General features: G+C 37.7%; 1 protein-coding gene, 1 non-coding gene and 1 pseudogene across 4 annotated transcripts; all 3 read left to right on the top strand.

Moving 5' to 3' along the window:
* The first annotated feature begins 58,716 nt into the window (after positions 1-58,716).
* Positions 58,717-59,257, top strand: LOC114113628 (dihydrofolate reductase-like; annotated as a pseudogene).
* A 32,099-nt stretch (positions 59,258-91,356) lies between these two features.
* On the top strand, positions 91,357-510,535 carry PDZRN4 (PDZ domain containing ring finger 4). Of its 3 annotated transcripts, none has more exons than XM_042246871.2 (10): positions 91,357-91,938; positions 95,361-95,447; positions 97,306-97,413; positions 432,847-433,103; positions 436,361-436,463; positions 487,726-487,824; positions 490,278-490,340; positions 497,909-498,010; positions 502,193-502,309; positions 506,183-510,535. In XM_042246871.2, exons 3-10 carry the CDS (start codon positions 97,327-97,329, stop codon positions 507,707-507,709), a joined length of 2,355 nt encoding a protein of 784 aa, XP_042102805.1. In that variant the 5' UTR covers positions 91,357-91,938; positions 95,361-95,447; positions 97,306-97,326; the 3' UTR covers positions 507,710-510,535. The 3 variants fall into 3 exon arrangements, with proteins under 3 accessions (XP_042102805.1, XP_012029879.4, XP_042102806.1); XM_012174489.4 differs by lacking the exon at positions 91,357-91,938 and adding an exon at positions 92,134-92,884; XM_042246872.2 differs by lacking the exons at positions 91,357-91,938; positions 95,361-95,447; positions 97,306-97,413 and adding an exon at positions 350,971-351,300.
* On the top strand, positions 106,189-106,261 carry TRNAC-ACA (transfer RNA cysteine (anticodon ACA)). Its single transcript has one exon. It is a non-coding gene; the product is annotated as a tRNA-Cys (tRNA).
* Positions 510,536-576,716: the final 66,181 nt, after the last annotated feature.

Raw genomic sequence — 576,716 nt, 5'->3', positions numbered from 1 at the left:
TTTGCCATTAGAGTGGTATTATCTGAGTATCTAAAGGTTGCTGATGTTTCTCCTAGCAATCTTGATTCCAGCTTGTGTTTGGTTCAGCCACACATTTCACATGATGTACTCTGCATGTAAGTTGAATAAGCAGGGTGACAATATTCAGCCCTTTCTCAATTTTGAACCAGTCCTAACTAATTGCATCTTATCCAATAACTTTTTGCATATTACTTTGCTTGCTTGCAAAGTAATATATCCTGATTTTTTATATTGTAGAATTTACACTTGCTTTGTCATGTAGCAAAATAGTCTTCATAATTATTTTAACAATTACATACTGTTCCATTGAATAGATGTATCATAATTTTCTCATGCACTTTTCATTTTAATTTTAACTTGTTTCTTATTTTTGACAATAGGTAACAAGGAATGCACATCATTTTTAATTAATTATTTCTTTAAATGGCTTCCATGAATCCTCTTTTATTATCATAATATATTATAGTTGATTTATATCAGCCAAATAAACTAAAGCATGGTTTTGCCAAAGCATGTATGAAAGTATTAATTTTGCTGCATGTTTTTATCACTTATCACTAAATTTAAAAAACTTTTTCTCATTTGAAAGGTTGTGTGTTTTATTATTTATTTTATTATTTTATTTATATATTGAAGAATATCTTTGAAAACTAGCAAAATTGAAAATTGTTCATATATTAGTTGTATTGGCTATGAAAATTTGATATCTATGCAACCAGTAACCCAACCCATCAACTTAGTGGGTACAGAGAGGAAGTAGATATTGGAGGTTGGAAATCTGGTAACTCTTGTTATGAAATGGTGAAGCATTTGTTTGAAATGTCACCTACAGTACTTTGGAAGGCAGATCAAGTGCCAACCAGGAGTGTAGCCTTACATAAATAATTAGTGAAAAAGAAGAATGTAACTGTGTACTGGCAGCTTATTGTCACTTTCAGTAAATAAATTTATCAAAAAATTTCTGCAATGAATTCACATTAGAGTGAACTATTTGGCAAGCAGAGACAAATGACAATGAAGCTTTGTTAAGAAAGATACTGCCTCTAGCCTGCAGTCAAAATTGACTAAGAATCCAAGAATTTGAAATCTTGGTGTGTGAACCTACTACAGTAGACCCATAGCCTTGGATAGGTGGCACATAAATGAGAGGATAGCTGCAGAGCTTCTCTCCAGAGAGCAGTGAGTCTGTGCCCCACTTTGGCTACCCAGTCTGAGAGTCTTACACTAAGAAGATGAGCCACCAGAGCATTCAGCTTTGAAGGTCAGTGAGGCTTAATCTCCGGAGAAGGCAATGGCACCCCACTCCAGCATTCTTGTTTGGAAAATCCCATGGATGGAGGAGCCTGGTGGGCTGCAGTCCAATGGGATCGTGAAGTCGGACACGACTGAGCAACTTCACTTTCACTTTTCACTCTCATGCATTGGAGAAGGAAATGGCAACCCACTCCGGTGTTCTTGCCTGGAGAATCCCAGGGAGAGAAGAGCCTGGTAGGCTGACATCTCTGGGGTCGCACAGAGTCGGACACGACTGAAGCGACTTAGCAGCAGCAGCAGCAGAGGCTTAATTTCAGAAGATCCAGAGGGTTGTGGGAAAGGACACCTTCTTAACGGACACACACAAAATTTTAGATGCTCCAGGACCAAGAGCAGAAGCAGTAATTTGAAAGGGGATTCAGACCCACACCTTGATCTCAGAGAATCTCCCAGAAGAGCAGAAGAGAGCTGAATGTATGGGGACAACTACACAGGCAGCAGCCATTTGGGGGAGCTTTTTCTACCACCTGGACAATGGTACTGGAAAATGTCAGTTTGGAATCCTTCCTCTCATTTATTAACACTAATTGGGTCCCCTCCCATCCACCAGCCTTTAGCATAAGTAGTGGAACACTTTACGTCAAGCTAGCCACGAGGGAAAACAGTCCCACCCACCAAAAGCCAGGCTGAATAAAGACCTCCTGACCTCAGAGTGGCGAAGAATTGATGCTTTTGAACTGTGGTGTTGGAGAAGACTCTTGAGAGTCCCTTGGACTGCAAGGAGATCCAACCAGTCCATTCTGAAGGAGATCAACCTGGGATTTCTTTGGAAGGAATGATGCTAAAGCTGAAGCTCCAGTGCTTTGGACAACTCATGCAAAGAGTTGACTCATTGGAAAAGACTCTGATGCTGGGAGGGATTGGGGGCAGGAGGAGAAGGGGATGACAGAGGATGAGATGGCTGGATGGCATCACGGACTCGATGGACGTGAGTCTGAGTGAACTCCGGGAGATGGAGATGGACAGGGAGGCCTGGCTTGCTGCGATTCATGGGGTCGCAAAGAGTCGGACACGACTGAGAGACTGAACTGAACTGAACTGAACTGACCTCATAGCTACCCAGGACATGGCTCTGTCTACCAGAGGAATCAGGTCCACACACCAGTGTATGAACACTAGCCCTGCGATTCACAGGACATTGCTGTGAGAGACCCCAGCTCATAGCTCTATCCACCAATTGACCGCCACCAAGTCACAGGACCTGCTGGGCTGAGAGCACCAACCAGCAGGCTTGGAATCTGCAACAGCCATGTCAGGAATTGACCCTCTGATCAGTAGACTGACAATAGATCTGAGAACTCTGGCACTACAACCACCCACTCCAGAACACTTCTTTGACCATAATTGAGCCAGCACTAGCCCAGGGACTACTCAAGCACCCAGGATTCCTCACCCAGGTGCCTTGTCACCTGGCCCCAACAACTGATAGCCAGCAGCCTCTGCACAGCAAGGCAAGCAGTGGAAAACAACAAGACCAGTAACCAGCTGCATTTACCATACAGCCTACAGTAGTCAGTCTGCCACAATAGAGGGACACACAGTCCACATAAGGGGCACCCCTAGAGCATGTAGCTCAGGTGACCAGAGGGGAGTGCACTGCTGGGACTCATAGGATATCTCCTACAGAAGGCTACTTCTTCAGAATTGGGAAGCACAACCCACTTAGCAGATAACATCACAAGAAAAACAGCAAGGATTGATGTTGAAGCTGAAACTCCAATACTTTGGCCAGCTGATGGCAAAGAGCTGACTCATTTGAAAAGACCCTGATGCTGGGAAAGATTGAGGGCAGGAGGAGAAAGGGATAACAGAGGATGAGATGGTTGGATGGCATTATTGACTCAATGGACATGAGTTTGGGTAGACTCCGGGAGTTGGTGATGGACAGGGAGGCCTGGTGTGCTGCAGTTCATAGGGTCACAAAGAGTCAGATATGACTGAGAGACTGAACTGAACTGAGGCAAAATGAGGTAATAAAGAATTACCAATTCATCTTTCAAGTGAAGGATAAAGCCCCAGAAGAACTAAGTGAAGTGGAGACAGGCAATCTACCTGGAAAAAAAAAAAAAAAAAAAAGATTTAAAGATGATCCAAGCACTCAGAGAAGAATGAATGAACACAGGGAGAATCTTAAGAAAGAATTAGAAGAAGCCAACAGAGCTGGAAAAAATAATACTTGAAATAAAAAATACAATAGAAGGAATCAACAGTAGATGAGAAAATACAAAAGAACTAAAGAGTGGGTTGTGTGCCCAGTCACTTATTGTGTCCAGCTCTTTGCAGCCTTGTGGACTGTAACCCACCAGGATCCTCTGTCCATGGGATTTTACAGGCAAGAATACTGGAGTGGGCTGCCATTTCCTACTCCAGGGCATCTTCCCGACTCAGAAATCGAACCTACATCTCTTGCATCTCCTGCATTGGCAAGTAGATTCTTTACCACTAGCTCCACCTGGCAAACCTAAGCTGGAAAGTAAAGTAATGGAAATTAGTGAAGCCGAACAGAAAATAAACAAATAGATAAATAAATGAGGACAGTTTAAGAGACTTCTGTGATAACATCATGCACAGTAACACCTGCATTATAGGGACCCAGAGGACAAAAAAAAAAAAAAAAGGAAAATTATAGAAAACATATTTGAAGATAAAACAGCTGAAAACTTTCTTGGAAAAGATATCTAGATCCAGGGAGCTCAGAGAGTGCAAAACTGGATAGATTCAAAGGGAACCAATCCAAGACACATTGTAATTTGAACGGCAAAAATTAAAGATGAGAGACTATTAAAAGCAGCAACAAAAAAAAAAAAAAAAAGAAAAGCAATAAGCTACATATCAGGAAACTCACATAAGGCTACCAGTTGATTTTTAGCAAAAACTACAGGCAAGAGGGAGTTATATAATATATTTAAAGTGATTATAGGGAAAAACTTACAACCAAGAATATTCCATCCAGTGTTGGGTTAGTTGCTTAGTCATGTCTAACTCTGACTACACTGACTGTAGTCCACCAGGCTCTTCTGTCCATGGAATTTTCCAGGCAAGAATACAATAGTGGATGGCCATTCCATTCTCCAGTGGATCTTCCTGACCCAGGAATCGAACCCAGGTCTCCTGCATTTCAGGAAGATTCTTTACCATTTCCCAGAAAGGCCTTTATTTTAATTTGATGGGAAGAACTACAACTCTACAGACAAAAGCTAAACAGAAGCTAAAAGAGGTCAGTTCCACCAAACTAACTTTACTAGAAATGTTAAAGGGACTTCTCTATATAAAAAAATAAAGCAGCAACTAAAAACTTAAAAATTACAAAAGGAAAAGGCTCACTGATAAAGATAAGCACATAGTAATAGCGATAAATTAACCATCTACAAAACTAGTAAGGAAGGTTAAAAGGTAAAGTAGTAAAATCATTTATTTCCACAATAAGTAGCTAATGGATGCGCAAAACAAAAAGATATAAAATATGATGTCAAAAACAGTAGTCATGGTGAGGGGAGTGAAAATGCAAGTTTGTTAAAGTTTTCTTGAAATTAAGAGATCACCAAATGAAATAATTACATATGTATGATTATACATGCATACACACACACACACACACACACACACACAGAGGAAGAAAGGGAGAAAGATAGAGGAAGTGAGAGAGACTGCTGTGTATAAACCTCATGAAAACCACAATTACGTATCCTATAATAGATACACACACACAAATTCAACCATATCATTAAATGCAGTCAGCAAGTAATAACAGAAGGGAACAAAGAAGAAACAAAAAACAATGAAAGCATCTCTAAAACAATTTTTTAAATTGCAATAAACACATGCCCATCAATAATAACTTTAAATGTAAATGGACTAAATGCTCCAGTGAAAAAACATAAGAGTGGCTTAATGGCTACAAAAATGAGATTCATAAAGACACTACCTACAAGAGATTCACTTTAGGTGTAAAAACACACATAAATGAAAGTGAGAAAATAGAAAAAGATATTCCATGTAAATGGAAAATCAAAGAAAGCTGGGAGAGCAATACTTCCTTCAGAAAAAAAAAAAACTTTAAAACAAAAATTCTAATAGACAAAAACATTATTAATCATAAAGAATAAATTCATGAGAAAGATATAACAATTGTAAATATATATACACCCAATACCAGAGACTCTAAATATATAAAGCAAATAGTAGCAGTAATAATGAAAGAAATTGATTGTAACACAATAGAACTAGGAGAGTTTTTAAGCTCCACTTATATCAATGGACAGATTATTTAAAAAGAAAACTCTGAACAAGAATGAAACATTAGACCAAATGGATATATGTGCCTGTGTGTGTGTGGTCTAATGTATCATCCATACATTATACATATATAATGACATATTATATACATATATATGACATATATCTATAAATATGTCATTACATCCAAATGCAGCAGAATGCACATTCTTTTCAAGACAACCCCAAAACAATTTTTTAAATGGCAATAAATACAGGCCTATCAATAACTATTTTAAATGTAAACGGACATTCTCCAGGATGGATCATACTTTAGGCCACAGTGTAAGTCTCAATAAATTTAAGAAAACTGAAATATCTGGCATCTTTTCGGCCATAATGCTATAAGACAATGAATTAATTCCAAGGGAAATACTACAAAAACCACAAACACATGGAGGTTTAAAAATATTTACTAAACAATCAATGAAGAAATCAAATGAGATATTTTAAAAAAATACCTGGAGACAACTGAAAATGAAAATACAATGACCCCAATTCTGTGGAATGCAGCAAAAGTAGCTTTAAGAGAGAAGTCTAGAGCCCACTTTGGGAAGCAAGAAAAATCTCAAGTAAACAACCCATCCTTATAGCTAAAGGAACTGGAAAAAGGAAAAAGGAGCAAATTTAGTAGAGAGAAATTATAAAGATTAGAGAAAGAATACATGAAATGTGATTAGAAAACAATAGAAGAAATCAATTAAACTAAGAGCTGGTCCTTTGAAAAAAGCAAACAAAATTGGTAAACCATTGGCCAAGCTTATCAAGAAAAAAAGAGACAGAGCTCAAATCAATAAAATCAGAAATGGAAAAGGAGAAGTTATAAGTAATACCACAGAAATGCAAAGAATCACAGGAGTTTACTACAAAAAAATTATACCCCAGCACAATGGACAATCCTAGAATTGTCAAACCTCCAAAGACTGAACCAGGAAGAAACAGAAAACATGAACAAAGTAAAAGCAATGATATTGAATCATTAATTAAAAATTTAAAAATCACCCAATGAAAGGGCAGGACAAGTGAATTCTATCACAAATTTAGAGAAGAGTTACCACCTACCCATCCTGAACTGTTACAAAACACTAGAGGAAAAAATGTTTTTAGCTCACTGTATAAGCCACTATCATCCTGATACTAAAACTAGAGAAAGATAGCAGAAATAAATTTATAGGTCAATATCTCTGATGAATATATATGCAAAAATCCTCAACAAATTCAATCATACATTAAAAACATCATACACCATTATCAAGTGGGATTTACTCTAGGGATATAAGAATAGTTCAACTTCTGTAAATCAATGTGATACACCACATTAACAAATTGAAGAATAAAATCATATGATCAACTGCATAGGTGCAAAAAAAGCTTCTGACAAAATTCAACATGCTTTTTAAGAAAAACACCTCCCAGAAATTGGGTATTGAGGGAATATACCTCAACATTATAAAGGACATATATGAGAAGCCACAGCTAAAATCATATCGAGCAATGAATGGTGAAAGCTTTTCCTCTTAGGTGAGGAACAAGAAAAGGATGTCCACACTTGCAAATTTTATTCAACATTGTATAGCAGGTCCTAGCCACAGAAATCAGACAAGAAAAGGAAATAATAAGAATCCAAATTGGAAAGGGAGAAATAAAACTGTCACTGTTTCAAATGATATGAAGATACATAGAAAATCCTAAAGACACAACACACACACACACAAGCTACTATAGATCATCAATGAATTTGGTAAAGTTGCAGGATACAAAATTAAGACAGAGGACGATGTTGCATTTCCATACACTAACAATGAACTATCAAAAAGAGAAGTTAAGAAAATGATCGTATTTATCATCACATCAAAAAGAATAAAATTATTTTCCTTTGCTAAGCTGTATCTGATTCTTTGTGACTCCATGGATTACAGAACACCGGGTTTCTCTGTCCTCCATTATTTCCCAGAGTTTGCTCACATTCATGTCCACTGAGTCACTGATGCTATCTAATCATTTTATCCTCTGCCACCCTCTTCTCTTTTTGCCTTCAATCTTTCTCAGCCTTTGGATCAGGTGGCCCAAGTTTTGGAGCTTCATCTGCAGCATCATTCCGTCCAATGAATATTCAGGGTTGATTTCCTTTAGGATAGACTGGTTTGATATCCTTGTTGTCCAAGTAATTCTCAATAGTCTTCTCCTGCACCACAAAAGCATCAGTTCTTCTGCACTCAGCCTTCTTCATGGCCCAGCTCTCACATCTGTACATGACAACTAGAGAAACCACAGCTTTGACTATAAGGACATTTGTTGGCAAATGATATTTCTGCTTTTCAATATGCTGCCTAGGTTTGTTATAGCTTTCCTTCCAAGGAGAAAACATCTTTTAATTTTGTGGCTGCAGTCACTGTCTGCAGTGATTTTGGAGCCAAGAAAATTAAATCTGTCACTGCTTACACTCCTTTCTCCTTCTATTTGCCAGGCGTAAACCCACCTAAGGAGGCAAAAGACCTATACTCCAAAAGTATGAGATACTGATCAAAGAAAGAAAACATAAATAGATGAAAATATATACAATGTTTCATGGATTAGAAGAACTAATATTGTTATAAAGGACCATATCCTCAAATCAATCTAAAGTTTCACTATAAACACCTATCAAAATAACAATAGCATTTTTCATATAACTAGAACAAATAATTATAAGACTTGTATCAGTTCAGTTCTGTTCAGTCTCTCAGTCATGTCTGTTTGCGACCCCATGAATCACAGCACGTCAGGCCTCCCTGTCCATCACCAACTTTCAGAGTTCACTGAAACTCATGTCCATTGAGTCAGCGATGCCATCCAGCCATCTCATCCTCTGTCGTTCCCTTCTCCAGACTTGTATATAAACACAAAAGATCCCAAATAGTCAAAGCAATCTTGAAAAAGAACAGCACCAGACATATACACTCCCTGATTTCAGACTATTCTACAAAGCTATAGTCATCAAAACAGTTTGGTACTTGCACAAAAAAAGACACATAGATCGCTGGAAAAATAGAGAGCCCAGAAATAAACTCATGCATTTACAGTCAGCCTATTATGAAGGAGGGAGAACATATGTAATACAGAAAAAAGTCTCTTCTATACATCCTGCTGGAAAAAAATTAGACAGTTACTTGTAAAAGAAGGAAGCTAGAACCTTCTCTAACACCATATGCAAAAATAAATGCAGAATAAATTAAAGACCTAAATGTAAGACCAGAATCATAAAGCTCCTACAAGTAAACATAGGCAGAACACTCTTTGACATAAATAGTAGTAGTGTGTCTTTGGATCTGTGTTCTAATGCAAGGAAAACAAAAGCAAAGATTTTAACATGGAAACTCATAAAACTTAAATGCTTTTGCAGAGCAAAGTAAACTACTGACAAACCAAAAGGACAACTTATGGAATGGTAGAAAATATTTGTAATTAACATGACCTATTAGGGGTTAAGGAAAAGGAGTATGTCAGGCTGTATATTGTCACCCTGCTTATTTAACTTATATGCAAAGTACATCACGAGAAACACAGGGCTGGAGAAAACACAAGCTGGAATCAAGATTGCCAGGAGAAATATCAATAACCTCAGATATGCAGATGACACCACCCTATGGCAGAAAGAGAAGAATAACTAAAAAGCCTCTTGATGAAAGTGAAAGAGGAGAGTGAAAAAGTTTGCTTAAACCTCAAAATTCAGAAAACTAAGATCATGGCATCTGCTCCCATCACTTCATGGGAAATAGCTGGGGAAACAGTGGAAACAGTGTCAGACTTTATTTTGGGGGGCTCCAGAATCACTGCAGATGGTGACTGCAGCCATGAAATTCAAAGACGCTTACTCCTTGGAAGGAAAGTTGTGACCAACCTAGATAGCATATTCAAAAGCAGAGACATTACTTTGCCAACAAAGGTCTGTCTAGTCAAGATTATGGTTTTTCCAGTGGTCATGTATGGATGTGAGAGTTGGACTATGAAGAAAGCTGAGCACCAAAGAATTGATGCTTTTGAACTGCGGTGCTGGAGAAGGCTGTTGAGAGTCCCTTGGACTGCAAGGAGATCCAACCAGTTATTCTAAAGGAGATAAGTCCTGGGTGTTCATTGGAAGGACTGATGCTAAAGCTGAAACTCCAATACTTTGGCCACTTCATGCCAAAAGTTGACTCATTGGAAAAGACTCCGATGCTGGGAGGGATTGGGGGCAGGAGGAGAAGGGGCCGACAGAGAATGAGCTGGCTGGATGGCATCATTGACTCGATGGACATGAGTTTGAGTGAACTCCAGGAGTTGGTGATGGACAGGGAGGCATGGCATGCTGCGATTCATTGGGTTGCAACAAGTCGGACACGACTGAGCGAATGAAGTGAATTGAACTGAACTGATCCAAAATATATAAACAGCTCATACAGTTGAATATCCAGAAGAAAAAATTTTAAATAGACATAAATTCCGTATAGACATTTTCCCAAAGAAGACATACAGATGGCCAACAGGCACTTTCAATGCTCAATACCACTAATTATTAGACAAATGGAAATCAAACAGAATAAGGAATTACCTACACCTGTTGGAATGGTTATCATCAAAAAAGTCTACAGATAACCAAATATTGATGAGGGTGTGGAGAAAAGGGAGACCTTGTACACTGTTAATTGGAATGTAAATTAGCGCAGCCACTATAGAAACAACAGTATGGAGTTTCCTCAGTATCAGTTTCTATCCTATTTCAGACTGTTAGCACAGTGTACCATAGACTGAGTGGCTTATAAACAGAAACATTTTGTTCTCCCAGTTCTGGACGATGGAAGTCTAAAGTCAGGTTACTCACATGGTCAGTTTCTGGTGAGTCTCCTCTTTAGAGTTGCAGCCTGCCAGTTTATTTTATCATTACATGGCAAGAGCAGAGAGAGGAAACAAGGTTTCACATGACTCTAACAAAGATACTCATTTCATTCATGAGGGCGCCACCCTCATGACTTCATCTAATCCTAATCACTTCCCCCAAACCTCACCTTCTAATACCTCCACATTGAGGCATAGAATTTCAACATACAACTTTGGGAGAGACACAAATATTTAATCCATTGCACTCTTACATGGAATTGTTTATAATAAATTATGAATTCTTTTGAATAACAATACATTACTTGCCCTCCCTCCCTAATTACTTTGAACCATTGCACCAAGCACAAGACACTTTATTTCCCAATGTTTGTCTCTTTATTGAAAGCCCATTTATTTTTAAAAATAGTTCACTACGACCACCAATCTTTTTTATCCCTTTCCCCTGGTTAAACTTTTACTAATCACTTCATGGGAAATAGACGGGAAACAGTGGAAACAGTGTCAGACTTTATTTTTTTGGGCTCCAAAATCACTGCAGATGGTGACTGCAGCCATGAAATTAAAAGACACTTACTCCTTGGAAGAAAAGTTATGATCAACCTAGATAGCATATTCAAAAGCAGGGACATTACTTTGCCGACTAAGGTCCGTCTAGTCAAGGCTATGGTTTTTCCTGTGGTCATGTATGGATGTGAGAGTTGGACTGTGAAGAAGGCTGAGTGCCGAAGAATTGATGCTTTTGAACTGTGGTGTTGGAGAAGACTCTTGAGAGTCGCTTGGACTGCAAGGAGATCCAACCAGTTCATTCTGAAGGAGATCAACCCTGGGATTTCTTTGGAGGGAATGATGCTGAAGCTGAAACTCCAGTACTTTGGCCACCTCATGTGAAGAGTTGACTCATTGGAAAAGACTCTGATGCTGGGAGGGATTGAGGGCAGAAGGAGAAAGGGACAACCGAGGATGAGATGGCTGGATGGCATCACGGACTCGATGGACATGAGTCTGAGTGAACTCTGGGAGATGGTGATGGACAGGGAGGCCTGGCATGCTGCGATTCATGGGGTCGCAAAGAGTCGGACACAACTGAGCAACTGAACTGAACTGAACTGAATCTTGGCATTCATAGTTGTACCTCTCATAGTACCATAAATAAAGAAATTAAATTTATAAGATGTATTGGATACAAATCACCAAAATATGTATCTTCTTCTAATGATTCATAATAGTAGAGGGAACACCTTCATCTAAACGGGACTATTTCATTATAGTTCTCCTATTAAGTTAGGACTGAATACATGTTTTTATTTAGGTAATTTATATCTAACCACAATAAGAATAAGAGTAATAAGGGGAAAATCTCTCTCTCTCTCCTCTCTTTGCTAGACAATCATTCAATTTTTCTTATTTTTGCTATGCTTTTGTTATACCAAGTACTTCCATGACAGCTTGTGTGAAACTCAGAAAGACTGTTTTCTTCAGGGTATCCCCACAGCAGGCAGGGAATATTCTTGTATGAATAGCACAGCATAAAGTCTCAGAATTACAAATTTTATCTCAATTCAGGTGTAGATTCATTCCCTGTCATCCAATGACATTACTCTTTTTACAGACCAGTGAGCCAAATGTAAGCTAATTCACAAAGTGGCAGGCTGAAGAGCATGTGGAATGCTGAACAAAAAATAAACAAAAATGTAGATGAAACTGGGCACTCTGCCTAGAAAACAGAATCTGTGTGCAAACAACAGTATTCAATGCCAAATTTTAGAACCTTTGTGAGGCCATTCAGTTATGTTCTCTCCAAGCGTAGCACCAAAGTGGAAATAGGTGACTTTTCCATCAATGCACAGTGGGGAGGGGTAAGGTGTAAAGATCATATCTGCTCTAGGAAAGGCTGAACAAAAGGATAAAAATTCAACTAATCCATCCCTAATTTGACAGGTTGACATGTCACATAGAGATAGCTACCATCAACCACAGAAAGTCCTAGGACTCTCTTCATAGTTGAGCTCCATGTCTCAAAATTTATTTTGACTCATCAAAGACTACATTTTTCACAATATTATTAGAGAACTCAAAGGCTAAAATTAGTATCAAGTGGCTTGCACCTTATCTCAGGTTATGTGATTGGACAAATCTCTTTCTTCCAGTCCCATGTTTAAAACAAAGTAAACCGTTTCCCAAAGTCATAACTACAAAATACTCTGTAAATATCAGGTGCTATTATTGTTATAGACAGCAAGGAATAGGAAGAGCATTCCAGAGAAAACAGTACTCAATCAGTTTGCAGATCCTAAACGTGGATGTAGGAAGTAGCCACAGCTGGGAAACAAGTAGTATACCTCTCTGGTTGGCCTAATAAACTCCAAAAAATATTTTTGAAGCTTTCCACTAGTTTGAAACTATTAGTTCAGAATAACTATCCCTTCCTTTAATTTTGATAGCTTTTCCCCTTATTTCTTAACAGTCAATTAATTCCTTTCTATAATTATTATCCAGAAATTAGAAAAAAAAAAAAGCAACCTTCTACCTGATTTGAGATTCTATGATCTCATTTCTCTCCATTTCAATCCATGTTAACAGTCCTCACTTATAGTTTTCATGTACTGAAATATCTGCTGAAGGTTCAACCGAAAAATCACTCTAAAAAGCTTAATATTTTAGTTATATTTATTACCCGATTTCAAAGTCCTGTATTACCTACTCCTATTCAAACAGTCTAATATCATTTTCTATCCAGGTCTGAGTCAGAGCCATTCCTTCCATTTCTGGAGGGTTTCTCAATCAGATCCACCTTTCCTCTGAGGCAGGATCTGAAATAAGTTCCCTCTGAGGGTGAAAATATGATTTAAATATATCAGTGGTCCATACCATTCTAAAGTCAGAAATGTAGCTTTCTGAGATGGAAACTTTCTGTTTCAGTGTAAACTGTGTGGTCTGCATTATTCATGTTTAGCATTTAAATTTTACAAGGAATGAGAAAAAGTCATGCTACACCTAGAAAGGGTGTAAACATTGAATGCTACACACATGGAAAGGTCTGTGTCTTGATAATATTTTTAATCAAAGTTGTTTCCACAGTTACAGTATTATTAACCAGATCATGCACGGTGTGATAAGCCACAGTAATTTTCTATTGTTACTTGGTTACTAAAATATGAAATTCAACTTAAATGATTGTTTAACAATTATATTGAATATATGTTTCAAAATAAGGCAGCAAAATCATCTATGCTTTTTTGGTATTAATGAGGAGGACATTTTGTTTTTAAGTTTCATGTACTTTAGTTTTTTGGAGATAGATATGGCTAGATCTAATCTCAGAAAAATTATCCTTTCTAAACAGCTTGATTTGAGGGACTATGTTTATTGTTAGGATTTTATTTTGCTATTAGTCTAAGTAAAATAATACTGTGCTTCAAAAAAAAATCTATTCTCTGAATATGCAGAGTACATAGTATTTATTACCTCTTTCAAAAACCGATTTAGGTCTGGTTTTTATGGAGAAATTCAGGGAGAAGATGAAGAATAGAGGCTTCAACCTCTGAAAGGAGTGTCACACTCTTCCTTCTGACAGTTTCTAGTTTTACAACTCTAATTTGATCTATTTTAAAGAACTCCAATACTTTGGCCACCTGATGTGAAGAGCTGATTCATTGGAAAAGACCCTGATGCTGGGAAAGATTGAGGGCAGAGGAGAAGGGAACCACAGAGGATGAGATGGCTGGATGGCATCATCAACTCAATGGACATGGGCTTGGGTGGACTCAGGACTTGGCGATGGACAGGGAGGCCTGACGTGCTGCTATTCGTGGGGTTGCAGAGTCGGACACGACTGAGCAACTGAACTGAACTGAAAGAACTGTGGCCTAAAGTCAGACTTTAAAAAATTTATTATGTAACTAAATATTGCATGCCTTATGCCTTTAAGTTTGGACAATTCCTTCCTCAGGTAAAATAATATGAGTCTCAGTTTGGAGGAGTGCAACAGCTTGAGCAAGAGCACAGGATATGCAGTGGTTTGCAAAAGTGAAGGGACAAGTGTCTGGTGAAGGAAAGGACAAGACAGAGAGCTGAGGGAAGAGGGGCTGGGAGGGCAAGTTCTTCCTGCAACTCTGCCTCCCCTCCCTTACAGGAGCTCCCCTGGGGAAGCCAGAAGTTTCATCAAGTCCTGAAATAAACCCAACAGTGAGCTGTGCCCTGGGCTTAAGTTAGAGTTTCCTTGCTTTTTTCCTCCTACAAAGAACCTTGGTTTCATTAGAGAAATGAAAACATTTATATCAAGCGACTTCCAATATTCAAACTTCCTCACAATTTATCTATTGACTATATATTTACAGATTAAATATGATGAGTGTGAATATCAGTAAGTGGTTGAAATGATGGCAGCAGTGTGATGCAAGGTAACACTAACTTCATCTGCCCCACCTGTCCATGCCAAGAACACCAAAGTAATCACCATTTAACAATCCCTGCACCTGGATTCTGTATTAAACTTCAGGTGGATTTTTACATAAATATAACATTAATTTAATGCCAAAACCATGAAATGAAGTCACCTTAAATGCACCAGTGTACTATGTCAAGTTAGATGCTTTGATATAATACCTACAGTTATACATTATAAAAAGAATTTTAAAGCTATTGTATTTCCATGTTTATTCTCCAGTCAGTCTTATAAAATTTTAGTGTTCACAGAATTTTCCCAAAGGAAACTTCAGATTCTAGGCATGACATTATGATAGTCATGGCACTATTAAAAAATAATGATAGTTGTATTTGTGATTTATGGATTCAGGTGAGTCATATATAGAGTCATATGTATATGATATTAATTGAGCTGGATGAAATCCAGAAACAAATACTCATCTTCCCATTTCTACACAAAAGATTTGAATTCTCATCTGCCAGAAACATTATTTATTAGCACAATATATGCTTCATGTTCTGAAATGCTCACAAGTCTGCCAGCACATTCTGCTTAAACCCTCTGAATGTCCCTATCTACTTTTCCTCTTCTACCCTATTTCTCTTTCTCTCTCTCTCTCCCCTACACACACACGTGCATACACACATCGCAGCTTATACTTCTCATGTCAGTTTGTAATGTGTTTACTTTGGTACATTTGAACTCTCAAGGGAACTGGGGGACTGTTCATATTTGGGCTTCCCTTGTGGCTCAGATGGTAAAAAATCCACCTGCAATGCAGGAGACCCATTGTCACCTTTTACTATTTTGTTAAAAAAAAAAGTTTGAATCACCAAGCTTCCTATCAAGACTTTATCTCTTCATAAAGCTCAATTTCCCCTTAACTCTAAGGGGAGATGAAAGAAATTTTTGGCCTGTGATGAAACAGGCATTATCGTAGGTACCTGCTGTATGTATCTCCTGTAATCCTCATACCTGCTCTGAAAGATTCACTTATTTTATTTCCATTTATGTTCAAACATCACTCTGTCAGGAAGACCTTTAGAGAAAGTCTTTATTTTCATAAATGTATCTAAATAGAAATTCCTACCATCATCTCAATTGCTTTTACCTGTTACTTTTCTTTTTAGGTATTTATCTTCACCTGATAAGATTGTATAGATTTTGCTTGCTCATTATTTTCCCCTTACTATATCAAAACTATCATGAGAGTGACCATTTTTCTTGCTTTCATTCAGAGCTGTATCTTCATTACAGCCAACACATAATACATGCAAACAAATGTATGTAAAATGAATGATTAAAAAAGTGATTGACCTAATGTAATGAACAAAGTTGAGTTAAGTTCAGTCGCTCAGTCATGTCTGACTTTTTGTGACCCCATGGACAGCAGCATGCCAGGACTCCCTGTCCATCACCAACTACTGGAGTTTACTTAAATTGAGTCGGTGATGCTATCCAACCATTTCATCCACTGTCATCCCCTTCTGCTCCCGCCTTCATATTTCCCAGCGTCAGCATCTTTTCAAACAATTCAGTTCTTCTCATCAGGTAGCCAAAGTATTGGAGTTTCAGTTTCAGCATTAGTCAACCCAATGAATATTCAGGACTGATTTCCTTTAGGATGGACTGGTTAGATCTCCTTGCAGTCCAGGGGATATTCAAGAGTCTCCTCCAACAACACAGTTCAAAAGCATCAATTCCTCTGTGGTCAGCTTTCTTTATAAGAACACTCACATCCATACATGCCGCTGCCGTTAAGTCACTTCAGTCGCGTCCGACTCTGTGCGACCACATAGACAGCCCACCAGGCTCCCCCATCCCTGGGATTCTCCAGGCAAGAACACTGGAGTGGGTTGCTATTTCCTTCTCCAATGCATGAAAGTGAGGAGTGAAAGTGAAGTTGCTCAGTCGTATCCGACTCTTAGCAACCCCATGGACTGCAGCCTACCAGGCTCCTCCATCCATAGGATTTTCCAGGCAACAGTACTGGAGTGGGGTGCCATTGCCTTCTCCAACATCCATATATAACTACTGGAAAACCTATAACTTTGACTAAATGGACCTTTGTTGGCAAAATAATGTCTCTGCATTTTAATATGCTGTCTAGGTTGGTCATAACTTTTCTTCTTAACATAATTTCTTAACAGATGTGTCTGTTAATTTCAAGGCTGCCGTCACTATCTGCAGTGATTCTGTAGCCCCAAAAAGTAGTGTGTCACTGTTTCCATCGTTTCCCCATCTATTTCCTATGAAGTGATGGGACCAGATGCCATGATCTTAGTTTTCTGAATGTTGAGTTTTAAGCCACCTTCTTCACTCTCCTCTTTCACTTTCATCAAGAGGCTCTTTGGTTCTTCTTTGCTTTCTGCCTTAAGGGTGGTGTCCTCTGCATATCTGAGGTTATTGATATTTCTCCTGGCAATCTTGATTCCAGCTTGTGCTTCATCCAGTCCAGTATTTCTCATTATGTACTCTGCATATAAGTTAAATAAGCACGGTGACAATGTAGAGCCTTGATGTACTCCTTTCCCGATTTGGAACCAGTCTGTTGTTCCATGTCCAGTTCAAACTGTTGCTTCTTGACCTCAGGAAGCAGGTGAGTTCATCTGGTATTTCCATCTCTTGAAAAATTTTCCACAGTTTATTGTGATCCACACAGTCAAAGACTTTGCCATAGTCAATAAAACAGAAGTAGATGTTTTTCTGGAACTCTCTTGCTTTATCGCTGATCTGACGGATGTTGGCAATTTGATCTCTGGTTCCACTGCCTTTTCTAAATCCAGCTTGAATATCTGGAATTTCACGAATCACATACTCTTGAGGCCTGGCTTGGAAAATTCTGAGCATTACTTTGCTAGTGTGTGAGATGAGTGCAATTGTGCAGTAATTTGAGCATTCTTTGGTATTGCCTTTCTTTGGCACTGGAATGAAAACTGACCTTTTCCAGTCCTGTGGCCACTGCTGAGTTTTCTAAATTTGCTGACATGTTGAGTGCAGCATTTTACAGCATCATCTTTTAGGATTTGACGTAGCTCAACTGGAATTCCATCACCTCCATTAGCTTTGTTCATAGTGATGCTTCCTAAGGCCTACTGACTTTGCATTCCAGGATGTTTGGCTCTAGGTGAGTGACCACACCATCAAGAGTATTTGGGTCATGAAGATCTTTTTTGTTTAGTTGTTCTGTGTATTATTGTCACCTCTTCTTAATATTTCCTACTTCTGTTATGTCCATAACATTTCTGTCCTTTTTGAGTCCATCTTTACATAAAATGTTCCCTTGGTATCCCTAACTTTCTTGAAGAGATCTCCAGTCGTTCCCATTCTACTGCTTTCCTCTTATTTCTTTGCAATGAACACTGAGGAAGGCTTTCTTATCTCTCCTTGCTATTCTTTGGAACTCTGCATTCAAGTGGGTATATCCTTCCTTTTCTCCTTTGCCTTTTGCTTCTTTTCTTTTCACAGCTATTTGTAAGGCCTCCTCAGACAACCTTTTTGCCTTTTTGCATTTCTTTTCCTTGGGGATGGTGTTGATCCCTGCCTCCTGTATAATGTCATAAACCTCCATCAGTAGTTCTTCAGGCACTCTATCAGACCTAATCTCTGAATCTATTTCTCACTTCTACTGTATAATAGTAAGGGATTTGACTTATGTTACACCTGAATGGTCTAGTGGTTTTCCCTATTTTCTTCAATTTAAGTGTGAATTTGGCAATAAGGAGTTCATGATCTGAGCCACAGTCAGCTCCCAGTCTTGTTTTTGCTGACTGTGTAGAACTTCTCCATCTTTGACTGCAAAGAATATAATCAATCTGATTTCAGTATTGACCATCTGGTGATATCCATGTGTAGAGTCTTCTCTTGTGTTGTTGGAAGAGGGTGATTCTATGACCAGTGTATTCTCTTGGCAAAATTCTGTTAGCTTTTGCTCTGCTTTATTCTTTACTCCAAAGCTAAATCTTCCTGTTACTCCAGTTGTTTCTTGACTTCCTACTTTTGCATTCCAGTCCCCTATAATGAAAAGGACATCTTTTTTGGGTGTTAGTTTTAGAAGGTCTTGTAGATCTTCATGGAACCATTCAACGTCATCTTCTTCAGCATTACAGGTCAAGGTATAAACTTGGATTACTGTGATATTGAATGGTTTGCCTTGGAAATGAACAGAGGTCATTCTGTCATTTTTGAGATTGCATCCAAGTACTGCATTTCAGACTCTTATTGGCTACTCCATTTCTTCTATGGGATTCTTGCCCACAGTAGTAGATAAATGGTCATCTGAGTTAAATTCACCCATTCCACTCCATTTTAGTTCACTGATTCCTAAAATGTCAATATTCACTCTTGCCATCTCCTGTTTGACCACTTCCAATTTGCCTTAATTCATGGGCCTAACATTCCAGATCCCCATGCAATATTGTTCTTCACAGCATCAGACTTTACTTCCATCATCAGTCATATCCACACCTGGGTGTTGTTTTTGCTTTGGCTCTGTCTCTTCATTGTTTTTGGAATTATTTCTTCGCTGATCTCCAGTAGCATAATGGGCACCAACTGACCTGGGGAGTTTATCTTTCAGTGTCCTATCTTTTTTGCCTTTTCATACTGTTCATGGGGTCCTCAAGGCAAGAATACTAAAGTGCTTTGCCATTCCCTTCTCCAGTAGACCTCATTTTGTCAGAACTCTCCACCATGACCTGTCTGTCTTGGGTGGCACTCCATGGTATGGCTCATAGTTTCATTGAGTTAGACAATGCTGTGGTCCATGTGATCAGATTGATTGATTAGTTTTCTGTGATTGTGGTTTTCAGTCTGTCTGCCCTCTGATGGAGAAGGATAAGAAGCTTATGGAAACTTTCTGATGGGAGAGACTGATTGAGAGAGAAACTGGGTCTTGTTCTGATGGCCCAGACCATGCTCATTAAATCTTTAACCCAAGTTTTTCTTGATAGGCGGGGCTGTCTTCCCTCCCTGTTATTTGACCTGAGGCCAAACTATGGTGGAGATAATGAAGATAATAGTGACCTCCTTCAATAGGTTCCATGCAGTCACTGCTACACTCAGTGCCCCCAACTCTGCATCAGGCCACTGCCAACCCATGCCTCCATGGGATACTCTTGGACCCTCACGAGCAAGTCTGGCTCAGTCTCTTATGGGGTCACTACTCATCTCTCCTGGGTCCTGGTGCACACAAGGTTTTGTTTATGCCTTCCATGAGACGTTTCCCAAGTCCGGTGTAAGTTCTGGTGGCTCTTTGGTGGGGTTAATGGCGACCTCCTCTAAGACGGCTTATGCCACACCCAGGTCTACTGCACCCAGAGCCACTGCCCCTGCAGCTGTCCACTGCTGATCTGTATCTCCTCAGGAGACACTCAAATGCAGTTCTGTCTCAGTCTCTGTGGAGTTTCTGGGTCCTGGTGTGCACAAGGTATGTTTGAGCCCTCTGAGTATCTGTGGCAGGTATGGAGTTTCATTGTAAACACAATTTCTCCCCTCCTACCATCTTGCTAGGGCTTCTCCTTTGCCCTTGGAGGTGGGGTATCTCCTCAGTGTCGCCCTGGCACCACGCAGCCGCTGCTCCAGTGCTTACCATCTTGCTGGGGCTTCTCTGCCTTTGGACACAGGGTACATCCTCACAGTAATTGCAGTGCCACGTGACCGTACTCCAGCAAGAGCAAAGGCTGTAGTCTTAACATCTGGGTTCAGCTCCCCATAGAGTCAATGCAGGTTAGCTGTTAAATTATGTAGCCTTGGAGTCAGTCCACTTGGGTTGGAAGCCCAGCTTTACCATTCACTTTACCATTCGTTTGCTATGTGACCTTGGATGAGGTTCCTCACTGCACTGGCTTCAAGGTTCTTCATCTGAAAGATGGTGTTCATAATAGCAACCACTTCATAGGGTTATGTAAGAAATGTATGAATGAACATAGTGTAACTAGGACAGTATCTGGTGTTCCATGTTAAAAGTTATCATTGACTTCAGTTCACAGATCAAGAAACAGAGACTCAGAGAAGTGATACTACATATAGCTGGGAAAACAGTTCAAGCAGAACTGTTGTATGTTGTAATAAAGTGTTCTCTGTTTAAGGAAATAATCATGGAAAAAGATAATAGGGTGAGAAAAATGACTCTATGAATGAATGTATGAGGAGTATATGAGGAATAATAACTCATAGCCTCATTTTTCTCTAAAATCTTTGAATATTAAATTATCTACCTACAGAGATAGCTTTGAATTGCTTATTTAAAAATCCTTCAAAAGAATGCCCAGTGTACATGGCAGCACTGTTTTCAATAGCCAAGACATGGAAGCAACCTAAATGTCTACTGACAAAGGAATAGATAAAGAAGAAGAAGAATATATATGAATATTCAGTTCAGTTCAGTTCAGTCGCTCAGTCATGTCTGACTCTTATTACCTGGCCATTAAAAAGAATGAAATTATGCCATTTATAGCCGCACAGATGGACCTAGAGAGTGTCATGCTGAGTGAAGTAAGCCAGACAGAGAAGGAGCAATATGTACAGCATCCCATATATGGGGAATCTAAAAAGAAATGATACAAATTAATGTAATTACAGAACAGAAAGAGACTCGCAGACTTAGGAAATGAACTTATGGTTGCCAAGGGGAAGGGATAGTAAGGGACTTTGGGAAAGTCATATACACACTGCTGTATTTAAAATGAATGACCAATAAGAATCTACTGTACAGCACATGGAACTCTGCTCAATGTTACATCCAGCCTGGATGGGAGGGGTTTCAGGGGAGAACTGATACATGTATATGTATGGCTGGGTCCTTTCACTGTTCACCCGAAACTACCACAACATTTTTAATGGGCTATAGCCCAATATAAAATAAAAAGTTTAAAGTTTTGGGGAAAAAAATTCTTCACCAAGAAATGTTATTCTGTAAGCACCACAAATATAGATTCTTTTAAGAGTGAATAATGTTGCTTGATTGCTAATTTTAGCAGTTTTGTTTTATTTGTTTCCTATGATGAAGGATTTTGGGGCTTTGCAGATTTTTAAAAACATATGTGATAACATCTTTTATCCTATCATAAATCATTTCTCCAATACTCTCTAGTAGTTTTTTATATACTTCTTTTCTCTTTTGTTTAGAGAATCCTTTCTTCATAAAGCAATTTACCTAGAATTTGATATAAAAAATGGAGTCACTCAGATTGAAGTAAGATTAGACAGTTCAGAGTCTAGATCATTCAGTCCCTCCTCTAGCTCCTATAGGAGTGCCTGAAAATACAGAGAAGACTCCAGGGTAAGATTTTCATTTCAAAAGAAATATTGTAAAGCAGAACATATTTCCCAGATCCCCCTTTGACTTTGAAAAACTAATCTAAACCTTACAATACCCAACTGACCTTCAGGACAGTGAGCCTTCAGCCAGGCTGGTTCATCCAGACCCCACACTGAGTCCTAAATGTCAGTCACCTCAGATCAGAGACTGTCTCCTTGCTTGGAAAATTATTACATATGAGAGTATAGTTGGGGACCCTTTCCCCGACAGGGAAGACATGAAAATTTCTTAGATGTTCCTTATAATAATGACTAAATATCCATTATTCTCAGTTGTAATAGGATGAGAATTTATTTAAAAGAGGTCAAGAGACTGATCTTTTTTTTTTTTTTGTACACTGTAGTCTGAAATTTATCTCAGCTACAAATAATTTAGAAGTATTTCTTCAATTTTAGAGATGGGATATTAACTTGATGTGTTTGCCTAATAATACTTTCAAGTAGAACAGAGTCATCAAAGACTGATATTGAGTAAATTGTGATGGGATTGGTTGGCTCTGACTGCACATAATAAATATATAAGTGAATATTTTAAATTGCATAGAGTGAATATACTGAATAGTATATTCAGTTTCCAACCTGACATTTGGTTTATAGTATTAATTTTTTAACAAATAGTCTTTAAGAGTAAAATACTAAAAATTGTTTAAAAAACTATTACACCATTACAATCATATGATAAATTATTACAAAGTGCATTAAAGTTTTGCTGTATTGACAAAACTGAGATTTCAACAATGCAGAAGATACTGTTCACCACTGATAGCAACAATTTTAATTTTATGAAACAAAATGAGAAAAGACAAACACAATAGAATGTCTGCATATCCTTTCAGAGGTGTGTAATTTTCTTCATAAGCATATTTCACATTCTAATAAAAGGCACATTCCCTTACTCAACCGACACATAACAGCTTCATAACTGCTTTTGTTAATGAGGGGGTAGAGGATGATTAATAATAGGGAGAATTTCATTGAATAAATATTTTATATACTTTGTATTAAAAAGAATTAAACTAGCGGTAATCACTAGTTTTGTGGGAATCTGCAACTACAAAGCTCATTAGGTGACCAATAGCTCATATGCAATCTCATAAAGATCACCATTTGATGGGGTTAGAGCTGATTAATAGCTCTTAAAAAAAAAAAAAAAACAAACCTTCATTTACAGCTTGGCTTCACCTCAGACCCTTTTGCTGCCACCTCATCCATCATAAAGCCTGAGTTGTCTCCTGTGATAGTAAGTCTCCAAAGGGTTGTAATATGGCACACCAATTGGAATTTCCTTCTCTAGGTTTGTGAGGAATGTCTTTGGTCCATCCCTTTTGTTTAGAGGTGCTATATACCAGCTGAATCCTATTAGCTATCCTCTCAATAAAATGTTATTATATTAAAACGGCACATACCATGTTGGATGCTTAATACATGAGGCAGTGTGCTAGACATCTTAAGATCCCTAACTTATCCTTATTATACAGATGGTGCAACTGAGAAAGATAAGGTCATGTTTCCATAGTTAATATTAGTTAGTCAGTGTCAAAAATGGGATTCCAGTCTAGATATGATGTTTACAACTTAGCAACATGTTGCTTTTATATATTCAGCCTGTGTAATTGTGTTAGCTCATTCATCCGCTGGTTTAACAACATTTATTACATGCTGACAGAAAGGTGCTAGAGCATAAAATGCATAGAATAGTGTGCTTGGCCTCTTGGGTTTCTCCACATGTTGAGAAGCAAAGAAATTTCTAAATAATAATATAAATAAATATTAAATGATCAGGGAGGAAAACACAATTCAATAATTGTGGAAGCCAAGGATAAAGTTCTCAAGTGAGGATGATATAGGAATTGATTCTTGAAAGATGAATAGTATTTGGATCTAAAAATGCATGTTGACTTTGAAGAAGAATGTCAAGACTGAATTGCAAAAATGGCAAACTTGAGAGAAGACAAGGTCATATCTTGTTTAGCATTCCAATAAAAGTAAAGATTATTCTAGATGTAGATATAGGGTAAATATGAGAGTATTTTAAGCATCTCTAAGATTTATGGGTAAGCTATTTAAGGATTCTTATCTTAGCACTCAGCACTAAAAGGTCCTAGCCTTTTAGTGGGTGCTCAGTAAATGTTTTCTTGTCCATTTAATGGGTTATAAAACAGAAAATTAAATTAAAAAATAATTTAAGTAAAAGAAAGGCAAAAACAGCTGGCCTCAGTTGAGAAGAGCTTGAGCACAAATGCATCAATTATTGAAAACTTGGAGGAACAGTAAAAATTTGAATATGAAAATGTGAAAAAGCACTGTGGAGAGAGTAAGTAATCTCACATAAAAGTATATATGGATGCAAAATATACAAGAAGATGTTAACACCTGCCTTACAGTAAGGGTTCAATATGAAACAGCTTAAAAAAAAAAGTAAATGAGGGAGCAGAAGATGGTGAAAGAGTGAGATGCGGAGATTGCCAACCTCTCCAAAAATACATCAAAAACTCATCAAGATATGGAACAAAAACAAAGCAACCTCTAGGTGACAGCAGACGAGCCCAGTCCTCCAGAGTGACAGACTAAGCTCCCTGAAATGAGGTAGGAGAGGGGACTGAGACTTAAAAAGGGAAAAGAAGAGAAATCCTGGGTGGGAGCTTGTGCCACAGAGGGAGGAAGTCTTGAAACAGGAAGAGTTCCCATGCACTGGGAAGCTCCCTCAAAGGCACACCTAAAGGGAAGCTGTGGAGTCTCAGAAAACCTGGCAAAGCAGGGACTTAGAGGGCCGAAAACAGAGAAAGCTGCACTTCTCAGCACATAAACAGCTCATGGGCTGTGGCCCTGCCTGGACAACAGGCTTGGCAAACGGAGAGAAGCCCATAGAAACCCCACAGAGGGCAGGCCCAGGGTGCTGAGAGTGGAGAGGCGTACAAACCTCTACAGTGCACACAACCCTTGTGGCAGAGAAGGTAGGCCCAGGGAGCCAAAAGAAGGACACACAAGCCCTGTGACATAGAGGGTGGGCTGGTGAGCCGAAACAAGTGCATACAAACTCCTCAATGCAGAGGGCGGGCCCCATGAGCCAAGACAAGTGCACACAAGCCCTGTGACACAGAGGGTGGGCCTGGAGAGTGAAGACAAGTGCACATGAGCCGCGCAACACAGAGGGTGAGCTCAGGGGGCTGAGGGAAGCCCACACAAGACTCTGGCAATGCAGAGGGCATGGTCAGGGAGCTGCAAAAAGATCCATACAAGCCCCTAACTAGCAAGGTTAGGCCAGCAGTGCAGGACAGGACCTGGGAACAGAAGCTCTGGCAATAATTCCAGGGACAAGAAGGGGGCTGGCAGCAGAGAAGACATGCTGAGAGGGACACTTTGAAGCAGCTGCAGAAATAGATGTGTCTAACACTGTCAAAGCCAGAAGGACTGCCCAAAGACATACTGAACCCATAGACACCCCAAAACCTACCACTGGACACTGAATTGCCCTTCAGAGAGACGAGATCCAACTCCATCGACCAGAACACAGGTACTATCTCCCCCAACCAGGAAAACATCACAGAACACTAACCCAACCCCATCCACTGGGGCAGACTCCACAAGCAAAAAGAACCATGATCTTGAGAAACTTTTTTTCTTATAAATCAAACTGTTTGTTCCCCCTACATATTTTTACCTTCACATTAGACTTTTGCAGTGCTGTGGAGTTTTCTTCTTTGTTTAAAAAAAAAATTCATTTTAAGATTTTTTAAAATTTCTTTTTCATCCAATTTTCATGATTTTTCTGATTTCGTTTTTGATACATTCAGCTGCTTTTCTTATAGTTCTTTATCAGCTATAGCTATTCCTAAATACATATAAGTCTTTTTCACATATATCTATTTATCTTTGTTTTTCTATTTTTTCTTTTCTCTCTTTTTCAAATACTGTTTTCCACCCCTTCCATTTTTCTTTTCCCTCCCTTCTCCTCTTTTTTTTTCCTTCTCCTTTTCCCTTTCAGTCTGTCTTTTTTCACTAAGTAGGTTAAATTGTTGAACTCTTTTTGCTATATTCCTCAGTTGCCACTCTGCTCACGCTCAGTTTTCCAGATTGATCATTAGCTAGCTCTGCTTTTATTTGGTCAATATCACTTTTGGTTTCTTTTGTTCACCAAGTCAACCTCCTGTACTCTTTTCTTTAGAATACTTTGGTTATAACCGTGTGTGTGGAAGTGTCTATATAAGTCCCATTGTTTCTGTAATTATGTGTTTGATCTCTTCCCAATAGGACACAGGCATAAGTCACCCCTAAAAAGAAGTCAACACAAACCACTCAAATAATCTTTTCCTCCAAGGGTAAAAACGAAAAGGAAGAAGGAATAAAACCCTAAAGCCTGGGGAAAGGAGACCTCAAGTGGAAAAGTTAGGGGGAAAAAAACAGAAATATAGCACAAATTAAAGAACAAGGTAGAAACTCACAACCAAATAAATGAAGAGGAAGTGTGATCTACCTGAAAGAGAATTCAGAATAATGATAGTAAAGATCCTCTGAAGACTTGAAAATACAGTGGAGAAAGTGAAAGAAACATTTAGCACAGTTAATAAAATCACCACGGACATAGAAGAAATAAAGAAAAGCAAACAGAGATGAAAAACACAATTACTGAATTTAAAAATACTCTAGAAGGAACCAATAGCAGAATAACTGAGACAGAGGAATGGATAAGTGAGCTGGAAGACAGAATGGTGGAAATAACTGCTGAAGAGCAGAATAAAGGGAAAGAAATGGAAAGAATTTGAGGATAGCCTCAGAGAATTTTGGGTCAATATTAAACACACCAACATTCAAATTATAGGGGTCTCAGAGGAGGAGGGGAAAAAAAGAAAGGCACTGAGAAAATTTTTTTAAGAAATTATAGTTTAAAACTTTCCCAACATGGGAAAGGAAATAGTCAATCAAGTCCTGGAAGCAGAGTCCCTTACAGGATAAATCCAAGGAGAAACACATAGAGACACATATTAATCAAGCTAACAGAGATTAAACACAAAGATTACTAAAAGCAGCAAGGAAAAAGCAACAAGTAACATATAAAGGAAAATCCATATTATTAACAGTGGATCTTTTAGCAGAAACTCTGCAGGTCAGAAGGTAGCAGGATATATTTAAAGTACTAAAAGGAAAAAATCTACAAGCAAGATTACTATACCCAGCAAAGAGCTCATTCAAAATTGATGGAGAAATCAAAAGCTTTACAGACAAGCAAAAGTTAAGAGAATTTAGCACCACCAAACCAGCCTTAAAACAATAGTAAAGGGATTTACATAGCCAGTAAGTACAAGAGAAAGGAGAGATCTACAAAAGAAAACCCAAAACAATCACAAAAATCCCAATAGAACCATGTATATCAATAAGTACCTTAAATGTAAACAGATTAAATGCACCAACCAAAAGATACAGACTGACTGAACAGATACAAAAACAAGACCCATATGTATGCCTACAAGAAACCCACTTCAACCTAGAGACACATGCAGACTGAAGGTGAAAAAAAGGAAAAAGATATTCCTTGCAAATGGAAACGAAAAGAAAGCCAGAGTGGCACTATATTTCAGAAAAAAAAATTTTAATAAGAAAATATTATAAAAGCCAAAGAGAGACACTACATAGTGATCAAGGGATCAATCCAAGAGGAAAACATAAAAATTGTAAGTATCTATGTACCCAATATAGGAGCACCACAATACACAAAGCAAACACTAACAGGAATTAGAGGGAAAATCATCAATAACACAATAATAGTAGGGGAGGTTAACATCCCACTTACAGCTATGGACAAATCATCAATACAGAGAATCAATAAGGAAATGCAAATCTTATATGAAACATTAGATTTTATGGACCTAATTTATATCCTCAGGACTTTCCATCCAAATACAGAAGAATACACTTTCTTTTCAAGTGCACATGGAACATTCTCCAGGATAGACCACGTCTTGGGCCACAAATCAAGCCTCAGTAAATTTAAGAAAATCGAAATCATATCAAGTATCTTCTCTGACCATAATGCTGTGAGACTAGATATCAACTACGGGGTTGGGGGAACCAAAAAAAAAACACAAACTCATGGAGATTAAACAATACATTACTAAATGATGTAGCAGTTACTGAAGAAATAAGGAAAATCAAAAGATTCCTAGAAACAAATGACAATGAAAACATGACGACCCCAAATCGATGGGATTCAGCAAAAGCAATTCTAAGAGGTAAGTTTATAGCAGTACAATCTACCTCTAGAAACAAGAAAAACATCAAATAGACAACCTAACCTGACATTTAAAGCAGCTGGAAAAAGAACAACAACAACAAAAAAAAACAACCCCAAAGTCACCAGAAGGAAAGAAATCATAAAGATAAGAGCAAAAATAAGTGAAAAAGAAATGAAGGGAATCATAGCAAAGAGTAATAAAACTTTGAGAAGATGAAATTGATAAACCATTAGCCACATTCATTAAGAAAAATCAAAATAACAAAAATTAGAAATGAAAACCAAGAGGTTACAACAGACAACTCAGAAATACAAAGTATCATACAAGAATATTATGAGCAACTATATGCTAATTAAAATGATCAGCCTAGAGCAAATGGACAGATTCTTAGTTCAACCTCCCAAGACTGAACCAGGAAGAAATAGAAATTATGAATAAGCCAATTACAACACTATACTCGAAACTGTGATCAAAAATCTCCCAAAAAACAAAAGTCCAAGGCCATATGGCTTCACAGAGGAATTTTATCGAACATTTAGAGAAGAACTAATGGCTATTTTTCTGAAACTCTTCCAAAAACTGCAGAGGAAGGGACACTTCCAAATTCATTCTGTGAGGCCACAATCACCTTGATACCAAAGCCAGGCAAAGACAACACATACAAAAAATAAAATTATAGACTAGTATCACTGATGAACATAGATGCAAAAATCCTCAACAAAATTCTAGCAAACAGAATTCAACAACACATTAAAAAGCTCATACACCATGATCAAGTTGGGTTTATTCCAGGGATGCAAGGATTCTTCAAATATACGTAAATCAATCGTGATACACCATATTAACAAATTAAAGATAAAAAGCATGTGATCATCTTAATAGATGCAGAAAAAGCCTTTGACAAAGTTCAGCACCAATTTATGAAAAGTGCTTCACAAAATAGGCATAGAAGGTACCTACCTCAACATAGAAAAAGCCCTAAATGATAAACCCACTGCAAATATTATTCTCAATGATGAAAAACTAAAAGCATTCCCTTGAAGATCAGGAATAAGACAAGGGTGTCTATTCTCACCACTATTATTCAGCATAGTTTTGAAAGTCCTAGCTGTGGCAATTAGAGAAGAAAAAGAAATAAAAGACTCCAGATCAGAAAAGAAGTAAATTCTCACTGTTCACAGATGACATGATACTCTACATAGAAAACCCACAAGAAACCATCAGAAATTTACTAGAGCTAATCAGTGAATTCAGCAAAGTCACAGGATACAAGATCAATATACAGAAATCACTTGCATTTCTATATACTAACAATGAAAAATCAGAAAGAGAAATTAAGGAAACAATCTCATTTACCATCTCAACAAAAATAAAATATCTAGGAATAAACCTAGCAAAGGAGACAAATGACCTATATATGGAAAATTATAAGACACTGATGAAAGAAATCAAAGATGATATAAACAGATGGAGAGATATTCCATGTTCCTGGGTAGGTAGAATCAATATTGTAAAAATGACTATACTACCAAATGCAATCTAAAGATTCAGTGCAATCCCTATTAATTTACCAATGGCATTTTTCACACAACTAGAACAAAAACCTTCACAATCCATATGGAAACACAAAAGACCCAGATTAGCCAAAACAGTCTTGAGAAAGAAGAATGGAGCTGGAGGAATCAACCTTCCTGACTTCACACTATACTACAAAGCTACAGTCATCAAGACAGTATGGTACTGGCACAAAACCAGAAATATAAACCAATGGAACAAGATAGAGTACCCAGAGATAAACCCATGCACTTTGGGGTACCTTATTTTTGACAGAGGAGGCATGAATATACACTGGGGCAAAGATAACCTCTTTAATAAGTGGTACTTTGGAAATTGGACAGTTATGTGCAAAAGAACGAAATTAGAACACTTCCTAACACCATACACAAAGATAAACTCAAAATGGGTTAAAGACCCAAAAGTAAGACCAGAAATTATAAAATCTTAGAGGAAAGCATAGGCAGAACACTCAATGACATAAACCAAAGCAAGACCTTCTATGACCCATCTCCTAGAATAATGGAAATAAAAACACAAATAAACAAATGCAACCTAATTAAACTTAAAGGCTTTTGCACAGCAAAGAAAGCTACAAACAAGGTGAAAAGACAACCCTTAGAATGGGAGAAAATAGTAGTAAATGAAACAACCAACAAATAATTAATTTCCAAAATATAAGAACAGCTCATACAACTCAATATCAGAAAAACAAACAGCCCAATCAATCAAAAAGTGGTAAAAAAAAGACCTAAAAAACATTTCTCCAAAGAAGACATACAGATGGCTAATAAACACATGAAAAGATGCTTAACATCACTCATTATTAGAGAAATGAAAATCAAAACCACAACGAAGTATCATCTCATGCCAATCAGAATGGCTGCCATCAAAAGTGTCTGCAAACAGTAAATGCCAGAGAGGGTATGAATAAAAGGGAACCCTCCTACATTGCTGGGGAATGTAAATTGATACCCACTGTGGAAGATGGTATGGAGTTTCCTTAAAAATCTAAGAATGAAACCACCATATGACCCAGCAATCCCACTAGTAGGCATATACCCTGAGGAAACCAAAATTGAAAAATACACATGTACCACAATGTTCATTGCAGCACTATTTACAATAGCTAGAACATGGAAGCAACCTAGATGTCCATTGGTAGATGAATGGATAAAGAAGCTGTGGTACATATATATGATGGAACACTACTCAGCCATAGAAAGGAATGAATTTGAGTCAGTTTTAATGAGGTGGACAAAACTAGAGCCTATTATACAGAATGAACTAAGTCAGAAAGAGAAATAAAAATATCATATGCTGATGCATATACATGGAATCTAGAAAGACGGTACTCATGAATTTATTTTCAGGGCAACAATACAAAAACAGACATAGAAAACAGACCTATGGACATGGTCAGAGAGGAAGAGGGAAAGGGTCAGATGTATGGAGAGAGTAACATGGAAACTTATAATACCATATGTAAAAGAGATTGCCAATAGGAATTTGCTGTATGACTCAGGGAACTCAAACAGGGGCTCTGTGATAATCTAGAAGGTTGGAATGGGGAAGGAGATGGGAGAGAGATTAAGGAGGGAAGGGGTATGGGTGCACTTATGGCTGGTTCATGAACTTCCAGGTGGTCAAGCTGGTTTTAGAAAAGGCAGAGGAAAAAAAGAAAAGAAAGAAAAGGCAGAGAAACCAGAGATCAAATTGCCAACATCCACTGAATCATTAAAAAAGCAAGAGAGTTCCAGAAAAACATCTATTTCTGATTTATTGACAACGCCAAAGCCTTTGACTGTGTGAATCACAATAAACTGTGGAAAATTCTGAAAGAGATGGGAATACCAGACCACCTGACCTGCCTCTTGAGAAACCTATATGCAGGTCAGGAAGCAACAGTTAGAACTGGACATGGAACAACAGACTGGTTCCAAATAGGAAAGGAGTACATCAAGGCTGTATATTGTCACCCTGCTTATTTAACGTCTGTGCAGAGTACATCATGAGAAATGCTGGGCTGGAAGAAGCACAAGCTGGAAACAAGATTGCCGGGAGAAATATCAATCACCTCAGATATGCAGATGACACCACCCTTATGGCAGAAAGTGAAGAGGAACTAAAAGCCTCTTGATGAAAGTGAAAATGGTGAGTGAAAAAGTTGGCTTATAGCTTAACATTCAGAAAACTAAGATCATGGCATCTGTTCCCATCACTTCATGGGAAATAGATGGGGAAACAGTGGAAACAGTGTCAGACTTTATTTTTCTGGGCTCCAAAATCACTGCAGATGGTAATTGCAGCCATGAAATTAAAAGATGCTTACTCCTTGGAATGAAAGTTATGACGAACCTAGATCAGTTCAGTTCAGTTCAGTCTCTCAGTCGTATCCAACTCTTTGCAACCCCATGAATTGCAGCACGTCAGGCCTCCCTGTCCATCACCAACTCCTGGAGTTCACTCAGATTCATGTCCATTGAGTCAGTGATGCCATCCAGCCATCTCATCCTCTGTCATCCCCTTCTCCTCCTGCCCCCAATCCCTCCCAGCATCAGAGTCTTTTCCAATGAGTCAACTCTTCTCATGAGGTGGCCAAAGTACTGGAGTTTCAGCTTTAGCATCATTCCTTCCAAAGAAATCCCAGGGCTGATCTCCTTCAGAATGGACTGGTTGGATCTCCTTGCAGTCCAAGGGACTCTCGAGAGTCTTCTCCACACCGCAGTTCAAAAGCATCAATTCTTCGGTGCTCAGCCTACTTCACAGTCCAACTCTCCCATCCATACATGACTACTGGAAAAACCATAGCCTTGACTAGACGGACCTTAGTTGGCAAAGTAATGGCATATTGAAAAGCAGAGACAGACACGACTGAGTGACTTCACTCATAAGTTTCAAAGGCAGTCCAGATATTGGACCAACTAACACAAACAAGACCCAGTGAAAATATTAGATCTCAGTCATCAAGGTCCAACAAGGCTGTAGAGATATAGTTGGAGAAGGAGCAGTTGTGTCAAACAGAGGCATGCCAGACAGGTGACACAACAGGAATGAAGACATAAGCCGTAAAGAAACTTCGCTTGGGTCACAAAGACATTTGAAGTATGTCTACCCTATGTATAAGGAATCCTTTATTAACAACTCTCTCCACTGACACTTCTCATCCATAGTAGTTGGTCCTCCAGCAGCTATATTTATACTCCATGTCTATAATTATGCACTCCTGATTATAACTCATTAGACCAGAGTGCTGCCAGATCCAAGCTGAATACATAAGTATCCCTTCCACTAGAATTTAGAATTTGACTTAGAGAGAGAGCTAGAAAGAGATATTTTGTTATTAAATCTATACTTTATGAGTTTCTCTACTAGATCTGCTATGTGGAGAAGACAGACAAAGAAAAACATGAAACCATGAAGAGAACGTGGGCCAGTCTGGAAACAGAGAAAGCCCTAATTCGTTTATTCATACAACAAAATGTATTACAGAATTATGATATGGAAGTATTGTGAAATTCAGAGAGCAAGAGGGTAAAGAATAAAATGGAGGCCCTGCTTTCATGAAACCAACGCCTAATGCAAAAATAATCAACAAACAAGAAGACATCAGACAGTGATTAAGGCTTCAGTGCAGTAAATCAAGGGAATGTGGAAAAAAAAATGTGTTGGGGATTAATTTGGATTAGGGGTTCAGAGGAGAAGTCTATAAGGAAGTTTCATCTAAGCTAAGATTTAGTGACAAGAAAAACTCATGAAACTGTGGGGAGGAACTTCTGAAGCTGAGAATACAGGAGGGAGTAAATTTAGCACATAAAGGCACAGAAAGAAGGTCAGAGTGATTGGAGCTTAAAGACTGAAGTCAGGAAGATTAAGAGTGAGACAGAGAAGAAACAGGGACCAGATGAGTTAGGATCTTTGTGCCAGGTTAAGGATTTGGAATTCTATTTTAAATTCAATCATAAACCATTAAAGCATAGTAAGTAGGCCAATAATATGCTGACTTAAGTTCTAAAAAATATTGCTTTAACTTGCAAAGTGGATTCTAGTAAGGAAAGAGGGAAGCAAGGAAATCAGGTCACAGATAACCTAAAATAGCTCAAGTTAAAGAAAATGAAAACTCTTCTCACCAGGCTAATACTAATGTAGATGTAAGAAAAAAGGGATAGGAAAATAAAAAAAAAAAAAAAAGCCTGCTAATAGATTAGAGATAAAAGATGAAGAAAAAAGATAAAGTAAGAATGATTCCGTGGCTTTTGGATTAAATATTCAAGTAATTGAAGATGCAATTTTTCTGAAATACATATGACAGTGAAAAAAACATATCTGGAGATTAGTGGGGTGAATTAAGAGTTCTGTTTTGACTACTCCAAATTTGAGATGCCTATGAGACATCGTCACATCCATACATGACTACTGGAAAATCATAGCCTTGACTAGATGGACCTTAGTCGGCAAAGTAATGTCTCTGCTTTTGAATATGCTATCTAGGCTGCTCAGAAAATGGTTAGGTCCACTGAGGCTCCTGCATGGGCTAGGTTGCCTGCTAGAGGGGGGTATACGGTTCAACCTGTTCCTGCTCCCATAACTTTTCTTCCAAGGAGTAAGCGTCTTTTAATTTCATGACTGCAGTCACCATCTGCAGTGATTTAGGAGCCCAAAAAAATAAAGTCTGACACTGTTTCTACTGTTTCTCCATCTATTTCCCATGAAGTGATGGGACTGGATGCCATGATCTTCGTTTTCTGAATGTTGAGCTTTAAGCCAACTTTTTCACTCTCCTCTTTCACTTTCATCAGGAGGCTCTTTAGTTCCTCTTCACTTTCGGCCATAAGGGTGGTGTCATCTGCATATCTGAGGTGATTGATATTTCTCCCGGCAATCTTGATTCCAGTTTGTGCTTCTTCCAGTCCAGCGTTTCTCATGATGGACTCTGCATGTAAGTTAAATAAGCAGGGTGACAATATACAGCCTTGACGTACTCCTTTTCCTATTTGGAACCAGTCTGTTGTTCCATGTCCAGTTCTAACTGTTGCTTCCTGACCTGCATACAGGTTTCTCAAGAGGCAGGTCAGGTGGTCTGGTATTCACATCTCTTTCAGAATTTTCCACAGTTTATTGTGATCCACACAGTCAAAGGCTTTGGCGTTGTCAATAAATCAGAAATAGATGTTTTTCTGGAACTCTCTTGCTTTTCCACGATCCAGCGGATGTTGGCGATTTGATCTCTGGTTCCTCTGCCTTTTCTAAAACCAGCTTGAACATCTGGAAGTTCATGGTTCACGTATTGCTGAAGCCTGGTTTGGAGAATTTTGAGCATTACTTTACTAGTGCGTAAGATGAGGGCAATTGTGCAGTAGTTTGTAGTTTGAGCATTCTTTGGCATTGCCTTTCTTTGGGATTGGATTGAAAACTGACCTATTCCAGTCCTGTGGCCACTGCTGAGTTTTCCAAATTTGCTGGCATATTGAGTGCAGCACTTTGACAGCATCATCTTTCAGGATCTGAGCGCTGAAGAATTGATGCTTTTGAACTGTGGTGTTGGAGAAGACTCTTGAGAGTCCCTTGGACTGCAAGGAGATCCAAACAGTCCATTCTGAAGGAGATCAGCCCTGGGATTTCTTTGGAAGGAATGATGCTAAAGCTGAAACTCCAGTACTTTGGTCACCTCATAAGAAGAGTTGACTCATTGGAAAAGACTTTGATGCTGGGAGGGATTGGCGGCAGGAGATGAAGGGGACGACAGAGAATGAGATGGCTGGATGGCATCGCTGACTCAATGGATGTGAATCTGAGTGAACTCCGGGAGCTGGTGATGGATAGGGAGGCCTGGCATGCTGCGATTCATGGGGTTGCAAAGAGTCGGACATGACTGAGCAACTGAACTGAACTGAACTGATGAAACATCCAGGTGGATAGGTCAAATAAACAATTAGAAAACTGAGTCTGATCATATATATAGTATTTAAAGTCCTGAGCTGGAAGATATCACCTAAAACAAACAAAAAAAAGTATATATAGAAGCAAAAGCCCAGCCAGTTATACATTAAGACAAGGAGAAAAGTCTTCAAAGAAAACTGAGAAAGGTTACCAGTTTTCTAGAATGAAAACACTAGAGTGTGATATTTCAGAAGCCAAGAGAAGAAAGGGTTTCAACAAGGAGGGAGTATTTCTCTATGTTGAATAGTCAGGAAAGTTGAGTAAGATGTGAAGTTGTGTAAGATGAGAACATGCATGAAACTAAGTTTTGAAATGTTGAAGACTAATTTATTAACAGTATCAGTGTCAGGACAGTGAAGAAGACAGAGGCCCTACAGGAGCAAGTTGAGGAAAGAATAGGAAATGATTTACTGGAGGAATTGAATTGACACAACTGTTTCAAAATTCTTTTGTTAAGGAGACCAGAAATAGGTAGGAAGAACTTAAGGAGTAAATTCCCACAATATGACTGTATTGATGAGAATGAACCCATTGAACAGTAAAGACAGTGAAACAGATGATGCATAAGGGAGGGGAAATAGTTGCAGGAGTGAGGATCTTAAGACCTTGGTAGGGGATGAGAAAGGGAGTGAGTGAAGAGACTTTTGTTGAGTAGAGGTACCTCAACAATTGTGGTGGGGAAATAAGCACAGGATGCTGCTATCAGTGCTAGGAAAATGATGAAAATGATAGATTTGGGGCTATGAAGGTGTAGGTGTTCCTGCCTTATCCTGTTTTCTTTTTGAGGGCATTAGCTAAGAGTAAGAAAGAAGGTGGAGTGTTGGAGCTTGAGCAAAAGAAGATGGTGTGAAATAATCATTTTAGAGAAAAGGGGAACAAACATCCCAGGACAGAATGTAGGATTCCTGATCAAAGTTGAGTCCTCCCTTGAGATCTGTGGTCATGAATATAAGGTGAGGTCAGTTGTGTTTTTTCCAGTAACATTTATTTGTTCAAGTATTCACAGAGGAATAGCTGGAATTTACCAGATGTGGAGCTTTACCACACATGAATTGAATGTAGGAGAGAGATGCATGATAGTCATTTGTTTTTTCAATTAATTAATTTTCATTATTGGCCATGAAATCTAAGCTGTGTAACCATAGCAATGAGAATTAGAGGGATATGGTTGACATAAGAAAAAGAAGTAAAGAATTAAAAATCTCAAGAAGGACAAAGAGTCACTGGAGTAGGAGAACTAGAATAAGTAAAATGGGTAGGAGTCTAGGGATTGAAATAGAAATTCTGGCAGAGTTTGAGCTTTTGAAAGTTATAAATGTCAAGTTAAAACTGTAGGTTTTGATAAATGAGATAAAGTTAAAGAAAAAATAACTAATGCAAGTGAGGCCAAACAATTAAGCAGCCAAGGGATTAGACAGATTATCTAAGTAAATACTGAATCAGCAAGAACCATCCCGAGTAAATGTGATGAAGAAGAAAGGGAGCAAAGACTCCAGTCAACCTGAATGAAAGGGGAGTGGCTGGAGATTGGCTGGTGATATTCGGAGGAGGGTGCAGTTGATAAAGTTTGTTGGCATAAACTTCAAAGAATCTGTGCATTTGAAAGAGAAGGATGGAGGCAACTTGGAAGCAGCGTGGAGGAGGCAAATAAGATGCACACTTTCCTCCTCTCTGAGCCCTCAGGTAAGTGGAGGGAAAACACAAGCAAATAAACTCTCCACTCTTGAGTTCTGCCTGGAGTGCAGCATCAGTAAAAACTGGCCAGTTTCATTTAAGACAAAGAAAGAGAAACAATGTTCAGAAAAGAAGTTACTGAAAAAAGAGGGGTTGGCTACTAATCAACCACACATTCCAAAGGGTACAAAGGAAGGGCATTGGAGGGTGGAGACTGGTGACAGACTGGGTCACATTAGCTTGTAATACACAAAGGTAGAGTATTTAATTAAAGACCCAGCCCACACACAGACATGCACTTATGTAACTAAAAGCAGTTTCACAAAACAACAGTTTCCTATTTAATATGTGTGATGTGCTCTGATCAGTGGCAATCATTTGTAAACAAAGATAATGTCATTTTGGATCCACTAACTAATATTCACAAGTGGCTGATCGTTTATAGAAACCCAGGGCTGGAAAACATTGCACTCGGTTCTGCTTTTCCTTCAGGTTCTCTGAGAGGTTTCCCTGTGGTTTACTAAAGTGGCTCAATTATTCATCTTATTTCCTTGTTTATTTGCTTTGTGATGTTTCCAGTTTCCCTGTTTATCTTTCTAATTATTATTGTTCACAGTCTCTAAAAAGTGAACTCTGTGGAGCAGCGGCCTGTCTGTCTGGTCTGTCTTTTCACCACCAGCACAGCACCTAGGTAACACACTCTTCATGCTGTTGTTCAGTCACTCAGTGGTATCCGACTCTGCAACCCCATGGACTGCAGCATGCCAGCCTTCCCTATCCTTCACCAACTCCTGGAGCATGCTCAAACCCATGTTCATTGAGTTGGTAATGCCATCCAACTATCTCATTCTCTATTGTCCCCTACTCCTTCTGCCTTCAGTCTTTCCCAGCATCAGGGTCTTCTCCAATGAGTCAGCTCTTTGCATTAGGTGGCCAAAGTATTGGAATTTCAGCTTCAGTATCAGTCCTTCCAGTGAATATTCAGGACTGATTTCCTTTAGGATTGGCTGGCTTGATCTCCTTACAGTCAAAGGGACTCTCAAGAGTCTTCTCCAGCATCACAGTTTAAAGGCATCAATTCTTTAGTGCTCAGCTTTTTGTATTGTCTAGCTCTCATGTCCATACGTGACTACTGGGAAAACAATAGCTTTGACAATACAGGCCTTTGTAGGCAAAGTGATGGCTCTGCTTTTCAATACACTGCTGGTTTGTCATTCCTTTTCTTCTAAGGAGCAAGTATCTTTTAATTTCACGGCTGCAGTCACCATCTGCAGTGATTTTGGAGCCCAAGAAAATAGTCTGTCACTGTTTCCATTGTTTCCCCATTATTTGCCATGGAGTAATGGGACAGGATGTCATGATCTTCATTTTTTGAACATTGAGTTTTAAGCCAGCTGTTTCACTCTCCTCTTTCACCTTCATCAAAAGGCTCTTTAATTCCTCTTCACTTTCTGCCATAATGGTGGTGTCATCTGCATATCTGAGGTTATTGGTATTTCTCCCCGCAAACTTGATTACAGCTTGTGTTTCATCTAGTCTGGCATTTCACATGATGTACTCTGCATATAAATTAAATAAGCAGGGTGACAATATACAGTCTTGTTGTAGTCTTTTCCCAATTTGGAACCAGTCCATAGTTCCATGCCCATTTCTAACTGTTGCTTTTTGACCCACATGTGGGTTTCTCAGTAGGCAGGTTAGGTGGTTTGGTATTCCCATCTCTTTAAGAATTTTCCACAGTTTGTTGTGATCCACACACTCAAAAGCTTTGGAATAGTCAATAAAGCAGATGTTTTTCTGGCTTCTCTAGCTTTTTCTATGATCCAACAGATGTTCACAATTTGATCTCTGTTTCCTCTGCCTTTTCTAAATCCAGTTTGTACATCTGGAAGTTCTTGGTTCAAATACTGTTGAAGCCTAACTTGAAGAATTTTGAGCATTACCTTGCTAGTATGTGAAATGAGTGCCATTGTGCCATATTTTGAACATACTTTGGCATTGCTTTCTTTGGGATTGGAATGAAAACTGACTTTTTTCAGTCCTATGACCACTGCTGAGTTTTCCAAATTCACTGGCATTGACTGCGGCACTTTCACAGCATCATCTATTAGGATTTGAAATAGCTCAGCTGGAATTCCATCATCTCCACTAGTTTGTCTGTAGTGATGCTTCCTAAGGCCCACTTGAATTTGCACTCCTTGATGTCTGACTCTAGGTGAGTGATCACACCATCGTGGTTATCTGGGTATTAAGATCTTCTTTGTGTATTTCTTCTGTGTATTCTTGCTACCTCTTCTTAATATTTTCTGCTTGTTAGGTCCATACTGGTTCTGTCCTTTATTGTGCCATCTTTGCATAAAATGTTTCCTTGGTATCTCTAATTTTCTTAAAGAGATCTCTAGTCTTTCCCATCCTATTGTTTTCCTCTTTTTTTTTTTTTTTGCATTGTTCACTTAGAAAGGCTTTCTTGTCTCTCTCTCCTTGTTATTCTCTGGAACTCTGCATTCAGATGGATATATCTTTCTTTTTCTCTTGCCTTTTGCTTCTCTTCTTTTCTCAGCGATTTGTAAGGCCTCCTCAGACAACCATTTTGACTTTTTACATTTCTTTTTCTTTGACATGGTTTTAATCATCACCTCCTGCACAATGTTATGGACTTCCATTCGTAGTTTTACAGGCACTCTGTCAGATCAAATCCACTGAATATTTGTCAGTTCCACTCTATAATCATAAGGGATCTGATTTAGGTCGTACCTGAATGGTTTAGTGATTTTCCCTACTTTCTTCAATTTAAGTCTGAATTTTGCCATAAGGAGTTCATGACTGGAGCCACAGTCAGGTCCTGATCTTGTTTTTGCTGACTGTATAGAGCTTATCCATCTTTGGCTAAGAAGAATATAACCAATCTGATTTCAGTATTAACCATCTGGTGATGTCCATGTGTATAGTTGTCTCATGTGTTGTTGGAAGACAGTGTTTGCTATGACCAGCACATTCTCTTGGCAGAGCTCTGTTAACCTTTGCCCTGCTTCATCTTGTACTTCAAGGCCAAACATACTCTACATATATATTGAATGGATCAATTCTCAAAAATACTAATTTTATATGTTCTGGCCTAGAAAATACCTAAGTTGTCCCTAGCTTAAATTCTAGACCTTTACTATGTTCACTAAAAAAATATCCTCTAGAGAAGTATAAACAGTTTTCCTTGACAACCTTTTGTTTAGGCTATATATGAAAAAAAAAAGAAAAGAAAAAAACTCTACTATGTATTGACAATGTGTCCTTTCATAGTTGCTTTTTTCCCCCCCTTTCCACTGTATTTTGTGACCATCTATAGACTGCATGCCCTCTGGCTTCCAGCTAGATCTGACCTGTAAAGGTCCCAATAAGAGACCCAAAAGTAGGGGAGTAGGAAGGTAGGTGTTTATTCACCAGGCTCTCTGACTCTCCCATTGTGGACTCAGATCATACATGTTCTTTCTTGGGAAGCTTCCTCAGGCTTCTGCCACTGCTCCTTCTTTTGCTTGTTGAGGCCCAGAAGTGATACCTGCCCTCTCCCCAGCCTCAGCCACAAAAACTTGTTTCATTCTCTTAACTCTGCCCAAGCCTTTCTAAATGTTATCTTCCTTAAACTCTCTCCCGTCATCTCATTTGAGTGCACGGTTTGTCTCCTGCCTGGATCCTGATTGAAACAGAAATATATTTCATTTAAAATATGAACCATTCTAGGTGCCTCTGAGTTGTAAAGTCATGCCAAAGGCATTTCTGAACAAGTCTATAGATGTGTAAGAAGATACACTCTGCACACCCCATCTCTAAACTCAAAGAATTAAGAGGGTGTTTTGTAGCTACAGGCAATTATTCTATTATTACCATAGCAGTGTCATTCCTTAAATCAAAAAACCATTTACCAGCCATCTACTATGCACCAGTCTATTGACACAAAGTCAAATGGGTCACAGTGCCTGTTTAAGGAACTTAAAACGTTCTTATGGAAACACTAACTTGTGCCTGGAATTCAAAGCAAAATGAGGGTTGAGAGCAAGCTTTAAGAACAATATTATGAGATATAGAAATATTCAATGTGAAAACTCAGGAAGGAGCAACTAAATATATCAATATTGAAACATCTCAATTTGATAATTAGATATTTAGTGTTTTTACATATAAGAAGCAAAAATGCTAGGTCTTTTTGAAGCACAAAATTAGATGTTGTTTAATACAGAATTTTTAAAAATCAGGAAGAATGTATGTATAGGTATATTTCTTTCTTTGAGGAACTAAAGAATAAAACAGATATAAAGAGAAATGAGTTAGCTAATTTGAGACTAATTTTTTTGGATTAGTAAGGGACTATCTTCTGGGTAACATTCAAAATAGGAAGCATTTGTGCTTTTAAGATCTGTTACACAGAGATTTTTATTAGGGTCCCTTGAATTTATTTTGTGGTATACACATCATTTACGCCTGAACCACTTATAGCTGTAATAAACATTTTCATTCTACCTCAAAGGAATACTAGCATGACTCATGAATTGGGTTTTCAGATAAAAAGATATTAGTGGAAATTTCCAAAGTAAACCTTATATTCTGGCCTTAGCAGCTAGCTTACTTTTCATCATGAGTAAGGAAGTAGATTTATAGTTTAGTGTTCTCTAAAATATGCTAAATGTTTTCTCCATATTTCTTTTCTGTAAAGTGAGGAGAAGCCAAGATTGATTCTTTGATACTTGTCCATAAGTGGTTAAATTTACATAAATTAATTGGCAAAATCAAAAAGATACTCATGAAAATTAGGTAATATTCAGTATAAGAAAAACAGAAACCTCCTTTAAAACTCACGTTCAGATGACAGTGATGTTTGATTTATTAAATTTCTGATGAAGCTTCACAAAACCTTTTCTTTTCCTTTCTTTGCTGGAAGTTAGAAAAACCTATCATTTAAAGTAAAATAAGGAGCTTGAAGTTGATTATATCTCTGTGTGGCTAGTATGCTTGGTATAAGATGTGGGTAAAATTGTTTGCCTGTAAAGGTATGCTTCTCATAGCAAAATTCAGACTTAAACTAAAGAAAACTGGCAAAAACAATAGGCCAGACAGGTATGACTTAAATCAAATCTTGTAACAACTTGCAATAGAGATAATTAATAGATTCAAGGAACTAGATCTACCTAACAGTGTGCCTGAAGAACTATGGATAGAGGTCCATAATATAGTACAGGAGGCGGTGAACAAAACTATCCCAAAGAAAAAGAAAAGCAAGAAGGGAAAATGGTGAGCTGAGGTGGCTTTACAAATAGCAGAAGAATGAGCAGAAGCAAAAAGCAAGGGGGAGAGGGAAAGGTACATCCAATTAAATGCAGAGTTCCAAAAAATAGCTAGAAGAGACAAGAAGATCTTCAATGAACAATGCTTAATGATAGAAGAAAACAATAAAAGGGAGAAAGACTAGAAATCTCTTCAGGATAACTGGAAGCATCAAGGGAGCACTTTGCCCAAAGATGGGCACAATAAAGGGTAAAAATGGTAGAGACCTAATAGGTGCTGAAGAGATCAAGAAGGGATGGAAAGAATACATGGAAGATCTGTACAAAAAATATCTTATTGAACCGGATTACTATGATGGTGTGGTTAATCATCCAGAGCCAGACATTCTGGAGTGTGAAGGCAAGTGATCCTTAAGAAGCGCTGATGTTAATACAGCTAATGGATACAGTGAAATTCCAGTAGAACTATTCAAATCCCTAAAGGATGGTGCCCTTAAGGTTTTACATTCTTTATGTCAGTAAATTTGGAAGACCCAGAAGTGGTCACAGGACTGGAAAAGGTCAATCCTCATCCCAATTCCCAAGAAGGCTAGTACCAAAGAATGTGCTAAAAACTTCGAAGAATTGCACTCTTCTCTCATGCTAGTAAGTCATGCTTAAAATCTTGCATGGTAGGCTTCAGCATTATGAGAACCAAGAACTTCCAGATGTCCAAGCTGGGTTTAGAAAAGAAAGAGGAACTAGAGATCAAATTGCCAGCATTGGCTGGATTATAAAGAAGGCAAGAAAATTTCAGAAAAGCATCTATCTCTGTTACACCGACTATGCTAAACCCTTTGACTGTGTGGATCATAACAAACTGTGGAAAGCTCTTAGAGAGATGGGAATACAAGACCATCTTCCTGTCTCCTGAGAAACCCATATGCAGGTCAAGAAGCAAAGCTAGAACTCTGTTTGGAACAACTGATTGGTTCAGGATTGAGAAAGGAGTACGGACAGGGCTGTCGGCTGTCATCCTGTCTGTTTAACTTGTACGCTGAGCACATCATGAGAAATGCTGGGCTGGATGAGTTAAAACCTGGAATCAAGATAGGTGGGAGAAACATCAACAACCTCAGATATGTGGATGATACCACTTTAATGGCAGAAAGTGAAGAGGAACTAAAGAGCCTCTTGATGAGGGTGAAGGAGGAGGGTGAAGACGGAGGGTGAAGGAGGAGAATAGCTGGCTTAAGACCAAATGTATGAAAAAAAAAAAAAAAAAAAAAACTAAGATCATGGCATCTAGCCTCATTACCGCATGGCAAATAGCAAGGGAAAAGGTGGAAGTAGTGATAGATTTCCTCTTCTTGGGCTCCAAAATCACTGTGGGCAGTGATTGCAACCATGAAATCAGAAGACAGTAACTTCTTGGAAGGAAAGCAATGGCAAATCTATGCAGTGCGTTGAAAAGCAGAGACATTACTCAGCCGACAAAGGTCCATATAGTCAAGGCTATGGTCCTCCCAGTGGTTACGTAGGATTGTGAGAACTGGACCATAAAGAAGCTGCTGCTGCTGCTAAGTCACTTCAGTCACATCCAACTCTATGTGACCCCATAGACAGCAGGCCATCAGTCTCCCCTGTCCCTGGGATTCTCAAGGCAAGAACACTGGAGTGGGTTGCCATTTCCTTCTCCAATGCATGAAAGTGAAAAGCAAAAGTGAAGTCACTCAGTCGTGTCCGACTCTTAACGACCCCACGGACTGCAGCCTACCAGGCTCCTCTGTCCATGGGATTTACCAGGCAAGAGTACTGGAGTGGGTTTTCATTGCCTTCTCTGGGACCATAAAGAAGGTAGAATGCCAAAGAATGCCTTTGAACTGTGGTGCTAGAGAAGACTCCTGGAAGTCCCTTGGACAGCAAGGAGCTCAAACCAGTCAATTTTAAGGGAGATAAACCCTGAATATTCACTGGAAGGATCGATGCTGAAGCTGAAGCATCTGATGCAGACAACTCATTGGAAAAGTCTCTGATGCCAGGAAAGATTGAGGGCAGAAGGAGAAGAAGGCATCAGAGAATGAGATGCCTGAACAGCATCACTGATGCAAAGAACAGGAACTTGGGCAAACTGGAGATGATGAGGGACAGGGAGGCCTGGTGTGCTTCAGTCCACAGGATTGCAAAGAATCGGACATGACTGGGTGACTAAACAGCAGCAACAACAAAGGTATGCTGAAGTCCTAACACAAGCTACCTGTGAATGTGACCTTATTTGTCTACATGGGGCCTTTGCAGCTATAGTCAAGTTAAGATGAGGTCATCCTGAATCAGTTTAAGTTCTAAGTCCAATGACTAGTTCCTTTATATGAAAACATAAGTTTGGGCACAGGCACATACAATACATTTCTATCATCTTAAGCCACCCAGTCTGTGGTACTTGTTTATGGCTGCCTTAGGAACTAACACCAACATTTTCAGAGATGACCAGATCTTTCTCATTAATAGCTAAAGCCAAATACACACTATTAAAACAAGAAAGCAAAATGTAAATAATTATGAGAAAACCACAAACAAAACATGAAACCTAAGTAGCTACACTAAAGGCTTCTGGAAGTTCCAAGGTAAAACATTTATTTCACATTCAGCAGTGATTTAAGTCTGGCTCTAGAATGATAAGAAACACACAACTCCTCTTAAAATTTTATTACTTCGAAAGATATTAAAAAGAAAAGAATTATGTATAGTCCCTATTATTTATCAGATCCAGTAAAAGACATTCTTTTTCTAGTATAAAAACTAATCATTACAGTGACTCTGAGTGAATGATAGCATCTTTCTTTTCTAAATAAGGAAATCATAAAGAATTTGCCTGAGTTATAGTAATGACAATGCCCAAGGTAAAAGTATTTCCCGCTATCCTGAGTGCTGCTGTTCCTAATCCAGAATGTTCAAGTGTTTTGTGCAATGAATAGAATGTATGTGCATTTACTTATATCTATTGATATATATTTCTCTTCTCCAGATATGTATTAAAGGTATACACACACACACACACACACACACACACACACACACACACACACACACATCCTTGAAGTGAACATATCATCAGATACGACATTAAGAAGTAGCTAGTATACTGACATCTTATATTTCTGATATGTGAGATATACGGAACTAATTAAAATTTCCCTGATGTTTGCCAAACTTGAAAAAAGGCATTGATATGAAACTACAGAATGTATACGTCAATTTAAAACAAATAAGCACAATGTGAAAGTGGTGAGTTCAGTTTTATTTGGGGCAAATGAGAACTGTAGCCCCTGAAACAGTCTCTCAAAATGCTGCTCTGAGAGCTGCTCTGAAGAGGTGGAGGCGGAAGTCAGTATAGGTGTGATATTAGTGAAGAGGGACACGTGCAATCAAGAACAGATTTTGGCAGAAGGTTGCTGCTAGTCACAAGGAGCATATTCTCTGTTAATGATTTTAGTGCTTTTTAGATATGAGGAGAAATAAGAAATTGAGTTCATTAAGTTTCACAAAAATATCTATCTGAAAGCCTGTCTTGCCAGTTTTTCCAGGAACACAGACCCTCATTCCTGATCTCCCTGAACTCCTATCAGGGTGCATTGAAGGTTAGCAACTACTATGGCTATTGACCTAATCCCTGCAAAGGCAGATGGCAAGTGACAAATTTTAGCTGGCATGTAGAAAATGCTTTGGGCTTGAAAAATTCACAAATATTGTATGATATACCACAACTACTCTGCCCAAACCAGCACCTTTTCTATTGTTTCTATTCTTTATATCCCTATTGCCCATAATTTCTGCCTTATATATTATTTTGTTATAGCACAATTCTTTTTAGCAGCATTATAATTGCAAATCTGTGATAAATGAACAATATAAAAAGATGGAAACAAACTGGTATTAATAGTGTAGTAATCCCTATTGTGCTATATTTGCATCAGAAAATGCAAAATACACATTTTATAAAGGACAAATTTTATGTTCTATTTTTATTTTCACTGCCTTGTATAATATTGTAAGATTATTGTATGTCTTAATTTGCATTATAATTTTTACTACTTAAAAGTATAAATATGGCAACTTTGCAAAGTTTATTAATTTTTAATTTTTCCTTTTATAAAAAATTATCTAATAATGGGACAACCATTGCCAATCATATATGAAATATGAATTTTACCCCTTATGATTATTTAATAAACATTCTATATTTGCCTAATAAAAGACATGTGATACTGTACTATACATAATTTCATTTTAATGCTGTTTCATATCAGCATTTTCAAGTTTTGCTTCCATTTTTAATATTGGCAAAAGTTACCACATTGACTAAACCCTGTTGCATATGGGACAGGGTTTTGCCTTATTTTGCCTTCTATCTCTCCCCACTCTTGTTCTCACTTTCTCTGTCAATGACAAATTCACACATTTTTTAACATGGCAATAAAATATAACTTTTATGTAGAAAAAAAAAGTGAGTTGTCTATGATCACACACTAGTAAGCTATGGGGCTAGAGTTTGAACCTACATCTAAGGTCAGATTTAAGTTTTGTAGGGCCTAAAGCTTATACAATATGTTGGGGTAGCTGTTATTTAAGCAAAAGAAAACAGTATTTATGAATACAAAATGCCTATCTGGGGCAAGCGAGCAGCCTTGGAGCTTAAACTCATTTTGTCAGCTCTTGTCTGGGTATCTCTGACTTTCAGCATTTTCTTCCAGGTAATCAGACACATAATACAAATTAGTTAAAGGCAAAATTTAAATACAATTAATTACTTTTTTAGGTCACTAAAAATTCAACCATCTAGAGTTAGCCATTGTTAATTACAAATATTTACTTTTCTGCAGAGATCTTTCCATACATATGCGTTTATGTTTGCTTTTTTTTTTTCTGAGTTAATGTGCTATGTTGTTGCTGTGTAGTCACTAAGTTGTGTCGGGCTCTTTTGCAACCCCATGGACTGTAGCCAGTCAGGCTCTTCTGTCCATGGATTTCCCAGGCAAGAATACTGGAGTGTGTAGCCATTTCCTTCTCCAAGGGATCTTCCTGATCCAGAGATCAAACCCGTGTCTCCTGCATTAGCAAGAGGACTCTACCACTGAGCCACCTGGAAAGCCCTATGACTTATTATGGCAGATCAAAAATATTTGAAAAAAAATTTCAGAAATGTCAAAAAAAAATACTTGAATTTGCAGCATCAAGCAACTATTTACAAAGTATTTACATCACATTTACAACAATTTACATAATATTTGCATTGTATCAGTCATTATAAATGATCTAGAGATAATTTAGGACTTCCCTGGTGGCTCAGATGGTAAAGCTTCTGTCTACAATGTGGGAGACCAGGGTCCAGTCCCTGGTTTGGGAAGATCCCCTGGAGAAGGAAATGGCAATCCACTCCAGTACTATCGCCTGGAAAATCCCATGGACAGAGGAGCCTGGTAGGCTACAGTCCATGGGGTCGCAAAGAGTCAGACCCGACTGAGCGACTTCACTTTCACTTTCGGAGATAATTTGAAGTATAGGAGAGGATATATTAATATTGTATGCAAATACTATTCCATTTTATATAAAGAACTTGAGCATCTGTGGATTTTGGTATGAAAAAGAGGTTCTGGAACCAATTCACAGCGATAGCAAGGGGAGGGAGACTGCATTTCTTCCGAAGTTCCAAACACGCTTCTATCCTCTAGACCTGCAACACAGCTGCTTCCCTGAGATCTCCCAGAACTCCTCTCATGGGCTGATTTCGTTTTCTTTATTTCATTATCTAGCTTCAGTTCTCTCATGTCTGCTCTCTTAGTTTCAGCAGGGTTTTTGCTTGTTTGCACATCTCCCCTTTCTCCCTTAAAGTTCCTTTTTTTAGGTATCATGCTCTCTTTTCAGGTTTACAGTGCTGTCTTATTTTTCTGAGGGTGTGATATATATATATATAGTGGTTTCTTTTACTGCCTGCATTGTTTCTGTTTCCTTTAATATTTCACTTTCTCTAATATTCTCAGAAAGCTTGCTTTGCATTTCACGTGAAAATCTCTCCCCAAAAGTGTGGAAATTATTGTCTCGCCATTAAAATATTTAAGTGTAGGGCACTAAAAAGGTAATTGAAAATTCTGTGTGCATGGAGGTAAAGCTTATCAGCTGAGGGGTTCCTCAGAGAGCGATTGAGTATTTCAGTGTTGGGAAAATGTACGGATAAGCAGGGGCAGTAATGTGTATGCCTGTCTACACTCTTCTTGAAGCCTCACCATTATTTATTGAGTTTTACACAATTTTCCTATTTTAGCACAAGACTTGGGCTCCACAATTAAGTACTGCAAGTGAATTTCACATGTTCCCTGAGATATTGATTTCCTAAGCCTTTTAAATAGCCATTTGGAGTGTGGGTGGGGCCATGTTAAGGCAATCATATTTCCTATTAGAGTCAACAACCTTGATTTACAATCATTGCCCCAATATAATTAAATAGCACCCCCTTCTACTAAATATCTCCTGGTTTGGATGATAAATTACTATTTGGTGTTTTCCCAACACTTTCCATTTTTAATCAGGCATTTCATGAAGTCATTATAGTTAAAAAACCTGATTCAAAATAGTAATTTAGAGTAACAACTTCATTCTTATTAAAATTAAGATTTTTCTATGAAATATTTATATAAGTTTACTGTTTTCCCTAACTGTTTATTTTTTTTATAATACAAGTAAACATTCTTGAATGTTTCACCAGACTCATGTAGATATTTGACAACCACCATAAGGGCCATATGCATTGTTATATTTGTGCATTCTCTAGACTCCTTTATACTTGATGAGGGTCTGGACTTCCAGTGACTGGTGGAAGTTAAGCTTGTTAGCTTCTTCCACTAATAAGGCAGTGGCAGCTACCATCCAGAGGGAGCCAGGTAAACCTCAGGTCACAGAAACTAGTTGTTTGGAAAAAGAGTCTTTACCATGGGGAAATTCCCCTAGCTTCTGTATAAGGATTCCCAGAGCTGCTCCCTGCTTTTCAGTCATATACAAGATGAATGGCTTTTTCAAGCTGGGGAGACCCAGAGCAGGGGCTCTGGTGAGGGTTTGCTTGATACCTTTGAAAGCTTTTTCTGTTCTCCATTCCAAAATAATGATATCTGGGCCTTTAGTGGCTTTATATAGAAGTTTAGTTATTAGCCCAAATGCTGGAGTCCAAATTCTAGAAAATCCTGCCATGCCCCAAATGATACAGAGATGTTTGTTTTTGGAGTACTTAGAACTAATACAGTTCATTTTCTATATGGAGATAACTGTCTACTTTCAGGGTATATTATATATCCCAGATCATTAACTTGTTGCTTTGTGATTTGGGCATTTGAGATTTGTGTGTTTTTCTGAAAGACTCTGTAACCCTGGGCCCCAAAGAAATTAAGGACTGCAATGGTATTTTGAATGAGACCTGCATGGAGGAGTTACATATAAATATATCATCTACATACTGTACAATTGCCTCTTCTTTTAGATTTATTTCCCTCCGTTCTTTTCCTAGGGCCTGGATAAACAAGCATGAAATGTGAAAGTGAAAATGTTAGTTATTCAGTCATGTCCAACCCCTTGGACTATAGCCCACCAAACTCCTCTGTCCATGGAATTCTACAGGCAAGAATACTGGAGTGGGTTGCCATTTCCTTCTCTGGAGGATCTTCCCAACCTAAGGATTGAACCTAGGGCTCCCACATTGCTAGCCAATTCTTTACCATCTGGGCTACCAGGGAAGCCCAAATAACTTTACTCACTAGGCTCCTCTGTCCATGGAATTTTTCAGACAAGAATACTGGGAGTTGGTAGTCACTCCCTTCTCCAGGGGATCTTCCCAACCCAGGGATTGAACCCAGGTCTTCTGCATTGCAGGGAGATTCTTTACTGTCTGAGCCACCAATGAAGCCCAAGGTGCTTCCCAGCTGGCATTAGTGGTAAAGAATCCACCTGCCAGTTCAGAAAATATAATGAGACATGGGTTTGATCCCTGGATTGGGAAAATCCTCTGGAGGAGAGTGTGGCAACCCACTCCAGTATTCTTACCTGGTGAATCTCATGGGCAGAGGACCCTGGTGGGTTACAGTCCATAGGGTCGCAAACAGTCGGACACAACTGAAGCAGAAGAAACAAGTATGAGCTGTCCCTAAGGCAATACTGTCCAAACATGTTGCTGCATTTGGCCTTAGTTGGGGTTAATTCACTTGAAGGCAAACAGATATTGCAATGAGGAATGAACTGGGATACAAAAAGAGGCATCCTTGAGATGGAGTATAGTAAACCATTCATTGTCCTCAGGGATTTGGGCTAATATATAAGGACTGGCCACAAGGGGATATATAGAGACCATTACATCAGTTATTACTCTAAGGTCAAATACGATCCTATTTCCCCATTTGGCTTAATGACAGGCAAACTAGGGATATTGCACAGAAACTGGCAGAGTACCAAGAGGCCATGTTCTAAGAATTTACCTATGAGAGATTGTTTTCAGCTTTATGGGATATTGTCTCTTGTTAGGACAGATGGCTTCTGGCTCAATGCTAATTCTTACCATTCTGGCTTTAAGGCCCCTCCTGGGATTTCTTTATCACATATTGAAGGGTTCACTGCTTGTAGAATATGGCTGGGTATAGGACCTTGCTCTGATGGCTAGTCTGTCTTGGTCAGAGTCAAGATAAAGAGTTGTTTGGGGCCTCCTAAGAAATTAAAAGATGCTTAGTCCTTGGAAGGAAAGTTATGACCAATCTAGATAGGGCTTATTAAAAAGCAGAGACATTACTTTGCCAACAAAGGTCCATCTAGTCAAGGCTATGGTTTTTCCAGTGGTTATGTATGGATGTGAGAGTTGGACTGTGAAGAAAGCTGAGTGCTGAAGAATTGATGATTTTGAACTGTGGTGTTGGAAAAGACTCTTGAGAGTCCCTTGGACTGCAAGGAGATCCACCTAGTCCATCCTAAAGGAGATCAGTCCTGAATATTCATTGGAAGGACTGATGCTGAAGCTGAAACTCCAATAATTTGGCCACCTGATGAGAAGAGTTGACCCACTGGAAAAGACTTTGATGCTGGAAGGGATTGGGGGCAGGAGGAGAAGGGGACAACAGAGGATGAGATAGCTGGATGGCATCACTGACTCGATGGACACAAGTTTGGGTAAACTCCGGGAGTTGGTGATGGACAGGGAAGCCTGGCATGCTGCGATTCATGGGTTCACAAAGAGTCAGACATGATTGAGTGACTGAACTGAACTGAACTGAACCATAGTATGGAGCCAAGGGAGCCCAGAAGGTCTCTTTCTGGAAGAGAGGAAGTACAGTCACGCACAACTATTAATAAAAAGGCAGGTGAAATCAACCAGTGTTCAAACCAGCAAGTGAGAGGCCCAGTGTAGTAACGGGTGTGAGGCTTTTCATTGGCACCAGTCACAGTACAATTTTTGGAGGAAAGCTTGAGAAATCAAGACAGAGTAAGTGGCTCCATATCAATTAAAAATCAATCTTGTACCTACCATGTCAAGGACTATGTATGACTCCTGGGTGAAGATACACATCTCACTGGGGGAGCCACCAGAATTCCCTGGCAGTCTCAGTCATCCAGCATGGCCATCTCAGGAGCAGGAACCCCTCTTCCTCTTTGGGACCAAGAGCAGTCTGTCTTCCAATGATACATTTGTTTGCAGGCAGGGATGGTCCAGGGGTGCTCTTACTGGCATTCTTGGGCCCAGTGGCCAGTTGATTTGCATTTGAAGCATTCACCCTTGTTGGTCTTACGTATAGAGGGATAGTTGAACTTCCTGGGCCCTCTTGGTTGTCCTGAAGTCATAAGGCATGGCTGACAGCAACAGCTATCAGTTTTGCATGAGCCCTGGCCTGCTTTTCTATATTGGATTCTCTCTTCCTCCTTATCTTGATCTCAATTACTAAATATCCCAAATGTCACCTCTATGAGTTGGGGCAAGGCGATTTATGGCTTTAATTGTAACTTTTGGAGTTTCCACCTAATATCAGGATCATAGTGGCTGATAAAATTGTCCTAGCAGGGATTGATCTTCCCGAGTGAATGGATCAATGTTAGTATATTTTCTAAAAGCTTCCACAACCTGCCTATTAAAGAAGGTTGGATTTTCTTTTTCTTCTTGAGTCACTCATTTAACCCTTTCATAATTAACCGGCTTTTTATATACTTTCTCAGTGCTTCTAATGCATGGTGTATCAAAATCATTATAAGAAATCATACAGCTTATTTTGCATTCCAAACATATTCTTTTTGAATGATTCTAGGAAGGTTACTTCAAATCTCTAAACCTCAGTCTCCTCATCTGTAATTATTAGTTCTCACTCTTTAAGAATGTAATGACGATTAAACAGCACAATGTATATAATATGCTTAGCTCAGTGCTTAATAGCATAATAGGTACTTGATAAGTTCCAGCATGCTAGTGGCTTTGTGTTGCTTCATACTATATCTTTCACCAGACTAGTTGCTATTTGACTTATGTTCTTTGGGACATGTTATACTGTTTAACTTAGAAAAATGTCAGACAGGCTAATGTAGTTGACAATTTAGAACAAACAGCTAATTTTATGATTAAGAATATATAGAATTATTGTTTAGTTAAGTAAAACACTGCTTTCTTTCTATCTGTAAACTTTACTCCAAAGAGAGAAAATGTAGAAAGATAAAAGAATATATCTTTCTACTTTTTCTCTCTTTGGAGTAAGCCAGAAAGAAAAACACCAATACAGTATACTAACACATATATATGGAATTTAGAAAGATGGTAATGATGACCCTGTATGCGAGACAACAAAAGAGACACAGATGTGTAAAGCGGACTTTTGGACTCAGAGGGAGAGGGAGAGAGTGGGATGATTTGGGAGAATGGCATTGAAACATGTATACTATCATGTAAGAAACGAATCGCCAGTCTATGTTTGATGCAGGATACAGGATGCTTGGGGCTGGTGCAAGGGATGATCAAGAGAGATGATATGGGGTGGGAGGTGGGAGGGGGGTTGATGTTTGGGAACTCATGTACACCCGTGGTGGATTCATGTCAATGTATGGCAAAACCAATACAGTATTGTAAAGTAAAACAAAGTAAAAATTAAAATTTTTTTTAAAAAAGAAAAATTAAAAAAAAAGAATATATGAAAGAAAACATGACCAAAAACTTTGACAGCAACTGTGAGAGTATACCATATAATCAGTCGTTCTCAAATTTTAGTCACATTTGTTCAACTTAAATACAATATACTAGTTTTTAAAAGCAATTTATTTTCCTGCATCCAACTCCAATAAGTTATGATTTGGTGGTCCTGCGGGAGAACCCAGGAACACTTATAGTTAATAAGCACACTATATGTGCAGCAGGTGGCTAGTGGACTACATTTTGAGACACACTAATCTTGCTAGGGCAAGACATTAAAATTCAGTAAAAAATACTCTACTGGCCTTCTATTACATGGTGATGTAATGCACATGCTCTTAGTTGCAGGTGAGACAACACAGCCATGTAATGCAAACACTGAAAGATAGCAATATGTGAAACAAGCACAAGTGCTAAATCACTTCAGTCATGTCCAGCACTTTGCGACCCTATGGACTGTACCCTGCCAGGCTCCTCCGACCATGGGATTCTCCAGGCAAGAATACTGGAGTGGGTTGCAATACCAAGCACATAGCAGTCCCAAATAAATTCAACACAGTTGTATACTAACAACTCTCAGAAATAAAATCACAACTTTGCAAAACCATTTTGGAAACTTGCACTCAATAAAAATAAACAAGTAGAATGGCAAATACGTTCAACTTTCAGTTTGCTCCATTAACTTATCTGAAAACATAAATCAGTTAGCCCTCACAACTCTAAGAAAGAGGTACTTTTAATAGTCTAAAGATGAGAAAACTAAGGCACAAAAAGTTATGCAATTAATTTAGCTTGAGGACTCACAACTTACTAAAGTGGCAAATGCAGGCACTCTGTTTCCAGAAACATGCTCACGATGATGTTATAACTAGCTTCCTGGAAGGAAGAAGATAGACTGACTCCAATTCTAATATTTATCCTTGGCCATTACATAGGTTTATGTATTTTACAGACATTAAGGTTTAGTATTCCTTTAAATATCTTATATTTTTTTCTGTTTCTTCTCTAACTTTTCAGGTGTGTATATTTGAGTTAGTGATGAACACCAAGAACAAACTGAACAGAGACTAGCAAGGAGGAATGATAGTTTGCTGCCTGTATAGATTTCAGAGCAAGACAAACCTATGATATCCTAAGTTCTTTTTGACAATAACGAACTGTTCTATTCTCACAAAGCGGATTAGTCTTCCATTATACTACTTAATGGTATGGAAGAACGGCATTAGAATCTGCATTGTTATCCTATGTAATGCTGAAGGGACAGTTTACTGTGTTCACATTTAGCACTCTACTTTTTCATAAGAGAAACAAAATTGTATTTTTGAAGGTATTTTTCTCTATTGTTGTTCAGTATCTCACTCATGTCTGACTCTTTACAACCTCACGGACTGTAGCATGCCAGGCTTCCCTGCCCTTCACCATCTCCAGGAGTTTGCTCAAACTCATGTCCATTGAGTCAGTGATGTCATCCAATCATCTCATTCTCTGCTGCCCACTTCTCCTCCTTCCCTCAGTCTTTCCCAGCATCGGGGTCTTTTCCAATGAGTCAGCTCTTCACATCAGGTTGCCAAAGTATTGGCACTTCAGCTTCAGCATTAGTCCTTCCAGTGAATATTCAGGGTTGATTTCCTTTAGGATTGACTGGCTTGATTTCCTTGTTGTCCAAGGGACTCTAAGAGTTTTTTCTCTATTATGATATACCAAAATGGTCACCAAAGCAAAGATATCTGTAATGGTCATCTTTGTTGTTGAAAGAATATGATTGCTATCTGAATGCTTCCAGAATGTTCTAAATAATATGCAAACTGTCTTTTCATATTTCAGTCATTCTGGTCTTTGTTTCCTTTTGTGAAATAACACCAATGACTTACTGTTTCCTGGTCCAATATTATTTCCTATCTTGCTCAAGATACCTTGATATTGTTAACTACTTACTACTCTTGGCACCTAAGATGAATAATTTTCCTGTATCTTTCAAAATCTATCATTGTATTTTACACTTGACTCTGCCTTCGGCTATTTATTTCTACTTCTGAGTCCTATTGTTCAAGTTTGCTTTGACAATTTCATAATTATCAATTAGATTAGTTGCCATGTAAGTTAATGGCCACAAAGTGTGTGACTTCCTAAATAATTTTTCACTGCATTAAAGTTTTGTGTCTTAAACCATTGGTAGGATACATAACTGCCTTTTTATGTGTTTCATTAACTAAATTTTTATATGCTCATTTAGGAACTCAGCTTGTAGGGACAAAATGGACCCCTGAAATGCCTTCCATTTCCACATCTTCTTGAAATTTACCATCCATGCAATGCTATTTTCTGATAATTCCAGTTCGCATAGTTCTGCTTATCCTTAAACATCCTATAGAACTCCATTTTCAGCCACTGAGCTTTTGCTTTGTGTTTTAAATCTGTTCATTCTCTTTACTCAGTCATACTGTAAATTCATGGGGAATAGAGATTTTATATCCTCTACCATTATATCTCCTAGAGTGTCCTTTTTGGGCACTGGGTAGGTACTCATTAAATACTCATTGAAAGTTTTTTAATCATATTGTTGAGTTTCTTCCCCATACTTTGGATTGAGCTCAAACATCACTTAATACATAGCCTTTCTTAGTAAAAAAGAAAACAAGAAAAAAATTACAAACTAAGACTTTTTATCTGGTTACTGGCCTTTAATTATACTAACTGCAACTTTTAAGTTGCATTGCTGATCCAAAGAAAACACTGACTGTTGGTAATTTTCTGACCTGTGATTGATGAAATGTTATTGAGTAACATTAGTCATATTCTTTGTCAGAATATAACTTTGTATTTGGCAGCTATACCATCAATTAGCATTACTGCTGATAACCTCTATTTATATACCAAGTAATTTGTTTTTCCATATGAGCTGAAAGAAGGGGAGAAGGAAATGATAGTTGCTCATTGCCACAGTCATCTGCAGTAAGAAAAATAAAGAAATATTTTTTAAACTTTTGTTAAAATCTATGTTGTTAAGTACATGTACCCATTCATGCATGGTCATCTTAGGATGATTTCTGTCTACCATTAAGTATCAGTTTATTCTTATTGCCCATTTTTAATCTAGGTCTTTGATACTTCATTTCTTACCTAGATTTTTGGATGAGTCAAATAATCCAAGTCTCCATACCAAGGTTCCAAGAGCATTCACAATGCCAAACCAAAGAGTTGCTAACTTAGCTTATTTTTCCCCTTTTCTGAAATGCATTCTAATTAAGCAAATTCATATCTCAAAGCTTTTAAAAACACTTCTTAAAAAGGAGTTAAGCATTTATCTAATGTCTACTACGTCCCAAGCAATGTGGTGGGCATTCCGCATAAGTTTATAAATGAGAAAATAATAAGCTCTAAATAACTTGGACCAAAATAAAGCAAGCATAGTTCTTTAGATACCAATCTCTTTAGAGACTAAAGTATTGGAGCTTCAGCTTCAGTATCAGTCCTTCCAATGAATATTCAGGGCTGATTTCTTTAAGACTGACTGGTTTGATCTTTCAGTCTAAGGGACTCACAAGAGTCTTTTCTAACACCACAATTCAAAATCATCAATTCTTTAGCTCTAAGCTTTCTTTATGGTCCAACTCTCACATCCATACATGACTACTAGAAAAACCATAGTTATGACTATATGGACGTTTGTCGACAAAGTAATGTCTCTACTTTTTAATATGCTATCTAGGTTTGTCATAGATTTTCTTCCAAGGAGCAAGCGTCTTTTAATTTCATGGCTGCAGCCACCATCTGTAGTGATTTTGGAGCCTTTTTTTCCTTTGAGACTTTTTAAGTTATCTCAATAATGACAGTGGAGAAGGCAATGGCACCCCACTCCAGTACTCTTGCCTGGAAAAACCCATGGACGGAGGAGCCTGGTAGGCAGCAGTCCATGGGGTCACTAAGAGTCCGACACGACTGAGCGGCTTCACTTTCACTTTTCACTTTCATGCATTGGAGAAGGAAATAGCAACCCACTCCAGTGTTCTTGCCTGGAGAATCCCAGGGACGGTGGAGGCTGGTGGGCTGCCGTCTATGCGGTCGCACAGAGTCGGACACAACTGAAGCAACTTAGCAGCAGCAGCAGCAGCAGCAATATTGACAGAGATAACCATAGAAGTCTCAATGGGAATAATTAATTTTTAGTACTTTAAGTACTTTATAGTTAACATGCAACCAGTAAGAAGAATCATCTAGTTTGAAATTAGACTATTAAATCATCTGTATTAGTAGCATGAATTTTGTTCACCTTTTCCCCTAAAAAAAAGAATGTTACAGGTTTTTTCCATTAATTCAACCTCTTTTTTCATATTCACCCAGACTATCATTTGCTGTAGGCAAATATAAATACAATACAGATTTCAAAAAAAAAAAGGAAAAATAATTCATTCTAAGCTTCAAATACACACACACACATTTATATGTAGGCAGGAAGATAAAGAACATTTTTGATGGAAATTTGAGCAACACTTTTTGTAAGTAGCAAACACCAATGATTTTTATCTAAGGATTCATTAGTTTTAAAATTTCAAACTAAGTGGAAAGAAAATAATGATTAATGACTTAAAGTCAGATTTAGAAAATCTAACATTTTAACTGATTTAATGCTTTCTACATACAAGTTAACATATTCTAAAGATAAAGATGTTTCGTCTGCTAAACTGCATCATCACTCTGTTCCAAAGCTTGGGGCATCAGCAAGAATGGGGACCTGCCTTAGCTCTTGCTCAGGTATGAATTCAAGCATTCCTCGTCAGTAGAAGACAAACAGAATTTGGTGATTATGGGTAGGAAGAGGTGGTTCAACACTCCAGAAAAGAATCAATCTTTAAAAGATAGATTTAATATAATTCTCAATAGAGAACTCAAGGAACCTCCCCAGGGAGCTCATTTTCTTGCCAAAAGTCTGGATGATGCTTTAGAAATTATCGTGCAACCAGCATTAACAAATAAACTAGATATGGTTTGAATAGCAGGAAGCAGTTCTATTAAGGAAGACTTGAACAAGCCAGGCCATCTTAGATTATTTGTGGCAATAATTATGCAAGAATTTGAAAGTGATGCATTTTTTCTAGAAAATGATTTGGAAAATTATAAACTTCTCCCAGAATATACAGGTATTCCTTCTATCCAGGAGGAGAAAGTCATTAAGTACAAATTTGAAGTAAAAGAAAAAAGCAATTAAAGTGAAAGTGTATTCTTATCTATTTTGATCTATCTTCCCTCTGTCAAAACAAAAATTATGCATTTTTTGTTGTAAAGACTTTTGCTGACTTTAAAACAATTATTTCTAAACAATGTATTCTTATTCACCATTAATCTTTTTTTATTGATGTTTATTGGAGTCTACTTGCTTCATAATGTGTTAGTTTCTGCTGCACAGCAAAGTGAATCGGCTATGCATATACACGTATCCCCTCTTGTTTGAATTTCCTTCCCATTTAGGTCACCACAGAGCACTGAGTAGAGTTCTCTGTGCTATACAGTAGGTTCTCATGAGTTATCTATTTTTTTAGTACTATATTTCTCATTGTGAGCTTCCTTAGTGACAGCAGTAAAGGGTCTGTCTGCAATGCAGGAGATGTGGGTTCAATTTCTGGGTCAGGAAGAGTCGCTAGAGAAGCAGATGCCAGCCCACTGCAGTATTCTTGCCTGAGAAATACCATGGACAAAGGAGCCTGGTGGGCTACAGTCCATGGATTTGCAAAGAAGTCAGACCAAACTTAGTGACTAAAAACAAACAACAACATACAAGTTAACACATGTTAAAGATAAATCTAGGCATTATTTCCACGAGCCTTCACTCTTACATCAAGGCTGTATATTGTCACCTTGCTTTTTAAACTTACATGCAGAGTGTACATGTGCGTGCTAAGTCACTTCAGCTGTGTCCGACTCTCTGAGACCCTATGGACTGTAGCCCGTCAGGCTCCTTCTGTCATGGGATTCTCGAGGCAAGAATACTGGAGTGGGTTGCTGTGCCCTCCTCCAGGGGACCTTCCCAACTGAATAATCAAACCTGCATCTCTTACATCTCCTGCATTGGTGGGAGGGTTCTTTACCATTAGCACCATTAACTTTTTATTAATTTATTTGAAATAAGTCCAAATTGTTCTTCTGGAGTATAATGAGGTTAACTATTTCAATGAAAATTAGCAAGATCCTTATTAAAAAAATTACCTGAGGACTTCCTAGGTGGAACAGCAACTAGAAGTCCACCTACCAATGTAGGTGACATGAGCTCAATCTTTGGCCCAGGAAGCTTCCACATTCCGTGGAACAACTAAACCTGTGTTCCACAGCTACTGAGCCCGCATTCTAGACCCTGAGCTGCAACTACTGAACCCTTTTGCCACAACTACTGAAGCCTACATGCCTAGAGTCTGTGCTCCATAATAAAATAAGCCACCATAATAAAATAAGCCGCCATAATGAGAATCCTGTGTGCTAAAAAAATAGTGGCCCCTGCTTGCTGCAACTAGAGAAAGCCTCAGTGAAGACAAAAAATAGATAAATAAATAGAATGAAAGTTTTAAAAACATAACTTGAGATATTGAATTTTACTACTTTACCCCAAATATTTATCTACAAATTATTTTCTGTTTCAGCTATTGTGCATCTCCTGAAAAATTATTCAGTTTTAACATAAAAATTAAATGAGCTACACATGTAAATAATGTTAGAAAATGACTTTATTAAAATATTTTACCAAGTTCCTTGTCATGATTGATACTTTACAAATTTAAAATTAAAATTTGAAATCATTTCTATTTAGCTTTCCTTCAAAAATATATTTTAAGCTATTTAGTAAAAAAAAAAAAAAAACAAAACCAAAAATAAACCTTCTTACAGGGCTAGCCTTCTCATTGTATAATTTCTTCAGTTAGACCCAAATACATTATCCTCTGTGATTTTCTTCATTCTACTTCTTACATCTGATAGACATTTAAAATTCTATTTTCTGCTGTATCATGAATTCTGGGTTGATTTTTTCATTTGTTTAAGAAACACTATTGCTTCCTTCTTTAAAACATTTTTACATCTTTTTTAATATACACTATTAACTTTTTTAAGCTGTGCAACTGACAGAAATAAGACAAGCAGTAGTTTGGAAAGCACCAATGGATTATATAGGAATTTGAAAATGAAAATAATCTTCTGTTAAGGATAATGAGGTATATGGCAGTATTTATGTTGTTATATGATGCTGTAGAGAATTTTTTATAAAGGAAGGGCCTGTCAGTTCAGTTCAGTCGCTCAGTCGTATCCAACTCTTTGCGACCCCATGAACTGCAGCATGCCAGTCCTCCCTGTCCATCACCAACTTCCCAAGTCCACCCAAACCCATGTCCATTGAGTCAGTGATACCATCCAACCATCTCATCCTCTATCGTCCCATTCTTCTCCTGCCTTGAATCTTTCCCAGCATCAGGGTCTTTTCAAATGAGTCAGCTCTTTGCATTAGGTGGCCAAAATATTGGAGTTTCAGATTCAACATCAGTCCTTCCAATGAGCACCCAGGACTGATCTCCTTCAGGATGGACTGGTTGGTTCTCCTTGCAGTCCAGGGGACTCTCAAGAATCTTCTCTAACACCATAGTTTAAAAGCATCAATTCTTCAGCACTCAGCTGTATTTATAGTCCAGCTCTCACATCTATACATGACCACTGGAAAAACCATAGCTTTGACTAGATGGACCTTTGTTGGCAAAGTAATATCTCTGCTTTTGAATATGCTATCTAGGTTGGTCATAACTTTCCTTCCAAGGAGTAAGCATCTTTTAATTTCATGGCTGCAATCACCATCTGCAGTGATCTTGGAGCCCAAAAAAATAAAGTCAGCCACTGTTTCCCCATCTATTTGCCATGAGTGATGGGACCTAATGCCGTGATCTTAGTTTTCTGAATGTTGAGCTATAAGCCAACTTTTTCACTCTCCTCTTTCACTTTCATCAAGAGGCTTTTTAGTTCCTCTTCACTTTCTGCCATAAGGGTGGTGTCATCTGCATATCTGAGGTTATTGATATTTGTCCCAGGAATCTTGATTCCAGCTTGTGCTTCTTCCAGCCCAGTGTTTCGCATGATGTACTCTGCATAGAAGTTAAATAAGCAGGGTGACAATCTATAGCCTTGACATATTCCTTTTCCTATTTGGAACCAGTCTGTTGGTCCATGTCTAGTTCTAACTGTTGCTTCCTGACCTGCATATAGGTTTCTCAAGAGGCAGGTCAGGTGGTCTGGTATTCCCATCTCTTTCAGCATTTTCCACAGTTTATTGTGATCCACAGTCAAAGGCTTTGACATAGTCAATAAAACAGAAATAGAAGTTTTTTTGGAACTCTCTTGCTTTTTCCATGATCCAGTGGATGCTGGCAGTTTGTTCTCTGGTTCCTCTGCCTTTTCTAAAACCAGCTTGAACATCTGGAAGTTCATGGTTCAAGTATTGCTGAAGCCTTGCTTGGAGAATTTTGAGCATTACTTTACTAGTGTGTGAGATGAGTGCAATTGTGTGGTAGTTTGAGCATTCTTTGGCATTGCCTTTCTTTGGAATTGGAACTGGAAAACTGACCTTTCCAGTCCTGTGGCCACTGCTGAGTTTTCCAAATTTGCTGGCATATTGAGTGCAGCACTTTCACAGCATCATTAAGTGCTCTGGCTCTGCCATCAGCCATCTGAATCTCTGAGCCATTCTCTTAGTCAGGCAACCCCCAATGTTTGAAACTACCACTATTCTTTCCCAAGATATTTGTTTCTCCATTCTCCAAAAGCACCATTGCAAACACACTTTTTCCTCAAACTAGTATATCCCTGCCTTCTTCTTTTACTCATTTGATGTCATTATTGAATATTTCACTCAGAAAGCATATGAAATCAAATAGGAGCTTCTTTATTGTTTCATTTTCAACTTTATATGTTTTATACCCACATCCCTTACTTCTATCCAAGCATTGCACTTTTGTGCTCTTAATCGTCTCATTTGTCTTCCTAAATCCTTTGCTCTTGTTTTAGTTCTCTATTGATATATATAAATAACTACAAAACTTAGCAGCTTAAAGTACGTACATTTATTATCTCACAGTTTCTGTGTATCAGATATCTGCATGTTACAAATGGGTTCTCCAGAGTCTTTCAAAATGTTGTCATTAAGGTGACAGCTAAGGTTGGGGTCTCATCTAAAAACTTAACTAGGGAAGAATGTGTGTTTTGAGGTTACTTTTTTAGCTGTTGCCAGAATTTGGTTTCTCTAATGCTATTAGACTATAAGACTCAGTTCTATTCTGGCCATTGGACAGAATCCATCCTCAGATCCTTGCCATATGGGTCTCTCATACGGCAACTTGCTTTACAGAGCCAGAGAGAGATAATCTGCTAGTGAAATAGAAGTCACAGTGTTATGTATCCTAATCATGTAGGTGGCAACTCAGCACCTTTGCCACATTTCATTGTTTAGACTCAGTTTGTTAGTCCAGTCAACATTCAAGAGAAGGGAACGAATATTCCTTCAATGCATTCTTCCTTCTACATCATCACATACTCTAATGGATCACAATAATGGAACCTACAAACTTGCTTTAGTTTAGGTAATTTTGAAGCAATGCCTATGAATCCATGTACCTTATTACTTTGGAATTTTATATTTAGCTCTTTTTACATCTTATTTAAGAAATTTAGCCTATCCCATTAGAATGAGATGTTGTTCTATGTTTTTTTCCAAAATCTTTGTTTTTTTAATCTCTTATATGTAGAATATTTAACTTTCTTAAAACATTGTATATGGTATGAGCTAGGAATCATGATGTTTTCCCATAATGTTACTGAAATGATCCGGAGTGAGCCAATAAAATGGTCACCATGCTATTGTAGTGTAATCATTGTCACAAATCGTGTGACCACATAGTCTAGGTTGATTTGATTAGATTCTTTTTTCTGTGCAGTCTAAATAAAATTGTGGCCAAAAGTTAGTTATGAAGGGGATTTTTATATCTTCAAAGAAGGTTATATTTTCCCACAGCAGAGGATATGCAATGCATTAAGACTCACTAATGATCACAGACGTACGCCTTCACATATACACACAGGTATCCAGACAGCTTCATTCTCTCAACCACAAATTGACATTTACTAATTCATCAAAAAATAATGTTCTATTGTTGCTTCTTTGTTTAGCATGTCTTCAACATAATGAAATTAAGCGTTTGTTAATTTCCTATTTATTTTTCTTTCTTATGAACTTGCTTTGTTTATTTTTATATTAAGATTTCAATATTTTTCATAGAGGTACAGCCTACATGTTTATTACTCATTCAGGTTTTATTTCATTGTTAATACTCAGAAGTTTTAAATGTAATGTATTCAAATCTACTTTTCCTTCCTTGATTTCTAGAAATTTTAATATTTAATTATGAATACACATGGAACTTATCTGGGCAAATGGAAATTGGTCAAAATTGCAGTGGATTTTATTCTGTAGGTTATTTTCCTAAGGTTACTACCTGAATAATCGACTTTTCTGATTTCTGTGCTGGATATTAACAGTAGATATTTTAAGAATCCTTGAGTCAGGGTTAACTCTTATAGTGTTTGTGTGGAAGTCAATTCTCTACCTTGCCAATCCTCTCCCTTCACTCTCCCCCAAAACCCTCCAGCATCTGCCCTTTTCAGCTTTACTTAATGCTTTATATATGCCTTTAATTTAGCCATACTACCCATAGTAGAAAAATTAGCTAAGAGAAATAGAATTTATATAATCTTTGTGTACCATTACAAGTATTGCAGGCATGAGCATACTCTACCCTTTTATTTAGGAGCTCTCTCTGGCTATGAAAACTAAGACTGATGAAAATTAAGACTGATAAATACTATAGGAACTATTCTCTTATAGCCAACGTTCAGCAGAATTAGTAGAGAACAAAGCCAGGTAGAGAGATAATTTGCTTTTTTCAGTTTTCATTGAAGTACGGATTAAATCAATCAATTTAATTTTTAAATGTCTGCAGTCTTTGTATGAGCCTACTATAAGTAGGCATAATGCATGCAGTTATCTTCAGGAAATATGCTTTGGTGATATGTAAATCAAATTTGAACCATTATGTAAAGATTAAAAATGATGTTAAATTGATGTGCATGAATTTAGGCCTGCCTGAGTTTCTCTTTTCTTCCATCTCCTCCCTCTTTCCCTTTATTTCTTCTCTCTCACTCTCTGCTTTTCTATTTTTCTTTACTTTTTCTCTTTTGTTTTTATTGGGCCTCAGAAAGAGAATGGAGTTAGTTATAATCCTTAGTTCATGCTAAATTGTTATCATTAATTTGCACAATTCACTTTCTTCCTTCCCTTTTCTTTTACTCTTTGCACTTATTCCCACTTGCCACTACAAATTTCTTCCTTCCATATTCACCTACTCTAATGCACTTATTATCTGTCCTTGAATGTATCCTTGAAAATGTGCATTGTTTTGTAAATGCATGTGTTTCTAATTTACTAAAATAGTATTCTGCTACAGATGTGCTTATTTCAGTCACAATATTGTGGCTTTGGGTTTAGCTGTGTGCTCTTCGTCTATGTAGATCATCAATATTGACCACAGCACTTAGCCCACAGGTTATGTCTACTGTATGTCTACCTTGGTTTCCTAAAATTCCCTCATCCCCAGAAAAAACTAACATAAACCTCCAGGATCAACCTGTAGAAGAGGCTCCAAGGAGAGAATTGCTGAGTCAGGGGTACACATTCTTGACATCACTAAGTGCTGACAGATTGTTATCCAGATTTGTTGGCTTGTATTTCTTAAATATTTTGTCTAGATTTATACTAAGTTGAAACCTGGTTTTGTGCCAACCTCAAATTTTATAACCGTGTGAAAAGTCAAAAAGACATCTAATGCTTATGGTAATTTTATATGTAACTCTTATTTAGATTATTTAACTGAAAAACAGAACTTTTGTGAAATGGTACATGAAGCATATTTTTACCTATGTTTACTAAGGTAGGTCTGATTTTATTTAAAAACCTTTAGAAAAATATATATATTATATTATTTAAAATAGAATATATTGTGCAATATGATTTTACAGAATAACCAAATGTTTTATGGTCATCATGAACAGTTTACATGTACAAATGCCCTAATATGAGTTAGGTTTGTACAGAGAAAATAACAGGAACTGCCATTTATTAAATACTTCTATGTATTAGAGAAATAAGAACTATTGTATTATTCATCACACAATGACTATGTGCATGCATGCTTAATTGCTTAGTTGTGTCTGACTCTTTGCGACTCTACGGAGTGTAGCCCGCTAGGCTTCTCTGTTCATAGGCTTCTCCAGGGAAAAATACTGGAGTATGTAGCCATTCCCTTCTCTAGGGGATCTTCTTGACCCAGGGATCAAATCCAGGTCTCCTTCATTGCAGTCAGGTTCTTTACCATCTGAGCCACCAGGGAAGCCCCAATAATTGTGTAGTAGTCATTATATTGCTCATTTTACAGGTAAACAAATCAATATAGAGAAAAGTCTTTGTCCACAAGATTGCATATCTGATACATAGAGGAGCTAGGATTCAATTCAAGAATTACATTAACTACAAGGTCTGAGTCTTCACCATTGATTCCAAAAAATGAAGCTGTAGTGGGTAGCATAAAGACAGTTTGGTTTAGTGGCTATCAGCAGAATCTCTGAAGTTAGAGGTCTAAGTATGAATCCCAGTTTTGCTACTTATGAACTCTGAAACTTTGAGCCTATCACTCAGATTCTCTATGCCTCAGTTTCCTTATCTTTCAAGTAAGGATAATAAAAATAATAATACCTACCTCCTGGAGTTGTTTTGACTTGTGAATAACTAAAATACATTTAAAGCTTAGGACAGTTTCTGGAACATAGTAAGCAGTCAATTACTATCTACTCTTTTTCCAAGAGCTTCCCTTGTAGCTCAGTTGGTAAAGAGTCTGCCTGCACTGACTCGATGGATATGAGTCTGAGTGAACTCCGGGAGTTGGTGATGGACAGGGAGGCCTGGCGTGCTGTGATTCATGGGGTCTCAGAGAGTCGGACACGACTGAGAAACTGAACTGAACTGAATATAATTTTACTTGGAAAATTTGAATATATGAAAAATATTATTGGAAATAGAAAATGGATTACACAGAGTGCTTTGTGAAGAAAAGAGAAGCAAGTAAGATTTTTTTTTTAATTTAAAAAAGGGATTCAAATCAAGCAGGAGAAAAGAGACAATGTGGAGTTCACTTCCCATCAATGAACACATCAGACTACATCCACAGGTGGAACAATCCTTACTGAAAACTACCTTGAAACTGGCAGAAGGACTCCTGTACTACCAAGACTGTAAGAAAGATACACAAATAATCATGTAAGAAGGGAAGAAAAGTGATCATTTACCCATATCCCTGGGAAAAGACTCAGAGGAAAAAGGAGCTTACACAGGCAGATACCCAGAGTAAGCTCCTTGAGCCACAGATTGGGTGCCTAGCCCTGGGGTGCTATGCAGGGAAGACAAGCTATCTTGGCTGCTGGAGGACTGCTGAGACTGACAGAAAGGCCGTGGACTCTAAAAGACGCACACATGCATGTGTCCTGGCTAGTTGTCCCTAAGGCAGGGAGGAGAGAGGTCTGCTCTGCAGCTGCTGGGTCTCCCACCACCACTCACTCCAGCCTGAACCCTGCTTACTCCATATGACAATGTGGCACTAGGTCTAGGGTGGCCATGGACAGGGAGGAGACTTCATCATGGAACACAGAGGCAATATATAGAGAGAATACAGAAGCAAAAATCCTCAACACAATATTAGCAAGACAAATACAACAATATATAAAAAGGATCATACATTATGATCAAGTTGGATTTATTCCAGTTTAACAAGGATGTGATCCATTATATTATCAAAATTAAGGACATAAACTCATACAATCATCCCAATAGACACACAAAAGCATTTGACAAAATTCAACACACATTCATGATAAAAATTCTAATCAAAGTGGGTATAGAGGGAGTATATCTCAACATAACAAAGACAATTTATGACAAACCCATAACTAACATCACACTCAATGATGAAAAGCTAAAAGCCCTTCATCTAAATTGAGAAATAGGACAAGGATGCTCACTCTTGCCACTCTTATTTAGCAAAGTGTTAAGCGTCTTAACCACAGCACTCAAATAAGAAAAAGAAAAATAATCCAAGTTGGAAAAGAAAAGGGAAAGCTGTCACTATATGCAGATGACACACTTTATATAGAAAACCCTAAAGTTTCCATTCCAAAACTGCTAGAACTAATGAGTGAATTCAGACAAGTTGTAGGATACAAGTTTAATATATAGAAATCTGTTGCTTTTCTATACACTAACTAACAGAAAGTAAAAAGAATCCTACTTAAGTAACATCAAAAAGAATAAAATAAACTATCAAGCAATAAACATATTCAAGGAGAAGAAACAACTATGAAAACTAGAAAACACTGATGAAAGAAACTGAACATAAAACAAAGAAATGAGAAGATAGCCTATTGGATTGAAAGCACTGATATTTTTTAAATGACCATACTACTCAAAATAATAAATATAATACAATCCCTATGAAAGGCTTATGATATATTTTTTTACACAACTAGAGCAAATAATCCTAGAATTCATACAGAGCCATGAGAAACTCTGAACTGCCAAAGCAATCTTGAGGGAAGAAAAGAAGAAAGCAGAAGTTATCATCTGCCTAGACTTTAGAATATACTGAAAACTACAGTAGTCAAAACAGCATGGTACTGGCACAAAACCAGACTATATCATAGTCTGGATCTATATAACAGAATAGAAAGCCCGTAAATAAACTGACACAACTATGATTAATTAAACTGAAACAAAGGAGCCAAGAATATATACTGGAGAAAAGACAGTGGTGAAAAATTAATGAATAACAAGTGATGCTGGGCAAAACAATGAGATTAGAACATTTTTTCACACCATACACAATAAATTCAAAATGGCTTAAAGACCTAAGACTAGAAACCTTAAAATTCCTGAAAAAGAACACAGGTAGAACACTCTTTGATGTAAATTGTATCAATAATTTTTATCTACCTTCTAAGGCAAAAGATATAGAAGCAAAAAAAATCAACAAATAGGACCTAACTAAACTTAAAATCTTTTGCACAAGAAAAGAAAAGATCAACAATATGTGAAGACCTATGGATTGGGAGCAAATATTTAAAAATGATATGACTGACAAAAGGTTAATATCCAAAATATAAAAACAGCTGACATAACTCAGTATCCAAAAAAGAATACAATAAAAGATGGGCAGAAGACCTCGATAAACATATTTCCAAAGAAGGAAAATGGAAAACTGAAGGATAACAAGAACTGAAAGAGTGATACTGATGAAAGAAAGCGAAGAAGACATAAACATTTGGAAAGATATACCATGCTCATGGATTGGAAGAATTAATATTGTCAAACTAAACAGTATGGTACTGGCACAAAAGTGGAAATATAGATCAATGGATCAGAAAAGAAAACCCAGAAATAAGCCCATGCACCTATGGTCAATTAAGGTTTGATAAAGGAAGCAAGACCACAATGTTGGAAAGACAGTCTCTTCAACAAATAGTGCTGTTGAAAACTGGACAGCCACATGTAAAAAATGGAAACTAGATCATTCTTTCACTCCAAACACAAGAAAAAGCTCAAAATGGTTTAAAGACCTAAATGTGATACTGGACACTATAAAATTCCTAGAGGAAAGCATAGGCAGAACACTTTCTGGAATAAATCATATCAATGTCTTTTTTGATCCATCTCTCAGAATAACAAAAATAAAAACAAACAAATGGGATCTACTTAAACCAAAAGCTTTTACACCATAAAGAAAACAATAAATAAAATGGAAAAATAACCCCCAGATTGAGATAAAATATTTGTAAGAGATGTGACCTATAGGAATTAGTCTCCAAAACTTATAACCACCTTATGACACTTAACAGCATCAAAAATAAAAATAAAAATCCCACTCAAAGAACGGGCAGAAGACCTGAACATTTCTCCAAAGAGAACAGATGACCAATAGGCACATGAAATAATGTTTAACATTGGAAGTTATTAGAGAAATGCAAATCAAAACTACAATGAGATATCACCTCACACCAATCAGACTGGCTATCATTAAAAAACATCCCCAAACAACAAATGTTGGAGAGGGTGTACAGAGAGGGGATCCCTCCCATAGTATTTATGGGAATATAAATTGATACTGCCACTATGGAAAACAGTATGCTGCTGCTGCTGCTGCTGCTGCTGCTGTTGCTAAGTTGCTTCAGTCGTGTCCGACTCTGTGCAACCCCATAGACAGCAGCCCACCAGGCTCCCCCGTCCCTGGGATTCTCCAGGCAAGAACACTGGAGTGGGTTGCCATTTCCTTCTCCAATGCATGAAAATGAAAAGTGAAAGTGAAGTCGCTCAGTCGTGTCCGACTCTTAGCGACCCCATGAACTACAGCTTACCAGGCTCTTCCACCTATGGGATTTTCCAGGCAAGAGTACTGGAGTGGGGTGCCGTTGCCTTCTCTGGGAGAACAGTATGGAGGTTCCTTAAAAAAACTAAAAATAGAACTAGCATATGATCCTGCAATCCTACTCCTGGACGTATATCCAGAGAAAAACATGATCTGAAAGGATACATGCACTCCAGTGCAGCACTGTTTACAGTAGTTAAGACATGGAAGCAACCTAAATGTACTCTGACAGAGGAATGGATAAAGAGTATGTGGCACATATATACAATGGAATTTTACCCAGCCATTAAGAAGAATGAAATATTGCCATTTGCAGCAACATGGATGAAGCTAGAGAGCATCATAATGAGTGAAGTAAGACAGAGAGGGAGAAATATCATATGACATCCCTTACATGTGGAATCTAAAAAGAAATGGTATAAATGAACTTGTAAAACAGAAAGAGACTCACAGACTTGGAAAATGAACTTACGGGTGCTAGGGGAGGGAATAGTTACGGGTTTGGGAGGATTATGTACACACTGCTATGTTCAAAGTGGATAACCCACAAGGACCTATTGTATAGCATAAAAGGAAAACAAGCTAGTGGTTACAAGTGGAGAGACGGAATTGTAGAGGGGCATGTTAGGGTTATGGGATTAAGAGATACAAGGTGCTATGTATAAAATAGATAACCAACATGGATATGTTGTAAAGTAGAGGGAATTGTAGCAATTATCTTGTCAAAACTTTTAATGGAGTATAATTTATAAAATTATTGCATCACTATGCTATACACAGAAACTAATATACTATATTACAACAAATGTATTTCAATTTAAAGAAATAAATGAATAAATAAATACATAAATACATAAATTTAAAAAAAGAAACTGAGTCTGAAAGAGTTGGGTAAATACAGTTAATCCAAAAGGCTTGTAACTTATATGGTGACTACAGATCTGACGGGAGTCAGCAGCATGGTGGTAAGGCAAGCAAGAAGCACATGAATAGAATTACTTAACCTCTCTATTACAAGCAAAAATTTGGTATGCAGTTTTAGGACGACTCTGCAAAGTTGGGTAAATACAGTTAATCCAAAAGGCTTGTAACTTATATGGTGACTACAGATCTGACGGGAGTCAGCAGCATGGTGGTAAGGCAAGCAAGAAGCACATGAATAGAATTACTTAACCTCTCTATTACAAGCAAAAATTTGGTATGCAGTTTTAGGACGACTCTGCAAAGATATACTGTATTTAAAACTTTAACTATCAACCAAAATTTCACAAAATTTAAGCTATCATATTTATTTAACTTTAAACATTTACTGAAAACTTTTTGATACAATGTTGCTTTAAAATGATTTTTCATAAAAAGTACAGTTTTAGCACAGCATAAATCATATAAAGGTAAATATCACAAAATTGGATTTGCAACATAAATGAAAGGTTATTGTAGAGGTTTCATCAATCTCTTTGGAAGGACATGGTTTCCCTAACTCATATAAAAAACTGCATTGAATGACACACTCCTCTCTCTAGTTACATAACAAGGTGGACTTATCAGTTCAGTGAATGTGATGAGAACATACATAACAAAGACTATAATTTCTTTCCTTATCAAAAAAATATAGTGACAATTAGTGGTCTATATTTTAAGACTCTTACAAAATAGAAGATGCTCTTCTTTCCCTAACTTTCAAAGACAGATAATCATCAACAGAATTTAACAATGTCATATAGACTGATAAAAATAGTCTTAATATATAAAGAACTCATATCAAATATTATGATAGAGAAATGTGAAGAGCAACTTTCATGAAGAAATAACTATAGTAAGACAGCAAAAGCAAGAAGAAACTACAGTCCTGCAGCCTTCAGAATGAAAACCACAATCACAGAAAGTAAACAAAATGAAAATGCAGAGAATCATGTACCAGATGAAGGAACAAGATAAAACTCCAGAAAAACGACTAAATAAATGGAGATAGGCAACTTTCCAGAAAAAAAGACTTCAGAGTAATGATAGTGAAGTTGATCTAGCATCTCAGAAAAAGAGTGAAGATGCAAGAAATGTTTAACAAAGACCTAGAAGAACTAACGAACAAACAGAGATAAACAATACAAAAGCTGAAATGAAAAATACACTAGAAAAAATCAACAGCAGACTAACTGAGGCAGAAGAATGGATAAGTGACCTGGAAGACAAATGGTGGAAATCACTGTTGTAGGACAGAATGTAGAGAAAAGAATGAAAAGAAATGAAGACAGGCTAGAGACCTGTCAGCCAACATTAAATGCACCAACATTCACATTATATGGGTCCCAAAAGAAGAGTGAAAGGATCTTAGAAAATAAAGAGATAATAGCTGAAATCTTTCTTTTCACATAAGGGAAACAGGTACCCCAGTCCACAAAGCACAGAGAATCCCAGGCAGGATGAACCCACGGAGGAAAACACCAAGACACATGCAATGAATGCAATAAGACTGGCAAAAAAAAAAAAAAGAAAGAAAGAAAAGACAAAAATAAAATATTAAAAGCAAAAGGGAAATTTTGCTTATAAGGTTTCTTATAAGGTTTTCAAGGGAATTCTTATAAGATTGTCAACTGATTTCTCAACAGAAAACCAGAAAGCAGTGGTATGATATATTTAAAGTGATGAAAGCTAAGGAACTACAACCAAGAATACTCTACCCACTGAGGCTCTCATTTAGATTTGATCAAGAAGTCAAAAGCTTTACAGACAAGCAAATTTAAAAGAATTTAGCACCACCAAACAAACTTCACAACAGATACTGAAGGGACTTCTCTAGACAGGAAACACAAGAGAAGGAAAAAACCCGTAAAAACAAATGAAAACAATTCAGGGGATGGTAGGGAGATTTAAGAGGGCGGGGACATATATACACCAATGGTTAATTCATGCTGATATATTACAGAAATCAAAATAATATTGCAAATCAATCATCAATCACTTAAAATTAAGTAAATATTAAAAAAACAACTATTAGAGACTTAAAAAGAAAAATGATAATAGGAACATACACATTGATAATTACCTTAAATGTAAATGGATTAAATACACCAGAGACATAGACTGGCTATAAAACAAGACCCGTATAAATGCTGTCTACCAGAGATCTACCTCATATCTAGGAAAACATACAAACTTAAAGTAAGGGGATGAGAGAAGCTATTCTTTATAAATAGAAATCGAAAGAAAGCTGGAGAAGCAACACACATATCAAACAAAAGAGAATTTAAAACAAAGAGACAAAGAAAGACACTATGTAATGATCAAGGGATCAATCCAAGGAGATATAATGATTGTAAATATATATGCACCCAACATAGGGACGCCTCAATATGTAAGGCAAATGTTAACAACTATAAAAGGAGAAATCAGCAGTAACACAGTAATAGTGGGAAACTTCAACATCCACTTTCGTCAATGGATAAATCATTCAGAGAGAAAATTAATAAGGAGAAACATGCCTTAGATGACACATTACACAAAATGGACTTAATTGATATTTATAGAGCATTCCATCCAAAAGCAGTAGAATACACATGGAACATTTTCCAGGATTGACCATATGCTGGGCCCCAGGTGAGCCTTGGTAAATTTAAGAAAGTTGAAATCATATCAAGCATATTTTCTGATTATAGCACTACAATATTAGAAATCAACTACATGCTATAATAAACTCAAAGATGGCTAGACAATAAGTTACTAAGCAACCAACGGATCACTGGAAAAATCAAAGGAAATAAAAAAAATACCTAGAGAAATGAAAATGAAAGCACAATGGTCCAAAACCTGTGATTCAGCAAAAGCACTTTTAAGAGGGAAGTTTATAACAATACAAATTTACCTCAAGAAACAATAAAATTCTCAAAGAAACAACTTAATCTCACACCTAAAATAACTAGAGAAAGAAGAACAAACAAAAGCTACAATTAGTAGATGGAAAGATATCATAAAGATCAGAGCAGAAAAAACCGAAATAGAGGCAAATAAAATAACAGCAATGATCAGTTAAACTAAAATCTGGTTCATTGAAAAGATAAACAAAATTAATAGGACTTTAGTCAAACTCATCCAGATTAAAAAAAAAAAAAAAAGCAGGGGGAGCGGGGAGAGGACTCAAGTCAATAAAATTAGAAATGAAAAAAGAGAAGTTAAAACTGACATCACAGAAATACAAAGGATCATAAGAGACTACTATATGCAACTGCATGCTAATAACATAAAACACCTGGAAAACATGGACAAATTCTTTAGAAAGTACAGCCATCAAAGACTGAACCAAGAGGAAGTAGAAATTATGAACAGATTAATCACAAGCACTGAAATCAAAATTGTGATAAAAAATCTTTCAACAAACAAAAGCCCAGGATTAGATGGCTTCACAAATTATGTCAAATTATATCAAACTTTTAGAGAATAGCTAATATCTATCCTTCTCAAACTCGTCCAAAAAACTGTAGGGGGAGTAGCACTTCTGAACTCATTTGATGAGGCTACAATCACCTTAATACCAAAAGCAGACAAAGATATCTCACACACACACACACACACACACACACACACACACACACACACACACACACAATTACAGGTCAATACCACCGATGAACATAGATGCAAAAATCTTCAAAATATACTAGCAATCCAAATCAAGCAATACATTAAAAGGATCATAGACCATGACCAAGTGGAATTCATTCAAGGGATGTAAGGAGTTCTCAATGTCCACAGATCAATCTCTGTGGTATACCACATAAAGAAACTGAAGAATAAAAATCATATGACCATTCCAATAAACACAGTAAAAGATTTTGACAAAATTCAATACCAATTTATGACGAAAAAATCTCCCGAAAGTGCACATAGAGGGAACATAACTCAACATATTCCAAGTCCATACATGACAAACCTATAGGTAACATCATACTGAATGATGAAAAGCTGAAAACATTTCATCTAAATCAGGAACAAAACAAGGATGTCAACTTTTGCCACTTTTATTCAATGTAGTTATGCAAGTCCTAGCTACAGCAATCAGAGAAGAAAGGGAAATAAAGTGAATCCAAACTGGGGGAAAAAGAAAGAAGTAAAACTGTCATTGTTTGCAGAGAACATGATGTTATACACAGAAGATCCTAAAGACGCTACCAGAAAACCGTCAGGGCTCATCAATGAATCTGCTAAAGTTGCTGGCTACAAAATTAATGCACAGAAATCTGTTGCATTTCTATTAAAAATGAACATTGAACGTTCCTTTAAAAAAGCTAAAAATACATGCGTTCCCAAACATGAACCAAGCATGTAAAAATTAAAGATTTTAAAATTTAAAAAATAAAAAACTAAAAAAAAATAATAATAAAAAAATAAAGTATTTTAAAAAAAAAAGCTAAAAATAGAGCTACCAAGTTATCCTGGAATCCCACCCCTGGCCATACATCTGGAGAAAAACATGATCTGAAAGGATACATGCATTTCAGTGTTCATTGCAGGACTGTTCACGATAGCCAAGACAGGGATGCAATCTAAGTGACCATCGACAGAGGAATGGATAAAGAAAATTTTGTGCATATATACAATGGAATGTTGCTGCAAAGTTGCTTCAGTCATGTCCGACTCTGTGCGACCCCGTAGACGGCAGCCCACCAGGCTCCCCTGTCCCTGGGATTCTCCAGGTAAGAACACTGGATTGGGTTGCCATTTCCTTCTCCAAAGCATGAAAGGGAAAAGGGAAAGTGACACGATTCTTAGCGACCCCATGGACTGCAGCCTACTAGACTCCTCCGTCCATGGTATTTTCCAGGCAATGGAATGTTACCCAGCCATTAAAAGAGTGAAATCACTCCATTTGCAGCAAGATGAGTGGACCTAGAGAATGTCATACTGAGTGAGGAGAAATACCGTATGACATCTCTTATATGCAGAATCTAAAAGGAAATGATACAAATAAACTCATTCAAAACAGAAATAGACCTAGAGAACAAATTTATGGTTGCCAGCGACTTGACTTTCACTTTTCACTTTCATGCATTGGAGAAGGAAACGGCAACCCACTCCAGTGTTCTTGCCTGGAGAATCCCAGGGATGGGGGAGCTTGGTGGGCTGCGGTCTATGGGATCACACAGAGTCGGATGCAACTGAAGCGACTTAGGTGTAGCAGCAGCAGCAGAGCAGAAAAATCAGGGGAAGGCATAGTTAGGAAGTTTGGGATCAACATGTACACATGACTATTTTTAAATTGGATAACCAACAAGGTCCTACTGTATAACACAGGGAACTCTGCTAATGTCATTGCTACGTCAGCCTGGACAGGAGGGAAGTTTGAGGGAGAATGGATACATCTATATATATATGGCTGAGTTCCTTTGCTGTCCACCTGAAATTATCACAACATTGCCAATTGACTGTATTCCAATATAAAATAAAACATTAAGAAAAAAATAAATAACTATGGTTGATACACTTTAAAAATATTCAATTCCACAGGTTAAAAAAAAGTAGTGCAAATTAAAATGATATGAGGAGATATTTTTTGGAGGGAGAGAATTCTCAGAACTCAGTGTTGTAAGACTTTATACACTGCTCATTACATGGAATTTGATGAAATATTTCTAGAGGGCAAAATGAGGGTATATGTACTTATATAATACCAAATAATTTTTAAGGTTGCTAGTTTCATTTGTTAACTCACTTTATCTTACAACAACCAAATGAGGTAGGTGTAATTATTATTCTCATTTTGCAGATTACAAAAAACTAAGACAAGAAAAGGTTAAGTAAATTGGTCAAGACTACACAGTCAGTTAACGACAATGCTGAAATTTTCTTTACATTATTAAAGAATGAAAGTGAAAGTGTAAAAGTTGCTCAGTGTGTCCAGCTCTTTGTGAAAACATGGACTATATAGTCTGTGGAATTTTCCAGTCCAGAACACTGTAGCAGGTAGCCTTTCCTTTCTCCAGGGGATCTTCCCAACCCAGGGATCAAACCCAGTTCTCCCACATTGCAGATGGATTCTTTACCAGCTGAGCCACAAGGGAAGCCCAAGAATACTGGATTGGGTAGCCTATCCCTTCTCCAGGGGATCTTCCCAACCCAGAATAGAACCGGGTCTCCTGCATTGCAGGCAGATTCTTTACCAACTAAGCTATCAGGGAAGCCCAGAAAGTGAAAGTGAAAGTTGCTCAGTCCTGTCCTATTCTTTGTGACCCCATGGACTATACAGTCCATGGAATTCTCCAGGCCAGAATACTGGAGTGGGTAGCCTTTCTCTTCTCCAGGGGATTTTCCCAGCAAGGGATAGAACCCAGGTCTCCTGTGATGCAGGCGGATTCTTTACCAACTGAGCTATGAGTCAGTCAGTCAGTTCAGTGGCTCAATCATGTCCGACTCTTTGTGACCCCATGAATGACAGCATACCAGGCCTCCCTGTCCATCACCAACTCCCAGAGTTCACTCAGACTCACGTCCATCGAGTCAGTGATGCCATCCAGCCATCTCATCCTCTGTCATCCCCTTCTCCTCCTGCCCCCAATCCCTCCCAGCATCAGAGTCTTTTCCAATGAGTCAAGTCTTCGCATGATGTAGCCAAAGTATTGGAGTCTCAGCTTCAGCATCAGTCTTTCCAATGAACACTCAGGACCAATCTCTTTTAGGTGGACTGGTTGGATCTCCTTGCAGTCCAAGGGACTCTCAAGAGTCTTCTCCAACACCACAGTTCAAAACCATCAATTCTTCAGCGCTCAGCCTTCTTTACAGTCCAACTCTCACATCCATACATGACTACTGGAAAAACCATAGCCTTCACTAGATGACCTTTGTTGGCAAAGTATTGTCTCTGCTTTATAATATGCTTGTCTAGGTTTGTCATAACTTTCCTTCCGAGGAGTAAGCATCTTTTATTTTCATGGCTGCAGTCACCATCTGCAGTGATTTTGGAGCCCTCCAAAATAAAGTCTGACACTCTTTCCACTGTTTTCCCATCTATTTGCCATTTAGTGATGGCACCGGATGCTATGATCTTAGTTTTCTGAATGTTGAGCTTTAAACCAACTTTTTCACTCTCTTCTTTCACTTTCATCAAGAGGCTCTTTAGTTCTTCTTCACTTTCTGCCATAAGGGTGGTGTCATCTGCATATCTGAGGTTATTGATATTTCTCTCGGCAATCTTGATTTTCTATACATACATATCTATTATAAGGTTGAATTTATAAGTTAGGCACAGTAAGAGATTACCAACAATAACTTAAAATAGGACAACTATGGCAATATATTACAATAATTAAATAAATAATAAAATAAAAAATAAATAAAATAAATAAACTAAAATGAAAGTTATGTGAATGTTGTCTCTCAAAATATCTTGCACTCATCTTTCTTTTTGTGATGATGTGATAAAATTACATGACTACATGATGTGATGCAGTGAGGTGAATGGCATAGTAGGAACTGTGACAGCAGTAGGCTGATTATTGACCTTCTGATGGTACCTCAGATGGAGGATGATCTGTTTCCAGTAATTTTAAATTATCAAGCCATGATCATGTTGATGGTTGTGGATCCTGGGTAGGATTGAGTATAATGGCACTACTCAGAATGTTGGGCAATTTATAATCTATGAATTACTGTTTATTTCTGGAATTTTCCATTGAATATTTTCAAAATGAAGTTGACTATGGAAACTGAAACCATACAAACCAAAATCTCAGATAAAGGGGAGCAATTGTAACTGAGGGTAAAAATAATTAGTGACATCTAACATTTCCTTAGTGCTGTCTTCAAACTATGCTTAATGATATTAGTTTTAAGCCCTAGCTCCTGTATCATTACAACAAGTGTGTGTACATGCTCAGTCACCTCCAATTATTGCTGATCCCATGGACTGCTGCCTGCCAGGTTTCCTATATTATAACAAGTGGTAAAAACCAAAGATTTAATTCAACAAAATAATTTGCTGGCATTCTCTAAGCAACAAGTTTAAATAATTGAACTTAGCATATCTCAAAAGCTTATGACTTTGTGGAGAAACAATTAGAAGATACTAAGTTACAAAAAATTTTCAATGAAAAACTAAACAGAAAATAACAGTTCAATCAATATATATAGTGACTGATTAATTACGCCAGGGTTTAAAGAACTGAGACAATTGGATTATTATATAGAAAACTCCCAGGTATTGGAGACCAGTTATATGGGGCAAAGTGATTTAAAATATAACCACATTAGTATTGATGTTGTCTTTCAGTTGCTCAGTCGTGTCCGACTATTTGTGACTCCATGGACTGCAGCATGCCAGGCTTCCCTCTCCTTCATCATCTCACGGAGCTTGCTCAAACTCATCTTCATTGAATTGGTGATGTAATCCAACCATCTCATCTTTTTTCATCCCCTTCTCCTCTTCAGTTCACTTCAGTTCAGTCACTTGGCTGTGTCCAACTCTTTGCAACCCCGTCAACCTCAGCATACCAGGCCTCCCTGTCCATCACCAACTGTCAGAGTTCACCCAAACCCATGTCCACTGAGTTGGTGATGCCATCCAACCATCTCATCCTCTGCCATCCCCTTTTCCTCCTGCCTTCAATCTTTCCCAACATCAGGGTCTTTTCAAATGAGTCAGCTCTTCACATCAGGTGGCCAAAATATTAAGATTCACCATCAGTCCTTCCAATGAATATTCAGGATTGATCTCCTTTACACTTGACTGGCTTGATCACCTTGCAGTCTAAGGTACTCTCAAGAGTCTTCTCCAAGATCACAGTTCAAAAGCAACAATCCTTTGGCGTTCAGCCTCCTGTATAGTTCAAATCTTACACCCATACAGGACTACTAGTAAAAACATAGCTTTGACTATACAGGGGCTTCCCTCCTAGCTCAGTTGGTATAGAATCTGTCTGCAATGCAGGAGACCCTGGTTTGATTCCTGGGTCGGGAATCTTGGGCTTCCCTCTTGACTCAGCTGGTAAAGAATCCACCTTCTATGTGGGAGACCTGGGTTTGATCCCTGGGTTGGAAAGATCCCTTGGAGAAGGGAAAGGCTACCCACTCCAGTATTTTGGCCTGGAGAAATCCATGGACCATGGGGTTGCAAAGAGTCAGACATGACTGAGTGACTTTCACTTTCACTTTGACTATATAGACTTTTGTTGGAAAGTAATGTCTCTGCTTTTTAATATGCAGTCTAGGTTGGTCATAGCTTTTTTTCCAAAGAGCAGGCATTTTGTAATTTCATGGCTGCAGTCACCATCTGTGGTGGTTTTGGGGCCTAAGAGAATAAAGTCTGTCACTGTTTCCATTGTTTCCCCTTCTATTTGCCATGAAGTGATGGGACTGGATGTACTGATCCTCACTTTTTGAATGCTGAGTTTTAAACTAGCTTTTTAATTCTCCTCATTCACTTTGATCAAGAGGCTCTTTAGTTCCTCTTTGCTTTCTGCCATAAGGGTTATGTCATCTGCATATCTGAGGTTATTGACATTTCTCCTGGAAATCTTGTTTCCAGCTTGTGCCTCATCCAGCCCAGCATTTCACATGATGTATTCTGCATAAAAGTTAAATAAGCAGGGTGACAATATACAGCCTTGACATACTCCTTTCCCAAATTGGAACCAGTCTGTAGTTTCATGTCCTTTTCTAACTGTTGCTTCTTGACCTGCATACAGGTTTCTCAGGAGGCAGGTAAGATGATCTGGTATTCCCATCTCTTTAAGAATTTTCTACAGATTGTTGTGATCTACACATAGGCTTTAGGATAGTCAATGAAGCAGAAGTAGATGGTTTTCTGGAATTCTCTTGATTTTTCTATGATCCAGTGGATGTTGGTAATTTGCTCTCTGGTTCCTCTGTCTTTTCTAAATCCAGCTTGTATATCTGGCAGTTCTCAGTTCATGTACTATTAAAGTCTAGCTTGAAGAATTTTGAGCATTACATTGCTAGCTTGTGAAATGAGTACAATTGTGTGATAGTTTGAACATACTTTGGCATTGCCTTTCTTTGGGATTGGAATGAAAACTGACCTTTTCCAGTCCTGTAGCCACTGCTGAGTTTTCCAAATTTTCTGACATACTGAGTGCAGCACTTTAACAGAATCATCTTTTAGGATTTGAAATAGCTCAACTGGAATGCCATCACCTCCACTAACTTGGTTCATAGTGATGCTTCCTAAGGCCCATTGACTTTAAACTCCAGGATGCTTGGCTCTAGGTGAGTGACCAGACAATGGTGGTTGCCTGAGTCAGTGAGATCTTTCTGTAGAGTTCTTCTGTGTATTCTTGCCACCTCTTCTTAATATCATCAGCTCCTGTTAGGTTAATACTGTTTCTGTCCTTTATTGTGCCCATCTTGGCATGAAATGTTCCCTTAGTATCTCTAAGTTTCTTGAAGAGATCTCTAGTCTTTCCCATTCTGTTACTTTCCTCTATTTCTTTGAATTGTTCTTTAGGAAGTCTTTCTTATCTCTCCTTGCTGTTCTTTGGAATTCTGCATTCAGATAAGTTTATCTTTCCCTTTCTCCTTTGCCCTTGAGACAATTTTAGATCAGTTATATGGGACAAACTGATCTAAAATATAACCACGTTAGCATTATATTCTCATTCATTAATTACTCCAAGACGTCTAATAAGTATGAACGTAGATGTTCTCTCCTTAAAGGACAGGAAAAAGTTGTAACCTTTGAACAGTGGTATTCAAATATATATATTCATCACTTCAATTTGCAATGAGATTTGATACGCACATTTTATTTTAAAATAACTCAGCAGTCAAGGTGTGAAAAAAAATGTTGTTACAGTGTAATGTTTAAGAGTAAACGTTCTTTAATGAGGCAGATTTTGGTTTAATCCCTGTTCTGCCACTTTTTTTGTAAACTTGGGTAAATTGTAGGAGTAATAATAGTATCTACCCAAAATGGTCATTGAGAGAATTGATTGAGAGTGTGCATGTAAAGATTGCCTTCACATAGTAGAGTTATTACATATTAGCTCTTATAGTTGTTTTTAATATCTTCCCTCTTTATCAGCAACTATGATCCACAGAGATACAGCACAGAAAATCAAGGTAAATCAAATAAAGGATTTAATATATTTTCCTATACAAACCATCTCTCACTTAAGGTAACATTCAGTTCAGTTCAGTCTCTCAGTCATGTCTGACTCTTTGTGACCCCATGCACTGCAGCATGTCAGCCCTCCCTGTCCTTGAGCAAACTCCCGGAGCTTGCTCTAACTCATATTCATCCAGTCGGTGATGCCATCCAACCATATCATCCTCTGTCACCCCTTCTCCTCCTGCCTTCAATCATTCCCAACATCAGTGTCTTTTCAAATAAGTCAGTTCTTGGCAGCAGGTGGCCAAAATATCGGCGCTTCAACATCAGTATCAGTCCTTCCAAAGAATATTCAGGATGGATTTCCTTTAGGATGGACTGATTTGATCTCCTTGCTGTCCAAGGGACTGTCAAGAGTATTCTCCACCACCACAGTTCAAAAGCATCAATTCTTTGGCACTCAGCTTTCTTTATGGTTCAACTGTCACATCCATACATGACTACTAGAAAAACCATAGTTTTGACTAGACGTACCTTTGCGGGCAAAGAAATGTCTCTGCTTTTTAATATGCTGTCTAGATCCCTCATAGCTTTTCTTTTCAAGGAGCAAATGTCTCTAATTTCACAGCTGACAAAACATGGTCCAGTGGAGAAAGGAATGGCAAACCACTTCAGTATTCTTGCCTTGAGAACCCTATGAACATTATAAAAAGGTAACATTACTATCTTATTTAAGAGCAATCTCTCACAACTGACCTCTCTTAAACAGGGTGCAGGAGGGCCTAGAGGAGCCATCCCACTTTGAAGGTCAGGAAGGGCAGCAGTGAGGAGATACCCCTCATCCAAAGTAAGGAGCAGTGGCTGCACTTTGCTGGAGCAGCCGTGAAGAGATACCCCACACCCAAGGTAAGAGAAACCCAAGTAAGATGATAGGTGTTGCAAGAGGGCATCAGAGGGCAGACACACTGAAACCATACTCACAGAAAACTAGTCAATCTAATCACACTAGGACCATAGCCTTGTCTAACTTAATGAAATTAAGCCATGCCCTCAGGGCAACCCAGATGGGCGGGTCATAGTGGAGAGGTCTGACAGAATGTGGTCCACTGGAGAAGGGAATGGCAAACCACTTCAGTATTCTTGTGGTGAGAACCCCATGAACAGTATGAAAAGGCAAAATGATAGGATACTGAAAGAGGAACTCCCCAGGTCAGTAGGTGCCCAATATGCTACTGGAGATCAGTGGAGAAATAACTCCAGAAAGAATGAAGGGATGGAGCCAAAGCAAAAACAATACCCAGTTGTGGATGTGACTGGTGATAGAAGCAAGGTCCAATGTTGTAAAGAGCAATATTGCATAGGAACCTGGAATGTCAGGTCCATGAATCAAGGCAAATTGGAAGTGGTCAAACAAGAGATGGCAAGAGTGAACGTCAGCATTCTAGGAATCAGCGAACTAAAATGGACTGGAATGGGTGAATTTAACTCAGATGATCATTATATCTACTACTGTGGGTAGGAATCACTCAGAAGAAATGGAGTACCCATCATGGTCAACAAAAGAGTCCGAAATGCAGTACTTGGATGCAATCTCAAAAACAACAGAATGATCTCTGTTCATCTCCAAGGTAAACCATTCAATATCACAGTAATCCAAGTCTATGCCCAACCAGTAATGCTGAAGAAGCTGAAGTTGAACGGTTCTATGAAGAGCTACAAGATCTTTTAGAACTAACACCTAAAAAAGACGTCCTTTTCATTATAGGGGACTGGAATGCAGAAGTAGGAAAAACACCTGGAGTAACAGGCAAATTTGGCTTTGGAATGTGGGATGAAGCAGGGCAAAGACTAATAGAGTTTTGCCAAGAAAATGCACTGGTCATAGCAAACACCCTCTTCCAACAACACAAGAGAAGACTCTATACATGGACATCACCAGATGGTCACACTGAAATCAGATTGATTATATTCTTTGCAGCCAAAGATGGAGAAGCTCTATACAGTCAACAAAAACAAGACCAGGCGCTGACTGTGGCTCAGATCATGAACTCCTTATTACCAAATTCAGACTCAACTTGAAGAAAGTAGGGAAAACCACTAGATCATTCAGGTATGACCTAAATCAAATCCCTTATGATTATACAGTGGAAATGAGAAATAGATTTAAGGGCCTAGATCTGATAGATAGAGTGCCTGATGTACTATGGAATAAGGTTCGTGACACATTGTACAGGGGACAGGGATCAAGACCATCCCCATGGGAAAGAAATGCAAAAAAACAAAATGGCTGTCTGGGGAGGCCTTACACATAGCTGTGAAAAGAAGAGAAGTGAAAAGCAAAGGAGAAAAAGGAAAGATATAAGCATCTGAATGCAGAGTTCCAAAGAATAGCAAGGAGAGATAAGAAACCCTTCTTCAGCGATCAATGCAAAGAAATAGAGGAAAAGAACAGAATGGGAAAGACTAGAGATCTCTTCAAGAAAATTAGAGATACGAAGGGAACATTTCATGCAAAGATGGGCTTAATAAAGGACAGAAATGGTATGGACCTAACAGAAGCAGGAAATATTAAGAAGAGGTGGCAAGAATACACAGAAGAACTGTACAAAAAAGATCTTCATGACTCAGATAATCATGATGGTGTGATCACTCATCTAGAGCCCGACATCCTGGAATGTGAAGTCAAGTGGGCCTTAGAAAGCATCACCACGAACAAAGCTAGTGGAGGTGATGGCATTCCAGGTGAGCTATTTCAAATCCTGAAAGATGATTCTGTCAAAGTGCTACACTCAATATGCCAGCAAATTTGGAAATCTCAGCAGTGGCCACAGGAATGGAAAAGGTCAGTGTTCATTCCAATTCCAAAGAAAGGCAATGCCAAAGAATGCTCAAACTACCGCACAATTGCACTCATCTCACATGCTAGTAAAGTAATGCTCAAAATTCTCCAAGCGAGGCTCAGCAATATGTGAACTGTGAACTTCCTGATGTTCAAACTGGTTTTAGAAAAGGCAGAGGAGCCAGAGATCAAATTGCCAACATCTGCTGGATCATGGAAAAAGCAAGAGAGTTCCAGAAAAACATCTATTTCTGCTTTATTGACTATGCCAAAGCCACTGACTGTGTGGATCACAATAAACTATGGAAAATTCTGAGAGAGATGGGAATACAGACCACCTGACCTGCCTCTTGAGAAACCTATATGCAGGTCAGGAAGCAACAGTTAGAACTGGACATGGAACAACAGACTGGTTCCAAATAGGAAAAGGAGTACGTCAAGGCTGTATATTGTCACCCTGCTTATTTAACTTATATGCAGAGTACATCATAAGAAATGCTAGACTGGAAGAAACACTATATGGAATCAAGATTGCCGGGAGAAATATCAATAACCTCAGATATGCAGATGGCACCACCCTTATGGCAGAAAGTGAAGAGGAACTAAAAGCCTCTTCATGAAAGTGAAGAGGAGAGTGAAAAAGTTGGCTTAAAGCTCAACATTCAGAAAACGAAGATCATGGCATCTGGTCCCTTCACTTCATGGGAAATAGATGGGAAACAGTGGAAACAGTGTCAGACTTTATTTTTGGGGGCTCCAAAATCACTGCAGATGGTGACTGCAGCCATGAAATTAAAAGATGCTTACTCCTTGGAAGAAAAGTTACGACCAACCTAGACAGCATTTCAAAAGCAGAGACATTACTTTGCCAACTAAGGTCTGTCTAGTCAAGGCTATGGTTTTTCCAGTAGTCATATATGGATGTGAGAGTTGAACTGTGAAGAAGGCTGAGCACCGAAGAGTTGATGCTTTTGAACTGTGGTGTTGGAGAAGACTCTTGAGAGTCCCTTGGACTGCAAGGAGATCCAACCAATCCATTCTGAAGGAGATCAGTCCTGGGATTTCTTTGGAAGGAATGATGCTAAAGCTGAAACTCCAGTACTTTGGCCACCTCATGCGAGGAGTTGACTCATTGGAAAAGACTATGATGCTGGGATGGATTGAGGGCAGGAGAAGGGGACGACAGAGGATGAGATGGCTGGATGGCATCACTGACTTGATGGACTTGAATCTGAGTGAACTCTGGGAGTTGGTGATGGACAGGGAGGCCTGGCGTGCTGCAATTCATGGGTCGCAAAGAGTTGGACACCTCTGAGCGACTGAACTAAACTCTACTGAATGTTACTTTAAGTAATGTCTCAGTGACTTTAGAGAGTCAGACTATAAGGGAATTGAAAGTTGCCAAAATTTTTAATTGATTCATTTCAGTTGCAGAGTCAGTGTCTGATTCTCTGTGACCTCCATGGACTGCAGCATGCCAGGCTTCCCTGTCCATCACCAAATCCAGGAGTTTTTTTCAAACTCATGTCCATTGAGTTGGTAATGTTGTCCAACCTTCTCATTCTCTGTCATCCCCTTCTCCTGCCTTCATTCATTCCCAGCATCAGGGTCTTTTCAAATGAGTCAGTCCTTCACATCAAGTGGCCAAAGTAGTGGAGTTTCAGCCTCAGCATAAGTCCTTCCAATGAATATTCAGGACTGATTTCCTTTAGGATGGACTGGTTGGATCTCCTTGCATTTTAAGGGACTCTAAAGAGTCTTCCAACACCACAGTTCAAACGCATCAATTCTTTGGTGCTCAGCCTTCTTTACAATCCAGCTCTTACATCCATACATGACTACTGGAAAAACCAAAGCTTTGACCAGATGGACCTTCGTTGGCAAAGTAATGTCTATGCTGTTTAATATGCTGTGTAAATTGATTGGTTTTCTTCAAATTCTCCATTTCACTTTGTCTGACAAGTTATTCTCACAGAGACTGCCCAATTACCATGAATCTTTTACTGTATTTGGAATGCATAATAGCTTTGTTCATATCACTTTATGCCTCTTAAAAATGGCATTCTGTACTGTCATGATGTTGCTTCTACCTCTTTATTTTGCCAAAGGTAGCCCAAAAGCAAGATAATAGCATATAACTCCTAAAGACAGGGATTGTAAAGACTTATACAGCTCTCCGTTCTCTGAGTGTAACCAATTCTTTATTTACCAATGAGTAAAATATATCATACAGTGTCTCTCATCTGGCATAGTATGTAACCCACATATCTTCTAAAAATACCTACTGCTGCTACTGCTGCTAAGTCGCTTCAGTCATGTCCGACTCTGTGTGACCCCATAGGTGGCAGCCCACCAGGCTCCCCTCTCCCTGGGATTCTCCAGGCAAGAACACTTGAGTGGGTTACCATTTCCTTCTCCACTAAAAATACCTGCCTTGTTTTAAATGGACTTTCAAAAATTCAACTTTAAAGCATCTCTCGCTTTATCAAGTTTGGAATTTTTAACTAGTCTCAAGTTGACAGTCTTGCTGTTCCTCGCTTTGCACACTGTTTGCTGAACCCAGGGTAGGCAAGACAGGAGAGGGGAAGCTGGAAGAAAACTCGAGGGGTCATAGGAACTGCAGACATGTTTATTCTCTTATGGCAGGTGCGCCGGCCATAGCAGCAGACACTCTGTATTCTCTCCTTTTGTGGTTGACCCAGAGGACACAGCAAAAATGTAGCCACAAGGGCTTTTTCAGGTGGAACTTATATATGCTTATAGAACAAAAGTGGCCCGTGGCCAAGCAGGTACATTGAGATGTGCGTGTGCAGTGCTATAAGCGATCACAGCTGTTACATAGCCATGCATTTAGGAAACATGGGGAAAGAATGAAAGCCTGACCTCTGCCATCTTGGCTAATTGTCTCTTTCCCTACATTGACCTTTATATTATCTTATGCTTTATGAACATATTTATTTATGCTACTAGATACAATCCTGATCCTAGATTATACTGCAAAACTATCAAGAACAAAAATGAATTTTAGTTTCGTTAATACTGATAAATATAGAGCAGCTGGGTATTTTTGTCTTATCTATCAGAATAATATTATATAGTTTTATTTTGTTGTTCAGTCACTAAGTCATGTCTGACTCTTATGCCCCATGGACTATATATAGTCCACTAGGCTCCTCTATCCACAAATTTGGGAAAATGTATTTGATTATAGACCATGAAATTAATTAATGATAAATGACTAGAGAGACAGAGAAAAGAAAATATAAATGATGGGATTTCCAGTTATTATAATAGAAGATGTAAAAAATTACTCATGTTAAAAGTATAAATTATGCTATAGAAACATATGAAATAAATGACATTTAATTTTTGAAAAAATTTTTTCAGGTTTCCTGATTTCACGATTCTTAATCAAATTCATGAGACACCATGACAAAAATCACAAATGAGTTGGTGTAAGGTATTATCTTCGCATGGAGTGGAAAATATCTCTTCCTTATTTTTCACCTTTCCATTCATCATTTGTGATTCTTGGAATATAGTATTTCAGTATTAGGTCTTTTAACATTTGACTTAACAATAAGTAACTCTCCGATTCCCTATTCATCCCTGAAAGTAAGGATGACTCAGAACTGGGTTGGAACCCTGCCTCTTTTCATTCAAAACATCTATGGGCATGCTTTATTTTTCATTACTGGTCTAGAAATTGACCCAAAGACTACAGCGAGTTAATGTTTTCAATCTGCTTTCAGGAATATGATTCCTGACAGTGAATTGAAGGAAAAACTATTTCTTAAGCTGAAAATACCCAACCAAATATCAACTATTTAAAGATATTTTGAATCAAGCCAGAGCCCTTGGCTTAGTGACAAACTAGGTCTATGTATTGTCTCCCCTCATCTCTCAGTTGGCCATTCATATTCTCAAGTTCAGTCTGAAAGAAAGCTTAAGAGGAAAAAGACAGGCATGGTATCCAACAGGATACCTAGACAAGAAGGAAGACAATGGCTCATCTTCTAGTTCTTCCTACAATATTGCTATTCAGCCTGCAAACTTCACTAACCAGACACTCAAAAGAAAATTATGATAGTGAAAGCATAAGGATATGTACAAACTAACGATGCAAGCACTAATTTGTCTCATTTGCCAAAAGACATTTAAATATTACTGGATCAGTTTTGCTGAAATATTGTGCATACTCTATTTTAAACTTATTCCAAATGCTTCCTTTGCTTACCGCAGCTAATTACCTTAATCTAAACTGAACTCAACTCAGCTTCATGTTTCTAGCTTGCCCAAGCTTTTCCTAGATATTGCTATTTTTCTTATATGTGAAATAGTTTTTTGCAGTCTGTGAAGTGAAATCAGACTATTTGGCTCAACTGATGTCACACCTTTACTATGTTGCAACATTTTCAGATGGGAAGAATCCATGGGGTTCATGTTAAGTGTGTCCATTACTTTAGCGTTTAACTTGTACTGTTTTTCTCCCGGCACTTAACTGTTTTGGAAACACTCAAGCTTGCATGTTCTCAAAATTAAAAGATTTTCCCAAGTTCACTTTTGGCCTACTTTGTTACTTGGCTTCACTTTACATGTTCTCAGTTTTGAACTTGTTATTCTCTGTGGACACGGTCTTTGACATCCATTTTCCCTTTAGCAATCAAAACATTATATAACCTGGAAAAACTCATACCATAACCTGTTCACGTTTCTAACTTTTGTTGTAAGAATTGCATGGATGGACCAAGTGCATTATGTAACCATTGTTTTAATTCTTTCTTTTCAAGTAACTGCAAGTCTCATTTTCTAGTATATTTCTAGAATATTTTTAGATTCCATCTGTTCACATTCACTTTTTTAAAAAGTTCCTATTGCCATTGTTTCTATTGTAAAACAATAATTGCCAAGCCCTATCTATAAAGTCACAGCTTTAAGTCACAGCTTTTTCAATAGCTTAAAAAGATGGAATAGATGCCTCTTGCTCAGAATTATTTGAATACATTTTATAACATTCTGCTTTTCCCGATTCACCCAGTTCCCAAGAATATGTTCATGCTGTTAAATGATTTATTTGTTCAGTGAATTTATTGTTTATTTACTTGGCCAACAGGGAGAGGAATGTAGAGCACTATGCCAAATGTCACTTTATCATATACTGTATGATATACTGTATAGCCTATACTGTTACTGTACATATGCAATGATCTTGTTTTGAAACAAGTTTAAAAACATATCAGATATTTGGCAACCCACCCCAGGATCCTCACTTGCTACTGAACTACTCTAATGAAGTCTCCTCTTTCAAAAGGCTCAGAAAATTCTTATTAGCCTCTACAATTAGCCTTTGCTAACTCTTTAGCTGGTGTCAAGGATTTAAAGGACAAAGTCTGGAGCCTCTTTCATGTGTTTCAACTGATACATTTTGACACTATATCAAGGACATAATTTTCTGGGAACAGTGAGGAGTCAATCAGGGACTACTTTAGGAAGTTCATCCTAAGTTATGCGGAAGTAACTTCAAGAAAAATGGCAGGAAGTGGTGTTATCCTGGAGATAGGATTGCTTTACATTCCTAAGGTTCAGAAGATGGTGAAGGAAACCGGGGTGGGAAGGCTGAAGGGTCCCCTTACTCCATGTGTCCTGTAAGGCCTGCTTGCTACACACTTTGACGAGTCAAACTGGAGGAAGGGGGCAGTTTGGATCTAAACTGTATTTTCAAGGTAAGTAGGGGGAATTGGTCATAAATTTTTATTTCTGTTATTTCACTGCTTTCTTTCATAATCCTTTCCTTTAATTCTCCTTTTCAGGTGCCCAAATGATCTCATTCCCGTCCCTAGTGGTAAAATGTTTGTGGAAGTAGAAGACAAGACGGATGGTGTGGAGTTTGAACTTGGAGTCAGACTGCCTGGTAATAGAATCGTAGAGTCCTCCTGCTGCAGAGGATCTTGAATGGCGATTCAAGCTCTCGCTAAGCGGGGGATGTCCCAAGGTGAGCACCTGGCCTTTTCCTGACCTTTGTTGTCAGCCAACATCCCGCCTCTCTTACACTCACCTGATTTCTGGATCGTGATTTAAGAAGCCTGGCTCTGTAGATACTTCAGAGTAGATACTTCGGCCGCAGTCACGTAGCGGATAATTTTGTTGTGGATTTGAAAGAACAGAAGCTCATCGACCTCAAACACATTTATTGAAGAACGACTGAATGCCTGGCGATGAAGACAGTGGAAAATCCGACAACGATCCTGCTCTTCCAGAGAGACCTTCCATTCTGGTGGGGTTGACTTCTTTCTCAACGCCTGCACTGTGCTGTGCCAGCTCTATTCAAGGACTGCTTGAAGTTCACTATTCGGACAAAGGGGTCCACAGCTTTCCAGGGGATCGCTGTAATCCGACCTCAGCTCTCTGACAAAATTTGAAATAATAAAAACTGCAGAGCAGCGGACAGCGAAGGAGTACGTAGATTGGCGGAGGGGGGAGAGGGAAGAGGAGAAGGAGCTGGGGGAACTGGGGAGAGGGGGAATCCCCTGGAGGTGGCGTCTATTCGTGTCAATACGGCAGAATCAGGGGACCTAGTCGGAGCCAGAAAACTTCCAGCCAAACAAACTCAGATCACTCCCTTCACCCCTTCCTCTCCCCTCCGACGAACCATCTCAGCTAAGAGCACTGTCCCTGTGGTAGCTCGGGGGAGACAGGGGGTTCGGAGTAGGTGGACCCCGCATTCGTGCCCCCTTCTCCCCCATCCCCACCATGGGCTTTGCCCTGGAGCGCTTCGCCGAATCGGTGGACCCAGATTTCCAGTGCAGATTGTGCGGCCAGGTGCTGGAGGAGCCCCTGTGCACGCCGTGCGGGCATGTCTTCTGCGCCCGCTGTCTGCTGCCCTGGGCGGCGCGGCGGCGCCGGTGCCCGCTGCAGTGCGGGCCCCTGGCGCCGGGCGAGCTGTACCGGGTGCTGCCTCTGCGCAGCCTCGTCCAGAAGCTGCGCATCCAGTGCGACTACCGCCCCCGCGGCTGCGGCCGCTCGGTGCAGTTGAGCGAGCTGGCGGCGCACGTCGAACGCTGCGATTTCGGCCCTGCCCGCCGCCGCCACCCGGGCAGCGTTTCCCGGCCGAACGGCCTGGGCAGTGGGGACCGGTCACTGCGCGGGGGCTGCAGCTCAGCGCCCGGCATCCGCCGCGGCGGGGGCGGGGGCGCATGCGGGGGGTCGCCGGGCGTCCGCGGCGGGAGCTGGAGGGGACCCAGGCCTCGGGTCTGGAGGCGGCGCGAGAAGGCGCTGCTAGCGCAGCTCTGGGAGCTGCAGGGCGAGGTGCGGCTCACCGCCCGCAGGTACCAGGAGAAGTTGACCCAGTACATGGCTCACGTCCGCAACTTCGTCAGGGACCTGGGTGGCGGCCACGACGCGGTAAGCGCTGAGGGATGGGGCACCGGGGAATGATCCATCGGGGTGGAAAGGGGAACGGTGCTTTCTGGCACTCAAGATTCTTCTGCAAGGTGGCATCCTTCCTCCCGCAGGAGGAAGCATCCACCGCTCTGTTCATCCACTACTCCTACCTGTCTTGTGTTTTAGTATTGCAGTCAGCGAGGATTCTCCCCTTTCCCTTATAATGGGATTGGAAGAAGTAAACAGCTTCAATTGCAACTTTTCGGTGGAGAAGGAGGAATTAATCAAACTCATTTTCCCACCAGACCCTTGCTCCACGTCTTTCACTCTCCTGCCCTAGCCTCTCCGCCTTTTTTTTTTTTTTTTTTTTCACCTTTGGCCTTTGCCTGAAGCCAGTTTGAGGAGGAAAGCTAGGAAACAAGGACGTCTCTGACTCTGCCTCCCCTCTGCCGCTGGCGAGCATCCCAGGGCGTGTCAGTCAGTCTCACACCTTCAGGTCTGAAAGATTTAGTTTCTACCAAACCGCCGGTATCAGCCACCTTCTACTCAGCGCAGGGACTCTGAGGGGTGCGGGAAACCAGAATCACTTGGAGTTAAGAAATGAAAAGATGACATTTCTTAGACCTACCAGGTTATTTTCATCACTCCCTAATAGTTCTTAAGTGCTTCCGAATTTCATTATTAGTGGAATGTTGCGAGTGTGAGTGTGAGACTTGGGGAACCAAGTCAGGAGCTCACATCCATCTGCGCTCAGACTAGCCCGATGAGCTCCTGGGCTGTTTCATTTCTTTGTCGAGGCTTCTGGCCTTGAAATGTGTTCCTGGACTGCCCACTTTCCGACCGAATAAACAAGCCTCCCTGAAGCGGCGGGTGAGACGAGGCCTGTTTATAAAGCTGTTCCTTCTCTTCTGAAGGACTTCTGCACAGTGTTTGACATTGTTGGTCGCTGCCATGGTGAGCAGAGATTTAGCAGAACTTACACTCCGTTCAAGGAGCTGTTTTCATTCCCCAGCTTCCTGGGGAGGAGCAACCCAGGAGGGTGCCCATCTGGGACTGCTTTGCACTGCCTCCAGCTCAAGCACCAAGTTTAGAAGCTTCTGTCCTTGAACCTAAAAAAGGATAATTGAAGGATGAGGAGCTGAGTTGTATCTAGTCTGATCAACAGAAGTACACCGTTATTAAAAGATTGGATTCTATTACATTTCTTTCTCTATTGTATCTGTATCTAGTTAAATTTATAAGACCACAGAGAAGCACAGAATTATGGTCTGTAATACTGGTTAAGGGTGCAAGGTTTTGGGGAAGCAATGGTTGGTGGAAAGGAGCAAGGCTAGATTATATGACAGAGAAGTCCATGCAACAAGTCAGGCTGTGGTTCTGAGAAGTGAGGAAGAACTGAGCGAGATCTATATCTACTTACCAAACTAAGGGAGATCTACAGACTACTTACCAAAAGGCTCCTCTGTGCTGCTCAGAAATGTTTTGCCTCTGCCAGTAGGGGCTGCTGTGCACACTGCCTGGGAAAAGCTCCTGAGAAAAAGTGGTGATGATGGTAGTAGTGGTGACGATGTTTATGGAAATTCATCATTCCAGAGTAACTACCAAACATATAATTTTCCTGGATAGTTAATAATATCCGTAACCATGAGTAAAACTCATAGGCTTGTACTGTTTCATCTTATGTTTAAATTGGTCTTTATTAATGAGCAGATATTGTAGATAGAATTCCTATTTGTATAACCAATTATTTGGCCATCAGGAAAGCAATGCATACTACTTTAGTTAACACAAATCCTCTCTCTCTTTTTAAAATTCTGCCAAACCAAATAAAATACCATTTAAAATTAGGATTACTGTAACTTACAAGACCCTGTATTTCAATAGCAATCTGAATATTACTGTTGAAAGAAATTTATAAATAATATATTATTATATATATAAATTTATAAATATCCTTTACATCCCTCAAGACTTTCCAAAGTGAAATTTTTATACAAAATAATTCTTAGATTATTTAACAATTTACTAAACTCATCTATAATGGAGAGGAAAAACACAGATAGCTGTATAGTTGAATCAGAAATCTATTTTAAATTACAGTGGACTCAGAATTAGATGCTATATTAGGATAAAAGCTGCATGTGTAAAAATACACAGCCATTTAGCCATTTTTGGAAATAGTTATTTTTCTTACATCCATGGTTTTTCCTTCAAATGCATACTTTCATTTAAATTTAGGAAGAAATTAATCTCAAGAATTTAGCCATCCTTATCTTTAAAACTTTAAGGTTTTCTCTTTTCCAAATTTAATTTTTTTACTTTAAAAAAATTTTGATTCATGTTGATGTACGGCAAAACCAAAACAATATTGTAATTAGCCTCCAATTAAAATAAATAAATTTATATTAAAAAAACAAAAAATAAACATAATATTGTAGCATTTGCTTTTTTCTTTTATATTTTTAACTAGTTAGTTATTTTATCCCTTTTCTTCTAGGAAGGAGAACATAAGCCACTCACTATTGTATTGGAAAGAGAAAATGACACTTTGGGATTCAATATTATAGGAGGTCGACCAAATCAGGTAACTGATCTTGTTAATGAATAACTCGTTTCTTGTTTATAAAATAATAGAAGACTTAGCTTTAATTTGTGGATTTGGAGTAAAAAAAAAAATGGTGATTTAATCTTTAAAATAGTGCTTGTCATCAAGTATCAGATTTCTTAACTGTAAATATTCCAGAACATGGTGAGAGTTTTTTGAGAAAAATAAGACAAAACAACAGTTAACTTTGCTACTTAAAAAAAAAAGAGTACATTTCACATTTTATCTACATTGTATAGACCTGTTGGCAACTTTCTTAAATAAATCTATTTCACAAAAATGTATATGCAATTTCTGCTTGATAATCTTTGGTGTATTACTTGTTTGTAACTCTTATTTATAATGTCAAATTGATCAATTTTCAGATGCTAACACAGACCAGTAAGTTTATATCTTTTTTTTATAATATATCTTGAATGAATAAAGAGATAAAATGAATTGAAATAAGAGATAGTTGTTTTCACAATTTCATAGAAAATATCATGCTTAGAAAAGATAGTTTATTTGACATGTTTTTGACTCCCCAAATCAATTCCTTTATTTAATTGAATGAATAATTTTTTCTACACTGATGCCAATCGTTTTCAAAATTCATGAGTTTATAAACTCATAATAAATACTGTAGCTGCAAAGTTCTTTCTTATCCTTCAAATACTGTATCAGCTTAATTTTCATCCTCACTAGGAGAGGTGATAAAATTTTTAAAAAATTGTATTCTTTCAATTTCCCAAATTAGCTGTCATGAAAGTTTTGCACCCTACATTGCAGATGCTGTCTATGGGAACTGAAGGTTGTTGGCCATATGCTGTGTTCAGGCCAGGGTGGCAATGATATGTATCCTCCTTTTATTTAGTATTTTGAAAACCTAGCAACTAATGACTGCTATGTTTCTGTTTGTAGAACCGTTCCCTTTTATTATGAAAAGGTAGAAGTCTTTTTAGCATATCATTTTGTTTTCTTTTCCCCTAAGTAATATTTTTATAAATGCTAGTTAAGTGTTTGACATTTAGATGAAACTGGACATTTTCAAGAGCCTCTTAAAATTCATGTTAAAGAAAGCTAATAAATGAGAAATAATCTTATTTAACCTGCCATAAAGTGAGATGACATTTAAAATCATATAATTTATTATTATAGGATGTTGGGCATTTTCCCTAAATGAGTTTTGCAATGTAATTGGTGTTCTGTGACTTACTAAAATGCTCTCTATGTATGATACTGACTATGTGTTTGAGAGTTAACTAATAATCAGACTCATTGTACATGGAACTCATTCCAGGAAGCCACTGAAATTTGGAGTTGATCTTTTAGAGTTTTATGCTTGAGTAAATGGTTTCCCCCTGTGAATGTATACAGTCAGAGCTATATTTCCAAATGTGTCCCATTGTGAGGGTATATTTTTAGAACTATGACCACCTCTCAAACCAATTACATAGTGAGGCTAGATATGCTTTTCATTTCCTTCAACTTAGAGTCCTTTTAATTGCTACACCTCTTTAGAAGTGAGATGTTTTATAAATGATACTTAGAAGCCTACTGTTATCACCTTATACATGGCTTTCCTCATAGGAAAATAGGAGGTACATAGATATATACACAAAAACAGTAGGTAAATGGATAATATTGTCAAAGATGGAGCATTCCTTCACTAAAGCTGCCATCTAGATTAATGGCTAGTTGGTGTTAAGTAAGTTATAGTTCAATGCCAGATCTTCAGTTTAGAAAGAGAGTTGCATGTTTAGGGAGGTTTGACAATGTTGCATTTACTAAATTGTTTTTTAATCTAACAACATTCTGTTCACATCTTTCTTACGGCTAACGGTTTTATTTTTAATAGAATAATCAGGAAGAAACACCAATGGAAGGAATTTATGTTTCAAAAATTTTGAAAAATGGACCTGCTGATAGAGCAGATGGCCTGGAAATTCATGACAAAATCATTGAGGTAAGACAATAATAAAATACAAATAGGATTTGTGAAAGAATATTTGGACATTTTAAATTTCCAAACTTACTACTTTTCCTAGGTGTAGTACTTATTAAAGTGTATATCTCCCAATAGTATTTAAGTGACCTATTTTAATTATTAGATATTGGACTAGAAGAATGTGTCACCCAAAATTTCTAAATGTGTTGATGAATGTCTCCATTTGAAAAAATTGCCCATCTCCATGAATTTTAAAGATGAATGTGTGATTATCAAAGGATTCGCTTTTTATGGTATCTCACAAAGGATGATAAATCTCTGCTGAAGAACATTTTTGATGAGTAAATATTACTATCTTTAAACTTGTAATTGGTAAGTTATGTGTAGAGTTTGGAATTATTTATACAATACCTTTTTAACATTTGTTAGTTTAATATGGTTATCTTGTTCATGTTTTACATGAAAAAAAAGAAGCAGCTTTTTTTTCTTATTGCAAAAACTTGTTGTAAACTATTTTTTCTTCTGTATGTTATGTCTGTATTACTTGTATTTAGGGTGGATGAAGTAAACACTTAGAAGTTAGTGAAATTTGAGTTGTGATTATGGAATTTGGCGTCACTGCCATTTACTGACTCAGTGCTTTTGAAATGTTCATTGGTTGCTAAGTTGCTTCAGTCATGTCCCACTCTTTGTGACCCCTTGGACTACAGCCCGCCAGGCTCCTCTGTCCAAGGGATTCTCCAGGCAAAGATACTGGAATGGGTTGCCATCTCCTGTTGGATAGTATTATTTGGCTTAACTGAAAATTAGGTTACTTTTATCAATGGAATTATTTCCAATATATTGGTAAAGGCATAAATGGAAATTTGGAACATTTATTTAACTCCACTGTGCTTTTGGAAAAACTCTGTTTTCTAAATTATGTAATCGCTATCTTTCTGCGTGTCTGTATAAACTATCTGGATGGAGACTATTTTTTTATTAAACTTTGAATAATGCTTTATATTTTCATTCATTTGTGCATTAAAAAGTTGAACTTCAAATAATTTGACCAAGAATGAAAGTAAAGAGTAGAGAAGAGTCTATAGTTTATGGTTGACTTATGCCATTTAGAAATTAGCTGATTAGGGATTTTGGAGAAGAGAGAAGAGTTGTCTTTGGCTAAAAAATTATGGTTTTTATCTAAAGAGGTCTCTTGTATCAAGATTTTCTTTTTGTAGCCAAGAAAGTATAGTGCTGCTTTCACTGATGTTATCCAGTTTGTCTTGACAATTTGCCTGGTGGAAACATTTACATGCTACACTATATAAAGCTAGAATTTGTCTGTTTCTACTCATGCTTGTGCTGTATGATATAAAGGAAAGATAACAAACAAAAAATTGTTCTTATTATTTTCTGCATTATCTCTAAGCATTTAGTTTTTCCAGTTAATGAAAAACAAATGCCTACATGTGCTACTATTAGAAGTGCTGATGGAACTGGATATGTATATATTCCATTAGCACACATATTCACATGTACTCATAACAGAAACACATACCCGGGATTTGAAAATGATTTATTCTAACTAGGCAACAATGTAATGTATGCTTTGTTGATGTTGTATGGAAAAGGAGGAAGAAGAATTTGTCTTTTATATTGTAATATGGCAAATTTGTTAAAAATGTCTTGGTTTTGTTAATGTAAAGATGTATATTTATAAAAACTATGGTTGATTAATCAGTGCATCTCTATTTCTAATATTGTTACTAATATATTTCAAAATAACCTTACTTAAATAATACAAGATAAAAAGCAAAAAGATCAATCATGGGGTTGATTGATCAATTATATTGAAAATCAATTGATCTAAATTATAATTTATAACCAGCTGCAGTATTATTATTATTTCACCTTGATGTGCATGTATTAGCTGCTAATGACAAGAGCTTTTTTTTAAAAAATTTTTTTATTTTTTAAATTTTAAAATCTTTAATTCTTACATGTGTTCCCAAACATGACCCCCCCTCCCACCCCCCTCCCCACAACATCTCTCTGGTCATCCCCATGCACCAGCCCCAAGCATGCTGCACCCTACGTCAGACATGGACTGGCGATTCAATTCTTACATGACAAGAGCTTGAAATTTACCTCAGTTCAGTTCAGTTGCTCAGTTGTGTGTGACTCTTTGCTACCCCACGGAATTCATGCCAGGCCTCCCTGTCCATCACCAACTCCCAGAGCTTACTCAAACTCGTGTCCATTGAGTCAGTGATGCCATCCAACCATCTCATCCTCTGTTGTTCTCTACTCCCTCCTTCAATCTTTCCCATTATTAGGGTCTTTTCCAGTGAGTTAGTTCTTCGCATCAGGTGGCACACTTCTATGCAGGCAATACCAATACCTCATTATCATCATGTTAGGATGCCTGAGGGTATGTGAGAGGGAGTTGAGAGTCAAAGTTCACTGCTGCGGTCAGCAGCTACTCTTCTACTGTTATTTCTGTGATGCTGGTGGTGGGTTGCTGCTACTGCTGCTAAGTCACTTCAGTCATGTCCGACTCTGTGCGACCCTATAGATGGCAGCCCACTAGGCTCCCCCGCCCCTGGGATTCTTCAGGCAAGAACACTGGAGTGCGTTGCCATTTCCTTCTCCAATGCATGAAAGTGAAAAGTGAAAGTGAAGTCACTCAGTCGTGTCTGACTCGTAGGGACCCCATGGACTGCAGCCCACCAAGCTCCTCCGTCCATGGGATTTTCCAGGCAAGAGTACTGGAGTGGGGTGCCATTGTTACACAACTATAACCCCCAGATGAGAAAGTGACTAGAGGGGGGGATAGTCATTCATGGCTCTTCACATTTTGTTCTCCCCTACCCATTCCCCTGACTCCCAGCAATACTTTGAGATTGTGACAGGAAAGTCCACCCTTCTTTCAGCTTCTGGAGACTAGGGTGCAGGGGTCAAGTGCTGTGAAGTTTTTGAGGACAATTGGGCACAGAAAGGAGATTTTCCTTTAGTGTATATATTAAAATATCTTCTATTGAGTTTGAAATCCATTGTGAAATGCAGCACACAAGACTTCTGTATTTACTTTAGAAAGAATTCCAACATGGAATCATATCAGTATAGCACTTTGTAGAAAGTGCTCTGTTTAGTACTAGCAGAAAGAACTTTACAAATGCAATGACTCTACAAGAACTTATTATCTCTTCCAGACTGCCAACTATACTTTGTTTTAGTTCTTCAGTGTTAGATATTCTGCTTTCTCTGTTACTACTTTCTCTTCCACTAAACTGAAAATCTTTGACGGTTATCATGTTTATTTGCCCAAGGCTCTGCATAATTTGGTGTGGCTATTGATGCAGGAAATTTAAATGCAGATTAGAGCTAAATGTTCAGGAATGCTTTTGAATCAGATCTTCAGCGAGGTACCCCATATGTGCCTGATGGCATAGTGTAACTTATTGCGTCATTAAGCAGCCATGCTAATTTGTGTATGCATAAGAAGTATTTACAGGTTCTGTAGGTCACTTATATAACTGATGGGAAATTAGAATTTTTGACAAATTGCTATTTAATTCAAACATGTTACAAAATTCATCAATAAAATATTATCATCCTCCCATGTTCTTAGAGTGTATTTTAATATTGACTGATTTTCTGAAAGAATTAGGAGAGAAATAAAGCAATCTTGTTAAATGCAAGTAAGGAAGTACATCGTAATGAGTTTTGAAATCATGATTCCATATGTAATACATGATTATCATTATATAATTGTATATTTTAATATATCTTAAAAAGTACTGTGGTGCAGTGGGAGCATGAATTCTGAAATCAGGGAGATCTAGCTGGAATTCCTGTCCTGCCTTTAAAATGTATGACCTTAAATAGGCTTCTCTGGTGGTTCAGATGATAAAGAATCTGCCTGCAATGCAGGAGACCCTAGTTTGATCCCTGGTCAGGAAGATGCCCTGGAGAAGGGAATGGCAATCCACTCCAGTATGCTTGCCTGGAAAATTCCATCGACAGAGGAACCTGGCAGGCTACACTCCATGGGACTGCAAAGAGTCAGACATGACTGAAAGACTAACACTTTCAGTTTCACTTGAAAAAGCCAGCTGTGCCTCAGTTTCTATGCCACTCATACTTATTGTGTGCATGAAGTGCCAAGCACAGGGCAGGTTCCTGGAACCTGCTGTTGTGAGCCTGATGTATCTCATTCAGCTTATGCAAGTAGTTTGTTCTTCAAAGCAGAGAGATAGTATAGGGAGGGGAAGGGCAGTTGTATTTTTCTGTGTTGGAGAATTCAGTCACTCCAGTGTTCAGTGATTCCCATTTCCATAGGCACCACAGTTTGAATGAGTAAATGTAGGAGGTTTTAAGTTGTGCATTTCACATACTCGTATAGACATCAGATGCAAAAAGGGCTGTGGGAGAAAATTGTAGACTTATGATTTAATTCAGTCATTTAACAAGTATCTTATTAACTGCCTATATGTGTTAAATGGCATGGTTGTATTATGGAAATAAAGAGAAATAAGGCTCATTCTCTGCTCTCAAGCAGCTCCTTATATAGAAGGCCTGTTTTCTGTCTATATAAGGCAAGGCAGGCCTTTATGTGAAGCTGCTCTTTCAATTGTTATGACGGCAAATGGACATTATCATCTTGTCTTAGTGGAATGACACTATGGATTAATTTTAGTTTTCCTGTTATCCTAGAAGTACTTCAGTTCATTTTGAGACATCATGATATGGGATTAGTAAAAGAGTGGAATCTGTGGATGTAACATAGCATTTTGGTTTAAGGAAGAAATGTGGGCCTTGAACTTGGATCTCAGCCTTGGAATTGAGCTGGTTTATCTTACAAAGATTTCTCAATTTTTTCTTATTCCCATTTTTGTCCCCATAGCTATGAGGGTAACAACAGCTAGTTCCTCAAATTTTCTATCCAGTTTATCATAGTATTTTGCTAATCCCCTGAGTTTCTATTACTAATAAATTCAGTTCTGTTTAAAATATTTTAAATGTTTTATTTTAGCTTACAAAAGAAAAGCTAGAAAGGTCTTTAAAACCTTGAGCTTTAGTGAGTTAAGCACCGATTTATGTTTTAATTTTATAAGATATGAACTTTGATTTTTGAGTACTAAGCTTCTGAGAAAGTAAACAGGGCCACCATACATGACTGTGCAGTTAGCACACCACATAACTGCATGTGGTGTCCCTGTCAGAAAGTCTTAACTGTGACTCCCATTCCTCCTTTAGTTCCCAGCTACAAAGTCTCAACAGAGCACCTATATAATTTACTTTTATTTAGATGATTTTTATTAGGTATAATTGACATGCAATATTATACTAGTTTCAGGTATACAACACAATGATTTGCTATTTTGAATATATTGTAAAAACAATCACCATCGTCAAGTCTAGCTGAAATCATCACCATGGACATTTATAGGATTTTCTCCCGTGATGAGAACTTATAGGATCTACTCTCTTAGAAGCTTTCAAATATGCAAGATAGCATTTGTTAACTATACTTGCTGTTCTGTTCATTACATTCCCATCATGTATTTATTTTATATCTGGAAGTTTTTACCTTTATATTCCCTTTGCCTGTTTCCTCTATCCCTAACTCCCCAGCTCTGAGAACCATTGAACAATCTGTTGTTTGTATCTATGAGATTTTTTTTTTAATTCTACATATAAGTTTGATCCCATTGTATCTCTCTCTCTCTCTAATTTATTTCACTCAGCTGATATATATTGATATATATATGTACATATATATGTGTGTATATGTATGCATGCGTGTGTATATATACATATATGTATTTATATCTCACAGTTTCTTTATCCATTTATGCATCCGTGGATATTTAGGTTCTTTACATATCTTCGTCTTTCTAAATAATGGTACAATGAACATGGGGGATCATGCATCTTTTTGAAACAGTGTTTTTATTTTCTTTGGAAAAATACCCAGAAGTAGAATTTTTGGATCATATGGTAGTTCTATTTTTAATTTTTTGAGGAAACCTCATACTGTTTCTCATAGTGTTTTTCACCATCTACATTCCCACCAATAGTATGCAGGGGTTTACTTTCCTCTACATTTTGGCTAGCATTTGTCATCTCATATCTTTTTGATAATATCTCTTCTAACAGATGTTAGGTGATATTTCATTGTGATTTTGCATTTCCCTGTTGATTAGTGATGCTGAGCCTTTTTTCATGTTCTTTTTAGCTATCTGCAAATGTGTTTACTTCTTCTATCCATATTTTAATCAGATTATTTGTTTTTAAGATGAGTTGTATGTATTGTGTATATGTTTTGGATACTAACTTCTTATCAAATATATGATTTGCAAATATTTTCTCCCATTCAGTAAGCTCCCTTTTCACTTTTTTCTTCTCTGCTGTGCATAAGGTCTTTAGTTTGATATGTTCTCACTTGTTTCTTTTTCTTTTGTTGTTGTTGTCAAATCCAAAAAATATTATTGCCAAGTCCAGTATTGAGAACCATGGTGCCTGTGTTGTCTTGGAGTTGTATGCTTTAAGTTTTGCATTCAAGTCTTTAATTCATTTTAAGTGAATTTTTGTTTAGAGTATAACATAGTGATCTAGTCTCTTTCTTTTGCATGTAACTGTCCAATTTTCCCAGCACGATTTACTGAAGCGAAAGTGTTAGGTGTTCAGTTGTGTCTGACTTTTGCAGTCCCGTGGATGGTAGCCCACCAGTCTCCTCTGTCCATGGAATTCCCCAGGCAAGAATACAGGAGTTGGTATCCATCCCTTTCTCCAGGTGATCTTCCTGACCCAGGGATCAAACCCAGGTATCCTGCACTGCAAGCAGACTCTTCACCATCTGAGCCACTAGGAAGCCCGTTTATTGGAGAGACTGTCCTATTGTCATTGTGTAGTCTTGCCTCCTTTGTTGTACGTAATTGTATGCCTGAATTTATTTCTAGGCTCTCTGCTCTATTAATCAATGTGTTTTTTATATCAATACCATAATGTTTTGATTCTTATAGCTTTGTAATATAGTTTGTAATCAAGGAGTGTGATGTCTTCAGCTTTCTTCATTATTCTTAAGCTTACTTTAGGGTCTTTTGTGGTTCTAGACAAATTTTAGGATTTTTGTCTATTTCTCTGAAAAATGCCAGATTTTCATAAGGATTGCGTTGAATCTGTAGATTATTTTGGGTAGTATGGACATTTTAAAAATAGCAATTCTCTCAATCAGTAAGCACAGACTATCTTTCCATTTATTTGTGTTCTTCATTTTCTTTCACCAATGTCTTATAGTTTTCAGTGCACAGGTCTTCCACTTGTTCTGTTAAACTTATTTCTAGGTATTTTATTATTTTTGATATAATTGTAAGTGTGATTATTTTCTTCATTTATTTTTCAGGTAGTTCATTAATACTCTATTGAAACGGAACTGATTTCTCTGTATTGATTTTGTATCCTGCAACTTTACTGAATTTATTTATTAGTTCTAACCATTTTTGGTGGTGTCTTTAGAAAATTTGTACAAATGACTGTCTGTATCTACCAGTTCTATATCTGCACATTCAATCAACTGTGAATTTTTAAAAAAGCCTGAAAGTGGCAAAACTTAAATTTGCCATGAACTTACAAATATTTATATAGCATTTACATTGTATTTATAATTATTTACATAGCATTTACATTGTATTAGGTATTGTAAGTAATCTAGAGATGATTTAAATTATATGAGAGAACATGCATACTTTACATGCTGATACTATGCCATTTTATATATGATACTTGAGCATTCACAGATATTGGTGTTAGAGAAGGTTGGTTCCTGGAACCAGTGCCATGTGGATACCAAAAGATGATTGTATAAAATTATGTCATCTGAATATAGTGAAAGTTTTACTATTTCTCTTTCTAACTTTCAAGCTTTTTATTTTATTTTCCCATCTGATTGCTAAGTCTTCCAATATTATTAATATGTTGTATAAAAGTGGTGAGAGTGGTCATCCTTGTCTTGTTCCTGATCTTATAAAGAACAACTTTAATCGTTTTAAAAATTGAGTGTGCCATTAGCTGTGGAATTTTCATATATGGCATTTATTATGTTGAGGTATTCCCTTTGTATCTAGTTGGTTGAGAGCTTTTATCATAAGTGGATGTTACATTTTGTCAAATGATTTTTCTTCATTTACTGAGCTGATATGATTTTTATCCTTCATTTTGTTAAAGTGGTTTATCACATTGATTGATTTGTGAATATTGAACCATACTTTTATGTTTGGAATTAAGTTCCACTTGTTTATGGTATGTGATCCTTTTGATGTATTGCTGAATTCAGTTTGTGAATATTTTGTTGATTTTAGATCTGTGTTCATCAGGGATATTAGCCTGTGATTTTCCTTTCTTGTGGTGTCTTTGTCTGGTTTTAGTAACAGGGTAACACTGTCATCCTGAAATGTGGTTGGAAGTGTTCCCTCTACTTCTGTTTTTTTGGAAGAGTTTGACAGAAAGATTGGTATCAGTTTTCCTTTGAATTATCATTAGAATTCACTGAGAAGGAACCTAATCCTGGGGTTTGGTTGTTGGGAGGTTTTTGATTACTGATACTGGTAATCACTCTGTTGAGATGTTCCATTTCTTTGTGATTCAGTCTTGGATGATTTTATTTCTAGGGATTTATCAATGACTTAAGTTATCCAATTTGTCAGTATATACTTGTTGATAGTAGGTCTATTATAATCCTTTGTTTTTCTGTGGTTTCAGTTATAATGTTACTTCTTTCATTTCTGATTTTATTTGAGTCTTGTCAGTTCCCTGGTGGCTCAGATGGTAAAAGCGTCTGCCTACAATGCAGGAGACCCGGGTTCGATCCCTGGGTCGGGAAGATCCCCTGGAGAAGGAAATGGCAACCCTCTCCAGTACCCTTGCCTGGAAAATCCCATGGACAGAGGAGCCTGGTGGGCTGCAGTCCATGGGGTCACAAAGAGTCAGACACGACTGAGTGACTTCACTTTTCTTTCACTTTCTATCAGTTTTAGCTTTTTAAGAACCATTTCTTTATTTCATTGATATTTTATATTGTCTTTTTGCTTTCTATTTTATTTAAATCTGCTATGATTTTTGTTATTTCTTTCCTTCTGCTGAATTTTGTTCTTTTTCTAGTTTCTTGAGTTTTAAAGTTATGCTGTTTATTTGGGATATTTATTGTTCCTTGAGGTGGGCATTTATTGCTATGAACTTCATTTTTAAAGCTGCTTTTTGCTCCATGCCATAAATTTTGATGTGTTGTGTTTCCATTTTCATTTGTTTCAAGATATTTCTCTAAATTTCCCTTTTGATTTCTTTGTTGATCATTGGTTGTTCAGTAGCGTGTTGTATAATCTCCATATATTTGTGAAATTCTAGCTTATTCATATAATTCTTTTTACTTTTGTACTGTTTTGGTCAGAAAAGATCCTTGATATGATTTAAGTCTTCTCGAACTAGTTAAGATTTGTTGAATAACAATTAACTATACATATATATATATATATGTATATATATATATATATACACACACACACATAGAGAGAGAGAGAGAGTGAGAGAGAGAGAGAGAGAGAGAGAGAGATTCATTTTCATATTCTTTTCCATTATGGTTTATCACAGGGTGAGTCTTTTATTCTTATAACCACTCTATGTCTTTGATTGGAGAATCTAGTTTCTTTACATTTAAAGTAGTTATTAATAGTTGTATACTTATTTCCAATTTGTTAACTGTTTTCTGGCTGTCTTATAGCTTCTCTATTCCAGTTTTCTTTTCTTGCTTTCTTCCTTTGTGGTTTGATGACTTTCCTTAGTGATATACTAGATTTCTTTCTGATTATCTTTTGTGAATTTACAATAGCTTTTTGCTTTGTAATTACCATAAAGCTCACATATAACAATTTATAACAGTTTAAGTTGATAAAAACTTATGTTTTAGAATGCATCCTAAAATTCTAAATTTTTATACTCCCCACTCATGTTATATGTTTATGATGTCACATCATACATCTTTTTATCTGGTGAATTCCTTACCTAATTATCATAGATAATTATAGTGAGTTTCTGTACTTTGTATTTTAATCTTCATACTAACTTTATAAGTGATTAATTCACATAAAATGTATTTATGTTTCCCAGTGAGGTTTATATTTTCATATTTTTCTTTGTTACTAATTAACATCATTTTTTTTCAGTTTATGGAGGTCACTTTAACATTTTCTGTATCACTGTTTTTATGTTGATGAACTCATTTTTCTTTTGCTTGTCTGTAAAACTATTTATTTCTCCTTTAATTTTCAATGATAACTTTGTTGGGCTGAGTATTTTTGGTTGGAAGGTTTTTTTTTTTTTTTTTTCTTTCAGTACTTTTAATATATCATGTGACTGCCTTCTGGCCTGCAAAGTTTCTACAGAAAAAATCTGCTGATAATCTTGTGTATAACAAGTTGTCCTTCTCTTGCTACTTTTATGATTCTCTGGTTGTCTTTAACTTTTAGCATTTTTATTTACAATGTTGCTTAGTATAGGTCTGTTGGACTTCATCTTATTTGGTGGTGTTTGTGCTTCCTGATGGCAACCCACTCCAGTGTTCTTGCCTGGAGAATCCCAGGGACGGGGGAGCCTGGTGGGCTGCCATCTCTGGGGTCGCAGAGAGTCGGACACGACTGAAGCGACTTAGCAGCAGCAGCAGCAGTGCTTCCTGAATCTGGAAGGCTACTTCTTCCCCGGTGTAGGGAAGTTTTCAGCCATGATTTCATTCAGTAAATGTTCTACTCCATTCTCTCTCTTTTTTCTTCTGGGACTCTTGTAATGCAAATGTCATTTCACTTGCTGTTGTTTAACAGGTCCCTTATACTATCTTTACTGTTTTCATTACTTTTTGTTCCTCTGTGTGAACTTCTTTGTGTTGTCTCTGAGTTCATTGACATTTTTTTTTCTTCTGCTTTATCTAGTCTGCTGTTGAAACATTCCTAGTATACTTTTCAGTTCACTTATGGTATTCTTCAGTTCTTTTTCATTTTTCTTGTATTTCCTGTATTTTATCTGTGAGATTTTCATGGCATTCATTCATTCTTCTCTTGAGTTTTATAATGATCATTATTTTGAACTATTTATTGAGTAAATTACATATATCTGTTTCATTAAGGTTTTTTTTTTTTCTTTTTGAGGTTTTACCTTGTTCTTTCATTTGAGACATATTTCTGTCTTTCTTCATTTTTCTTGATTCTCTGTGTCAGTATCTGTGCATTAGATGAAACTGTTACCTTTCCCATTTTTTGAAGTGTTAGTCTTAGGTAGGTAAACCTTAGTGTTCAATCTTGCCTTAGCTGTTGATTCTTTCCTAAACCTTTGTGATTGTCCAAGCATCCTATTTTATTTAATAGCTCCCAGTGTTGAGGGTATGCCAACACCACTTATTGTCCCAAAGGGTAGGATCTCTGTCATCCCCTAGATTCAGGCTGATTGGAAGCCAGAACCCCAGGCAGCAGCATCCAGAGACTGCAAATATACACAGCCCTGTTGAACCACAAGTGTAAGCCTTGTTAGTCACCAGATCCAGGTAATATATAGGTGTCCTTTGGTAGTAGCTGCAAAAATCAAGACATCATGCTAGGATGTAAGCCCCTTTCTGAAAGATTCCAATGAACTAGAATGAGACAGAAGGAGAGGACAAAGATTACATCCATGGTGTCAGTTCCCTGAGAGCAGCTCTGTAGGCCGATTGACATGTGCCAGACCAGAAAGCCTGCCCCACGAGCCTCAGCTCCTCTCCACATAACCAGGCCTCTGTCTCAGAAAGACTGGATGTTTTTCAGTCTGCTATCTATGCAGTGCTGTGCGAATGGTAATCTGTCAAGAACTCCCTCTCCAATTGTTATAGTCCCATGAGACTGAGGAACACAGGCCTCCCCCTACTCCCTGGTCTTTACAGCCATACATTCAAGGGGTGTTCTCTGGGTCACAGCCATACAAACTGAGTTAGCAGTTATAAAAACTGGGGCACCAAAGATGTGTAGAAGCTTTCCTTAAGGAGTTACTGGCACACTGATGTGTTGTACAAGGGGAGGGCCAAGATGGTACTCTCTGAAAAAAAAAAAGGCTCTGGCTGTCTGCAGTATAAACATGGGCCCCACTAGAAAGGAAAAGGAAGAAAGATGGCACCTGCTGGCTTTAGTGAGGCAGATGGAAAATGTGAAGATGGAGAGTATACCAGCAGGTCCCTGATAATCAGACCAATATTTTAAAATTAGCAAATGATTGTCTTTTATGTAAAGTTTGGACAACTTTTGGCACAGCAAAGGAAACTATAAACAAATGAAAACAGAACCCTCTTACATCTTTGCTGGGAATGTAAACTGGTGTAGCTACTATAGAAAACAGTATGGAGGTTCCTTAAAAAACTAAAAACATAACTACCATATGACCCTGCTATCCTACTCCAGGCCTTATATGCAAAAGAGATGAGAGCTCTAATTCCAAAAGATGCATACATCTCAGTATTCTTGCAGCACTCTTTACAGTAATCAAGACATGGAAGCAACTTAAATGTCCATAAGCAGATGAATGAATAAAGATAATATGGTTTATGTATACATATATGGTATGTGTATGTGTGTGTGTGTGGGGGTGTGTGTGTGTGTGTATACATATAAAATGGAATATTATTCAGTCATAAAAAAAGAATGAAATGATGCAATTTGCAGCAACATTAATGGACCTAGAGGTTATCATACAAACTGAAGGTCAGGCAAAGAAAGACAAATATTCTATGCTACCACTCATGACATCCTATGATATCCAGTTATATGTAGAATCTTAAAAAATGATATAAATGAGCTTATTTTAAAATCAGAAATATGCTTAAAGTCATTGAAAACAAACTTATAGTTACCAAAATGTAAAGAGGGGTGGGATAAACTGGGAATTTGGGATTTACAGATGCACACTACAGTATCTAAGATCGATAAACAACAAAAACCTACTGTGTAGCACTGGGAACAATACTCAATATCTTATAATAGTCTATAATGAAAAAGAATCTAAAAAAGTATATGTGTATATATATATAATGCATATACATATTACATGTATTATATATATATATATATATATATATATATGTAACTGAATCACTTTGCTGTATGCCTGAAACATTGTAGATCAGCTGTACTGCAGTTAAATATTTTTTAAAAAAGAAGGGTAAAAAAGTCCAGGCATCTTTAAAGGGCTGCTTCTATACTGCATCCTGGGGCAGGTGAGTCTGCAGATGAGCATATTAAGTGCCTTTTCTGTTTGCCTCGGTTCTGCAGTTCTCATGGTTGTAAGTTTTATTGGTCTTCAAAGCCAGATGTTGGGGGGTTCATCTTTCAGGTGCTGGTCTTAATAGTTGGTGTGCCTGATGTGAGGCTCAGCAATGGCCACAGGACTGGAAAAGGTCAGTTTTCATTTCAGTCCCAAAGAAAGGCAATGCCAAAGAATGCTCAAACTACTGCATAATTGCACTCATCTCACACGCTAGTAAAGTAATGCTCAAAATTCTCCAAGCCAGGCTTCAACAATACGTGAACTGTGAACCTCCAGATGTTCAAGCTTGTTTTAGAAAAGGCAGAGGAACCAGAGATCAAATTGCCAACATCTGCTGGATCATCAAAAAAGCAAGAGAGTTCCAGAAAAACATCTACTTCTGCTTTATTGACTATGCCAAAGCTTTTAACTGTGTAGATCACAACAAACTGTGGAAAATTCTGAAAGAGATGGGAATATCAGACCACCTGACCTGCCTCTTGAGAAATCTGTATACAGGTCAGAAAGCAACAGTTAGAACTGGACATGGAACAACAGACTGGTTCCAAATAGGAAAAGGAGTATGTCAAGGCTATATATTGTCATCCTGCTTATTTAACTTATATGCAGAGTACCTCATTAGAAACGCTGGGCTGGAAGAAGCACAAGCTGGACTCAAGATTGCTGGGAGAAATATCAATAACCTCATATATGCAGATAACACCGCCCTTCTGGCAGAAAGTGAAGAGGAACTAAAAAGCCTCTTGATGACAGTGCGAGAGGAGAGTGAAAAAGTTGGCTTAAAGCTCAACATTCAGAAAATTAAGATCATGGCATCTGGCCCCATCACTTCATGGCTAGTAAATGGGCAAACAGTAGAAACAGTGGCAGACTTTATTTTTTTGGGGCTCCAAAATCACTGCAGATGGTGATTGTAACCATGAGATTAAAAGACGCTTGCTCCTTGGAAGGAAAGTTATGACCAACCTATACAGCATATTAAAAAGTAGAGACATTGCTTTGCCAACAAAAGTCCATCTAGTCAAGGCTATGGTTTTTCCAGTGGTCATGTATGGATGTGAGAGTTGGACTATGAAGAAGGCTGAGTGCTGAGAACTGATGCTTTTGAAGTGTGGTTTTGGAGAAGACTCTTGCGAGTTCCTTGGACTGTGAGGAGATCCAACCAGTCCATTCTAAAGGAAATCAGTCCTGAATATTCACTGAAAGGACTGATGCTGAAGCTGAAACTCCAATTCTTTGGCCACTTGATGCGAAGAACTGACTCATTTGAAAAGACCCTGATGCTGGGAAAGAGTGAAGGTGGGAGGAGAAGGGGACGACAGAGAATGAGATGGTTGAATGGCATCACCAACTCAACGAACATGAGTTTGAGTAAACTCTGGGAGTTAGTGATGGACATGAGGCCTGGTGTGCTGCAATCCATGGGGTTGCAAAGAGTCGGATACAACTGAGCCACTGAACCGAACTGAACCGATGTGAGGCAGGAAATCTTCACTCATCAGGGAGAAGGTCTAGGTTTTTAGTTCATACCTGATTTGGGGGATGCTGTTTATGGCTGTGTTGTTTCTCAGCCTCTTCTACCTGTTTCAGTGTGGTTTCCCTCTTGTTATCTTGATTTAAGGTGGCCACTTTAGGTTTTTGTTCAGAGGAAATTGTTCCATAATCATCTACAGATTCTGTGGGAAGATCTGAGTTCAGGATCTTTTTTCGCTGATGTCCTGAACCAGGGACCCCCTATAACATCATTGGGACTTATGTTAAATTGAGATCCAGAAATGATTTTCAGTAAAATTTTGAAATATGCCATATATTACTGTCTTTTGCCCTCTTTTACTCCATCAATAATCCTAGCAATCTGCTATCTTCTTTATCATGTTCTTATTTCTTTGCAGCATCCGTCTTTAGGGAAAAATATTGTTAAATTCACGTACACTAATAGATATTTGAATGATAAAAGTTTGCCCTACTCAGGATATCTGAACTTAACCCAGAGGTAATGTCTTCATGATTCTTAAGTATTTTTATCATTTTCACCAAACTGGCACAGTAGCTTCTTGCATAAACATTGCCTTCACCCAATCTTTACCACTTGTAACTCAACTTGTGTTCTACTGGCAGGGTTATTACTCTTTTCTCCTTTGCTTAAGGTCCTTCATTACCGTTCTATTGTCAACAGGATAAAATCCCAATTTATTAGTGAAGCAAAAACATACCTTCAAAACCTTTGCTTTTTTTTTTTTTTTTTTTCAGTTTTCACTTTTAGACCCTCTACTTCAATCACATTAAACTTCTCCCCTTTCTTATCTTCAGGCCTCTCTGCATTGACTCCTTCTTTCCCTTTTACCTGGTATTCTGACATTTCCCCCCACTCCACATCCCCTTTTTCACCAGGAAGTCTCTGACTATCCTCAAAAGTCCTCCACTCCCTGAAAGCAAAAATGAAAATGAAGTTGCTCAGTCATGTCTGACTCTTTGCAACCACTTGGACTATAGCCTACCAGGCGCCACCATCCATGGAATTCTCCAGGCAAGAGTATTGGAGTGGGTTGCTATTTCCTTCTCCAGGGGATCTTCCCGGCCCAGGGATCAAACCTGGGTCTCCCGCATTGCAGGCAGACGCTTTATCCTCTGAGCCATCAGGGAAGCCCTTCACAATTCACCAAGGGGAATTATTTTCTTCTCTCTGTTGCTGGTAGACTATTATACCTCTCACTTCCATAGCACTTTTTATGTTTTCCTGTTTATTATTTGTTGTTCTCCACCAACAAAGGTATGGTTTGATTTCATAGTTTCAAATTTTATTGAACTTTCTAGTTCTAGGACACCTTCTGCTCTCAGCATTGTGTCTGGCAAACCAAAAGCTCTCTGTTATTTCTCTCTGAATGATGGAATAAATAAATGGATAGACATCAAGGTCAAAATTTTAGGCATCTGGACTAGATCCAGGAATTTTTCAGGTGCCAAGCAGCCAGCCCCCTGTTACATCCTATTCCTTCACTTTACATCTTTATCACAAGGTCAGTCAAAAGTTGAAAGACTCACTGTTTAAATTTTTAAATCCCTAAGATCTACTGTAAATGGATTAAAGCAATTGTATTTCTCAAGACTGTTTCATCTAGCCTGTAAATAAGAAAGAATTCAAGTCTGCAACATAGTGTTTCAAATTCTGTTTATGTAAATGCTTGCTTTGGACCTGCAGACATGTATGTTTGCCTTCAGATTTTTTGTCGTTAAACTCGAAGAACACTGGCAAAGATTACTGAATTCACGTGCTTGTCTGCAGAGTAGATTTGCAGAAAATAGCACTGACTGAACATGGAATCAACAAAACCATGATTAACCACAGAGGAACTGAAAAGATGAAAGATGTTTTCAATTTTTCCAAACCTTGTAAATGGTTAGGTGAAAAGACAGACTTAGTAGCTTCCTAGAGCACTGGGGAGTGGCTGGGGAAACTCTTTGAAGTTCAGATTAGAGCTGCTTGGAATAATTAACAGTAGTCCCAGCTGTGAGCTGTTCTGAGAAGCTTAAGGAACAACTCACTCAGCTTGTCACTTGGAACTTTATAAACCAAGTTCAAGAAAGTTGTTCTTCTGTGTAGTACGTGCTGTTGTACTCCTAGTAGATTCCGATGCTTTTCCAGAACTTTGTATGTATTTCTCCTTTCCTTTCTAAAAGGAATACTGATGTTATTCTCACTGCCTTGCGAAAGCATCACAAAAGAGAAAGGGCAGCTGGCAGGTGTCCAGTGGATTTGTTCTTCTTAACCTATGAATTGTTGTGGCCACATCACAGTCCAATGTCTGTATGAAAGTTACTTTAATTGACTTCCCTCCTCTTTGTTAAGCAGTTGTGTTCTTAAAAAGTTTATCACTCCTTTAATAATCAACATCTCACAGGTGATTCATTATCATTTTCATATAAAAAGTGTCCAGAAGAATAGATATTATTCATTATTTTTAAAATATTTTAAACAATTCTATGTTGCTTTAAAGGTGTAGGAATAAATCTCCAACTCATAAGAGTAAAAGAGCAATTGACTGTGCTGCTCACTTTATAGGGAAATTATTATATTTCATAATACAGATCAGGATAAAATTTAGCACTGTATAGTTGAAAAATATGTATAATTTTAAATTAAATTTTAAAATAATTTTATGTAAATTATGGATTTGATATATTTACATAATCTGTCATAATGAAGTAGAAGAAAATAAATTTTCTTTATGAAATCATATTTAGAAATCATTAGTTAGCAAAAATGTCTTAGTTATATAAAAGGTAATCTACTCTACCCAGTTTTCTACTGTTTTTATGAGTTTCATTATTTCTTTTAAATATTCCACATATAAGTGATATCATATAGTGTTGTGTGGCATAATGCCCTCAAAGTTTATCCATGTTGTCACAAACAGTATGGTTTTCTTTCTTTCTTGTGGCTGAATAATTTTCCTTTATATGTGTGTGTGTGCATGTGTGTGTATGCTCTTTATCCAATCATCTGTTGATAGATACTTAGACTGTTTCCATATCTTGGCTATTGTGAGTATGCTAAAGTGAATATGTGGGTACAGCTATCTCTTCACTATCTTATTTTCACTTTTTAGAAATATACCCAGAAGTGAGATTACTGCATCATATGGTAGTTCTATTTTTATTTCTTTAGAAAAATCTATATTGTTTTCCATAGTAGCTATGCCAATTTAATTCATACAGAGGTTCCCTTCTTTCCACATCCTTACCAACATCTCTTATCTTTATGGTGATAGTCATTCTAACATGTATGAAGTGATATATTATTTTGGACTTGATTTGCATTTCCCTGATGGTTAGTATTTGAGCATTTTTTCATGTATCTGTTGACCATTTGGATGTTTTCTTTGTAAAAATGTCTATTCAGTTCCTCTGACCATTTCTTTAATTAAATGGTGTAGTGTTGTATAAGTTCTTCATATTTTGGGGATATTGACTTTTTTTAAAATATATATGCAATTGTAAACAGTTTTTCTGTTCTGTAGGTGCCCTTTTCATTTTGTTGATAGTCAGAAGCTTCTCAGTTTTGTGTAGTCCCACATGTCTATTTTTGCTTTTCTTGTCTTTGCTTTTTGTGTCAAACTAAAAAAGCATGATTCTTAATACTGATGTCAAGGAGAATACTTCCCCTCAGTTTTACTTTTTTAGGAGTTTTGTGATTTCAGGGCTAATGTTCAAGTCTAATCCATTTTGAGCTGATTTTTCTGATGGTGCATGATAGGAGTTCAGCTTCATTATTTTGTTTGCAGCTATTTGTTTTCTCAACACATACTGAAGAAACCGTCCTTTCCCCATTTTATATTCTTTCCTCTTTTGTCATAAATTATTCCTAATGTGGCTTTATTTCTGGACTGTCTATTCTGTTTCATTGATCTTTGTGCCTGGTTTTATGTTAATAGCATGCTGTTTTGATTACTATAGCTTTGTAATACAGTTTGTAACCAAAAAGTGTGATGTTGGCTAGTGTTGTTCTTCTTGTTCAATATTGCTTTGCTATTCAAAGGTCTTTTATGATTCTGTACAAATTTTAGGATTGATTTTTCTATTTCTGTGAAAAATGCCTTTGGAATTTTGATAGGATGGAATTGCATTAAATCTACAGATAATTTTGGATAGTATGGACATTTTAACAATAGGAATTTTTCCAAGCCATAAGCATAAAATATCTTTCCATTTATTGTGTATTCTTTAGTTTCTTTCATCAATGTTTTTATAATTCTTTTTTATATCTGTTCAATTAACTTTATTCCTAAGTATTTTATTCTTTTTATTGAAATTGATAGTGTAATTGATTTCTTAATTTCTCTGATAGTTCCTCATTTATAGAATTGCAGCTGAATTTTGTATATTGATTTTAGATGTGAAAGTAATAGGGGGAGGTTGGTAAAAGTATACAAACATACATTTCTAAGATAAATGAGGTCTAAGGATCTCTAGAACATGAGTACAGTTGAAACTGCTCTACTAAATAATAGAAATTTGCTAAGAGAATATAACTTAAGCATTACTAATAAATGAATAAAGTGATGGATGTGTCAGTTAACTAGATGGTGAGAATCACTTTATAATATATATGTATATCAAATCATTACAGTGTACACTTTAACTATTTTACAATTTTATTTTTCAATTTTATTTCAATGAATTTGATTAAAAGATAATCACTTTTCACAGTAAAATTTACTACACCCGATTTACTAAATAATTAAACACACTTGAATTTGAATAGGCTCTTGTTGCTAGAAGTTCAGTTCAGTTCAGTCACTCAGTGTGTTCGACTCTTTGTGACCCCATGAACCGCAGCAATCCCAGGGAGAGGGGATCCAGGTGGGCTGCCGTCTATGGGGACACACAGAGTCAGACACGACTGAAACAACTTAGCAGCAGCAGCAGCAGCAGAACCGCAGCACGCCAGGCCTCCCTGTCCATCACCAACTCCTGGAGTCCACCCAAACCCATGTCCATGGAGTCAGTGATGCCATCCAACCATCTCATCCTCTGTCGTCCCCTTCTCCTCCTGCCCTCAATCTTTCCCAGCATCAGGGTCTTTTCAAATGAGTCAGCTCTTCACATTAGGTGGCCAAAGTATTGGAGTTTCAGCTTCAACATCAGTCCTTGCAATGAACACCCAGGACTGATCTCCTTTAGGATGGACTGGTTGGATCTCCTTACAGTCCAAGGGACACTCAAGAGTCTTCTCCAGCACCACAGTTCAAAAGCAATCAATTCTTCGGTGCTCAGCTTTCTTCACAGTCCAACTCTCACATCCATATATGACCACTGGAAAATCCATAGCCTTGACTAGATGGACCTTTGTTGGCAAAGTGATGTCTCTGCTTTTCAATATGCTATCTAGGTTGGTCATAACTTTCCTTCCAAGGAGTAAGCATATTTTAATTTCATCGCTGCAATCACCATCTGCAGTGATTTTGGAGCCCAGAAAAATAAAGTCAGCCACTGTTTCCCCATCTATTTGCCATGAAGTGGTGGGACTGGATGCCATGATCTTCATTTTCTGAATGTTGAGCTTTAAGCCAACTTTTTCACTCTCCTCTTTCACTTTCATTAAGAGGCCTTTTAGTTCTTCACTTTCTGCCATAAGGGTGATGTCATCTGCATATCCATGGATGGAGGAGCCTGGTGGGCTGCAGTCCATGGGGTCCTGAAGAGTCGGGCAGGACTGAGTGACTTCACTTTCACTTTTCACTTTCATGCATTGGAGAAAGAAATGGTAACCCACTCCAGCATTCTTGCTTGGAGAATCCCAGGAACGGCGGAGCCTGGGGGGCTGCCGTCTATGGGGTTACACAGAGTAGGACACGACTAAAGCGACTTAGCAGCAGCAGCAGTAGCATCTGCATATCTGAGGTTATTAATATTTCTCCTGGCAATCTTGATTCCAGCTTGTGCTTCCTCCAGCCAAGTGTTTTTCATGATGTATTCTGCATATAAGTTAAATAAGCAGGTGACTATATATAGCCTTGATGTACTCCTTTTCCTATTTGGAACCAGTCTGTTGTTCCATGTCCAGTTATAACTGTTGCTTCCTGACCTGCATACAAGTTTCTAAATTACCTTAAATACCTTAAGGTCGTCTCTGGTGGCTCAGTGATAAAGAATCTGCCTTCCAGTGAAGAAGATGCAGGTTCAATCCCTGGGTTAGGAAGATCCCCTAGAGAAGAAAATGGCAATCCACTCCATTATTCTTCCTTGGGAAATCTTATAAACAGAGGAGCCTGGTGGGCTACAGTCCACGGGGTCACAAAAGAGTTGGGCATGACTTAGCAACTATACAACAACTATAACAACAACTACCTTATATCAACACATGAAGATGGTGTATATTAAAAAACAAAAGCAAAAGAACAGATGATGATGAATGACTGGCACAGAGGGACTTCCATAATGCCTCCCTGGTATTATGGTGGCCAAAAGTTTTAAGAATGAAATGGTATTTTAAAAGAAAGATAAGAGATTAAGATGGAAGAGAGGATGGAGCAGGGGCTTTCCATATTTAGGAAGAATGCTGTGAACAAATGACAAGGCAGTATTGACTATATTGTTGCTTGACAACAATTTTGGCTGATTAACATGATGAAAAATAATAGGCAATACATACAGATTTCTGTATGTCAAATATTCTTTACAGTTGTGTAGGAGGTATTAACATTTCATCCCCATGAAGACTCTATGATGTTGGTATAATAGATACTAGTAGTATCCCCTTTTTGCAGACAAGAAAACTGAAGCACAGAAAGATCAAGTAATTTGCCATTATGACAGAGTAGGGGTTCTTGGGTCTGTGCCCTTAGCCATAATTAGAGACTGCTCTTATTAAGAGTTGTATAGATGAGTCAAGTTAGATAATGTATGGGAAGTTATTTGAATTCAGATTTTGATGAAGTTGATGGAAAGCATTGTATGTTTAGCTTAAAACTTAGATTTTATAGTGTAAGCAATGAGGAGTCAGTAATCATTTTTTAAGCAGGAGGATAACACGGGTAATGTAATGATTAAAAGATTAGTCAAAAATTGGTTTCACCAGGATGTGTAAATAGATTGAAAGTTAAGGTACTTAATCAGAAAGATTACAAAAAAGATCTAGAAATCTTTCTGATTAATTTTTCAGTCTGTTTACACATCTGTCCATATAGTCAAAGATATGGTTTTCTAATAGTCATACGGATATGATAGTTGGACCATAAAGAAGGCTGATGGCCCAAGAATTGATGCTTTGAATTGTAGTGCTGAAGAAGACTGTTGAGAGTCCCTTGGACAGCAAGGAGATCAAAACAGTCAGTCCTAAAGGAAATCAACACTGAATATTAATTGTAAAAACACGCTGAAGCTGAAGCTCGGATAGTTGGGGGACCACCTGATGTGAAGAGTTGAATCACTGGAAAAGATCCTGATACTGGGAAAGACTGACGGCAAGAGGAGAAGAGGGCAACAGAGGATGACATGATTGGATGGCAACACTGACTCAATGGACTCGAGTTGAAGCAAACTCCAAGAGACAGTGAAGGACAGGAAAACCTGGTGTGCTGCAGTTCAGGGGGTGCAAGAGATTTGGACATAACTTGGCGACTGAACAACAGCAAATCAGACTAGTGGGTAAGTACCTCAGATGCCCATATGTGAGGAATGAGGCCTATGGCAAATACAGTAGAAAATTGCCAGAAGGTAATGAAAACCTTGTTACTTCATTCACCATACTTAGTGTTCTCCCTTGTCTTCACTATCCTACAACATGTTCAACGCCATCTTTAATCAAGAATGGTACGTGGTGCTTATTTTTAAGTAAATTTGCTACAGAAGAGTCATAAATGATAAGCATCTGGTACAATAAGCGGTCAGAAAGTGAAGCCAATCGTGCAGCCAGCTTCCCAGTCAAGACAAATCATTCCAAGCACTGCAAGAATCTGCTGTATTTCTCTGTTCCACCATTGTGGTTGTTCCATCGCTAAGTGGTGTCTGATTCTTTGGGACCCCCTGGATTGCAGCATGCTGGGCTTCCCTGTCCTCCACTATCTCCTGGAGCCTGCTCAAATCCATGTCCATTGAGGTAGTGATACTATCTATTCATCTCATCTTCTGCTGCCCTCTTCTTTTGCTTTCAATCTTTCCCAGCATCAGGGTTCCGCCACTGCCGTCCTCCAAGTTTGCCTATTTTTGAACTGTGCTTAAATAGAATCGCTTGATAGGTATTCTTTATGACTTTTTTATTTAACATTGTGTTGGTGAAATTCACTGGTATTATTTCGTCTAACTGTCATTTGTTCACTCTCATTGCTGTTTAGCATTTCAGTATACCACAATTTAGTTATCAGATGTATCATTAGTGGAATTACTAATTCTGGGTTATTATAATAACTTACTCTGAATATTCTTTTGTGCGTCTTTTGGTGACTATATACCTATATTTCTGGCACACACACCTGCAAATGTGGTTTGTATAGATGAGTCAAAGTAGATAATGTATGAGAATTCATTCGACATACAAATAAATGTGTCATTTGTATGCCACAGAATCAGAGAATGGACACACACACACACCAGGAGTATATTTGTATTTCACAGACTCAGAAAATATATGCATAGTTACTACTGCTGAATATATTTGTTAAAATGATTGTAGCAATTTATATTCTTATTAGCAGGGTCAGAGCCAATTACTTCACATTCTTGTTAGGACTTAATATTATGTGTTTTTTAAATTTAATCCATCTAGTGAACTGGTATATACACAGCCCCTTGATGTCTTAAGGGGCTTCCCTGGTAGCTCAGATGGTAAATTGTCTGCCTGCAATGCGGGAGACCTGGTTTCAATCCCTGGTTCAGGAAGATCCCCTGGAGAAGGAAATGGCAACCCACTCCAGTACTCTTGCCTGGAAAATTTCATGGATGGAGGAGCCTCGTAGGCTACAGTTCATGGGATCACAAAGAGTTGGACATGACTGAGCAACTTCACTGGTTGATGTCTTGAAGGTTTGGGGCCATTTCAGTATCCCTTTTGGTGAAGCACCTGTTCATATTATGGTGAACTCAGAAATCCTACCTTTTCCTGCACCTTCAACACCTCACACACTGCCTGGCATGCAGTGGGCACTCAGTTGTTTAATGAATAAATTAATACATACAAGATTATAAGGATAAAGCCAATCTAGCGTTGCTGTCAAATTCCTATGCTTAACATATGTGAAGTGTCCAGTAAAAGTGTACTAAGTGGATGAAAAAAGCTTTCCTGTTTTTTTTTTTTTAACTTATCTATCATGAAGCAATTATAATCTTCCTATTTTACCCAGTTTTCTCTAGAGGAAGAAGTAATATTGTATTTCTTTTGACGTTATCTCATTTGATCATCCTGGCATGTTCAGTTTTTAATGTTACTCTTTTTGTAGAACCAATTTACATTCTTTATTACAGTGTCACAAATATTAATATGATCCCTAAATAAATACTTTTGGCCTAGATACACTGTGTTATAAAACCTTTCACCTTGCTGAATGTGTGGGTGTTATTTTTTCAGAGGCCTAATTCTTTCCGAGAGATAAGAATGATCAAAGAAAAGAGTCTTTGTTTTTCTGCTTACCCAAGCTTTGACCTAGATGAGATTTCAGTTTGTAATCCAGAACTTTGCAAAGCATATCTCCCCCTAGAGCGGTTTCCTTTCTTATTTGGGGTGGGGGTGTCCAAATTAGAACTGTGGGACTGTCAGAGCCTACTGACTCAGAATTAAGTCACTGAAACATACTATGTTAGCTCTAAGATAAGAGGTTCCCAGGCATACATATGGTAATATAGAATCTTAAAGCTGAAAGAAATGATTAGTTGAGGATTATTATGTTAAGTGAACAATTGAAAAATAATTTTTATTTAGAAATTAAAAATGCTGAATACTCTAGCAATATTTTACATATCTAAACATTTTATAAGGTAGAAACAAGAGCTATCAAATAAATTATTTGACTATAATTCATACATATATTTCCAATACTATAATTTATACATGTATTTCTGACAATTTATACATATAGTTCCAATATATGCATATAATTTATGCATGTATTTGACTACAGTTTATACATATATTTCCAATATTTCTCTCATGAGAGAAAACTCAAAAATATATATCACCACATAATATAAATTTTGTAACAGATGGCTCTTTATACCCATCATAGTAATTAGGACAATGATGATTATAAAGGTTAATAATAGCCCTAACATTAAAAGAGTCCTTATTGTATGCTAAATGCTATGCTAGGAGTTATATGTAATAAATAAATATATTGGCACAATTAAAGAATGCCAGTGAATAACAACAATTTAAACTTTATGAGGTTAAGTTTTATCATAATCAACTTTATTATGTTCAAGGAAAAAATATGAATTGGTTTATTTGAAGGACTATTAACCATAAACTAACATGTATTGGAGACCTGGGGAATTGATAGTTCTGATAATCCTTTAAAGCAGGAAACAAAGTTTATGTTAATGATGGTATTAACCAAGTATGCTGCTTAACAAAAAATCTGGGAAATACAATTATCATTATGTTTTTTCTTTGCAGTATATAAAGTGGATAATAATTTTTGTTATTAAAAGATCACAAAACACTTAGTGGAGCAGGTTATAGACAAGTTTCATCCTTAGCTCGGAATTTCCTGTCTTTTGTTTGTTTTAAACTTTGCATGCATTGAATTGATGTGCAAAATTTCCTCTCTTCCCAAGATCCAACTGTTAAATTCCAAATTTGTAATGTACTAGAGGCGTCTTACCTGCTAAAATAGAGGTCTTTAATTATAAGCTTTACAATAAAGACTTGACTATGTGGCTCAAGAGAAATCCCAGGAATATCTTGAAGAGAGATTCCTGCTTTGAAAATGTGATTCCCAAATTTTATTACTTCTGCTTTCCTACCAAATGATTTTTTTTAACTGAAGAAATATGTGGTCCAATCTCTATGCCATTACTCATTCCAAGAGATTTTCACTGAAAATGTCAAAAATATTCGTTTTGTGTATTTTTAGGGATTGTCTTTTATCTTTGTCATTGTCGCTTATTTGACCAGTAAGGGATGAAATTTGACCTTTTAGAGGGACCATAGCCTAAGGTGTTTGTTGTTCATCTTCTACCATATTTGGATTAATTCTTGACATGGAGGTGGCTTTGTAATATAAAAAAAACTAAGAAGAATGTATGATTTTTGTTTTTTAATAAAAGTTTGAGCCTTGGATCTGTTGGAAACATGCTCTGTAGTTCTTTTCCCTCCTGCTTATCGTTATTCTCTGGAAAAGAGGCCACGTTAAGAAAAGGAAGTGGAAATTGTTCATTTTTCCCAAATATTTTTTCTTATTCTTTATGTTTGTTATGTTGTTACAAAAACAAAGATTTTATAGAAGGTTTTCATGTCCAGATTTTATGGATGATTTCGTGAAGATAATTAATCCTTCACTTTCATTTTTCACGCTCTAAATGTTTAAAAGTGTGCAGGTTAAATTGTAGGAGGTTGAGAAGGTGCCTAAACCCTGTGAATTTCCCTAAGTTTACTAGTGCCTGCCTGCACCTGTGTGTGTGTGTGTGCACGCATGCACACGCGCATGTGTTTCCTCTCTCTTTGCCATGTCTGAAAGTAATGTGTCAGCACTTTGATTCATTATAAAAATAATTTTTTATCTTTATTTTGGAAAGAGCTCCAGGGATACAAATGAGTGTCTAAGTTAATGAACTGTAAGAAAAAAAGTGGTTTGTTTTGAGTGGAAATGAGTTTTAAAAATCAGCAATTACTTTGTTAGGGTTCTAAAAGGTCATTTGGATACAGATAAAATGCATCTTAAAATTGGATATCACTTTATCAGCAAGTTAGTAGTATGTTTTCTATTGAAAGTGTTCAGAAGCAATGTAAATATTGTCTCACATTAGTATTGGTACTGTTTTGGAGGGCAACTATTAAAAAAAACTTAAAATCTTGCAACATTCTTAAAAATGCACTAGAAGCATCATACTTTTCTGTATTTGTTGCTCATTTCCAGCGATTGGTGGCTGTATTTAAAATATCATTATGAAATATATGTAAGAAATATTTTATTTGTATGCAGTTGTTGAAAAATGAAACTATAGTATTAAAAAAATGCCATTTAGAATTACTTTTTCTTTTGAAGGAGTATTCTTGGGAATTCTGAAAGCCAAGTAGAAATGTGAATTTACACAGTGCTCAAAATACAAGGCTTGTTATGTTTTTTTGTGTAGTTCCTGGTATTGATTGGTACAGTGGATTTTGCTTAAGGTTTAAAGTCCTGTACTACCTAAATCATTTTAAGATTTCGAATCCTTTTTCCAGAAGAAACTAAAGTCCAAAAATTAGTTAACTCATTTTCATTCTGAAACCCTGAAATCTATTTCTGCTATTTATAGTTCTTTTCTATAAAAAACTTCTATTCAAGTATAAGCTCTAACACATTATAAGTTTTACACATAACATGTTTATACAAAGTCAAGTAGTACAAATAATTCATAATTTAAAAAATAAAAACTAACATTTTATTCCCTTAGCAAATACATACAACGTTATTGCCAATAGTCCCTCTGCCCTTGGTTTTTCACACAAAGGTACTTTACAAATAGTCACATTATTGAAAGAAGTGAGAGTAGTTATTTGGCCCTGAGAGGAAATAAACCACAGAGTGTGGAAGCTTCCTGGATTGCAGATTGGGGTTTACTGTTATTTAAACTATTCAGCGGGAAGATCCCCTGGAGAAAGGCATGGCAACCCACTTCAGTGTGTTCTTTCCTGGAGAATCCCATGGACAGAAGAGCCTGGCAGGCTACTCATCTATAAGGTCACAAAGAGTTGGGCATAACTGAAGCATCTTAGCATGCAGCACAAACTATTCAGGAGCCAGCCCAGTTCTGAGATTGTTCTTAGAAGTTAACTTTAGATTTTATTGCTTTCATTCATTTTAAGAGAAAAGCTTTTGTAGAATATAAGAGAAGGTTATTATGTCTTTTGTATTTGTCTATTATTTTTCTTTCTTTCTATCTATATTATTTATAGAAATCCTGGGTAGATCTGTTCTCTCTAGTCATTTCTGTGTTGTTGAAGAATCTTTTCTCTGGTGTGGTTATGTAATAATACCATTAACATGAGAAATGCTAATCACTTGAACAGAGAGATATAATCTTTTCAAAAAACTATTATTCTGAAACTGCAACCCTAACAAAATCAAAAGGAATACACAAAGAAAGCCGCCTATAGATTCTTCCCACTGATTTGATAATTGGATGGTTTAGGCCGTTGGCATAGGAGCCTGGATATGGGAAAATGCAATGGAATTTGAGGAGCTTCCTGAAGATCAATGTAGGCAGAGTAAAATTCTCTTATTTCAGCCAAAATCAAAATGAAAATATAGTTTTAGGAAGTAGTTTTTAAGTTAGTTTATTTATTTTAATTGGAGGATAGTTACTTTACAATATTTTGGCCATATGTAAAATCGATAGCCAGTGCCAGTTGGGATATATGTTGGATATATGAACCCAAAGCTGGTGCTCTGTGACAGCCTGGAGGGATGGGGTGAGGAGGGAGGTGGAAGGAAGGTTCAGGGGGGTGAACTGTAGTTTTGAATGAGACCAGAAACCCACAAAAAAGACATTAATTACTTTTCTGTTAGGGTCTCTCTTTTTATTAATCCTTTAAAAAAAATTTTGTATGTAAACTCTTAAAATCAGTATATACACCTTAAGTCTAAAGAAAGCATCAGTTGCTATTTTTCTATTTTCTTGTATACTGCTGTACCCCAGAATAGAATAAAATTTAATAGGCAGTCTGTCAGTCAGCCTAATTGTGAGGGAAGTTCCATCTGATATTAATTGGATTTTGCCTTAAACCAGTATATATTTCAAAATCTCTGTGGCATATAACTGGATTACATAGTTATAATAAGAACATGAACTCCTATACAGATATTTAGCATATGTGTTGCTCAGATCAAAATATTGCTGTCGAGTAGATTTATTATGATGCCAGTGTAATGGTATTTTTCTACCACCTGTTTTTAGCATTTTGCTTGTTTTCTTTCTTGTTGTTTTTGTTTTGCTGAACTAGTAGTTCTTACAAGAAGGTTTTTGTTTCAGTTCAGTTGCTCAATTGTGTCCGACTCTTTGCGACCGCATGGACTGCAGCACGCCAGGCTTCCCTGTCCATCACCAACTCCCAGAGCTTGCTCAAACTCATGTCCATCAAGTCGGTGATGCCATCCAACCATCTCATCTTCTGTTGTCTATTTGGTGGATTTTTCCTACTATTCATATTTATTTTATGTCATTCTGAGTACCTATGCCCTCTAAATATGGAAAGATTGACATCCCTACAATATTTTTGGTGTCTTTATATAAAAAATAGCTGTCTCAAATAAAAACCAATGCTTTCTTTGACAGTATTTATTATATAATTTTCTTTTGAAAAATATTCGTATTCTCATTCATTCAATAAATATTTACTTAGCTTCTCCTATAAGCCAGCTCCTATGCTGAGTACAAGTTATACTGCACCTAAGGAACTGTAATTATGGCAAAATGATAGAGACAGAATTAAGAGTAGATTACAAATGGTAGCAATATATGAAAGAAAAGTTCAAGATATTGTCTGAGGAGATAGTGAAGGTGAGGTGAAGGTGGTTTTTATTTGAAGTATTGATAGCTTATGGTGAACCGGGTCAGATTTGTGACCTGTGAAGAAGATTTTGCTTTAGGACCAGGGATGAGGCTTGATCACTCAAGAGCTTTTGTGTAGCAGAGTTTTATTATAGTAAGAAAAGGGAAAGAGAAAGTGTCTGACATAGACATCAGAAGGGGGACTGAGAGTGCCCCCCTCGCTAGTCTAAGCAAGAGAGTTATATACTTTTTTTAATAGGTTATTACAATAAATCAAAAGAATGTCTCAAGGTTGTAAAGATCTTACTAGACCCACTCCCACAGTTTACATTTTAAAATAACGAGATTAGAACTTAACAGTAGAAAGATTTTACCAGACCCACTGCCATAATATACATTCTAAAATATCAGGATTAGTCAGAAGGTTTTCAGGAAGGAGAAACTGTCCCCAAGCAGGATACATTGTAGTTATATAATCCTTCAGTTCAGTTCAGTCACTCTGTTGTGTCCGACCCTTTGCGACCCCATGAATCGCAGCATGCCAGGCCACCCTGTCCATCACCAACTCCCGGAGTTCACTCAAACTCATATCCATTGAGTCAGTGATGCCATCCAGCCATCTCATCCTCTGTCGTCCCCTTCTCTTCCTGCCCCCAATCCCTCCCAACATCAGGGTCTTTTCCAATGAGTCAACTCTTCACATGAAGTGGCCAAAGTATTGGAATTTCAGCTTTAGCATCATTCCTTCCAAAGAAATCCCAGGGCTGATCTCCTTCAGAATGGACTGGTTGGATCTCCTTGCAGTCCAAGGGACTCTCAAGCATCTTCTCCAACACCACAGTTCAAAAACACCAATTCTTCGGCGCTCAGCTTTCTTCACAGTCCAACTCTCACATCCATATATGACTACTGGAAAAACCATAGCCTTGACTAGACGGACCTTTGTTGGCAAGGTAATATCTCTGCTTTTCAATATGCTCTCTAGGTTGGTCATAACTTTCCTTCCAAGGAGTAAGCGTCTTTTAATTTCATGGCTGCAATCACCATCTGCAGTGGTTTAGGAGCCCCCCCCAAATATATATATAATAATATATAAGCTGATGTATATAAGCTAAATATAATATATTTATATTATATAAATATAATATAAATATAATATTATAATATAAATATAATATATTAAACATAATAAATCCTTAAAATAATATATAAGGATTATATATAATCCTTAGTACAGAGTTCAATCTGAGTTGTTTGTTGTGTAATCATCAGTTTCCAACTTAAAGAAATAAACCTCTTATATGACTAAGACTAAGAAATGTAAAGGAAAAAAAAAAGGCATTTGTCCTTTCCGCCTCCTTGAGAATTCCAGACCCCTATCTCCTCTTTGCCGAGAAGGCAATGGGACCCCACTCCAGTACTCTTGCCTGGAAAATCCCATGGACGGAGGAGCCTGGTAGGCTGCAGTCCATGGCGTCGCAAAGAGCTGGACACAACTGAGTGACTTCACTTTCACTTTTCACTTTCATGCATTGGAGAAGGAAATGGCAACCCACTCCAGTGTTCTTGCCTGGAGAATCCCAGGGACGGGGGAGCCTAGTGGGCTGCCGTCTCTGGGGTCACACAGAGTCGGGCATGACTGAAGCGACTTAGCAGCAGCAGCAGCATCTCCTCTTTGAGAGCCCCAGACTCCTCTCTCCTCCTCGGGGACCCCAGACTTCTTATCAACCGGCCTAGGAATTGATTCTCTCAGTGTCAAGGAAATCTTCTTTGAGGAGTGGTGTTTATAACTTGAAACATGAATAAGTGTTAAGCAAAGATTTGGAGACAGAGCTTTTTAAACAGACAGATAGGCATGCACAAAAGTTGTGAGATGGGAAAAAACTCAGTGTACTATAGTAATTGAAAAAAAGCTTGGGAGAATAATGGCTCTTAATGAGGGTTGGAGCATTCTGAGGGGGCTACTTCATGTAGCCTCTCACATGCAGAGTGAGCATACATCTAGGCTACCCTGGAGAACCCTTTTGATCTGGGCAAAGGATTAATGATGCCCCTACTATCCAAAGTGCCCAAATTTAATACTAAATTATATGGTCACCCTCTTTATAAATGTTTCCTTTAATCCTAAGAAAAATAAGAATCCATTAAGTAAGTAGTAAAGTGAAAAGACAAATTAGCATTTTAAAAATTACTCTGGCTGCAAAGTTGTAGGTTTTGTTGTTCAGTTGCTAAGTTGTGTCTGACTCTTTGTGACCCCATGGATTGCAGCACACCAGGTTTCCCTGTCCTTCACTAACTCCTGGAGTTTGCTCAAACTCATGTCCATTGAGTCGATGATGCCATTCAATCATCTCATCCTCTATCATCCCCTTCTCCTCCTGCCCTCAGTCTTTCCCAGCATCAGGGTCTTTTCTAATGAGTCAGCTCTTTGCATCAGGTAGCCAAAGTATTGGAGCTTCAGCTTCAGCATCAGTCCTTCCAATGAATATTCAGGGTTGATTTCTTTTAGAATTGACTTGTTTGATCTTCTTGCAGTCCAAGGTAGTCTCAGAAGTCTTCTCCAGCAATGCAATATGTCTACAGAAAATGAAATTTAACCATCATTCTTCTTTGCTTGTGGAAATACACAAGTGCATGCATGCTAGTGATTTTTTAGGGAGAAAGTTGACTCAGAATCTTGGTGGTAGGGGGCAGATTTTTATTTTTATTTCAGGAGCAAGGTATTTTTAATGTTGAAACTAAAGCAGAATTAGAAACTTGTGGTGAAAATATAGACTAATTATTAGAATTGTTGTCAATTACTCTTATTAATCAGGTTAATCAATTAAAACAAATTCAGTTATTATAAATAAAAATTTCATCTCTCTTACTAATCAGTTAAGATTCATTTCCATGAGCCAGATTAATTCGGTACAACTAATTATTAAGCATCTCATATATGCAATGTTTTGTTCTGTGCACTGTTGGAGAAATAATGAGAAATTAAAAAGCAGTTCTTGATATTGTTGTAGAGATTGTCTGAAGGAGGAATAAGAAGAAATACAAACAACTGTGATGAAAGTTACTATACAACAAGTAACAAGATAGAAAGTGCTGAGGATGGCAGTTTTTACAGGAAAAAAAGTAAAAGATGGAGTTTAAAGGACTCATAATGATTCCATATGAGCATTAAAAAGATGAGGTTTCCAAAGCTTGTGTCAGTGTTTGACTTGAATAGAAGATAGAGATAATTTCTGAAGTGTATTTTAGCTTCTAATTTTTGTGATTTGAAACCAGGAAAATCTTTGAGTATATATTCCTTTTTTTTTTTTTTTAATACTTTTTGCTAGATCTCAAACTTCCATAATCAGAAAATTAAATTTATGTTGTACCTTGCATTGGATTTTTAAATAGTAGGTACTTATTGTAGGCCTGCTGATCTTATCTGCTCATTAATAATTCATCTCAGAGCACAGAACCAGATATTTATCATTCCTTTTTTTCTTTAGGAAATATGGAATCAAGCATGAAATATGAAAAAAAAATCACTGAGTCAACATGGAAGTTTAAATTAATGTCCTTTTATTATTCTTAAAAAGGATCACCACCCTCAATAATATTCATGGTAAATGCCTTGCATGGAGGAGCCTCATTCATATGGAAATCCATCTTTATCTCATAAGGAAATCAACTGCTCAACATCCTCTCCTTCTCCAAATAAACAGGCTAATTTCAGTTTCTTCCCTTCACCGCAAACATTCCCTGCATGTTCTTTATCATTTACCTGGGCAAAATCTGTAGCTTTGAAGCTCATTTAAGTAGCAGATGAGGCAGAGCTGTGCCTTGGTTTTCAGTTTAAGCTCAAGTGGCTCACAAAGTTCAGGTCAGTGACCCAATTCAGAGCAATTCAACTAATCACCTTTTAAAAATAATTGTATTTATTTATGTATTTTATCTTTCGCTGTGCAGGGTCTTTGCTGCCGCATGGGCTTTCCATTAGGGTGGCTTCTTCTGTTGCCGAGCAAGGGCTCTAGGACATGAGGGCTTCAGAAGATGCAGCACGTGGGCTCAGCAGTTGCGGTTCCCAGGCACAGGCTCAATAATTTTGACGCATGGGCTTAGTTGCTCTGTGGCATGTGGGATCTTCTCAGACCAAGGATCAAACGTGTGTCCACCACACGGGCAGGCAGTTATTTATTTATTTATTTATTTTTTTTACCCTGAGCCATCAGGGAAGCCCTCAACTAATCATAATTTGTCTTTATTTCAAGTTTATGCAGAGACCAACAAACTGCTCTGGCTGGGCTGACGTCCTCGTGCCTTGAAGGGCCCTGCACTGTTTCAGTGCTCTGCTGACACCATCTGGAGATTCCTAACACTTTTGAGCTGGGAACCCTGTATTGTCAGATTGTTCTGGGCTCCCCTTACTGTGGTGGCAGTTTCAAAACTGAATGAAAGTACCAAAGTACTATCAGTTTTTAGCACGAAGAGGAAAATAACAGATATTTGGAGACCCATTCAGTTGACATGCCAAATTTTCCCTGGCACATTCCAATTAAGAGAAAATATTTGTATGTGCAATAGTCAAAGAAGATACAGGCAGATCTGATCAGTTCAACAAGTACTTCTGATAGCCTGAAGGAAAATGATTCTCTGTGTAAAACTGAAAGACCATTTTCCCAGCCCTATACCAGGTCCCTTCTTCTTTTGTTGTTTTATCTGTTTGCTTCTTTTTAAAAAATATTTATTCTTTTAGTTGGAGGATAATTGCTTTACAATGTTGTGTTGGTTTCAAACAGGATCCCGTCATCATTATATATATATATATATATATATATGTATACATATATATACATGTATATGTATCTATATATATATCCTTTTCCTCTTGAGCCTCACTCCCCATTCCCATCCCTCCTTTCTAAATTCTTCCTTCTGTCTCCTTCCCTCATTGTGTCCACAAGTTCATTCTCTATATCTGTGTCTCCATTCCTTCCCTGCAAATAAGTTCATTAGTATTATTTTTCTAGATTCCATATATATGCATTAATATATAGTTGTTTTTCTCTTTCTGACTCACTTCGCTCTGTATAACAGGCTCTAGGTGTATCCATCTCATTACAACTGACTCAAATTCATTTCTTTCTATTGCTGAGCAATATTCCATTATATATATATATATATACACATACATACATACATACATATATATATATATATATATATATATATATATACCACATCTTCTTTGTGTATTCTTTGGTGCTGGACATTTAGATTGCTTTCATGTCCTGGCAATTGTATATAGTGCTGCAATGAATATAGGAACACGTGTGCCTTTTTGAATTGTGATTACCTGCAGATATATGTTCAGTAGTGGGACTGCTTCTCTTTAACGATCCACACATTGGGTATTCACTGGTAGTTCAGCTGGTAAAGATTCCTCGTGCAATGCAGGAGGCCCTGGTTTGATTTCTGGGTCGGGACGATCTGCTGGAAAAGGGAAAGGCTACCCCCTCTGGAGAACTGCAACAAGTTGGACATGACTGAGTGACTTGCACTTTCACTTTCAAGGGTCCACACAAACCACAGCCATCCTAGGCATTCTTAACATGGGCTGCCAAGAAGATAATGCCTGTTTTCAGTTTCCAGAGTTCATTTCTGTGCCCACAAGATCCTTCTAAATCCCATCAACTTCCTTGAAGAAAGGATGATGGAGGCCACCTCGTTATTCCTACAGCTTCCCACAATGCACTGCCTTTCCAGCCCAGATGGAAAAGGACTTGAGCAAGTCAGCTCTCAAAGGGCTGACACTCTGTGAGAAATAATTTATTCCCCACCCTGAAAGTTTTGATAGAGGCAAGCTTAAAGGCAATTACCTTATCTTCCCAGAATTTAGTTTGCTTCTCTAGCATAAGGAACCTATTGAAAGGGTTAAGTCAGTTTTAGAAGAATAATCATTCTTTTGTCTGAATTGTAGGAATGATTAAAGCAAAAGCGCAATTTCCTTTTGTGTTATATGAATCTGTACTGTTTTGCTCTCTCACTATTTTATTTCCTTTCCCCTTCAGTTGGTAGCTTTCTATTTCATCAGAGGAGGGTAGAATAAAGTAGATGGGACACAGAACAGCGATACATTCTAAGAGAATTAAAACATGTCAAAGGCAGAAGAATGGATCATAGCAGACCTGATCACTGATTTTTAAACTGGTAAAGGCTGTTGTTGTTGTCCAGTCACTCAGTCGTTTCTGACTCTTTGTGACCCCATGGACTACAGCACGTCTGGCCTCCCTGTCCATCACCAACTCTCAGAGCCTGCTCAGACTCATGTCCATTGAGTTGGTGATGCCATCCAACCATCTCATCCTCTGTCTTCCCCTTTTCCTCCTGCCTTCAATCTTTCCCAGAATCAGGGTATATTTTAATGAGTCAACTCTTCACATCAGGTGGCTAAAGTATTTGAGCTTCAGCTTCAGCTGAAGTGAATATTCAGGACTAATTTCCCTTAGGATTGACTGGTTTGATCTCTTTGCAGTACAAGGGTCTCTCAAAGGTCTTCTCCCACACCACAATTCAAAAGCATCAATTCTTGGGTGCTCAGCCTTCTTTATGGTCCAACTCTCATATCCATACATGACTTCTGGAAAAACCAGAGCTTTGACTAGATGGACTTTTGGTGGCAAAATAATGTCTCTGCCTTTTAATACGCTATCTCGGTTTGTCATAGCTTTTCTTCCAAGGAGCAAGTGTCTTTTAATTTCATGGCTGCAGTCACCATTTGCAGTGATTTTGGAGCCCAAGAAAATAAATTTTGTCATTGTTTCTATTGTTTCACCCTCTAGTTGCCGTGAAGCGATGGGACCAGATGCCATGATCTTTGTTTGTTGAATGTTGAGTTTTAAGCCAGCTTTTTCACTTTCCTCTTTCACTTTCATCAAGAGGCTCGTTAGTTCCTCTTAGCTTTCTCCCATAAGGGTGTTGTCATCTGCATATCTGAGGTTATTGATATTTCTTCCTGTAGTCTTGATTCCAGCTTATGCATATCCAGCCCCACATTTTGCTTGATGTACTCCGTGTATAAGTTATCTCTCAGTCATGTCTGACTCTTTGGGACTTCATGGACTAGAGTCCACCAGGCTTCTCTGTCCATGGAATTCTCCAGGCAAAAATACTGGAGTGGGCAGCCATTCCCTTCTCCAGGCAATCTTCCCGACCCAGTGGCTGAACCCAGGCCTCCCATGTTGCAGGCAGATTCTTTACCACCTGAGCCACCAGGGAAGCCCATAATGTTAAGTGTAGAAGAGTTCAATCCACAGCATAAATCTGCTGTCATCACAGGTGTGACACTCACTTCCGATGTTCGTCTTGCATCAGGCACATGTATTTCAACATATTTTTAAAGGGCAAGATAACTGCTTACAATATAAAAATCTGATGGTTAGTGTGGAAGAACTGACACACCCTCTATATGGAGAGTTGTGCTCTCCCACTAATAAGGAGTCAAAGTGAGAAGTCATTCCTCCTCAGGGACTCCCTCACTCTCAGATAAGTTGGTTGTATCTGCCAAAGCAAAATAATACAAAATAAATTTATTTTTATCATTAACTACAGCTCATTTCCAGCAAATAGGCATCACTTATGAAGGTTGAAATATGCTCAAATATCTTCCATCCACTACTCCTTACACAGTTTAATTTCCACTCCTTTATGGCAAATTCAAACATCTGACTAAAGGTGAATAAATCTTAAATTAACTGTAGAAATATTTCTTAAACCTTAAGCAGATATCTAGGAATAATAATACTATTCTGATGGGTGAAAATAAATGCTGCTTCATTCAGTGTACATCACAGAGGCTTCTTTGTGTACAGAGATACAGCCCATGTCTTTCAAGAGTCAAGGTCATCAGAGAATTATAGCACTGGGTCCTCAGTGCTGTGATAGGAGCTGAGAGAGGGTGAAAGTATGCTCTAGTTCTAATGGAGAGGATGGAAAGAAGCTGAGCAAAAACTGAAGAATGTTCCTGGAGAATGTATGCATTTTGATCATTGACTGGGGTTCCCTGGTGGCTCAGAGGGTAAAGCATCTGCTTCCAATGCAGGAGACCCAGGTTCGATCTCTGGGTTGGGAAGATCCCCTGGAGAAGGAAATGGCAACCCATTCCAGTTCTCTTGCCTGGAAAATCCTATGGACAGAGAGCCCGGGTGGGCTACAGTCCATGGGGTCGCAAAGAGTCAGACATGACTGAGTGATGTCACTTAAATTAGAGTAGGGGTTGGGCTTTCCTGGTGGCTCAGCTGGTACAGAATCCTCCTGCAATGTAGGAGACCTGGGTTTGATCCCTGGGTTGAGAAGATCCCCTGGAGAAGGGAAAAGCTACCCACTCCAGTATTCTGGCCTGGAGAATATCATATACTATATAGTCCATGGGGTCGCAAAGAGTCGGACACGACTGGGCAACTTTCACTTTTCACTTAGGGAGTGGCAAGGAGGAGAAAGCTGGGTAGTCTCAAACCTCACATTTACTCCAAATAGTATCTTTTGTATAGATATTTTATTTTTAAAGTAGAGATCAAGGACAAGAAGTAATCTAGTGGGATGCACTAGAAGTTGACATGTGGTACTCTTAACAATGGGAGTATAACTTCTTTCCTAATCAGTTGTAACCTTGCCTATGTCCTTGGTATTCTGAATTTTAAATGGTGCTTAACAGAAGCTGGTTTATGTATTAGATGAGATGTGAAACCTGCTAACTGAACTTGTCTTGAGGAGAGACAAGTTTACTGCTAGATTATACAGTAATTCTTCAGCAATTTACTAGTCTGGAGGTGACCTTCACATGATATTTAGAAATAGCTGTAAGCATATGTTATTTTTATTAGAAAATGGATTTTTAAAAATCTTTTAATGACTATTTTAAAGCTATCTAATAACTTCCAAAATTTTCAAGCCAAGTCAATTCAATCATGTCCAACTCTTTGTGATGCTATGGACTGTAGTCCACCAGGCTCTTCTGTCCATGTGGATTCTCCAGGCAAGAATACTGGAGTGGGTTGCCAGGCCCTTCTCCAGGGGATCTTCCTCATCCAGGATCCAACCCAAGACTCCTATATCTCCTGCATTGGCAGGCAGTTTCTTTACCACTAATGCCACCTGGAAAGCCCTTTTAGGCACTGTTCAGTTCACTTCAGTTCAGTCGCTCAGTCGTGTCTGACTCTTTGAGACCCCATAAATCGCAGCACGCCAGACCTGCCTGTCCATCACCAACTCCCGGAGTTCACTCAGACTCACGTCCAGTCAGTGATGCCATCCAGCCATCTCATCCTCTGTCGTCCCCTTCTCCTCCTGCCCCCAATCCCTCCCAGCATTAAAGCCTTTTCCAATGAGTCAACTCTTTGCATGAGGTGGCCAAAGTACTGGAGTTTCAGCTTTAGCATCATTCCTTCCAAAGAAATCCCAGGACTGATCTCCTTCAGAATGGACTGGTTGGATCTCCTTGCAGTCCAAGGGAATCCCAAGAATCTTCTCCAACACCACAGTTCAAAAGCATCAATTCTTCGGTGCTCAGCCTTCTTTACAGTCCAACTCTCACATCCATACATGACCACAAGAAAAACCATAGCCTTGACTAAACGGACCTTAGTCGGCAAAGTAATGTCTCTGCTTTTGAATATGCTATCTAGGTTGGTCATAACTTTTCTTTCAAGGAGTAAGCATCTTTTAATTTCATGGCTGCAATCACCATCTGCAGTGATTTTGGAGCCCCCCAAAATAAATTCTGACACTGTTTCCCCATCTATTTCCCATGAAGTGATGGGACCAGATACCATGATCTTCGTTTTCTGAATGTTGAGCTTAAGGTCAACTTTTTCACTCTCCACTTTTACTTTCATCAAGAGGCTTTTTAGCTCCTCTTCACTTTCTGGCATAAGGGTGGTGTCATCTGCATATCTGAGGTGACTGATATTTCTCCTGGCAGTCTTGATTCCAGCTTGTGTTTCTTCCAGCCCAGCGTTTCTCATGGTGTACTCTGCATATAAGTTAAATAAGCAGGGTGACAATATACAGCCTTGACGTACTCCTTTCCCTATTTGGAAACAGTCTGTTGTTCCATGTCCAGTTCTAACTGCTGCTTCCTGACCTGAATACAGATTTCTCAAGAGGCAGGTCAGGTGGTCTGATATTCCCATCTCTTTCAGAATGTTCCACAGTTTATTGTGATCCACACAGTCAAAGGCTTTGGCATAGTCAATAAAGCAGAAATAGATGTTTTTCTGGAACTTTCTTGCTTTTTCCATGATCCAGCGGATGTTGGCAATTTGATCTCTGGTTCCTCTGCCTTTTCTAAAAGCAACTTGAACATCAGGAAGTTCATGGTTCACGTATTGCTGAAGCCTGGCTTGGAGAATTTTGAGCATTACTTTACTAGCATGTGAGATGAGTGCAATTGTGCGGTAGTTTGAGCATTCTTTGGCATTGCCTTTCGTTGGAACTGGAATGAAAACTGACCTTTTCCAGTCCTGTGGCCACTGCTGAGTTTTCCAAATGTGCTGGCATATTGAGTGCAGCACTTTCACAGCATCATCTTTCATGATTTGAAATAGCTCAACTGGAATGCCATCACCTCCACTAGCTTTGTTCGTAGTGATGCTTTCTAAGGCCCACTTGACTTCACATTCCAGGATGTCTGGCTCTAGATGAGTGATCACACCATCATGATATCTGGGTCATGAAGATCTTTTTTGTACAGTTCTTCTGTGTATTCTTGCCACCTCTTCTTAATATTTCCTGCTTCTGTTAGGTCCATACCATTTCTGTCTTTATCAAGCCCATCTTTGCATGAACTGTTCCCTTCGTATCTCTAATTTTCTTGAAGAGATCTCTAGTCTTTCCCATTCTGTTCTTTTCCTCTATTTCTTTGCATTGATCGCTGAGGAAGGGTTTCTTATCTCTCCTTGCTATTCTTTGGAACTCTGCATTCAGATGCTTATATCTTTCCTTTTCTCCTTTGCTTTTCACCTTCTTTTCACAGTTATGTGTAAGGCCTCCCCAGACAGCCATTTTGCTTTTTTGCATTTCTTTTCCATGGGGATGGCCTTGATCCCTGTCTCCTATACAATGTCATGAACCTCATTCCATAGTTTATCAGGCACTCTATCTATCAGATCTAGGCCATTAAGTCTATTTCTCACTTCCACTGTATAATCATAAGGGATTTGATTTAAGTCTTACCTGAATGATCTAGCGGTTTTCCTACTTTCTTCAAGTTGAGTCTGAATTTGGCAATAAGGAGTTCATGATCTGAGCCACAGTCAGCTCCTGGTCCTGTTTTTGTTGACTATATAGAGCTTCTCCATCTTTGGCTGCAAAGAATGTAATCAGTCTGATTTCGGTGTTGACCATCTGGTGATGTCCATGTGTAGAGTCTTTGCTTGTGTTGTTGGAAGAGGGTGTTTGCCATGACCAGTGCATTTTCTTGGCAAAACTCTACTAGTCTTTGCCCTGCTTCATTCCACATTCCAAGGCCAAATCTGCCTGTTACTCCAGGTGTTTGTTGACTTCCTGCTTTTGCATTCCAGTCCCCTATAATGAAAAGGACATCTTTTTTGGGTGTTAGTTCTAGAAGGTCTTGTAGGTCTTCATAGAACCGTTCAACTTCAGCTTCTTCAACGTTACTAGTTGGGGCATAGACTTGGATTACTGTTATATTGAATGGTTTGCCTTGGAGACGAACAGAGATCATTCTGTCGTTTTTGAGATCGTATCCAAGTACTGCATTTCGGACTCTTCTGTTGACCATGATGGCTACTCCATTTCTTCTGAGGGATTCCTGCCTGCAGTAGTAGATAGAATGGTCATCTGAGTTAAATTCACCCATTCCAGTCCATTTTAGTTCACTGATTCCTAGAATGTTGACGTTCATTCTTGCCATCTTTTGTAGTCAGCTGCTAATATGACTTACAGCATTGATTGGGGAAATTTTAGAAGCTCTTCTGTGTCAATTTGACCTTGAGACCTGTCTGGCTACCCTCAGAGGGAGATAAACCAGGGTGGTTGCTTCCCAGAAAGACTACAAATGCAAACTGAGATCCTTCAGGACAGGAGTTGTTAGGAAGGGTCTGCTGAGTGGAATGAGGAATGACAAAGGAGAGGTTTGAATCCAAGCTCCAGGAATGCACGGGACTTTTATATATTTTTCCTAGGTGAAATCTGTGTTAGTTTGCCAGTGCTGCTATAACAGTCCACCACAGACTGGGTGTTTATAGCAGATATTAATTTTATCACAATTCTAGAGACCAAAAGTCCAAAATCAAGGTATTGACAACATTCTTGCTTTCTGAAAGTCTCTTCTTAGCTTGTAAGTGGCCACCATCTTTCTGTGTCTTCCTGTGGTTTTCTATGTGTATCTTTGTGTCCAGGCTTATTCTTAGGACACCAGTCATACTGAACAAAGGCCCAACTAATGACCTTCTTTAACCTCTGTTATCTCTTTAAAGAGGTTATCCCCAAATACATTGACATTCTGAGGTTCAAGGCTTCACCATATGAATCAGAGGAAGAAGCAGTTCAACCTGTGATGGAATCCTCAGTGCTTAGAACATGTATCTGGCATATAGTTGCACTCAGCAAACTTTGTTTTGAATAGATGTTTGAAGGAATAAATAAATAAAGAGAAGCTGATGTCAGAAGCTGACTTGGATCATGTGTACTAGACTATGGCAAGGAAATACATAACATGATGGTCATCAGTTTTGTAGTCTCCAAAGGTATGGAATGTAGTCTCCAAAAGAATGAAGTGAGGAGGAGGTAATGGAATACACCAGGCAGTTCAGAAAAGAGTAGGGCTTCCCCGATGGTTCAGTGGTAAAGAATCCACTTGTAATGCAGGAGACTTGCAGGGAAATGGGTTCACTCCCTGGTTTGGGAAGATCCCCTAGAAGAGGAAATGGCAACCCACTCCAGTATTCTTGCCTGGGAAATCCCACAGACACAGGGGCCTGGTGGGCTGCAGTCCATGGGGTCACAAAGAGCTGGACACAACTGAATGGCTAAACACCAACAACAAAAACAAGAAGGTCAGTCCATATGGTGAGTCTTGAGTCCGGTTACGTTTGAGTATTTTGAGCCACTATAATCATGATTTGGAAGGAAAGCAAAATCTATAGAGAAAAGCATCTTTTTATCCAGAGGGCCCTTCTTCCTTTATACTCTCCTGAAACCTAATTATGGCTGCGGCATTGTCGTGCATTTCCACATTGTTTTCATTGTAGGCACACTTGATGCCTACATTTCACTACTTCCCTGGCATATAGGGGGAGCTATGTAACTGAGTTCTAGCCAAAGGAATGCCAATGGGAGTATTACTACTTATAGCCCTGGCCATAAAACATCCATGCAATGCTTGCTTTGTTCTTTCACTCTCTCCCTGTCTCCTCCCCACCCCGCCCACTAACCCCTATCTGTCCTCACATGTGTTTAATTCAAACAGACAGGATAAAGATAGATAGCATATATCTCTGCCTCTCTAGAGGTTCATCCTCTAGTTATAGAATATAATACATTTGTGGTGCTCCATTTACTTTTCAAATATGATTTTTTGTTTTTTTTTGGTATTCCATATAGCAAATTGTAAGTCAGAGTATGCTTTTGTCATTAAAGCAAATGTCAAAAATAAAATAATATTGATGCTGATAGCTATTGAGCAACTAGGTATAAAGGTAGTCAGGACAATGAATCAAAGTAAGGATCATATCTATATTCATTTACTGCAACAGTGCAAGCAAGAGGTGAAAAGAGCTACCCACCTCCACAGTCACGTTTGTCCCATGGAATGCCCCTGGGCAAGTGTCAGTGGTAGATAAACTATTTCCCTTTTGAGGGGCCCAGATAAGACTCCTACCTCTTTCAGGACCTATGGGTCCCCAGGGCAGTTGAGAGGGTGAAGGGCTAAGAGGGAAAGGTAACTGAGTCAAGGTGGAGGAGAGTGCCTCAGGCAAGGCACTTCAATAAGGAGGCTTCTGAGGAGGTGCCTGGACTGCAGACTTTTATGGCAGCCTGGGAGGTGGTAGGAGAGAGACTTAACTCCTTCCCTGTAACTGCTGCCAGCAAACTACTAAATCTGTTGTGGTGAGGACAGTCTGCCCTCATGAGGCCTGCCAGGCAAAGCTTTGAGGTCATCTGCTCAACGGTTGGCCCTGCAGGATCACATGTAGCGAGGGTTTTGGATAAGAGCTGAGGTCCTTGGGTGTGCCAAACATTGAGGCATTCGGTTCCCGTGAAAGCACATGAGTTTGGGCTATTATTTACCTCTTACTGCTGAGTAAATTGATGTTCTGATGATTAAGTTACTTGCCCAGTGTTGTGCCTTTGAATCTGTCAGCTAAAGTATGCCAGGTTATACTCCATCTATTGACATATTCATAACAATATGCTTTGTTACCATCTTCAAAGCTTATTGTGTGAAATATGAATGCCAATATTAATGAGTCAGTTATTTTCTGAGGTGTGGTCTTGAGTGGAACTCTTCCTAAGTAGCAACAGAATAAAATTATAAGCTCAGATGCTTTTAATAAAGATGTGATCAAGTGATAGTGCTTTTATTGGGATTAAAAAGCAAAAGAGAAAGTCAAGAGAATTTCTATTCCATGAAATATAGAATTGTAGATATTTTATGGAGATCATTCCACATTTACTGGTGAAGAGAATTTGTTTCTTAGAGCAATATATCTAATAGTAAAGATGAGACAAGATGTCAAAATTCCTGACTTAGTTCAATTCACATTAACAATTTAAGTCCCCTGTCTGTTCTTTCTGGATCAGCATGGATGGTTACATGTTGTGAGATGTCAAGAGATAGCTGAGCATGGAGTGGGGCACCTAGAAACTTAACCCTTTACCTCTGAGTCAGGAGTCAGCACAAACCCTTATCTTTCTTGTTATGGATTTTACTGGGTCTGTTGTCTCAGCTTGTTCTGTGTTAGGTATAACAGCTATTAAGATATTCTAGGATTTGGCTTCTCATCTTTATTTGCGCCATGCCCTCCTCACTTCTGGGCTATAGCAGAGCCAGGCACCAGTGAGGCAGGTGCTCCTTGTCAGCAGCACACACATGCATCCACTCGGCTTCTTTTCCCTCTGCTTTCTCCTCTCCAGACATTTCTGCTGGTCCTCAGTTTACCTGGTCTGGATCTCTTTCTCTTAGGACCTGGTTAAATGGTGACTTCAAATGCTGAGCTGATCTTTTGACATTATGGTTTTTAACAGGATAACCTTGAAATTTTCTGGAAAAAATCCTATGTGTTGTATGTTGTTACATGCGTTCTGAAATGAAGACCTTTCTGTGGTCCACCCTCTCACCAACCTTAAGGCATTGCTCACATAGTATGTTCTTGGGAAGCACATGTCTAACTACCACTTTAATTGTAGCGTCTCTCTACCCTAGGCCCTCCCTGTCCCACTTACTGTTTCCCCTCAGAGTACTAGTACATTCTAATGGACTGTATGGTCTACTTAGCTGTTTATCTTGTGTCCATTCTCTCTGGATCAAAAGTTCCTTGAAAGCAAGTGTTTTTTTCTTTTTCTTTTTTTTTTTTTTTTGTCTTTTTTCTTTTTGGCCACTGCTAAATTCCTTGAAAGCATGTTTTCCTTTTTTTTTTTTTTTTTTTCCACTGCTAATAACTTCAGAGCCTAGACCAGAGACTATTACTTAGTAACTGTTCAATAAAATTTATTGAAGTAACAATATAATTATGAGGGTATGTAGCTTTCATTAGCTTCCAAAAAGGGCTTTAAAATTAAAGGTAAGGAAACCTTGATTTTAAATGTCATCTCATAAAGTAAAGTATGTGCACGCATGCCAAGTCATGTCTGACTCTGTGTGACCCTATGGACTGTAGCCCGCCAGGCTCCTCTCTGTCCCTGGGATTCTCCAGGCAAGAATACTGGAGTGGGTTGCCATACCCTCTTCCAGGGATCTTCCTGACACAGGGATCGAACCTACATCTCTTATGCCTCCAGCATTGGCAGGCATGTTCTTTACCACTAGCACCACCTGGAAAGCCCAAAGTAAAGCATGCTGCTGATGCTGCTAAGTCGCTTCAGTCATGTCTGACTGTTTGTGACCCCATAGATGGCAGCCCCTCAGGCTCCCCTGTAGAACTTCCTAATTTTAAACATTGTTTCAGTGGATAGAACAGTGCAGGTCCTAAAACTTTTGTTCATGGTTTAAATACTGGCCGTGAGATTCCAGCTTGCACCCTATAGCTTTAGGTATTACTCTTGTCAGGCATATTGGTATTTTGATAATATTGGGGTTAGAAAAAATTTTAAGTTCCAAAGTAAATATCAAAGCATGAGTGGCTGACAACCATAATATGTGCTATGACTAAAGAGGAAAGACTTTTGCCCACCCCACCCATCCTCTGAGCCCTCTCTCCCTGGTGAAATCATCTTCTACCTTTCAATCACACCATTTACCCTCTAGAGGCCTGTTCATGGCGTTCTTTCTCATTCTTCTTGTGTCAGTCAAACCAGCTTTCTCTTGACTGTTTTGTATTTGCTGTTCTATATACAAGTAGCTTGCCTGTTTGTATCACACAGGTATAAAATATCTCGAATTGCCTCTTAACTTTTCTGTATCCAGATTTGTAGATTCGAAACCTGTAGACAGTCTACATGTTTAGAGTAGTAGCTGTTGTTATAGTAATGTCAGATTACTTTTCATAGATGGTTAATAAAATAAGCAAAATGGTAGATTTAAAAGATATTTGTGAGAAATTTAGAGTATGAGAACTTTGTGCTGTCAAGTGGTGGTGGAAGTAATTTTGATTTAGTAAGAGGTTTGTTCTCTCCATCTTACATCAGAGCACTAGGATCCCTAGGGATTTTGAATAAGCCCATTGCTTCTCTGTGTTTTGTCAGGGCCAATATGGAATTATCAAGCTACAAACTGATATATTAAAGTCATCAAGATGAACGTATGAGATTTATGCTGTGTGGTGTTTAATGAACTATAACTTACTTTTCTTCAATACAATATATGATAATGAAAAACAAAGAGATAAAAGGGAAAAGCAAAAATCATGTCTTAAATAAGAAATAACTTGCAATTATTTCTTAAGCAAATACATTATATCTTAAGCAAATAAAAATCTATACAACACATACATATACGTATACAACATATGTATATGTACATCATATATTCATCACAAGGTGATCTGTGTATTATCATACACTAAAAATACAGTAGCTTTCAGAGAAGGTGTTCACTTGTACTATTTAGATGACTGATATTGACACTATCCATGATATTAATAAAAGCATAGGAAGAATGACAGGCGTCTAGATTGAACTACCATAGAGCCAGAAAGACGGAACTCTGCATCTATTTATTACCAATAATTATGAACAACACTCTTTACCATCTGCCAGAGCCCAGTGAAGATGCTTTCTAGAATTTCTCCGATCAGATGAACAGTGGCAGCCATTCATCAGTACCTCACCATTTATGTCATCATAATTGTCTTAAAGCACAGAAGGGAAATTCTTAAGGGTTATTATAGGCTGAAGGTTAATTTTAATTAAGTACTGGGGCATAAGTCAGACTTACTGACTACAAAATAATTTTTGTACTACTCTGAGAATTTGTGAGTATTTAAGAAAGTTCACAACAGCGTGAGTACTATATGAATAGTCTGTTTAACTTGGATATAATAGGTCAAAAAAAAAAAAAAGAAAGAAAGAAAAAGAAAAACCTGACCTAGGCTTGGATTTTGTAAAGGCTTTTAACAGGGAAAAAAGGAATTGTGCAGTGAGTTAGAGTGTTAATTGAGGGGAGAAAAAAAAACCCAGGAGAATTTTATCATCATCCTGAAATAAAAGGCTACCTTTGTTCAGGCTCTGTCATACTCAAGGGACTGTAACCCTCTGACTTTTATAAATCAGACAACTGTAATGTTGTTGACAAGTATAAGCCTGAATTTTCTTAGAGGGAAAACAAAGTTCAGGCCGAACTTCCTATGAGTATGTCAACAAACGATGTTTCTCAATGCTTCATTGAACTAGTTCTATAAAAGTCAATATATAAAATGAGATGAGGTGATTTTCTTAATATCTGTGCTTTTGTATGTAGAACAAATGAAATATTCCCATGGAGATAATTTCATAGCATTTAAAAATTAAACAGAAAGGTTATGCTGGACTATCAGTCTGGATGGGATTTAACACTCTGATTCTCAGTATGGCATTCTTCTTCTTTTCAATAATAGACTTTACTACCTTGAATTGGAAATAAGCCCTTTCCCTCAATCAACTTCTGTGCCATGCTGGGCTTTATCATTTTCCCTACATTATCTTCTAAAGCTTACCCAGATAAACAAAGAGAGATAATGTACATTATTGGTCTAAACTTGAAGATTATCACCTTGGGGCGGGCACTGAGAAGTTTGTTCAATGAAAGGTTGAAGACTTCACTATTATAGATCAAACAAAGAGTATCAGCCAGGATTCTTCAAGTGTTTCCTAATCAAAAATGTCAGCAGCTTCAAGATCAGTAATTCCCAGTGCTTTGTTTCTATTTTATGTGCTTTCTTGTTTCAGAGCAGATCTTCTTTTCCAATAAGTGTGAGGCATCTGTTAAGATATTACATTGTGTTTATATTGCTGGAACTAGGCTGCACTCTTTCAGACTGTGACCTTTTCCTTGTCTTATATCCTATCTGCTATATCAGGGCATAGGAATAGATGCAGTGCCTGGATCTATTTTCATCCAGCTTCACATTTTTTTTTGAAAGATTCCCGTGACCACTAGCACCATTGTATGGGAATTTTCATTTGTGACCGTTCTTGTGCTGGGCTTCGGAAGCCTTGGGAACTCTCAGATTTGAGGCTTGAAAGATTTCCCATTTTATTCACTGCCTTTCTTTTCCTCAGTGTCCTAGGTGAGGTCAGTGACACTGTTTACATTTGTCACTAGGAAGATAATCCTTTTTTTTTTTTTTTTTTTAAATTCTAGACTGGATGCTCAGGCATAACCCAGCTTTACACTTTGAGAAGTATAGACAAAGTTGGTACACTTAGTGATTTTTCCTATTTGCATAAGTAGTTCTTGGCCATAACAGTTTGTGACATGATTTCCATTTCTATGTCAGGGGTCTTCTATAACTGAACTACAATTACTTTTCAAAACCATCTGTGTTTTGTGGAGCCTAGACACTCCAAACCTGATAATATTTTGAACAGGGTGAACATTGCAGCTGGTGATATTGAAACCTCAGCCTGTGTGCACTGGTGATGAATTGTATCCCGAAGACAGAGTTTTGGGTGAAGCAGAAAACAATAGCTTAATTTTTTGACAGGCAAATGAGGACACAGCAAGCTCCTGCCTTCCAAAACTGTGTCCCAATCAGGGAGGATTTGATGAAGAGTTTTACACCAAGAGTTCAAAGATAGGGTTGCTGATAACATTAGGGCCTGCACTCCTCTAATCTGGTCTAAGGTAATCTGGAGAAGCTGTTCTGGTTCCTGGCCTCAGATAGTTTCTTGCCTGCTCCTGCCTGGGCCTCAGATAGTTTCTTGCCTGCTCCTGCCTGGATTAAGAATTGTTCAAATGTGCCCTTTGGAACTCAAGAAAGAGCATGGAGGTTGGATTCTGTTCCCTGCAAACAAGAAAACAGGGGGCAAAAAGGCTTCTTTGACTAGGAGCCCCACAGGGTCCTGCTCATTTTCACTGGGGAGAGTATTGTAGTTTAAAGTGAGAACATCTTTGCTTTTATTTGATCCAGGAAAAGTGCAGATGCCCTTTCAGTACTGGCTGAGGCCTGGTGTAACCCAGGTACAAATACAGAGCTTCACGGGTTTCTCTGGTGGCTCAGATGATAAAGAATCTGCCTGCAGTGCAGGAAACCTGGTTTTGATCCCTGGGTCAGGAAGATCCCCTGGAGAAGGGAATGGCTACCCACTGCAGTATTCTTGCCTGGAGAATTCGACGCACAGAGGAGCCTGGTGGGCTATATAGTCCGTAGCGTCAAAAAGAGTGTGATATGACTGAGTGACTAACACTTTCATTTTCGTGCCATGTTGTATTAAACATATATATGTATGATTTTATCAACTGTATTTTTTTACACCTGCCTTTCTTCTCACACCCTCTTCTCGTCACTGGATTGTGTCCAGGCAATAGAGCTATGATGAATACTGCTAAGCCTGAATAAAACATAATTAGGAAGATGCATCTCCTAAAATAGAAAATCAAGATCATTCAGTGTATTCCAAAGGAATTATTTGTGTTCTCTGGGTTACCACTTCCCTGGATTACTTTTATTTCTGCTTCCCTCCTTTGCCATATAGTCAAAAAATTGACCATATCATTACTAATAAGTTATAAATGCAGGCTGTTATGAATAAGGATGGCATATTGTAATAATATGGTGGAAGAAATAATATTCTATTCTGCCATCCCAGGAAATGGTAGAGTACAAATAAAGTATGTTTCATTTGTATCAGAGGACATGAAAACCTTTTATCTTATTCAGTTATTTGTAATTTAAACAGCCTTTTCATTATTTTAGACATTTTCAGAAAAGTAGATTATCTTTCAATTCTAACTCTCCTACCTGGTTTTATTCATAACACTCTCATACTGTTATATAGTTCTTTTATTAATAATGGTAAGCCTTTTATTAATATTTTTACACACAGCTAATCTTTTTTTGCTCAGGCAACAGGAAAATCTGTGTTTCAGCTGCATTAAAAGATAATAGTATACTCTGTTTTGTCTTTGAATTGTCTAATTCTTCTAGGGTAAGATAAAAGTAATTTCTGACACCTCCCCTATGGTTTAATGGAGTGCATAGGTGAGAGAGAATGTGTGTGTGTGTGTTTTCAAAAAGAAATATTGAAGAGAATAGAATGGAAATTGGTTCATCAGCTCATGTTGCTTCCATTAGCTAAACATTCATCTTAAATGAAAACCACTGACTAGAGCTGAGCAGATACGGATAGTTAGAAACTGATTCTGATGTGATAAGCCCTTGAACAACCAGACTGCTCTAGTATCGTTAATGAGATTTATAAATTAGTAAACTGCTTTTTTCAAAGTTTTTATTAAGAAAAATACATATGAATGTTGAAATTGCCTTTGTATCAACACCTTTAAAAATTTGTTTCTTGGCGTGTGCATTGCCATATTTCCAAATGACACTTTTGTTGCAGAAAGGATTCTTCTTGCTCTGTTCTGACCTAAATATAATAGCAAAATAAATAAATAAAAGGCAAGAGAGTTAACTTGCTTTCTGTTTAATTTTACTCCCCTGATGTCAGAGTTATGGTGGCATTCAAATAGGTTTCCCTGGAGATGTAATTATTCCAGAGTGATGGTTTTTCCTGATCATGGACTGAAAGATATGGCATCTTTTCTTAGACTGTATAAAAATTCACTTAGTCATTTTTGCTGTTTAAAGCTTTATTATTTTTTTTAGTCAATAATATGTGATGGAGAAGCCTGAAGCTATGATTCTATCGACTCTTTTACCTAACTTTGCTGCATGACAATGAAGAGGCCACTTTTAGAAAAGCACAGAAGTGTGTTATGCAGTGCCTTCTGTAGCAGCAAACCCACTTAGATTACAAATCTGTTCGAGAACTGCATTTTAAGAAGCATGTGTTCCAATTTAAACTCCTAGATTTTGATAAAGTGCTATCTTTACAATTGCTGAATCTCTACTTTCATAATAAAGCAGGTATGAATTGATGCCATGTAGCCTCCCCACCTCCTCTGCATGGGGGTGAGAAAGAGGGGTGGAGTGCATAGTTACAATATGCATTATGATACACTATGACCTGAACATTCAATGTGAAAAAGACCCCTATACTGTTTTCCCATATACCATGTTTAGATATGTAAGGAGCTGTTCAGTAACTGTGTTATCAAGGACTAGACTTTAGTAACACCTTACTAGCAATTTTGTAAGCAATTTACTTAGCTTCTAAATAAAGATACTCTTGTATTTAAGTGTTTGGCTCATGAAGCGATGCATAGCTAAGACATTTACTTCAAGATCTAGCAGACAACCCCTCTTTGACTGAACCCCATGATAGAGCAATGGTGGTCCTATGAAAAATATCCACTTTAGTGAATTTGTTTTTCTTTTATTAGTAGAATCCTCAAGAAACAAAATATGGAATACTATAAGAGAGCATTTTAGGCAATATATCCTCTTAAAGTTCTAGAATTCTAGAGTTACCTGTAGTTTCATAATATAATTAAATAAATATTTTAAAATATTTTAAACAATGTTATTATTTTAATATATGAATGAAATGAAATGTGAATGAGCATGAGTAAATATTTTAAAGAAATTATATGAATGGGTAATATAATATGAATTATGTTACATATATATTAATACAATTTTGTCATTTAGGGGGAACCAATAGTATCATGGTCTTTTTCAAAATTATTTTGGCAGAGATTTTTCTATCTTCAAATGATATAGAGAGTAACTTCTTTAAATTCATGCAGTTTGGATTCTCAGGTAAATTATAAATATGAATAGCCAGGAATTAAAGAGAAATTCAAAATCTTTGGTCAGAAAATGATCTTAAAAAATTTAAATATACTTTTCATAGCTTCAAAGCAGAGAATCCCAGGTCCTTGCCATTGGATATGGGTGAATATCATTCATGAGGTAGGACTTTCATAGTCACAATGTGAAAGAACTCTTGCAGAAAATGTAAAGTTTCCATTTTATCCAATAAATTTAAGCATCTTACAACAAAGGAAGTTCATGAGTGGTGGTGTCTGGACTGCTGGGATGAGAGAGCTGTAGTCATATATAAGTGCATAGGAAGCCTCTGAGGTTCCTCTATACGTGTACCTGTGTCTTAGATAAGATGGAATAATCACACCTCAAAAGCTCTAAGGAACAGTATTTTCTTTTCTGGATTCCTCATTAGTTGTTATATAAATGTGTCCTTTAAAAGTTGTGTGGATCAGATTTGTGTTTTCTAGCTTATTTAATCTCCTGAAATTGGAGATTGCTATTTAACCCTATGACAGATGGAGACAGCCTGTCTCAGCCTTCAAAGATGAAATGTGAATGAGCACAAGTGAGTAAATATGAGACTGATTGAAGTGGACTGACTGAAGGACCAAGGAAGGATGCATTCCTGGCACTCCTCAGACTCCAGCTTTGAAGCCAATCGCCAGTCTGTGCAAATGACCCCACGAACCTACAACGGAAGGGGTTAGAAGGTTACTTAAACACACAGTCCTTTATAAGTCTATTAGAAACGCCTCTAGGGCTTAGTATCTCTAAATATGTCTAGTCTGTCTTATCAATTATAAAGTAAGAATTAAAGAATACTGATTTTATGAGGATCTGTACAATTTTACATTATTCGGATAAAAACTTTTAGTGTAGTACAATCAAATGTTAAGTAACTATTTGACTTGACAACCATGGGAGTATTGCAGACCCTACCACTTTCTCACCTGAGGTATCAATATGCCATTTTCTTCCTTTTGCAACAATATTTGCCTCCTAGGGAAACAAGAAAACAGCCAAATAATGAAACAAACCTGCAAACAGTATGATTCAAAGTCCAGTTTATAAATTGTTGCTTTTCATAAATATGTGTTAAAACAATGAATAAGAGAAACAGTTGTGTTAACCAGGACCACAAATTTAAAATGCTAGAAGGACCAAGAAGATTCTACATGGGGAGAAAGTTGATTTGCATACACTGTGTGTGTAAATAGTGAAGACTATAACAAATTGGACTTGTATATTACTTTATAAGTATGTGGGCCCAGGAATCTTAGATTTTCTGTTTTTTATCTAAATTTGTATGCAAAAGATATTAATTGTTAAATGTAGGTTCAGAATTTTTTTAAAAACCCTCTACTGAACAAACCACACACACACAGACACACACATATTTTCAAGAGGCATTTGCCTCTGAGGCCACCAGCTTGCAAGTTCTGATCAAATATATAAGTTCATGCACAGATATAAAGCTCTGTGGGTAACAGGCATGTGAGAGATACATGTTTAACTGAGTGGAACATAATCTGGCAGAGTTACAGACTTTGATTTTCAAATGTATAACACTCATTTTTTTATTATTAAATTTTCAGAAGTCAAATTAAAGCTATATTAGACATACTCAGCTATGTAAACTAGAACTTAGCTATTTCAGAAAGCAATATTAATTCTAGAGAAAATAAGCGCTAAATTAATCTGAAATATTTTTCACAATCCAGTTAAGCCTCACTTATTGAGTATCCAGTTTAAAAGGAATTGAAGGGGTGATTGAAATGGAGTTCCTAACCAAAGTAGTTGTTAATCCAGTGGATGAGAAAGACTAGCTTTAATAAAACACAGATAAAAGCAAATGTACAGATGTCACGAGAGAGAGAAGAAATGATCTCCTTTGTGCCTTCATAGTACAAAGGAAGGAAAGATCAATTCTTTGCAGAGATCAAAGATCAAGGAAACATCCTGAAGGAAGTGGCATTTCAGGTGTGTCTGAGAGTATGAATCATTGCAAGTTTTCAGATTCTTGTGCTGAGCAATAGTAAACGGTCTGTCCTGACTGGGGCATAGAGGAATCAGAGAGGGGGTGAGTGGGAGACTAGCAACCGGACTGCAGAGGGCACGTTTGGGGATTTTATTGTGCAGAAAGAAGAGATCTGAGGACTTTTAATAGGTGTAGTCTCTTTGTTAGAAGTTAGTGTTGGTACATTGTAAAACATGGATTAGAGATGAAAAAAAAAAAAGAGACTGACAACAGAAAGATTAATTAGGTAGCTATTTGAATAGTGTAGACAGCAAGCAGTGAGAGCTTGAGCTGTGCAGAGACAGTGCGACCTGTGAGACCATGGATGTGGGTGTCAAACTGAATGACAGTCCAGGGAACTGTTTCTCTTTCTTGACAACACTGTCAGTGAAACAATTTGACCTAGATATTAGTTTTTCTTTTTTTTTTCACTTTGTCTGCTCAGCATTCTTTCTGAATTTCATTCTAATCAATTGAATAAGGGGAAAACGGTAAGACAATGAGTATTTGGATTTTCCTACATAGTCAAAAACAAGTTCTATTTCAATGTCTGGGCATATATTCTTTTATAAATGAAACCTATTGAGAAGCATGGGCAAAAAGATAGGAAATATTTTGTTCTACTTTTATTATAGGCTGTAAAGTTGGATAACTGGTAATATTTCAAACATACACACAGATAAAGGTTAAAACTGATGATAACATAGATTATAAAAACAAAGAAAAGGATTAGAATTTTAAGACTTAACTTCAATTACTGGCAAAATGAAACATGAAAATGAAAACACTGTAAGGCGATATCATTTTCTAATCACCATACCTTCTTAGTGATGGTGTCCCTTTGTACATACTTCTTAGGAAAAATAGAAATCAAGACCTTTCACGTGAATGGAGTATACAATCCAGAGACAGTTGATAAAATGAAAATATTATTTATAATACTTTAAAAAGACATCTAGTCCCTGTTTTTCCCTTATGAAATGGAAGTATAAAACATCTGGTAAAATTAAGATCACTAAAGATAGTCTAGACATATTCAGAGAGAATACTTTTATGGAGCATGCTGTAATTTGGCCATGTTAATTGCTATAGGTGTTCAAATAAATGTCTGAACTAAAATGTTTCATAGTTTAATTACTATTATCAGCATGTGCTGCTTTGTTATGTGTGATAAAATACTTTAATTTAATGCAGCAGAGCACAAAACTATCCCCTGTTGTTTCCCAATTTTGAAATAGCATAATGGCACAGGGAAATTAGTTAATTTCCTTATCTACTGTACACCAAACTCATACACCAAAAATTAACTGAGCTTCTTTTGGATGAAAGGTGTCATGTCACATGCTATTGGGGTTGCAAAGGTGACAAAAGAAGTATAGAATAAACAATTTTCAAGAATTTAAGAGGTTTTTTTTTTTTTGAAGCTTTAGAAAGTCAGGCTCTTATAGCTTTATAATTTCGGCTGATTCATGGGGCAGCAAGAGTAATAAAGAGGTGAGATGAGTAAAAATGAAAAATTACATAACTTATGAATTTGAAGAATATAAGGACATTTTTAAAAGGACAAATCCTAAGAACAAACAGTAGTCATAAAGCTTATTATTGTGCTTATAACTGAGCTTATTATTGAGATTATAATTGTCTAGAGAAAAAGACATCCAATAGTATTTTACTCAGTGTCCATTCTGGGGCTAATTTTGCCCTTTTAGAAAATTCTAATGTGTATAAAAGGAAACGGCACACATTGCCCCCTTGCACACTAAGCAGGTGGCAGTTCCTCTTCCTGACAGTGTGGCTAGTTGTACTTCATATTCTGCCCTTGCTCACTGGTTTAAAAATTTGTAAGTATTGTGATGATAATTGAATTCAAATTAATTGTAAGCCTCTGATCAGTTCCTTGCAGATAGTTGCCAGAACATTTTTGTGGGTGATCACTCCTAAATACTTGTTTCTTGTTACCCCATCAGCAACATAATCCAGATAGGAGTCCCACATGTGCATCTAAGGACCGTGCGAGGCCCTGTTTCAGAAGTGAAAGGATAGTATAACTGCAGTTTGTCAGCACCATCCTAAAAAGTGAAAAGCTAAAGTCTGAATGTTAGAGGTGATTTAACTGGAAATAGCTGAAGAGCCAACTAATTCACATGTTGACTGTAGCTGCTGTAGGATGCCAAGAAGCTGTAGTCATAGTGAAGACAGTAATAGCATCAACACTGGCCACAGAGTCAACTAATTGTTTGCTCGCCTACCAATTCTTTATAGATTATACAGTCTTAGAATGAGGGGAATTCAGTGTCTATGCCTCCTCTCCCTCCCCAGTTCTTTGACCTCTCTCCTTTATATTATGCAGGTAGATGATATCCAAATAGAGATCTGGAACTCTCACATATTCTGCTTGATTGTTATGCCCGGCTTCTAATCACCACACTTCTGAAACCAAATTTGGTTTTTTTTCCTCGTATCAACCAGCTACCCTACTCTCTGGACACCAAGTGAGTGTCCTACATTTGAAATTGGTCCTGACACCAACTTCCTGGAGTTAGTGCAGGCCTTCACAGGTAGAAACTCAGTTCCTCAAAATTGCTTCCACTTCAAATGCCAATCACAAGTCCAGGTCACTGTTACTTCTGACTGATCAATTATAAACTCTTGGGAGATTCCCAAGACTGAATCCCCTCCTCGGGTTCAGTAAGTTGCTAGATGGCTCATAGAATGAGCCATGGATTCAGGAAGGTGCTTTATTTACTATTATTCATTTATTACAGAAAATACAACTCAGAAATAGCCAAATGGAAGAGATGCACTTGTCAAGGTCAAGTACTGGGGGCAGAAGCAGAGCTTTCCATGCCTTCCCTGGAAGTGCCACTTTTTCCACACTTCAAATATGTTCACCAACCTGGAAGCTCCTCAACTCCATCCCTTAAGGTTGTTTAATGGAGGTTTCACTTTGTAGGCAAGATTGACTAAATCATTGGTTATTAATTTCATCTCTTTCTTTGTTCCCTTCCCCAGAGATCCTGGGGGTTGCACTGAAAGTTCCAAATCTCTATTAGACTGTTTATTTCTTTGGTGACCAACTCCCATCCTGAAGCTATTTAGCAGCCAAACAGAAGTCATCTAATTAGCATGAACTCACATGGGTGAAAGGGGTTGGTTATGAGCAACAAAACAAAGCTTCTATCACCCGTATCACTCGGAACATTCCAGAAGTTTTATAAACTCTGTACCAGGAAACAGGACAAAGTCCAAATACATATTTATTATTAGGCCAGTTGATTTTGTTGTGCATCTATATTTTGGATTTATTTGAAGAAGTTAATCAACTAAAACATATTAAAATTAAACTGTCTTAAAAATCAATGTTTAGTGGAAAGAGCATGGACTTTTGTTAGCAGATTGACTTGAATTCACCCTTTGATTCTACCACATGCTATCGCGGTAGATACAGGTAAGTTACTTATCTTCTCCGAGTCTCAGTTTCCTCAGCTATAAAGTGGGGGAAATAATTACATTGCAATGTTTTTGTGAGGATGATGTGATTTAATAATAAGGCACTTAGTTCAGGACATCTACTAGGAGTCCCAAAAAATTTTTCTACTCTTAAAAACCACTGGTGAGATGACCTTGTTTTTTTCAAATCATATGAAATAAATATTTACCAGCATTCACTAACTTTTAACCATGGATTTATATCTTACTCAGATTTTACAATTAATATTTTCCATTTTAAACATTTATATGGATATTACTCTAGATATTTTCTTTAGTTGAATCAGTGCAGTTTTGGGTAAAACAAGGAAAAATATAGATCTTAAAATGGTTTAAATTTATGGTCACATCTCCTGAATCATGACAAAATAATGACAAAGAAATTAGTTGAAAAATGGAAAATATCTTTCAACCAAGTTATGTTACAGAATGTGAGATAATTAAAAATAGTTTTACTTATTTCACACTTAAAGCTGAATAGATTTATTGAAGTCACTTTATATTTACAATCTTGATCAAGTAAAAATTGGGGGGGGGTGATTTTTCTTTCTAAGTGTTACAGATTTAGTGCTTTTTAAATTTCTGTATTAGATAGCATTGCTTCATATTTGATTAAAAAGATAATAGAATATAAATGGAATATGTTTTACTTTAATATTTTAGATTATAATATAGGATTTCACATGTAGAGAATATATCCTTATAACTAACAAAAATGAAAGTAACTAATGTTCCCATTTTTGTAACCTTAGCTAAAATATGGAGAAAGCAATGGCAACCCACTCCAGTACTCTTGCCTGGAAAATCCCATGGACTGAGGAGCCTGGTTGGCTGCAGTCCATGGGGTTGCTAACAGTTCGGCACTACTGAGCAACTTCACTTTCACTTTTCACTTTCATGCATTGAAGAAGGAAATGGCAACCCACTCCAGTATTCTTGCCTGGCGAATCCCAGGGATGGGGGAGCCTAGTGGGCTGCCGTCTATGGGGTTGCACAGAGTCAGACACGACTGAAGTGACTTAGCAGCAGCAGCAGCAGCAGCTAAAATATATCTACCAAATCTTTCCCCATTCCACTCTCATATTCTCAGTCTATAATTTCACTCATTAATCTGACCAGAAGAGACCTTTTTAGTTTTTAACCTTTTTAATTTCCTGTCTAGTCTTAGATGGTCTCAGCCAGACCTAAGGCTGAAGGAGACTTAATGGCTACTAACATTTTATATCCAATTTTAACTTCTAACCTGGACTGCATCTACATTCCCAGAGTTTCTAATTGGACAGTTAATAGGCATCAATTTTTTAATATCTCAAAGCAAACGTCTGATTTCCAACTCTTGATCCCCAGGCCAGCTCTGTAAATAGCAATTTTTTTCTTCTAGTTGCTGAGATCAAGCCTCTGGATCAAACATTCTTATATCTTTTACAAGTACCTTACTTAAAATTCTGTCTCACCATCTACACTAAGCTACTGTATCTCTCTCCGGGAGTAGAGCAACAGTCTTCTAACTGGTCTTTCTCCTTCCTTACCTGTCCCAGTAGACTGTGCTCTCCATGCCACAGCCAGAATGGTCCTCCTAATGTCAGAGGACCGTGACACTCCTCTGCTTGGTGTTCTTCAATGATTCCCATCCCAGTGTAGTTCAGAGTTCTTTCCATTGCCTCTCTAGTCACATCTCCTATCCCTCTCCCCTTGGTTTTCTATGCCTTTAGCAAACCAACACTTTTCTCATTCCTTCAAAGGTCAAGTCAACTGCCATCTCAGACCTTTGCTGGTTCCTCCCCTGGAGAGCTTTTCCCCCAGGTGTGCCTTTGACCTGACCCACACCTCATATTGGTCTCTAATCAAATGTCTCATTATCAGAGGGGTTTTCCTGGGTCATCCCCTTATCCCAAAGCAACATCCTTATTTCCATCTTGGGCACTCTCCCACCTTGTGGCAGTGTGTTATTTTATATCATAGCATCTTCACCACCTTAGCTATTATATATTTATGTTTAGTATGTCTCCTCAGGTTAGAGGAGAAAACTTCTTAGCACAGGAACTTGCTTGTTTTGTTTACTTCTCCCAGGACCAAAGCAGTGTTAGGTGCACCTAACACTGTGTTAAGCACCTCCTATTAGGTGCTTAATAAAAATTTGTTGAATGAATGAATGAACAAATATTATTTTGTCAGCAAACACATATTGACTTTATTCCTGGCACTATTCTAATTGTTTAGTGTTCAAACTGGACTAAAGTGTGGGCTCTACCATCAAGAGGAAGAGAGACATGCAAAAAAGTACTTAGAGTATGATGTGATAACTGCTGTCGTAGAGCCTGATGAGTTTTGTGCACACCGAAATATTTGTGGATGACATGGTAGAATATTTAAGATTAGCTTCAAAATGGCATGTAGGGGAGGGTTTGTTTATATATGGAGCAATGTGTTCATAATTGTTAAAGGTGGGTAATAGATCCATGTGGATTCATTACATTATTCTCTTTACTTAGAAAATGCATTTTCAATTAAAATAATAGTACTTTTAATCCTATGGTAATATGGTGGGTGAAATAATAACTTTTCCTCTGGGAACAGGGAGTCTTTAAAGGGAAAATGGTATTTCCTCTGACCTCTAAAGGAGATGAGGCAAGAAGAACTCATGAAAGTGGTAAGCAGATAGTTGGAAGGGCCATGCATCCCTTTGCCAACATCTGCTCTGCAAAAGTAAAGAATACAAGGGCTTGATATTTTTAGGGGTGGCTCAAATCAAGAAAGGTGGATGATAAAAAGAGTCTGGCGGAAGATAGCCAAGGACCTGTTTGCAATATGAAAGGTTATGGAATATCCTGTAAGGAGTCAAAAGCCAGCTGAGATTATAAGAATTCAAAATTTAGGGAGGTAACTCTAATAGCATGCACATTGAGCTGCTATTGGCAGTCAGGAGACATTTCACTAGCTGTGAAGGAAGTTCTCTGGCTAAGAGAATGTCTTTGACAGTTTGTTTTGAGTGTTCTTTGCCTGTCTCATTGCAATAGCTCTGTCCATAGAGGAATTTTAAAAACATAGCAGCTGTTTTGTCACACTGTACATATCAGAGTTTTAAAAGAATTTTACTATTGATAGTATATGTCAAAATCCACTCTAGTTTGAAAAGCTTTGATGACATCATAGCTAAGTTTTTGCAAAGAGATCATGTTGTGGGTGTAGATATGTTTGGCTATCGTTCTAAGTCTGATCCTCTTGAGCTGCAGTCCCCAGTCTTTTTGGCACCAGGGACTACTTTTGTGGAAGACAGTTTTTCCACAGACCAGAGGTGTAGGGGATGCTTTAGAATGATTCAAGTGCATTACATTTATTGTGTATTTTTCTATTATTATTACATTGTGATTTTATAATGAAATAACTATATAACTCATCATAATGCAGAATCAAATATTAGATATTAGATCCTCATAAAGAATGTGTAATCTAAATTCTTCACGTGCACAGTTCACAGTAGGATTCTCACTCCTCTGAGAATCTAATGCCACTGAGTATCTAACAGGAGGCAGAACTCAGGTGGCAATGTGAGTGATGGGGAGTGGCTGTAACTACTAATGAAACTTTGTTCACTGGCCCACCACTCACCTCCTGCTGTGAGATTCAGCAGATCCATGGCCCAGGGGTTGAGGACCCCTGCTCTTGAGGCCATTCTTTGTATTCTGTATGTCACTGGCTTGTTTCATTTTGAAAGGAAGTTTTCATCCTAAATGTTTGGGGCATATTGTCTTGCTACATTCTATGATTTCATGACCATATCTAAGCTTTTTGGTTCACTTGTATATGGTCGGCTGATGGGGTAGATCTGGTGGCAAGATGCAGACGTTAGAATCGTAGCTAATTTCACTATGCTGGTTGTTTCTCTTCTTATTTTCATTATCTTCTAAATCTTTTCATTCAGTGAGGATTGTAAAGCAGCAAGTTTGACTTTGACCCTGTTGTTCTCTTGGCATAATAGTTTCAATTACACCATTGAATGTGAAATAGAGTGAAGATAATAACCTCTAAATTGCTTAAGAAACTAAAGCATCTGTGTGTAGGGAGATGCTACCCAAAGTCCACTTTTACTCTGCAACATAAGTAGATAATTTTGCATGGAGTCTTCAGATAAGATATTTTGCCTCATTTTGTTTTCATTCCTTCTGGAATGAATATGTCCTTCATCCACTTCTTCCTAGATTTAAAAAATTTTAACAAATGTTTTGAAAGCTAATACATCCAATGTTCTGTGCAAAGTACTATGAGAACTGTGATGCTGGTGAAATCCTAAACTCAAAGAATTTAAATTTAGTAAAAGGATTAACATAAACCCAAATAATTATCACCTGAGGTAGAATATGATAAGTAACAATGTTTTAGGTGTTCAGAGGAATGGTGTATACCGTCTGATTGAGAACTTTAGAAAGATGTTAATCTTATTACCTACTATCTTTTCTACTTTTGCTTTGTGGATTTGCAGAATCAACATTCTGTGAGGACTCACTAGATATTCAGATTCTCGGGTCCCAACCAGACTCACTGAATTAATCACATTCTTCAGAAATGCAGCCTTGCAATCTCTATTTTAATAAGCTGATTTTCACATACACTAAGACATGCCCCTAACATGGCAGTTACTTAATGTAAGTAGATGAATTGTTAAATGGGGGTGGGGGGCAGATGGGATTTCATTTAAGTACTTTGAGTAATAAGCAAATGTCCCTCCTGTGCAGCAGAATTCACAAAGCACTGCCTTTTGCCTTATTATGGCCTTGGGCTTGGCTCTGTTAATGACTAGCTTGCACAGTGTGATAAATCTCTAACATACTTATTGTTATATATTTCTTGACATTATAAGCTTGCATAGATGATAGAAAGTAAACTAATGTAACAGATTGTTTTAAAAAATGTCCACTCATCTTCTGTCCTTTTAAAAAATGTATCTTTTTCAAAAAATAATTTTAAAGATTTTTTAAAAAGGAAACAAAATACCCTTTGTGCTCAGCATAGCCAATTTAAAATACTAGTATTGGAAATTATTTTTAAAAGACCTAGACTCAAACTAAGATTTTATGAAAGATTCAGGTTTATATTAGGATGATTAGTGCATTTGTACACTCATTGGGCATTTCAGCTACAGAAAGCTCTGGCATTGGGCCATGTGCTGGGAGAGTTATAGATGTGAAATTTACTGGACTGTTGTTTTGGGCAGTCAGGGAGAAACAGGAAATGAACTGCATGCAGCAGGTTGCAATGAATTGAAATGCAGGTTTACTTTACCAACGCAGAATGATATTTAAAGTGATGTTGAACCAGAGGGTTAGCAGCTGTATTGGGTTTTTGTTTGTTTGCTTTGCTTCAGCTGATAATAGTTTGTGAAAATTATGGATATACTTCCGAAGGCATTTTGATGAGTCAGATGAGACCAAACCCCAAGTGCTAAATAAAATATATAAACGTAAATCATGCATTGTCAAGGCTTTTTATAAGGGAATCGGAAACGTTTTGGCTTAGATTTCGTTATCATAGACATACGTTTTATGAATTGCACATGATATGCTGAAAATAGAGCTTTAGTGCAAATGACAGGAAAAGTGACATTTTCATTGCTTGAAAAGAAAAATTTTACTTAACATTCAATGGCTAAATTCTGTAAGTTAGTAGATAAGAGAGTAATCTCCATGATTTTATCCTCCTGCTCAGGAAATCTGCTGTGAAATTGTAGGTTAGAGTAATTAATCATTATGTTAGACTGTCGAAAAAAGAGTTCAGGTCATTTATGTTAATAACTGCAATATGTCACTTTTGATGTTTACTATGAGTCCTACCATATTTCGTATATAACACTTAACCAAAAATGCAAACATCTGGAAAGCAGTTTGTCTGAATTCTCCAAAGTGATTAAAAAAAAATATATATATATATAAAACACACACATATATGCCTTTGGAACATACCTTAGTGTAAATAATGGTAATATAAAATATCATTTTAAAAATAAACTGAAACACAGATAATTTACTTGACATAAAGTAATTTTCCCTAGAGCAGTTTAAATAATAATGTCAGTAACTTCAACATAGATTACATAGCAATATTCATTTGGTAATAACCAGAGAGCATTTGTATACCAGGGTTATGATATGAACCATGTATGCATTGCACTCTGGCAGAGAAGTGAGCATTTCCAGTTCCCCAGTATTTATTTTAAATTGCTTTGAAGTAAAAGCTTCTTGGTTATTATCCAGCAAAAAGATTATGTAATCCATTTTATACATGCATACATGCACAGAAACACACAGAATCAATTCCAAAACAGGATAATTATTTTGTAAGATTATATGCCTGAATATGCAAATAGATGTGAGAAGAGGGACTATAAAATGTGTTACACCACAAAAAGTACAGCTCCACTCTCAATGTGGCGGGTACTAGGCATGTTTCACAAGGAAGTAGTTTGTTACCAATTAGGAAACATTTATGTGTTAAGGGTGACTTTTCAAGATTGTATATAATTATGTAAAAATAAGTTGTTTGGGGGAAAATAAATTTGTACATACACCCACTGAATGCCCCTGGCAAGATACTCCTATGAAAACTGTGGCCTGGCTTTAGTACTGAGTTGTGGGGATTTGAGTTAAAAGGGAAATGAATGAGTAATTTGAGGCTGGAGAGAAGTCAGTAACAGTGGGACAGGAACATAGATACGACGCTTTGAAAATATGATTCCCTTGCTAATCCAGGTTCCTTCCAGCCTTAATCATTCACAGCAATCACAGCAATCACAGCAATGGACTCACCACTGTCCTAGAGTGCTTTGCAGATAGGCTGCCTGAAATAGTATTCAGCCTTCCTTTGCTTTTAAGACTTCTTACGTTTTAATATCTCCTATGACTTATTCTGCAAAAAGCTAATACTGACACAAGATAGTAGGGAGGTAAGAAGGAAGCAGAGGTTACCCATAGGTAGGTACACTACTTGGATTTGAAAGCTGAAGCCTTTTCTTTATTTATAAGACAGGCATATATATGTGTGTTTAAATTTTCCCATTAGGTTTTGTGGCAATTCAGCCAAATTTCCCCACAGTTTACCCCAGAAATCATAGTTGTGAGACACATATCTCAATTAAGGACAATTTTACTTGGATTAATTCCTCATTGAATTATTCTAGATGTAATAGATAACAGTGGAGAAAATAGGTAGCATGATGTACATAATTTACTTATTTGCTTTCGACACAGTTATTGTGATTTTTATAGAACTATTACAAAATAGCCTTCTCGCCATTCAAGACCCACACGGCATTTTTTTCTGCAACTAGCTTGTACTTCTCATTCATTCCAAGTTCCAGCAAAGGTGAACAACTGGTTTTCAGTGAAATAGTTCAGTTGGATGGAAAGACAGTTGTTATCAGTTCTAAAGCCTTGGCCATTTGTTCACTTATGAAAAACTTTTTCAGAAAAGCGAGGATCTGTTTGAAATTCTGTGCTTAGAATATACTAAGAAATTTCGTGATTATTCCACCATCAATCTTCTTTAAAAAAATAAAAATTAAAAAATTGTTTTCTTTTTATATAAGTGCTCTAAAATGAATCTCTCAGGACCCCACCACCCTCCTTACCTGAGCTATTTGAAAGGGTCTTGTGTGGTCAGATTATAATACAGATCAGCAAACCCTTATACGAAACTGTAAATTTAGTATTTTATATATATACATATATATAAAATTATAAATATTTACATGTAAGATAAGCATTGCAGTACAACCATTTTGGAAACGTTTGGCAATGTCTCATAATATTATGCATACTTTACTGTATGACTAATAATTTCACGCTTAGGTACTTACTAGGAAAAAAAGAAAAAACACACAAAAAAAGAGCATTTTTCATAATAGCAAAGACCTTGAAGTACTTCAAATGTTCACCAGCATGTAAATGGATAAACACATTTTGGTATGTTCAAACAATGAAATGTTACTCAACAATAAAAAAGAATGAACCAGAGACAAAGACAACTCATAAACACTAACCCTAGTGAAAGAAGACAGACAGGGAAGTGTTGTCACATGAAACACTAAAATAAGCAAAACAAATCTGTAACAGAGAGCAGATCAGTGATTGCCTGGAGCTGGGAAACAGGTAGGAAGGATTTATTACAAAGGAACATGCAGAAGCTCTTTGGGGCACTGGGACTATTTCAGATCTTGATTCTGGAATTAGTTATGGGGTGTGTGCATTTGACAGGCTCATCAAGCTATACACTTAAAATGGGTGTATTTATTGTATGTAAGCTTTATCTAAAAGTTGATTTTGAAAGAAAAAAATGTAACATTGGCATAGAATGTGTAAGAACAAATGAATATGTGGTAGAAGTAATTTTGTAACATAAAGTGGTAGGAAATAACATCCCTAAAAGGGCGAGAACTTGCAATTGTTTTGAATTAGACTAGAATTGGGATAAAAAAATAAAATTGAACACTGAATGTAGAAATCAGCATTTTCTTTTATACTGCCAGGGAGATCAGAAGCAGGAAATGTTTATTATTTAGCACAGTGCAGACATTATACTAAGCACTTTGTAAGCCTAACATCATTTAATCTTCTCCAACCCCTGCCCCCACCATGAGGTAGGTTGTAATAAACAAATTTTAGGCAGACTAAGAAAATGCTCATTATCACATGGTTGATGAGTGGGATGGCAAATTCAATAAGACTGACTCAAAGCTATACATACTTAACAGTCATACACAACTAAAACTTTCTGGATCATAGTTCCTTACATCATTATGTAAATACTTGTATATTAATCAATCTGATTTTGGTGATGTCCATGTGTAGAGTCTTCTCTTGTGTTGTTGGAAAAGGGTGTTCGCTATGACCAGTGCATTTTCTTGGCAAAACTCTATTAGTCTTTGCCCTGCTTCATTCCGTATTCCAAGGCCAAATTTCCCTGTTACTCCAGGTGTTTCTTGACTTCCTACTTTTACATTCCAGTCCCCTATAATGAAAAGGACATCTTTTTTGGGTGTTAGTTCTAAAAGGTCTTGTAGGTCTTCATAGAACCATTCAACTTCAGCTTCTTCAGCATTACTGGTTGGGGCATAGACTTGGATTACTGTGATATTGAATGGCTTGCCTTGGAAACAAACAGAGATCATTCTGTTGTTTTTGAGATTGCATCCAAGTACTGCATTTCGGACTCTTTTTTGACCATGATGGGTACTACATTTCTTCTAAGGGATTCCTGCCCGCAGTAGTAGATATGATGGTCATCTGAGTTAAATTCACCCATTACAGTCCATTTTAGTTCTCTGATTCCTAGAATGCTGACGTTCACTCTTGCTATCTCTTGTTTGACCACTTCCAAATTGCCTTGATTCATGGACCTGACATTGCAGGTTCTTATGCAATATTGCTGTTTACAACATCGGATCTTGCTTCTATCACCAGTCACATCCACAGCTGGGTATTGTTTTTGCTCTGGCTCCATCCCTTCATTCTTTCTGGAGTTATTTCTCCACTGATCTCCAGTAGCATATTGGGCACCTACTGACCTGGGGAGTCCCTCTTTCAGTATCCTATCATTTTGCCTTTTCATGCTGTCCATGGGGTTCTCAAGGCAAGAGTACTGAAGTGGTTTGCCATTCCCTGCTCCAGTGCACCACATTCTGTCAGACCTCTCCACCATGACCTGCCCGTCTTGGGTGGCTCCACGGGCATGGCTTAGACAAGGCTGAGGTCCTAGTGTGATTAGATTGACTAGTTTTCTGTGATTGTGGTTTCAGTGTGTCTGCCTTCTGATGCCCTCTTTCAACACCTGCCGTCTTACTTGGGCTTCTCTTACCTTGGACGTGGGGTATCTCTTCACGGCAGCTCCAGCAAAGCGCAGCTGCTGCTCCTTACCTTGGCCTAGGGGTTTCTCCTCACTGCCGCCCCTCCTGACCTTAAACATGGAATAACTCCTCTAGGCCCTCCTGCGCCCTCACAGCCACCGCTTCTTGGATGTGGGATAGCTCCTCCAGGCTGCCGCCCCTGGCCTCGGCCGGGATTAGCTCCTCCCGGCCGCCACCCCCAAATTAAAAGACGCTTAATCCTCGGAAGAAAACTTATGACCAACCTAGATAGCATATTGAAAAGCAGAGACATTGCTTTGCCAACAAATGTCCGTGTAGTCAAGGCTATGGTTTTCCAGTGGTCATGTATGGATGTGAGAGGTGGACTGTGAAGAAAGCTGAGGGCCGAAGAATTGATGCTTTTGAACTGTGGTGTCGGAGAAGACTCTTGAGAGTGCCTTGGACTACAAGGAGATCCAACCAGTCCATTCTGAAGGAGGTTAGTCCTAGGATTTCTTTGGAAGGAATGATTCTAAAGCTGAAACTCCAGTACTTTGGCCACCTAATGTGAAGAGTTGAGTCATTGGAAAAGACTCTGATGCTGGGAGGGATTGGGGGCAGGAGGAGAAGGGGACGACAGAGGATGAGATGGCTGGATGGCATCACTGACTCGATGGACGTGAGTCTGAGTGAACTCCAGGAGTTGGTGATGAACAGGGAGGCCTGGCATGCCGTGATTCATGGGGTCGCAAAGAGTCGGACACAACTGAGCAACTGAACTGAACTGAACTGAACTGTATTTTAATTGTTCAAATAAGCATCTTGTAAACAAAGAGTAAACGTAAAACATTGTACTCATTTATTCAGTAAATATTTGACTATCTACTATGTGCCTTGAATTGTGCTGTGTACTAGGAACATGACAGATCCCCTGTCCTTGTGAGTTTAAAGATAAGGATAGCAAACAAAAAAGGTAAAATACTCTTTAAAGAAGGAGTAAGTGCTGTAAGACCACATTTTACAGGCAACTACCCCCTTGAAGTCATGATGTCTGAGCTGATGGATGAATGAGAGCTTTTTCTCTGGGTGTAGGAAGGGGAAAGGGTAGTAATTGCCCCAGAAGAGATTAATCTCCTTTTCATCTAGAGGAGAGAAAAGTTCAGTAAGACAGGTTTAGTGGACCAGAGTGTCAAGTGCAAAGTGAGGAAATGATGAGGGAAAGGGTGGAAGTGATCAACATGGGCCAAACATTTCATTTCCTCAATTTGTGATCCAAATCAGAATGCCTGAGAAGGAAAAGGGCACTATTGAAAAGTATGCCAAGACAATAGAACTAAACTGGGGCTATCCACGGCCAGAGGGATATTCCACATGCTTTGAAAGGAAGCTTGAAGTTTTTAAGGGTGGTAGGCACAACTGGAGGGCTTTAAGCAGAGAAGTAAATGATTAGGTTAAATTCTGCCTTGTCTCACGTGTGTTGTGATGCTTTGGGGAGGGGGTTGAAGTGCATTTTGACTTCCTGAAGTATATGTATGATGCCTCTTATTTTATGTTTTGAATTGTAGTTGATATACAATGTTGTGCTCATTTCAGGTGTACAGCTAACAGATTCATATATATATATATATATATATATATTCTTTTTCAGATTCTTTTTCCATATAGTTTATTACAAATTATTGGGTAGAGTTCCCTGTGCTATACAGTATGATGCCTTTTAAATCTTCGCATTCTCAAAGGAAATTATAGTTACTCAAGGACAGTTTAAGGAAAAAGAAAATTGAACCAAAAAATATATTAATAGCCAAAAGTGTAAAGATAATTTAAAAATAAAATTATGTACTATTTTCTTTTCCTAGTCATGCAAAAGTGATTTTAAGTGAACAGTCTAAATGAAAAGGTGTGAAAGTAAAAATGCAGCAATTTTTCCAAATGATATCTTAAAATGGACAAAAAGTTTTTTTTGAATGTTTCTAAGGCTCTGCTCTCCCAAAGTCAAATTTTGATGATGTTGTATAGAATAAAGTATTTAAGATTGCTATTTGATTTTTAAAAATTATAAAAGATGTAGTAAAAAAGAATACTTTAATGCCATTTCTACTCTGAGACTGTCTTCACTTATTTGACCATTCCACGCATAGGTGTACTGTGCCTAAAATGTGTTAGAAGAGCCTGTAAAAGCAGGTTGATCCCCCTATGGACAAATGTACACATAGAATCCTTTCCTACATTCCTGAAATCAGACAAATAACAGCTGAATCTCAGAGGGCTTTATTGGTTATGTTCAGTAGTTGTCTTTTTTTCCCTAAAAGCAAAGAGTAGTCATTGAGGGGTTAAGGAGCATATTTCGATCAAGAGGTCCCCAGTTCATATCTGGGAAACCCCTGGTGTCCTCACTTTTGCGGCTTCCCTGGCAGCTCAGCTGCTAAAGAATCCGCCTGTAACCTGGAAGACCAGTGTTCAATCCCTGGGTTGCGAAGATCCCCTGCAGAAGGGCATGGCAACCCACTCCAGTATTCTATCCTGGAGAATTCCATGGACTGTATAGTCCATGGGGTCACAAAGAGTCGGACACGACTGAGCAACTTTGACTCACTTTGATCTAAAAGCAGTTTGGAGAAAAGGTTGGTTTTGTTAGGAGAGGAAGTAGACCATTCAAGAGACATCAGCCAAGTGAGAAATCTGATAGCCTAGGCTGAGTTGATAGTGGTGGAGAAAAGTGAATAAATTCAAGACATTTGGTTGGGGGCGGGGGGTAAAAACAATTAAATATAGTGATAGAATATGAGAGGGAAGGGAGGAATTAGAGATGACTTTACTTTTATTTGAATGGATGAATGGTTGTGCCATTACCTGAAATAGGCAAATTAGAGATTTGGCAGAAAATTTCAGAAGATTGTTCTGTGTCATCAGAAGGCTTTGAGATACACAAGAATATAGTCAAGTAGACAGTTGATATGCAAATCTGGAGACAGTTAGGTCTAGCAACATAAATGTGTAAGTCAGCTGCATAGAGGAGGTAGCTGAAGTTTTGAGTATGAGTGACCTCAGAGAATAGATCTGAATTCTCTGGAATAGACATTAGAAGAAAAAGAGAATGAATACTCAATGACCAGATGAATAAGAAGGAACCTTTGGAGACAAAGAGAAAAATGGACAAGAGAAAGAAGTAGAACTGAGAAGTGTAGTAATATGTAATTTAAAAAGTGATTTGACAAAAGATGGAGTTTTCAATTATATTTCATTTATTTCATACTGATTTTACTGTTGCTCCAATTGGAGACTGGTCTCAATTTTGATTCTTTCGCCCCTTTCATCTATTTACTCATTTTATTTGTCTTCCTGAGAGTGGAACCCAGGTAGTAGAAAAATTATAAATAGCTTAGAAACTGCCTAGGTTTATAAATTTAATACTAACATTGGAGGCTAACATTTATTCAGCACTTTCTCCTGTGCCCATGCCAAGTGTTTTAGATGCATTTTGTTATTTCATCCTTTCAACAAAGTATGGGATCAGTTCAGTTCAGTTCAGTCGCTCAGTCGTGTCCAACTCTTTGCGACCCCATGAACTGCAGCACACCAGGCCTCCCTGTCCATCATCAACTTCTAGAGTACACCCAAACCCATGTCCATTGAGTCAGTGATGCCATCCAGCCATCTCATCCTCTGTTGTCCCCTTTTCCTCCTGCCCCCAATCCTTCCCAGCATCAGAGTCTTTTCCAATGAGTCAACTCTTCACATGAGGTGGCCAAAGTATTGGAGTTTCAGCTTCAGCATCAGTCTTTCCAATGAACACCCAGAACTGATCTCCTTTAGAATGGACTGGTTGGATCTCCTTGCAGTCCAAGGGACTCTCAAGAATCTTCTCCAACACCACAGTTCAAAAGCATCAATTCTCCAGTGCTCAGCTTTCTTTATAGTTCACCTCTCACATCCGTACATGGCCACTGGAAAACCCATAGCCTTGACTAGACGGACCTTTGTTGGCAAAGTAATGTCTCTGCTTTTCAATATGCTATCTAGGTTGGTCATAGATTTTCTTCCAAGGATTAAGCGTCTTTTAATTTCATGGCTGCAGTCACCATCTGCAGTGATTTTGGAGCCCCCAAAAATAAAGTCTGACACTGTTTCCACTGTTTCCCCACCTATTTGCCGTGAAGTGATGGGACCAGATGCAATGATCTTAGTTTTCTGAATGTTGAGCTTTAAGCCAACTTTTTCACTCTCCTCTTTCACTTTCATCAAAAGACTCTAGTTCTTCTTCACTTTCTTCCATAAGATTGGTGTCATCTGCATATCTGAAGTTATTGATATTTCTCCCGGCAGTCTTAATTCCAGCTTGTGCTTTCTCCAGCCCAGCGTTTCTCATGATGTACTCCGCATATAAGTTAAATAAGCAGGGTCACAATATACAGCCTTGACGTACTCGTTTTCCTATTTGGAACCAGTCTGTTGTTCCATGTCCAGTTCTCACTGTTGCTTCCTGACCTGCATACAGATTGCTCAGGAGGCAGGTCAGGTGTTCTGGTATTCCTATCTCTTTAAGAATTTTCCACAGTTTATTGTGATCCACACAGTCAAAAGCTTTGGCATAGTAAATAAAACAGAAATAGATGTTTTTCTGAAACTCTTGCTTTTTCGATGATCCAGTGGATGTTGGCAATTTGATCTCTGGCTCCTCTGCTTTTTCTAGAACCAGCTTGAACATCTGGAATTTCACGGTTCACATATTGCTGAAGCCTGGCTTGGAGAATTTTAAGCCTTACTTTACAAGCATGTGAGACGAGTGCAACTGTGCAATAATTTGAACATTCTTTGATATTGCCTTTCTTTGGGATTGGAATGAAAATTGGCCTTTTCCAGTCCTGTGGCCACTGCTGAGTTTTCTAAATTTGCTGGCATATTGAGTGCACCACTTTCACAGCAAAGTATGGGATAGATAGTATCATTATCCTTTTCATAAACAAATAGAGTAAAAGAGAATTTGACACTGAAAAACCATTAGTTGTGTTGAATAAATTCAGACTGAATGTTGAGTCCACTCTTGATAGTAGAATTAAAACAGTAAGTTAAACCTGGGCTAGATTCCTACTTTGGTGCTCAGATGATCTTTTCTTATAGACTGTAATCACATATGTGGACAAAGACTTCAAGGCACAATAGAGACAATTCTAAAATATTTATACTAAGAATTTAAGATAAAAATAAACATGAGAAAATGAATATATTCACCAGGCTAATTATACTAGTAATATTATTATTTTAATATTAATAATTATAATATTAACATAATTATAATATTAAATTATAATACTTTGCAAGTTAATTTGGTCTAGTGGGATACTTTTTTGAGCTAATCAGCATAATCTTCACTCTCCTTTTTGATATCTTTATCAATAGGTATTTCACTTACTAGGATTATAAATTCTATTTACTTTGCAAGTTGATCTACAGAAATCAAAGTGTCAGTTATGTCTGTCTTTTCATCTGCACTTCTGATAAATTTCAGAAAAGACTGACCTTGAAGGAACAGCTTAGAGTCACCTTAGGTCATTTTCTACCCTGTGTCAGAATACTGCTAGTAAACTGATTTATTTAGAATATCTGATAATTATCTTGGACATTATTTTCATATTTGATTAGTGAAAACCATTCATTTTTCTATCAAAAATAGGGAAAACAAATTTTCACTTTGAAAGTGAGGTTTTTCAGACAGCTTTTTTTGGCTTGATAACACTTTTAGAAAAATTTACCTGTCGTGTTTTGTTTTAAGTTGCATATTGGAGGTGTGTATTCCACACAACCTATTTTCTAGAAGGAATCTGGTATAATTCCCAACATGACAACAGAGATGGGGAAGTGTATGTATCTATTATGGTATAATTTATATGAAAAAAATTAGTTTTGATTCCCTTTAAACAAAGGCAATAAGTGTCATATTCTGGGTAGTCTCTGATTGAACAGCTAGTGCTGTTGAGTGGAATTGCCATAGTTTAAGTTTGAATGAGGTAAAACCCAAACCTTAAGGAAATACAGAATTCAAGTTATGACTTCAGTTGTGTACAAGTTCATGTGAGTTTATGTGTTTCCATTTTTGTATAGTAGCCATATGTAGCCATTGTTAGCTCATTCAATGACTGGTAATAAGCACATTCCTTGATACTAAAAATTACTATCTACTATGAACTGTGGTGTTGGAGAAGACTCCTGAGAGTCCCTTGGACTGTAAGGAGATCCAACCAGTCCATTCTGAAGGAGATCAGCCCTGGAATTTCTTTGGAAGGAATGATACTAATGCTGAAACTCCAGTACTTTGGTCACCTCATGCGAAGATTTGACTCATTGGAAAAGACTCTGATGCTGGGAGGGATTAGGGGCAGGAGGAGAAGGGGCTAACAGAGGATGAGATGGCTGGATGGTATCACTAACTCAATGGACGTGAATCTGAGTGAACTCTGGGAGTTGGTGATGGACAGGGAGGCCTGGCGTGCTGTGATTCATGGGGTCGCAAAGAGTCAGACACGACTGAGCGATTGAACTGAACTGAACTGAACTGAATGTTGTCGATGAATAGGAAGGAATAGTTAAGTATATTAATTCTATTAAAAATTTACTGAAGGTCTGTTATATCACCATGAGACTAGGCAAGGTGATTCCATTATATATATATTAAAGTAAGCATGAAGAATCTTACTGGATTTTGTGAACAATTGAATTCATAATTTGGATCTTCTATAGTCTGCATTTCCTTTCTTTCACTCACAGAAAAGCATTAATATTTCTTATACTTTTCTACTTGAAATACCTGTAAGGACAGAAAATAATGAGCCTCTAACCCCAAGGTTCTGCCAATTTACTATTAAGTAAATTGACCCTGCAGTCAAGATAATTTTAAAATCTTGTATTTTTTTTAAAAAGAAACTCAAACCCCATGGTATATCTCCTTTTTAATTACAAAAGCAGTATGTCTTTATTGAATAAAACTGATGACCCAGAAAGATGCATTGTGTTTATTTTGCTGATTCATGAATTCCATGGCATATCCTAGTTTGAAAAAATAATTCTACTGTAGACTCATTAGAGTTGTACCTAATATCTAGGGGTTCTGGAATTCCCCAGAATTCGTCACACTAATTTATGTATATTTTTATCACTAACTTTTGAAAAAAATGTATTTGATACGCTTGTGAAGAATGTAAACTGCAGTACTTAGCAAGAAATAGTTACAGTTTTCTTTAGAAACACCCAAGGGCAATGGACAAATCCCATTCCACATGGATTGTTTGTTGGAAATCTAATGACGTGATAAATTAATTACTCTACATCAACAGTCATAGACTTGACTAATCAAGATTTAGGAATTAAAGGAATCAGATCCAATTCTTCTACAAAAGCAGTCAGAGTAGTTGTATTTTCTTTCTTATTGTTTTGAAATCTCAGTTTGGGGAAACTCGAACATTTATAGTGAAGTGTAATGTGAGAAAGATACACATACTTGCATTAGCAGATTCAAGGCAGAGAGTATGGAGAATGGGGAGGGCAGTATTATGTTGGTGAGAAAGGGTGATAGGCCACGGTGATAAGAAGGGACTGACTTCATTGATGAAGATAGACTTAATGGCTCCTCATTGAAATCTGGGTAATTATCCTGCGATTACAATTTCTTTTCCCATCTTCATCCTCCCATTGCCCCATCCCATGATTCCATCTGCACTCCTTCAGTCCTCCTAGATGTTTGGTCTGAGTCCCTAAGTACCCTCTCCAGCATTAGGATTTCTGTGACTTCCTGTTTCCCATTGGCACTGGTGATACAGTACTGTAAGATGTAACAACGTATTCCAGCTCTGCTGCTTAAGGATCATAGCCACACTCTGTCCTATGCAGAGCCTTGAAATAAGCAGTCACCTGTGTGTACACAAAGCCATTTGAGGTCTTTGTCTGATGTCTTTGTATACATTTGGTTCTGTTTAAGGAGATTCTATTGAGTGTCTTTATGAAATGCAGTGTCCATGGGCTGGATATACAAAATGAGTAAGACAAGGCCTGTGATCTGTAGGAATTTTTAAGTTAATGAGACAGATGAACAAAAACAAACAAAATGAACCCAATTTCAATATACTGTAACATCCATAATTCTTATGATAATATTTATGTAACAACATGATCATGGTCTTAGAAGTGCTGGCTAGTATTCACAGAAAAAGAGAGTAGATTGGTAGAAGTGCTGAAGAGTAATCTGAAGTTACAAAATCCCAGCCATATGATGAATAAGTTCTGACGATCTAATGCACAATATGGTGACTGTGATTAGCAACATGATATTATATACTTGAAAAGTGTTAATAGAGTAGATCGTAAATGCTATCATCACACATATGAAAATGGTACTCATGTGAAAGGATGGAAGTGTTAATTAACTTAATTGTGTTAATCATTTTGCAGTATATACATGTATCAAATAATCACATTGTATACCTTAAAGTTTTATGTTAATGTCAATAATATCTAAATTAAACTAGAAATCAAAAAAGAATTGTTAGCTAGAACATACTGGAGCTACACCTTTCCTTTGAGATGGTTTTTGAAGACTGTCAGATCCTGAAAAAATGAAACTGCTGTTGATTTAATAACTAGCATTGAGAAAAACCATAGAAATTATCACTGGCATAAGAAACACAGGGGAAACTTGTTCAAAGACCGAATGCTATTTTTTTAGATATTCTAAGATGAAGTAAAACAAGGAAACGGTAAGAGGGCTAAGAAGAGCAGGAATAGCAGAGATTAATTTTCATGCTAGCTTCAATAGATTGCCAGGAGATATATTAATAACCTCAGATACACAGAGGACACTACTCTTATGGCAGAAAACGAAGAGGAACTAAAGAACCTCTTGATGAAAGCGAAAGAGGAGAGTGAAAAGTTGGCTTAAAGCTCAACATTCAGAAAACTAAGATCATGGCATCTGGTTCCATCACTTCATGGCAAATAGATGGGGAAACAATGGAAACAGTGACAGACTTTATTTTCTTGGGCTCCAAAACCACTGCAGATGATGACTGCAGTCATAAAATTAAAAGATGCTTGCTCCTTGGAAGAAAATCTATGACCAACCTAGATAGCATATTAAAAAGTAGAGACATTACTTTGCCAGCAAAGGTCTGTTTAGTCAAAGCTAGGGTTTTTCCAGTGGTCATGTATGGATGTGAGAGTTGGACTATAAAGAAAGCTGAGCACCAAAGAATTGATGCTTTTGAACTGTGGTGTTGGAGGAAACTCTTGAGAGTCCTTGGACTGCAAGGAGATCAAACCAGTCAATCGTAAAGGAAATCAGTCCTGAATGTTCATTGGATGGACTGATGCTGAAGCTGAAACTCCAATACTTTGGCTTCCTGATGTGAAGAACTGACTCACTGGAAAAGACCCTGATACTAGGAAAGATTGAAAGCAGGAGGAGAAGGGCATGACAGAGGATGAGATGGTTGGATGGCATCACCAACTGGATGGCCATTAGCTTGAGCAAGCTCTGGGAGTAGGTGATGGACAGGAAGCTTGGTGTGCTGCAGTCCTTGGGGTCACAAAGAGTCGGACATGACTGAGGGACTGGACTGAACTGAACTGAACTGAACTGAGCTCCAATACATAGGTAGCAAGTGCTCAGAGCCTTGCATAGACCCTCAGGCTTCCTCCAGACCCTGTAAAAGGAATGCTCCCAATTTTTGAAAGATGCCTTGAAGTTGAAACTTGGGTGGAATGACACTCATGCTATGGATGTATAATCCCTGATTTAGAGTAAAATTACACTCCTTGGGGGCTTCCCTTGTGGCTCAGATGGTAAAGAATCCACCTATAATACTGGAGACCTGGGTTCAGTCCCTGGGTCAGGCAGATCTCCTGGAGTAGAAAATGGCAAACCACTCCACTATTTTCACCTGGAAAATTTTACCGACAGAGGAGCCTGGCAGGCTACAGTCCTAGGGGTCAGAGTCAGACACAACTGAGCAACTGAGCGTGCACGCATGGCTCTCCTTAGACATAGCATTCCCAGCATGTGTTAGATTATCTTAGTAATTAAACCACATTTTAGATTGATTCTAGGTTAAACTGGCAGAAGTAAATGTAGATCACTAAAGTAAGGTAAGGTAACATGCCTGGGGTTTTAGAATTAAAGATTAATGAGTCAGTTGAGTTGCTTCCATTAGCCTAATTTTTGAGGCAGGATTAAGAAAGTCCACAGACACATACTAAAAGACTCATTAAAATGTATATTTAAACAGGAAGAAAATTAAGCTCAGATATAAGGAGTAGCCATATGAAAAATATGATGAATAATCATAAATAGAATTAGCTGTTGATTTGTAAGCCAATTAGAGAGTGAAACAATTATAAAGGCAAGATTCTAATCAATAGTAACAAGAGGGAGATTGTTCAAATACTGGGTAAAGGAAATAAAATTCTTTGTCTTTTGAAGAGAAAAAAAGCTCTATATGTACACATACATACCTATACACTTACACTTAGCAATTTGTATGTTATCAATGATAGACCACAGGGGACTATGGTTATTGTGAAACTGGATAAATAAAATCATGGAAAGGGCTAATTTATTCACTTTAATTTTCCTCAGAATTATTACTGATCTCCATAAGCGACTCCCCAAAACAAAAAGGAATATATATATGTGTGTGTGCTTGCACATATCCGTAATATCCATAAGACATGTAATATTCAGTCAACTTAATGTACTAATACAATCATCTTTATTGAGTTGTATCTTACATTCACTGTTAAATAGTGAAAATAGAGTCCATCAACTAGGTTAAAGCAAAACTGATGGAGAAGAATTAGCAATCATACTAATTTTTGTGCCTATATTAAATTGTAAAACTATTAGCTGAATATGCAATAAAATATTTGCCATATGTAATCTCATATCTTAAAATACATGAAGGAGACTCTTCCATTCCCCTAGTACTAGTTGAATTGATTCATAAACATGCTTTTACATGTGCAGTCAAAGGCTTCTGATAGCAAGTCAAGCATAGCCCAAGAAGCTTACTGCCTCTATAAAACCCACACCTTTGGCGTAGCATCCCAATCCTTTGAATTCTCAGAACTATTTAAAAATACAGAACTATAGATGTACATACTTGCAAATATCCCAATTTAGAAGAAGGGATATATAATTATTCAAGCTGTGGGTACAATGAATACATTAAATTTTATATGATACAAAATAATTAAATGATTTTATTGGCCACACTAATCATAATCCGTAATCTCAAAGATCAAGTGATTATGACCTTACAAAGTAAACCTCAAACTGAGCATGTATAATTAACTAGGTAACTATATTAATTGGTTTTAAACCATCATGAATTAACACCAACAGCGATTGAAGCAACCTTCTATTGGTTATAGCTCTTGGAAATTTGCTTATCACCAATAAAATATATTCTTTGTGCCATTTCTTTTTAAGTACATAGTGGTTTGTAGTGTTTTAAAAAACCCATTAGAGGGCGATATAACATTACTCTGAAGCTGAGAAATGTACTAATGAAATGGCAAAATTACCTTGCCTCTCACATGACAGTTTTGAAAATGGGTTTCTTAGTAACAAAATAAATTACTTGGTTTTAGTCTTCCTTTATTAATATTTTACCTATCTGAAACACAAAGCCTCAGCTGACTTTAAGCTTTTTCTAAAATTAAAGTTTAAAGTGATATTATTCTAAATTTGTATTTCTGTGTGTGCTTTGTGTTTGACATAAATAGCACAGTAAATATCCTCAAGTTCTATTTTAAAAGATTTTTCCTATAATATAATGTAAAGTGTTTCTTAAAATTGAATAAAAATCTTTCAATTTTAAAACAGGGATAAAAAAATAAAATAAAACAGGGATACACACACACACACATACACTCACACATATACACATTCATATATATGTGAATAATGAAATAATTATGGGCTTTTTAAGATTGATTGTTTATATTAAAGAACATATTTTACATATATGGTTTATAAATAAAATTTAAACTTCTGCTGAGTCATGAACTCAAGTTGTATTTCTAAGTTTGAAAATGAAATCTTAACTAATGTAGCCAAATAGTCTATATAATTTTTTTAACATAATTTTAGCATAATTTTGTGTTACTTAATTGAAACATCATTAAGAATGAGTGTGTCATGAATCTGGTTTCACGTTAAACAGCTGTCCTGTGTAACAACAGAGCACAGCAGGCAGCAGGGACCTATCTCAAATCCTGTCTTCAATCCTATTGATTTGTGTTGCACTGAAAATAAAAAAAGGAACATTTGAAGAAAACACTAGGATTAATTAAAGAACTGTATTAGAACTTATATTTTCTTCTGAGGCTGTAATGAATCAGTTCTGGATTCTTCTCAGCATAGGAGTAGCTGATGACTGGGCCAATGGTGAGCATTTGAGTGATACAGACAGCTTTTCGTATAAAGACTGGTGACTGTCTGAACTTGATGAAGGGGGATGGTAATTAAGTAATCAGTTAGACTGTTTTGGGGACTTAAGATAGACCAGTGCCCCTCAAACTTTTAGCCGTATCCATGTACCTCTCGTACTGTTTACTTCATTGAACCACTTTTTAAACTTAAATAATGTATTATAAAGGTTACCATTAGCATAAATTGAAAACCAAAATGATATGATATAAATAATAGAGAATATGATAATTCCTTTTTTCCCTTTTTGCTGATAATAAATGCAACTGAAAATCCCATTTCACATGGGCACCTAGGTTGCAATTTACATTTTTAATTGCAGATTACAGGTCCTGAGAGCAGTGGGAAGTAGTGTGAAGCAAGAAGCTAGAACTCAGGCTACTATCTGACCTAGATGAGATGCCCATCTCAGGAACAGATATTTTGACATTTCAAAATGACAAATTGCACAGCTTCTGTTTCACTCTACCCAATGCCAGTACTCATTCTGTGCCCCAAGTGGAGAAGTCCCTGAATGGGAAAGGGACTTTGTTCTCTGCATGGTCTAGGGCCCAGGAAACCATACACACCTGCATGCCTCCATCACTTCGCTGGGTGAACCCACAGCAATCAGGCTACTAACCTGAGATCCAAGGAGAAGAAAGTTCTCTCCAGCCTTCTTAGCAATCTTAGGAAAAGGACAAATATTCAGCACTGTCCCATTTAAGATTATTTTATTGGCATACACGTTTATATTTGGAAGCTATGGGTCAGAGAAGAATCTAGCAAAGACCAATACTGGTGAGAATAGAATTGTAGGGAGTGGGTGGTCCCTGTGACATTTCAGTTTTGTAGATTACCTTAGATGGTCAGGTCTTTTCACCAGTACTTCCTGGGTAAATATCCAGAAATGTGCTTATTTATTTGCTGGAAAAGAAAAGCTCCTTAATCAAAAATAGTGAAAATAGTTTGGAGGACTATATTCAAATCTTATATCATTAATAAATGGTGTTCTATTTTAATAATAATGTATGTTACTAGTTTAAGAATAGATTTTAATAGAATGCCCTACAGCTAAGTATTCTTTCCAATACAGTCACAAAATTTTTATTGTCAGAATTGTTAGTCTGTCCATCCATACATTTAGGTACCCAGCCTGACATCTCCATGAATTAAAGCATCGTTTGCTCAAAGAATTCTTCAGCTCAGCTGCCAGAGAAGCTGTTAATAAAAAATAATTTGGTGCTGGTCTATGAACTCTCTGAGACAAAGCTATCCAGCCTTTGGTTGTCATCTTATGTAGATAATGTAAAAACTGCTTTTGATTTTCAGCATACGCTGCTGTTGCTGCTAAGTTGCTTCAGTCGTGTCCGACTCTGTGCAACCCCATAGACGGCAGCCCACCAGGCTCTGCCATCCATGGGATTTTCCAGGCAAGAATATTGGAGTGGGTTACCATCACCTCCTCTGTTTCAGCATATAATGAAGCAGAGATATAGCTGTAGTGGGATTTGCGTAGAAATGACAAGTACTTGGCACACACAGTTTATTCGCCCCTTCCTGTGCCAATAGCAGATATTGCTAATTGATCATTCCTACCAAAACTGATATGAATCCATCTTTAGACGGCTATTACCATCCAACTGAAAAGTGAAAGTGTTACTCGCTCAGTCATGTCCGAATCTTTGTGACCCCATGGAATGTAGCCTGCCAGGCTCCTCTGTCCCTGGGATTCTCAAGGCAATTGAAACAGACACGTTTCAGGGTAATTTGAAACCTTCATACCGTTTCTTGTAATTGGAGGAAGAAAAAGAAGAAAGACAAAATAAGAATATGGAATAGAAGAAAGAGAAAAGGGAACCAGGGTTTCCCAGGGAATTACAAATTAAGAACATCCTTTTTATGTGCTGCTGATAGAAACTGGAGTTGAGGCAAAGGGAAGGAAAAGAGATGGATAAGAAAGTTATTCTGTTCATCCCTCTCACCATAGAAAAAGAATCCTCTACAAAGTAGCCAGTTTTCATGGTAACTTGGGGGAAGCTGGGGATGTCTACTCTCCGCTATCTGACTTTGTTAAGTTAAATTTAACATATGTTTGCTAAGTGACATTATATATACTATGCATATGTTCCGACTATGCTACATTTGTTCTGTGGTAGATATGAAAAAAAAAAAAAAGAATAGCTACAGTTATGTGCAAGACACCATGTCAGGTATTAACATATTTTATTTAAAACCCCAAACACCTTTGAGCCAAAGTAGTATTATATTGACTTTAAAGATGAGGAGACTTTGGGGGAGTTAAGCCAATTTCTAAAAGTCAAAACAGTGGCCAAGTAAGGCCAGGCCTTGCTTAAAAATTCGTAGTATTTTCACATTCATGGCCAATAAGATAGTTGCACTGTTCTTACATATCTCTGGATTCACTAAAATAGCAAAAGAAGCAAAAGAGCATCGTTTTGCCTCCTTCATCATTTCCTTGGCCAAACTGTTCAGATTCTAAAGGATGAAAATAAAAGAAAAAAAAATCAGTTACCAGTGGTTGATTTCCTATTCTCTTCTGATTACTTGTCACCTTTAATTATTTCTAGATTTGGATAACTTTAACTTTTTCCCCTGAAAAATAGCTATTAAACTTTATTGTAAATGTAGACTTATTAATTTAAAGATAGCATATACGTCAATAAATCACACACTGTGACTTCCAGTTAAACACATCATTCTTTATCAAGATAAAGAATTTTGGAATCAAAAATCACTGTTTAAGAAAGTTCATGTTTTAATGAAACTATCATTTGTTTGAAGAGATTGGGTTATTTTTTAAAATCCAAGTTAAATTGGAGGAATGCACATAAGAGGAACATGATAAATAATCATTGAGGATGAAAATGTGGGGAACTGCATGATTGAAACTGAAGCATTCCGCTTCAAACTCTGCCTTATAGACTATCAATTGGATAATACAGTTCAGTACAGAAACCCTCTGTCATTAATTTTTCACTTTAAGTGGATTTCTGCTTCATCTAACTGCTAGCCCTGAGCTTAGAGAGGGCAAGCAAGAATATTTGGGTTTAGCCTAGAGTGACATAAAAAGAAATGGAATAAACTCTTCTCCAGATTTCTGTGTAGCAGGTGGCCTACAACATATGGAGATGGGGTTATAATGGTTCCAAAGTGAAGAACAGTATTGCTGGTGTCCACGAAAATGGAGAGCTACTATAAAAATGATTGACACATTCTATAAAGTAGACTTTCACTGTCAATCATCTAAATATGATTCATTAATCATGCTATAAGCATTTGACAGCTGACTGACAGTAACAAATTCTCCCCAGAGAAAGCTATATAGAAACTTAAGAGCAGCTTATTAATGTTGATACTATTTAAGCCGGATGTTATGCATCATACAAGAAGCAGATAGCTTCTTGCAGCCCAACATAATTGATTCCAGCAGAACTTTTATTACCAGAGTGTGCATTACATGGTGTCTGATGCATTCCCAATTACAGAGCTGATTGGTTTCATGAAAATCTTTTTCACAAGAGAAGAAAAAAATGAGGGAGAAAATATCTCTGATCCAAATTAAACAAATTTATTCAAAATAGACTTTTTCTAAAATGCATTTTTCAATATATTTCATTAGTTTGGGAGCCTTAGTATTAACAAAACAAGCAGCATGTCAGGCTGGTGTCTGTCCCTCCATGTTGCATCACAGTGTGCCAGAATTCAGGGCTTCATATGCTGTATGTTGAAATTTTTTTAGAATCTAATGGCTGTTTGCCTCAGACAGTTGTTAACTGATGATTGCAAAGAAAGATGCAAGGTCAAACTTTAAAGGAGGCACAAGATAGAAAGACTAAGGGTGTAGTATTAAAGACTTGCTATGCATAGACCCAGGGGTTGTCCTTGGAGAAAACATCAGTTAACGCTAGGTTTTGAACCATGATAAGCATGCTGACCATGATAACCACAATAAGCTCCTTATCGCCAAATTCAGACTTAAAGAAAGTAGGGAAAACCACTGGACGATTCAGGTATGACCTAAATCAAATTCCTTATGATTGTACAGTGGACGTGACAAATAAATTCAAGGGATTAGGTCTGATAGAGTTCTGGAAGAACTATGGATGGAGGTTCATGACATTGGACAGGAGGCAGTGATCAAGACCATCTCCAAGAAAAAGAAATGCAAAAAGGCAAAATGGTTTTCTGAGGAGGCCTTACAAATAGCTGAGAAAAGAAGAGAATTGAAAGGCAAAGGAGAAAAGGAAAGATATACCCATTTGAATGCAGAGTTCCAGAGAACAGCACAAAAAGATAAGAAAGGCTTCCTAAGTGGTCAGTGCAAAGAGATAAAGGGAAACAATAGAATGGGTAAGACTAGAGAACTCTTCAAGAACATACTTGAACTTTGATACTAAGGGAAATTTGCCTGCAAAGATGGCCTCCATGAAGGACAGAAATGATATGGACCTAACAGAAGCAGAAAATATTAAGAAGAGGTGGCAAGAATACACAGAAGAACTATACAAAAAAGATCTTTACAACCCGATAATCACCATGATGTGATCACTCACCTAGAGCCCGGCATCCTGGAATGTGAAGTCAAGTGGACCTTAGAAAGCATCACTCTTAACAAAGCTAGTGGAGGTGATGGAATTCCATTTGAGCTATTTCAAATCCTAAAAGGTGATGCTGTGAAAGTGCTGCACTCAATATGCCAGCAAATTTGGAAAACTCAGCAGTGGCCACAGAACTGGAAAAAGATCAGTTTTCATTCCAATCCCTAAGAAAGGCAATGCCAAAGAATGCTCAAACTACCGCACAATTGCACTCATCTCATATGCTAGCAAAGTAATGCTCAAAATTCTCCAAGCCAGGTTTCCTCAGTACGTGAACCATGAACTTCCAGATGTTCAAGCTGCATTTAGAAAAGACAGAGGAACCAGAGATCAAATTGCCAATATCCATTGGATTATTGAAAAAACAAGAGTTCCAGAAAAACATCTACTTCTGCATTATTGACTATGCCAGAGCCTTTGACTGTGTGGATCACAACAAAATGTGGAAAATTCTTAAAAGAGATTTGAATACCAGACCACTGACCTGCTTCCTGAGAAATCTGTATGCAGGTCAAGAAGCAACAGTTAGGACTGCACATGAAACAGCAGACTGGTTCCAAATCGGGAAAGGAGTACATCAAGGCTGTATATTGTCACCCTGCTTAGTTATTTGCTCTTGAGTGACTATATTTAGAGATTTTCCTTTTAAAATGACATAAATCCACTCCCCCATTCCCAATCAAAGAAAGACAGGATACCTTAAATATCTTCAAGTTTTGTTTTTTCATGAATAGTTGATTCTCATTATACTCAGCTACTTTCCCTTGGGTACAAAAAATATGTGTCAAGTTCTATTTTTGTGGCCTTATTAAATCACAGCTGTAAGCATCCATGACATTGATTAAAAGATATCTTTCGCATCAATATTTTTTATGTCAGTCTTCTTTGTGTTTTGCATAAAGCTTTCTCTTCTTCCCAGACTCAGATTTTTCTGCCTATTCTGTTTTAAATATTTTGCTTCTGACAATTAAAATGCTTGCCTCTTGGTCTTAACTTCCTTTCCCTTATTCCCATCAAGCATCTGTTTTTCCACATTCTTGTATAGTTTAGCTCAGAGTGCCAATCAGTGATGACTGATCACATTTTCAGACAACAGCCTGGACCCTGGTTCTGCACTCCACATGCATTTGCCATTTTGATTAATGAACATAAATCAGGGGTGACAATTCACATTTGCAAGTGGATGGAGAGAATTATTAGAAATACAGCATGTTAGTTAGGCCAAAGCTTCCCTTCATTCTATTACAAATGCATTGAAAACAAATACATGCCCCTCATAGAACCTTGTGGTTATCATTAGGGAATATCTGAAATATGTTAATAAAACACATTGCCTAGTCTGTTTTCATTGCTTAGATCTCATAAAAGATCTTTATATTTCAATATGGCATAAGCACCAAATGATCTTTAAAATTTTCCATATCTGCATAAGTCTCTGTTACGTAGAAAGTCTCCAAAAAGCAATGTTTTTCTCTACCACTTAATGAGCCCATAATTTTGTGGTATGAAAGACAGTAGTAGGAAGACATTCAAACTTGCTGTCTTAATTCGTATAAACAATAAAAATTAGGAACTTTAAATATCCATTCAATTAATTACTTTCTTCTTTTTATTTCTCTATCAATATTAACTTTTGAAACACAAAATTTGTAATAAACAATCCTGTTTAAAGCCAAAGTGCTGATGATATATGAACAGACCTAAAATTACCTGGTGAAGGTACTTTGTTTTCTTTGACTGTTAAAATTTCTGATCTGATTGCAACTTGCTGATCTGACTCTTCACATAAGATATTATAAGTAGCAAACTGTAATTCACAGACCATATGTATTGATTCTAATAGTGACCTGAATGACATATTAATTCTAAAGCATCATAACTATAATTGCCCATCATTGTATTAAATAAGTATTAAATTTTTACAACTACTTAACACTGTTTTAAAGGGCCATGGATCTAATTGCCTCAGCAAATGGATGCCTATACCTGCAATTATTCCCATCTCCTAAAAAGGTGAAAGTGCTACTATGTTCAGTAAAGTGTAACCCACTCTTCTGGTTAACTGGTTGTGCTTTTAAAGCACATGTACCAGTTTGAATTTTTACAAATTCCATCATCATGGAAGTTTTTTAAGTATTTGCTGTTTTAGAATTAAGTCTCCATCATTTATCATAACATTTTTACTTAGGAAATACTTTATTTTCATTCTCCTTTTGTGGCAGTCAAATTGTCCCTTGACAGCCTCTGGAGTAGACATGGGAAGAATTGGTTAAATTGTTATACATGTGAGGAAACAGCAGACTAGGTGCTGTTGAGTGTTAATCTCAATTTCTAAAAGTTACATTAAAGTCCTGCACGTAGGAGGAAATTTACTTCTGCAGCCAGTGAAAACCATAGTCTTGAGAGTTTCTGAAAGCCTTGCTTTCTTGGGCTTCCCTGATAGCTCAGTTGGTATACAATCCACCTGCAATGCAGGAGACCCCAGTTTGATTCCTGGGTCAAGAAGATCCCCTGGAGAAGAGACAGGCTATCCTCTCCAGTATTCTTGGGCTTCCCATATGGCTCAGCTGGTAAAGAATCTGCCTGCAATGTGGTAGACCTGGGTTCAATTCCTAGGTTGGGAAGATCCCCTGGAGGAGGGAAGGACTACCTACCCACTCCAGTATTCTGGCTTGGAGAATTCTATGGACTGTATAATCCATAGGTAGCAAAGAGTCAGACACGACTGAGCAACTTTCACTTGGCGTCTTGCTTAAACTTATCTGGCTTAGTAGTAAGTGGTCTTTTCATGTTAAATTTATATAATAATTGGCATGAAAAATTAAAGTGCTGAGTATCCTTTGGGTTAATTTTATTCATGCAGAAATATATATTTTATGAGGCAATGTGTTAGGTGCTGCAGATAAAAGTATCAAAGAGACTCAGTTTCTGGTTTCATAGTATCTTAATCTAGAAGGGGAAATATTCACATAGGAAAATGAGTTGCAGTCCAGTTTGATAAATATGGTAATGGAAGTATTCTTAAGACAGAGTGCTACCAGGAGGAACAATGATCACACAGCACAGGGAGCTGAGCTCAGCTCTGCGATGACCAAGAGGAGTGGGCTTGGGGGGGTGGTGGGGAATGGGAGGGAGGCTCAAGATGGAGGGGATATATGTATACTTACAGCTGATTCACCGTTGTTGTAAAGCAGAAACTAACACAACATTATAAAGCGATTATCCTCCAACTAAAAATAAGACACTATAACTAAACCCTGAAAATACAACTCCCCTGACATATCAAGAAGGAAAGCATATTATGAGAAGAAGAAATAGGGAATTCAAACAGAGAGGAATGAAATATGTGGCCTGATAGAAAACAGAAAGTAGCCTTGACTACAGATTAACTATGGGGTGCAAGGCAGAGATGGAGGAAATGATAAGGGATGATGTTAAGTCGGTAGCTTCAGAGTTTAGAAATTATCCTAAAAATGATACAGAAACAAATATATGAGGTATTTCACTTGAGAAAAAGTATACTGAACCAGAAGTAGTCATTTTAGGAGTTTTTGGAAGATCTTGAATAAAGAATGAATATAAATGTAAATAAAGATTGAATATTAAAAATTAATTATATTTTAATTCATAAAATATTTTGTCAGTTCTGCCAACAGAAACTCTGGTTGATTTTAAGACATGTATAATTGTAGTAAAAGCCACCAAATGCATGTAATTTATCATTGAATTTACCTTCACTGCATCAGATGCCAAAGAACAAGTTCAGCAGTTTTTCCTAATGTCATTCCATTATCATTTATCATTTTTTTAATGCATCTAGATCTAAAGTATAAGTCCATGAAGGCAAGCTTTGTCAGCAGCCATATAAATACAGTTCACTTTGATTTTCCCCTCCTGTGTCATAAAAGGGGTCTTGCCTTTTTCTACGTGAGAATGGCATTTAAGTTCAAATAACCTTTTAAGTGAGTACACTATTTTTTTTTCTTATGTTGAACTGGGATAACTACATCACCAATATGTGGTAGAATAAATTGCAATCACATGTCAATAGGTCATCCTAATGAGTAAGGGTAAAGCTGGTGTTTTCCTTTAGAAAAAAATGGTTTTTCACAGAATTATAGTATATTTTATTAATATTAATAATAACTGTTCTGTGTATTATGTAGTTAAAATTAGTGACTTGAAACTTTCTTAATGTCAAATATTATTTAAAATAATCACTCCATTAAACACTAAATTGTCATGGCATCAAGGTACAATTTGAATTAAAATATATAAATTTGATATCTGTAAATGGACAGCCTTTTAAGTGTTGAGCTTGTATCTGTGTTTGTGAATATTTTCTAGTTGAAAGTAGAAAGAAAGATTGCTCTCAATTAATCAAAGTTCTGAGTTAGAGAATTCTTTGGAAGCAACTATAGTTGACCTTTGAACAATTTGAGAGTTAGAGATGCTGACCGTCCACATAGTCAAAAATGTATAATGTACAGTCAGCCTTCTGCATCTGCGTTTCCTCTGGATCTGAGGTTTCCCATCCATGGATTCATCTAACCATGGATCATGCATTACTGTAATATTAACCATTACAAAAATTTCTCATGAAAGTGTCACTGCATAGTTCAAGCCTGTGATGTGTGAAGGTCAACTGTACGGTACCTCAGTCTTTCAGGGACACAAAGACTCTTTTTTAAACCACCACCTGAAGTCTATGTGACATTCATATCATCTCTGCCTGTTGATTCATCCAAGCACCTGAGTCAGTGGTGGACTGCAGACCTCTCCAGGCAGTCGGCTGCTTCTTCAGATGACTCCATATAGAAAATTCTTCCTTTTATGCTTCCCAAACTGTCTCCCTGCAACCACAATTCCTGGCCTGAGTTCTGTCCTCTGGGGGCATACAGCCCTATATATATTTGAAAACTACTAAAAATGAATTCCTTTCTCTTTTTATTAAATCACTAGATTGATTGGTCACCAGGAAAATATGATAGACAAAATACTCTAAAGTCAGCCAAATATTTGCAAAATCTCTTACTGAGTTATTATAGGCAGAAAAATATTTAGTGACATATAGTTAATTAGATTTGTAACTAGAGGCTACTGAATGGGTTGGTATCAGTCTGAAGAGCTGAATATCTAAAGAGCTTGGATGCTGTATGAATCTGTGGTTTAGACTCAACATTTGAATCCATGACTAAGCTTGAAGGGCTTGATTGACATAGGATCATATAGATTTTTGAGGCAACTCTGAGAGGGAGAGTGATGTGCTCACTGACAGTTATCCCTGAGAACTGTGTGTCTCATCTCTTCATTTTATTGAAGACACTGATAAAAAAAAAAAAGTCCACCTTTCCCATAGGATCTGTCTGATTACCGTACACAAATTAGCATTCTCCCCCTAAGTCTCCACTTCCTTTATTTTCTTCATTGTACTTATTACCACTTGCTATATTGTATATTTATCAGTTTATTTGGAATTCTTCCACTGGGATGTAAGTTCTAACATTTTTTCGTTTTCATTACCAGAAATCCAAGCATTCAGTTCTTTTCTGTTAAATGGTCAAGTCATTGGCATGAGCTGTGTAGTAGAGTGAACAATAAGCCTAAAAAAGGAATACTCACGGGGTGACACAGAAGGGGGACAGGAAGCAGATTCCCTCTAGTTCACATTCTCATCCATTGCATGCTAGGGACTATGCTAAGCTTTCTCCTACTCACGGGGTGACACAGAAGGGAGGCAGGAAGCAGATTCCCTCTGGTTCACATTCTCACCCAGTGCGTGCTAGGGACTATGCTAGACTTTCTCCTCTGAATTCTATAAAGGTGTATTGTAGACCTTAAAAAAAACAAAACAAAACAAACCAGAACCTGAGAACCTGAGATACAGTAAGTGAAGGAGAGAGGATTCAGACTCAGGCCCAGTTGATCACAAATGTAAGAGACCTTTTAAATGTCTGACTAAAATGATCACAGTGTAAAGTGGGTTTTATTGAACAAAAAATGAAGTGCAATTGACCCTCGGGAAATCATTTAGAGAAAAGGTAAGGCTTGATATAAAGAATAAAAGTGATTCTGAGGGGTGTGAGAGTAGGGAACATGGAGAATACTGCGGGTTTAAGAGTTGGATAAAGATTAGGTTACAGATAGGGGAAGTTCTAGATTTAAATATCTCTATGTTGGTAAATCTAATTGACTAGCAGTGATTTCATGGTTAGTAAGAGGGTGAATGGTGTGATAGGCCTAAAATATTCCCAGTGGGGATGATTCTTCATCTCAAAGTGGTGAAATTGGTTCTTGGACGGAAAAAAAAACAAAAAACAAAAAACAAAAAACATAAAAAAGAGCATGTTACAGTGTGAAAAGAGAGTCAACACAGTAAAGTAAACAGGGAGAGAAAGAGCCCTAGTGCAAGAGAGAACCTGGGTGTGGGTGGGTCTTTCTACTGTATTTACAACTTTTCTCTAAGCCTATTTGGAAATGAAATCTAATTTTTTTAAAAAAAGCATTCATTTCTAGCAATGAATAGAGCATTTTCTTTTAACATGGAGTTTTTAAAACTCCAATTCATAAGTCCAACTGAACAATGAAAAATCATATGATGAGAATGCACAGGAATTTTAAACATTCCACATGTAAGCCAGCAGATGGCAGAGTACCCAAGCGTCTGAACTTGGACCTCAACCTTCCCATCAAATGAGGCCTGCGCTTGTTTTCATACAGTTTTTGTTGATTTGTAATGTCAGAATATAAAACCTTCTCGCCTCAAAATACAGGGCTGTTGCTGAAGTGGGTGTGAGTGGAGGCTGATGTGTTAGCTCGGAGGACTGTGGAGGTGAATTATCCGCTGAAGTAGAGGCAGCTTGGGTGCTGAACACTGTGGACTCAGGTGCTTATTCACAGTAGGAGTGTGATGTCCACAAACAGATGGCGAGCCTTCTCGTCCCAGTCTCTTTTTCACCTTATGCTCACTGTGGTGATTTCTCACCTGGTCCAGGTGGGTTTGTAATCAAGTCAGTAGACTAGAAGAACTGGCCTAATCACTGATCTCCAGCTGTGCAACACTAATCTAGAGGTGCTGCTGGAAGGAAAGTGCAAACTCCACCTGAAATAAGGTTGGGGAATGGCTCTGGTTGTAACAACCAGGGATGCTCTGTAGCGAAAGCAACTGTTTGTTGTAAGAAATCAATTTCTCTTTGATAGATTGCTGCTGCTAAGTGGCTTCAGTCGTGTCCGACTCTGTGCGACCCCATAGATGGCAGCCCACCAGGCTCCCCCGTCCCTGGGATTCTCTAGGCAAGAACACTGGAGTGGGTTGCTATTTCCTTCTCCAATGCATGAAAGTGAAAAGTGAAAGTGAAGATGCTCAGTCACGTCCAACTTAGCGACCCCGTGGACTACAGCCTACCAGGCTCCTCCGTCCATGGGATTTTCCAGGCAAGAGTACTGGAGTGGGGTGCCATTGCCTTCTCCGATAGATTAGTGACCATGAATAGGATTCACACACAGAGGTTCCACATAGATAAAGATGAATTTTTCTAATGTCTAAGAGAAAAGAAGATAATTTATGTGAGCAAGTGAAAGGTAATGTAGAATAAAAGGGATATTAGTTAGACATTTTAGTCCTCAGCAAAGAATTTAAGGCTAATGGCCTCCATCTGATCTGAAAGCCAATTATGCTAATGGCTCTCTTAGAAGTAAAAGCTGTGGTCATAAGTCAGCAAGACCTTTGAAACTCAGTATGTTTGCATGGACACTTGGGTGATTCTTTTCCTCCCTTCCTCTAGCTGTACTCAGTGTTAAAATCATTTTTACCCTTTGATGTATGTGTGACCTGTAGTGGTAATAGGACTGAATGGAGTGGAGGCTTTAATAAGGCCATCAATGGATATATCTTCCAAACTGAGTTTTATGGGATATTCAAAAGCCATGGAAGAAAAAATAGACACAAGATGCAGTGAAAAGTTATCGTCTTTCTATCCATATGATGTTTATCACCAAATGCAAGGAGGCTTTAATTTCTTTTGTGCAGAAGGTTAATCGCTGAGATGAGTTAACATACAGGCATTAGTTAATCTTAGCAGTCTGTTAAATGAACAGGTTTATTGACTTTACAAAAGGTTACTTTGTGTAACGATTACATTGAAAGAGCAGAACTCAATAGAGTGCAATAGAAAGCAGTATATTTCCTCTGCTGTCCCTAAAACTGCTAGATGGGCCAGTTATTTCCTGGAAATGTCAAAGCAGTCCCACAGCTTCAGCATTTCTAATTACAAGAACGGTCTTTTAATATTCAGAACTCTCTACCTCACTCAAAGTTAAACCTTCTCCAGTGTTATTCCCTTTAAGACTCCTTTCACTCAGCTAGAAGTAAGGGAGTGAATGTGGGAGGCACTGCAGTGCCAAAATTCTCTCTAGACCATCCCATTTCTAGGCTCTTCGAATATCTAAATATCTTCCGCTTGAGTTTGTTGTTGCAAATCATTTTTTGCAAGTCCTGCCTGGTAATCTGGCATTCACTCAGGTTATGGGGATATAGTTTCTTATCTCAGCTGTTGGGCCTTCAGTCAAAACTGGAGCGAAAACAGGTCCCATTTAAATATCCTGTCCTATGAGTAACTTTGGAGGATTTCCAGGATGTGAAAAATATGGCAGCACAATGTGAAAATAGCATGATGCACTTGGATTTTTGTTCACTGAATTTTAAAGGGGAGAAATCAGAGTCTCCTGCAGGGTTCAGGTACACAGTGGTTTTCAAGTGTTTGGGTTGATAAACTTTAAGAACCACTTTTCCTGTCAAACTTTAAGCAAATCAAACATTCTTGACATGTCATTTTGTTTACAAAATTAGAATGTTGAACTGAAGGGAATTTAAGGTTTCCTTTAGCTCAGAATTATTTAAGAATGACAAGTCAAACAATAAAAAAGAAATAAAACTGTCAAAATTATAATTGTATAGTCAGTTTTGATTTTATTCATACAAAGTAGGTAGTTTATTAATGGAGAAGGGAATGGCAATCCACCCCAGTATTCTTGTCTGGAGAATTCCATGGACAGAGAGGCCTGGCAGGCTACAGTTCATGGGATCACAAAGAGATGGACACAACTGAGTGGCTAACATACACACAGGTAGTTATTGAACCTAAAAAGCTAAAACCTTGGTACAATTTATGAGCCTAAATGCAAAGCAGCCAGTCTTCATTGTGTAACAAATGATGGCTGTGGTGGTTAAAGATAAGGGCTAATTCCCAGTAATAGGTAGGAGCAACTATTATTGAATTAATTAGTTTCTATTTCAGTTACTCTAGAGAAAGCTGGTAATTTTTTTTTTTTCTTAAGTCTATATCCTCAAGTGAGAATATAACTGAACCTGGGTCCAGTTGGCGTGCAAGGTGAATTTTTAAAACTGAAAATGTAGAAATCAAACATATTGCCATGATATGTGAACACTAATGCTTTTGATGAAAGAAAAAGATTTGTTGAAACAAAAAAAACAAAGTTGAAGATAATCTAAGTGTTGAGGAGAGGCTATAAAGAGTTTTAATGATTAATGAAAGAGTACCACATACAGAGATTTTTTTTTAATGTGAAGACTTCCTTCCTCTATCTCCATGCAGGGCTAGCATCCTATCTAGCAGAAAACAGCAATATGAAATCTGACTTAGGTTCTAAGATAGATACTAAACAAGGTTGCTGATGGTCTAGTTCTCCTTAACAGGTAATGTTTTGTTTGATGGGAGCTCAGTGCAAAGTTTAGCAGCCATGGGAAAACTGCCTTGCCCCACTCCAACCCTCTTAGAGACTCTATTTCTTCCAAAACTTTCCCAGCTTATCTCTGACCTGTCTGATGATAAAGTGAGCACACATTCCAAGGTCTGTAAGGTAGTTAACTACCGTGGCTGTTGTACAATCCCATTTCATTAAATGAAGGGAGGCTCTGTTTAAATAAGTTTCTGGTGCTGTCTGTTTCTGGAGGCACGAATGATGCACATGTGTCCATGAGTAAATCTCTGGGTGTCCACTAGAAGTCTTTGATGTGTTGCTCTTGTTTGCAAAAGATCTACAGGGCAGTGGGGAAGCTTGTGAGCACACAAATTTCACTGTACCAGTTTAGGATTTTAGGGTAAAAAAATCTGATGACGGATAATGAGATACCTCATATACAGAAAACAATAAAGATTTACTTTTTGAAATATGTGGCATGTTGTTCTATATAAATCATTTAGTGTTTTATACCTGCTCTTTGTGGTCTTTATGTTATCTAGGTTTGGAAATGTTGTCACTTGTTTTCACTTTTTCAATCAGTTAATGTTCCTTGTGTGAACGCTAAGTCACTTCAGTCCTATCCTGCTCTTTGTACCCTAAGGACTGTAGTCCTCCAGGCCCTTCTGTCCACGGGGATTCTCCAGGTGAGAATACTGGAGTGGGTTGCCATGCCTTCCTTCAGGGGATCTTCCTGATCCAAGGATCGAACCTGTGTCTCCTGTGGCTCCTGCATTGGCAGGCAGATTCTTTACCAGTGAGCCACCAGGGGATGTTTCTTACTCAGACATAAAAACATATCTAAGGTAAACTTAGGGCTTCCCAGGTGGCATTACTGGTAAAGAACCAGCCTGCCAATGCATGAGACATAAGAGATAGAGATTTGATCCCCAGGTTGAGAACATCCCCTGGAGAAGGGCATGGCAACTCATCGCAGTATTCTTGCTTAGAGAAACCCATGTGGAGCCTGGCAGGCTACAGTCCATAGGGTCACAAAGAGGAGGACATGACTGAAGCAACTTAGCACAGCAAAGTAGCTTTTATAGCTTCATTCTAGTTAGCCTCTGTAGAAGATCCAAGGAAAAAACATGTTTTGATGTTGTGATATACAGAAATAGATAATTGCATTCAAATATTTAAATAACTTAATACCATAATATATAAAATAGTGTTTTAGACTCAAGTAAGTCCACATGGAATAACAGAAAGACTAAATTAGAAAGAGACAAACCTGGGTTGTAGTCTTAGCTCCTCTAAAGGCATCACCCAGAGAAGCTGATGTGACATGATTTCAGATTTCTTATTTGTAAAGTGAACTAGTTAAACTGATTAACTGAAAGATTGTTTTTAGCTCAAAACTCTGTCAATTGAATACTTGATGTCTAAAAGTAATATCCTCATTAAAAGCATCAATCACCTTCAAATTGGCTTTTATTCATTACATTTAAGCTATTTCTTCATATATAGAGTGAAAAAGGAAATTTCTAAGTTTATTTGCAAAGATCCAAATACCATTTAGCTAAGAAGTCTAACCAATGTGAAGGAAAAAAAAACAAAAACACCTTGAAAACTGCTAAAGAAGTCTGAGTTACTGGAAAAGTCTTCAGTCTTTTTAAAAAATCTCCCCAGAATGTGTTTAAGAATTAGGCGCTTCACCATCTGAAGCAAGGAAAGAGAGAGAAGGAAACCAAGTAAAATAATAGCATACTCTGATAGGAACTCATCTTCATAAAGTACACTTTCTGGTTTTTTTTTGTTTTGTTTAGGACCTGAATTTCCTATAGAAGCCTTACTGCTTAACATAGAAGAACACTTCCCCTACGACCCTGGTGAATCTGGGTAGAAAATTACAAATACTTCTCAGGGCTTTTGCCAAAGTCTCTCCCTTATGTAGCTCTGACATTTCTGCAAATCCTCTCTAAATATTGTGAGAGAAAGAAGTGGCTTTTTATTTGGAATGCATGTTGCGACTTCAGATTATTGGTGAAGCCCCTTTGTTTGGGCTTTATTGAAGCATGTCAACAGCTGTCAGTAATAATGCCCACTCTGCCTGCCGCAACATAATGTATTGATATGTATACAACAATATGTTATAAATTGAAATAAAATATGCATTTTTTATAATTTATCAGCATTACGATGGCACAAAAAAAGCAGTCCTATGAATAATACAGAGCCCTTCAGCGGGCATTATGTACTGTAGGTAATAAACGCAGCCACTCCCCTTACTGCCAGGAGAGTTGTAAAGCACAATGCATTAGTTCAGCCCTGTGATAATAAATCATCTTAGTATGTCAGGAGGCTCTGGCTAACTTTTACTCCTGAGGTCTGAAAGAATAGTGTGCCATACGGCTCTGGATGGTTTCTGAAATGTTTAGACTGGCTCTGACTCTCCTGGGTAATGTTTGAGTGAGTGATATGGCTAGATAACAAGTGGCAGTATTTCTCACGTATCAATATCGTGATGCCTCCGGTTGTTTTATTGCCTACAGTGGCTGATTTTGTCCTAATTGGAACTGGAATTCTTCTTTGTGTCTCCATTTACAATATGGCACAGTGTTTTTTTTTTTTTTTTTAAGTTGTTCTGTTATACAGTGGAACCACTCTAAAGTGGGACCACCCAGACTCTCAGTTGTTTTTGTATGGATGAGAAATTAGTAAGTCCTTACTGTCCTTATTTATCCTCTTAAAAAAATAGGCACCCATATAGGAACTGTTTCTCTTGGAGCAACAATGGTCATCAATTTATGATTACTTCATGTCATTTAAGAGATGACAAACTCAGTTGGTGGTCAAATTTCAATTGATAGTATATGATTTCTGGAATCATGTTTATTCAAATGTTGTTAGAATACCCAAGCCTTCTTTATGTAATAATTTCTTCTAGAATAACAACAGAGGTGATGGTTATCATACATGTACAAATGATCCCATTTAAAATTATTCTTTTGGTTGAGTATACATTCTTTTAAAAACATGTTACAATTTTATTATACAGTAGTCAAGATCTTAAAAAATTCATAAGAAACACTAGATGGAAATTAACAGCTATTCTGAAGGAGCTGAGACATATATTTCATTTTGCATTACTTTCTTATGTTACTACTGAGTAAATTAATTCTGAAAAGAATTTTAGCTCTTTTTGATGTGTAAGATTGCTTACCAAGCCTCTGCTTTCTTGATGTAAGCATCCATACAGTAAGTTCATGCTGATCTCTGTACAATTCAGGAAACAGTGATTTGATGCATCTGCACAATATCATTTACTACAGTGTGATAGCATGGTTTATAACTTAACTTCATTTGAACATTCAAACTAATTAGAGTCATAAAACTGTAATAATGGTGTATTTTACTTCACTGCCATATTAGCCAATGTGGAAGGAGCTTGTTTTTCATATAAAAGATCATGAACTAGTCCAAAATAATATTTGGATTGAAACAGGTGAGAAATCCCAGTTCAGGCCCACTGCTCCTTCATGTCCTGAAATAAAAATGCAGGAGCTGTTAGCAGCAGTACACCAGCTGAGCTGCAGAGAGATGGCCAATTTCTAAGGAAACCAATGTTAGGGTCTTTTGAAAGACATCAACTTGACTTCATTTGGAAACAAATATGTAACTGGTGCAGCTCACAGGGCATGGCATGGTTCTCTCCTGTTTGAAATGGCTTTCGTGGTCTCTGTTCTGCACCAGCAGGTCCTCAAAGCTGGCTCTCACAGAAGAGATTGCTGCAGTCCAATACAAGGATTAGGAAGGTCCAGAAAATGATAGTGACAGCAATTCTGAAGACAGATGACTTCTGTCACCAGATTGAGGATATAGTAAAGGAAATAACTGTGTAAAGTGTGTTCCCATCAACTTACCTCTTCCCTTTGCTTTGTGAGTGTACCCTAGAGAGGAAAGTGGAGTTCTGGCTGCATAATTACAGCGGGATTTCCAGGGACTGTTATGAAATAGTTGAAAATTTTGACACCAAATAGGGCCTGGTGTCAAATATTTAGTTTAAGAATGCCTATTTATTTGTGAAAAGCCAGTGTAGTGTGGAGGAAATGCTCATGAGGGGCCTTTCCTTTGGGTTCATGTAGCCAGAGATTTATTTGATGTTTGAGATCCATTGTGCTTTGGAATAGAATCCTCTTAGCATACCTACCATGAGCTCAGATAAAAGATAATTTAAGTGCTGTGGCTGGCTAACATGCATTATTGCTTCTGTTTATGGGAGACATTTTTTTATTAAAAAAAATTCAAAGAAAAATATCAAATATGCTTTAGTAGGAATATTTATACATCATAAATGGAGGCTTCTCTTAAAAGGTTTTTACTTAAAAACATCTTTTTTTTTCTTTTTTGGAAAATAGAAATTCTGAAGCTGCTTACTCTGTGTCATGACACTTTAAAATAAAGGTAAATATGTCACTGATTTATCACATTTTCTGTGAAATTCCTTTTTGCCATTTTATTTAGGAAATGTAATAGAAATAGAAAATCCTTCCACATACATATGAAATTAATCACCTTTAGGGAGGAAGGCATATGCATTCATACACACATCTTCTAGAACACAAACACACATTCTGACATACATAAAAGCACTTTAACTGGGAGATGGGAAGACTTGAAAAATACAAATTCTAATATTGATATCATTTAATTAACCTTCATAAAATGGTAACTACTAAGTAGTGCAAGACTAAATCTTTGAGGAATAGTTTCATATGTTTTCCCTAATCCTGGAAAAATAGACATTCAAAATCTTTCAAATAAATCATTATCTTTTATTCCTCACAGTCTTATCAGAAATTCATTATGCTCCCTAGCTATGCAAGGATACCTCCTCTTATACTTTCATATTTTTTACCTTCATTTAAAAAAATTACATAATTTTCTAATCCTAAATGATTCAATTCACTTTTAAAGTTTTTTGAATTCTATATTTACCTCTCTATAAATTGGACAAAGCATAAACACAAATTTAAATGAGAGAATAAAACCTTTTTTAATAAATGAGATATATTTTGTTTTTTTCAAAAGTTGCCTGTTTGAAAAAATGCTAAGTTAACTCTAGGTAATGTAAATTCTAAGATAGAATTTACAGAATATTTGCAAGATACACAAATATTTTTCTCTATTGGATTATACATTTTTTGTACAGATATATTTAAAGATAATAAAAGTTACATGTTACTTGGTTACTGGGAATATTGTGGACATTAAAAGTATTGATTGATTTTTTAAGATATTGGGGATCAACAACACTATAGCTTGTTATAATTTAAAAAATGCTTCTAAAGCATAAGGTTTAAATGGAAGAGACTAAGAAAGTCATGGCTTTGCCTCATTTGTTTGCCTAGGTGAGAAACTTTGTGATCATAGCAACATTTCTTATACTGTTGAACCCCTACTGTTCTCATTTAGTAGCTGTACAAACCCATTTATGTTGCTTGTGTGTGTGTGTGTGTGTTTGTTGCTCAGTTGTGTCTGACTCCTTGTGACCCCATGGACTTCAGCCCACAAGGTTCCTCTGTCTGTGGAATTCTCCAGTCAAAAATACTGGAATGGGTAGCCATTCCCTTCTCCAGGGAATCTTCCTGACCCAGAGATTGAACCTGGGTCTCCTGCACTGCAGGCAGATTCTTGACCATCACAGCCACCAGGATTATGTTGCTTAGACTCTCTAAATTTCAATTTTATCATCTGTAATTTGGGAATAATAATTCTCAGAATTTTTATAAGATTTAAAATGTTCAATAACTGTTATTTCCTTTATATATTGTATAATTCAAAGCATAACTCATCCTGATTCTGCCAAAGCCAAAAGTTAGCCTTGAAACACAAGAGGTGCTCAGTACATGTGGTCATGCAGTGTTTATAGTTCTTCAGTAGGACCAGATCTGTAGGAGCTTGGTTTGTATGAACAGTGGTTGTGAATGGGATAAAGAGATAGATGACTTTGTGTACATCAGGAGGATGATATGTTGCAGGGTCGACAAATACAATGATTATTCTTTCCCCATCAAGAACGGCCCCCACCCTTGCCCATTACCTCCAACCTGGTACATTAAATGCAGGGTTAGAGGAAAAATTGGATCAGGTATAATGGTTCTTAGACAAAAGTGAGATATCATCCATAATTGTGACCATGAAGCTATGAATTGCAGTGAACAACAGAACAGAGAAAATTGAGCAGAAAAACAGATTTAGGGAACCAACTAAAGAAAGTTGTCAATCCTTACTACAAGGATCAAACATTCTTAGCAAAGGGGCAACAAAAACTGTTCCAGACCTCCCTGGGAACATGTATGCAAAGAGCTAGTTCTGTGTTGCTGGACATCATGTGTGTGCAGGAAGTGAGGATAGCAAGTGCACAAGGGTCAGAAAGGGACTTCCCATGTGGTGCAGTGGTAAAGAATCCTCCTGCCAATGTAGGAGACACAAGAAAAGTGGGCTCAATCCCTGGGTCTGAAAGATCCCATGGAGTAGGAAACGGCAACCCATTCCAATATTCTTGCCTGGAAAATCCCATGGACAGAGGAGCCTGGCAGACTACAGTCCATGGGTCGCAAAGAGCTGGACATGATTGACTGACCAAACACGTACTAGCATGCAAGGGTCAGAAAAGAAGCAATAAGTAGCCTAGTAAGAGGTGTTCATTTGCACCATTTCATTGTATTTCTGAGGCCAGATGAGGGATTTTTTTTTTTCTGATTCAGTTCTTACATTTCAGGGTCACAAAGAGTCGGACAGGACTGAGCGACTTCACTTACTTACTTGGTGGAATTAGAGCCAGAAATCCCCAAATCGTCCAGAAATTCACTTTTTAAGTATACATGTTGGCACCTTGGCCATCAATGGAAGCATGAGACTCCTTTTCTGTTCTTAATATGACTTTCTGGGTGTGGAAGCATGCTGCCTCTTTGTTGCCTTTATTTCTTAAGGAATTTGAAGAAGAATGTGGCACATTAAGTGTGACTTTAATTAGGTTCAGCAATCTTGGAAAAAATGTCCCAGAGAGTTGTGGTTTGACAGGATCAACTATGGGTGGGAGTAAGCACCCTCTAAATCTCTGTGAATGCTTATGCCTTGCTCATAAAAAGTCCCGTGTGAATGTTCGCCGTCAGGCAGCTCTCCTTGGTGGCTCTTTACTAAGATACAGCTCAGAATTGTGGGGTCCTTGCATCTTGTGTCTCCACTGCCATCTTGGAGTCCCTTCCTTCCAGCTACTCCATCTGGGTGGGTGGTGAGTGGGAGGTGAGAGAGACAGTGGAAAATAGAGGTTCACTTTGGCCATTTTGTGGCCAGGCCCCCCAAAACTTTATGACTTCCATCCACATTCAATCCCAGAAGTCTGTGATGAGGTCCCATCAGGATGTAAAGTGTCCTGGGAAAGGTTGTCTTCCTAGGCCTGTCAAGGAAAAGCAGCTGGCTCAGAGCACACGCAGTGTTATTTCTCCCATGGTGTCCGCTCACGTGACCCATCTGTTGTTCTCCCCTCCCCCATCACCTGCCACGTCTCCTCTGCTGTCTGTGCTGCTCTGTGGCAGTTGAAAGCCATCACCAGTGATGCCTATGGGAGCCAGGAGCTGATCCCCACTCTCTCTACTACTATTCAGAATAAGTGTCATGGCAAGACGCCAGCATTTGGGGGAAATTCTTTAGAATTTTAAACTGTTCCCCTTCTGTTTTGAAAAAGTAAACTCACTATTAATGCATATCCCTAGTATGTTGTATTCCAAGTAGTGGAAGAAATAATTCATCCTGGCAAAAGGAAATCACCCTGGAAATTACCAGAGGATGTGACATGGATTATTTAGTGTAATGGCTGAAGGTGTTTTCAGTAAAATGCAGTGTATGCTGTGTTCCCTGATCCCATTTGTCCTCTTAAAATTAATTTCTGTAGTGTTTCACAGTTACCTGTTTAATTATTCATTCCGGATGTCATGAAGAATGATACAGTACTGCAAAATAAAGCCAATAAAACAAGTTTCTAATGCTAAATATTGAAGCTGGAAAATATGACCATTACAAATAAGCAAGGATCTGTCTTCTCTTTTCATAAGTATTCTACAAAGACATGCCATGCAGTAAACAATAGTGTTGCTTGGATTAATTTGAAGACATTTGCATAAATATGCTTAGAGTTTTATAGTTTTTTTCCCCCACAACAGTTTGTATCACAAGGATATGTGTTTCTAGGCCAAAATATTCACCTTACTCTTTCGTACCTTTGAAACTTCTACTTCTTTTTGCAGTATAGAGCTATGGAAATAGGTGTGAGCTTTAGGATTCAAACAGATCTCAGCATGGATCCTGGATTTATTACACTTGATGTGTAGGTAACTTGCCATGTCTCAGGCTATTTGCAACGTATACTTTGCAAAGTGGTAGTGAGTAAAACCTGAATTTAATATACTGACTTGCCTTTTACTTAAATAAAGGATTAATTTCCACTAATAATTTTATATTAATTACAAATAACATAATTGATTTCAAAGGAGAATATAAATAAGAACCATAAGAGAATTGTTATGACACTATCTTCAGTCTTGTTTCCTTATTAATTAATTTGAATATTTAAGCTTTAAAATTATTTAAAACATTTGATCTCAAATAGGGTGACCTTGAAACTAAATTTTTTATTAAAATAGAGATGATCAAAACTTGATTAACTTAAATATTTCCTTGTTTCCTATATTACAATATGAGCCCAGTGTGGTTAGCAGAACACAGAATATCCCTCTTCTAGGGGGAGGAGGGAATCCTTCCTTCCCCCTCATTCTGAAGCCAACCCCAGTGGAAAACTGCCCCTATAACTTGTGCCCTTAGCCATGTTCATGTGATACACAAACACAGACATTTATTGGAAGTAAAACAATATAAAAGTGTTGATTAAATTGTCAAGTTAAAAAGGAAGATGGACTATTTAAGTGTAGTCAAACTTCAAGAGACCCAGGAATCAGAATGAGGAGGAAATTCCAAGTAGTTTCTAAGCAGCCTGGAAAATCCAGTGCAATAGATTCACTGCCACAATGAGATGGTGATGTCTTTACAGTCTCCTAAAATGGAGGAAATGGCAATCCACTCCAGTGTTCTTGCCAGGAAAACCCCACGGACAGGAGCCTGGCAGGCTACAGTAGTCCAGGGGGTCGAAAAGAGTCAGACACACCTGAGTGACTAAGCACATTAACAGAGTAGATTTGTTACTATTTTTCACTATTCATTTCAAACCATATTCCTAGTTTACCCTATAGAGCAGAGAAGCCCAGTATGTATTGTCTAGTTCAAATATATATTTTAAATTTTAATGATTATTTTTATCTATAAAAATAATGTAGAAATTATTTTTAATTTAATTTTTAATTTAATAATGTAGAAATTAGAATTCCCAGTAATTTCACCCCAGAGAAAAGTATTGTTAACACATGTGAGTATTCAAATATAATTTTAACCATTGAATTTCAAGATTGTTTCCAGTGGCCAGTTGGAGCTTAAAGATTCTTTTTGTATATTCGCAGACTTTTACTATTTGTGTATTACACATTCTTGCTTTTCTAGCTAAGAATGTACTATTCTCGTTAAGTAATCCTGAGTTAATGTATCTGAAATTTTAACAGCGTCATAGCTGCATTGCCAGTTCATGTTTCAATTTGGTGTTTGCACGAACTTCATACCTAGTAATGCTATGGTATATATTTTAAACTCAATATTATCTGTTTCTTATGAACTTTTTAAAATGATAATATGCTTTTTGTAGTAGACTATTTTTTACAAATTACCGAATAAGAATTGGTTAAGAAATAGTACCTAATGGAGCTGGAAGATAAAGTGGAATGAGGTTAAAAGGTGTTAAAATGAATCAAATCAGTGAAATAGACTAATATAACATCTTCCAGAAAGGAACATAAATGTAACAGATTAACACTTTAATTTCTATCATTTTTCAATTAAAAAGACAATATTTGGGGGAAAATGTTTCTTTTTCTTCCATAGGACGATCTACATCTCTTTGTCCTTTGAGTCTGCTGTGTGATCATGCATCACCCACCCTATAGTCTTGTTTCCTTATTCTTACTGTTTTGTAACACCTTTTTTTTTTTTTTCTGACAGTAACCAAGTAACATTTTCTTAGGGGCTAGTGCCAGGTGCTCCATTCATTCTTTAGTAAGAGGAATAAGCAGTGGCCATGGGTTTTTGGAGGAGTTCTTTATTTTATATACCAGTCTGGGGCAAATGACCATTAAAAATAGATAAGCCATCTTCTCTAGTTGTTTAAACCTCTAAATATAATTAATCGGAAACTTTCTCTGAAATTTTCTTTTAGCTGGGTTAACAATGGAAAGTTTAAATGAGAGAAATTGAAATTTTCTGCAATGAAAAAGTCTTGACCTGTACACTCATTTCTCAAGGCTTTGCTTGGGAGCCAATATTTTCCTCCTCTTTTGTAATCTATTAAACTATCAAGATTTTTTGAAAATCAAAATATTCCTATTTGACATATATTTAACGTATGAAGTTATTTTAATTATTGGTTCTGACTTCAGATTCAAACTGAATTTCCCAGAATTCATTTACATATTTATAATCCTCATATTTCTGAGGTTTAGATAATATAATCTCTGTTAATTGTGTATTATGGAGAAGGAAATGGCAACCCACTCCAGTATCCTTGCCTGGAGAATCCCATGGACAGAGGAGCCTGGTGGGCTTCAGTCTATAGGGTCGCAAAGAGTCAGACACGACTGAGCGACTTCACTCACTCACTCACTCACTCAATGGTGTATTATGCTTTTTTATTCAGTGGCAGATTTGTTATACCCTTTTACATGTTGGTTCTTTTTGTTCGTTTAATTTGGCTGTGCAGGCCCTAGTTGCGGCATGTGCGACTTTAGTTGTGGCATACAGGATCTAGTTCTTTGACCAGGGATTGAACCTGAGCGCCCTGCATTGATGGAGAAGGCAATGGCACCCCACTCCAGTGCTCTTGCCTGGAAAATCCCATGGACGGAGGAGCCTGGTAGGCTGCAGTCCATGGGGTTGCGAAGAGTCGGCTTCACTTTCACTTTTCACTTTCATGCATTGGAGAAGGAAATGGCAACCCACTCCAGTGTTCTTGCCTGGAAAATCCCAGGGATGGGGGAGCCTAGTGGGCTGCCATCTATGGGATCGCACAGGGTCGGACACGACTGAAGCGACAGCAGCATCAGCAGCAGCCCTGCAGTGGGAACACAGCATCTGCTAATGCCAAAGTGTAATTCATTTATGTCTCCAACACATAACCACTGGACTTAACCACCAAGGAAGTCCTTGTTGGTTCTTAAAGAGTAAAAAACCTTGGGAGCATATTTTCAGGTAATAAAATTAGTTTAATCTTATAGGAAACAATTATAAATAAATCTTACTGTGCTTTTACATTTTCAAGTTGAATTTGTTTTCATAGCATATTTTACTGCATGTTTGTGTTTTATGATAACAGCAAATTCAGCCACTAAAACCCATTTAAGGATTTTATATATTAAGATCTTGTACAACTTATGTCTTTCATTTTTATGAAGCAAGAATAATATTTGATAGAAAATACTATTTTATGGTGCTTTCTTAAACAAAAGTATCTTTCAAAAATGGTATGCATTACCATACCTGGTAAAAATGGGCTTGATGCATATATTTTCGCTGTTTTATCTATTTTAAACTCTGAGTAACCTCTGCCAGTATTATTCCAAGATAAAGCATATATTATCTATTAATTTATGTTTATCTGTATCATATTTTATCTATTATATATTATCATATCATTTTTATTTATACATTACCAATAAATATATTCAAGAAAGAAAAGTACTATATAACAATACCAATGCCACATTGCTTTTGCATAGTTCTTCTAACTGTTTTAATATATATCTTTCATTGTTTTAAAATCTTTCAAAATCGGTTCAGTTCAGTTCAGTCGCTCAGTCATGTCTGACTCTTTAAGAGCTTTCAAAATAAATAGGTTTATAATCATGTATATAGTTTTAAGAAACTGTGATACTATAACAAGAAATGATATGCCTGAAAACTGAGTACTAGAATTAACAGTTTTCCTGAATCACAGTTCAATAATATTTCAAGTACAGATGGTCAATAGTAAGGATTAAAATAACTTTAACAATTCTATCTGAAGATATATATGCATGTGATATATGTATGTGAAATGGTTTAATAAACTTCCTGGCATACCCAGAAATGCCCCTAATTAAAATCAAACATACACTAGAAATATTTCTTAATATGTAGGTTTTATTTTTTCCCTTGTGATCATTATCTCTTCTTTGAAAAATGGCCTCTAATAAAGATATTCATTTGGCCCCAGGATATGTGTACACTAAGGAAATAAAAACCTCAAGAGTTCTCCCTTCCCTATTAAACCTGTAAGATATTTGTCAGCTATCCCTAGGGCCTTTTACATACTGGTCAGCTGTACAGAGATCATTATAAAAACTTCATGTCGTTTTGCAATATAACTTTGTGGTCTTTTAGAGCTGTTATATCTTCTAAGACTTCCTTGTGCTTTATTGAAAGCTTCAGGGAAAATAAATACATCTTGATAGACCCAGAACTTGAAATGACAGTGGACTCAAGAGATCAAGGTTATCAAAACACGAGTTCTGTGTTATGGCTTGTGTTTATCTGCAGGAAAGCTGTCAAGGTGAAAGGGGTTGTTGTTTTTTTTTGAAGTATTGAATTATCTGGAGGAGAAATTTCTTATCAGTATAGATGATTTTTGTTGCCAATTGACCCTATTTTTTATATAATCTCTGTCCTTTGACAGTTATTAGCTTATAGATGGTTGCTGCAGAATAGCTCCCAAACTTGTTCACCCAGGAAGTTATTGAGGATGCTAGGCTATGTGTTTGCTTTCAAAGGCAGGGAGGGGTAGGGGAGAGGTTGAAATGATGAGAAAGGAAACATAGACATTTTACCCATCAGAATAAACTGCCTTGCCTTCTAGATACCCACACTCAGAATTTCTAGTTTTTTGTACTTAATATACTTAGCTATTCTCAAATCTTCAATATTTGAGGAGTTCCCTTTGTTCTGTGCAACAGAGGAATCGCTTTATTAGTGCCATGAATAGGATTGTTGTTTCTATTTAGATATGATAAAAGAAAAATCTGACTATATTTGAACTTTATATCTAGGATCTTTATATTATTTTTACACAAAAGTGAAACCAAGTTATTGGGGTCTCTCCCTTCCTTACATAATTCAGAAGTTTTAAATATCTCATTTAATCCAAGGGCTTATTGCAGTCATTCATACTACATATCATAGCCTAGATAAAGTATAATGTTAAATATAATATTATAGCTGTGCTATCAGTGATAGTTACCAAAATTCTTTTTTTTTTTCATTGTAGCATAGCAAGAGAAAACAAGGTTAGACAGTGCTTAGCCTAAATAAGATATTAGGAGTCCTAACACCAAAATGTGGATGAAAATAGCCCAGGATTTGTGTTGCAGTCTGAGATATTAGATTTGAAATCAAGCCTTGATAATTAGTAACCACGTGCTCTTGAGCATGTTATTTAACTAATCGTACTTAAATCTCACATGGCTCATTTCTAAATGTTGCCTACCACTAAGTTTCAAGTTTGTTGTCATCATTATTTTTAAAAAATGTATTTAAAATGCATAGCACAAGACAGAACATACTAAGTAACAGAATATCTGCTAGATGATTTTTGATCTTTTTTTCATTTTTTCTCATTTCATTTTAAAATTTACAGAATGTTTCACATAATGTATGTGTGTTGATATGTATATATATTCTTGTATATGAATATATGTATATGCATATACAGGTGTACATTTGTTTATACATGTGTATGGATGTTTTTTGTATATATATATGATATATGTTAATATATATTGTTCAGGACGTTTGGACTAATCTCAAGAATGATATTTCTTTCAAGCTTTTTGTTTAATCTTAAAATCCATAGAAATTATGCACTCCCTACTTTATTATATATTGTAATATTAAAATGTTATCTTTCACAGTCATCACATTTTAAAGTAATATTGTCCCCAAAAGATACTCCTCAGTGATTTCATGGTTTCTTGTGCCTTTTGTTCACCAGTGTATATCCAGGAGAAAGGATAGACACTCCAGTTTTTAAAAAACAACATTAGGTGAAGTTTTGAGGATGATTTGTGTAAAGAGCATTTTAAAAAATGTAAGGGTTAAAGATGTAAGGATGCTGTTGAGAGCCACTTGATTCTTATACGTCTCTTTTGGACACTTAATTATCCTATAAGTGGTGAGTTTTCATAGGATCATATTTACATTCCCCAAAGAAAGTTAAATCTTCTTCAGTCCTGCTAACTTTTACACAGGGATTTTTGAAAAAATGTTTCTTTACAAAGTTAAAAGTTTTTCATGCATTCAGTGAGGTATCATAGCCTTACCGAGATAGTTTCTGTCTATAATTTTATGAACTATGAGGTTATCAATTGTTCATTTTCCCTCCTACTCTTATCCATACTGGATGATATCAGGTGCAGCTGATCCAAATGAACCTTCATGTGTAAACTAAATGTTTAGATATATTATAAATGTTCCTGCTCAAGAAGATGCCGTTTTATGAGGCTCAGTAGAATTATGTGGATCAATATATTATGTATATAATTTTGTTTGTCAAAAATTTAAGAGCTTCAAGTATTTAGTCCATGACACTAACCTTAGTACTGACAATCAATGAGCCATAACACACATTGTTTAAGGAATTATCCACTGGGAAGCACGTGAACTCATGGCAGGATAAAGGTAGTCTTTAGGGAGACCTCCACAGCAGTTACAATTATTGTTCCAAGTCTTCTATTTTCATAATGTTGTCAGCATTGGTTGGTAAATCAGTAAAACCACCAATAAGACCATGCCTTTGGCAAAATATGATGTAGCATAATTACAAAGGAGATTTTTAGAGAAAACTGCCCAGCGTCCTCTGTGCTGAGTGCCTAAGGGGTTTTTCTGCTGGCCTGCAATTTGATCACAGTCATGCGTGCTTCTCATGCCTCCAGGCTTCCTGGAAGTTCTCTTTATCCATGAACCATATTCCAAAATTTTTACATCTCTACATAAGACAAAGGCTGCATACATCTTAGTATAAAAATGCTGCTTATCAATAAAAATAGTAAAGAACTCACCTGTTTCCTCTGGAAATTTCCTATTCAATTAAGTTTCAACAAGAATTTGATCTAACTAATCACTCAATATATTTTTTTATTTGAATGTTAGAGGAACCATGTCTAATTTCTCATCATCCTGCTTACTTGAAAATAATGCTGATATTGAGCATTTGATTCATGTGATTTGAGCATTTGATGTAAAATATTTTTGCAGAATTATGACTCATCTAGAATACCACACATCCACTAAAAGGCAGATTTCATTAGAGAATATGCTTTTGCTTTTCCACCTCCGCCCTTAGTGAGCTCAGAGTTCTAGATAAGCTCGCTGGCAGGTTCTTTTTATTACTCTATGTGGCAATGACAGGACAACACGCATGTAAGCTCCTCGATTCACATTCTCTCATCAGCTTTTAGAATTCATGTAGGACTCATTTTGGTACCTACTATGGATAAGACATAAACTCTGTGTTCAGACTTCTTTCACTCTAGTTAAGGAACACAGGCATAAAGACATTATGAGAGTGAAGGTATATACATTAAAGCAGTTTTCCCTTAAAAAATCAGGACATACTTCACAAACAATAAAATGAAAAAGTCTGTTTTGAGAACTTGCTTAGTAGAGAAGAAAAATAAGGAATTTTGATGCCATAGTTCTGAAGCATGAAAGAATATTCTATTTACATATTTTGGGTTTACAAATATTTTATATGCTTTAATCTTTCGCCAGCCTTGTATGACAGTACTCCATCAAGAGAAGTTAAATGACTTACACAGTCACTCAAATAAAAAAGCATCAGAACTAGAGCGGGAATTTTAATTTATTTCTTCATCTACTTAAAAATATTTACTGAATACTAACAAAAATAAGAATAAATATTAAGTAAGTGCTTACTTCAAAGCACTGTTCCTCCATCTACCTTAGGATACTTTTTAAAAAGATTTTTAAATCTAATTGCCCTCTATCTAAGAAATGTTAATACCTTGGATATACTGTATGTCTGTTTTGTATTGGAGCTCTTTAGAAGGCCACAAAGCACTGTAATAGCTAAAAACTTTTTCACCTTCCTTCCCATTTTGACCCCTTGAAGATGTTATCTCCCCTGTTGAAAATGCATGTTTTAGAGACATTTTTCTAGATGTTAAAGAATAAAAATAAGTAGAATATGGCCCTCTGAGTCATTTCAATACTAATGGATGAGAAGTACAAGAAAAAACAAATAATTCCCACAGAGAATAGTGAGTTCCATAATAGAAAAATGTACAAACTACATTAAAAGCACAAAAGAGACTGTAACTTTGGCTGGAAGTAGTTAGAAGAGACTTCAAAAACTCCATGGTCGTGGCGTATAGTGGGATAATGTGACCATCAGATGGAAAAAGGAGAAGGACATCACAGACAGACAAGAACCACAGAGGCAAAAGAGGTGAGACAACATGGCCAGATTTGGGGTCTGCAAAAAACTTACAGGAGAGGGCTGGAGAAGTACTAGATTATGTCATAAACTGGGAGCCTAAACGTTATTGTGGAAGTAGTGAAAGGGCGGCATGATCGGTTTTGTCTCAGAAGGATTTCCTGGGGGTTTCACTTCTGGTTCACAGGAACTGAGGAAAGCCAACAGGTGCCTGACACACAATGTGTTATTGTGAATTATGTTTTAATGGAAACAGATAAGAGGCTGTAATTGCATGATGAGATGCTTACCTGAGGCAGGAACCTGGGCCAGGGGAGGATTCTTTTTAAAAATAACTTCTCCCATTGCACCATAGCAGCTTCACACAGTCAAGGAACTCATCTCATTGTTTTTCTTATTGCATTTCTTCCACAACAGCCTCTCTATGGTATCTTACAAATTCCCTTTTTGTTACATATTAAAACAGCTTTTGTCAATATGTAACCATAATAGTTTACTTGTATTGACAGGTTATGATATGTCAAACACTGGGATCATTGTTTTAGAGACATAATTTCATTTAATGCATACAGCATTTCTGTAAGGTTATCACTGTTATTATACCCACTCCATATATGGAAAACCAAAATGAAAACAAAGCAAACCAACAGACAAAAAAAAAAACAAAACAATGTAAGACTATGGCAGCTTAAGTAAATTTCTCAGGTACCTGAAGTGGTTAAATTTGAGATCATGACTCCAGAACCCTGGCTATTAAACATCTGCTATTCTGCTTTTCATATTATTACTTTTTGACAACACTCTTGTCTTAATCAATTTGAGTTTCAGTAACAAAATATCGCAGACTTGGTGGCTTAGAAGCAATGTAAATGTATTTCTCACATCTCTGGATACTTAAACATCAAAATCAAGGCTCCAGAAAATGTGGTGTCTAATGAGAGTTCACTTCAGTGTAACGTCACCTGGCAGAAGGGCCTCAGAGCTCTCTCTGAGGCCTCTTTTATCATGACACTAATCCCATTCATGAGAGCTCTGTCCACATGACGTAATCACCCCAAACGGCCCAGTCCACCTCCTAATACTATCACTTGGGGGCCAGAATTTCAACATATGAATTTTTGAGGGAATATAAATATTCAAACAATAGCAATTCTCATGCCTTTTTTTTTAAAAAAAAGAATTTTCTACCTAAATATTGCTAAAATGTCTAGATTATTTTAATTACTTGGGTCATTAATTCAGTTTGCTTTTCATTAAGCTATAATTAAAGGGTATTCTTGGCCCATGTGTAATGTATGTGTTTTCAAGAATTGGAGAGACAAGGCATTAATATTTGTCGTCTTGACTACAATGTATGAGCTCCTATGCTGACCCGTTATCATGTCCTCTCATTTCAGTCCCACCTCGACCTGTGATGTAGCATTAGAATCCTCAAGTATCAGATGAGGAACCTTGAAATTTGGAGACTTACTAGTCTCACTTCTTATATACTGCAGTGTTTGTATGTGCAAAATAAAAACACACATGTAAACTTTAGTACTCACAGTCCAAAAATGTTGAGTCATTTGGAAATTACAGTTCATAGTATCAGAAGCAGGAAACCTCAGAAAGTAAGTGTTGTTTTGTCATTTAGTTGCTTCAGTTGTGTCCAACTTGTTTGCGACCTCAAGGACTGTAGCCCTCCAGGCTCCTCTGTCCATAGGATTTCCCAAGCAAGAATACTGGAGTGAGTTGCCATTTCTTTCTCCGGGGCATCCTCCTGAACCAGGGCTCAAAGCCACATCTCCTGCATTGGCAGGTGAATTCTTTACCACTGAGTCACCAGGGAAGCCCCCAGGAAGTAATATCAAAGATCAAATTATAAGGCAGCCTTAAATTCCACACTAAGAACTAAGAGTGAATCCCATATCATTAACTTGATTGTCCTAAATAAATGGGAGAAAGCAGAAATTTAGACACTTTGAAATAGCAAATAATCCAAGCACTTATTCATGTGATTTTAAAAGCTTTTAGGTAGGTGTTTGTGTTCTGTAAAGAGTATAAGCTTATATCAAAATATTTAAGTGACAGATGTTCCAGATAATTTTCAAAGAAAGTTTATATCATGAAATTAATTACATATTATATTTTTATATTTCATATAATATTTAAAATAGAGAACATCACTCATTATTTTCTTTGTAAAGATGTTGTTATACAGAATATGACTTGTCACACCCATGAGTACATTTATAATAAAATATTTCAAGGTATTTTATCTTGAGCTTTTAGTTAGGGAAAATATCTTATATTCTTATTTAAAGTGACACATAAAAATAAATTCCAGAAAGGTTAAAAACCTAAATTAAATTTAAAAATCTCATTAAAACAATGCTATGAAAGTACTAAAAGAGAATATAGAACATCATGGTTTATAGTATTTGAATAGGAATCTTTAAGCACCATAAAAATCCAATTAAACACTTGAAAATGAAAAATAACTATAAGCACAATTAAAGTTAAAAATATGACTGAATGAAAGTATTTGTATCATGAATAACAGATAAAGCCAATGTCCTTAATATGCAAAGAGCTGATACAAATAAATAAAGTTAAAACAATCTTATAGAAAGTTGAGCTAAGGCTGAGATCTGGTAACAATGCATACTGGTAAACATGCTTTAAAAACTGTCTCGTGCTAATGATCAAGTGACTAAATTTTCAGTTATCAAAGTGATAAAAGTGAAAAGGAATGACAATATCATACACCATTAAAAATAGAAAGAAAAAGTAAGACCACCCTATTCCCAGTCAGACTAAGAGGAACTTTCCTGCATGTGTGTTTGAAGTGTTATTAAAATCTGAGTAACATAAATGTCTTCCTGTAGATTGAAAATAATAGAGTGATGGGATTTACATGTTAACTGTATATCTAGAAGTTTTTAAAGTTCATGTCATGCTCTTAACTTCATCTTCCTTTTCCTTACCCCATGCCTTACTGTATTAAAGAGCTCTATTCAGTGGCTCTTAACACTTCCAGACTTGCAGAGGATTTAGTCTGGATCATAGTTACATTTGCAACCACCATCTTCAGGACCTAAGTACATTACAACTGCACTGATGGGTCCATTATCACAGCTTGACCATGCCAGGCTTTATATGGTTGCTAAGTAGTCAGTGTCAATTGTTGCTCTTGAGGATGAAGGATAAAATATTTCTTAAGATAAAAGGAAAGTGTTATGAAAAAGCAAATGCTACCTTTTCCCCCATAATATCCTATTTCTAAAACACTACCACGTTTTAATGTTTTATTTATTAGGTAAATTCTTAAAAAGATCTTGTCGCTTTCTTTAGTAACTTTACCTAGGAAACCATTTACATTTATGGCAGGTGGTTCTATACAAACATAAAAGGTTTTTGTTTTTTTAATGTTCATAAAGTTTATATAGGATTAAGGGGAAATATACAGATCTAATGTTGAATGAATCTCATGAGCATATGAATGTTCTATTACCAATTTTCTCTGATCTTAAATGTAAATGAAGCCTCCTGCTAATAATACATTTATTTCAGCACACATAACAACTATAAAAAAATTCTCTTCATACATCTACAAAAATTCTTAGTGCACTGAATCATCAAAAATAGATGAAAGCATCGAGCAGTTTGAATATTCTTGTCAATAAATTGGGATGTTGCATGACTTTGCTCCAAAACTAACTATAGATTAACACATGTATATGGAATTCATAAAGATGGTGCCAATGATCTTACATGCAGGGCAGCAAAGAAGACACAGACATGAAGACACAGACATAAAAACAGACTTTAGGACTCAGTGGGACAAGGCAAGGGTGGGATAATTTGAGATGGGCATTGAAACATACACATTACCATATGTAAAATAGATGACTAGTGAGAGTTCAATGCTTGAAGCAGGGCACGCAAAGTTGGTGCTCTGGGACAACCTAGAGGGGTAGGGTGGGGAGGGAGGTGGGAGGGGAGTTCAGGCTGAGAGGGAACACAGGCATACCTATGGCCTATTCATGTTGATGTACGGCAAAAACTGTCACAATATTGTAAATAAAAACTAAAAACAAATGAATTAAAATTTAAAAATTGATGTGTAATACCCCATCATTATATAGTTTAAATTGGTTTCAGTAAATCTTTAAAAATAACATCAGCTGACAAATACACATACTGAGTCTGATGTACTCTGTTATAGTCAAGGAGAGATTTTTTAAAAAGGTAGGATCGACCCTTGTTTTGTGGGAAAATCTTACTCTTGCCCATGAAAGGTAATTAGCAACACACAAGATATTATAGTTGTTCGAAATGGGTGGCAGGGCAGTGTTGTATGCTAATATTTTCAGGACATCTGTTTCAGAACAGTAAGAAAACCTGTTTGGCTTCAGTTAAGTTGAGATAGACTTGAATATCAGTAATTTTAAAGGTTCACAAGGTCTCATCTTTGGTTCAGAACTGCTTCTCTGAAACATGTTGAGACTGAAATATTAGGTATCACTGTGAAGGAATTAGAATGAGACATTAAGCCTTTAGTACTTCAGGGACTTGACTTACCTATATAATATCTAGTCTTATAGAGTACAAGATGACCTTAAAAATATCAAAATTCAGTGATTCTCTAGAAGGTTGTACAACCAATATTCAGATTTAGGAATATGGATGAGCCACTCCCTGATTTGTTTTATTGTGTGGGATATTGATGTCCTACGGAAAGAGAAATAAATCTGTATCAGTTATACCAGTCTTCTCATTAACAAGGCCTCAAAAAGTATAGAGTGAATTTTAAAAGAAAATATATTAGAAAATAATTGTGTTCATTACAAAGGAATACTTAGCTTTATAAACATATTTCAGTTTCTTTTAAAAACTATATATAAGAATATTTGGTTTGAAAAATGGCAATATTTATGAATGTGTTTAAAGAAGACATTCACTACCCCTGCTTCAGCAATGTTGTTGTTCAGTAGCTCAGTCGTGTCTGACTCTTTGCGACCCGGTGGACTACAGCATGCCAGGCTTCCCTGTCCTTCACTGTCTCCCAGAGTTTGCTCAGACTCATGTCCATTGAGTTGGTGATGGCATCCAACCATCTCATCCTCTGATGCCCCCTTGTCCTCATGCCTTCAATCTTTCCCAGCATCAGGGTCTTTTCCAATGAGCTGGCTCTTTGCATCAGGTGGCAAAATATTGGAGCTTCAGCTTCATTTTTTCCAATGTATATTCAGGGTTGATTTCCTTTAGGATTGACTGGTTTGATCTCCTTGCTGTCTGAGGGACTCTCAGAAGTCTTCTGCAGCACCACAGTTCCAAAGCATCAATTCTTCAGTGCTCAGCCTTTTTTATGTTCCAGCTCTACACATCCATACATGACTACTGGAAAAACCATAGCTTCGGCTATACAGACCTTTGGTGGCAAAGTGATGCCTCTGCTTTTTTAATACACTGTCTAGATCAGCATAGAACTTTTTGTTATAGCCCTCAGCCACACTTAAGTTGATCCTGGTGCTAATATCAGCTTTCCCTTTATCAGCATTAGGATTCTTTTTCTACAGTGTCCAAATACTAACAACTTGCATAGCATTTACTTTAAATACATTTTTGCAGTGTATTCAATTTTTTAAAAATGTCTTAATAAATATGATCCTTCATTTGTTGTTTTTAACTTTTTCTGAGTATTTTCATATCTATGGGCAGCACAATGAGAGTGATGAGGAAAGAACAGATTTAAGAAAGGTTTGGGAGTTAGTACTGAATATGAGTTGGGGGATACAATGTAACAGTTGGTATCCTAAATTAACAGGATGATTTTATATTTCTGATTAGGAAGTGAGTGCCACTTCTATTCCTTCTATGCAAATGTTTTATGGAAATATATATGCACATTTTACATTTATCTGTAGCAAAAAAGGACTTCCAAAGTCGTTCCACTAAATTTAGCAAAGTTAGGGCTTTTTTTTTTTTTTTTTTCCTCCCCAACAGTTCCAGGTCTTTTTTTTTGATATAAATTTATTTTAATTGGAGGTTAATTACTTTACAATATTGTATTGGTTTTGCCATATATCAACATTAATCTGCCACAGGTATACACATGTTCCCCATCCTGAACCCCCTTCCCTCCTCCCTCCCCGTACTATCCCTAAGGGTCGCCTCAGTGCACTAGCCCCAAGAATCCAGTATCATGCATAGAACCTGGCCTGGCAATTCATTTCATATATGATATTATACATGTTTCAATGCCTTTTCCCCAAATAATCCCACCCTCACCCTCTCCCACTGAGTCCGAAAGACTGTTCTATACATCTATGTCTCTCTTGCTGTCTCACATACAGGGTTATCATTACCATCTTTCTAAATTCCATATATATGCTTTAGTATACTGTATTGGTATTTTTCTTTCTGGCTTATTTCACTCTGTATAATAGGCTCCAGTTTCATCCACCTCATAAGAACTGATTCAAATGTATTCTTTTTAATGGCTGACTAATACTCCATTGTGTATATGTACCACAGACCCAGGTTTTGTAACATCTTTGTTTACCTACCTATAAATACTTTGCCCTCTGTGCATACTCTACCCCTGAGGCTAGGCATGTGGCTACTTTTCTTCTTCTTCTCTGTTCTGTCCCTGATCAATTTAATTCACTCCTTTAGCCCCTAGAGACAAGTGACTGCAGTGTCCGTTACTGCCAAATCACACTGCTTTCTTTCATATTAGACCCAGATACTCGCACTGCCCACCAGACATCTCCCAACTGGATGCCCCATAGGCAAAACAACAAAAAGGATCTTCATGACCCAGATAATCATGATGGTGTAATCACTCATCTAGAGCCAGACATCCTGGAATGTGAAGTCAAGTGGACCTTAGAAAGTATCACTATGAACAAAGCTAGTGGAGGTGATGGAATTCCAGTAGAGCTATTTCAAATCCTGAAAGATGATGCTGTGAGAGTGTTGCCCTCAATATGCCAGCAAATTTGGAAAACTCAGCAGTGGCCACAGGACTGGAAAAGGTGAGTTTTCATTCCAATCCCAAAGAAAGGCAAGCCAAAGAATGCTCAAACTACCACACAATTGCACTCATCTCACATGCTAGTAAAGTAATGCTCAAAACTCTCCAAGCCAGGCTTCAGCAATACATGAACCATGAACTTCCTGATATTCAAGCTGGTTTTAGAAAAGGCAGAGGAACCAGAGATCAAACTGCCAACATCTGCTGGATCATGGAAAAGCAAGAGAGTTCCAGAAAAACATTTATTTCTGCTTTATTGACTATGCCAAAGCCTTTGACTGTGAGGATAACAATAAACTGTGGAAAATTCTTCAAGAGATGGGAATACAGACCACCTGACCTGCCTCTTGAGAAACCTATATGCAGGTCAGGAAGCAACAGTTAGAAATGGACATGGAACAACAGACTGGTTCTAAATAGGAAAAGGAGTACATCAAGGCTGTATATTGTCACCCTGCTTATTTAACTTATATGCAGAGTACATCATGAGAAACACTGGGCTGGAAGAAACACAAGCTGGAATCAAGATTGCTGGGAGAAATATCAATCACCTCAGATATGCAGATGACACCACCCTTACGGCAGAAAGTGAAGAGGAACTACAAAGCCTCTTGATGAAAGTAAAAGAGGAGAGTGAAAAAGTTGGCCTAAAGCTCAACATTCAGAAAACAAAGATCATGGCATCCAGTCCCATCACTCCATGGGAAATAGATGGGAAACAGTAGAAACAGTGTCAGACTTTATTTTTTTGGGCTCCAAAATCACTGCAGATGATGATTGCAGCCATGAAATTAAAAGACGCTTCCTCCTTGGAAGAGAAGTTGTGACCAACCTAGATAGCGTATTCAAAAGCAGAGACATTACTTTGCCGACTAAGGTCCATCTAGTCAAGGCTATGGTTTTTCCTGTGGTCATGTATGGATGTGAGAGTTGGACTGTGAAGAAGGCTGAACGCCGAAGAATTGATGCTTTTGAACTGTAGTGTTGGAGAAGACACTTGAGAGTCCCTTGGACTGCAAGGAGATCCAACCAGTCCATTCTGAAGGAGATTAGCCCTGGGATTTCTTTGGAAGGAATGATGCTAAAGCTGAAACTCCAGTACTTTGGCCACCTCATAAGAAGAGTTGACTCATTGGAAAAGACTCTGATGCTGGGAGGGATTGGGGGCAGGAGGAGAAGGGGACGACCAAGGATGAGATGGCTGGATGGCATCACTGACTCGATGGATGTGAGTCTGAGTGAACTCCGGGAGTTGGTGATGGACAGGGAGGCCTGGCGTGCTGCAATTCATGGGGTCCCAAAGAGTCGGACATGACTGAGCGACTGAACTGAACTGAACTGAAAAATGAAAATTACTGCTTTGTTTCCAGACATTTCCTTCCTCTTGTGTTATCCATCTAGGTAGACCAGACCACCACTTACACTCACTTCCAAATCAGGAATATAAAAATCAGCCTGCTAATTAAGGATACCAATCGTTAAATGCCTATTGTATCCCCCAACTCATATTCAATACTAACTCCCAAACTTTTCTTAAATCTGTTCTTTGCTTGTTGCTCCCACTGTGCTGCTACCTTAGTTCTCCCCATGAGAAGCGTTTGCCTATTACAAAGGATTCAAAATTCTCTATCCCAGGTCCCATTTTCTACTCCTCTATTGCCAGAATGGTCATAATTAAATGCAACTATGCTTTTGTGATTTCCTTGCTTAAATCAAAGAGTCCTGCTGCCTTATATAACGTTCAATCCCATGAATTGGCCTTGCTCATAGACTGCTTACCTCCAGCAGAGTCTCAGCATTGGCTGAGACCAAGACCTGAATGGGATCTTAATTCTGCCTCTACCTTTGCTGATTATGTTCCCTGTGCTGGGAAGGCCCTTTCTCTTTCACTGTCCTGATTTATCCTTGCTTATTAGAAAAAGTGTCCTCTGAGACAGCTCATTACTTCTTGTCCCAGAAATTGCCATCTATTTTCCATAATTTGAAGGCCTTAAAATTAGGAAAATGACAATACAAATTACAATGTAGCATAAGTACTACAATTTAAGGCTGTGGAATATGTGGTGGTGACATAGACAAGGAGGTGGTAATTTCTTGAGCAGGGAGGGTCTTTCACCAAAGAAGTGACATCGTAACTGAATGTTGAATGAGAATATTCCCAGTAGGAAGAAAAAGGAGGACATTCCATGCATGAGCAAAGATTTGGACATCAGAAAGAATGTGAAACATTTGGGGAAGACTGGAAAGTTTGTGTGGCGGAAAAGGTGTGCCTTATAGAGGTTTTGTTTGTGGGTTAGTCTCTGCTGTCTCGTTTCAGTTCCTTTCTTTTGAGTAAGATTTTTTTTAATGTTTCCCCTATTCAGATTCTCCAATATTGAGACACCCAGACTCTCTACTCTCTTTGTTTCATGTCTTTAAGTTTCATATGGTCCTTGCTGAGCCTAAGTCTTCTAAAAAGAAATAAAGTGCTTCTTGGGAAATTTTAGAGCTTAAATAACCATGAAAAACAATTGAAAACTAAGTCATTAGAATGGTAGCTCATGCAGACAGAGATCACAAGGGAGAAATGATAATTCTCAGTGATCTTTTTTGCTTGGTACCCAGTGGTGCACACCAAGCCAAAGCTGTGTTCCTGAGTGTTCGGGAGAATTCTTCCGCACGCAATTCTTCACTCCTTTCTGAACACCACTCTGTTATATTATCCATATTTTCAGTCTGAAAGCATATGAAGCCAAACCCACAGGAAACAAGAGAGCATATATTTCATTGTGAACTGACATTTTATGAACTCTCTGTGTCCTTGTTCTTATGCATGCCTACTTCATAACAATGAAAACCTCTTCCACCGGCCAGTATATAAAACTCAGTTTAGTTTATTCTTTTTACTATCACGATCATGACAGTGAAAAGGCAAATAACATTTGATTTTTTTCCCCACTCTTATTTATTACATTTGATCCACACCACTGGCATTTGACCTTTGAATTAAATGAAAATGTATATGAAAGGTGTGAGAGCAAGTGAATATTTGTTTGAAGTGAAATATAAACAATGAAATAAATATGGACATAAAGATTTTAATATTACTATGTATTAATATTATCCTTTGACTTTTAATCTTGGTTGATAAAGAGCTCTAATTTATCTGCTTTTCTTTATTTAATACATTATAAATGAAATATTCATGTGAATAATTTTGTAATACTGGGAAAAATAAGGATATCTAATGATATGATTTATAAGAGTAGTATGCAAAAGGTGTAATACAGCAATGATCTGTAACCATATAAAGCCCTATTTGAATAGGTTGCCTTTATTCTAAGTTATTGTACTCATTTATATTATAGTACAGGTTGTTTTTCTTTTGTTGTTGTTCTTGCTTTTTGGATTGGAAAGGTAGAAAAGTCCCGGTCAGAACTTAAATTTGCAAGCCAACATAAATCAAAGCTCCATTCTCCAGGCTGAAGGCTCCTGCCCCTGCCTTCACTCCCAGTGACCCTGTGAATGTAATCTTTTCAGAGTGAACCTTGAATCTGGTCTAGACAGCATGTGACTTATGAAGGGAGGTAGGGTGAGGGGTCCAGGGAGAGGCAGACCCTTTATAAATGAGTTTCAAAATAATGTATTTTCTTTCTTGGAACCCTAAATTGATAAACTGCAACCCACTTTCTTTTTCCTAGTAAACTGTTTAATGCTTTCTTTTCCTTCCACTATGCATGCCCACTGTTTGTAATCCATATTACATTGTTTCTGCTTCTCATTCATTGACCTCCTCTTTTAGAGGATAAGTTAGTGTAAGGAAGTACTCTTGGCTAAGACTGAAGTGTGTAATGAAAGTGAGATAAGGTAGTAACGACTCAGAAAATTTGCCTTTTCCTTCTTAATAGTTTGAATGGTGCTTTCATTGTATACTCAGTAGCTATCATAGGAAATAATCTAGGAAATATTTCTAATGAGAGTTCTGAGGTCATTCTAATTACTGGAGGAACAGGGGAAGAAAAAGATACACTGTAATTCAGGACAGTGAATCTTCTACAAGGATAGACTTCACCTAAAAAAATACTTATTTTAACTTAGAAAAGTAATGCAAATGTCAATTTCAAAAGTATTCCAACTACACACCTCAGTGAAAGTGGTTGATTAAGAGCACTTATATTTGCACGGTTCATAGGATATCTAATACTCTATCTTAATTTTTTAGTATTCTTAAACAATTGAATCCAGTTGGCTCCTATAAAAGAGATTGAGATCTTATTCTACATGGCACTTAGGAATCTAGATTTGGTAGTGTTATTTTAAATTCTGATACTTTAACCATTCACTGAGGTCCATTCATTGTCTAACCTTTGCCAGAAACATGGAGTTCTGTCTCACCAACCCTCTTCAGGGTCTCTATTAACTGATGCTCTGCTATTCCAGCATATAAGGGCTGAGGCTGAAGCAATCACCATGTTATTACAGTGAGAAAAATTGTATCCTTCAGCATCCAATATCATTTGGCCATTGTGTTTGTTTGTTTAGGGGCTTAAAGGTGGAGTGAAGTGCTTCCTTTGAGAAGTGAAAGCAAAGCAAATCAGAACAAAAAGTTGGCCAATAATCTGTCTGTCTCATGTTTTCTGTGTGACACTTTTGGACAGCTCTGCACAGCACCTGGGCTAGTGCATCTCCACTGTTTTCCAAGCCTACACACTAAGAGAATCAAACACATGAACAGGAACAGTGAGTGCCTCCCTATCAGAGAGATTTTCCACCATTTTTCCCGTTTCAACCACTGGCTTATCTGAATCTAGGGAAGGTTTATAGCAAACAGTGTAAAACTTTCATGCAGGTTTATGGGTTTAATATACACCACAGGTAACTGATTTTCTCCTTGGAGGCAGATACAGCCCCTTACCCTTCTCTTTTTTCTCTGTCCCTTAAAGCAATAAGTAGTTTATTTGTTAGTATATTTTCCATTTTATATTTATTAAAGATTTAACAAATATTTACTGAATATCAAATTAAAAAGCATCCAAACAGTTGATATAGCTGCAAGAAAACCATTGTTTAGATGGCTTACTATTGTCTAGGTTTGGGTAATGGAAGCAGTTTTTAAAGGACAATCAAAATAAATTGGGACTTACTGTATTTTCCTTCATTGTTTTTCTTATAGACATGTTTATATAATTACCCATATACTTCTGTTTACTACCTTTTCACTATGACTACTCAATCAAAAATAATTTCCATATTATAGTGAAAGTACTAGATTAAAAAGTTGAACCTGCATTTAATAACTGTTTCTATGATTAGGAAAAATGCAAGTTTATTGTGGAAAATGGGAAAATAAAAATTGCCCATTATTCCAGTACTCAAAGAGAAATAAAAATGAGCATTTTGATGTTCTCATTGAACTGCTCTCTAGGCCAGGTCCCATGGTGGGTTAGCGTGGGGAGATGTAGGGATTCACTGCCCGTGTAATGCTGTGATGACTCTCAGGCTGTCCTTCAGTATCCCCACCAGTGAAAAGCATTCATATCAAACCTTACTTTTTGGAGTGAATATAGTTTTATTTTATTTATTTATTTTTATTGAGTTATAGCTGACTTACAATGCTATTAGTTTTATGAGTACAGCATAATTTGTTTTCTATGTCTCTGGGTCTGTTTCTGCTTGCATCTTTAAAAAGCCACAAAGCTTTATTTTCTAAAATATGTATAATGGAAGCAACAGATGTGTTGGTTATGCTTTCTCAAGCTATGCAGACCCAGATTCTAATTATGTCTCCGCTTACCTCTCCTCCCACTTCCATTTGAGAATTACAAGTCTAAACAGAAAAAAAAATTATAAAGCAAAAAATCCCTCCCAGAAAACAGGAAAACCTCTGATTGGGAACTCTCTTATTGTTCCGACTCCGTTACTTACAACTTTGTTATGCTGTGTTATGCTGGGTAGCTTATTACCTCCTTGAAATTTATGTCAGAGACATTAGCAGTTTTTACTTAATAATTTGTAAAGTGGCTTGTGAAGATTAAAATGGAAAAGGCACATAAAGTTCCTCTCAGTGCTACTTGGAAAATACTAAGTAACTTTTGATTCCAGGACCTGATTTGGGCCCTCTCATCTATTTTGTGTAATTAATAGCTCAGAACAACTATGACCTGGAACAAGTGAATTTTTAAAAAATGTTTACTGGAGTATAGTTGATTTACAATGTTGTGTTTCAGATGTAAAATGAAGTGAGTTACATTTATTTATATATATATCCATTCTTTTTCATATTCATTTCCCATATAGGTTATTACCGAATACTGAATAGAGTCTCTTGTGCTATATAGTAGGTCCTTGTTACTTAACCTAGTTTATATACATGCTGAATTGCTTCAGTTGTGTCCAACTCTCACCAACTCTATGGACTGTAGACTTCCAGGTCCTCTGTTCCGGGGATTCTCCAGGCAAGAATACTGCAACCTACTGCAATGGGTTGCCATTTCCTCCTCCAGGGACTGAACCCACGTCTCTTATTTCTCCTGCGTTGGCAGGCGAGCTCTGTACCACTAGTGCCACCTGTAGTGTGTATATGTTAATCCTAAACTCCTAATTCATCCTTTTCCTTCACATTTCCCCTTTGGTAACAGTAAAGTTGATTTGTGATCTGTAAGTCTGTTTCTGTTTTATAAAAAAGTTCATTTGTATCATTTTTATTAGATTCCACATAAAAGTGATATCATATAATATTTGTCGTTCTGACTTACTTCACTGAGTAGGATAGTCTCCAGGTCCGTCCATGTTGTTACAAATGGAATTATTTCATTATTTTTTATGGCTGAGTAATATTTCATTGTATATATATATATATGTATATCTATATACCATGTATTCTTTATTCATCTGTTGATGGACATTTAGGTTGCTTCCATGTTTGGCTATGGTAAAAAGTGCTGCAGAGAACACCAGGGTGCATTTATCTTTTTGAATTATAGTTTTCTCTGGATATATGCCCAGGAGTGGGATTGCTGGAGCATATAATATTCTATATTTGTTTTTTTAAGGAAATTCCTCTCCATTTCCATAGTGGCTGCAACAATTTACAGTCCTGTTGCTTGCAGATTTTTTCATGATGGCTGTTCTGATATGTGTGAGGGAATACCTCATTGAAGTATTGATTTTCATTTCTCCAGTAATTAGTAATGTTAAACAAATGGGACCTAATTAAAGGTTTTTCACAGCAAAGGAAACTACAAAGAAAATGAAAAGGCAACCCACAGAATGGGAGAAAACATTTGCAAACAAAGGGGCCCACAGGAGATTAATCTCCAAAATATACAAAAAGCTTATGCAGCTCAGTATCAAAAAAAAAAAAACAAAAACACAAACATTCCAATCAAAAAAATGGGCAGAATATCTAAACAGACATTTCTCCAAAGAAGACAGACAGATGGCCCAAAAGCATTTGAAGCATAGGAATTTTTACATGTAAATTGAATGCTTTAGATTGCACCTTTCTATGGGGGCAAGTGAGATCACAGTCATATTAATGCTTAAATTAGGATATTCCTTCCAGCAAACCCCATTTGCAAAGCATCTCAACCTCCCTTCAAAATCTTCCTAGTTTTTCTGAGTCTGGAAGGTTATTCATGTTCATCAAAGCCATCTTTGATGCTTTCCATGGAAATCTATTTCCCCTGCAAGCCGAAAGAGGTTCGTAACATTGTACTTCCTGGTGGCTCAGAGGTTAAAGTGTCTTCCTGGAATGCAGGAGACCCAGGTTCGATCCCTGGGTTGGGAAGATCCCCTTGAGAGGGAAATGGAAACCCACTCCAGTACTCTTGCCTGGAAAATCCCATGGACGGAGGAGCATGGTAGGCTACAGTTCATGGGGTCGCAAAGAGTCGGACATGACTGACCGACTTCACTTTCACTTTCAACATTGTAAAAGAGGCAGTGACCAAAATCATACCCAAGAAAAGAAGTGCAGCAAGGCAAAATGGCTGCTTGAGGAAGCTTATGAATAACTGAGAAAAGAAGAGAAGCAAAAGGCAAAGGAGAAAAGGAAAGATATACCCATCTGAATGCAGAGTTCCAAACAACAGCAAGGAAAGATAAGCCTTAAGTGAACAATGCAAAGAAATAGAGGAAAACAATAGAATGGGAAAGACTAGAGATCTCATCAAGAAGATTAGAGATACCAAGAGATGTTTCATGCAAAGATGGACGCAATAAAGGACAAAAATGGTATGGATCTAAGAGAAGCAGAAGGTATTAAGAAGAGATGGGTAAGAATAAATAAAAGAACTGTACAAAAATGACCCAGATAACCAAGATAGTGTGGCCACTCACCTAGAGGCAGACATCCTGGAGTGCAAAGTCAAATGGGCCTTAAGAAGCATTGCTAAGAGCAAAGCTAGTGGAAATGATGGAATTCCATCTGAGCTATTTCAAATCCTAAAAGATGATGCTGTTAAACAGTTGAATTTGATATGCCAGCAAATTTGGAAAACTCAACAGTGGCCACAGGACTGGAAAAGGTCAATTTTCTAATCCCAAAGAAGGGCAATGCCAAAGAATGTTCAAACTAGTGCACAGTTGCCCTCATTTCACATGCTAGCAAGATAATGCTCAAAATCCTTCAAGCAAGGCTTTAACAGTATGTGGACAGATAATTTCCAGATGTTCAGGCTTCGTTTTGAAAAGGCAGAGGAATAAGAGATCAAATTGCCAACAACAGTTGGTTTATAGAAAAAGCAAGAGAATTCCAAAAAATCATCTACTTCTGCTTCATTGACTATGCTAACGCCTTTGACTGTGTAGATCACAACAAACTGTGGAAAAATCTTAAAGGGATGGAATATCAGACCACCTTACCTGCCTCCTGAGAAATCTGTCTGCAGGTGAAGAAGCAACAGTTAGAACCAGGCCTGAAACAAAGACCGGTTCCAAATTGGGAAAGGAGTACATCAAGGGTGTATGTTATCACCCTGCTTATGTAACTTATATTCAGAGTACATATGCAAAATGCTGGGCTGGATGAATTCCAAGCTGAAATCAAGGCTGCTAGGAGAAGTGTCAATAACCTCAGATATGCAGATGATACCACTATAATGGCATAAAGTGAAGAGGAAGTAAAAAGCCTCTTGATGAAGGTGAAGTTCAGTTCAGTTCAGTTGCTCAGTCATGTCTGACTCTTTGAGACCCCATGAATTACAGCACGCCAGGCCTCCCTGTCTATCACCAACTCACAGAGTTCACTCAAACTCATGTCCATCGAGTTGGTGATGCCATCCAGCCATCTCATCCTCTGTTGTCCCCTTCTCCTCCTGCCCCTAATCTCTCCCAGCATCAGAGTCTTTTCCAATGAGTCAACTCTTCACATGAGGTGGCCAGAGTATTGGAGTTTCTGCTTTAGCATCATTCCTTCCAAAGAAATCCCAGGGCTGATCTCCTTCAGAATTGACTGGTTGGATCTCCTTGCAGTCCAAGGGACTCTCAAGAGTCTTCTCCAATACCACAATTCAAAAGCATTAATTCTTCGGCCCTCAGCTTTCTTCACAGCCCAACTCTCACATTCATACATGACCACAGGAATAACCATAGCCTTGACTACACGGACATTTGTTGGCAAAGTAATGTCTCTGCTTTTCAATATGCTATCTAGGTTGGTCAAAACTTTCCTTCCAAGGATTAAGCATCTTAATTTCATGGCTGCAATCATCATCTGCAGTGATTTTGGAGCCCCCCAAAATAAAGTCTGACACTGTTTCTACTGCTTCCCCATCTATTTCCCATGAAGTGATGGGAACAAAGGCCATGATCTTCATTTTCTGAATGCTGAGCTTTAAGCCAACTTTTTCACTCTCCTCTTCCACTTTCATCAAGAGGCTTTTTAGTTCCTCTTCACTTTCTGCCATAAGGGCGGTGTCATCTGCATATCTGAAGTTACTGATATTTCTCCTGGCAATCTTGATTCTAGCTTGTGTTTCTCCCAGCCCAGCGTTTCTCATGATGTACTCTGCATAGAAGTTAAATAAGCAGAGTGACAATATACAGCCTTGATGTACTCCTTCTCCTACTTGGAACCAGTCTGTTGTTCCATGTCCAGTTCTAACTATTGCTTCCTGACCTGCATATAGGTTTCTCAAGAGGCAGGTCAGGTGGTCTGGTATTCCCATCTCTTGAAGAATGTTCCACAGTTTATTGTGATCCACACAGTCAAAGGCTTTGGCATAGTCAATAAAGCAGAAATAGATGTTTTTCTGGAACTCTCTTGCTTTTTCCATGATCCAGTGGATGTTGGCAACTTGATCACTGGTTCCTCTGCCTTTTCTAAAACCAACTTGAACATCTGGAAGTTCATGGTTCACGTATTGCTGAAGCCTGGCTTGGAGAATTTTGAGCATTACTTTACTAGTGTATGAGATGAGTGCAATTTTGCAGCGGTTTGAGTATTCTTTGGCATTGCCTTTCTTTGGGATTGGAATGAAAACTCACCTTTTCCAGTCCTGTGGCCACCGCTGAGTTTTCCAAATTTGCTGGCATATTGAGGGCAGCACTTTCACAGCATCATCTTTCAGGATTTGAAATAGCTCACCTGGAATGCCATCACCTCCACTAGCTTTGTTTGTAGTGATGCTTTCTAAGGCCCACTTGACTTTACATTCCAGGATGTCTGGCTCTAGGTGAGTGATCACACCATTGTGATTATCTGGGTCATGAAGATCTTTTTTGTACAGTTCTTCTGTATATTCTTGCCACCTCTTCTTAATATCTTCTGCTTCTGTTAGGTCCATACCATTTCTGTCCTTTATCAAGCCCATCTTTGCATGAAATGTTCCCTTGGTATGTCTAAATTTCTTGAAGAGATCTCTAGTCTTTCCCATTCTGTTGTTTTTCTCTATTTCTTTGCATTGATCACTGAAAAAGGCTTTCTTATCTCTTTTGCTATTCTTTGGAACTCTGATTCAGATACTTATATCCTTCCTTTTCTCCTTTGCTTTTCACTTCTCTTCTTGTCACAGCTATTTGCAAGGCCTCCTCAGACAGCCATTTTGCTTTTTGCATTTGTTTTCCATGGGGATGGTCTTGATCCCTGTCTCCTGTACAACGTCACAAACCTCCATCCATAGTTCATCAGGCACTCTGTCTATCAGATCTAGTCCCATAAATCTATTTATCACTTCCACTGTATAATCATAAGGGATTTGATTTAGGTCTTACCTGAATGTTCTAGTGGTTTCCCCTACTTTCTTCAATTTCAGTCTGAATTTGGCAATAAGGAGTTCATGATCTGAGGCACATCAGCTCCTGGTCTTATTTTTGCTGACTGTATAGAGCTTCTCCATCTTTGGCTGCAAAGAATATAATCAGTTTGATTTCAGTGTTGACCATCTGGTGATGTCCATGTGTAGAATCTTCTCTTGTGTTTTTGGAAGAGTGTTTGCTATGACCAGTACGTTCTCTTGGCAAAACTCTATTAGCCTTTGCCATGTTTCATTCTGGATGAAGGTAAAAGAAGAGAGCAAAAAAGCTGGCTTGAAACTCAACATTCAAAATATGAAGATCATGGCCTCCGGTCCCATTACTTCACAGCAAATAAATGGGGAGACAATGGAAACAGTAACCAACTTTACTTTGGGCTCCAAAATCACTGTGTATGGTAACTGCAGCCTTGAAGTTAAGATGCTTGCTCCTTGAAGAAAAGCTATGATAAACCTAGAGAGCATATTAAAAAGGAGAGACATCATTTTGCCAACAAAAGTCCATAGTCAAAATTATGGTTTTTCCAGTAGTCATGTGCAGATGTGAGAGTTGGACCATAAAGAAGGCTGAGTGAATTGATACTTTTGAACTGTGGCGCTGGAGAAGACTCTTGGGAACCCCTTGGACAGCAAGGACAGGAAGATCAAACCAGTCAATCCTAAAGGAAATCAATCCTGAATATTCATTGCAACAACTGATGCTGAAGCTGAAGCTCCAACACTTTGGCCACCTGGTGCAAAGAGCCAACTCATAGGAGAAGACCTTGATGCTGGGAAGGATTGAGGACAGGAGGAGAAGGGGGCGACAGAGGATGAGATGGTTGGATGCCATCAATTGGCTCATTGGACACAAGTTTGAGCAAATTCAGGAAGATAGTGAAGGACAGGCAAGCCTATTGTGCTGCAGTCCATTTGAGTGCAAAGAGTTGGACATGAGTCAGTTGAGCAACTGAAAAACAATAGCAACTGGGGACTATAATAATGAATACCCAGTATGCCAGCTGGGTCAGTTTGCAGAGAGGAGAGAGAGGCCTCATGGTCTGCTGTCACTGTGATGAGCTAGGTTGCCAGGGCTTGGGTTCCCAGTGCTTGTAGCCACAACCTCATATGAACACAGTCCCTCCCTCTTCACAACCACTGCTCCAGAGCCACTCAAAACCAGCCCCTGCCCCTCATCAATGCCAACGTCTGCTATCTTTCATCAATGTTTGTCACAAATCTCTTTACTCCTTCTTCCACCCTAAGACAAAAGCTCAGAAGCCTGTGTTCAGAGCCTCCCATGAATAACCAGCCCATTGATTAAACACTCAGCTAGATTCTAAATTCCCATTTTGTTTTCCTCTCAGATAAGACTTGTTGGGTTTGTTCAGAGAAAGAAATGGAGGCTGAAAATAGTTACTAAATATGCCTACTGGTTAAAACAAATTCATCTCTTTTGCAAGCCCATGATTCATTTGCAGGAGTCTCCCCCCTGCTTTTCAATCTGATGGTTACCCTACCTTTTTCTGCAAAAAGAGTCACTCCATCGTTGATGCTTATCTCAGATGGGCCCTTCCTGTTCTTCCAATTGGCAGCTGTGTAGCATGGCTCTGGACTGTGCTTCTGCACATCCTTAGGCATTTGTTCTGCCTGCTGGGCTTGCAGCTACCCTGCTCTTGCCTATTATACAGCTGCCACCCGGGTGCCTGTCATTCCACATCTTCAGCACATCCCACCTGGGGCCTGAGACAGGGAGCATCATTTCAGAACCAGCGCCTTGGCCATGGTCCAGGGGCTCACTAGTGGCCTTGCCACTGACACTTCCTGTGGCTCACAGGGGATTCTGAGGAGGCTGCTCGATGCCCAGTCCTGTGTTGTATGTTGCCAGTTTCCTTAGATGTGTCAGTGGAGCAAAATCAGATACAGCATTGACACTACCTTGTCATTTCATGACCCATAATGTGTGCTGACTAAATAGAGCCCATTTTTTCATTACATCTATCAATAAATATTCAGATTTCTTGCTGCTGAAAGCTAGTTATGACCATCAGCTTTCTATGAGAAATATTCAGGAAAAAGCTTTTTAATCTAGGATGTTGTGGAAATGGAGAGTATCTCTTAGGCAAGAAAATGTCATCGACGCTGCCCTTGAGGTGTCTCCTTATCACTCCTTGCTTTTTCTGTGGGGACCGGTAAATGCTTTACCCTCTCAGAAGGGAGCAGTGTTTATTCTCAGTTGACTCTAGGCTATCCTGCAGTCAGAGGCAGACAGATGTCGACAGAGATGGTTGATTTAGTATAGCTTTGAAAGACTGAATGTGTGAAAATTTTGTTAAGTTGGAAGTGACGACACAAGGGAGAAATCTCATCTCTCCACTTGAATGACAATCTGTGAATTAAAATTCATAAGCGTATATGCTAAAGTTCATTAGAATAAATAATCCTATAACTATAGAAGTATCAAGAAGATATACCAAAAAATTAACAATGATTATTGCTAGGTGATATAACCATATGTAATTTTTAATTTTCTTTTTATTGCTTGCATTTTCTAACATTTCCACAATACATATACACATATGTATCATTTCTATAATATATATAATTTTTATAATAAAAATGATGATATAGTAAAACTTTTATGTTTAAAAATCATACCCCTAAAATATTTAAATATAAAAACGTTTCTTCACTTTTCAACATTTCTGTGATTTTTCTCACATACTAAAAAATCTAATATAAATAAAACAAACAAAAAACTCTCACATGCATCTTTTAAAAATAAAATGTATTTTGTTTATGTGACAAATGCTGTGCTCTGCAGATAAGCAGCAAATTGCCCTCCAATGTTTGAGTTACCCATCTGCTGTGTTGCTAAAGTGGTACGGTCATCAGACTGCCATGTGCCTGGACCATATCACCTCAGCACAGAAGTGCCTTCACTGAAGGGTGATTTAGTGGTGTATTTGCTGCTTGTAACCTTAGAATTATTTCAACGTTATCTCCAGGTCTGGGTTTAATGTGCGTGCTCAGTTGCTCAGTCATGTCTGACTCTGCAACTCTATGGACTGTAGCCCGCCAGGCTCCTCTGCCCATGGAATTTTCCAGGCAAGAATAATAGAGTGGGTTGCCATTTCCTTCTCCAGGGAATCTTCTGACTCATGGATTGAACTCACCTCTCTTGTGCCTCCTGCATTGGCAGGTGGATTCCTTACCGCTTGGTCACCTCATACTCTAATTTAAAATATTGCCCAGACTTACCATTATTTACACACATCTAATTAATAGGCATCTAGAAAAGCGTATGATAAAAGAACAATAAAACAGAATAAAGTTTAAAAGTAATGAAGCTATTGAAATTAAATGATACTAAGGTAAATAGACGATCCCCTGGAGAAGGGAATGGCAACCCACTCCGGTATTCTTGCCTGGGAAATCCCATGGATTGAGAAATCTGGCAGACTGTGGTCCATGGCATTGCAAAGAGCTGGAAATGACTTAAAGACTAAACAGCAACAACAAGAGAATAATTTCTAGCTGCCATGGAAACTGGTGGGGTGTGCTGGCCATCTCATCTCTTTCAAATTTGCAGAGTTTTTATTTCTTCCAATCCTCTTAAAATTCTTATCAGCCCTGGTTAAATCTGGATCCCTATTCTAGACTTGCACCTGGAACTAGGAGGTCATATATCTCTGAGGGGGGCTTAGAATTAACCCACTCCAGTACTCTTGCCTGGAAAATCCCATGGAAGGAGGAGCCTGGTAGGCTGCAGTCCATGGGGTCGCTAGGAGTCAGACACGACTGAGCGACTTCACTTTCACTTTTCACTTTCATGCATTGGAGAAGGAAATGGCAACCCACTCCAGTGTTCTTGCCTGGAGAATCCCAGGGATGGGGGAGCCTGGTGGGCTGCCATCTGTGGGGTCGCACAGAGTCAGACACTACTGAAGCGACTTAGCAGCAGCAGTAGCAGCAATATGCCCTCAGTATTGTATTTTAAATAAATAATAGACTGCCTTAGATTTTCTTAGAAGGTAAATATATAAGAAGACTGATCACATATATAAATGTTACATAGTAACCTTTAATTTCTATGAACAGACATAGTCTCATTACCAAGAACACTTTAAAATTATTATAATGTTCTAATTTGAATAACTGTATTGGAATGACTGGTTGGAAAGCTTACAGTTTTATCTTCATGCAGGTGGATATAGTTATAAATGAATAGAACTGCCTCTTCATCCTGCCTGCAAGATAATCCAAATTTATGTATTTAAAACAGGCTCTTTATTACATGCCTCATCCACCAATGCTGCCTTTTACTAAAAATTTTGTAACTAAACTTTGGGGATTGCCTATTGGGCAATTTAAAATTCGTACTAAAAATGTACTCCAAATGTATAGCTGATGCTCATTTGCTAAAAATAAATGCATTTGTGAAATGTGTTAAATTCATTTTGGAAATGTTAACTCTGTTACAGTTAGAGACATTCTTATTTAAAAGAATCTGGAATCTGATCTTTTTTTGTAAATCATGAAAAAATATTGTTTTTTAAATGGGAACTGTATTTGAAAATAGTTATCTACTTCATTGCTAGTATAATGAAAAACATGGCAGAGGACAAACAAGGACAATGCAGTAAAAAAAAAAAAATGTGTTTCTCCATTCTGTTAAGTAGTGATGAAGATGGCTAGATTAGTAGTTACATTACTTTGTTTAGGACTTTCTGGATCTTATCAAAATATTGCATTTAAGTACAGCAGGATAAAGCACTCTCCTTTACCCTTAAGGTTTGCATCTTAGTTGCAATTTCAAATTGACAGGAGTCAGGTGATGCTGAAACAATCTTCTATGAATAGAGTATGCCTTAAAAAGGAAACATCTAAATAAAATAATTCTTTATTACTATTGGAATGAAAAATCAAAGTCAACTTAAAAAATACAAATATTTTAACTTTCTTAGTATTTTGTGAAAATGTCGATCCTTTTCTTGAAATTTATATAAGACTTGTAGTTGAGATTAATAGTCATCTAAGAAAGCATATGATGAAAGAGCAATAGAACAGAATAAAGTCTAAAAGTAATGAAGCTATTGAAATTGAATGCTACCAGGGTAAATAGAAGATGAAAAAGTAATATCTTTTGCCAGATGAAGAGATGGGTCTTCTTATTGTATTGTTCAGGCAAACAAAAGCAAGAAATAATCATAACCAAGGTTATGATAAACCAAGAATAAGATAAATTTTCATACAAATTGAAATGATAATATACTTTAAATCAGTCATAAAATTACTTGCTATCGAAAAATGTCACTAATTCAACAAATACTATAGTTTAAATATTTAAATTTCACTTTTCTGATAAGGAATTATAAAATGCCTCAGCATTATCTGCAAGTTTTTATAGTGACATACTTTTTCTATTTTATTAATAAATCTAGATATAAAATTTTTCATAGAGGTATGATATATATTAATTTTCTAAAATTTTAGTCACTCAGTCATGCCAGACTCTGCAAGCCATGGACTGCAGCCCACCAGACTTAGGTGTCTATGGGATTTTCCAGGCAAGGATACTGGAGTGGTTTGCCATTTCCTTCTCGAGGGGATCTTCCCAATCCAGGGGTTGAACCCTGGTCTCCTGCACTGCAGGCAGATTATTTACCAGCTGAGCTACAAGGGAAATGAAGGTTAACTTGAATTATTTTGTTGTAGTATATTATTAACCTCAAACAGAAAGCATGTTATTAACACGCTATCCAAAAATTTAGCTGTATGACTGTTTATAAACAAAACAGATTAGGTTAATTTCTTTTGAATTCTAAGTATTTAGCTATTTTAGATATCCATATCCTTACAATTACACTTCCATGAATTATTTATTTAAAGATGACACTTTCACTAATATATGAAAAAAGATTTTTCATTACAGGTATTTATAAAACTCTGTCATAATATACTATAACCTAGAAAGATCATTTAAATAAAATTTGTCTCTAAATAAAAATGATCTAATTTTTTCTTCTTTTATTCTTCTGCATGGGATTTTGCAAGTATCAGCAAATTCTTATATATTTTCTTAATCATTTTATTTATATCTCACTTTATACATATGTTTTATAGAAAAAGTATGCAAATTTATATGTAAAACAATTTTTTAAAACAATTAGGCCATATTTGGAATTCAGGAAAGAGGTTACTGTTTACTCTATAGTTGTTCAACTTGCTAGGCTACTGAAATAGTCTTGCTTTTTGTAAATCATGAAAAAATAGAAATGTTATAAATTATATGAAGAATACATTTTAATTGAGGATTAATGTATCCATCAGGTATATTGTTTGTCTTATGATTTCAGAATGGTATTATTATATTTCTGTTGTAGACACAGATTACTATAATCCAGCCACCAATTTACATAGATGCATCCATTAAGAATAACTGGTTTATAGGAACTTTATGGTAAATATTCCTATAAATCAAAACACATAGTTACCTTATAGATCTGCAACTTCTATAGTAGAGTAGTCACTAGCTATGCACTGTTACTTGACTAATCTTTAAACATTTATTTATTTCTGATTTGAGGATAATCGTTGATTTCTCCCCTAAAACAATGAGAATTGGTTATAAGTATATATACATATGTTCCCTCCTTCCCACCTCACACTCCATCCCACCCCTCTCGGTTGTCACAGCACCAATTTGAGCTCCATGTGTTATAGCAATTTCCCATTAGCTATCTATTTTACATATGATAATGTATATATTTCAATGCCATTCTCTCAATTCATCCCATCCTCTCTTGCCTCCACTCTGTTCATAAATCTTTAATTTATGTCTGAGTCTCTATTCTTGCCCTGCAAATAGGTTCATCAGTACCATTTTTCTAGATTCCATATGTATGTGTTAATACATGATATTTGTTTTTCTCTTTCTGCCTTTCTTTACTCTGTATAAGAGACTTTAGGTTTATTGACCTCACTAGAATTGACTCAAATTCATTCATTTTATGGCTGAGCAATATTCCAGTTGTGGTATCTATGTGCCACAACTTCTTTATCCATTCATCTGTTGATGGATATCTAGGTTGCTTCTATGTCCTGGCTATTGTAAATATTGCTGCAATGAATACTGGGGTACATGCGTCTTTTCCAGCTATGATTTTCTTGGGGCATATGCCCAATAGTGGGATTTATGTGTCACATGGTAGTTTTATCCCTAGTTTTTAAAGAAATCTCCATACTGGTCTCCATAGTGGCTATATCAATTTACATTCCCACCAACAGTGCAAAGGGGTTAATTTTCTCCACATCCTCTCCAGCATTTGTTTGTAGAACTTTTGATGATGGCCATTCTGACTGGTGGAAGGTGATTCCTCATTGTAGCTTTGCATTTTGCTAATAATAAGTGATATTGAGAATTTTTTCATGTGCTTATTAGCCATTTGTATGTGTTCTTTGCAGAAATGTCTGTTTGACCTTCTGCCCATTTTTTGATAGAGTTGTTTGTTTTTCTGATATTGAGCTACATGAGCTGCTTATATATTTTGGAGATTAATCCTTTATCAGTTTTTCATTTACTATTATTTTCTCTCATTTTGAGGATTGCCTTTTCACCTTGTTTATGGCTTCCTTTGCTGTGCAAAATGTTTAAAGTTTTATTAGGTCCAATTTGCTTACTTTTGTTTTTATTTCTTTTACTCTAGGACATAAGGTCATAGAGGATCTTGCTGTGATTTATGTCAAAGAGTGTACCACCTATGTTTTGCTCAAAGAATTTTATATTTTCTGGTCTTACATTTAGGCCTTTTGTCCATTTTGGATTTACTTTTGTGTATGGTGTTAGAAAGTGTTCTGACTTCATTTTTTTTACATGTAGCTGTCCAATTTTCCCAGCACCACTTATTGAAGGGACTGTATTTTCTCCTTTGTATATTTTTGTCTCTCTTGTCAAAGATAAGGTGCCCATCTGCGCATGGGTTTATCTCTGGACTTTCTATTTGGTTTATATTTCTGTTTATGTACCAGTACCATACTGTCTTGATGACTGTAGCTTTGTAGTATAGTCTGAAGTCAGGATAGTTGATTCTTACAACTCCATTATTCTTTCTCAAGGTTATTTTGGCTATTTAGGGTCTTTTATGTTTCCATATGAATATGAAAATTTTTGTTTTAGTTCTGTGAAAAATGCCATTGGTAATTAGACTGGGATTACATTGAATCTGTAGATTTTTTTGGGTAGTATAGTCATTTTCACAATACAGATTCTTCTGATCCAAGAACATGGTATATCTCTCCATTGGTTTATGTCATCTTTTATTTCTTTTATCCATGTCTTATAGTGTTCTGATTATAGCTCTTTTGTCTCCTTAAGTAGGTTTGTTCATTGGTATTTTATTCTTTTCATTTCAGTGGTGAATGGGATTGATTCTCTAATTTCTCTGATTTTTTTTATTGCTACTGTGTAGGAATGCATGGGGTTTCTGTGTATTGATTTTAGATCCTGCAACTTTAGTAGATTTACTAATTAGCTCTAGTAATTTTCGGATCGTATCTTAGGGTTTTCTATGTGTAGTTTCATGACATCTGCTTTTCCAGTCTGGATTCCTTTTATTTCTTTTTCTTCTCTGATTGCTATGGCTAGGACTTCCAACACTGTGTTGAATAATAATTGCAAGAGTGCACACACTTGTTTTGTTCCTGGTCTGAGAAGAAATGCTTTCAGGTTTTCACCATTGAGAATAATGCTTGCTGTGATTTATCATGTACAGCCTTTATTGTGTTGAGATAGATTCCTTCTATGCCAATTTTCTGGAGAGTTTTTATCATAAATGAGTGCTGCTGCTGCTGCTAAGTCACTTCAGTCATGTCCGACTCTGTGTGACCCCACAGACGGCAGCTCACCAGGCTCCCTCGTCCCCGGGATTCTCCAGGCAAAACATTGGAGTGGGTTGTCATTTCCTTCTCCAATGCATGAAAGTGGAAAGTGAAAGTGAAGTTGCTCAGTTGTGTCTGACTCTCAGTGACCCCATCGACTGCAGCCCACCAGGCTCCCCCATCCATGGGATTTTCTAGGCCAGAGTACTGGAGTGGGTTGCCATTGCCTTCTCCAAATGGGTGCTGAATTGTATCAAATGCTATTTCTGCATCTGTGGAGGTTATCATATGATTTTTATCCTTTAATTTGTTAATATGGTTTATCACATTGATTGATTTGCATATATTGAAGAATCTTTGCTGTGCTGTGCAGTACTTAGTCGCTCAGTCATATCCAACTCTTTGTGACCACATGAACTGTAGCCCACCAGGCTCCTCTGTCCATAGGGATTCCCAGGCAAGAATACCAGAGTGAGATGCCATGCCCTCCTCCAGGGGATATTCCCAACCCAGGGATCAAACCCTTTGTCTCCCATATTGCAGGCAGATTCATTGAGCCACCAGGGAAGTCCAAGATTACTGGAATGAGTAGCCTATCCCTTCTCCAGGGGATCTTCCTGTTCCAGGAATCAAACCAGGGTCTCTGGCACTGCAGGTGGATTCTTTACCAGCTGAGCTACCACGGAAGCCCAAAGAATCCTTCCATCTCTTGGATAAGCCTGGCTTGGTCAGGGGTTATGATCCTTTTAATGTATTGTTGGATTCTGTTTGCTAGAATTTTGTTTAGGATTTTTGGATCTATGTTCATCAGTGATAGTGCCTTTAATTTTCTTTTTTTGTTAATAATTTGAAGAATATTTGTTTTTTAAAAAAGCAACAAAATAGGCCCTAAAAATAGTCATCATGCAACATTCTGAAACATCTTAGAGCTCCTTGTGTGCATGCTCAGTCACTTCAGTCGTGTGCAACTCTGGGACCCTATAGACTGTACCTTGCCAGGTTCCTCTGTCCATGGGATTCTTCAGGCAAGAATGCTGGTGTGGGTTGCCTTCTCCTAATTTTCTTGTGTGTGTGTGTGCGTGTGTAATGTCTTTGTCTGGTTTTGGTTATGAAGATGATGGTGACCTTGTAAAATGAGTTGGGAAGTGTTCCTTCTTCTGCAATTTTTGGAAGAGTTTGAGAGGAATAGGCATTAGCTATTCTCTGAACATAGAATAGATAGAATTTTCCTGTGAAGCCATCTGGCCCTGGGCTTTTGTATTTGGGGAGATTTTTATTACAGTTCCAATTTCAGTGCTTACGATTGGCTAGTTCACACCTTCCATTTCTTCCTGGCTCAGACTTGAAAGGTTAAAGTTTTCTAAGAATCTGTCCATTTCTTCCAGGTTTTCCATTTTATTGGCATATAGTGTTAATCGCTCAGTCATGCCCGTCTCTTTGCAACCCCATGGACTGCAGTCCACCAGGCTCCTCTATCCATGAGATTTTCCAGGCAAGGATACTGGAGTGGGTTGCCATTCCTTCTCTAGGGGATCTTCCCAACCCAGGGATCAAACCCGGGTCTCCTGCACTGCAGGCAGATTCTTTACTGACTGAGCTACCAGGGAAGCACATAGGTGTCCATATATTGTCACCCTGCTTGTTTAACTTATATGCAGAGTACATCATGAAAAATGCTGGGCTGGAAGAATCATAAGCTGGAATCAAGATTGCCGGGAGAAATATCAGTAACCTCAGATATGCAGATGACACCACCCTTACGGCAGAAAGTGAAGAGGAACTAAAAAGCCTCTTGATGAAAGTGAAAGAGGAGAGTGAAAAAGTTGGCTTCAAGCTCAACATTCAGAAAATGAAGATCATGGCATCTGGTCCCATCACTTCATGGGAAATAGCTGGGGAAACAGTGGAAACAGTGTCAAACTTTATTTTGGGGGGCTCCAAAATCACTGCAGATGGTGATTGCAGCCATGAAATTAAAAGAATCTTACTCCTTGGAAGAAAAGTTATGACCAACCTAGACAGCATATTGAAAAGCAGAGACATTACTTTGCCAACAAAGGTCCGTGTAGTCAAGGCTATGGTTTTTCCAGTGGTCATGTATGGATGTGAGAGTTGGACTGTGAAGAAAGCTGAGCACCGAAGAATGGATGCTTTTGACTGTGGTGTTGGAGAAGACTCTTGAGAGTCCCTTGGACTGCAAGAAGATCTAACCAGTCCATTCTAAAGGAGATCGGTCCTGGGTGTTCTTTGGAAGGAATGATACTAAAGCTGAAACTCCAGTACTTTGGCCACCTCATGTGAAGAGTTGACTCATTGGAAAAGACTGTGATGCTGGGAGGGATTGGGGACAGGAGAAGAGGACGACAGAGGATGAGATGGCTGGATGGCATCACCAACTCAATGGACATGAGTTTGAGTGAACTCTGGAAGTTGGTGATGGACAGGGAGGCCTGGCGTGCTGCAGTTCTTGGGGTCGCAGAGTCAGACACGACTGAGTGACTGAACTGAACTGAATATTCCCTTATGATCCTTCATATTTCTGCATTGTCTGTTGTAACCTCTCCTTTTTCATTTCTAATTTTGTTTATTTAAGACATCTCCCTTTTTTTCTATATGAGCCTGGCTGATTGTTTGTCAACTCAGAGAACTAGCTGTTAGTTTTACTGATCTTTGCCAAATGACCACTTTACTTCTTTTTCATTTGTTTCTGCTCTGATCTTTACGATTTCTTTCCTTCTGCTAACTTTGGGGTTTTTTAGTTCCTTTTTGCACTTGATTTAGGTATAAGGTTAGATGTATTTTGTTGTTGTTGTTGTTTCTTGAGGTAGGATTGTATGGCTATAAACTTCCCTCTTAGAACTGCTTTTGCTGAATTCCATAGGTTTTGAATCATTGTATTTCATTGTCATTGGTTTTTAGGTATTTTTTGTTTTTTGATTTCCCACTTTATTTCTTCAGTAACCTGTTTGTTATTTAGAAATATTGTTTAATCCCCATGTGTTTGTGTTTTAGCAGATATTTTTTTTTTCTGTAATAGATACCTATTCTCATATAGTTGTTGTCAGAAAAGATGCTGGATATGATTTCAATTCTCTTAACTTTTCCAAGTCTTGATTTGTGACCGAGCATTTGATCTGTCCTGGATAATGTTCCATATGCACTTGAGAAGAAAGTGTATTGTTCTGCATTTGGATGGAATGACCTGAAGATATCAATTAGATTCACTTATTATAATGTATCTTTTAAGGCTTGTGTCCTTATTAATTTCCTGTTTTGATGATCTGGTCATTGGTTTACGTGGAATATTATCATGTTACTGTCAATTTCTCCTTTTATGTCTGTTAATGTTTGCCTTATGTTTTGAGGTGCTCCTGTGTTGGGTGCATGAATATTTACAATTGTTATGTTTTCTTCTTGGATTGAAACTTTGATTATTGTATAGTGTCCTTCCTGATCTCTTATAATGTTCTTTATTTTAAGATCTGTTTTGTCTGATATAAGAATTGCTGCCCCTGCTTTATTTTGATTTCTGTAGGCATGTAGTATCTTTTTCCATCCTCTCACTCGCAGCCTGTGTGTGTCTCTATGTCTGATCTGGATCTTTTGTAAACAGCATATATGCAAGTCTTGTTTTGGTATCCATTCAACCTGTTTGTGTCTTTTGGTTGAAATATTTAATCCAATTAGATTTAAAGTAATTACTGATATATTTGCTCCCATTGATATTTTCTTAATTGTTGTTGTAGGTATTTTCCTTCTTTTGTGTTTCCTGCCTATAAAAGCCCCATTAGGATTTGTTGTAAAGCTGGTTTGGTGATGCTAAATTCTCTTAACTTTCAACTATAAATCTTTTGATTTCCCCATCAGTTTTGAATGAGACCCTTTCTGGGTAGACTAACCTTGGCTGTAGATTTTTCCTTTCATTACTTTAAATATATCCTGTCATTCCCTCTGGCCTGCAGAGTTTCTGTTGAAAAATAAGCTGTTAACCATATGAGGTTTCCTTTGAATGTTACCTGCTGCTTTTAGTATTTTTTCTTTGTGTTTGATTTTTGTTAGTTTGATTAATATGTGTCTTAGCGTGTTTCTCCTTGGATTAACCCTATATGGGCCTCTCTGTGCTTCTGGGACTTGATTGACCATTTTCTTTCCCAATTTAGGGAAGTTTTTGACCATAATGTCCTCAAAGATTTTCTCAGATCGTTTTTTTCTCTTCTTCTTCTGGGATACCTGGAATTCAAATCCTGGTGCATTTAATGTTGTCCCAGAAATCTCTGAAGCTATCCTCAATTCTTTCCATTCTTCTGTCTTTATTCTGCTCTTCCACAGTTATTCCCACCATTCTATCACCCAGCGCTCTTACCCATTCTGCTTCAGTTATTCTGCTACTGATTCCTTCTAGAGTATTTTTAATTTCAGTAATTGTGTAGCTCATTTGTTTGCTTATTCTTTTTTTCTTGTGAGTCCGTGTTAAAATGTATTGAATGTTTCTTGCATTTTCTCCATTCTGTTTTCAAGATTTTGGATCATCTTTACTACATTATTATAGTTCTTTTACAAGCAGTTTGCCTATTTTGTCTTTGTTTATTTGGTCTTGTGAGTTTTCAACTTGTTCCTCCATTTGCACCATATTTCTCTGTCTTTTCATTTTACCTATCTTACTGTGTTTGAGGTCTCCTTTCCCCAGGTTATAGGGTCATGTTTTCTTTTGGTTTTGGTCTTTGCTGTCAGTGGATGAGGTTGGTTCAGTGGTTTTTGTAGGCTTCATATTGAGAGGGCCTTGTGCCTGCATACTGGTGGGAGGAGGTGGGTTTTTTTTTTCCTCCCTCTGATGGGCAGGACTGTGTGAGGTGATGTTTTCAGGGTGTCTGAGGGAAGCCCATCTGCTGATGATTTGGTTTGTGTTCTTAGCTTGCTTGTTGTTTGGGTGAGGTGTCCCGTGTTGTATGCTGTCAGAAGTTGGATGGTGCCAGGTCTTAGATACGAGTGGAGGCCTTCATGGGAGTTCTCACTAATTAATACCCCCTGGGCTCAATAGTTCTCTGGAAGTCTAGTGTCCTGGACTCAGTACTCCCACCCCAGAGACTCAGGCCCAATATCTCATTGGGGAATCAAGATACCACAAGCCATTTGTTATGAAAATAAAGGGCATTTAAATGAACATACAAAAAAAAAACAAACAAAAAACTAGAAAAACACATGAACCCCAGACAAATGATAAATGCAAAATCAGACAAGCAGAAATAAAACAGAGGAACATACACAGACACGCACACACAAACAAAACAAAAACCAAAACAATCCTAAGAAAACAAGGTACAAGGGAGTGACCCTGCAAGTAAAGGAAACCAAAAATAATATCAACCAATTAAAAAAAAATCACCAAAAGAGACAACAAGACTGAAGCAGAGAGCCAACTGAGGAATAAAGCAAAGAAAACAAAAGAAATTAAGAAAAATTGTGAAAAACTGAAAGGGAAAAATAGGAAAGCAAAGTTAAATCAGTTCAGTTCAGTTCACTTCAGTCACTCAGTTGTGTCCAACTCTTTGCGACCCCATGAATCGCAGCACGCCAGGCCTCCCTGTCCATCACCAATTCCCGATGTTCACTCAAACTCACATCCATCGAGTTGGTGATGCCATCCAGCCATCTCAACTTCTGTCGTCCCCTTTTCCTCCTGCCCCAAATCCCTCCCAGCATCACAGTCTTTTCCAATGAGTCAACTCTTCGTATGAAGTGGCCAAAGTACTGGAGTTTCAGCTTCAACATCAGTCCTTCCAATGAACACCCAGGACTGATCTCCTTTAGGATGGACTGGTTGGATCTCCTTGCAGTCCAGGGTACTCACAAGAGTCTTCTCCAACATCACAGTTCAAAAGCATCAATTATTTGGTGCTCAGCTTTCTTCACAGTCCAACTCTCACATCCATACATGACCACAGGAAAAACCATAGCCTTGACTAGAAGGACTTTTGTTGGCAAAGTAATGTCTTTGCTTTTTAAAATGCTGTCTAGGTTGGTCATATCTTTTCTTCCAAGGAGTAAGCGTCTTTTAATTTCACAGCTGCAATCACCATCTGCAGTGATTATGGAGCCCCAACAAATAAAGTCAACCACTGTTTCCACTGTTTCCCCATCTATTTCCCATGAAGTGATGGGACTAGATGCCACAATCTTAGTTTTCTGAATGTTGAGCTTGAAGTCAACTTTTTCACTCTCCTCTTTCACTTTCATCAAGAGGCTTTTTAGTTCCTCTTCACTTTCTGCCATAAGGGTGGTGTCATCTGCATATCTGAGGTTATTGATATTTCTCCTGGCAATCTTGATTCCAGTTTGTGCTTCTTCCAGCCCAGCGTTTCTCAAGTTGTACTGTGCATAGAAGTTAAATAAGCAAAGTGACAATATACAGCCTTGACGTACTCCTTTTCCTATTTGGAACCAGTCTGTTGTTCCATGTCCAGTTCTAACTGTTGCTTCTTGACCTGCATATAGGTTTCTCAAGAGGCGGGTCAGGTGGTCTGGTAATCCTATCTCTCAGAATTTTCCACGGTTTATTGTGGTCCACACAGTCAAAGGCTTTGGCATAGTCAATAAAGCAGAAATAGATGTTTTTCTGGAACTCTCTTGCTTTTTCCATGATCCAGTGGATGTTAGCAATTTGATCTCTGGTTCTTCTGCCTTTTCTAAAACCAGATTCATAACCTACCTCCACCTTACTAGGAGCCCCTCTAATACTGGGAGGTAGGGTGGTCTCTGGACTTGCTGAAGGGACCTGCTCAGACTCTAATCTGGTCCTACTCCTGTGTGTTCTTGCCTCCATGTCTGCAGTTGCCAGAGCTAGGATTGTGTGTGTGTGTGTGTGTGTGTGTGTGTGTGTTGGCAGGGGGGCTCTCATTGTCCTTTTATATATCCCATAGACACAGAGTCCACCTGGTGGATCATGTGGATTTAATATGTAGTTTGCACAGATAGTGGAAAGTTTTTTGATACTCTTCCTCAGCCCTTCCACCCATGGAGCTCAATTGTAGCTCTATCCCCACCTCTGCTATGGGTCATCCTCGGAGTTTTCTCCTGAGGCTTCCCTGGAGGACCTGTGTCTGTCCCAGTGAGGACTGAGTATGGAGATGGCAGAGCTTCTTGGATTGCAGAGACTCTCATGGCGCCAAGTGCACAGGGAAGCCGGTGGCCACAGACACAGGAGATTTGGAACTATTAGAATCTTTTTCTAGGCTCTGGCAGCTGGCATTCAAAGGATCTCCCTTCCTGATCTTTCTCTATTGCTCAGTACATCAGGCACTCAAAGGGCCACCCTCTCTGAGGTCTTCATTAGTCAGCTGCTGGCCTCAGCATACAGGAGAGAGGCTTCAGTGATGACTCCACCCCCTGCCCATGACTTAGCATTAGCACACTGCCTCCATGCTTCCTGGCTTTCCTCTAAAGGCATTCCCCACTGTGATCGCCTCCCTCCCGTCCCATGGGCCATCTCCTCACAGTCAATAGCAGTCTTTGCCCTGGGATTGTTCTCCAATCCCTATGCTCCAACTCCTAGCTGCCGCACATTCTTATGGACTTGTGTTCCTGTCCAGGGTACAAAGGGCTGTGGCACAGATTGTCTGTGTGGTTTTCACTCCATTTAGACTGTCACTGATCAGCTGCTTCACTCTTCAACAGCCTCAAATTCTTTCCCCTGTCCTAATTTATTGCCCTGATGTGGGGATTCACCCCTGCTCTAGCTTCCCCAGCCCCCAGGTTGCAGGTCTGGTCCCACTAAATTTCCTCCTCTTTCTCCTTTCCTTCCTTTTTCCTATTGAGTTTTGCATGGATCTATACGTTCCTTTCCAGTGGTCAGGAACTCCTGCCAGCTGTCAGCAGGTGCTCTGCAAGGTCTTCTGCATCTGAAGATGCATCCTGTGGAGAGACATCTACTCCATGTCCACCGACTTCTCCACCATCTTGTCTCTCCCCTCTGTTTGACTAATTAAATTAGTACATGTCTGAATAGAGATTTACTGGATTTCACAAACTTATTAATTTTTATACTGATTACATGCTGATATGACAATATTTTGAGTAAATAAAATATATTGTTGGACTTCCCTGATAGCTCAGTTGGTAAAGAATCTGCCTGCAATGCAGGAGACCCTGATTTGATTCCTGGTTTGGGAAGATTCACTGGAAAAGAGATAGGCTACCAACTCCAGTGTTCTTGGGTTTCCTTTGTGGCTCAACTGATAAAGAATCCGCCTGCAATGTGAGAGACCTGGGTTCGATCCCTGGGTTGGGAAGATCTCCTGGAGAAGGGAAAGGTTACCCACTCCGGGGTTCTGGCCTAGAAAATTCTTAGAATCACAAAGAGTCAGACACGAGTCTTTTGAGTTAAATAAAATATATTGTTAGAATTGTTGGTGTTAAATCTAGCAATATATTTTATTTAGTGTGAAAACTAGAAAATTTAACATTTCAAGTTTTATAATGTAGTTCTCATGTATGTTCATAGAATTTCTATTGTACTAGACTGTTCAGGATACTCTTCTCCAGTGCCCCTATTTATAATTTAATACAGTAGAGCAAATATCTCTCTTTAAGGTGAGGATCAACTGTGGGGATATTTGAATGTATTTTGTTAATATCTGTAAAATAATATTTCAAGTATTATAGCATGATTATTACTTTTATTTTCTACTATATGGTAGTATTAAAATAAATATTTCAGTGAAAAATTAATATTTAATCTTAAAAATAAAGAAATACACCATATCATCATATGATGATTCAGTGGCATTTAATCCTTATTTTCATAAATTAGAAAACCTTATGTTTGAAATGAAAATTTTTATGAAGTACCAATGTGTTTAGCATGGCACAACTTGGAAATTTTTCTGAAAAGGAACCAAAATAAGTTGGTATGCATCAATGGTTATGATATATGTATTATTTTCTGTAATGGAAACACTATGAACAGTATAATAATAGATTTTAAAAGCATATACGAATAAAGTCTCTGAGGAAATGAGATGGGAAGAGGAGATCAAGACTTAGTAAATCATCTCAACAAACTCATATCAATAGGGAGAAGGTTGACTACTGTGCTGAGCCAGGGAGTATGGAGGTCCCTTAATAGAGAAATTACCTAAGGTTAGCTGATGAGCAATGCTCAAGACCGTGAAGTTAGAGTTTCTGCCAAAGATCATTTGCTTGAGAGTCTAATGACTGATCTGTCTCAGTTAATGTTGTTTTTGGAGTTTAGGTATTGTGAATATAAAATGTCTAGGTGATCAAAAAAATACATTTTAGCAAATGTTATCATTCCTAATGTGGGGCATATAGTATGACAAAAAAATAAGCAGTTTCAAAGTGTGTGTTAGAGAAGTTGAATATAATAATTATGTTATCAGAAAAATTGAAAAAGCTTCCTAAGATGATTCTGTTGAGGGTATTTTTGACATTCTGGTTTCATGGATAAATGTTCTACTGTTGTGATTTTCAAAGTTTTTAGACCATAACTAACAGTAATACATTTACCTCATAATATATACACAGCTTACCTGACCATATTTTGCTGTTATTATAGCTGATGGACTTTTATGTTTTCTATCTAGTCTATTCAATTTAATTTTCTGGTTATGATCCACTAAATTGACCTCACAACCACCGCTTCCCATTTAAAATGATCCACAAGTTGAAAAATATATATATTGTTCAATGCAGATATTAGGCAACTGGAGAAATAAGGTCAAACTGCAAGACCGAGCCGCAAAGGATTAAAAAGCAAGTAGGTTCAGGATTAGCAGACCCGATCCTCAGCAAGGCAAGGGCATCAGAAGGTTCTGATCACCTGTGATTAGAGTCAAGTGTAATTCTGATGCAATTATCTTTTACCCAGTATATTTTCCTTCATGAAACCGAAACAGCCCTAACCAGATGAACCAGACAAGGCAATACACCTCCCTGCCTAGAGCTGAAACGAGAATGCAAAGAATTCCTCACAAAAGCAGACTGTAATTGAAATTTTAAAAGAAATAATAAATTGTGAATTGCTAAAATGAATTGCACTATTTTGATATACAATTTAGGATATTCAGGCCCTCATAAAATACATGGACAAATAATTTTAATGTTTTAATTAAATTCTAAGTGTGTAAATGAAAACAAACAAGACTGATGTGTTATTTGGTCCTGAGTGCCTGAATTGATCATTTATTTTCCCATCTTTTCAATCAGTTTCTCTCCAAAGGAATATGGTTGCTTATAATTTCTATTTCTCTTGAAGATGCAATCCCACTTTATTTTTATATTTCCTGCTTTTGTTCTATTAAAGAGATAACATTTTCCTTTCCAATTTCAGTACATATTCTACTTTGCTAAATCAGGGTGGTAGGTGTAGTATTGCTCTTGCATTGTTCAGACCATTTTTAAATTTCTCTCTGTTCCTAGACCCCTGCTTTCCTCCAGCTGATATTGACTGGCAGGAAGCTTGCACACATCACTCTGCAGCTTGTTTCTTAAGGGACTTTTCTTTTGCAGTTAATCCATGGTGTAAAGTCCAGGCTCCTCTCTGCACTTTTGATGCTCTTTGCTAAATCTTCTACCTCTGTGCCTAAGACACCCAAACTGTAGCACATCTTTTGAAATGTAAAGGGCAACCCTTATCACTGTAGACTGTGTTCCTTGAATTCCACTGCTTTAATTTTGGGAAAGTGGTTGTAGCTGTGAGCATCAATCAAACTGAGAGGTCTGTACAATTTGAATAAAACTTCCGTGCAGCTTGAGAAAGGTAAACACTGAAAAGCCTGTAAGTTCTCAGCCCATCTGTGAACCAGTGGATAAGGCCAGGGTTTCAAGATTGAAATGACCACTATCTTTTAGCTGTCTGTGGGTACAAAGCTCAAAATCTTTTCAAAACTACTACCTCTCAAAAGTATCATTATTGAAAATGAAAATCACATGGTATATAATTGGGATTATAAAATAATGTTAAACTGCTCTCTCTATATACATGCTATGGTTATTTAGTCGCTCAGTCCTATCTGACTCTTTTGCAACCCCATGGACTGTATATAACCCTCAAGGCTTCTTTGTCCATGGGATTTCCCAAGCAAGAAAACAGAATTGGGTTGCCATTTCCTTCTCTAGGGGATCTTCCCAACCCAGGGATCAAACCTGCATCTCTTGCACTGCAGGTGGATTCTTTACCATTGAGTCACCTGGGAAGCCTTCATATTCATATGTATGAATATAATACATAAAAATACATGCATATGTATGATGCATATGTATATTTCTGCTACCTTTCATATCCTTCTTCATACAAAGTTATGCATTCAGGTGTATTTCTTTAAGATTACTGAAATAAAATGCATTTTTTTCTGTCTATACTGAGGCATGGCTGATATTTAAAAAACTATACTATATGAGGCAAATATGGAAAAATCTAATAAATATCATTATAAATCCAAAATGAATTTAATCGGGCTCAGAGACAGGAAGAAGGTTTATCCAACTGTATTAACTGTGCATTTAAAATGAACAATAGGAAGTAAATCTAAAAGCAAAATCTAATTTCCAATTATAAATATGCTTGTTTTTAACCTTTTATCAGAGCCACTAGTATTGTACAAAATATAGAGTAAGATTGCTTTATGTTACTTGACATTTGATGGTTGTATACTAGCTGAAATGTGTTCAGAAAGATATTACTTGATATAGACACACAAACATGATTTTAAAATAGAGAACTAAGGTTTGGGGAGTTTGTTATACATAGCTCAAGTTTGTTTTAAAAGGTTAGGGGGTTCATGTTTGGGAATGCATGTAAGAATTAAAGATTTTAAAATTAAAAAAAAAATAATAAAAGATTTATGATTTTAAACAAAATTCTGCTTATATCTGTCTGGATCTCCTCTGAAAACTTATGTCCAAGATGTTTATAAGAGCCCACCAGCATAAAGAACAGGGCTTCTTTTACTGATGGACTTACTATTTCCTTATAGCTATCTTCCCTCCAGGGAAGGGTAAAATATGCCTGGCACTGAAAGCAAATCTTGAATTTTATGAGACCCGGGAAGATAGGAGACCATCATGGGGAGCATTTAGGTGGAGCCAAGTGAATTTTCTTTCGGCACTGGAAGTGAGGCTTTTATTCTTTATTTAGCCAGAAGGTAAAGAGTATTATCAACAGTACTCCAGGGAGCAACATTCATGGAAAGCTCATTGATGGTTGTAGCTCCAGCAAATTTGGACACAGTAAGCAGAATGGAACCATCGTGATGAACTTGAGATGACTGTTGTCCTCTTAGGTATTGAACTTGCTCCTCACCTCCATTTCACCTTTGAAGTTCTTCATCTCAAGTAAATATATGGAACTACTGCACATTCTTGATAGCACCCTCTGCTACTTATTTGGTAGTATAGGTTTATGTTCATTCATTTTGAAGGCATCAGAGAAGGGAGCCTCCCTTGAAGCAATCTTAGTTACCTATGTTTTGCCTATTCATTCCAAAGCACATGGAATTATATTTAAGAGAGGCCTGTGTCTTCAGTGTACTCTTACTTGGCTAAAGCCAATGTTAATACCTATACATTCTGTGCTAGTACTTCATGTGTGCTAATACACTAACATGTTTTTTCCACTTTATGTTGTTAAAAAGGAAAGTTCATCAGAGTATATATTGGTCAGAGAATGTGTTGACAAATCCCATGGTAGCTAGTGGAATTAATTCAGCCATCTTAGCCACTTTCAATCAATCCCCTAATCATGTTTTGAAAAGTCAGTTCAGCACACTGTTCATGACAATAAATGTATCTGTTGTCATTTTTGGTGTGAGTGTGTAGTAATGTTAGTGTGCTTTTTTCCCTTCAATATCATCTTGGAATAATGTTAAAATAATGACTACTAAGAACATGCAAATTGAGATTCTTAATTGCTGATTAAATTTCTTTTCTAGTTTCTTTAAGGAAATGTTGCTTCATCTGGTGTTCCTTATACAAATTCAACTCCATTAAACTTATGAGAAAATATAAAATAAAATCATCATGCAAAGAAAATATTTTAGTAGATTAAACTGTCACTTAAGTCAAATACCATTTTTACTCTAATTGTTCAGACCTGACTTCTAAAGATACTGCCCTATAATCTTTTATACCCAATCTTTACCTGGAGGCCAGAATTTTGATTAATCTTAGAATATAGCACACAGAGACATAAGGTGCTTTTTCAGGTTTCCTTAGGAGATAAGATAGACCATTTAAATATACTTTGTTGTGTGATTTTCAGTAAAAATGAATAATTTAGGTTCATTATGTGTTGTTTAAAAAACTGCTTTTCTTTCATGCTTCTAAGTTAGCATAGTGAATATTGTCAGTATGAAAAAGTAAAAATTATCTGGTAAAATCCGAACAAGTTGAACCATTGATCACCTAATGTTGCAGAACTCAAGAGTTATTATTGATGTAACTTTTTTATTATAAGGAAAAAGGATTATCTTGACATTTCAAGTGTTCCCAAGGTACCATTCTCAGTGCTGTCTTTTCAAATCTGGAGCCATACAGACATGGGTGTGACACAAGCCTTTGGTAATCAGTTTCATTTCTCTGTACCTCAGTACTCTCATCTGTAAATTAAGATATTAAAATTGGCTTAAATCATCGTTTGTCGTTCGGTCACCAAGTCATGTCTGACTCTTTGTGACCCCATGAACTGCAGCATGCCAAGCTTCCCTGTCCTTCACTATCTCCCTGACTTTGCTCAAACTCATATCCATTGAGTCAGTGATGCCATCCAACTCTCTCATCCTCTGTGTTCCCCTTCCCCTCAATCTTTCCCAGCATCAGGGTCTTTTCCAGTGTATTGGTTCTTCCCATCAGGTGGCCAAATCTATTGGAGCTTTAGCTTTTCAGCATCAGTCCTTCCAATGAATAGTCAGGGTTGATATCCTTTAGGGATGACTGGTTTGATCACCTTGCCACCCGAGGGACTCATGAGTCTTCTCCAGCACCACAGTTCGAAAGCATCAATTCTTTTGCACTCAGCCTTCTTTCTGGTCCAGCTCTCACACCCATACATGACTACTGGAAAAACCATAACTTTGACTATATGGACCTTTCTCAGTAGATGTCTTTGCTTTTTAATGCTCTGTCTAGGATTGTCATAGCTTTTCTTCCAAGGAGCAAACGTCTTTTAATTTCATGGCTGCAGTGATTTTGGAGTGCAAAAAAAAATAAACTCTGTCACTGCTTCCATTTTTCCCCATCTATTTGCCATGAAGGGACCAGGTTCCATGATCTTAGTTTTTTGAATACTGGGTTTTAAGTCAGCTTTTTTACTCCCTTTTTGTACCTTCCTGGTAGCTTAGCTGTTAAAGAATCTACCTGCAATGCAAGATATCCTGGTTCAATCCCTGGTTTGGGAAGATCCCCTGGAGAAGGGATAGGCTACCCACTGCAGTATTCTTAGGTTTCCCTGGTAGCTTAGATGGTAAAGAATCCTCCTGCAATGGAGGAGACCTGTGTTGGGTCTCTGGGTTGGGAAGATCCCCTGGAGAAGCGAATGGCTACCCACTCTAGTATTCTGCCTATCTGAGGTTGTTGATATTTCTGCAAGAAATCTTGATTCCAGCTGTGATTTATCCAGCTCAGCATTTTGCATGATGTATTCTGCATTTAAGTTAAATAAGCAGGGTGACAATATATATACAGCCCTGGCATACTCCTTTCCCAATTTTGAACCAATCTGTTCTTCCATGTTAAGTCATGTAAGATTGCAAGTGCATACATCATATATGGTAAAAATAATAACAGCAGCCAATTTCATCTGGTTTGCCGTAATTGTACCTATTTTATAAAGTTGATGAGAGAATTAAAATCTCTTACATGTAAGCTTTTAGTACAGTGTTAAATACATTGGAGTAAACTTCCATTTGTTTTAGTTCCTATTCTTATTATTGGAAAAAGAAAAATCAAAGACTATTTGGTCCATCTGGGAGTGGAAAAAAAAATACATTCAAAGCAATACTGTCCAGCAGCCCAAAGCCCAGCTTTCCATATTACTCTGAGGAACTGCTCTGGAGAAGCATGGTTTTCAGCACAGTCAGAACAAAGAACATTACACAAGTCAGAGACACAGTTCTTCAAGGTTTGGGAAAAAAAAAATACCAGCACATACATAGTGAATCATTATGGCTGTGGAACCGGGAAGAAAATCTTACTGAAGGAGAACCAGCATTGCATCCCGAGAAGGGAGCATTTAATCTTAATTGTTAACATGGACCTTCTTTACTTCTGCTCAGTGTGCCCGTTTCTTTAATAATTAAAACAAATGTACAATGTAGGTTTGATAGGCCCTAAAGACTCTTCTAGTTAGCATCAAATTCAAGTTAACTTATGTATCCCTTTACCTCAGTATGTGAAAATTTATTTTATCAGTGAATTTGCAGATCAGGAACTTGGTTGTGGTAATTTTTTTTTCCTCAATAAAATAAGAGCTGTGAATCAGAGTGGAGTTGGAAAGGAGAGAGGATAATATACAAAATTGTCATCTCAGATATTGGAAAGTGAACTTAATTGATAAAAATGGAAGACCTGTTGAATGGTATTGAGTCTATTTGAGATGTGAGGCAATGAAGTTAAAGTAAACAGTAGTCCTGGTTGTATAATTTTCTCCAGCTACATTCACTGACTCCATAGGAAGGAATGTTAAGAAAGCAGAACCAATATAATATTGTAAAGTAATTAGCCTCCAATTAAAATAAATAAATTTAAATTTAAAAAAAAGAAAGCAAATGGTTGTGAGCTTCTGGAATTTGAGTTTTGAAAGGAAAGTACAATCAAGGAGACAAACCATGTAGATGAAGGTATAATTATAATAATTAGCCAGCTGTAAGTTGGAGAATGAAACTGGGGGGAAGGTGAGAGAAGATGAAATTTTGGGTCTAGTACCCTGGGGACCATAATGTTGTAAAAAGGGTACTATTTGAATAGGGAAGATAGAAGGATAGGAAACTTTGACTCCAGGGTGGAATGTTTGCATTTCAGATTTGGAGACAGCGCAGATTCTGTTGATGAAATCTCGCGTATGATCCAAAGGAAATATACTGAGGTAGTGTGAAAGGCAGAATCATCTGAGATAAGGAGGCCAAGGACTTGAGGGTCTATTAAGCTGGATAGATAAGTCTGATCGCTGGTCACATTATCAAGACTAGGTGAAGTCTGTATGACAAGGAAGACAGGGCCCACAGCTAATTTCAAGGGAAATGACCAAGAAATGAGTAGCAAGCCTCCAAAGAGGTGGTGAGGGAACAGGCAGATAAAGAAATGGTCTGGAAGCGGGAATTAGCAAACTGACTGAGAGTTTGAACAATTAAACATTCCACAACCGAGTCTGAAGTGAAATTTCCCTCTCTCTATTCCACTGGGCTTTCAAGTTTCTGACAAGCACCCTATTGCATAACTTTATGTCTAACCTTCTAGTGATAGTGTTTTTGTTATTGTTTTCATTTATGCACACCTCTTGGGCAAAGGCCATCCTTTTCTCTGGAAGACTCTGGTAAACCTTTGCCTCTTAATTAGCATTTGAATCTCTGGGAGGCTATAACACAGCCTTTGCTAGCATCTCACCAAATTTAGCCCATCAGAATAGAATCTTTCACAGGCCCACTTGCTGCTGCCTTCTCATTATTCTCAGATCTTTTCCACGTTTTTGTTTGGGTTGGTTTTGTTTGCTCTTGAATACTGAGAGTCTGTCTTTGGCAGCACACAAAATGTAATGAAGCTTTGGAAGTATTCAGTGAAGAGTGGAGAAAGAAAGGAAGAAAGAAAGAAGTCAAATTGATGAGTGTTGTTCTAAATGCAGATGGCATTGACTAGTTTGCTGAGATCCTTCTCTGAAATAAGCTCAGCACCATCACCTTCTTATCTTGGAATCAGTCTTCCTGCCAGAAGTGATGGCTGGGACAATGCAGATGGCTCTCAAATAGGAGCTTCTCTCAGAACCCAGTCCTTATCACGGCTTTGACTGGCAAAGGCTGTCATTCACGCTGTCACTCACAGTGGGCCCACAATGGATCATGTCTGCCTTGCACATCATAGATAACTAGACTAACAGGAGCTGGATTTAATTCCTTGCTTAAAAAAGAGGCAAAAAGATAAATCATTGATTATAGAATATCTGATTTTCCTTTAATTTACTTGTCACTGAAACTATAACCTTGTGTTCCAGATCAGTTAAATTTGTTAGCATCCCTAATAGAAACCACCATTTTAATAAGATTTTTCTCATATTTAAAGGTCCGTGTCTGTGACTCTTTTAACCCTGTGTCAGTGTAACAGTCTTTCCTTGGAAAATCAACACCGTGATTTTGATGTGCTTTGGGATTCTTATCCTAACATTTTAAGAGGACCTTGATGAAGCATTCTTGAAAAAAAAATTGGATAGGTAAAAATGAAAATATGAAGGTATTTTGTGCAAAAATCTACTGTTTATTCAATGGTGACAGCAGAGGATTCATTTACACATCTAAAGCAACTTTGTATCTTGACAAAGAAGGTGTTCAAAACAGAACCATCATAATAATTACTATGCCTATTCACTACCATTTTATGTTATTATATGTCACAAATGTTGTTCTCATATTAAAATAATCTGTTAAAAGGAGCAGTAACTCTTAGCTAGATTAATTATTGAGTTTTCAAAATGCTAATTAATGATATCTGACCTGATTTGTTTTGCTATTGAAAGAAAGTATTGAGGATTTTAAGATATGCAAACATTCTGTAGTACACAGTAAAACATATTTATAATGTTTGCCCAGAATATTATTTTTTTCACTAGATTACTATAGTGAGAATGAAAAGACTAATATTACTTGGATCTTTCTTTGCTCAGTGGTAGGAAAACAGCTACCATGTTCAGGAAAATACATAATAATGCGTCCAAGATGTAGACATATGAATTTTACTGGAGCAGGACACTATGAACATGACTCTCGATATTCTAACCAACCTAATGTGGTAGCTTTTCCTGGGTATCTAATTTCTGCTCCTATTAATGTAGTTTTATGCTTATGTTCATTTATCCAGATAATTTTAACTAAAAAAACTAGTGCATGGTTTATTAAAATATGAATTGGAGTAAGCTTTCTCTTCAGAAATAGCATGCTGATCTACACAAAACCAGTTTTAGGATAAGGCATACAAAAAGTATTCTTTTAGAAAAAAGGCTAGTTCTTTCAAAGGTTTAACTATGTGTATCCAAATTAAGGAGATATTTCTTCTCAGTTAACAGTTCTCATTGAGAAATATTTATTGTCTGTCTATGAAAAACAAAATCTATTGCTCATATTATTCAACTAGTATGGCCAGTAATATGTCTGATTCTATATATTATGCTCTAGAATAATATATATGTCAACTAAAGGCTGGTTCATCTTGGCATATAAGATACAGAGAGAAGGAAGAAAGTTGAAAAATAGAAGCTTTGAGAAAGAATAATACTCTTATATGTGTGTCAGCACTTGTTAAAAAAAAAACACGATATTATTCTGCCTGAAGCCCAATGGTGCTTTTATCCTTCTCTTGTAGTGACCATTATAGCTTACTGGCCAGCTCAGCGGTTGGTTATCCATGAGTCAAATACCACACCACTCCACGACTGGTCCAATCAGTGGCCAACTCCACATGAAGACCAGCCTGGGATGACTTCCCAAGAAATAGGGCTGTGTACAGGGAAGTGACAGCCGAAAGAAGAAACTGAACTCAATTGTCATGTGACTGATATGTCTGAACATTGCCTCTCTTACAAATTCTGGAAGAATTTGTAAATTTGTACTCACTTCTGTACTGGAGAAATGCAGTTACTACTCTGCTTCTCTATTCCCTGCCAAGTCTTTTCAGTTTCTTAATCAGTACCCCAAGTAGAGGCAGTCCAAGTCAGAGCTGTGTCCCTTAAAGAAGAAGGACAATGTGACTAACAATGAGTGGGTGACTGGACTACTTGATGCTGAGAAATATGGGGTCTCCATCTTGGGCCTGTCTTAGTTCTCTACAGTAATTTGTGAATTTAGGGATGACATGTATGACAGTCAGAATACCAAGGGTGGGCAGGCTAGAGGAACTATGGAGCTTTGCCCCTGGATTTAGATTTGATAATTTAGATGGGTTCTTCAGAGGAAGCTCAGAGGATTTCCATAGTCTATCTGGTTTATCATACAATAATTTTCATATCACTTCAGTTTTTACACTTTCTGCTCTTTGTGTGAGTCATTTCTTTACATGAAAACTTATCAGATGACCTTGATCCCAGGATTCAGCTTCCTTTGTCACCTGCCAGGATGAAAATGAAGTCCTTCCTTGGAATCCAATAGAATTAAATCATCTTTGGCCCTATCCTCTCCTGGAATAGACAAAATCAGGACTATAACGGATGCTGGGTTACCGACATAGATGACTTAGTTGAGGCTTCAGGATCCATTCTCTTTCTAATGAATTTGATTTCTTACTAACATGACCTAGATGAAGTGTTTTCTATAAACTTGTTCTCTTAGAGAATATAGCAGTATCTAGATATGTGGCTACAGCATGTAATTTTGTTATTTATCCAGGACTGATAGCTATTTATTCTGATCATTTGTTTTCACATTCCTCTCCAATATTAAAATATAACCTAGCAGTACAGTAAATTAGATCACTCATTTATTCATCTAGTGTTCATTAGTGCCAACTATTCAAATTCTTATAAATCTCAAAATCATGAGGTCTGCAAGCAATGTATGTAGGTTAGCATTATGAACTTACTTATTTTAACAGAATGAAAATGTTAGTAAAACTCTCATAGCCTAATTTTCCATTTTGAATATTACTCAAAGGATTATTTATAAAGCATATGCAGTAAAAATGCCATAGGCACAATAGATCAGTCTTTTTTTTTTTTTTTACTTTGGGTTTTAATTATGTAACTTATACAGGCATGGGCTTCCCAGGTGGCACAGTGGTAAGAATCTACCTGCCAGTGCAGGAGACTCAGGGGATGCAGGTTTGATCCCTGGATTGGGATGATGCCATGGAGAAGGAAATTGCAACCCACTCCAGTATTCTTGCCTGGGAAATCTCATGGACAGAAAAGAGCCTGATGGGCTACAGTCCATGGAGTTGCAAAGAGTGGACGTTACTGAAGCAGTTTAGCACACACACATGCAGGCATAGACTTGCATTAGGAAAAGGAGGGAATTATCCATATCCTGGTTCTACAGCCACATTGGACCAATTCTACTACACGAGATGCATAGCATACTTATTGGCAGTAGAAATGTATCACTCTCTTTATCACTATACCTACTTGGTTGCAGAACGCTAGCAGGTACTGTGTTAATTATCAGTCATTTCATAACAAACTTAAAATAACAAAGACTTATTGATCTCACACAGTTCCTTAGGATCAAGAGTTTGAGAGCAGTTTAGGTGGGTAATTCTGATTCAGTGTCTCTCATGAGGTTGCAGTCGTGATGTAGGCCAAGGCTGTAGTCATCTGAAGGGTTGACTAGGTCTAGAGAATCTGCTTTCTACCTCGCTCCTGTGGCTCTTGCCAGTAGGCTTCAGTACCTTCCTGGCTGTTGGTCAGAGGCCTCAGTTCCTTTCCACAAGGTCCTTTCCTCTAGGACTGCTCATCACATGGAAACTGGCTTCTTCGAGAGTAAATGATCCAAGAGACAGAGAGAGAGTAGACAAACAAGAGCTATGGTATATTCATAAACTCATCTCAGAAATCATATATTATCACTTCTGCCATATTCTGTGGTTAACACAGACAACCCTGTACAGTATAGGAGGAGATTACATGGGACTCACATACCTGGCAACAGGGATCATTGGGGGCCATATTGCTTGTTGTTGTTCAATCACTCAGTCATGTCCAACTCTTTGCAGGCATACTAGAGGCTGGGTTAAAAACTTCTGATCCAATTCCCAGCTGCTTTCTGGAGAAGTCTGACCAAATTAGGTCTCTATATAAAGAGATTGTCAAAAGGAGATAAAGAGGTACAGAGTTTGGAAAAGCATGTTAATATTATAGTATAATTTTATATTTTTCAATAAGAAAACACAGTTTTTAATATGAGCTGTGTGTGTGCTCAGTTGCTTCAATCATGTCTGACATTTGTGACCCTATGGACTGTAGTCCACCAGGGTTCTCTGTCCATGGGATTCTCCAGGCAAGACTACTGGAGTGAATTGCCATGCCCTCCTCGAGGGAATCATCCTGACCCAGGGACTGAACATGAGTCTCCTGCATTGCAGGAGATTCTTTACCGCAAAGCCACCAGAGAAGCCCAGTATGGGCTGGTTGTTGGTGTTCAGTCACTAAGTCGTGTCTGACTCTTTGCAACCCCGTGGACTACAGTATGCCAGGCTTCGTTGTCTTTCACTATCTCCCGGAGTTTGCTTAAATTCATGTCCATTGAGTCAGTGATATCATCCAACTATCTCATCCTTTGTGACTCCTTTTCCTTCTGCCCTTAGTCTTTCCCAGCATCTGGGCCTTTTCCAATGAGTCAGCCCTTTGCATCAGATGATCAAAATATTAGAGCTTTAGTTTCAGCATCAGTCCTTCCAATGAATATTCAGGATTGATTTCCTTTAAGATTGACTGGTTTGATCTCCTTGCAACCCAAGGAACTCTCAAGCATTTTCTCCAGCACCACAGTATGGGCTACAGAAAATTAAATTTAGCCATTATCCTTCTTTGCTTATGGAAATGCACCAGTACCTGCATGCTAGTGATTTTTTATGGAAAAAGTTGACTCAGAAACTTGGTTTGGGGGGGCAGGGATTTTATTTATATTTCAAATAGCAAGGGATTTTAATGTTGAAACTAAAACAAAATTAGAAACTTGTGGTGAAAATATAGACCGATTATTAGAATTGCTATCATTCTTATTAATCAAGTTAATCATTAATCTCATAGTTCTATGATTAACAAAGATTTGATCAGGTTTAAGAAAAAAGTTAATTAAAATATTAGTATCAAGTTACATGAAGAAATCAAGGATTTCTGATAGCCTTACAGTATATAGATCTAAAAATAAATTTTAAAATGTTATTATTGTAAAATTTAATTATTTCTATCCTAAAATACACAAATATAAGATAGTGTATGTCTACTCCTTATTAACAGAAGCATTTTATATGTGATTTCTTCATGCTAAAGCAGCTTCCGTGAGTTGGAATCTATCCCAGAAATCAAGCAAGCTGATTATATCATTCTGTTATAGTAGAACAGCAGGAAGAGTTCAATGAGGCTTTTTATCTTAAATTATATTTTCAACTTGACCTCATTAATTTTTTTCCTTCTGCTTGTCATTGTTAGGCTTACTATTTTTCATATTTCCTCTCGGCCCCTTTTAACATTGTCCTTTAGAAATCCCTTTCATGGAGAATTCATTATTTCTCTAGTGACAACATATTGAGTGCCCTAATGCTCTGATTTCACTATGCCTCATGACCTACATTTAGAAAAATTCAGGTAGGTTTTCTAGGTGCTGATTATTTCTTAGAAAAATCATTAAATGTCAGAAGCTATTTTTCTGTTTGCGAGTGCTCAGTTGTGTCCAATTCTTTGCTACCCCATGGTTGTAGCCCTCCAGGCTCCTCTGTCCATGGAATTCTCCAGGCAAGAATACTGGAATGGGTTGCCATTTCCTCCTCCAGGGCATCTTCCCGACCCAAAGATTGAAAGTACATCTCATGCATCTCCTGCATTGGCAGGCGAATTCTTTACCACCGAGCTACTTGAGAAGCTATTTTTCATTTTATTCATGTATTTTCAAATTTATCTGTAAAATGTCCTTAGGAGAGAAGTTGCTGTAGTCTAACAAGTAAAGAGTCTACATTTTTCCTTAGATTTTGTTTTTTAGAGTGGAAAAATACATAAGAGATGGGGGACGTTTTTCCTCCAACATATGACCTAAATTTCTGTTCCAATAATGCTGATCTGTTTTCTATGAATTTTTGTAGTAATTAACCTATTTTTCAACAGTTGTGTACGTAATGTAGGTATAAATATATATTTTAAATATTTCATGTAGATATCAATATGGGTATAATTTTGATTTAAAAATAAATTTAATCTGTAATAAAGTACAATTTTTCAAAGCATCCTTATAAAGGGGTGGGAGGGGGAGGAGGAACTTGACTAAAATGCAACCAGATGAACCAATGTTAATAGACACAATGACTGAAGAGACTAAAGCAACTCATAATGAATTAAAAAGAAAAGGGCCATTAAACTGGAGAGTCCCAACAACCAAGTGGAGACATTTCAGGCTCTTCAGGCATCACTGCTGGAATAAATACTTTATCACACTAAGCTTTTATGAAAGGCTGTTACATTTTTACCAACTTTAATCTGTTTCATTTTTGTATTTAAAGCATGGGAGTTGCATTAAAATAAAAATTCCATTTGGGTTATTATCTCCCCAGCTGTCTGTACAGAACACAGGGCTGGCCAGAGAATATTCTCATTATGTGTGTCAAGCAGTTATCCAGTGATTGATGCTTCATTAATGCATGACACAGACGTGGTCCTTTTGTTACTGAATATTGGACAAATTAGTTCTTACAAATTCACTACCCACCCTCCCTCTCCTAGTCGGTGTGTCTTCCTTCTCTCTCTCTGTCCCCTACACATCCCTGTGCCTTTCTGCCGGGCATCTGACTTGGCTACCAGGGAGAGTTAATATTGCTAATAACTCTCAGTGGATGGGAACTGAGGCAGTAGGAGGCAGAGTTTGACTAAGGAAGAGGAAGAAAACAGTTGTTGGTCCTTCTAGTCACACAATATACAACGAGGTTCTAGTCATTTTCCAAGATACCTCAGTGCATTCATGACAAATGAATTTTTTGCTAACATAGTCCCAAATTAGTTTTCCCTTCCCAACTTTTTTTGAGGAGCCATTTATCTTCCCAGTTGCTTTAAACTGACTTTTGTCATGGTAGGGAAAGATGAGTCATAAAAAGAATTTTCGACAGTTTCTTTAGCCATGAAACAGTCTGGAAATGAGTATACTTTTCTTCCTTTTGCTCAAAGTGTTTGTATTAGAATTTTTCCTAGAATTGTTTTAAAAAGCGGCCCAGATACTAAAACTGAAAAAGAGATCTCTGGGTATGATCCATAGTTTTAAATTGGATTATATGTCGTATATATGAATTTTGTTGTGAAAAGGTTTGCCAATGATACCAAAGGTTTAGAGTTCTTAAAATATATCATTATATGTGTATTACTAGAAAAAAATATTCTGTGCTAAAAATTACTATTTCTACATTAAATCTTGAATATGGAAAATTTCCAATTGTACAGATTAAGAAACAAGCAGAGAAAGTTAGCTTAGCCAGTGTTACCTAGTTATAGCAGATCCTGACCCTGTCTCCTGAAAAAGTGGTCTAAAGACTATATGTCATTTATGAATGAAAATGAATTAAAATTTATTTATTTTCAGTTCTACAGTTTAGCTATGTCTGAGGATTTGTTTATACAATTTCTTAGCAGTCTAAATTTTAGTTTCTAATTCAGTAAATACTGATATGTAAATATTCTTATATTAGTTTGGTAAACATTGGTATAGTCTACTGGGCTTCCCTAGTAGCTCAGACAGTGAAGTATCCACCTGCAATGCAGGAGAACTGGGTTCGATCTCTGAGTTGGGAAGATCCCCTGGAGAAGGAGATGGCAACTCACTCCAGTATTCTGGCCTGGAGAATCCCATGGACAGAGGAACCTGGTGGGCTACAGTCCATGGGCTCACAAATTGTCAGACACGACTGAGCGACATATAGTCACACAGACATAGTCACTAACCGAAAGCTTGATGGCTCCTGCCTGAATAATTTTTAAGTATACAATTCAGTGTTTTTTGGTATATGTAAAGGATTGCACACAGTGTATGCAAACTAGCTATAGAACATTTTTGTTTTCCTAAAAGAAACCCCGCACTGTTAGCAGTCACTCCCACTTCCCTCCAATATCCTTCTACCAACGTACTTTCTGTCTCTATAGATTTTCCTATTCTGTACATCTCATGCCAGTGGAATCACAAAACTCACACAGTATATGGTTGTTTGTGTGTGGTTTTCTTTACTTAGCCTACTTCTTAAGATTCATCTATTTTCTTACACATATTAGTACTTTATTTTTTTAATTTCCAAATGGTATTCCATTGTATGACTATAGCGCATGTTGTTTATCTGCTTATCAGTTGATGAACATATGGGTTGCTCCTACTTTTTGACTATGATGAATTATGCTACAGTGAATATTTGTGCACAAGGTTTTATATGGACATTTGATTTCATTTTTCTTTGGTATTTACCTAGCAGTGGAATTTTGGATCATGTGGTAACTCTATATTTAACCTTTTGAGCAACTGCTAACTTGTTTTCCATAGCAGCTGTACCATTTTACATTCATACCAACAATGTATGAGGACCTCAATTTCCCTGCGTCCTGCCAATACTTGTTTCTGTGTGTCTTTGTGCTTATTGCCTTCCTTGTGAGTATGAAGTGGTGTCTCGTAGTTTTGATCTGTGTTTACCTACTGACCAATGATGTTGAGCAATTTTATGTGTCTATTTGCCATTTGTATATTTTCTTTGGAGAAAGTATATTCATTTCTAAGAAACTATTACATAACTCAAGGTCACAAAGATATATTCCAGTTTTCTTCTAAGTAGTTTTAGCTCTTAAATATATTGCTAAATTTTATCTGAAACATTCTATAAAAGACACTTTGTGGTCAAGATAAAGTTTTGGCAGATTTTTCCTGATTTAATAAAGGTCAGGAACATCACTGTTTAGTCTCACTGGTTTGGGATTTCCAGAGTGGATGGTATTGACACCTTGACTGTTCTGTGCCATAGATCAGTAGTTCTAAAAGTGTTGGCCGAGAGTTGAGGATCCCTGAGTGCCTTACAGGTGGCCTGCAGGATCAGGGCATTTCACTAATAATATTCAGACATGATTTACCTTTTTAATTGTACTGACATTGTGCTGATGATGCAGAAGCAATGGTAGATGAAACCACTGTGAGATAAGACAGATCAAGGAAGTGGCACCAAACTGTGCTGATAGTCAATAGCCATTGTGTCTCTACTGCCACAGCCTTGCAGTGAAAGCTAAAACTAAGTATGTAAATAAATGAAACGCCAGTTTCACTTAAGAACATCCTTTGTGAAGTAGTAAAATTATTAATTTTATTAGATCTTGACCTCTAATTGCATGTCTTTTTAGCAGTCTATGGGATGAGATGGAAAATCCACAGAAAGCACTCTGCTTGCATATTAGGTCGTCAGGAGTGCGCCAAGGCTTACTGATATAATTACTGTTAGTTCCTAATGGTCTGGACAACTGAAGCAATTCAGCAAACCTGCAATTGCTGGGACATTGGTGCTTAGACAAGATAGCACAGAGTAACAATTGTCATAACTTATTTTGATTGGAAGGCTAGGCAAATAAGAAGTCCTTAAAGTGCTCAAAATAAATTAAAGATACTCTCAAGGGTTCAAAATAACCTTAGTATTTATATAAACTTATAAATTTGATCAATTTAATTAGAATAAATGCTACACAATGATAAAATAATAGGATTCTGGAGCAAATATAAATACATTTTAGTTTAATTTGGGCATAAGTACCTGATTTCTTACTCAATAAGTATCCCCTGGCATGCTGTGATTCAGGGGGTCGCAAAGAGTCGGGCACGACTGAGCAATTGAACTGAACTAAGAAGATTATCTGAATCTAAAACAGTGTTCTACAAAGCATGTAAGAAATAGCAATAACTTTTTAAAATGTAGTGTTAACAGCTTAGAACTTTGTATACATTTTTGGAATGTATTTCCCCAGTCACGTTAAATATGTTATTATTATATATGCTTTACAAATGAGGGAGCAGAAGAAATGAAGCCAGACCTAACCTGGATCTGAATTTGTCCTTATTGTTTGGGTAGAAACAGTGGTACCACCTTCATCCCTTCCTCTGTGACATACCTGTCAGCGTCCGTGCATCACAACCATGATTTGGGGACCGTCAAAGCTTCATTCTGATTCTGGACAGGATTCAGTATTTGACAAAAGTCCATTCTAAAGGAGGTGAAATAGGTGCATTTCTTCTGCAGTTTTGAATCTTAGACAAGATTCTGGTTGTCAGAAGGACATTAAGTTTTTAACCAAAAATTAGTTGATTATATGACATGAGCTCTAGAGAGAAATCCAGGCTAAATATAGAGATTTGAGCCATTACGCTATACACGATAGTCACTCTAAGACATGGCATTGTATCAGAAATTCCAGAGAATGGTTGTGATCAATTTCATATTAACAAAACAAAACAGATAAGGAGTGCTTGCTCTATGTTAGGCAGCAGTAAGCCTTGTAGGTAAACTAGCTTCTCCTATAAAGAAGCTGGAAATGAGTGCAGAATTTAGACATATAAATAGATGGAAAAGTAAGAGGGGACTAAGGTGAAAGGCAATAACTTTGGAAACATCAATATTTGTATTTCATTGTTCCAGCTTTATTGAGATCTAGTTGGCAAAGAACATTGTGAAAGTTTAAGGTGTACAGTGTGTTCATTTGTTTATAATATTTAACAGTTTCTGAGGAGCTCATGAACAGGGTGGAGAACATCCTTTCTTAGAGGTGGATTTAAGTAGAGGAAGTCTCTTAAAAAAGTGTTGTTTTTTTTTTTTAAAAAAAATAGAGTTGAATAAAGAGACCTGGGAAACAGTATGAAGCTGAGGAGGAGACTTGTTTCAAGACAGTGGTGATGGCCATTGTGTCTGATTATGCCTAAAGGTCACATTATGGGAAATTCTGAAAAAAGTGGACTAAGGTGTGCAAAAGAAAAATACATGGGCAAGTGAGTGTTAGATTAAATGGAGTAGTGTTACTAACTTCCATAGGTTTGCGGGTACAAAGACAATGAGCATGGGCTCCACTTCAAAGAAGCATGGCTATTAAAAGAACAAGAATAAGGGGGAGCAAAATTCTGTGAAAGGATGGTGTCAAGAAAGTGCATTTGTTGATTTAGACGAGACATGTCAGAAGCTAATAGTAAGAGCTAGTGGCAGAGGGGTGATTTATCTGAATGACTGGCAATTCCTATTCTATTCAGGATAAGAGACCTTGAATTCTTATTATTTATCATGGCATTTCTGCCCTGGATAAACTTATTGTTCTCAACTCTTTCCCATTATGTCTTATGGAATTTTTGTTAAGTGGTACAGAGTTAATTATATAAGAATGAAAAATTCTAGCAGCTTATTATGATAATGCCTCAATTAACACAAAATCAGTTAACTTATTAACCCAATTTTTTCTACATTTTCCCTCTTATAGAATGAGGAAGTATGTGGAGGTGGGTGATTAAAAATTTAAAAACCCGCTTCAGGGGCAGATAGACAAACAGTAGGCATTTATTATGTGCTCCTCGCCCCAAAATATGATGATTTGTGCCAGAGTTGCTTCAAACATTCAATCTTGTCATCATGAATGTTGAAGTCTGCGGATATAAAACTACACACGTGAACAGATGGGAACAGTGTGAAAATGTGAATGATAAACACCAAAATGAATGATATAGCTTAAACAGAGCAGGAATTTAGAAGACCGCTAACAATGAGCGGAGTGTTCTGATAACTCCTGGGACAAGATGGAATTCAAGTAAATCCTTATATTGGGAAGATGTCAAGATAGAAAGAAAAGCATTTCAGCTGGAAGTAGTATTTATTCATGAATTCAGTTCAGTTCAGTGGTTCAGTCATGTCCGACTCTTTGCGACCCCATGAATCACAGCACACCAGGCCTCCTTGTCCATCACCAACTCCCGGTGTTCACTCAAACTCACGTCCATCGAGTCGGTGATGCCATCCAGCCATCTCATCCTCTACTGTCCCCTTCTCCTCCTGCCCCCAACCCCTCCCAGCATCAGAGTCTTTTCCAATGAGTCAACTCTTCGCATCAGGTGGCCAAACTATTGGAGTTTCAGCTTTAGCATCATTCCTTCCAAAGAACACCCAGGACTTATCTACTTTAGAATGGACTGGTTGGATCTCCTTGCAGTCGAAGGGACTCTCAAGAGTCTTCTCCAACACCACAGTTTCAAAAGCACCCATTCTTTGGTGCTCAGCTTTCTTCACAGTCCAACTCTCACATCCATACATGACCACTGGAAAAACCATAGCCTTGACTAGACGGACCTTTGTTGGCAAAGTGATGGCTCTGCTTTTCAATATGCTATCTAGGTTGGTCATAACTTTCCTTCCAAGGAGTAAGTGTCTTTTAATTTCATGGCTGCAGTCACCATCTGCAGTGATTTTGGAGCCCCCCAAAATAAATTTTGACACTGTTTCCACTGTTTCCCCATCTATTTGCCATGAAGTGATAGGACCAGATGCCATGATCTTTGTTTTCTAAATGTTGAGCTTTAAGTCAACTTTTTCACTCTCCTCTTTCACTTTCATCAAGAGGCTTTTGAGTTCCTCTTCACTTTCTGCCATAAGGGTGGTGTCATCTGCATATCTGAGGTGATTGCTATTTCTCCCGGCAATCTTGATTCCAGCTTGTGCTTCTTCCAGCCCAGCATTTCTCATGATGTACTCTGCATATAAGTTAAATAAGCAGGGTGACAATATACAGACTTGATGTACTCCTTTTCCTATTTGGAACCAGTCTGTTGTTCCATGTCCAGTTCTAACTGTTCCTTCCTGACCTGCATATAGGAACTACTATTTTTGGTGTTATACTAGATGTCTTAATATGAAGAATCATAACTAATTCAATGATTTATGAAAGTGAGGAGAAATAGGAATGAATTTAACATAGGTTAGTGAATGGATGGTTTGGTTAGGACATTAGATACCAAAAGAAAAACTCCCTTGTTCTGTCTTAGCACCTGTTTGGTTCAGGAGCTAAGTCATGTCCGACTCTTTGTGACCCCATGGACAGCAGCACACCAGGTTCCCTGTCCATTACCATTCCCGGAGCTTACACAAACTCACATCCATCAAGTTGGTGATGCCATCCAGCCATCTCATCCTCTGTTGTCCCCTTCTACTCTTGCCTTCAATCTTTCCTAGCATCAGGAGCTGTTCAAATGAGTCAGTTCTTTGCAGCAGGTGGCCAAAGTAATGGAGTTTCAGCTTCAGCATCAGTCCTTCCAATGAATATTCAGGACTGATTTCCATTAAGATGGACTGGTTGGATCTCCTTGCAGTCCAAGGGACTCTCAAAAGTCTTCTCCGACACCACAGTTCAAAAGCATCAATTTTTTGACACTCAGCTTTCCTTATAGTCCAACTCTCACATCCATACATGACTACTGGAAAACCATAACTTTGAGTAGATAGACTTTTTGTGCAGAACAATGTCTCTGCTTTTAATATGCTGTCTAAGTTGATCATAGCTTTTCTTCCAAGGAGCAAGCATCTTTTAATTTCATGGCTGCAATCACCATCTGCAGTGATTTTTGACCCCTCCCCACCACACACACACACACAAAAAGTCTTTCACTGTTTCCATTATTTCCCCATCATTTGCCATGAAGTGATGGGGCAGGATGCCATGATGTTGAGTTTTAAGCCAACTTTTTCACTCTCCTCTTTCACTTTCATCAAGAGACTGTTCCGTTCTTCACTTTCTACCACAAGGGTGGTGTCATATGCATATCTCTGACTATTGATATTTCACCCAGCAATCTTGATTCCAGCTTGCACTTCATCCATCCTGGAGTTTCTCATGATGTACTCTACATATAAGTTAAATAAGCAGAGTGACAATATACAGCCTTGACGTACTCCTTTCCTGATTTGGAACCAGTCTGTTGTTCCATGTCCAGTTCTAACTGTTATTTCTTGACCTGCATACAGATATCTCAGGAGGCAGGTGGGTGGTCTGTTATTTCCATTTCTTTAAGAATTTTCCATACTGTGTTGTGATCCTCACGGTCAAAGACTTTGGCTTAGTCAGTAAAGCAGAAATCTATGTTTTTCTGGAATTCTCATGCTTTTTTGATGATCCAATAGATATTGGCAATTTGATCACTGATTCCTGTGCCTTTTCTAAATCCAGCTTGAACATCTGGAAGTTCATGGTTTATGTGCTGAGGAAACCTGGCTTGGAGAATTTTGAGCATTATTTTGCTAGTGTGTGAGATGAGTGCAATTGTGCAGTAGTTTGAACATTCTTTGGCATTGCCTTTCTTTGAGATTGAAATGAAAACTGACCTTTTCCAGCCCTGTGGCCACTGCTGAATTTTCCAAATTTGCTGGCATATTGAGTGCAGCACTTTCACAGCATCATCTTTTAGGATTTGAAATAACTCAACTGGAATTCCATCACCTCCACTATCTTTGTTTGTAAGTGATGCTTCCTAAGGCCCACTTTACCGCATTCCAGTATGTCTGGCTCTAGGTGAGTAATCACACCATCATGGTTATCTGGGTCAAGATGATTTTTTTTTTTTTGGTATGGATCTTCTTTGTATTCTTTCCACCTCTTCTTAATATCTTCTGCTTCTGTTACGTCCATACCATTTCTGTTATCAATTGTGCCCATCTTTGCATGCAATGTTCCCTTGGTATCTTTAATTTTCTTGAAGAGATCTCTAGTCTTTCCCATTCTATTGTTTTCCTTTATTTTTTTGTACTGATCACTGAAGAAGGCTTTCTTATCTCTCCTTGCTATTCTTTGGAACTTTGCATTCAGATGGGTATATCTTTCCTTTTTTCCTTTGCCTTTAGCTTCTCTTCTTTTTTCAGCTATTTGTAAGGCCTCCTCAGACATTTTTGCATTTCTTTTTCTTGGGGATAGTATTGATCACTGCCTCCTGTCCAATATCATGAATTTCTGTCCATAGTTCTTTAGGCACTCTGTGTGTCGGATTTAATACCTTGAATCTATTTGTCACTTCCAGTTTATAATCATAAGGGATTTGATTTAGGTCATACCTGAATGGTCTAGTGTTTTTCCCTACTTTCTTTAGTTTCAGTCTGAATTTGGCAATAAGGAGTTCATGATCTGAGACACAGTCAGCTCCTGTCTTGCTTTTGCTCACTGTATAGAGCTTCTTAATATTTGGATGCAAATAATATAATCAGTCTGATTTTGGTATTGACCATGTGGTGATGTCTATGTGTAGAGTCTTCTCTTATGTTGTTGGATGAGGATGTTTGCTATGACCAGTGTGTTCTCTTGGTGAATCTCTGTTAGCCTTTGACCTGCTTCATTTTGTATTCCTAGGTCAAATTCACCTGTTACTCCAGGTATCTTTTGACTTCCTACTCTTGCATTCCAGTCCCCTATAATGAAAAGGATATCTTTTTGGGGTGTTAGTTCTAGAAGGTCTTGTAGGTCTTCATAGAAGTGTTCAACTCCAGCTTATTCAGCATTACTGTTCGGGGCATAGACTTGGATTACTGTGATATTGAGTGGTTTGCCTTGGAAATGAATAGAGATCGTTCTGTTGTTTTTGAGATTTCATCCAAGTACTGCATTATAGACTTTTGTTTACTATGAGGGCTACTCCATTTCTTCTAAGGGATTTTGGCCAACAGTAGTAGATATAATGGTCATCTTTGTTAAATCCATCTATTCCAGTCCATTTTAGTTCACTAATTCCTAAAATGTTGATGTTTACTCTTGCCACCTATTGTTTGACTACTTGAAGAAGTCTACAAAAAAGATCTTCACAACCAAGGTAATCATGATGGTGTGATCTCTCACCTAGAGCCAAACATCCTGGAATGTGCAGTTAAATGGGCTTTAGAAAGCATCACTATGAACAAAACTAGTGGAGGTGATGTAGCTCCAGCTGAGCTATTTCAAATCCTGAAAGATGATGCTGTGAAAGTGCTGCACTCAATATGCCAGCAAATTTGGAAAACTCAGCAGTGGCCACAGGACTGGAAAAGGTCAGTTTTCATTCCAATCCCAAAGAAAGGCAATGCCAAAGAATGCTCAAAACTACTGCACAATTGCACTCATCTCACACGCTAGTAAAGTAATGTTCAAAATTCTCCAAGCCAGGCTTCAGCAGTACCCGATCTGTGAATTTCCAGATGTTCAAGCTGGTTTTAGAAAAGGCAGAGGAACCAGATATCAAATTGCCAACATCCGCTGGATCATCAAAAAAGCAAGAGAGTTCCAGAAAAACATCTATTTCTGCTTTATTGACTATGCCAAAGCCTTTGACTGTGTGGATCACAATAAACTATGGAAAATTCTGAAAGAGATATGAATGACAGGCCACCTGACCTGCTTCTTGAGAAACCTATATGCAGGTCAGGAAGCAACAGTTAGAAATGGAACAACAGACTGGTTCCAAATAGGAAAAGGAGTACATCAAGTCTGTATATTGTCACCCTGCTTATTTAACTTACATGCAGAGTACATCATGAGAAATGCTGGGCTGGAAGAAACACAAGCTGGAATCAAGATTGCTGGGAGAAATATCAATCACCTCAGATATGCAGATGACACCACCCTTATGGCAGAAAGTGAAGAGGAATTAAAAAGCCTCTTGATGAAAGTGAAAGAGGAGAGTGAAAAAGTTGGCTTAAAGCTCAACATTCAGAAAATGAAGATCATGGCATTTGTTCCCATCAGTTCATGGGAAATAGATGGGGAAACAGTGGTTGACTTTATTTTGGGGGGCTCCAAAATCACTGCAGATGGTGACTGCAGCCATGAAATTAAAAGACACTTACTCCTTGGAAGGAAAGTTATGACCAACCTAGATAGCATATTGAAAAGCAGAGCCATCACTTTGCCAACAAAGGTCCGTCTAGTCAAGGCTATGGTTCTTCCAGTGGTCATGTATGGATGTGAGAGTTGGACTGTGAAAAAAGCTAAGCGCCAAAAAACTGATGCTTTTGAACTGTGGTGTTGGAGAAGACTCTTGAGAGTCCCTTGGACTGCAGGAGATCCAACCACTCCATTCTAAAGGAGATCAGCCCTGGGTGTTCTTTGGAAGGAATGATGCTAAAGCTGAAACTCCAATACTCTGGCCACCTCATGCGAAGAGTTGACTCACTGGAAAAGACCCTGATGCTGGGAGGGGTTGGGGGCAGGAGGAGAAGGGGACGACAGAGGATGAGATGGCTGGATGGCATCACCGACTCGATGGACGTGAGTTTGAGTGAACTCTGGAGTTGGTGATGGACAGGGAGGCCTGGCATGCTAAGATAATTGGGGTCGCAAAGAGTCGGACATGACTGAGCGTGCGATTTAACTTTTATTTATTTTTAAGGAAGCTAACTTACTTCTTACTCTATAACTTGGAAAGTCTCACTACTTGCTCCTCACCCTTATACCAAAAGATAGTGCAAGATATAGGTTTCATCAGCCAGAAGGCTTGTTTGGAATGTGGAATCAGAAATAAGGTGCCTTCCATGATGAGGTATCCATTCTGGAACTGGAACTAGCTATATCCATTTGCTGTGGCATGAATGGCAGTGTACCCAGTGTTGACCATCAGCTGTGTTGGTGACAAGAGTGGCAAGCTATGACACAGTGGTGAATCAGTGTCCTCACCAAAATAGTTTGGTGGCACAATTTTGAGCTGGTTTGCACTGTCTGGCCTCTCTTCTTTATTTCCACTTTTTGAGCCAGGTTCTTATGCTTGTTCAACTATATGTGAGTAACCCAATGATTCTTCTAACAAATGCCTTTTCTGCTTTAACTAGTTAGTTTTGTGATGCCTAAAATTATTACAAGTGGAAGAGTTTAGGGTAAAATTATGAGAGCTTTTAATGTCAGCCTAACAAATTTAAGCATTATAGGAAATTACCAGTGTTAAATGGTTTTGAGCAGTAGGATGGCATTACCTACTAAGTGATGCTTTATGAAGATTAATGTCAGTGTTATGTAGGTTGAGTAATTTGAGATAGAGACACTATAGCTGGAAATGTAATATAGGAGATGTGGATCATATTAGCAAGGGATCTAGTTTTCAGGGGAAGAAGTTAAATAGGTTGAATTTGAGTAATTTGACCAGTGAATGTATAATCACATAATAATATTATGGGATTCATCATAGATCAGAAAAGTGAGTCCAAACTTTAATAATAATAATGTGTGTTGGTGTTCTAAGCAAAGTGATTATTGCTCTGATAAAGAATTATAGAGCATTGGGCCTCTGTATATAAACTACATAAACTACTCTGACAGGCCTGAGAGCTAACACATGGATCACACACAGGGGCAGTGGTTCATTCTGACAGTGGTTCTCTCTTTTCAGTTTTGCCTCACTTGCAATATGTATTTGAATTGGGGCAGGAGACATGTGCCCATCAAGAAAGATCCAAAAATGATTAAATAAGCCTCTTCTCCTGCAGTCCCCTCCTCCACTACAAATGCATTTACCTAGGAGTCTTCTTTTGAAGAAAGTAAAAAAAAAAAAAAAAAAGAACAGAAACAAATACTGGCTACCCTTATGTTATGGGCTGATAGAAAATGAATTCATAAAAATAGAACAAGAAGAATCATCCAAGAAGCATCAGGATTGCCAGAACTCTTGGCAGCTAAATTTTACCTCCCTATTTTAACATCTAGAAACCTGCTCAGAAAGTGAGGCAGGATTTTATAAAAAGTATAAAATATCAGGCTTAAAGTGATTCCTTTATTTTGCACCTAAAATCCCGGAGATAGTAGAGGCAGAGGAGCCTGGCGTGCTGTAGTCAATGGGGTCCACAGAGTTGGACACGACTTAGTGACTGAACAACAAAGCAACAAAAAATCCTCACACTGCTTAATAGAACTTTAACTCCTTTCAGTTAGGATATTCAAGGATGATATTGCACATAAAGGACACTCTTCCATAGCACTCTGGTTAAACAAAAAATTTCAAAAACAGCTTTCTGGATCTTCCAGAATAAAGGGCAAGTGATAGCATTAAAAGGCTTCAAGTTGTATTCCCCTATTTATTACTGTAATGCAGTGAATTGAAAACTAGATGAATTCCATGTCGTTGATGGAAAACAGAGTTGTGGGGCAAAGCACCATAGCATTTAGTCAAGAGTCTTGTTTTGCCACCAGTTGTTTGCTTTGAAGATTTTCTTGCCTTTTCTCCACCTCGGTGTTCTTCTCTCATAAGGGACAAGATCACTGAGGGCCTTTGTGGAAAAGATTGAGAAATTGAAGGAAAAGGAAATTGGCTATGAGAGGGAATGAACAGATGATGCTGCAGGATGAAATTGCAGCCTTCAGAGCAGAAGTTGAGAACAGTTGCTACTTTGTTTAAAGGTCATTGCTCACATTTCAGTAGGAATGGGTGGTGATGTCACATTTTGAACCTGTTGTCTTTGTCTAGGGTGGGCCCTACCCTTTTCTACCAGTTATCTGTTTACCTTTTAACATAATTAGGCAGACCAGATTGGTATTTAGTCTTGTTCTGACAACAGCAAATTAGGCTTAACTCTTTAATTACAATGAGAAGGAAATCACCTTTCTGATATCCTTCAATTAGCTCAAGCAGCTGTTAAGTTATAATTAAAATTTCACATGGATCATTTGAGTTCTTGGAATGTTTCCATTTAATAACAAAACATTTGCATATATGCATTCAGTTTTCAACAACCTTTTCAAATCTGTCAATGGTAAACCAAGAACACTGATACAGTGTTAAACAAAATCTTTGTCATCTTGTAAGCAGACAGCTGGGTCCTACAAAATGAAAAATGGAAATAGAAGAAGATGATCAAAAAATATTAGTTCCTCCAAGTTTTCTGGAGCTTGTTCCTGGAATTAAATTTTTGTTTAATTTATAGTTCTCCAAGAGGGGAGAAAAACACTAACCAGGAGTGAGTGGTTATTTGGTGTTTAACAAATGGGTGCCTGCATTATACGCATCCCATTATTCAGTGCAACAGTCATCCACCATGTCTTTACAACTGGATTCTTGTCTCCATGGACTTTAAAAATATAAATGTGGGGGGGGAAATTACATGTAAAAACTCAAATATTTCTTTTCTTTTATTTCTATTTTATCCTGAGAATTGAGTTCACTAAAATAATTACCCTCTTTGAGTTGCTCTGGCCGATATCTCTGATATGGCTATGGATTTAAGTATTAATATGTATATAAAAACAAGGTGAAAGAATAAACATGTCAAACATGCTTAGAATTTATATTTTGTATTTTGAAACACTAAATGTTGATTAAATTAAACAGAATCCAACGGAAGCATCACATGAATATTTTTAAAATTACGTGTAAAAACTTGAGTATGGAAACGGAATGGCAGAAAACTGATTACAAGAGGACATAAATCTTTTCTCTGTTTCTTAAGATATAATTTGTATTTTCTATTCTTTAACGTTAGTGCGAAGAATTGATTTTCTAAACATCTGTTGGCTAATAACAGTGTTGGGTGGTTAAGCTTTTAGAATCTATATCCAAGTCCCAAAAACTATTTTTAACAAGCCAGGATTCTATTCATGCTTACTCATTGATAGTCTGTATCGAAAAGTCGAATTCTATATTGGCTGAGAACCTAATGATGTCTTCCCAAACCTCAATCTGTAATGTATACTATTGAATTTAAGCCACCAAGATAATTGTGTCCCTGGGAATTAAAGAATGCATGTAAAGAAAGAAAGGAGATGAAAGAGCAATGTCTACTATCACAATTGTACCAATGTGCACACTTTGGGGGCTGCCAGCTGTTTTCTGCACATTTTCCATCTGCCTTTACTAATTTTATTATGACCTTTTAGAACTGACTTCATCTGGTAGAGAGTTGGCTCTGACACATTCATTTAGTCAGTTTTATCTTTGAACAACTAAAGAGAAGAATGAGTAGCAAGTAGGAGTCTATGCAGGAAAATGTTCCAAACTAATATCCCATTATTCTTCTGTTAGGAAATAATGTTGTTGAGTGATTTTAAGATTCAGCTCAAATACTTACAATTACTAACTGGCAAATCCACAGGTTACCTTAGGGAATTGGTGTTAGAGATAAACTCTCAAGCAGTTCAGGATTCTTTGGAAAATGTTTGTTTAAAGAGTTTATGTTTTATGCAGATGAAAATCAGAATTCTAGAAGGTAATCCCCTTTATTCTGACTTCAAATCTAGAAAGATTCACATTAACTTTTTTTTTATTGCCTTTTCCCTCATACACACACACACACACACACACACACACACACACACTCAACACCTTATTAATAACAAGGTATTTAGAACTCTTACTGTGTGCTCTGGTTCACTTACTGTGAACAAACCATTTTATTTATCCCAACAGCCCAACAAGCTAGCTTGTATTATTGTACATATCATCCATAAGAGAAAACTGAACCCATAAAAGGTTGAATCTATGAGTTTAAATCTGCATGAGTCTTAAATCTAAAGCCCATTCTTGGTTCTCTTTCCAAGATGGAGTTATATTCATTAATCATTAATTTGGCTAGTTAGCTCTACTTGATCTCTGACTTTTATGGAATCTAGGAATACAAAGGTGAGTGAAATAGACAAGAATCTCAAGGTCTGAAAGTATGTGAAATGTGTTCTCCTTAAACTGATCATACTGCCAATGAGCAATTTCTGCACATTCATAGGCTTTAGTCCTCAGCACATGGTATTTAGTGATGCTGCAGAGGCCTCCAACAATGCTGGGAATCTTCTGAATTCTGTAAGGCAGTATCTAGAATCCAGTCAGGTGGCTGTGTTAGCCTTAGCTGATTGTTTAGGTGTTAGAGAAGGCTCAAGAGTCCCTTGGGCTGCAAGGAGATCCAGCCAATCCATCCTAAAGGAAATCAGTCCTGGGTGTTCATTGGAAGGACTGATGTTGGAGCTGAAACTCCAATATTTTGGCCACCTGATGCGAAGAGCTGACTCATTTGAAAAGACCCAGATGTTGGGAAAGAGTGAAGGCAGGAGAAGGGGACGACAGAGAATGAGATGGTTAGATGGCATCACTGACTCAATGGACATGAGTTTGGGTAAACTCTGGGAGTTGGTGATGGACAGGGAAGCCTGGCATTTTGAGGTTCATGGGGTCACAAAGAGTCAGACACGACTGAGCAGGTGAACTGAACTGAACAGCCTTACAACCATAGAATGCTGCAGGACCCAGCCGTTAAACATGGGGTCAGTTTCTGAGTTGCTCTTGGAATTTACCTCAGTTTTCTGACAATCTGCATCCCACTGACCCACCCTCTAAGGGGAGAATACCCTCTCTAGTTCCTCCTTAGTTACAGGCTACATGAATGCCAAAAGGAAGTTTTTGATGTCTTTTGTTCCTACCAAGATAAAAGATACCACCCTTACCCTGCCTGGGGACAATCAGGAGGAAGGGAAGATGTTAAACGCTAGGGATCTAAGTCTGAAAAAGTTTTATTCTGAGCAATGTGAATTTACAAATTTGTAATAATGCCTTAGAAGAGCTTGTTCCATTAGTAGGATTTGATGTTGAAAATGTGAAGAGTGTAGAGTATAGCAAAACAGGAATAAAGCAAAGCCTCTGAGTTGTAGCCATTTGCACATCATTTATATACCAGCTATTTGTTTATCAGCAGCTACTTCCATCTAGTTATATACGCTAAATAGAAGAATTATATACAGAATTTCTGGAACTCATACACAGTTGCTCACCATAGGAAGAGAGTCTTCTGATTAAATACTAGTTTCCAGGGTGTAATCAATACTTTTCCTAACTATTCTTCTTATTGAACACCATCATTACTATTACTCTATCTTTTATTTAGGTTTTACAGTGTGCCAGGGATTATCCCAGGCAATCCCCATACACTCCATCCTCATACACACTCAATCTTCTCCATTGTGCAGATGCGAAAACTAAAGCTGGGAGAGGGTGACCGACTTGCTCAGTGGCCCCGCTCCCCACAGTGTGTGGCAGAGACTGGCAGAATTCCGGTCTCTTGATATCAGATGCTTTTTACCTTGGACGAATGTTTCTCACAGAAAGGCTGTTCTGCCCCGGCTGCTGTAGGTCACCCGCATGTGGAACCTGCATGTTCTTATTTATGGACTCTCTAACGTTTTTCTTTGTTACGTTTTATTTCTGTTACCTGTTTCTTATGTTTTTCTTTGACTCTAAAGCACAGATCCATAGATTAGCATATTTTGTGTAGATATTTTTATCTTCTAGTTTTATGATAATTAAAGGATTGTGAGCACATGTCAAAGTGAGGTTATAATTTTTTCTTTTACAACTAGTCACTCACTAGAGATTTTTTTCTTCTGGGTTTCATTACTTAAGTATTTCTCAAATAACTATGCCTTTAATTATTGAATTCAATAATGGAGGCTCTGTGATTGATTTTTCTAAAAAAGTTTAGAGAATTGAACTAAATGATGGTCACAGTGATATTACCTAAGACCTCTCTGTCCCTCTCTAATCATTATTTATATTTTATTGGTAACTAGGTGGCTTAGCAAGTCTGTTGATATCTCTGAGCCTTACATTTCTTATATAGAATAATGTTTCTGATACTTTATTCAAAGGCATTTTCAAACACCAAGTCTCTAGTATTCTTTTAAGCCTTTGAAGGAAGGACCTGGTTAATTGTTTTATGGTGGAGAAGACTTTGGAAATGAAATTGGAAGACCAGAAATCTATTAAATATATATTTTAGGTTAGAAGTGGCACACTTCCATATTAAAATTAATACATTTATATAAAAATAGATACCCACCCATTCCTAATATTAATAACCTTTTAGTTCTCTCTTCAAAAAGGCGATTAGTTATAGGCAACTCTCACTTGCAGTTAATAAACCAAAGCTCTATCAGGCTAGAACCTATTGCAACTTAAGACCAGCAGTTAAAATACAATAGATAAGTAGATTGCTTTGTGTGACAGGTTTCTCCAAGCCGTTTAGTGTGACAGTTAAAAAATAATAATAATTTCTAGGAAGCAGCAGTGGATTTTGCTAAAGGGATAGTTGATAAAGATTTCCATGAAGAATAATCAACACATGCCTGCATACTGGTACTTTCTAGGTCAGCTGCCTTTTGGTATTCATTGTAAGCATCATTCAATATGACAATTACAGTATTTGGTTATTACTTAATATGATATATGTCTTTTTTCTACTGAACTCAATGGACATAAAAATTATGTCTTATGCTTCTTCATATTCCCCTACAATACACTGCATAGAGTTAAACATATCATAACATTATAATAAATATTTACAGGATTGGATAAATTTATATTAGAAATGTTATTGATGTATTTTGCTTAAAGCAAGAAATGTCTCTAAATAATAGTTATTCTAATGTTGCTATATATTCCATATTCCAGTTGCTAAATCATACATTGAAAATACTTTTTAGACAATGTTTAGATACAGGCCTCCATTTTTCTTGGTGCCTTAGATATCATGTGAGGAACGTTATAGTGGAAACTTATTATGCAGAAATCGAGCCCTAGTATCTGAGATGCAATTCCAGCATACTGGGAGTAAGTCAGAGGCATCTTTACTTTTAAAAACACAACAAGTGATACTAAGGTACAGCCAAATTGAAAAAATCTGAAAACTAGTGTAGGGTGACCACAAAGAATTCTATAGAAACTGTCCTAAGACATCACATAGCTATTTGGTTAAAAAAATTAATGAATAATTGACTTACTTTTTATATATTTTTATTTTTTTAAATAAATTTATTTATTTTAATTGGAGGTTAATTACTTTACAGTATTGTATTGGTTTTGCCATACATCAACATGTATCCGCCACTACTTTTTATATATTTTTAGTAAACTGAATAGAGTAAAAGCATAGTTGTCACATTAGTAGACTGCTTGAAATAGGCTTGACTAAAAATTACCTTTGTGCATATACTAGACCATCAAAGATAGGGAGAGTGTACAAACATCATCTGAAATGTTTCATGTCCATTGATGATTATCTCCCCTGTGTTACAAAAGGTTTTCTATTTTATTTCAGGGTCAGAAAGCAAAGCAACAAAATAGAAAACCTGTGTATTGTTTCAAATAATTACTTATTTATGTACATAAGTATGTATATAACGTATATCTACACATATGTAGATATACATACAAGTGCATATATTTCTACTTTAAGGACTTTTAAGAATCTCGTACAGGTTTTTCTTTGACTCTAAAGTATATTTTGGCTGAGTCCCTTTGTTGTACACCTGAAATTATCACAATGCTACTAATCAGCTACACTCTAATATAAAATAAAAAATAATAATAAAGTATAAGGTATTTTGTCTGATGTGAATTCTTTTCTCTTTCAGTTGCATGAAAAATTTGCATGCTAGTTTACAGATTTAAATACTATTGTATGGTTTGTTAATTTTGTCTTTTAAGAATCCAAGAAGGAAGAAAGTATATAACAAAATTGTATAAATAATGAACAAATCATATAAGTCACTTTCAGTAACCTCATTCTGAAATTTAGATGTTATTCCATTTAATTTTAATAGAAAGTCATTGGACATGCTAATAAAATATATTGGCAAGGTTCCTTTCTAATATAATAGAACAAAACAGTAAAATTTCTGCACAAACTTCACTTTTCATTTTTACTCAAAACATGCAGAAAAGGCAACTTGTCTGTGAATTGGTATTGAGCTCGCTTGTTATGAGTTATGGATGTTTTAGCAATAAAATTTGGCTTTCTGGAACAAATGGGTGTTCAAACCTGATTTTATTAGTGTAGTTGAACATTGTGGAACTAAAACAGGGAAATTTCTGCATATTGCTACAATTTGAGGCCATATGGATCATAAACTTTTCTATTTATATTTAACTGATGGACATAAATGGCATTATCTCATCAGGAAAAGGGAGGCAAGGAATACACAACTTTAGTTTAGAAACTGTACATCTTGTTACTGAATGTCAGATAAAGGTGAAGCTTTTAAATAGGAGGCCCCTTGATTTAGTACCTTTAATGTGCAGAGGAAGGGATGAGCAGGGAGCATCATTAGCGTGACAGGGTGAAGGGGGCAACACGTATCTTCTGCTGCTCTGGGAAAGAGGATGGATCTGGTACAGCTCTGATGTCAGAACCTCCATCACCTTTCTCACAGATGATGTAGATTTTAATTGTACTCCAGGCTGACTCGCATCGCACCAGCTCCTACGTGACATTGAGATAGATGAAGCCATTTGTTGGCATTATCAGAGCCAGCTGTGTGCTTGGCTGCAGCTACAGTAGGCATTTTATCTCATGCATAATCCTCTCATTGAGAGGGGATCACAAGCATCTGAACCATATGGCAAATAATTTTATTATGATCAAAAAAGGACTCTTGAAGCTAGTTAAACAGAAGAGTCCTTGAAATTCAATCAGAAGAAGTTTTATTTTCATGTCACACCATCATCCTAAATGAATTGTTAGTACTGCTATAATAAATAGAACCAAGACTCTCTGCCATGCCTGCAAAGTGAGAATGAACTTAAAATTACTTCACCTGCAAGTTTTTAGTCTTCTCAATTTTGAAGAATTTATTTGGATATAGAGGAGAGAGTTTGGATTTCTAAGACTGAAGACAGCTTCTGATTTAAAATAATTATGATGATAATACCTCTTCAAACATGAGAACCTCAAACCAAATGAGACAAACTTGAGTTTATACCCTTCATGAATTTATATTCTCAAACTTGAGTTTATATCCTAACAGCTATATAACATAAAGGCTAATTGTTTTTTCTTTAGGCAAGTAAAGTTTTAAAAGAAAGAAAGAAAATCTGTTATTTCACAGATCACCTAATAATCCTATAAGTTTAGCATACATCTTCAAAGGAAAGAAGCAAACTTGTCTTTTCCACATGGTGTGATTTCTTGCACATTGTCAAGGAAATGCATGGGTCTCCATAGCAAAGGCATGTAATCCGCTGCCCTTCTGTCCAAGGAAGTGATGGGAAGCAGCTGTTATAGGACAAGCCAGTTCTGCTTAAGGGGAATTGTGTGAGGCTGTGGCAAGCAGCTTAGTTGTTCCATCAGACTAGAATTGCTTCCAGCTATAATATTCCTACATTAATTGTGACTTTTATTAATCACAAAGGGTGTTTCAAAACTCTAGTTCAAATGTTACAAGGCCATAAAACAGCAACTTGCCTAATCTTACCTTGTGTATGGTGTGTGTGTTTTGTTCTTTTATTATGATTTTTCTTTCCAGAGGAAAGTGTATAAGATTTGGGCCTCAGGGCACCAGTTAGTGATGTAAAGGCATTATCAGCAACTTCCACATCACAGTTTGAGAATATAAAGTATCACAAGCTCCAGATGGCAACAACTGCCTTATCTGGAGACTAGCTTTTTATTTGGTATTTTATTCACAAATAGTAAAGCTAGTAATTGGACTTGGAGAGGAATAGAGCCACCTAATTTATAGGAACCTTAATTTTCTACTACTGAATGCCTGAAGTAACTTTTTGTTCTTATTACCCCCTCAAGAGTAAATCAGAGTACCTGGCTGAACTCTTCAAATGATTTAAAATGTGTATTTTTCTTTTCATTGTTTAAGAGCATGTTTGAAAAAAATATGGTTATATTGTGAATTATGACAGTGATTTCTTAAAATGAGAAAAAACAAAAGCAGTAACATGTGATCCTGATTGTAAACACAGGATATATTTGTTTGGGAAGCTTCCCTAAGTCCTTATTCCCAACTAAGGGGTGTGCACCAAGCTGGTAGAAAAAGCCAGCAGAAGAGCAAGACTTAGCTTCTAGTGACTGCCAGAGGCAGGTATTCCACACCAAGAAATGGGCAAGAGGTACATCTCATTCTTCCAACTTCTTCATCAAACTTGGCAATTTAACAAAAAGAAAAAGAGGGGAAAAGAAAAAAAAAGATTACATTGGGCCCTTAATCTACTTGTTTATTATTAAAGTAGACATTGTATAATCTCAATCTTGCACAGTTTAAGGTCTCCCCAGTCCCTGTCATGGTACAAGGAAGATAAGGGAGATTTGGTTGCGCTATGGCAAAGAAAAGGCATTCGGGGCCTTATGGTTTTACCTACGTGTGAACTTTGTTACTTTGGAACATCCAATATATTGTCTGGCTAAATGAAATGTCTGATTTTATATGGGGAAATCCTGGTTGTTTTTAAGTGTTTTGTTTTTTTCCTCTCAGAAACAATTTACACAGTGTTGAAAGATCATTATCTGCTATATGCTTTGCAAAAGTTTTTGCTAAGTATGTAGTATTTCATGCTACTCACTTCACAGGGATTTCACTAGTAATGAAGGTTGTAGATAAATAATGGATGAAGAGGGGTGACAGGGGCTGAGCACTGGGGACTTGACAGATTATACTGTGATGTATTACAATTAGATATGCATCAGTGTCACTTCATTTATTCAACTAGGAAGAGTGCATAACTCTTTGAAGGTAGATTTATGAAGAGCTTTAGTCATGTCTTTTCAAAATTTAGAATTGACTTTTGAGCATCTCTAACAGCTTTCTAAATCACCTACCCTTTATTTTTTTAAGTTGGGATTTTAAAAAATCTTTACGAACTGGTTTAAATTTTTGATTGTATATTTTATTTGCACTCAAGGCAGTTGCTGTTGACATATCATGTTGTCACCAGCTGGTCAACAGACCGAATGGGCCTTTGGAAAGAGAGAGCATGCGATTGTTGTGCAGGAATTATAGGTGCTAAATCGATGGCAAATAGTAGACATGGTAATAAAGAGCAGTTTTTTCCATTAGGAAGATTATACACATGCTTTCCAAATAAGCATTGGCTTTTTCTTTTTGCAAACGAGATGCCAGTGGGGAGAAAAATATAAATCCTGGCTGTTAAGAAGCACTTTTAAATGGTACCCTTTATACAAATGAATTTTTCCTAGCCCCCTAGGGTGAATTACATAAATTAGCAATGACACAAATGCCTAGGCCCTAAAATTGTGAGGGCAGTTGAAACCAATCAGAATTTTAAATGTATTACATTTTGTTTCTTTTTCACATATTTTTTGTTTGAAAAAGATCTGTGGCAGATGATTCTATTCTCTTAGAACTCAGTGATACAAGAAATAACAAAAGATATTGGGATTAGCTAAGAGAAAAATTGCTATCTTTAACTGTGAGTGAGGCCCATACTGATTTATTTTTATAGACCCTAAGTTTCTAGCAAACTATTTTTCTAGTTTCTCCTAAATCATGTTAAATCAGGTCACTGAGAACTTAAGTATGTAATAAACACACATTATTTCTGCTACTGTAGTGTATTTCTTAATGGCATTTAAATAGGTGTTGTTAAAATAATCTATGATTGCAAAAACTCCCAACCTCTTTGGCCAGAGTGAACCTCATTTTTGGGAAATTTAATTCTGAGATTCATAACTTGATGAAGCCTTCTTGAATAACCTCTCATTAAAAAATAAATTATGTTGATTCCCCCTGAATGTTTATTTTTTGGCAAAGGAAAGTGTATTGTGTAATGCACAGTAACTGGTTACAAAACAGAAGGAACCCAGAATTATCAAAACTTCTCCTTCCCCCTTTTAGCTCAAATCAATCTTTCCAGGGGTCTGAATAAACAAACATGCTTGTCACTGTAGGACAACTTTTACATTCTTCAGATAAGGGCAGCTCAGTTTGTGGTCAAATTATACTAGTAGCAAAACTGATCAGAGCAAACAAGGTTTCTGAGGATTCACTCACTCTTGTAAAAGCTGATTATAATTGATGAACGACCAGCTTGCTAGACCCTGACAGGCTGGTTGCCTGGCCTTTGCTCTCTGCCAGTTCAAGCCTTACAAGTGTGAAATAGCCAATTACTGGAATACCTATTGAAAGTAATAGGCCAATGAGCAAATTGCTACTGTGGGACACTGCGGCAGTGTAGATGGAAGGAGGCCAAGATAAAGTTCTGCTCTGAGCAGCTGCTCCCAACACAGATTGCTAATACTATTGGATGACCAAGAGATGAGAGCAAGGTATTTTCCCATTCAAACCGCAAGTGTCCTGCCTTGTATTGACTTAAAGTTTATGATGCATGATACCATCTTGTTTCCCAGGTCCTAATTTGCTGAAATAAATCCTCCTTTTAAAAGGTAGTTAAATAGGTAATAAGGATAGTCACGGCCATAGATTTTGTGCAAAAGCATTAAATACAATTTTTGCAGGGAATGAAAAGTCATATAGTGTGCAGAGTGTTAATACTTGCCAGCCATTTGCTATTGACAGAACAATTTATCTTGATAAAGGACAGTGAAAAATTCCAATCTATTCACTGACATCACATTATCAGCAGTAATATATGACTGCATCTAAATATAAGGTTGAGATCTGATACAGCTGAAAAGTTCCTGGTAATTTTCCTGTAAATATATTGTGTACTGGACAATGAACAAATGACACATTTACCATGTAACTGGATAACCTATTTTTATGGGAAATTTTAAGTTTTGCTGTGTTTAATGGAATATACGATAATGTTTCCTTTTGAAGGTAACCTGTTTCCTTAGTAAGACTTTAGCAATGAGTATTACTGAGTTTGATAGAGAAGAAAGGATAGACAAAGAAAGGTTAATTTTAAACATCTGCACAAGACAATAAGCTCTTTCAGGTTTTATTTCCATAAGAAAATTACCTTAATATTTACTATAATTTTATATTGTTATTATTATTATATATAGTATTTATACTATATATAGTGATATTAGGAAATTATAAATTGTTTTGAATTAAATATTTCTTTTCAAATTGCCCTAGCACAAGTCTGAAAGATTTGAAGTGTGTCTGAGTGGGTCAGAATGCAGTTAGATCAAGGTGGGGTGACACGGAGCATGAATGGTGCTGGGAAAGGTGATTTAGACCTACGTTTGAGCTCCATTTCTCCCTAGGTTAGAGGGCATACAAGTTCAGCTCAGCAAGATTACAGGAGGCCGAAGGATACATACACCAAATCACCTCTATGTTCCTATGTACAACTTTGCCCTTACATGTGAGTTTCAAATAAGGAAGACTCAAGGCCATTGTTGCTTAAGATCCAAATCTTGAATTTATTGGTAAAAAAAAAAAAAGTTTATTTTTTACCAAGCCTCTGTAAACTTCCATAGTGTCTTATCAGTGCCTTTTGTGCTTTCAGTTTGTCTTTCATGAATATTTTCACAGAAGAGACGAGAATTTGCTGTTATTGGGAAATGACAGCAAACAATATCTTGGGAGGATGTAGTTGGTGTGAATATGTGTGTTCCATTTCATTATCTCTATTGAAAAAGCCAAAGAGTTTACTGTTTTTAATGTATGTCTTGCTTGTTTTCAAGAATATTTGAGGAACCTTCAAACTAAATTAAATCACAATATAAAATCTCTTATTTAGTTATTGAGAACAAATAAAAACAAGAAAAAATTTCCAGAGCACGTCCGTGATATAGAAGGAATGATTGCTATCAGGCCATTGAGAGAGAAGGTCTTACCATAATTGGCACTGAGTTTGACAATCTGGTTTTGTGCTTGCTATGACAATATAAGAAAGGTGTACACAGTATAGTGTAGGAAAAAAGTAGTGTCCTGTTTTTCCCATACTCTAATATAATATTCTAATATTCACAGTAAACACTTAATTTACATCCTGATCTAATAAATAGGAGTCTCACAGTTTCTCTCTTTCTGTCTCCTGTTGAAGAAAAATAAAAACCCAATTCCACTTTTAAAATGAAGGTTGAAGGAATGAAGAGAGAGAGGAAGAGTCCATCCATCCTCACCATTGACTGCTTTTACTTCTGTCTGCCACAAGGTGTCGCTGTTGAAAACAGGACCTGCACAGCCTGCAGTTTTGATGTCTGCCTGTCCACAGCTGTGATACGTTCTTATTGGTTCACATTCCTGTATAAATGTTTTTTTTTTTCCTTGAAAAAAATAGCTCCAGTCCATCCAGCACTTTTCACTCGAGTTTCCCCTTCTAATTCAACCATTTTCCCTCAAGCACACCATCAGTGCCCAGAGGCAGATAAGAAAGAGCTTCAGACTCACGCTACACAAGACTGCTAGAATATCATACCTCGCTCATTGAATTTTTCAAGGGCAAGTATTTAGTGAGGGAGCCTGGTGGGCTGCCGTCTATGGGGTCACACAGAGTCGGACACGACTGAAGCGACTTAGCAGCAGCAGCAGCAGAAGAGCCTGGTGGACTACAGTCCATCGGGTTGAAAAGAGTTGGACATGACTGAGTGAGCACAGTGAGTTATTGCTCTCTCTCTCTCTCTCTCTCTCTCTCTCTCTCTCACACACACACACACACACACACACACACACACACACACATTTAGAACAGAGGCAGTGTGCTAAGTCGCTTCACTCGTGTCCGACTCTTTGAGACTCTGTGGACTGTAGCCTGCCAGGCTCCTCTATCCATGGGATTCTCCAGGCAAGAAGGGTGGGTTGCCATTTTCTTCAGGGGATTTTCCTGACTCGGGGATGGAACCGACCTCTCTTGTGTCTCCTGCATTGGCAGGCGGGTTCTTTACCACTGGCGCCACCTACCGGGTGTTGTAATTATTGTTCAAAGAAAATGCATAACCACCTTGAAGTTGAGCACAGGGCCCAGTCCAGCCTTCTCTCTTTCCTTACCTATAAGTTTCCTTAGAGACCTTTGGCATCTTTATTTTCTGCAGATTTCAGTTGCATTATCTCAATCTATTCAAAAAATGTTAATATTAATCTTTAAAAAAGAAGGTGAGATCTTTACCTGTTCCATCCAGGTGCTTCTGTAATCTCTCATTTTCCCTCCTGTGACTGGCAGTACAGGTGAGGGTAAGAGGCTCCTCTCGTCCAGAATGTAAAGCCCCCATTTTCCTGAGTATTTTTCTGGGACATAGAAATCAGCTGGTGTATATTTTACTTGTATAACTGAGAGAGATTACTCCAGATCAAATTTACAGAACCAATCTCTCAGGTAACTTTCTTTTTTGACTTTGAAGAAAGCCAGCTAACCATTTTTGAGTATCAATGTCTCTTGCTAAAAAGTATTACTCATATTGTATTCACTTTCTATTAGGAAAAATTTTTCTGCAAAGATAATTATTTTCTCTTAATTAGACAATTATTAATGTGTCATGAAAAGGGTAATCTAATGTCTTCCTTCATTGTGGCCTATGATATGAACTTTATAGGGAAGGGAAAATAATGTTTCTAGATACTATAAACAAAGTTTAATTTTACCTTCACAACCCTCAAGGAAAGTAGAATTATCTTGGTATTTCAGGTTAGGAATCCATGTTCAAAGAGTTTATGTTAAATACTCTGAAATCACATGAGTAAATTAGCATGTACCTATAGAAACCAGAATTCAAACACAAGTCACTGTATAATTTTCATGAATTCATCTTATGTACAATGAATTTGCTGAAATCTTTTAATAATCTGTGAATTTATAAGCTCTTTTGACTTCTTATTCATACAATTATTATAGTGCCTGCACATAATGAGGTTTTGTTTCTCTTTCCAGTTCTTTTACCTCATGTATTTTTTTTTTCTTTTTTACTATACTGGCTAAGGCTTCTAGAGCAGTCTTAAATACATTACAATTACAAAAAGTAATGACAAACATCCCTCTCTTATTCTTGATTTTAAAGAAAAAGCTTTGTTTTCAATAGTGATTCTAAGATGTGCTATATATTTTCACAGCTGAGGAACTCATTTTTTCCTTTATCAAAAGATTTTTAAGGTAAATAAATGTTGACTTTATAAAATTTAAAGAATTTTGTTATCCATTGAAATTAGCAAGTGGTTTCACAATATTAACTAACTAATAGAGGATATTCTGTTAAAAGATCATTCTAATGTTAAATCAATTTTGCATTCCAAGGGTAAATATTGCTTGTTCATAATGTACAACTTTTTATGCATGTCCACACTTGTTTTTAGAATCAGGTTGTACTAGACTATTTATCCATTTTTTGTACTAGTATGTTAGAGATGAAGAAAACAATTATTAATTAAAACTGAGGCTGGTGATTTTTGAGGGGGTTTTTCTTCCCTACTGATTTGATTTTTTCATTATTTTAGTCATAGTCAAATTCCTATTTGCTGCTAAGCTAATCTAAGGGACTTATATTTTCCTTTTTTCAAGAAAATGTCCACTATTTACAGTGTCTATACTGAACTGGTATTTGTAAAGTAACTACTATATTAACTACATATAGAAATGTCCTCATCTTCCTTTCTACCATTCTACATATATTTTTTTCTTTTTTACTAGTCCAATACTGTCAACAGTTTGTCTTCTTTGGTAGTCTCTCTATATTATTTTTATTGAATACTGGTGATCTTTTTATGTTTTCTATTTCAGTAATTTCTACTCTTTATTTTTTTTCCCTAATTATACTTTTTGAGGTTTAGTGTCCTTAATTCATAAATTAAATACTACACATATTAATTTTCACTTCTTTTTTTCCTGATTTCCACATATACCTTTTAGACTATATATTTTCTTTTATTTACTACATTATCTGCATACCATGTTTTAATATACAGAATCATCACTGTTATGACAAGCAAATATCTATAATTTTTGTGGACTTCCCTGGTGGCTCAGCTGGTAAAGAATCTGCCTGCAATGAGGGCGACCTGGTTCAATCCCTGGGTTGGGAAGAAAATTGTTTCTTCATCATGAATTTTTTTAAAGGTATGTTTTTAAGTCTCATATTTATGAATTGTGCCCTCATCTATTCAAATTTGTTTCATTTTTGTCAAAAAAACACATGGTTTGTGCTTCATTATTCTATATTTATTGATATTCCCTTAATTATCCAATATTTGTGATTTTTGGCAAGTTTTAAAATAACATTTCTATAATTTGGTGGTACAAGTTTATTTCTTTTTTCCCTCTCATGTACATGGGAGCATAAATATATGTATGTGAATATAATATATATGTATATATTATACATATAATTTCATACATATACACATACATACTTACACAGCACTAATATACACACACATATAGTAGATCTGGAGAAGAAAGTGGCAACCCACTCCAGTCTTCTTGCCTGGGAAATCCCATGGACAGAGAAGCCTGGCAGGCTACAGTCCATGGGGTCACAAAGAGTCAGACACAACTGAACAGCTGAGCACTTGTCCTGCTGATCCTGTTCACACGCTCCACACTGCTTGGTGAACCAGGATGGGCAAAGTGCGAGCTAAAAGGCTGGAAGGAGACTCGAGGAGCTGTAGGAACTGCGGACACGTTTTCTCTCCAGGCTGGCACGGCAGCCATAACACGGCCTCATTCCTGACTGACGCAGCAGCTGTAGCAGCAGCCATAATATAACCTCATATAATATAACCATGATGTCGCTTCAGTGTAGCCCCAGCGCAGCAACAGCCAGAGCTTCCGCGGTGAAGCTCTTCCAGGCTTACAGCACAGAGAAGCCTGTGACCAAGTGAGTACTTCATGGTACACATGTGATAAAAGTGTTTAGCATTTAGCAGTGCTAAAATAATCTTAGCTGTTACATAATTATTTACAAAATGTGGGGCGAGAGAGCCTGAATACACCTTTTTGGCTAATTTGCTCTTTCCCCACAGCACACAGGGTAGATCAAGGTTGTTAATTGTATAAATCTACTTTATATAGGACACACTGCCTTTTTGTGTTTTCAGTTTCTTAGATTGCTATGGTAAAATGTAACATGCTTGTGCATGTGTTCATTCTTCCTTGCAGTGCCCTTGGATGCAGTTATTACACATGTGATCAGTAGGGTCACCTTTTACTCTTACACTGTTCATTTCATTTATACATCAAATAGCTCTTTTTTGTTTATCTTTTACTTTAAAGTCTATTTTGTTTGCAATCAATATTGTTATATCAGTTACCTTTCAGTTTTTATTTTACGCATATCTCTTTATTTCCTTTTCTAGCACACTTCTTATGTAATTGAGTATAGCTGGACTCTTATTTATTTTAATCTAATTTCAGAATCCTTTATCTTTACTTTTTTAAAAAACAATTTTAAAATAAACCAGATGTCCAAACAATTCTCAATGCTTTACATGTACTCACTCACTGAATATAGCTATCTCTCTTTCACAAATGATGCAGTTTAATACCCAGAGAAGTTAAGCAACCTGATTATGATCACACAGCTACTTAGTGGGAGATCCTCCCTAGTCCGTACTCTAATCTACTCTGCATTGAACTACAAAATGGCAGAAGCAAATGGGCAACTGAAGTAATGAATTGCAAATTCAAGAAAAAGTAGCTCATTGAGTTTTGCTGAAACAGAAGTTTCTTTCATTCATTTGTCAAATAGTTACTAAAGGCCAGCATATATTCCCACCAAAACCCTGAGTCTTCTTGGGCACCTACCTTACAAGTTAGGCTTAGCTCTTATACAGAAAATAGTGAGACTCTAGATTACTTGGTAACTTCATATAGAGAGTATCAGGGTCTCTTTATTTTACAAAGATGTACTTTTTCTTTTGTACTATTTGGCAGATTTTTTGAAGACTGGGCCAAAAGATGGGAAAATTTCGGTACACATATACTGTGTGTGTGTGTGTGTTTTAAATAAAACAATGTTTTCTACTGATTCAATGGACATGAACTTGGGTAAACTTCAGGAAATGCTGAAGGACAGGGAAGCCTGGATTGCTATGGTCCATGGGGTCACAAAGAGTCGGAAACAACTTGGTGACTGAACAACAGCAAGAACAAATGTTTTCTACAATTGGCTTTTTAATTCATATCTTCATTTATAGCTTTATGTCATAAGAGCATGTTAAGAAAAGGCTAACACTAAAGCATACTAAAAGTACACAATTCCTTTGCTAACAAATGCATCTGTGCTGATATTGAATGAAATTCATCTTGTTTTATCAGTTCTCATTTTGTAAACAACAGAAAAAGATTTGTAACCTTTTCTTCACATCACTCCTCATTGGGGTTCCCCTCAGAAAGATAATAAAAGAGCACAATATATTCACTTAAGTGCAACCTAAGCGAATTCCTTTTTAATGCTGTGATATTGCAACTCATTGAGTCTAATGCATCAGCCTCCAATTTCACTCCTCAGGCGCCTGATTATGCCTTCCAGCCCTCAGATGTGCAAGGGCAACCAAACAGAACCTTCTGTGCCCTTCTGCTCTTTAGAGCACCAAATGAGGACTTTTGGCACCTAGCTGGGAAATCTGGAACACAATGTTTATTTAGCTTTTGCCATGTGGATACTCCAGAAATTTTCTTCCCTTCTGCCAAGGAAATGACTCCAGCGAAGCTGTTCTGTGGAAGCACTATGGGGTAAAAAGGCAGGAAAATGGGATCTGAAAAGCAATGTGATAAGCTGCGCATTTTAAACTAGTTAGCTGATAGAAATAAACACTTTATATGTTATGATTAAAGCACCAACTGAAATATTTATGACTGTTCAGAATGCATACACAAGCACCAAGTCACACTGAGTTTTCGTGATTAGCAAAGATATATATTTAAGAAAACACTGGAGCCCAACAGGATCTAGGAGAATTCCTTCTCTTTCAAGATCAGCTCAAATAGTCCCTCTCTGTAAAATTTCTCTCTTCACATGGATTAACCGTTCTTTTATCAGTATTTGCGGTTACTTTTTACATGTTTATAATATTTATTATATTGTAATAGGTAAATATATCCTCATAGATTTTCATTTTTGTTTAGAACATATTGGGATACTTTGAGCTGATTAATGCTAGCTCAGCTTAAAAAAAAAAAAAACTGATATATACACCAAGGTATAACTTTATTTTCTGAAGAGTATTGAAGATGGATGGAAAAACATTTTCATGAAATAAAGTACTCAATTTCTGGTTATCAAGTACTTCCTGGGAGGGTTCCTTAATAAACAGTGTTTCAAGCTGATGGAAGAATCAGAATTTTAAGTTATTAATATCAGTTTCATGTTGAGAACTGTATTAAGGAATATTTTTTCCAAGCTGTGGAAAGACAACATAAGCATTTCCTGTGCCACTCACACCTGAATAAACAATTATATTAACCCAGAAGTAACATGCTCCTGACAGTGTTTTTATCCCTTCAACGAGACTAGATTTAACATTACCAAAAGCTTTCTTTTGGAGACTTCTTATTTTTAGACTCAATGTAGGTGAAATTAATACTGTCTTCAGAAAGAATTTAATACTACTGGATAATTTTTAGTTGTTAAAGTTATCTTTTCTAATGTGTAAAATTGGTCTTGGAGGGGGCCCTTCTGTCCTGTGCTCTTGGAGTAGACTACTTCTAAAGACAGTTCATCCTACAAGTAACTACTGTTTACTATAACTGTTGTCTCTTATTTCTTGGTTTGGGGGAGGCCTTCTCCATAGCATCTAAAATATTTTACAATAAAGGTAAAGAGAACAGGGACTGCTAAGTTGTCAAATATGAATTAGAATCATATATCAAAATCAATTTAATACTAGAAGTAATAGCAATACTCAACTCCAAAAGTTTCAAGAAGACTAAAGGTGATGTGATGTATCTAAGCACCTAAAATCCTGCCTGGGGGGCTGTTCTCATCATGCAACATATACCTGATTGCTTTAGACATCACTATTCATCTTACATCGATTCATTCATTGGTGCCTGTTTGATGCCAGACTAGAATATAAAGCATCTTACAGCATTTAAAAGATAACAAGCACATTTTAGCAGGGGGAGACAGACCATGAATAAAATAATCTTCTATAGTAGAAAATAAGAAATGTGATGACAAAAGTCAAAACAAAGAGGATAGGAAGCTTGGAGAGGGATTGTATATTTAAAAGAGAGGTCAATTAAATAAGAAGGCAACTTTTGAGCCAGCAATGAAGGCAGCAAGTGGCCCACCCATGCATATGTCTGGGGGAAGGATATTCCATGCAGAGGGAACCATTAGTGCAAAGCAAACTGGGCATAGACTTGACATATTTGAAGAATAATGGTCTAGAGCATACTGAACAGGGGAAATACATTGAAAAGGAAGCCAGAGAAGATACTGAAAGACAGGGAAACCTGGCATGGTGTAATCTATGGGGTTGCAAAGAGTTGGACACAGCTTAGAGACTGAACAACAACAGAGAAGTCACAGGGACCATACGGTGAAGGGCAGGCCATTGTCAAGGGATGAAAATGACTGGAGACCAAACGGTGAAGGGCAGGCCATTGTCAAGGGATGGAAACGATCGGAGATTTGGGGCAGTCCTGCTGTGTATCTGCTTTAGCTTTTACCACTCTGATTGCTCTTTTGAGAATGGATTCCAGGAAAAGGTGGAAGCAGGAGAACATTTAGGAAACTGTGTCAAGGCTTTAGACGAGAACTTAACCAAGTACCAGTGATGGAGGTGGTGAGAAGTACAGATGCTGGGCTTATTTATGAGACGGAGCAAATGGAATTTCAGACAGATTGAATGTTATTATGAGAGAGAGGAAAAAGTCAAGGTATCTACAAAGTTTTTGACCTGAGCAGATGAACAGGAGGAGCTTTCATTTAAATGGCAAGAACAGTTTTGTATATTATTTCTTCTCCATGTACTAATCGTATTTTTCTCTCTGTATGGTCATCTGTGTGGACTGATTTGGTATAGCTTGTCAGTGACACTGATTAAACTTGTCATAAAGTTGGTTAAGATGGCTGAGATAATTGAACATTCATAGCCATAGACAGTTATGGTTGGATTGTTAAATATCTCTGGAGATATTTAAAATTATATGAAAAATAGAGGAAAAATAAGTGTTTGTTTGTACTAAGAATTTTCACCACTTTTAAAATTATGAAGTCTAAAATGCAGTATACTTGAAGGGTCTATGATTTGATATAAATAATAATATAAATGAGATAATTAAAACACTCCTAAGTGAAGCATCATCTAATTACAAACTGAATCTAAATGAATTTTTAAAAGACTGAAGATACATCTTGTTTTATTAAAGAAATCTTTTAAAGACTTTCTCTGGGATTTTAAATGTAACAAAAATGAAGTCCTAATTTGGAGCAAAAGATAATGGCTAAATATATAAACAAATACAACTACACCTCTGTGATAATCTAGAATTGTTAAATGAAAGAGAACTTAGAAAATATTTAGTGTCATCTCTTAATTTTTCCATCTGAGATACTAAGAGTCAAGGTAAGTTGGCCAAACGCCATGGCTAGTTAATGGTTAAGAGAGATTTAAACCCACATCTACTGTTCCTGGCCCAGCAGTCTGCTCTACCTTGTTTATGTTTTTTTATTTTAATCAGCTTTTCTTAATTTGTAGGAAATTTAGAGATTATTAAGTATAATCCCTCTCAATCTCTCCATTTTATTTTGGAAATAAATAATTCAAAGTGATTTGAATGCCAAATGAGATACTTTATTTCTGTTATGTCACATGGGCCAAGTTTCCATACACTATTCCATACATATGGACTACGACCTGAAAATTATTGACCCAGATCCTCCTTTGCCATTGCTTTCTGTGCTGGCCACACAGAAGTCAGGCAGAAACTGACATCCCCCTGAAAGTGGGATCAGACATTTCTATTTCGGGGTTCTTCTGGGTTTTGTTACTTTCTGCAAAACACTGTGTGTGATCATGATATTTGGTATTACGCTAGAGGACAAATGGCATCCGGTCCCATCACTTCATTGGAAATAGATGGGGAAACGGTGTCAGACTTTATTTTGGGGGGCTCCAAAATTACTGCAGATGGTGACTGCAGCCATGAAATTAAAAGATGCTTACTCCTTGGAAGGAAAGTTATGACCAACCTAGATAGCATATTCAAAAGCAGAGACATTACTTTGCCAACAAAGGTCCATCTAGTCAAGGCTATGGTTTTTCCAGTGGTCATGTATGGATGTGAGAATTGGACTGTGAAGAAAGCTGAGCACTGAAGAATTGATGCTTTTGAACTGTGGTGTTGGAGAAGACTCTTGAGAATCGCTTGGACTGCAAGGAGATCCAACCAGTTCATTCTAAAGGAAATCAGTCTTGGGTGTTCTTTGGAAGGACTAATGCTAAAGCTGAAACTCCAATACTTTGGCCACCTCATGTGAAGAATTGACTCATTGGAAAAGACTGTGATGCTGGGAGGGATTGGGGGCAGGAGGAGAAGGGGACGACCGAGGATGAGATGGCTGGATGGCATCACTGACTCGATGGACATGAGTTTGGGTGAACTCCGGAAGTTGGTGATGGACAGGGAGGCCTGGTGTGCTGCAATTCATGGGGTTGCAAAGAGTCGGACATGACTGAACGACTGAACTGAACTGAACTGAAAGGACAAATAATCCAGTCTCATGCACTGTGAGATTTCAGTAGTACCCTATGTTTAATAATGTTGTAAATGACAGATTACTACTCTTCAAATAAGATAAATGAATGGCTATAAGCCAATGATTTAACACTTCATATGTTAGAAGAAAGAATGGTACGTCTGGATGGCTGAGATTAAAGCCCTTTTTATAGTTGAAGACAGTGACATTGTTAAAGTTAATTTATAGTGGACAAACTGTGGATTTTTACACTGATAATCTGGCCACTTGTAAGACTTTCAGGGCAGGGATAATTAGTATTGCTGTTCAGAAGAGCCGCTGTATTATTATTCATAATCTCATGAGTATAAAAAGTAACTTTTTACATTAAAATTAAAATTAATTTTTGCTTCATTGCATGCAGACTGGGATACTTGCATTGATGCTTTTGCTACACTAGTTCATTTTCCAAGTTATTTGAGCTGCTTGTTTGTCGTGGTTTTGTTTTGTTCCCCACTCCTAAACAACCCTTGTGACCCTTTAAGTGGAAAGAAGTAGCCAAAAGATATTTTCTCGAATAATTGTACCTACACTCTCTAAGAAAAATACATATTTTTGCCAGGTGAAGTAAAAGTGAAAGCATTAGTTGCTAAGCCATATCGGACTCTTTGTGACCCCCACAGGCTATAAACCGACCAGGCACCTCCATCCATGGGATTTCCCAGGCAAGAATACTGGAGTTGGTTGCCATTCTCTTCTCCAGGAGATCTTCCAGGCTCAGGGACTGAACCCGGGTCTCCTGTACTGTAGGCAGATTCTTTACCATCTGAGCTACTGGGATGTAGTCTGAGGATTGTGAAGAATTTTTGAGACAAAAAAGGGAAAACTTTTTTCATATTTCCAAAGTGATGATTCAAGGGGCTCAGACCACACACATCCTTCTACTTGGGCTGAGGAACAAACTTTTCAAATTCTACACTGTAGTAGCTAAAATTATGGTCATTTCCCACTATCAGCCCATAACTGGATATACAATTTCAAACATCCTAGGACTACTGTAATTTTCATCCCTTCAAAAAGCCCAAAGACTTAGTTTCTTATTAAAATTCTGTACTTATATACTTCATATGTCTTATGATTTCCCCTATAATGTCACCCTCACTCTTGATAGAAACTTATTTGGATAATGTCTGGAAGCAAAGCAATGCCTCCCCTCCTCAAAAATGGTTAGGGATGGAGGCACTCTTTCAATACCTGACAGGTGTAAATTTTTTAATGTATGAGCAGTAATATGAAAATACAAATCACCACCGAGAGCCAGCCTAAAGCAGACTGAAAATCTGTCATAAGCAATTTTCAAAAAGCATGAGTTATTTGATTCCCTTCCAGGGGGAACAACTCCACAGGCATAAATTTGTGAATGGTACTTGACAGTCTTAACAAGTCCTTCTGTTTCCCAACTTACTGTACGGCCAGTGTGTTGCTCACCTGTATTCTGAGGCCGAGGGAGAACTGACATGGTAACTAAGAAGAGCTTGAGCCATGTTATGTACTTGAGGCGCACATCAAGATTAAATAACCTCACAGTCTGGGGCATTTTGAAGCAATTTATTTGACTGCACATTATTTGTGGACCCTCTTGATAGCATCAACACATTGAGTGTCATAATATTGGGGGAAAGGTAGAGTCTGGGAAATAGACCCCTTCCCCTATCACTAGTTTATAAGCTCTAACATTATAAGATTTTTCCTTTTTTCTTTTCAGCCCTTGGTTCACTGAAAAATCTTTACTAACCGAATAGCCTTCTCCCTGGTGTGAAAAGTCTGACTTTAGCAAAGGAGTGCATGATGGGCCAGTCATTTCTAATTGAATAAGTGTCAAGGTCAAAAACCAACAAGTGATGAAGATGAGGAAGCCCTGGAGTGATGTTTGTTTCAAATCACATTATATATTTTCTAGTAGCACAGGGCTTTAGACAGAATATGTAAAATGAAAAAAGCAGGAAAATTATAGTTTAGCTGTATGTTATTGATCCACTATCATAGAGAAAGCTATATTTTGTAATTCTTGTTAAAATTAGGTCATACAAATGTACTAATATAAGAATTCCAGAGAATTTAACACTTGAGAATGAATTAAACCATGAATGTCTCCTGAAGGATTTGCTTTGATTAAAGAGTAAAATAAAAGATTTGGTTCCATAATTCAGGAGCCTCCAGTGGCTTCTGCTGACACTCCCCTAGGACAGTGGTTTTCAAACTATCATGACCCAAAGAAGGAAAAGACTCAGTATTCAAATGAGACCTACTCCTATTTTCTGTAATGCTTTTTAATTCTATATTCTATTCTATTTCAATATTTTATTTGAAAGACTGATAATATGGCACTAACTAGAGTGAACAGCTTTCCAGTGGTTCACAAAAAGCTATTTGAAATACATTGTACTGAAAGCCTCCTTATTCCCAAAATATTCTGTGTGTTTCTCCCATTGGATATAGGCTTACACCATTATTCCTTCCAGAATGTTCTCCCTTTGTGTAAATCCTGATCATCCTAGAAATCATCAAGAAAGGGATCTATTACATGGTCAGAAAATCCAGGAACACTGGAACCTTATCCTTTACCAGCCATTTCTTTCAGTAAAGTTCCTAATGGAGCTATAGGAATTGCAAAGAAAATTTTATTATTAGCTGTGGCTTTAATACCAATCCACATGATAAGATAGCCCAGATTGTGTAGAAGAATCCCTTTAAATTTAGAGTTAGCATGTAAACAAAGTCAAGGCAATGCACTTAGTCACTGAATTCTAATAGCATATACTGTATGCATTCATTCAGAATTCATTTATTCATTCAGAAAGATGTATTGAGTGCCTGCAGTGCCCTAGGCATCATATATTTACTGTGATTATACTAGGATAGTGGTTTCACTACCTCAAGTAACTGGGGAATGAAATCACTAAATCCTTTCAGCTCTGCTTTTTGATCTCTTCACTGAGTGCTTATCCTAACTGATAGGATTTACCATATAGTAAGTGTGGCTTCCCAGGTGATTCAGTAGTAAAGAATCCACCTGATCATGTAAGAGACACAGGTTCTATTCCTAGGTTGGGTAGATCCCCTGGAGGAGGAAATGACAACCCACTCCAGTATTCTTGACTGGAGAATCCTGTGGACAGGGGAGCCTGGAGGGCTACAGTCCCTGGGGTTGCAAACAGTTGGACATGACTAAGCATGCATGCACCATATAGTAAGTAGAATTTTCCCCTCTTTTTAAAATCATGCTAGATGCTTGTAGTTGTATACAGAACTTAGCATAAGTAATGGTTGCTCCTGTGCTCAGTCATGTCTGAATCTCTGCAGCCCCGTGGACAGTAGCCAGTCAAGCTCCTCTGTCCTTGGAATTTTCCAGGCAATAATACTGGAGCAGGTTGCCATTTCCTACTCCAGGGGATCTTCCCAATCCAAGGATAGAACCCAAATCTCCTGCATTTCCTGTACTGGCAGGCAGACTCTTTACCCCTGTGCCACCTGGAAAGCCCAAGTAATGGTTATGTAACAGTTATTTACTTTTGAACACTATAATTGGTCTGAGTTTAATAACTGTTTGTTAGATAAGTGCATGAACATATTAGATTTATTTAAATGACATACTTCACTGTCATGGCTATTTTTAGCTGCTATGTAAACCAATCTATTGTATTAAGTACATATTTGGAAAATTGAATAGTGGTATGCCTACTCATAATTAAAAAAGAAAATTGGGCTTCAAAGGGTCATTAATTATATTCTTTGCAGCCAAAGAAGGAAAAGCTGTATGCAGTTAGCAAAAATAAGACCGGGAGATGACTGTGGTTCATATCAGGAGGTCCTTATTGCAAAAATCAGACTTAAATTGAAAACTATAGGGAAAAACATTAAGTCATTCAGGTATGACCTAAATCAAATCCCTTATGATCAAGCAGTAGAAGTGACAGATTCAAGGGATTAAATCTGATAGACAGAGTGCCAGAAGAACTATGGATGGAGGTTCATAACATTGTACAGGAGGCAGTGACCAAAACCATCCCCAAGAAAATGAAATGCAACAAGGCAAACTGGTTGTCTGAGGAGGTCTTACAAATAGCTGAAAAAAGAAGAGAAGCAAAAGGAAGAGGAGAAAGGAAAAGCCATACCCAAATGAATGCAATGTTCCAAACAAGAGCAAGGAGAGATAAGAAAGCCTTAAGTGAACAATGCAAAGAAATAGAGGAAAACAATAGAATGGGAAAAACTACAGATCTCTTCAAGAAAATTAGAGATACCAAGGGAACATTTCATGCAAAGATGGGCACAATAAAGGACAGAAACAGTAAGGAACTATAGCAGCAGAAGATTAAGAAGAGCTGGCAAGAACACACAGAACTGTACAAAAAAGATCTTAATGACCCAGATAACCACAGTGGTGTTTTCTCATCTACAGCCAGACATCCTGGAATGTGAAGTCAAGTAGGCCATAGGAAGCATTACTGTGAACAAAGCTAACGGAGGTGATGGAATTCCAACAGAGCTATTTCAAATCTTAAAAGATGATGCTGGTAAAGTGCTGCACTACTCCAGCAAATTTGGGAAACTCAGCAGTGGTCACAGGATAGTAAAAAGTCAGTTTTCATTCAAATCCCAAAGAAGGGCAATGCCAAAGAACGTTCATGATTGGAGTCATTTCACATGCTAGTAAAGTTATGCTCAACTCCTTCAAACTAGGCTTCGACAGTACATGAACCTAGAACTTCCAGATGTCCAAACAGGATTTAGAAAAGGCAGAGGAACCAGAGAACAAATTACCAACATCAGCAATTAGTAAAAGAAAGAGAATTCCAGAAAAACAACTACTTCTTTTTCATTGACTATGCTAAAGCCTTTGTGTGGATCACAACAAACTGTGGAAAATTCTTCAAGAGACGGGGATACCAGACCACCTTACCTGCCTACTGAGAAATCTGTATGCAGGTCAAGAAGCATAAGTTAGAACCAAACATGGAAGAACAGACTGGTTTGAAATTGGGAAAGGAGTACGTCAAGGTGGTATATTGCCACCCTGTTTGTTTAACTTCCATGCAGTGTACATCATAGAAAATGTCAGGCTGGATGAGGCACAAGCTAGAATTAAGATTTCCAGGAAAAATATTGATAACCCCAGGTATGCAGATGCTGCTGCTGCTGCTAAGTCACTTCAGTCATGTCCAACTCTGTGCGACCCCATAGATGGCAGCCCACCAGGCTCCCATCTCTGGGATTCTCCAGGCAAGAACACTGGAATGGGCTGCCATTTCTTTCTCCAATTGCAGAAAATGAAGTGGAAGTAAAGAGCTTCTTGATGAAGTTGAAAGAGGAGAGTGAAAAAGCTAGCTTAAAACTCAACATTCGAAAAGCTAAGATCATGGCACCTGGTCCCATCAATTCATGACAAATAGATGGGGAGAAAATCAAAATAGTGACAGACTTTATTTTCTTGGGCTCCAAAATCCTGTGGATGGTGACTGCAGCCATGAAATTAAAATATGCTTGCTACTTGGAAGAAAAGCTAAGACAAATCTAAAGAGTTATTAAATATCAGAGACATTACTTTGTCAACAAAGGTCCATATAGCCAAAGCTGTGATTTTTTTTAGTAGTTATGTATGGATGTGAGAGTTGGACCATCAAGAAGGCTGAGCACCGAAGAATTGGTGTTTTCGAACTATGGTGCTGGAGAAAACTCTTGAAATGTCCCTTGGACAGCAAGGGGATTAAACCAGTCATTCCTAAAGGAAATCAATCCTTAATATTCATTGGGAGAACTGATGCTGAAACTGAAGCTCCAATACTTTGGCCACCCAATATGAAGAGCCATCTCATTGGAGAAAACCCTGATTCTGGGAAAGATGGAGGGCATGAGGTGAAGAGGGCAAGAAAGGATGAGATAATTGCATGGTATCATCAACTCAATGGACATGAATTTGAGCAAACTCTGGGAGATAGTGAAAGACAGGGAAGCTTGGTGTGCTGCAGGCTATGAAGTTGCAGAGTCAGACAAGACTGAGCAAGTGAGCAAAAACAACAAAGGTTCTATGTGTTCAGGGAACGCGTTTGAAACTCTTCTGGTATGGAAATGATGAATTGTTTGGTTATGTATGGCTGTGTAACAGAATCCTTATCCTACAATAAAAATGGTAACTGTAGACATAGTTTTATTATAAGTTCTCCAAACTTACGACAACAACCATTTTATTATATGCCATTATATTGTGGGCCAGGAATTCAGGCAAGGCCTGAAGAGTGAATGTTCTATGTAGTGATATTTGACTGAAAGATTGCCTGTTCTAGAGGACCTATGAACCTTTCACTCCCTGTCTGGTGCCTTAGCAGGGGTAGTTGTATGGCTGGACTCAGCTAGTACTGATAACAGGCACCTACATGTGGTTTCTGCACAATGACACTTTTAAGGTAGTCGTATTTCTTATGTTGATGCTTTTAAATTGAGGTGCTGGAGAAAACTCTTGAGAGTCCCTTGGACTGAAAGGAGATCAAACCAGTCAATCCTAAAGAAAATCCATCTTGAATATTCATTGAAAGGACTGATGCTGAAACTGAAGCTCCAATACTTTGGCCACCTGTTATGAAGAGCCAACTCATTGGAAAAGACCCTGATGCTGGGAAAGATTGAAGGCAGGAGGAAAAGGTGGAGGCAGAAGATGAGATGGTTAGATAGCATCACCAACTTCATGGACATGAATCTGAGTAAACTCTAAGAGATAGTGGTGGACAGAGGAGCCTGGCATGCTGTAGTCAATGGGGTCAGAAAGAATCTTAGCAACTTTGCAATGCAACTTAGCAAATGAATGGCAACAACAACAAATTTCTTATTTAGTAGATCAGGACGCTCCCAAAGACAGCGTTCCAAGATAAACCTTCTGAGAGGAATAAGCAGAAGCTGTGAGGCTTTATTTGATCTTTACTCAGAAATCTCAGAATGCAAAGAAATAGAGGAAAACAATAGAATGGGAAAAACTAGAGATCTCTTCAAGAAAATTAGAGATACCAAGGGAACATTTCATGCAAAGATGGGCACAATAAAGGACAGAAATGGTAAGGAACTTCAGGAACAGTAGATTAAGAAGAGGTGGCAAGAATACGCAGAACTGTACAAAAAAGATCTTAATGACCCAGATAACCACAATGGTGTTTTCTCATCTAGAGCCAGACATCCTGAAGTGTGAAGTCAAGTGGGCTTTAGGAAGCATTACTGTGAACAAAGCTAACGGAAGTGATGGAATTCCAACAGAGCTATTTCAAATCTTAAAAGATGATGCTGGTAAAGTGTTGCACTCAATACTCAGCAAGTGTATTGCTTATTGTTATTATTAAAAAATGAATTGATCCAAAAGGTAACAGCTTACAACTGCAAGCATTATGGTCTCACTGTTTCTGTAGGTCAAGAATCTGGTACCATTTTAGCTGACTGATTCTGGCTTGAGGTCTCTTGAGATTGCAGTCAAGCTGTTGGCCAAGCCACCTGGAGGCTTAACGAGAGAGATTTTTGCTTACAGTGTCACTTACATGGTTGTTGGCAGTCCTTAGTTCCTCACTGACTGATGACCAAGTACTTAACTTCTTCACCAGTGGGCTTCACTCCAGGTTGCCTGAGTGACTTCATGATGTAGCGGCTGACTTCTCCCAGAGGAAGTGACCTAAGAGAGAGAGACAGAGAGAGAGACACACCCAAATCAGAGTCCATGGTCTTTTATAACCTAATTTGAGTGGTATAGCATCAGTTCTGCCATATTCTACCCATTATAAGTGAATTAGTACATCCAGCCCACACCCAAGGGGAGATAAAATACATTCCACCTCTCCTAAGGAATGTTTGTAAACACCATAGTCCACTTTCTGGATATAAGTTTATTCACATTACTCCCACAAGCAAAATATACTCATCTCTCTCAAAGTCCCCAAGTCTTTCAAAGCCATTCAGAATCTCATCATCTAAATAAAGTCTACATATGGGTGAATTCCTCTATTATAAATCCTTAAACACAGCTTGTTGAGTGTGATTCCTCTTAATATGTAGGTCTATGAAACCAGAGAGGCAAATTATCTGCTCCCCACACATCCAGCATAGAGTGGTATCACAGGTATTAGATAACTGATATAGACATTCCTGTTCAAAAAATGGGGGAAAATGGGAAGCATAAAGTAGTCACTGGTCCATAACTTCCGAATTCCAAAGTTCCATGAATAAGTCTCACTATCTAGGAGTGATTCTTTATAGCTATCAGTTCCACTTTTGGCTCTGAGTCATCATTTTCCATGCAAGTTAGAACATAGTTGCAGCCAAGCAGTTTTCTTCAGCTGCTTCCACCAAGTAAAGCTTTGGAGATCAAAAATTCATATTTCATTTTGTGTTATTTCTGTCCCTTTCAATCTAACCTGAGAATATATGCAAATATATAATAATGTCAAAACTTTGTATGTCTTCTGTGAATCTTCTTGGAGTCTACTTTGTTAGACAAAGGCCACAATCAAAAAAATCTTTGAGATACACTTTCCTCTAATTTTTGAACACTGAGGAACAACAGTGTACCCTTAACCTTTCCAGAATACTTATTGTTCAGCTGGAAGAGTGGGCACATCCCTGCTCTCTTTAGAGGCTTTTTGTGTGACTGAATAGTACTCTGATGTGATGTATCACAGGCATACCCTTTACTTCATCTTTGGACCAAGTTTTCTTGGTAGTGTCCTGGATTTCACTTTTTCTCAGACTTCTCTTAATTTTAGTGTCATGTACCATATGGAAGTGGTCAGTCAGTAAGTTCAGTTGCTCAGTCATATCCAACTCTTTACTACCCCATGGACTGCAGCATGCCAGGCCTCCCTGTCCATCACCAACTCCTGGAGTTTGCTCAAGCTAATGTCCATTGAGTCGGTGATGCCATCCAACCATCTCATCCTCTGTCATCCTATTCTCCTCCTGCCTTCAATCTTTCCCAGCATCAGGATCTTTTCCAATGTGTCAGCTCTTCACATCAGGTGGCCAGAGTACTGGAGCTTCAGCTTCAGCATCTGTCCTTCCAATGAGTAGTCAGGACTGATTTCCTTTAGGGTTGACTGATTTGATCTCCTTGCAGTCCAAGGGACTCTCAAGAGTCTTCTCCAACACCCCAGTTCAAAAGCACCAATTCTTCAGTGCTCAGCTCTCTTTTTGGTCCAATTCTCACATCCATACATGACTACTGGAAAAACCATAGCTTTGACTAGATAGAACTTTGTCAGCAGAGTAATGCCTCTGCTTTTTAAAATGCTGTCTAAGTTGGTCATAGCTTTTCTTCCAAGGAGCAAGTGTCTTAATTTCAAGGCTGCAATAAGAATTTTCAAAACTATCAATTCCTTCCTTCTTTTAACAGTTCACCCTCTGGTAAATCTCTATACTCTTGCATTTTGCTGTAAGCAGGAATAAGAAACCAGAAAGCAACTTCTCCATTTTGCTTGGAAATGCCTTTAACTAGACCACTGAGTTTATTAGATAACTCATTTATTTCCAAGTTATTGAAGGTAACAGGATTGCTACACTTTTCTGTCACTACATAACAAGGATCTCCTCTTCTCCAATTTCCAGTAACATTTACCTCGTTTTCCTACAAATCCTCCCCTACAGTCCTATCAAAGACCATTGAGAGAGTTTCTTTAAGGCACTTTAAGCTCCCAGTCAGGTGTGTGCTCTGTCGCTCAGTCATGTCGGACTCTTTGTGGCCCCATGGACTGTAGCACACCAGGCTTCTCTATCCATGGAATTTTCCAGACAAGAATACCGGAGTGCGTTGCCATTTTCTACTCCAGGGAATCTTCCCAACCCAGAAATCAAACCCACTTATCTGAGTCTCCTGCATTGGCAGGTGGAGTCTTTACTACTGAACAACCTGGGAAGCCCAGGCTCTTACTCACATCCCCCCCCAAAAGCCCACTGCCTGGTCTCAGCGCCATGTCCACATTTGAGTATTTTGTTGTTGTTCATCATAGCATTCTATTTCCAAGTATCAAAATCTATTAGTTTTTTTTATTGCTTTGTAAAAGAATACCCCAAATCTTAGCAAGTAAAAACAACAAACATTTATTATCTTTCAATATTTGAGAGTCAAGAATTCATGAACAACATAGCTGGCTGTTTTCTGGCCCAAAGTGTCTTGTGAGGTTAGTCATGGCGTTGGCAGGGCTACAGCGTCATCAGAAAGCTGTCCCGGGGAAGATCTACCTCCAAGCTTGCTTTTACAAGTAAATGAAAATGTTCTTTATGTCCATGCCATTTTCCATTGTCTATTTATATGCGATCCTAGAGGATCTAGGACATACTTTAAGAAAGTTACAAAATAAAGTGCTCAGTGAGCAGGTCAAGTATTTGAGAGTAAATTTTAGCATCCACCTTAAATAATGTTATTTTATGAGGCATACTAATTAAAATCATTACAGTGTCCGACTCTTAGCGACCCCATGAACTGCAGCCCACCAGGCTCTTCTGTCCTTGGGATTTTCCAGGCAAGAGTACTGGAGTGGGGTGCCATTGCCTTCTCCATAATGTAAATAAAACTTCACAGATATAGGTTTTATGATAATTGGGTTTTATTCTTTTGCTCACATGATGCATTTTTAAAGTGGCATGCGTCATTTGGGAGGTATATATATATCCTACTATTAAGCAAAGAATGAATGCTTGTTTTAAAGTTTCTTTTTGTTGATAAGTTCTACTGTTAAGTCACTCTCATATTTGATTTTGTTAATTAAATAACTGTATGTTAAAATAACACATTGATAAAATATTGGAACCATTTCATAATCTTTCTTCTTCCTTTACCTTAGACAGAGTTGTGATTTCTAAGGGTGCATTGAGCTCTGCACTCTACTATATCTCCGTCGTATTTTCAGTCCCCAAATAGGCACAACAAAGGATTCTTTCTTTGTCTCATGCTTATAAAAATGACTGGCAAAATGAGTATATCTTTGAAAGCAATTTCTACTATTATAACAAGCTGGAATCAAAATGGCCAATCAGTAATAAGCCAACCCCTATTAACTTGCACTAAATTATTTTCATTTGGTAGATAAAATAACCACTTTTCTGCTCTTAATTAGACTTTGGTCTAATAGGATTGGCAAATCAAGCTAGGGGGATAATTCTGTATTTAATTACTTTATAATTCAGTGCTTTTAAAAAATTCAGTACTTTTTAGATTCAATTTTGAGAAAGTTGCAAAGAAATTTGAAGATCACATTTTGTTTGCTAGGTTATTCCTGCTCTTAAAGATCAAAACAACTCTAACTGTTGGATATTTTAAAATTGTGCTGTTCTATAGTATATTGATCTCTATGCCCTTATATAATTTAGATTATTATTAAAAACTGGTAGCTTATTACCATTTCCTTTTCCAGGGGATCTTCCCAACCCAGGGATCAAACCCAGGACTCCCTCATTGGAGGCAGATGCTTTAACCTCTGAGCCACCAGAGAAGCCCATAGTATATTGACCTCTATGCCCTTACATAATTTAGATTATTATTAAAAAGTGATAGTTTATTTTGTAAGTCACTTGTGTTCTCTTTTTACGCCTCTGCTGCTGCTGCTGCTAAGTTACTTCCGTTGTGTCCGACTCTGTGCAACCCCATAGACGGCGGCCCAATAGGCTCTTCTCTCCCTGGGATTCTCCAGGCAAGAACACTGGAGTGGTTGCCATTTCCTTCGCCAATGCATGAAAGTGAAAAGTGAAAGTGAAGTCGCTCAGTCGTGCCTGACTCTTAGCGACCTCATGGACTGCAGCCTGCCAGGCTCCTCTGTCCACGGGATTTTCCAGGCAAGAGTACTGGAGTCGGGTGCCATTGCCTTCTCCGTTTACTCCTCTGTTACATGAATATAAGTCATTCTGCTCCTTTGGACTCTATCTTATGGTAAAAAGTATACAAAATTGTCACTTAGAGAAAAGAGGTACATGTTTAAAAACGATAGGCTTTAGAGCCTTAAGTACTCAAATTCAAATCCTAACTCAGCTGCTAAGTAGCTGGGTGACCCTGGGCATGTTATTAACCTTGTCTGTGCCTCACAGATGATATAAAGAGAGGAGGTATAAATATAATGCCTCTAGCAAAGAACCTGGTACATAAGATATGATCGGTGAATTTTGATTTCTATTATAATTCCTCTGTTCTTAATATGGAGAACACTGGCAAACTAAACTTTAAAATATACCCACATTGGCAAACCCCATCTGTTCCCAAACCAGCTCCTCCCAGGTCCAATGTCTGGCTGTCATTGAGAAAGAATGAGTTAAGCAGTCGTGAGACTAGCGTTTTAAATTAGGCTATATAGATGTTTTGATAACAGAAGATGACTGGCGAACTATAGGATTTGCTGAAAGTGTCATAAAAGGTGGGACAGTGGGATAAAGGGTATATGATGTCAGTGACTGGAGAAAAATAACAAGTTCAAATTTGGGGAGGAAGTCAAGGGAGAGAAATAGGAAGAACCTAAGTCTATTGTCCTTTTTCTAAGAAAATCATAGGACAACATGTGAAGAAGAAATGAACAGATCAAATCATAAAGAAGGATGCATGCTGTCTTAAGCGGTTTTAATTTGAATTAAGAATTATACTAGCTTACAAATACTATTCACTATAACTTTTGTGTAATTTTAGTTAGTAAATTTTTGTGCTTTTGTCAAATATCAAATGTTCTATACTATTTGGGGCTTCTCTGCTGGCTCAGTGGTAAAGATTCACCTGCAAATGCAGGAGACATGGGTTCAATTCCCGGTTAGGGAGGATCCCCTGGAGAAGGAACCCACTCCAATATTATTTCCTGGGAAATCCCATGGACAAAGGAGCCTGGCAAGCTACAGTCCATGGGGCTGCAAAAGAGTCAGACATGACTTAGCGACTAAACAATGACAAATATACTATTTTATTTTTTATTGAAATTGTAGCTCAATCAATTCCCCAGGGGGCAGAAACTCAAAGATATAGAGTTTTCTCCCCATTTGTTTCATATAAGTAAATCACAATATGAAAATATTTATTCCAGAAATTACAACCGTGTCTGACAGTAACATTTTTTGGTTCCACGAGAGTTGACTTAACTAGTTTGAGAATCTTCCTTTAATATTTTAATTCTAAGGTAATTTTATTAGGCTAACTTCAAAGAGACTATTTTTGTCTCATCTGCACAAATGTATCCATAAAACATTCTCAGCTAGAAAACAAACACTTGCAAAGACAGGTTCTTTCAGTATTTTTCCTTACTTACATTTTTTAAGGATTTGAGTCATTGAGTCTTACGAAAAAGCAGAAAATGAAAAGGTATAAAAATAATATATATATGTGTGTGTGTTTGTGTATATATACTATAGATATAGTTATATAATAGTACATTATACATAATGTATGCCTATAAAAGATATAAAAATAATATATATAGTGTATATAATATTGCATAATATATGCACAAGACGTATTTGGGCTTTCCTGATGGCTCAGCGGGTAAAGAATCTGCCTTCAATACAGGAGACACAGGACACACGGGTTTGATCCCTGGGTTGAGACGATCCCCTGGAGTAGGAAATGGCAGCCCACTCCAGTATGCTTGCCTAGAGAATCCCATGGATAAAGGAGCTTGGTGGGCTAAAGTCCAAAGTGTTGCAGAGTCAGATGTGACTGAATGACTAAGCATATAATACATATCGGTATATACAAGAATGCTGACATTTTGATTCATTAAAGTTTATGAATTGTTTTTATTACACAATAATGCATTTTGATTTACATACCAAGATATGTAAAAAGAAGAGAGAAAAAACTAGTCATTAAAAAAATTTTTTTATAACTATAACATGTCATAAAAATACAGTCTCACATAAGGTTGATAAAAGAAAATTAAAATGGTAAATTGTGTCCCTTTATCCTGTTTATTATTTTTTTTTACTATTTTGCCAACTTTTGACAGTTGTTGTCCTGATTTTTTCAATACTACATGCTTAAATTTTTTTATAAGTCTATGGGTTTTAAAATTATTCCAACCCATGGTGGTATATGATACAGAAATCAATAGAAGACAGAAAAAATCAATAATTTCCGTCTTGTATTTCTTTGTTAATTGTTCTGTGGACCTTTCAGTTTTAGCATAAAATCCAGTTATTTGTCTTGGGGTGGATGCTTCTACTCCTTCAGCAAAAAGTGAGAGGTGAAGCAGGGCAGAGGGAAAGAAGGTCCCTGACTCCTATGCCAGCTTCATATGTAAAATGGTGTTCTCTTGTAAATTTGGGCTATTGTGCAGCTTCTCTGAAGGAAATTGGAGCAGCCTTCAGTTATGAAACGGTGATCAGATAACAGGTTCTGGTTGCAAGGCTCAGAGAAATACACAAATACGTGCTCTTTGTTTCTCTATCTACTGAATCTGCTGTTTTCTGGCAGCTTTCCCCTCCTGTTGTGCATTTAAGTTAAATCTGACAGAAACCATAGATGAATTTTGTAATAGACACTGTTGGAACTTAAGTCCCAGGAAGGCATTTTGGATAGGCTAATGGTAGCAAAAAATGTTAGTGGGCAGTCAGGAAAAGATATAAAAAACATGTAATTGGCCTCCATGTGAAATAGTTGACTAATACTCTTCTGATGGGGCTCCAGATTTATCTGAATCTGAATAATTTGTGTTAAGTGATTTGCAACACATTCCAGGGACTGTCAAGGGTGCATTTTAGGCAGAAAGGATACTTCAGAAATTAGGACTTCATGGTTTATTTTTCTTTGTTTGAAAATATACTATATATGTTCTGTTTTTGTCCTGGGATTGTCATATAGCCCTAAAATGTTTACAGCTTTCAACAAGAGGGAGACGGTCCCTGGTGAGGGAGGGATGTAGCCAGGGGAAGATAACTTCATAAAACTGCCTTCGTGCATCATTTTACTCTTTCTTACAGTAGAATCAAAGTCTCACTGAAAAATAATTTCATTAAGACTTGTTCTATAAAAGTGTCTTTAGGAACATATGTTGCTTTACAAGTAGTATAAAACCACTTTTTAATAAAAGTGTCCAAGTAGCTAAAATAGTTGTGAAGAAGTATGGCTTCTTGGTTAAAATTGTGCCTCCTTTGATTTTCTTACATCTGTATCCTTTGTATTTTTGAGATGGATCTGAGCCTTACTGTAATTAGTCTTTTTTATTGTTGTTGTGGTGGTTTATTTTTTAGATTCTGGATTGTATAATACAGTTGACTTTCACATCTATTTAGGATATGAGCATTTAAAAATTATTCCTAAGGACTTAAATGTATATGTTTGAGAAAGATAGCTAGTCTTAATGTGTTTTGTGTGTATTGCTACTTACTGGCAATTCAAAGTTTCTATGTAAATGAAAAGTTTCTCCTTATAATTCCTTGGATCTTCTTGCTAGGTGAATTTTAAATATTGATGAAGCCATAGACTGTCATCAACTTAACACTTTGCATGTCTATAGCCAAACAAATGAATATAGAATTTCCCTTATTCAGGAAACATTTCATGTATATTTACTGAGAACTGAGAGGATCTGTTTTGAAATGGAATTTGAAATTTTGTTTGGAAATGGAAAGTTTCTCTCCAGTAGCTCATGGTAATAACATCAGCTTCTCGAATGTCTATAATAAGCATGTTTCAGTTGCTTCTTTCAGTTGCCCTCACATTGCACTGTGTGCTAAACTGAATAGTTTTATGATGAACGTGTAACTTACAAAATGCTCTCTTTATTTATATATATATCACACACACACACACACACACACACACACGTAAGTCTTCACTGTCCATTAGTCATCCCATCCTTCACCCTCTTTCTCCTTGAAGCCATCCTCTTTTTGTCACTGTCACTCCCCACTGTTAGACAGGCTCTCCTCATACCTTGTCTACCTTATCTAGTTTATAACAGCTTCCTTATGGATTATGTCCTCCAATGCCTTCAGTGTTGCCAGGATTTCTCCTCACTGGTGTAAACCCAAGCCTTCATACCAACTATGTTATCTGCAAGATGAAGTCTGAAGTCTATCTGTGTGTTAGTCACTCAGCTGTGTCTGACTCTTTGCAACCTCATGAACTATAAGGTTCCTCTATCCATGGAATTCTCCAGGCAAGAATTCTGATGTGGGTTGCCGTTTCATTCTCCAGGAACTTCTCCAAAGTCTATACAATATCGTAAAATGATTCTGCCTCTGATTTTCATCTTAAATCACATCTTCTAAAGTTCTTCTCAAACTATGCTTCAGCCAGAAACAGTTCACGCTCTTCACTTTTTGAAGCTTTAAATTCTTCAGGGCTCTTTCACATTCTGTGCCCTTCACTGATGGAGCCTCCTTTCTCTCTCATGTAAAAAATTCTCTACACTTCTTGAGGTCAGTGTTTAAGTCTTATGCCTGGCAGGTGGGCATGCGACTTAATTGCTTGTAAGTAGTGGGCATACTACTTCAGTCCTAACTCCTTCCCATTCCTCTCACCCTGGGACACCAAAATTATTTGAATTTGTTGAGCACTAATACTCTCAAAAATTAGAATTGCCAATGATTTTGTCCACCAGTGATTAATCAGAGATGAAAAGATTATTTTCTATTTTGTATAAGAAAAACAAATAAAAAATACTAAGCACTTTGAAGGCAGGCTCAATATCTTATGTATTACTTATCTTTGCCCATTATAGCATTATTCACAATAGCCAAGGTATAGAAACAACTTAAGTGTCTGTCACTGGATGAATGGATCAAGAAAGTGTGAGCTAGATAATTGAGATGCATACACAAGGACAGTATTCAGCCTTTAGAAAGAAGGAAATCCCTTCATTTGCCACAATATGGATGTACCTAGAGGGCATTATGCTAATTGAAATAAGCCAGACAGGAAAAGACAAATACTGCATGGTAGCACTTATACGTGGAATCTAAAATCAAAATCTAGCTCATAGGAACAGAGTAGAAAAATAGTTGCCAGGGGATGGGAGTCTGAGGGAAATAGAATTTGGTAAAAGAGTACAAACTTTAAATTCTAGTTTGAGGATCTAATGTATAGCATGTTGATGGGGAAATCCTCTCATGATGTATGCATACTTAAATCATCACGTACACTTTAAATCTTACAATTATATTTGTCAATCATATGTCAATAATACTGAAAAAAAGGAAAATGGTATCTGATCTGATCTTCTGTGTGTTCTTCAATCTACTTGTCATCTGCTGATAACTGCTCATTCTGCCCTTGTTTTCAATTGAGAGTTTAGGTGAGACACTGTTAACATCTTCATTCAGTGTGATAGGCCATTTCAGGTTTAACTATCTTTGACTTACTTCTCTGCTGCTCTTCAGTGAATTCTCTTAAAATCCATTGTCTAGCTTCTGATTTTTTCCCTCTGTTTACTGTCTGTCATCTCCCCAGGATTTAACTCTTGAAGCTTAAATGCTAAAAATGTATCCTTTAAATTTTTTTTGAACTTCCTGCTCTATTGAATCATTCCTTCTCAGAATAAATAAAGGAAAAGTCTTCACATTAATTGAAAGTTGGAGGCAACAAAGAGGTACAAGGGGTTGAGTATGCAAATAACTCAACATTGATACTTTAAATATCCTACACCAGAAATAATACAATATGTGAAAATGCTATTGCTACTGTTCAGTCTCTAAGTCATATTCAACTCTTTGCAACCTAATGGACTGGGCCCCACCAGGTTTCCCTGTCCATGGTATTTCCCAGGCAAGAATACTGGGGTGAGTTGCCATTTCCTTCTCCAGGGAATCTTCCCAACCCAGGGACTGAACCCATGTCTCCTGCTTGGCAGACAGATGTTTTTTTATTTTATTTTTTTTTTACCACGGAGCCACTTGGGAAGCCCTGTATTTGAAAATACTTGGAAGCAAAAGAACTCATGCACTAATCAGGAACCTAAAAAGTAGTTCAGTCTTACTGGAGTTTAGAGAAAGTGCATCCTGAAGTGGCCAAGAGTAAGACTCAAATGTTAGTAAAGTTTAAATTATGAAAGGCCTTACATGCTATTTAAGATGCTTGAACTGTATCTTGAAGGCAGTGGAGAAGCGTTAAATGTCTTAAAGCAGAAAAGTAGTGACCTGACCAGATTCTTGGTTGCCTTATAGAGTCTGTATTGGGTAGTGAGATAGAGTGTATCATCATCCACCATTATCTAGGAAAGATCATGAAAGATTTGCACTAGGAGAAAAGAATTGATAAATATGAGATATTTTAATTAAGTGACATGAACAGCACTTGGTAACTGAATGTAGAGAATGTGGCAAGGTGAGTTAACAGAGATGACACCTCAGTTTTTAAGATGGGCAATTGGGTGAATAGTATTACTTTTTCTTTTCTTTCTTTTTTTTTTTTTTTAGGTTTAAAAAGGATTTGCTATTGTTTTGTTCAGTCACTAAGTCCTGTTCAACTCTTTGCGACCCCATGAACTGTAGCATGCCAAACTTCCCTGTCTTCACCATCTCCCAGAGTTTGCTCAAACTCATGTCCATCAAGTCGGTGATACCACCCAACCATCTCATCTTCAATCATCCCCTTCTCCTACTGCCTTCAATCTTTCCCAGCATCAGGGTCTTTTCCAACGAATCATCTCTGCATCAGGTAGCCAACGTATTGGAGCTTCAGCTTCAGCATTCGTCCTTCCAATGAATATTCTGGGTTGATTTCCTTTAGGATTAACTAGTTTGATCTTCTTGCTGTCCAAAGTCTGTTTTTATTTTTATTTTTCAAAGTACACATTTATGGTCAAAATATTGAAATATATGACAAAGTTTATAGTGAAAAACAGGTATCCCTCTTTATCTCACTCCTACATCCCAGACCTCTACACATTTCTTCTGATATTTATCTCCATGTTCCTAAAGACTTTTCCTATACTACTGCACACTGGTTTTTCGATCTTGCGTTGTGCTGTATACAGTCACTTCAGTCATGTCCTACTCTTTGTGACCCCATAGACTATAGCCTGCCAGGCTCCTCTGTCCATGGGATTCTCCAGGCAAGAATACTGGGGTAGGTTGCTGTGTCCTCCTCCAGGGATCTTCCTAACCTAGGAATTGAACCCATAGCTCCCATGTCTCCACATCGCAGGCAGATCTTTACTCACTGAGCCACCTGGGAAGCCTTTTTAAATCTTGGGGGAAATCTATTGGTTTCCTACTGGCCCAAACCCCACCAGCTCAACACAGAAAAAACTTTTTCTCCATCTTCTGAGAGTTATCATAATTTTCAGATAAACTAAAGCAAATAAAATGAAATAAAACACAATAGTCATTGTATTATATACCTACCCTTTGTAGTATAGAAGACAGCTATTAGTTTGGGAAAATGGTAAGGGCAAGCAGGAGAAATTCAGTTAATTCAACGAGCTCAAAATGGAACATATTAAATTTGATGTAGCTTTCTGGTCATCCAGGTAGAAATTCCAAGAGAAACATCCAGTAAACCATTGGCTATATAGCTTTGGAGCTCTGGGTAGAAATCTGTAGAGAGAGAGTTGTGTCTGTTATCAGCAAGTACAAAGAAAAACTGATTTCCTGTGATTTAGGTTAGCTGAAATTTTTATTAGCAAAAACTTTGCCTAAATTGTGCTTTATCTAGACTTCTACTTCACCTTAAATCTTTACTATAGACTAATAGTTAAATTTGGTTAAAACCAATTGGTACAAAATGATCAGACCATGTAATTCTCTCTGCCACATGAGAAAATGTTGAACGAGGGGTATTATTTTCAGCTTAAGATAAAATTATTTTGTCTTGAATCTATCTCATTAAGATAATAAAATAAAAAAAAAACTAGAGTTAGGTATCTCTGGAGAATTTGGATAGGAACTTGAAGATGAATTGCTACTACATATGAAGAATGTGATCTTTGTTGTCCATTCCTGTTGAATTTCACCTATAAAACATTGAATGGATACATAATTCAATCTAACTTCTGTTCCCTTTGAACAATGATACATTCTTCAGAAAAACTAAAATACAAGTGTTAGATAAGCCTAACAAAGTATTCCTGAGTAAGAAAACTAAAGCTCTGGTTTTGCAGTATGTCTTTCAATAGCAAAGCTATATTTAGCAAGAAGAAAAGAAAATGAGGAAATGGAACAGTTGGAAAAAAAAATCAAAGCTTACTTGTGGCAGCCGATTGGCTTCCTTCATCTTGACCAAGCTATTATGATGTCCTCAATTTGTTGTTTTGATATGAAATTATGGTATTATACTCATCCAGGGTAGCTCATCTTAAAAGCACCAGTGTATATAAACCTCTCATTGCCAATCTGCTGAGTGTAGAGCCAAAAGTTGTCAAATAGAAAAATTCCTTTCAAAATATTTTATTTAGAAAGATTATTTTTATTAGAAAAAGGTTTTATATTATTTTTGTATGTATGACTGCAAAAAATAAATAAATAAAAGAAACATACAATCCCTACTCTGTCTTCACAGTGTGAATATTGCACTAAGAAATGCCACAGTCTTCAGATGTTGCAAAAGTGCCTGATTTGTGAGCATCTTTCCTTCTAATGAGATGTGTGTCGTGATGCAGAACTTATATTCCTCATGGACCCTGCACTCTCAGAACTATTAATTTATCTTCTATGACTTAGCACTGCTTTTGTTAATAGTACAGGGGACAGCTCTTGGCAAAGTTGTCTTCCACTTGGAAAAAAAAAAAAAAAAAACCTGAGTTAAGTATCTCAGTGTGGTTTTAGGTTAGTACTCTGGACCAGAGTGGACTTACCGAGCAAGAAAACCCTTCTTTTCTTTATATGAAAACTTCCAAGTTCTGTGATTTAGCATGAGCCTGTAGTAAGCAGAGAGCTATTTGATGCTGAATTCTGAGCAAAGGGTTCTTTGTGGGAAGGTCTGTCAAACAGCAGAGTTACCATGGCAACCCTGGCTGGATAACCCATTTGGGAAAATACTTGTAGGACCTAACACTCTATCATCTGTCATTCAATAATTTCATGTTCATAATAACTAGGAAATCAATGGCTGTCCTCTGAGACAGTTTGTGGAAAGGGCAGGCACGCTATTGGCAGCACACAGCTTACATTTGCGTCTACTTGTTGTGATTCTTGTGCCAGGTTACGAGTGTGAGAAAGAACTCGTTTGTTTGGCCTGGCATAAAGATTAAAGGCAGGTTCAGTTTTGCAATCTAATTACAACTGTAGTGTTTATATGTACAAAAGAGAAAGAACCAATGACATATTAACAAAGCCTTTGCTAGGCTATTAGGAAGTAAAGTTCACCTAATATTAGCATTTCACATTTTAAAATTCTGCAAGAAAAGACAAGTCCAAGTTATCACGTGACTGGCATGAACAAATTTGGTAATGTAAGAGGCATTTTTCTTATCTTAGCTTTCTAATTAAACTGCTTATCATTGTAGAGCTGTGTTACCTGGCTGCTATGGTGTAGAATATAAAGTGGTCTTAGAAAAGTAATTAAAATTCTTAAACATGCAGCCCGTTGACTTTACATACAATTAGTTTTTAGAGTGTGAGGTTTAATAATGAGGTCAGTTAGCTGAGTAGAGAAATATACACTTAATAATTACCTTGACAGTATTTATCAACTGGAAAAAATGCCAGGGATAATTTCAGTAAATGGATATTATAAATAAGAAAGTATGATGAACTGAGACCATGAAATGAGTAGAAGTGAAAAATTAAGCATTTTGTATTCTATGAAGAAAGGGATATTTCACCTTCATGAAAACATTTGGAAGATACAGATTTGCACGTATAAAAAGCTAATTGTTTTCAACTTAGAAGCATTCTGAAACATAAAGATGTTTGTAAATTGCTTTCTTTTCAGCACAATAAGTTTTTATTTTAAGCTGTTCCCAGTGAAGTACTGCTATCATTCTGTAAATTTACAACATTCAAGTTTTGTCAAAGTATGGAAGCTGATTAAAACGTCATCTTTTGCAACATAAGAGATGAAGTCTTTGAAAGTGAAAATTGTATTTTTTCCTAAGAAAGAGTAGTTCTCTAAAGAGCTGTGCTGAATATGAGCACATGAGACTTAAAGATTATAAGGTCCCTCTTAATTAAAAACCTGAGGTTTACTGAAGATTTTTTAAAGTAATATTTTCATACATTTTTCCCAATAAACAATATGGCATCTTGTTGAATTTTCAAAGATCTATTGAGCAAATTTATTGCTTGCTTGTCTCTTTCTCTTCTTTCTTTCCCACTCTTGAACTTTCTTCCCTCCTCTCCCTCCATATTTTTCACTCTTAATATTTTTTGGGACTGAAAAATATAAACCTCTATTATTAATGCTCACTTAATTCAAAAATGAAAACTTCTGGTATATTTATTTGAGAAACTTCTGCAGATGGTCGAAGCTATATGAAGAATCCAAAGCATATGAGTAGAATCTAAGCGGTATCAAAAGTAAAATTATATTATGGAATAACTTTTTATTCCAAACAGTTTTTCTTTTAAAAGAGAGGTTGACTATATTTCTAGATGTAAGAACAGAGATAAGTGGTACATATATATAAGGAAATATTAATCAGCCATAAAAAAAAATAATGCCATTTGCAGGGACATGGATGGACCTAGAGATTGCCATACTGAGTGAAGTAAGGAAGAGAGAGACAAATATAGAATATTACTTACATGTGGAATCTTAAAAAATGATACAAATGAACTTATTTAAAAAACAGAAACTGACTCACAGACTTAGAAAACAAACTTCCAGTTGCCAAAGGGGCAACATAGTGGAGAGGAATAGATTGGGAGTTTGGGATTGATATGTACATACTCCAGTATTTAAAATAGATGATCAGTTGGTAGGAATGTAAACTAATACAGCCATTATGGAGAACAGTATGGGGGATTCCTTAAAAAATTAGAAAGAAATCTACCACATGACCCAGCAACTCTACTACTAGGCATATACCTTGAGAAAACCACAATTTTAAAAGACAAAGATACCCCAATGTTCACTGAAGCACTATTTACAATAGCCAAGACATTGAAGTAACCTAGATGCCCATTGATACATGAATGGACAAAGAAGATATGGTACATATATACAAAGGAATTTTACTCATCCATAAAAAAGAACGAATTTTAGTCAATTATAGTGAGGCAGATGAACCTAGAGTCTGTTATACTGAGTGAAATAAGTCAGAAAGAGGAAAACAACTTTATATTAATGCATATACATGGGATCTAGAAAAATGGTATTGATGAACACATTAGCAGGGAAAGAATGGAGGAAGGTACAGATGTAGAGAATGGACTTGTAGACACAGTGAGGGAGGGAGACATTGGGATGAAGGGAGAAAGTAGCATCAACATATATACACTCTCAGGCATGAGACGGATAGCTGGTGAGAAATTGCTGTGTAGTACAGGGAGCCCGGTCTGGCACTCTCTGATGACCTGGAGGGATGGGATATGGGGATGGGAGAAAGGCTTGGGAGGGAGGGAATGTACGTATAATTATGGCTGATTCACATTGTTGTATGGCAGAAATCCACACAACATTGTAAAAACTAAAAAAATAAAAATAAACAAAGGGAAAAAAAAAAAAACAGCAAGGACCCACTGTATAACACAGGGACTCTGATCAATATTCTGCAATGACCTATGTGGGAAAAGAATCTAAAAAATAGTAGATATATTTATATGCATACCTGATTCACTTTGCTGTAGGGCAGAAACTAGCAAAACATTGTAAATTAATAAAAATTTTTTAAAAATATAATCAAAGTTAAAGTTAACAATATTTAAAATAAATTGTCTGTAGCCTTTGCATAAAGAGATTTACCATGCTTTTGTTTTAGGAAATACATTTTAAATACCTTTTTTTCTTTAAAAAAAAAAAAGGTTAAAATCTATGCTTTTTTTAAAATTCTTTTGTTTACTGCATTTGTTGAATCTTTATAGGTCCTCAAGCACCCTGCTGCATGCAGAAGTTACAAAAATAGAACTCTATCCTCAAGTACTTCTCAGTCCATTGGGAAAAAAGAGAAGTAGACAGGGATTCCTTGGCTGCTATGGGAGCACTGAAAGGAAGTATTCCATCTATTATTCTTAGAGGCATTTATTCCCCTTACTGTAGAAATTTGTTTATATGAGGTCATTTCTGCTTTTAGGGACTGTAGTCTGCCAGGTTCTCTATCCATGGTTTTTTTCAGTCAAGAATACTGGAGTCGGTTTCCATTTCTTCCTCCAGGGTGTCTTCCTGACATAGGGATTGAACCTGCATCTCCTGAGTCTCCTGCACTGGCAGGTGAAGTCTTTACCACTGAGCCACCTGGGAAGACCCTTATTCAGTTCAGTTCAGTCACTCAGTCGTGTCTGACTCTTTGCGACCCTATGAATCATGGCTCGCCAGGCCTCTCTGTCGATCACCAACTCCCGGAGTTCATGCAAACTCACTTCCATCGAGTCGGTAATGCCATCCAGCCATCTCATCCTCTGTTGTCCCCTTCTCCTCCTGCCCCCAAATCCCTCCCAGCATGAGTCTTTGCCAGTGAGTCAACTTCACATGAGGTGGCCAAAGTACTGGACTTTCAGCTTTAGCATCAGTCCTTCCAAAGAACACCCAGGACTTATCTCCTTTAGAATGGACTGGTTGGATCTCCTTGCAGTCCAAGGGACTCTCAACAGTCTTCTCCAACACCCCAGTTCAAAAGCATCAATTCTTTGGCGCTCAGCTTTCTTCACAGTCCAACTCTCACATCCATACATGACCACAGGAAAAACCATAGCCTTGACTACACGGACCTTTGTTGGCAAAGTAATGTCTCTGCTTTTGAATATGCTATCTAGGTTGGTCATAACTTTCCTTCCAAGGAGTAAGTGTCTTTTAATTTCATGGCTGCAGTCACCATCTGCAGTGATTTTGGAGCCCAGAAAAATAAAGTCTGACACTGTTTCCACTGTTTCCCCATCTATTTCCCATGAAATGATGGGACCAGATGCCCTGATCTTTGTTTTCTGAATGTTGAGCTTTAAGCCAACTTTTTCACTCTCCTCTTTCACTTTCATCAAGAGGCTTTTTAGTTCCTCTTCACTTTCTGCCGTAAGGGTGGTGTCATCTGCATATCTGAGGTGATTGATATTTTTCCCAGCAATCTTGATTCCAACTTGTGCTTCTTCCAGCCCAGCATTTCTCATGATGTACTCTGCATAGAAGTTAAATAAGCAGGGTGACAATATACAGCCTTGATGTACTCCTTTTCCTATTTGGAACCAGTCTGTTGTTCCATGTCCAGTTCTAACTGTTGCTTCCTGATCTGCATATAGGTTTCTCAAGAGGCAGGTCAGGTGGTCTGGTATTCCCATCTCTCTCAGAATTTTCCACAGTTTATTGTGATGCACAGAGTGAAAGGCTTTGGCATAGTCAATAAAGCAGAAATAGATGTTTTCTGGAACTCTCTTGCTTTTTTGATGATCCAGTGGATGTTGGCAATTTGATCTCTGGTTCTTCTGCCTTTTCTAAAACCAGCTTGAACATCTGAAAGTTCACAGTTCATGTATTGCTGAAGCCTGGCTTGGAGAATTTTGAGCATTACTTTGAGATGAGTGCAATTGTGCGGTAGTTTGAGCATTTTTTGGCATTGCCTTTCTTTGGGTTTAGAATGAAAACTGACCTTTTCCAGTCCTGTGGCCACTGCTGAGTTTTCCAAATTTGCTGGCATATTGAGTGCAGCACTTTCACAGCATCATCTTTCAGGATTTGAAATAGTTCAACTGGAATTCCTTATTACCACTTTATAAATAAGGATTCAGAAATACCAACATGTAAAATATTTCTTGGTATTCTCAATAAAATTCAAATGTTTGAAAGGATATTTTTCAGTATTCTCAATGAAACTCTGAGACAACTAGTATTAACATATGTTTTATTAATTGTTTTATGGGACTGTCTTCAAAAGTTCCACAAATAGGTGGTTTAAAGCAATGGAAATGCGTTGTCTCCTTGTTTGAGAGGCCAGAAGTCTGAAGTCACGGTGTCAGCTGGGCTATGTTCTTACTGAAGTCCCCAAGAAGGAAACTTCGTTGCCTCTACTAGATCTGTAGAGCCAGGTAGTTCCTTAGCTGTAGCCACATAATTCCAGTCTCTACCTTCTCTCCGCAACCTTTCTCCCTGTATCTTTACATGACCATCTTCTTCTTAGGACTTCTGTTATATTTGGCCCCTCCACTCTATCTGACCCTGTTACATCTTCAGTGACTCTGTGTCCAAATAAGGTCATGATCTGAGATACTAGGAGCTGGGCTTCAGCATACATATTGGGGGGACACAATTCAACCCCTAACAGTATTAAAATGTCCACTTTAATGAAACTGAAACAGTGTGAAAATGTTTTTTTTTCTTTCAGAAGATTTAATACTATTTTTTTTCATGTTTTGTTGTGCAGAATAATGTGCAGCCTTTTTTAGTGTTTTCATTTGAAAACCATAAACCTAAGACTTCCTAAAAACCCTCTGTATTCTCAAATGCTGGAAAATACATACACACATAATTTAAAAGATGGAAATGGTTATTGTGAAGCTTTTGCATAATAACTCAGCCTTTAAATACAAGCCACTACTTGGAGTTCTTTAACATAGGCAGTTCCACAATTAACATTTCTTTTGCTACACCACTTTACTGTTGAGCCTTCTGATTTATTTTTGACCTAGCCTGAAGTGAAATGCTAAAATGTTGACATGTTCATAATTTTAGTGATACAGACTTTTCTTTAGCATTTAGGATGTCAGGGAGTGTATTCTCTTTGGTAACCTACATAGGAAGAAGAATGCTTCTGTGAGATGTAAAGGAGGACTAATTTAATTTGGAATCATGTTTGGTTTAATGGCTCTGACTGTTGAATCTCTCTTGGCCTTTATTTCCTCCTCTTTAAAGATGAAAAGGCTGTTGTCAAGATTAAATGATAACAAGAGAAAGTGCCTCTTTCACTGTTGCCCATGTAGAAGCTACCTGGGAAAGGGCTGACCACATTTGATTGGAAATATACAAGGTAAGCCTAGGCTCTCCCAACCTAATGGCTAGAATATGAGAACAAACAAAACCAGTGTTACCCCTGAAGTAAGTACAGATATTCTATCTGTAGCACCTCCTTTCTAGCCTTCCTTCATCTTCCCACTTAAGACAGGAATGTGAAGAGGAATAGAAAGGTGGCATCCCCGTGTACCACATTCGATATACACTACCTCCCCTGGTGTTTCTCTACATTTAGTCATGGGTTAGATCAGTAAGCCTCACACCTGAAAGTGAGAAATAGCATTGGTCAGACAGACTTCTCTCACTGGCTGAAAGCAAAAAATCAATTGATACAGGATTCTTCATCTACTGGGCAGTCATTAGCCAAAGCAGAGACATAGCATCTTGGGGTTGACTTTTTAGCATGTTAAAGAACATGGAGGATAAGTTGATTCTGGCTTATTTTATTCTGTTGGGTTATTGCTTCACTGGGTACTGATTAATTGAAGCAGGAATGCTATTTCAAGTAAAAGATATAAAAAGACATTTCATTTAAACCTAGCTAATTCTTTACAAGGCCCTATAGGTAAATAAAATAGAGTATCTATGTCCTTCTTGTTTTACTTTCTTTCCCTATTAATTTCAGTTTTTAATGTGATCAGCAGCTTTTCTTCTAGGTTATAATAGCTCAGAGGAGCTCTGTTTATTAACAGGAGACAAAGAAGTTGAGAAGAAGGCCAAGAGTTTAAGAACTCTGGGTAGTCTAATATCTGCTATTCATTTCCCTATGATCTCAGGTTAAGAGAAGTTATCTCTCTTGTTGGGGAAAGGTTAGCTCTAAAATAAAGAGATTGCATTAGATCGACCTTAATTAATATCTCTAGGGTTATAGTTTCCTCACTGAAAATCTAATAATTCCTATAGATATTTCCCGCCATATCTGTGTATACAAAAATACAATTTTATGTGTAAGTAGCAGTCACATCAGGCCCCCTTGAACCACATATATGGGCACACCTGGCTTTCATTCCCACGGTCATGTCATGATCAAAATGACTGCTTCATCTGCATTCATCATGTTCAATTTATTTCTGCTGGAAGGGAAACAGAAAGGAGAAAGGTATGGTAAAGAAAAATGAATGAAGTGTATGAGCCAGAAGTGATTTTAGGAAGGTTCTTGGGAGTTGCCTCATGACACATCACTTACATTTCATTTATGGGAAACAGGGCTACCCTTGAGAAATGAGTTTTGGGGGATCATGTACCAAGTTAGAAATTGGGAATTCTTTTACTTTGGAAGAAGGAATGTGTTATTTTAGGTGAGCAACTTGCAGCCTCTGTTTTAGAGATAACATAAATGCATACTGAGTAAACAAAAAAGAGGAAAAAGAAGACACTGTGTAAGAAATGTGATCAGAATATACCACATGGCTCGACTGTGTTGTATATGTGATGTAATGACTGAATATTGATATAAACAAAGAATGTGGTATAATAATATTAAAAGTTAGAAGAGGAGTAAAGAGCTAAATACTCATTGTTCACCATGAAATATCAAAACATAATGTCAGAAACCTAAAAACCCAGAAATAAGGGCTTACTTAGTTAAGATGATAAGTATTAATCAAATTGCCAACAAGAGTAATTAAAACTGTGATCACTGCTGTGATGGAAGATACAGAATGCTAGGGTGAGATCTAACTGACAAATAATCTCACTCTGAACCTAAGGAAAAGTGTCCCAGAAGAAGTCATGTGAGATGAGTAGGTATTTATGGGACAGATAAAAGGGTTTCCATTCAGAAGGACTAGTAGAGTCAGAGGTCCTGAGGTAGTGAGGAAGATGACAGAGCACACTTGAAGACTTGAATGAAACTGTGACCGATGAGAGCAGCAAGAACTGGCTCTGGAAAAGCACAGAGTTAATCATATCTGGCCTTGCAAAACACTGCGGTGGATTTAGGTATTTAGCATTAAGACACCAGGAATTTACTGAAGACTTAAGGTAAGGGTGTAGTCTGATCCAGCTTGTGTTTTACAATATAACTGTACTACAGGTAGGCTTCCCTGGTGGCTCAGATGGTGAAGAATCCACCTGCAGTGTGTGAGACCTAGGTTTGATCACTGGGTTGGCAAGATCCCCTGGAGGAGGGCATGGCAAACTACTCCAGTATTCTTGCCTGGAGAATCCCCATGGACAGAGGAGCCTGGCAGGCTACAGTCAATAGGGTTGCAAAGAGCTGGACGTGACTGAGCAACTAAACACAGATGAACTATGGAAAATGTGTTGCATGAGCTACTTGAGAAGGCAAGGCATAAGTACCGGTATCCGTTTTGTACACTTTAAATGATGATAACTTCGCCTTAGTTGATTGCTGTAAAAAAAAAAAAAAAAAAAAAGTGAACAGGAGAGTAGAACTGAGAGATATTTAGAAGGAAAAGTCAATGGGACTTTCTCTCTGTCTACACACACACACACACACACACACACACACACACACACACACACACACACATACATATTAAACTGTAAAATGTAGTTACAGGTTTGGGACTTTTCCTTTTCTTCCTAGAATACAGCAGTACAAACTGCCCATATATAAATAAAAGTTTAGTAAATAAATATCTCAGTCTGTGTATAGGAAAGTATTGACACCATCAAATTTGCAAAAGGTAACATCCTTTGTTGTAAAGCATCTAACATTTCTGGTGAAATTTCAACTTTGGGAAAATATAATTAAGTATAAAAATGCTTTTTTAAATGTATTGAAAGGGAGAAATTGGTTACCTTGTGGTAGATAAAACACAATTATTTGGAAATGAGGAATTGTGTCCAGAAGGCATGCTTTACCATAGCAACCTTAACATTGAGTTACAGTATGTCTTTCAGTTTTACAAAGGGTCATTTATCATGGGAGGAATGTGCTGAATATGTCACATTTTACTATCTGCCTATTTAGTTAGATAATCAAGATCTTGACTCTTGAAATGGAATTATTCTAAGTTTTGTCTACTTTCATGCTTGCAAATATAACATGTATACTTTATATTCATTTTAAATTTTAAATAGATTGAAAGAGATGAAGTCTGGCTTGCATGAACAGGACATAGAAGCAAAGCCATATTTGAGTTTTCTGCTAAGACTTTAAAACTGTATAACTGATGACAAAGACCAAAATATTTTCTCTGAGATTGACAAATATATTTTTCCTAAACTGAGCCATTAAAATTTGAGACTTTAAACATAGTATAAATTGGAAAAGATGATTTAAAATAAAAATTTGAGCAAATATACTACATTTTTTTCATAATTGTTCCTATTTCCTTCACATACTTATATATCCCAATAGTTTAAAGTTTGGTAACTAAATTTTTATTTTAGATTAGAGATGAATTTTTCTTCTGTCAAAATTAAAACTTTTTCTTTTTTTCTGAAGAACAAGAATGGCAAAAGAGGTACTTTCTGATTAAAAGCATTTTTTGTTTTTATTTTACTTTTCTCAACATATATTTTTATATACAGCTAGAAACTTGGACAGATTTAACAACCAGAGAGCATTACAATGCCTGGAATGAATATTCTTCCCTAGGTAAATGTTCTAGTTGGTCTGAATGTGTGTGTTGGATTAGGCCTGCTCTTTTATATTGTAGCAGGGTGCTCTAGAAGTTGAGTCCAAATATATGCAAACTTTTCCCAAAGCACTACCATATTACCTTTACCTAAAAGCATCGTGTGCCTTGGCATTTAAACTTACTGATAAAAGCATCTTTCTTAGTCTTTTCTGAAATGCTGTAACAGGATACTATTGACTAAGCAGCTTAAGCAACAGAAATTTATTTCTCACAGTTCTAGAGGCTAGGAAATCAGAGATCAGGCACTGACAGATCTGGCGTCTGGTAAAGCCCACTTCCTGATTCATAGAAGCTGTCTTCTCCCTGTGTCCTCAACATGGCAGAGTAGGTCTCTGGGATCTCTTTTACAAGGCACTAATCCCTCTCGGGAGAAATATCAGTAACCTCAGATATGAGGAAGACACCACCCTTATGGCAGAAAGTGAAGAGGAACTAAAGAGCCTCTTGATGAAAGTGAAAGAGGAGAGTGAAAAAGCTGGCTTCAAGCTCAACATTCAGAAAATGAAGATCATGGCATCTGGTCCCATCACTTCATGGGAATTAGATGGGGAAACAGTGGAAACAGTGTCAGACTTTATTTTTCTGGGCTCCGAAATCACTGCAGATGGTGATTGCGGCCATGAAATTAAAAGACGCTTACTCCTTGGAAGAAAAGTTATGACCAACCTAGATAGCATATTCAAAAGCAGAGACATTACTTTTCCAACAAAGGTCTGTCTAGTCAAGGCTATGGTTTTTCCTGTGGTCGTGTGTGGATGTGAGAGTTGGACTGTGAAGAAGGCTGAGTGCCAAAAAATTGATGCTTTTGAACTGTGGTGTTGGAGAAGACTCTTGAGAGCCCCTTGGACTGCAAGGAAATCCAACCAGTCCATTCTGAAGATCAGCCCTGGGATTTCTTTGGAGGCAATGATGCTGAAGCTGAAAGTCCAGTACTTTGGCCACCTCATGCGAAGAGTTGACTCACTGGAAAAGACTCTGATGCTGGGAGGGATTGGGGGCAGGAGGAGAAGGGGACAACAGAGGATGAGATGGCTGGATGGCATCACTGACTCGATGGATGTGAGTCTGAGTGAACTCCTGGAGCTGGTGATGGACAGGGAGGCCTGGCATGCTGCGATTCATGGGGTCGCAAAGAGTCGGACACGACTGAGCGACTGAACTGAACTGGATCCTTCTCATGAGAGTTCAGCCTAATGATCTAATCATCTCCCAAAGGTCCCCATTGTCAAATTCCAACACATTGGGCTTAGGTTTCAACACGTGAATTTGGGGTGGAAAGGGCAAACACTGATCATCTAAAGAGTAAGTTCCAAAAGATACTTGAATTTGACTTCCTGCTTGATAGACTTGTTTTGTTGTTTGATAAAAACAATTGAGGAGGCAACCTCTTTCTCACTTTCAGAGATAGAATATCAAGATGAATGTTGTAGCCTGATCAAAGACAAGTTCCAAATATTCTTACTTGGAAAGGAAATTGTATTTTCTTAATTCTAAAGAAACATATTTTCAAATGTTTTAATATTTTTAAAAATGATGAAGAAGCTTGTAATTCATACATGCCTTGAACATTATAGTATTTCCTTTCCTCCCTGCAATAAAAAGCTGATGTTAAATTAACAGTTATTTTATATGCAATGCCGTTTTGGCCACAGGAAATTTGGTAAGTGTCATTGTCAACACAAACTGAGAAACATCAGCTACTTTCATGGAAAGCAACTGGCAAGCCAGTGACAAGGCTAATAGTTATGAAGTTCTTCTTTAATATAGTCACACTTTTAGTTTCATACACTTCATTCAATCATGCTGTGTATCAGTTACATGCCAGACAGGATTCAGCATGACAGAAAAACAGAGAGGATGATGTCCTCCAAGATATAACAACCAGCAGGCAAGTAAGGAGGCAATATTATAATTATAATTATAATTATATATTATATTTATATATTATTATATATATTATTATATTATAATTCCTAGAATAGTGATAATTACAACATGGTGTGGAGATACAGAGATAAGGGCTCTGTGTTCAACTTCAGAAAGAGGGAAAAACTCACAGAAGGGGTAAAACTTGAATTCTTAGATGAGTAACTGTAGTCACCATAGAGGAAATAATATTATCAAATATACACAGGGATAAAGTTGTAGGAGAATGTTGTAGAATGGCAGGACTGTACAGTGTTTGTAGGGTGAGTAGAGGAAGTTAAAGGTTGAAGTTAAGTGGCACATTGTGTCGGTCTTAAGACTAGCCACACTTTCAGATAATGTTTATATGTGTGTGTGCATAAAATACATAAAATGCATATACAAATGTATATGGGTGTATGCATGCATACGTGCTAAATTGCTTCAGTTGTGTCTGACTCTTTGCAACCCTATGGACTACAGTCCTTCAGGCTCCTCTGTCCATAGCATTCTCCAGGCAAGAATACTGGAGTGGATTGTCATGCCCTCCTTCAGGGGATCTTCCCAACCCAGGGATCTCCTGCTTTGGCAGGCAGATTCTTTACCATTGAGTCACCAAGGAAGCCCATATGAGTGTATATGTTTATAGTATATATATAATGACAAGCTTAGTCTAACATGCATGTTAAATTTCTTGATAGTTAAGTAACAAAAACAAAAATTGTTTAATTTCCTAATTATTCATCCTTGCAACAGATAATTAGCAGCCTTTATCTTATGTATGCAACCTATAAATTGTATAATTACAGATTTGTATATATTTATTAAAAAACTAAGCATTGAATTGCAAGGAGAGATTAAAAAAAAGCCTTCCTCAGTGATCATGCAAAGAAATAGAGGAAAACAACAGAATGAGAAAGACTAGAGATCTCTTCAAGAAAATTTGAGATACCAAGGGAACATTTCATGCAAAGATGGGCTCAATAAAGGTTAGAAATGGTATGGACCTAACAGAAGCAGAAGATATTAAGAAGAGGTGACAAGAATACACAGAAGAACTGTACAAGAAACATCTTCATGACCCAGATAATCACAATGGTGTGATCACTCACCTAAAGCCAGACATCCTGGAATGTGAAGTCAAGTGGGCCTTAGGAAGCATCACTACGAACAAAGCTAGTGGAGGTGATGGCATTCCAGTTGAGCTATTTCAAATCCTTAAGGATGATGCTGTAAAAGTGCTGTGTTCAATATGTCAGCAAATTTGGAAAAATCAGCAGTGGCCACAGGACCGGAAAAGATCAGTTTTCATTCCAATCCCAAAGAAAGGCAATGCCAAAGAATATTCAAACTACCACACAATTGCACTCATCTCACATGCTAGTAGAGTAATGCTCAAAATTCTCCAAGCCAGGCTTCAGCAATACATGAATCATGAACTTCCAGATGTTCAAGCTAGTTTTTGAAATGGAAGAGGAACCAGAGATCAAATTGCCAACATCCACTGGATCATCAAAAAAGCAAGAGAGTTCCAGAAAAAAAACAAAAGCAAAACCAAAAACATCTATTTCTGCTTTATTGACTATGCCAAACCATTTGACTGTGTGGATCACAATAAACGGTGGAAAACTCTGAACGAGATGGGCATATCAGACCACCTGACCTGCCTCTTGAGAAACCTATATACAGGTGAGGAAGCAACAGTTAGAACTGGACATGGAACAACAGACTTGTTCCAAATAAGAAAAGGAGTATATCAAGACTGTATATTTTCACCCTGATTATTTAACTTATATGCAGAGTACATCATGAGAAATGCTGGGCTTGAAGAATCACAAGCTGGAATCAAGATTGCCAGGAGAAATATCAGTAACCTCAGAAATGCATATGATACCACCCTTATGGTAGAAAGTGAAGAAGAACTAAAGAGCCTCTTGATGAAAGTGAAAGAGGAGAGTGAAAAAGTTGACTTAAATCTCAACATTCAGAAAACTAAGATCCTGGCATCCAGTCCCATCATTTCATGGCAAATAGATGGGGAAACAGTGGCTGACTTTATTTTGGGGGGCTCCAAATCACTGCAGATGGTGATTGCAGCCATAAAATTAAAAGACGCTTACTCCTTGGAAGGAAAGTTATGACCAACCTAGATAGCATATTGAAAAGCAGAAGCATTACTTTGTCAACAAAGGTCCGTCTAATCTAGGCTATGGTTTTTCCAGTGGTCATGTATAGATGTGAGAGTTGGACTATGAAGAAAGCTGAGCACCAAAGAATTGATGCCTTTGAACTGTGGTGCTGGAGAAGACTCTTGAGAGTCCCTTGGGCTGCAAGGAGATCCAACCAGTCCATTCTAAAGGAAATCAGTCCTGGGTGTTCATTGGAAGGACTGACGTTGAAGCTGAAACGCCAATACTCTGGCCACCTGATGCGAAAATCTGACTCATTGGAAAAGACCCTGATGCTGGGAAAGATTGAAGGCAGGAGGAGAAGGGGATGACAGAGGAGGAGATGGTTGGATGGTATCACTGACTCAATGGACATGAGTTTGGGTGGACCCTGGGAGTTGGTGATGGACAGAGAGGCCTGGCGTGCTGCGGTTCATGGGGTCAGAAAGAGTCTGACACAACTGAGCAACTGAGCTGACTGAAGCATAGAATGACAAAGTGGAATATACGGTTCTAATAGGGTTATTCTTCCCCGCTTCTGGGAGCATCATGCTGCAGCAGATTATCATTTATTTGAATTTATAACTGACATTGACAAACAACAAAAGTACATGGATATTTGCATGCATTAAATTTTAAAAAATAGAAACATGCTTTAAAATCTAAATTGAAAAACCTGGAAACATCACTTTCATTGTATGGAACAGTAATGAAAGTGGAATGTCATCCTAATTGAATCATTGGTATCATTTCTGCTTATATATTATCAGGAAAGCGTAGATGGGAGAAAGATACTGTGATATACACTTTCAGACACTAACAAAGGCATTGTAGCTTGCATCAAAACAAGGAAGTAACCGTAGTTGCTACATATGGATGACTGACTTGAAAACTGGCCTTAAGGAATTTTATTCCTAGTAAAACATCCCTGACTTTTTAAAAATTCTGTGATCATGTTTCATGCAAATCCAAAAGTAAGCTGCATCTCTATAAATAGTCATGACTTTGTCCTATTTAAAATGGTTAAACCAAGGATTCTATAAAGATTCTCTACATTTTGCCTGTGGCTACTTTTCTACCATGAAATTTCAGAGTTGGCTGTTATGTAAAACAAAGCAATTTCACTGCAGTTCTCTTTGGAGGACAGCTCTGATATATGAAGAAAGCATTGATCTATTGCTGCTTCCCTGAGTGGATACAGCAGCAGCCAAAGGAAAAGGGCTTGGCTGGAGAACAGACGGGTGACCATTGTCGGCGTAGGTGTCAGTGGCAGGGTGGCCGCTGGCTCAGATCAGCATCTGGCTGACAACTCACAGCCTGGGAACCAGTCAAATGTGACAAATCTCCCCCTGCAATTTGATGGGATGCCCTGCTTGATTTCTTGTAGCCAGAAGAAAAGCAGATTTCCGATTAAGGCTGCTTTGTAACTCCATTCAGAGATAAAACAGGATTTTCTATGCTAATTTGTACTCTTTTCCATAGGAAATGAGAATAAAAAAGAAATCCTTTGTTTAATGGGCTTGAGCAATAACTCTGTCGTAAGTGCCTTTCTTTTCTTCTTGTTTTGTCCTGAACGCTGGTGTTTATATTTGGTGTTTTGGTTATGTGCTTTTTTAAAAAGTAAGATGGCTTCTGTGAGAGTTGCCATAAAGCTGTGGTTAGACAGTGTTCACTGCCAAACTAGTGTCTCTATGTGCTGTAATCCTGTTTAGTACCTATACAATAGTGGGACAGCTGGTGCAGGCTGCAGTTGGTGTGTGAGTATGCTATGTTGGGACTTGGGATCCACACAGACGATGAACCAGGTCAGCTTAGAACAGACCTAAGCACCCCTCAGACAGCTGGCTCAGTAACTATACACTAGCCAATCTTGGGAGGGTGATTCATGGAATAACATTAATTTTCTTCTCTAGCAGACGGTGAGGTAACTGAAGCCAGGTTGATTGTGCTACCTTGGGATTTCTACCTAATGATCTTCTGGATAGCAGGTGCATTGGCAGGGATTTTAAGCTTCTGAAAATTCAACTAGTATTACAGAGTAAACCTTTGCTGCCATGGGGGTTTTACAGGAGCGGGGTGCCTTAATGTGAGATCATTACAAAGCATTTTGGTGACTACTACAGAATTAATGGCACTTTTATGACTTGCGCTTAATGAATGTCAAGAAATAAGAGTTTATATCTGTTCAAATTGTCATTTGAAATCAAACTAGCAAGCTGTCAGATGCATCCAGCACATGAGAACTCCTTCTTGGTAATATTTGGTGTTTCTCTACATCCATCACAATTTTAGGCCATTGCTTGGAACCTCAGCTGTTCTACATAGGTTTGATGTAAGCTTTGCCATGCAAAAGCAAAGCACGTTGTCGCTTCTAAGAGGGCAATTTCCATGTCGTCCCTGTGGAAGCTTAGTTTTCTTCAGTATTGAAGTAGGTAAAATTATTCCTATCTGTGGAGCATCTCCTGATTTTGTTAAGTAGCATTCTTTAAGTTACTGATTGGCTGTGTGGCCTAATGGATAAGGCTTCTGATTCTGGATCAGAAGATTGAAGGTTCAAGTCCATTCATGGCCGTTTGTTAAGCTCAAGAAAACTGTAACCTCACTTCCCACATCACCAAATACAAGGGCATCTGCTGTGAGCCCATTCAACTCTCTGTCCTTCCCACACTTCTAAATCACCCAGTCTTTATTCATCTTTGTCTTCTGCCTGAGGAAAAAAAATCTCCCTCCAATCAATACCAATTGCTTTTACCATGCCTCTCATCCTATTTACTCTGATTTCCTCTACTTTCCTGTTCCATCTCTCTTCAGCATCTTCAGTCTCTTCTTTCTTCCATGCATTCCTCTTTTAAAACAAGCAAGCAAACAAATCCTTTCTTGATCCTATCATCTCCTACAATGTCATTTCAGCTTCCTCTTCTCTCCATTACACACTTCTTGAAAGAATAGTCTTCATCCACCATCAACACTTTGTTACTTGGCCCATCCCTCATTCAACTCTCTGTAGACCTCACTGTCTTCCCCTACACAGCCTCTGAAGAATGGCTGGTACATTCCAACCTACCACCCTCCAATACCTGGAATCCTCAGCCATACTTGACCCCACTAACGAGCCCCTCATTTTTGAAACTGGGTGGATTCTTGACTTTCTTGACTCTTTTTTCTCTATAGGTTCAGTTCTGAAGTCTATTTTTCTGTATCTTTTTCTGTGATATTTTCCCAATTCACTATTTTCAAATATATCTTAATGACTTTCACATCCTTATCATTATATTTGCCCTTTATAACTAAAATTTCAACTCCATCAGTTCAGTTCAGTTCAGTCACTCAGTCATGTCTGACTCTTTGAGACCCCATGAATCACAGCAGGCCAGGCCTCCCTGTCCATCACCATCTCCCGGAGTTTAATAACACTCATGTCCATCAAGTCGGTAATGCCACCCAGCCATCTCATCCTCTGTCGTCCCCTTCTCCTCCTGCCCCCAACCCCTCCCAGCATCACAGTCTTTCCCAATCAGTCAATTCTTCGCATGAGGTGGCCAAAGTACTGGAGTTTCAGCTTCAGCATCATTCCTTCCAAAGAACACCCAGGGCTGATCTCCTTTAGAATGGACTGGTTGGATCTCCTTGCAGTCCAAGGGACTTTCAAGAGTCTTCTCCAACACCACAGTTCAAAAGCATCAATTTTTTGGCACTCAGCTTACTTCACAGTCCAACTCTCACATCCATACATGACCACTGGAAAAACCATAGCCTTAACTAGATGGACCTTTGTTGGCAAAGAAGTATCTTGAAACAATCATACCCAATTCCAATCTATTTCCACAGTAACTCTTCTTCTCGGCCCCCTTATCTCTATTAATGACACAGCTTTGAAATCAGACAGCCAATCTCACAAATCTTCTAATTGTTCATTCCTTCCTATCCCTTGGGGGCTTCCATGGTGACTCAGACAGTTAAGAATCTGCTTGCAATGCAGGAGACCCAGATTCAATCCCTGAGTTGGGAAGATACCTCGGAGAAGGGAATGGCTACCCACTCCAGTATTCTTCCCTGGGAAATCCAATGGGCAGAGGAGCCTGGCAGGCTACAGTACATGAGCTCTCAAAGAGTCAGACATGCCTGAGCGAGTGACACTTACACTTCCTATCCCTTGCCAATTACGTGGCAAAACAGCTTCTTCCTATTTCTGTAGCATTTTTCTCATTTGCTCAGTATACACTTCTTTTCCATTCTTCCTTTTAATGACCATTTACACACTATTGTAAAAGATTTATTTTTCTTATTAGTACTGTTATTAGATTCCTCTTTGTTTCTTCCAGTTCAAAACTCTTGCAAAATTGAAATAATGACCTATACAGTGTCACTCTCTTACACAAAAATCTTCAGTAGCTCTTCATTACCCACTACAGAAAGAATCAACACAGACCCTCAAGACTCCACCCAGTAGACAAGTTCATCTCTTCCGAGAGGACTGATTCCACAATTTACCCTGCAGAGTAAATTATGCCATTCCTTTAATGTTCCTATGCTTTCTCATTCATATGTTCACTATTCTTTTCACTGACAATTTTTCTCCAGCTCCTCCATCTCTCCTGGCTAGATATATCCTACCTTATGAAGTTTTTCTGAGAAATAGTAAAAATATTACCAACAATGAAGTCCAAACACATGCATCATATACTTATAAGTAAATGATATATAAAATAGATCTCTCAAGAAGCTAATACCCCACTGTGACTAGTATACTATATCTCTACTGATAATTCTGTTTTAATGATTTATTTATTTAATTATTTAAGGTTAGCAGTGTACCCGTGTGTATCAATAAATACTTGTTGAATGAACAAATGAATTTAACTGATGGTTTTTAATTAGAATCTCTTGGCTCATTATCTTGGTCTTTCTTGAGGCTGACAAAGTTATCCATTTTGCTTTTATTTGTAATTTTATTCTTACTGATGTGTACACCATTTATACCTATTTATACTATTTACACTAATGGAAATAGTTAAACGAATTTATCATTGAAGCAAAAAAAGAAACATCAACACAAATATAACTAAATTTTATTTTATTAATTAATATTAGAAGAGAATATTATGTATCTGCCATTACACATCAAAAATTATGAAATAAATTCCCAGTCAAAGGAACTCTGTGTCACAGACATCTAGCAGATTGGCACGTTAATGAACTTTTGTTGGTCATCATTATTGTAATAAATTTCCAGTAATAAGCTCTGTTGGAAATCATGACTAGTGTCCAGTTTTATGAACATATACATGCATACAAAATCTACATATGCATCTCATTCTCTGTGCATATGTGCTTACATAGTACACGCACAATGGGGACTTCTTTTTTTAATATGACATTTATTCAAGTCATGAGTAGCTAAGCGCCTGTCTGCCATAGCTCCCTTCTTTTTATGTATACCTATTCTGGTTTTCCTAATGTATTTCTGATTTCATATGTCCAACAACTCATCTTTGTTCATTAAAACTTAGCATAGAATCAACTCTTGGTTTTTTTTTGTTTCTTTTTGGCACTCCGTGGCAGTAATTTAAATTAGATAAATCTTTAAGCTTCATTATACTACAAAATGTTCCCAAAATTTAACTGAATTTATATAATCCTGTACCTCTGATCTTTTGTACATGGTACTGTATTCTTAAGAGATGTACTGCCATGAAATAGTTGCCTAACTTCTAATATCAGTTTCATAACACTGAGTCTCTCCCAAATCATAAGATTTCAATTTATTTTGCCATAAGACCCTGTCTAACTCCAGTAGCTAAAAAGTTGATATTGACATTCTTAGTTGTTAAGATTTTGAACAAGTTAGTCATTATAACCTATCCAAATCATTCAGAAAGCAGTAAGACTGTTTGGAGTTGGGATAGGAATAGCTGGTCTTACATGAGAAACTCCGGGAGTTGGTGATAGACAGGGAGGCCTGGTGTGCTGCATTTCTTGGGGTCACAAAGAGTCAGACACGACTGAGTGACTGAGCTGAACTGAACTGAACTGAACTGAACATGGGAAACATGTTTTTCATGTAATGCTATCAATATGCCTTTGACATGAGGCAGAAGCCATTAACTCTGCTTCCAAAATGGAAACTGAGATTCAGAAAGTTAAGCATGGCCCTGCAGCTCAATTTGTAGAGCTGAGCCTTAAACCCATGATGTTTTGCTTTTGAAGCCCATATTGTTCCGTTACTCTCTGTTTCCATCATGCTATGGAAATTTCTATTCCATACTAAAGCCATTCCATTCTGTGTCTGGTTTCTTTCAGACCCTACTCTCTTTTATTCAAAAATAATTTATCACTTGATTAGGAATGAGTTCAACCTACTTATGCTTTGTTTGTTTTGGTACAAAGTTTATACAAACTTTGGTACAAAGTTGCTGTCTTAATGTAATTAAGATGCAAAGCCACTCTGAACATCAGTATTTCTAAAATGGGCAATGTTTTGCTCCAAGGAATAATTAATGCTCTATAATCATACTGTGCATGTATTTAGTCTGCTTATATAAAACTGTCCTTATTTTGGATTTATTCTCTCTTCTTTCAAAAAAAAATATATATGTATACCTTATCTTTATGGTTAAGCAAATGACCTGACAAAAATTGATGACTTATTGGAAAACTTGACAACTTTTATACTGATATTTCTGAGTAGTCATTCAATTATTCTAGGTAATGTTCTATTAATACAAAATTGCTTAAGAGGTCATTAGAAGCCATCATGACTTTTAGTGTCATGATAAGTTGAGCTTTTTCATGCTAACTGCATTCGTTTAAATACATAAACTCAGAAGTGTTGTCTTTGAGTCCTAGTCATGCTGAGATATTTGGAGTTAGCAAACAGTTTTCAAATCTTTAGCGGTTTAATGAAGTAAAGCTGCATCTCTACTTCAAACAGAGTTGCCTATGGGTCTGTAAGCTTATCTGGATGTTTTTATTCAAGTAATGAATCTGGGATCCAAGTTGTAATGCATCTGGGATCTAGGTTGTATTCACCTGTGACTGCACCATATTGGTGAGTTTTGCTTGCAGGCAAGTGGTGGATACATGTGATCCATTACCAATGGATTTAATCACTAGACTTCTAGGACTGCTTCGGCCTAGACGGAGGTCACACATAGCTGGATTAAGAACAAAAACAATTTTTAAGAATCCCAGTGCACAAGCACAATTTCCAAGGATTAACCTTCATTGACACTCCTTTGATTCCATTGGCTTTATAACCTCAATAATCTTTTTACTATTTGAAATAGATTTTAAATGTGAAGCAACTAAGCTCTAGATTGGTTGAATTTGGTATCTAGAGATACTGAACATCAAAGAAGAATCATAATCATATCTTTCAGAAGAGTAAATGGATATGGCTCATGATGGAAAATCATCTCATTACCAAAGAATCCAATAAACAGTCACTTAATTCCCTTTGCCTGGCACCAATATCTAAAATTTGGGTCACTCACTGTCCCACTAGGGGTTGGTGAATTCTTCATGTTTAACCACGTATCTAATTTCAGAAGCTAAAACCCAGCCTTGTCACAAGGCTAGTAAGAATTTGCTCATCAGTATAGTCAGTATAGCCTATAGGTAGGACATGTCCGGTGAATTGCAAAAGGAGGCAATGCTCTGATTGAAGCCCAACCCTCCAACAACCCTTCATTCACAGCACATTCATCAAAGATGCTGTGCTATATGAAGTAGGTTCTATTGCCTTACTTCCTGAGGGAAGTAATATATCTTATTGGAAAAGGCAGAGTCTTAGAGTTAAGACCATCTGGATTTAAATCTCAGCTTTGCCACTTACCAGCTGTGTGACGTTGATCAAATCACATAATATTCGAGCCTGAGGTTTTTATGTTAAAAAATAACCATGTATATCTCATAAAATTTGTATGAGACTTAAAGCACATTTGCTATAGTAGGTGCTTTGGAAATGTTAGTTACTTTTTAAAATTAGTAACAAAGACTCAGTGATTTCACATCTCTCTATTAAAAGAGCCTCTTTACTTGCTATCCCCTTACCTGTCTTATTTTTCTTATTTATATTAACTTGATTGGACTGGACTACTGACTGTGTGTTCAGTCATGTCTGACTCTTTGTAACCCCATGGACTATAGCCCGCCAGGCTCCTGTTTCCATGGAATTTTCCAGGTAAGAATACTGAAGCAAGTTGCTATTTCCTACTCTAGGGGATCTTCCCAACCTACATCCAGCCCACATCTCTTATGTCTGCTGCATCAGCAGGTGGGTTCTTTACCACTAGTGCCACCTGGGAAGACCTTACATGATTATCTGTATGCAAATATATAAGCAGGCAGAGAACAAAAGAGATATCCCAGTATCTAGAGTACCCAAGGCTTCCCAGATGGCACTAATGGTAAAGAATCTGCCTGCCAAGGTGTGAGATATAAGTTGGATCCCTGGGTTGAGGAGATCCCCTGGAGGAGGAAGTGGCAACTGTCCAGAATTCCTGGAAATCCCTGGATTTCCTGGGAAATCCCATGGACAGAGATGCCTGTGATCTACAGTCTGTGGGGTCGCAGAGTCGAACATGACTGAGCAACAGAACACAGAGTATCTAAGAAGAAGAATCCAGTTACTCACCATCACACCACTCTGTGTTAATCCCTTTACTGCCCTGGATATTTTATAGGATGCTTATCTGTTTAATTTATTTATTGCTTCTTATCACTATAAAGTTTGTTCCATGAGATCCAGGACCTTTGTATATCTTGAATATTACTATAATGATTGAAGAGGTGACAGAATCCAAAGATGAGAGAGGAGTGATCATATATCACAGTACTAGATAGAAAAGTAGAGTCTAGATTCAAGTCAAAAGAGAGATAGATAGCGAAAAAACATAAAGAGTGGTATTGACAGAAAGGCAATTGTATTCTCTGCCCCTAGAGCAGGAACATTCTGTTCTATATTGTCTATTGTGTATGTGTGTGCTTGTTGGATAGGGGGAGGTAAAAAGAGGAGAGAGAAAGATATGTAGGTTGCTGGGATGCAAGCTTAGTTGCTCAGTCCTGTCCATTCTTTTGCTACCCCATGGACTGTAGCCAACCAGACTCCACTGTCCATGGGATTCTCCAGGCAAGAATACCAGAGTGGGTTGCCATTTCCTCCTCTAGGGCATCTTCCCAAACCAGGGATTGAGTCTGAATCCCCTGCACTCCTGCATTGGCCGGCAGATTCTTTACCACTGTGCCACATGGGAAGCCCATTTGATCTGTAGGTTGACAGTGAAAGTGAAAGTTACTCAGTCCTGTCGGACTCTTTGTGACCCCACGGACTATACAGTCCATGGAATTATCCAGGCCAAAATACTGGAGTGGGTAGCCTTTCCCTTCTCCAGGGGATCTTCCCAACCCAGGTCTCCCACATTGCAGGTGGATTCTTTATTGAGGCACAAGGGAAGCCCAGCAATACTAGAGTGGGTAGCCTATCCCTTCTGCAGTAGATCTTCCCAACCAAGTAATTGAAACAGGGTCTCCTATATTGCAGATGGATTTTTTAACAACTGAGTTATCAGGGAACCCATCTGATCTGTAGGTTAGGGACCAGGGAATTGATGAGAGCTCAGTTTTTTTAAAAAATCAAAAAATGGGCAGAAGATCTTATGCATTTTCCAATAAAGACATGCAGATGGCCATAAGGCATATGAAAAGATCCTTAACATCACTAATTATCTGAGAAATGCAAATCAAAACTATAGTGAGGTATCATCTCACACAGGTCAGAATGTCCATCATCAGAATGTCTACAAATAATAAATGCTGGAGAGGGTTTAGAGAGAAGGGGACTCTCCAGCACTGTTGGTGGGAATATCAGTTGGTGTAGCTACTACAGAGAACAGTATGGGAACTTCTCAAAAAAACTAAAAGTAGAGTTAGCATCAGTTCAGTTCAGTTGCTCAGTCGTGTCCAGCTCTTTGCGGACTCCATGAATCGCAGCACACCAGGCCTCCCTGTCCATCACCATCTCCCGAAGTTCACTCAGACCCACGTCCGTCAAGTCCATGATGCCATCCAGCCATCTCATCCTCGGTCGTCCCCTTCTCCTCCTGCCCCCAATCCCTCCCAGCATCAGAGTCTTTTCCAATGAGTTAACTCTTTGCATGAGGTGGCCAAAGTACTGGAGCTTCAGCTATAGCATCATTCCTTCCAAAGAAATTCCAGGGTTGATCTCCTTCAGAATGGACTGGTTGGATATCCCTGCAGTCCAAGGGGCTCTCAAGAGTCTTCTCCAACACCACAGTTCAAAAGCATCATTCTTCGGCGCTCAGCCTTCTTCACAGTCCAACTTTCACATCCATACATGACCACAGGAAAAACCATAGCCTTGACTAGACGGATCTTTGTTGGCAAAGTAATGTCTCTGCTTTTGAATATACTATCTAAGTTGGTCATAACTTTCCTTCCAAGGAATAAGCGTCTTTTAATTTCATGGCTGCAGTCACCATCTGCAGTGATTTTGGAACCCCCCCCCAGAATAAAGTCTGACACTGTTTCCACCAGATGCATGATCTTCGTTTTCTGAATGTTGAGCTTTAAGCCAACTTTTTCACTCTCCTGTTTCACTTTCATCAAGAGGCTTTTTAGCTCCTCTTCACTTTCTGCCATAAGGGTGGTGTCATCTGCATATCTGAGGTGGTTGATATTTCTCTCGGCAATGTTGATTCCAGCTTGTGTTTCTTCCAGTCCAACATTTCTCATGATGTACTCTGAATAGAAGTTAAATAAGCAGGGTGACAATATACAGTCTTGATGTACTCGTTTTCCTATTTGGAACTAGTCTGTTGTTCCATGTCCAGTTCTAACCGTTGCTTCCTGGCCTGCATACAGATTTCTCAAGAGGCAGATGGTCTGGTATTCCCATCTCTTTCAGAATTTTCCACAGTTTATTGTGATCCACACAGTCAAAGACTTTGGGATAGTCAATAAAGCAGAAATAGATGTTTTTCTGGAACTCTCTTGCTTTTTCCATGGTCCAGTGGATGTTGGCAATTTGATCTCTGGTTCCTCTGCCTTTTCTAAAACCAGCTTGAACATCAGGGAGTTCACGGTTCACTTATTGCTGAAGCCTGGCTTGGAGAATTTTGAGCATTACTTTACTAGCATGTGAGATGAGTGCAATTGTGTGGTAGTTTGAGCATTCTTTGGCATTGCCTTTCTTTGGAATTGGAATGAAAACTGACCTTTTCCTGTCCTGTGGCCACTGCTGAGTTTTCCAAATTTGCTGGCATATTGAGTGCAGCACTTTCACAGTATCATCTTTCAGGATTTGAAACAGCTCCACTGGAATTCCATCACCTCCACTAGCTTTGTTCGTAGTGATGCTTATGATCCTGCAATCTCACTCCTGGGCACATATCCAGAGAAAACCATAATTAAAAAGAAACATGCGCTCCACTGTTCATAGCAGTACTGTTATATATATATATATATATATATATATACGTACACACAATGGAATATTACTCAGCCATAAAAATTAATGAAATAATACCATTTACAGCAACATGCATGGCCCTAGAAATTATCATACAAGTGAAGTCCTTCAACCAGAGAAACAAAAATATCATAGGGGAAAGAAATGCAAACAGGCAAAATTGTTGTCTGAGGAGGCCTTACAAATAGCTGAGAGAAGAGGGAAGTGAAAAGCATAGGAGAAAAGGAAAGTATACCCATCTGAATCCCAAGTTCCAAAGAATAGCAAGGAGAGATAAGAGAGCCTTCCTCAGTGATCAGTGCAAAGAAATAGAGGAAAACAGTAGAATGGGAAAGACTAGAGATCTCTTCAAGAAAATTAGAAATACCAAGGGAGCATTTCATGCAAAGATGGGTACAATAAAGGACAGAAATGATATGCACCTAACAGAAGCAGAAGAGGTGGCAAGAATACACAGAAGAACTATACAGAAAAGTCTTAATGGCCCAGATAACCATTATGGTGTGATCACTCACCTAGAGCCAGACATCCTGGAGTGCGAAGTCAAGTGGGCCCTATGAAACATAACTATGAATAAAGCTATTGGAGATGAGGAAATTCCAGCTGAGCTATTTCAAATCCTAAAAGATGATGCTGTGAAAGTGCTGTACTCGATATGCTAGCAAATTTGGAAAACTCAGCAGTGGCCACAGGACTGGAAAAGTTCAGTTTTCATTCTAATCCCAAAGAAGGGCAATATCAAAGAATGTTCAAACGACTGCACAATTGCACTCATTTCACATGCTAGCAAGGAAATGCTCAAAATCCTTCAATCAAGTGTAGTCTAGTGTTCAATCCAGTCTTCTACGTGAACTGTGAACTTCCAGATGTAGAAGCTGGATTTAGAAAAGGCAGAGGAATCAGAGATCAAATTGTCAACATCCGTTGGATCATACGAAAAACAAGAGAACTCCAGAAAAATATCTACCTCTGCTTCACTGACGATTCTAAAGCCTTTGACTGTGTGGATCACAACAAACTGTTGAAAATTCTTAAAGAGATGGGAATACCAGACCACCTTACCTGCCTCCTGAGAAACCTGTACACAGGTCAGGAAACAACAGTTAGAACCAGACATGGATGAACAGACTGGTTCCAGATTAGGAGAGGAGTCAGTCAATGCTGTGTATTGTCACCCTGCTTATTTAACTTTTATGCAGAGTACATCACATGAGATGTCAGGCTGGATGAATCCCAAACTGGAATCAAGATTCTGGGGAGAAATATCAATAACCTCGGATATGCAAATTATACCACCCTTAAGGCAGAAAGCAAAGAGGAATGAAAGAGCCTCTAGAAGATAAAAGAGAATAGTGAAAAAACTGGCTTAAAATTCAACATTCCAAAAATAAAAATCATGGCATCCAGTCCCATCACTTTAAGGCAAATAGATGAGTAAACAATGGAAACAGTGAGAGACTTTATTTTCTTGAGCTCCGGAATCACTGTGGATGATGACTGCAGCCATGAAATGAAAAGACGCTTGCTTCTTGGAAGTAAAGCTATGACCAACCTAGACAGTGTATTAAAAAGCAGAGACATTACTTAACCCACAAAGGCTCGTATAGTCAAAAGTATGGTTTTTCCAGTAGTCATGTATGGATGAGAGAGCTGGACCATAAAGAATGTTAAGCACCAGAGGGTTGATATTTTTGAACTGTGGTATTGAAGAAGACTCTTGAGAGTCCCTTGGACTGCAAGGAGATCAAACCAGTCAATCCCAAATGAAACCAATCCTGAATATTCATTGGGAGGACTGATGCTGAAGCTGAAGGTCCAATACTTTGGCCACTTGATGCAAAGTGGTGACTCATTGGAAAAGACCCTGATGCTAGGAAAGATTGAAAGCAGGAGGAGAAGGGGATGACAGAGGACAAGATTGTTGGATGACATCATCGAATTAATGGACATGAGTTTGAGCAAAATCTGGGAGATGGTGAAGGACAGGGAAGCCTAGTGTGCTGCAGTATACAGGGTCACAGAGTCGAACACAACTGAGTGACTGAACAACAACAATGACAATTGCTTATATGTGGAACTGAAAAAAAAAAAAAGATGGTACACATTACCTTACATACGAAACAGAAATAGATCCATAGACACAGAAAACAAGCTTATATGTGTGTGTGCTAAGTTGCTTCAGTCGTGTTTGACTCTTTGCAACCCTATTTATTTTTTGAAGTAACTGTTGATTATTTCCAAACATAGAGATATGACTGCACTAACATCAATACATATATTTCTTACTGTAATACATATTAAGAAAAAAAAGTATTCTATGTTTGTTGGTACATGTTTAGTGTAAGCATCCCCCATCAACAGTGGAGTGGAGTAAGGTTATGGCATTGCTTAGATGTATTCAATCTACTTTATGCATCCATGCTTTAGAATAAAACTTGGAACTTGGGAGTTAATTTTAGACTATACTTCTGGTACTTGGGGAAATTCTTACAGCTCAGTGTGCTACAAGCATTACCAGGATGACTTCTTCTAGCCATCTAGGAATTTGCATAATGATGACTATCTCTGAGTGACAGGCAGTATAAAATACTGATTAAGCAGTGGACCCACAGTATTTGGATTTGAGTCCTAGCTCCTCCATTTACTACTAATATGACCCATTTTCTACCCATGTCAAGAGGAGATCGTCATAGTACTTACCTATGAGAGTTTATATGAGGATTAAAACAAATTAATAACATATTGTGTCAGAAGGACAACTAGTATACAAAAAATGCTAAATAAGCGTTGTCTTATTTTCAAAAATGTTTAAGAATTAACAGCATTCTCTTATTCATCACGGTATTCAAAAAATACTGAAAAATAAAAGAATATGCTGGCCATTTACTTGGTTACTTTTGTAGAACCAAGAAATGGTGAAGGTAGTATTCTGGGAAACCCTATATATTATATATGAAGTTGTTAGACAGTGTTTTATTACCAAGATATGATACCCTGGAGTGTACATAGTCAATTGATCTATAGATGATCAAACCAAGAAAGCCAATATTACACTGGGCTAGATTAGTAGCTGTTAAATTTCTCAAAGAACTACCTATTTCACAGCTGTATGAATCTTACTTCAGATGTTATCATCCATTTCTTGTACACTTATATCCACATTACTTACACATTATGCATTAAGAGGAATAAATGCAATATCAGGATTATTACTCTAAATGTTTATGTTACATTGTTTACACAGAAAAAGAAATCTTTGTGCTATGTGCTAAGTTGCTTCAGTCGTATTTTGACTCTTTGTGACCATATGGCTGTAGCCCTCCAGGCTCCTCTGTCCATGGAATTCTCCAGGCAAGAATACTGGAGTGGGTTGCTGTGCCCTTCTCCAGGGCATATTCCTGACCCAAGAATGGGACCTTCGTCTTTTGCGTCTCCTGCACGGGCAGGCAGATTCTTTACCACTGCTACACAAGAAGCTGAAAAACAAACAACCTTTCAGAAGTTGTTGAATGACCACTTTGTAACTGTACAATAGCAAACAAGTGGACAGAGTATAACTATAATGTTTCCGTGAAGTAAGTTTGAAATAATGTAATAGAGATTTATTATGATAGAAAAGTTAGAATTAAACAGATAATCTGAAAATTGGAAATAGATAATTATTTTCATAACTACACTACTTGATTACCAGTAACTAATAGGGATGGGGCTACATCCTAGGTGTCAGATATACTAGACATATATTGTCATCACAATAACCTTAACCCTTGAAATAATTGTTTGGTAGATGCTATTATTATCCTTGCTTTAGAGGTAAAAATGGAAGAATCAGAGAAGTTAAAAAATGATAACTTGCCAACATCACATAGATAGAAATTAGGGAAGCTGGGCCTTGACCCAGGACAGACTCATATAGAACCACCATTGTCCTAACATAGACCAACTACTTCACAGTTTATGAGTCCCTCCTCATGTATTTTATCCCATTCCATCCTCACAATCAGTCTGCAGGTTAAGTATTATTTGAGTATGTAAGTTGCATAAAGTGACACAGATTGACAGTAACAAAGTTCAAATGGAAGCATTCCTTGGAATCCCACACCCTTCCTTTCCATTGGAGTCTAGTCTAATAACTTGCCAGTTCTTGGAGGAGTTCATAAACTAGTGAAGCACTGTTAATTCCACAAGCAATGATTGAATTGGGTTGGCCAAAAAGTTCATTTGGGTTTCTGCATATGCTATTACAGCAAAACCTGAACGAACTTTTTGTCCAACCCAATAGATGCAAAATGAAGATGTCAGCTAGTGAATAAATTGTGAAGAGTAGGTTTGGTTACACAGTGGTCCTTGGGACTGTAACCAAGCAAACGGATGTCATGTATGCTCTCTTAACAGAGCATTTTTGTAAATTCATGATATTAGTTCATACTGCATAGTGTTATGGAAAAAAAATACTGGTTCAGAGCCAAAAGACAAAGGCTCTAGGTTTCCCAGCTTTAGGAATTTCAACATCTAATCATTTCTTTCTTAATAAATAAGGGACAATACCTGAAATACTTCAGAAAAATTATAAACATCAAATGAGATGATGTATGATTTTAAACAGCTGGCATTCTTATACCATCAGATGTAAGATAAGTACCCAATAAGTACTTTGGTGATAAATAAATGAATATGTAAATAATATGTGAAACAGAGTATAACTTGGAATGCTTACATAGTATGTGTATATATATAAAGTTGTAAACATCAAATGAGATGATATGTGATTTTAAACAGCTGGCATTCTTATATCATCAGATGTAAGATAAGTACCCAATAAATACTCGGGGGATAAATAAATGAATATGTAAATAGTATAGCATATATATGTGTGTGTGTGTGTGTGTGTGTGTGTGTGTATATGAAGTGAAAGTGAAAGTTTCTCAGTTGTGTCCAACTCTTTGAGACTTCATGGACTATACAGTCCATGGAATTCTCCAGGCCAGAATATTGGAGTGGGTGGCCTTTCCTCTCTCCAATATATGTATGAGGTAACTGATAAAACACATGTGGTCATACTTTACTTTTTGTGTACCTGGCACAGAAAATTTCATTTCAGGGATTCTCGAATTTGTGTTTATAGACTTAAACCAGATTAAATCTATCTATGCTTATGATTTTTCAATCCTTTGATTTGCTGTCCTTGAATAAACCCTAATGGGGAAAAATGTTACCTGGCAATCAGGTATAGAGACAGAAACACAAGTGTATGTCACTTTGTCAGAATCAGGCCTCTTCTTGTATCCCAGTCACAGCCGTTCGTTCACTGTCTCTGTTGCAGACCTGCAGTGTGAAAGTCACCCAGGCTACTCTTGATATTTTGAGGAAGTCAAAGATCAGCTAACCAATTCATCTCAGGTTGCCCAGGTCTTCTGTTACTGCTGCCCTCACATATCTCATAGTCCAACAGGAGTGGTAAGGCAATGGCAACCCACTGCAGTACTCTTGCCTGGAGAATCCCATGGCGGGAGGAGCCTGGTAGGCTACAGTCCATGGGGTCACAAAGAGTCAGACACGACTGAGCGATTTCACTTTCACTTTCACTTTCAAGGCATGTATACAGAAATCATGTAAGGAAGTGTTGTGTGTCTTGAGATGAATATGGATAAGATGCACTCAGATTTTGCAAGTTGAAGAGATCACTACTTCAACTCCAAGAGTCCAGAGAGGAGAGAGTGTTTAAACTGAACCACAATAGCTTGATTTGTGTTTCTGAAGAATAAGCCGTATGAGATAAAGTCTGAGGCAATGGTAGGAAGAGATGGGGACTTCTATATAGATGTTCAGTTTTGCTGGAGCCTGAAAAAAAAAGAGATGTGCACTCCAGAGACCAATTTGCTGAGGACTATAGTCCTTCTAAGATAGGGAACCTCGAGCTAAAAGCCAGGGAAATCCCAGGATGAGTTGCCCTTTCTCCTGTGTACTCAGGGAACACACCCAATGACTGGTTGTGGAGGAGTTTTAGCTAATTGAAGGTACTTAGCTGTGACATATTAAAAAAATTTTCAGTTGTTTGATGAAGTTTACATTTTTAACTGCAATTCACTTTCATTATTTCAAGCAGTATCTATCTTTTAAAGGTATATTCATTCTCTCTCCTTTTCTCTCTCTCCCTTCCACCTTTATTTCAGCACTTTCAAGGGCTAACCTTCATTTCCTGTCATCAGGATCATATGAAGGCATATTGATGTAGCTCTAGCTTCCTCTACAAGACAGAGAGCCCAGCAAATTAGATATCAAGTTCAACCACAGAATTTGTAATTGGAGAACTGAGTTCAGATCTCTTTACTCGGTTTGACCTTGAGCAAGTCTCTGTCTCCCTGAGCCTCAGATTCTTTGTCTTTATGATTGAATATAAGATATTAAACTTTAGAAAATGTTATGCAGGTAAACATCTACTCAAAAGCGCCCAAATATATCCCTAAAATAAATACAAGATTGAAACTAAGAAGGAAATTTGTACACTAGGTGTCAAGACAGATAGCAGAGTTAGAAGATCCACACACGACTGTGGCAAGGATAGAGACAGGGTCTGAGAATGGACTTACCTACTGTACATCCACACCTGCATAGCAGAAACAATACCAGTCTTTGCAAAGGTAATAGAGAAACTGTCATCTGCAACTGATGGCAGCTGCCATAGACTCAAGGACATGGTGACTCAAAATAGTCACATTTAGACTGTCCTCTCTCTCTTATTTGGGACTGCAGCTGCGTACTGCATTGACCACCAGGGATGGGACATAGGTGCAGCCTCTTCGAAAAGTAGTTTTTAAAATGTCTTCTTATGAATGTAGCAAAAATACAGGAAACACATAAAATAAAGTTTTACCAAATAAATTATAATGCAACCACCTAGTAAAACTATTGCCCAGATTAGGTATTAGAACTTTGTTAGCCATACTGAGACTTTCTGATGTCCCATCCTAAACACAGTCCCCTTTCTCCCCCTAAAGATTAACCACCCTCTTGACTTTTTTTGGTAATCCTTTTCTTACTTCTATTTATCATTTTATCACCCAAATTATTTGCATATACAAAATATAGTTTAGAATGTTGGTTTATGAAGTGTCTTGAAGTGTCTATAGACTTCCTAGCCATCATATCTCCATACTCTTCCTCCCTGCCTCTCTTTCTCAGACACTGAAATATGTATTTATGTTGTTACCCACAATCAATTGGCTGACTGCATCCCTGTGGCATAATTTAACATACGTCTTGGTCTTCCACATTCCATGTAATTTGCTCACTTTGGGAAAAACTTGCTTTTGGAAAGGTGTCATTTTCTTCTGTCAAATATACAATATCTAGTTATTTCCTGTGTGTGTGCATGAGTGTGTCATGTCAGCAGCCATTAATTCTTAGTACTATGTCCATTAAATAATTAAGGGCTGCATGGCGTGGGCATGCTCTATCATTCCTTGGTGTTCACTGGCATAATTCTATAAAGAAAATTATTTCTTTCCTGTACTATTTAGTAGTACAGTTTGGTGGCCCAAACAGTAAAGAATCCACCTGCAAAGGAGGAGGCCCAGGTTCCATCCCTAGGTCAAGAAAATCCTCTGGAGAAGGGAATGGCAACCCACTCCAGTATTCTAGCCTGGAGAATTCCATGGACAGAGAATACTGGCCGGCTATAGTCCATGGAGTCAGAAAGAGCTGGACACAACTGAGCAACTAACACACACTCACATGGTTTATATAGGAAAAGTGAGATAAACGCTGGATTCCTTCTGTTCAGTTACTTCTCAGTTCAGTTCAGTTCAGTTCAGTCACTCAGTCTTGTCAGACTCTTTGCAACCCCATGAATTGGAGCACGCCAGGCCTCCCTGTCCATCACCAACTCCAGGAGTTCACTCAGACCCATGTCCATCGAGTCCGTGATGCCATCCAGCCATCTCATTCTCGGTCGTCCCCTTCTCCTCCTGCCCCCAATCCCTCCCAGCATCACAGTCTTTTCCAGTGAGTCAACTCTTCGCATGAGGTGGCCAAAGTACTGGAGCTTCAGCTATAGCATCATTCCTTCCAACGAAATTCCAGGGTTGATCTCCTTCAGAATGGACTGGTTGGATATCCCTGCAGTCCAAGGGACTCTCAAGAGTCTTCTCCAACACCACAGTTCAAAAGCATTAATTCTTCGGCACTCAGCCTTCTTCACAGTCCAACTCTCACATCCATACATGACCACTGGAAAAACCATAGCCGTGACTAGACAGACCTTAGTCGGCAAAGTAATGTCTCTGCTTTTGAATATGCTATCTAGGTTGGTCATAACTTTGCTTCCAAGGAGTAAACATCTTTTAATTTCACTTAACCTCTCACTTATCCCTCTGATATATCAGCCCAGATCTTGATGAAAATGTCTCTTATTTTGAATATCACTGCTTTTGAGGGGAGTAAACTAACACACATTAAAGGCAATTAAAATAAATAACTATATCTTGAAATATATGCCCAACATATTTTTTATACTTTGATGAATCTCTTTTAAGAATATTTGAGAAGTTAAATTATTATTAATTATTATGTATTATTATATTATATATTATCATATATTATTAAACATCTATTATCTGCTTATTTTAACCCATAATATTCCATATTATTACTGTCCAAGAGACATAATATCTAATCCATTTACCTTGTTAAAACATTGTTTGGATTAACTCACTTGTCACTGTCTGCTTCAAACTTATACTCTAATATGAGGTTTCACAGCTCAGTCATTGGAAAAATCTAACACTCATTCTCTATTGAAATTTAGAGAAATTTAGAATCATAGTTCTCCTGTTTTATAAATCACCTTTCAATTTTGGAGGAAGAACCTGTTAGAAGCAAAAGATAGACTCCTCCAAGGTACCAGAGTCAAGGGCATTATTTGATAAGTGAAGGAAGAAGCTATAGTTGCTTCCTGAGAAAGGAATTAAATAACAGAAATGGAAATGAATAAAGAAAACAGTCAAGAAAAATTTCCGAAAGAATAACTCTAATTTGAAATTTCTTACTTCATTGTTCATTCTTTACTTTTCTATGATGAAGAAAATATTTTTTAAGGCTGTGATTGTTTCAATTTTCTTTACAAACCAACTACAAAATATTATAAGTAAGATCCAGTAAGCAACCATAGCTTCAATAATGGCTTCCTACTTAGCTTTCAAAACCTTTTGCATTATAAAGACTTTTATCAGTAGAGGAAAAAAACATTTTCATTCATAGGTGAGTGAACCATCCTTGCCTTGCTGCTGGTGCTGCTAAGTCGTTTCAGTCATGTCCGACTCTGTGCGACCCCATAGATGAAAGCCCACCAGTCTCCCCCGTCCCTGGGATTCTCCAGGCAAGAACACTGGAGTGGGTCATCCTTGCCTTATTGCATTCTAATTCCTTGATGTGACTTTCCAAAGGACAGAATTTAAATATATGACAGTCATTAATTTTATCTCAACTTGGCAGTATAGAATTCTTCAAAAAACAGTCAACATTTGCTTTGAGTATGTGATCTCTTGAATAAGAACACTTCATGTGAAGTGGTATAGAGACTCAAAGAATATTAAACTTTAAAAAGCATCTAACATATATATTTTACGTTTGCACCTAAGGAGGTTACATGTGTTTGTGAACACCGTTGACTTTCATAAAGGTTCCCCTCAAATACTTCCTTGATTATATCCTTTTCATAAAGAAATCAAAATAATTAATATTTACTACAAGTGGTTTCCAATTTATAGGAAGTCCTGATAAACTTTGTTCACATGCAGGTCCTCAATTATGATACTGCTTCGTGTAGTTCTCTTAGCTTGGCTTTCATCCAGGCTGTTAGGTGAAATTAGGCCCAGAAAATCGGATTATTACATCCCAAGGGAAATGACTGATAAGCAGCAGATGATTGCTCATCTCCTGGCTCCTTGCTGGTGTTGAGGTGTTGCTAGTTACAAAGCCAATTTGTTAACAATTAGTACTCATTAGAATCATTTCCTGTTATCGATTCTAAACATTTGACAAAGCACTTTTAGGAAATTGGACCCCCAAAAGTAGCTATCCATAAGAGTTGAGCAATTAAAAGTCTTCAGGATCCAAAGTAATTCCTAACCAGAGTCATCAGTTTCCAAGTAATTATTTTTGCTTTGAAACCCACCTGCTATCCTGTCCAGTTTAAAGATGTGTTGGTACAAGGACATACTTCTTAATTAGCAGAGGTTGTAGATAACTCAGTATAGAAACAAAAGGAATTTTCTTTTATTATTATTATCTGCTTTAGCTATTTGTAGTATATCTTTAAGGGACAAAAACATGCCAGCTTGCAATACAACATATATATTGTGAGTGTGTGAAATTAAATGCATTACTTCTATTATCTAAGTATCTAAGCTTAGTTTTTATTTCTGTGTTCACCTTTGTATTTTATGAACTCTAAATATAGAATCATAAATGGAGTCATTGTGCATTACATTAGAATTTAAATATTACTAGTGTCAGCTTTCTGAAATATTATATATGACTTTAATAAAATTAGCATAAATACTATATGCATTTGAAATTTTTCTCAGAAAGGGCACTGTATTTATCTAATTTTTAAATATAGATCTGCATGTATTATAAGACTGCAAATTTATAGTCAATGGATATACACCATATCTAATTAAAATATTTGTTATCCGTACATCTACTGATACTTGCTTAAATGTTCTTTATTTAGACTAAGAAAATATGCCTTATTTTCTCCCTCTTAAGTAATGGTCTTTACATGTGAACTATTTAGTTATTTTTGTAGGATTAGAATTAAGATTCTGAATGACACCCCCATCTTCTATTCCTCGCCCACATCACTCCCCAAATTTTCCTTTGCCTCTATGTTTATTTTATAAATTTAAATAATTGCTCCTATTCATCTTCCCCTACACTTAATAATGCTAAAAATATATTTTCTAATTGTGGCAAAATATGAAGATGTGAATCAAGTATAATATTTCTTATTCCCATATTAAAAGCTTACGTCAATGGAGAAATTAAGTGTATGTTCTTTGAAATGCCCTAAGCTCAACCCCTCTATCCTTAATAAACAGAGATGGTATTGACTCAAGTGAATTTTGTTTAACCACACTACATTTGCTTCTTAATTAGTGAATATTCATCTGTCATAAGCAGCAGCTATGACACCCCTCCCTGCTAACATGTTCTGTCATAAATAATCAATGAGGCACTATTAATATTCATGAGCTGGAATCTGTGTAGTCATGTGCACTGATGCAGAGACAGGGGGAGTGTTGCCATGAACTGACTGGAAACTCTGTGTGTGTATCCGTGAGTGCAAGATACTTAGAGAAAGCGAAGAAGAGCATGCTGCTACACAGCACCCTGGCTTGTGCTTCCAGCTAACAGCGGTTTGTCTGTGTTTCTGGGCTGAAGTGACTGATGAAAAACAGTAGTCAAGTCTGGAGGGTGATTCCCTTTCAGTTCACTTGCCTTTCAGTTCTGGGGAAATTAGAAGATTTGCTCTCTCTCTCTGCTTCTTAGAATGGGCTGCAATTTGTGCACTTTTCAGAAAAGAGAGGAACACTACAAACTGCTGTATGAAGTTTCCCAGGTGAGTGCAGGGTCTGTTACCAGCAACTAAGCAGCCAGGCTTTGTGTTTGTCTGAAAAATGGTCAATGAACTATGGCTAGCTTTATTTTTTCTTTCTGTAGATTTAAGAATTAAGGGCAGACTTGCTAGCTGGGGCTTTTTATTTTGGTTTGGGGTGGCAGTTTTCAGCTTCCTTGCCACTCCCCCTTCAGATGACTTCCTGTGGGATTCTTTTTAACATTTTTTTGTATCTACTGCCAAGATGTCAATCAAGTAAAAGGAGTAACACTGAGATCCATGTCTGTAATATTTTGAAACCCCTCTTATATTTTGGAATAATGTTGACATTTGAAAATCAAATGTATCATTGTCTGCATAAATATTGGGATTTAATAGGTCTGTGAGCTCAGTTATTTTGAATAGACAGGAAAAGTTTCTTGCCAAATCTTGTTAGTCAGAGGAATTATTTGATTAATTTGGAATTTGTGCTTTGGTTTAAGAGGAAGACCTGGTATATTTGTATTTTATGCAAAAAGTACTTGCTCTGTCTTGGCTTAAAAAAAGGAGATAAAGGAATTTTATCACTTGTACTTGGATTCTTTTTTATAATTTTGTGTCTGTTTTAGCACCAAAAATTAATTTCAAAAGCTTATTACAATATTTGTATTGTAATAAAAGGGGAAAAACTGTGTCCCTTTTCAGATGTCTCTTTAATGTATATCTGAGGGCTTTTTAGAATAAAAATAAGAAAATGATATTCCAAGCCTTCAGAGTTTTCACAGAATTCTATTAATTCACCATTTTATTTAGGCAGGATTCTCTGGGGGTATATGAAGTCCAAATGTCTTGTCTGGCAAAATAAAGTTTATTTCTCCCTTCTGGTTTGTCCCAGATGTGACATGCTACTACTTTTGTTTTCAGATGATATTGCTGATGAAAGACAATGTTTGGAATGTTGGCGGTCTATGGGCACAGCAGTAGCCAAGTGCCCACTGCCTACTGGTTCCCTCAGACTTCCCCCTGACGTGATTCATTTCACAGTGGGCTAATTACAAAGTGGATTTGCTACACATGAAACAGCCTCCTCAGTTGCAATGTTAATGCACATTTTCATGGTAATGTGATCAGAGGCTCATTAGCCAGTTTCCAAAATGATCCTCTGCATTAATTAAATATAAAAATGATTCCTTTATCACCGTAGAGAGGAAAAAGAAGATTAACATTGTTAATTACACCAGGGGCAATACCTTTTGCTTTGTTTTTTTCTTTTTAAACTATAAACTTGCAAACCCAGGCTGAAATCATCTTCATTCCTAGATAAGCTTTCATTTGCTTCGACTCATGAAAACAGACTCTAGGTGGAACACTTCCCTTTAGTTTGGTTTGTTGGAGTTTGAGTTCTACTATTGTTTTTCTTTAGGTGGTGGAGGAGCAGGGGAGTGGATTAATCAATCTATTATTTCTCTGAATTACTAAATTGACATAAAAGTATAATATGAAGGAAGTGGTAGGTGGCATCCTCCCTGATTATGCCTCGGTTAAGCTATTTATCTTCCGCTAAGAAATCAAGCCAGATTTCTGCATCCAGAAAGGATGACTGTGTTTGTTAAGGAGCCTTTGTTATAGGATTTTAAAGTGCTTGTCTGTGAGTTTTGCTTTTAAGTGCTTCCTAAATCTTGGGAAAATAGATAAGTCATACTCTCTATTGCCTCCACCCGTGTTCCTTCACATATTTATTTTATTTTCCCTTCTCCTGAGTTGCAGTACTTATGATCTTTAATAAAGGGGGTGAAAATGAAGTATTAGCTTCCATTTAACTGGCTTTTATTAGATAAGTTAAAACTCCAGCTTAAAGATCTTGTGTGTGTTTTCCAAGGGGAGCCCTCCTACAGTTTGTCCCTAGCTTTGTGCTCTATTTTACTGAGTTAATGGAATAGATAAGCTATCAAAGGAAACCAGTGATAGGCTCATATAATACACTGGAGCCCCGTGTGGCGCTGCAAACTAGTTTCTATTTTTATTTGGAGTAGTGGCAGCCCAGAGCACACGTGAGAGTGAAAATGTTCTTAACCAGGTGTTCACAAGGGTACACATGGCTGCCCCCAGAACAGAGGATACTATTTACAAAAGTGACTGGGGATTGGAAACCTGCGTATTTCTAAGTGGTATATTAAAAGCGAATTAGCTCACACAAATATCAACACCTGATGGTCCAAATCATATGTATTTATTTATAGACTTGTAATTCTTAAATCACCTGATTTTATTGTTCCTTTTGTTATTATTTCTTAAAAGCTAAGTAAGGCAAATTAAAGTTTATCAGGGGTGTAAAGAGTTAAGACTAGCCATGAATACTAAATATATGATCAAAATTATTATTTCTCTGTAACAGAGTCATTATGACATTGAACTTTTTCCCATTTTGTCTCTATAATTCTAGATTTTGCTGTCTGATAACAGGGGCCACATAGAATTCAGTTTCAGATTTGTAACCACAGTAAACAAAAATAAATGTGCTCACTGAGAAGTCTACTGAAACAATCAGAATAATGTACGTAGGTGTGAAGTGCGGTCAAGTTTAAATTTGGCTAATGTTTTTTGCTAATATAGAGAAGCTAGGACTTTCAGCAGATGGAAGAAAGGAAATGTTGCCTCAAGAAAATTATTTTCATCTGAAGTTGGGCCAGTCCAGCTTCAGTATGAAAACAGATGCAAGAAACTAGGGTTTGTGTAGACCTAGTAACCTTCACACCAAGTAATTTTCATGCGTCTATTAACTTTATATGTGTCAGGGATACAATTGTTATCTGCAGTGATTTATTCAAAGTAGGTTATTTATTAACCTATTAAGAATTAATAAATGGCCAATTTGAACAATGCCATTCTATTGACACAGATTAAATTGCCTGTTTTGTATTAATCTGATTGAATAGCCAGTTGGACCAAGAGAGCTACAGTAGCTTGTTAGGCATTTATGACCTAAAAACAGATTTATCTCTGAGGGAGATTTTATGGTAATACCTAACTTTGTTGAGTTCTTGGTTTAACTTTTCATACATAAATTGAATGTAACTTTTTGATTGATTAAATAATGCAAATTATCAATGGAATGTGTATTGGTGTTGAATAATGTGAACATGGGAGCAAATATTGACTGGTTTGGCACAACTAGAAGGCCTCCCCCATGCACCCATGAATTACTCTCATAAGCTGAAACAGAGCCTGCATTGACAGTTACAGTTCTGACAGCAGCTTGAGCTCTTCTTTTATTCTAGGCACTGTGCTGGGCACTCTTTCCCTAAGCATTTTCTTATTTAATCCTCACAGTATCCCAACAAGAAGTTATAGGATAGCATCCCCTAATTTTTAAATATGTTTGTCTCATTTATTCTACAGTGAGTTCTTTAACCTTGTATAATCTCCCTTTTCTAGTGACTGTCCCATATTCCTCAGAAATTTATTTTGTTTCATACCATGTAAACCCAACTTATAATGTTAACCTCTTTACCCAAATATCATCCTTTCCCCCATATTTCTTAGTGCTAGCGAAAGTCTCACCATACTTCTTGCCATCAGTGAAACTCAAAAATTCTGAATTAAAATAAGGCGCTTCCTCATCCACACTGAACTTCTGGCTATTTCACTTCTACACATTGTGCAGCATCAATTCCTGCCTTCCCACAATCACAAGTCTTTTTATTAAGTGTCTGTGACATCATGGTAACAACTTTTCCATTTAGAATCTGTCAGTGTGTCAGTCTACTCTGATTGTGTTGCTAAACCCATATTTCTATAAAGTATTCAGTGGCTCCCAATTAATATACAATGAAGTAAATCTTCTCATTCCAATATATTCAGGGACCTCGTAAGTTGGCACTAGATTCCTTTCTGGCTTTCTCTTTCACTGATCTTGCCCCCAGTGTGATTTATAATCTATCTAGACCGATGGTTTTACTTTTCGCTCCAAGCTGATATCCAGACTTAGACCCTTGTAACTTAGTTCTCTTCTTTCAGCCTCTATGGATGCCCTCTCCATCCCACCACTATCTATCTTCTTCCATCACGAGCTATTCAAATCCTACCCCTTTGGCTTTAACATCTCCTTAGGCAGAGAGCTTTTTGCAGTTATTATTTTTTTAAATCTTTATCTTCCCACCTTGGAACTCTCATAGCATTTTGCTTGCACTATTTTGAGTTTCTTTCTTTTTTTATATGTTCTTCTGTCTGGTATTATGGTCAAGTGTGTGTAACTGACTTGTATGTTCCTGGAATGCAGGTTAGGGGCTTGACTGTCCTTTAACCCCCACGCTGCCAGCAGACACTCACTGAGTTCCACCATGCTGCCCTGAATGACCACAGCCTCTCCTCTCCCCATCAACAGCTTCTGGTGAAGGACCACATCACTCTTTCTTCCTCTCTGCCCCATACTTATCAGCTGACTAAGCCAGGAATAGTCACCCAGTACATGAATTTGAGGGTACAATTAGGTCAATTACATTTTTCAGTCTCAGAAATTTATTTTGGGAAACAGGCCATTATTAAAGGGATTAGAATGCAGAAGGAGAAATAGAAAGAGAGGAGGGCTTAAATAGATTGGAGAGCTTGAGGGTCTGTGTTGCACCAGATCTACAAAGACCAAATGTGCTAAGAGAATCAGAAAAACCTGTGAAATTAAGCACGTGACTCATGAGAAAGAGAAAAGAATACACAGCAGGTCTGCAGAGTGGCCTAATTTCCACAGTTCCAGGACATTTCTATAACAGATTCCCCATTTATTTTAATTTTGAGGACACATCACAATAATGTCTTACCTTTGTCAACTACTCAGCACCTGCCTTAAACTCTAGCTGTTCAGTTCAATAAACTATGTTCAGGAAGCTTTGATTGCCTGATGTGTGCCTTGTACTCATCTTTGCCATGACAGGATTCAAAGACAGATGTGGCAGTCCTTGCTTTTGAGAAGCACACAGTATGGTAGGGAAGAAAGACCCAAGCAGAGAATTTTCACATGGTGTGATAAGTGAATATGCTGAATTACGAGAGATGTTGGCAGGCTTCTAGAGGAGTGCACAGGGACTCTACAGGGAGGATTGGAGGTTTGGAAGAGGGGGATGATAAGAGAGAGGAAATCAGAGAAATGGAAGGGTAAAGAAGTCCATGGAGGTGGCAAACAAGTGCTGGGTGTGAATGGACCTGGAGTAGGGAGCTACAAGGGATGAGTGTTACTTAAACCTCAATGGCAGGCAGGCTTCAGACCATGGCCTGAGATGTGGGCAAGACCAGACTTTGGAGAGTATCCCATGTCCCAGGATTTTGTCTGTTGGTTTGTTTTTAAAGAGGGAGAATTCACTCTGATAGGAGTTAAGAGTGTATACTTGGCTGTGGTGTGTGCCTGCGGACATTGGGCTTGAATACTGCAGCAAGACTACAAGGGAGACTAATTTGGAGGCTGTTGCAAAGAGTTACATAGTGCAAGAAATCATTTAAAAAACAAGGACAGGAATGAGGCACTGAGCAGGTAAATTAGATTTCTGGCTTGTGAGACCAGGGAAGTATTCTGAAATTTATAGAAAGAATAAATAAGAGAAGGAAGTAAGTTCTGGGAAGAGGAGAGAAGGCCATTGATTTCACCATGAGCTGTCCAAGAAATGCCTGCAGACAGTGAATATTCAAAGTAAAAACTTGGTATATATGTGTTTGGTGGATGATATCAACCAAAAAGATCTGAAAAGTGAGGAGAAAAACTGAACAGTGAGGAGAGTTGTGAACCAAGGACATAAAATTGAGGAACACAAAAAGGAGAAGAAAGAAAAGATGATAAAGTGAAATTGCTATAGTGTGAGAATGAAGACCAGCAGAAAGTTGTGGGAAAAGTCAAACAGAGAGGGTATTTTAAAAAGAGTGGTCAACATTGTCAAACTGGTCAAGAACTGCAGTGTCTTTGGATTTGAAAATAAGTGGTGTGCTACCTGGGTACCTCTTCACGAAGGACTTGCTGTCCCAGCTGCTAAAAGTGCTGCCAACCCCTCAGGGACCATCTTATCTGCAGAGAGTCCCTCACCCAAGGTTATTCCTCTCTCAGGACTCAACCCATCCAAGGACAGATGGATGCAAGTGTACACAAGCCTGGGCATCTCGGCCTGAACTGGGACCATCTGAAAGGCAACTCTAGTTCCAGAGCTCCCTGCAGCTGCTGTTGAGCCTGCACCCAAGCTTGGTTCACCTTCTGCCCAGTTCTGCTTCCTTTTTCTCCTCCCTTCCACAAAAGGAATGCTCCTTAGAAAGCACCTTTCCCACTAGATTCTGCTTCTTGTTAGCTTCCTGGAGAACCTAACCTGGAAAGAGGTCAGTGGGGACAATTACAGAGCATCTTAATACAGAAATGTGGACAAAATTCAGAAAGTGGATTTTGGAATTTTTCAAGAGGACTATTTCTGAATATTAATAGTGAAAAATCCTTGCACAACAGGCAATCCCTATTTTGTATATTCATTCTATATGGATAGATTTTTACATAATGAATTTTCACAAGCCATTTATTAGGTTTTCAATCAATACTATTAAACGATTGGTTGTGGTGGTGGTTTAGTCACTCAGTTGTGTCTGACTCTTGTGACCCAATGGACTGTAGCCCACTGAGCATCTCTATCCCTGGGATTTCCCAGGCGAGAATACTGGCGCAGGTTGCCATTTCCTTCTCCAGGGGATCTTCCTGACCCAGCAACCAAACCCATGTCTCCTGCATTGCAAGATCATTATCATTGAGCTACCAAAAAACCATTCAATGATTAAGAAAAAAAGCAAAACAAAACCATAGTGTAGGGCCTCTTCTTGAGTACCTAGTGATTTAATTCTTTTTATTAAATGATTAAGAAAAATGAAAAAAAAAATAAATCACTAGGTACTCAAAAAGAGGCCCTAAACTATGGATCGATGAAGGATTCTGTTCTTGAAAAGTTTATAATTCCTGAAGGAAAGGTGAGCAGTTTGCCCAGAACAGGCTCTGTCTCAATCACTATTTTCTGTTAGTCCATCTTGGGCATACATCATCATCAGAATTTTAGGTATTATTCTTTTCTTAAAATTTTTATAGAGTATAGTTGATTTACAACTTCATGTTAATTTCAGGTGTGCAGCAAAGTGACTCAGTTATACATATCCATATATCCACTCTTCTCTTATATTCTTTCCCCACATAGGCCATTACAGAGAACTGAGTAGAGTTCCCTGTGCTATATAGCAGGTTCTTATTCAGTTCAGTTCAGTTCAGTTCAGTCGCTCAGTCATGTCCGACTCTTTGCAACCCCATGAATTGCAGCACACCAGGCTTCCCCATCCATCACCAACTCCCGGAATTCACCCAGATTCACGTCCATTGAGTCAGTGATGCCATCCAGCCATCTCATCCTCTGTCGTCCCCTTCTCCTCCTGCCCCCAATCCCTCCCAGCATCAAAGTCCTTTCCAATGAGTCAACTCTTCGCATGAGGTGGCCAAAGTTATCTGTTTTATATTTAGTACTGTGTACACATCAATCCAAGTCTCCCAATTTATCCCTTCCCATTTTATCCCCAGTAATCACGTTTGTTTTCTACATCTGTGACTCTACTTCTGTTTTGTAAATAAGTTAATTTGTATACTTTTAAAAGATTCTGCATATAAGCAGTATCATACAATATTTGTCTTTCTGTGTCTGACATTTCACTAAGTATGATAATCTCTTAGCCTGTCCATGTTGCTGTAAATGGCATTATTTCATTCACTTTGGGCTGAGTAATATTCCATTGTATGTTTATAACTCATCTTCTTTATCCATTCCTCTGTCAATGGACATTAGGTTGCTTCCATGTCCTGGCTATTGTAAGTAGTGCTGCAATGAATGCTGGGGTTCATGTACCTTTTCAAATTATGGTTTTCTCTGGGCATATGCCCAGGAGTGAGATTGCTGAGTCATATGGTGACTCTATTTTTAGTTTTTTAAGGAACCTCCATACTGTTTTCCATAGTGGCTATACCAATTTACATTCTTGCCAATAGTATAGGAGGGTTACCTCTTCTTATGCACTCAAGCATTTATTGTTTATAGATTTTTTGATGATGGCCATTCTGATTGGTATAGGGTGATACCTCATCATAGTTTTGATTTGCAATTAGTGGCTGAACATCTTTTTGTGTGCTTTTTGGCCGTGTGTATGTCTTCTTTGGAGAAATGTCTATTTAGATTTTCTGCCCCATTCTTTTATTGGGTTTATTTTTTATATTGAGTTGTGTTAGCTCTTTGTTTATTTTAGAGATTAAGCCCTTGCCAGTTGCTTGGTTGCAAATATTTTCTCATATTCTGATGGCTTCCTTTTTGTTTTGTTTATGGTTTTCTTTGCTTTGCAAAAGCTTTCAAGTTTAATTAGATTCCATTTGTTTATTTTTATTTTTACTACTCTAGGAGGTGGGTCAAAAAAGATCTTGCTGTGAATTATGTCAAAGTGTGTTCTGCCAATATTTTTCTCTAAGAGTTTTATAGTGTCTGGCATTACACTTAAGTCTTTAATCCATTTTGAGTTTATTTTTGTGTGGTGTTAGGGAGTGTTCTGATTTCATTCTTTTACATGTACCTGTCCAGTTTTCCTAGCTTCAGTTGTTTAAGGAACTATCTTTTTTCCATTGTATATTCTTGCCTCCCTTGTCATAGAGTAGGAGTCCATAGGTTAGTGGCTTCATCTCTGGTCTATCTATCCTATTCCATTGATCTGTATTACTGATTTGATTACTATAGTTTTGCAGTGTAGTCTCAACTCAGGGAGCCTGATTCCTCCAGCTCCCTTTTTCTTTCTTAAGACTGCTTTGGCTAGTCATTATATTTTCATACAAATTGTAAATTTTTTTCTTCTAATTGTGCGAAAAATGCCATTGGTAATTTGACAGTGATTACATTGAATCTGTAGATTCCTTTGAGTAGTACAGTCCAAGAACATGGTTCATCTCTCCATCTGTTTGTGTCATCTTTCTTTTATCAGTATCTTGGTTTTCTGAGTACAGGTCTTTTGCTTCCTTAGGTAGGCTTATCCCAGGTGATATTCTTAATAGATGAATTATTGTGATTCATGAGGATTCAGGTATCACTGGGTGGTAATTTTGTTTTCAAATTTAGAACTTTAGGTAATTTAAGTGCAACAGTGATTTTCATATACAATGCAACATTTCCCAAAGTCATCTATATAACCTGTCATAGTTCTGTCTCATTTCTAGTTGTAAGCATTTCTTCTCTCCTAATTATTTCACTCCCAATGTGGAATAACAGGCTTTAAAAATTATTATAAATAGTTCATTGTTTCCTTCAACAAAAAATTTAAAATGGAGTAGCCCCATATTCTCCTGTGTTTCAACATATAACATCCAATTGTTAATTTGTGCCATTCTGTAGCAAGCTGTAAATCCTACTTCATGGTTGTTTGAGTCCTAGTGAAGAATACCACCTATTTCTCCTTTCTACAGCTTTTTAGAAATACTGTAGGCAATTTTTATAAACTTGCTCTCATCTCCGTTGTTGTTGTTCAGTTGCTAAGTTGTGTCTAACTCTTTGCAACCCCATGAACTGGAGCACCCCAATTTTCCCTGTCCTTCTCTATCTCCTAGAGCTTGCTCAAATTCATGGCCATTGAGTTGATGATGTTATCCAACCATCTCATCCTCTGTTGCCCACTTCTCCTCTCCTCAATCTTTCCCAGTGTCAGGATGATGGGAAATCATCTAATGAGTCGGCTCTTTGCATCAGGTGCTCGAAGTATTGTATTATTGAAAGTAACTCAAAGTATTAAATTATTCAATTCAGCATCACTCCTTCTAGTGAATATTCAGGGTTGATTTATTTTAGGATTGACTGATTTGATCTCCTTGCTGTCCAAAGGACTCTCAAGAGTCTTCTCCAGCACCACAGTTCAAAAGCATCAATTCTTCAGTGCTCAGCCTGCTTTATTGTTCAACTCTCATATCCGTACATGACTACAGGAAAAACCATAGCTTTGACTATATGGGCCTTTGTTAGCAAGGTGACGTCTCTGCTTTTTAATGTGCTAAGTTTGCAATAGCTTTTCTTCCAAGAAGCAAGCATCTTTTAATTTCATGGCTACAGTCACTAGCTGTGATGATTTTGGAGCCCAAGAAAATAAAATCTGTCAGTGGTTCCACTTTTTCCCCACCTATGTACTATGAAGTGATGATACTGGATGCCGGATGCCATGATCTCAGTTTTTTGAATGTTGAGTTTGAAGCCAGTTTGTTCACTTTCCTCTTTCACCCTCATCAAGAGGCTCTTTAGTTCCTCTTTGCTTTCTGTCATTAGTGTGATATCATCTGCATATCTGAGGTTGTTGATGTTTCTCTGGGCAATCTTGATTCCAGCTTGTGATTCATCCAGCCTGGTATTTTGCATGATGCACTCGGCATATAAATTAAATAAAGAGTGTGGAAATATACAGCCTTGATGTACTCCTTTCCTAATTTTGATCCAGTCCATTGTTCCATATCTGGTTCTAACTGTTGCTTCTTGTCCTGCATACAGGTTTCTCAGGAAACAGGTAAGGTGGTCTGGTATACCCATCTTTAAGAATTTTCCACAGTTTGTTATGATCCACACAGTCATGGGCTTTAGTGTAGTCAATGAAGCAGAAGTAGATTTATTTTTTTATTTCCCCTGCTTTTTCTATGATCCAGCAGATGTTGGCAATTCAATCTCTGGTTCCATCTCAGTGGATATTAGATTTTTCCAAACTAAGGTTTTACTTCCAAACATCTTAAGGGTCTGTACCATGTACCTTAATTTTAAAATTAAAGTTGAAACAATTTAAACTATTTTCAAGTGTATATGAACAAAAAGAATTGTTAAGTATGGTTTAAAAATAATAAATCCACAGATTAAGGACCACTCTTTTAATCAGTGATATTATTATTTTCCTATAATTAAATTATGGTAAAATTCATATATTAATGCTTTTGAAGTAAAGAAAAGCTTGGGAAAGAGTGTTTCTCATTGAATAACCACAAATAATTACACTGTACTTGCTTTGTGCTCAGTAGGGTGGTAGACAGCAACAGAGAATGCAAAATAAGCATTATCTAAGAAGCCAGTCTTCAAGGTGTATTGTTGTTGTTGTTGTATTGTTGTCATTCAGTCACTAAGTTGTGTCCTACTCTTTATGACCCCATGGACTGCAGCACACCAGGCTCCCCTGTCCTCCACTATCACCGAGTCTGCTCAAATTCATGTCCATTGAGTCAGTGATGCTATCTAACCACCTCATCCCTGCTGCCCTCTTCTCTTTCTATTACAAAGCAATTAGAAGACAAATGTGGAAATGTACAACCTTAACACAACCTTAACCTTATCCTATATGGGTAAGGATAATCAAAGGGTCTTCATACAGCAGCCTAACTAATGGTGCTTCTTATTTAGAATGACCTAGATCAGGAGCCTAGGATCATTTTTAAATTCAGCATAATTATTTTATATCCAGTCAGTCTATGTAGTATGTTGGTGTCCAGGATTTGCTGTAAAAGCAAAGTCATAAAATATGACTAATAGGACCCATATAGGGGAAATAGGATAAACAGTCTCACCAAAGCAGGATATGGGATGAGGACGGTTGCATATCTTGATCTCTCTGCAAAAATGAATGAACTTGGTATCATCATCACTGCAGGATTCCATATAACTTAAATATGTGATCAAATAGAGTCTCTGAAATAAATTTGAATGATAGAATATGTGTAAGTATTGTTTGCTTGGCACTTTATTTAAAGGAGCACTGTCATGCTAAGTTGATCCTCAATGGATAGATTTTTGCCATTCACTCCTTAAGTGTGCTCTATATTTCCTTAGAGGCTCATTTTTGTTTGTTTGTTTGTTTGTTTGTTTGTATGAAGTTGGTTCTGCCTTTGCAATTGTGAACCTCAGTGTTAAGACAACATGGAAAACAGTGAAAATGGTTTACTCTGTTTACAACTGAGGTATAATTAACTGATGAGTACTTGCTAAATGCCTAAGAAAGAATAGAAGCTTTGGAATCAAGCAGTAGCACCACTTATGTCCTCTCTGATTGTGAATTAGTTACTTAATTTCATTGAGCCTTTGTTTAATTGATGAATATCAATCTTTTTTTTATTTTTTATTTTTTATTTATTTATTTTTTTAATTTTAAAATCTTTAATTCTTACATGCGTTCCCAAACATGCCCCCCCTCCTACCTCCCTCCCCACAACATCTCTCTGGGTCATCCCCATGCACCAGCCCCAAGCATGCTGCATCCTGCGTCAGACATGGACTGGCGATTCAATTCTTACATGATAGCATACATGTTAGAATTCCCATTCTCCCAAATCATCCCACCCTCTCCCTCTCCCTCTGAGTCCAAAAGTCCGTTATGCACATCTGTGTCTTTTTTCCTGTCTTGCATACAGGGTCGTCATTGCCATCTTCCTAAATTCCATATATATGTGTTAGTATACTGTATTGGTGTTTTTCTTTCTGGCTTACTTCACTCTGTATAATTGGCTCCCGTTTCATCCATCTCATCAGAACTGATTCAAATGAATTCTTTTTAACGGCTGAGTAATACTCCATTGTGTATATGTACCACAGCTTTCTTATCCATTCATCTGCTGATGGACATCTAGGTTGTTTCCATGTCCTGGCTATTATAAACAGTGCTGCGATGGACATTGGGGTACATGTGTCTCTTTCAATTCTGGTTTCCTCGGTGTGTATGCCCAGCAGTGGGATTGCTGGGTCATAAGGTAGTTCTATTTGCAATTTTTTAAGGAATCTCCACACTGTTCTCCATAGTGGCGGTACTAGTTTGCATTCCCACCAACAGTGTAGGAGGGTTCCCTTTTCTCCACACCCTCTCCAGCATTTATTGCTTGCAGATTTTTGGATCGCAGCCATTCTGACTGGTGTGAAGTGGTACCTCATTGTGGTTTTGATTTGCATTTCTCTGATAATGAGTGATGTTGAGCATCTTTTCATGTGTTTGTTAGCCATCCGTATGTCTTCTTTGGAGAAATGTCTATTTAATCTTGAAGCATTCTATTGAGGATTAAATGAGATCATATATTTAAATTACACATTACAAGGATGCTATAAATAGTAAATTTGGGGGTTATGATCTCAAAAGTTTTAGTGACCTTGTGAGTTAGGTAATATTGTCCCCATTTTGCAAATGAGAAAGCTGAGGCACAATGTAATCATGTGACAAATTCATATTGTCAGCAAGTAGAATACCTGAAATTCAAATCAGGATTTGCCTAATACCAAAGTCCATGTTCATTTTATTATAAATATCAAATATCCTTTACCCTTTGAGCTTTCCATATTTATCCACTGAAAAGTGAAAGTGAAAGTCAGGCCAAAATACTGGAGTGGGTAGCCTTTCCCTTCGCCAAGGGATCTTCCCAACCCAGGGATTGAACCCAGGTCTCCCACATTGCAGGAGGATTCTTTACCAGCTGAGCCACAAGGGAAGCCCTTTATCCACTGAAATGATCCGTTCATACTGAGCTCCTGGTACATAGCAGGTCCTCAACAAATGTCTGATAAAAAAAGAAAGAAGAAATGGCAGGGGGGAGGAAAGGATGAAGAAAGGGAGATAATAGATGCTATTTATATTTCTCTTCAGAAGGTTCTACAGAGATGCCCTTTTCAGTATAAGGAAAACAAGCAGGTCCTCTGTATTACCACTCTCCCCATCTGTTTTAACAGCTTAAATCAAAATGTCTCAACTATGAAGCCCATCAGCATGGGAAAGTGATTTGACACTCTGCTTTTTAGGGCTTGAAAGCCTTCCCCGAATTTTCCCATAAATCTGTGCCTAGCATGAATAATCCTTCACAATCTCCTATCTTTCTTCATACATTCCCAACAGCCCAAATTTTCACCGAACCAAACTATAATTTCCTATTTGAAAGCAACATGGCTTTTCTTGTCTGTTTGCTTTCAATGAAATGTCCCTTTTTGCCTAGTGGGTTTTTTATACCCTGTACACATAAAAATTCTAATCCCTTGTTACTCAATTCCAGGCTTACCATTTGGGAAGTCTTCTCTGAACACAAGACAGGGTAGATTGCTCTTCTCAAGATTCTTCCAAAATTTGAAAGATGGTTCTGTATTTGTGTTTAGTTTTTCTGCATCTCTGCAGTTCTACCGTATCACACATTGCCTGGCTCGGAAGGTATTTAATACAAATCAAGTCACAGAATAGGAGTGGGGACATAGCTACAAATACATTCACAAAAGAAACCTGATTTTACTATTGTCTCCAGAATTCACTGAGGTCTCTTTCAAAATAAGATGATTTAAGAAACTACAAAATTGTGTATTTTCTTGATTTTGAAGATATCTGTTTTGTAATATTGTTACTCTCAAGGCTCATTAACAAATTTAAAGAAAACTGGGGTCATGCAGGGTTGACAAGCTACCACCTTTAATGTACATATTGATTGCAAGCTAAATCCTCATTTCAGAAACAAGAGGATATTGGGGAAAACTCACATCTTAAAACTGAGTAAAAGTGGTCATTGCTTTTCTAAAAAACAAAACAAACAATAAACGCTATCAGCCCTTCTTTCACTCTGTACTGCACCCTATTCCCTAACCTCTTCCCAAGCTGAGGAATTTATTAACAAAGTGGAATCAGCATATCCAGTCCTTTTCTCAAAATTGCCAGTCATAATGGATAATGACATAACTTATTCCTCAACTGTCAAACTGGCCAATATACCTTGCTGTTGTTCTTCCTGGGTAGTTTCCCCATTGTCCTCCAGCTCACTAAGTTGTAGGCTTCCTCAGAGCCTGGGTTCGGTATCACCTCTTCCAGGAAATCTCCCTGGAGTCCCTGAACTTAAGAAGGCTCCTCTTTTCTCCTTCCAAAGTACCCAGTGCTTACCTTTGTCATGACATATACCAAATGGTATCATTTCTCAGTTTACTTGTTTATGATTTTCACTAATCTCTGAATCTCTGTAGGACAAAAATGCCATTTTCAATCTAACTCAGTACTCACATACATATTTATTGAGTAAAGGATAAATGGCAAAAGTCTAAATGAATTCTGTGTGCAAGGCAATATGTTAAAGGTGATATAAAAGCAGAATAAGGTGGGATCCCTGCCCACAATGTGTTTAGTGTCCTGCAGTCTCCAGGAATACACACTTGTTCACCAATAACTGGGCTTCCCTGGTGGTTTAGATGGCAAAGAATTCACCTGCAATGTGGCAGGCCTGGGTTCAATCCCTAGGTAAGGAAGATCCCCTGAAGAAGGGAATGGCTACCCACTCCAGTATTCTGGACTGGAGAATTCCATGGACAGAGAAGCCTACTATAATGCAAGGTACAATATTAGTTCCATGAGAGAGAGAGAGGAACAAGGTATCATGAGATGTTATAGTGATGAAGATTTACTGTATTATAGATAAAAAATAAAGTGTCTAAAATATAATATATGTATATCATATACATTGTATAAAGCAAAATAGTGTTTTGTGTGTGATTAGATTGATTATTGATTTAGTAACTGTCATATTTCTTCATCTGCTGCCTTCCATGCTATTTTGTGTAAAATGGCTTAATACATCTTTTTATTTTACATGATTTATATCCATCATTGAAATAGTAAACTGTGGCTAAGTTATTACAGTATTCATTTTCTATATGTCCCTCCTAACTATGAAAGGATTCAAAGTGGTAATTATAAAGTACATTGGAAAATGCCTGAATTTTTTCTGATGATGCAGTCTTTGGTTTCATAGTTGTCTCTAGCACCAATAAGAGAATTTGTCCAAGTGCAACTATCCCATTAAGGTCACATAAAGCAAAGAGCAGACCTCCATAAAACATGAAAACAAATTTTAAAGATTTAAGCTCTAAATAAAACCTAGTCCAATTCAATAATATTCTAAAAATAGATTTGTTTCAATATATCCAAACCATATGTATATAAACCCTACTTATTTTGTTGTTTTGTTGTTGTTTACTCACTAAGTCGTGTCTGACTCTTTGCAACCTCATAAACTATAGTCCACCAGGCTCCTCTATCCATGGGATTTCCCAGGCAAGAATACTAGAGTGGCTTGCCATTTCCTTCTGCAGAGAGTCTTCCTGACCCAGGGATTGAACCCACATCTCTTGTGCCTCCTGCATTGGCAGGCAGATTCTTTACCACTGAGCCACCAGGGAAGCCCCTTATTATACATGACTACTTATGAAAGTGAGGATATTCTTTGAGCAATGAGGAACATAATGGGAGTAAAAATAACCCCCTTCATTTACCCAGTATCAGTGAAGTTTTGCAAGAAACTAACTCACTGACCCACAGATAACTTGAGACAGACTACTCAGACAGGATAGAAGTTAAGATTCTGAATTTGAAAAAATTGTAGCTTTTAATCAAAATTAATTTTCTTTTGCCACAAAATTAGTTCTGAACTGTGACAGAGATGCATAATCTGAAGGGGCGGGGGTAAAGAAAGAGATTTTAACTGTCTTGTTTATGGTGACCATTTTAAGAACTAAATATAAGAATGGTAAATCACTGTCAAAGTCAAGAATTTTCAAAAATTGAAGTAAAAATTTTTAAGTTTTTTGGAATTGCACCATATATTTAATGTAGTTGGTAGAACTGACAGAATGAGTCAGTTGTAACATTCTAGTCAATATAGTCATATTTCACTAGATGTGAAATTTAAACTAAAAAGTGTTAGAGAGTATCTCTTCCTGAACTGACATAGATTAGATGCCTGAATTTAGTCTTTTCCATTTTCACCTTCTGAAATAAAACATCACCGGTAAAAACCAGTACCTTAGCAGATGCATAAACATCACAAATTCATTTCTATGATGCTCATCTCCACAGTAGATTATTCTCAGATATATTTCAGTGGAGCCTATGACTGCAAGTTCTTTTTCAGATGTGTGGGATCCAGATATCAAGTATTCTAAAAAGTTGTTAAAACCAAGTTAAATATTAATTTAGAAAGAAATGGCATTACAAATTTTTCATACTGTCATTTCAGTCTCTTGAAAGCAAAGTAGCTAAGTCTTAGATCTCAGGAAAGTGAAATTGTGGTTTCATAACTGATTAAAAACAACAGTGATAAAAGCGTTTAAAGTAAATGCTATACATAAATAGCCTCCCCAGCGATCATATTATGAGATGATCTCCTTGATGGATTATCATTTTCTGGCTGAGTAATTGACAGCTCATCTGTGACTGCTGAACTGACCACTGGCATCATTGCGCTACCCAGTAACACTGTTAGTGCCCTAATGATTGCTCCCTAGAGCTTCTCTCTTCTTCCCCTCGCCATAAATACCTGGTTCTCACCTTCCACAGCAAACAGAAAATCATTTTAAAACTGGCCTCTCACTTTGAAGTTTGCTTTGATGGTTTTGAAGTATTCACAGCTTTTCAGTCAGTATTATCTATGTTTCATAGATCACAGAAAATCCTGAGAGAGGGGAAAAACATTTATTAATTTGAGATGTAGAATCTTCTGTTGATATTTTTCAAATGGATTTAGTTTGAATTTTAGATACCTTGTTATAAAGTGTTGCTTTTAGATAGCACTTAAGAGACAAATGCCTAACAGGACCTTAGAGAAATATCTACATACATTTTATTAATAACATCATAGTATCCACAAGTGGGAACCAATGGGTGGTCACATATATATGCCTAAATCCCTCAGAAAGGAAGCTGTCAGGACTAGCAAATGGTACCTCAGCCCCTGAGTGTATTTTAATACACTTTAATTAGTTACTGGGTTACTTAAAGATACAGAAGGATGCTAGAATCAAGCTGCACTTAAATCATTAAATGTCATATGCTTTAACATTTTTAAGTTATATAAAAAAACATCTTTTGGTATGTATAAATCCTAGCAAAGTAACAGTTACGGCACTTACCAATTGTGAAGATGAACACCTGTGGTTATTTCATTCAGCCCAGTATTTAAATTATCTTAATTTGCTACAAAGAAAAATACCTCTTTGGTTATATTTGCTGTCAGGTTATGTGGCCTGGGAAACAGGCTCTGAGGCAAAGGTTTGTACATGAGATGCTTCAGAGCTTTCCCAGGGACAGCGCTTGTGTGGGAGTGAAGGCAGTAGGACCAGGCGACAGGAAAAGAAGATTGTAGTGCAGTCCCGACAGAGAGTTCAGATAATGAAGGAGGTCGCTGTGAAGCTGGGATGACCCTTCAGAATTGTTCTCAAGTGAGGCAGAGTAACCTGGCTCTGCCCTCCTGCATCATCTCCTCTTTGGAGGTTGGCGGCTCCTAGTGAGCAGGCTTGCTTTGCACCAGGTCACTAATTCCCTTTGGCTGAGCTCAGTGCCTGGAGCAGGACAAAGCCGTGAGGCAGTAGCACCCACTGGCCCCTGGGGCTGGGCAAGTGAATGCCTTGGTCCTGAAGGCAGAATCTCAGTGCTCAGCAAGCATCCACTGCATATACCAATTCATCTTGTAATATATGGACATCATTTCTAGCCTATAATAAAATCCCCCTTCCAAAGGAATTTTAATCACTTAGAAGACAAGGTCAGGTTGCTTAAGGTTAGAGTGTCCTTCTCCTCTTTATCCACTTTGTTGTTAGATTAAATCATTTTCTGGAATTAAGAGTGTCATTGAAAATGTATATTTCAAAGTCATATTTTGAAAATGTGACTTTGAAAGTCTGACCTGTAGAAATGTGATAAACTGTGTTTGGAGATTGATTTTGCTGAGTGCTAATACCAGATCATGGAGTGATGTAGTTTCACTTACTAAATATTGCCCAGCCCATATTGTTGAACTCTGGGCTGCCGCAGTCACCTCATCAGAATGTTTTCTGTCCTGTGACTAGTGGCTTCAAATGTACTCATCCATCTTCTGGTCCCATTACATTTTGTGTGACTGATGTTCTGTACCCATTAAAACTGATGGGAAAGAACAAAGAGAAGAAAAATGTGCCCTTCAATTGATTACGTCTCTGAAAGAACAAATGAGAATTCTCTAGGACCAACAAGAGATTTAAAGTTGTAGGTTTCCCCCATTTATTAAGTGCTTTAATTAGTTAGGTTTACTAAACAGAGTCTCCTATTTATGAAAGCACATTCTTAGCATGCTTTAAAATTCAGCATCCCTCTGAAATATTTGATATTTGTAAGTTGAATTAATAGCTGTTACATTGTTTATAGTCAGGAGGCATTTTGGTGACTTCACAGTAGTAGAATCAATTAGATCAGATGCCTTCCATGTGAGATCCCATCCCCACCCCACCCCTTGGATAAGCTATTATAATGGCTCATTTTACATTCTCTGATAGCCAATAGTTGAATTTACCGTTACTGTAAACTTAAGCCAAAACCACAGTAATTTTGGAAGACCCAGTCTTCCTAGGCTTTTTTTTTTTTTTTTGGATATATTGAATGTTATCTTTGTTCTCAACAAATTTCAGAGCAGCAAGGTATTTCTGCAGTTCTTGCAAAACATTTGTTTAATTACAACATCTAATGTGTTGAGGGGAGGGAAACCTGCCCACCAGAAGTTACCAGACTTTGGCCTCTACACCTCATTTCTCCTCATGTTCCCATGTTTGTCTTGGAGGAAACAGTGTGAACGTATTTCTTAAGTGACAGAAGAAGTTCACATTTTAAAAATAAAATTAAAATGAAATAAATTTAACAAAATAATAATATGATCAAATAAATTATTATGGATTTCCCTTAAGAGAACCTCACTGTCCAGGGATCAAGGTATCCCCCTCGATATATTTAAGTACTGTGGATAATATGGTCCAAGGAGAGTCAGGAAAGTGAAAAACATTCTCCCATATTGACTTTGGCAACAGGGATGGTGGGAGCTATTCTGAAATTTGTTCATAGAAGTATACCTGTGAACAGCTGTTAAACTGCATGTGGCCTACCTGGTTTACATTTTTAGCAAAGCTGTTGATCACGTGCTGTGCAAATACTTGGACCAACTTTGGGTCAAATGGGACTAATCCAACTAAAGTCAGATCCTTTCATTTATGTAAAAAGTGATCTCAATGAGCCTTGTCTGATAGAAATTTCAGTGCTGATGGACTTATTCTGTATTTTGTTGTTGAGTAGTATGTAGCCACTAACTACAGGTGGGTATCAGTTGGTTAAAATGCAGCTAATATAACAGAGGAAATAAATCTCCAGTTTCCTTAATTTTAGTTAATTTAAATTTCAGTAGCCACATGTGGTTAGTGACTACTGCACTGGATAGTACAGGTCTAAAAATCCTTAAGGAAGCATATCCAGTGCAATAGATTTTAAGGTTTTATAACTTTAAAGTTCAGCTCAATTTTTATTCTATCCTAGCATTTTTAAAAAATCTCTCTGTCAATTTCTTTTGGGAGGTATTTTGTTAAAATATGTAATGCTTCTTTAAAAACTGAAATAAAATATAAGCTCTGAAAACAAGCATGTAAAATATGAATCCTATGGAATAACCTACAGAAAGGTGTCTTAGAAATTGGAACACTGAAAGAAACCCCTCACAGATTCTTTGTAGTAAAATTTCGCAGAAAAAACGAACAGTCTTGACATTTCATAACTTACAGATCTTAAAAGCCTGAAATCTGGGTCACTGTACATTAGCAGTAGGAGTGAAGAATAAATTCATTTTAATCTGAATGCAAACGAGCTGCATTTCTAGACCTAAAAACAATTGCCATGTATTGGGGCATTCTAGAAAAAGAATTCCTTTCCAACTGTAACAACAAAAATAAAATAATAAAATGACAAAATAAATAATAGTATAATTAGGGATGCAGTACATTGAACCTCCTTTCGCAATCTCCCCCAGTTGTAGGATTCTGCCTATCAGTCATGTACATTGATCTGAGAAATTCTTGTGAAGTGTTTCTTCAAGGCTCTCATCAGTTCATTTTGACTGTATAATATTTCCTATTATGTAAGAATTGTTTTATTCTCAATGTTTACTCCAAAGTATGTGTAATAGGACTTGTCTCTTAGTAGCAAACCCATCTCCTTTGAGTACGTATCATTTTTCCCTGGTGAGCATATCAGAAGCCATTCATTCATTAAGCTGTAAGTCATTGTCGACCCAGCTGTGTCCCTCATCCTGTTCTCACAGACAGCATATTCAAATTGCCAAATTCCTTGATCTTCCTCTACCGTCCTTGTTACTGTTACTCCTCATTTCCTTTACTGCCAACCTTCTGGACTTATTAAGCCCTCACTTCTCTCCACTCCTAGTCTGTCCCCTTGATCCTAGTCTCCGTGCTTCAAGTCATCATCCACCTGGTGCCCATTCGTTGTCCTTCAGGCTCCTTTGCTCAGACGTCTTGAGTGTCAGATTCCCCACTCTCCGCAGGACACGGTCCCATTACACCAGTTACACATGGCTCAGAGGGCACTGGATCCTGAAAGCCTTCCACAGTCACCTCGGCTGGAACCAGTTTCTATCTGCCCATGTTAGTTGACTCTATTTCTTTCCAGAATAACTCCAAAGTGTATAAAGAAATTAATGGGATTAGTGAGGTTTATTATTTTAGAGATTACAAAACATTCTCAATGCCCTATCTTATATTTAAGTTTCCCAAGTAATTCTGGGATCCAAGTAGAGCAGGCAGGGTTATTTCCCCATTCTGTAAGTAAGGAAACCTGCTGAGATAAAGAAATGTGAAAGAATAAATCAAAATTATACTCCCAGTAAGAGACCCAATATCTGGGGTTTTTCTATATTAATAAACTAAATGTTTTAATAAAAATAAGATCTTCAGCACCTACATGGGGCTTCCCTGGTAGCTCAGAGGGTCAAGAATCCATCTGCAATGCAGGAGACCTGCATTTGATCCCTGAGTCTGGAAGATCCCCTGGAGAAGGAAATGGCAACGCACTCCACAGTTCTTGCCTGGAGAATCCCATGGACAGAGGAGCCTGGCAGGCTACCGGCCATGGAATCACAAAGAGTTGGGCACAACTGAGCAACTAATACTTTCTTTCAGCACCTAGAATAGTGCCTGGCACATAACAACGGTTAAAAAAAAATGTGTTGATTAATGAAATGAATGAGAGAATGAATGAATCAGGGTGCATTGCTGAGGGTGCTGGGGGCCTTTTGAATATTGTGACTGTCATTTTGCTCTGGATTAACTAGGCAATGAGCAGGTGATCCAGGGATCATTGAGCAGGAGGGGCACAGGTAAATATGAGAAGATAGATAGGAAGTGAGATAAGAGGTTCATTCAGTGGGAGAGTGGGAACCAAATAAAAATGGAAGAGTGAGAGACTTTTAAAAATTGTTTAATTTTTATTGGAGTATAATTGCTTTATATAGGATTTCCCAGGTAGCACAGTGGTAAAGAATCCTCCTGCCAATGCAGGAGACAAGAGACATGGGTTTGATCTCTGGGTTGGGAAAATCCCTCAGAATAGGAAACGGCAACACACTCCAGTATTCTTGCCTGGAAATCTCATGGACAGAGAAGCCTGACAGGTCACAGTCTATGGGGTTGCAAAATAATTGGACACAACTGAGTGATTGAGCACACACACACACACGCGCGCGCGCACGTAGTTGCTTTACAGAGAGGCATTTTAAAGAATGAATTAAGAATTATTACTCCTTGATACCAGTTGAATGTGCAGCCAAAGGAGAAGGCAGAGCCAAACATTCATCCATTGTGTGGCTGTCAATGATGCTCACTCCTGAGATCAGCCTGGAGGAGTCGTTGTCGTCTTTGAATGTAGATGAGCCTTTATCTGCTAAGCCTTTTGGCATCTGATTGTACTATATATTGTCTCATAATCCTTATGGATCCATGTCTAATTATTCACATGTGAAAATGTTGTTTTCCTCTATGTTTTAGTACTTTATTGTTCCCGTGGCACCTAAGCCTCTGCTAGGCAAAAGATAGACTCTCCAAGAAGTGGGGAAATTGATTAATTTGAATATGATATAAACACCGCATAATTGAATTATACTGCACCCTTTATTATAATTAGGCTCAAGTTGTACAGTTGAAAGTATGGTTTTCAGAAAAAGTAGCCCGTCTATAAAATACTGGTTAAATTTTTCTCAATGTGTTTTGCTACTGAAGCCTTTTGCAGTGGAATAGAAGTGCAATAAAATGCACGAACTTAACTTCCATACAGGAAAAGGTGCTTGGATCTTAAAGATTATTTTCTTCAAGCTTTCTATGGAATACTAAAAAAAAACATTTAAATTCCCTCAAGCTTTATAGGAGAGAAATGTTCAAGTCGTGAAGCCAAGAATGGTCTCTTACTGGCCCCCTCACCCCTGCCTCTTTTTAGCTGCATATTGTCCCCATTTTAATCATATGATTATGACTACAATTTCTAGAGAACCAAGACTTTTTCCATCCATGATTACTTTCATTGTACCAATGTCAGAAACATGGCATTTGTTTTCAATTAAATTAATTTAATTTATGTCTTTAAAATTTAGCTCTTAGAAATAATCAAGTGCATTAGTGACTTTTTGGTAATATGAGTAGTAAATTAACCTAGTGGTTAACACTGGCCATCTGATGAGACACAATACAGACTTGAAGTGCATTCTTGATGCATGGATGCTAGCACAGAGGTGGCTGCAGTGGCAAAGAAGATAAGAACTGAGCCCTCCAGGAACGTCCCATCCTCAGGATGTCATCGTGGTGACACAAAATGCAACAGACAACCAGGAAAAGGAGAATTGTAACTAAGGGAGCCATACACAGAAACCTTATGAAAACATATGATTCAAGCTGTTCCTGGAACATCAAACAGACGGAGGTCAGCATTCTGGCTGTAAGGACAAAGAGAGTGAAGGATCAGGATTTGGGGAATCTAGGCTATGCTGGTGTGGAACACTGGGGTCTTTGGGAAAGAAGAGCAAGTGCCCCAAAAAGGCAGGAGTAGATGTTGGGATATTGAGTGCTAAGCTGAGAAGAGTGAGTTTTCTTTTACATGCAGTTAGAAAGCTTCAAACAATGTTATTTGTTTTGAGAAAGATAGATCTATGCTTGCTAAAATGAGTGGAAGTTACTATTTGCAAGATGAGCGTGATTTTCATTTTGACTTTAGGAATCAAATCTTTTGGTTTGTCTGTTTTCCAAATGAAATAAGGAGCTTCAATATATAAAACAGAGTTGCCTGGCTGAGTCTGAGAAACTGAGGAGGATGAACTGAGCACTGTGAGCCCCAGGGTGCCCCCAAGGCTACTACAGGTGGGAATGGTGAGGAAAGCAAGTGAGGAAGACCAGAGGTTAACAGAAATATCCAGATAACCCAGAGGAGGGGCTGGCTTGGGAAGAGTGGCTGCAAGAAGCAGCCAGGCCAGAGTATCATGATTTGGTTACTGAGTCTGGTGGAGGAGGTTAGAGAGAAAAAGGAGGCAGAGACGTTTCTGATGTTTCACTTTGGAGGAACTGGTAAGAGGGCAGTGGGCCTGAGAAGAAATACAAAAGGCAGAACAGGTCTTTAGGAATAAGTGAGCACTGGGCATGGGACCTGCATTCAATGAGCCCATAGAATAGTATGTGTCAAAAATTCAGACAAATATTGTAGCTTTGCTCACTGACTTGAATATGTTATATATCTGATTGCCCCAAATCATGTCAGCACAGTCCAAGTCTAAATGAGTGATATGTTTGTATTTATTACTTTTTTTCTCTTTAGTATATCCTGGAGCTTTTTTGTTCTGATTTTTCATGTTAACCTTTCAAAACAACTTGAGAAATTACTAGAGGAGAGTCTTGACACCTGGCATATGATTCAGGCTAATGTAACAAATTTTAAAATGTCTTTTCATAGGCAAGTTAAAAATGTGCAGCTTAGAGAGTCGTTGAAACTCCATATGCCTCTTTTGGCCAACACAGTAATGCAGCCTGCAGAAATAGAAATGAACATTCAGAAATTGGAAGCATGCCTTTGTCTAAAATCTGGGCCATATTTAATCTTTCCTACACATTGAAACCTTTCAATTAGCCCTTACCAGACTTAAATAAAGAAGCAAATAGCTGGTGCTGGATCCCACATCCTGTCTGTAGCTGAATCAGGTTCCCTGGCTAAAGAGATGCAATGTGTTTAACAGCCTTTATGAACAGACTTATGCGCCCAGAGATTCTGTTATTTCAGGAAGCTCTTATGAACAACAAGGCTCTAAATTGCGAATGCTTATTAGACATTATAAATCACTTTCCCTTGCAATAAACATCAATTAAATGCACTTCACAAGCCACAATGCATGGTACAGATTGATTCTGAAGATAGTACAGCACCCTCGTTACCTACAGTTGGGGTGTAGAAAAAGAATGCCCGTTAAATTAACATTAGCTTAAGAAAAATGAAAACTTCTTGAACAATTACAGGTTTACTGTTTTGACTGAAGGGGGAAAAAGGAGCTTTGTTCCAAGAGATGAGACTTGAACAATGCTATTCTGCTTGAAACTGAGAGCTTGCCAGCATTCCCAACCTGACAGATAGTGTGCGCCAGATAGTTCTGCTTCATTAGGCTCTCGTGAATAAGTGGTAGAGTTTCCCTATTTATACATTTTCTGTCAGGATATCCTGCATAACACATGTTTTTTACTGCTGCAGTTTTGTTTATATATTGGTTGCCTCATTGACAAAGAGTTTATTCCCAAATTGAATAAGTATTCTTTTCAAATATTTAGATAGGTATTAGGAATAGGTTAAAATATATACACATGTTACTTTTTATAATGGTGCACATTAACTATGCACTCTTTCAAGAATTTAACTTTTCAGTGAATGAAACAAAACATGTATAACTGGCTTCAAACTTTCTAATACATAAATTTTAACACACTGAAAATGAAGTTTAATGGACAGGCATTTCATAAGTGAAAACATTTTTCTTGTTCAGTTTGAACAAGGCAAGTCTAGAGAAAGTGAATTGTTTACAGATGAATTCACTTGGATTTTAATTGAGAAAAAAATTTAAGCAAGTTGTCTGCATGAATCTTCTTAGAGCCTCTGTGTATGCATGCTCAGTCATATTCGACTCTTTGTGATCCCGTGGACTGTAGCCCACCAGGCTCCTCTATCTATGGGATTTTCCAGGAAGGAATACTGGAATGGGTTGCCATTTCCTACTCCAGGAGATTCTTCCTGACCCAGGGATCAAACCCGCATCTCCTGCATTGGTAGGCAGATTCTTTACCCACTGTGCCACCTGGGAAGCCCTGTTAGAGCCTACTTGAATACATTTTTGAAATATCCAATATATCTTAGAAATTGTGTAGTATTTTCCAAGTAGCATGTTACTAATAATTGCATAAAGGTACTTAATGTTCACTAACCATATTTGTGTTTGTGTACGTGTGGGTATATAGGAGGGTGGATGAGTGGATGGAGAAAAAGGGAAGGAGGGAAAGAAGTATTATCCTATAACAGCAGTGTTATTCCTTTGCATTCTGCTCTGCCTTTTTGAGTGAGAAGAGTCGAGTTCCATCTTGCTGCAAAACGCACACATAACCCTAGATGAATGGAATCATGGAGATATGTCTGTCTGTCATGAGCAGACACTACCTTCTTGCTGCTGGACTGAGGAATAACAAAGTAGATCTTGAGAGTTCAGTTTGTTCCATGTGATTCCTTCACCTACAGGGGTCTCTAGGATGTTTAACTCACGTGCTTTCCGCAGGACAGCTGGGTAGCGCCTCCATTACCCTGGATTATGTTCTGCAGAGTTTCTTCTGTAGTAAAGGGGCATCATTCTTGGGCCCTAGCATTGAAGAGACCTCAATTTCAACAAGGGCTTCAGGGAGACAGTTGATGTCAAACAAACTAATGCCAAATACAAAAGTAACAGCAAAAGCAACCACTAAGTTACATGGGCAAACCTCCCTAAAGAGAGAAGAGAGGAGGCTCCTGACAACCATGCCTTCACGTGTTATCCCAGATGATCTACCTCTCAGAACATCTAACATAGATACATATTAGCTAGATTCTACCCAGATAAATGAATTGGGGAATGAGACTGAAATGTCCTTCCCTTACTTCCTTAGCTTTAAAAATCCTATCTCACACTCAAGACTCAATTTAAATGCCACTTGCTTTTCGATATCTTCTCAGAACACTACATAGAATCAATGGATTCTCCTCCAAAAATCCATAATACTACCTGAGCCTTTCTTAGGAAACTTTCATCAGGTGCTTTGTATTTTAATTGAGTTTTTAAAATTCCTGTCTTTGTTCTCCAGAGCAAAATCTTTTTCATATTTGCTTCATTCCTGTACCCGACTCCAAATCCCACAGAAAAGTGCTTTGCACATAGTGAGGTTGTGAGCAGCTGGTGTGGAAAGATTGTTGTTGCTTAGTCATTCAGTCGTGTCAAATCTTTTGCAACTCCATGGACTATAGCCTATCATACTCCCCTGTCCATGGGATTTCCCAGGCTATAATACTGGAGTAGGTTGCCATTTCCTTCTCCAGAGGATCTTCCTGACTCAGGGATCAAACTCACGTCTCCTGCATTGTCAGGCAGATTCTTTACCACTGAGCCACCAGCCCTTTGCACATCGTAGATGTTTGTTAAAATGTCATTCATGTTCACATTCGATGTTAACCTCACACTGTGCTCCCAAGGGTTAGATCTGGATAATGGCTCTGGTTACGTTCAGTCTTATGTGACCATACAACGTCAGTCTTTTCTGCCAGCCAGTAGGCAGCCTTCTACTGGATTTTCAAATCTGTTTAGAGTTAAAAGCAAGTAAATCAACTTCTATTTTGAAAGGTCCTTGAGAGAACGATCCAACTCATATATCCTTTTTGTATCTCACAGAATTGCTTACTACAGAACTTTTAACAAAATAGTTACTCAGTGTTTGTGGAATGAAATTGTTAAGTCAAGAATACCTGTAAAACTCACATAGAGTTTCTTGATTGCTGAGCATGCATTTCTTATGTATATTTTCTCATAGAAAGTTAATGTACCAGGAAGACTTCATTAAGTTTTCATTATGCTTTAACACTAAAAAGGTATTGACATGGTTTAGAAGTCATTGATCATTAGTCACAAGATGCTGCTAATCTTTCTACCTGAGTAAAACAAATGAAGCTATTCAGGTAAAAAAAAAAATAGTTGTCACTTATTCCTTCAGAATATTCCTGGACTATATTTAAGGATATACATACCCCTGCCTCAATTCCAGGCCAGCTGTGAGAAAAGGACACAGGTATTGATTGTCAAACTTTGCTTAATCAAGTAAAAATAAGCAAATTTTTGAGGGAATTCTTTTCAATAGAGTGATGAACACAATTATGTGTCAGTAATTCTGTCAACTTTTCTTTTAGAAAATGGCCTTACAAAATAAGAAAGCACAAGAATTACAGTAATTCAACAGTGATATTAGCAAGAGCAGTTGGCTAGGTATGGAGGTACTTCGGTGTCTGTCCACTTCCAGATCCTGGGCTGGACACCTTCCAGTTTCCTTGCAGTCAAGATGGGGTCATGTCTCGTGAGTTCACTTCTAGCATTGGAGGTGTAGTTGGTGATTTCTTTGTCACCCCATTGCCAAATACAAATGCTTAAGGAATGTCTTACTATATAATTTCCTTGCTCAAATAATCTTTAGTAGCTTCTCCCACTTGTCTATAAAATTATAAAACCAGATATGATCAGCAAGTATTTTAAGATTTTAGTGCTATGATCAAACCCACTCTTCTCTTAAGCAATATTTCCCAATTGTCCCTACTATACAGTGCCAAACTGTAGCTGGCTGACTTATGAATTTATTTTGCACCTTTCCCATTCTACATTCTCTGCTAGGTGAATTTTTCTACCTTAGGGTTTCCTCCCCAGCTCTGAAGTCTTCCTTGAGCTCCTCAACTATACTTTTCATGGTTAATAATAATGCTCTTTCCATTCTGACCTGTATTGGAGTTACTCAGATTTGGGGGGCTCATCCTTATATTCCCTTGAAAGAAGGGCCCTGTCATGGATTCTTTGCTCCTTCCACAGTACCTACTACAATGTCTTATTCATTGTGGATATAAACCACATATAATCTTTAAATAAACAAATGAGAACCCACAGTACCTTGGAAGGCACAGTATATTTAAAAGACGTAGAGAACAATAGAATTAGAATATTATATGGCCATCACTACATTTATATCCAACATGTGACTCTGTTGATAAATCAGCTAGTAGGGTGCATTGTGATATATTTAAGTTTAAACAGAAACTGTAGGTAAGTCACACCCATTTGACATTAAAGTAAAATTTTGTTTCCTATTCCTATGGAATTGATCATCAGAAAGCTTCTGAACTTAGACACATCTCTGATAAGGTGGAGGGCCATATACTTTTCCTCCAGTACTTAAAGATCTTGTGTCAGTAAGATAGATGTTAGCCATTTGCAAAGCTCCAACCTGGCCAGACATAAGGCAGATTCTAGGAGCTCAGCTAACCCGGAGAAGACGCAGAGACAACCCAGGCTCTCAGAGCTTTTATAGTGAATCTATTGTGAAGGTCAGTTTTGCATCTCCAGGGATATTACGGAAGTAGAATTCAGTTACTTCCAGAAGTGGCTGCTTTGTCCTCCACACTCCATAACACCCGCCACTTCACTTAGTATAGTCGAGTCAGCATAGTCGTGAATGAACACAGGAGCAAACCTCATTCAATGCAGCTGACTCTCTTCAGAGGTTCAATTGAAGGCCAAGAGAGAATAAGCCCAGTTCTGGGCTTCCACTGCACTGGCTTCCAGAAAGAATAGAGTTTGGCTTTCATATATGGGTCAATTCTATAAAACAGAGTGCAAGGGAAGCAGACAGAACGGTCCCCTGTGCCTACTCACCGTTCCCGTTCTGCTGTCACTCAGTGGAGTCACTCATTCAGCCAGCAGTGTCTGGGGAGGCGCCAGTCCAGGCCTGGGATCAGAGTACTTAGCAAATCATAAGCACAATTAAGATGCATTTGGAAATTATAACTTTCAAGGGGATTTTTTCACTAAGACTTTTTAGGTATGCATTGTTACTTTTTCTCTCCTGAATTAAAAACATATTTTGCTATAGAGTTTACAAATGATAATTTCTAAATTGGAACAACCAAATACTAACTTCCACATTTTTCTCTCTAACTCATCTGGTGAATTCACTCATCACTCTTAGAAAAAGTAAGGACAGCATGTGATAATGAAAATATTATGTGATAACTATAGCTTATGTAGAACCACATGCGTTGAATTTCATTGTTACATGGGTGAATGAAAATTATGGCATTTCTTTTACCTCTTGTCCACTAAGATAGTGAGCAAGTGTGAATGGATAACTGTCATGCCCCCAAATTAATCCCTCCTTTTCTTTAAAGGCTTGAAAGTGACCTATAAACATCTACCTACATGGTTTGCTTCTCTGTTTTTGGGTGAGAAGCGAACCATAGAGTGGATCAATATAGGAGAGAGAGAGAAAGTTAAGTTATGACATCCAAGTGCATCAATGACCAGCCACTGAGATTCCGCTTCTATCTCCCTACACCTAAAAGAACTAAAGTTCTTTCTCTTTTTTTCTAACTTTTTTCTAAACCAAGAATCTTAAGTGTGCATGTTTATGAACAATTAGTTGGCCAAAGAGAAGCTATGAAGAGATATTACATTAACAAACAGAAATGGAAAGCTTCTGTGTTGAAGAAGATTGCAAATACTCCCATTTGCTTACTCTTAGATTAATATGATAATAACATCATTTAGAGACTCGTTTTGTGTTTTGGCGGCTCTTTCTCCTTCACTCAGTCCCTATCCTTTCTTTAGCCTGCTCCCATAGTGGTGCTTTACATCCAGACAATTGTAGCACTAGCTGATCTCTCTCCCTGCCTCCAGCTCATTGCAGAATAGAGGATGAAGAAGAGAAGGATGTGAGAAATATGTGTTTAAGATGATTCCAATTTCTTGCAAACTGTTAATTTATAGAATCTCACCAGTGATACTTAAATGCAGCCTAAGTTATAATGCCACAGTGTTTTCACAAAACACATGCACCGCTGTTTTAGTGTTCTTTAAAAAAAAAAAAATAGCCCTGGTTTCAATGTCCTTATCAGTTCATTATCAGCGTGTTGTTTGTTTCATTGTCCAGCACAACTGTCTGATAAAATCCTTAATTATTAAGTATCTGATAATACTAGCCAAACTACTTTAATTACAGCACATTTTGTGTCTTGTTTTATTACATTTCATGCCAGAATGCCCTGGCCAGGATCTTTAATAAGGCCATATTAAATCCAGGCTAGAGGTTAAAACTCATGAGGCATCCTTGATTCTCTGCCTATTGTGTAGAGAATCTCATCAGAAAAGCCCCAAACTTCATTAAAGACCGCTGGATGTGGGCCCTCCTATATTGCCATTTACTTTAAGGGCTATCACTCAGGGGCAATTATTGGTGTGCTCCTCATGATCCCTGTTATATTAAGGCAATTTCTACACCTAGGTTAGGCATTAATACCACCATTATCTCCAACACAAATCCCCTGACAGTTAGAAAAGCAGGAGAAATTACAGGCGGATTAATCTCTAGTGCCCGTCCAAAAAGAAAACCTTCCCCCAGAGGATAGAGGCGGCCGTGTTGAACTCAGTTAAGCTGTGTTAGATGTAATGAGAAAGAGCCCCCTGTGCCTGCCTCTGTCGGAGACATAGATGACCCTTCCTCAACTTGTCAATATCCCTCTGGGCTTTCCTTCTCTCCACTCCTGAGTCTTACGGCTTCTGTGAGTCTTACGGCATCTTTAAATTATTGCTTGTGTTTAAAAAATAAAAGAGAGTGAGAGAAAGCAACTAAGCTTATCCATGTGGGAAGGCTGGACAGAGTAGTCCATCTCATCCAAAAAGAAGAAAAAAAGAATAAGAGCCTGGGGTTTCCACAAATCCTTTCTATTTCCAGTGTGTTTCTCCAGATGTGTTTGTAGGGGTCGCACCATGAACCATGCTAAGAAAAACAGATCATAGAATAAGGACAAAGAACCCCACTATGCACAAAGGCATCTGAAGACAGGAGGCTGCAGTGACTTGGCAGGTCATTCCCCGAGCACCCTGCCTCGCCTGATAAGGATACCTTTGACAGTGGCGGATGCTGCTTTTGACGCACCTCTGTGCTTGCCACAGCATCACTGGGGTTTGGGAAAGGAATGATAAGGAACACAATGAATAACTAACAAAGCTCCTTTGATGAATGCAGTCATTTGCATTACAGCACAAAATAGCTTTGCTCCTGATGGGAGAGTGTCATACCTAACCACAAGTATTATTTTTGTCCTTCAGTGACATATAAGGGCAGTAGTAGCCAGAATGAGAGTTTGGTGAGTGGGAAGTCCTCATTCTTTGCTTTATTACTGTGCAGAAAAGTTGACCCAACAAATTTTTTTTAATGTTACTGACCTTAAATCTAATGAGGTTTTTTTGGTTTGAATGGAATATATTTGTAATAAAAATGCACTTTTAAAAACTGTTATAGTTGAAATTAATATCTCATGTGTCCTTTATATAATGGTGTTAAGGAGTGATTCACAGTGTAGTCTGCCTCATAGCTACAAAAATGTGATTTTAACTGGTTTATGCTTAGTCTTGGAGAAGGCAATGGCACCCCACTCCAGTACTCTTGCCTGGAAAATCCCATGGGTGGGGGAGCCTGGTAGGTTGCAGTCGATGGGGTCCCTAAGAGTTCTACACGATTAAGGGACTTCACTTTCACTTTTCACTTTCATGCTTTGGAGAAGGAAATGGCAACCCACTCCAGTGTTCTTGCCTGGAAAATCCGGGGACGGGGGAGGCTGGTGGCCTGCCGTCTATGGGGTCACACAGAGTCAGACACGACTGAAGCAACTTAGCAGCAGTAGCATGCTTAGTCTATTCAATAGGACAACAAAAAAGGAGGTGTTGAGTACATGAGGTAGAACATGAGGGGCTTTCTGGATTGTAAACTTTACAAGAGAAGTAATTGGATATATTTGTCACTTTGAGGTGATGTAGTTGTTTGCCTAGACATAGCAGAGATTTCCAGGCTGAATGTACCCACTCTTAGGTTACCATACACCAGAAATATAAGACTGTGACCCAGAGCATTTATCAGCCATATCTTCATCCATTGATTGGATCTACTGCCTGGTGATAACTGATGACTTCCAACTCACAATGCAGAACACCCCACCGACTCAGCACTTGCTGGCCAAATCAAAGTAATATAAAATGAGAAGTCACTTATTCTATGAACCACTCCTAATTCATCATATGTTCCTCTTTTTTGTCAGTAAATTAGTTGCTATTTTCACTGAATGTTTCTTTGTCCCTTTAAATTGCTTAAGTAACAATAGCTTCTATAACCTTTGATATTCTAACACTCACTCAACAAACATATATTAAATATCTAAGTGCCAGGCATTGCATTTCATTGATAGAAAAATAGAAGTAGTGTTTTCATTTAATGGAGGAAGAAATGGCGTATACATTTTTGCAACCTAATGTGAGGGATGCTATAATCAAAGTACCAGCAAAACACCATGAGAGTACACAGAAGGAAGGGACAATTTCAGGGATATTGTAGCTCATTTCTAGAAATGTGATAAATAAAAATGAATCCAAGAAGATTTATAAAGACCTCCCAACTTAATTATCTATCCTTTGGATAGAATGATTAAATCATAGAAAATATTCAGAAAAATTGTTCATGAACATATGTGGGCATGAGGAAACTCTCACCCATAGGAAAAGAGGGAATATCTTCTCTTTAAAAGACTCCGAACTGTTGCCTCTGTACATGAAGCCCAGAACAGTTGAGAGTGAACTAATTTAACATTAAAGACAGACATTCTTGACTGAACTTTAAAAGGGAAATCACCAAAAAGACTAGAGTGTTCGTTTCTTTTACTGAAAATGTATCTTCTTTGGTCACTCCCATTTACCTACCGCAAATATATATTCTTAAATAATAGCCACACTTTCTGAGTAAAATTCTTTTCCTGCTGCTTCCTTTTGAGTTGTAGGCACTATGATTAAATTTTCAACTTTTAAGGTATTCCCCCTACACACAAATGTAACATACATTTATTAGAATGTAACCTTTTCACAAATGCATAGTATACAAACTGAACATATTCCATCATCTCTTCCACTCATCGACAGTGGCTAATTAGAAATTATCAGAATCAGTTCTATCATAAACAACATAATAAACCTCTTTTTGCTAACTTTTGGTTTTTACCTTCAAGATTTGTTAACTCAAATAATCCAGATCTCCCCCTAGGCATAGCCATCCTTTCTTCAGTTACTTTGTGGTACTAGTTTCCCAAATGTTACAGCAAAAGGATACTAGGTGAAGAAGCATTTCTCTTTAGAATTTGAGGCTTTGTTTAGAAAACTGACTTTAAGTAAAGTTGTTTTGCCTGAAAAGCCAGCTAAAGATTAATGTATTTGAAGAAAGTTATGCTAAAAACCTGGAGAAGGCGATAGCACCCCGCTCCAGTACTCTTGCCTGGAAAATCCCATGGATGGGGGAGCCTGATAGGCTGCAGTCCATGGGGTCGCTAAGAGTTCTACAGGACTAAGGGACTTCACTTTCACTTTTCACTCTCATGCATTGGAAAAGGAAATGGCAACCCACTCCAGGGTTCTTGCCTGGAGAATCCCAGGGACGGGGGAGCCTGGTGGGCTGCCGTCTATGGGGTCACACAGAGTCGGACACGACTAAAGCTACTTAGTAGTATGCTAAAAACAGTTGGTAAATTATAAAACAAATATTATAATTAAATACTTAGATAATTTAATATTAACCAAATGTATAAAATCAAAGAGTATCAACTTACCTTGTTGCTTGTTGACTTAATATATGTTCATCTTACTCTGTATGAGCATAATTATTTTCTAAATTCTAACCTGGCTCTAAGTGAAAATAAACAGATAAGTTAAACATAGTGATTTGTATCATTGTGTTCCCTTTATTAAGTAGACTCTGTCATAGTTTTCAAAAATTTTCTGCCTGAGTTGGAGTTTTTGTTTTTTTTTTTTCCTTGTACATTAATCAGCTCAGATTCATTTCTTGCTGATATTGGGGTGTCTGCTAATTGTTGTGTGCCACAAGGAGTTGTTAAAATAAGACTAGACTCAGAATTAGATTTTATAGATTCCCCCTTGTTTTAAGCCCTATCATTTGTTACTAAGAGATTTTGATATTTATTTAAGTCCTCAAAGGCCTTTATAGACTTACTTCTGGGTCTTTACTGAGTTTTATTTAGATGAATTTTCCAGGAAATTTCCAAATTATTTTTAGATTTTGGCTATAGTTCAGATCTCTATCAACAACATTTCATCAAGTGACATAAATAAATCACCCTCATTCTTAATATATTTGTGATAATGGTGATAAGAAAGGTCAAAATTATTGTGATAAGGTTCCTCTGCAGGAGAGAAGGAAAATTAACTTGGGATTGGTTACTCTCTCATATTGTCAGGACCTTCCTCCATGGAATTCAGGGACTCAGGCTCCTTCCATTCCATGTCTCTGTTATCGCCTGTGGTTTCAGAATCCTCCACTCCCAGCCAGCAGAAAGGGAAAAGGAACAGAGTAGAAAACCCCTTCCCTGCTTCTTAAAAGTCCTGACCAGAAATGATACAGATCACTTCTGCTGTTACTCTGTGGCAAGAACAAGCCTTATGGCCACACCAGGACACCAGCAGGGGAGAGTCAGGAAATTCAGCACCTGGCTCAGCAGCACCCTCAACCACAATCCCACACTGGAGCAGCATGGCTTTATGGTAGATAACCAGCCACCTCAGCTAGAAGCTGGGAAGATGAAGGAAAATGCACAAACAAGAATATGTGCACACACATTAACTCATCTAGCTCCAACAACATGCAAATTACCTTAACAGCATTCCTGATTGAGTTAATCATATGCTCTGAATATTGTTCTCAGGGACAGTAGTGACTTTATGGAGAAGGCAATGGCACCCCACTCCAGTACTCTTGCCTGGCAAATCCCATGGATGGAGGAGCCTGGTAGGCTACAGTCCACGGGATCTCGAAGAGTCGGACGCGACTGAGCGACTTCACTTTCACTTTTCACTTTCATGCATTGGAGAAGGAAATGGCAACCCACTCCAGTATTCTTGCCTGGAGAATCCCAGGGACAGGGGAGCCTGGTGGGCTGCCATCTATGGGGTCTCACAGAGTCAGACACGACTGAAGCGGCTTAGCAGTGACTTTAAATGACCCCTCTGCTCCCCCAAATAGTCACACATACAGAGCTACAGTGACAGAGAAACTTTCTTAGTGACAAAGTATACTCCATGGCAGCCTGTATTAAACAACTTAAATATTATTAAAATATGAAAAATTACCAAGGATAACAGTAATGTAATCCAATTTCATGCTTTTTTTCATCTCACTCTTACTGAAGCTATTTAAAAATGCTCATTGTTTTATTCGATTCATCTATTTACTGTCATATCTAACAGGTGATGTCAAGAAGAAATGTGAAATAGTTTCTAGAGTAAATTAGTTTTGATGTGTATCTGTAAATATACTAGGGTAGCTAAATTTAGCTTTACAAACAGAATTCATTCTTTACTTTGGTAAAAAGGAGGACTTATTGGTTTGCTTTTGAATCATTGCCCTGTAGATAGTAGGTATTTAATAAACATTTGATGAATTTAAATAGGTTTTGGTGATGTTGATGATTATGGTTTGATGACTTTTATACAGAAATCAGAGATAGTTGTATGGATTAAAGAATGCAGGTTGAAATTGATTTAGCCCTTATGATATTCTGTATCAGTCGTAATAATATTATGGTTGTTAGAGAGTGATGATTATAAGTCATTGATAAAATATGCCAAGAAAATACTTCATTTAACATAGCATGTTCTGCTTGTATAAAAATTTCTTTATGGAGGTCTATTTGCTTTTTCTTAAGAATACATTTTAATACTTGAGATCCTTGAACATAGTTAATTGTATTTCTAATAAATGTTAATGTAATTGATAGATGACAAGTGATATCATCAATACATCAGTTCAAGTAATAAAATCCCCACATATTTAATAACTGTTATTCTGTGAAACTTATTAAACTTTCTTTAAGATATTTCATATCATGTAGTGCTCTTTGTTGATCAGCTACGACAAGGATGTAGTTATACTTTCATGGATAGATATCTTTGTAAGACATATCTTATCTCCTCAGGAATATTAAAAAGTAATTAACTCTCTTTGAAAATGTTTTAAGAGAAGTATTCTAAGCTCATTGTCTCCCTTTTAAAAATTTTTTTATTGAAATATAGTTGAATTACAATGTTGTGTTAGCTACAGGTATACAGCAAAGTGACTCAGGTGAATCAGTTATACATATATATATATTTTTTATATTCTCTTCTATTACAGGTTATTATAAGATATCTAATATAGCTTCCTCTGCTGTACAGAAGGTCTTTGTTGGTTATTTATTTTATACGTAGTAGCATATATATTTTAATCCCAAACTCTTAATTTATCCTTCCCCCACTTCCCGTTTGGTAACCATCAGGTTTTTTTGTTATGTCTGTGAGTCTATTTCTGTTCTATAAAGAAGTTCATTTGTATCATTTTTTAGATGTATATATAAGTAATATCATATATTTGTCTCTCTCTGTCTGACTTACTTCACTTAGTATGATAATCTCTAGGTACCCTTTTAATCATGATTTATGTTAGGATAACATTAGCTAAGATTCATTGAGTTTTTACTAAGTACTGGTGTCATTCTAAGAGTTTTAAGTGTATTAACTCATTTGGTCTTCCTGACAGTTGTATGAGATTGTAGTAATATTACTTCCATTTTTAACAGTGAGGAAGCAGAAGCACAGAATAGTTAAATAACTTGCTCATAGTCATCACGCTGCTAACTAGAGGAGCAGGGTTTGTACCCAGGAGGTTGACAGCAGAGAACTTGCTCTCATCCAAACTAAAGTGGCTTCTCTACTAAGAACAACCAAAATGTTGATTTTAAGACACTTTTTACATAATAGTATTTTGCAGTGTATCTAAGCAAGCTTGATATCAATGAGCAACCAATAATTGAATAGAATGTACATATAGTTCATTACTACATTCAAAAGACAGAGATTATAGTAACCATTACTTCTCTTGATTTCAAAAAATTCTGATCTTAGAAGACTCTCAGAACAGCTAATATTTGAAGAAAGGGGGAAAAGCTTATTATTATTTTTCAGCCTTAAACATCAACTAATATGACAAAGTTTGGGGAATTTTTTTTTTCCAGTAAAGCCACCTGGAAAACACTAAAAATATATTCAATTGAACCATATGAAATGTCCATATTTGACATTTGCCCAACCATATGTCCAGCCATATTTGGGGGATAAAAAAGTCACATATTGCCAATTCTGTATGATTAAAACTATTGCCAATGGAATACCACAAGTATTTGTTAAAGAATGCCTCAGAAATTATGATGGGGAGAAGGAAGAATTCAAAAGGAGTAAGACACTGTCCTCGTCATAAGGGCTAACAATGCGAGTGTAGTAGCAAGACAGACACACCTATAATTGTAGCTGATGCCACTCGAGAGATCTTACAGAGCTGTGTCCAGGTGCTGACTCAGAGATCTTTCTCCACAAGGGCAGGAATGAGCTCCTAGGTTTTCAGGAAGGGCCCTGAGACTTCACTGTACTTCCCAAGGACATGTTGAATGTTCCTGCCCAAATTCAGCAACCTCTGCCCGTCAACCCTGCAGAAACCGCATACACTCTGATCTTTCACCTTGATTGAGGCTTGCTTTCCTGCTAACGTCTGTAGTTATGTTCTCACACTCTCTAGGCCTGTGTACCCACCCCAGCTGACAATACTGTGCCCATGTCTAGCATCTGACCTTTGCCTCTGGCTCCTGTGTTCAAGGGAGTGAACTCAGGTACACAGTCAAGTTTATAAATGTTATAAAGTTTACATTATTGTATTAATAATATATCAATATGTTTATGAATTATTATATTATATATTAATATAATAAAGTCCTTCAAAGTGACCAAACCAGGATTGTAATTTTAAGGAGAGAGTCTGTGAGAATCAGAACATCTAGAGAAAATTTCAGTGACGGGTAAGCCTTGAAACGATATTTTAACAACAGGTAGAATTTGGATGTGTGCAAAAGGAAAAGGCTATTTAGACTATGGAAACAGTGGAATGAAAGATACAACACAGAGGGGCCATGGCATGTGGAGGGAAGAAAGGGACATTCAGTGAGAGTAGAGATTTCATGCCCTCAGACATAAGAATGATGAATTAAAACAGTTTATGCCAAGTCTTCAATGCTAGGCCAAAGGCCTTGAGTCACAGCTAGTAAAAGACACCATGCACTGAGCACCTACTATGTGCCAGGTGCTGACATCTTACTTCTATTTTAACAAATCAGAGAAATCAGTGGTCAACTAAACAAATAAGCTGAGATCGAGAGAAGGTGTCTCATAAAAGGTTAAATTTTAAATATTTTAATCACTTTTAAAGCAGTTATTATATAATATGTCTAGATATAAGTGCTTAACAAGTTAATTCATTTAAACTATACACCAACCCAATGAAGCAAAGTATAATTATTATCCTTATTCTTATCTTCTAATAGAGTTAAATGAGGTGCACAGGGATTACCTAACCTGCTCAAGGTCTCACATGTTATAAAGGGTGGAGCCAGGGTTCAGATATGGGAAGCCTTGTTTCAGGATCTGTGTTCTTCTGTGCTCTACTAATAGTTGTTAAAAAAAAAAACAAAAAAAAAAAACGAAAGAAGTGGGGTTGGGTGGCAGCAGGGCACTCAAAGTTTTAAGCAGGATGACGGCATAACAAAGTGGAATGACATTTTTATTAGATATTTACCTAGGATGTCGGGCTTCCCAGGTGGCTCAGAGGTAAAGAATCTGCCTGCAATGTTGGAAATGCAGGAGATGCAGATTGGGAAGATCCGGGCTTGGCAACCCACTCCAGTATTCTTACCTGGGAAATCCCATGGAGAGAGGAGCCTGGTGGGCTAAGGTCCATAGAGTGCAAAGAGTCGGACACAACAGAAGCAATTTAGCACACACGCACTTGGGATGTCAGGTGGAAGATTATATCTGTAATTTTAAACTGAGATGACTGAGGCCTGGGTAGGGCAGTACTGGGGAGGACAGAAAAAGAAAGAAAAATGCAAGAAACATGATGAAGGAAGAATAAAGCCGGTATGGGGAAACGTTTTGTGACAGATTTTGTGTCCAGAGTGGAAAATGCAAGTGGAAATATCCAGCCAACTATTGCACGTAGATACCTGGAATTCCCATTTTGTATGGGATGCACTCATATCCTCTTCAATACCATGTTTCTCTATCTCTTCCTTCTGCCTGAAAGGAATTTCTAGGCTGTCATCCCTTTGAACCCTCAGTGCCCAGCGCTGAATCTGGAAACATAGTAGATGCTCAAAGAATATGATCAAATCAATCAGAATTGTCCAGATAATAATAATAGCTGTGTTCTTGTGTCTTTAAAAAAATTATAGAGAAATGAGGACTAGAAGTCAGTTTTCTCCTTCTTTGGAGGATTATGGTCTCAGCTCTCTTATCCTAATAGAATACAGAACTTGCAACCTGTGATATTGTGGAGTAAAATAAATTACCAAATGTTTAACAGAATATTAGCTTAGAATTATCTTAATGGTTTACTAGATGGAATCAATACACGTCTATTACTTTTGTGTCTTTAATTATGTTTATCTAGAGTACTTGATGGCCAGACAATAAGTGGTGTGGAAAAGCAAATCCTTTGCAGTTCTAAAAGGTACTGTAGGAAATTTTCATGAGAACATTCATGCACTGAGAATAAATTTCATTTTTTGATTAAAAACAATAATGCATTTTGACCCTATGATCTTCTAAATCTAAAACCTCCTTGAAAAGCAGATTGACAGCATAGTATTCACAGTTCAAATTTTAGTTATTTTTTTTCAAACACAATATCATCCTTTCTCCTATGCCTATAATGTTTGAGATGCATTAGAAACTTGGAGTTCCTACCTATTGTCTTGAATCAGAGTCCTTTATCCTTATTTCCTTTGCTCTCTTCTCCCTCTGTTTTCTTCATTTGTCCTCTAAGCCTACTATTTATTTGCTGCATGCTACTTGGTATTTTAAGCTATACTTTCATGTACAGAGAATTTCAGCTCCTTGAGGATATTGGTTTCAAGTTTCCAAAGATTTGCCTTAGTGCCTGCAGTCCCCTGTATATACCCCCATGCCTGTGTGCACAGAGTATGGCCAAATACCAGTTACGGTTGAGAGCCTTTTGAGATTCCAAAGTACCCCAGAAATAGTCCTTTAGTATTCCCTATAAATCTAATACTTTTCTATGAGTATTATGATCATGAAAATGTTGTGCATGAGGAAGGAAACACAATAGTGAAATAAAAATTAACTTTAGAAATGCAGTTGTAAAACGATGTCAGTTTCTTTAGGGGTTGGTCCATCATGATTCCTATGCCTGATTTATTTCTCTTTCCGAGGTTGACTTTAAATTTGTAATAGCTGTTGTTCTTTACAAAACTGATGGAAAGCATTCATTTTCATATTAGGTGTGTTTGTGCATGCTAAGTCACTTCAGTTATATCAAATAGACTTAAGGTATTAAATAGCCTTAGCTCTGCCAGGCTCCTCTGTCCATGGGATTCTCCAGGCAAGAATACTTGAGTTTCTTGAGTGGGTTGCATGTCTATTTCCGTGGGATCTTCCCGACACAGGGATCGAACTCACATCTCTTTACAACTTCTGCATTGGTAGACGGGTTCTTTACCACTAGCACTGGCTGGGAAGCCCTTCATTGTATGTACGCATTACTAAAGAAACAGCATAGCAAACCAGGAATAGAATTACAATTATAAATTAAAATTAGGAGGTTCAAATTTCATTTTTATTGTGTTAGGTAAGACCCAAAATGAACTAGTAGTTAAGCACCATTCATTATAAAAAATGACTTAGAGGACCTCTCAAATATAAAGAGATGACACTTTTACTTTATTATTTCACCCACTTGGTCATCTTCTAACATTTGCTTTCCCCAGGCAGAAACATCTATACTGCCTCCCCTTTAGACTACTCCTCCTTCAAGAACACCTTGAAGCCTCTTGTCTGCTCTAAGAGTTCTGTTTATTTTATTTATAAAAAGCTCCTCTTATTTGGATATTTCACACTTACAAGAAGGTGGTACCTTGATGGCAGCTCTGATAGTAAAGAGAAATTGACATGCCTGAGCCCTATTTTCCTCAACTACTTGCTAATGGTTCCCAGGCCTGCGTGGCAGCCTCCATCTCCAATTAAGCCTTTGTGGAAGCTGGGAAGCAAGACTCTTGATGGAGAAGCTGAAGATACAAGGCAGGTTACAATTTCTGCTAAGATATGTCTCAGGCCCAATTTCTTTCCCTCATCCTCATTCTTGCATTTGTCTTTTGTTACCCTGCAGCCCCCTCCCCTATTCCATCCACACTGCAAGACATGGAGGTTATTTGCTGAACATCTGAATACACGAAAGTCATTTTGCATGAGGAACTTTGAGCTCCATAAATAACCTCCTACTGAACCAGGATCCGTGACGAATTTAGTCCTAATTGCACCATATCCTCACCCTACCCCCACACCTCCCATTAAGATATATTGTCTAGGACGCATGCAGGAGATCTGTTTGCAGCTATCTTTTACATAGAACTGATTGTTTAATTGCAGATTAAAGATTAATGCAAGTATAATGATTCCAGGAGGACACTTCAGACAAAAGCATCCTGCATCAGGCTGCCTGCCTCCATTTTTCAATTTGACCATAAATTTGGCTGGGAATTAAATAGTAAGTAGCCGTGATTGCAAGTCTGGTCTCTGAAGGCACTCACGGGAATGAAAATAAATGAACAGGCTCTCACACAAAGCATGTTTCATTATGGTCATTAGTGGGCAGATTCTCAGCAGCATTGAAGGTGAAATTGTCTAGAAGAGATGTTGGCACATGTCCGTTAAGAATAGCTGAAGAGTATGGTGAAAAGTATGGAAGTGGTCTTGGTTGTGGCATATGTTTTGAATTGTAATTCCTTTTATTTATAATTATTGTTTAAAAGTTTTTAGGCATCAGGTACTTATGCTACAAAACCACATAAATGTAAACATATTTCATACCGAATCAGTATTGGCATGATATAGAAAATGAATATAATTATAAATGATGGTTAGTTGCTAAATATACCAATTCTACAAAAAACAGCCAAATAAAAAATATTAGAGATAAATGTGACATCATGAAAACCACCAAGGACTTTCCCATATTCATGGTAATAATTTTGATTGAGAAATGCTTATCTTTGAATTTCTCCTGTGTTTTTCAAGTAAAAGAGGCTTTTTCCTTAAGCCTTGGACTCTGTGACTGGCTGGCCCTCCATTGTGAGCATGAGATTAAGTTTATTTTATTTTATTCCCTTGCTTATCAGCAAGCAAATTAACCTACATGATTATAAATAAGAAGACAAACCTGGCTGCTCTGGTCTTTTTTATTGGCCACTGGTTTTATACCCCCAAATAACATATTTCATCCCCAGGTGCTTAGAATGATATTACCCTAATAAGTATGTTAATTTAAAGAGTTCTACACATGCTCGAGCTTGTTTCAGTTATACTGTTATTTGCTGGTTCTTAGTCTTTACAAAAACTAAAACTCCAGAGACTATTCCTTTTATGATATGTTAATGCATTTTCAAACCTGTTGAGAGTTTATATGAAAAATATAAACTAGTTTAACAAGACAAACTTTCCCTCATGCTTTCTACAGTCTTATTGAAAACCTCTTATATGAAGGAACAAGTACAACTGTAACGACAATGACCCAATAATTATTGGGTCAAAAAAAGCTAAAATGTTGTGTAGTAAGTTTAGCCTCTTATATAGGGAGCGCATACATGTACAGTCTTACTGTTGATGATATCCTAGGGAGCTCTCCTGGTAAAAACGGATGGAGCAAAGCTAAAGGTTGATAAACTTTTTATTAAAACCGTATTGTGTCAGAAACACTCTTTAGTGCCAAGTCTTAACTATTAGTAAGGATGTTCCAAGTCAGAATTCTAAGGGAAAATACTAGTATTTTTAGTTTCTAATGAGTTAAGACATAAGGACCGAAGTAATCTCTTTCTCTCTTCCCCAAATAAAAGCAAGTCGTTAGAAAAAAGAATGTTCTGTTTCTATTATGAAAACCACTCAAATAGTTAACTTCACAAATGAGAGAAGGATTTTAGAATAAGAAATGACTTTTACTAATGAGGTGCAATGAGAACACTGCCAGTTGGAAAGAATCTGATCATATCATTATTTGAAAGTGGTATGTTTTCAACTGACCCACAGAAGGAAAGGCTGACTTCTTCTTGAGATTAGGGCAAAATTGATTTCTCAGGAAACTAAAGTAGATGACACAATATATTTTTCTCTTTCCTTTTTGTACAGTCTCATAGATCAGTGAATATAGTTATGACAGTACTATGATAATATGTATCTATCCATTTTTGACTTGGTTCCATTATCACTTCGAAATTCTTATATGGCTAAGAGATTGATTAACTTCTCATGTGCATGAAATTATTTTATGAGAGAGTTTAACCAGCTGCTCACCATTTTCACTGACGGATGAGCAGGAAGAAATAGTTTCAGTTGAAGTAACAGGTCCCTAAGTTGTATGGGAATCATGATCATTGACATTATCCTATCAATGTCTGTCCAGAGCCTCCCTACATGTGAGTTCCTGCTGGACACAGATAAAAGTGCCTCCTCTCTGGAAAGGTGGTTAAATGTAAGAAAGTCTTGACAAAAGAAATTGTGGAACACCCATTTGTATAGATCTCTTTAGAGAAAAAGAGACACAGACATGTCCTTTTGTTTAAGATATCAATAACAATTTTACATTAAGGAAAATAAGAAATTATGAGAAATGTAGGAATTAATTAACATGCACACATATTTAAACAATTTTTCTATCCTTAAAACCATTCATTTCCTCCATCTGACTGTTTATCTGCTCTGAATAAATTTTCTGTTAAATGTGGGTAAATATCACTGATCCATAACTTTGTAAAATGAGATCAAGTGAAGAGTAATTTCCATGAACCAGAATGGTTCAGCTCTTGGGACCATGAAATTCTTTGTATATTTCAAGTCTGCATGTTTCATGCTCATGATATTTTGGTACAGGGACTTTTCTTCTCTAAATTACCTATAGTGATTAGAAGTTCAAGGGCATGGTTTTGAATATGTCAGCAGTTTCTTCTCCACTCAAAACAACTATCTCCTTCACCAGCAACCTGTTGAGAGAGCAGCTGGCCTATTTATTGCCTTAGTGGCCTTGACGTCCTTCTGAGGTGAGACTAGTCTATCAACCCCATCCTAGCTTTGATTCTGTTCATAAGATGTATGTGTCTGGCATTAGCTCACAGCTAAGTCTCCAGATGGTGGAAATATTGTTCACAGTCGCATTAGAACTGAGATTTGGAATTCTGATGTAAAATTTACTCCCACCCCTTTGTTTTATGTATGCCTATTGTACTAAGAATATAGATTTTCAATGGAGTAAGAGATCTTGCTGAGATTTTCACCTTTCTGAGATTTATTCTATTAACAAACTGAATATCAGAACATAACATGCTATGAAGATATAAAGTTGTTAGAAGTAGGTTTTATTTCTCATACTAGATGCTCTGTGGGAAGGTTTCTACTGTGTTTGTACCCCTGTACAATGTAGCTTTTAATGAATATAATAAAAACTAGCAAAAAGTATCTCTGCATATAAGTGTTTCCCAATGTCAGGCTCAATCAACAAATAGAAGCTATTACATAAACATTTTATAATTTCTGAACCCTTCTCCTGGAAGATATTCTTTTCAGATTGTTAGCACAGAGCAAGATAAAGGAAAAGAAATAGAAAAAGATACTCTGATCATCTCTAGTGAGAGCTCTAGGTGGGCACTGCTGATATTCTGTAGAATGGGGGACAGAGAAAATTTCAACAGGATGTAGAATGGAGAAGATAAGAGATTTCAGAACATGACAAAACAGTTATTGAGTTTGATAGACTGAGAAGACTCATGATGTCAGGCAAATAAAATATAAAAACCAAAACAAAATCTTAAGAGTACAGATAGTATTTTTCTAATAAATCGTATTTCAGAATCATTTCCATTTTGTTCTCCACATAAATGAAGATGAGCAGCATATGAAGATGTATGTGGTGTTGAAAAAATGCTGCCAAGCACATGTACCCAAATATATATATCCCAGGGCTTCCACAAACTGGTCATCAGTAATCTTGAGACTTAAATTTCCATAGCACCGATTGCTTTCATTTTTGTAGTAATTTTTTTTTCTTTACCTTTTTTAATGTACATGCCCTATCTCTCCAAGCAAACTAAGAGCCTCTCTGGGGCATAAACCATATTTTAGACCTATTACATTGCCCTACTTACATTAGCCATTTACTAGTAATAAGGGTCAATTTACCAGGTTAAGAATGAATTCATTTTAATAAATCTTTATATCTATAGATATAAAACAAAAAACTTTTATTAGTCTCATAATTATTTGGCTATAAGTAACTTGATACTTCACTAAAGGTGGATTAAATATAGGAGCTCAACTTAATTTGATCACATCAAAAAGCAATTATTCACAGCCGGGATTGGTGATTGGCTACCCTGTCTTTATCTTAGCCTTAGTCACAAATGGCCTCTGTAGCTCCAAGCATCACATCCTCACACAGCCAGACTTAAGCTGGGAAGGTAGATGTTTTTCCTTGCCATCTTTCTCTTTTCTCAAGAAGAAAAATCCAAGAAATACCCCAGTAGATTCCCCAGAAATAATTTAGACCAGTGTATGATTATATGCCTATCTCTTAACATTTAAAGAAGCTGGAAAATAAGTATCTGAAATATTTAGCCACCATCATGGGACCTGGGTTTCTATGAAAAGGAAGAAGGAAATGACTTCTGGGTGGGCAATCAATCCTATTGGTAACTAGTAATGTTCAGAGTCAAATTGCTTTCACGTATGTTGAGTTATTTATTTCTCATAGCAATTCTGTGAAGCTAATAGTATTTTCCATTTTATAGATGAAGAAGCCAACTCTTAGAGCAGTTAGAGAGTTACCAAAATTAACTAAGTAAGAGAGGTGTTTTTAAGTTCCTCTTACAAAGCCAAGGTCAGGGTGTTTTCTACTACATCATTATGTCCCAGATCAGAAAATTTTGATGATAGATGCAGAAGAAAAATCCTAACCAAAATAGGAAAGGGAGTGTACCTAGCATACAGTAAGAGAGGAACAAGGCATAGTGCAAATAAATTGGTCTTCTGGCAGTGAGACTACCTATAGGGGATGGAGGAAGTTTAGGCAGGGATCAACTCAATTTAAGAGTTTTAAGAACTTTTCAAACTTGTACAATTATTTCTGTTTCTATAAATGGAAAAATATTTAATGTTTTGTGAAATTAATCCTGATATCATATAGGTACAGTTGACCCTTGAACAATGAGGGTTTGACTGCAAGGGTCTGCTTATACACAGATACTTTTCAATAATAGATAATTAATTGTGCAGTAGGACTGTGAAGAAAGCTAAGCACCAAAGAATTGATGCTTTTGAACTGTGGTGTTGGAGAAGACTCTTGAGAGTCCCTTGGACTGCAAGGAGATCCAACCAGTCCATTCTGAAGGAGATCAGCCCTAGGATTTCTTTGGAAGGAATGATGCTAAAGCTGAAACTCCAGTACTTTGGCCACCTCATGCGAAGAATTGACTCATTGGAAAAGACCCTGATGCTGGGAGGGATTGGGGGCAGGAGGAGAAGAGGACGACAGAGGATGAGATGGCTGGATGGCATCACTGGCTTGATGGACGTGAGTCTGAGTGAACTGCGGGAGTTGGTGATGGACAGGGAGGCCTGGCATGCTGCGATTCATCGGGTCGCAAAGAGTCGGACACGACTGAGCGACTGAACTGAACTGAACACAGTCCATGGCTGATGGATTCTGCAGATGCAGAGAAACCGTAAATATGGAAGACCAACTATAAGCTATATGCAGGTTAGCCCACACAGTTGTTCAAAGGTCAACTGTTTAACATTTGAGGAGCTATCATGTCATGAAGTGCCATGTTTCAGAAGGTACAATATATGTAGAACCTAAAGGATAGCCTGTATTTCAGCTGAGATTTTAAGTATTTTCAACATTTTGTATTTTAACCTCTTTATCAAAGAGTAGATAGTATGTGTCCTTCATAACCAAGGATTATGGTTTTCCTTTATTTTTAAATTTCTTTTTTTTAAGTTTTTCAAAAAGTAGCAGTTTATTTTCATTCTCTCAATAAGCTTACACAAGCCTTCAAAGGGACGAATGTCAAAAAAAAAAGTAAAAAACACTATATGTTTCTTTTGAGATTTCTTTAGAGTTTTATGGTGCCTTGTGAAGAACTGACTCATTTGAAAAGACCCTGATGCTGGGGAAGACTGAAGGTGGGAGGAGAAGGGGATGACAGAGGATGAGATGGTTGGATGGCATCACCGACTCAATGGACATGAATTTAAGTAAACTCCGGGAGTTGTTGATGGACAAGGAGACCTGGGGTGCTGCAGTCCATGGGATCACAAACAGTTGGACATAACTAAGCAACTGAACTGAACTGAACTGAGGACTTTTGGAAAACAGCATCCTAAATATCATTCTTTGTTGTTGTGAAAGCATTTAGGGAGGAGAAAGGAGAGGGTGGCTAGAGTCACTCAGTCCTCATCTAAAGCTTCAGATCTGTGTGTACAATTAATGTATGATACCCTGTTCCTTTGTAAAAGCACCAGGAATATTAAAATATTCTTGTTATCTGTGCTTAGCTTCAAGCTTCTTTAATGATCCTCCCAGATCTTGCAAGAACTCAGACTAAATTGACTCTATGAGTTCAGTTGGGAGCATCACAGTGACAATTAATGGTTTTCTTCAGGATCCCTAAAGTACGATATCTAGCTACTACTTGTTTTTTTCTCTCTCAAAGGTTCTTGGGCAGCTTATTAAAGTGTCTAACCTTTGCTCTGGCAAGCCCTCTCAAAGGAAAAAAATAAACAACCAATCAAGTAGAATCTTTGTGGCTTATTCAGAGTCCAGTTATGTGAATAAAACCCTCTTCTTTTGTCATTTGAACTTGTATTATTTTCATCTAATTTTTTTGCCATTTTTTTTATCTGTTAAGTTTTATTCTGTGTCCCACTCTGAAAAAATACATTTTTAAAGTAGCTAAATACATAAAAATATGTTAAAAATTTATGAGTAAGATTATGCTCTTCCTGTTAGGCCTATCAAAATAGTTCAAAAGCTTATTTGTAAAAGAAAGAGATGAATTATCTGTATTATGCTAATAACTTATGAGTGTCTTATAGCAAAATTGACAGAGTGCTGTTTTTCACAGCTGGGCTTTCTTGTTCTATCTTAATGTGGAATTGAGAAGATGTATTTGGAAATACTCAAATCCTTAGAAATCAAAGCAAATCCATGTGAAATTTTTTAAAAGTAAATTTATTTTTATTTATATTCATTTGTGTTTGGCTGTGCTGGATCTTCATTGCTGTACAGGCTTTCCTTTAGTTGCAGAGAGTGGGGGCTTTTCTCTAGTTGCAGCGCACAGGCTTCTCACTTTTCACTGTGGTGGCTTCCCTTGTTTCTGAGCACTGGCTCTAGAGTGAGAGGTCTTCAGTAGCTGTGGGCACATGGGGTCAGAAGTTGCGGCTCCTGGGCCCTAGAGCACAGGATCAATGGTTGTGGTGCATGGGTTTAGTTGTTCCACGACATGTGGGATCTTCTTGGAACCGGAATCAAACAAGTGTCTCCTGTATTGGCAGGTGGCTTCCTTACTGCTGAGCCACCAGGGAAGTCCCCACATGAACTTCTGAACCTGAACCCACCTTAATCAAAATTGCAGAACTGAAGAGGTCATTTATGTGCTGGCTTCTTCCCACTACCATCAACTGACTCAATAATGTCAATATCAGTGTTTTTTTCTAATTTCAGTACAGTAATTAAGAATTTGGTTTCAAAACCTGACTCTTCATGAACTAGCTGTGTGACTTGAGATCAGCCACTTAAAATCACTACATTTGTTTCTCATCCATTCAAGTCGTATAATAGGGGGATCATTCTACCACAATACTTCCCTGGTGGCTAAGATGGTAAAGCGTCTGTCTACGATGTGGGAGACCTGGGTTCAATCCCTGGGTTGGGAAGATTCCCTGGAGAAGGAAATGGCAACCCACACTAGTACTCTTGCCTAAAAAAATCCCATGGACGGAGGAGCCTGGTGCAGGCTACTGTCCATGGGGTCACAAAGAGTCGGACACGACTGAGCGACTTCACTTTCACTTTCTACCACAATGAGTTTTTTAAAATTTTTCTTTTGTATCAGAGGACAGTTGATTTACAATGTTGCGTTAGTTTTGGTATATCGCAAAGTGATTCAGTTGTCCATATGCATACACCTATTCTTCTTCAAATTCTTTCCTCCTTTAGGTTATTGCAGAATATTGAGCAGAGTTCCCTGTGCTGTACAGTAGGTCCTTGTTGGTTAGCTATTTTAAATATAGTGGTGTGTCAATTCCAGACTCCCAATTTATGCACCCCCACCCCGCCACCTTTCCCTTTTGGTAACTATAAATTCATTCTATAAATCTGTAATTCTGTTTCTGTTTTGTAAACAAGTCCATTTGTATCAAAGTTCTTTTGTATCATTTTTTTAGATTCTCCATGTAAGTGATATCATATATTTGCTTTTCTCTGACTTACTTCACTTAGTATATCTCCAGGAACATCCACATTGCCATAAATGGCATTATTTCATTCTTTTTAAAGGCATATATGTAGCACCTCTTCTTTATCCATTCATCTGTCAGTAGACATTTAGATTGTTTCCATGTCCTGGCTATTGTAAACAATGCAGCAATGAACATTGGAGTGCATGTATACTTTCAAACAATGGTTTTCTGTAGACATATGCCCAGGAGTAGGATGACTGCATTATATGTTTTGTTTTTTATGGAACCTCCATGCTCTTCTCCATAGTGGCTATACCAGTTTACAATCCCACCAACAGTATAGGAGGGTTCCCTTTTCTCCACACCTTCTCCAACTTTTATTGTTTGTAGACTTTCTGATGATGGCCATTCTGACTGGTATGAGGTGTTATCTCATTGCAGTTTTGATGTTGAATAGATTATATGCTAAATGCATGTGAGGAAAATATTTAACGTTTGGTGACTAGTAAGTGCTAAATGAATGTGAGCTATTACAACTGTTATTTGCTTTATTTTCATCTCACCTAATATAACTCTAACCAAGCCAAGGAATCCAAAGACCAGATAGATTTCAGTTCTCCAGATCTGCTACAAACTATGTGACTTTGCACTACACACTTAAACCTTATGATTTTGTTTCCTTAACTAGGTGAAATTTCCAGTCCAAATATTCTTTGGCAGAACCGTAGGCATTTCAGTCTGAAATCCATCACAGGGTGATAAACACCAGAAAAAAAAGCAGGGAGTAGATTAGGTGTGCATACATACCTGTCCATTTGTTGATTTTTTTAATGTTCATTTAGATGGCAACCTCCTTCTGGCCTTTGAGCCTGGTCCCTGTAGTACTTCCTACCCTGACTCCCTAATCATTAATCTCAAGCCACAAAAATTACACCCCTCTCCAATCCCAACCTCTTCTTAGAGAAAATATACTTGCCCTGTACCCAGCTTTCTTAAAGTTTCTTAGTGTTGACACAAGTCGGCCTGTTTAACTCATCTATAGTAAACTGCAGTGTATGTTAATCTGTTATCATTCCCAGACAAAATATATGTTGTTATTTTTCAAGTGGAGTTGGGGGTGGGGAGGATAAGGAAAAATGAGAAATTTCAGGCATCACGGCAGAGGAGGCTACCGAGGAAACAGGAAGCACATCTCTGGGCAGACAACACTTGATCACAACACAGATCAGACAGCCTGTACCCCTTATTATCCTGAGATGATCCTAGAGACTGACTATTCCTGTCTGTTAATTCCAGTATGGAAGTGACATGCCAGGAAATTCCCAGAATGCCAGGACTCACTGGAAGTGTTACTATTTGTACTGCCACCTGTTTCCTATGTGGCTATTTGTGTTTGTTTCGAAATAGAATTAGAGGAAAGGCAGTTTAACAGTCTCTGTCTACCTTTGTTACAACTTAACCTCAAAAAACAAAATTTAACCAGAATATACCTAAAATATTTTTCAAATTTAACACTTAATGAGATAAACTAAATTGAAATGCCATTTAGAAGAACGTATAGAAAACTAAAAGGTGACAGTAACTTTTCAATATTAATACCTGAAAAATCACAGACAATAGTTTCCAGTTTATTATAGGCAAAGCAATGGAATAGCAGGGACCTATGTTATAGAATAGTGCTATTTTTAAAGTACCTTGATACTTTGTTACCAAAAGTTTTCATATGTACCCTAGATGACCCTTTGGCATAGATTTCATAAAATAATTTCAGATAACTGAAGGGAGGTTAGATAGTAGGACTTCCAAGGCCACTTGTAACACTGAAAAATAAATTTTATAAGACTCCTATTTTGTTAAATCTACTGTTTGAAATACTTCTTGCATTTAGTTGGGGATAGAAAAACCAGGGAACAACATAGTTATTGGTGGATGAAAATTTCAGACTTAGCATAAATTCAACTGAGGTTCAAATCCCATTGCTTATGAATCTTTATTGTGCAGCACGAGCAGATGGATGTAACTTTCAGGTGCAATAATCTAAAAAAAAACTGGAAAAATTGAACTCAACAAGATTGTATCTAATGTATCATGCTGGACATAGAGTAGATCAATGAATGAGGCCTTATTTGTGTGGATAGCCAACCAGGAGATTACAAGAGAAATGGCAATACACTGAAAAGGTGATAATTGGGAGAATATGGTGATGACAGAGAATGAAGGCAGCAGACTGACTAAGATGGGAAGGTGGAGAATGAAAATAGGGAAAAGAAACCAAAGTAAGGAAAGTGGGAACAGCTTTCTGGGAAAGATAGCCAAGAGTCAAAGATGAGTTTGTAGAGTAGACTAGTATGTGTCCAGTTTCTGTGAGTTCAGCCATCACCCCCTCCTCATTCAATCTCCTCTAGTCACCTTTCCTCCCTGCTGCCCACAAATACAATGAATGCTGCTTCCTCTGGGCCTTTGGAATGGCTGTTTTACTCCTTGACTTCCTCCATATAGACACAGCAGTTCAGTTCAGTTCAGCTGCTCAGCCACGTCCGACTCTGTGATCCCATGGGCTGCAGCACACCAGGCTTCCCTGTCCGTCACTAGCTCCCAAAGCTTGCTCAAACTCATGTCCATTGAGTTGGTGATGCCATCCAACCATCTCATCCTCTGTCATCCCCTCCTCCTGCTGCCTTCAATCTTTCTCAGAATCAGGGTCTTTTCAAATGAGTCAGTTCTTTGATCAGGTGACCAAAGTATCAGAGTTTCAGCTTCAGCATCAGCCCTTCCAGTCAATATTCAGGACTGATTTCCTTTAGGATTGACTGGTTTGATCTCCTTGCTGTCCAAGGGACTCTCAAGAATGTTCTCCAATACCACAGTTCAAAAGCATCAATACTTCAGTGCCCAGCTTTCTTTATAGTCCAACTCTCACATCCATAGATGACCACTGGAAAAACCATAGCTTTGACTAGAAGGACCTTTGTTGGTAAAGTAATGTCTTTGCTTTTTAATATGCTGTCTAGGTTGGTCATAACTTTCCTTCCAAGGAGCAAGCATCTTTTAATTTCATAGCTGCAGTCACCATCTGCAGTGATTTTGGAGCCCAAGAAAATAAAGTCTCTCACTGTTTCCATTGTTTCCGCATCTATTTGCCATGAAGTGATGGGACTGGATGCCATGATCTTAGTTTTTGAATGTTTAGTTTTAAGCCAGCTTTTCTCCTCTCCTCTTTCACTGTCATCAAGAGACTCTTTAGTTCCTTTATTTTTTTAAAGGGTGGTATCATCTGCATATCTGAGGTTACTGATATTTCTCCCTGCGGTCTTGATTCCAGTTTGTGTTTCATCCAGCTTGGCATTTCACACAGTGTACTCTGCATATATGTTAAATAAGTAAGGTGATAATATAGACACATGGGCATTCCTTTTTCTTTTAATTAGGTCTTTGCTCAAATGTCTGCACCTTCTCAATGAGAACTACAGGGGCCAAAAAGGAAAAATTACAACTTACCTCTTGCACTATCAGTTCTCCTTATGCTGCTCTATTTTCTCCATAGCAAGTAACAAATAATTATCTTTTCATGGTAGTTAATATATTTAAGTATTTAATATATTTATTGTATGTTTGCTTCATTAAAATGTCAACTCCATAAGGTCAGGGATTTCATTTGGCTTGTTCACTTATATTACCTCACTGCCTAAATCTGTCTAGCATGTTGCTGGTGCTCAGTAATTTCTTTTCTTTTCTTTTTTTTTCCATTCATGAATGAAAATTGAAGGCAAAAACAGGAGGAGGAAATTAATCTTAGATTCAAGAAAATTATTTTCTAATTTTTCATTTTAATTAGTATTCCCAGTGCTGTGACGGGAGCATAACATTACACACATCTAATTATTCAAAAGCAGAGACATTACTTTGCCGACTAAGGTCCATCTAGTCAAGGCTATGGTTTTTCCAGTGGTCATGTATGGATGTGAGAGTTGGACTGTGAAGAAGGCTGATCGCCAAAGAATTGATGCTTTTGAACTGTGGTGTTGGAGAAGCCTCTTGAGAGTCCCTTGGACTGCAAGGAGATCCAACCAGTCCATTCTAAAGGAGATCGGCCCCAGGATTTCTTTGGAAGGAATGATGCTAAAGCTGAAAGTCCAGTACTTTGGCCACCTCATGTGAAGAGTTGACTCATTGGAAAAGACTGATGCTGGGAGGGATTGGGGGCAGGAGGAGAAGGGGATGACAGAGGATGAGATGGCTGGATGGCATCACAGACTTGATGGATGTGAGTCTGAGTGAACTGCAGGAGTTGGTGATGGACAGGGAGGCCTGGCATGCTGCGATTCATGGGGTCGCAAAGAGTCGGACATGACTGAGTGACTGAAACGAACTGAATTATATTTTAAATTATAATTGTTAGCTTTGAGTTTTAGTAACATCATTTGCCCTCTAGTCACTGTAACCAACTCTAAATAGGCTTAAAACTTGAAATACTATAAGCAGGGAAGCTCAACTGTATGTATTAAAATGTTTAATATATCTTTAAAAATATGATATTTTCCAAAATTTAGCTAATTATGTAAAATATACATTTATATGTTTGGTTATATACCAACAAGATTCTTTAATTCATAAGGCTTGTCTCTTGATATCTATTCAACAGTAGAAATACTTAAAGCTCTGATATCTAGCAATTAAAATTATAGTGGAAGCAACTAATGTAGACAGAGCACAAATTTTGTCACACTTGATCACCCTTTTCTATATCATGCTCAACTACCCTAATGAGGAAATATGGAAAATGGAAAATGTCAACTAGCTGAAAGGTGAGTGTTTTCTCCTATTGGAGTTCTAAAGTTGAAAAGTAGTTACTTGTTGGGTAAACATAGTAATTGACTTTTATAGCCTTTTAGAAAACACATAGGTGTGCAGCCTTTTTAAATATAGAAAGAAATGCATTATATATTAATGAATGAATGAATAAAAAATGAGTCTGCTATGTTTCTTTCTCTCAGCATCCAAAATAACAGTATGTAGTGGTGTCAAGAACTCTAAATAGCTAACTATTATTTTCATAGTAAATGTTACCAGTTATTGTTAATCTTGTGGTATTTCACAGCCTTTCAGTCCTGCAAAGGTACATTCCATTATCCTTTCCACAGTTCTTTATCCAGCATCCAAAGTCCTGTCCCAAGTCAGTAATTCCATGAAATGGTGAGATAATTGACGTGGAGCAGAGCATTTCTAAAAACAGTACATGGGATCTCAAACAATTTTTCAATTCATATTAACAATGCTTAGGCTGTTACTTATTAGGATGCATATTACAAGCATATGTGGGCCTCAGTACTAGAGGAGGACATGGAAAAATGTTTAGAGGAAGTTATAAATTGAATAAAGTATAAAAAATAAAATCTGTAATGAAAAATTACTGAAACACAGTATTTGTTGGAATAAATATTGCAGGTCACCTGGAATCCAGGGATCTTTGTCATCTCAATCCTTGTCATATGGCCATCACCAACAAAGCATGATCTTACCACTTTAATGACAGCTCAAGGAATCCAGTATATAGTAACTTCTGGGTTGCTATACCAAAACAACAGCGCGATGAAAGAATCCTGACAATTACACAATCACATGTTTGGGAACGCATGTAAGAATTAAAGATTTTAAAATTAAAAAAAATAAAATAAAATAAAGATACTACAGATACAAAAAAAATAATAAATTAAAAAAAAATAATTAGAGCCTTTTGCTGGCCACGTGGCATGGCATGTGGCATTTCAGGAACCAAGGATTGAATCCACAACCCTGCAGTGAAAGGGCGAAGTCTTAATCACTGGGTCACCATGGAAGTCCCAGGGCTCTTTTTATAAGTACCATTGGTTGGTATTTCACTCAGATATTTTCCAGGTCAATCTTCCCCTTAAAATATGACTATATATAATTATAAAATTTTTAAAATCCATGAAATAGAGATTAATTTCTCTCCTCAACTTCTATGTTATGCAGTGTTTCAATATTCTTATAATAAATAAGAATATGTCTATTAGACACAGCATTCTTCAACCTTCATGGAGTAAAATGTCATGAACTTAAAACTGAGCATAGTCTTGCCTTCTAGGAGACATTTTTGGTTGTCACAGTTGGCGGTGTGCATATGGGGGAGTTTCGGGGGAAAGGGGCAGTAATACTAGCATCTAGTGGGTAGAGACCAGGATGCTGCTTCTCAGCTTCAAGATGCAAGACCGTCTTCCTCAGTGAAGAACTCTCAAGCCTGAAATGCTGGCAGCACTACCATTGAGAAAGACCAGCCTACAGGCAATTCTGCTATTCAGCAGTTCAGTCACCTCAGAAATAATTTCCACCAGCTGCTTCTCTCATGCCTCCTGTATTAGAGTAATTGCAAGGTAATGGAGCAGTAGATGTAAATGGAACTTACCTCCATGTTTGGAGTCTCAGCAATTTACACGCTGTTTGATTTAAGCAACAAGAGCAAGTCAACTTGCCATTATTTAAACTAAATTTTGTTATTTTACTTTATTTTGAAAGACTTAGACATCGTAAGTTTTGGCCATGTTACTGAGGTTTTTCTTCTAAACAGAACTCTTAACTTTGTGAAGCTGTCATTTAGTAAGTCTAGGAAATTGGTAAAAATGTGATGGTGACATCAATCGACCATGATCTTCAGCTTTCTAAAAGTTACCAAACTGAATATTTCACAAGGTCCCAGTTCAGCCAACAGTTCTATGTTCTGGTTTCTAGTAAACTCAGAAATACTTGTCAGAATTAGGAAATCAGTAATCTCTTCTTGTTTTCACTGCCTTTTCGATAAGCAATTTTGCTGAGAATGTAATATTTAGATTTAAATTAGCAACCATTTCCTATATCCTTCACAGGGATTGATTAACTAATCTAGGCAACAGGTTGAGAACAAAAGAGAGACATTATGGTGGCATAAAAAGAATGCTGAGAGTCAGTCTAGGCTTCACAACTTGTTGTATGACCTTGGTAAAAATCAATTAAACCAATATCTACCACCTACTTAAGATGTACATAATCCTTAAATCTCCTGTGAGTGATGAGATGCATTTGGTGAGGAAATTAACTCATAAATTGCTAAATAGATTGCAAACATCAAGCACTAAATTCTCTCATCTGTATTGACTTCACATATATTTGAACTTACAGTGAACTGAGGTTTTGAAGACTTATGTAACTTTCCAAGTCTACTTTGGTAACAAATGGTATAGAATTCAAGTCCTCTAACCACTAATCCAATACTCTTTGTGTATAACGTTTTACTTCTTAAAATGTTTGCTGTCCAAAAATCTCACTGGCATGCTTTGTCAACATGTCTAAACCTACTATCATTATCACTCTCTGATAAACACTGGATAGAGAACCCTTTTGAATGCCATACAGATAACAAAATAATAAATAATTTCCATATTTTACTGAATTCTAACTCTATCTTGTGTATTGGTTATGTTTTATTATTTCCTCATTATTTTGTCATAACAACTTTTAGAGATCAGCATTATTATACCCAGTTATATAGATGAAGAAACCAAAGTGTGCAAGAGTCAAACGATCAACCTGAAGTTACATAACTGCCAAGGGACAAAGCTTGGGATCAAGCAAGGGACAACCTAGGGCCAGACAATCATGCTTTTTCCCTTTACTTTACTTTGCCTTTTTGCATTATAATGCATACTCGTGAATATCTTGTCATGTACTATTTAAACCTTTTTGCATTATAATGCATATTCATGAACATCTTGTCATGTACTGACAGAATGTGGTCCACAGAAGAAGGGAAAGGCAAACCACTTCAGTATTCTTGCCTTGAGAACCCCATGAAAGTGAAAGTGAAGTCGCTCAGTCGTGCCCGACTCTTTGCGACCCCATGGACTGTAGCCTACCAGGCTCCTCTGTCCATGAGATTCTCCAGGCAAGAATACTGGAGTGGGTTGCCATTTCCTTCTCCAGGGGATCTCCCCGACCCAAGGATCGAACCTGGGTCTCCTGCATTGGAGTCAGACGCTTTAACCTCTGAGCCACCAGGGAAGCCCTGAGAACCCCATGAACAGTATGAAAAGGCAAAAAGATAGGATACTGAAAGAGGAACTCCTCAGGTCGATAGGTGCCCAATAAGCTACTGGAGATCAGTGGAGAAATAACTCCAGAAAGAGTGAAGGGATGGAGCCAAAGCAAAAACAACACCCAGTTGTGAATGGGACTGGTGATAGAAGCAAGGTTTGATGCTGTAAAGAGCAATATTGCATAGGAACCTGGAATGTCAGGTCCATGAATCAAGGCAAATTGGAAGTGGTCAAACAGGAGATGACAAGAGTGAACATTGACATTCTAGGAATCAGTGAGCTAAGATGGACTGGAATGGGTGAATTTAACTCAGATGACTATTATATCTACTACTGTGGGCAGGAATCCCTTAGAAGAAATGGAGTAGCCATCATGGTCAACAAAAGAGTCCTCAATGCAGTACTTGGATGTAATCTCAAAAACGACAGAAAGATCTCTCTTCGTTTCCAAGGCAAACCATTCAATATCACGGTAATCCAAGTCTATGCCCTGACCAGTAATGCTGAAGAAGCTGAAGTTGAACAGTTCTAAGAAGACCTACAAGACCTTCTAGAACTAACACCCCCCCCCAAAAGATGTCCTTTCCATTATAGGGGACTGGAATGCAAAAGTAGGAAATCAAGAAACACCTGGAGTAATGGGCAAAATTGGCCTTACAGTACAGAATGAAGCAGGGCAAAGGCTAATAGAGTTCTGCCAAGAGAACACACTGGGCATAGCAAACACCCTCTTCCAACAACACAAGAGAAAACTCTACACATGGACATCACCAGATGGTCAACACCGAAATCAAATTGATTATATTCTTTGCAGCCAAAGATGGAGAAGCTCTATACAGTCAGCAAAAACAAGACCAGTATCTGACTGTGCCTCAGATCATGAACTCCTTATTGCCAAATTCAGACTTAAATTGGAGAAGGTGGAGAAAACCACAAGACCATTCAGGTATGACCTAAATCAAATTCCTTATGATTATACAGTGGAAGTGAGAAATAGATTTAAGGGACTAGATCTGATAGAGTGCCTGACGAACTATGGATAGAGGTTCATGGCACTGTACAGGAGACAGAAATCAAGACCACCCCAAGAAAAAGAAATGCAAAAAAGCAAAATGGCTGTCTGAGGAAGCCTTAAAAATAGCTGTGAAAAGAAGGGAAGTGAAAAGCAAAGGAGAAAAGGAAAGATATACACATTTGAATGCAGAGTTCCAAAGAATAGCAAGGAGAGATAAGAAAGCCTTCCTCAAAAATCAATGCAAAGAAACAGAGGAAAACAACAGAATGGGAGAGACTAGAGATCTCTTCAAGAAAATTAGAGATACCAAGGGAACATTTCATGCAAAGATGGGCTCAATAAAGGACAGAAATGGTAGGGACCTAACAGAAGCAGAAGATATTAAGAAGAGGTGGCAAGAATACACAGAGGAACTGTACAAAAAATCTTCATGACCCAGTTAATCAAGATTGTGTGATCACTCACCTACAGCCAGACATTCTGGAATGTGAAGTCAAGTGGGCCTTAGAAAGCATCACTAACAACAAAGCTAGTGGAGGTGATGGATTTCCAGTTGAGCTATTTCAAATCCTGAAAGATGATGCTGTGAAAGTGCTTCACTCAATATGCCAGCAAATTTGGAAAACTCAGCAGTGGTCACAGGACTGGACAAGGTCAGTTTTCATTCCAATCCCAAAGAAAGGCAATGCAAAAGAATGCTCAAACTACTGCACAGTTGCACTCATATCACACACTAGTAAAGCAATGCTTAAAATTCCCCAAGCCAGGCTTCAGCAATACATGAACCGTGAACTTCCAGATGTACAAAGCGGTTTTAGAAAAGGCAGAGGAGCCAGAGATCAAATTACCAACATCCATTGGATCATCAAAAATGCAAGAGAGTTCCAAAAATACCTCTATTTCTGCTTTATTGACTATGCCAAAGCCTTTGACTGTGTAGATCACCACAAACTGTGGAAAATTCTGAAAGAGATGGGAATAGCAGACTCCCTGACCTTCCTCTTGAGAAACCTGTATGCAGGTCAAGAAGCAACAGTTAGAACTGGACATGGAACAACAGACTGGTTCCAAATAGGAAAAGGAGTACATCAAGGCTGTATATTGTCACCCTGCTTATTTAGCTTATATGCAGAGTACATCATGAGAAACTCTGGGCTGGAGGAAGCACAAGCTGGAATCAAGATTGCCGGGAGAATATCAATAACCTCAGATATGCAGATGACACCACTCTTATGGCAGAAAGTGAAGAGGAATTTAAAAGCCTCTTGATGAAAGGGAAAGAGGAGAGTGAAAAAGTTGGCTTAAAGCTCCACATTCAGAAAACTAAGATCATGGCATCCAGTCCCATCAGTTCCTGGCAAATAGATGGGGAAACAGTGGAAACAGTGGCTGACTTTATTTTTCTGGGCTCCAAAATCACTGCAGATGGTGACTGCAGTAATGAAATTAAAAGACGCTTACCACTTGGAAGGAAAGTTATGACCAACCTAGATAGCATATTGAAAAGCAGAGACATTGCTTTACCAACAAAGGTCCATCTAGTCAAGGCTATGGTTTTCCAGTAGTCATGTATGGATGTGAGTGTTGGACTATAAAGAAAGCTGAGTGCCGAAGAATTGATGCTTTTGAACTGTGGTGTTGGAGAAGACTCTTGAGAGTCCCTTGGACTGCAAGGAGATCCAACAAGTCCATCCTAAAGGTGATCAGTCCTGCATGTTCATTGGAAGGACTGATGTTGAAGCTGAAACTCCAGTACTCTGGCCACCTGATGCAAAGAGCTGACTTGTTGGAAAAGACCCTGATGCTGGAAAAGATTGAGGGCAGGAGGAGAAGGGGACGACAGAGGATGAGATGGTTGGATAGCATCACTGACTTGATGGACATGGGTTTGGGTGGACTCTGGTAGTTGGTGATGGACAGGGAGGCCTGGTGTGCTGCAATTCATGGCGTTGCAAAGAGTTGGACATGACTGAGGGACTGAACCCAACACCCTCAAAGTACTACTTTCTCTGTGTTAGTGTTAAAGTTAGGGAAATAGTACTTTCTCTTGTCTCCAAGGATGTCATAAATTTAAAAAGTATTGGACTTAAAAAATAAAAAAGGATAAGTATGACTCAGGCCTCTCTCCTTTTTTCTCTTGCTCTCACTCTTTCTTTTCTTTCTCTTCCCATTCTCCCTTCTCATATAAGAAAGTTTAAAGAAAAGTAAAGTAAATGATAACTTACGAGGAAAACACTTAAAATGAAAAATGCTTTTAAATATGGCAACATTACATAGTCTTAAAAAAAAGATGTTAATCCTCCCCAGAAGCAGCATCATGTGCATTCACCTGAGGACCTTGTCTTTAGGATTGTCTGTTCTCTGAGACCCTCTACTTGGAACTTTTGTTTAGTCAGTCTGCCCACACATTTCAAGAAATCCCTACCATCTACCTCTTGGTGGATGGAATGGCAATGGCTACCTAGTATTCTTGCCTGGGAAATCCCATGGACAGAAGAGCCTGGTGAGCTATAGTCCACGAACTCACAAGGGCCAGACATAACTCAGCGACTAAACAACAACCTCTCGGTGGAATCGCATTTCTCAGGTTCCCTCTTCTCAACCCCAAGAGTACTACCTTCAGGTCTGAGTTATTAGAATCATCTACTGAGGGTTCCAGGAAGACAGAGTAGAGTAGGGTTTTGTATGGTGAGGAGCACAGAATATCCCAGGGTGAGCATGGGTGCTGTTGGAGTCTTTGAGATTTCCTTCCAGACAGGGCAGCACATCCTCCACTTTACTTTTCTGATATCCAGTATGGGTAACTCATAACTCATACACACACTTACACGCACACACACACACACATGCACAAGCACACACACACATGCACAAGCACGCACACACACACATACACCCATGCCCAAGTCGCCCCAATGCCCTGTGAATCCTCAGAGAAAGCTGTCTCAATTTTTAGTTTTGTTCAATCAGCAGTGAAGAATTCTGTCATAACTGGGGCAGATAAAGTACTTGTGAATAATTCTGCCTTTCATTGTTTTCCTTTGTGCCTTCATAGATAATTTTAGTGGGACATTGGGAGAGCCTGTGTTAGGAGCTGCCAACTAGTTACAACTCTAAAAGAAAAAGACTATCTTGTGCAGTTTAAAAATTGTCTTTAGCACTTTTGTTCTCATTAGAAGTTGCATGTTATATTATAAACTGATTAGGCCCTGAAGACATTTTCATGTACTTAATAAGAGCCACTTTTGATCATATGTTAGTAATGGCTGCCTTCAGGAGACTGGCACGTTTTTACCTTTGTGCTTTATTCTCTTTGTCTGATTCCTAGACATTTATTAATGCCCAGTATAGACTGACTAAAAATATTTTCACTTGATATAATTTTAGTCACCTAACTTATATCTGTTTCATTCATACATATTCATAGGAAGACCACATTACCCTCAGAAAAATGAAATCTATGTTATGAATTGATTAGTGTATCAAGCAATTGTATCAGATGCATACAAAAATATGTGTTTTCCATGATATTAAAAGATGCTTTTTAAGTTAAAGATTTATTTACTCAACAACCCACAACTCCTACATGCTGTGATAAAAATCTTAAAAATATGAAACAATAATGGCAAACCAATAGTTAATTTTCACATATTAAAACATCTTTAAAAGATAGGAAAAAATGCATCATCTAAGATTAATTTTTATGTTATCTCCTTATTTGTGCAAAACAACTCTTGGAATTTATATCTTGCTTGAAGAAGAAAAGGAATCTTAGATCATATAAAAAGCATGTGACTACCTCCCATTAGAGAGTTTCTCGCCCCCAAATTAATGAAAGGGTCATAAGAACAAAAATATACTATGCTTGGCAGGGAATATTGAAGAGCAGCAATGAGTATGTGTGTTTGTGTGCAGATATGTGTGTGTGTGTGTGTCTTTGGTGCTTAGATTAAAAGATAGCATAAGGAAAGTGTGTTTTGTCTCTGTGATTTGAGTGTTTTACTGGGATGCAGGTGGTAGAAATTTCTGAATCTCACCCTGCCATTTGAAAGGAAATGAAGGGAAGATGCTGCTTAATGCTGAGTCTCACCATCCTAGCAGTCATATTAAAATGGAACTACTTCAAGTTCTTGCAAATATGAGATCCTCGTGGTACAAGAAAAATCAGACTTCATTTAGCATTCTACTAGTCACTCCTTTTGGATTATTCTTTACATCTTTGAAATGTCCAAGTCACTCTGGGATGGCTATTTGTAAGCTGCCACTGTGAGATGACATTTAAAACAAATGAAAGAGATATAGACAGCATCCTCTCTAAATAAACAAAATCAAGCTAGAAAGCTGCTGTGGAAATGCTTGTTTTCTGTCCCACTCTTCTGTGCATATGGCATTCTGGAAATTATAAATTCTGTTTTTATAGAACTACAATATTTATTACCAGAGGAAAATAGATTATTAATTATAGCCAAAGGCTGCTTTGATTAAATATACAATTAATTAGCTATGCTAAGCTCATCCATCCCAGAGCTCCTAATATTTTCAGCCTGATGATTCTTCTAGTACTTTTAATTAAAATTGTTTTAAAAAGCCACAAGTTAGTTGCATGTGCACTTAAATTGAAGTTATCTCTTCAGTGTTCCGCTGGTTTCCGTATGCCATGTAATTAATCTTTTGTGATTAAATGTACATAAAATCATCAGAGATGTAAGGTAATTTGTGCAGACATGGAACAATGGAGAGCTTTTTACTGGGCTTTGGCAGGATTGTTTTATCTGCTGAAAATTATTTTAAAATTGTACATATGTTAATTGTTTACAGGAACTAAAATTACAAAAATATGCCCCTCTCCCCGACTCTTCCAAACAAAGCAAAATAAAATCAACAGTATTAGTGTAGAAATATGTTTGTGGCAGGTTGAATTTAAGAATATAATGACTCCATCTGTGGTTACACTCACTTTGGTCTTCAGTCTCATTCATTTCCTGAAGGAGTCATAGGGCCAAGTAAAACACAGTTTTCAAAAAGCATCCCCAAGTAGTGTTGTCTAATTTAACATGCATGCCGACAGAGCATGCCGCAACCTTGAGTTAGCTGCAGTTTTGCATACAGTCCAGCTACTGTTTTGGAGAAGTTCTCTCTGCTTGCACCATTCGTTGTAATGTGTCCACCAAGGAGAAAACACAAGAAAACACAGGTGGTCTCTTCGCTGGGGACTTCATCCATCACACCCCTGTGGGCCACTGAACTGCTGTGAGGCAGTAACAAAACTGTGTCCCACATGAGCAAGGCCAGACTTTGAACTAGGCATCTCGTGGAAAAGTTCAATGACAGACTGACAGGTCCTGGAGTCACCTTCATGTCTGAGCTTTACTTGATTCACTTATAGAAAACAAAGAGGTGGAGGGTTCTTTTTACTAAAGTTTTAAATGACTTCAGGATTGTGTGAAAATAGTGCATATTCATGCTTATGTATACTTGTATAGATTTTCTTAGAACTGTGAAGATCTTTAAATATCATCTTGTCTAAACTATTCATTTTACAGAAACGTTTTTTTTTTTCACTTTTCAACTGAAATTTTCTTGTCCTAGGGACAGAAACTGAGACAATTATCCATATCCATGACTACCTACAGTTCAATTCAGTTTCGTTCAGTCGCTCAGTCATATCCGACTCTTTGCAACCCCATGGACTGCAGCACTCCAGGCCTCCCTGTCCATCAGCAACTCCCAGAGCTTGCTCAGACTCACGTCCATTGAGTCAGTGATGCCATCCAACCATCTCATCCTTGTCGTCCCCTTCTCCTCTTGCCTTTACTACTTACAGTTGATTACTTAATCGTAGTCTTATAAATTACTTACTAAAAGAAAATAGAAAAGTAAACCCACCAATCCTCTTGTTTAGTTTTTAGAGGTCTATACCTCTACTGATGTGTAATAATAGAAATTTTAAGAAAAATTTTGTTGTTTTTTTTCACTCAGTAACTATGTGATCTTGAGCAAATTGCTGAAAATCTTCAGGTTTAATTTCTTTATCTAGAGGATGAGTTTTATAATTCCTTCACCTCTAGGAGTAGATACTACTGAGTGGCGTATGTGGCACATAGTAAGCACTCAACCAGTTTTTATTACTGTTATTACCTTTATTTTCCATTTCAAGGTACAAGTAGAGACAACCAAGTTAAGAAATCACTGGGGAAAATTTCAGCTATTTTATATAAAATTATATCAGTTGCTATTTTAAATGCATTTACTTCATCTTTTGGCTTAGGCAGCTTTTATTAAATACAGACCAATATATTGCTTTTCACAGTTCATGAATTTGAGGAATTTGGAAGCATGGTGTTAAGAAGGTTATGGGCACAAATTCAGTTGGTTTTACTTGTGGGCATGAAAGCATGTGAATTTCCCTGTGGACTTGGCCTTTTTACTGTAGTTTCATATCATCGATTGAGTTCAACAAGTGTCAGAATGAATTCAAATGGCAGAATTGATTGTTGAAAATGATTTAAACCTTCCACTTCTCCAAGGGTGATGACTGTTTGTTCAGATTTTTGTCCTGTCCTTTCAAACTCATACGCAATAACTTTCATATTAGAAGCACTAGGTTAGAGATGTTGGTAGTGAAGAGACAGTTATATATCATACAAGTTCTACTTTCTTGTGTTAATCCCTATGTTCTGAAACTCCTATATCCAGTTGGGTGAAACATTTAAGTTTATAACTCACACAAAGCCAAAAATGACTCAGGTGGAGGACCCTAGAAGGTATAAGAGTATTTGTATATGTGCAAGTTTGTGTGAGTTTTATGAGTGTTTGTGTATGTGTGTGAGAGAGAGAGAAAGAGGGGGAGAGAAAGAGAGAAAGGGGGTATGTAGAGTGTTGAGACAGTTACCCATTTCCTAGGTGAGTACTAACCAGAGATGCAGTTTCAGAACATTGGAAGAAGTAGTTTTTGATTTCCAAAATAATCACTGAAAATATAAGTCTATAGGAGAAGGCCAACATCCACTTAGAATGCCTTTATACTTTATTTATTTATTTTTTTAATGCCTTGACTTTTATTTTTCTTTAATTTTTATTTTACTTTATTTTACTTTACAATACTGTATTGGTTTTGCCATACATTGACAGGAATCCACCATGGGCGTACATGCAATCCCAAACATGAACCCTCCTCCCACCTCCCTCCCCACAACATCCCTCTGGGTCATCCCCGTGCACCAGCCCCAAGCATGCTGTATCCTGCATCGGACATAGACTGGTGATTTGATTCTTACATGATAGTATACATGTTTCAATGCCATTCTCCCAAATCATCCCACCCTCTCCCTTTCCCTCTGAGTCCAAAAGTCCGCTATACACATCTGTGTCTTTTTTGCTATCTTGCATACAGGGTCATCATTGCCATCTTTCTAAATTCCATATATATGTGTTAGTATACTGTATTGGTGTTTTTCTTTCTGGCTTACTTCACTCTGTATAATCAGCTCCAGTTTTATCCATCATCAGAACTGATTCAAATGTATTCTTTTTAACGGCTGAGTAATACTCCATTGTATATATGTACCACAGCTTTCTTATTTTTAAAAATTAATTAAAATTACTTTACAATGTTCTGTTAGCTTCTACTGTACAGGAAAACAGTAGAATCAGCTATATGTATACACACATCTCCGTTTTACATTACTTTCCCGTTTAGGTCATGAGAGAACACTGAGTAGGGTACTTGAGCCGTACAGCAGGTTCTCATTGGTTATCTATTTTATACATAACATCACTACTTTTTATATGTCAATAAACCTTTATACTTAAAATCAAATTCTACAGCTTGTATTTCTGTACAAGGAGGATTTAATCAATTGGACTAGAAACTGTGGCTAGGCTGTTGTAGAAAATCTGCCAATCGGACACTCCTATTGAACTGTGAATGAATGAGAGTATCATAACACCATTGTACAGCCCTCTCCTACCGCCTCCATTTGGACCATCCTCGCTGTCCCCATCAGATACAGGCACTGATCATTCTCTCCAAGTATCTTCCTAAAAAAGATCTTAACAACCCAGATAATCACCATGGTGTGATCACTCACCTAGAGCCAGACATCCTGGAACATGAAGTCAAGTGGGCCTTAGGAAGCGTCACTATGAACACAGCTAGTGGAGGTGATGGAATTCCAGTTGAGCTATTGCAAATCCTAAAAGATGATGCTGTGAAAGTGCTGCACTCAATATCCCAGCTAATTTGGAAAACTCAGCGGTGACCACAGGACTGAAAAAGGCCAGTTTTCATTCCAATCCCAAAGAAAGGCAATGCCAAAGAATGCTCAAACTACTACACAATTGCATTAATCTCACATGCTAGTAAAGTAATACTAAAAATTCTCCAAGCCAGGCTTTAACACTTCATGAACCATGAACTTCCAGATGTTCAAGCTGGTTTTAGAAAAGGCAGAGGAGCCAGAAATCAAATTGCTAACATTTGTTCAATCATCGAAAAAGCAAGAGAGTTCCAGAAAAACATCTATTTCTGCTTTATTGACTATGCCAAAGCCTTTGACTGTGTAGATCACCACAAACTGTGGAAAATACTGAAAGAGATGGGAATAGCAGACCACCTGACCTGCCTCTTGAGAAATTTATATGCAGGTCAAGAAGCAACAGTTAGAACTGGACATGAAACAACAGACTGGTTCCAAATTGGGAAAGGAGTGCATCAAGGCTGTATATTGTCACCCTGCTAATTTAGCTTATATGCAGAGTACATCATGAGAAACACTGGGCTGGAGGAAAAACAAGCTGGAATCAAGATTGCCGGGAGAAATATCAATAACCTCAGATATGCAGATGACACCACCCTTATGGCAGAAAGTGAAAAGGAACAAAAGAGCCTCTTGATAAAAGTGAAAGAGGAGAGTGAAAAAGTTGGCTTAAAGCTCCACATTCAGAAAACTAAGATCATAGCATCCAGTCCCATCACTTCATGGCAAATAGATGGGGAAACAGTGGAAATAGTTACCGACTTTATTTTGGGGGGCTCCAAAATCACTGCAGATGGTGACTGCAGCCATGAAATTAAAAGACGCTTACTCCTTGGAAGAAGAGTTATGACCAACCTAGACAGCATATTAAAAAGCAAAGACATTACTTTGCCAACAAAGGTCCATCTAGTCAAGGCTATGGTTTTTCCAGTAGTCATGTATGGATGTGAGAGTTGGACTATAAAAAAAGTTGAGCACCAAAGAATTGATGCTTTTGAACTGTGGTGTTGGAGAAGACTCTTGAGAGTCGATCCAACCAGTCCTAAGTATTCATTGGAAGGACTGATGTTGAAGCTGAAATCCAATATTTGGACCTGATGCAAAGAACTGAGTCATTTGAAAGGACCCTGATGTTGGGAAAGATTGAAGGTGGGAGCAGAAGGTGATGACAGAGGATGAGATGATTGGATGGCATCACTGACTCGATGGACATGAGTTTGAGTAAACTCTGGGTGTTGGTGATGGACAGGGAGGCTTGGCGTGCTGCAGTACATGGGGTCGCAAAGAGTCAGACACGCCTGAGCGACTGAACTGAACTGATCTTCCTAAATGCCTTCCCTGCTTTAGTTACTTCTCACTGTAGACTTTGGAGTTATCTTCAAAACCTAAATGAGACCATGCTATATTTCAGATGCAAGGTGAACGAATACCTTGCCACGGCCCATTGCAAACATGGGAAACTTGTGAAAGCCTCCTTTCCAGACTCTTTTTTCTGTACTTACCCTAATCCCTCTGAACTCTGTTACACCAGATTTCCTACTGGTTCCCAGAAATCTTGCTCCTTTATTCCTTTGCCCTTGGGTTCTCTTCCTTACTCCCATCTTTGCTGCTAATGAAACTCTACATCTTTAAGACTGCCTCAAATGTCAAGTCCTGGAGTCAAATTACAATAGTGCCAGATATGGTTGGCCCTTGATACTTTCATAGAACTATACTAGCACCTTTATTTCATTCAGCTCTTTACAAGTTTGCTTACAATTACAGATGTAGCTGTTGTTTTTCCCTAGCAGATTGTGAGAGCAGGTGCTTTTCCTTATGCCTTCTGATCCTCGGCTTCCACAGCTTTCAAATGGGGATAAAATTCTTACCTCACATGATTGTTCTTGGATGTGACTGAGCTAACAGAGGCCAAGGGCTTGGCTCAGCTTCTGGCTTATTGTGAAGAATGCTCATTCGGTGCTAACCGGTATTGTCATTGTTGCTGCCAGGACTGTAAGCACAGGTATTTTCTTGTAACCCCAGAGAATCACCTGGTCTCTGTCACTCAAGAGTTCCCCAGGAAGGAAGGGAAGGAATCAAGGAAGCATGAATCAACGTCATAGTATGTCAGCTGCCTTAGCTGTATTATTTACGTGATCCTGTCCATAGCTCTGTGAGTGGTGTTACTATCTCCTATTCCAGATGAATTAACTGAGGCTCAGAGAATTTAGATAACTTAAAGTCCCACAACTGATATTGAGAACTCTGTATAGACCCCAGTCCTTGTTCTTTTTGCTAAAACACTGAATGGTGGGCGGGGCTCTGCTGCTGCTGCTGCTGCTGCTAAGTCGCTTCAGTCATATCTGACTCTGTGTGACCCCATAGATGGCAGCCCATAAGACTCCCCCGTCCCTGGGATGGCAGCCCACCAGGCTCCCCCGTCCCTGGGATTCTCCAGGCAAGAACACTGGAGTGGGTTGCCATTTCCTTCTCCAATGCATGAAAGTGAAAAGTGAAAGTGAAGTCGCTCAGTCGTGTCCGACTCCTAGCGACCTCATGGACTGCAGCACACCTGGCTCCTCCGTCCATGGGATTTTCCAGGCGAGGCTCTAGAGCAGAGCAATTAATGCCCTTTTCTTTGCCACTCAAATCCATTTTAATGGTAGATTTAAGTAAAAGGAATAATATGGATAACTGGGCTACAAAATAGAGCTGGGCAATGAAAGGCACGCAGTTTGCCCATAATCATAGGTCACTTTAGAGACAAACCCAGTCACATTTGTTTTAGCATGGTGGTGGTGGTTTGGTCACTCAGTTGTGTCTTGTGACCCCGTGGGCTGTAGCCTGCCCGTCTCCTCTGTCCATGGGATTCTCCAGGCAAGAATACTGGAGTGGGTTGCCATTTCCTTCTCCAGGTTGTTTTAACATGCATCCTGATAAATACATAAAAATTTATTTAACATATTTATTGTCAAGTATGTGCCAAACACGTTTGGGGCCCTTAAACAGCAGTACTAGACAAAACACACAGCTTCTTGTCATCCAGTGTTTGTTGCGCAGAACCATTTAAATAGCTAATCGTGTTTTGATATGCTTGTAGATAGGGGACAGTGGACTTCTGGTGAAGATGTACTCAGCATCTCTGATGTTGTCATCAGTGTCCTATTACAAATAAGTCACTATCTTGTCCCTCATTAGTAACTATGTATAACACTAGTATTCCTTTGATTTAACAGAAAGTTATTTTTAACACTTCTATGACACTATGCTAGTGTGGCTGAGACCCAAAATTATGTTCTTAATATCCATATATGTTCTCATCATGAAAATGGTACCAAGAGATCCTGTCCAAGGGCTGAGAGCACATTTCCGCTTGTTCAGTGAGTATGAAAAATGTATAGTTCTGTCTGAATCCTTAGTTGCTTATGCTGTTTATAGTAATTTTTAAAGAAAATATGGGTCATTTAATTACAATGACGTTTGTTCCCAATGAAACAGTTTGAGTTCATTTTAACAGCATTTGCCCTATGTATGCCTTATGTCTTTACACCCTTAGGCCTGCTGCAGGAAATTTTATGTCTCCATCAGAATTTCTCTGAGTTTAACATATTTGGATCTGATGTGTCAAAACTCAATGGATAGGTTTATTAATAATCAACTACATCAGCTTAGTATTATCTTAGGAAGTAAAAGGTCAATAAGTAGTTGTTATCCTACCATTTCATCAGTGGACTCTTCTCCAAAGACTTCAAGTCATTATTCACTGCTTATAGAGTCACTTGAGATATAAAAAGTCTTTTATAGTAATGAAAGAACTCCTACAATTAGCCAGAAGGCAGTCATCTATCTTTTTAAATAGCTCAGCTTGGAGGAGAACAGGATTTCAGGTGATACTCAGTAGATGAATTGTTATGACAATGATAAAGTTGGTGATAGCAATCTGTGTTTTTTGCTGTAGGGGTGTGTGTGTGTGTGTGTGTGTGTGTGTGTGTGTGTGTGTGTGTGATATGTGCACAAGAAAAAAGACATTCAGTTCAGACCAAGAATCTGTTCCTCTTAAAGATATGCAAATACAGAAACACTCTGTAGAGACCTTATAATTCATCAATTGCTTATAATTATTTGCTAACTCTAAATGATTATAGCAAAAATACATTTGTAGCTAATAACAAATATAGCAGTATCTTGAGACATTTTATTTTGACATAATTTCAGACTCATCAAAAAGTTAAAAGAATAGTATAAGGAATTCTCAAACACCATACATATAGAATTTTATTTAACATTTTAAATAAACATTTAACATATTTAACATTAACATTTTACACGTGCTTTAGATTGATTCTCTGTCTCTCCTCTCTTCCCCACCCCATCTCTCGAGTGCTCTCACTCTCCCCCTCATCAAGTCATAAAGATTAATATCACCAATAGTGAGCCAAGGTGGTAAGTTTTAGCTTTTCTTTAATTAATTTATTTTTATTGAAGATAATTGCATCAGAGAATTTTGCTGTTTTCTGTCAAACCTCAACATGAATCAGCCATAAATATACATATATCCCCTCCCTTTTGGAACTTCCTCCCATCTTCCTCCCCATCCCACCCCTTTAACCATTATTTTGTTATTGCTTTTTTTAAATCAGAGGAGTTCCATGCCTAGTTATATTAATAAGTAGGAAACAGAGAGCACACTCAAAGAGTTTCATTGAAGAAAGGAACACTTACAGAGGTATGAGCAGAGTTAAGGGAATGAACACAAGGAGTAGCAATAGAAAGAGAAATCCTTACTACTCACAGACCTAAAAGAGGTAAGGTAAGCCAGGGTGTGAACCAACCCTGACCAGAGCTGGCATCCTGAAAGCCAGCTCTGGTCAAGAAGGGAGGGCCTGGATAAAACAGAACATTAGCTCTCTTACCACTGGCCAAGGCAAGCAAAAGACATAAAGCAAGGGAGCCTAGTGACATGGAATACAGTTGGCAGCATCCCAGCATATACAGAGCTGGGTGGAAAAGAGTACACTATGGATCTCAGGGACAAACCAAGAAACACCAGCTCATGTGCCAAAGAGGAGGAGTTTCCATTTCTTTCATTAAGGGGAGAGAAGATAAATTTATTTATAATGAGGAAAATAAAATTATGTTGCATACATTTTATTTCCCTCAGTAAGAATCAAAACTATCATAACCTGTTCCTTTAATAATTGGAATCATTCACATATATAACCACTCTTCAAATTTGCTAAATCCCAGCCAAATGGAAAATCCAGGAAGAAAAGTGTGGCAATGAAAAGAAAAAAAAAAACAGAAAATACCAAAGAAGGAATACAAAAATTAAGACAGAGAAAAGGTAATAAGGGGAAAGGCAATTATTAAAAATGCATCCCCAAGATTTCCTATAACCAAAACTATAAACTAGTTCAAGAAGAGCTCTGAAAAATCCATAAATAATGGGTCTATAATGTTTTTTAAAATTTGTTTCTGGTTGTGCCGGGTCTTCACTGCTGCGTGAGTGCTTTCTCAAGTTGCAGCAAGCAGGTGCTATTCTTCCTTGCTGTACATGAGCTTCTCATTGCGGTGACTTCTCTTGTTGAGGCGCACAGACTCCAGGCACAAAGGCTTCGGTAGTTGCTGTTCACCATCTCTAGAGTGTCAACTCAGTAGTTGTGGCTCAGGGGCTTTGGTTGCTGCATAGCATGTGGAATATTCCCAGACCAGGGATCGAATCCATGTCCCCTGCATTAGCAGGTGGATTCCCATCCAGTGCACCACTAGGGAAGTCCTGGGTCTACAACATCTTAATAAGAAAAGTTGGAGATGAGTCTTGCTTGCATTTGGGAACACTTTCATCAAGATGTACTGTGAAAGGAGCTGGGAAACAGCATCCTGTAGTAGCGACCTCAGTGTCACAATCAGTTAACTAAATATTGGCTTTTAAAATATCTCCTTGGGTTAATAGGAGTCTGCAATTCATAATGTTACATGTAGAAGCATTTTGAATAAATGCAGTTCTTTATGTTGTAAATGTGTGTCACACAGGGTTGATAGGGCAAATTCTGCACTGTTGCAAGTTATAGGTTAGACCACAGTCTCTATTGATTACCTGGTAGCTCAGTCACTAAAGAATTCACCTGCAATGCAGGAAACCTGGGTTTGACCGCTGGGTTGGGAAGATCCCCTGGAGGAGGGCATGGCAACCCACTCCAATATTCCTGCCTGGAGAATCCCCAAGGACAGAAGCCTGCTGGACTGCAGTCCATGGGGTGGCAAAAAGTCGGACACGACTGAGTGATAAAGCATAGCACAGAAAGCACAACACAGTCTCTATTGGGAAAACATACAAGTCAGGGGTCAGCAGCACACGGGGACCTGGAACTCTTGCACATATAGTGGGTCTGTATTCCAGTGGAGAGACCCCACCCTGCTGTTGCTCTCTTAGGGTCACGTTGTCAGGAGGGAAACACAGGAGATTTAGGCTGTCTGAGTTAGAAGTCAGTTATCTCCATTTTCTGGGAAAGCCAGCTACCCAGCACTGGGGAGCCTTTGGAGCTCAAAGGAAGCTGCAAGACCTCACACACCAGGAAAATGAAGCTACCACCCTGCAGTCCAGGCAAGACAGAAGGAGCCCCAGGATCACTTCTGAATAAGTCTGCTCATTAGAACCTGTGTGATAATTACCATATTCTCTTCCCAAAATCTGACAACAGCACTGTCAAAAGAACACTGAACTACACAGACTTTTGATTTGGTGCAACATAACATTTTTTACGTTCTCACTTTCTAAAATATGATTATCACAGGCCTACCAATGTTTTGTTCATTGACAATATTTTTCAAACGTTTCAAAATTAAGTTTAGTCAATCTCACAAGATTTTCTTCATAACATGTTGCACAATTCCTTTTCTGTGAGTTCTTTTTGCTATAAATATTTCTTATGCTATGCTGTCCTTAATTTACATAACAGATGTCCTTCTAGAATCAAACATACCAAGTTTAGAAAAAGGCGATATGCTTAAATTCTTTAAAACTGACTTACAGATTGTATATGCCAAGTGTTTTAATGAATATAGAGTTTGGATTATTTTAAATTCCTTTCATACTAAACATTTTAGCAGCAATTTAAATATTGCTTTTTTCTTACATAAAACATTATTAGGCTCTGTTTTTATAACACCCCCATAATTATCAGAGAATTTGATCAGCAATCACATAGGGATTCTAATCAAAATTTATTTCATAGTTATTCGTGAGGGTGAGAGTTCTTGTAAACTGTCATGCCCAACCAGAGTTACAACACTCAGATCTGAGGCTCTAAAGTAAAAATAGTGACTGTAGTTGATAACACTGTATTATATAATTGAAATTTGCTAAGCAAATAGAACGTAAATGTTCTCACCTAAAAGAAAACGTAATTAATTAATTGAAGTGATAAATGTGTTAATTAGCTATTTGGAATCCTTTCACAACACATACATATATTAAATCACTACCATGTACATGTTAAATATCTTATTATGTTGTTATTTGTATCTCCATAATGCTGAAAATAAATGAGTGAATGCATGAAAAAAATAAATTAAATTTTATAAACATTAAAAAACAGTATTTAAGTGTTTTATGCTTGCTTGTTCTCCACTTGAAATTGTACATAATCTTTGGTATTCTGTACCTCTTCTACTGAGTGTTCTTATATGTATAATCTCATGAAAGGCAGAGATACTTAAAAGCCCTTGTTTCTGTAAGAGGCCCAGAGGTTTGGAAACCCTCATCGTCCCAAACAGCTGACCTTGGAAATGAAATCACACCAGGGTGATTTGGTCACTCATACCCTTATTTGCTCTTTGGAAAAAAGAAAAGCCTGTTTGTTTTCTGACACTCAAGAAAATTGTGCATGTGGCTGGATTTGGAGGAATAATCAAAGCAGAAGAGCTCACATACAAGCTGAGGCCACCAGTCACTCTGGGGAGGTTGTTGACAAGTAGCTCAGATTTTGCAGTTTATCCAAAAGAGTAGATTGATTTTTAGTTAAACAGAAGCTTCACCAAATGATAGCTGATTTGGTTTACATATGAAAAGCTATATTTTTTACTTAACATTCACAAGTTGCTTATGGATTAATTAGCCCATCTGCCACAACAAATGGATTCTCACTTCTTTTGCATTGCTTGCTGAAAAGTGACTTCCCTGTATCAATAAAATGGAAAATAATTTTTAGAAGTAAGATATTTATTTTTTCATATCTGTAAAAATGTATATATTTTCAACATATCAACTAAATTGATAAAGTAAGTGCAGGAAAGAGGAAGACCTTCTCTGGAAAGGGTTTCCCATGGTTAGGATTTCTTTTAGTCACTAAACATCTAGTAGAACCGTTCCAAGTTTGGCATGTTTAAGGCTCCTCTTTACACTTGCTTCCAATCCCAAATCTATTTTTCTTCTTGAGGATAACCACATCTCTGTTTCTCCAAGAACTTCTATCATTAGCATCTTCCTTTCCTCTTTTATGCTATTACCAATTCTGATAATCTTCTTTATCAGTATTGTGCCTGGTCTCTCATTTATCTCAAATCAGGTGACTTAATCACCATTTCAGAGCCCAGTTGCTCCACTCTAGGCTGTGAGCTTCTTATCAGAGAGCAATTACATGAGTCTTTTCAGTTTTACTCTAGTTGCTAGGTAGCTTTAGAAACAAATCAGTTTTGTCCACAGTTATCAAAAATCCAAATGTTATAGTAATAGAGAGAATTACCTCATATACTTCTCATGTTTATTAGGATGCTTTAACCTCTCACTCACTTCGTTAACAACCACTTTAGAAAAAGGTCTCTTTCTCTACACCATGCTTAAATCAAATCCTCAGCCTTCTGCATGTACTCTTCAAACCTACACCCTGTAATACATGGGTATATCTTAATTTTCAAATTACATTTCCTCCCATCAATTTCGCTCCCATCACTCTTCACCCAGTTTTTCCTCCTGAAAATCAACTTCTACCACTTTGCTTCCTTCCATTGATTAGGCACCTAGAACTGCTTGGATCAGCACTCTTAACTACCTATGTTAACTGGAATGCCATTAATAGCTGACTTTTCCTTCTCCAATTTCATTTCACATATATTGTCCATACAAAACCAAGATTGAGGTAGAGAGAGAGGAAGAAGGAAGGAATAGTGAAGGCAGGGAAGGAAAGAATATGATGGAAAAGAAATAAAAGCATAACGATATGGCACTATGAAATACCAAATATCTTGTTGGTTTAGGATCTAACTACCTGGAAAATACAGTTTTGCTATGAATTTGTTAATTTACTTCAAAATTTTCTATAGGATTACAATTTCAGGTATTATTTCAAAATTATTCTTCTCCCTAGTTGTAACTAATGATAACTGAGTAAAGGAACTGCCAGAAAATACCAATGAAACTCTTCTTTTTTCTATTGTGAAAGGCATAACTTACAGTGACCTTTTGGTAGGCTAACAGTATGTTGATGAACTTCAAGTGAAGTGAAAAAAAGAGTGTTTCATATCATCAGTGCTTACATTTTCTAAGGGATCACATGGGGCAGTATACTGAGCCTTCAAAGGTCATAGACTTCTTTACTTTGAGAAATATTAAACAGCTTATGAAAATAGGGGTCAGCTGCATGATAACTAGAAGAAAAGAGCATTCCCAATAGGGAAGTAAGATATTTGAGATTATATTGACTGTCCTTTTTTAAGATTGCATTCAATTGTCCATAAAGCAAAAAATTAATTCTGCATATAAATGCCATGGTTGTAAATGAATGAATGTACAGGTCTTAGAATCAATAGCTATTGATCTTGCTGTATGAATGCTAATATTATCTGCATATACTAAGTATTATGATAAGAACTAGTAATTTCACAGGCTAAAATACTCTCCAGTAATTTTTTGTTTCTGCAAATTTTTTTATAGTTTTCTGAACTTTGCAAAAATGATCTTACTTCACTTATAGGAGCATGAGATAAATAATCTTTATCATTAAGGAACTTACTTTTTAAAAATTATTCTTTCTTTGAAGATCATTAAAACAAGTAAGAAACAAAGGAGTCTCAAGACTAGGTTGTAGGCAGGGTCCTGAGCCACCTTGGGGAAGAAATAGAATAATGGCATTTCTTCACTATTTAATAACATACAATTTATGCATTAGCAGGATTTCATGTGGGCGTCCCCTGGAGAAGGAAAGGGCAACCCACTCCAGTATTCTTGCCTAGAGAATCCTGTGGACAGAGAAGCCTGGTGAGCTGCTGTCTATGGGGTCACACAGAGTCTGACACGACTGAAGCAACTTAGCATGCATGCATGCATTGGAGAAGGAAATGGCAACCCACTCCAGTGTTCTTGCCTGGAGAATCCCAGGGACAGGGGAGCCTGGTGGGCTGCCGTCTATGCGGTTGCACAGAGTCAGACACGACTGAAGCAACTTAGCAGTAGCAGCAGCAGCAGTGGGCTTCCCAGGTGGTGCTAGTGGCAAGGAACCTACTGTTAATGCAGAAGACATAGGGATGAGGGTTCAATCCCTGGGTTAGGAAGATCCTCTGGAGGAGGGCATGGCAACCCACACCAGTATTCTTGCCTGGAGAATCCCATGGACAGAGGAACCCAGCAGGCTATGGTCCATAGAGTCGCAAAGAGTTGGACAATACTGAAATGACTTAGCACACACACACACAGGATTTCATATATGACTGGAAGAAACCATGGCCACAAATTATTTTCCATTTACCTTCAGATAATGTTTAAAGTTCCTTCAAAAGAACACTTTCATTCTGCCATTGTTAGGAGTTACTCTAGATACAATGCTTATAGGAAAAGATAGCATTATTGACATTGTTCCAGTAGGTTTTAAATAGCTGGTAATAGATTATGACCAAGCGTTCTTTTCAGAGAGGTAAAAGTATGAAATCTTGCACAAATGAATATTCGCTCAGTTGAAGGGACACCATGAAGCAGGAAATGTGTGGATAAAAGGGAAATTCTTCCATATCACATAGATTATGACAGAAGAGTCTATCTACCACTGGATCATCTTCCATAATTCTGGACTTAGTAAACACTGACCGTAAGAAGAGACAGAGGATGACGCTCTTCAACACAAGAAGCCAAATTTCAGTTTGTACTTTTCCACCCTGGAACTTCTCTTACCATTTGCTGACTACAGGTCTTCAGGAGTAGTGTCCACTCCAGAGTGCCTGTCATCTGAAAGTGCTAAAAGTTAGTAGGTGTACTGTGTTCACATTGCCCCATATGCCCAAAGCCATCAAGCCATTCCAAAGTTATATCAGTGAAAACTCAGCGGTAATGTTCTAGTTCATGGAGAAAATTAATGACTATGCACATTGGTAGGTAAACACCCAAATCTCCAACTGAAGTTTCTTACTAGTTATTCTAGAACTGCACTGGGTCCTATGGTGCTGGTGAGGAAACTTAATTGCTCAATTTCTGAAGGCACATTAACTCTTTCAGGGTCAGTTGAGTAAATTAGCTCAACTAATTAGTAAATTAGTAAATTAGCTCATCCAGGTCATTAAGCCTATCTCTACATGACATGACAATTTCCACCTGGCACTGTATCATTTACCCCAAAATGTCCCACATTTGCTCTGAGCATGCAAATGTTTGTCCCTCTCTACTTAGAGGGACAAAGTGTGCTCATTTGAATGTCAGCAATCTCTCGCTGGCTGCAACTCAGTGATTCCCTTTGTGTCTTTTGAAGGCTTCCAGGGATCTCTAAAGATTTGCTGGTGCACCAATGGCACCCCACTCCAGTACTCTTGCCTGGAAACTCCCATGGGTGGAGGAGCCTTGAAGGCTGCAGTCCATGGGGGTTGCTAACAGTCAGACACGACTGAGCGACTTCACTTTCACTTTTCACTTTCACGCATTGGAGAAGGAAATGGCAACCCACTCCAGTGTTCTTGCCTGGAGAATCCCAGGGACGGGGGAGCCTGGTGGGCTGCCGTCCATGGGGTCACACAGAGTCGGACACAACTGAAGCAACTTGGCAGCAGCAGCAGCAATTAGAGCCTCACCAGCAGATGGGTGGTTTAGTTGTCCAGAAATGGTATAATTTCAGGGTTTTTGAGCACAGTACTGTACTCCCAAGTATCTCTTCCTATTTGCAAAAGCCAACATTATTGGTTCATTTGGGGTGGGAGTTTTGACTTTCTTTTAGGATACAATAGGTGTTTATGAAAACACAACTTCCACTAAGAGGCTGTGTTACTAGAACCCATGTTAGGGGAATAAATTGATGACAGTTTGAGAGCAGTCTGCCTCTCAAGAGGGTAATCAGAAAAGCCTGTGGGTGTTTTGGGTGCCACAAAGGTGGGGAAACATCATTGGCCCTTAAAAAAGCAGGCATGAGAGAGTGTCACTAAAAGAAAAATTTTTATCCCCCAAATGCCAATGGTTGGCCCAACTGAGAAGCAGTGATGGAAGGAAAGGGCAAACATCCCCTCTTCCTCTGTTATGTCCAGGCTACATTGGAGAGTCATAAACGGTATAGGTGAATACAGGTGAGGAGACAAAGGGACATGGCATACTTTCTCAGAGGTGTTTCAGAGCAGTGTTCCTTTCTTATGCACGTAAATCAGCTGGTATCTTGTTAAAATGCAAGTTCTCATTTAGCAGGTCTGGGGTATGGCCAGGGATTCTGCATTTCTAATCTCTTATGCTGCTGGTCCACAAACCGTACTGTGAATGGCAAGGACTTAGGATAAACATGCACATGAGCAATAACATGGTCTTGGATAAAAATGATGAAAATTAAATAAATCTGACAGAAATTACATTGCAAGTCAGTAAGATTAATTAAGGGCTTCCCTGGTGACTCAGTGGCAAAGAATCCACCTGCCAGTGCGATAGACGTGGGTTCAATCCCTGGGTCGGATGATCCCGGAGAAGGAAATGGCAACCCACTCCACTATTCTTGCTTGGGAAATCCCATGGACAGAAGAGCCTGGCAGGCTACAGTCCATGGGATCGCAAGAGTCAGACATGGCTTAGAGACCAAACAACCACAAGACTAATTAAATATTGAAAATAGATCATTAAAAAAGATATACTTACCATTTCTACCTAGCTGAAGATTTTAATCATTTTCTGAGGCTTATTTGTTGTTTAAGGTTTGAAATATTTACTAATAATTCTGATAGTGTGCTTTGTAAAGATATAAGAAATAACTGTTTTCCTAGTTTCCATCACTTTCTCCTGTTGGTGAATAGTTCAATAAATGTCAATGTCTGATTAAATATTCCTTCACAAAATTCATAGCAGAGCTTGTTTAAACCTCCCCTGCCCACCTTTTATTAATCTGTCATGACAGTCTCTCTGTTCTTTCCTCTGAGATGAGCAATGCCCTTTTATCTTTGCAGGTCAATGGGAAAGATCTCTCAAAGGCTACCCATGAAGAGGCAGTGGAAGCTTTTCGAAACGCCAAGGAGCCTATCGTGGTCCAGGTGCTAAGGCGAACACCTCTCAGTAAACCAGCCTATGGGACAACCCCAGAAGTGCGACTCATGAATGCCAGCACTCAGACGGACATCACCTTTGAACATATAATGGCCCTGGCCAAACTTAGGCCACCCACCCCTCCAGTGCCCGACATCTGTCCATTTCTGCTCTCAGACAGGTATTTTTCTGTCATTTTTACTAGAGACTTATTTGTTGTCATTTGTCACTGAAAGTAGATGTTGGAAAGAATCAGGCACCGTAGCAAGTTGACAGTTACAGAGACAAGCTCTCAGTTCTGTTGGGAAAATATCTGTGACTGTGTCTCCATACAATTAGTTCTCAGTTGTCCTGGTCCTCCCTTTCCTGACCCACATGATTGTTTCAGCTCAGGAATCCTACTTGCTGAGATTCAGTGAGAAAGTCTGGCCCTGATTAGTTCATCTTCATATTTTCAGTCATCACAAACCTTGCACAGCTCACAAGCACTGGTCAGGGAAATAGATTTTCTCACTCAAGTTGCCAAAAACCTTATTAAGACAGACCTAGAAGCAGCATGTTGGCACTCTGTTCTCCTTTGTGGGTTGCCTCGCTCTCCTTCTCTCTTTTGTTTTTCTCTTCTTTGGAGAAGCTAGGAAATTCACTTTATTAAGGTGCAGTTCTCTGTAGGAAGCAATTACCTGATATATTGAGATGTAAACCAAAGGTCCTGGCTGTCTGAGAGGAAGTAAATAGAGCTACAAAATAAAGAACTATTAAACAAATATATCTTCTTAGTTTTTACCTGAGTTACAGGCTGTTACAGCTATTTTACTCAAATAATCCTACCTGTGCAGTTTTGGAAGTCTATTTGGCCCCACACATTTTGTTCTGTGAGTTTTTAAGCAAATATTCAAAAGTGATTGAGAGCTTGTTATATAAGAGCAGAACTCTCTGTTGCCTGCATTTTCATTGCCTGCTGCAATCCATGTTCCATTTAGTAAAATGTAGACCTGGTCATGACACCTGCCTGCCCTGGAGTGTCTTCTATTGAGTCCATCTCAGTGACTCACATGTGCGCATTAAAGTCACTTGGGAACTTTGAAAAGCAGAATAAATGCAGTGCCCGGCTCAGTCCCACCTCAGGCCAAAATATAGGCGTTCAAACTTTTCAGAAATCTCCCTAAGCAATTTTAATGTGCACCATGTGCCCCACTCCTTGAAACCTTACATTTCTAGGTGGGCAGGGCCTCTGTCTGTCTGACCTATGATTCTAGTCATGCATCCCTTACTTATTAAATAGCCCCTTGTATCGGGCACTAGAACGCGGTACTGGGCAGAAAACTGGTAACAAAAACAAAGCCACTACCTCCTGGAGCTTATCTTCTAGAAGGGAAATGAAAAACACACAAACAAAAGAACAAATAATATTTATTTGTGCAGCCTGATGCAGAGTAGCCATCCAACAAATACTTTCTTGAATAAATGATGGTTAACATTTATTAGCTAACTTAACATGTTTTAGATAATATTCCTCACAAAACTCTTCTGAGTGAGCACATTACATTATTACCATGCCCATGTCACAGATGAGGAAAAAAATGTTAAGGAATTTGTCAAGGTCACACAAAAGGAAGTGATAGGGTCAGGCTTCTGAACCTAAGGCATTTGACCCCTTGGTATGTGCTCTCAGAGCTTCTCTATTTTCTCCTTATAATTATCACACTGTATTAAAATCCCCACTTTGCTGCTCTACCCAATTAATAGGAAAAAAATTGATTTTGTGCCCAACCAATTTCCAGCAATTGGCATAGGGCCTGGCATCTTGTAGATACTCAGTAAATGCTTACTCAAGTATCAGGAAGGTGTCCTTCAAGCAGACCTCATTCTTTAATAATTCAAGGACCAGGAAAACACATCAGCTGCTCCAAACAGCAGGTTATGATGTTTAAGCAGGAGGAATGGGCTTCTCAAAACCAGTCCAGGTTTAAGCTCTTAGACCAGCAAGCAAGATGCTGCCTGCACTGCTTTTGCTATTTGGGCCCAAATTAGAGAACAGTAAGAAGAGGCTGGTAGAGTAGTTACACTGATCCTGTGAGGTACCAGGATGGATCTTCCAGGCTTTTAGCTATTAATAGGTAAGGGGACTAGTCTATACTACTAAGTTCATATTTGTCATAATGTTCAAAATGGGCTTCGAGGCCTTTCCTGAAGCCAACTTGGTTAATTTCACATAGGCTTTTTTCACTGACTTAGGAATTCTCATAGAGAACCTCATGCCCTTTGCTGCTAAACTGTGCTTAGCTTTCACACTGGGCTTCCCAGGTGGTGCCAGTGGTAAAGAAGACACCTGCCAATGCAGGAGACGCAAAAGTTGTGGGCTCTATCCCTGGGTCGGGAAGATCCCTTGGATGAGGAAGTGACACCTCATTCCAGTATTCTTGCCTAGAAAATTCCATGGGCAGAGGAGCCTGGTGGGCGACAGTCCAAATGGTTATAAAAAGTGAGACACAACCAAGCAACTGAGCACACACACACACACACACACACACAGCTTCATATCGTATCATGTATACATCATGGCATATAGTAATTTGAGAGCACTTCTATGAATTATTTAAAACATTTTCCCAAAGTTAATGGATACATAAAAGTCATACACAGTGTCCTGGAACCCCTTCATTTCCTTTTCTTTATCAGTTCTCTCCGTCCCCGGATGTTTTCTAAAAGGATTATGGAACTCTACGGTTTATAGGAGTTTCCAGTGAGTTATTACCGTGAACATTCTTTAACATTTGTGTATGTGGGTTACGAGGGAGAATGAGGAAGGAAGTCTCAAGAAATGGAGGCAATGTGAGTACAATTTACAGACTGAAAAATACAATTCCCACTTCACTCCCACACCTGTGGATTCTGCATCCAAGGATTCAACCAACTTCAGATTTGCTTTTTTGATCTATGGTTAATTGAATAAAAATACAGAACCCATACATTCAGAAGACTGACTGTATGAGCTTTTAAAATCAGATTTCAGAAACAGTTTGAGGCTGTAATTATGATATTGGTAGTCCTTTGTTACAAAATACCACCTTTGGGTAGACTGCAGTCTCAAAAGCCACACACCATGTATGTATCAAGTCCACTGGATGGAATGGAAGGCAGGCAGAGTATCAATATGGCACCATTGCCAGGGTAGAGTGCACATCTGCCCTTCACAAAAGGAAGCTCTGACAATGAGCCATTATCTTGGTATTCTCTCAGAAAGTCAAATTGATGGATTTCATATAAAGGGAGAAAGAAAAGCAATTGTTCTTTCTGAGCTGTAGTTCATTTAAAGGCTAGATCACTATAGGTCTTATTGGTGAGCAGAGAAAACTAAAGTGAAATTCTAATGCCATTTTTGAATCTTGAGAACAACCCTTTTGATCCATCTCTATCATATTGCTACATTCCCCACAGCTGCCATTCTCTCCATCCAATGGAGCATGAATTTTATGAGGACAATGAGTATCTTTCCAGCTTGCCTGCTGATGCAGACAGAACAGAGGACTTTGAATACGAGGTAAGATAATTTTCACACCACTTCACACTTCTCCATGAAGTTATGGTTGAGGGATTTTGCATAACAAAGAAAAAATTAATTTATTATTATGAGAAATATTTTATCTACTATATATCTAAGCTAAGAGCTTTTAAATATTTGTTTTAGCTATTTGGTATCTAGTATTTTAAGTGTATTGGAAAACATTTTGATAAGACAAACCTGAAAATAATTTGCTCACATTTTTGTTGCTTTGTGTAAATAGTATTATGGAAGCTACATTTTTTTCTTCTTTTTGTAATATAAGAGAATTTCAAGTAGAGTTTGGAAAGGAAATTACATTTAAAACCAAGACTGTGTTTACTATTTTTATTCATTCTATAGTACTTTTATTTTAATTGATAAACTAAATTTTATATTATTTATATTCCCTTTCACAAACTCAATATTCTTTTTATTTTAGACTCAAGTAGTTTAAAGAATATTTTCCCTGACTTTCTAGAAAGAGAGATGGCCTCATGTCCTCTGCTGTTAAACCATGTTTAACCTTCACATAGTACACGTTAGAGTGTGTGTACTGTGAAATGAAATAATTTCGAAAACCTGTCTATTAATTACTTAAACGTTTTCACAAAAGTTAAAGGATTCATCCTAATATTTCCTCTGTTTCTGCGGTCTATAAATCTTTGAAAGGTTTCAGACTACTCTGACATTTGGAAATAAAGTAGATTGAGGACATAAAGAAGCTTTGGTAAACAGGCAAAGAAGTCATGATTATCTGCCCTTTTAATGCTTTAGATGATGTCATACAAGTTCAGCAAAGTTCTCTTCCATTTTACAACCAGGAAATCCTGAAATCTCTTCCCTTAGGAGGATCTGAAATTAAATAAGGCCAATTCAGTGAAGCTCACCTAAAGCAAATAGACATTTATTTGAAATCTCCCCCCAAAAGTCATTGCTGGGGATTACAGAAATCATTATTTATTTTCAGCCAGAATTTGGAAGTGTGTGCAATGATACCCAACATCTGAGTAAATGGTTTTGTCATTTTTGTTCATGTTAATTACTTATCCCCTCCTCTCCATTAATTTGATTGAAAAGTTTTATAAATCCTCTTAAGTACTGATACACTGAAATATCCATTGTTTTGCCTATTCATGCAAAATAAATTACAAAGTTGAGTCACTTATCCAAATAATTCAAGATTAAACGATGTCTTTCTTTCAGTTAATTAATTGCTTTGGGTTTGGGGAATGGAGTTATCTAGATCACTTCAACTTTTTATTTAGTTTGTGCCATAAAGCTTTATTAAAATACATCTGTGTGCTAGGGAAGGATATGGGAGAGAGACTTGCTTAGGCTAAGCAGAGTCACAGTAAAAATTATTTTCAATAATTAGCATGTCATTGACTATTACAATACAGTCAGATTCTCTAGTGCTTACTCTAGCTGAACCACATCCTCTTTTCCAACCAATGTCAACCCCTAATAGCGGCCAGCATCAGTGTGATGACAGTGGTGAGTGCTCAGACCGGTCTTCTGTAGCCTGTAATCTGAACTAATCACAGAATCCTAGTCATTACTTGGCTGTCAGCTGTGATTCTCTTGCCGAAGGCACCTTTCTGAGTTATTGAAATAAAGAATGTTCCTGTGAAATGTAAATAAGGAATAAGGTACTGTGACAGGCTTCAGTCACGAGGAAGGGTACATTTGAGAATATCTGCATGGCTAATGGGGGAATGGAGGCACTGGGGAAGACCCAAGGATAATGGACCAACTTTAGAAGAGAGTGATTCTACTCAGTACACCTCGGTCTGTTACACTAACGTGGCAGAGTTTCACATACCACCTCTCTTGATTACATCAGATGGGACTGTGAGACCTAGTGAGCGCACTGCTATCACCAGAGCTGATTGTGCTCACCACATGAAGTGGGGGGAGATTTAGAAATGCTGTCTTTACATGCTATTACACTTAGAAGCAGACTGGTCAAGTGTTTCTGTGACTAGCTCAGATGATCCCAGCTTCTCCAGGAACTCTGTTATAACCCAGAAGTTGAGGGGATGATGCTTCAAGAAGGACCAGTTTTATACCACTCGGAGAGTATTATAGGAACCTGAGGTCTAATGCCCAAACAGAGCACTTCATCTCAGAAAGAGATACTCATTCCTCTTCAGCTTAAAAATGAAAACACGTTAATAGGCAATTGGGAAAGTAGAGATATGACTCCTTTTCATCTGCTTTCATTCAGTTGTACCATAAATATTTATTGAGCAGTTAAAAAAGATGCCAGGTTTTTATCTAGGTTTTTATTTAGGATTGATAAAGCCTTTACTCCAGTGGAGCTTAACCTTTAGGGGACACAGATGGGCAGAAAACAAGTGAAAATGCATTATATCAGATGGTGATTAAGTCCTCGTGGAGAACAAGCAGTGTGGGTAACAGAGGAAGGAAATACATGGTGTTGGGATGAGGTATTGCTCTCTTATACAGGTGGTCAGGGAGGGCTGCTCTCTTAAGAGACCCGAAGAGAACTAGCCAGGTGGATTCAGAGAGAGCAGCCTTCCAGATAGAGAAAAGCACAAGCATGGATACAAAGGGCCGAAAGGAGGACCACTCCTGGATGTGCCCAGGTACAGCAGAGGCCAGTGTGCTCTGGGGCCCGGGCAAGGGGAACAGACAGGCAGCAGTAGGAGGCAAACTCGGAATGAGTAGGGGCCTATCTTGAGGGACCTTTGGCTTTTAGGATGAGATGCAAAGTTGCTGAAGGAGAGCCTGGCTGGGTTCTGCAGTCCTCATATGATCCCTCTGCTGCTGGAATGAGCTTGAAGGTGGGCACGTAGTCTCCAGCCTAGCAGTGGGAGGAAAAAGAGGGCATGGGACCTGGCTGATGACAGAGGTGGGGTAAGATATGGTCTGGAAGGGCAGCATTCACCCTGCCCTGAGGCTCCGCCTGTGTGTCCGTGCTTCCATATCTCGTCTTGTAGCTTTAATTGTCTGTGCTCTGGGGGGCTTTCTGCTTCTGACTTTCTAAAAGCAAAATATCATAGGCCAGAGTGAAACACAGCTTCTGGCATCCACTGAAACTACCATAATAAATCTACTCTTAAAAGACAAAGTGTACAGAACTGCATTTCTGAACTTGCTGAAAGCAAACTATGCAACTATTAATATTTAGGCACCTTTTTAAAAGGTTTACTTACTATCAACTCAGTGAACCAAAGCTGATCTATCTTGTGAATACATACTTAGGGGCTTTTCGTGTGGGAATTTTTGACCTAATAGACTAAACCAGACCTGAATATCTTGTAAATACATATTTAGGGACTCTTTAACACGCAGATTACTGTATAGAAAGATGGTAACTGCTCCCCTCAGAGCCATGATAGACAGCAAGCTCTTCTCTGGAGATACTGTAGTCAATGCTGTGCTGACTCTGTATGGTAGGGACCTCTATGAAATTTTAATGACACCCATATCTCACCATGACCTATCACCACTTTGCTCAGGAAAATTATTTGACTGGGTTTTACATTTCCCCTCAGTGCTTCAGAAAAGTCTCAGCAGACCAGTCTGTATTAAAAGACTCACAGCTTGAAGTTTGATCTTTTTTCAAAAACAATAGCACTGTTTTCTAATTAAAAATGATAAAGGATTTTAATTTTAACTTTGAAGGAAAAAATAAAAACATAAAAATTTACACAATGCAGCCCTCATAAGAGTTAGGGTGCTGACTTCCATTGAAATAACACTGAGGATTAAGCACTCTTTTTCTGTATTTTCAACTTTGTTCATTTTTTTCTTTCATAGAGCCAGCTAAAGGTTGAAATAAATCATAAATAGCCTTTAGCAAGTCACAGGCAGATCTCACATCCAGCCTCTACCAGAAATAATTTAAAGGGAAAGGCTTTGAGAAATATAGAGCTCTTTTGTCCAACTCTTAATAGAGATATGTTTGCTATTGCAGGAGGGCAGAGAAGATGTTGAATTTTCTGCAGCATTTGCAATCAACTCTCAAAATTCAATGTTGAGAGAGGAAAGTCAGAAAATTAATAAGTGCAACATTTTGATAGTATAAAATATCATGTTAGACACAATAAGCAAGTAATTTTAGCAACATTTCTAAGCCTGGTGATTTTCATCACTTAGAAATGCTACTTGAAGTTGTTGTTATTCCTCGGCCTAAAATCAAGCTGAAGAAACATCCAGCAGCCTAAATAGTCATAGAGTTGCCCTTGTGTGTACATTGCCATCACTGTGAAAGGGTATTTAGAAATTTGCTTGGACAGGTGGTAAAGAGAGAAAGACAAGTACATGTCAGAGTGCTATATAATGTTAACTGAAAATCCAACTTGGGCTATAAACAAGAAAGAGCATTAAGCATATTAATTAGCTACCTCTTAGCAATTCTTATGCAAAGCGTAAGTAAACCCTTGTGCTATGTTGAGAAGTGTCATTTTGCAAAATTTATTTCCCAGATCTGGATCCCTGTGAATATGTGCAGAATATTTGCGAGAATTTAAGTATATAATCTCTCTCTTACATAGTTAAAGAAAAGATAATTTTGAATCAAAGACATGTTCATTCAAAAAAATAGTTAACAAGAGAATAAGCATTAGTGAGATTTTAATCATATCTTTTTGGGCCGATTCATGATTTGTGAGCTAGCTTTCAGAAAAATGTCCCTAGTGTGCATGTGTAAGAGCTATATGTCTCCTTTCTAGTCTGTGAGGACAGAACCTTATCTGCCTGTTCATCATTGCATCATATCACCTGTCTCAAATTCGGTAATTCGGTACTCAGTATTTGATGAAGGAATATACGAGGGTTCTTATTGCTGTCTCCATGAACCAACCTTTGAGCAGCGCAGTCCCTTTTCACCTTTTGTTCAAGGGAATTGGAAAGGAGCTTGAGACCACCATGCAGTTATAACAGATATCCTCTCCCTTTTAATGGGTATTTGTTCTTTTTTCAAGTTTGTACTGTTTTACTGACCTCTCCCTGTTTACCTCACCCGCTAGCCCCTGGCAACCATTTTTCTACTTTCCATTTCTGTGTTTGACTTTATTTTGTTTTGTTTCGATTCCACATGAGTGATACCATGCATATTTATTTTTCTCTATCTAATTAATTTAACAGTATAATACCAAAATCTATCTATGTCACAAATGAAAGAATTTCCATCTTGCTCATGGCTGAATGATAGTTCATTGTATGCATATACATATATGTGTGTGTGCATATATATATATATATGTATACTGCACCTTCTTTATCTGTTCGTCTATTGATAAATAGTTTGTTTTCATATATTGGCTATTATAAATAAAGGTATTTGTTCTCAGTGTTAGGGGTTCTAATCCTAGTGCCATTTTTGTTTCAGTTAAACCTAAGCAAAGGGCTAAAACAGGGAGAAACAAAAAGAACTATATAATGAAATAGATTTTAGTCTCCATTAAAATGCATTTTTTCTAGTCATCATCTTATAAACTCTTAGAATCTCATATTTGACATGTTCTCTAATCCACGCCTATATCCAGTTTGTAAGTTCGTGATCAAGGGATAGTTAAGCAAGCTTGTAAAACTCCACAGGGACAGAGAACTGAGAGCCTCCCCAAGTAAACGACTCTGACTCTTACAGTCAGTCAGTTCAGTCGCTCAGTCGTGTCTGACTCCTTGTGACCTCATGAACCACAGCACGCCAGGCCTCCCTGTCCATTTCCAACTCCCGGAGCCCACCCCAACCCATGTCCATCGAGTCAGTGATGCCATCCAACCACTCATCCTCTGTCATCCCCTTCTCCTCCTGCTCTCAATCTTTCCGAGCATCAGGATCTTTTCCAATGAGTCAGCTCTTCGCATAAGGTGGCCAAAGTATTGGAGTTTCAGCTTCCAATGAACACCCAGGACTTATCTCCTTTAGGATGGACTGATTGGATCTTCTTGCCATCCAAGGGACTCTCAAGAGTCTTCTCCAGTACCAGAGTTCAAAAACAACGCTTCTTCAGCACTCAGCTTTCTTTATAGTCCAAGTCTCATATCCATACACGACCACTGGAAAAACTATAGCCTTGACTAGACGGATCTTTGTTGACAAAGTAATGTCTCTGCTTTTTAATATGCTATCTAGGTTGGTCATAACTTTCCTTCCAAGGAATGCTGCTACTGCTGCTAAGTTGCTTCAGTCGTGTCCGACTCTGTGCGACCCCATAGACGGCAGCCCAACAGGCTCCCCTGTCCCTGGGATTCAACAGGCAAGAACACTAGAGTGGGTTGCCATTTCCTTCTCCAGTGCGTGAAAGTGAAAAGTGAAAGTGAAAAGTGAAAGTGAAGTCGCTCAGTCGTGTCCGACTCTTAGTGACCCTATGGACTGTGGCCTACCAGGCTCTTCCGTCCATGGGATTTTCCAGGCAAGAGTACTGCAGTGGGGTGCCACTGCCTTCTCCATTCCAAAGAGTAAGCGTCTTTTAATTTCATGGCTGCAGTCACCATCTGCAGTGATTTTGGAGCCCCCAAAAGTAAAGTCAGCCACTGTTTGCACTGTTTCTCCATCTATTTGCCATGAAATGATGGGATCAGATGCCTCTTATTTTTCTGAATGTGGAGCTTTAAGCCAGCTTTTTCACTCTCCTCTTTCACTTTCATTAAGAGGCTTTTTAGTTCCTCTTCACTTTCTGCCATAAGGGTGGTGTCATCTGCATACCTGAAGTTATTGATGTTTCTCCCGGCAATCTTGATTCCAGCTTGTTCTTCATCCAGCCCAGCGTTTCTCATGATGTACTCTGCATATAAGTTAAATAAGCAGGGTGACGATATACAGCCTTGACGTACTCCTTTTCCTATTTGGAACCAATCTGTTGTTCCATGTCCCGTTCTGACTGTTGCTTCCTGACCTGCATACAGGTATAGTCTCTGAGAAGTGTTTTATGAAGTTTGAAATAGTAATAGCAGGAGTGTGTCTGGGTATAAAACATAACTCATAAAGAGACTATATACTATCCATATGTTGTGGTAGACATCAGGGAAAAGAGAAAATAGTGTGCAGTGTGAAAGTATAGAATCTTCGGAATGTTTAAACTCAGTGGGTGCTTTACAGTTCACCAATCTATTTCCTTCCACTTGTTAGTTCCATTTTAGAATTATTAATAAAATACCTAAAATAACTTCATACCACTTACCTCTTGAGCAATAAAATCATCCATTAAAAAATCATGTTAATAAGTTCATTCTTTGGGGAACTGTGTTGAATTGAAAACTAATCTAGATGACGTGGGAATATATTTTTATTAATCTGAACATTTAAGATAAAATGTTGTTCGGCCAGGCAGGCGTTGGTTCAGTAAAGGATCGAGTAAGGACACTCCCATTTTCACTTCAGTTCACCATATCAGTTATATCACATTAAAATCCTAATTGTGGCGGCCAAACCATCCAGTTGTCATATATTGGGGATTATATGTCCTATATCATGACTGCTTCCTCCTTTGTCTAAGACATTCCTTTATCCCAGGCTACTTCTTGGTCTCCTGGGGTCAGTCCATAGTCTGTGGTCCATCCTATTCCCCACTGCCAGACCAGCCTTTCTTAAATGCACTTCTTATTGGATCACTCCCCTGTGTGTCGTCTTGTAGGGCCCTGTTCCTTGAATTAACTCTAAGACACCCTCTGTGGCACTGAAGATCCTTTGTACTCTGTCACTGCTCTATTTTTCCAGACTCTAGTAGTGAGCTTTTCTTTATCTGTGTCTTCACTGTGGGCTTTTTCATTCCTGAAACACCTTTCTCACGATCACTTTCCCATCACTGAATTCCCCTATGATATTTCATAAAAGATTTTTGTCATGATTCCCTGGGCTTAGTGACTTTTGTACTTATATTTTTCTTCTAAATGGTTTTTATTTTTAACAGAAGTGACCACTCCTAATTATCTTTATATCACCTGGAAAGTCTAGCACATGCCCTGGTTCATGAAGGCCACCCAGCAGCATTTGATGAGTGAACAAAGTATTGACCATTGCTGCTGGTGTTATTCTATGAGCCCTGAATACAAATTCAAAGGGTTAAATGAAAGACAGATCAAACCAGTCAATCCTAAAGGAAATCCACCCTGAATATTCAATAGAAGGGCTGATGCTACAGCTGAATCTCCAATAATTTTGCCACTTGATGCAAAGGGCTGATTCATTGGAAAAGACCATGATGCTGGGAAAGATTGAGGGTAGGAGGAGAAGAGGGCAACAAAGGATGAGATGGTTGGATAGTATGACTCCTTGGACATGAGTTTGAGCCAATTCATGCAGCCCATGGAGTTGGACATGACTTAGCAACTAAACGGGCTTCTCTTGTGGCTCAACTGGTAAAGAATCCACCGGCAATGTGGGAGACTTGGGCTCGATCCCTGGGTTGGGAAGATCACCTGGAGAAGGGAAAGGCTACCCACTCCAGCATTCTAGCCTGGAGAACTCCATGGACGATATAGTCCATGGGGTCGCAAAGAGTCAGACATGACTGAGAAACTTTCACTTAGTGACTAAACATCAACAAAATGAAGGCAAAGAAGAGAATTTTGTAATAAAGTGTTAAAGTCTTTTTTTTCTCATAATAATTCAACTAACAATCCAGTTGTTAGAATAAACAGTTAACAGACACTTGTGCCAGGTTGTAAAAGAAGGAAATCTGGATTTTTCTGGTTGCCTTTCTAACAAAGAAAATGTGCATGTTTTACCCCAAACTTACAAGTTGGAGGACCCTAGCAAATAGACATGCTAATTTACATAGGTAAAGAATGGACTAGGGTTCAGTTTTTATTAGGATAATCAGATGTCCTGATTTGCCTTAAACTGTCTGCATGTATGACTACTGTTCAATTTAATTATGAATGGCATCTTCTTCCACTTTCAGAAATGTCCTGTTGCACGATACATTGTATGGTTTTCCTAGTTTTTATACTTGTTGAACCCTAGTGGAGGCTGAGACTTTGTAATCCCATTCTATATTGTCCTAATATTCCAAACAGAGGTGACTCAGAATTTCCCGATTTGAATACCAATGCTTATTAAATTGAACGATTTGCCTAAGTCATGAGTCTCTATTTTTTTTTTTTAAAGTCTTCCTTAATGAATGACTAGAAAGAAAATGACACAAAGTTGGAAAGAGTCATCAAAGTTACTGTAATTCTTTTAGAAATTACTGAAAGAAATGAAATTAGTTGGGCTGTTAATTTGGTCATGTAATTTCATAAAGCAAATATGAGGAAAATTTGTCTTTTGCCTCACTGATTATGAAAACACTAAACCTAATTTCCTAAGAAAACAATGAAAAGCAAATTGAACCTTCCAAATTGGTTATTAAACAGTGTAACCAAGGGAACATTTCTTTGAATAGGAACCTAGATATAAAATGAAGATTCCTTATACTGCATGTATGAATTTTATCAAAATGCTGATATTCAGTTTTTGTTTGAAGATGCTCAATGATACACATTCAGATGATTTTCTTGCATTAGTGAAAGGTGTTTGTGAAAGGTTGTGTTTAAGGTGAATATTTGCATATCAAATAATATTTTCAGATGACTTCTGCTTTCAAAGAAGTTTACATAGGGACAAAGAAAGGATTTTAATGCTCCTTTTAGAAGCAATGTAATCAAGTGGGAGGAATTCAAACTAGGAGTCTGGTCTCAATTCTAGCTCTGTCTCTAGAAGGGACTTATTACCTTTTCAATAATAGCATCCTCACATGTGAGATCTGTGGGCCCACCAGTGTTGGTTAGGGAATGAATTGTCAGCATCTGCTTTTTCTTTGAAATACACTTAAGCAAAGTGAGACAAATGCATAGTCAAATCCTTAAAAATTTTATAAATATTTTAATATTTTAAACATATCAACCCACACTTTGTGAGTTTTTATAAAGAGAACACATACACGTGAGGGTACACATTTTCTATGAGTAGTTGTTCTGGTCTTTAGAGACTACAAATGGTCTATAGTACCATTTGTAGCAAGCAGTACACCTCTCCATATTGTCTCCTTTAGGGTTTAGAACATTAACTCATGTACATTTGCCAATTCAAAGTGGCAGATGCAGCACTAGAAATAAATGGCTTTCTTAAAAATTCAGTGTTATTCTATAGAAAATTTTTAATTAGAAAATAATTATAGTTTGGATTTTCTTCCACCAATTTATCATCTCTGAAAAAAAATGTTGGAATCATTAAGAGAATGTGTTTTGTATTGGCATGATTGTTCTGCCTTTCCTCCCTAAGATGTTCGGCCTTTCCTCCCTAAGATGTTCTGCCTTTCCTCCCTAAGATGTTCTGCCTTTCCTCCCTAAGCTATCAGTGAAGCTCTGGTTCAGTTACATGGTGCAGCCATCAGTATTCACTATGTATTAAACAATCTAACTTATTCAATAGTGTGGGTAACAGGGAACCTTGCATGTATAATACAGGTGAACCAAGAATGATGGTAAATCTGATCTATGTATTTGTAGTCCAAAATATTTAAAGATCGTTACTGAAATATATTTGTTATATATTTAAATCAAATATATGTAAATATAATTAAAATATAATTGATATATAATGTATAAATTAAACATAAAGAACACGATGATTGATTCATGCATATATTGCAAAATGATTGCCACAATAAGATTAGTTAATGCACCCATCCCCTCACATGATTACCATTTTTGTATGTGTGGTAAGAGCATATAAGATCTACTCCCTTAGCAACTCTTATGCTATAATACAATACTGTTAATAATAGTCAGCATGTTGTAAGTTAGATATCTAGAAGTTATTCATTTTATAGCTGGAAGTATGTACCCTTTGACCAACATCTTCTCATATCACACAACCCCCAGCCCCTGGAACCACCATTCTACTCTCTGGTTTTGAGTTTGGCTTTTTTAGACTCCAAATATAAATGAGAACACAGTTTAAGTCTTATCTGTCTGACTTATTTCACTTAGTATGATATCCTCAAGGTCCATCAATGTAGTTGCTAATGGCAGGGTTTCCTTCTAATTGCTGAATAATATTTCATATGTATGTATGATATATATCACATTTTATTTATTCATTTATGGATTTATGGACACTTAGATAGTTTCCATGTCTTAGCTATTGTGAATAAAGAAAGGTGCAATGAACATGGGGTGCTGATACTGCTTTGACATCTTATTTTTGTTTCTTTTGGGTATATTCCCAGAGACAGGATTGCTAGATCATTTGTTGTTCTTTTTAAAATTTTTATGAGGGAACTCCATATTGTTTTTCATAGTGGTAGCCAACTTACACTCCCATTGACAGTGCACTAGGGTTCCCTTTTCTCCACATCCTCACTAACACATTTATTATCTGTCTTTTTGATGACAGTCATTCTAACAGGTATGAAGTGATATTTCATTGTGGTTTTGATTTTTATTTACCTGATGACTAGTGAAGTTGAGCATCTTTTCATGTACCTCTTGGCCATTTGTATCTCTTTTTCAGGAAAATGTGTATTCAAGTCCTCTACCCTTATTATTTTTTTGGCCACACCACACGGCATGTGGTATCTTCCCCCACCAGGAATCAAACCCAAGTTCCTTGCACTGGAAGCACAGAGTCTTAACCACTGGACATTCAGGGAAGAACTACCCCCATTTTTAATAAGGGTTTTACTGTTGTTTTATTGTTGTTGTCTTTGCTGTTGAATTGTATGAGTTTTTTTATGTATTTTGGATACTAATCCTTTATATGATATGTGATTTGTAGATATCGTCTCCATTTTTGTACATTGCCTCTTTATTCTGTTGAGTGTTTCTTTTACTGTGCTGAAGCTTTTTAGTTTGGTGTAGTCTCACTTATTATTTCTGTAGCTTGTACTTTTGGTGTCATATCTAAAATATAGTTGCCAAGACCAATGTCAGGGGGATTTTCTACTAGGTATTTTATGGTTTCAGGTGTTATATTCAAGTTTATTTCAAGTTTATTTTTATAAGTGGTAGAAGATAGGGTTCCAGTTTCATAAAAGATGGGGTTATTTTGTATGTGACTACCTAGTTTTCCCAGTACCACTTATTGAAGAGGCTGTCTTTTTCCTATTGATTATTCTTGGCTTCCGGGTCAAATAATAGCTGACCATATATGCTTGGGTTTATTTCTAGGCTCTTCACTCTGTTCCAGTGGTCAATGTGTCTGTTTTCATGGCAGTGCCATACTATTCTGATCGCTATAACTTTGTAATATCATTTGAAATCAGGAAATGTGATGCTTCCAGCTTTGTTCTTTTTTCTCAAGATTGATTTGGCTATTTGGAATCTTTTCTAGATCCATATATGTTTAAAAATTTTTTTCTACTTCTGTGAAAAATATCATTGGAATTTTGACAGGGATTGCATTCAATTTATATATGGCTTTGGATAATATGGATGCAACAATATTAACTTTTGTGATCTGGGATCAAGGGATATTTTTCCACTTATTTGTGTCTTTTTCAGTTTTTTTCATGAAAGTCTTGTAGTTTTCAGTGTAAAGATTTTTCATCTTCTTGGTCAAATTTACTCCTAAGAATTTTGTTGGTTTTGATGTTATTGTGAATAGGATTGCTTTCTTTCTTTTTCAGTTACTTCATTGTTAACTTGTAGAAATTGAACTGATTACTCTGTGTTGATTTTGTATCTGGCAATTTTACTGAATTCACTGATTAATTCTCATGGTTTTAGTTGGGATCTTTAGGATTTTCTATTTTCTACGAACAGAGACAACTTTACTTTTTTTCTTCCTGAGTGAGATGCTTTTTATTTCTTCTTTCTTGCCTAATTACTCTTGCTAGAATCACCAGGGCTATATTAAGTAGGAATGATGAGATAATGCACCTTTATCTTGCTCCTGATTTTAGAAGAATAACTTTCAACCCTTCACCACTGAATATTTTAGCTATAGGCTGGTCATATTTGGCCTGTGTTATGTTGAGGTACAGGCTTCCCAGGTGTTGTTAGTGGTAAAGAACCCACCTGCCAATGCAGGAGACATAAGAGATGTGGGTTCGATCCCTGGGTCAGGAAGACCCCCATGGAGGGGAGCATGGCAACCCTCATGAAAATATTTTTGCCAGGAGAATCCCAAGGACAGAGGATCCTGGTGGGCTACAGTCCATAGTATTGCAAAGAGTTGGACATGACTGAAGTGACTTAGCACACACGCATTCATATGTTGAGGAACCTTCCTTCTACACTCAGTTGGTTGAGAGTTTTTAATCATGAAAGAAAGTTAAATTTTGTTTAATGCTTTTTCTCCATATATTGAGATGATCATATGGTTTTCATCTTTCATTCTATTAATATGGTATATCACAGATTTGAATATGTTGAACCATTCTTGTATCCCAAAGATAAATCCGACTTGGTCATGATACATGTTTCTTTTAATGTGCTATTGAATTTTGTTTGCTAGTATTTTGTTGAAAATTTTTGTGCCTGTCTTCATCACGTATATTTGCTTATAGTTCTCTTGTTTTTTAATGATTTTATCTGGTTTTGGTATCAGAGTAATTCTGGCCTTGTAAAATGAGTATTCTCTCCTCTTCAACTTTTTGGAAGAATTTGAGAAATATTGACATTAATTTTTCTTTGAATGTTTGGTAAAATTCACTAGAACTGTCTGGTCCTGGGCTTTTCTTTGTTGGGAAGTTTTTGATTACTTATCAATCTCCTACTTATCTTTGGTTTGTTAGACTTTATCTTCATGATTAAGTCTTGATGACAGTTGGTTTCTAGGCACTTATCCATGTTTTCAAGGCTATGCAGTTTGTGGAGTGTAATTGTTCACAGCAGTTTCTTATGGTGCTTGGTATTTTTTTGTGATCTCAATTATAATGTGTCCTCTCTCTTTTCTGACTTTATTGATTTGAGTTTTCCTTCCTTTTATTCTTAGGTCTAGCTAAAGTTTTCTCCATTTTTTATCTTCTAAAAAAATCTATCTCCTGCTCTCACTGATCATTTCTTGTTTTCCGTGGCTGTATTTTATCTGTTCCAGCTCTAGTCTTCCTTCTGCTAACTTCAGGCTTAGCTTTTTCTTCTTTTGCTGGTTTCTTGAAGTGTAAAATTAAGTGTTTTTTAGTTTTTTCTTTTTTTTTGTTGATGGTGATATTTATCACTCTAACTTTCCTCTCAGGACTGCTTTTGCTGCATCGTTTAAGGTTGGGCATGTTATGCTACCATTTTGGTTTCAAGAAATTTTTGATTTCTCTCTTTTTTATTATTATTATTATTGGTTGTTCAGCTGTGTGTTCTTTAGTTTCCACGTGTCTGTAAATTTTCCAGCTTCCCTCCTATTATTGATTTCTAATTTTACACCATGTGATCAGAAATTATACTTGATATGATGTCAATTTTCTGAATTTTCCAAGCTTGGTTTGTGATTTGACATATGATCTACTTTGGACAATGTTCTGTGTGTGCTTTAGAAGAAATGTATTCTGATGCTGCTGCTAGATTGAATGTTCTTTATTCATCAGGTTCATTTGGTCTAACACATACAGTTTCCCCTTGAACAATGAGGGAGATTGGGGGGGTGGGGAACTGTCCCTTGCAATCAAGTATATTAAAAAGTATGTAAGTTTACAGTCAGCCCTCTATTTCCATGGTCCCACAACCATAGATACAATCAACCATGGATTGTGGAGTATTGTAATATGCATTCATTTTTTAAAAATCCACATATAAATTCACCGGTGTAGTTCAAAACTCTGTTGTTCAAGGGTCAATTGTATTTCAAGTCCAATATTTCTGTATTGATTTTCAATATGTCCTTATTGATTTTCAGTGCTTCATTATTGATTTCTTATTGATGATCTATCCATTATTGAAAGTGGGGTGTTGAATCTCTCTATTATTGTTGTATTGTTCTCTATTTTTCCCTTCAGGTCTTCTAGTGTTTGCTTAATATATATAGGTACTCTGATTCTACATGTGTATACTTTTATAATTGTTATATCCTCTTGACAAATTGACTCCTTTATCATTGTATAATGACCGGCTTTTATATTGTTATGACTTTTGACTTACAGTCTATTCTTTTCTGATATAAATATAGCTATCCTTGCTCTCATTTGGTTTCTGCTTGCACGAAGTATCCTTTCTGTCCACTCACTTTTAGCGTACATGTGTTGTAACGTCAAAGTGAGTCTCAAAGTAGGCAGCATATAGTTGGGTCTTGCTTGTCTTTTTTTTTTTTTAATCTGTCCAGTCACTCTGTGCTTTTTGATTGGAGAATTTAATCCACTCACATTTAGAATAATGATTAATAGATAAAGACTTACTAATACCATTTTATTATTTGTGTTCTTCCTGTTTACTGTCTTCCTTTGTGAATTGATTATTCACTAACTTTATGTTGAATGTAAGAATATTTACAAATAGGGTCCCATGGAGAAGGCAGTGGCACCCCACTCCAGTATTCTTGCCTGGAAAATCCCATGGATGGAGGAGCCTGGTAGGCTGCAGTCCATGGGGTCGCCAAGAGTCGGACACGACTGAGTGACTTCACTTTCACTTTTCACTTTCATGCATTGGAGAAGGGAATGGCAACCCACTCTGGTGTTCTTGCCTGGAGAATCCCAGGGATAGGGGAACCTGTTGGGCTGCTGTCTATGGGGTCACACAGAGTCGGACACGACTGAAGTGACTTAGCAGCAGCAATAGGGTCCCAACTGCCTGAGGTCACTTGAGGACACAGCTGTGCATCAAGAGCTCAAGTACCTGAGTTGGAGAAGCACCTGTAGTTGGTTTGCGTTCACTATGTGCCTAGGCCACATACACAGGAGTTCAAAAAGTTTCTGTAGCTATTTTTGTAGCATATCTGTGAGCTCTCCTGGGCATGTCTGGAGTGGGTTTTGGAGATCAGCTTGCATCCTTTTCAGCTAAGCCACCCTTCTGTTGCTCATGCTTAACTTCTTACCTACCATTAGTAATCAAGTCATAATAAGAGATAGAGGCAAAGCTTTAAAATAGAAGTAGACACATTTGGATAAATAATAAATAGTATGTGGATAGAAGAGAATTAAAATTAAGAGAACTTTGACATGGTGGAATTGGAACTATATGAAGGCTGCTGAAGCATAACGGACTGACTTAACAGAGAAAACTAAAGGCCTTGAAGGTTAAAAATTCAACTAGCACAGCTAGTTATTAGTAGATGCTGGACAAAAATTACCTCTTTTTTTCCATATATATATATATATATTAGTTTTTTTCCATATATATATATATTAGGTTTTTTTTCAGTTGATTAATTTATTTATTTGGAGGATAATTATAATATTGTGATGGTTTTTGCCATACATCAACGTGAATCAGCCACAAATGTACATGTGTCCCCACCATCTCCCACCCCTCTCCCATTCCCTCCCCACCCTATCCTTCTGGGTTGTCTCAGAGCCCCAGCTTTGGGTGCTCTGCTTCATGTGTCAAACTTGCACCAGTCATTCATTTTACTTATGATAATGTACATGTTTGAATGGTAGTCTCTCAAATCATCCCACCCTCGCCTTTTCCCACTGAATCCAAAAGTCTGTTCTTTATATCTGTGTTCCCTTTGCTGCCCTGCATGTAGGATTGTCATTACTGTCTTTCTAAATTCCATATATATATGCATAAATATATAGTATTTGTCTTTCACTTTCTGACTTACTTCAATCTGTATAATCCATCCAGGTTCATCCACCTAATTAAAACTGACTCAATTGTGTTAATTTTTATAGCTGAGAAATATTCCATTGTGTATATGTACCACAACTTCATTATCCATGCATCTGCTGACGGACATCTAGGTTGCTTCCATGCGCTAGCTATTGTAAATCGTGCTGCAATGGACATTGGGGTACATGTCTCTTTTAATTCTGGTTTCCTTTGGATGTATGCCAAGCAGTGGGATTTCTGGGTCATATGGCCATTCTATTCCCATTTTTTTAGGGAATCTCCACACTGTTCTCCATAGTGGCTGTACCAGTTTGTGTTCCCTCCAACAGAATATTCCACACTCTCTCCAGCATTTATTGTTTGTAGACTTTTTGATGATGGCCATTATGACCAGTATGAGATGATACTCATTGTGGTTTTGATTTGCATTTATCTAATAATGAGTGATGTTTAGCATCTTTTTGTGTGTTTATTAACTATCTGAATGTCTTCTTTGGACAAATGTCTGATTAGGTCTTTTGCCCACTTTTTGATTGGGTTGTTCGTTTTCCAAGTATTGAGCTTCATGAGCTGCTTGTATATTTTGAAGATTATTTCTCTGTCAATTGTTTCATTTGCTATTTTTTTCTCCCATTCTGAGGGCTGTCTTTTCACTTTGCTTATAGTTACCTTTATTGTGCAAAAGCTTTTAAGTTTAATTAGGTCCAGTTTGTTTATTTTTCTTTTTATTTCCATTACTCTGGCAGGTGGGTCATAGAGGATCTTGCTGTGATTTATGTTGGAGAGTGTTCTGCCTATAGTTTTCTCTAAGAGTTTTATAGTTTTTGGTATTATATTTATGTCTTTAATCCATTTTGAATCTATTTTTGTGTATGGTGTCAGAAAGAGTTCTTGATTCATTCTTTTACATGTAGTTGACCAGTTTTCCCAGCACTATTGTTGAAGAGATGTCTTTTCTCCATTGAATATTTTGTCAAAGATAAGGTGTCTTTTGTCAAAGATAAGGTATCCATAGGGATATAGATTTATCTCTGGACTTTCTATTTTGTTCCATTGATCTATATTTCTGTCCTTATGCCAGTACCATATTGTCTTGATGACTATAGCTTTTGTAGTATAATCTGAAGTCAGGAAGGGTTGATTTTTCCAGTTCCATTCTTCTTTCTCAAGATTGCCTTGACTATTCAGGGTCTTTTTTGTTTCCATACAAATTGTGAAATTGTTTGTTCTAGATCTGTGAAAAATATCATTGGTAGTTTGATAGGAATTGCACTGAATCTATAGATTGCTTTGGGTAGTATACTTATTTTCACTATATTGATTCTTATAGTCCAAGAACATTGTATATTTCTTCATCTAATTGTGTCATCTTTGATTTCTTTTATCAGTGTTTTATAATTTTCTAAAATATACAGGTCTTTTGTTTCTTTAGTTAAATTTATTCCTAAGTATTGTATTCTTTTCATTGCAATGGTGAATGGGATTATTTCCTTAATTTCTCTTTTTGATTTTTCATTGTTAGTTTATAGGAATGCAAGGGATTTCTTTCTATTAATTTTATATCCTGCAACTTTACTATATTCATTGGTTAGCTCTAGTAATTTTCTGATGGTCTGTTTAAGATTTTCTATGTAGAGGCTCATGTCATCCGCAAACAGTGAGAGCTTTACTTCTTCTTTTCCAGTCTGGATTCCTTTGAAAAAAATATTATAATAAAATCAATAGATATTTATTGTTTTGTTTCATTATTCATATTCCCTTTGACATGTAATTGAGTACATATTCTTTTCTGGAGTGTATAATTTTTAAGACTATATAACATTTCACTTTCCCTTTATAAACAAACAAAAACTAACTCATCCTAAAAGGTGATCACCTGTATTTATCTTCTGAGAGAGCTCTAAAACTCCTAAATAACTATTGGAAGGATAGTATGTTTTGAGGGGATGTTTATAAATGACTAGTGAAAGAGAAGGTGTTAGTCGCTCAGTTGTGTCCGATTCTTTGTGACTGCAGGGACAGTCCCTCTGTCCATGGAATTCTCCAGGCAAGAATACTGGAGTGGTTTGCCATTCCCTTCTCCAGGAAATCTTCCCAGCCCAGGGATCAAACCCAAGTTTTTTGCATTGCATGCAGGTTCTTTACTGTCTGAGCCACCAGGAAAGGAATAAGTAACTAGAGGAGCCACAAACAGCTGTTACACATTTTTGCAGCCATGGAGTTCATAATCCTTAAAAAAAATGTTTTCTTCCATTCATTTATACATGAATATCTACTAAAATAGGGCTTCCCAGGTGGCACCAGTGGTAAAGAACACACCCCCAAATGCAGGAAACATGAGATGTGAGTTCAGTCCCTGGGTCAGGAAGATACCCTGGAGGAGGGCATGGAGACCCACTCCAGTATTCTTGCCTGGAGAACCCCATGGACAGAGGAGCCTGGAAGGCTATAGTCAATAGGGTCTCAAAGAGTCGGACATAACTGAAGCAACTGAGCATGCATCCATGCACCTACCAAATAAAGACAATAGTGGATCCCTTTAAGCAAAAGTTTTAAATTCTTCTAAAGTTCAAAAGTTTTGAATTCTTTAAAAGTTTTATAGCTCTTCATTAAGTTCTTTAACAAAAAGAACACAGAATTTAGCTGGGAAATAAGAAAGCTGTGATTCTCTAAATGAAAACACTACTATTTGTAGTTTTAGAAATGATTTAATTACTTCCTTCTGATATGCACAGGAAGTAATAAAAACTTCTCCACCAAAATGAAAGTGAAAGGGGCTCAAAACTTTTGTTTTTCTCCTTCAGATATCCCAGATGACCATCAGAGTTCCTATTACTGACTTTCTTCTATGTTAATTTCATTCATTCATTTCAGTCGCTCGGTCATGTCTGACTCTTTGTGAACTCATGGACTGCAGCGAGCCAGGCTTCTCTGTCAATCACCAACTCTTGGAGTTTACTCAAACTTATGTCCATGCCAATGGTGATGCCATCCAAATATCTCATCCTGTGTCATCCCCTCTTCCCACCTTCAATCTTTCCCTGCATCAGAGTCTTTTCAAATGAGTCAGTTGTTCACATCAAGTGGCCAAAGAATTGGAGTTTCAGCTTCACCATCAGTCTTTCCAATGAATATTCAGGACTAATTTCCTTTAGGATGGACTGGTTGGATCTCCTTGCCATCCAAAGGACTCTCAAGAGTCTTCTCCAACATCAAAGTTCAAGAGCATCAATTCTTCAGCGCTCAGCTTTCTTTATAGTCCAATTCTTACATCCACACGTGACTCCTGGAAAACCCATACCTTTGACTAGATGGACCTTTGTTGGCAAAGTAACGTCTCTGCTGTTTAATATGCTATCTAGTTTGGTCATAACTTTTCTTCCAAGGTGCAATCATCATTTAATGTCATGGCTGCAGTCACTATCTGCAGTGATTTTGAAGCCCAAGAAAATAAAGTCTGTCACTGTTTCCATTGTTTCCCCATCTATTTGCTATGAAGTGATGGGACCAGATGCCATGATCTTAGTTTTCTGAATGTTGAGTTTTAAGCCAACTTTTTCACTCTCTTCTTTTACTTTCATCAAGGGGCTCTTTAGTTCTTCTTCACTTTCTGCCATAAGGGTGGTATCATCTGCATCTCTGAGGTTATTGATATTTCTCCTGGCAATCTTGATTCCAGCTTGTGCTTCATCTGGCCTAGGATTTTGCATGATGTAATCTGCATATAAGTTAAATAAGCAAGATGACAATATACAGCCTTGATGTACTCCTTTCCTGATTTGGAACCAGTCTGTTATTCCATGTCCAGTTCTAACGGTTGTTTCTTGACCTGAATACAGACTTCTCAAGAGGCAGATCAGGTGGTCTGGTATTCTGATCTCTTGAAGAATTTTCTACAGTTTATTGTGATCCACATATCAAAGGCTTTGGCATAGTCAATACAGAAGAAGTAGATGTTTTGCTGGAACTCTCTTTCTGTTTTGATGATCCAGAGGATGTTGGCAATTTGATCTCTAGTTCCTCTGCCTTATCTAAAACCAGCTTGAACATCTGGAATTTCGCAGTTCACATATTGCTGAAGCCTGGCTTGGAGAATTTTGAGCATTACTTTGCTAGCGTGTGAGATGAGGGCAATTGTGCAACTGAACATTCTCTGGCATTGCCTTTCTTTGTGATTGGAATGAACACTGACCTTTTCCATTCCTGTGGCCACTGCTGAGTTTTCCAAATTTGCTGGCATATTCCATGCAGCATTTTCATTGCATCATCTTTTAGGATTTGAAGTAGGTCAACTGACATTCCATCCCTCCACTAGTTTTGCTCTTAGTGATGCTTCCTAAGGCCCACTTGACTTCACATTCCAGGATGTCTGGCTCTAGGTGAATGATCACACCATCATGGTTATCTGAGTCATGAAGATTTTTTTTTATAGATCTTCTGTGTATTCTTGCCACTTCTTCTTAATATCTTCTGCTTCTGTTAGGTCCATACCATTTCTCTCCTTTATTGTGCCCTTCTTTGCCTGAAATTTTCCTTTGGTATCTCTAATTTTCTTGAAGAGATCTCTAGTCTTTCCCATTCTATTGTTTTCCTCTATTTCTTTGCATTGATCACAAAGAAGCCTGTCTTATCTCTCTCTCCTTGCTATTCTTTAGAACTCTGCATTCAAATGGGTATATCTTCCCTTTGCCTTTTGTTTCTCTTCTTTTCTCAGCTATTTGTAAGTCCTTCTCAGACAACCATTTTGCCTTTTTGCATTTCTTTTTCTTGGGGATGGTCTTGATCACTGCCTCTTATACAATGTCATGGGTATCTGTTCATAGTTCTTCATGCACTCTATCAGATCTAATCCCTTGACTCTATTTATCACTTCCACTGTATAATCATAAGGGATTTGATAAGTCATAGCTGAATGGTCTAGGGGTTTTCCCTACTTTCTTAAGTCTGAATTTTGCAATAAGGAGTTCATGATTTGAGCCACAGTCAGCTCCTGGTCTTATATTAATTTACAGGTCCAAAAATTCCCAGTGATGTACTTTGGGATTTATCCAGTTTAAATATTTTTAGTAATGCAATCTCATTCAATAATACCAAATATAGGATAAAGAAACTGTAGGACCCATAGTAATTCATAGAAGAGGCAGTACATGTGTATATTGAGTTAGTTTTAGTTTTATGCTCTGATTTTCAGAGGAGGAAATACATTAACATTATTCCAACTCAATACCAGACTGATCATTCCATATGCAAGTTCTGTTCTTTATGTCTGTCAAAAGAAGAGAAACCCGAATATTCTCTCAGGGAGTTCTCTCAGGTATGGAGAAGTTATTTTTATGGTCATTTCTTGTCAATGGTCATTTCTTGTCACTTTTCTTATAGGTCTTGAACACATGCAGAACTATAGTAATCATGTAATATAATAATGAAGGTGATCAGTATCTTAAAAATATCAGATGAATAACGTAAAAAAGATTCTAGATTTTCGACACCCAAATTATTTTGCTTATATTCCAACTATATAAAATAAATTGCCTTCATTAAATCATCATTTTTGTCTCCTATAAATAACCTATGCTTTCATTTGCAAGAAAATCCTTCAAAATGTTATTACCCACAAAGTGAAGAACTAATTGTATCATTCTGACTGGAGGAAAAATTATATTTGGGTACATTAGAAATCAGCTTGACGCATACTCAAGTCAAACTCCACTGCTTAGTACTTGTGTGACCTCTTGCTGCTTTAGGTTCCTCATCTTTGCAAAGAAGAGAATATCATATTAAATGAGGTAACGTATGAGAACTCACAGTAAAATGACTGGAGTATATATTTAAATATTTTGTATGTGTATATTTATATGTATTTTCCATTATTTAACCATCGCAAGTCTCAATTTCATCAGCTTGAGTGGAGAATATTTAAGAAAGAAGGAGAAAATGAACAATAAGAAAAAAAAAAAGAAACTCCATGTCTTATGGAGGATAGGGGTCTGTGTCAAGCCCTTGAAACATGAGTTGTAAACTGCACACAAGGAGAACTGTTCTGAATGTCATAGCAGGCCCAAGCACATTCAAAAGTTCTTTATGTAAAAGAAAAAGAGGAAAAGAAAAGCCCTTGAATGGAGCCTGTTTGGATCTCTGACTTTCGTCTTCTCTATTCTTTTTCCTCAACATCTTAAAAGAAGAGTTTGACTCTCTGAAACTTTTTCAAAATCTCATTTATTTCTCATTCTGTTAAATGTGATTTGAGGATGACAAGTAATGGCAGAATGACCACATCCAGGTATACCTTCTACTTCCCTACTCTTTCAGGTGCAAATTCAGTGCTACTGGCCATGTGCATCTTCTTGAGAAGTTCTTCTTCCTTTGTTTCCATAATACCACACTGCCTTTCCTTCTAAACCAAGACCAGTTCCAGCTGGACTTAACTGGGTTTATATACCTAGGTTTGGAGCTACTACAACCTTACTGCTTGGGGATCTGGGGAGGGTTAGGCAAGCTGCTCTGTGGCTTTTGGTGTTCTAAGCTGGCAGGGAGAATGGGGCTGGAGGAACCTGCTGTGTGCAGTGCACCACCACCCTCCTGTGTGTCTGGAGGCTCCCTGCCTTGTCTAGCTGGTTCAGTGCTGCTTTAAAATTAAACCCTTAGCACTCATTCTCTCCTTTCTGAGCTTTAGGCTTTAACATGAACCCTTCTGCTTTTCCTTTTTCAGAGATTTCTCAGTTTCCAATATGCCTTTCTTATTTTAAAGCATTATTGTGTTTCTTTTCAATATATACTTTTCTTATATATTCTGTGGTTTTGCAGCAGGAAAGGAGATGCTAGGCTATGCTAGTATCAGTGTATGGTAGACTACTGAGTGGAGTTATCTGTGCTATACAACAGGCTCCCATTAGTTATCTTTTTTTATACATGGTACTGTATATGTGTCAAACTCAGTCTCCCAATTCATCCCGCCCACTCCTTCCTTGCTTGGTATCCATGTTTGTTTTCTACATCTATGTCTATTTCTGCTTTGCCTAAAAGTTCATCTGTACCATTTTTCTAGATTACATATATAAGCAAATTATGTATTTGTTTTCATCTTTCTAACGTCTCTCTGTATGACAGCCTTTAGGTCTATCCATGTCTCTGAAAATAGCAGGATCCCGTTCCTTTTTATGGATGAGTAATATTCCACTGCATATCTACCACATCTTCTTTATTTACATTCCTTTGTTGCTGGACATTTAGCTTGTTTTCATATCCTGGCTATTATAAATCATGCTGCATGCCTCTTATAATTAGTTATATGTTCAATATGTATCTGTCAGATGATTTTGTGTGTGTATATATTTTAAAAGTAAAATAAATGAAGTGTTAGTTTTCTTTTTAGGCTAGAATAAGGACAACACTGGGCTTCCCAGGTTTCACTAGTCATAAAGAACCCGCCTGCAATGCAGGAGACACAAGAAATATGGGTTCTATCTCTGGATTGGGAATATCCCCTGGAGAAGGGTGTGGCAATGCACTCCAGTATTCTTGCCTGGAGAATCTCATGGACAGAGGAGCCCAGTGGACTACAGTCCATAGCGTTTCAAAGAGTCAGACTTGACTGAAGCAATTTAGCATGCATGCAGGCCCAAGGATAGCACCAGTAGTAATAGCACCAGTAGAAACTGAAAGTCAGGGATAGATCTGAAACATATACGAGAAACAAATTTGAAGACTTTGTAATTATTACAATGTGGTATATTATGGAAAGGCCTAGCACAATGTTAGATATTGTTACTAAACAAATTACTGCAAATTAAAGAGAATTTTATCTACATTTACTAAATTACTTAAGTGTTCCCTTGGTTTTTAAAAATTCACAAAAGTCCAACATCAGAAGCTCATCTCAGTCCTTAGTTTTACAACTTCATACAACATTGTAGTCAATGATTTTAAATTGCACCTTAATAACTGTTGGTAGTAATGTAAATTGGTGTAGCAGCCTTGAAAACAGTATGGAGGTTCCTCAGAAAGTTTAAATTTAACTGCAGTAAGATCCAGCAATTCTATTTTTGGATATATATCCAAAGATGTGTATATATATATGTATATATATATATATATATATATATATATATATATATATATACATACAGCCTCATGTTCATTGCACCCTTATTTACAATAGCCAAACATGAAGATAAACTAAGTGCCCATCAAATAATGGATGGATTGAAGAAATGTGTATACATACAAGGAAATATTTTTCAGCCATAAAATAAGGGAATTTTGCCATCTCTTAGGTCTTCTGCATTGGCAGGTGGGTTCATTACCATGGTTGTCACCTGGGAAGCCCCAACCTTAATGGTATTATGCAAAGTGGAATAAGTCAGACAGAGAAAGTCAAACGTTGTGTTCTCACTTTTATGTGTAATCTGAATAAGCCAAACACAAAGAAATAGAGAAGAATGGTAGCTGCCAGGGGCTGGGAAGTGGGGGAAATGGAAGATGTTGGTCAAGGGGTAGAAGCTTCCAGCTATAAAATGAAGTTCTGGGAATGTAATGGTGTTGATAATTATTTACAACCATTATTAGTTGTTAAGAGAGTAGATGTTATATGTTCTCCCCACAAAAAAGGTAAATTATGTGGAGGAATGAAGGTGTTAAGTATCCTTATAGTGGTAATTATCTCATAATACATACACATATCAAATCATCACATTGTACACCTTAAATTTATATAAGCTATATGTCAACAATATCTCAGTAAGCAGTACAGAATCCACCTACAGTGCAGGAGCTGCAGGAGACCTGGGTTTGATCCCTGGGTCGGGAAGCTCCCCTGGAGGAGGGCATGGCAACCCACTCCAGTACTTTTGCCTGAAGAATTCCCATGTACAAAGAAGCCTGACAGGCTACAGACCATAGTGTCACAAATAGTCCGACACAACTGAAGTGACTTAGCAGCACAATATCCCAGTAAACCTGGAAAAATCAGGAAATAAAATAAAATTCCACTGTATGGCCTCAGTCCTTCTGCATGCAAACACAGATCATGGTATTCCCATAATACATGATTAAACATGGGGTCTTTACATTTTATTTTTCATATGTCATTAAATTTTGCTTTTAAATCCAAGGATTTTATACTGACTTTTATTTCTGTGATATAAAGATGTTTTCCTTTAAGCTTCTGATAAATATGGTGACTCAGATAAATTCAGAAGTAAATATTTTTGATCAATATGATATCTCAGATTCTATGCTGAGCATTGGTAAGCCAAAAATAAATGAGATACTGTCTTCTATCAAGAAGCTCGCAATTTAGAAACCAGTTCCAGCCACTCAACACTCAAAAACCAATACATGAGGGAGAGACAAATGCTGGTAGAAAGGAAAGTTGCTTTTAATCAGAATGTTGGCAGTCTGGGGAGATGATTGACTCAGTGCCTCCCAAAAATAACTTCTGAAGATCCTGCTCAGCCATGAAAACATTTAAAGGGAAAAAAAGGAACTAAACTCAGTTAATCACTGAGATAGGGGGATCAAAGACATCGCCATCCCCTGCTGTGTGCAAGCCTTGGTTTAGACTTGTTGACTTCTTGTGGTTTTTCTTTAGATTCTATCTTGTTCACAGCTTGTTCTCAAGGTTACTGATGGGGAAGCTTGGGAAGAGATCTGGCCATCTATTAGTTACTTATTCTTCATTTCTGCTTCCTTAATCTATGGATAAACCAACAAGTTCGGCAAAGTATTGTGTGATCAAAAGATTTGAAAGGTGTGATTGGCCTGGGGTGAGTAGGGCCCGAGGGTGCCTGGATTGAGGTTAGTGACAAGACAAGGGGCCTCCTGTGGAGAGTTCTTTCCTGCCAAATGCTGCTTACAGAAATAGGAAGATACATATGTAAATATATGTATATATATAATTACAGCACTTTGATATATGCATAACAATAAAATACAGAAGTGGTACAGAGAAACCAGTGACTAACTCTTTGGTCAGAGAGGAAACAGTACCTGAGAAGAGTTCTGAACAAGCCAGTGTTTAAGGCAAGAGCAGGTGTGAACATGTAAAGGCAACAAACACAGCAGGTTCAAGGGACTGCACATCAGTCTAACTGGAGAGTAAGTGTTGAGAAGTGAAGAAAGACCCAGCATAAGCCTGGACAGTTATGCAGAGGCCAGGTAAGGAAACACCCCTCATGTCATAACTAGGAAATTGGACTTTATCCTACAGACAATGGGAAGACACTTCCATGTTACAAGAGGCCTGAGGGAGTCAGACTGGTTTCCCAGACTGATCCATTTTTGTAGGAGTGTGGAGGATAGATTTGAAGAACAAAACCCAAATAAGAGAGGCAGATTTTTATAGTCCAGGTGTGAAAAGAAAAGGACTTGAACTAAAGTGGTGAGAATGGTAGAGTATAAATTCAAAGAAACAAATAGTTGGCCTTTTTAAAATTAAAATTATTTAGACTGTTCTCTTTTCCCTGTGTGAAAGTGGTTATGAGCCCTATTTCCTTTAGAGTCAACTGCCAGCTAAAGTCATTGTAGAAAACTTGACATTCAGCATGATTTGTCCTCTTTGATAAATGTTCCGGGGAGTCAAGACCGTCATCTGTCAAAATTGATAAGTGAGACCACAGCAGGGAACACAGTCTCCTCTGTCACAGCACAGCCGCCAGCACCAGCAGCCTGTTTACCTCTAGACTGGTCTGTCTCGCTCCAAGACTTTTCTATTTCCACCCAAATACCCACCAAACGCAATGAGGCCATGCCTACCTATGTGAGATATTCATTCCAGGGTAGTCTGCAAGTGCGGGAGGAGAATAAAGAGGCCACTTTCATTAGGCTGTTTTCACAACTGAAGAGTTTCAATAGCTCTCAAAGGGAAAGCATGAACTTGACCAATTCTCTGTAGGTATATAGCAAAATACTTAGTAAATTCTGTGAAATAGAAAAGCCCAAGGGATTACGATGAAGCATCTAAGATCCTGAAACACTCATTACCTCATGCATGGAATATATCTAAGGAATAAGAAGCTGGTTTTCTTTTTCTTTTTTTGATTAAAAGGACTTAGTTCTGAACAATAGAGTGGCTGGTATTTTTAAATTAAATGCACAGGAACGTACTTAACTTCATTTTCTGCCTTTATGAAGAAAAGAATTGAAAATCTCAGAGGACCATCCCAGCATTGATGAGAAATCCATTCTGTACAATAAACTTTTTCTTTCTTTCCTCTTTACTAATGGGATTGTGATTATCTATGTACATGAACACATTGCTTCAAAATCTAGGAAGGAAAGAGCCGGAATCAGAATAGAGCAAGAGCAAGACTTTGGTCTACCCATGGTGTGGTCATTAATAAACCTTGCATTCACAGTCAAAGTGCAAAAATTCTTAAAGTGAACTTTTTCTTTAAATGAGATGCTAGCAACAGTTAGGAAAACTCTACTATGTAAGTGTCCACTGTTTCCCACTCACCAGATCATCCTGTTTCACATTATTTACTTCAGGAAACCATATGTGAAGATTAAACTGACTTTTTTCCCAAGCAAGCAAATAATGATTTTTTGAAACTGTAATGCCCTTGTCCTTCCAGTACTCAGTAGTGAGTTGCAAGGCTTTCTCTTTCACAGGTGAGTTTTCAACAATTGTCATAACCCTGGTACTGTTCTGAAGGTTCTATCTTTCCTCTATTGCAGATGTTTGCCCAGTTTAAACAGTTGAAATAAAAATTTTCCTTGGTACTTTTAAGTCCTTCCTATGATACAGCCTTTATATCTCCTGCAAAGATTACTCCAAGACCTAACAGACTCCATTATTAGAAAACATTTTACAGTATTCAAATTGGCTTTTACTATGTTAAATTTCATAGTTTTTCCTCTCCATTGCCCATTATAGAAGTAATTTGTAGAATTTCTGCATTTTAGCCAGGAACATTCAGGAGTGACTACCTGGGGCACTGGATCTATTGGCATCACCAAGCTGGAAAAGACAGAGCCTTTTAGGGCTGCTATAGATTCCAGAGTGGTGTGTGTGTGTGTGTGTGTGTGTGTGTGTGTGTGTATGTGTGTGTGTGTGTGTGTGTGTAGGAGAGACAGAGAGAGTGTGTGTGTCTGGAGTTCCATCTGTACATAAATTACTGTCTCTATATATTAATATTACACGTTTCTTATTCTCTTTATAGACTCATGGACACACTTGCACAGGCTCTTTCCCAGACCTACATGCTTGTCCTAGATTAGATTCTGAGTTAAATTTGGATACACCTAGGGTATTTGACGGAGAAGACAATGGCACCCCATTCTAGTACTCTTGCCTGGAAAATCCCATGGATGAAGGAGCCTGGAAGGTTGCAGTCCATGGGGTCGCTGAGGGTCAGACATGACTGAGTGATGTCACTTTCACTTTTCACTTTCATGCATTGGAGAAGGAAATGGCAACCCACTCCAGTGCTCTTGCCTGGAAAATCCCAGGGACAGGGGAGCCTGGTGGGCTGCCATCTATGGGGTCGCACAGAGTCGGACACGACTGAAGCGACAGCAGCAGTAGCAGCAGGGTATTTGGAGACTAATAGAATGGCACTTCCTTCTGAAAAAAGTCATGTGCCTTCTTTTGCTTTTAAAAATGGTATCCTTAATGCGTGCACGTGAAGTCACTTCAGTCATGTCTGACTCTGTGACCCTATAGACTGTAGCCTGCAAGGCTCCTCTGTCCATGGAATTCTCCAGGCAAGAATACTGGAGTGGGTTGCCATGCCCTCCTCCAGAGGATCTTCCCAACCCACGGATTGAACCTATATCTCTTATGTCTCATGCATTGATAGATGGTTCTTTACCACTAATGCAACCTGGGAAGCTGGTATCACTAATATCTAGTATCAGATACACTTATAAGTTGTTTTATTAGGAGTACTGTTGGATTTTTTGCATTCATTTGTGAATTTTTTATATCATGTAAAATATTATGATACAATATATAATCTCTGCCCTCATCAAATTAATATCTATTATTCATTTTAATTGCACATTAATATCTATTATTCATCTTAAGTCTACTTTCTTTAGAAAATGCCTGTGTTTAGAAAAAAAAACAGTAGTAAAACAGTATTTTTCTAGCTATACTCTTTCCTCTAGTTTTTTTAGTTTCTTCAAGTCACACCTCAAAATGCTTCTAGAAGCTTCTGAGAATTCTCACAGTATGTCATATATGCTCTCTCAAACTGCCGAGTAACTGGCCCATCGGATCTGGTGTTTTCCTTTCTTCTTCTTCAGCTGTGAGGATCATATCCACTGTTGGACCTAAAGTTCTGGGCTGCTTTCTTTCCCTCTCTCCATTTCTGACTGGCCCAAACAGATGGCAAGATCACTGCATATAGCTGGATTGTTGTTCTTTCATGCTAACAGTAACAGTGGTCTGTTTGCATTTATATTTTGTTATTTTTTGCCTTTTAACTACATGATTTTGTCTGCTTACACATAATTATTTATAAATTTGGGCATAATTATTTTATCTTATACTGTACTTTGTCTTCTCTTTTCTGTTTCTTTTCCTAACCTTTCTTTTAAGTAAATTGTCTATTTTTTAATTCCATTTTTTTTACTCTGCTGGGTTACAATATGGTGATAAAAACTATTTCTATTCTTTATGTGCTTATCTTATAAAACTTAGTGTATCAAACAATACACTTACTTTCATCCTTAACAGGAATATAAGGACTCAAGAACACTTAAGCAAACCACACCCTTCCTGACTTACATGTTACCTTTATAAGCATTTTAATTTTTCCTGGCCTTTCTTTAACCCCTTAAACCATTATATAGTATAAGTTGTTATATACAATTTATATTTGTTTAGATTTCTTTAGTCTTCATTTCTTTTTACATCTCAAACCTGCTGAGTTTTCCTTCTAAAGTGAAGTGTTTATATCTTTTAGCTTCCCTTAGGGGCAGCACAGAGTCGGACATGACTGAAGTGACTTAGCAGCAGCAGCAGCAGTGAGAATCTGCTACTTGCAAAACTGTTTTATTTACCCTTGTAAAAAACATTTTCCCTGGGTATAGAACTCTAGGTCAGCAGATGTTTTGTTTGACACAAGAGTACCATTCCACCATATTTTTACTGATACATAATATAGATAATACAAATACAGTGCACAATAAAGATACTGTGGAGACCAGTTTGTTATTGCTTATTCTCAGATGAGACTTTTCTCTGTTTTACTCAAGGCCAAAATTCATGATAGACAATTTTCTGTGCGATGTCCTGGGAGAGAGGTATTGTGTTTCTTGTTCACTATTAAACTCAGTCAATAGCTCTTGGGCCTCCCAACTTCCTGTTAGACTCTTTATCTTGGATAGGCCCTGGACATTGTCTCTTAGTCTTTGTGCTCTGTAAAACTGTGGACTTTGAGTCCTAGGTTCACTTAAATCAGTACATACTCTGAAGGATAAAATCAGCTTCCTGATAATTCTTTTCCAAATTCTCAGCTTCACTCACTTGTTTTGTCCTCTGAATATTTACTGTTGTCATCCTAGTAACACATTAAAAATAAATAAAATAAGTATGTCAGCATCATTAGTTGTTTTCAGCAGGAAGGCTCTTCAAAGTACCTAGCACAACATAACTACCAAACATAAAAGTCCTATTTTTTGAGTCCTATTCTTTGAATCTTTATATTCTGTTTCACAGGAGGATTCTTAAGCCCTCTTACAAATAGATCCCAGCAGTCCGTCTATACCAGTCTTCTAGACATGGCCAGATGCAGCAAATCCTAATGTGAAAACATTATAGGCCTATAAGCTGGAAATGTTCCAGTCTTCCATGTCAACACATAAGGTGGAGTGTGATTTATATTTAAATAGAGCTGCAGAAACCTCTGTGTACTCAGGGATAAAGAGTACTTCTGGGTGATAAAGAGACTGTGATAGAGGTTTGGTTTAAAATGGATGCATTTATTTAGCAAACAAGAACAGTCACTTAATGCTTGCAAGTTCCTACTATCAACACTGAGATACAAAGCTGAATACATTTCCTCCACCCTCAAGGATTTCCCTGGTGTCTCAGCTACTAAAGAATCCACCTGTAATGCAGGGGACCTGGGTTCTATCCCTGGGTTGGGAAGATCCCCTGGCGGAGGGCATGCAACCCACTCCAGTATTCTTGCCTGGTGGGCAAATCCCCAAGACAGAGGAGCCAAAGGGGTGCAGTCCATGGGATCACAAAGAGTCCAACATGAGTGAGTGACTAAGCACAGAACAGCCACCCTTTAAGAGTTCATAGTTTACTAGATCTTAAATATAGGTAGAATTTTAATCCAGCAGAGAAACCCAAGTAAGATGGTAGGTGTTGCAAGAGGGCATCAGAGGGCAGACACACTGAAACCATACTCACAGAAAACTAGACAATCTAATCACACTAGGACCACAGCCTTCTCTAACTCAATGAAACCAAGCCATGCCCGCACGGCAACCCAAGACGGGCGGGTCATGGTGGAGAGGTCTGACAGAATGTGGTCCACTGGAGAAGGGAATGGCAAACCACTTCAGTATTCTTGCCTTGAGAACCCCATGAACAGTATGAAAAGGCAAAATGATAGGATACTGAAAGAGGAACTCCTCAGGGCAGTAGGTGCCCAATAAGCTACTGGAGATCAGTGGAGAAATAACTCCAGAAAGAATGAAGGGATGAAGCCAAAGCAAAAACAGTACCCAGCTGTGGATGTGACTGGTGATAGAAGCAAGGTCCAATGCTGTAAAGAGCAATATTGCATAGGAACCTGGAATGTTAGGTCCATGAATCAAGGCAAATTGGAAGTGGTCAAACAAGAGATGGCAAGAGTGAACGTCAACATTCTAGGAATCAGCGAACTAAAATGGACTGGAATGGGTGAATTAAACTCAGATGACTATTGTATCTACTACCGTGGGCAGGAATCCCTCAGAAGAAATGGAGTAGCCATCATGGTCAACAAAAGAGTCCGAAATGCAGTACTTGGATGCAGTCTCAAAAACGACAGAATGATCTCTGTTCTTTTCCAAGGCAAACCATTCAATATCACAGGAATCCAAGTCTATGCCCCAACCAGTAATGCTGAAGAAGCTGAAGTTGAACGGTTCTATGAAGACCTACAAGACCTTTGAGAACTAACACCCAAAAGAGATGTCCTTTTCATTATAGGGGACTGGAATGCAAAAGTAGGAAGTCAAGAAACACCTGGAGTAACAGGCAAAATTGTCCTTGGAATGCGGAATGAAGCAGGGCAAAGACTAATAGAGTTTTGCCAAGAAAATGCACTGGTCATAACAAACACCTTCTTCCAACAACACAAGAGGTGGCTCTACACATGGACATCAGCAGATGGTCAACACTGAAATCAGAGTTATTAAATTCTTTGCAGCCAAAGATGGAGAAGCTTTATACAGTCAACAAAAACAAGACCAGGAGCTGACTGTGGCTCAAATCATGAACTCCTTATTACCAAATTCAAACTCAAATTGAAAAGAAAGTAGGGAAAACCGCTAGAGGATTCAGGTATGACCTAAATCAAATCCCTTATGATTATACAGTGGAAGTGAAAAATAGATTTAAGGGTCTAGATCTCATAGATAGAGTGCCTGATGAACTATGGATGGAGGTTCGTGACATTGTACAAGAGACAGGGATAAAGAACATCCCCATGGAAAAGCAATGCAAAAAAGCAAAATGGCTGTCTGGGGAGGCCTTATAAATAGCTGTGAAAAGAAGAGAGGTGAAAAGCAAAGGAGGAAAGGAAAGATATAAGCATCTGAATGCAGAGTTCCAGAGACTAGCAAAAAGAGATAAGAAAGCCTTCTTCAGTGATCAAAGAAAAGAAATAGAGGAAAAGAACAGAATGGGAAAGACTAGAGATCTCTTCAAGAAAATTAGAGATCCCAAGGGAACATTTCATGCAAAGATGGGCGCGATAAAGGACAGAAATGGTCTGGACCTAACAGAAGCAGAAGATATTAAGAAGAGGTGGCAAGAATACATAGAAGAACTGTACAAAAAAGATCTTCACGACCCAGATAATCATGATGGTGTGATCACTAATCTAGAGCCAGACATCCTAGAATGTGAAGTCAAGTGGGCCATGGAAAGCATCGCTACGAACAAAGCTAGTGCAGGTGATGGAATTCCAGTTGAGCTGTTTCAAATCCTGGAAAATGATGCTGTGAAAGTGCTGCACTCCCTATGCCAGACAATTTGGATAACTCAGCAGTGGCCACAGGACTGGAAAAGGTCCGTTTTTATTCTAATCCCAAAGAAAGGCAATGCCAAAAAATGTTCAAACTACCGCACAATTGCACTCATCTCACATGCTAGTAAAGTAATGCTCAAAATTCTCCAAGCCAGGCTTCAGCAGTATGTGAACCATGAACTTCCTGATGTTCAAGCTGGTTGTAGAGAAGGCAGAGGAACCAGAGAGCAAATTGCCAACATCTGCTGGATCATGGAAAAAGCAAGAGAGTTCCAGAAAAACATCTATTTCTGCTTTATTGACTATGCCAAAGCCTTTGACTGTGTGGCACAATAAACTGGAAAATTCTGAAAGAGATGGGAGTACCAGACCACCTGATCTGCCTCTTGAGAAATCTGTATGCAAGTCAGGAAGCAGCAGTTAGAACTGGACATGGAACAACAGACTGGTTCCAAATAGGAAAAGGAGTATGTCAAGGCTGTCTATTGTCACCCTGCTTATTTAACTTCTATGCAGAGTACATCATGAGAAACGCTGGACTGGAAGAAACACAGGTGGGAATCAAGATTGCTGGGAGAAATATCAATAACCTCAGATATGCAGATGACACCACCCTTATGGCAGAAAGTGAAGAGGAACTCAAAAGCCTCTTGATGAAAGTGAAAGAGGAGAGTGAAAAAGTTGGCTTAAAGCTCAACATTCAGAAAACGAAGATCATGGCATCTGGCCCCATCACTTCATGGGAAATAGATGGGAAACAGTGGAAACAGTGTCAGACTTTATTTTTGGGGGCTCCAAAATCACTGCAAATGGTGATTGCAGCCATGAAATTAAAAGACACTTACTCCTTGGAAGAAAAGTTATGACCAACCTAGATAGCATATTCAAAAGCAGAGACATTACTTTGCTGATAAGGTCCGTCTAGTCAAGGCTATGGTTTTTCCAGTGGTCAGGTATGGATGTGAGAGTTGGACTGTGAAGAAGGCTGAGCGCTGAAGAATTGATGCGTTTCAACTGTGCTGTTGGAGAAGACTCTTGAGAGTCCCTTGGACTCTAAGGAGTTCCAACCAGTCCATTCTGAAGGAGATCAGCCCTGGGATTTCTTTGGAAGGAATGATGCTAAAGCTGAAACTCCAGTACTTTGGCTACCTCATGCGAAGTGTTGACTCATTGGAAAAGACTCTGATGCTGGGAGGGATTGAGGGCAGGAGGAGAAGGGGACGACAGAGGATGAGATGGGTCGATGCCATCACTGACTGGATGGACGTGAGTCTGAGTGAACTCCGGGAGTTGGTGATGGACAGGGAGGCCTGGTGTGCTGCGATTCATGGGGTCGCAAAGAGTCGGACACGACTGAGAGACTGAACTGAACTGAACTGTACTAAATGAAGTGGAATATATTTTTCTAAGGAGTCTCTCAGATCTGGGAAATTATTCCTACTGCAGTTTGGCCAGGTTATCAGATCTTTGAGCAGAAGAATAGGAGATAATGGGGGAAATGTTGTTTGGGATCATATTACAGAAGGTCTGGAGAGTCATTCTGAGGACTTTGGACTTAATTCAGTAACTGGGGAGAGCCATTAATGCCTGGAAAATCCCATGGATGGAGGAGCCTGGTAGGCTGCACTCCATGGGGTCGCTAAGAGTCAGACAGGACTGAGAGACTTCACTTTCACTTTTCACTTTCATGCACTGGAGAAGGAAATGGCAACCCACTCCAGTGTTCCTGCCTGGAGAATCTCAGGGACAGCGGAGCCTGGTGGGCTGCCATCTATGGGGTTGCACAGAGTCGAACACAACTGAAGCAACTTAGCAGGAGCAGCAGCAGCATTAATACTTTTGAGCATGAAATAATGTATTAAGGGCTTATTAATAAGATTAATCAAGCAGTAATCTTCCAGATGGATTCAAGGGGATAGAAGAGGCAAAGAAGGAAAAAATACAAGACTGAACTAGAGTAACAAAAGGAATAGAAAGAAAAGGAGAATCATTTTATAGGCAATGGTCAATTATCTGTAAAACAGCAAAGTTGGAGAATACAGTATTACTCTGAAGACCTAAACCAGGCTGATTGGCACAATGGTAATGCCATTAAGCAAGCTGGGAATATCAGAATTGCGGAGAGTCAGTAAGTCTGACATGTTTGTGTCCTACAGCGTACACAACTTCAGGATCTAGCACTTCATAACAGAAAAGCTTAATTAAATTTGGGGCACAAAACCAAGGCTTAGTTCTGTGTCTTCTTTTGATGGAGATAAGCCATTTGAGCTTCTTACCCACACAAAGTGTTTTTTTGATGTTTGTGTTTAGTTTCTTCTTACTCCACTAAATTGATCAAAATCCTTTTTTCCCCTTGCTTTTTAATTAGTGTTTTCTAGTAAATAAGACAATTGTATAGAAGGGAAAGAATAGAGATCTGTGAGCTTCTGTGATGTACAGAGCACCTATTTGTTTTTAATGATTAACATTAGTTTTTTAAAATAGTGTTTATTTTTCTAATTCTAAGCAAGTGCATACTCATAGAAATATACTCATAGAAATATAAGGATATATTTAAAATAAAAGAATCATGATTATAATAGTAGTAACTAGAGTTAACTACTCACATTTCTTCCAGGAATTTTTCTTTGAATACAAGACTAAAGAAAGAAAAACGAAAGGGGGATGATTATGTGTTATGTAAATTTGTGTCCTGCTTTATTATTTAGTCTTTGTAATGATCATTTCCCATGTTATGAAAGTTCTCCAGAGTCTTACTATTCTATCATTCAGATATTTCCTTATTTATTTAAGAAGTCTCATATTGTATACATAGAGGACATTTATGATTCTTTACTATTGTAAATTATGTGATAGTGAACAGATGCTGATATACTTCAGATTAATGTTGATGATTCATGTTTTTGTATGTAGTTATCAAATCAGGCTGCAGAATACATAATGCAATGATGGAAATTCATTTTTAAGTGGTCAAAATATCCAGACTGATCTCATTAACAACAGAGAACATGTCTACTTTTCAGAAGCCCAAAGGAAAAGAAGTTCATAAAGCATTTGGCCAAATAATGTAAAATATTGTATAAAATAAATATGTAAAATAAATACATAATTTGAATTGATCTGATCATTATTTATTTAAATGTCTATCCAATAAGATAAAATACTACTGCTCTAAATTCCACAAACTGACATCATGGTTACGTAAATATACAAGTATACACTATGTATGAGTCATTGGAGAAATTATACCATTACAATAAAAATTGATACATATGTGTGAGACTATGTGCATTCTTATGCAACTTTACAAGCTCAGAAAAGTCCATACCATGACTTATTTCACATCTAAAAAATAGATCATAGGATAATATGTGATAAACATTACAATTTGTTGTTAACATGAATCATATAGGTATAGAAAGACCAAACTTAGAAAATATGTATATACGAAATTATACCTGCAAATAATGTTATGTACATTTTGAGAAAGCTGCTCTAATAGTTAAAATGTACATCCCTCCCAAATGAACTTTCTCCTTTTCAAGAATGAAAGTGTTAGTTGTTCAATCATGTCTGAGTCTTTGCAACCCCACAGACTGAAGCCTGTGTTCGTGGAATTCTCTAGGCCAGAATATTGGAGTGGGTTGCCGTTCTCTTCTCCAGGGGATCTTCCTGACACAGGATTGAACGTAGGACTCTCACACTGCAGGAGTATTCTTTACTGTCTGAGCCAACAGGGAAGCTCTTTCTAAGATTGGGTGTTTCAAAATACATACCTTACTTCCTGATTTAAGAAAAATTTTTTTTTCTAAAACTCACCAAGTTATCTTGAGCTTTTGGAGAAAAAGTAAAAATGTTGAGTAAAAATGCAAAGCTTTAACTTCTACATTTTAAACCTTTTGTTATATTTCATAACAGGTCTCTTTTTAGAGTTTAATTTCTTCAGTTAGATCAGAAATATCTATGGAGGTAATGTGAACACATTTGATGATATGAAAGTTCTACTTTACCAAACAGGAAAAAATAATTTGGGAACAATTATTATAACTTTCATGGGATCTTGACAGGTTTAAAAGTCTTGTACATTTTCCTGTTTTGATGACCACAGGAAAATCTCCCTAGCACCCACTATAAAATAGCTTAGACAAAAAATCGCAGTCATAGCCCAGTGCCTCATTAGAAAAGCCTGCATTTCCTGCTCCAATAACCAGCTGATGGAAATAAAGTTCATCTTGTCAACAGGTTTATTTATTTCCCCTCTTCATCTGCTTTGTTAATCTTCCTTTTATGTTTCCTTAATAACATATGCTGTAAAGGTTCCTGAATGCTTTTCAAATAAAGAGAAATTCTGAGAAGGATTGACAAATTTCTGTTGTGTCAACATAGACACGGGCGTCTCCCAGTCTGGAACTCAATGTATAATATCTGAAATAGATAAATGTACATTCTCCTTTTCTCATTCATTAAATCAGAAGATATTTGGGTTTACTAATTGGTTTTAATGCATGTTATTAGAGTTTTATTGCCAGGACAATAAAGATGCAGTGCATTTTATGTATCATAACAGACTGGCCTTAAAAAAATCACTAGGAGATCTGGCTCCAAAAAGAAGGGATAGGAAAGGAAAAATCTAGAATCTGTGCTAACAGATAAATTCTTTGAACACTTTGGGATAATGGCCAGTGGCAAACCATAGAACCTATCAAATATGAAATAAATGCTGAAATCAGGATCAACATTTTACCTACAATTACTATTTATTTACAAAGAAATTTTTTATTATTATACACTGTCATACTAATCTGGAGATGTGGGACATCAAACATCTTTTCCAAGTTGCTTACTAACCATCAGATGCTTAAATAAGGTAGCATAGTCTTGAATGATCATGGTAAGGCAGAGGATATGTTGGGTTTTCTTAGTTAGAAGAAAATTTAATTCATTATTTTATCATATTTTCAATCAAGGTCTCATATTAAGTATAAAAATGTAATAATATAAAAGAATTTTTCCTTTGACCCACTTCCAAATACACAAATTTATTCTGTTTTACAATGTAAAATATTCATAGGTTTTGTGTAAGTTTTGCAATTTATTTCCCTACCTTGAAGAAAACAGTGGGTTTGCACTATTACTAGTAAAAAAAAAAATTATTTTGCATATCAGTATATTGTCCCAAAACGGACCATGAAAAACAGAATATTATCTGATAAATTTAGATTAATATCACCATTCAAGTTCAAAAAGCAGCTTTTGCTGTCATGCCCCAGACTGATTGCTTTAAGCTCAAGTTCACAATGGAGCTTCCCAAGTGGCACTAATGGTAAAGAACTCCCCTGCCAATGCAGGAGACATAAGAGTTGTGGGTTCAATTCCTGGGATGGGAACAGCCCTTGGAGGAGGGCATGGCAACCCACTCAAGTATTTTGCCTGGAGAATCCCACAGACAGAGGAGCTTGGAGGGCTACAGTCCACAACGTTGCCAAGAGTTGGACATGACTCAAGAGACAGCACAGATGCACTCAAGTTCACAATAAATCTACCGTCTCTACTAAACTCTGTGCCCTCTGGAGTGGCGTTTGAGCCCTACTCACCAAAGCCACGTATACGTCTTCTTGGGTTTTCTTAGACCACAGCCCTCTAGCTCTTCATTCTGCCACTTTGTTCTTAGCCATATATACTTGTCAAGGGATAGGCAATGTCTCAATTCCTGTACTAAATATTCAACAGGTCTTCCAATATTTTGGGTCCCAAATGACATTGTTTTCTGTCAGATAAAGCACTGATAACTTAGTCATCCAGTGTTGATATTTATAACCTATTTCAGCCCCTCTTTACTCAGTTCATTTTTAGGTGCTCCTTAGGATCATTTTGTGAATGTGTAGATTATACTTTTATTCCTTTAATATGCTCACCTAACTACCCAGAAATAGCTATAGTTGTCTTATATTTCGATAAAAGATATTTTGTCTTTCTCAAGTAAATGCCTGCCTCTTCAAAATGATTTCTTTTTTACCCTGAAACAGCATTTCAGATCTCCTTTACTTAAAACACAGCCAGATTGAAAGCATGATGATAAATGTTACCAAGAAGCACAGTCATTGAACAAGGGACTACCACGACACAAAGGGTCACCCTGGCCTTTTCAACTATTTACTTTTCAGAATGCACATGGTTAATATCAAAGAAATGCTGTTAACACTTTCTTTTGAAAAAGCTAGTTTCAGCAACTAAAGGAAAGATAGCTTACAATTGCCAGGAGTAGAGATACACTAAAGACAGCAGGACCAGGTGAAACACATACTATGAGAATGGCAATAGGCATTTTGAGGCTTTCAGAGAATGAACAACGTTTGTGTATGAAATTTTAGTGTGCTATTTTTTCTTTTTAAATCTGCTGTAGACTCAAAGGTTTGAAAGAATACTTCTAAAAAAAAGTCAACTCAAGCCCTTCTCTGCTAGCACACTGATCCAGTTTGCTGTTGTTGTTGCTCACTCGCTAAGCCATGTCAGACTCTTTGCGGCCTCACAGAGTGCAGCACACCAGGCTTCTCTGTCATCCATTATTTCCCAGAGTTTGCTCAAATTTGTGTCCACTGAGTCAGTGATACTGTCTAACCATCTCATCCTCTGCTTCCCTCTTCTCTTTTTGTCTTCTATCTTTCCCAGTATCAGGGTCTTTTTAATGAAACAGCTCTTCACATAAGATAGCCAAAGTACTGGAGCTTTAGTTTCAACATCAGTCCTTTTCCAGCCCTAAATGAACATTCAGGGTTGATTTCCTTTAGGTCTGACTGGTTTGATCTCCTTACAGTCCAAGGGACTCTCACAAGTCTTCTCCTACAACATGATTCAAAAGCATCAGTTTTTCAGTACTCAGCCTTCTTTATGGTCCAACTCACATCCATACATGACCACTGGAAAAACCATAGGTTTGACTATACAGATCTTTGTCAGCAAAGTGATGTCTCTGTTTTTTAATACACTGTCTAGGTTTGTCATAGCTTTCCTTCCAAGAAGCAAGCGTCTCTTCAATTTCATGGCTGCAGTCACGGTTCACAGTGATCTTGGGAGCCCCAGAAAATAAAATCTGTCAGTTTCCAATTTTCCCCTTCTATTTGTCATTAAGTGATGGGATCAGCTGCCATAATCCTTTTTTCATGTTGATTTTCAAGGCAGCTTTTTCACACTCCTCTTTCACCCTCATCAAGAAATTCTTTAGTTCCTCTTCAATTTCTGCCATTTGAATGGTATCATCAGCATATCTGAGGTTGTTGATATTTCTCTCAACAAGCTTGATTCCAACTAGTGATCCATCCAGCCCAGCAATGATTCAGTCTACCTAAGCTAACACCACTGGTCAATCTTGTTCCTGCTTCCATACATTTCACCTTCATAACCCACTTCCATCAGCTTCTCTCATTTCTTGCAATGATTTTCCCATCCCAACACACTCTTCTCCATGCACACCCCAACTTACCATCCCAGATGAGAATTGCTCAAGGAATAATATAAGAAACCAACATGATAACAGTTATTAAGAGTGATTGAATAAACATTAGGAGACTTGGCTTCTACCTTAGCTCTGCCACTAAATTATCAGGTGAATGTGGGGAAGTCATTTCTATTAATAAAAGTTGGAGGATAAGTAGTGTCTAGAATTTCCTTCCAAATAACCCTGTGAAATAAATTATGATTATATTAATTTCCTCAAAACTTAATCTGCTTTGAAAATAAAATAGGAGAAATGTATGCATCTGCCTCAGCTGAATGCTAAACAGTCAAATCCTTTCTTTCAATAGTCTTAGTTTCATAATTCATTGTTGTTTATAGAAGATGAAACACTCTAAATTTTTCATATTGGCCTCCCTCTCCCTTTTCTGCCCAGTATTTTTGTCATGAGACCTTTTAGAATTTGGTCCTAACAAGTCTCTGGCGTCCTCTGTTCATATTCCCTTCAGCACCCTTTGCAAAGCTGCACTGAATTTCTCACCCTCTGCATGAAGGTAGCTTCTCTTTGGAACTTTTCCTCTTTTGGCTCATCTCTTGATGCTTGCCTCATCTCATCTATCTTTTACCATGTATGTCTTTGCACTTTTGTGAGTTCTTTATGTTTTTAAGCCTCAGTCTACACAATGAGCTTTTAAATCATCGTTGAACTATAAGAGTGTATTGATTGAAAAAACAAGCTTCAGAGTAAAAGAAAAAAAAAACCTATGTTCAGTTTCTGACTCAGACAAATGGTTGCTAAGTAACCTTAGGTAAGTTACTAAATACTGATCCTGAATTGTTTTATATGTAAAATGAAATTTGTAACATCTTCCAATATCAATTGGGACTCTGATCCAAAAAGATATATGACCCAAAACAGATACTTAAGGGGAAAAAGAGATGTATTAACTTTTTGAGTTGAAAATTCCAGAAGATCCTGTTTCAAGCATAACTTGATCCAGGGACTCAAATGATGTGAGTAAATTTCAATCTTTCTCCATCTTTTGGCTTTTACCTCCTCTTTGCTGGATTTATTCCTAGGGTCTACATATTGTGGGAAAATGAAGATCTGAGCTGTTCCTATAGTCTTGTAGGCTCAAGTACAACAGGAAAGACAAGTGTTCTTTTCTCAAGAGTTTCAACAGAGGTCTCGGGCCTGATATTGATGGGCTTAATTAAACTCTATCAAATATCCATTCTTAAAATGATCATTACAGTTGATGAATAAAATACACTCATTGACTGATGTCTGGGTCACATGACTGCTCCCAAAGCTGAAATCAGCATTGAACAAACAAGCAGATAAAGAAAGAAGAAGGTGCAATTCTGCACAAGAAATATGGGTTAATGTTTCCAAAAAGAAAGTAATTGAATGCTGGTTGGATCATAAATAACTACGATGCACTATATTAGCCTGTCATATTATTATAAAACTAAATGTGACATTATTCCCAAAACATTTATCACAATGTTTGGTATATAAAAGTTTCCAGTGCTAAATGTGGGCCTTGGTACATAGCAGGTGTTAAGAAAGTATCAGGTGAATAAAGTGAATACACACTAAATGTGCTAGAGAAATTCTTAGAATTTGTACTTTATAGTTAATTTTGCTTTATTTTTCCAGCTCACTCTGATTATTTTGTTGGCAGAGATTATAAGAGAATAAGTCACATTTATTGTTTGAACAGTTTTCTGAATATATTCTACTTAATTAAATACAATTATACTGAGGTACAAATATGCCAAAGCAATTATAGTCTATATCCAACTTCACTATAGTAGTTAGCTCATCCAAAAGATGCCTGTGGGACTTCTCATAAGTTCCCAGATTTTGCTGGCATTAGGAATGCAATGAAGATGGCATGGCACTGTCCTCAAGAGTTTGATTCATATCTAAGGCTTGTGGGATATGAAAAACACTAGATAAAATACATGCTTATAGGATAGTAAAGGGAAAAGACAGTAAAAAGTAAGCAATCTAAAAAAATATAAATTTGCTAATAAAAATGAATAAATAATCATAGTTGTCAAGAAGTTTCTAAGCATCGGTGAAATTTCTGTAGAGAATTTAAAGACCTGCTTGAGAAAGAGTGATGGAGAGGGACACTACCCAGGATATTATTTAAGCTGAAAACAGAAAAATGAGAACGAGTTATATATGGAAACAGAGGAAGGAGCTGTTGAGAACTGAAGTCCTTCAGTTAGGACTTGAATCTCAGTTCTGCCTCTGACTTAACTGCGTGTCTCTGGGCAAGTTAGTTGACTTATCTCTATGCTTCATTTTCCTCATCAATAAAATAGCAATAATAGTAACAGTGTTTAAGGACTGACACAGTTGGCATTCAAAACCTTACCTTCTCCTTCATGTGTTGATAACATTCCCCACTTGTGTGCTCATCTCTTAACCCCTACAACTCATGGGCCATGCTACCTCTGTAGCCATTTTCCAAACTGCAAGTCAGACTATGTTAGTTCCTTTTTCAGTTAGTCTTCTTTATTTTTTTGCAGATATAATTACTTAATATAGTATAGTCATTTTTCCATGATCTTGCCACTTTTCCAGTTTTATTTTTCACCATGAATTTATTTTCACCCACTCCAGTCTTCAACCCTTAGCTTCACACACACTAACTACTTAAAGCTCATCTAACATGTCATGCATTCCCTATCTCTGTGCCTTTACATGGTCAAAGTTCTCTGCTTGGGAATTCAGGCTTGGTGAACACCCAGTCTATTCTATTATGTCTTCCAAGTTTTTTATTTGATTCTGTCAGCGACCCTTAACCTAGAGTGGATCATCATTGTTGTGGGGTTTCTACTCGACGGGGTGGATACAGATGAATTTAGATTAATATGCTGAATGGAGGGAAGATGTAGCAGTTTCCATCTCATGGTTTATTTTTTTTCCCACAAAGTGTGAAATAGAATGATTGGCTATGAGTAATAAGAATCTCTTAGTATCCTGTGAAGTATGAGGGGAGGCCATCAGCTGAGAGTGGGCATATTTAATTGGAAAATTTATGAAGAAAGAAGAGTAGCTTCACAAAGGAAGCATATGGGATTGTCGACCAGTGTTGATGGCCCATTTGAGGTTTGTGGGAATGAATTTACAGTGAAAGCAGTCCATGTGGTTTGCATGACTGTGCCTTTTCCTCCAGGGCCATACTGCAGCCATTTAGGTGAAAACCCAAGGGAGTGAACAGTTGGGCTTAACAGTGATTGACCTTTGCTGGGTGATACGGTGAAGGCAGAGAACAATGAGGGGGTTCTGGAATTTTAAAAGAGTATCGTTACTAACTGCAGTTTCAAGCTGGGCAAGGAGAGAGAAGAGGGCATAAGGGAATTATTGATAGTGAAAAGTCAACTAGTTCAAGGTCCCCTGAGAAAGCACAAATGCTGGAGTGGGAATGGAAGAGTATCTGAGCTGATCAGAGCATGAAATGCTAAAGTGGATATTTTAGAAGGAAAGCAACTATGGAGATAACATTTTGGAGTAGTCTTTTCCATAGTTTTCTATGATATGTTGAATTATTTTGATGGAGACCAGCTAAGAGCTAACATACAAATCACAAAACACAGACAAAAAATGACTATGGATATTAACATTGCTGCCATTTATAAGCTAATAAATGATCATTTAACGTTTGTTCAAATCTCAAGTGTCAACTCTGAAAAACCCAGGCTTACAAAGATAAACTATATGATCCAATATCTAAAAACAAGTGCAGCTTTCTCAAAAGGCACAAGCTCAAAATAAGGCAAAAAACATATCTGATGTAACCAGCATGTTTCCATGGTTTCCTCCCCTGTCTTTGTTCTTTGATGCAGACAGAGCAGGGCTGAGTGAAAGCCCATTAAAGGGCAGGTGTGCATGAAGCTGGCTGGCTCTATAACTGACACAGCAGAATGATACAAACCACTTCTTACACTCACCTTGATGTTAAATTTCCCATTTCTATTCCTGGTCCAGATTTCATGACACGGACTCAATTACGGGCACCATGAATCCATTCCCTCCCTCAGTTAAAAGTATAAACAAAATTAACATCGTTTTCTTTGTTAAGGTGTAAGATTTATTCCAAATGGGTAATTTAAGACTTCCTAAGGTGATTCAGAGGCCGCAAGAAAGAGACAGTCCGGGTCAAGGAAGATGTGGCACCTTTATTTCTCAAAGGATCCAGAAAGAAAAAGTCTCTAAGAACAGGAAACTGGGGGTTAAATGCTACCTGTATTTTGCGACAACATCATCAAGAAGGGAAAGTGGTTGTGTCTTCATCAACCGTTCACTTCATCTAAGTGGTGAGATAAAAGGTGTCATTGTAAAGACAAGACTATATGTTTCACTTTTATCCTAATATCTCTACAAAATGTGATTTAGTTGCTAGTTGCAGTAATTTGTTATGAATATTTGGAGTTGAGGTGTCCAAACCTGAAATGAGACAGCAATTTGAGTATTTCAGGAGGTTTTTTGTTTATTTCTTATTGAACTTTATTCCTGATTTTCACTATCCAGGAGATAGTGAATCAAAATGATTTTTCCATAATACAGTATCTAAGCTTCTCATGGATATGGAGGTTAAAGTTTTCATATTTCCCACTTCAGTTCAGTTCAATTCAGTCACTCAGCCATGTCCGACTCTTTGCAACCCCATGAATCGCAGCACACCAGGCCTCCCTGTCCATCACCAACTCCCGGAGTTCACTCAAACTCACATCCATGGTGTCGGTGATGCCATCCAGCCATCTCATCCTCTGTCATGCCCTTCTCCACCTGCCCCCAATCCCTCCCACCATCAGAGTCTTTTCCAATGAGTCAATTCTTCGCATGAGGTGGCCAAAGTACTGGAGTTTCAGCTTTAGCATAATTCCTTCCAAAAAATACCCAGGGCTGATCTCCTTCAGAATGGACTGGTTGGATCTCCTTGCAGTTCAAGGGACTCTCAAGAGTCTTCTCCAATACCACAGTTCAAAAGCATCAATTCTTCAGCACTCAGCTTTCTTCACAGTCCAACTCTTACATGACCACTGGAAAAACCATAGCCTTGACTAGATGGACCTTTGTTGGCAAAGTAATGCCTCTGCTTTTGAATATGCTATCTAGGTTGGTCATAACTTTTCTTCCAAGGAGTAAGCGTCTTTAGTAAGGCTTTTTAGTTCCTCTTCACTTTCTGCCATAAGGGTGGTGTTATCTGCATATCTGAGGTTATTGATATTTCTCCCAGCAATCTTTTTTTTTTTTTCATAGAAAGTCTTATTTATTACTATGATTGTTTTCAAAACCTAGTGTCTAACAGCTTCTAGAAACCAGTTCTCTTCTGAGCAATAAATATAATCCCAAATTACTCCCCACTTAATTCATTTTAAATAAAGATCTTGTTGGAACAACTAAGTGTGGTACTTCACTAGTTAGTAATCAAACATTACAAAATTCAATATAGTTATATATGATTAAAGCTAAGCTGATAAAATAACGGATATGTTGTCTTATGGGGCTTCCAGGGTAACTCAGCTGGTTAAAAAATTCTGCCTGCAATGCAGGAGGCCCCAGTTCAATTCATGGGTCAAGATGTTCCCCTGAAGAAGGGATAGGCTACCCACTCCAGTATTCTTGGGCTTCCCTGGTAGTTCAAATGTTAAAGAATCTGCCTGCATTGCGGGAGACCTGGGTTCTCTCCCTGGGTTGGGAAGATCTCCTGGAGGAGGGCATGGCAACCCACTCCAGTATTCTTGCCTAGAGAATGCCTCATGGACAGAGGAGCCTTGCGGGCTACAGTCCATGGGGTCAGAAAGAGTTGGACATGACTGAGCAACTGAGCACAACACAGCACATGTTGTCTTATCAATAAAAAGGAAATAAAATTAAAAGAAAAATATGAACACACTAGACCCCTTCTCTGGATTGTCAGCTGGTATCAGTGACCATTCTGTCTAGCCCTGGTTTTCATTCTGACTTGTGTAGTACTGATTGCCGTGCTGTGCTAAGTCACTTCAGTCATGTCTGACTCTGTGAGCGTATGGACTGCAGCCTGCCAGGCTCCTCTGTCCATGGGATTCTTCAGGCAAGAATACTAGAGTGGGTAGCTGTGCCTTCCTCCAGGCCATCTTCCCGACCCAGGGATCTAACCCATATCTCGTGCAGCTCCTGCTTTATAGGTGAATTCTTTACCACTGAGCCTCAGAGGAAGCCCTGTAGTACTGATTGCCTCTGAATTTTCTCACTCATGTCATGGGCCTCAAGCTCTCTGGAGTGTAGAAACAATTTGCTTAAATTCACATTGTTGTGCAGCAGAAACTAACACGACATTGTAAAGCAATTACACTCCAATAAAAGAACATTGCAGGCAGCTTCAAGCCTCAGATCTTCCAACAAGAGAATTCCACCTAAAAAGCAAAAGTGTTTATATTTTTTAACTTCCTTCTTCCACCTGAGACCGAATCATTACAACATAAAACTTTCACAGCACTGTAGTGCAACCAATTTATATAAAAATCCCATTCTTTCTACGATTTGAAGGATGCTTCACAGTAAATTCTACTAACTTTAATCCCTTACTCCACCCTCAACCTTCATAATCAGTTTCTCACAGAATTAGATATTATGGCATGATTTTTTAAGGGATTATACATATTCCCAGAATGTAAGACCTTAAAGCACATTTAAGCCAAAATTAATGTGGTTTCACCAGGTGTATGAAGTGATTCTTCCATTCTAGTTGCAAATGCCTTATGGATGGTTAGCAGTGCCATCCAGGCGGACTTGGCTTTGATTTGTAGATGCCCGAGAATTGTCTTCGCAGAGAAAATGTACAGAGATAGCATTTCACTTTTATGTTTTTCATCAAACAGCCTCCTCGTGACAGAGGGAAAGGCATGAAAGTTGTTAGGGAAAACATTGTCTATTACCAGGAGGTTGTTTCTTCAGAAGTCAGAGGCTCGTGTGCACTGTGAAGAGAATACTAAATGAAACCCGGGCTAGAGGACGCCTTTCAGATAAGCAGCCTTTACAATGTCACCTTTGCCTCATACAAACAAAACGGTCTACAGCTAGCGGCTTATAAATTATTTGGTCATAGAATTAAAGAAACTTTGATTCTAAAGTGTATGCTTCTGTGGACCAATATGAAATATGTAATACCTGAAACATTCTCAACCAAAGAAAGAATTGCAAGTCCACTCTTCAGGCTGGTGTTAGGTGGTCTGTGGACTGCAGGAAATCTCACTTGAGTCTTCTTCAGAGCCTGGAATCTTACTTCCATAAGTTCAGTCCTTTGAATTAAGGCTTGTAATAGGAAGTGTATGCTCAGTCTTTATTGGTGTAAACCAAACACTGGATGGGACAACATTTTAAAAAAATATTAATAATGATCCCCTTAGGAAATATTTATTATTTTCTTTATATCTCAAGAGCTACTTGTGAGATAATGGAAGATGATACCAAGGGCCAGGTTTTGCTAGGAGGTAATTAGGATGACAAACCTGAATACCAATGGCTTCCTAGGTAAACAGACCTTAGGAACTCCAGGAAGCTAGAGAAATAGAAGCAGGGTGTCCAGTATCTTAAAAGGGCAGGGGAAGAGATGCTGTTGAAAACAAAGGTGCTGTGGGTAATTTCGAGACCTGCTTCACAATTTTGCTTAGGTTCAATATGACCTTGGTTTCTCAGATCTCCATTTCCTTGCAATTCTTATTAAATGGTCTGCAATATTGATATTTATGGGTGATTTTGCCCTTTTTGTTTTAATAGATTGGTTCCACCTCTATTACAGGATATTTAGATATGCATCTTTTAAACAAACACCAAAACAATAGTACACCATTGAGAGTGCAGAGAAAACACTCAGAAAAGGAATGCTTCCCTCTGGACATGACTTCCCGCAATGTGGGGTGTTTCTCTTGTGCTATTGGAAGGACAAAGAAAGTCAATGGATTTCAGCTCCACGATTGCTTTAATTTTAAGTTCCCACTCTCATCCCATAAGTTCTTTATGGGATGTTTAGATTTCCTTGTAGGCCTCTTAGGAATCACAAACTTTTTTACTCCTTAACTGTATACACTTGACTGCTGTAATTAGAGCTCTTTTGTTGCCGTAATTCCTTCATAATGTTACAGTTTTAGTCAAGCATTCTTTCCCTCTGGAGGCATTAATTGTTGCCAGTTTTGAAAATGCCCTTCATGAGTGTGTACTTTTTGTTTTTCTGGTGATAAAACATGTCACTATTTCCTATTCTTCCTCTAGGTGAAAAGAGTTTTTTTGTTGTTGTTCAGCATATGCTATGCCCTTTTCAAGCCCTGTAGTGTAGTTTAGAGTATCTTTGTCCACCAGCTGGAAAGTCAGCATTGGTCATGATTTCATGTACTTCACCAATTTGCAGTACATGTCTCAAGATGCAAGATTTAAATTTTCTTTTATTTGCTGTTAGCTGTGAAATTGTTGGTCACTGGAGCTTATGACAGTCTATCCTTGTTAAGGATTTACCTATGGCAAGTAGAAACATATGGTTTGTAGTATGTCATTAAGATAAATGGTTATTTTCCAATGACAAGTCCTTCACTAAAATACAAAGTTAAAATGGAAGATACTTCTTCAAATGTAGCAGCGTGCACTGGAAATATCCTCTAGTTTGAAACTGAGTGAGTATCTCTTTGTTTAGTCCCGGTAACTACTTGAGATAATGGATACTATATTAAACTTTATTCCATTCATTCACATACACACACACACACACACACACACACACACACACTCTCAATGCATGCACACAAAATCGATCTCCAATTAAAGAGGAAAGATTGATTATTGGTTTACAAAAAATGACAAACACTCAGACATGTTTTGAAATAAAAGCCATTATCCTTCAACCACCATGGACTGAGTTCCCACACTGAGACTGTCCCTGATCTAGGCCCTAGTGAAAAAGAGTATTAAGCAAGACAGACAAATTCATAACTCCCACAAAACCTGAGGTTTAGAAACTTGGTCTAGATCTGGTCATTTGGTCATTTCCAATTTAAATTTATTCTGCTCTTCCTCATCCGATTATTTACTGAAGGGCCTTATATGCTCCATCCAATAAGAACACGTTCTCCATGATAAGAGCACCAATCGGTGTTTTACTGTTTGGAATTATGCAATTTATTCTAAAGTCATCTGCTTCTGAGAGCAGTACAAGTCTATTTCATTATATAAAAATGAAATACACTGAAATTTATTATTATTTTACTGAACATAAATCAGGAAATAGATTCAATATATATTACCTAAAGACTGACATTTCAAGCCCCTTAGCCATGTGTTTCAGTAAATGTGATTCCTTGTTCATTTACTGCTGCATTTTGAATCATTGCCTCTGCCCATATGACTGTTGATGTCTCTTGCTGCAGCCTGGATGAACCCATTTCTTTTCAAGGCTGAGAGTTGCTACAAGATGATAGAAAATCTTGGCCTAGCTACACAAAACTATCATCATATATAGAACTCAAAAGAAGAATTGATGCAGAGTCCAGTTCATCTTTTTTGTTTTAATTTTGTTTTATTAAAATAAAAACACAGGAACTCTGAATAGTTTTATAAACATTTTGCTACCTACATTGACATTCTCAAGTATTTTCTTGATTCCACATTATTGATTTATACATATTTTATTTGAACATCATTTGTGTTTTTTAAGTTTTATAACTTAATGCAAAAAATGCACATCTCCAGCTTTATAATTAAAATTTAAAACGTTGGCCTGATCATACAGATATATATGTTGAGAGTGAATTTTGAGGATTTTGGTAACACAGGTTAATTCAAATGTCAGGTAATAGTTGTGAAAACATCCCAGGATGACCCAGAGAATATCAGTGAGTTCTGCATCCTGCTGTGGGATTTCTCTCTGAGATAAATGTCGGTCTCTGTGTTTTTCTCCCAGGAGGTCGAGTTGTGTCGTGTTAGCAGTCAAGAGAAGCTGGGTCTGACAGTCTGTTACCGAACGGATGATGAAGAAGACACCGGCATTTATGTCAGCAAGGTAAGAAATGCCATGGAAGAGAGATTAGGGGAGGCAGACGGCAAGCAATGGAGTGAAATGACTCACAATGAGAAAATCCTTGGGAGGCTTGAATGTGAAGAACTGGCCATGTTCCAATACTTGTCATTTCCAATTAAAGAAGTAAATTATGTTGCCCAAGTAATGTAATTATTATCAGCTTATTTAACGTGGCTGCTTTCACCGCAGAATCCCAGTAAGAAAGAGTGCAAAAATGGTTACATTGTCTAAATTTGAATAAAGTCCCATAAATATGCCGGAAGTCAGGCAAAGTTTTTGATCAGCAAACATTTGTCTTTCCATCCCTGCTGTGTCTTTTATCTGACTTGTTAGCAATCGCATTAACTAATTGTTTTAAATCTAATATTGACATCTAATATTTTCAATCTAAAATCTAAATATTTACTAAAAATCTAATATTTTACTCTGCTGAAGATGGACAAATTTGAATATCATATCCAAGAAGGGCATCCATTAGTTTGTTTTATTCAACCACATAATCACTTTCAAAAAGTGACGTATTGACTCAGGGAACTATATTCAACATCCTATAATGTTACAATGGAAAAGAATATGAAAAAGAATAAAATCAACTATACTTCAATTTAAAAAGTGAGGTACTTAAATGTGAAATACCTTCAGTGTTAATTATTTTGAAAAAAAGTGAAGCAAAGTTTATTATTATAGGTGATTTTTGAAACTCCCAAAAGAATCATTTTATGAGAAGTAGTAAGGTATTATGTATGCAGATATGATTAAAAATCACAAATGTAGATGCAAGCACGTATGTGTATATATGTATGCATGTTATCTAATCCCTGCATATGTATATGTATACACACATATGTATGTGAAATCATGCATATTATATGTATGTGCATGAACCCAGAGGTTAGACAAACTAAATACTAATTGCTCTGCTGTGCTATTTCAAATTTTCTTGGCCATGACCTTGAAAACATTATATAACTTACTAAGATTCAGCTTCCTTAACTAGAAATTCAGTACAACAATACTTTTAATATTGCTTTTATAGAGGTTTTTAGACTAGGAAAAGATAATGCACTTGGAAAATTATGAAACTCTATAAATATAAATGTTAATCTTTATCACTTTACCAAAAAATCTACTGACTCGTTCTTACCATGGAGAAATTTCCAGAGAATATTTGACTTGCATATATAGCTGTTTTAAATAAACAACTATGAAACCACCTCTGATTATGGTAAGGAAGTATAAGGCAACACATGCAGAATTATCTTTTGTAATATGTATGGAAGTGCAAATACAGAATTTTAATATTAGTTTGATTATAGTTCTGAAGACAAATTCTTAGATTGTGAATGGCTTCTAAATAAGATACAATTAATTAACTATCCATCATTTCCTTCAGGTAAGTCTCTGTTTACAATTTAAACATGTCAGCTCTGGAACTTTGCTCTTCAGGAATAGTAAGAAAACCCACAGGCACAGAACATATGTACTTGGAAAAAATGTTTCCTTATACATCAAACATGTAATTATAGCGTCTTTTGTTCTTGACTGATCACTTAAAACTCATTTATTGGGTGGCACTACCTAATTAGAAAGTAATATCTAACATCTGGATAGGATGGATCAACCTTATGCTACACTTGAAATATTTTGCTTAAAGAAAAAAAAAAAGGCTTTGCTGGAATAAATTCCAATAAATGGTTGGAAGCCATCATGTGAAATGTGTGCTAGATGAAATTACCTCCACTAAACAGTAAGTCATCACTCAAGTTTGGCCAATTAAAGTGTGGATGAGCTCTTAAAAGAGCTTTAAATATCTATTTATTCTAAAATAAATGATAGTTAATATAGTTCAGCCTAAATGTAAAGTAGTGTCTGCATGGGTAAGATTATTTTTTTTTTCACTTTTTGAGCTACATAGATTAAAAATCCCTTTATAAATTTGTGTGATCATAACACAGAAATCCCTCTAATAAGTATGGACTTAAGAATATAGCTATCAGGTTTTCTCAGACAGCTAAGGCAGGATTCAAAAATCACCCTAGCAGAAAGTACATTTCCTGAGTCCAGAAAATTCTGGTATTAACATCATCTGAGGATCAGGTCAGCTGAAAACAACATCCGACAGTTGGGATACAGAAATGAGTGAACAATTGTAAAAAAAAAAATAAGATATAAAAGGAGGAAAGGATAAAAGGAAGAAAGAAAAAGAGGGAGGGAGAGAAAAGTGGTCTACAGATCAAATTGGGCTTCATTCTCCTTAATTTTATTATAATTAATTCTAAAATAGCTCATTAACATTTTTAGAATCAGTTGACAAAGAAAAATTTGGCATGCCCTCTATAACTCAATAGAAAAACATGAACCATATTTAAAAAGAAATTTAAGTTTCTGGGGATGATATTGCATATCCAGTTGACACTGTGTCCTCTCCCTTACAGGTAGATCCAAACAGCATTGCTGCCAAAGATGGCCGAATTCGAGAAGGGGATCGTATTTTGCAAGTACGTGTGCAGTTATTTTCTCTAGTTTCCTTCTGTCTGTCCAACAGCTTTCATTTTATTTCACACCTTGAAAAATATTAGAAAAATAATTTCCCCTTGTTTCTGGATAGTAACATCTACAAAACTAAAAGCTATCATTCAAACCTTTTTTTTAAAAAATTTTTATTTTTACTTTATTTTACTTTACAATACTGTTTTGGTTTTGCCATACATTGACATGAATCCAAAAAAACAATTGATAGTGCCATTTATTAAGGATTATTAGTAATAATTTTAGTAAGGCATAATCTCTGGACTCAGATACCTCACCTTCAGCTTCCAGCTCCATCACTTAATTGGAAGCTTTACTTCACTTCTCATTGTAAGACTGTTTCCTTATCTTAAAGAATGATAACAGTAAAATATATTGTGGCAAAGGTTAGATGTAATTAAGCCTGTGATATGCTCAGTGAGTAATAAGTGCATGGCCAGAAATAAGTGTATGGTGTGTAATAAGCATGAACTGCTGTTGTTACTGGCATCAGCAGTATTTACTGCTGCCTTTTCCACAATAAATTAGGTAAACAGTGACCCCAGTGTTCCATTATGATGAAAGTTTAGAAATATGAAGTCTTAATTATTTACAAATGAGTTGCTGAGGAAAGGTGGAGGACGGACATGTGAAAACATAGAGATGGACTAAATTTCAGTTTAACAACAGAGATGGTAAGCACCTTATGGGAGGTGTATAAACTGGAAAGAGTTCCAAGCCAAATCAGGAAAAACCTTGAAAGCCAAAGTTTCTGTCATAAATCTTCCTTGACCTGCTTTGTCACCTTTGAGTCCTTTCCCATAAAAAGTGGCTGCAGGAAGACACACAGCACCCCAGCTCTTGTATTCAATTTAACCCCCAAAATAAGAATAGAGGCCTTTGAATTACGCTGTAGAAAAAAGAAAAAAAATGAAAGTATCAGTCGCTCCATTATGTTCGATACTGCAACCCCATGGAGAGTAGCCCACCAAGCTCCTCTGTTCATAGAATTCTCCAGACAAGAATACTGGAGTGGGTTCCTGTTCAGTTCAGTTACTCAGTTGTGTCTGACTCTTTGCGACCCTGTGGACTGCAGCCTGTCAGGCTCCTCTGTCCATGGAGTTTTTCAGGCAAGAATACTGGTATGAGTTGCCATTTCCTCCTCTAGGGACTAGAGTAAGTAACCATTTCTTTGTCCAGGAGATCTTCCTGACCCAGGGATAGAACCCTGGTGTCCTGCATCGCAGGTAGATTTTTTTTTTTACCATCTAAACAACCAGGGAAGCAGATCACACCTGTAAAACAGGAAGGAGGACTCAAATGACTCATTGAAGAAGTTACCACCTGTCGATATATTCTGTAAAATCTTAGTTGTTATATCTATCATCCCCATTTCTCCTTCTTAGACATGAACCCCTGAAAAATTTATTTCTTTTGATTCAATACATTTGGATTCAACACTCTACCTGGAACCAGGGCTTTAAAATAAATAAGCTGCCATGGCAGCCTTTGGGGCACTTCCTGTGTAATTAGGAAGACAGCTGCAAACACAGATGACGACAGTACAACGTGGCATTGTTGTGACAAAGAGGTGCCACACCAGAGGGCTGTCCTACTCAGCCTTCTGCTGTTTCTTTTCCTTTCTTTAGGGGGGCACTCAGCAAATCACAGCCCTTCTCCATACGCCTTCCCTTCTCAAGTGAGAGGCCACAGAACTCCTTTTTCATCAGGGACCCTCTACTAAAGCTCCAATTAGGAAAGAATTGGAGATTATTCATGGTCCCACTAGTTCTCAGGAAACTTCAAGAATATATAATTTCAACTTTATTGAGCTTCTTGGTGGTTAAACAAAATGGGATATGTCTGTCACTGGATAATTCAGGAGCAGGAAAAGCGAATCAAGAAGTTAAGACTTAGTCTTGTCTGCTACTCTATTTTCAATATCTCTTTCACACGTGAATAAATGAAGGGATGAAACACAGATATTCAGCAGAGTGACAGAATAGATGGAGGAGTAAAGCTTTAACTATGTATCCTCGTTAATAAAAAGCGTATTATTTTAGTGTGTCATGCGGATAATGAAGCTTCAAAAATATGTCATTAGTATTTGACTTATGAATCATTTTAAATGCGTTGTTTACTTTGTTAATATCTTCAATTAAGTAAACTGAAAAGAATGTAACCTTCCTTTGATGCTGAGGGTCTCATCCTACCCAGCCATCACCACCCAATGCTATAATGGAGTAAAATGCTCAGTGACTGAAAGTCCTGGAAGATTGTGTGCCCTGATATTAAATGACCCTAGTTGGCTACTTTTTCTGTGCTTTGTCATTTTCCTCATGCTGTTACCAGCTGTCACTTTTTCCTCTCATCTTCTACTCACCATACCCTATATTCATACTGCAGCCTCACTGACTCCCGTCCTAGTTTCTAGCTCACCACATTCCAAATACAGTTAGTAAAATACAGTTATATACACAATGCTGCTGCTGCTGCTGCTGCTGCTAAGTCGCTTCAGTTGTGTCCGACTCTGTGCGACCCCATAGACGGCAGCCCACCAGGCTCCCCCGTCCCTGGGATTCTCCAGGCAAGAACACTAGAGTGGGTTGCCATTTCCTTCTCCAATCCATGAAAGTGAAAAGTGAAAGTGAAGTTGCTCAGTCCGACTCAGCGACCCCATGGACTGCAGCCTACCAGGCTCCTCTGCCCATGGGATTTTCCAAGCAAGAGTACCGGAGTGGGATGCCATTGCCTTCTCTGAGACACACAATACACAAATACAATTAGTGAAGTGGCATCTGTTAGTTCTTTAGGTAGAGTTCAACAGATGTAGAGTACATGTGTTTCCATGGTTGCATACCACATGTTCTGACACTTCCTTATTTTTGGCTATGTTGTGGGTAGTTAAAGTTATCAGATAAAAGTTTTTCTGGATAATAAGGCATTCCGTAATGGAGCTGGTTCATTGAAACAGCAGCAGGATTGATAAAGTGCTGTGGTTTGCCTGATTAGTTTATATTCAGTGACAAATATGTCACATCTAATGAATAAATACCTGTCACATTAAAAAGCCTAGAATTCAATTCTATCTGCACATACAGGAAACAAAGAGTCTTAAGAGTGATAGTAAAATTATATTAAAGAAAACCGTGACAAAATTGTACTCATAGATAAATAGCTCCTATGTGGCTGGTAAGGAGATTATGGGATACACTGTAATGAACAATTAATGACTCCTTTCCCAGGGAGATGAGAGTAGGAGAAAAAGGGTATCTTCTCATCCTTTAGCTTTCCTGGCTGGCTTTGATTTGAATGAATCTTGTTAAAGCAATAGAGATTTTAATTTCCTGTTCACAATGACCTAAGTATAGTACTTCTACGGCTCTGCCCTCATTGTGTGGCTAAAATTTTCTAACTGTAGTGTTCCGTGGACATGTTAGAGGACCTTCCTCAATGACTACACACACACATGGGTATTCACACAATATTGATAGAAGGTAGGGATCATACAGAAGAGAAACTATGACCCAGCTTCGTGAGAACATATTCTAGCTCTCATGTGGTTTGTTTTTTTTTTTTTTTCCTCTGCAAGTGCTTGACAGTCTATTTGCTGTGCTATTGCTACAAACTGGTTGTATCAGATGTGTTCCCAGGAATTAATATGGGGAAGTCCTTTAACAAAATTGTAGTGCTGAGCCAGAGAGAAAAATTAAAGACACATACATGACTGACTATCTAAAGGAAAGAGGGCTCTATTCTCGCATTCTCTTTCGCATGGTAAGCATATAGTATTCCATGTAACTATATATGATTCTAATCTTGGCCAGAAAAGTCAGTCATGTTTCTAAGGATTATTCCCTGACAGAACCCTGCAAAAGCTCAACAAAACAGTGGAACAGTAAGACCTCTAATCAATTCTTTCTTTCTCTACCCTAAACTGGTCCTTAGCATTTCCTCCTACTCTTACTTGCTTTTTTTGGATAACTATTTTCCTTCCATTTCTATTTGTTTCACCTCTGTATCTCTATGCTTCCTTTGCCTTCTTTTACACAGTGAAATATCAATACATTTGACATAAATCTTTCCTCTTTTGCTTAGATTTTTGGGTTTTCAAATAAGAAATTCTACCACCTATAGTTGGTTGAATGCCAAAAACTTTAGTTGCCTACCTGCCCATGGTACATTGACATGAAAACCTAAAAATTGTCATATTTAAACAAAAAAGAAGCTATATGAAGACACTTGTAGTCTTCTAAGTTTTTATACACATTCATATACTAAGTCGCTTCAGTCATGTCCGACTCTTTGCTGCCCTATAGACTATAGCCTGTCAGGCTCCTTTGTCCATGGGGTTCTCCAGGCAAGAATACTGGAGTGGGTTGCCATATCCTCCTCCAGGGGACCTTCCTGACCCAGGGATTGAACACTCATCTCTTATGTCTCCTGCATTGGTAGGGAGGTTCTTTACTACTAGTGCCACCTGAGAAGCCACACACACACACATATGCATGTACAGGAGATTAGGCCTGAAGTAGGATTTTGGCTGATTTTTCTATGTAATTGCCACAATTCTCTTCTAAGCCAAGATAATATCCATTTTGAAACTAATGTTTACATATGCCCATGCACAGAAAATGAGACAAATATATTATCTAGCAGGCTTTTTTTTTTTTTAATTTATAACAAAGTTACATATTGCCTTCTTCCTCTCTTTTTTCCTCTCTATTGTCTTGAAATGGAAGTCTTTCATTAAATAGTGATGACTCCACTCCTCATCCATGTCCTCCCTTTGTTTCTGGCTCCTTCACTCTTTCTGTCTGCATGGTGTTTTCAGGCATAGGAAGCTGTTTTCCCACAAGGAATCCTTCAGCTATGAACCATCATTCAGGAAACAAAGCAAATGAAGGTAGAAAGCTCTGTTTCCATTCCTCAAGTCTTTTCATTCCATGAGAAGAATCTTTGATGAAACCTATGGCTGCATTTTTTGTCTCAATATCAATCTGAGTATCAAACTAAAATGGAATCTACTAACCAGGTGGCTCAGGTGACCTTTATTTTATAAAAGAAATAAAAATTGCATGTTAATCCCAGTTTCTGTGGCAAATTTATTTCACTCCACCTATGATTCTGTATGTAAACTGTTTCTACAATATATGATCTGTCCTCCCAAAATAAGGACATAATGCCCAGACTGAAGATCATAGCTCTGGTCATTATGAGTTCACAGAGGAGATAGAAGAATACCAACTATAAAGGAAATCAAACTCAGCCATAGTGTTTCTTGATGACCTTCTAAGAATTAAAAATACATATGAAATAGATATATCTTAAGCTAGAACTATGTTTACTATTGTGGATTTCATTGTTATGCATGAATTTTAATATATTTGCTTTGTTTAGAAGAAAAGAATCTTTCTGAGGGATTAAAACATAAATAATCTTAGTAATAATAGCAACAATAGCATTAATAGTAATATATACCAACCTTGTGCACTTTCTGTATACAAGTCACATATTTAAACCTTTTACATATATTAGCCCATTTAATCCTGTATCAGCCCTCTGAGAGAGGCACTATTATTTGCATTTTAATAGAGAAAAACATAATAGTAACATTAACATGAATGAAGAGTGTTTAGATCAATGGTAAGTAAAATTTACATGAAGAATTTGGAAGTGAGAAAAAGTAAGAACTGCATTTCAAATTATTCTTAAAAGTTTAACATAAATTGTGTGAGATCATCCAACTCATTCTCCTTAGGATTAATGTGCCTACAGAGGCGGGAAGAAGAAAGACTAGATGCAGAAGCAGAAAGATGGACAGTTAGATGCTTCACAGATGTACTACAAGAATTACTATGAAAGGGGTGCAAGCCCTCAAAACTTAAAGTAAAATTTTTCATATTATTATTTTTAAACTACACACAGGTGAGGGGAGTAATCCTCCACTGCCAATTTATGTTTATTTAAAGGAAAAAAGGCCTTGGACCCAGTACAGAAATAGCTTTTCAGATATACATTTACAAAAAAAAAAAGAAAGAAAACTACAACATATCACTCTGGGTTATTAGTCCCCGATTTGGAATCAAAGTTTTTTTTATTTTTTTTTCTAATTTGATAAATTTTATTTGGAAATTGCAAAAAGAAAAGAAAACAGATTTGAAAGTTATAAAAGCTGAATTTCCTGTCCACACACACAACTGAGGAGCTATTCATTTGATTAGAGTAACAAAATATAGCATGTGGTTGTATGATTTTTCCCTCCTTTGACTATTATTGTCTGCTTCCTTCATACTAAATATGAGTCTATAAGAATCATTGATTGTGGTGCACAGATGAGATTCCTGAGCTTGTCCTCAGATAATTACGTCTGTCTTCATGAGTCAGCCAGAATCCCGAGACCCACAAGGAGAAAACCTCAGGAGTCTACTCCACGCGTTTAAGAAATTCTCAATGAAAGATGTTAGATTAATTATTGAAAATAGTGATCAGTGCAGCCACATTTTGTTTAATTTATTGACATTTTTAATATTTATTTTAGATAGAATTACTTGACCTCTTCAGTTAAAATTTCTTTCTACTTTCTTTGATTATATGTTATGGGTCAAAAATCTTGTTTCTATGGAATGGAATGATTAATAAATAAAATAAATTTATAAAGGGCAAAGAAAAAATGCATCAATAAGAGCTAAATACCTTTGAACATGAAAATGTAGTTTAAAATGCAAATTTTAGGAACCTTATTTTCTCTGTAGCACTTAGGAAAAAAAATGGTACTTTTCAAGCACTACTAGAATTTATTGTTTTTAATAAAAAATTTACTTAAGCTTGCCTTCTTTCATTAAGCATTCCTATTAAAAAATTTTAAGTTTTTAAATTTAAGTATACTTAAGAGTTGAACCTTATTTCATTAGTTTTGTTATTTTAGAGAAGCAGATAAATCTGAGAAAGGAACTGGGAGTAGACGAGGATGTTACCGATAAGCTTGTTCTCGTTTGATTAGTTAAGCATCAAAAGATGTCCAGAGAGTGATTTGGGGCAACTGAGTCAGACCCACATGCAAATATGAGATGATTAAATGAAAATGCAAGCAGCAGCAGCCCGGGAGCATCACCCGGTGAGAGATAACACGGGGGCTCTCTAATTGGCTCACAGCAAGCGCGCAGGATGACGGATTTCAGTTGTGGTATTGCTGGGCCTGCTTTCCCCAGCACCATTATCTCAGAGTGACACTTCCATTACTCTGAGCGGAGAAAGATGAACGTCACCTGTCAGGGGCTGGTTAATTGTGTTGCTAGATGTATGTTGCCAGGGCGCAGGTTGGACATTTATGAACATAACTGCTTCCTCTGATGTCCGCCATCCTTCAGGGATCGATATGGCTCTTACAGTAAGCGCGTAATTGAGTGAAGGCACTTACCACCGAGGGGCTGAAGACGAGCCCATTGTGTGAGCTTCATTGTCCATACATTTACCATAAATGAGCTGATATTTGCCATTTATTGTGTGCAGCATTGTGGAAATGGAAACTAATGCGCCACTTTCATTTGTTTTCTAGATAAATGGGGAAGACGTCCAGGATCGCGAGGCGGCGGTGGCCCAGCTGTCTAGCGACGAGTGCAGGAGAATCCTGCTGCTGGTCGCAAGGCCAGAGAGTCAGGTCAGAATACAGAGCAAAAGCCTTGGACTGAACCTTAGGTTCATTGTCTGCTATTCCACATCAGATCAGTGCCACAGTTATTCGTAAAACCAGGCATACAAAATAGAACCCAGTTATCATTCCCAATTTGCCAACCTTATCAAAACAATTATAAGACTCCTTAATATTGCTCCACATAAAGGCAGCTAAACAACTTATTTTTTAAAAAGAAACACAAAATTAAATAATTACTTCCTCCTTCCACTTGCCAGTTATTTAAAATTAATTAATTAATGAAAAATGATTGACTTTACATGATATTTAATTCTGTGTGCATCCCTGCTTTAGGTTCTCATCTAAAAATACTTAATTGGCATATTAAGGTATCTTAAAAGAATCTCTAATGAGACAAACATTAGCATATCTTGCTGTCAACTCAAATCTTTTTAGAGTGACTTTATCAAATAAAAGACCTTAGATAGCATGATGCGGGTCCACATATAGTAGATGAATTTTTTCCAAGTTTAGCATGACAGACACATCTGTCTGGCCAAAACCAAAAACTGATAGCCTCTAAGGAATCTTTTTACATCTTTACAGAGGGAGATGACATGAAAGTAAAGGAGAGGTAATGGTGGAAGAAAAGTACTATCGGAACTTTTTTTGTGTCCTTTTTATCCCCCACCGCAATGCAGAAAGGACCTTACATTGTCACCATTCTCTCCTTCTGTCAGTAGTTTGAGTGAACTTGGTTATATCACCATTTGTCTTTTAGGTTATTGATCTGATATTTTTCAGACTCAGTAACTACATCCTATCTATAAATTACATTGAGTGAGTGTATTTCAGTGTCAGACTGAATCCTGACTCGAATATAGTGGTTATAAAAGATCACCCTTTCCGCATATATTTCCTTTATGTCCTTGACCATTCTAAACGGTTCCCATAAAGCTTTCCATAGCCCAGGGCAGACTGAAGTTGCACACCTGAGGTCCTGGGAGTGGGGTTGGACAGGTTGCAACTGGCTGAGCTGCCTATGTGAGAGTGAATTATTAAAATATGTATGAAATTGCACTAATTACCTGGAAATTTGGCACACCAGTTAATCTCAATGACCCCATTTTCTTGAAAAAGAGTAAAGAGGCTAAATACATAATGGTGAAATTAAGGGTAAATTGAAGAGAGCTCAATAGTCACCCTTTGTAGAAAAGATACTTTGACTTTATCCTGTGGTTTCCCTGCCCTTTCCATGTAACTGCTAGACAACCTCATTAATTTAGAATTAAAGCATTTCCTTAACTATGCCATATAACAGCTATAATGTACTGTGGAAAGAATAGAATTAATAACATAAGACCAGATCCCGTTAATCTTTGACAGCACAAATATTTTCAGTAGAACCAGTGGTGTTTGTGAATAACTGACTATACTCCTAACCCAAGAGTTAATGTTGGAGGATGAATTTTCAAATACTTTCCACAATTTATAAAAGATGGTCACCTGACTGAAGGATACCATCCTGTCTGACAAAAGTAGGATCTTCCTTAGCCCCTTGATCCTGAAGAAGTCATAACGACACTGGAATGAAGCTGATTGCCTTTAGAAAACCAGATTTCTAGAAAAATAAGGAAAGAAAATGCATTGTAACACCTACTTTAAAATGTATTTAAGCATTACATGCTATAAGGTGGCAAAAGCAATGCAAAACAAAACTTGTATTTATGTCACCATATTTTCCCATCAGTTTCAATATATTTCATTATTGCATTTTTGTTTGTATATTTTATTTAGGGAGAGTAGAAGTTTATGTGTCATTTTTCTAGCCTTTTAAAAATAATGTTTCAAATACTCTCAGAAATAATCTACAGAGTTGCTGGGGGCGGTATTGTGCAACCATGCAATATTTTAAAATAACTCATTTCTTCCATTCCCTGTCAATGTCAACTTACTTTCATTTTCTGCCCATTTTCTTCCTTAGACCATTAAAGATATTGCTATTTTGCCCTATTCCCCTTGGGACCCTGGGTGAGAACAGGCTCTTGCTAGAACTGTAGAGAACTTTTGAGACAGCGCAGGTTGATCCTTTCTTTGAGATACCACGTGTGATCCTCTACGGTGCAGACAGATCCCCTTGTATAATTATGACTATGCTCTGCCAGAGCACTGGACTCAGACTGCCGTATTTATGCCAGTCTGTCACATTATGGGAAATGTGACAGGGAAAGGTAAGCCAGAAGAATCTCTCCTGACTGAGTGTGTTGTGTACCCCTCCAGCCTAGAGGGACACCTTATCAAAGCAGACGGACGCCAACTACCCATGGCAACTCAGGGATCTGTGGGGTTAGATAACAAGAAAAGGGTTATAGGGAACTATTAATTTCTATCATTTGTTTTCTTTGTCTTCCCCACCCCTTCATTTCAATTTCAAAAGATTCTGTTCTATCATTCACTGTATCAATGTTGGCAAATATTTTGTTTTGACCTGATTAAAGAAACATTCCTTGGTATGCTTATAAAAAATAAACAGTTCTAGCTTTAAGTAATTTCTTTTGGAGTCTGGCATTTGCAACTTCATGAAACTTAAAAGGGATTAAAAAATATAAAACTTGAACAATTATGAATTAGACTGAATTTAAATTTTTAACCAGCTTAATTTTCATAGCTCATCTGCATATCAAAGTCACTGGGGTGGAACTTGGTCAAGTTATTCAGGCCAAATTGAAATAAATGAGGATGAATAAATGCATTGATGCTTTTGGCCCAGTCAAGTTTGAGATAATTTAAGGTCTAGGTAAACTTCAGTAAATAAAAAAGAAACCTATGATTGCCTTATTTTAATGACTATGATGCATATACACTAATGCCTCTTCTGATGCAATTTAATGGTTTCTCAGGGATTCCCAGGTGACTCAATGATAAATAAAAAAATCCAGCTACCAATGCAGGAGACATGGGCTTGATCCCTGGGTCAGGGAGATCCCCTGGAGGAGGGCATGGCAACCCACTCCAGTATTCTTGCCTGAAAATCCCATGGATAGTGAAGCCTGGCAGGCTACAGACCGTGGGGGTCACAAAGAGTTGGACACACTGAGCATGCACACAGGTTTATTTGTGTTTAAGTTTTAGAAGTTCAGCTCTCTTAAAGACAAGCTTGTTTTATGTGTTTGCTTGGGGCTTGAGCATTAGTCTGGTAGTGAAAACATCTCCCACTCTTGCTCATTTTGACTCACTAGAAAACTGTTGTTCATTATAACACAGAGTAAAGAAGAACTTTGATAATTATTCAGTTAATTCAATCAGTATAGACAGCTAATTTATGTAATCTAGCTCCAAAAACCCACTTTGAGGCAAATTATCTGTATTGACTGTCAACACTTATCATATTAACAAGATAACCATGAGTTTTCCACTTCCCTTTGTATTAAGAAGCCAAAAGGATTTGCTTGGTTTAGTTTATGTAAGACTCCCACAAGAATACCTGCCTTCAGCACCCACAGACAAAACTCTGCATGCTTCACACTGCTCCCTCACCTTTATATGCAACATGTAAGGTCTTTTTCCTTGGAATTGGGTCTGAGAAATAAATCTCAATAGTTTTACCATAGCGTCACTTTGTTTTTCAGAATAACTTGGAATTTTCCTTTTTTTTCAGATAAAATAAATGTGTGTATTTGTGGCAAGGAGCCATCTTGTTAACTTGAAAGTCATCCACCTCAAAATCAAAAGCAGAGTGAGGGTAGCATGTGTGTGTGTGTGTGTGTGTGTGTTTATTGAGAGGGGCACTTTGTGTGGAGTTGCTTTGAGGTTGTTGTTAAGGAAAAAGGCCCTATTTTCTCATAGCCCTATTAGTTACCACTGCAGTTCTTTAGCACGGGGACTGTCGGAGGCAATGAGCGTGACAGCTGTGGATTATGCAGCATGCTTTTCATACATTTTGAAAGACGGTAATGTTCTGTGCTGTGAGATCTACTCAGGTATGAGAGAAAATCTGTAGTTCTGTTTTAGGAAAAGATAAAAAGCATAAGAGCCCAATTTTTTGTTATCACCTTTTCTTCCTTCTGAGAGGTGAACTATAGGAGGTTGGTATTTTGAAGAGAATCATTATGATAAAAGGAACTAGTCAGGCATCACCATTTAAGTTTATCCTATTTTAGCATGAGTCCTCACTAACAGAATATAATGTACTAATGTATTCTTATGTAGGTGGATGAAGGCTGGCTGGAAGATGAAAGGAATGAATTATTAGAGGAGTTAAACTTGGCGATGTTGGAAGAACAGCATAATGATGCAATGCAGCGCACTGCCGATGAGGTGGAGCAGGTAGGACCACGATCTGAACTCCATCATTGGAAATGATGCTCTTCTTCCTTAAATGCATAATCTTAAATGATTTTTTTTTTAAATCAAAGACTTTTAGTGAACATCTCTGTGATGGTAATTTCTGAAGGCAAAAGATCATCTCAAATGAAGTGGAGGAAATACGTACAATTTTTTCTGTTAAGAATATTTTTAGTTTGAGAAGCTTAGGGACCATTATGGAGGGCACAGTAGTATTCAGGTGCTGACTCAGGTACTGTTCAATGTAATTCAGAAATTTAATAGAAAAATATATTTTGCCTCTCAGTACACCAGCTGAGATAGACTATATCTCATGAAATAACCCCTCCTCCCCAAAAAGTAATTTTTTTATTTTAAAATATCAATGTAGATATTTGAATATCTATTTGAGGAAGATGATGACATGATTAAGCCACTGATCTTATTTGGATATTTGGTATCATGATTACACTGAATTAAGAGTAGTTAGATGAGATTATTGACATCATTTTGCCTTAAGGTCACTTATTCATTCAACAAAAAATTCTGAGCCCCTGATCTACTTCAAGTACCACATTTGATCCTGAGAATACAAACAAAATGAGCAAAATTCCTCCCTTTAAGTAATTCATAACTGGTGAATGATCAAAGAGTGGTTTGTGGCAAACTGAACCTTAGGAATCTTTTCATTTTTGTTGTCATTGTTTTTTACTAGATAAAATTAAGATCAATATAGCCTAGATTTTTTATGTCAGATTCATGTCATTATTTTCCCTGATATAATTGTATTAACACTTCTGCTCTCAATCTGCTGACTGTTTAGTTATCATCCTATTCTCAACATTAATTGTTAACTCACCCTAAAAGATTATTATTTTAAAAAGTCCAGACAGTTAGGCTTAGGAACATAAAACACAAACATCTTATCACTTTTCCAAACTGAATGATGAGATAGCGTGACGTGCTGACACCCCATAACAGAGGGAGGGGTGTGTGTGTGTGTGTGTGTGTGTGTGTGTGTGCATATACTAATAATTAGGTTGCAAACTACAGTTGACAGACCATGTGTGCTTACCATGGATAGTCAGTGGCCACTTCACAAACAGTAGTTCATGCTCAAAAGCAATGCTGCTGCTGTAGTGATTGCTTTTCAGTATAAGGAGGACAGATTGAAAGTTTTATGTATGACTTCAACACTGGCCACAAATAAAGATATTTTTTGGTGGCAGCTGCTGGTTATGAGCAAGAAAGTCCTTGCTCCAGGCTTTTTCTCTCTTAGAGACAAAATGTGACCTGATACAGATTTGACAGGAGGATGTTGGAATAAAGAAAGGAGAAATCCTGCCCAGGTGAAGTGATATGGTGTCAGATGCTGCCTACTCATCAGACATAATACAAATGCTAGGTCTTTTGAGGTAACACAAGATGTCCCTGAGGTTAGATTTTCACTGTGTAGAAATTTTTCTTCACCGTGAGACTGAAAAATGATGAGAAATACAGAAACCTTTAAAAGTCCTTTGCCCTTATAAACAATAATACTACATTAGAAATGTCTTGGTAGAAACATTTCCTGTCACTATGATGATTCCATAGGGAAATGACAAATTATAGAGTAACATTATATCAGAAACCAGGAATTTTAGTTTTGAGAATAGAAAACTCTTTTTATTTTCACATGTGCTCATAAACCAGTAACCAAAGAAAGATAAATGCAATTAAAAATTGCATATCCATATATAAAAGCTAAAATATACATCCATCTGAAAGTTTCACCTTACATGCTCTCCTTGGTCCTGTGACTGTTGTTGACACACATTTTGTCAACAAATTTGTCTATCATTTATACTCCATAAGAAAAGTATCACCTTCTTGTATTTTTCAGCTTACTCTTCGATAGGAGAAAATATAAATATAAGTATTGTGGTATACAAACTAAACTGTCCAATATCAGGAATATCCTCTGGGGATTTTATAGGGATTCCTTGGTGGCTCAGATGGTAAAGAGGCTGCCTGCAATGTGGGAGACCCAGGTTTGATCCCTGGTTGGGAAGATTCACTGGAGAAGGAAATGGCAACACACTCCAATATTTTTGCCTGGGGGTTTTATGGCACAGTATGCAAATGTTACCACATTTGATGTCACTGTCACCTTATAGCAAGGAACATAGAGATGTATCAAGTTTTCCATTATTAGTTACAATTACTTATGTATGTTTGTTCACTAAGTCACTTCAGTTGTATCTTACTCTGTGCAACCGTATGGACTGAAGCCTGCCAGGTTCCTCTGTCCATGGGATTCTCCGTGCAAGAATCCTGAAGTGGGTGGCCATGCCCTCCTCCAGGGGAACTTCCTGACTCATGGATCAAACCCACATCTCTTACATTTACCTGCGTTGGCTAGCGGGTTCTTTACCACTAGTGCCTTATGCTTAACATTCTTTTTTATCAATAAGACATTTTAAATCAATCATAGTATGTTCTCAACAAATGAGGGAAAATATTTTATCGAAAGATTGAGAATCCTAGAATTAACATGATACATGATCATGTTCTCCCTCCAGTTCATCATATTTTTTTCTGCCATTACTTGATTGGAAGAAAACAACAATTATCTGACACTTTCAAACCTGTTTTATTTATTATCACCTATCCTTTCTTTGACACTAACAGGCTTAATTATATCTAATTATATAATTTCCTGCTAAAGGGAAAAATGTATATATGTATAAAAGTGAATAAACTTAGACATAAGGAGAAAACAATCTAGAAATTGTATCTGTAGACTTTTTATAAGAGAAGTGTTAGAATAAAGAGTAACTTTACGCTATTCACAGAGAAACACCTAGATGTGCATCTCCCTAGGGCAGTGACAGTTAATTGTTCTGCTTGAAAAGCCAAAAATTACCAGGGAGTGAAGTTCACATATATATTTACTTACATATCTGTTTTTTTACATTATGCCCTTGTCTGGCAATCAGTGATGCTCAGATTTGAGGAGAGCCATCATTTTACTCTCAGTAGAATAAAACTCATTTCTGAAGGATATTACTGGCTAAGAGTAGAAAAAATTTTTAAAGCAACCCAATGAATCCTAAGACATTACTGTTGCTTTTGAACAACATGATATGGAGATGCCTTGAAGTCAAAGTACATGTATGCAAGAATACAGTGTCTCGGATGTAAAGAAATCCTGTCCATGGAGGATGGCACTGGCCTCCTAGACTTCCTGCCTAAGAAGTTACATCCATCTGGGACTAAGTTTCCTTATCTATGGATGGAAGGTCTTGGGCTCATGTACTTATTCCTGAAATTTTGTGATATTTCATTTATTATCATCAGTGTATTACTAGATCCAATGAAGTTTCTCTTGAACTTGAGAAAAGTTCATGAAGAAAAGAAATAATAACAAGTGATGTGGCTTCTGAATTCCAGACCTTCATTGCTGAAGACTGTTTTGGGATTCTGTCTTACTCGTCCTTTTGTATGTTATCACCTCAGAAACTCATAAAGTCACCTCATTTATACAACTTCACTCCAGTTTCTCAACTAAAAGAGAGCCTAAGACAAGAATCACTTATTTTAAATGACTCATTTAATTTTAATTCTTTTAATGTATCCTGTTTTATTTATCTCCAAGTGAGTAACATAGCCATATTCAAGCAGCTTTTGTTTTCTTTATTTTAGAGCAAAAAAAAAAAAAAAAGACTGCCGTAAGCCAGTTGCCTTTATTTGTAAAACTGTTATAGATACTGAAATTAGGGAAGCTTTCTAGGAGCTGAACTTTTGCCAAGAAGCATTGTTTTTTCAAACAAGTTTTCAACGACTGATTTTCAAAATAATTAACTTTCTTTCTTCTCTTCACTTTTATTTTCCTAGCCAAAAAAGCAAGAAGAAGAAGAGGGCACAACAGACACGGCAACATCCTCATCCAACAACCATGAGAAGGACAGCGGAGTGGGGCGCACAGACGAAAGCCTGAGGAATGACGAGAGCTCAGAGCAGGAGAATGCAACCGAGGATCCCCAGGGCACCTCTCTGAAAAGCAAAAGAGAGCTGGGGCAGAGCCAAGACACTCTGGGAAGCGTTGAACTTCAGTGCAATGAGAGTTTTGTGTCTGGTGAATACATTGACTCAGACTGTATTGGCAACCAAGATGAGGAGTGTGAAAGATTTCGGCAGCTCCTGGAGCTCAAATGCAAGATAAGGAAGCACGGGGAGTATGACCTGTATTACTCAAGCAGCACAATAGAATGCAATCAGGGAGGACGAGAGGGAGTGGAGCATGAACTGCAGCTGCTTAATGAGGAACTGAGAAGCATTGAACTTGAGTGCCAAACTATCATGCAGGCTCACAGGCTCCAGAAAGTGACAGACCAGTATGGAGACATCTGGGCGTTGCATAATGGAGGATTCCGAAGTTATAACACCAGCATAGATACCCATAGGGGAAAACTAGATGACATCCTTGAACACCCAGAAAAGTCAGACAAAGACAGCTCCAGTGCTTACAACACAGCTGAAAGTTGCAGAAGCACTCCACTCACTGTGGACCGTTCCCCTGACAGTTCCCTTCCAAGAGTGATCAGCCTCACCAATAAGAAAAACCTGAGAAGCACGATGGCAGCCAGCCAGTCCTCTTCTGGCCAGAGCACTAAAGAGTCGACCTGCGCCAAAGCCAAAACCTCTGAACAAGGCTGTCTCATTGAAGGCAAAGAGAAGACTTCAGAAAGCAGCAAGCTTTCTGATCCAGAGAAGACCAGCAGTGAACACATCCCTTATCTCTCTCCTTACCACAGCTCCTCCTATAGATATGCAAACATCCCAGCACACGCCAGGCATTATCAAAGCTACATGCAGTTAATTCAACAGAAGTCCGCAGTCGAGTACGCTCAGAGTCAGCTCAGCTTGGTGAGCGTGTGCAAGGAGTCTCAGAAGTGCTCAGAACCCAAGATGGAATGGAAGGTGAAAATCAGGAGCGATGGGACGCGGTACATCACCAAGAGACCGGTGCGGGACCGCATTCTAAAGGAGCGTGCCTTAAAGATCAAGGAGGAGCGGAGTGGCATGACCACGGACGATGACACCATGAGCGAGATGAAGATGGGGCGGTACTGGAGCAAAGAGGAGAGGAAACAGCACTTGGTGCGGGCCAAGGAGCAGCGGCGCCGCCGAGAGTTCATGATGCGGAGCCGGCTGGAGTGTCTCAAGGAGAGTCCCCAGAGCGGCAGCGAGGGCAAGAAGGAGGTCAACATCATTGAACTGAGTCACAAAAAGATGATGAAGAAAAGAAACAAGAAAATTTTGGACAACTGGATGACAATCCAAGAACTGATGACCCATGGGGCCAAGTCCCCTGATGGTACACAAGTTCCTAATGCCTTTTTGTCTGTCACCACAGTATGACCCAATGGATGGAATGCAGCTGATTTTCAGAGGGTACTACCAGTTTGGGTAGAGGATGCTTGCCTCGTTCAATGTGGCATTTTTATATATATTTTGTGACTCTTTACAGTTTAAATTTTTTGTAAGCAAAAATTTTTCATTTGTTTTTCATATATTGGTACTTCTTTTTGGCTGAGATTTTTTTCTTTGACTTGTGATATATTCATATTACTCATTTATATATAAAAACAAGCAAAAGGAAAGAAAAAAAACTTGCACAAAAATACTGAGGAGCCAATTAATTTCCTATTTTAATGTACCTATTATAGATCTGGATTTATTTCTCTAGTTTACTTATTTTCAACTTTAATAACAACTCAATGCCAAAATATTTCTATGCTTGCTTCTTGACCTAATACATATGAAATCAAACCTGATGATAAATCATGTGCCACATCTTGTTTTATACATAAAAATCACCTCTTTTTAACATCCTGTTGTACATTTAACACATAAATGGCCATCATCTTTGTCTCAGTAAAGTGTAGGTGGACAATCTTCCTGTGGTATGTAGTGACACTGTTTATGTAGTTAGATAGTTGTGGTAATTGTGACAATAAAAGAGAAATAAATTATTGATTATCTCTGAGAAAAGATATCAAGGAGTGTTCTATTTCCATTGTTCCCTGTGGTTACCAGATATAAATTAGTTATATATGTATACTCTTTAGAAGATTCTTAATTGTGAATTATAAAATGTGTACATTTTCTATCCCATTTTTCAATAAATTGTCCTGAAATATTTCCCGTAGATCATTGTGTCACATATTTTTACCAAGATTAAGTTATGTAGAGCATCTAAGAGTTGCTGTCTAAGCATTCAATAATCATGAGTTCATGCTCTCCTTGACTGCTACCCACGTAAAGAAAATCCAAGAACAATTTAAGGGATGATATGGAGACAGAGGATCAGTAAGTAGCTGAGACTGTTTATAAGGACAGCTCAAACTGCCATAACGACATATTATAGTCTGTGTGGCTTAAATAACAGGAATTTCTCATAGTTCTTGAGGCTGGAAACCCATCATCAAGGCACCAACCAATTCAGCTCCTGATGAGGGCTCTCTTCCTGTTTTGTAAATGGCCTCCTTGCTTTGTCCTCACAAGGTAGAGAAAGAGAGGAAGCTGTTTGATGTAACTTCTTTTAAGGACACTAATCCTGTCATGAGGGTCTCACCTTCATGACCTCATTTAAACCTAATTACCACCCAGAGGCACCATTTTCAGCTACCATCACATTAGGACTTAGAGCTTCAACATACGGATTTGTCAGGGAAGAGGCAGTTCAGACCACAGCACCATGAGCATTTGTTTAGTTCATCCTTTGGAAAGAAATTCTTGGAAACTATCTTTTCAATAATTTTCAGCCTACTCAATTACAGATGCCTTATTAAAAAGTGAGATGTTAGATTATCAGATAGGATATTTGAGTCTAGCTTTTCATCATATACACATCAACTATATCATATATCAATCATGATGGCTTCAGAGTGAAAGACCAGATCGATGTGTGTGTGAATTTGATCAAATTTTCATTCAACCCAAAAGATTGTTGTAACATAACAGAGACACAATATCTAAACATCTTTGAAGCTACTTTCCTGTTTAAAAACCTATAATGGCTCCTGACTAGCTCATAAATCAAACTCTGATGCCTCAGCCTTATTTTCAAGGTTCTCCACTAACTTGCCCACCTTGCCTCCTGTGCCTCCTCTTTAGGTTTTCTCTGAGTTGTTCTGGCTTCCGAGCAGCCTGTGCATTTTCACTGAAGTTATCTAATGTTATTTACCCATCTGGAGTTTCTGTGCCAAACCCTACAACTCTCTTAGAGAGTAATCACATGTACATCTTCTCTTTGGAGCCTGTTTTGATGACACTGGGTTTTCTTTGCATTTTGACATACACTATGATGCACCTGCAGTTTATTTTACCTTGAAGATTTTATCCTTGCATTATTTGGATCACATACACAGAACTTATTGTCTCCCTGCACAGATCTAAAGTTCATGGAGTCTGGCCCTTGAGTCACCTTCTTTGTAAATCTCTCATAGGATGTCATTTAAACAATAACAAATGCTAGTTGAGTTAAATTATTTTATTCACTTATCTCACGTATTGGTCCTTTTGTTACTATTTTCCTTACTCGTCTACCTGTCTAAGTTCTTACCTTTTAAAGGGCTATTACATAGATGGAAAGAAATAAATCTTATTTACATATAATAAAAAGCTGGTCTCAAAAATTTTAAGATAGTCATAGTAATAGCAACTTAACTGAGAATTTCATCACTGCTAACTTTAATCTAATCAATAAAACTACTCAGTGCACCTAGAGCTAAATTTTGATCAGATGATTTTAAATAAGAATGCCTATCTTAAAAACTCAGTTTCTTCCTTATCTAATGCCTATGGTTATTGTTTATCCTCTTGATACAACTGGGTTTAAATATTCATTGAATTCAAATTACTCCTATAGATAAATGAGTTTGGAACCAACATGTAGATATTTTTCAGAAGAAATATGTACACATCTTACAGAATGCAGTGTTTCCAAAGTTACCAGCTTAATTTTATTTTTATTAATGTGCTTGCCAATTTTTAAAAACTGTGATGTTAGTGTTTTTCATGTCTGTGTTTATACAGTTCTACAAATTGAGAAGTGTCTTTTTCAAAAATCAGTGGAAATCTGAGAAGTGTTATGTTTTATCTTTCTACATAACATATCTTTGTGCTAAGCATGTTTTTTTTTCTAGTAAATGAATAATAAACCTGCTGCTCAACAAAGATAAATAAGTGACTATATGTGAAATATTTTATTCTAGTTCAAAAGACATATGTGACTGTGAAGAGGAAAAAATACTTTACTTGGGCTTACCTTTGAAATTCCATATGTTTTATTGACGGAAATTGGTGTTAGGATCCATATGTGAATGACCTATGGAGGGGGGAATAATGTATTCCCTATGGGCGTTTCTTCACTGTGTGTCATGAAGAAGGCTATTGTTGCCACGCTTTTTTGTGCAGACTGTCCCTTTAGAAGCATACAGCATGGCTTCCTCTAACATAACCTTTCCATAACTACATACTGATTTAATCCATGTCTTGCTGCTGTGTCTAAATCTTCCATCTAAACATATTTTTATGCCTCCAATGAGCTGTTATCTCTACTTCAAATTATTTTGTGATGGTGCCACTGTTTGCTGCTCTGTCACGCTTATCACCTGAGTCTTCTCGAATTTCTGTTTTATCTGGTAAGTGACAAAGCAGTGTGAATTTTCTTTTCTAAATATGTCAGGTTGTCTTCAATAGCCTTACCCACTCATCTTTTGGTATATACTGTCTCCATCTCCTTTCTAATTACCTCGACAGATCTGGATTTGTTCTCCCTGGACACCTTTCCCAGTCTCCCTAACTTGTGGCAGCAACACTGGGCCTCCTAAATACTACTTTCCTGACTTGCTTGAATATCTTCAGAAATCTTTTCCTGAGTATAGGATAAAATCTGAATGCCTGAGATATTCATCAAGGACTTTATAATTTAACCTCAACTTTTTTTTCTATCAGATCTCACACTTCTCTCCAGAAAGAATTTCTAACTCAGACCTCAAGAAATCTGTGTTTTACGGAGTGGTGGTAGTTTAGTCACTAAGTTATGTCCAACTTTTGCCACACCATGGACTATATCCTGCCAGGCTCCTCCGTCCATGGAATTTTCCAGGCAAGAATACTAGAGTGGGTTGCCATTTCCTATTCCAAGGGATCTTCCCAACCCAGGGATCAAACTCACATCTCTTGTGTCTCCTGCGTGGGTAAGTGGATTCTTTACCAACTGCACCACTTGGGAAGATGCACCTTCATACTAATATTCTTCCAACTTTAAATAAAATTTAATGAAATTTTATTTTGTATTGATTTGTACTCTACTATTTTGTTGATTTCCATTATTTTTATTTGTATGCATAATCATGGGTTGGTATGATATAATTCATAGTAGCACAATAATAATTATTAAATAATTTCTATTAATTTTCAATGAATTGAATACTGCAATAAGTTCACTGACAAATTCACTTCTTAAAAAATAAAGTTAAAAAAAAATTCCCAGAAAATTATTTTCCGCTTACCTGAAGTCTATGTTCTCTTTCCAGTTTCTCATCATTATTTTCCAAAATGTAAATATTTGGAACTTTATTAAAAAGATTTTAAATCTAGGTAACACAAACCATTTGCTTCTGTAAATATGCATGAAATGACTTCAGAATTTCAATGAATAGTGACAACAGGAAACCACTGACAAAAAAACTGACCAAATCAGTCCTTATTAATAAAAGAATATTTTGAGATTTTTTTTATTCTCTCTTTTTTTTCCATTTCTACTCAAGTATGCTACCTTTTTCAACAGGACTGGTTTATACTGGAACAAGTTTATAAGGAGTATCCTTGTAGAACTGAGTTAATGGTCCCATAAAGCTGATTATTTGGAGATGTTTTGTGTTACTTCTAATGTCCCACTCTGCTTCTGCTTTAATCAGACAGGACTCCCCACAGTTTGTCTAACATGCCACTCTCTTTTTCGAGGCCACTCTGCATGTGGTGTCCTACATGCCAAATAAACCCTCTCCTTTCTCTTTGTCAACATTTTCCCATCTCTCCAGGGGATTTTCCCCAACTCTTGCTAATAGCCACTCATTTCTGAACACTCATAGAAGGTACTGTCTTATCACTCCCTTTGCTTTCCACTGAATAGTGTCTAATATTTTTTCCATAATGTGTCTCTCATGATTCCAGTTTGTTGCACAGTTAGTAATCATTGGCACATATATCCTTCTGGAATTTCTTCTGTTTCACCAAAAAACAGCTGCTCAGGATTTTGAGTGCCTTGTATGTTTTACATGCCCTAGTCAACTGTGTTGTGTCTCAACAAGTACTGCTCCTGAACTCACTGGTCAGTTATAAATTAGAGTCCCATTTATTACTCCGTATCCTACCTCCCAGCTCTGCCATTTACTAGGTTCATATTCTTAAGAAAGTTGGTTACGCTTGCTGCTGCTCATTAGAGGGAGATAAATATAGCCTTTTCCATAAATTAGGAATCAATTGAGCTAATACATATAAAGAAGCTAGATGAGTGTGGGCACAGAGTGGGCACTCAATAGATATTAAAGCTTATTTTTATTTTCTGATGAGTTGTTGTTCAGTATTTTAGTCGTGTCTGACTCTTTGTGACCCCATGAATTGCAAAAGACCAGGCTCTTCTGTCCTTCATTATTTCCCTGAGTTTGCTTAAACTCATGTCTACTGAGTAGGTGATGCCATCCAACCATCTCATCCTCTGTCACCCCTTTCTCCTCTTGTCCTTAATCTTTTTCCCACATCAGGGTCTTTTCCAAAGAGTTGGCTTTTCATATCAGGTGGCCAAAGTATTGGATCTTCAGCTTCAGCATCAGTCCTTCCAATGAATATTCAGGACTGACTTCCTTTAGGATTGACTGGTTTGATTTTGCAGTCCAAGGGACTTTCAAGAGTCTTCTCCAGTACAACAATTCAAAAGCATCAATTCTTCAGCGCTCAGCCTTCTTTATGTTTCAACTCTCACATCCATATACGACCACTGGAAAAAGTGGTATCTTGGCTTTTTAATACATTATCTAGGTTTGCCATAGCTTTTATTCCAATGAGCAAGCATCTTTTAATTTCATGGCTGCAGTCACCACCCTCAGTAACTTTGGAGCCTAAGAAAATAAGATGCACCACTCTTTCCACTGTTTCCCCACTCTTTTTTTTTTTTTTGCCACAAAGTGATGGGACTGGCTGCCATGATCTTTGTTGTTTTAATGTTGTGGTTTAAACTAGCTTTTACACTCTCCTCTTTCACTTTCATCAAGAGGCTCTTAATACCTCTTCACTTTCTGTCATTAAAGTGACATTATCTGCATATCTGACACTGTTTATATTTCTCCTGGAAATCTTGATACCAGCTTGTGAGTCATCCAGCCTGGCATTTTCCATGATGTATTCTGCAAATAAGTTAAATAAGCAGAGTGACAATATGCAATCTTGACGTACTCCTTTTTCAATTTTAAACCAGTCCATTGTTCCACATCTTGTTCTAACTGTTGTTTCTTGTCCTGCATACAGTTTTCTTAGGAGACAGGTTAGGAGGTCAGATATTCCCATCTCTTTAAAAATTATCCACAGTGTATTATGATCCACACAGCCAAAGGCTATAACATAGTCAATGAAGCAGATTTTTTTTTTTAATTTATTTTCTTTTTCTATGATCCAGCTGATGTTGGCAATTTGATCTCTGGTTCATTGTACATCTGGAATTTCTCCATTCATGTACTGCTAAAGCCTAGCTTGAAGGATTTTGAGCATAATCTTCCTAGCATATGAAACAAGTGCAATTGTTCTGTAATTTGAACATTCTTTGGGATTAGAATGAAAACTGACCTTTTCCAGTCCTGTGGCCACTGCTGAGTTTTCCAAATTTTCTGGCATACTGAGTGCAGCACTTTAACAGCATCATTTTTTAGGATTTGAAATAGCTCAACAGAAATTCCATCACAGCCACTAGGTTTGTCCATAGTAATGCTTCCTAAGGGCCACTTGACTTCACACTGCAATATATCCGACTTTAGGTGCGTGACCACACCATCATGGTTACCTAGGTCATTAAGATCGTTTTGTACAGTTCCTGTGTATTCTTACCGCCTATTTTAATATCTTCTGCTTCTGTTAGGTCCTTACCATTTCTATTCTTTATTGTGCCCATCATTTCATGAAATATTCCCTTGGCATCTCCAATTTTCCTGAAGAGATCTCTAGTCTTTCCCATTCTCTTGTTTTCCTCTATTTCTTTGCATTGATTACTGAGGAAGGCTTTCTTATCTCTCCTTGCTGTTCTCTGAAACTCTATTCAGTTGAGTATACCTTTCCCTTTCTCCTTTGCCTTTCACTTTTCTTTTCTCAGCTGTTTGTAAGGCTTACTTAGAAAACCACTTTGTCTTCTTACATTTCTTTTTCTTGGGGACGATTTTGGTCACCACCTCCTGTACAATGTTATGAACCTCCACCTATAGTTCTTCAGGCATTCTGTCTACCAGTTATAATCCCTTGAATCTATTCATCATTTCCACTGTATAATCATAAGGTATTTGATTTATGTCATACCTGAATGGCCTAGTGGTTTTCCCTACTTTCTTCAATTTAAGCCTGAATTTTGCAATAAGGAGCTGATGATCTGAGCTCCAGTTCTTCTTTTTATAATTTTAGTCATCTGCCCTAAGTTCTAGAACTACTAGGCCATAGATTGTATTCAGACTCATAATGGTCTGCCCCCAAATTTCTCTTCCTTCTACTACTTACACCATCCAAGTTGATTAAGAATAGGCATGAGAGTTAACAGCAGCTTGTTCACTAAGCTCCTTCTTCTGTTTAAACAGAAGTGCAGACTCTGCCACCATTTTCTCTGTCATCAAACATGCTGATGAAACAAGAGGGAGGAGGCAGGACACAACCTCTAAAAGAATGACACAGCCCTTGAGGATACATCATTAACTGACTAGAACCAACTAGGTTAAAAATGATGGAAGATTTGACTTCCAGTAGACCTTGAGCCTCGTTACATGCTTGTTGTATTCTATTAGCATGTGATAAATGAAACACACACCATGCCAAGACAGTTCTGAGACTGACCATCAAAGGTCAAAAAATGGGCAGTGGACCAATTCTTGGAAATTTCTGCCCCTTTCCTGAAATGGTTGGAATAATCCTCCAACTTGTTAGCCTATGAAATTATCCAGTCCATAAAAACTAACCACCCCGTATTTCAGGACCTCTCGTGTTCTTAGATGGTCCACACTCTGTGTAGTGTGTTTCTCCAAGGCCATTCTCACCTTTTGAGCCAACCACATTCTGTCTATAGAATGTGTATCTTTCTAAATAAATCTACTTCTTCCATGTCACTTTGTCTCACACTGAATTCTTTCTGCATTAAGACATAAAGAACCCAAGCTTCACTATGTCCTGAGACCAGATGTGTGATCTCAATTAAAAGACTGGGTTCAAGTCCCAATCTAAGCTACACAGTTTCATTGACTTTTTTCATTTTGTTCTATTTTTTGAATTATATGTTGCCTAGGGATTCTCTGGTGGCTCAGACTGTAAAGAATCTGCCTACAGTGCAGGAGACCTGGCTTCAATCCCTGGATTGTGAAGATCCCCTGGAGAAGGAAATGGAAATCCACTCAGTAGTCTTGCCTGCAGAATTCCATGGACAAAGGAGTCTGGTGAGCTACTGTCCATGGGATCACCAAGAGTTGGATACAACTGAGCAACTCACACACACACACACACACACACACACACACACACACTGCCTATGGTGAGGGTTTCAGTAGTAGATTTTGATTTTAACCAATGAGCCTATAATTGTTTCTCTAGAGCCAGTATATAACTGCATCCTGCCTCAAATTTATTATCACCTTTTTCCATTGTGCTGCCTGCTGTGTTCATGATAAAAAGAGTGACACTTGTAAAGAATGTATTGGAGATCCATTTACAGAACTGTCACAGATACTTAAAGCCAGGTACTTTAATACAAAGGATTGTCAGTGCTAGATATTCAATCCTCAAGTATGTTTGAATAAACAATTTAATAAGCCATACACTTATTCAACTTTACCTCTTTGATGGTGATAAGAATAGATTAGACAAGATGCAACTTCTCTACACAACTTGGAAAATCTGTGGAATACACTATGAAGCAAATTGTAATCAAATATTTCCAGAAACTAGCCCTACACTGATGTTCTCATTATGGTAGGATCAGTGAGTATAGTATAGATTTCTATTTTTGTCCACTTAATTTAGCCCTACTTCATTACTGAAACAGAATGTTAATCAGAAAATCAATCAGATGGAGAACGCAAAACAACAGAAATGGTACAAAACAGTCAAGAGGAGGAAACATGTTTGGAGCATACAATGTTCACTGTGTTAAATACTTTACATGGATCATTAGTAAACTTAGGAAGATGAAATGTGAGCATGTAAAAAGTAATATAACTTTATAAAGCAAGTCAGTGTAGAGTGAGAAACACAGGAAGGTTAAGGGGAATGGAAAGTTATGGGTTAATGCAACCTTTGAGAAGCCGTCCCTGGTCTCACAGCCTTGAGACTCAAATAATGGTTCACGCTAAGGATCAGTTCAGTTCCGTTCATTTCAGTTGCTCAGTCATGTCTGACTCTTTGCAACCCCATGAACCGCAGCACGCCAGGCCTCCCTGTCCATTATCAACTCCCAGTTTACCCAAACTCATGTCCATTGAGTCAGTGATGCCATCTGATCATCTCATCCTCTGTCATCCTCTTCTCTTCCTGCCTTCAATCTTTCCCAACATAAGGGTCTTTTCAAATGAGTCAGCTCTTCGCATTAGGTGGCCAAAATATTGAAGTTTCAGCTTCAGCATCAGTCCTTCCAATGAACACCCAGGACTGATTTCCTTTAGGATGAACTGGTTGGATCTCCTTGCAGTCCAAGGAACTCTCAAGAGTCTTCTCCAACACCACAGTTCAAAAGCATCAATTCTTTGGCCCTCAACTTTCTTTATAGTCCAAATCTCACATCCATACATGACCATTGGAAAAACCGTAGCCTTGACTAGATGGACCTTTGTTGGCAAAGTAATGTCTCTGCTTCTTAATATGCTATCTATGTTGGTCATAACTTTCCTTCCAAGGAGTAAACGTCTTTTAATTTCATGGCTACAGTCACCATCTACATTGATTTTGGGGCCCAAAAAAATAAAGTCTAACACTGTTTCCTCTGTTTCCCCATCTATTTCCCATGAAGTGATGAGACCAGATGCCATGATCTTAGTTTTCTGAATGTTAAGCTTTAAGCCAACTTTTTCACTCTCCACTTTCACTTTCATCAAGAGGCTCTTTTGTTCCTCTTCACTTTCTGCCATAAGGGTGGTGTCATCTGCATATCTGAGGTTATTGGTATTTCTTTTGGCATTCTTGATTCCAGCTTGTGCTTCTTCCAGCCCAGTGTTTCTCATAGAAGTTAAATAAGCAAGGTGACAATATACAGCCTTGATGTACTCCTTTTCCTATTTGGAACCAGTCTGTTGTTACATGTCCAGTTCTAACTGTTGCTTCCTGACCTGCATACAGGTTTCTCAAGAGGCAGGTCAGGTGCTCTGGTATTCCCATCTCTTTCAGAATCTTCCACAGTTTACTGTGATCCACACAGTCAATGGCTTTGGCATAGCCAATAAAGCAGAAATAGAAGTTTTTCTGGAACTCTCTTGCCTTTTCCATGATCCAGCAGATGTTGGCAATTTGATCTCTGGTTCCTCTGCCTTTTCTAAAATCAGCTTGAACATCTGGAAGTTCGTGGTTCACGTATGCTGAAGTCTGGCTTGGAGAATTTTGAGCATTATTTTACTAGCATGTGAAATGAGTGCAATTGTGCGATAGTTTGAGCATTCTTTGGCGTTGCCTTTCTTTGGGATTGGAATGAAAACTGACCTTGTCCAGTCCCGTGGGCACTGCTGAGTTTTCCAAATTTGCTGGCATATTGAGTGCAGCACTTTCACAGCATCATCTTTCAGGATTTGAAATAGCTCAGCTGGAATTCCATCACCTCCTCTGGCTTTGTTCATAGTGATGCTTTCCAAGGCCCACTTGACTTCACATTCCAAGATGTCTGGCTCTAGGTGAGTGATCATACCATTGTGATTATCTGGGTCATGAAGCTCTTTTTTGTACAGTTCTTCTGTGTATTCTTGCCACCTCTTCTTAATATCTTCTGCTTCTGTTAGGTCCATACCATTTCTGTCCTTTATTGAGCCCATCTTTGCATGAAATATTCCCTTGATTTCTCTAATTCCCTTGAGAGATCCCCAGTCTTTCCCATTCTGTTGTCTCCTTGGGTAAGTTTATTCCCAGATTTTTAATTTTTTTTGTTTCAATGTTGAATGATATTGATACCTTAATTTCTCTTTCTGATTTTTCAGCAAGTGATTTCTGTGTATTGATTTTGTATCCTACAACTTTGCTAAATTCACTGATTAGCTCTAGTAATTTTATGATACTATCTTTAGGGTTTTCTATGTACAGTATCATGTCATCTGCAAACAGTGAGAGCCTTATTTCTTCTTTTCTGATCTGGATTCCTTTTATTTCTTTTTCTTCTCTTAATGCTATAGCTAGCACTTCCAGAACTATGTTGAATAATAGTAGTGAAAGTGGACACCCTTGTCTTGTTCCTGATCTTAGGGAGAATGCTTTCTGTTTTTCACCATTGAGAATAATGTTTGCTGTGGGTGTATCATATATGGCCTTTACTATGTTGAGGTAGGTTCCTTCTATGCCCATTTTTTGAAGAGTTTTAATCATAAATTGGTGCTAAATTTTGTCAAAGGCTTTTTCTGCATCTATTGAGATTGTTATATGGTCTTTATCTTTCAATTTGTTAATATGATGTATCACATTGATTGATTTGCATATATTGAAGAATCCTTGCATCCTTGGAATAAACCCAACTTAATCCTTGTGTATGAGCTTTTTGATGTGTTGTTGTTTTCTGTTTGCTAAAATTTTGTTGACGATTTTTGTATCTGTGTTCGTTAGTGATATTGGCCTGTAGTTTTCCTTTTTTGTGCTGTCTTTGGTTTTGGTATCAGGGTGATGGTGACCTCATAGAATGAGCATGGAATTGTTCCTTCCTCTGCAATTTTTTGAAAGTGTTTTATTTATTTTTTTTTTTAATTTTAAAATCTTTAATTCTTACATGCATTCCCAAACATGAACCCCCTCCCATCTCCCTCCCCATAACATCTCTCTGGGTCATCCCCATGCACCAGCCCCAAGCATGCTGCATCCTGCGTCAGACATAGACTGGCGATTCAATTCACATGATAGTATACATGTTAGAATGTCATTCTCCCAAATCATCCCACCCTCTCCCTCTCCCTCTGAGTCCAAAAGTCCGTTATACACATCTGTGTCTCTTTCTCTGTCTTGCATACAGGGTCGTTATTGCCATCTTCCTAAATTCCATATATATCTGTTAGTATACTGTATTGGTGTTTTTCTTTCTGGCTTACTTCACTCTGTATAATCGGCTCCAGTTTCATCCATCTCATCAGAACTGATTCAAATGAATTCTTTTTAACGGCTGAGTAATACTCCATTGTGTATATGTACCACAGCTTTCTTATCCATTCATGAAGGATAGGCATTAGCTCTTCTCTAAATATTTGATAGAATTCTTCTGTGAAGCCATCTGGTCCTGGGCTTTTGTGTTTTGGGAGATTTTTGATCACACCTTCAATTTCACTGCTTGTAACTGGGTTGTTCATAATTTCTATTTCTTCCTGGTTCAATCTTGGAAGATTGACCTTTTCTAAGAATCTGTCCATTTCTTCTAGGTTATCCATTTTATTGCCACATATTTGTTCATAATAGTCTCTTATAATCCTTTCTATTTCTGCATTGCCTGTTGTAACCTTTCCTTGTTGATTTCTAATTTTGTTGATTTGATTCTTCTCTTTTTTTCTCAATGAGTCTGGCTAAAAGTTTGTCAATTTTATCTTCTCAAAGAATCAGCGTTTAGTTTTATTAACCTCTACTATTGTTTCTTTCATTTCTTTTTCACTTATTTCTGCTATGATCTTTATGATTTCTTTCCTTCTGCTAACTTCAGGGTTTTTTTGTTCTTCTTTTCCAGTTGTTTTAGGTGTAAAGTTAGGTTGTTATTCGATGTTTTTCTTGTTTCTTGAGGTAGGATTGAATTGCTATAAAATTCCCTCTTAGAACTGCTTTTGCTGCATCTCATAGGTTTTTAGTTGTGGTGTTTTCATTGTCATTTGTTTCTAGAAATTTTTGATTTCCCTTTTGATTTCTTCAGCAACCTGAGGGTTTTTTTAGAAATATATTGTTTAATCTCCATGTGTTTGTGTTTTTTACAATTTTTTCTTGTAATTGATATCTAGTCTGATAGCATTGAGATCAGAGAAGATGATTGATTCAATTTCAATTTTCTTAAATTTACTGAGGTTTGATTTATGACCCAAGATGTGGTATGTCCTGGAAAATGTTCCATGTGCACTTGAGAAGCAGGTGTATTCTTCTGCATTTGGATGGAATGTCCTGAGTATATCAATGAGATCTATCTCATCTAATGTATCATTTAAGACTTGTATTTCCTTATTAATTTTCTGTTTTGATGATGTGTCCACTGGTGTGTGTAGGGTGTTAAAATCGCTTAACTATTATTATGTTACTGTCAATTTCTCCTTTTATGTCTGTTAGTGTTTGTCTTCTGTATTGAGGGTCTCCTATGTTGGGTGCAGCAGTTCAGTTCAGTTTAGTTCAGTTAAGTAGCTCAGTCATGTCAGACTTTGTGACCCCATGAACTGCAGCACACCAGGCCTCCCTGTCCATCACCAACTCCCAGAGTCCACCTAAATCCATGTCCATTGAGTTGGTGATGCCATCCAACCATCTTATCCTCTGTCATCCCCTTCTCCTTCTGCCCTCAATCTTTCCCAGCATCAGGGTCTTTTCAAATGAATCAGCTCTTCGCAATAGATGGCAAAATATTGGAGTTTCAGCTTCAACATCAGTCCTTCTGATGAATACCCAGGACTGATCTGGGTGCATAGATATTTACAGTTGTTATGTCTTCCTCTTGGATTGATCCCATGATCATTATGTAGTGTCCTTCCTTATCTCTTGTAATCTTTATTTTAAGGTCTATTTTGTCTGACATGTGAATTGCTACTCCAGCTTTCTTTTGTTTCCCATTTGCAAGAAATATATTTTTACATCCTCTCACTTTCAGTCTTTATGTGTCTTTAGGTCTGAAGTGGGTTTCTTGTAGACAGCATATATGTGGTTCTTGTTTTTGTATCCATTCAGCCGGTCTGTGTCTTTTGGTTGGAGCATTTAAAGTAATTATTGATATATATGTTCCTACTGCCATTTTCTTAATTGTTTGGTGTTGCTTTTGTAGATCTCTTTTTCTTCTCTTATATTACTTGACTATATAAGCCCCTTTAACATTTGTTGTAAAGCTGCCTTGGTGGTACTGAATTCTCTTAATTTTTGCTTGTCTGAAAATCTTATTTCTCCACCAATTTTGAATGAGATCCTTGCCAGGTATAGTAATCTTGGTTGTAGATTTTCCCCTTTTGCTACTTCAAATATATCCTGCCATTCCCTTCTGTCTGGCAGAGTTTCTGCTGAAATATCAGGTGTTAAACATATGAGCTTTCCTGTGTATATTACTTTTCCCTTGCTGCTTTTAAGATTCTTTCTTTGTGTTTAGTCTTTGCTAATTTGATTAATATGTGTCTTGGCATGTTTCTCCCTGGAATTATCCTGTATGAGACTCTTTGTGCCTCTTGAACTTGATTGACTATTTACTTTTCCATGTTGGGGAAATTTTCAACTATAATCTCTTCAAAAATTTTCATATCCTTTCTTTTTCTCTTCTTCTTCTGGGACCCCTATAATTCAAATGTCAGTGCATTTGATATTGTCCCAGTGGTTTATGAGACTATCCTCAGTTCTTTTCATTCTTTTTACTTTATTCTGCTCTTCAGAAGTTATTTCCACCATTTTATCTTTCAGCTCATTGATTCATCCTTCTGCTTCATATATTCTGCTTTTGAGTCCTTTTAGGGTATTTTTAGTAATTATGTTATTTGTCTCTATATATTATTCTTTAATTCTTCTAGGCCTTCGTTAATTGATTCTTGCATTTTCTCCATTTTGTTTTCAAGGTTTTTGATCATCTTTACTATCATTATTCTGAATTCTTTTCGGGTAGTTTGCCTATTTCCTCTTCATTTATTTGGACTTCTATGTTTCTAGTTTCTCCCTTCATTTATGTAGTATATCTCTACCTTTTGAAAAAAATTTTTTAACTTACTGTGTTTGAGGTCTCCTTTCCCAAGCTTCAAGGATGAATTCTCTCTTCCTTTTGTTTCCTGTCCTCCTAAGGTTTGTCCAGTGGTTTGTGTAAGCATAGTATAGGGTGAGTTTTGTGTTGAGGTTTTTGTTTGTTTGTTTTTCCTCTGATGGGCAAGGCTGGGTGAGGTGGTAATCCTATCTGCTGATGATTAGATTTCTATTTTTGTTTTCTTTTTTGTTTAGCTGAGGTATCTTGCACAGGGTGCTACTGGTCACTGGGAGATGCTGGGACTTGGATTTAAGTGGTTTCCTTTGCGTGAGTTCTCACTATTTAATACTCCCTAGGGTGAGTTCTCTGGTAGTATAGGGTCTTGGATTCAGTGCTCCCACTCCAAAGGCTCAGGGCTTGATCTCTGGTCAGGAACAAAATTTCCCCAAGTGGTTTTTATGGCATTAGGTGAGATTAAAACAAATTCTTCAAAAAGAGAAACTAAGATGAACCCTAGACAAAGGGCAGTTACTAAATCAGACAAATAATAAAATAATGGAATATGCACATGTACATACACAACCATAAGCAAAGTCAAAACAGCCCAACAAAAATACAGTAGATTGACCTGGTGAACAAAAGAAATGAGAATGACATTTACCAGTTAGGTACAAAACTAAATAAAGCACACACTGGGAAATAACTAAAGTGAGGTGCCAAGTGGAGAATAGAGCAATGAAAAAATAAATTTATTGAGAAGAAAGAAAAGAAAGAAAGAAATTGATATGCAAAGTTAAAGAGAAGTAGATGAAGAAGATTTGGAAAACTCAGCAGTGAACACAGGATGGGAAAAGGTCAGTTTTCATCCCAATCCCAAAGAAAGGCGATGCCAAAGAATGTTCAAACTACACAATTGCACTCATCTCACACGCCAGCAAATTAATGGTCAAAATTCTCCAAGACAAGCTTTAACAGTATGTGAACTGTGAACTTCCAGATGTTCAAGCTGGATTCAGAAAAGGCAAGGGAACCAGAGATCAAATTGCCAGCATTCACTGAATCATTGAAAAGCAAGAGAGTTCCAGAAAAACATCTATTTCTGCTTTATTAACTACTCCAAAGCCTTTGACTGTGTGAATCACAAAAAAGTGTGGAAAATTCTTAAAGAGATGAGAATACCAGACCACCTTACCTGCTTCCTGAGAAATCTGTATGCTGGTCAGGAAGCAACAGTTAGAACTGGACATGGAACACAGACTGGTTCAAAACTGAGAAAGGAGTATGGTGAGGCTGTATATTGTCATCATGCTTATTTAACATCTATGCAGAGTACATAAGGTGAAATGCTGGGTTGGATGAAGCACAAACAAAAATCAAAATTGTCAGGGGAAATATCAATAACCTCAGATATACAGATGATACCACGCTTATGGCAGAAAATGAAGAATTAAAGAGCTTCTTGATGAAAGTGAAAATGGAGAGTGAAAAAGTTGGCTTAAAACTCAACATTCAGAAAACTAAGGTGGTGACATCCAGTCCCAACACTTCATGGCAAACAGATGAGGAAACAGTGGAAAGAGTGAGAGACATTATTTTCTTGGGCTCTAAAATCACTGCAGATGGTGACTGCAGACATGAAATTAAAAGATGCTGGTTCCTTGGAAGAAAAGCTATGACAAACCTAGTTCAGTTCAGTAGCTTAGTCATGTCTGACACTTTCCAACCCCATGGACTGCAGCTGCCAGGCTTCTGGGTCCATCACCAACTCCCAAAGCTTACTCAAACTCATGTCCATCAAATCAGTGATGCCATCCACCATCTCATCCTCTGTCCACCCCTTCTCCTCCTGCCTTCAATCTTTCCCAGCATGAGGGTCTTTTCAAGTGAGTCAGATATTTGCATCAGGTGGCCAAAGTATGGGAGTTTCATCTTCAACATCAGTCCTTCCAATGAACACCCAGGACTGCTTTCCTTTAGGAGGGACTGGTTGGATCTCCTTGCAGTCCAAGGGACTCTCAAGAGTCTTCTCCAACACCTCAGTTCAAAAGCATCAATTCTTTGGTGCTCACCTTTCTTTATAGTCCAACTCTCGCATCCATACAAGACTATTGGAAAAACCATAGCTTTGAATAGATGGACCTTTGTTGGCAAGTAATGTCTCTGCTGTTTAACATGCTCTCTAGGTTGGTCATAGCTTTTCTTCCAAGGAGCAAGCGTCTTTTAATTTCATGGCTGCAGTCACCATCTGCAGTGATTTAGAAGCCAAAGAAAATAAAGTCTCTCACTGTTTTCATTGTTTCCTCTTTTATTTGCCATGAAGTGATGGGACTGGATGTCATAATCTTAGTTTTCAGAATGTTGGGTTTTAAGTCAACTTTTTCACTGTCCTCTTTCACTTTCATCCAGCGGCTTTCTTCTTCACTTTCTGTCATAAGGGTGGTGTCATCTGCATCAGTTCAGTTCAGTACAGGCACTCAATCGTGTCCAACTCTTTCCAACTCCATGAATCGCAGCATGCCAGGCCTCCCTGTCCATCACCATCTCCCGGAGTTCACTCAGACTCACATCCATCAAGTCCATGATGCCATCCAGCCATCTCATCCTCTGTCGTCCCCTTCTCCTCCTGCCCCCAATCCCTCCCAGCATCACAGTCTTTTCCAATGAGTCAACTCTTCGCATGAGATGGCCAAAGTACTGGAGCTTTAGCTTTAGCATCATTCCTTCCAAAGAAATCGCAGGGTTGATCTCCTTCAGAATGGACTGGTTGGATCTCCTTGCAGTCCAAGGGACTCTCAAGAGTCTTCTCCAACACCACAGTTCAAAAGCATCAATTCTTCTGCGCTCAGCCTTCTTCACAGTCCAACTCTCACATCCATACATGACCATAGGAAAACCATAGCCTTGACTAGACGGACCTTAGTTGGCAAAGTAATGCCTCTGCTTTTGAATATACTATCTAAGTTGCTCATAACTTTTCTTCCAAGGAGTAAGCGTCTTTTAATTTCATGGCTACAGTCACCATCTGCAGTGATTTTGGAGCCCAAAAAATAAAGTCTGACACTGTTTCTACTGTTTCCCTGTCTATTTCCCATGAAGTGATGGGACCAGATGCCATGATTTTTGTTTTCTGAATGTTCAGCTTTAAGCCAACTTTTTCACTCTCCTCTTTCACTTTCATCTAGAGGCTCTTTAGTGCCTCTTCAGTTTCTGCCATAAGGGTGGTGTTATCTGCATGTCTGAGGTTATTTATATTTCTCCTGGCAATCTCAACTCCAGCTTGTGCTTCTTCCAGCCCAGTGTTTCTCATGAGGTACTCTCAGGGTGACAATATACAGCCTTGATGTCCTCCTTTTCTATTTGGAACCAGTCTGTTGTTCCATTTCCAGTTCTGACTGTTGCTTCCTGACCCGCACATAGGTTTCTCAAGAGGCAAGTCAGGTGGTCTGGTATTCCCATCTCTTACAGAATTTCCCACAGTTTATTGTGGGAAAGGCTTTGGCATAGTCAATAAAGGAGAAATAGATGTTTTTCTGGAACTCTCTTGCTTTTTTGATGATCCAGCAGATGTTTAAAAAACTTAAAATTTAGAAGTAAAAAAACAATAGAAATAATAACAGGAAGAAGAAAGAAAAAAAAAAAGGAAAACTCCAGAGAACTGCAAAAGCCTAATGTAGAGGCACAGTTTTAGAACAACAGTAAAAAGTGTGACCAAATATACACATATACATATACATCCATAAGCAAAATCAAAACAGTCCTACAAAAATGTAGTACAAAAGATTGACCCAGGGAATAAAGGAAACCAAAATGTCTATCTATCAGTTAAGAACAAAACTAACTAAAGCACAAACTGGAAAACAAAACTAAAGCAAGGTGCCAATTTGGGAATAAAGCAATGAGAATAAAACTAGCAAATACGTTGAGAAGAAGGGAAAGAAAGAATAGATATGTAAAGTTAAATAGAAGTAGATAAAGAAGACTAGTATACATTAAAGATTAACTGCAAGGGGAAAAAACAATGGGAAAAGCAATCAAAGGAATAAATGTAGAAAAAATAGTAATAGGTTTAAAAAATTAAAAATTAAAATTAAAAAAAATGAAAAGAAAAAATAGAAAGAAGAAAGAAAAAAAGGAAAACTTCACATAACTGCTAAAGCCCAATGTAGAGGCAAAGATTTATAACAACAATAAAAAATATGACTAAGGGGGAAAAATAAAAAGCTAAAAAGCCTAATTAGATTTCTTAGTGCCAATGAAACCAACAACTACAACAGAGGGGGAAAAAAGAAAAAAAATTCAAAATAATCTGCAGAACAAGTCAAAACATGAGAATAATAAATGTTTTTTCTTGAGTCACTGTTGTCAGAGTCCTTTCCCTCATTAGGAGTCAGTCTACCTCACCTCCCTGGGATGCCTTCCAACACTGTGCTGGTCTCTGGACCTGCTGTGGGGGCAACTCAGATTCTAATCTGGTCCTACTCCTGTGTGTTCTTGCCTCCAATGTCCATAGCTATCAGAACTAGTGTTTTCTTTTTATGGGAGATCTCAGTGTCCTTTTATATATTCCATAAGACAGAGTCTGCCTAGTTGGTCATGTCGATTTCATTTGCAGCTTCTACAGCTGGTGAGAAGGTTTTGGGTCTTCTTCCTACTCACACTGCTCCTGAATTTCAACTGTGGTTTTATTTCTGCCTCTGCATGTGGGTCACCCACTGGGGTTTGCTCCTGAGGCTGCCCTGGAGGACTTGGGTCTACCCAGTGAGGGCCAGGTGTGGAGGTGGTGCAGCTGCTTGGATTGCAGGGGTTCTAGCAGCACCAAGTACTCAGGGGAGTAGGCAGCTAGGGCAGCAGGAAATATAGTGCTCTGGAAGGGTGTGGTAACCAGTATTGGCCAATACACTCCCAGTATTCTTGCCTGGAGAACCCCCTGACAGAGAAACCTGGCAGGCCACAGTCCACAGGGTTGCAGAGTTGGACACAACTGCAACAACCCTGCATACATAGATACAAGACTTTCTTTGCCCATGGCAGCTCTGCCCCAGTGAGGGTTGAGCATGAGGGTGGCTCAGCTACTTGGTTCACACGGATCCTGGTGGCAAGTGTGCAGGGATAGAGACTGCCTCCACCAGAGGAGTTATGGCACTATCAGGGTCTTTTTTTGAGCCTCTTGTAGCTAGCAATCAGCAGGCCTCTTTGGCCAGTCTTTCTCCATAGCTCTGCCCATTCAGGCACTTAGAAAGCTCCCTTGCTTTGTACCCTTCTCTGTTGTTTGGCATGTCAGACATACAGAGGGGCTGCCCTGGCTGGGGTCTTACTCCGTAGTCTGGTGCATCAGTCACTTAAAGGATCACCCTAGATGGGGTCCTCCTCTGTAGTTCATTGTGTCTGGCATTTCTATTGTTTCTCTGTTGTTCAGCTGCTGATGCTGGCATGTGGGGAGAGTGAGGCATGTGGGGAGAGAGAGGCTATGGTGATGGCTCCAGTCCCTAAGCTCCAGCTCCCAGCTGCTGTGCCTTCCAGGGGCCCTGCATCCTTGTCCAAGGTGTGTATGGCTGTGGCAAAGACTGTCTGATTCCCATTCCGTTTAGGTTGCCACAGACCAGCTGTTTCACTCTCAGCCATAAATGTTTCTCCTCTGACTCAGACAATTGCCCCAATGTGGGGATCAGACTTCTGCTTCAGTTCCCCCACACAGCGAGGGCAGGTCCAGTCCTGCTAACACTCCTGGTTTCCCCCCTAGTTCCTTCATTCTACCATGTTTTGCATGGTTCTATATATTCTATCATACTGGTCAGGTACTCCTGTCCACTCTTAGCTGGGGTTCTGCATGGACTTCTGTGTCTAAAGGTATATTCCTGATGTATCCGTGGAGAGAGATGTACTCCACATCCACCTGCTCCTCTGCCATCTTGTTCTCCCTCCACTCCAGTATTCTTGCCTACAGAATTCCATGAACAGAGGAGCCTGGTGGGCTACAGCCCATTTGGTCACAAAGAGTTGGACACGACTGAGCGACTTTCACTTTTACTTCACCAATGAAGAAAATAAAGATATTCTCAAAAGGGAAAATAAGAAAGCAATCCATTGGTGTAAAATGATACCTATTCCCTTCTTCCATTATTTACCAGCTACCACATCACACACTTTTTTTCTAGAAGCCATCTTTAATCATGATTAGCACTCTCTGAAAGACTACATATGCATTCTGCACTCTAGAACATGACAGAATGTGGTCTAGGAGAGAGCCCTGGATCTTCTGACACTTGCATATTTTTAGAGATGGTGAGAAGAGAAAAGTATCATCCTCCATTTCGACAACTCCTAGCTTTGTATTCAAGGTTACAGCCCTCCAAGTATGAGCAAGCTTGTTGCTGGGTTACTTGAAGCAGAGCCTCTGTGGTCATCCAGCAGACATATTGGCTAGTTTCTCCATATAACATGTAGAATTTAGTTATAAGAAGGGTGCAGTTGCTAGGTAGGAGCCAAGTCAAGAAGGGTTTCATATGCAAAGAAGTGAGAGAATTAAAGTTATCAAATATGTGTTTTAGAAAGATCAATCTGTTAGCAACTGAGAACTTTTAGTCGGTGGGGGAAAGTTTGGAAGAAGGACAGCATGACTTTTTAAATTATAAACATCCCCTTGCAAGTCCAGTTCAAGTGTTGCAATGCAATTATTTATGGAAAAAAGTTCTGTTTTCAGAAATTTATGAATTTTAGAATTTCAGGTGAAAGACTGTGAAAAATAAAAGTGTTAGTCGCTCAACTGTGCCTTACTCTTTGAGACACCATAGACTGTAGCCTGCCAGGTTCACCTATCCATAGACTTCTCCAGGCAAGAAAACTGGAGTGGGTAGCCATTCCCTTCTCCAGGTATCCCCCTGATCCAGGGATAGAACAGGGGTCTCTTGCATTGCAGGCAGATTCTTTACTGTATGAACCATCAGGATTATTTACATCAATGACAGTGTAACTGAACAGGTATTTTTCACTTAGTATCATTCGCTATTAGTCTATAAAGAGTCTCCTCTTGATTGCCCTTCTTTTTAAAGAGAAAAGTATTGCATTGTATTGATGCACCACAAATAGATTAATCTCTCACCCATTTACGTTCTTTGATTATCTCTAATTTTAACTACTGCAATCAATGCCTTAATTAATAAACTTATAAGTATATCATTTCATGATAACTTTCTAGAAGTGGAATTACTAAGACTGCAATTATAAATACTACTGTATGAGTAGTGGATCAGAAGCTAAAGCACCTGCCTGTAATGCAGGAGACCTGGGTTCGATCCCTGGGTCACGAAGATTCTCTGGAGAAGGAAGTGGCAACCCACTCCAGTATTCTTGCCTGGAGAATCCCATGGACAGAGGAGTCTGGTGCGCTACAGTCCACGGGGTCGCAAAGAGTCGGACACGACTGAGTGAGTGATTTAATTTATTTATTTAACTACAGAGGTGGCACAATTTTTATTTTAACTGCTATTAGCAGAGTATGAAAGGCCCCTTTTCCCCCACTTTCTTATTGTGACATTTTGGCCCTATTTTCCTTCCCCTCCCCCTCAATTTCTCGTGGGCTGTATGTCTGAAAGCTCTCATGTCAACGGGTCCCAATCAATGGAGGCAATAACAGAATAAAGCACAAGAGGAAGATGCAGTATTTTCCTTCTTTAGGAGAATATTCCAGGTTTTGTGGGGCCTATGGCTTAAACACTCAAAAGTTCTAATTGGAAAAATGAAGTTTAAAATTATGAATTCGAAATTAGACACAGAATGAAAATGTTTTCAGAATATGAAAAGAAAATGCAAATAAGTACAAATTTTGAAAACTATAAATATCATATCACAAAATTTTTAATTATCTATCAAACAGGTTTAGTATCTATTTCTCCTATGGTTTTGGCTGCCTACTTTTCAATTTCCTCTTTGTATGACAGTTTATTTTGTGATTATCTGTACAATGAGAACAAAAAGATAATTTTTCCTTTATCATAGTTGGTCAAAATTACTTTATTATTGATAATTTAATATATTTAATTTTCTTAACTCATTATTGCTAATGTCATCTAAATTTTAAGGATTGTTGAGAATTTAAGGAGAGCTTCTTTTCTTTCTTATATAAGCTGAAAAATACTTTTAAATTTTGAACCTAGATTCACTTCTAACTATATATTCTGAAGCTTGTTTCTCACTCACCACTTCCATACTTTCACTGCTAGGCAGCCAAGGACAAGTACACAGCACAGTAGCGTTCTGACCCTTCACTTTCCTATAATGTCTCACAGTGAGTTAGGATAGAGGGTATTTCGATAAAGTATTTCTATGCCAAGATGGCTAAAATACACCTAAGTAACTGTGAAACACAAAAACATATCCCAATAAGCCAAAAATTGGCATATTGTCAACTCATCTTCTCTTCCGCCTGAGCCCCAAAATGTCCATGGCTATTGCATCACCACCTGACAGGAAGGGAAATATGACAGGAAGAAAGTTGAGTGGAAAATTAAAAAAAAAAAGCACTAGTCTTAACTTATTACAGTTATAATTTTAATTTTACAAGTTTTATACAAACATGTGAACACATTAGCTAAATCCCTCCCAGAAGCTTAGAAAACAAACGAGGGCTCTGAAATCCGCCAGCCCCACCCTCCGCCTCCTTTGGTTCTTCCTTCTCTGCTCAGACAACATCTCTGGTAGAAACTGTATCTCCTGCATGACCACGTCTCCCACCGGACAAGGCCAATCAAGATTCCAGATTCCAAGCGACCCTGGACCCTGAATGGCATGGAACACTTGCCCAGGAATAGTCATGAATACCCACTGTTTCTAATTTATGAGTTGTCTCATTCATATATTTTAACATCCCTTGGTTAATTCTTTTTATTCAGCTCTCTTATTTTAGGTAATTTCTATTCTCCTGCTTTAACTAACTAACACTGTTTTTGCTACCAGGTATGGTTCCAGTAAATGAACCCCAAATAATATTCTAAAATAGAGTTACTCTCCTCTTTGTGTATGAACATAGTCATAGCCTCCTTGAAAATGGAAAATGAGACCTTGGTAATGAAATGCAATATGTCATCTATGGTTTCTTAAGTACTTGTTAAAAATCATTATTTGGTTTTAACTGAACCAAATCAATTGCTAGATTACTATACTTGTCCAATAAGGAAATATGATTACTTATCATTAAGTAATTGATGATTGCTTAATATTATCCCACATTAATGAATTAATTGATAATTACTTAGTATCCCATATTAAGTATATGGCAAGAGGTAACTGCTTTTAACAGCACTACAGAAATTATAAAAGGGAAAACACTAGAGAAAGGCCCATTTTCACAAAGGACTCATCAATGGGCTATCAAAAATAATCACTGTCAGTCTTACAATGCATTATACTGGATGAGCTAAGCTCCAGAAAACTTAGAGCATCCATTGTTCCCATCTAAGTAAGTTTTTGAAAATTCAGTTCAGTTCAGTTCAGTCATTCAGTCATGTCTGACTCTTTGTGACCCCATGGACTATAGCACACCAGGCTTCTCTATCCATCAGCAAATACTGGAGCTTACTCAAACTCATGTCCATTCAGTCAGTGATGCCACCCAACCATTTCATCCGCTGTCATCCCCTTCTCCTGCTGTCAATCTTTCCCAGCATCAGGGTATTTTTCAATGAGTCAGTTCTTCGCATTAGGTGGCCAAAATATTGGAGACTCAGCTTCAGCATCAGTTTTTCCAAAGAATTTTCAGGGTTGATCTCCTTTAGGATTGACTAGTTAAATCTCCTTGCAGCCCAAGGGACTCTCAAGAGTTTTTTCCAACACGACAGTTCAAAAGCATCAGTTCTTCAGTGCTCAGCTTTCTTTATGGTCCAGCTCTCACATCTGTACATGACTACTGAAAAAACTATAGCTTTGACTATATAGACCTTTGTTGGCAAACTAATGTCTCTCCTTTTCAATATGCTGTCTAGGTTTTTTTCATAGCTTTTCTTCCAAGCAGCAAGTGTCTTTTAATTTCATGGCTGCAATCACCATCTACAGTGATTTTGAAGCCCAGGAAAGTAAAGTCTGGCATTGTTTCCATTGTTTCCCCAACTATTTGCAATCAAATGATGGGACCAGATGCCATAATCTTAGTTTTTTGAATGTTGAGTTTTAAACCAACATTTTCACTCTCCTCTTTCACTTTCATCAAGAGGCTCTTTAGTTCCTCTTCACTTTCTGTCATAACGGTGGTGACATCTGCATATCTGAGATTATTACTATTTCTCCCTGCAATCTTGATTCCAGCTTGTGCTTCATCCAGCCCAGCATTTCACCTGATGTATTCTACATAGAAGTTAAATAAGCAAGATGACAACATACAGCCTTAATGTACTCCTTTCCCATTTTGGACCAGTCAGTTGTTCCATGTCTAGTTCTAATTGCAGCTTCTTGACCTGCATATAGATTTCTCAAGGGACAAGTAAGTGGTCTGGTATTCCCAACTCTTCAAGAATTTTCAACAGTTTGCTGTGACCCACACAGTCAAATGACTATGCTTTGGCATAGTCAATAAAGTAGAAATAGATGTTTTACTAGAACTCTCTTGCTTTATCTATAATCCAGCAGATATTGGCAATTTGATCCCTGGTTCCTCTGGCTTCTCTAAATTCAGCTTGTACATCTGGAACTTCACAGTTCACATACTGTTGAAGCCTCAGTTCAGTTCAGTTCTGTCGCTCAGTCATGTCCGACTCTTTGCTACCCCATGAATCACAGCACACCAGGCCTCCCTGTCATCACCAACTCCCAGAGTTTACAGAAACTCGTGTCCATCGAGTCAGTGATGCCATCCAGCCATCTCATCCTCTGTCGTCCCCTTCTCCTCCTGCCCTCAATCCCTCCCAGCATCAGAGTCTTTTCCAATGAGTCAACTCTTTACATGAGGTGGCCAAAGTATTGGAGTTTCAGATTCAACATCGGTCCTTCCAATGAACACCCAGGACTGATCTCCTTTACAATGGACTGGTTGGACCTCCTTGCAGTCCAAGGGACTCTCAAGAGTCTTCTCCAACACCACAGTTCAAAAGTATCAGTTCTTCAGTGCTCAGCTTTCTTCACAGTCCAACTCTCACATCCATACATGACCACAGGAAAAACCATAGCTTTAAATAGATGGACATTTGTTGGCAAAGTAATATCTCTGCTTTTAAATATGTTGTCTAGGTTGGTCATAACTTTCCTTCCAAGGAGTAAGCATCTTTTAATTTCATGGCTGCAATCACCGTCTGCAGTGATTTTGGAGCCTAGAAAAATAAAGTCTGACACTGTTTCCACTGTTTCCCATCTATTTCCCATGAAGTGATGGGATCAGATGCCATAATCTTGATTTTTTGAATGTTGAGTGTCAAGCCAACCTTTTCATTCTCCTCTTTCACTTTCATCAAGAGGCTCTTTAGTTCCTCTTCACTTTCTGCCATAAAGGTGGTGTCATCTGCATTTCTGAGATTATTGATATTTCTCCTAGAAATCTTGATTCCAGCTTGTACTTCTTCCAGCCCAATGTTTCTCATGATGTACTCTGCATATAAGTTAAATAAGTACAGTGACAATATACATCCTTGACGTACTCCTTTTCCTATTTGGAACCAGTCTGTTGTTCCATGTCCAGGTCTAACTGTTGCTTCCTGACCTATATATAAGTTTCTCAAGAGGCAGGTCATGTGGTCTGTTATTCCCATCTCTTTCAGAATGTTCCACAATTTATTGTGATCCACACAGTCAGAGGCTTTGGCCTAGTTTGGAGAATTTTGAGCATTCCTTAGCTAGCGTGTGAGATGAGTGTAATTGTGCAATAGTTTGAACATTCTTTGGCATTGCCTTTCTTTGAGATTGGAATGAAGACGGACCTTTTCCAGTCCTATGGTCACTGCTGAGTTTTCCAAATTTGCTGACATATTGAGTGCAACACTTTCACAGCATCATCTTTTAGGACTTGAAATAGCTCAACTGGAATTCCATTACCTCCACTAGCTTTGTTCGTGGTGATGCTTCTTAAGGCCCACTTAATTTCACATTCCAGGATGTCTGGCTCTAGGTGAGTGATTACACCATCATGGTTATCTGAGTCATTAAGATCTTTTTTGTATAGTTCTTCTGTGTATTGTTGCCACCTCTTCTTAATATCTTCTGCATCTATTAGGTCCATACTGTCTCTGTCCTTTATTGAGCCCATCTTTGCATGAAATGTTCCCTTGGTATCTCTAGTTTTCTTGAAGAGCTCTCTAGTCTTTCCCATTTCATTATTTTCCTCCATTGCTTTGCACTGACCAATTAGGAAGGCTTTCTCATCTCCCCATGCTATTCTTTGGAACTCTGCATTCAGATGGATATATCTTTCCTTTTCTCTTTTGCCTTTAGCTTCTCTTCTTTTGTCAGGTGTTTGTAAAGCCTCCACAGACAACCATTTTGCCTTTTTGCAATTTTTTTTTTCCCTTGGGAATGGCCTTGATCACCACCTCCTGTCCAATGTCATGAGCCTCTGTCCGTAATTCTTTAGGTACTCTGTCTCTCAGATCTGATCCCTTGAATCTATTTGTTCACTTTCACTACATAATCATAAGGGATTTGATTTAGGTTTAGTTTACCAATCATTAGACCTAAATGACCTATTGGTTTTCCATACCTTCTTCAATTTAAGTCTGAATTTGGTAATAAGGAGTTCATGATCTGAGCGACAGTCAGCTCCTGGTCTTGTGTTTGTTGACTGTATAGAGCTTCTCCATCTTTGGCTGCAATGAATATAATCAACCTAATTTTGGTATTTTTGGTGATGTCCATGTGTAGAGTCATCTCTTGTGTTGTTGGAAGAGAGTGTTTGCTCTGACCAGTGTGTTCTTTTGGCAAAACTCTGTTAACCTTTGTCCTGCTTATTTTGTACTCCAAGCCCAAATTTGCCTGTTCCTCTAGGTATCTCTTGACTTGCTACTTTTGCATTCCAGTCCCCTTTGATGAAAAGGACATCATTTATTTGGTATTAGCTCTGGAAGATCTTGTAGGTCATTAGAACCATTCAACTTCAGATTCTTCAGCATTAGTGGTTGGAGCATAGACTTGGATTACTGTGATATTGAATGGTTTGCCTTGGAAATGAACAGAGATCATTGTGTCATTTTTTAGATTGCACTGCATTTCTGACTTTTTGTTGACTATGTTGAATAATTTTAAAAAATTATTTACTAATGATTTATATTTTAAATTTTGTATCAAAGTAGAGAAACATAAAAAAGTCTACATTTTCACAAAATTGACACACTTGTATAACCAGTATCCACATCTTGAAATAAAACATTTTTGACCTTCCATAATCCACCTCCTAAGTATTACCCCTCCATCCTTTTCAATTGTAAACCCTATTCAGACTTCTAACATGACATAAAATTTGCCTATTTTAAAGTTTGTAAAAATGGGATTCTACAGCATATATTCTTTGGGTCTGGCTTCTTTTATTTAATGATTTGTTTTTTCTTGATGTGTTATATGTACTTGTAGTTTGCTTATTTTTATCACTGTGCAGTATTACATTGTGAGATGACCACAATTTATACATCTATTGTATAGCTGATGAGCATTTGGCTTGTTTTCAATTCAGGATTATTACGTTGAATACTTTGAACATTCTTCTATAAGTGGTGCACACATTTTCACTGGGCATATACCTAGAAGTTGAATTATGGTGTCTTAGATTATGCATGAGTCTTCCCAGGTGACGCTAGTGATAAAGAACCCACCTGCTGATGCAGGAGATATGAAAGATGCAGATTCAATCCAACTGTTTATAAGTTTATATTACCACTAGCAGTATGTAAGAATTCTCAATATCCCTCATAATTACTAATACTTGATAATTTTTAAAATGGGGCAGAATTTATTTTATTACAGTATTAATTATTCATGCCAACTCTTCACCCATTCATATGTCAATGGATATACTTAGGTCATTTCCGTGTTTTGGCTACTGTGAATAATACTGCAATAAACGTGGTGTGGAGATATCTCTTTGGGATAGTGATTTTTGTTTCCTTCAGCTATATACTTAAAAATGAGATTGCTGAATCATGCGGTAGCCATATTTTTTAATTATTTAGGAACCTCTACTGCTTTCCATAGTGGCTGCAACAATTTCTGTTCCCACCAACAATAGGAAGATTCTGTTTTCCCTCATTCTTTGCCAGCACTTATCTCATTTTATACTTAGCCATTCTAACACACGTGAGGTGATATCTCATTCTGATTTTGATTTGCATTTATCTCATAATTAGTTATGTTGATCACTTTTTCATGGACTTGTCAGTCCTTCCTATAACTTCTTCTAGAAAAGTGCCTATTCAAGTTCTTTGCCCATTTTAATTATTTTTTTACTATTGAGTTATAGTAGTCCATTATAGGTCATCTCCTGGTACCATGAAAACCCACCCCTAACCACTGTTGATTGGAATAGTAAGTGGACATCTAACCCCAAAGTATCCAAACTTGAGGCAGTTATCTGTCTAAGAAGTGGCCTAGATTATAAACATTGTCAAAATAATCGTATTGATCAAGTGAATTAATCAAATTTCAACTGGAGCTTGGGGAGGTCACTGGTTAGTTACTGACTGATACTCAAGAAAATAGGCACTCAGAGAGAAAAAGAGTCTCCATAATGGTGGAGAACTAAAAAAGGAGGCACACATTCTCAAAGCAGGACAGTCTTATGAATGGCTATCCAGTTTCTGTTTCCATAAATCTTGACTATTGCAGTTTATGCTTTTTAGTAATAAGTGATAATAAAATTTTAACATGAAGTGTGACTATGTGACTGAGATTCCTGTATACCCTATTTTCATGTGTAATCGTACACATAATGGGTGTATGTGATGTGATGAGTGATCATTATGTTAACCTAAAGAAGTTTGCTGTCACTGCAAACAAAAGAACCCACCAAAAACAATGCCATTCTAAACCTCTCTGTATAAATATATATAGTTATTTTTTACAAAATCAGATCAGATGATGCGAACGTTCATGTCCTAATTGTTTGATTTAACAATATGTTTAAAATGTGCATGTGTGTTAAGTTGCTTCAGTTGTGTCCCACTCTTCGTAACCTATGGACTGTATCCCACCAGGTACTTCTGTCCATGGAATTCTCCAGGCAATAATTTTGGAATGGGTTGCCATGCCCTCCTCCAGGGGATTTTCCTGACCCAGGGATTGAAACCAAGTCTCTTGGTTAAGTCTGTTGTACTGGCAGGGAAGTTATTTACCACTAGCACCACCTGGTAGGAGAAGGCAATGGCACCCCACTCGAGTACTCTTGCCTGGAAAATCCCATGGACGGAGAAGCATGGTGGGCTGCAGTCCATGGGGTCGCGAAGAGTCAGACACGACTGAACGACTTCACTTTCACTTTTCACTTTCATGCATTGGAGAAGGAAATGGCAACCCATTCCAGTGTTCTTGCCTGGAGAATCCCAGGGACGGGGAGCCTGGTGGGCTGCCTTCTATGGGGTCGCACAGAGTTGGACACGACTGAAGCAACTTAGCAGCAGCAGCAGCCACTTGGTAAGCTCATATTTAAAATAACCACCTATAATAATAATGTTTATTTGCAGCACTTTCAGTGTTTAGAGTATCCATTATATGACTAAACCATAACATATTTAACAATTGCATTCTCCCTTTCTCTTACTATTTGCTGCTGGTATAATAAATAACGGTGCAGTAAGCACACTTGTTCATACATCAATGTATGTAGTCTATGCATGTCTGTACTCTGTATATCTTATGTATGTATTCTATGTATATATTGGGTTATTTCTTTTGGATAAGTAATCAGGAGTAAGCCTGCTAGATTAAAGAATATAATCATTTAAAATACTTTTGAATCAAATTCTAAAAATGACCTGCCTAGTGTTTTTAACAATTATAATGTCAAAAATGATGCATGAGAATAACTACTTGCAGGAAAAGAAATATTCACCTTAGGACCTCACTGCCTCTAAGGAAAATCCCCAGTGGCAGTGACCACACACACCAAGGGAGGCCTACTTTTGCATGAGGGATTTGGAGGTGGACAGGTGTATTGAACATAAACATGTTAAGTTGCTAATCAAATTATTAATAATTTAGTGGAAGAAAACATGCTGAAGACACTGCTTTCTAAACACTTTTTGGGAAAAATAGTATGCACTTCCTGGAGAAGTAACCAGAATATTTCAAACATGGGTCTTGCTTTCCTTACATAGGAAATGTTGAAAGTTCTAGCAAATACTTATTTTCCTTCTGAGATATATTTCTAAGTAGTAGAAGACATAATGAGTCATTATTAATATGTGGATATTTGAATTGTGTAAATAAATATATATGGAAAAAATACATGTTTGTATAAATTGTGTGTGAAAAACTGTATATTTTATATATCTAAGAGACAGAGTGATATGATAGAAATAGTGTTGAACTATTACTCAGAATACTAGACCTAGCTTCCTACACACTTTGTGAACTTGAGCAAATTACTTGACCTTATAGTATCAATAAAATAAAAGAAACAAAAAATAGACTACTTTCTAGCTTTTAAGTTATAAGAAACGAATTAGTAATGCATATTAGGAGGTGATTAGAGCTATAAATTTCTTAAGAGGACTCAAAAAATCTTCAGTGATTTAATTTGTGGAATTTATGACTTCCCTGGTGGCTCAGATGGTAAAGAATCTGTCAGCAATGCAGGAGACCTGGGTTCAATCCCTGAGTTGGGAAGATCCCTTGCAGGATGAAATGGCAACCCACTCCAGCATTCTTGCCTGGGGAATCACAAGGATAGAGGAGCCTGGCAGGGTACAGCCCATAGGGTCACAAAGAGTCGGACGCGACTGAGAGACTAACACTTCCCTTTCATGACTTAAATTGTCAGTCTAGGTGATCTGACAAGGGCCAAATGTGATGACTGACAATAAGTCAGAAGACTGAGGTTTCACACTATAGTCCCTAGCAGCACTGGCATTACACAGGCATTGTTAGAAACCCATGACTTCTCAGTGAGGATCTTGCTAAGAAGGCTGCATGAATCCTTGAGTCCACTGTTTGAATTTAGTCCTGAAAGTGTTAAGAAGCACATAAATAGAAGATCCGTTCATCCTCCTCCTAAATGAGAAGTCATATACCGAGAATTAAATTTTTATGCTTCAAGACAAAAAGGTTGACACCATATTTATGATGGCTGGACCTTCTTTGGCAGTAACTGTAGAAAAAATTCAAGTTGGAAGTGAGCAGTCAGCAAGCTCATGAAATTCACTAGAGATCAAAATAGTCCCTTTGGCACTTTTTTCCTCTTATTTTCGGAGGTTATTTAACCTTGCTGCCAATCTCAACTGTGCATAAATATTTTTGTTGCTTTGAAATCACCATCTTAATGGCATATGGATGCTATACAATGAGCAATATGAAGTGTATAAATATTCATATCAGTCAAGATGCTGTCACACCTTAGACAGGATAGGATCTTGAAAATTAAAATATAAAAGGGATAATTCCATTTCCCCTCCCCTTTTGTCTTTGACTTCATACTTAAATGAACAGTGAGGATAAAGAAATGGACCCTGAAATTCATATCAAGGTGTAAGAAATTAAAACTAAAGACCAGTTCAACCCGACAGTTTAATTTACTTCTTTTAAGATCTTTAATACCAAACTTATCAGTTCTCTCTGTTAGGCATTAACTTGTTAAATGAGTCTTAATTATACATAAGCAGATGGAGATTTGAATTAAAATTACCTTACACTCGAGTGGCTTTAGTTCATTATAACATATCTTCCTCTTAATCATTTAGGCAGTCTCATCATCTTTCATATAGAAAGTTATTAAAATATTCCAATTTCCATATTTCTTCAGATACAGCCACTATTAAATGGCAAGTAATGCACATTAGTAGGTGACTTATACCAGCCAAGAATTGGTGAATTATTCATGTCAGGAACAATTTTTGTGCTTTTCTGTCATCTGTAGCATTTTCTTTTAAATACTTTATATTTACTTGATACGTGGAACCTCACCTCATTTAATTTTAAGTACCAATTTTAATTCCATTCCATTTTCAGAGGGACAATGAAAAAGGACTCCATCAACTTTATTTCGTACTTTGGATCATCAGACTCCAGAAAGTCAAGGTATAGGAGCATGTTCCTTGAAAACTCAAAAGATAATCAGAATTAAGTTACCACCTAACCAGATTGGCCTTCAAATAGACTGCTGCATTCCAGCTCAGCATGCACAGGAAAAAACTGCGATGTTTAAAATTAACTTAGATGTTGCAAAGTAACAAGAGATGCAACTCGGTAGCAATTTTACTCCTGGAAATTAATATTTCTTGACTAAACAACCAAACCTAAGATTTGTTCTTTTTCAAAGTTGCTAAGAATGTTGAGGTCAGGCTCCACTCAGATATTGTTCTTAAGCTAATAACTCCAGTGTGCCATAAAGCTAACTTAGGCCAAGTACTAGTATTTTAGTATTCCTGAAAGAGAGAAATTAGAGCTAAACCCTCTTGAAAAACTCCAAATCCCAACAGTCCTGCCTTCCTTCAGAAGTTGAATTCCCCATAGGCTGTTATTTTCACACAAGTATTCAATCCATATCCAGTAAAGTTCTCTTCCTGAGATGTCACTGGATTTACAGGCAGCAACGACAGTGGCTGAGAAATCAAACTAGACAGCTGACAAGAGTAGAAGGGCCTGAGTCTTGGCTGAGTCATCAAGACAAAAGTGCAGTCTCTTCTAGCATCGCCATATTTTATTTATAAAATGAAGCACAATAACATCCTTAATGTTTGACAAAACTCATATTCAGCATAACTCCTTCTGCCTGCTTAGCCTGTGTGAGTGAAGACAAATGATTCATTTCAAACCCACAATTAATTTAAAAAGTAGAGTAAGCTGGTTCTGAGTTACGATGAGTTGTAGTAGCCTCAAGTGGGATCTCAGTAATACTGTACAGAACAGCAATTTTGAAATTACTCCTTAAATGAAAGGAAACTTTTCTCCAATCAGCAAGCAAGAGTTATGTTAATATTTAACTGCTGCATATTAGCAGTTTGACATCACAGGCTATTTCTCCATGTTTCCATAGGATTATAAAATAAAAAGTATAGAAACATTTACAGTTTGAAAGCAAACATTGAGCATATGAGATGTGATAGAGGGATTAATTGATTAATTCCATTCTTGAACAGAGCATCTATCTATATTGCTTTTGCTGGGCTTCCCCCGGTGGCTCAGTGGTAAAGAATCTGTCTGCAATGCAGGAGTCACAGGAGATGCAGGGGTTCAGTACCTGGGTCAGGAAGATCCCCTCGAGGAGGACATGGCAACCCACTCCAGTATTTTTGCTTGGAGAATTCTATGGACAGAGAAGCCTGAGGGGCTACTGTCCATGGGGTCGCAAAGAGTCGGACCTGACTGAAGCAACTTAGCATTCCTTTTACCAGCCCTCATGGAAATAAATTATAGAGTTATTTCTTAAACAGGTCTGATTTTTTTTTCCTTTTGGATTTGTTTATTTCACATACTGTTATATACTACTGAATTACTTGAAAAACAAATATGTAAATGTAATAAGCATATTTTCTCTCAAAAGCAGTTTAGGTGGGTCTATAATCTCTAGAATCGGTGCAAACTTTCCAGCCAGAACAGCTCCCTGCCAAGGGTGATGGTTTTCAACATGGTCCTTTCTACACCAAAAGCCATACATTGTTTGGGAATCCTCCATCCAGCTCGTTCTCTAACTCCAGCTAATTAAGTTTTCTGCTTGCTGCCACTGAAAGCTTCACTCAGGTATAATTAAAACTGAGCCAATGACAGCAGTGGCATTTGTCAGAATCATCCAGTGGTTCAAATACCAGTTCTGACAGGAATGTCAAACTGATAGCACTCCCATCTTCCCAGTGCATGCAAGAGAAGAGCAGGAGGACTTTTATTATAAATGCTTTGCTGATAACCTTTTTGAATCCCAGAACACCAAATGCCTCACATGAAATTTCATTATCCCAGAAGAGAATTCAGCTCACAGATGCTCCCTTCCCATGAAGTGAAGCTCAATCTAACTCAGTGGGCTTCACTTCCGTCAGGTCTTTCAGGGAATTTTGAAATGAAAAATAATAACATGTCAGATAGTCATGTGGAAAAGACTGCTCTAGTTGTAGACACATCAATCTCATAAGTGAAATTTTTCTTAGAGTTGAAGCTGTTGTTACCAATCAAGTTCCTAGATATATTATTAGATATGAGCTTTGTCTTTTGTTTCAGTGACAAAAGATTACCCAACACTAGTGAAGGTACCATCCTGAAAGGGGAAAGCCCACAACCCCCAACACAAACCATCACTGATTTTATGACCTATTGTCTCACATAGTTTCTGGAAGTACTCAATGTATGCTTGATGAGTTAAAAAATGAATGAATGAATCAGTGAAGGAATCTCACACACATCTTCAGGAAGGTAATTTCTAAATCCCCAAATGAAAGTGGCCATAGTGAAAAGACAACTTTGCGATTATTTATTTTTAGATGTGAGAAGGATGGGTGATAGAAAGAAGTAATTTGTCTTCCTTTTCTTTCTGCTTGAGTGCATGGTATTGAAGACTGGATAAAGTAATAAATATAAAACACTTTTATCAGTCTTATAGCCAAAAAACAGCTACTATGTCCACAAGCCAAACAATAACAATAAGAAATGGTTACATTAAAACACTTGAGCTATTGCATTTTAAAGAGATTTACTATTACACACAGGGAATGAGACATGGGTTTGATCCCTGGATTGGGAAGATCCACTGGAGGAGAAAATGGCAACTCACTCCACTATTCTTGCCTGGAGAATTCCATGGACAGAGGAGCCTGGCAGGCTACAATCCATGGGGTCACAGAGTTGGACACGACTAAAGCAACTTAGCACACATACACAGAGAATGTCACGACTGCATTTTTTTTTCCACCTTGTGATACATGTTTTAGTTAAAACACAAGAAAAAGCACTGTGTTCTAAGGAAAAGATTTGTACGTGTCTACCTTTGCTTATTTAACTTCTGTGCAGAGTACATCATGTGAAATGTTGGGCTGGATGAGGCTCAAGCTGCAATCAAGATTGCTGGGAAAAATATCAATAACCTCAAATATGAAGATGAAAACAAGCTAATGGCAGAAGGTGAACAGAAACTAAAGAGCCTCTTGATGAAGGTGAAAGAGGAGAGTGAAAATGTTGGCTTTAAAACTCAACATTCAAAAAACAAAGACTATGGCACCTGGTCCCATCACCTACCTCAGGGCAAAGAGATGCAGAAAAATGGAAACTATAATGCGCTGTATTATTTTGGGCTCCAAAATCACTGTGGACAGCGACTGCAGCTACAAAATTAAAAGATGTCTGCTCTTTGAAAGAAAAGCTTTGACACACCTAGAAAGAGTATTCAAAAGCAGAGACATTACTTTGGCAACAAAGGTCCATCTAGTCAAAGCTATGGTTTTTCCAATACTCATGGATGAAAGTTGGACCATAAAGAAGGCTGAGCACCAGAGAACTGATACTTTGAAATGTGGTGTTGGAGAAGACTCTTGAGAGTCTCTTGGACTGCAAGGAGATCTAACCAGTCAATTCTAAAGGAAATCAATCCTGAGTGTTCATTGGAAGGACTGATGCTGAAGCTGAAGCTCCAATACTTTGGCCACCTGATGCAGAGAACTGACTCACTAGAAAAGATCCTGATGCTAGTAAAGATTGAAGGCAGGAGGAGAAGGGGATGACAGAGGTTGAGATGGTTGGATGCCATCACCGATTCAATGGACATGAGCTTGAGCAAGCTCTGGGAGATGGTGAAGGACAGGGAAGCCTGGCATGCTGCAGTCCATGGAATCAGAAAGAGTTGGACATGACTGAGAGACTGAGCAACATAGAATATCCAAAATATCCAAAAATATCTTGAGAAAGAACAAAACTGGAGGCATCATGCTCCTTGATTTTAAACTATATTGCAAAACTGCAGTAATCAAAATAGTATGTTATTGGAACAAAAAGACACATAGATCAATGGAACAAAATAGAAAGCCCAGAAATAAACTCATACATAGTCAACTGGGGCTTCCCTGATGGCTCAGCAGTAAATAATTTGCCTGCAATGTGGGAGAGGTCGGAGATGGAGGCTTGATCGTTGTGCTGAGATGATTCCCTGGAGGAGGAAATGGCAGCCCAGTCCAGTATTCTTGTCTGAAATATCCTATGGACAGAGGAGCCTGGGGGGCTACAGTCCATAAGGTCACAAAGCGTCAGACATAACTGAACTGAGAGAGTGTAGAGTGATTTTGGAGCACAAGAAAATAAAATTTGTCACTGTTCTGATTTTTTCCCCATGAAGTGATGGGACCAGATGCCATGATCTTGGTTTTTTGAATGTTGAGCTTTAAGCCAGCTTTTTCACTGTCCTCTTTCACCTTCATCAGGAAGATTTTTAGTTCCTCTTTGTCTTCTACCACTAGGGTAGTCATCATCTGAGTATTTGAGGTTATTGATACTCCTCCCAGCAATCTTGATTCCAGTTTGTGCTTCATCGTATCCAGCATTTCACATGATATACTCTGCATATAAGTTAAATAAGCAGGGTGACAATATACAGCTTTGACCTACTCCTTTCTCAATTGGGAACCAGTCTGTCGTTCCATGTATGGTTCTAACTCTTGCTTCTTGACCTGCATACAGGTTTTTCAGGAGGCAGGTAAGGTGGTTTGGTGTTACCATCTCTAAGAATTTTCCAATTTGTTGTGATCCACAGAGTCAAAGGCTTTAGTGTAGCCTATGCAGGAGAAGTAGATATTTTGCTGGAATTCCATTGCTTTTTCTATTTCTGTGAAAAATGGCATTGGAATTTTGATAGGCTCTGCATTAAATCTGTAAGTTGTAAAATACAAGCATTTTAACAAAATTAATTCTTCTAATTAATGAACATGGAATAACTTTCTATTATTTTTTTCAAATAATTTTTTTGCCGTTTTTTCTCTTCTTCTTCTAAGTCCCCTATGATATGATTATTATTTCACTCACTTCCCCATAGGTCCCTTAAGCTAGGGACTTAAAGCTTCCCCATAGGTCCCTTAAGCTAAGGACTTTAAGGGACCTATGAGAAATTTTAGAATTTTTTAAAATATAAATTTATTTTAATTAGAGGTTAATTACTTTACAATATTGTATTGGTTTTGCCATACATCAAAATTTTTAAAAAATTTTTAAATTTTAAAGAATCTTAAAAATTCTTTTTGCTGTTTTGTTTGAATGAGTTCCACTGCCCTGTCCTCCATAACACTCATCCATTTCCTTACTTCATCTGGGGCTTCCCTGGTGGCTCAGGGGTTAAAGCATCTGCCTCCAATGTGGGAGACCCAATTTGATCCCTGGGTCAGAAAGATCCTTCATCTAGTCTTCTGTTAAACCTACTTAGTGCTTTTTGCAGTTCAGTTATTTCATTCTTCAACACTATAACTTCTATTTGACACTCTCTTATGTTTTCTACATCTTTGTCAAAGTTCTTTGTTCATCCATTTTTCTCCTGAGTTCAGGAAGCATTTTGTAGCTACTGCTTTGAACTCTTTATCGGGTATATTGTCTATCTCCATTTCATTAAATGGTTTTCTTGCTCTTTTGTTTGGAAACATTCCTCTGTTTCTTCCATTACCTTGACACTCTGTGTTTGTTTCTAGGCACTAAGTGAAGAAGCTACCTTTCCCAGACCTTGTGGCCTTGTGTAAGAGATCCATCTTATTTTTCAACTTTACCCTAGCTCTTTGCTGGTTCTCAAACTTTTGTCATTGTCTAAGCTCTCTAAGCATTGAGAGCTCCCCGTTGTTGAGGGTGTGCCAAGATCTGTCAGTGTTCCAAAAGAAGGAATCTCAGTCAGAACTTATATTCAGGCTAATTGAAAGCCAGAACCTCAGGCATCTTCTTTTAAAGTGTGAAAATATACACAGTGCTGTGTGAATGCAATCATAAATCTTGCTGGCTTCCAGATAAATCTGGAGGTATCCTGCTGGTGGCAGTTGCAAGAACTGGCCTCCAGAAGAGTAGAAACTCCTTTCTGGGTGATACTGCTAAGCTTTAAGGATAAGGGAGAGTGCAAAGATGACGTTTTCAGCCTACATTCCCTCTGAGCACCTCCATAACCTCTAGATCAGTTCAGTTCAGTTCAGTTCAGTCGCTCAGTCGTGTTCGACTATTTGTGACCCCATGAATCGCAGCATGCCAGGCCTCCTTGCCCATCACCAAATCCCGGAGTTGACTCAGACTCACATACATTGAGTCCGTGATGCCATCCAGCCATCTCATCCTCTGTTGTCCTCTTCTCCTCCTGCCCCCAATCCCTCCCAGCATCAGAGTCTTTTCCAATGAGTCAACACTTTGCATGAGGTGGCCAAAGTACTGGAGCTTTAGCTTTAGCATCATTCCTTCCAAAGAAATTGCAGGGTTGATCTCCTTCAGAATGGACTGGTTGGGATCTCCTTGCAGTCCAAGGGACTCTCAAGAGTCTTCTCCAACACCACAGTTCAAAAGCATCAATTCTTCGGCGCTCAGCTTTCTTCACAGTCCAACTCTCAAATCCATACATGACCACTGGAAAAACCATAGCCTTGACTAGATGGACCTTAGTTGGCAAAGTAATGTCTCTGCTTTCAAATATACTATCTAGGTTGGTCATAACTTTCCTTCCAAGGAGTAAGCGTCTTTTAATTTCATGGCTGCAGTCACCATCTGCAGGGATTTTGGAGCCCCCCAAAATAAAGTCTGACACTGTTTTTACTGTTTCCCCATCTATTTCCCATGAAGTGATGGGACCAGATGCCATGATCTTCGTTTTCTGAATGTTGAGCTTTAAGCCAACTTTTTCACTCTCCTCTCTCACTTTCATCAAGAGGCTTTTAGTTCCTCTACACTTTCTGCCATAAGGGTGGTGTCATCTGCATATCTCAGGTTATTGATATTTCTCCTGCCAATCTTGATTCCAGCTTGTGTTTCTTCCAGTCCAGCGTTTCTCATGATGTACTCTGCATAGAAGTTAAATAAGCAGGATGACAATAGACAGCCTTGATGTCCTCCTTTTCCTATTTGGAACTAGTCTGTTGTTTCATGTCCAGTTCTAATTGTTGCTTCCTGGCCTGCATACAGATTTCTCAAGAGGCAGGTTAGGTGGTCTGGTATTTCCATCTCTTTCAGAATTTTCCACAGTTTATTATGATCCACACAGTCAAAGGCTTTGGCATAGTCAATAAAGCAGAAATGTTTTTCTGGAACTCTCCTTCTTTTTCCATGATCCAGCAGATGTTGGCAATTTGATCTCTGGTTCCTCTGCCTTTTCTAAAACCAGCTTGAAAATCAGGAAGTTCACGGTTCACATATTGCTGAAGCCTGGCTTGGAGAATTTTGAGCATTACTTTACTAGCATGTGAGATGAGTGCAATTGTGCAGTAGTTTGAGCATTCTTTGGCGTTGCCTTCCTTTGGGATTGGAATGAAAACTGACCTATTCCAGTCCTGTGGCCACTGCTCAGTTTTCCAAATTTGCTGGCATATTGAGTGCAGCACTTTCACAGTATCATCTTTCAGGATTTGAAACAGCTCAACTGGAATTCCATCACCTCCACTAGCTTTGTTAAGAGTGATGCTTTCTAAGGCCCACTTGACTTCACATTCCAAGATGTCTGGCTCTAGGTTAGTGATCACATCATCATGATTATCTGGGTCGTGAAGATCTTTTTTGTACAGTTCTTCTGTGTATTCTTGCCACCTCTTCTTAATATCTTTTGCTTCTGTTAGGTCCATACCATTTCTGTCCTTTATCAAGCCCATCTTTGCATGAAAGTTTCCCTTGGTATCTCTAACTTTCTTGAAGAGATCTCTAGTCTTTCCCATTCTGTTCTTTTCCTCTATTTCTTTGCATTGATCACTGAAGAAGTCTTTCTTACCTCTTCTTGCTATTCTGGTATGGCAAATGTGAAGCTTGCCCTTCAAGCTGAAGCAACAGTACAAATAAACAGACTGTTTTCACCAGAAGACCAAGTGTGTTTTAGTCTTTTATTTCTGCCATTCCCTGGGGATGGTGACCTTCCAAAAGCTCTCTGTCGAATTGTCTCAGTCCCATGGGGCCTCTCTCACCACGAGAGCCAGGCACTCAAAGGGCATCTCCTCTGTGGGCTGCATGGTTTAGAGAGACGCCAGGAGGGTACAAGACAGTGAAACGTTGTGGGGATTCATCTCTCTGAGCCAAGTTCCAAGTGTTGAGATGCCTGATGTGAGGCTCAAATCCCTTATTTCTCAGGGAGAAATAATTTGTGAGATTTTTCCCAACTGGGTTTCACAATTTTAGGAGTGGGGTTTTTGGTAAGACCACGACTCTGGCTCTCCTACTCATCTCAGCATAACCCTTTTATCCTTTATTGTGGAGAAGCTGTTAGCTAGCTTTCAGGTCTTTTCAGAGGAATTATTTTATATGTAACTATAGATTTGAGGTGTCCAGGGGAGAAAGTGAGTTCAAGATCTTCCTACAGTACCATCTTGAACAGTACTATTAACAGATTTATAGATAGATGTTCAATTTTATCAAATGCATTTTCTGCATATATTGAAATAATATGTTTTCCCCTTTATTGTATTAACATGTTACATAAAATAAATTTCAAACATCAAAGGAAACTTTCCTTCTTGAAATGATCTCAACTTGGTCTTGAATATCAACATTTCTAGACTTGGTTTTGTAATATTTTACAACTTTTTAATATCTATGTACATTTTAAAAATTTCTATCATTGACCCTTCTTAACCTAGATAGCATATTGAAAAGCAGAGACATTACTTTGCCAACAAAGGTCCGTCTAGTCAAGGCTATGGTTTTTCCAGTGGTCATGTATGGATTTGAGAGTTGGACTGCGAAGAAAGCTGAGCGCCGAAGAATTGATGCTTTTGAACTGTGGTGTTGGAGAAGACTCTTGAGAGTCCCTTGGACGGCAAGGAGATCCAACCAGTCCATTCTGAAGGAGATCAGTCCTGGGTGTTCATTGGAAGGACTGATGTTGTAGCTGAAACTCCAATACTTCGGCCACCTCATGCAAAGAGTTGACTCATTCGAAAAGACTCTGATGCTGGGAGGGTTTGGGGGCAGGAAGAAAAGGGGATGACAGAGGATGAGATGGCTGGATGGCATCACCGACTTGATAGACATGAGTTTGAGTGAACTCTGGAAGTTGGTAATGGACAAGGAGGCCTGGCATGCTGCAATTCATGGGGTCACAAATAGTCGGACACGACTGAGCAACTGAACTGAACTGAACTGAATGTTATTTAAGGGCAACAATGTTATTTAAAGAATTTGGTATGAAAGTTATGCTGCCTTCATAAAAAGAGTTAAAGGTTGCCACTTTTTTGTTTTTTAGAATATTTCTCTACAACTGACAGTCTCTTTTTCAAATGTTCAACAGAATTCAACAATTAATGAATTTTGGCTTGAGGTTCTCATCATGGGAAGGCTTTATTTATATATTCAATTTATTTAACAAATAAAGGACTATTTCTTCTTGTAGAATGTACTAAAACTTCATTCCTTTTTTTATGGCCAAATAACATATCATGTGTGATATATCACATTTTATGTACCCTTCATCATTTGATGGACATTTGAGTTGTTTCCAATTTGGGGCCATTGTGATTAATGCTGGTATGAACAATCATATACAAGTTTTCTGTGAGTATATTTTTATTTTTCTTGATTGTACACCTAGGAATAAAATTGCTGGGACATTTGGTAGTCTACATGTAAACTTTTGAGGAATTGCAGGTTGTTTCTTAAAGTGTTTTCACAATTTTACATTTTTACCAGCAGTGTATAAAGGTTAAAATTTCTCCATGTTCTTGCTGTTTCTTGTTTTTATTAATAAATTTGCTGTGTATTTCATTAATAACTAAGAGAAAGAGAAGTATGTTAAAATTTCCCTCCATGATGATTTCTGTAGCTTTTTCTGCTTCTAGCTCTATTAATTCTTGTTTCACAAATCTTGGGGCTATATTATTATTTTATTTAGAATTGTGATATTTTGGGGTAAAATGACACTTTTTTTGTCTCTCTTTAATATTTCATCCTACCTTAAAGTTTATTTGTTATCACTATAATGATACTAGTCTGCTTTGGTTAGTGTATACAAACTTCTATTTTTTCATTTCTTTACTTTCAGTCTTTACCTAATCTACACCAAACAGCCTATAGCTTGATTTTGTTTATCTGCTGCTTAATTGCTTCAGTCATGCCCAACTCTGTGCAACCCTATGGACTACAGCCTGCTAGGCTCCTCTGTCCATGGAATTCTACAGGCAGGAATACTAGAGTGGATTGTCATACCCTCCTCCAGGGGACCTTCCAAAACCAGGGATCAAACCTGGGTCTCTTGATTTGCAGGCAGATTCTTTACCCCTGAGCCCATTTGTTTATCTAGGGAAGACCATTTGCTTATCTAGTCTATAATAGCGACTGTTATCTTTATTTTTAATAGAAATGTTTAGCCCTAATAATTAAATGTAATAACTGATATATTAAGAGGAGAGTGAAAAAGTTGGCTTAAAACTCAACATTCAGAAAACTAAGATATTGGCATCCAGTCCCAACACTTTATGGCAAATAGATGGGGAAACAGTGGAAACAGTGAGAGACTTTATTTTTGAGGGCTCCAAAATCACTGCAGATGGTGACTGCAGCCATGAAATTAAAAATGCTTGCTCCTTGGAAGAAAAGCTATGACCAACCTAGACAGCATATTAAAAGACAAAGACTTTACTTTGCCAAAAGAGGTGCATATTGTCAAAGCTATGGTTTTTCCAGTAATCATATACAGATGTGAGAGTCGGACTATAAAGAAAGCCGAGCACCGAGGAATTGATGTTTTGAACTGTGGTGTTTGAGAAGACTCTTGAGAGTCCCTTGGACTGCAAGGAGATCCAACCAGTCCATCCCAAAGGACATCAGTCCTGAATATTCATTGGAAGGACTGATGTTGGAGCTGAAACTCCAATACTTTAGGCACCTAATGTGAAGAAAATGGAGTTATTGGAAAACACCCTGATGCTAGGAAAGATTGAAGGCAGGAGGAGAAGGGGACGGCAGAGAATGATATAGTTGGATAGCATTACTGACTCAATGGACATGAGTTTAATAAGCTCTGGGAGTTGGTGATGGACAGGGAAGCCTGGTATGTTGTAGTCTATGAGGTCAAACGAGCTGGACATGACTCAGCAACTGAACTGAACTGATATATTAATATATTGTATTAAATCTGTCATCTTGTTACTTGTTTTCTATTTGTTCCACTTGTGTTATGTCCCGTTTTCTCTTTTTTCTTGTTTTCATTGAAATAATTTTTTTTAATTTTAATATTGTTTAATATTTTATTCCATATGATCCTGGAGATTACCTGTGTATATTAACTTATTAAAGTCTAATGTAACTTATCACTTCCAAAACATGCAAGGAAATTACAACAGTTTAATTCCATTTACAATTCTTTCATAGTTGTTAGTTTATATGTATCATCATATACATTTTAATAGCCAGTGATTATTGTTTTTTACTGTTTTAACCTATCATTATTCATTTAGACTTATCCACATACTTAAACTTTTTATCATTCTTTGTTCTTTCTTATATCTGTCTGTTCCATCTGGGATACTTTCCTTGTACCTGAATAAATTCCTATTGTATTTTCTTTAGTTCAGGTATATTTAAGAAGAACTATGTCATTATTGCTTTGTAATGTATTTCCATTTTCCTTTTCTTAATTGAAGTATGATTGACAAAAAATTGAAGATATTCAGTTTATAGTATGTGATTTGTCAAGTTTTGACATCTGTATGCACCCATGAAACCGTACCACAATCAAGACAGAGAACAGACCCATAAATTCCGAAAGTTTTCATATGGCCCTTGTATTAGTTCCCTCCTTCCCATAACTGCCCTCCTTTCCAATGATCACTAATATGCTCTTTGTCATATTAGCTTGCATTTTCTGGATTTTTATATATAAGAATTATGCAAGTATGTATTCCTTTTTGTCTGGTCTCTTGCATTCAGCATAATTATTCTAAGATGAACTATTTTGTTACATGATTCACTAGTTTATTATTTTAATTCTTTATTTTATTATTATTTGGGTGGGAGAGCTGTGCTGGGTCTTCATCGCTGTGCATGGATTTTCTCCAGTTGCAGCAAGCTGGGGCCACTCTTGGTAGTGAGTACGGGCTTCTTACTGAGGTGACCTCTCATTGCAGATGAAGGGCTCAGACACTCAGGCTCAGGAATTTTAGCATGCTGGCTTCAGTTCAGTTCAGTCACTTAGTCGTGTCCGACTCTTTGTGACCCCATGAATCGCAGCAGGTCCAGGCCTCCCTGTCCATCATCAAATCCCGGAGATCACTCAGACTCGCGTCCATCAACTCCGTGATGCCATCCAGCCATCTCATCCTCTGTTGTCCCCTTCTTCTCCTGCCCCCAATCCCTCCCAGCATCAAAGTCTTTCCAGTGAGTCAACTCTTTGCATGAGGTGGCCAAAGTACTGGAGCTTCAGCTTCAGCATCATTCCTTCCAAAGAAATTGCAGGGTTGATCTCCTTCAGAATGGACTGGTTGGATCTGCTTACAGTCCAAGGGACTCTCAAGAGTCTTCTCCAACACCACAGTTCAAAAGCATCAATTCTTCAGCATTCAACCTTCTTCACAGTCCAACTTTCACATCCATACATGACTACTGGAAAAACCATAGCCTTGACTAGATGGACCTTAGTCGGCAAAGTAATGTCTCTGCTTTTGAATATGCTATCGCTATCTAGGTTGATCATAACTTCTTCCAAGGAGTAAGCGTCTTTTAATTTCATGGCTGCAGTCACCATCTGCAGGGATTTTGGAGCCTCCCCCCGCCCCCAAAAAAAGACTCTGACACTGTTTCCACTGTTTCCCCATCTATTTCCCATGAAGTGATGGGACCAGATGCCATGATCTTCGTTTTCTGAATGTTGAGCTTTAAGCCAACTTTTTCACTCTCCACTTTCACTTTCATCAAGAGGCTTTTTAGCTCCTCTTCACTTTCTGCCATAAGGGTGGTGTCATCTGCATATCTCAGGTTATTGATATTTCTCCTGCCAATCTTGATTCCAGCTTGTGTTTCTTCCAGTCCAGCGTTTCTCATGATGTACTCTGCATAGAAGTTAAATAAGCAGGATGACAATAGACAGCCTTGATGTCCTCCTTTTCCTATTTGGAACTAGTCTGTTGTTTCATGTCCAGTTCTAATTGTTGCTTCCTGGCCTGCATACAGATTTCTCAAGAGGCAGGTTAGGTGGTCTGGTATTCCTCTCTCTTTCAGAATTTTCCACAGTTTATTGTGATCTACACAGTCAAAGGCTTTGGCATAGTCAATAAAGCAGAAATAGATGTTTTTCTGGAACTCTCCTTCTTTTTCCATGATCCAGCAGATGTTGGCAATTTGATCTCTGGTTCCTCTGCCTTTTCTAAAACCAGTTTGAAAATCAGGAAGTTCATGGTTCACGAATTGCTGAAGCCTGGCTTGGAGAATTTTGAGCATTACTTTGCTAGTGTGTGAGATGAGTGCAATTGTGCAGTAGTTTGAGCATTCTTTGGCGTTGCCTTCCTTTGGGATTGGAATGAAAACTGACCTTTTCCAGTCCTGTGGCCACTGCTGAGTTTTCCAAATTTGCTGGCATATTGAGTGCAGCACTTTCACAGTATCATCTTTCAGGATTTGAAACAGCTCAACTGGAATTCCATCACCTCCACTAGCTTTGTTAAGAGTGATGCTTTCTAAGGCCCACTTGACTTCACATTCCAGAATGTCTGGCTCTAGATTAGTGATCATATCATCATGATTATCTGGGTCGTGAAGATCCTTTTTTGTACAGTTCTTCTGTGTATTCTTGCCACCTCTTCTTAATATCTTTTGCTTCTGTTAGGTCCATACCATTTCTGAACTTTATCAAGCCCATCTTTGCATGAAAGTTTCCCTTGGTATCTCTAACTTTCTTGAAGAGATCTCTAGTCTTTCCCATTCTGTTCTTTTCCTCTATTTCTTTGCATTGATCACTGAAGAAGGCTTTCTTATCTCTTCCTGCTATTCTTTGGAACTCTGCATTCAGATGCTTATATCTTTCCTTTTCTCCTTGGCTTTTCACTTCTCTTCCTTTCACAGCTATTTGTAAGGCTTCCCCAGACAGCCATTTGCTTTTTTGCATTTCTTTTCCACGGGGATGGTCTTGATCCTTGTCTCCTGTACAATGTTACAAACCTCATTCCATAGTTCATCAGGCACTCTATCTATCAGATCTAGGCCCTTAAATCTATTTCTCACTTCCACTGTAAAATCATAAGGGATTTGATTTAGGTCATACCTGAATAGTCTAGCAGTTTTCCCTGCTTTCTTCAATTAATTCTGAATTTGGTAATAAGGAGTTCATTATTTGAGCCAGTCAGCTCCTGGTCTTGTTTTTTGTTGACTGTATAAAGCTTCTCCATCTTTTGCTGCAGAGAATATAATCAATCTGATTTCAGTGTTGACCATCTGGTGATGTCCATGAGTAGAGTCTGTGTTGTTGGAAGAGGGTGTTTGCTATGACCAGTGCATTTTCTTGGCAAAACTCTATTAGTCTTTGCCCTGCTTCATTCCTCATTCCAAAGACAAACTTGTCTGTTACTCCAGGTGTTTCTTGACTTCCTACTTTTGCATTCCAGTCCCCTAGAATGAAAAGGACATCTTTTTTGTGTGTTAGTTCTAGAAGGTCTTGTAGGTCTTCATGGAACCGTTCAACTTCAGCTTCTTCAGCATTACTGGTTGGGGCATAGACTTAGATTACTGTGATATCCAATGGTTTGCCTTGGAAACGAACAGAGATCATTCTGTCGTTTTGAGATTGCATCCAAGTGCTGCATTTCGGACTCTTTTGTTGACCATGATGGCTACTCCATTTCTTCTGAGGGATTCCTGCCCGCAGTAGTAGATATAATGGTCATCTGAGTTTAATTCACCCATTCCAGTCCATTTTAGTTTGCTGATTCCTAGAATGTCAACGTTCACTGTTGCCATCTCCTGTTTGACCACTTCCAATTTGCCTTGATTCATGGACCTAACATTCCAGGTTCCTAGGCAATATTGCTCTTTACAGCATCGGACCTTGCTTCTATCACCAGTCACATCCACAGCTGGGTATTGTTTTTTCTTTGGCTCCATCCCTTCATTCTTTCTGGAGTTATTTCTCCACTGATGTCCAGTAGCATATTGGGCACCTACTGACCTGGGGAGTCCCTCTTTCAGTATCCTATCATTTTGCCTTTTCATACTGTTCATGGGGTTCTCAAGGCAAGAATACTGAAGTGGTTTGCCATTCCCTTCTCCAGTGGACCACATTCTGTCAGACTTCTCCACCATGACCTGCCCATCTTGGGGTGCCCCTCGGCATGGCTTAATTTCATTGAGTTAAACAAGGCTGTGGTCCTAGTGTGATTAGATTGACTAGTTTTCTGTGAGTATGGTTTCAGTGTGTCTGCCCTCTGATGCCCTCTTGCAACACCTACTATCTTACTTGGATTTCTCTTACCTTGGGCATGGGCTATCTCTTCGCGGCTGCTCCAGCAAAGCGCAGCAGCTGCTCCTTACCTTGGATGAAGGGTATCTCCTCCCGCTGCCTTTACTGACCTTCAACATGGGATGGCTCCTCTAGTCCCTCCTGTGCCCGCACAGCCACCGCCGCTCGCCCCCCCCACCCCCGCCCCAGCCTCGGTCGCGGGGTGGCTCCTCTCTGCCGTCACCCTTGCCCTCGGACGTGGGGTAGCTCCTCTCGGCCGCCGCCCCTGACCTCAGACACGGGGTTGCTCCCTCGGCCCTTCCTGCGCCATCATAGCCTGGCACTCTAGGCCACTGCCCCTGACCTCGGACATGGGGTACCTCTTGGCCACACTTAGGGCTTAGTTGCCCCAAAGCATATGAAATCCTTCCCAATCAGGGGTTGAACTGATGTCCTCTGTTTGGGAGTCCAGGCAGACTGCCAACTACTAGACCAGCAGGGAAGTCCACTAATTCATTATTTTAAGTTGCTGAGTAGTATTTCATTGAATGGATATATCACAAAGTGTCTATCCATTTATTTTTTAATGGACACGGGCTATTTCCAGTTTAAGGCCAATAAAAGTAAGAATGCTTTGAAAAATTGTGTTGTATAAAAATACTTATATGGGTACATACTTTCATTTTTCATAGGTAAATATCTAGGTATGGAATGTTTGACTCATATGGTAGGCATATAGAAGCTGTCTAACTTTTTCAAAGTCATTATACCATTTTACACTCTCACCAAAAATAGTTCTAATTTCTCCATATCCTTGCCAACACTTGTAAGGTCAGCTGGCTTAATATTAGCCATTCTAGTAGGTTGGTAGTGAGAAAAGATTGTGGTTTTAATGATCACTCCTCTAATGCTTAGTGATGGTAAGTGCTTTTCATGCTTTTGTTTGCAGTTTCTATATCTTCTTTAGTAAAGGGTCTATTCAAATATCTTGCTCATTCCATATGGATTATTTGTCCTTTTTATCACTAACTTTTGAGGGTTTCTCCACCCTACACTCAGCTGGGAAATCTTTCAAGTCATTAAACTGGGGTAATTATAGTGCTTACCTCCTTTGTTTCACATCTTTAGGGATTATTCTTTCTTTGCCTTCATGTCAAGTGTCTGTGAAATTTTATTATCTTCTCCAATTTGGGCTTTGTTGTTCTTGTTTTTGACAAGAGGGTTAATCTGGTCCCTGTTTCTTCATATTGACTGGGAGCAGAAGCCCATAACTGTTTTTCTCTATTTAAATGCTACTTTTGCTGAACATAAAAATCGTCAGCACTTTGAGTAGTAGTGGTAGTAGTGAAAGTCACTCAGTCATGTCACAGAACACTCTTAACCTGCTTTCCCATTTCCTTACAGCCTCTAATATTATACTTTGCTCCTTGACAGGAGATTCCAAGCTCATCTTATCTCTCTGAGTTTATCTCTACTCAATCTTTCCAGATGATTTCCAGCTGACCTTCCACTATGCTCATCCAAGAATCAAAGCTTCCTTTGTGAAAGAATGAAGGAAAAAGGACTATGCTTGAAAGCTAACCTCCCAGTTAACAACCTTCATAGTGTTCCCATGTCTTTACACCACTTTTCCCCCCTCATTTTGCTTTTTGTTTTTAGTTAATTTTGACCTTCATTGGAAAGGTTAGTACATTTCATGGGGATACTTAGTGCTTAAAGCTTTCTCTAAAATGACTATATTTTTTAGTAAAAATGTCTAAGAGATCATGCTTAGTATTTGTAGCAGTCCTGGGTCAAAATTAACATATTACAACAGCTTGTGTCAGCCTGGGCTGCAAACTTTCCACAAGAAAGGGCAGGCAGAAAGGTCACACTCATCAGCTCATACTACAGAATTGCATAAATCTAGAAAATAAATTTTTCTCTTTATAAATAAAAGTCACTGATTTCCTCTTGCTCCAGCCGACACCTTCTCTCCATACACTGGACTTTCATACACAGCACTCACCCCACCGTGCAGCTACAGAACAAGCTAGTTTCTCTCCCATCCATTTCTGTGAATTTAATCGCTTTGAGTCAGTTCCTGGCTTGATTAAACAGGTGTTACATCATTCTACCTTTTCTGTTTGTTTGCTTTAATGGAAATGCTTATTTAACTAGTTAATGAGCCCAGCCCTGGACAATGGCTACAGTTAATAATGCAGAGTTCTCAATTACAATATATGCCACATGTGACCTGTGTCTGTGCCTATTCTCCTAGTCCTGAAACTTCTTTAATACTTCATCCCATTCCACCAGTACCAAAGCTTCCCATTTCAGCCGCTGAAATGCAGGCTGCAGTCCAGGTTGCACACCCCAGCCCACAGCCCATCAGTGGGGCTGGCAAATTGTGCTGGGGCACAGGATGCTACAGAGATGGAGGCTCAGTGACTTCTGCACTCATCTAGAAGGCTGAGCCTGACTTGGCCACTCAATCAGCATAATGGCAAAATCTCAGATTACTTTTCTGTTGCTTGTCCTCCAGTATTGGCTTTATTAACCTTTGGCTGTATTACAGTTATTGAACCAAAGATGCCTTCACTTTACCACTAATACTATCGCACTAATCTGTCCGGGTGAGAGACAAATTTCTGAGCGTCAAGCTGAGTCCACAGAGAACAAAAGTTGAAAAGAACTTAAACCACCTGCTGGGGTTTTCCCTTTCTCCACTGGTTTCAGCATCACCACCAGAGTGTACGCCAGTGTCTTCAGTTAGAAGACAGCAGTTAAAAGGTGCTGTAATTGGAAAGTATTTCAGTCTTTGGGGATCTCAAATGTCTCAAAGTTTCATGAGCTACCCAAAGGCAGACATCTGATTTTGCAAAAGGCTATCTTTTTCGGTGAGATTCCATCCCTGCCCTTCATCCCATACCACTACCTACGTGTAATACATCCTGTGCCACTAAATTAATATTCTTTTTTTCTCTCTCTTCTCTCCTTCTCTTTCTTCCTCCCCTTCATCAAGTGTGCTTTCAATTAATGCAGTCATGACCTATTGTCACCCGTTACCATGCTAATCCTGAGCTGGTGTGAAATTACTTTATAATAAACACTATGGAGTTCTGACTTTCAATTAATTTTTCACATGCTGCGCTAAATCAGATTAACTCTCCCCACCACCACTCTTTTTGACCACAGACGTAATTCTTTTCTTATAATGAAATGGAGGATTAATTTATATGAAGCATATCTGTACACATTTGCAAATAAATGTAAAGATAGACATTGTGCCATATTTGCATTATGCAGTGTTGGGTCTAATGCAGACTCTCTGAGATGATTAATTTTTTGTGTTCACTGAGGTGGGGAAAGACATTTCTAGTTGTTGTTGTTGTTTCTCTGTTAAATTCTAACTAAATGTTTTCGTGAAGAATAAGCAAAGAAATGCTCACAGACACTGAGAGAGCGGTGACTTCCCCCATAAATCGTACAATACCGCACTAGGAGAAGCTGGAGGAAAATGTAAATACTCTGAAATGGAAACAATAATCATTAACTACTAAATTGATTGGTGCTCTCCCTGGATAGGCACATTCACATTCATCCCAAATGAAGGAGAGGGGATGGCTTCTTAAATGACCATTAAATTGAAGGAATTTGATGACAAGTGCAAGCAAATGATGGCTCATGCCTCTTTAAACTAATGTAGCCCCAGCACTGAAGTATATTTTTTGTGAGATAATTATTTTCACCTTTGAAACTCATTATTAGAATGGAATGATGAAAGACAAATGTAGGCACACACTAAATGAACAAATTTGTGTTAAAAAATTAATCATGCTACCCAGCATTAAAGATGCTGGGCTATACTTTTTCTTCTGTCAGTCTCCATTGTATTTCATTCAGCTTCTTTTATTACTACAAAATACGGATAGAAAAATTTCCCCAACACATATATTTTTTGACACCAAATGAGAAAAACTGCCAGAAGAACTAAAGGTATGGCACATATAAAAGATAAATGTGTACTTATCAAGTCCTTTTAAACCAATCTTTTATTAACAATAGAAGAAATAAAATCTTGCTTGGTGTTGCAATAATGAAAATACTTACCAGTGAGTTATTTTAAGACAGACTAAGCAAATCATGTCTGGCAAATACTATGTTTATTTTTCATTCATTCAACAGGTATTTATTTCAGGCCTGCTATGTGCTAAACCATGACTTAAAGTACAACTGAGAAACCACTCCCATTGAGGGGGATGCAAACTTGAAATCATAAATGCAGCCTGTTACCATCCTCCTGATCATTTATTGAGCTATTACTATGTGCTCAACACTGTGCTATTTTCCATTTATATAATTCAGTCCCCATGTATAATAGTTTCCCTCTAGCTTATTATCATGCACATTTTATAGATAAATTTGTTACCAATTCTCCCCAGTTGGTCCCCAACAAAAATCCTCTTTGGGGTTCTGAAACAAAGGAAAAAATTTATTCTTTGATCAGAGAATGAGGAGACACAAGCTCACATAGTGGAGTCCAGGCTCTCCCAGACAGGTGGTGGGCAGGGCTGCTTTATAAGTATCTCATTAGTGGGAGAAGTGGAGTTCTCTCTGGGCATGCACAGCTGTGCTGATCCTCCCAGTGCCAGGGTGCAGAGTCTGCTTGCTGCCTGCTGAGAAGAAGTGTGGGTACATCAACTTTGTACTAGGAATTCAGTTCAGCTGTGATGCACCCAGCATGAGTCTTCTACATGTGTTCCCTTAAGAATAAATGAAACTAGACTAAGCACAAAAAGAATAAATGTTTAGATATCAATTTGTTATCCAGATTCTGTTTTTATGCCCCAGGAATTGTTAATGGGCTTTGAGGCTGACAGAATAACTAAAGCTTAGAGGTTAAGTAATTTGTCCTAACCCCACAGAATAAAAAGTGGCAGAGGTAGAATTCAAAATTAAGTTTTTTGGACTAAAATTCCTGTGCTATACTGTTTCTGATGTTCATTATCTCACAAACACATATCATCTTGTATTTGTTCAAATTTTACTTTTTAACACTAAGGTACATAAAAATAAGAGCAGAAGGCACATCTTCCAGTTAAGATTTCCAGTCTATTCGAAGAAAGTTGCACACTTATGAAACAACTATTTGTAAATTTTCTTTGGACAGCTAACTTTATAGTGCATATTGAGGGGGGAAGGGGACAGGTTTATTTGAAGACATTTATCTCTGTTTAGGCTTCCCAGATAGCTCAGAGGTTAAAGCATCTGCCCGCAATGCAGGAGACCTGGGTTCGATCCCTGGGTTGAGAAGATCCCCTGGAGAAAGAAATGGCAACCCACTCCAGTATTCTTGCCTGGAGAACCCCATGGATGGAGGAGCCTGGTGGGCTATAGTCCACAGGGTCGCAAAGAGTCGCATATTCAACTTCTATGAATTTACCCATTGTAGAGTACATTATTAATTCAGTAGAAGTTAAAGAAGAATTGAAATAATACAGCATCGAATGTAGCAGTTATATGCTATACAATTTACCATGATTTCAATTCCATGGAATTTTGAGAAGCTTAATTCTTAGAGTGGAGGCCGTACAGCAGCATAAGAATAATCTGTACCTTGAAAAGACTTTACTTTGAAACTGTACCCAGCACATTTTAAACGAGGCTCTTCTGGATCACTCTAGTAAATGATTTTGTGATATTATTAAATTCTGCTGTTTATATCTTCCTAGATATTTCCTCTAAGTTTTCAAAATATATTATCATAAATGCAATCAAAATATATCTTTATAACCAATTTAATACTGATATCTGCAATTACTTCTAATGTTTACTTTTTTATTTGCTTTTTCTCTTTTCACTTGGGCAGATTTGTTATTATCTTATCTCCCTTATTGTTTTCTGGTTATCCTCTTTATGGTTCTCCAAAGAACCATTTTATTCAAACTACTGATTCTTACAATTGTTTTACAATGTTAGAGTTCTTTATGAATTCATTCATTTATGATTTTATGCTCATTAATTATTCTACTTGCTCTACATAGGTATATTTTTCTTTTTATAATTTCTTGAGTTAAGTAGTAATTTGTCATTGTAACTTTCCCTCTTTAAATACTGTAAATTTTCTTCCTTGGCTGTATCTCATGATTATTTCCCCAGATGTTCTGTATTTTAAGCAGTTTGGGGGTCCTTTACCCAAGAATTTTTTAGAATAATATTTCCCAAGTGATTTGGGTTTTTCTCTGTTTATGCTTTCAGTATTCTTTTCCAGCTTTAATAGAATACAGCTCAGAACGTTGTCTAGTATTTCATCACATAGGTACTTGAAATAAAATGTTTTTGCTGTTTGTGTAGGTGTAGTGTAAAGCTTGAGTATCAGTTTAAGTTTGATGAGTATCACGTTTAGTTATTATTCAGCTTATCCATACCCTAGTTATTCCTTGAGCATTTTATCTGAAAACTACTGAGAACACTGTGTAAGATCTTCTAATGCCATCATATTTCTGTTAATTCTTTTATAGTTGCAGCAGTTTTGCTTTTAAATTATAATACTGTGGTATTCAAGATGTAAATATTCAGGTTGTTGTGTCTTCAGCAGTAAAACTGACCCTCCGGTTTCATCTGATAAACCAATATACTGAGATATTTAATGAGATATTGTTTGTAACAGAAAAGATTTGGGACAAACTGAAGTAAGGGCTTAGTTATATAATTTGTGTACATCTGTACAATCAAACATGTACACTCATTGAAAATAATGAGAAAATCCTATATGTGTTATTAAGTAACAATATTAAAAATCTAGTTCTAAGTGAACAAAGCAAGGTAATGAATAGCATATATGTTATCAGGTCCATGGAAAGCAGAGTACCACAGTGGTAAGAATGCAAGCTCTCGTGTTAGTCTGCTTGAGAGAATTCTGACTCCAACTCCTACTATTGGATGACCCCAAGGTAAGTTACTTAATGTTTCTGTGTCTTCAATTGTCAAATTGGAACAAGAATTAAGTACTATCTCCCAGTTTTCAGAAGGGTTAGAAGAATGATTACAAGAAAAGTGCCTGAAATACTGCCTTGTATCAGGTGCTTATAAATGCTTATTTGTTAATATTTAAAGCAAAAAAAGACAAAAGAAAACAATCCTCACATACATAAATATGTGTATATATATACGTATCATAATATATAGTTTGAAGGTGCTGTGTATTGACAGCTAAATTGTCTCTGATCCTTTCCCCTCTCTCTATCTGTGCCTATACAGGCTATTTACAGCTCCTCCCATCAAGAGGTGGAATCTGTTTCCTCAACCCTCGATTCTGGGCTGGCCCTAAATGTTAGAATGTGGCAGGAGTGGCGCTCTGTCAGTTTAGAACTTAGGCCTCATGATGCCATTTGTGTTTCTGCCCTTTTTCTCAGACCCTTGCACTGCCACCAGGAGAACAAGCCTGGGTTAGCCTGCTGAGTAGGGAAAGGCTACACTGGGATTCTCATCATCTTACTGGTCCCAGCAATGGCCATCAAAGCACAGTCATGGCTGACCATGCCCAACCCCAACCGCAGATGCATGACTGAGACCAACTGAGACCACAAAACTGACCAATTGGCTGACCAAACTATAAATATTATTCTAAGAGGCTGGGTTTGGAACGAACTGGGATCATTCTGTTGTTTTTGAGATTGCACCCAAGTACTACATTTTGGTCTCTTTTGTTGACTATAAGGGCTATTCCAGTTCTTCTAAGGGATTCTTGCCCACAGTAGTAGATACAATGGTCATCTAAATTAAATTTGCCCATTCCCATCCATTTTAGTTCAGTCCGTTCACTTGCTCAGTTGTGTCTGACTCTGCGAACCCCGGACTGCAGCACACAAGGCTTCCCTGTCCACCAACAACTCCTGGTGATTACTCAAACTCGTGTCCATCGAGTCAGTGATGCTATACAACCATCTCATTCTCTGTCGTCCCCATCTCCTGCCTTCAATCTTTCCCAGCATCAAGGTCTTTCCCAATGAGTCAGTTCTCTGCATCAGGTGGCTGAAGTGTTGGAGCTTCAGCTTCAGCATCAGTCCTTCCAGTGTATATTCAGGACTGATTTCCTTTGGGATTGACTGGTTGGATCTCCTTGTAGTCCAAGGGACTCTAAGAGTCTTCTCCAACACCACAGTTCAAAAGCATCAGTTCTTTGGTGCTCAGTTTTCTTTATTGTTCAACTCTCACATCCATACATGATTACTGGAAAAAGCATACCTTTACATGGAATTTTGTCAACAAAGTAATGTCTCTGCTTTTTAATATGCTGTCTCAGTTGGTCATAGCTTTTCTTCCAAGGAGCAAGCATCCTTTAATTTTATGGCTACAGTCTCTGCAGTGGTTTTGGAACCCAAGAAAATAAAGTCTCTCCCTGTTTCCATTGTTTCCCCATCTATTTGCCATGAAGTGATGGGACCAGATGCCATGATCTTCATTTTCTGAATGTTGAGTTGTAAGCCAGCTTTTTCACTCTCCTTTTTCACTTTCTTTTCTTTTCTTTTTTTTTAATTTAAGTTTATTTATTTTAACTGGAGGCTAATTACTTTACAATATTGTACTGGTTTTGCCATACATCAAAATGAATCTGCCACAGGTGTACACATGTTCCCCATCCTGAACCACCCTCCCACCTCCCTCCCCATATCATCCCTCTGGGTCATCCCAGTGCACCAGCCCTGAGCATCCTGTATCAAACCTGGACTGGCAATTTGTTTCTTATATGATATTATACATGTTTCAGTGTCATTCTCCCAAATCATCCCACCCTCGCCCTCTCCCTCAGAGTCCAAAAGACTGTTCTATACATCTGTGTCTTTTTTGGTGTCTCGCATACAGGGTTATCATTACCATCTTTCTAAATTCCATATATATGTGTTAGTATACTGTATTGGTGTTTTTCTTTCTGGCTTACTTCTCTCTGTATAATAGGCTCCAGTTTCATCCATCTCATCAGAACTGATTCAAATGCATTCATTTTAATGGCTGAGTAATACTCCATTGTGTTTATGTACCACAGCTTTCTTATCCATTCATCTGCTGATGGACATCTAGGTTGCTTCCATGTCCTGGCTATTATAAATAGTGCTGCAATGAACATTGGGGTACATGTGTCTCTTTCAATTCTGGTTTCCTCGGTGTGTATGCCCAGCAGTGGGATTGCTGGGTCATATGGCAGTGCTATTTCCAGTTTTTTAAGGAATCTCCACACTGTTCTCCATAGTGACTGTACTAGTTTGCATTCCCATCAACAGTGTAAGAGGGTTCCCTTTTCCCCACACCCTCTCCAGCATTTATTGCTTGTAGACTTTTGGATCACAGCCATTCTGACTAGCATGAAATTGTACCTCATTGTGGTCTTGAATTGCATTTCTCTGATAATGAGTGATGTTGAGCATCTTTTCATGTGTTTGTTAGCCATCCTTAAGTCTTCTTTGGAGAAATGTCTACTTAGTTCTTTGGCCCGTTTTTTGATTGGGTCATTTATTTTTCTGGAATTGAGCTGTAGGAGCTGCTTATATACTTTTGAGATTAGTTCTTTGTCAGTTGCTTCATTTGTTATTATTTTCTCCCATTCTGAAGGCTGTCTTTTCAACTTGCTTATAGTTTCCTTTGTTGTGCAGAAGCTTTTAGGTTTAGTTAGGTCCCATTTGTTTATTTTTGCTTTTATTTCCAATATTCTGGGAGGTGTGTCATAGAGGATCCTGCCATGATTTATGTTGGAGAGTGTTTTGCCTATGTTCTCTAAGAGTTTTATAGTTTCTGGTATTACATTTAGATCTTTAATCCATTTTGAGTTTATTTTTGTGTATGGTGTTAGAAAGTGTTCTAGTTTCATTCTTTTACAAATGGTTGACCAGTTTTCAGTTTCATCAAACGGCTCTTTACTTCCTGTTCACTTTCTGCTATAATGGTGGTATCATCTACATATCTGAGGTTATTTATATTTCTCCCAGTAATCTTGATTCCAGCTTATGCTTCATCCAGTCCAGCATTTTGCATGATGTGCTCTGTATATAGGTTAAATAAGCAAGGTGACACTATATAGCCATGACATACTCATTTTCTGATTTGGAACCAGTCCCTTTGTTCCATGTCTGGTTCTAACTTTGCTTCTTGACCTGAATAAAAATTTCTCAGGAGGCAGTTGCACCCCACTCCAGTACTCTTGCCTGGAAAATCCCATGGACAGAGGAACCTGGAAGGCTGCAGTCCATGGGGTCGCTGAGGGTAAGACACGACTGAGTGACTTCACTTTGACTTTTCACATTCATGCATTGAAGAAGAATGGCACCCCACTCCAGTGTTCTTGCCTGGAGAATCCCAGGGAAGGGAGAGCCTGGTGGGCTGCCATCTATGGGGTCGCACAGAGTTGGACACTACTGAAGCGACTTAGCAGCAGCAGCAGCAGAAGCAGGAGGCAGTTAACGTAGTCTGGTATTTCCATCTCTAAGAATTTTCCACAGTTTGTTGTTATCTACACAGTCAAAGGCTTTAGCGTAGTCAATGAAGCAGAAGTAGATGTTTCTACTACTTCTGTTTCTAGTTTCTACTAATTCTAAACTAGAACTCTCTTGTTTTTCTGTGATCCAATGGATGTTGGCAATTTGGTCTCTTGTTGCTCTGGCTTTTTTAAATCCAGCTTGTACATCTGGAAGTCCTCTGTTCATGTACTCTTGAAGCCTAACAGGGAGAATTTTGAGCATTACTTCACTGGTGTGTGAGGTGAGTGCAATTGTGCGGTATTTTGAACATTCCGTTTTAGTTCTGATTCCTAAAATATCAATGTTCACTCTTGCCATATCCTGCTTGATCACACCCAATTTACCTTGATTCATGAACCTAACATTCCAGGTTCCTATGCAATACTGTTCTTTACAGCATCAGACTTTACTGTTATCACCAGTCACATCCACAACTGGGCAACATTTCTGCTTTGGATCAGCCTGTTCATTTTTTCTGGATCTATTTCTCCATTCTTCCTCAGTAGGATACTGGACACCTGCCAGCCCAGGGAGTTCATCTTTCAATGTCATGTCACTTTTCCTTCTCGTTTTGCCTTTTCATATTGTTCATGGGTTCTCAAGGCAAGAATGCTAAAGTGGTTTGCCATTCTCTTCTCAGTGGGTGGCTAGCTGATACCGAATACTTGCCAGCTGGCAGAAGGGTTACCTTGGGGTATGAATTTTGGTTCATAGGAATCAGGATGGATGAGAATTCACTGTAGAAACATTTTTGAGATTATTTAATGATATATAGATATCACCAATTTTTAAGTGTCATTATTTTTTTAAGAGAATGAGCCATGCACTCGCTAATTCTCAGGTTAGGAGACAACTAAATCTAAATTAGATATTTGATGTGATTCTGAACCAAAAAAAGATGATATGGAATTTTAAGATGGCCTTGTAGTATTAAAAGTGTATGTCATGAAGGCTTAAATTCCACCACAACCATACACATGATTTATGAAAGATATCTTGAAGTGGCATGGATAAGAGATTTTATAACTTCTTGAATAAAAAAGAATAAAATCAGAAAATTCTCTAATACCATATTCAAAAATAAACTCAAATGTATTAAAACCCTAAATGTAACACTAGATGCTATAAAACCCTAAAGGAAAACATAGGCAGAACACTTTTGCACATAAATCTCAGAAATCATTTTTCTGGATTCTTCTTGAAAAGCAAAAGAAATAGAAGTCAAAATAAACAAATGGTATCTAAATAAACTTAGAATCATTTGCACAGCCAAGGAAACCAAAGGCAAAACAAAAAGATATTCTATTGAATGGGAGAAAATATTTGCAAATAGTGTGACTGATAAAGGTTTAATATCCAACATATATAAATAGCTTATACAATTCAATATTTTAAAAAAAAAACAAGCAACCAAACAATTCAATAAAAAACAGGCAAAAGAACTGAACAGATGTTTTTTAACAACCATTGCAGATGTCCAACAGGCACATGGAAAGATAATCAATATCACTAATAATCATTGGGAAAATGCAAATCAAAATCACAATGAGATATGACCTCATATACCAATCAGAAAGGCTATTATAAAAAAGTCTACGAAACAAGTGTTGGTAAGGATATAGAGAGAACTTTGTATTTGTATACAAGAAATCCTTGTACAATCTTGGTGGGAACATAAATCGGTGTAGTCACTGTGGAAAATAGTACTGAGGTTTCTTTAAAAACTAAAAATAAAACTACCATATGACCCAGAAATTTCACCGCTGAGTATATATCTGAAAAAAACAAAAACACTAATTCAAAAAGATACATGCACCCCAAGTTCATAGTGTTATTTACAGTTGCCAAGTTATGGAAGCAACCTAAGTGTCTGTCAATGGATGCAGAAGATGTGGTATGCATATCTATACATAAGCATATATATAATGGTATGTTTGCATGTTAGTCACTCAGTCATGTCTGACTCTGTCACCCCCACGCACTGTAGCCTGCCAGGCTCCTCTGTCCATGGGATTCTCCAGGCAAGAATACTGAAGTGGGTTGCTGTTTCTTCCTGCAGGGGATCTTCTCGACCCAGGGATCAAGCCTGAGTCTCCTGCATTGCAGTCAGATTCTTTACAGTCTGGGAAACCAGGGAAGCCCTTATAATGGAATACTACTGATTTTAAAAAATGAATGAAACACTGTCATTCTTGGATGGACTTGGAGGGCATTATGCTAAGAGAAATAAGTCAGACAGAGAAAGATAAAAACCATATGATATCACTTGTATGTGGAATCTAAAAAATACAACAGACTAATATATATTACCAGTGAGAGAGGGAGGGACAATATAGGGGTGCAACGATGGGAGATACAAACTATTGGCTGTAAGATAGGCTCAAGGATGTACTGTGCAATAGGAGGAATATAGCCAATATTTTTTAATAACTGTAAAATGAAAGTAAGCTTTAAAGTTATATGAACAAAAAAAACATATTTTAACCATCAACAAGATACAAAGACAAACCCTCAGAATGGGAGGAAATATTTTCAGATGAAGCAACTGACAAAGGATTAATCCTCAAAATATACAAGCAGCTCAATATCAAAAAAAGCAATCTAATCAAAAAATGAGTGGTAGATCTAAACAGATATTTCTCCAAAGAAGATATAACAGAGGGGCAACAAACACCTAAAAAGATTCTCAATGTTTCTCATTATTTGAGAACTGCAAATCAAAACTACAATGAAGTTTTACCTCATACCAGTCAGAATGGCCATCATCAACAAATCTATAGACAATAAATGTAGAAGTGGGTGTGGAGAAAAGCGAACTCTCTCTTGCATTGTTGGTGGAAATGTAAATTGACATAGACACTGTGGAGAACAGTATGAAGGTTCCTTACAGAACTAAAAATAGAACTACCATATGACCTAGAAATCCCACTACTAGGCACAAACCTGAGAAAACCAGAATGGAAAAAGACATATGTACCCCAGTGTTCAATGAAGTACTATTTACAACAACCAGGATATGGAAGCAACCTAAAAGTCCATCAACAGATAAACGGAAAAAGAAATGGTACATATTTACAGTGAAATATTACTCAGCCGTAGAAAGGAACAGAATTTCATAACAGTAATGTGGACGGACATAGAGTTTGTCATACAGAGTGAAGTAAGTCAGAAATAGAAAGACAAATATTAAACATTAATGCATAAATATGGAATGGAGAAAAATAGTACAAGTGAACCTTTCTGCAGGGCAGGAATAGAGACATAGACAATGGACGCATGGACACAAGGGAGGAAGGAAAGGGTGAGATGAATTGAGAGAATAGTATTGAAACATGTACATTACCATGTATAAAACAGGTAGATAGTAGGAAGGTTCTGTAGAGCACAGGGAGCTCAGCTTAGTGCTCTGTGATTATCTAGATGGGTGGGATAGGGGAGGTGGGAGGAAGGTGATAAATGTATACATATAGCTGATTGACTGTTGCACTGCAGAAATTAACACAACATTGTAAAGTAATCATATGCCAATAAATAAAAAAGAAAACTTTTTAAAAATTTAATTAAAAATATTTAAGTAATAAAGGAACAGAATATAAAATCTATTGTACATTTTCAAATGATAAAATGCAAGAAAGATTTCCTGTTACTTTTTGTTTTGTTTTGTTTCTTTTTTGTACTATACGGTTGAGTATAATAACAAAAACTTGAATAATTAGAAAAGTTAGCCTTTAATATTTATCTTTCAACAAGTGTCGTGAAATTGCTCATCCCCCTCATGTCACAGCCTTGTCATGACAAAGGTTGCGTAACTTGCATAGTTATCCATAACCTTGCATAACTCAATGAAGCTATGAACCATGCTGTGCCAAGATGGATGGGACATAGAGAAGAGTTCTGACCAACTGTGGTCCACTGGAGGAGGAAATGGAAACCCACTCCAATATTCTTGCCAGAAGAACCCCATGAACACTATGAAAAGACAAAAAGATATGACATCAGAAGATGAGCCCCTCAGATTGGAAGGTGTCCAATGTTCTATTAGGGAAGAGTGGAGGGCTGGGGCAAAGTGGAGAAGACACTCAGTTGTGAATGTCTGTGGTGAAAGTAAAGCCCTATGTTGTAAGAACGATATTGCAAAGGAACTTGGAATGTTAGGTCCCTGAATCAAGGTAAATTGGACATAGTCAAGCAGGAGATGGCAAGAGTGAACACTGACATCTTAGGAATCAGTGAACTAAAATAGACAGGAATAGGCAAATTTTAAAAGATGACCATTATATCTACTACTGTCAGCAAGAATTCCTTAGAAAAAATGGACGAGCCCACATAGTCAGCAAAAGAGCCTGAAATGCAGTACTTGGGTGTAACCTCAAAAACGACAGAATGATCTCAGTTTGTTTCCAAGGCAAATCACTGAACTTCAGAGTAACTCAAGTCTATGCCCCAACCACTGATGCCACAGAAGCTAAAGTTGGACCGATTCTATGAAGACATACAACACCTTCTAGAACTAACACCAAAAAAAGATGTCCTTTCCATCATAGGGGTTTACAGTGCAAAAGTAGGAAGTCAAGAGATACCTGGAGTAACCAGCAAGTTTGGATTTGAAGTTCAAAATGAAGCAGGACAAAGTCTAACAGAGTTTTGTCAAGAGAACACACTGGTCATAGCAAGCATGCATTTCCAGCAGCCTCAGAGATGGCTCTATACACGGACATCACCAGATGGTCAATAGCGAAATCAGATTAATTATGTTCTTCGCAGCTGAAGATGGAGAAGCTTTGTACACTCAGCAAAAACAAGACCTGGAAAAGACTGTGGCTCAGATCACTAGCCCCTTATTGCAAAATTCAGGCTTAAGTTAAAGAAAGCAGGGAAAAACACTAGTCCCTTCATGTATGACCTAAATCAAACCCTTTATAGTTATACAGTGGAGGTGAATATATTCAAGGGATTTAGATCTAGTAGAGAGAGTACCTGAAGAATTATGGACAGAGGTAATAACATTATATAGGAGGCAGTGACTAAAACCATCCCCAAGAGAAAGAAATACAAGAAGGCAAAGTGGTTGTCTGAAGAGGCTTTATAAATAGCTGAGGAAAGAAGAGGAGCAAAAGGCAAGGAAGAAAGGGGAAGATATACCCAACTAAATGCAAAGTCCCAGATAATAGCAAGGAGGGATAAGAATGCCTTCTTAAATGAACAATGCAAAGAAATAGAGGAAAACCATAGAATGGCAAAGACTAGAGAATTTGTCAAGAAAATTGGAGATATTAAGGGAAATTTCCATATAAGGATAGGTACGATAAAGGACAGAAACTGTAGGGACCTAACAGAAACAGAAGAGATTAAGAAGTGGCAAGAATACACAGATTTATACAAATAAGGCCTAAATAAAGCAGATAACCATAATGGTGTGGTCACTCTCCTAGAGTCAGACATCCTGTGTGAAGTCAAGTGGGCCTTAGGAAGCATTACTATGAACAAAGCTAGTGGAGGTGAGGAAATTCCATTTGAGCTATTTAAAATTCTAAAAGATCATGCTGTTAAAGTGCTGCACTCAATATGCCAGCAAATTTGGAAAACTCTGCACACAGGATTGGAAAAGCTCAGTTTTCATTCCAATCCCAAAGAAGGGCAATGTCAAAGAATGTTCAAATTACTGCACAATTGTGCTCATTTCACATGCTAGCAAGGTAATGCTCAAAATCCTTCAAGCTAGGCTTCAACAGTATATGAACCAAGAACATTCAGATGTACAAACTGGATTTAGAAAGATCAGAGAAGCCAGAGATCAAATTGACATCATGAGTTGGATCATAGAAAAAGCAAGGGGATTCCAGAAAAAACATCTGCTTCATTGACTACACTAAAGTTTTTGACTGTGTGGAGCACAACAAACTGTGGAAAAATTTTTAAAGACATAAGAGTACCAGACCACCTTACCTGTCCCCTGAGAAACTTGTATGCAGGTCAAGAAACAACAGTTAGAACTGGACATGGAACAACTGACTGGTTCAAAATTGGGTAGGAATACATCAAGACTGTATATTGTCTCCCTGCTTATTTAAATTAAATGCAGAGTACATCATGTGAAATGCCAGGCTGGATGAATCACAAGCTGGAATCAAGATTGCCAGGAGAAATTTCAGAAGCCTCAGATCTGTAGATCATTGTTATTCACTCACTAAGTCATGTCAGACTCTGCAACCCCATGGATTGTAGCATGCCAGGTTTCCCTTTCCTTCACTATTTCCCAGAGTTTACTCACACACTCCAATGGCAGAAAGTGTAGGGGAACTAAAGAGCCTCTTGATGAGGGTGAAAGAGGAGAGTGAAAAAGTGGGCTTGATATTCAACATTTAAAAACCTAAGATCATTGTAGCTGGTCTCATCACTTCATGGCAAATAGAAGGGGAAAAAGTGGAAGAAGTGATGGATTTTATTTTCTTGGGCTCCAAAATCACTGCAGATGGTAACTGCAGCCTTGAAATTAAAAGATGCTTGTTCCTTGGAAGGAAAGCTATGACAAGTCTAGACAAAGTATTAAAAAGCAGAGATATCACTTTGACAACAAAGATCCATATAGTCATGGCTATTATTGTTTTTCCAGTAGTCGTGTATGGATATAAGAGTTGGACCTTAAGGAAGACTGAGTGCTGAAGAATTGATGCTTTGGAATTGTGGTGCTGGAGAAGACTCTTGAGAGTCTCTTGGACAGCAAGGAGATCAAACTAGTCAATCCTAAAGGAAATCAATCCTGAGTATTCATTGGAAGGACTGAAGTTGAAATTCCAATACTTCAGCCATTCGATGAGAAGTGCTGACTCACTGAAAAAGACCCTGATTCTGGGAAAGGCTGAAGGCACATGGAGAAGGGTGAAGCAGAGAATGAGATATTTGGATAGCATCATTAACTCAATCGACATGAATCTGAGCAAACTCTGAGAGACAGTGAAGGACAGGGAAGCCTAGTGATGCAGTCCGTGGGGCTGGAAAGAGTCATACACAACTTAGCAACTGAACAACAAATTGAAATTAACTTCACAAAGTGGACAAGTGTTTTTAAGGGGTTCCTGAACAAGAATGGTGCAGGCACATGTGCACACACAGGTACACACGTATACACTCATATCGGATAGAGGACTAAAAATGCAGCACAAAAGAATAAGAAAATAGCAGAGCTAATCCAATCCTTCCCTTAGCATCTAATAAAAACTCTTAGCCATATTACAAGGGGAAAACTATGATAATCTCACCAAATCTGACAAGAAGGCAGTGAACAAATTAAAAATATAATTGCTATTCAAAAGAGACATATCATGAAGCTGGCATATTGAAAATAGATATTGGGAAATATAGATTGTGTTTTTGTTGACAATAATGATATAAGTGTGTCTTCTATGAAAATTTGCACATATGCATATTTAAAACTCTTGCAAAAATTTTTTTAAGATTAAAAATCTTCTAAATAGAATGAATTACATTGAGTTTAGGCCAATGTAAAAATTCAGCGTCTTCTGTTTAGTTTGCAAAAAACAACTGATTGACATAAGGGTTATGAGTTGGGTTTAAGCAAAAATGTTGGCTTTACAGTTGGTTGGGATTAAATAATGAATATTGTGATTTAGTAAGTGTAGCTCTTCTTGAATTTCTTTAGTTTAGATACATATATCTTTCTGAAGTATCTTTCTTAATTATGACATAACACCCAGTACTTAAATAAACTGAATTTAGAAATGATAATAACTTGTAAATAAACCAAAGTTTTTTAAATAATGAGACATCCAAACATTGTTTTCTCTAAATATATTATAAAAGCTAAGAAGTTTTATGCCACTAATACATTTTTCATTAAGCTTATTTAAATATTTACTTTCTTTATATAAAAGTTATTTTAATCTTTTCATATATTTTACAATGTTTACAATACTTTACAATATTATAAGTTATAACATGTCACTTTATTTCATCAAATCTAAGCTGATATCAATTAAAATATTTTACGTAATTATATGCTCCACTAAGAAAAATAACACTAACAAAAAATAATTATTGTAAGATGTCATTAATTGTAAGAGGAATTCAGAATTTAGAGATGTTAAAAAACCTGATGGTGTGGGGAGAAAGGCATCTAGAGGAAATATGATTATAGTTTGGCAGCTTATAAGAACAATAAAACAAAAACAGCACTGATCTTAATAATAAAGGAGTCTTTCTCTTTATCATAGAGAAGTCTGGAGATAGGCAGTCCAGATACTCAGTACCATTTCTTCTTAGATGCACAGGTTACTTTACTGTTTTAGAGTCTGCACCCCTACATCTTTATTCCTTTTTTCTATGGAGCCTGCCTCTCACCTACTCTGGATTAGTTTCTTCTCAACAATCAGGTAGCAATTAAAATATCACTCTTCAGGGACATCTCCCTCAGCTCATAATCCAAGTTACATCATCCTTCTTTCCCTTCCTGGCACTCCTCTCAGTTTGACACTATAGGTATGCATAGTGTTTGCTGTCTGTGCCCATCACTCCTGGAAGACAAGGACTGTGCACACTCATTTGATTCTCTTTCATGTATTCACTCATCAACATGGTGCCTAGCAGGAAGCACATGCTTGAACAGTTATTGAAGAGCTCAGGGTGAACAGTTATTGAGCCCTTACTCTGTGCCAGACACATTTCTAAGTTTTACATTCTCATTTAAAGCTCAGACTCTATTAGGTAGAACCTCTTTTATAGATGAAGACATGGAGGAAGAGGGGTGAAGTTACAACCAAAATTCAGTTCATTCTTCCAATGCTCCTTGCACATTTCATGAACACCCACTGTTTCAGGCACTTAGGCAACATAAGTGAATGAAACAGAGAAAATCATTCAGGAATGGTACCTTATCACAGATAGTAAATGACCTGTGAGGGTGTGGAGGCTACCGCGACTCAGAAGCTTGAAGGCTTGGTCCCTGCTCCACACTCTTCCCCTGCACTTTCTGAAGAAATGCTGTAAAGAGACTGTAGCAGACATTTCATTTTGAAAGGCACACTTATTAACACCAGGTTATTCATTCATTCCACCTTTAATTTGTTTGTTTGTAAGTTTCTGCTAATTATTCAAAGAAAAATGAAATACAAAACTCATCTAATCTCCTATAGAATCTTATTCTCCTTTATATCCCCAGTACCATCTTTTGCTAAGCACACTAAAAAACACATTTATTGGATGAGCAAATGAATGAGTGAGTGAATGAATGAGGAGTAATAAACTGTTCTCTCTATGCACCTATGTGCGAAGAACTCTTATTTTCTGGTTTAATTTTTTAGGCAATAAACTCAGTACTCAACTCATTAAGACCATGTCTAATCAAATACATGAATACTGGTGCAGTTTTCATCCCTGCAGGGAAGACTAGTGCACCATGAGAAGTCCCAGGAGAGGACAGAGGCATTCATCTGCAGCTATATTTGACAACAGGAAGCAGGCCAGGTAATGGGGCACCTATGCGAGGAGGGGGAAAACCACACAGGAGAGACGATAGGAGAGGGAAGGACAGATAATGTAGGCACCAGTGAGAGTGAGTACATGTAACAATACACAGTGGTGTTTTTATAGAAAAAAAACATTGTTTATAGAATATACTCCTTGCCTCCCCCCTTTCCTCTGACCTTTTTTCATTAATACACATAATCTTTTACATTTAATTTCCTGAAAGTTTAATGCTTAATTTTATGCTTAATGAAGTATTACCACTTGAATAAATAATATTTAATATTTATTAACAAGGATTCAAAAAGCAGAAACCATTCACTTGTTTTATACAATATCTATGTTTTTTCATAATATGAAGAAAAACATTACCTAAAAGAAGTTTCACACTATGACCATACGCCCTTCATACCCAATATA

This window comes from Ovis aries, chromosome 3 (genome assembly GCF_016772045.2).
Source record: "Ovis aries strain OAR_USU_Benz2616 breed Rambouillet chromosome 3, ARS-UI_Ramb_v3.0, whole genome shotgun sequence".
NCBI classification, from domain to species: Eukaryota; Metazoa; Chordata; class Mammalia; order Artiodactyla; family Bovidae; genus Ovis; species Ovis aries.
This window is presented reverse-complemented; position numbering and strand designations above follow the sequence as displayed.

What these genes read in the sequence shown, in the direction of transcription:
- PDZRN4 (XM_012174489.4), top strand. Translation starts at nt 92,234, where the DNA reads ATGGGCTTTGCCCTGGAGCGCTTCGCCGAATCGGTGGACCCAGATTTC. An exon ending in CCATTTCTGCTCTCAGACAG is followed by an intron (nt 433,104 to 436,360) that starts GTATTTTTCTGT and finishes CATTCCCCACAG; the next exon opens with CTGCCATTCTCTCCATCCAA. An exon ending in AAGGGGATCGTATTTTGCAA is followed by an intron (nt 490,341 to 497,908) that starts GTACGTGTGCAG and finishes TTTGTTTTCTAG; the next exon opens with ATAAATGGGGAAGACGTCCA.